Below are 535,810 nucleotides of genomic sequence, written 5' to 3' on the forward strand. Positions count from 1 at the left end.
TAGTATAGAGCTATGGTATGAGGCAGTGTATCCCCCCTGTGTTATACATATAGCAGAGTAGTATAGAGCTATGGTATGAGGCAGTGTATCACCCTGTGTTATACATATAGCAGAGTAGTATAGAGCTATGGTATGAGGCAGTGTATCCCCCTGTGTTATACATATAGCAGAGTAGTATAGAGCTATGGTATGAGGCAGTGTATCCCCCCTGTGTTATACATATAGCAGAGTAGTATAGAGCTATGGTATGAGGCAGTGTATCCCCCTGTGTTATACATATAGCAGAGTAGTATAACAAGAGATATGGTAAGAACTTACCTTTGTTATCTCTGTTTCTACGAAGTCCATAGGGTCCACAGGGTTGACCTTGGGGTATAGGTTGGGAACCAAATCCGGGCACCACGCAGTTAAAGCTTTTAGCTCCCAGGATGCACTTGGGTCCACTCTCCCTATAACCCCGCCCCCCAGCCAGAGGCACCTCAGATTGTAAGTAGCCAAAGGCCGGAGGAGGAGAGAAAAAGAGAGAGAAAACTGGAACACTCTAGAACCATACTCACAGAAAAGGAGACGGGAAGCCGGTGACCAGTATCACAGCCCATATGAAGCCAGGTGCGTCAGGGCGGGCGCCCTGTGGACCCTATGGACTTCGTAGAAACAGAGATAACAAAGGTAAGTTCTTACCATATCTCTTGTTTTCTACTTCAGGGTCCATAGGGGGTCCACAGGGTTGACCTTGGGGATGTCCCAAAGCAGTTCAACCAAGGGTGGGGACGCTCCTGTGCTGAGAGGAGAATCCGTCGCCAAAAAGGAAGCATCCTGAGAGGCAAAGGAAACCAATGCCTAGAACCTTAAAAAGGTATGGACAGAAGACCACGTGGACACCTAGTAAGGCAAAACAGCCGAGGCGCCACGACGAGCCGCCCACGAGGGTTACACGGCCCGAGAAAAAAACAAGCCTCAACGACAGAAATGCCCACCCATGGGTAGGCCCCTGAGGAAGACATACGAGGCCATCCAGTCAACATTTCATTATAGGCCGGCCATCGTTTCCTGTTAAAACCAGAAACCGCAGACCACCAATAAGGAGTCCGCTTACCATAAGGAACTTGAACGGATCACATAAAGCCAAAGAGGCCGGACCACAGTCCATGAGGCCACAACAGCCGAGAGGACTGGGAACTGAATGGCCATACCATAAGTTCCAGAATAATATGGAACCTAAAAACCACTTTAAGAAGAAACACAGGGCGAGAGCAACTCACACCCTGACATGATGCCCTCCAGAAGAGGGAGCCACATGAGAACGCTCCCCATTCAGACACTCTCCTGGTTGATTTAAACACCCTGAGAGAGAGAGAGAGAGCTTAAACAATAGACCATGTAATGGCTATCACAACCAGCGGTTCCATTGACTGTCCCCGGAGGGAACAAAGAACCACTACTAACTCCCCAGGAGTCCCTAGGGAGGACAAGTGGAGACATAATCCAGAAAACACTCCAAAGGATGAACTGGATATCAGAGCGGAGCAATTCCATATCTTAACCATACCGACAGTGTAGAGATCCGCACTGTCAGGAAGGCCAGGCCAAGGGTGAAACCCAAGCCAGCTGGAAGGAATGCCAGAATATCTGGAAATCCTGGACACCGGAGGATCGTATCGACAGGTACGATACCATAAGAATTATGTATGCCACAGTCCGTGGCAGATCCCAGCAAAGTCTGGCCTATCTGCTCTAAACATCTCAATGAAGACAGAGCCAGGGAAGCCCGAGGACCACAGTAGGGGCGCAGTTAAAGACAAGCGATCCAGATCCAGGGAAAAACAAGGACCCTGAGACAACAGGTCCAGATAGTGAAGCAGTAGGAACGGAGCATCGAGGAGGAGACTCCGAAAATCTTAGTACCAGTGATGTCTGGGACGACCTGGAGCCCCCAGAAGGAAAGCCCCTCCGTCTCGAATTAAACTTCCGAAGACCTCGAGGAAGAAGGGAGACCGGAGGACACAGGTACACAAAGTGGAAGGACCACTTCACTGACAAAGAGTCACTGAAGGTAGCTTCAGTACTCCTAGAGCTGGACTGTAACACCGGTAATGTGTGATCGAGTCAGAAGGCCATGGGGATCAATCCCCTCAGGGAGGCCCCCTCTGCTCACCAGGAGTTGAAACCTCTCTTGGAGAAGAGACTAGTCCCCGGGATGCACGCCGTGACGGCTGAGGAAGCCCGCTTCCCAATGGAGAGCTCCGGGAATAAACACCGCAGAGTTGGCCAGGAGAAGACCCTTGGACTATGTCAGAATGGGTGACATTCCTAACATTGCCACCCAACTACCAGTGTTGCCTAGATGGAAGCCACTGTTGTGACACTGTCGGACTGAACCTATTCAGGTTAACCGTGACAAATGGGTTAGGCCAGAGTGAAAGTCCAAGACAGCTTAAAGTATCAACAAGTTAAGTGGCAGGGCAGAAGCGACAGACGTCCAACTGCCCCGAAATGAATGCGGACCAGACACTGTCTTTAGCAAAGAACACCCTGGACGAGATGGCCATAGCCACCCGGACAGAGACCAACTCGCCTCCGTAGAAAGTATCATGGTTCGAACAGCGATCCGATGGAAAAAACTCGATCCATCTGGAGGGGAGTCAATTATGGCAAGGCCTGGAATGGAACTGAGCACATTCCACCCTACCAAAAGGTAGACACTCTGGTAGACCGCGCATCACAAAGAGTAATGACATATGTCGACTGCGTAGATATCCGCACACTCGAAGTTGAAGAGTGGAGATCTTGTCTTACGCCAGAAAAATTCTCAGATTCTGAGAATCCAGCAGTGCTCCCAGATGAAGAAAACCCTGTGAGGGATGCAGGGAGGACTTTTCTGTGACGAGAAGAAGCCCCGGTTATCCTGACCTGGCGGTAAAGTACCTTGGTGATCCTGCTAAAAGTAGGAGACCGTCCAGAGAAAGGAGCATTCGGATACACTGAACAGGTGAACTGTCAGAAAATCCATAAAGCTGGTAAACCCCGGTGGAGTTGAGGACAGCCCCAAAAGGCAGAGCCCGAAACTTACAAGTGTTGCTGTGGCACAGCAAACCTGAACCCATGCTGATGAGAGGGCTCTGTATGTACCCGTAGGTACGTATCCTGAATACTCGGATATACCATAAAATCCCCAGGTTCCAAACATCGGATGATGGAGCATGGACGATTCCACCTGAGTCAAGGCACCGTTGGAATCTGATTCAGGGATTTGAGACAGAGTATAGGCAAAGGAGGACCAGTCGGTCACCGCCCCAAAAAGAAAGTAGAACAACCAGTCCCTCACTGAGATAGTGAGGTTGGCCGAAATAGCTCTGCTTACCACAAAGACTGTATAGCTTTCTGGGATTGTAAGGCCCTGATCAGTTCTGAAGAAGGGCCCGTGTAACAATGCCTGTGAGGAGGCTGCATGAGCAATGAGAGGCCGTTGAGAATCAGTACCTCACTCTGGAAATTCCCCAGATGTAGACCTGTCCCGTCAGGCTGAGGGTATATCCTCAGGTGTAGAAACAGGGTCGTCCGGAAGTCCAGGACTGCTCGGTACTGGATACGGTGGCCCCCGTGGAGGCCGACAGCCTAGGAAAAAACAGGCCTTTAGGCTGACCCTGAGGACAAAAAGACTTAACAGAGTTAGTCCGAATGTAGTGGGAGTAGCTAAAGACGGTATCTCCCCATTAGTGATACTGCCAATGATGCAACGATCTTGTCAAGGTCAGGACCAAACAAGAACTTCCCCCTGGAAGGAGTGTGCACCTCTGCTTTCCCATAACGCAGCCATAGGGTACTGCGGCGGATACAGACGCCGCCGAAACCCTGAAAGTTAGAAGACCGGCATCCCATGAGGTAATCCCACATATGACCACTGCATATTTTGTGAGCGGCAAAAAGATATTTGAACCTCAGACGTGTTGGAGGGGAAAAACGTCACAAAAGCATCACCATGCGATGGCCATGGTAGGACGGGCAACAGGCCCTGAAAACTTGAGTACATTCAGGCAAAGTTACCACCTACGGATCCGTAAAATTCGTCCAGGCCGGGATGGGAGGCGTATTAATGCCCGTAACCCGATGATTAACATACAAATCCATCCCAGAAGGGGATTTCCATTACTTGTGAGGACCCTCAGGGAATGGGAAACAGGAGGCCTTTGTGACTCCTCGTATCTGGGGACAGCCAGACTCCCGCTATGAGATCCACCCGCTGGGCAGAAAACGGGAGATGTATGATACTGGTGCAGGATCGACATTCTCTATATCCAGAATGAGCCTGGCTACCAGCCCCAAAGCAGGGATAATAATACTTGAGATCGGCTCCCCCCCATGTGAGAGGGAAAGAGCCGAATATACCATCCAGTTCACGGCAGAGCCACTGGTCAGTAACCACAGGGCGTATATCACGCCAATTAGTATTTCGTATAAAACGACATCCACCAGGGTGGCCGTTGTGGTAATCCCTGCAAGGGGAATGACAGACCGATGTGGTATCGGAGGTAATTCATGTACTGTGAAAAACCCCGGCAGGGAGCGATAGTCTGTGACACAGGGGTAAATTGCAAGAAATTGCGAGATACCCCGAGTTCAAAAGGGCAGTATGGTGAAGTAACTCCCAGCGAGTGACGACAATGGGGCCCGCCCGGCGATCCTCAAAGGAGAGGATCCTGAGAAACAACGCCCTTTAAGGGGGTCGTGCAAGGGGCCCGGCACCAGATGGTGCCGCATACGTAAACCTTTCTGAGTTAAAATCCTCCGCACTAATTCCTGCAGGCTATGACTTGCAGGATAGCAATAATGGGTGCAGTATCGTGTGCAATCTCCTGGTCAGATATATCTGACTATCTTGACGGAAATATTAAGCAGCGCCATACCGGTCCTGACTGACGCTAAGATTAGCTGCAGGAACCCATTATCAGCGTACGCAACTCACAGTTCCATCTAAAATATGGCAACGTGCAGCACGCAACAGTATGTGACAAACCTCACAGATATTAACAAATATATATATGTGAGGTCTCAGAACCACCCCAGGTACACCTGTATTAGGGCAGATAAAGAAAAGGGATAGATATACACTGACAGGTGAGAGAAAAAGCACAGACAGTCAGCACTAGCATAAGTCACATACAATGCAGAAAAATATATATACATACATAAGCATGACATATAATATACTGCACAATGTCGCTACATTCAACTGCCCAGATTCAGTGTCTGGGAAGGCTATAGCGCTGTGTACACTCACCCAAAATGGCCAGGTACGCAGGGGGACTGGGCTCACTGACATCCTAAGAGTTCTGCAGCACCACAGAGAGAAAAATATGAGATATGGTAAGAACTTACCCTTGTTATCTCTATTTCTACGAAGTCCATAGGGTTCCACAGGATACCTTGGGGTATAGGTGTGACGTCAGTCGCAGGGCACCAAAGAGTTAAGCTTTCAGCCTCCCAGGATGCACGAGGTCCCCCTCCTATACCCCGCCCCCGGGCCAAGGCACCTCAGTTAGTTACCAAGCCATAGGCCGGAGGAGGAGAAGGAAGAGAGAGAACAAAGATCTGGACACATACAAGAATCACATTCTCACCAGAGGGAGACGGAAAACCGGTGACCAGAGCAAAGCCCATCTGCAGCACAGGTGCGACAGGGCGGGAGTCCTGTGGAACCCTATGGACTTCGTAGAAATAGAGATAACAAGGGTAAGTTCTTACCATATCTCATATTTTCTACTTCAGGGTCCATAGGGTATCCACAGGATACCTTGGGGATGTCCCAAAGCAGTATCCTTTAAGGGTGGGGACGCTCCTGTGCAGAAAGGAGAATCCGCCGCCCGAAGGAAGCATCCTGAGAGGCGAAGGTGTCAAACCTGTAATACCTCACGAAGGTATGGACAGAAGACCACGTAGCAGCCTTGCAGATCTGAACTGCCGAGGCACCACGTCGAGCTGCCCACGAAGGACCCACAGACCTAGTGGAATGAGCCTTCAGAGAAGGAGGGACCGGTAGGCCTTCATGAAGATAAGCTCCAGAAATAGCCATACGGATCCAGGCTGCCAAAGTTTGCTTTGAAGCAGGCCAACCCTTTTTACGGAAGCCAAAGAGGACAAACAAAACGTCCGACTTCCTAAACGAAGAAGTGCGGTCAACATAAGTCCTTAAGGCCCGCACAACATCCAAAGAGGCCTCACCCACGGAAAGACCCGGTGAGTTAAAGGCCGGAACAACTATTTCCTCGTTAATATGAAACTGGGAAACAACTTTGGGAAGAAACTCGGGCCGAGTGCGGAGCACTGCCCTGTTCCCATAAAAAACCAAGAAAGGGGGTCTACAAGAAAGAGCCCCTAACTCAGAAACACGTCTGGCCGAAGCAATGGCCAGAAGGAAAACAGTCTTAGCTGTTAGCCATTTAAGATCCACTGAGCCCAGTGGTTCAAACGGCGGTCCTTGGAGAGCCCTCAGGACCACAGCCAAATCCCAAGGCGCCACAGGTGGAACAAAGGGCGGCTGAATGCGGAGAACACCCTGCATAAAGGTGCGCACATCCGGGATTGTAGCAATCCTACGGTGAAACCAGACAGATAGGGCCGAAACCTGTACCTTCAAAGAAGCAAGGCGAAGCCCATGATCTAGTCCCGCTTGCAGGAAGGCGAGAATCCGAGACAGACGAAACTCCCGCGGTGCATAACCTCTCGGTCGACACCACTGGAAGAACGTATGCCACACGCGATGGTATATCCTCGCGGAAGACGGTTTCCGAGCTCGCAACATGGTACGCACCACAGAGCTGGAAAACCCCCGGGACCTCAGCATGGCCGTCTCAACAGCCACGCCGTCAAAGACAGCCGAGTCAGGTCCGGGTGAAGGCAAGGACCCTGAGACAGAAGGTCCGGTCGTAGCGGCAACCGCAGAGGAATGTCCACGGACAGACCCTGAAGGTCTGAGAACCAGTGCCGTCTGGGCCACGCGGGAGCTATCAACAGGAGCGTCCCTCCTTCCTGTTTGAATTTCCGGATTACCCGTGGAAGAAGGGAGACCGGAGGGAACAGGTATGCGAACCGGAACGTCCACCGGACGGACAGAGCATCCACCAGAGACGCCCCTTCGTCTCTTGTGCGAGACCCGTACACCGGCAACTTGTTGTTGTGCCGGGACGCCATGAGGTCGATTTCTGGAAGACCCCACCTGTCCACCAGTAGTTGAAAAACGTCCGGGTGCAGGGACCATTCCCCCGGATGAACGTCCTGGCGACTTAGAAAGTCCGCCTCCCAATTGAGCACTCCCGGGATGAAGACCGCTGATATGGCCGGAAGATTGCGCTCCGCCCAAACCAGGATCCGAGAGACCTCTACGAGAGCCGCCCGACTGCGAGTTCCTCCTTGCCTGTTTATGTAGGCCACGGTGGTAGCATTGTCCGACTGGACCTGCACCGGGCGACCCTGGAGAAACCGCTGTGCCTGCTGGAGAGCATTGAAGACCGCACGGAGTTCCAAGATATTTATTGGAAGCTCCGCTTCTGTCGGCGTCCACCTGCCCTGGAACAAGTGTGGACCCGAAACTGCTCCCCAGCCCCGAAGACTGGCGTCCGTTGTCAACAGGACCCAATTTGGAACCCAGAACGGACGTCCCTTGTTGAGGTGGTTCGTCTGTAACCACCACGTAAGGGACAGGCGAACCTCCTGGGTGAGCACAATCGTCTGGGACTTCAGAGACTGAGTCAGCCCGTTCCACTTGGACAGGATCAGGTGCTGCAGAGGTCTGGAGTGAAACTGGGCGTATTCCACCATGTCGAACACCGACACCATGGAGCCCAGTAACCTCATCGCCGAGTGTAAGGACACCCGGCGGCTGTGCAGACAACTGCGCACCCTTGACTGTAAAGCAGAGATCTTGTCCTCCGTCACGAAGATCCTTTGCTGTCCCGAGTCCAATAAGGCTCCAAGATGCAGAATCCTCCGAGACGGGATTAGAGTGGACTTCTGCCAGTTGATTAGCCAGCCGTGCCGTTGCAGCAGTGCAATGGTCAGGTCCAAGTGGCGTAACAGGAGCTCTGGAGATCCTGCCACCAATAACAGGTCGTCCAAATACGGCAACATGCGGACTCCCTGCAGCCGCAGAGAAGCCGCCATGACCGCCATCACCTTGGTGAAAACACGTGGTGCTGTTGCCAGGCCAAAAGGTAACGCCCGAAACTGGAAGTGGTCGCTGCTGATTGCGAACCTGAGGAACTGTTGATGGCGCCAAAGAATAGGGACATGCAGGTAAGCGTCCTGTATGTCCAATGACACCAAGTAGTCCCCAGGTTCCAGCGCCAGAATGATGGACCGTAGGGTCTCCATCCGAAACTTCGGGACCCGCAAAGACTTGTTGAGTGCTTTGAGGTTGAGAATCGGACGATATGACCCATTGGGTTTCTGTACCAAAAATAGATTTGAATAGAAACCCTGGCCCCTCTGGGAGAATGGAACCGCCACTATAACTCCAGCCTGGAGCATAGTGTGCAATACCTTCCGCAGCTCCGTAGCCTTGTTCCGGTCTGATGGGAGACCCGTGGTGAAGAAGCGAGCCGGGGGTCTGTGCCGGAAGGAGAGGGCGTATCCGTGAGAAACCACCTCCAGAACCCAAGTGTCTGTCGTAGTGGTCGACCAACACTGGGCGAACTGTAGCAGGCGGCCTCCCACCCTGGGATCCCCCAAAGGGAGGCCCGGACCGTCAGGCCGCAGGCTTGTCATCTGGCTTGGGGGCCGGACGTCTGGTACTCCATGCCTGCTTCCGGGGCTTGACCGATTTCTTAGGGCCAGCCTGTCGAGGAAACGACTGTGGTTTGGGCCTGCCCTGGGCCCTAGATGACCGAAAGGACGATGGTCCCGAACCAGAAGGAGCAGCGGCCGACGGGAGACAGGCAGATTTGGCTGCCGCCAGCGTGGCCACAATCTTATCCAGATCCGGACCGAAGAGAACTTCTCCGGTAAACGGCAACGCTTCCAGACCTTTCTTGGAATCTGCGTCCGCCTTCCAGGATCGCAGCCACAAGGTGCGACGAGCAGCTACCGCTGCTGAAGAAATTCTAGACACCAGAGTACTAATGTCTAGAGCCGCCTCGTTGATGTAGGTGGCCGAATCACGGAGATTGCCAATCAACTCCGCCTGATCGGCCGGACAGTCGGATTCAAAAGAAGCCTCTAATGAATCCGCCCAGCGCTCCATCGCTCTGGCAACCCAGCAAATGGCCATAGCCGGCCGTGCTGCCCCCCCTGCAAGGGAATAAGCGGACTTCAGGCAGATTTCTACCTTGCGGTCCGTAGCATCCTTAAGGGAGGACATGGATGGCATCGGCAATGTGGCACTACGGACAAGACGGGTCACGTGAGAATCCACCTGTGGAGGGGATTCCCACTTCGCAAAATAATTATCCGCGAACGGATAAGCCACCGCCAGGCGTCTCTGCGGCTGGTATCTTTTGCCAGGTTGTTTCCACGCCTCCTCTAAATGGTCCACCAACTGACCCGAAAGAGGAAAGACTGTGGCATCGCCCTTCACATCTTTGAAAAAGGCATACTTAGATTTAGCCGCTGGGGGAACTTCGTCCTCAATCACCAAGGCTGTGCGGACCGCCCGAATAAGTCCAGGAATATATACTTTGGACTTAGCATCAGCGTCCTTAGTATGGAGAGGTTCCTGATCGTAAGGATCTAGAATCTCCCCATCATCAGACGTCCCTTCGTCATCCTCATAAGGAGCGGACAGAGACGCCACCGGCCGTTTATGAGGCCGCATCACAGACTCCCCTTGCAACACATCCGACAAGTGCTGTACAGAACTCGTCAGGGAGTTAACCCACGCTGGCTCCTGAGAACCCGGGAGCGGGGAAATAGGGAGACTGTGGGGTACCACCAATTGTCGTGGGAACCCCTGCATGGGTGACGACACCACAGACTGCTGGGACAAACCCATCGGAGTAAACGCGGGCTGCGGAGCTAACTGGCCCACTAAAGCTGTTAACGCCTGAGCGAAACAAGCCCAGGGCGGCTCCTGTACCGGTGCTGTAACCGTAATAGGCCGCGCCATGGACAAACACTGCCGGCAAAGGCCCTCCGCGCTACCCTCCCCCTCCGCTAATGGTACTTTGCACGTGGTACACTGTAGCCGGAGGGGAAAATCACTTTCAGACATGATGGCACCACGTATGTGACCTCTCTCACCAATTAAGTATTAAATAGGCGAGAGACCACCCTGCAGCACCGCACCGCAAGGGCTTTAGCAGAAAGAACAGGGACAGTAATAAAGCTGACAGTTTAGATGAAGAAAAGTTACAGGCAGCGCTAGCACAGTCACATACAATGCAGAGAAATAACAATTCCTGCACTAACAGCGCTGATCACTCAACTACACAGACACAGGGCCTGGTAGGACACAGCGCTGCATACACAGACCTGACCACAGCGGAGGAGAGGTATGCGGGGGGACCCAGACCACGATGCTTCCGTCCAGCGCTTCCAGCAGCGTTCACCATGCGTTCTGGAGAAGATGGCCGCCGAGGAGCAGAGAGGAGGCTGGCCTGGGGGAGGAGCGCTGCCACAGGACCAGTCGGCAGCATGCAGAGAGGGCTGTGTGCAGCGGGGGAGGCGCCGGCTGTGAGACAGGGAAGGCGCGCTCCCCTGGCATGCATTTAACCCCTGGGACGCCGCAGTGCTACCGCTCTGCTGCGGTCCGCTGTCCCAGGGGGTAGTGGAAGCGCAGGTTGGTCGCCTGGCTCCACGCTGCAGCCAGTCCCCAGGGAGCCCCCTGCCTGGGGACTTAGGACCATGTGATCAGCGGGGACCCACCGCGGGACCCCGCTGCTTACCTCTGTCCCCCTTGAATCCGGCCATGGTCCGGAGCATCTGGGGGTCACCGCTAGCTGTGACCCCAGACGCCCACCAGCATCCCCGGATCAGTACCGGCGTTCTGGTACCGGCGGGGTGTAGGGAAGACAGCATGGACGTCAGGACTGACTGTCCATGCTGTACATCCAGTTGTGCAGCCACAGCTGCATGAAGAATAAGCTTCAGGGGCTCTTCTAGCCCCCACTCCAACAGGTGCACCCGACTCCGGCCGGGCACCAAACTAAACTGAGGTGCCTTGGCCCGGGGGCGGGGTATAGGAGGGGGACCTAGTGCATCCTGGGAGGCTGAAAGCTTAACTCTTTGGTGCCCTGCGACTGACGTCACACCTATACCCCAAGGTATCCTGTGGATACCCTATGGACCCTGAAGTAGAAATGGCCGCTGGAGACCTCAGAAGAAGCGTGGCCCGCGGAGGAAGCAGCTCAGCGACGCCAGACTGTAGCATTGAAAGGCGCGCTGAGCTGAGGGGAGGAGCCGCTAGACAGGGAAGGCTTCCTCCCCTGGCTAGCAATTAACCCCCCGGGATGCCGGCTCCCGCTGCCGCTATAATCCCTGGTGGGCTGTGGACACGCGGGGTATGCCTCCATGGAGGGGGAGCCCGCCGCCACCGCTAGCGCCTCCGGTCTGTCCCCAGAGACCGGAGGCATAAGGCTGCATGTACACGCGGGTCACCGCAAGCGGTGACCACGCGACTTACCTGTCCCCGTCGATCCGGCAGCAGCCCAGGGATTCCTCCAGAGCCCGGCTAGTACAGACTCTGGGGTCCCGCTGCGATCCCCAGATCTGTACTGGCGTCGCAGCGCCGGCGGGGTGTAGGAGCGGCAGCTCAGACGTCCATTGGACAGTCTGATGCTGCCGCTCTGAAGAGTAGTAAAAAAATAATAAAATAAAACTCTTTTAAGCTTAGGGGCTGCTAAGCAGCCCCCCTGCAGTAACGGTGACCCGACTCCGGCCGGGCACCAACTTAAACTGAGGTGCCTCTGGCTGGGGGGCGGGGTTATAGGGAGAGTGGACCCAAGTGCATCCTGGGAGCTAAAAGCTTTAACTGCGTGGTGCCCGGATTTGGTTCCCAACCTATACCCCAAGGTCAACCCTGTGGACCCCCTATGGACCCTGAAGTAGAAAGAGCTATGGTATGAGGCAGTGTATCCCCCTGTGTTATACATATAGCAGAGTAGTATAGAGCTATGGTATGAGGCAGTGTATCCCCCCTGTGTTATACATATAGCAGAGTAGTATAGAGCTATGGTATGAGGCAGTGTATCCCCCTGTGTTATACATATAGCAGAGTAGTATAGAGCTATGGTATGAGGCAGTGTATCCCCCTGTGTTATACATATAGCAGAGTAGTATAGAGCTATGGTATGAGGCAGTGTATCCCCCCTGTGTTATACATATAGCAGAGTAGTATAGAGCTATGGTATGAGGCAGTGTATCCCCCTGTGTTATACATATAGCAGAGTAGTATAGAGCTATGGTATGAGGCAGTGTATCCCCCCTGTGTTATACATATAGCAGAGTAGTATAGAGCTATGGTATGAGGCAGTGTATCCCCCTGTGTTATACATATAGCAGAGTAGTATAGAGCTATGGTATGAGGCAGTGTATCCCCCCTGTGTTATACATATAGCAGAGTAGTATAGAGCTATGGTATGAGGCAGTGTATCCCCCTGTGTTATACATATAGCAGAGTAGTATAGAGCTATGGTATGAGGCAGTGTATCCCCCCTGTGTTATACATATAGCAGAGTAGTATAGAGCTATGGTATGAGGCAGTGTATCCCCCCTGTGTTATACATATAGCAGAGTAGTATAGAGCTATGGTATGAGGCAGTGTATCCCCCTGTGTTATACATATAGCAGAGTAGTATAGAGCTATGGTATGAGGCAGTGTATCCCCCTGTGTTATACATATAGCAGAGTAGTATAGAGCTATGGTATGAGGCAGTGTATCCCCCCTGTGTTATACATATAGCAGAGTAGTATAGAGCTATGGTATGAGGCAGTGTATCCCCCCTGTGTTATACATATAGCAGAGTAGTATAGAGCTATGGTATGAGGCAGTGTATCCCCCCTGTGTTATACATATAGCAGAGTAGTATAGAGCTATGGTATGAGGCAGTGTATCCCCCCTGTGTTATACATATAGCAGAGTAGTATAGAGCTATGATATGAGGCAGTGTATCCCCCTGTGTTATACATATAGCAGAGTAGTATAGAGCTATGGTATGAGGCAGTGTATCCCCCCTGTGTTATACATATAGCAGAGTAGTATAGAGCTATGGTATGAGGCAGTGTATCCCCCCTGTGTTATACATATAGCAGAGTAGTATAGAGCTATGGTATGAGGCAGTGTATCCCCCCTGTGTTATACATATAGCAGAGTAGTATAGAGCTATGGTATGAGGCAGTGTATCCCCCTGTGTTATACATATAGCAGAGTAGTATAGAGCTATGGTATGAGGCAGTGTATCCCCCCTGTGTTATACATATAGCAGAGTAGTATAGAGCTATGGTATGAGGCAGTGTATCCCCCCTGTGTTATACATATAGCAGAGTAGTATAGAGCTATGGTATGAGGCAGTGTATCCCCCTGTGTTATACATATAGCAGAGTAGTATAGAGCTATGGTATGAGGCAGTGTATCCCCCCTGTGTTATACATATAGCAGAGTAGTATAGAGCTATGGTATGAGGCAGTGTATCCCCCCTGTGTTATACATATAGCAGAGTAGTATAGAGCTATGGTATGAGGCAGTGTATCCCCCTGTGTTATACATATAGCAGAGTAGTATAGAGCTATGGTATGAGGCAGTGTATCCCCCCTGTGTTATACATATAGCAGAGTAGTATAGAGCTATGATATGAGGCAGTGTATCCCCCTGTGTTATACATATAGCAGAGTAGTATAGAGCTATGGTATGAGGCAGTGTATCCCCCCTGTGTTATACATATAGCAGAGTAGTATAGAGCTATGGTATGAGGCAGTGTATCCCCCCTGTGTTATACATATAGCAGAGTAGTATAGAGCTATGGTATGAGGCAGTGTATCCCCCTGTGTTATACATATAGCAGACTAGTATCCCTGTACAGCAGTGTGATAGGACATCTTTGTCTGTTATATATAAGAGCCATATCCTTGTACAGCAGTGTGATAGCAAAGATGTCCTATCACACTGCTGTACAAGGATATGGCTCTTATATATAGCAACAGGCAAAGATGTACTATCACACTGCTGTACAAGGATATGGCTCTTATATATAGCAACAGGCAAAGATGTACTATCACACTGCTGTACAAGGATATGGCTCATATATATAGCAACAGGCAAATATGTCCTATCACACTGCTGTACAAGGATATGGCTCATATATAGCAACAGGCAAATATGTACTATCACACTGCTGTACATGGATATGGCTCTTATATATAGCAACAGGCAAAGATGTACTATCACACTGTTGTACAAGGATATGGCTCATATATAAATATAGCAACAGGCAAATATGTCCTATCACACTGCTGTACAAGGACAGGGCTCTTATATATAGCAACAGGCAAATATGTACTATCACACTGCTGTACATGGATATGGCTCTTATATATAGCAACAGGCAAAGATGTACTATCACACTGCTGTACAAGGATATGGCTCTTATATATAGCAACAGGCAAAGATGTACTATCACACTGCTGTACAAGGATATGGCACTTATATATAGCAACAGGCAAAGATGTACTATCACACTGCTGTACAAGGATATGGCTCTTATATATAGCAACAGGCAAATATGTCCTATCACACTGCTGTACAAGGATATGGCTCATATATATAGCAACAGGCAAATATGTCCTATCACACTGCTGTACAAGGATATGGCTCTTATATATAGCAACAGGCAAATATGTACTATCACACTGCTGTACATGGATATGGCTCTTATATATAGCAACAGGCAAAGATGTACTATCACACTGTTGTACAAGGATATGGCTCATATATAAATATAGCAACAGGCAAATATGTCCTATCACACTGCTGTACAAGGACAGGGCTCTTATATATAGCAACAGGCAAATATGTACTATCACACTGCTGTACATGGATATGGCTCTTATATATAGCAACAGGCAAAGATGTCCTATCACACTGCTGTACAAGGATATGGCTCTTATATATAGCAACAGGCAAAGATGTACTATCACACTGCTGTACAAGGATATGGCTCTTATATATAGCAACAGGCAAAGATGTACTATCACACTGCTGTACAAGGATATGGCTCTTATATATAGCAACAGGCAAAGATGTACTATCACACTGCTGTACAAGGATATGGCTCTTATATAGCACCAGGCAAAGATGTACTATCACACTGCTGTACATGGATATGGCCCTTATATATAGCAACAGGCAAAGATGTAGTATCACACTGCTGTACAAGGATATGGCTCTTATATATAGCAACAGGCAAAGATGTACTATCACACTGCTGTACAAGGATATGGCTCTTATATATAGCAACAGGCAAAGATGTACTATCACACTGCTGTACAAGGATATGGCACTTATATATAGCAACAGGCAAAGATGTACTATCACACTGCTGTACATGGATATGGCCCTTATATATAGCAACAGGCAAAGATGTACTATCACACTGCTGTACAAGGATATGGCTCTTATATATAGCAACAGGCAAATATGTCCTATCACACTGCTGTACAAGGATATGGCTCATATATATAGCAACAGGCAAATATGTCCTATCACACTGCTGTACAAGGATATGGCTCTTATATATAGCAACAGGCAAAGATGTCCTATCACACTGCTGTACAAGGATATGGCTCTTATATATAGCAACAGGCAAATATGTACTATCACACTGCTGTACATGGATATGGCTCTTATATATAGCAACAGGCAAAGATGTACTATCACACTGTTGTACAAGGATATGGCTCATATATAAATATAGCAACAGGCAAATATGTCCTATCACACTGCTGTACAAGGACAGGGCTCTTATATATAGCAACAGGCAAATATGTACTATCACACTGCTGTACATGGATATGGCTCTTATATATAGCAACAGGCAAAGATGTCCTATCACACTGCTGTACAAGGATATGGCTCTTATATATAGCAACAGGCAAAGATGTACTATCACACTGCTACACATGGATATGGCACTTTGTAAATCATCACTAGGACTCAGTACATAGGAGATGTACAGAGCATATACTGGATTTACCACTGGGAAGAGACTCTGGAGATTGCATGTGAAGCCTGGTCGAAGCTAACAACAACCATCTGGGAATAACAAAGTTGATCAGGCAATTTCCTGTTCACCTGGAGTCCTGTTTATACCCCCAGGTAGCTGTCCATTGGATGAGCAAGTCAGCTGAGAACTGACACAGCTACCACTGGATAAGGATCTATCTGGTGATTCAGCCAAGATGGCTGTGCCCATGACCATCGTCGCAGGAACTCCAATATGGAGAATTACGTTGCCACCCACAGCTAATGCGAGCGGCCAGGATGATGGTCAAGACCATCGGGCTTGCGACGAGACCCTTGTAGTAGGGCCTCGAGGCTGCAAGCCCCAGAGAGCTTTCGGCTCGAACAGAGCCGAAAGCTCTCCCACTGACATCACTAGTGATGTCAGTGGGGCCGGCCCCCCAGACGGTAGGCGTACTCATGGGAATGCCTCCGTCTGGGCAGCCACCCCCCGGCCCGCCCACCAAAGGGGGCGTGCTGTCACTCAACATAGACAGCACGCCCCCTTTGGTGTGAGACCCGAAGCGACGTATTGCGCGCCCCTATCAGGGTCTCGCGCATGCGCACAACGGAGTAGGCTCCGTCATGCGCATGCGCTCTGGGCCACCATCAACCCGGTTGCGAGCGCTCAGCGTTTGCGACCGGGTCTGAATCAGGCCCAGAGTGACCATCGGGTTCTTGGTCACCTCCCTGACTAGGGCCCTTCTCCCGATTGCTCAGTTTACACGGCCGGCCTACTCTAGGAAGAGTCCTGGTGGTTCCGAACTTCTTCCATTTACGGATGATGGAGGCCACTGTGCTCATTGGGACCTTCAAAGCAGCAGATATTTTTCTGCACCCTTCCCCAGATTTGTGCCTCGAGACAATCCTGTCTCGGAGGTCTACAGACAATTCCTTGGACCTCATGCTTGGTTTGTGCTCTGACATGCACTGTCAAGTGTTGGACCTTATATAGACAGGTGTGAGCCTTCCAAAATCATGTCTAAACAAATGAAATTACCACAGGTGGACTCCAATCAAGCTGTAGGAACATCTCAAGGATGATCAGTGGAAAGAGGATGCACCTGAGCTCAATTTTGAGCTTCATGGCAAAGGCCGTGAATACTTATATACATGTGATTTCTTATTGTTTTTTTTTTATTAAATTTGCAAAAATCTCAAAAAAACTTTTTACACGTTGTCATTATGGGGTATTGTGTGTAGAAGGACAAATATGAATCTATTCCATTTTGGAATAAGGCTGTAACATAAGAAAATGTGGAAAAAGTGAAGCGTTGTGAATACTTTCAGGATGCACTGTATATTGCATTGACTTTCCGCATAGGCGAAAAGCTGCTAGAATTGAATACGGTGATAAGTCCCGACCATGCGAAAAGCAGTGATCAGTGATACTTTTTCGCAGAAAACGGCTTTTCGCATCTAATTGAATACGGCCCATAGGCGTTCAAACTGATTCGTTAGAACAGAACCAGTTTAGTGATGTAACAAAGTGTTTTAGCTGAAAATAAGAAAAGACATTTACATCTGGAAAATGTAATCTGCTCTGTAAGTCACCCAGACTTATACAAGTGTCATCCTTCATAACATCCACCACAAACCTAATGCCCTTCGTAAACCAAGGTGTAGAGAAATCTTAGAAATTCCTGGGGAAACAATGGATTGTCCCATAAGGGAATCAGTGGGGAATGTATGGAGAGAATTTTAAATTTACGTGTACACTTATCCCAAATAGTAGAAGTGAAATAACTGAGGTGAGATGAGACCGATAATGATGGGTGCTTTGCAGGAATCCCCGGTACAGGGAAGGAGTACAACTAGTTGTACCCATCTCGGAGAGGCAGTCAGAGAATACCGTGCTCCAGCCAGACTGCGGCGTGCGGTCATATAATGTAACCTAATATCTGGGAATCCTCCGGCACCATTGGAAGTCTCTCTTCTTACATTTTAAAAACTAGTTCTGGGGATTTTTTTTCTTCCATACGACTTGTATAAACCATTTGTGGGGTTGGGAAGGAAACTGGAGCCGATTCAGACGCTCTCGCTCAGCTGCGTTCGCACGCTATGGGCGATTGTCGCCCGTCTGCACATGCGGCAATATGCGCAAGCCACTCACTGCGATCGGGAATTGTGCGCTCGTAGTACACAGACTGAACGCTACTTTGAGTGACAGCACTGATTGTGGGTGGTAACAGAGGAAGGTGCTTGTGAACGGGGGAGTGGTGGTGCGAACGCAGGCGTGTCTGAGCGTTCTTTGGACGTGCATAATTAGCATGGAAGAGTCATTGTATACGTCACCTGGGTGTATTTCGGCCTGCAATGATCGCAGTGCTTGCGGCGGGGTAGGGTCTACCGCAAGGGCTGCGTGCAGCTCCGATGGCTCTCGATGTTACTGATTAATCATACGCTTCCTGGAGATGACGTGTGCTAAGGCAGAAAAGTGGGCGTCATTACACCAGCGTGCGCTCACTCTGCCTTCACTCTCTAAGACATAGAGAGCGTCCTTAAGCCTGGCCGTGCGTTCGCGGAATTTGCATATCCGCCCCCTGACGGCTGCGAGAGAGCGCAGCTTAGCGTCCGGGTCTGAATGAGCTCCAGTATTCGGTACACTAATTGGTAGCGTTTGAAATAAAGAAGCCGCTGTAAAAGATTCATCTTGATAGCTATAATTCTACCCAACCAGGAAATAAAATAAGATCGCCATCTGAACAGGTCCTGCTCTTATACAGGATAGGATTCCAGGAGAATTACCATTATATCATAGGTGCGAGGGATCAAAACTTCCTAAATATTTTATTTTGTTGGTCTTCCAGGCAAAGCTGTAATTAGATATAAGAGCTTCTAATTGGGGGCCAGGAATATAAAAGGGAAGAGCCTCTGTTTTTGAATAGTTGACGTTATATGCAGACGTACAGCCATAATAAGTAAGGGGATCAAATACGTTAGACAGTGGCTCTTGGGGAGAGGACGGGGGTGAGCAGGTCATCATCAGCGAACAATGAAAGTCTAAGATCTTTCCAACCAACCTGATCCCTTCAGTAGTTAAAGATTGACGGATGCTGGCTATAACCAAAGCCAAAATCTGGGGCGATGCAGGACACCCCCGCCGTGTACCATTAGTAATAGAGAAGGGAAGAATACAAAGCCCAGGACACCTTGGAGAAATGAACCTTCAAAACCAAAATTGACAGAGTGTCTCAAACATACATGTCCAACTAATCCCGTCATATGCGTTCTCAGCGTCCAGAGAAAGCAAGATGGCAGGACATTTCCTGGAGGTGATGCTATGAATCAGACTAATAATCTTCCTAGCACTATCTCGGGCCTGTCGTCCAGGAATGAAACCCACCTGGTCATTAGAAATTAATTTGCTTCAAAATAGAATTTAAACGAGTTGCCAAAAATGTTGAATAAAGCTTAATATCAGTATTTAATAACGATATTGGTCTATAATGGGCTGGCGGTTGTTGTTTTTTTTACTATGCTTCCAATGCTCCTTTTAGCGTTTCTAGGTGTTTGGACACATATGTGTATGTCGGTCTTCCTTCTCCTCTGCCTCACCTGACTTGGGCTTGCTAACATAACTAGTCTGCCTGAGGCTGGGGCCGGTTTATAGGGGTTTATAGGAGCCGGGGCTGCTAGGATAAGAAGCTTAACTAGCTGGTGTCCGGACTCGTCCTGCCCACCTATACCCATGGTCTCTGCCTGTGTCCCCTAAGAAGTTCGAAGAAAAGGACTTATCCAGGTAAGACAAGTCTCCTTATTCAGAGCAAGGCTTGCAGGCCGTCTAATCTGCATGGCCAGAGAAGAACAATCTGCACGGTATGAAATAACTTTATTGTATGAAACGTCCCCATCACTAGAATAGACAGATTGAAGCTCCTAACCCAGCAGCCGGCAATGTTTAGCGAGTGATGTAAATCGCCACTTGTGAAATGAACGCCGCCGCAGTCCTTCCTTAGCTCTGATCAGCCTCCGCTCAGTCCTCATCTTCCTGCGGCCACACTTTGCATTTCTTCTTTAGCTTGCCCGACTCTTCCTCCTGAGGAATGAATGATAATATCAGCTCCAGAGCGCCACCTAGCGTTAACATTTCACTGTATAAAGAGAACTGATAGACTAAAAGGAATTTTGATGTTCACTGTTAATTCCACTTTACATATTTCAATTTGGGGGACACTGCCAACCAAGGGGTGCAGAGGGGGCGCTGGCGCATCGAGCGACACTTGTTCGTAGCTTATCCATCCCTCCTCTACACCCCATCAGCCCCTACTGAACCAAATGGAATCTAGTTTCAACTTAACAAAGCTAATTGAAAGCCTGAACCAATAAATACTCAAACCAGATCCACCACCAGATCCACCACCCACACATTAGTGAACACAGAGTGCTCAATAATTGTGTTAAAGGGCCGGGATAACCTGTACAAAAACCTTGGCTGAAAATAAGGACGAGATCGCAGAACATTTAGGTAGAGGTGGAAAATGTACAACGATCTACCCAAGAGGGCCTCCAATTCAGACACTAGTCTGAAATATAGATGGCCACGAAAAACAAAAAACATTTCATACAGGAAGGTAATTCCGTGTTGTGCATTCACTTGTGATTGGACAGATTGAAGCTTCTGACACAGGAGCCTCCTGGGTTTAGTCTGTACAGAAATCTAATGAAGATCCATGATACTTATGAAATGATTGGAGTCTAAGGACAGAGTCCGCAGCCTCCATCCTGTCCTCTGCCTCCTGCTGTCGTACCTTACATTTCTGACTTTCCTTGGGTTCTGTTACCGGAGTTTGCTCGGGCAGATACCTTCTTCCTTCTCCATTTCCTTTTCACTGGAGTGTGTTCCTGCTCTTCCTCCAAATCGTCGCCCTCAGAGGCCTGATGGACAGAGAAAAGGATTCTGGGACATTTCATACAGGAAGGTTATTCCGTATTGCGCAGTTACTAGAATGCACTCAATGGAGGACGCTGCGCTGGAGAACATTTCAATTACCATGGCCACCATTCTTTCCTTCTCTCTGTAATTCCTCTTCCGTTCTCTATCCAGCTGCCTCTGCAAATCCGCCTTCCCCTTTAAGGCCTGAAACAGAAGTAAATATTTCTCACCCTGGTAGATCCCAGTTACCTCCACGCCCTGCCACCAGAGCCCTCACTGCATCAGATTCATGGGGCTCCATCCAATTAGCTGCGAAGGGGGCAGGGTGCCGTTGCTATGGCCTAGAAATTCCGGCAACGGCGCCGCAATTCTCCCCACTCGTGGCCCGAACTCACACGGGGTTGGGAAATATTTGCTTGCAGCCCCTTTGGGCTGCAAACTAAAATCTGCGACTCCAGCGGTACCGTTTGTGCGAAATACAGCTGCACTTACACACGAGTAATTGGATCGAGCCCATTAAATCAGTTTTTGCCTCCAGTGGGCACTGTCAGGGAGGAAACATTGTATAATTTCCAGGCGACTGGCGCCACATATCCAGCCCAGCGCAGCGCAGATAATACTGACCTTCCGTGGTACCTCCACTATCACAGCAACATTTGTGTGTTTTTTGTGGGATTCTCTATTTTTGTAGAAAGCCAGTTTCTCCTCCACCTGCTTCCGCAGCCTGCTGCCAAACTCACCGGTTGGGGTCTCTGAATAAAAGAGCACATTAGTCACTATGAACATTGGAGGAAATAGTTACCAGCCAAGACCTGAGCCTATAACAAGAACCTGCAAACTAGACCATGTCCCCTGGGAACGTCCGCTCTGCTCAGAAAAAAATCATCATCAACATCATACATGTGGGGGATATACTGATGCCGAAATATTTTTACCATCCTGTCAGCATCAGGGGCAGTACAGAGACCCTGCCGATACCAGGCGCAGAACAGAGACCCTATAAGCACCAGGCGCAGTACAGAGACCCTGTAAGCACCAGGCGCAGAACAGAGACCCTGTAAGCACCAGGCACAGTAGAGACCCTGTAAGCACCAGGCACAGTACAGAGACCCTGTAAGCACCAGGCACAGTAGAGACCCTGTAAGCACCAGGCACAGTACAGAGACCCTGTAAGCACCAGGCACAGTACAGAGACCCTGTAAGCACCAGGCACAGTACAGAGACCCTGTAAGCACCAGGCACAGTACAGAGACCCTGTAAGCACCAGGCACAGTACAGAGACCCTGTAAGCACCAGGCACAGTACAGAGACCCTGTAAGCACCAGGCACAGTACAGAGACCCTGTAAACACCAGGCACAGTACAGAGACCCTGTAAACACTAGGGCTAGAAGTATACGCCGGTCAGCGTGTCCTGCAGTTTTAACAGTTAATACAGTCAAATGTCTCTGTGTATGACAATAATGTGTTGGGCAGCACAGACGGTGTAATGGTAGGTTAATTGGCTCCCACCAAATTTACCCCTAGTGTATATATGTGTGTCTGCATGTGGTAGGGAATATAGATTGTAAGCTCCACTGGGGCAGGGACTGATGTGAATGGCCAAATATTCTCTGTAAAGCGCTGCGGGAATATGTGCGCGCTATATACATAACTGGTAATAATAATATGAGAGATATGGTAAGAACTTACCTTTGTTATCTCTCTTTCTTCGAAGTCCATAGGGTCCACAGGGAGACCTTGGGGTGTAGGTGATGGCTAGGACATCCGGGCACCACACAGTTAATTTTTCTCTCCCAGGATGCACCGGGCCACTCTCCCTATACCCCGCCCCCGAGTCAGAGGCACCTCAGTACGTAATAAGCCAGAGGCTGGAGAAGGAAAAAAAAGAGAGAAGGAAGTCTGGAACACACACGAATCACATTCTCACACACAAGGAGACAAAAAAACGGTGACCAGAGCGAAGCCCATCTGAAGCTAGGAGCGTCAGGGTGGGTGCCCTGTGAACTTCGAAAAAAGAGATATCAAAAGGTAAGTTCTTAAAATATCTCTCATTTTCTTCTTCAGGGTCCATTGGCTCCACAGGGAGACCTTGGGGATGTCCCAAAGCAGTCCTTCTAATGGTGGGGACACTCCTGAGCTGACAGGAGAATCCAGAACCAATGGAAGCATCCTGAAAGGCAAAGGTATCAAATGCATAGAACCTTAAAAAGGTCTGGACAGAAGACCACGTGGCCGCCTTACACAGGTGGACAGCCGAGGTGCCACAGCGAGCTGCCCACGATGGACCCACAGACAGAGTAAAATGAGCAGTAACAGGCGGAACAGGAAGGCCCTCTTGAATGTAAGCCTCAGATATCGTCATACGAATCCACCTAGCCAATGTGTGCTTATTGGCTGGCCATCCCTTCTTGTGAAAACCATATAGGAAAAAAAAGAGTCCTACTTCCGAAGTGAACTGGTACGGTCCAAATAAATCATGAGAGCACGTATCACACCCAATGAGGCCTCACCTGCTGAGAGGTCTGGGGATTGAACAGCCGTAACAATTATTTCCTCATTAATATGGAAAGTAGAGACTACCTTAGGAAGGAACCCAGGGCGAGTTCAAAAACCGCCCTGTCCAGGTGAAAAATCAGAAATGGGGAGCGACAGGAGAGCGCCCCTAAGTCTGACACCCTTCTGGATGAAGCTATGGCCAGAAGAAAAGCAGCTGTCAACCAGTTGAGATCCACTGAGGCCAGCGGTTCAAATGGAGGGCTCTGGAGAGCCTTAAGGACAACAGCCAAATCCCAAGGAGCCACAGGAGGGATAAAGGGAGGCTGAGTCCGAAGTACACCTTGAAGGAAAGTGCGAATATCCAGTAGAGGAGCAATCTTACGTTGAAACCAAGCTGATAGAGCCAAAACATGCACTCAGTGAGTCTAAGCGGAGACCAAGATCCAAACCCGCTTGAAGGAAGCCAAAATCCTAGGTATCCTAAATACCAGAGGGTCATAACCTCTAGGTATGCCACACTCTGTGATATATCCGAGCGGAAGCTGGTTTACGTGCTCTGAGCATGGTACTGACCACAGAGCTGGAGAAACCATTGGACCTTAAGAGGGAAGTCTCAAGAGCCACGCCATCCAAGACAGACGACCAGGTCCGGGTAAAGGCAAGGACATTGAGACAACAGGTCCGGACGTTGAGAGATGGAGAGACTCTGAAGATCTGAGTACCAATGCCTTCTGGGCCACGCTCGAGCCACCAGCAGAACCGTTTCTCCCTCTTGCTTGAACTTCCAAATGACTTGAGGAAGAAGGGAGACTGGAGGAAGCAGATACACAAATTGGAAGGTCCATTTTACTGACAAAGCGTCGACCAGGAGTCCCCCGGCATCTCTTGTCCTGGACCCATATCTTGGCAACTTGTGATTGAGTCTTGAGCCCATGAGGTCCACTTCTGGAAGGCCCCACTTGTCCACTAGGAGTTGAAACACCTCTTGGTGAAAAGACCATTTCTCTGGATGCACGTGGTGACGGCTGAGAAAGTCCGCTTCCTAATTGAGAACTCCTGGAATGAACACTGCCGATATGGCTGTGAGATGGCCTTCCGCCCATGTCAGAATGCATGACACCTCTGTCATTGCTGCCTGATTCACAGTTCCTCCTTGATGTTTGATGTAAGCCACCGTCATGGCGTTGTCTGGCTGAACCTGTATGGGTTTTCCATCAAGTATGAGTCTAGCTAGCTGGAGGGCACTGAAGACCACCCAAAACTCCAATATGTTGATTGGCAGGGCAGATTCCTCTGCTGTCCAACAACCCTGAAAAGAGTGTTGACCTGTCATTGCACCCCAATCCCTGAGACTGGCATCCGTCATCAGAATTATGCAGTCCGGAGTCCAAAAGGGGCGCCCTTTGGTGTGGTGATCTGTCTTCAACCACCGGAGATAGCACCACTGTCTATGCTTTTGCCCGATGGGGTAACTCATTCCACCTGGAGGGAATCAGTTTCTGCAGAGGCTTGGAATGGAACTGGGCATACTGCACAATGTCGAACGTCGACACCATGGATCCCAGAACCTGCATCGCTGAGTGGATTGACGCCCAGCGACTGTGGAGACATCTGCGTACTCGCGTCTGCAAATTGGAGATCTTTTATGTTGTCAGAAAAATCCTCTATTGCTAGGAATCCAACAGTGCTCCCAGTTGGAGCATCCTTTGTGATGGAATAAGTGATGACTTCTTCCAATTGATTAACCACCCGTGAGTCTGTAGAACAGAAATTGTAAGCTGCAGATGTTGGTGGAGTACTTCTGGAGGCCCTGCTAACAGAGGTCGATTAGGTATGGTGGCAGGCGGACACCCTGTCTCCGCAGATGGGCCACCATGATAGCCATAACCTTGGTAAAACACCCAACGTGCAGTAGATAGGCCAAAAGGCAGAGCCCAAAACTGGAAATGCTGATGTTGTATATCAAATCGGAGAGAACGCTGGTGAGAGGGTGTCATTGGTACATGCAGGTATGCATCCTGAATATCCAGTGATACCATAAAATCCCCAGGTTCCATAGCCAGTATGATGGAACGTAGGGTTTCCATCCTGAACCGAGGTACCCTGAGGAACCTGTTCAGGGACTTGAGATTGGGGATAGGCCGATGAGAGCCGTTCGGGTTCTGAACCAGAAATAGAGTGGAGTAGAGGGGTCATAGTGCCGGTCCCTCGTTGAGGCAACGGGACCGGCACTATGACCCCTGCTTGGAGCAAGGATTGTATGGCTTTCTGGATCTGTAAGGCTTTTTCCTTGTTTGAAGGAGGGCCTGTGCAGAAAAACTGATGGGGAGGTCTTCTGTGAAATGAAAGGGAGTACCCTTGAGAGACTCACCAGCTGAAAGATCAGGTGACCGAAAAAGCTGGCACAACAATTTCCTGATTAATGTGGAACTTAGAAACCACTTTAGGCAGAACTCCGCTCTCCAGAAGTGCAGCCACAAGGAACGGCAAGCTGACACAGCAGCAGCCAAAATCCTGGAAGTCAAGAGGCAGACATCCAAAGCAGCCTCATTAATATATGCAGCTGCATCACGGAGGTTACCTACAAGAGTTACCTGATCTCGAGGAACATCCATAGAAAAGGCATCCTCCAGGGAGTCTGCCCAAAATTCCATGGCCCTGGCCACCCATGAGATGGCCAACCTAGGAGCTGCACCTGAGAGAGAGTGCATAGATTTCAGGAGAACCTCTACCTTCCTATCCGTAGCATAATTTAGGAAAGATATGGACGGCATAGGCAGAGTAGCACTTTTGATTAAGCACGTAACATGAGAATCCGCCACAGGGGGTGTCTCCCACTTGGAACGGTGTTTCTCAGGAAAGGGGTAACAAAGGGCCAGGCGTCTTTGAGGCTGGTATCTCTTTCCAGGTGAACACCAAGCTACCTCCATAAGATCCACGAGCTTATCAGATGAAGGAAATTCCGCAGAAGAAACTTTTATATCCTTGAATAAAGCATGTTTGGGCCGAGGAGCAGGTGGTTCGTCATCCTCTATAACTAAGGCTGCACGTACAGCCCTAATTAGAGCTTGAATATTGATTTTTGACCCAAACTCCACTTCCTGAGAAGAGGGCTCTGAGTCAGAGACATCAACAACTTCTCCATCATCAGTGTCATGGTCATATAACGTGGACGGAGACGACATCATATGCAGTTTAGTAGGTCTAGGGGAATTATCACCCTGTAACATAGCCTGGAGGGCAGTAGAAGTGGCTGCCAGGTTTTGTGCTGTGGTAGACAGAGCATCCATCCACGGTGGAGGTACAGATGGTGCCTGCACTGTAGCGACCTGTTGAAGCAGTCCCTGCGAGTGAAAACCCGACTGCTGCGGGAAACCCATAGGGGGAAAAGCAGTGGGTACCACCCAACGTCCTGACAGTGCCTGAGCAAATGAAGCTCAAGGGGGTTCTTCCACCGGCACTGAGACAACAGAGGGGCCTGGAGGACCAGAACACTTGACACATAATCCATCCTGCATCATATCTCCCTCACCCTAACCTGCAGCACAACTCTTACATGACAGCAGAGTGGGCGCAGTAGTGAGCACGTCATCCTCATTGTCAGACATAATGGCTGAGGAGATGTACTTGGTATGTGACCTACCACACAAATATATCTTATAAATATGAGGTAATATAACCACCCTGACAGCACCCAGTACTGTAAGGGCAGGAGAAATGAGGAAAGGTATAGGAATATACTTGACAGTAATGAAAAAAAGATACAGACAGAGCTGGCACAAGTCACATACAATGCAGAAACCCCTGGACAATGGCACTACAGATCAACTACACAGACTCAGTGTCTAGTAGGATACAGTGCTACATACGTTGACCAGGGGGTGAGGTACATAGGGGGACCGAGCTCCGCGTCGTCCTGAGAGATCTGCAACAAGCCAGATAGAGAAAATGGCCGCCAGAGACCTCAGAGTGGGTGTGCCCGTGGGAGGAGATAACTGGCAGAAATAACAAAAGATATGGTAAGAACTTACCTTTGTTATCTCTGTTTCTACGAAGTCCATAGGATCCACAGGGCTGACCTTGGGGGTATAGCTGGATCTGGATCCATGGGCACCACACAGTTAAAGCTTTTGCTGCTCCCAGGATGCACTTGGGTCCATCCTCCTCTATACCCCGCCCCCGAGCCACAGGCACCTCAGTTGGTAAGCAGCCAAGGCCGGAGGAGGAGACGAAAGAGAGAAGGAAGGCTGGAACACACAAGAAACCACACTCACAGAAATGGGAGACGGAAAACCGGTGACCAGCCACACAGCCCATATGAAGCCAGGTGCATCAGGGTGGGTGCCCTGTGGACCCTATGGACTTCGTAGAAACAGAGATAACAAAGGTAAGTTCTCACCATATCTCTTGTTTTCTACTTCAGGGTCCACAGGGTTGACCTTGGGGATGTCCCAAAGCAGTTCAACTAAGGGCGGGGACGCTCCTGTGCAAAAAGGAGAATCTGGTGCCCGAAGGATGCATCCTCAGAGGCAAAGGTGTCAAATGCATAGAACCTCAAAAATGTCTGAATGGAAGACCAGGTGGCCGCCTTACATAGCTGAACAGCAGAGGCGCCACGGCTAGCAGCCCAAGAAGGACCCACAGACCGAGTGGAATGAGCCTTAACGGAGGCTGGAACAGGTAAACCCTCCTGCGTATAAGCCACACAAATAACAGAACAAAGCCAACGTGCTCAAGTTTGTTTGTTGGCAGGCCAACCCCTCCTGTGAAAACCAAAGAGGACAAACAAGGAATCAGACTTCCTAATGAAATCAGTCCGGTCCACATAAATTCTGAGAGCACGGACTACATTCAAGGAAGCCTCACCAGCTGAAAGATCAGGTGATCTGAAAAGCTGGCACAACAATTTCCTGATTAATGTGGAACTTAGAAACCACTTTAGGCAGAAACTCAGGACGAGTGCGAAGCACTGCTCTGTCCTGGTGAAAAATCAGAAAAGGGGGTTGACAGGAAAGCGCCCCCAATTCTGACACCCTCGTGGCTGAAGCAATGGCCAGGAGAAAAACAAACAGTCTTAAACGTCAACCACTTGAGTTCCACCGACTCAAGAGGCTCAAAAGGAGGACCCTGCAGGGCCCGAAGAACCACCGCCAAGTCCCAAGGAGCCAATGGAGGCACAAAGGGAGGCTGGATTCGAAGAACATGTTGGAAAAAGGTGTGAACATCTGGCAGTGTAGAGATTCTACGTTGGAACCACACAGAAAGTGCAGACACATGAACCTTCAGAGAGGCAAGACGTAAGCCTAGGTCCAAACCTGACTGAAGAAAAGCCAAATCCTAGAAACCCGGAACACTTGAGGAAAATAGTTTCTGGACTCACAACACTGAAACCAAGTGTGCCACACTCTGTGGTAAATCCTAGCGGAAGCAGGCTTGCGTACCCTAAGCATGGTACTAATAACAGAGCTTGAGAAGACCCGAGACCTTAAGACGGCTGTCTCAAGAGCCACGCTGTCAAAGACAGCCGACCCAGATCCAGGTAAAGGCAGGGCTCCTGAGACAACAGGTCCCGACGCTGAGGAAGAAGGTACGGAGCGTCGATGGAGAGGCTCCGCAGATCGGAGTACCAAGGACGTCTGGGCCACGCTGGAGCCACCAGCAGAAGTGTGCCACCGTCCTGCTTGAATTTCCGCAGGACCCGAGGCAGCAGGGATATCGGAGGAAATAGATACACCAGTTGAAACATCCATTTCACCGACAGTGCGTCCACCAGACTTGCGCCTGCGTCTCTTGTCCTTGACCCGTACACGGGCAACTTGTGATTGTGACGGGAGGCCATCAGGTTCAGCTCCGGCAGCCCCCATCTGTTCACGAGTAGTTGAAATACCTCTGGGTGAAGCAACTATTCCCCGGGATGCATGTCGTGACGGCTGAGGAAGTCCGCCTCCCAATTGAGGACTCCGGGGATGAAGACTGCCGAGATTGCTGGCAGGTGGCACTCCGCCCAAGCTAGGATGCGAGACACCTCCGACATCGCCGCTCGACTACGAGTTCCTCCCTGGTGGTTGATGTATGCCACCGTGGTGGCGTTGTCGGATTGAACTTGGACTGCCCTTCCTTGAAGAGCGGTGGCGAATGACTGCAGGGCCCTGTACATGGCCCGCAGTTCCAGAATGTTGATGGGGAGAACTGCTTCTGTCGCAGTCCAACGGCCCTGAAGTGACAACGAGCCTGTCACTGCCCCCCAATTCCGGAGACTGGCATCTGTTGTGAGCAGAACCCAGTCCGGGATCCAAAAGGGGCCCCCCTCGATGAGATGAGCTGTCTGAAGCCACCAAGCTAGACAGCCGAACCTCCGGGGACAACACCAGCATCTGAGACCGGATCCGGTGAGGTAACCAGTTCCATTCGGATAGAATCAGCCCCTGCAGGGGCCTGGAATGGAACTGGGCAAATTCCACCATGTCGAATGCCGACACCATGGACCCCAGAACTCTCTTTGCCGAGTGGACCGACACTCGGCAACTGTTCAGGCAACTGTGTATCCGCAGCTGCAAGGAGGAGACCTTTTCCGGAGTCAGGAAGATCCTCTGCTGATGAGAATCTAGCAGGGTTCCCAAATGAACCATCCGCTGAGATGGAATCAGGGAGGACTTTTTCCAATTTATCAAACACCCGCCAGCAAGAAGTCGTCTAGATACGGCAGCAGCCGTATATTCTGGCTCCGAAGGTGGGCGGCCATGATCGCCATCACTTTGGTGAACACCCTTGGTGCCGTAGAGAGGCCGAAGGGTAGCGCCCGAAACTGGTAGTGATGTTGTAGTATAGCAAACCTCAGATACCGCGGGTGTGAAGGTGCTATTGGAACATGGAGGTAGGAGTCCTGGATATCCAGGGAGACCATGTAATCCCCAGGTTCCATCGCCAGAATGATGGAACGTAAAGTTTCCATCCTGAACTTGGGAACTCTGAGGAACTTGTTCGGAGACTATAAATTGAAGATAGGGCGATGAGAACCATTTGGTTTCTGCACCAGAAACAGAGTAGAGTAGTACCCCGTCCCCTGTTGTGACCGAGGAATGGGAACAATGACCTCTGCGTTCAGCAAGGACTCTAAAGCTACCTGAATCTGCAAAGCTTTGGTTTTGTCCTGAGAAGCACTCGTGCAGAAAAACTGGTGGGGCGGTCTGTGCCGAAAGACAGGGCGTACCCCTGGGAGACCACTTCTCGAACCCAGGCATCCGTGGTTGTATTGTGCCAGCACTGGGCAACTTGAAGAAGTCGGCCTCCCACTCTGGGGTCCCCCAGAGGGAGGCCCGTCCCATCAGGCAGAAGGTTTATCTTCCTGCTTGGAAGAAGGGCGTCTAGCACTCCAGGCCTGCTTCTTGGGCTTAGAGGCGGCCTTGGTCACCGACTGCCTCGGGAAGGACTGACCTGTGGCCTTACCCTGAACCCGAAAGGACCGAAAGGCAGAGCTCCTGACCTTAGCAAGCGTTGTAGTCGAAGGGAGGAAATCGGACTTGGATTTAGCCAGTGTATCCACTATTTTGTCCAAGTCTGGACCAAATACAACTCCCCATTAAAGGGTAAGGCCGCCAGGCCCTTCTTAGAATCCACGTCTGCTCCCCAGGACCTCAGCCACAAGGACAGACGAGCAGACACTGCTGCCGCCGAAACCCTAGAAGTTAGTAAACTTGTATCTAAAGACGCTTCCCCAATATAGGACGCAGCATCTCTCATCTGTCCAATTAATGCTCTCTGGACATCCGAAGCATCGTCTGGAAAGGTATCCACTAATGCGTTGGCCCAGCTCTCAATGGCTTTAGCCACCCAGGAGATGGCCATGGACGGACGGGCCACTGCCCTTGTGAGAGAGTAAATGGACTTTCAACAAGTCTCCACCTTCCTGTCCGTGGGATCCTTCAGGGAGGAGATAGATGGTAAGGGCAATGTAGCGCTTGACATGGGAATCCACCGCTGGTGGGGTTTCCCATTTCCTGCAATGAGCCTCAGGAAACGGATAATTGGATGCCAGCCGTTTCTGTGGCTGGAATCTCTTACTGGGCAACTGCTTGGCCCCCGCCATATGATCCATCAGCTGGTCAGACAGGGGAAAAACAGTCGAAGTCACCTTCTTAAAATTAGGGTACTTTGACCTAGGGGCCGGAGCATCATCCTCCATGTGAAAGATGGCCCGCACCGCCCTAACCAATGCCGGCACATAAATGGAGGACTTAGTCTCTACCTCTTGAGCCGTGGCATCCGTCAGTGTCCTCATGTACCTCCCCGTCATCTGAAGACACGTCAGTGTCCGTAAAATGCTCAGCATGGGCAGCCAGCACTGGGCAATTAGTCGCCTTTGGAGGCATGTCACCCTGTAACATCGACTGAAAAGCCGAAGACGAGGCCGCCAAACTCTGTACAGACCTGGAGAGTACATCCACCCAGGGTGGAGGAGCCGCCTGAGGAAAACCCTGAAAGGGCACCACAGACTGCTGCGTCACTGGGGTAGACTGAACATACATTGGCAACCCCGTATACTGACCAACAGGCTGAGACCCGCGGGCAAACTGCAATAACTGCGGAATACCCGGGGAATGGGGGATGGTCGGCTGGGGCAACACTCTAGTAGGGACAGCAGTCGGGACCGCCAGACGGTCCGCGATTGACACCAGCACCTGTGAAAACATCGCCCAAGGAGGGTCCTGTGACATAGGGGGTTGAGAGGGACTAGGCAATAGCTGGCACCTCCCGCACAGACCGTCCTGTGATAAATCCTCCCTATCCACTCCCGCAGAACAGCGTTTGCAGGAGGACAATACAGGAGCCACAGAGCGCTCAATCTCCTCATCAGACATGGTGGAATATATATCCAGAGCATGTATATATAACAATAGAGAAATATGGTGATAACACCTGCGCACTCACAACAGCAACAACAGCCCACAATATGGAACTGTGTAGCACCCAACTGTATGTGACTGACCTCACAAATACTTGTTTTATATAAGTGAGGGCCACAGAAAAACGCCCTTCGCCCACACACCTGCCGGGCCGTAGGAGAAGGAAAGGGATAGATATAGGCTGACAGTAAGTAGAAAACAGCACAGACAGCAGCACTAGCAATAGTCACATACCATGCAGGAAGATATACTCACTGCACCTTCAACTACAATCACCCTCCCAGATTCAGTGTCTGGGAGGGCTATAGCGCTGTGTACACTGTCCTAGCAGGGGAGAGGTACACAGGGGATGCTGCCCAGAGTCAGTGTCTGGGAGGGCTATAGCGCTGTGTACACTGTCCTAGCAGGGGAGAGGTACACAGGGGACGCTGCCCAGAGTCAGTGTCTGGGAGGGCTATAGTGCTGTGTACACTGTCCTAGCAGGGGAGAGGTACACAGGGGACGCTGCCCAGAGTCAGTGTCTGGGAGGGCTATAGCGCTGTGTACACTGTCCTAGCAGGGGAGAGGTACACAGGGGACGCTGCCCAGAGTCAGTGTCTGGGAGGGCTATAGCGCTGTGTACACTGTCCTAGCAGGGGAGAGGTACACAGGGGACGCTGCCCAGAGTCAGTGTCTGGGAGGGCTATAGCGCTGTGTACACTGTCCTAGCAGGGGAGAGGTACACAGGGGACGCTGCCCAGAGTCAGTGTCTGGGAGGGCTATAGCGCTGTGTACACTGTCCTAGCAGGGGAGAGGTACACAGGGGACGCTGCCCAGAGTCAGTGTCTGGGAGGGCTATAGAGCTGTGTACGCTGTCCTTTAGTAGGGGAGAGGTACACAGGGGGACCGGTCCACGCGCTGCCTGAGAGATCTGCATTGCTGCCAGAGAAGATGGCCAACAGAGACCTCAGAGGAGGAGTGGCCGCGTGAGGAATGCAGCTCAGAGTCGCCAGTACACACGAGAAAAGGCGCGCTAAGCTGAGGGGAGGAGCCGCTAAACAGGGAAGGCTGTCTCCCCTGGCTAGTCATTAACCCCAGGGACGCCGGTTCCCACTGCCAGAAATTACTCCCAGGTGTTCTAGTGGACGCGCGGGGTATGCTTGGATAGGGGGAGCCCGCCGCCGCTAACTAGCACCGCCGGTCTGTCCCCAGAGACGGGAGGCTGAAGACTGCATTTCCCCACGAGCAACGCAAGTTTGCGCTGCCCACGGCTTACCTGTACCCGGCGATCCGGCAGCAGTCTTGGGAGTTCCTGCTAGTACAGACTCCGGGGTCCCGCTGCGATCCCCAGATCTGTACTGGCATCGCAGCGCCAGCGGGGTGTAGGGGCGGCAGCGTGGACGTCCTATGGACAGTCTGATGCTGCTGCTCTGAAGAGTGAAAAAAAATTAATTAAGCAAACTTCTTTTCTTTTTTTAAAAATAAGCTTAGGGGCTGCTCCTGCAGCCCACTGCGCAAGGGTGACCCTACTCCGGTCGGGCACCAACTAAAACTGAGGTGCCTGTGGCTCGGGGGCAGGGTATGGAGGAGGATGGATCCAAGTGCAACCTGGGAGCAGCAAAAGCTTTAACTGTGTGGTGCCCATGGACCCAGATCCAGCTATACCCCCAAGGTCAACCCTGTGGACCCTATGGACCCTGAAGTAGAAATATAATTGGCAGAAATAAACAAGTCCAAGTGATGTGAGGCTGAAAACGAATGTCTGGCAGGAAAACAAAAGTCCAATTACTGAGGCTGGAAACAGGTGACAGGCAGAGAAAACAAAGTCCAATGGAGGTGTGACTGAGGAACAGAGATCTGAAGTACTGGAGTGGGCTCGGAGTCCGGAGAGCTGAAGGGATCACAAACCGTGGGGTGAGTAACGGGGTATAGCAGGTTAGATGCGGGTATCCGGGAACAGCCTGAGATGGAGACAGCAGGAAACGGAGCACTGCTGGGACTGTAATCACACCGAGCTAAGGAGCACAGAGAACTCTCACAGCTTGTGCTGTGTACACGCTGCACTGGCAACTAGAGGGAGTCCTGAACACCCTAAGTACCATGGGAAAGTGCACGATAGGCTGCTGAGAGTCACATGCCAGAAGCTCCAACCTGATTGGCCCATTCAGGTCACATGCCCAAAACCAAGATGGCGGCGCCCAGCAGTGCCCAGCGCGGCAGCGCTGCCAGTCTCACCTATCACCAGAAGGCATGTACCCTTGGAACAACAACGCGCACCTCGCGACATCCTCCAGACACCTCCACCGGTAGGACCGCGCAATGCAGAGAACCACCAGGTACAACAACTCTGGTTGTGACGCTAAATAGCAGCTATTGAGAGCATTTAAGTACCCAAAATACCTTCAGTAGAGCTATTCAGGGGTATCTATAGTAAACCCAATGTTAGTGCATCTTTTGGGGGGGTGACAGGCTGATTTCCCCAAATCTGACAGCACTTTTCGCCTGTTTGGGTTTTGCTGTGTCCCGTTTTCGCGTCCTTTGGAATTGAATAGGGCGAAAAGCGGCCGCGCACACGAAAAAGTATTTTCTACAAAAACATACGATGTAGGTGGAAAGTACGGCAGGCGAAACTTAGCCGACTTTTCTCAACTTAGGCCCATATTCAAAGAGCTCCCAGACTGGTTACAATACAAAGTGAATATTGCTGTAATATTTACTGTACTGAATGACTATATACCCCAATAATAAGGGCGTCAGCTCTGACAGTAACTGTACTGACTGACTATCTACCCCAATAATAAGGGCGTCAGCTCTGACAGTAACTGTACTGAATGACTATTTACCCCAATAATAAGGGCGTCAGCTCTGACAGTAACTGTACTGACTGACTATCTACCCCAATAATAAGGGCGTCAGCTCTGACAGTAACTGTACTGACTGACCATCTACCCCAATAATAAGGGCGTCAGCTCTGACAGTAACTGTACTGACTGACCATCTACCCCAATAATAAGGGCGTCAGCTCTGACAGTAACTGTACTGACTGACCATCTACCCCAATAATAAGGGCGTCAGCTCTGACAGTAACTGTACTGACTGACTATCTACCCCAATAATAAGGGCGTCAGCTCTGACAGTAACTGTACTGACTGACCATCTACCCCAATAATAAGGGCGTCAGCTCTGACAGTAACTGTACTGACTGACCATCTACCCCAATAATAAGGGCGTCAGCTCTGACAGTAACTGTACTGACTGACCATCTACCCCAATAATAAGGGCGTCAGCTCTGACAGTAACTGTACTGAATGACTATCTACCCCAATAATAAGGGCGTCAGCTCTGACAGTAACTGTACTGACTGACTATCTACCCCAATAATAAGGGCGTCAGCTCTGACAGTAACTGTACTGACTGACTATCTACCCCAATAATAAGGGCGTCAGCTCTGACAGTAACTGTACTGACTGACCATCTACCCCAATAATAAGGGCGTCAGCTCTGACAGTAACTGTACTGACTGACTATCTACCCCAATAATAAGGGCGTCAGCTCTGACAGTAACTGTACTGAATGACTATTTACCCCAATAATAAGGGCGTCAGCTCTGACAGTAACTGTACTGACTGACTATCTACCCCAATAATAAGGGCGTCAGCTCTGACAGTAACTGTACTGACTGACTATCTACCCCAATAATAAGGGCGTCAGTTCTGACAGTAACTGTACTGACTGACTATCTACCCCAATAATAAGGGCGTCAGCTCTGACAGTAACTGTACTGACTGACTATCTACCCCAATAATAAGGGCGTCAGCTCTGACAGTAACTGTACTGACTGACTATCTACCCCAATAATAAGGGCGTCAGCTCTGACAGTAACTGTACTGACTGACTATCTACCCCAATAATAAGGGCGTCAGCTCTGACAGTAACTGTACTGACTGACTATCTACCCCAATAATAAGGGCGTCAGCTCTGACAGTAACTGTACTGACTGACTATCTACCCCAATAATAAGGGCGTCAGCTCTGACAGTAACTGTACTGACTGACTATCTACCCCAATAATAAGGGCGTCAGCAAAGACAGTAACTGTACTGACTGACCATCTACCCCAATAATAAGGGCGTCAGCTCTGACAGTAACTGTACTGACTGACCATCTACCCCAATAATAAGGGCGTCAGCTCTGACAGTAACTGTACTGACTGACCATCTACCCCAATAATAAGGGCGTCAGCTCTGACAGTAACTGTACTGACTGACCATCTACCCCAATAATAAGGGCGTCAGCTCTGACAGTAACTGTACTGACTGACCATCTACCCCAATAATAAGGGCGTCAGCTCTGACAGTAACTGTACTGACTGACTATCTACCCCAATAATAAGGGCGTCAGCTCTGACAGTAACTGTACTGACTGACCATCTACCCCAATAATAAGGGCGTCAGCTCTGACAGTAACTGTACTGACTGACCATCTACCCCAATAATAAGGGCGTCAGCTCTGACAGTAACTGTACTGACTGACCATCTACCCCAATAATAAGGGCGTCAGCTCTGACAGTAACTGTACTGACTGACTATCTACCCCAATAATAAGGGCGTCAGCTCTGACAGTAACTGTACTGACTGACCATCTACCCCAATAATAAGGGCGTCAGTTCTGACATTAACTGTACTGACTGACTATCTACCCCAATAATAAGGGCGTCAGCTCTGACAGTAACTGTACTCTATACCGCAGAGCTCTCACCAGAGAAGAAGTCCATCCGGGCAGCGAACACGCACTGCGTAGCCAGGTAGTGGGAGAGATTATTCTTGGTCCCTGAAGGCGCCTGATCAATGAGGGGGAAGTGTAAGTAACATCCATTTTTCCGGTTCCTTTTCTTGACCTTCCGCGACCTGTAAGGGAATTACTGAGACTTGTAAAATCGACCCCAGAACTTTTCAACAGGCGCATTACTACGGCCAATATAAGAGAGGAGGCTGCTCACTCTGGCAGGGTAATTAGTGCAGTGCTCATAGAGGAGTAAGGGGTAAGTCTGCTCCAATTACCCTCCCAACACTAGCAATAGCCTAAAGCACATCAAATTGACCCATCACTCCTGGTACCTGACTCTTACTTACTGTATCTGCCCCCTCTGAGTCTATTACTGACCTGTCCTCTCCCCCTCACTAGCCTATTACTGACCTGCCCTCTCCTCCTCACTAGCCTATTACTGACCTGCCCTCTCCCCCTCACTAGCCTATTACTGACCTGCCCTCTCCCCCTCACTAGCCTATTACTGACCTGCCCTCTCCCCCTCACTAGCCTATTACTGACCTGCCCTCTCCCCCTCATTAGCCTATTACTGACCTGCCCTCTCCCCCTCATTAGCCTATTACTGACCTGCCCTCTCCCCCTCACTAGCCTATTACTGACTTGCCCTCTCCCCCTCACTAGCCTATTACTGACCAGCCCTCTCCCCCTCACTAGCCTATTACTGACATGATCCCTCCCCCTCACTAGCCTATTACTGACCAGCCCTCTCCCCCTCACTAGCCTATTACTGACCTGCCCTCTCCCCCTCACTAGCCTATTACTGACCTGCCCTCTCCCCCTCACTAGCCTATTACTGACCTGCCCTCTCCCCCTCACTAGCCTATTACTGACCTGCCCTCTCCCCCTCATTAGCCTATTACTGACCTGCCCTCTCCCCCTCATTAGCCTATTACTGACCTGCCCTCTCCCCCTCACTAGCCTATTACTGACCAGCCCTCTCCCCCTCACTAGCCTATGACTGACCTGCCCTCTCCCCCTCACGAGCCTATGACCGACCTGCCCTCTCCCCCTCACGAGCCTATTACTGACCTGCCCTCTCCCCCTCACTAGCCTATTACTGACCTGATCCCTCCCCCTCACTAGCCTATTACTGACCTGCCCTCTCCCCCTCACTAGCCTATTACTGACCTGCCCTCTCCCCCTCATTAGCCTATTACTGACCTGCCCTCTCCCCCTCTTTAGCCTATTACTGACCTGCCCTCTCCCCCTCACTAGCCTATTACTGACTTGCCCTCTCCCCCTCACTAGCCTATTACTGACCTGCCCTCTCCCCCTCACTAGCCTATTACTGACATGATCCCTCCCCCTCACTAGCCTATTACTGACCAGCCCTCTCCCCCTCACTAGCCTATTACTGACCTGCCCTCTCCCCCTCACTAGCCTATTACTGACCTGCCCTCTCCCCCTCACTAGCCTATTACTGACCTGCCCTCTCCCCCTCACTAGCCTATTACTGACCTGCCCTCTCCCCCTCACTAGCCTATTACTGACCTGCCCTCTCCCCCTCACTAGCCTATTACTGACCTGCCCTCTCCCCCTCACGAGCCTATTACTGACCTGCCCTCTCCCCCTCACGAGCCTATTACTGACCTGCCCTCTCCCCCTCACTAGCCTATTACTGACCTGCCCTCTCCCCCTCACTAGCCTATTACTGACCTGCCCTCTCCCCCTCACTAGCCTATGACTGACCTGCCCTCTCCCCCTCACGAGCCTATTACTGACCTGCCCTCTCCCCCTCACGAGCCTATTACTGACCTGCCCTCTCCCCCTCACTAGCCTATTACTGACCTGCCCTCTCCCCCTCACTAGCCTATTACTGACCAGCCCTCTCCCCCTCACTAGCCTATGACTGACCTGCCCTCTCCCCCTCACGAGCCTATTACTGACCTGCCCTCTCCCCCTCACTAGCCTATTACTGACCTGCCCTCTCCCCCTCACTAGCCTATTACTGACCTGCCCTCTCCCCCTCACGAGCCTATTACTGACCTGCCCTCTCCCCCTCACTAGCCTATTACTGACCTGATCCCTCCCCCTCACTAGCCTATTACTGACCTGCCCTCTCCCCCTCACTAGCCTATTACTGACCAGCCCTCTCCCCCTCACTAGCCTATTACTGACCTGATCCCTCCCCCTCACTAGCCTATTACTGACCTGCCCTCTCCCCCTCACTAGCCTATTACTGACATGATCCCTCCCCCTCACTAGCCTATTACTGACCTGCCCTCTCCCCCTCACGAGCCTATTACTGACCTGCCCTCTCCCCCTCACTAGCCTATTACTGACCTGCCCTCTCCCCCTCACTAGCCTATGACTGACTTTCCCTTCCCCCATAGTACTGACCCCTCCTGCTGTTCCCTGACCTCACCCCTCCCTCAGTTGTCGACTTTTCCCATCCACACGTTAATGCTACAGAAGGATATTGTGAAATCTGTCCTGAATATTGTAGTTCTACAGCAGAAAAGAGGAGGGGGGGGGAGAGCAGGTACACAGGGGCTATTACTGTACTATTACTATATCACGTGTTGTAGTTATTTTTCTGTGGGGATTGATAAATATTTGAAATGATTGAGGACAGGAACTGTATGATCTCTCCCATGGGTAATGGACAATATGTAGAATGATACATTGTAGGATGTATGAGAGCATCTCCTATGATTGGAGAATACGTAACCTGATCGGTACAGTAACTGAGCCATTTTCTCTCTTTCAGTTTTAATGAATATTATTAAAATGTAGAGATTTAAGGTATCTTATTCTCATTGTAATAGGAGTGTGCCCCTATATGGAGGTCTTTTCCTCTCTCTTCCCTTTCTGATACATACGGTTTACTCCCAGGGCGCACCTTCTGTATACTGATCCATCTCACCATTTATATATTCCTGTGCAATCACTCCCCAATCCCAATATACATGCTTATAGAGTGCACCTGCTTCTCCCCCTTCTTTTCTACTGTAGAACTACAGGTCTCAGCATGGTAGCACCTATTATCATGTTTAACATTAGGAAGTGCAGCCCAGCCCCTCCTGAATACTGTATCTGACAGCTCAGAGAAAAGCCTCAGACACACGGAGTGACAGTGATTACCCGAGGATCGGTCACACGGAGTGACAGTGATTACCCGAGGATCGGTCACACGGAGTGACAGTGATTACCAGAGGATGGGTCACACGGAGTGACAGTGATTACCCGAGGATGGGTCAGACACGCGGAGTGACAGTAATTACCCGAGGATCGGTCACACGGAGTGACAGTGATTACCCGAGGATGGGTCAGACACACGGAGTGACAGTGATTACCCGAGGAGCGGTCAGACACGCGGAGTGACAGTAATTACCCGAGGATCGGTCAGACACACGAGAGTGACAGTAATTACCCGAGGATGGGTCAGACACACGGAGTGACAGTAATTACCTGAGGATCGGTCAGACACACGGAGTGACAGTGATTACCCGAGGATGGATCAGACACATGGAGTGACAGTAAATACCCGAGGATGGGTCAGACACACGGAGTGACAGTGATTACCCGAGGATGGGTCAGACACACGGAGAGACAGTGATTACCCGAGGATCGGTCAGACACGCGGAGTGACAGTAATTACCCGAGGATCGGTCACACGGAGTGACAGTGATTACCCGAGGATGGGTCAGACACACGGAGTGACAGTGATTACCCGAGGATCGGTCAGACACGCGGAGTGACAGTAATTACCCGAGGATGGGTCAGACACACGGAGTGACAGTAATTACCTGAGGATCGGTCAGACACACGGAGTGACAGTGATTACCCGAGGATGGATCAGACACATGGAGTGACAGTAAATACCCGAGGATGGGTCAGACACACGGAGTGACAGTGATTACCCGAGGATGGGTCAGACACACGGAGAGACAGTGATTACCCGAGGATCGGTCAGACACGCGGAGTGACAGTAATTACCCGAGGATCGGTCAGACACACGGAGTGACAGTGATTACCCGAGGATGGGTCAGACACACGGAGTGACAGTGATTACCCGAGGATCGGTCACACGGAGTGACAGTGATTAACCGAGGATCGGTCAGACACACGGAGTGACAGTGATTACCCGAGGATCGGTCAGACACACGGAGTGACAGTAATTACCCGAGGATCGGTCAGATACACGGAGTGACAGTGATTACCCGAGGATGGGTCAGACACACGGAGAGACAGTGATTACCCGAGGATCGGTCAGACACACGGAGTGACAGTGATTACCCGAGGATGGGTCAGACACACGGAGTGACAGTGATTACCCGAGGATCGGTCAGACACACGGTGTGAGGAGACAAGGGAAAAGGACTTCTAGGACTTGCCTGCATGTTGAAAAGAGTTAACCCCATGACTCATTTCTGTATTCTTAAATTGAAGCCCTCAGTCTGCATGTCTCATACAGGAAGTTTGTCAGCATCAGACATCAAGGGAGTGTTCCTGTTACAAAGCCCTCCTCCTTCCTCTCTGCAAAGACTGACACCTGAGCCCACCAATGACTGAGAGAGGGAAGTAAGGTGGTGCAGGAAGGGGAATTGTGGGATAGTGTGTGAGTACAGTGTGACTCTGAAGGTTGGGGTGTTGTCCCCTCTCAGTGTCTTAAGATATATAAAGCAGCTCTGTGTGCCCTGTTACAGCTGGCCAGGTAGGGAAGAGATATACAGCAACTGGAAAAGACTTTGCTGAACTCTGAGTGGACTGTAATGATATAACCCTGCTTACTGTGTGCTGGATTTCTGTGTCTCCATGAATAAAGTTCATCATTCCTTCATTATAACCTGCTCCACTGTGTGATCCCTGAACCCCAGGATACCCAGGTCACCCGGTATCCTCACATTTGGTGGCAGCGGTGGGACGTCACACAGTTCCTGCAGTAATTTCAGGGGAGTGAGTAGAAGCAACGCTAACACCAGAGAATATCAGCATGGAGAGTCAGTCAGCAGTTGCAACCGGCGGCCAAATGAAACCGTTATGAGAGAGCAGGAGAAGTTTTACCGGACAGCCCGGAAACCGCACCTGCAAGGATTTTGCAGGATGAAGGGAATTGCATATAATGGGACTGACACCCGGGAGATTCTGGTACTGCAGTTGTTGGAGTGGGATCGTGCACACCCAGAGGATCCCGACCACCTGAGTGATGAATAAGAAGGACCGACAGGCAGTGGAAGCACTTCTTCCAGTCGGTTACCCGAGTCAACCACCGCTACTCCCGCCCTACTACAGAGCTGGCTGGGGGCGCTAGGTGAAAGTGCAACTACAGAAGAGAGAGCTGGCGTGATCCAAGCGATATTAGGGGTACAAATCCCTACTAGCAGCGAAACTGTGCTGTCGCCCAGAGGGGCTGAACAAGAGAAGCGGCGCTTGGGATTTAAGGATCCCGCGAGGGCCATTCCCTGGAGCTAGACCGGCCCCAGTCTCTGTGGTATGTTACCCCATGGAGGATTAATGCGAGGCAGTCATCCAGTCAGATGCGGTTGAGATGATGGATGGGGTGTATATTGTAGACCTGGTTCTGGGGAAGGAGCAGGCAACTCCTCAGAATATGCAGGGGCACTTACAGCCTGTGTTGGTAGAGGACCAGCGGGTACAGGGCCTACGAGATTCTGGGGCCTCACTCACACTGATTGAGCCAGACCTGATTCCCTCTTCCCGGGTGATTCCTGGACAGTATGTACGAATTGCCACCCCCAGGGGACAACATACCGATATTCCCGTTGCCAAGATACATCTCGACTGGGGAGCCGATCAAGGAATCGTGGAGGTCGGAGTACTCAAGGGGCTACCAGCCAAGGTCATCCTCGGGAATGATCTGGGACAGGGACTGGTGACACGCTTCGTTCAAGTGGTGACCCGGAGCCAAACCCAAAGAGCAGGTGACAGATTCAGAACAGAACCAACGTACCCCAACTACAATGGTGAGTGATTCCAGTCCCTTGTCCAGTACTTCAGAGACAGACTTGGGGGAGGTGGACCGGAGCGAGTTTCAACAGGCCCAACGGACAGACCCCTCCCTAAGTAAATTAAGGAGCGCAGCCAACCTGGAATTGGAAACAGCCGATGGGAGCAAGATAGTTTGGGAAGATGAATTGCTGTACCGAGTGGTCGTTCCTCAGTCTGGACAGGAAACAGTCATGCCCACTAAACAGTTGGTGGTACCTACACCTTACAGAGCACAATTACTAGCCCTTGCTCATGACATTCCAGCGGCCGGATATTTTGGCACGCGTAAAACACTGGCCCGACTGTTGCGGAATTTCTTCTGGCCACGGATCTCTAGAGACGTTAAGCAGTATCGAGACACCTGCGATACCTGCCAGAGACTGGGGAAACCCCAGCGAAAAGCTCCTCTGCACCCATTACCTATTATAGGGGAACCCTTTGCCCGTGTTGCCATAGACCTAGTTGGACCATTAGCTATTCCCAGTCATACGGGAAAAAAGTACATTCTAACGTTGGTGGACTTTGCCACACGCTATCCTGAGGCTGTGGCCCTGTCCTCTATTGACACAGAAGATGTTGTGCAAGCACTGACAGACATATTCAGTCGGCTTGGATACCCGCAAGAAGTCGTCACAGATCAAGGACCCCAATTCCAAGGTGAACTAATGCAAACCCTGTGGGAAAAGTGGGGGGTTCGACCACCTCTTACCATCCACAGACGAACGGACTCTGTGAACGTTTCAATGGAACGCTAAAAAGACTTCTACAAGCTTACGTGCAGTCCGAAGGGAGGGACTGGGAGAGAGCACTGCAACAGCTTCTATTCGCTTATCGGGAAGTCCCCCAGGCATCTACTGGATATTCCCCATTTGAACTTTTGTACGGCCGGAAAGTGCGGGGGCCTCTAGACCTGGTCAAAGAGAGCTGGGAGGGAACTTTCCAAGAACACCAGCAGCCCATTTTACAATATGTGGAGAATATGCGAAACCGCATGAGAAGATTGCTACAGTCAACCCAAGAGCATCTCAGGGAATCACAAGAGAGACAAAAGGAATGGTATGATGCCCACGCTCAAGACCGAGAGATGTATCCAGGGCAAAAAGTAATGGTGCTTATCCCAGTGCGAAGAAACAAACTGCAGGCCACGTGGGAAGGACCGTATACCGTGGTAAGGCGCACCGGACCGGTCAATTACATGATTGCCCTGGATAAGGCAGGGAAGCACCTACGCACCTTCCATATAAATCGAATGAAGGCCTATCGTGATCGTCAAGCAGTAACAATGGCGGTATGTTGTCCTCCGATGGAAACACCAGAAACTGATCCATTGCTTGACCTTTTGGGAGCTGCTAAAGAGAAGAAAGGAGTGGAATCAGTCCAGGTGGGGCAACAGTTGAATGCAGCCCAGCAGCAGGAGATGTGGAGGATCTTAGAGGCTGAACAGGCCCAGTTTTCTTGTCTACCTGGTCGAACTCATCTGACCGCCCACCATGTGGACACTGGAAGTGCTAGGCCCATCCGACAAGTCGCTTACCGGATGACTCCGGGTGTTATGAGGCAGGTAAAGGCTGAGATAGAGGAGATGCTAGCTTTGGGAGTCATAGTGCCATCTAAAAGCCCATGGGCTGCTGGGGTTGTGTTGGTTCCCAAGAAAGATGGAACCACACGGTTTTGTGTGGACTATCGCAAATTGAACGAAGTCACCACCACTGACGCTTACCCTATGCCCCGTGTTGATGAGCTACTGGATCGGATTGGAGGGGCTGAGTTTGTCTCAACACTGGACTTGAGTAAAGGCTACTAGCAAATCCCACTTACCAAAGAGGCACAGGAGCGTTCTGCCTTCATCACACCGAAAGGACTCTTTGAGTGGACTACCATGCCTTTCGGGATGAAGAACGCCCCTGCCACATTCCAGCGAATGGTTAATGACCTCCTGGAGGGGTGTCAAGACTTTGCCCAAGCCTACCTAGACGACATTGCCATCTTCAGCCATACCTGGGAGGAGCATTTAACTCAGGTGACAGAAGTGCTGAAGAGGATTAGACAGGCTGGACTCACCATACGCCCAGATAAGTGTCAGATGGGGATGGCTGAGGTACAGTACCTAGGACATCGGGTCGGAGGAGGTGCTATCAGACCTGATCCGGCAAAGGTGGAGGCTAATGCTAATTGGCCACAATCTATCAACCAGAAACAAGTGCGGGCGTTCCTAGGAGTCGCTGGCTATTACAGGAAATTTATACCACATTACAGCACCGTGGCCAAGGCTCTGACGGACTTGACCAAAAAGAGATATGCTCGAAATATTGAATGGACTGTTGAATGTGAGCAAGCTTTCAACACCTTAAAAGACTTGCTGACTCGAGCCCCAGTGTTGGCTGCCCCTGACTACAACAGAAAGTTTATTGTGCAGACAGACGCATCAGGGTGTGGACTTGGGGCAGTGTTGAGTCAAGTGGGAGAAGACGGTAAGGAACATCCAATTGTCTATCTATCCCGTAAACTAGCTGACCAAGAGATAGCCTACGCCACTATCGAAAAAGAATGTCTAGCCATAGTGTGGGCCTTAAAGAAGCTACAACCATATCTTTATGGGAAAGAATTTACTGTTGTCACTGACCATAACCCATTGTATTGGCTAAACAGAACCTCAGGGGAAAATGGGAGGTTGTTGAGGTGGAGTCTGGCGTTACAAAGTTTCAACTTTTCCATTTCTCACAAAAAGGGACGAGAACATCACAATGCTGACAGGCTATCCAGATGTGAGGAAACAAATATCAAGCTTCGCAGACCCTCGGGCCGAGTCGACAGTCAGGACTCCAACATTGGGACCATGTCTGTCTCATCGATTTAAGAAGGGGGAGGTATGTGAGGAGACAAGGGAAAAGGACGTCTAGGACTTGCCTGCATGTTGAAAAGAGTTAACCCCATGACTCATTTCTGTATTCTTAAATTGAAGCCCTCAGTCTGCATGTCTCATTCAGGAAGTTTGTCAGCAGCAGACATCAAGGGAGTGTTCCTGTTACAAAGCCCTCCTCCTTCCTCTCTGCAAAGACTGACACCTGAGCCCACCAATGACTGAGAGAGGGAAGTAAGGTGGTGCAGGAAGGGGAATTGTGGGATAGTGTGTGAGTACAGTGTGACTCTGAAGGTTGGGGTGTTGTCCCCTCTCAGTGTCTTAAGATATATAAAGCAGCTCTGTGTGCCCTGTTACAGCTGGCCAGGTAGGGAAGAGATATACAGCAACTGGAAAAGACTTTGCTGAACTCTGAGTGGACTGTAATGATATAACCCTGCTTACTGTGTGCTGGATTTCTGTGTCTCCATGAATAAAGTTCATCATTCCTTCATTATAACCTGCTCCACTGTGTGATCCCTGAACCCCAGGATACCCAGGTCACCCGGTATCCTCACATTTGGCGGCAGCGGTGGGACGTCACACAGTTCCTGCAGTAATTTCAGGGGGGTGAGTAGAAGCAAAGCTAAGACCAGAGAATATCAGCATGGAGAGTCAGTCAGGAGTTGCAACCGGCGGCCAAATTGAAAACGTTATGAGAGAGCAGGAGAAGTTTTACCGGACAGCCCGGAAATCGCACCTGCAAGGATTTTGCAGGATGAAGGGAATTGCATATAATGGGACTGACACCCGGGAGATTCTGGTACTGCGGATGTTGGAGTGGGATCGTGTACACCCAGAGGATCCCGACCATCTGAGTAATGATGAAGAAGGACCGACAGGCAGTGGAAGCACTTCTTCCAGTCGGTTACTCGAGTCAACCACCGCTACTCCCGCCCTACTACAGAGCTGGCTGGGGGCGCTAGGTGAAAGTGCAACTACAGAAGAGAGAGCTGGCGTGATCCAAGCGATATTAGGGGTACAAATCCCTACTAGCAGCGAAACTGTGCTGTCGCCCAGAGGGGCTGAACAAGAGAAGCGGCGCTTGGAATTTAAGGATGTTCCCACATTTCGAGAGAATGAAACCGACATTGACACTCACCTCCAGATCTTTGAGAATCTCATGGGAGTGCACGGGATAGAGCCAGCTGAATGGCCCAAGTACTTGGGGCCAAGTCTCACCGGTAGGGCTTTGGAAGCCTACAGGGCTCTAACTTCCCAGGAATGTGGAATCTACACCTGTATAAAGAAGGCATTGCTGGCTAAGTTTCAGATCACTGCAGAATCTGATCGTCTCAAATTCAGGACACTGAGCAAAAGTAATTACCCGAGGATGGGTCAGACACACGGAGTGACAGTGATTACCCGAGGATGGGTCAGACACACGGAGTGACAGTGATTACCCGAGGATGGGTCAGACACACGGAGTGACAGTGATTACCCGAGGATGGGTCAGACACACGGAGTGACAGTGATTACCCGAGGATGGGTCAGACACACGGAGTGACAGTGATTACCCGAGGATGGGTAAGACACACGGAGTGACAGTGATTACCCGAGGATGGGTCAGACACACGGATTGACAGTGATTACCCGAGGATGGGTCAGACACACGGAGTGACAGTGATTACCCGAGGATGGGTAAGACACACGGAGTGACAGTGATTCCCCGAGGATGGGTCAGACACACGGAGTGACAGTGATTCCCCGAGGATGGGTCAGACACACGGAGTGACAGTGATTCCCCGAGGATCAGTCAGACATACGGAGTGACAGTGATTCCCCGAGGATCAGTCAGACACACGGAGTGACAGTGATTACCCGAGGATCGGTCAGACACACGGGGTGACAGTAATTACCCGAGGATGGGTCAGACACACGGAGTGACAGTGATTCCCCGAGGATCAGTCAGACACACGGAGTGACAGTGATTACCCGAGGATCGGTCAGACACACGGAGTGACAGTGATTACCCGAGGATGGGTCAGACACACGGAGTGACAGTAATTACCCAAGGATGGGTCAGACACACGGAGTGACAGTGATTCCCCGAGGATCGGTCAGGCACACGGAGTGACAGTGATTACCCGAGGATGGGTCAGACACACGGAGTGACAGTAATTACCCAAGGATGGGTCAGACACACGGAGTGACAGTGATTACCCGAGGATGGGTCAGACACACGGAGTGACAGTGATTACCCGAGGATGGGTCAGACACACGGAGTGACAGTGATTACCCGAGGATGGGTCAGACACACGGAGTGACAGTGATTACCCGAGGATGGGTCAGACACACGGAGTGACAGTGATTACCCGACGATCAGTCAGACACACGGAGTGACAGTGATTACCCGAGGATCGGTCAGACACACGGAGTGACAGTGATTACCCGAGGATTGGTCAGACACACGGAGTGACCGTGATTACCCGAGGATCGGTCAGACACACGGAATGACAGTAATTACCCGAGGATTGGTCAGACACTGGGGTAACAGCAATCATTCATGCGTGCAGTAGACAAATACCATGTGCCAAAATGTCACAAAAAGCGCAGAGTCACCTATCACCACCACAGTCACCCGGCCAATGTACCTGAAGGCGACCTTGTCTGCCCAGCTGGACCAAACAGCATCGGCTGACGACTCGGCGAGTGCATTCAGGCTTCCTGCAAAATAAATCAGACGGGCGCCCACCTGTGGATGTAAGGAAAGCCTTCAGTGGCCTTCAAGTACACCTCCACGTGCCATGTAGAATTAGCGACAGCACAGAGCAGCAGTGGAAGAATCTCAGCAAGTGGGCTCAGAGGATTGACAGATGTACTGATACATCATCTCTGTGAGGGGCCACAAGGTGGCGCTATAGGAATGTAAAACGCAGAGTGTAACGACATGCATCACATGTCACGTACAGACCGGGATACAGACCACTTCTCCTTCGAGGGCAGACAAGCTGGGGGCCACTTGGTTCATCTTTGAGCGGAGTTTTTCATGCAGAACCTTCCAGTTCTCAGATAGCGACAGGACATAGCTGCTGAAGCCCTCAATGTGGGTGAGGTCATAGTGTACGAGGTCCACACCTGGAGGAGAGGTGGGACGGAGATGAGAACATCGAATAAGAGGCAAAATGACCGACACCTGTGACAATAAAATATACCCGAAGACGACCGAGACGCATCCAGGATTGCCTGGGCCTTGGCACTGTCCTTGACTATCTCCTCAATGGCTTCCAGCTTCTCCTCTGACAGCTCCTTACGGTCTCTGATGAAACTCACCAAGCGACAGTACGTGCGGTTATCAGACACAATAGTTGTAAGCTCCGGAAAGTGACACCCGTACCAATCTCTGAATGGGGAGAGAAGAGCGATAGTAATTACAGCCGCCTCATATAAGATTTACCCTGGCGAGGTCTGTACCCCCGATAACAATACCGCACTGCGGAGCTGTGGTGTAGATGGAAATCTCACTACTCTACCTCTATACAGACAGCGGGAAGGACAACACTATCTGTGGTAAGCATTGGGAGGATGAGAACATGGCCATCCAGTGGTCTGGAAAGTAGATTATGTTGGTCTCGAGGACTGAGAGGTCCAGCCTCACTATAGTCACCTATGAAGAGATCCTCACCTGACCCTCCTGGAGCAGATTTTTATGTCCTTGTCCAGCTCATCCAGTAAAATGATAGACTGCATGATCATGTTGTCCCCTTGACTTACGTTGACACTGACCATGGCCTCGAAGTAGCTGTGGCCTAAACCGAGCTGCGCTTTGGAGGCCGACTGAGCTGTGAGTCCTTTCACCAGGGAGAGAAAGTATAACCGGATCCCTGCACAGAAAGACACTACAGGTAATGGCCGTCCACCTGGATTATTGTAATACAAACGCTTCTCTGACAGGACCTAACCGCCAGTAACAGGACCTCATAACCCAGGAGCGTCTGACATTCTCAGCCAATGCTAGAAACCATGAGACCAGGAGCTGGCACTATCCCAGACGTAGTCACAAAATCATAAGACCACTAACTCACCTCTCATAATCTCGCCCACCACGCCATCTGTCTGGTATAGGATATTCAGCTCGTTCTGGATGGCAGCTCCGATCCCACTGTCACTCACGCAAAGCATAGGACTCTTCCTCTCAGCCAGCATGTTTGTCGATAGGATCGTCTCCAGGAGCAGCTTCAGCTCTTGCTGGGTGGCAGCTCCGATCCTACGGTCACTCTCTAGAAACAGAGCCTGCTGCTTCCTCTCAGCCGGCATGTATATCGGCAGGTTTGTCTCCAGGAACAGCTTCAGGTCCTCATGGAGGACACCTGGGGAAGACACCAATATATATCCAGGAGTCAAACTACATCCAAAGTAGGAAAGACAACTACAAGTCCACAAAGTAATCATCTAGAAGTTCCTGAAACCCAAAATACTAATCCCACATGCTATAGAGCACAATTGTAACACTGCACGTTATCCTAGAGGTCACAGCACAGAGTGTCCATCCAGGCACAAGAAACATCCAATCTTCACCACCTCCAGGCTTCAGAGGACTTTGGAATAAACTACTTCACTCTCCTACAAGGCTGTCCGAGAACCAATATTCCATGTAAAGACCAGGTTACACTGAATATAGGTGCTGGGTGTCTTCTGCAAGCTGCCCACCACCATGCGGCAATTCAGTGGGTGCCCCTCTACAGAGACACCAAAGGGCAAAGTTTAAGAAACCCAACTGCAACTGTGTGTACAGAGGCCATAGCACAAAGCTCAGATCACTGTATGGCATACATATGGAGGCGATCTGCCATGTTATACACCCAGAGAGGGAGCGAGCTGCAGAGAGGGATCAGGATGAGAACCAGAGGCCATAGCACAAAGCTAAGATCACTGTATAGCATACATATGGAGGAGATCTGCCATGTTATACACCCAGAGAGGGAGCGAGCTGCAGAGAGGGATTAGGATGAGAACCAGAGGCCATAGCACAAAGCTCAGATCACTGTATAGCATACATATGGAGGAGATCTGCCATGTTATACACCCAGGGAGGGAGCGAGCTGCAGAGAGGGCTCAGGATGAGAGCCAGAGGCCATAGCACAAAGCTCAGATCACTATATGGCATACATATGGAGGAGATCTGCCATGTTATACACCCAGAGAGGGAGCGAGCTGCAGAGGGCTCAGGATGAGAACCAGAAGCCATAACACAAAGCTCAGATCACTGTATAGCATACATATGGAGGAGATCTGCCATGTTATACACCCAGGGAGGGAGCGAGCTGCAGAGAGGGATCAGGATGAGAACCAGAGGCCATAGCACAAAGCTCAGATCACTGTATAGCATACATATGGAGGAGATCTGCCATGTTATACACCCAGAGAAGGAGCAAGCTGCAGAGAGGGATCAGGATGAGAACCAGAAGCAATAGCACAAAGCTCAGATCACTGTATAGCATACATATGGAGATCTGCCATGTTATACACCCAGAGAGGGAGCGAGCTGCAGAGAGGGATCAGGATGAGAGCCAGAGGCCATAGCACAAAGCTCAGATCACTGTATAGCATACATATGGAGATCTGCCATGTTATACACCCAGGGAGGGAGCGAGCTGCAGAGAGGGATCAGGATGAGAGCCAGAGGCCATAGCACATAGCTCAGATCACTGTATAGCATACATATGGAGATCTGCCATGTTATACACCCAGAGAGGGAGCGAGCTGCAGAGAGGGATCAGGATGAGAACCAGAGGCCATAGCACATAGCTCAGATCACTGTATAGCATACATATGGAGGAGATCTGCCATGTTATACACCCAGAGAGGGAGCGAGCTGCAGAGGGCTCGGGATGAGAGCCAGAGGCCATAGCACAAAGCTCAGATCACTGTATGGCATACATATGGAGGAGATCTGCCATGTTATACACCCAGGGAGGGAGCGAGCTGCAGAGAGGGCTCAGGATGAGAACCAGAGGCCATAGCACATAGCTCAGATCACTGTATGGCATACATATGGAGGAGATCTGCCATGTTATACACCCAGAGAGGGAGCGAGCTGCAGAGGGCTCGGGATGAGAGCCAGAGGCCATAGCACAAAGCTCAGATCACTGTATGGCATACATATGGAGGAGATCTGCCATGTTATACACCCAGAGAGGGAGTGAGCTGCAGAGAGGGCTCAGGATGAGAACCAGAGGCCATAGCACATAGCTCAGATCACTGTATGGCATATATATGGAGGAGATCTGCCATGTTATACACCCAGAGAGGGAGCGAGCTGCAGAGAGGGCTCAGGATGAGAACCAGAGGCCATAGCACAAAGCTCAGATCACTGTATGGCATACATATGGAGGAGATCTGCCATGTTATACACCCAGAGAGGGAGCGAGCTGCAGAGAGGGCTCAGGATGAGAACCAGAGGCCATAGCACATAGCTCAGATCACTGTATGGCATACATATGGCGATTTGCCATGTTATACACCCAGGGAGGGAGCGAGTTGCAGAGAGGGCTCAGGATGAGAGCCAGAGGCCATAGCCCATAGCTCAGATCACTGTATAGCATACATATGGAGGAGATCTGCCATTTTATACACCCATGGAGGGAGCGAGCTGCAGAGAGGGCTCAGGATGAGAGCCAGAGGCCATAGCACAAAGCTCAGATCACTGTATGGCATACATATGGAGGAAATCTGCCACGTTATACACCCAGGGAGGGAGCGAGCTGCAGAGAGGGCTCAGGATGAGAGCCAGAGGCCATAGCACAAAGCTCAGATCACTGTATGGCATACATATGGAGGAGATCTGCCATGTTATACACCCAGAGAGGGAGCGAGCTGCAGAGAGGGCTCAGGATGAGAGCCAGAGGCCATAGCACATAGCTCAGATCACTGTATGGCATACATATGGAGATCTGCCATGTTATACACCCAGAGAGGGAGCGAGCTGCAGAGAGGACTCAGGATGAGAACCAGAGGCCATAGCACATAGCTCAGATCACAGTATAGCATACATATGGAGGAGATCTGCCATGTTATACACCCAGAGAGGGAGCGAGCTGCAGAGAGGGATCAGGATGAGACCCAGAGGCCATAGCACATAGCTCAGATCACTGTATGGCATATATATGGAGGAGATCTGCCATGTTATACACCCAGAGAGGGAGCGAGCTGCAGAGAGGGATCAGGATGAGAGCTAGAGGGGGATGCAGTAACCTGAGGCGTGTCTAAGGGGAGGGAACGCAGGGCGTGCTCAGTAATCAGAGTGACATCACACAGCTCAGGGGATTGACAGATCGTTAGACATCACTGCACGCCCAGCGTGTAACACTAAACACCTGACATTACCTTGAGAGATGGCGATCATATTCTCCAGGGCCCGGTGGGCAGACTTAAATGGAGAGAAAGTCACAAGCTTCACAATGCTGCTAAATGTTTCAATACTCAGAAGCGACTCCTCCACCTGCAGGCAGGAGATGGAATTACAGTGTCAGGCTCCGCCAGATTTAATACGAATACGAATTTATTATCATCAGCAAACAAGTTTGACAGACACAAAACATGCCAAAAAACAATGATGCGCCAATTCATGGTAGAGGGTATACAAACAATAAATAATACACAAATAATAATAATAAATTAGCTAAAAAGATACATTCATAGCATTCAGCGTGCGCACTGCAGATGGAAGAAAACCGTCCCTCAGGCGACTCGTACGTGCCCGTAATACTCTTTAGGGGCGGAAGCTTACCAAAAAATTCATAAAAGGGGCAGCTAGGGTCTGATATAACACTTCTGGTTCTCTTTAGAACCCTAAGCCCATAAACATCATGAATAGTAGCCGCTGCACGCCAATGATTTTGCTAGCGGTCCTGACATCCCGTTCCAGTGCGCTCCTTTCACTTGCGGCGCAGTTACCGTACCAGGCGATGATACCACGCGTCAGAATGCTCTCTATTCAGCATCTGTAAACGTTTAGCATGGTTACTCTACGTATACCTGAGGCCCCCAAACGCCTTAGGAAACACAAGCGCAGTTCTGCATTTTTAGTTAGGGACAGTGTATTACAGACCATGTCAGACTCGATGAGACCTGAATACCCAAGAATCTAAGGGACTCAACTATCCCAACATCCTGACTGCTGATAGACCCTGGTGATCTCTGCTCTAAGCATCTCCTGCCAAAGTCAGTGACCAGTTCTTTTGTCTCATCTCCATTAATATCAAGTGATTATCACCACTCCAGGAAACCCATTTTTCCATTTCCTTTCTGTAGCGGGGACTCATCATTCCCGCTAATAAGCCCGACGACTCCAATGTCGTCAGCAAATGTAAGGATCTTCACAGAATCAGAAGACGACACACAGTCATGGGTAAATGGCGAATATAATAGGGGGCTGAGGACACAGCCCTGGGGAACACCTCCCCCTGACACAGCACCCCCTATTTTAACTACTTGTGGTCTGTCAGTTAAAATTTTTTAAACCCAATTACAAATTAACCCACTTATAAACCTAAGTCAAACAACATAGAGCTGTATTCAATTCGAGACGAGCCGCGATACTTTTCCGCCTCCCGGACTTTCCGCCTACATCGCGTGTTTTGTAGGCGGAAAAGTATCGCGCGCGTGCCCGCTTTACCCCGTATTCATTTTGAAAGTACACGAAAGCGGGACCCGGCAAAACTTAAAGAAGCGGAAAGTCCTGTCAGATTTGGGGAGATCAGCCTGACGACCCCTAAAAGATGCTCTGACATGGGGGTTCCCTATGGGCCCCCCCGTTTTTTGGTGTTTTTAAACGGGCTCAATAGCTGCCAAATAGCGTTTTTCTATAAGTGGTGCAGAATAGTATTCAGGAGGTTTTTTTCCAGAAAATAACTTATCCCAGCAAATTTGGGGTACTTGAAAATGGGGGTCAGCATATTTAAAAGTTGCTAAAGTAAACTTGAAAAAATCGTGAAAAATCCACCTGCTGCACACACCTGCAATGAAAAACACACTTGGGGCATACTTGGGGACGCCCACAGAGTTAAGTTCGCCAGTTTTTAACTTTGCACCCCAACATTTTTTTTTTTTTTTTTTGCCCCCAAATTCAAAGTAATTTTTTGGGGTGTCATTAAGTGTTTTTTTTTACACAGTTGACATTTGGGGGGGGGGGTTCACACAAGGGATCAGAAGGATGCACAAATACAGAGTGTATAAGTTCACGTTACGTATAATCTCAGGGAGCAGTTAGCAGAGAAGAGAGCATTAATGCTCATAGCCAGTGGAGCCGAGAGGGGGGCAGGTACTATTTATCTGGACCTAGGGTCCAGCGCCGCTCCCCCCTCCACCCCTCACTCCTCCCACCCTCACAGCAGCACAGCACACAGCAGCCGCAGCAGTCTCCTATACCTGTGGGGGGGGGTGACGAGTGATCACACTGATCGTGCCCCCCTCTGGCTTCGTGCCAGGCTGAGGGGCTCACAGCGCCACCCTCCCCAGCGCGTGGGGCCCCCCTCCCCAGCTTAAGGGGGCGTGGTCATACCCCCCGTGATTAGGTCACGCCCCCCTTAACCTGGGCCCAGCCAGGCTCTCTACACCCCAGCTCATAGCAGCTAGATTGAAATAATGAGTTATAAGGGCTGCATGAAGACAGGGAGGCTGGATGCCTAATGGAGCGAGGGAGAGAATTCCAGAGGTTAGGCGTGGCCCAGGAGACATCCTGAATATGAGAGTGGGAAGCAGGAGAGGCAGCAATCATTAGGAAAGGGAAGAGAGCAGGAGGGAGAGTATGAGGACATGAGGCTGGAGGTGCAGGGAGGAGAGAAGAGGAAATTAGGCTGGAGGTGCAGGGAGAAGTAGTGGAGAGATGAGGCTGGAGGTGTAGGGAGAAGTAGTGGGGAGATGAGGCCGGAGGTGTAGGGAGAAGTAGTGGAGAGATGAGGCTATAGGTGTAGGGAGAAGGGAGAAGTAGTGGGGAGCTGAGGCTATAGGTGTATGGAGAAGTAGTGGGGAGCTGAGGCTATAGGTGTAGGGAGAAGTAGTGGGAAGATGAGGCTATAGGTGTAGGGAGAAGTAGTGGGGAGATGAGGCTATAGGTGTAGGGAGAAGCAGTGGGGAGATGAGGCTATAGGTGTAGGGAGAAGCAGTGGGGAGATGAGGCTATAGGTGTAGGGAGAAGCAGTGGGGAGATGAGGCTATAGGTGTAGGGAGAAGCAGTGGGGAGATGAGGCTATAGATGTAGGGAGAAGTAGTGGGGAGATGAGGCTATAGATGTAGGGAGAAGTAGTGGGGAGATGAGGCTATAGGTGCAGGGAGAAGTAGTGGGGAGATGAGGCTATAGGTGTAGGGAGAAGTAGTGGGGAGATGAGGCTATAGGTGTAGGGAGAAGTAGTGGGGAGATGAGGCTGAAGGTGTAGGGAGAAGTAGTGGGGAGATGAGGCTATAGGTGTAGGGAGAAGTAGTGGAGAGATGAGGCTATAGGTGTAGGGAGAAGTAGTGGAGAGATGAGGCTATAGGTGTAGGGAGAAGTAGTGGAGAGATGAGGCTATAGGTGTAGGGAGAAGTAGTGGGGAGATGAGGCTATAGGTGTAGGGAGAAGTAGTGGGGAGATGAGGCTATAGGTGTAGGGAGAAGTAGTGGGGAGATGAGGCTATAGGTGTAGGGAGAAGCAGTGGGGAGATGAGGCTATAGATGTAGGGAGAAGTAGTGGGGAGATGAGGCTATAGATGTAGGGAGAAGTAGTGGGGAGATGAGGCTATAGGTGTAGGGAGAAGTAGTGGAGAGATGAGGCTATAGGTGTAGGGAGAAGTAGTGGAGAGATGAGGCTATAGGTGTAGGGAGAAGTAGTGGGGAGATGAGGCTATAGGTGCAGGGAGAAGTAGTGGGAGATGAGGCTATAGGTGTAGGGAGAAGTAGTGGGAGATGAGGCTATAGGTGTAGGGAGAAGTAGTGGGAGATGAGGCTATAGGTGTAGGGAGAAGTAGTGGGAGATGAGGCTATAGGTGTAGGGAGAAGTAGTGGGGAGATGAAGCTATAGGTGTAGGGAGAAGTAGTGGGAGATGAGGCTATAGGTGTAGGGAGAAGTAGTGGGAGATGAGGCTATAGGTGTAGGGAGAAGTAGTGGGGAGATGAGGCTATAGGTGTAGGGAGAAGTAGTGGAGAGATGAGGATATAGGTGTAGGGAGAAGTAGTGGAGAGATGAGGCTATAGGTGTAGGGAGAAGTAGTGGGGAGATGAGGCTATAGGTGTAGGGAGAAGTAGTGGAGAGATGAGGCTATAGGTGCAGGGAGAAGTAGTGGGGAGATGAGGCTATAGGTGCAGGGAGAAGTAGTGGGGAGATGAGGCTATAGGTGCAGGGAGAAGTAGTGGAGAGATGAGGCTATAGGTGTAGGGAGAAGTAGTGGAGAGATGAGGCTATAGGTGTAGGGAGAAGTAGTGGAGAGATGAGGTTATAGGTGTAGGGAGAAGTAGTGGGGAGATGAGGCTATAGGTGTAGGGAGATGAGGCTATAGGTGCAGGGAGAAGTAGTGGGAGATGAGGCTATAGGTGTAGGGAGAAGTAGTGGGGAGATGAGGCTATAGGTGTAGGGAGAAGTAGTGGGGAGATGAGGCTATAGGTGCAGGGAGAAGTAGTGGGGAGATGAGGCTATAGGTGTAGGGAGAAGTAGTGGGGAGATGAGGCTATAGGTGTAGGGAGAAGTAGTGGGGAGATGAGGCTATAGGTGTAGGGAGAAGTAGTGGGGAGATGAGGCTGAAGGTGTAGGGAGAAGTAGTGGGGAGATGAGGCTGAAGGTGTAGGGGAGAAGTAGTGGGGAGATGAGGCTATAGGTGTAGGGAGAAGTAGTGGGGAGATGAGGCTGAAGGTGTAGGGAGAAGTAGTGGAGAGATGAGGCTATAGGTGTAGGGAGAAGTAGTGGGGAGATGAGGCTATAGGTGTAGGGAGAAGTAGTGGGAGATGAGGCTATAGGTGTAGGGAGAAGTAGTGGAGAGATGAGGCTGGAGATGCAGGGAGAAGGGAATCGGTATGAAATCCCAGCTGCCGCATGGCAGGCAGTTCGATTCCCGGCAGCGGCAGCCCGACAGATCAGCAGAGCCCGGCAGCGGAAGCCCGACAGCGCTGGAAATCCTGATCGTCCCTAAAGTCAGTATAAACTAACCTAACCCTCCTTAGGGGTGCCTAACCCTAACCTCCCCCCCAAGTGCCTAACCCTAATACCCCCACTAAGCGCCTAACCCTAACCTCCCCCCCAAGTGCCTAACCCTAATTCCCCCACTAAGTGCCTAACCCTAACCTCCCCCCCAAGTGCCTAATCCTAATCCCCCCTCTAAGTGCCTAACCCTAACCCCTCCTTTCCCCGCTGCCTAAACCTGTCCCCCGGGGGGGGGTGCCTAACCCTAAACCCCCCTTCCCTTAGCCTAACCCTTCCGGGGGGGTGCCTAACCCTAAGTCCCCCTGGTTGCCCTAAACCTTACCCTCCCCCCAGCGGCTGTCCGCTCGCGGCGCCCGGCATCCCTTCGATCGGGATGCTTGGGCGCCGGTCTCCCGGCATTGGGTAAATGACAGGCGTCTAGATATAGACGCCGGTCATTTATCCCACGCCGGGATAAAGCAGCCGGAAGCCGGCTGTCGGTATTAAGGCAGCCGGTTTCCCGACTGCATACTGGGAGAAGTAGTGGGAGATGAGGCTATAGGTCCAGGGAGAAGTAGTGGGAGATGAGGCTATAGGTGTGGGGAGAAGTAGTGGGGAGATGAGGCTGGAGTTGTAGGGAGAAGTAGTGGGGAGATGAGGCTGAAGGTGTAGGGAGAAGTAGTGGGGAGATGAGGGTATAGGTGCAGGGAGAAGTAGTGGGAGATGAGCCTATAGGTGTAGGGAGAAGTAGTGGGGAGATGAGGGTATAGGTGCAGGGAGAAGTAGTGGGAGATGAGCCTATAGGTGTAGGGAGAAGTAGTGGGGAGATGAGGCTATAGGTGTAGGGAGAAGTAGTGGGGAGATGAGGCTATAGGTGTAGGGGAAGTAGTGGGGAGATGAGGCTATAGGTGTAGGGAGAAGTAGTGGGGAGATGAGGCTATAGGTGCAGGGAGAAGTAGTGGGGAGATGAGGCTATAGGTGTAGGGAGGAGTAGTGGGAGATGAGGCTATAGGTGTAGGGAGAAGTAGTGGGAGATGAGGCTATAGGTGTAGGGAGTAGTGGGAGATGAGGTTGGAAGTGCAGGGAGAAGTAGTGGGGAGATGAGGCTATATGTGTAGGGAGTAGTGGGAGATGAGGCTGGAAGTGCAGGGAGAAGTAGTGGGGAGATGAGGCTGGAGATGTTTGGTAGAGAGAGATGAGGAAATGAGGCTGGAGATGTAGGGAGGTGCAGTAAGTATATAGGCTAGAGATGTAGGGAGGTGCAGTAAGTGTATAGACTGGAGATGTAGGGAGGTGCAGTGAGTGTATAGGCTGGAGATGTAGGGAGGTGCAGTGAGTATACAGGCTGGAGATGTACGGAGGTGCAGTGGGTATATAGGCTGGAGATGTAGGGAGGTGCAGTGAGTATACAGGCTGGAGATATAGGGAGGTGCAGTGGGTATACAGGCTGGAGATATAGGGAGGTGCAGTGGGTATACAGGCTGGAGATATAGGGAGGTGCAGTGGGTATACAGGCTGGAGATATAGGGAGGTGCAGTGGGTATACAGGCTGGAGATATAGGGAGGTGCAGTGGGTATACAGGCTGGAGATATAGGGAGGTGCAGTGGGTATACAGGCTGGAGATATAGGGAGGTGCAGTGGGTATACAGGCTGGAGATATAGGGAGGTGCAGTGGGTATACAGGCTGGAGATATAGGGAGGTGCAGTGGGTATACAGGCTGGAGATATAGGGAGGTGCAGTGGGTATACAGGCTGGAGATGTAGGGAGGTGCAGTGGGTATACAGGCTGGAGATATAGGGAGGTGCAGTGGGTATACAGGGTGGAGATATAGGGAGGTGCAGTGGGTATACAGGCTGGAGATATAGGGAGGTGCAGTGGGTATACAGGCTGGAGATGTAGGGAGGTGCAGTGGGTATACAGGCTGGAGATATAGGGAGGTGCAGTGGGTATACAGGCTGGAGATGTAGGGAGGTGCAGTGGGTATACAGGCTGGAGATATAGGGAGGTGCAGTGGGTATACAGGCTGGAGATGTAGGGAGGTGCAGTGGGTATACAGGCTGGAGATATAGGGAGGTGCAGTGGGTATACAGGCTGGAGATGTAGGGAGGTGCAGTGGGTATACAGGCTGGAGATATAGGGAGGTGCAGTGGGTATACAGGCTGGAGATGTATGGAGGTGCAGTGGGTATACAGGCTGGAGATGTATGGAGGTGCAGTGGGTATACAGGCTGGAGATATAGGGAGGTGCAGTGGGTATACAGGCTGGAGATATAGGGAGGTGCAGTGGGTATACAGGCTGGAGATGTAGGGAGGTGCAGTGGGTATACAGGCTGGAGATATAGGGAGGTGCAGTGGGTATACAGGCTGGAGATGTAGGGAGGTGCAGTGGGTATACAGGCTGGAGATATAGGGAGGTGCAGTGGGTATACAGGCTGGAGATGTAGGGAGGTGCAGTGGGTATACAGGCTGGAGATGTAGGGAGGTGCAGTGGGTATACAGGCTGGAGATATAGGGAGGTGCAGTGGGTATACAGGCTGGAGATGTAGGGAGGTGCAGTGGGTATACAGGCTGGAGATATAGGGAGGTGCAGTGGGTATACAGGCTGGAGATGTAGGGAGGTGCAGTGGGTATACAGGCTGGAGATATAGGGAGGTGCAGTGGGTATACAGGCTGGAGATGTAGGGAGGTGCAGTGGGTATACAGGCTGGAGATATAGGGAGGTGCAGTGGGTATACAGGCTGGAGATGTAGGGAGGTGCAGTGGGTATACAGGCTGGAGATATAGGGAGGTGCAGTGGGTATACAGGCTGGAGATATAGGGAGGTGCAGTGGGTATACAGGCTGGAGATATAGGGAGGTGCAGTGGGTATACAGGCTGGAGATGTAGGGAGGTGCAGTGGGTATACAGGCTGGAGATGTAGGGAGGTGCAGTGAGTATACAGGCTGGAGATGTAGGGAGGTGCAGTGGGTATACAGGCTGGAGATATAGGGAGGTGCAGTGGGTATACAGGCTGGAGATATAGGGAGGTGCAGTGGGTATACAGGCTGGAGATATAGGGAGGTGCAGTGGGTATACAGGCTGGAGATATAGGGAGGTGCAGTGGGTATACAGGCTGGAGATGTAGGGAGGTGCAGTGGGTATACAGGCTGGAGATGTAGGGAGGTGCAGTGGGTATACAGGCTGGAGATATAGGGAGGTGCAGTGGGTATACAGGCTGGAGATGTAGGGAGGTGCAGTGGGTATACAGGCTGGAGATGTAGGGAGGTGCAGTGAGTATACAGGCTGGAGATGTAGGGAGGTGCAGTGGGTATACAGGCTGGAGATATAGGGAGGTGCAGTGGGTATACAGGCTGGAGATATAAGGAGGTGCAGTGGGTATACAGGCTGGAGATATAGGGAGGTGCAGTGGGTATACAGGCTGGAGATATAGGGAGGTGCAGTGGGTATACAGGCTGGAGATGTAGGGAGGTGCAGTGGGTATACAGGCTGGAGATGTAGGGAGGTGCAGTGGGTATACAGGCTGGAGATATAGGGAGGTGCAGTGGGTATACAGGCTGGAGATGTAGGGAGGTGCAGTGGGTATACAGGCTGGAGATGTAGGGAGGTGCAGTGAGTATACAGGCTGGAGATGTAGGGAGGTGCAGTGGGTATACAGGCTGGAGATATAGGGAGGTGCAGTGGGTATACAGGCTGGAGATATAGGGAGGTGCAGTGGGTATACAGGCTGGAGATATAGGGAGGTGCAGTGGGTATACAGGCTGGAGATATAGGGAGGTGCAGTGGGTATACAGGCTGGAGATATAGGGAGGTGCAGTGGGTATACAGGCTGGAGATGTAGGGAGGTGCAGTGGGTATACAGGCTGGAGATATAGGGAGGTGCAGTGGGTATACAGGCTGGAGATGTAGGGAGGTGCAGTGGGTATACAGGCTGGAGATGTAGGGAGGTGCAGTGGGTATACAGGCTGGAGATATAGGGAGGTGCAGTGGGTATACAGGCTGGAGATGTAGGGAGGTGCAGTGGGTATACAGGCTGGAGATATAGGGAGGTGCAGTGGGTATACAGGCTGGAGATGTAGGGAGGTGCAGTGGGTATACAGGCTGGAGATGTAGGGAGGTGCAGTGGGTATACAGGCTGGAGATATAGGGAGGTGCAGTGGGTATACAGGCTGGAGATGTAGGGAGGTGCAGTGGGTATACAGGCTGGAGATGTAGGGAGGTGCAGTGAGTATACAGGCTGGAGATGTAGGGAGGTGCAGTGAGTATACAGGCTGGAGATGTAGGGAGGTGCAGTGGGTATACAGGCTGGAGATGTAGGGAGGTGCAGTGGGTATACAGGCTGGAGATGTAGGGAGGTGCAGTGGGTATACAGGCTGGAGATATAGGGAGGTGCAGTGGGTATACAGGCTGGAGATGTAGGGAGGTGCAGTGGGTATACAGGCTGGAGATGTAGGGAGGTGCAGTGAGTATACAGGCTGGAGATGTAGGGAGGTGCAGTGGGTATACAGGCTGGAGATGTAGGGAGGTGCAGTGGGTATACAGGCTGGAGATGTAGGGAGGTGCAGTGGGTATACAGGCTGGAGATGTAGGGAGGTGCAGTGGGTATACAGGCTGGAGATGTAGGGAGGTGCAGTGGGTATACAGGCTGGAGATGTAGGGAGGTGCAGTGGGTATACAGGCTGGAGATATAGGGAGGTGCAGTGGGTATACAGGCTGGAGATATAGGGAGGTGCAGTGGGTATACAGGCTGGAGATATAGGGAGGTGCAGTGGGTATACAGGCTGGAGATATAGGGAGGTGCAGTGGGTATACAGGCTGGAGATATAGGGAGGTGCAGTGGGTATACAGGCTGGAGATATAGGGAGGTGCAGTGGGTATACAGGCTGGAGATGTAGGGAGGTGCAGTGTGTATACAGGCTGGAGATATAGGGAGGTGCAGTGGGTATACAGGCTGGAGATATAGGGAGGTGCAGTGGGTATACAGGCTGGAGATATAGGGAGGTGCAGTGGGTATACAGGCTGGAGATGTAGGGAGGTGCAGTGGGTATACAGGCTGGAGATATAGGGAGGTGCAGTGGGTATACAGGCTGGAGATGTAGGGAGGTGCAGTGGGTATACAGGCTGGAGATATAGGGAGGTGCAGTGGGTATACAGGCTGGAGATGTAGGGAGGTGCAGTGGGTATACAGGCTGGAGATGTAGGGAGGTGCAGTGAGTATACAGGCTGGAGATGTAGGGAGGTGCAGTGAGTATACAGGCTGGAGATGTAGGGAGGTGCAGTGGGTATACAGGCTGGAGATGTAGGGAGGTGCAGTGGGTATACAGGCTGGAGATGTAGGGAGGTGCAGTGGGTATACAGGCTGGAGATATAGGGAGGTGCAGTGGGTATACAGGCTGGAGATGTAGGGAGGTGCAGTGGGTATACAGGCTGGAGATGTAGGGAGGTGCAGTGAGTATACAGGCTGGAGATGTAGGGAGGTGCAGTGGGTATACAGGCTGGAGATGTAGGGAGGTGCAGTGGGTATACAGGCTGGAGATGTAGGGAGGTGCAGTGGGTATACAGGCTGGAGATGTAGGGAGGTGCAGTGGGTATACAGGCTGGAGATGTAGGGAGGTGCAGTGGGTATACAGGCTGGAGATGTAGGGAGGTGCAGTGGGTATACAGGCTGGAGATATAGGGAGGTGCAGTGGGTATACAGGCTGGAGATATAGGGAGGTGCAGTGGGTATACAGGCTGGAGATATAGGGAGGTGCAGTGGGTATACAGGCTGGAGATATAGGGAGGTGCAGTGGGTATACAGGCTGGAGATATAGGGAGGTGCAGTGGGTATACAGGCTGGAGATATAGGGAGGTGCAGTGGGTATACAGGCTGGAGATGTAGGGAGGTGCAGTGGGTATACAGGCTGGAGATATAGGGAGGTGCAGTGGGTATACAGGCTGGAGATATAGGGAGGTGCAGTGGGTATACAGGCTGGAGATATAGGGAGGTGCAGTGGGTATACAGGCTGGAGATGTAGGGAGGTGCAGTGGGTATACAGGCTGGAGATATAGGGAGGTGCAGTGGGTATACAGGCTGGAGATGTAGGGAGGTGCAGTGGGTATACAGGCTGGTTCTGTGATGTCGGTGTGTAATATGGGAATGACTTTGGGCTTAGTAGCTGAAATCTCGCTTCTAGTCTATTTAAGCTCTGCCCCACCTCAATGACCAATGATAGCAGGTCACACGAGCATTTGTTGAGGACAGAGCAGCACTTACTCAGCGCTTGCGACCGGGTCTGAATCAGGCCCAGTACCCGCTCTGCGTCCTCATTAGTAAAAGCGAGTTGTTCATGTTTAGCACTAAATAACAATTCGGCTGAAACCAGATTTTCCATTTACTCTAATATAATACACAACACCGGCTTCCTGTGACAAATAACATAAGTATATGTCCATGTAATCCTTGGTGCAGATCAAGCAATCTGGTCTTCCAAAAAGTAACAATCCAATATGGGGTAGAAATATACATGGGGCAGAAATATACATGGGGTAGAAATATACATGGGGTAGAAATATACATGGGGTAGAAATATACATGGGGAAGAAATATACATGGGGCAGAAATATACATGGGGTAGAAATATACATGGGGAAGAAATATACATGGGGTAGAAATATACATGGGGAAGAAATATACATGGGGAAGAAATATACATGGGGCAGAAATATACATGGGGCAGAAATATACATGGGGCAGAAATATACATGGGGAAGAAATATACATGGGGCAGAAATATACATGGGGCAGAAATATACATGGGGCAGAAATATACATGGGGCAGAAATATACATGGGGTAGAAATATACATGGGGCAGAAATATACATGGGGCAGAAATATACATGGGGCAGAAATATACATGGGGCAGAAATATACATGGGGCAGAAATATACATGGGGTAGAAATATACATGGGGCAGAAATATACATGGGGCAGAAATATACATGGGGCAGAAATATACATGGGGAAGAAATATACATGGGGCAGAAATATACATGGGGCAGAAATATACATGGGGCAGAAATATACATGGGGCAGAAATATACATGGGGCAGAAATATACATGGGGCAGAAATATACATGGGGCAGAAATATACATGGGGCAGAAATATACATGGGGCAGAAATATACATGGGGCAGAAATATACATGGGGCAGAAATATACATGGGGCAGAAATATACATGGGGCAGAAATATACATGGGGTAGAAATATACATGGGGCAGAAATATACATGGGGCAGAAATATACATGGGGCAGAAATATACATGGGGCAGAAATATACATGGGGCAGAAATATACATGGGGCAGAAATATACATGGGGCAGAAATATACATGGGGCAGAAATATACATGGGGCAGAAATATACATGGGGCAGAAATATACATGGGGCAGAAATATACATGGGGAAGAAATATACATGGGGCAGAAATATACATGGGGCAGAAATATACATGGGGCAGAAATATACATGGGGTAGAAATATACATGGGGTAGAAATATACATGGGGCAGAAATATACATGGGGCAGAAATATACATGGGGCAGAAATATACATGGGGCAGAAATATACATGGGGAAGAAATATACATGGGGAAGAAATATACATGGGGCAGAAATATACATGGGGCAGAAATATACATGGGGAAGAAATATACATGGGGAAGAAATATACATGGGGCAGAAATATACATGGGGTAGAAATATACATGGGGCAGAAATATACATGGGGAAGAAATATACATGGGGCAGAAATATACATGGGGCAGAAATATACATGGGGCAGAAATATACATGGGGTAGAAATATACATGGGGTAGAAATATACATGGGGAAGAAATATACATGGGGCAGAAATATACATGGGGCAGAAATATACATGGGGCAGAAATATACATGGGGCAGAAATATACATGGGGTAGAAATATACATGGGGAAGAAATATACATGGGGAAGAAATATACATGGGGCAGAAATATACATGGGGCAGAAATATACATGGGGCAGAAATATACATGGGGCAGAAATATACATGGGGCAGAAATATACATGGGGCAGAAATATACATGGGGCAGAAATATACATGGGGCAGAAATATACATGGGGCAGAAATATACATGGGGCAGAAATATACATGGGGCAGAAATATACATGGGGCAGAAATATACATGGGGCAGAAATATACATGGGGCAGAAATATACATGGGGTAGAAATATACATGGGGTAGAAATATACATGGGGCAGAAATATACATGGGGCAGAAATATACATGGGGCAGAAATATACATGGGGAAGAAATATACATGGGGAAGAAATATACATGGGGCAGAAATATACATGGGGCAGAAATATACATGGGGCAGAAATATACATGGGGAAGAAATATACATGGGGTAGAAATATACATGGGGCAGAAATATACATGGGGCAGAAATATACATGGGGCAGAAATATACATGGGGCAGAAATATACATGGGGCAGAAATATACATGGGGCAGAAATATACATGGGGCAGAAATATACATGGGGCAGAAATATACATGGGGCAGAAATATACATGGGGAAGAAATATACATGGGGCAGAAATATACATGGGGCAGAAATATACATGGGGCAGAAATATACATGGGGCAGAAATATACATGGGGCAGAAATATACATGGGGAAGAAATATACATGGGGCAGAAATATACATGGGGCAGAAATATACATGGGGAAGAAATATACATGGGGCAGAAATATACATGGGGCAGAAATATACATGGGGCAGAAATATACATGGGGTAGAAATATACATGGGGAAGAAATATACATGGGGCAGAAATATACATGGGGCAGAAATATACATGGGGAAGAAATATACATGGGGCAGAAATATACATGGGGCAGAAATATACATGGGGTAGAAATATACATGGGGTAGAAATATACATGGGGCAGAAATATACATGGGGCAGAAATATACATGGGGTAGAAATATACATGGGTGCAGGACAACCAGAAATAACTACAAGGATCACAGTAGGTCCACACTCTCGTCTTAACGGACATCATGCTGGGCCTGGCATTTCAGTGACGCTCATCGTGCCTGGTCATCACTAAAGTGTATGATTGTTCATTGGATACCGCCGCCCAAAAGGTGGTGGTGATGGGAAGTAACCTCTGTGCTACAGTATGTGGTCTTACAAAGTAGACCCCATCTATCCTCGTGGTGTAGATGAAGCCCTGGATGAAGTCTGCTGTTCTCCTGTCTGTGATTAGGGGGGCACCACCTCACACAATACATTAGAAAACATTTTTCCTTTACATTTTTGGTCCTAAGGCGGTTTATGTATATATATTTTTCATCTTTGTAAGCGGCTTGTAGCCATATTTCTTGTTTATTATTATTATTATAATGCTTATGTCTTGCTCTGCTATTAGTTTTATTTATTTTGTATTGAATGATCATTACGGATCTGCATTAGCGTTTATGGGACCTGGTGGTGTATGTTACTTTGCTACACATATCGGTGTTCAGGTCTTAGTAACTTCCATTCTGTTATGTGGGTGCGTGCGCACCAGTCTCTTCACATTGCGGTCACTTAGTAACTGACCATGCCGGGACGCTTCGTGTCCTCGGCTGAGTAACAGGATGTGACTACATCGTCGCTATGAGTAACGGTAGAAGGAAATGGTTGGAGCTGGAGCGCACGCCGGCCAATGCGGAGCTGCACTCGCGATTCACGTACTGTAAGTGTGACGCCATTTAGAGTGACGTTATGTCCCTGGTGCATGGCTGCTGGAATAGCGCTATTCTGCTTATTCTGTGCTGATGATAATGAGGGGGTGGGGCTGATGGTCGTTAGGGTGGGTATATGGATGTCTCATGTGCTGCTTGTACTTTAATCCTGACAAAGGTCCATGCTGTAGGACCAAAACATCGATTTTCATGTTGCTGTAACTACTACTTATCAATGCCTAAATAAAAGTTATATTTTATAAGACGGTGAGTGCACCCAGGAGGTTCCTCCTATACAATTATTATATATATCACACACACACACACAAAGCGTAATGTACCTGGGGTAGCAGCATGTCGTTCTCCTCCACCGCGAATAGTGCATAGCCGGCGGCATGCTCGAACAACACAAACTGCAGAACCTGGTGATAGACAAGTGAGTCAGTATGGGTGTGGTGGTTCCTTAGTGGGTCAGGGGGGGATGCAGTGAGTCAGTAGGGGTGTGGTGGTTTCTTAGTGGGTCAGGAGGGGATGCAGTGAGTCAGTAGGGGTGTGGTGGTTCCTTAGTGGGTCAGGGGGGGATGCAGTGAGTCAGTAGGGGTGTGGTGGTTCCTTAGTGGGTCAGGGGGGGATGCAGTGAGTCAGTAGGGGTGTGGTGGTTCCTTAGTGGGTCAGGAGGGGATGCAGTGAGTCAGTAGGGGAGTGGTGGTTCCTTAGTGGGTCAGGGGGGGATGCAGTGAGTCAGTATTGGTGTGGTGGTTCCTTAGTGGGTCAGTGGGGATTGCAGTGAGTCAGTAGGGGTGTGGTGGTTCCTTAGTGGGTCAGTGGGGATTGCAGTGAGTCAGTAGGGGTGTGGTGGTTCCTTAGTGGGTCAGGGGGGGATGCAGTGAGTCAGTAGGGGTGTGGTGGTTCCTTAGTGGGTCAGGAGGGGATGCAGTGAGTCAGTAGGGGTGTGGTGGTTCCTTAGTGGGTCAGGGGGGGATGCAGTGAGTCAGTAGGGGTGTGGTGGTTCCTTAGTGGGTCAGGGGGGAAGCACTGAGTCAGTAGGGGTGTGGTGGTTCCTTAGTGGGTCAGTGGGGATGCAGTGAGTCAGTATTGGTGTGGTGGTTCCTTAGTGGGTCAGGGGGGGATGCAGTGAGTCAGTATTGGTGTGGTGGTTCCTTAGTGGGTCAGTGGGGATTGCAGTGAGTCAGTAGGGGTGTGGTGGTTCCTTAGTGGGTCAGTGGGGATTGCAGTGAGTCAGTAGGGGTGTGGTGGTTCCTTAGTGGGTCAGGGGGGGATGCAGTGAGTCAGTAGGGGTGTGGTAGTTCCTTAGTGGGTCAGGGGGGGATGCAGTGAGTCAGTAGGGGTGTGGTGGTTCCTTAGTGGGTCAGGAGGGGATGCAGTGAGTCAGTAGGGGTGTGGTGGTTCCTTAGTGGGTCAGGAAGGGGATGCAGTGAGTCAGTAGGGGTGTGGTGGTTCCTTAGTGGGTCAGGGGGTGATGCAGTGAGTCAGTAGGGGTGTGGTGGTTCCTTAGTGGGTCAGGAGGGGATGCAGTGAGTCAGTAGGGGTGTGGTGGTTCCTTAGTGGGTCAGGGGGGGATGCAGTGAGTCAGTATTGGTGTGGTGGTTCCTTAGTGGGTCAGTGGGGATTGCAGTGAGTCAGTAGGGGTGTGGTGGTTCCTTAGTGGGTCAGTGGGGATTGCAGTGAGTCAGTAGGGGTGTGGTGGTTCCTTAGTGGGTCAGGGGAGGATGCAGTGAGTCAATAGGGGTGTGGTGGTTCCTTAGTGGGTCAGGGGGGGATGCAGTGAGTCAGTAGGGGTGTGGTGGTTCCTTAGTGGGTCAGGAGGGGATGCAGTGAGTCAGTAGGGGTGTGGTGGTTCCTTAGTGGGTCAGGGGGGGATGCAGTGAGTCAGTAGGGGTGTGGTGGTTCCTTAGTGGGTCAGGGGGGATGCACTGAGTCAGTAGGGGTGTGGTGGTTCCTTAGTGGGTCAGTGGGGATGCAGTGAGTCAGTATTGGTGTGGTGGTTCCTTAGTGGGTCAGTGGGGATGCAGTGAGTCAGTATTGGTGTGGTGGTTCCTTAGTGGGTCAGTGGGGATTGCAGTGAGTCAGTAGGGGTGTGGTGGTTCCTTAGTGGGTCAGTGGGGATTGCAGTGAGTCAGTAGGGGTGTGGTGGTTCCTTAGTGGGTCAGGGGGGGATGCAGTGAGTCAGTAGGGGTGTGGTGGTTCCTTAGTGGGTCAGGGGGGGATGCAGTGAGTCAGTAGGGGTGTGGTGGTTCCTTAGTGGGTCAGGAGGGGATGCAGTGAGTCAGTAGGGGTGTGGTGGTTCCTTAGTGGGTCAGGGGGGGATGCAGTGAGTCAGTAGGGGTGTGGTGGTTCCTTAGTGGGTCAGGGGGGATGCAGTGAGTCAGTAGGGGTGTGGTGGTTCCTTAGTGGGTCAGTGGGGATGCACTGAGTCAGTAGGGGTGGTTCCTTAGTGGGTCAGTGGGGATGCAGTGAGTCAGTAGGGGTGTGGTGGTTCCTTAGTGGGTCAGTGGGGAAGCAGTGAGTCAGTAGGGGTGTGGTGGTTCCTTAGAGGGTCAGTGGGGATGCAGTGAGTCAGTAGGGGTGTGGTGGTTCCTTAGTGGGTCAGTGGGGATTGCAGTGAGTCAGTATGGGTGTGGTGGTTCCTTAGTGGGTCAGGGGCAGATGCAGTGAGTCAGTAGGGGTGTGGTGGTTCCTTAGTGGGTCAGGGGCAGATGCAGTGAGTCAGTAGGGGTGTGGTGGTTCCTTAGTGGGTCAGGGGGGGATGCAGTGAGTCAGTAGGGGTGTGGTGGTTCCTTAGTGGGTCAGGGGGGATTGCAGTGAGTCAGTAGGGGTGTGGTGGTTCCTTAGAGGGTCAGGGGGGGATGCAGTGAGTCAGTAGGGGTGTGGTGGTTCCTTAGTGGGTCAGTGGGGATGCAGTGAGTCAGTAGGGGTGTGGTGGTTCCTTAGTGGGTCAGTGGGGATGCAGTGAGTCAGTAGGGGTGTGGTGGTTCCTTAGTGGGTCAGTGGGGATGCAGTGAGTCAGTAGGGGTGTGGTGGTTCCTTAGTGGGTCAGTGGGGAAGCAGTGAGTCAGTAGGGGTGTGGTGGTTCCTTAGAGGGTCAGTGGGGATGCAGTGAGTCAGTAGGGGTGTGGTGGTTCCTTAGTGGGTCAGGGGGGATGCAGTGAGTCAGTAGGGGTGGGGTGGTTCCTTAGTGGGTCAGTGGGGATGCACTGAGTCAGTAGGGGTGTGGTGGTTCCTTAGTGAGTCAGTGGGGATGCAGTGAGTCAGTAGGGGTGTGGTGGTTCCTTAGTGGGTCAGTGGGGAAGCAGTGAGTCAGTAGGGGTGTGGTGGTTCCTTAGAGGGTCAGTGGGGATGCAGTGAGTCAGTAGGGGTGTGGTGGTTCCTTAGTGGGTCAGTGGGGATTGCAGTGAGTCAGTAGGGGTGTGGTGGTTCCTTAGTGGGGCAGTGGGGATGCAGTGAGTCAGTAGGGGTGTGGTGGTTCCTTAGTGGGTCAGTGGGGAAGCAGGGAGTCAGTAGGGGTGTGGTGGTTCCTTAGACGGTCAGTGGGGATGCAGTGAGTCAGTAGGGGTGTGGTGGTTCCTTAGTGGGTCAGTGGGGATTGCAGTGAGTCAGTATGGGTGTGGTGGTTCCTTAGTGGATCAGTGGGGATGCAGTGAGTCAGTAGGGGTGTGGTGGTTCCTTAGTGGGTCAGTGGGGATGCAGTGAGTCAGTAGGGGTGTGGTGGTTCCTTAGTGGGTCAGTGGGGTTACAGTGAGTCAGTAGGGGTGTGGTGGTTCCTTAGTGGGTCAGTGGGGTTGCAGTGAGTCAGTAGGGGTGTGGTGGTTCCTTAGTGGGTCAGTGGGGATGCAGTGAGTCAGTAGGGGTGTGTTGGTTCCTTAGTGGGTCAGTGGGGATGCAGTGAGTCAGTATGGGTGTGGTGGTTCCTTAGTGGGTCAGTGGGGAAGCAGTGAGTCAGTAGGGGTGTGGTGGTTCCTTAGTGGGTCAGTGGGGATGCAGTGAGTCAGTAGGGGTGTGGTGGTTCCTTAGTGGGTCAGTGGGGATTGCAGTGAGTCAGTATGGGTGTGGTGGTTCCTTAGTGGATCAGTGGGGATGCAGTGAGTCAGTAGGGGTGTGGTGGTTCCTTAGTGGGTCAGTGGGGATGCAGTGAGTCAGTAGGGGTGTGGTGGTTCCTTAGTGGGTCAGTGGGGTTACAGTGAGTCAGTAGGGGTGTGGTGGTTCCTTAGTGGGTCAGTGGGGTTGCAGTGAGTCAGTAGGGGTGTGGTGGTTCCTTAGTGGGTCAGTGGGGATGCAGTGAGTCAGTAGGGGTGTGGTGGTTCCTTAGTGGGTCAGGGGCAGATGCAGTGAGTCAGTAGGGGTGTGGTGGTTCCTTAGTGGGTAAGGGGGATGCAGTGAGTCAGTAGGGGTGTGGTGGTTCCTTAGTGGGTCAGGGGGGATTGCAGTGAGTCAGTAGGGGTGTGGTGGTTCCTTAGAGGGTCAGGGGGGGATGCAGTGAGTCAGTAGGGGTGTGGTGGTTCCTTAGTGGGTCAGGGGGGATGCAGTGAGTCAGTAGGGGTGTGGTGGTTCCTTAGTGGGTCAGTGGGGATGCAGTGAGTCAGTAGGGGTGTGGTGGTTCCTTAGTGGGTCAGTGGGGATGCAGTGAGTCAGTAGGGGTGTGGTGGTTCCTTAGTGGGTCAGTGGGGAAGCAGTGAGTCAGTAGGGTTGTGGTGGTTCCTTAGAGGGTCAGTGGGGATGCAGTGAGTCAGTAGGGGTGTGGTGGTTCCTTAGTGGGTCAGGGGGGGATGCAGTGAGTCAGTAGGGGTGTGGTGGTTCCTTAGTGGGTCAGTGGGGATGCAGTGAGTCAGTAGGGGTGTGTTGGTTCCTTAGTGGGTCAGTGGGGATGCAGTGAGTCAGTATGGGTGTGGTGGTTCCTTAGTGGGTAAGTGGGGAAGCAGTGAGTCAGTAGGGGTGTGGTGGTTCCTTAGTGGGTCAGGGGGGGATGCAGTGAGTCAGTAGGGGTGTGGTGGTTCCTTAGTGGGTCAGGGGGGATGCAGTGAGTCAGTAGGGGTGGGGTGGTTCCTTAGTGGGTCAGTGGGGATGCACTGAGTCAGTAGGGGTGTGGTGGTTCCTTAGTGGGTCAGTGGGGATGCAGTGAGTCAGTAGGGGTGTGGTGGTTCCTTAGTGGGTCAGTGGGGAAGCAGTGAGTCAGTAGGGGTGTGGTGGTTCCTTAGAGGGTCAGTGGGGATGCAGTGAGCCAAAAGGGGAGTGGTGGTTCCTTAGTGGGTCAGTGGGGATTGCAGTGAGTCAGTAGGGGTGTGGTGGTTCCTTAGTGGGTCAGTGGGGAAGCAGTGAGTCAGTAGGGGTGTGGTGGTTCCGTAGAGGGTCAGTGGGGATGCAGTGAGTCAGTAGGGGTGTGGTGGTTCCTTAGTGGGTCAGTGGGGATTGCAGTGAGTCAGTATGGGTGTGGTGGTTCCTTAGTGGATCAGTGGGGATGCAGTGAGTCAGTAGGGGTGTGGTGGTTCCTTAGTGGGTCAGTGGGCATGCAGTGAGTCAGTAGGGGTGTGGTGGTTCCTTAGTGGGTCAGTGGGGTTACAGTGAGTCAGTAGGGGTGTGGTGGTTCCTTAGTGGGTCAGTGGGGTTGCAGTGAGTCAGTAGGGGTGTGGTGGTTCCTTAGTGGGTCAGTGGGGATGCAGTGAGTCAGTAGGGGTGTGTTGGTTCCTTAGTGGGTCAGTGGGGATGCAGTGAGTCAGTATGGGTGTGGTGGTTCCTTAGTGGGTAAGTGGGGAAGCAGTGAGTCAGTAGGGGTGTGGTGGTTCCTTAGTGGGTCAGTGGGGATGCAGTGAGTCAGTAGGGGTGTGGTGGTTCCTTAGTGGGTCAGTGGGGATTGCAGTGAGTCAGTATGGGTGTGGTGGTTCCTTAGTGGATCAGTGGGGATGCAGTGAGTCAGTAGGGGTGTGGTGGTTCCTTAGTGGGTCAGTGGGGTTGCAGTGAGTCAGTAGGGGTGTGGTGGTTCCTTAGTGGGTCAGTGGGGATGCAGTGAGTCAGTAGGGGTGTGGTGGTTCCTTAGTGGGTCAGTAGGGAAGCAGTGAGTCAGTAGGGGTGTGGTGGTTCCTTAGTGGGTCAGTGGGGATGCAGTGAGTCAGTAGGGGTGTGGTGGTTCCTTAGTGGGTCAGGGGGGATGCAGTGAGTCAGTAGGGGTGGGGTGGTTCCTTAGTGGGTCAGTGGGGATGCACTGAGTCAGTAGGGGTGTGGTGGTTCCTTAGTGGGTCAGTGGGGATGCAGTGAGTCAGTAGGGGTGTGGTGGTTCCTTAGTGGGTCAGTGGGGAAGCAGTGAGTCAGTAGGGGTGTGGTGGTTCCTTAGAGGGTCAGTGGGGATGCAGTGAGCCAAAAGGGGAGTGGTGGTTCCTTAGTGGGTCAGTGGGGATTGCAGTGAGTCAGTAGGGGTGTGGTGGTTCCTTAGTGGGTCAGTGGGGAAGCAGTGAGTCAGTAGGGGTGTGGTGGTTCTGTAGAGGGTCAGTGGGGATGCAGTGAGTCAGTAGGGGTGTGGTGGTTCCTTAGTGGGTCAGTGGGGATTGCAGTGAGTCAGTATGGGTGTGGTGGTTCCTTAGTGGATCAGTGGGGATGCAGTGAGTCAGTAGGGGTGTGGTGGTTCCTTAGTGGGTCAGTGGGCATGCAGTGAGTCAGTAGGGGTGTGGTGGTTCCTTAGTGGGTCAGTGGGGTTACAGTGAGTCAGTAGGGGTGTGGTGGTTCCTTAGTGGGTCAGTGGGGTTGCAGTGAGTCAGTAGGGGTGTGGTGGTTCCTTAGTGGGTCAGTGGGGATGCAGTGAGTCAGTAGGGGTGTGTTGGTTCCTTAGTGGGTCAGTGGGGATGCAGTGAGTCAGTATGGGTGTGGTGGTTCCTTAGTGGGTAAGTGGGGAAGCAGTGAGTCAGTAGGGGTGTGGTGGTTCCTTAGTGGGTCAGTGGGGATGCAGTGAGTCAGTAGGGGTGTGGTGGTTCCTTAGTGGGTCAGTGGGGATTGCAGTGAGTCAGTATGGGTGTGGTGGTTCCTTAGTGGATCAGTGGGGATGCAGTGAGTCAGTAGGGGTGTGGTGGTTCCTTAGTGGGTCAGTGGGGTTGCAGTGAGTCAGTAGGGGTGTGGTGGTTCCTTAGTGGGTCAGTGGGGATGCAGTGAGTCAGTAGGGGTGTGGTGGTTCCTTAGTGTGTCAGTGGGGATGCAGTGAGTCAGTAGGAGTGTGGTGGTTCCTTAGTGGGTCAGTGGGGATTGCAGTGAGTCAGTAGGGGTGTGGTGATTCCTTAGTGGGTCAGTGGGGATACAGTGAGTCTGTAGGGGTGTGGAAGTTGCTTAGCGAGTCAGTGGGGATGCAGTGAGTCAGTAGGGGTGTGGTGATTCCTTAGTGGGTCAGTGGGGATGCAGTGAGTCTGTAGGGGTGTTGTGATTCATTAGTGGGTCAGTCGGGTTGCAGTGAGTCAGTAGGGGTGTGGCAGTTCCTTATTGGGTCAGTAGGGTTGCAGTAAGTCAGTAGGGGTGTGGCGGTTCATTAGTGGGTCAGTGGGGTTGCAGTGAGTCAGTAGGGGTGTGGTGGTTCCTTAGTGGGTCAGTGGGGATGCAGTGAGTCAGTAGGGGTGTGGTGGTTACTTAGTGAGTCAGTAGGAGGGTGGTGGTTCCATAGTGTGTCAGTGGGGATGCAGTGAGTCAGTAGGAGTGTGGTGGTTCGTTAGTGGGTCAGTGGGGATTGCAGTGAGTTAGTAGGGGTGTGGTGATTCCTTAGTGGGTCAGTGGGGATACAGTGAGTCTGTAGGGGTGTGGAAGTTGCTTAGCGAGTCAGTGGGGATGCAGTGAGTCAGTAGGGGTGTGGTGATTCCTTAGTGGGTCAGTGGAGATGCAGTGAGTCTGTAGGGGTGTAGTGATTCATTAGTGGGTCAGTCGGGTTGCAGTGAGTCCGTAGGGGTGTGGCAGTTCCTTATTGGGTCAGTAGGGTTGCAGTAAGTCAGTAGGGGTGTGGTGGTTCCTTAGTGGGTCAGTGGGGATGCAGTGAGTCAGTATGGGTGTGGTGGCTCCTTAGTGGGTCAGTGGGGATTGCAGTGAGTCAGTAGGGGTGTGGTGGTTCCTTAGTGGGTCAGTGGGGATTGCAGTGAGTCAGTAGGGGTGTGGTGGTTCCTTAGTGGGTCAGTGGGGATTGCAGTGAGTCAGTAGGGGTGTGGTGGTTCATTAGTGGGTCAGTGGGGTTGCAGTGAGTCAGTAGGGGTGTGGTGGTTCCTTAGTGGGTCAGTGGGGATGCAGTGAGTCAGTAGGGGTGTGGTGGTTCCTTAGTGGGTCAGTGGGGATTGCAGTGAGTCAGTAGGGGTGTGGTGGTTCCTTAGTGGGTCAGTGGGGATTGCAGTGAGTCAGTAGGGGTGTGGTGGTTCCTTAGTGGGTCAGTGGGGATTGCAGTGAGTCAGTAGGGGTGTGGTGGTTCCTTAGTGGGTCAGTGGGGATGCAGTGAGTCAGTAGGGGTGTGGTGGTTCCTTAGTGGGTCAGTGGGGATGCAGTGAGTCAGTAGGGGTGTGGTGGTTACGTAGTGAGTCAGTAGGAGTGTGGTGGTTCCTTAGTTGGTCAGTGGGGATTGCAGTGAGTCAGTAGGGGTGTGGTGGTTCCATAGTGGGACAGTGGGGTTACAGTGAGTCTGTAGGGGTGTGGAAGTTGCTTAGTAAGTCAGTGGGGATGCAGTGAGTCAGTAGGGGTGTGGTGATTCCTTAGTGGGTCAGTGGGGATGCAGTGAGTCTGTAGGGGTGTGGCAGTTCCTTATTGGGTCAGTAGGGTTGCAGTGAGTCAGTAGGGTTGTGGGAGCGTGTAGGGGGGGGTCAGGTGTAGTGGTTTCAGCAGGGTCAGTAGAAGCGTAATAGATGAGTGGGGTTCAGTGGGAGGGTGAGTAGTGGGGTCAGAAGATGGAATATGGAAGATAGAATAGAGGAGTCAAAAGATAAATGGGGTCAGTGGGGGGGTAAGCAAGGGGTGTAGTGTGGGTAAAGGGTCAAGCACTGTCAGTAGAGGGTGTAGTGTGGTTAGTACTGTATGTAGTGAGTCAGTAACAGGTATATATGGGGTCAGTAGTGGGGGTGAGGAATGACTGTAGGTAGCAGTACTGGGTGTAGTGGGGTCAGTATGAGGTGTATATGGGGTCAGTAGTGGGGGTGAGGAATGACTGTAGGTAGCAGTACTGGGTGTAGTGGGGTCAGTATGAGGTGTATATGGGGTCAGTAATGGGGGTGAGGAATGACTGTAGGTAGCAGTACTGGGTGTAGTGGGGTCAGTATGAGGTGTATATGGGGTCAGTAATGGGGGTGAGGAATGACTGTAGGTAGCAGTACTGGGTGTAGTGAGGTCAGTATGAGGTGTAGTGGGGTCAGTATGAGGTGTAATGGGGTCAGTATGAGGTGTATATGGGGTCAGTAAGGGGGTGAGGAATGGCTGTAGGTAGCAGTACTGGGTGTAGTGGGGTCAGTATGAGGTGTATATGGGGTCAGTAGTGAGGGTGAGGAATGACTGTAGGTAGCAGTACTGGGTGTAGTGGGGTCAGTATGAGGTGTATATGGGGTCAGTAGTGGGGGTGAGGAATGACTGTAGGTAGCAGTACTGGGTGTAGTGGGGTCAGTATGAGGTGTATATGGGGTCAGTAATGGGGGTGATGAATGACTGTAGGTAGCAGTACTGGGTGTAGTGAGGTCAGTATGAGGTGTAGTGGGGTCAGTATGAGGTGTATATGGGGTCAGTAGTGGGGGTGAGGAATGACTGTAGGTAGCAGTACTGGGTGTAGTGGGGTTAGTACGAGGTGTATATGGGGTCAGTAGTGAGAGTGAGGAATGACTAGGTAGCGGTACTGGGTGTAGTGAGGTCAGTATGAGGTGTATATGGGGTCAGTAGTGGGGGTGAGGAATGACTGTAGGTAGCAGTACTGGGTGTAGTGGGGTCAGTATGAGGTGTATATGGGGTCAGTAGTGGGGGTGAGGAATGGCTGTAGGTATCAGTACTGGGGGTAGTGTGGTCAGTATGAGGTGTGCATGGGGTCAGTAGTGGGGGTGAGCAATGACTGTAGGTAGCGGTACTGGGTGTAGTGGGGTCAGTATGTGGTGTATATGGGGTCAGTAGTGAGGGTGACGAATGACTGTAGGTAGCGGTACTGAGTGTAGTGGGGTCAGTATGAGGTGTATATGGGGTCAGTAGTGGGGGAGAGGAATGACTGTAGGTAGCAGTACTGGGTGTAGTGGGGTCAGTATGAGGTGTATATGGGGTCAGTAGTGAGGGTGAGGAATGACTGTAGGTAGCATTACTGGGTGTAGTGAGGTCAGTATGAGGTGTATATGGGGTCAGTAGTGGGGGTGAGGAATGACTGTAGGTAGCAGTACTGGGTGTAGTGGGGTCAGTATGAGGTGTATATGGGGTCAGTAGTGGGGGTGAGGAATGACTGTAGGTAGCAGTACTGGGTGTAGTGGGGTCAGTATGAGGTGTATATGGGGTCAGTACTGGGGGTGAGGAATGACTGTAGGTAGCAGTACTAGGGGTAGTGGGGTCAGTATGAGGTGTATATGGGGTCAGTAGTGGGGGTGAGGAATGACTGTAGGTAGCAGTACTGGGTGTAGTGGGGTTAGTACGAGGTGTATATGGGGTCAGTAGTGAGAGTGAGGAATGACTAGGTAGCGGTACTGGGTGTAGTGAGGTCAGTATGAGGTGTATATGGGGTCAGTAGTGGGGGTGAGGAATGACTGTAGGTAGCAGTACTGGGTGTAGTGGGGTCAGTATGAGGTGTATATGGGGTCAGTAGTGGGGGTGAGGAATGGCTGTAGGTATCAGTACTGGGTGTAGTGGGGCCAGTATGAGGTGTATATGGGGTCAGTAGTGGGGGTGAGGAATGACTGTAGGTAGAGGTACTGGGTGTAGTGTGGTCAGTATGAGGTGTGCATGGGGTCAGTAGTGGGGGTGAGCAATGACTGTAGGTAGCGGTACTGGGTGTAGTGGGGTCAGTATGTGGTGTATATGGGGTCAGTAGTGAGGGTGACGAATGACTGTAGGTAGCGGTACTGAGTGTAGTGGGGTCAGTATGAGGTGTATATGGGGTTAGTAGTGGGGGTGAGGAATGACTGTAGGTAGAGGTACTGGGAGTAGTGGGGTCAGTATGAGGTATATATGGGATCAGTTACGGGGGGTGAGGAATGACTATGAGGTGTATAGGGGGTCAGTGCGGGTGAAGTTAGCAGGAGGCAGTATAGGGGGTCAGTGGGGGTGAAGTTAGCAGGAGGCAGTATGAGGTGTATAGGGGGTCAGTGGGGGTGAAGTTAGCAGGAGGCAGTATGAGGTGTATAGGGGGTCAGTGGGGGTGAAGTTTGGAGGCAGTATGAGGTGAATAGGGGGTCAGTGGGGGTGAAGTTAGCAGGAGGCAGTATGAGGTGTATAGGGGGTCAGTGGGGGTGAAGTTAGCAGGAGGCAGTATGAGGTGTATAGGGGTTAAGTTAGCAGGAGGCAGTATGAGGTGTATAGGGGGTCAGTGGAAGTGAAGTTAGCAGGAGGCAGTATGAGGTGTATAGGGGGTGAAGTTAGCAGGAGGCAGTATGAGGTGTATAGGGGGTGAAGTTAGCAGTAGGCAGTATGAGGTGTATAGGGGGTCAGTGGAAGTGAAGCTAGCAGGAGGCAGTATGAGGTGTATAGGGGGTCAGTGGAGGGGAAGGTAGCAGGAGGCAGTATGAGGTGTATAGAGGGTCAGTGGGGGTGAAGTTAGCAGGAGGCAGTAAGAGGTGTATAGGGGGTCAGTGGGGGTGAAGTTAGCAGGAGGCAGTAAGAGGTGTATAGGGGGTCAGTGGGGGTGAAGTTAGCAGGAGGCAGTAAGAGGTGTATAGGGGGTCAGTGGGGGCGTAGTTAGCAGGAGGCAGTATGAGTTGTATAGGGGGTCAGTGGGGGCATAGTTAGCAGGAGGCAGTATGAGGTGTATAGGGGGTCAGTGGGGGCGTAGTTAGCAGGAGGCAGTATGAGGTGTATAGGGGGTCAGTGGGGGTGTAGTTAGCAGGAGGCAGTATGAGGTGTATAGGGGGTCAGTGGGGGTGAAGTTAGCAGGAGGCAGTATGAGGTGTATAGGGGGTCAGTGGGGATGTAGTTAGCAGGAGGCAGTATGACGTGTATAGGGGGTCAGTGGGGGTGTAGTTAGCAGGAGGCAGTATGAGGTGAATAGGGGGTCAGTGGGGGTGAAGTTAGCAGGAGGCAGTATGTGTATAGGGGGTCAGTGGGGGTGAAGTTAGCAGGAGGCATTATGAGGTGTATAGGGGGTCAGTGGGGGTGAAGTTAGCAGGAGGCAGTATGAGGTGTATAGGGGGTCAGTGGGGGTGAAGTTAGCAGGAGGCAGTATGAGGTGTATAGGGGGTCAGTGGGGGTGAAGTTAGCAGGAGGCAGTATGAGGTGTATAGGGGTCAGTGGAAGTGAAGTTAGCAGGAGGCAGTATGAGGTGTATAGGGGGTCATTGGGGGTGAAGTTAGCAGGAGGCAGTATGAGGTGTATAGGGGGTCAGTGGGGGTGAAGTTAGCAGGAGACAGTATGAGGTGTATAGGGGTGAAGTTAGCAGGAGGCAGTATGAGGTGTATAGGGGGTCAGTGGAAGTGAAGTTAGCAGGAGGCAGTATGAGGTGTATAGGGGGTCAGTGGGGGTGAAGTTAGCAGGGGGCAGTATGAGGTGTATAGGGGGTCAGTGGGGTGAAGTTAGCAGGAGGTGTGTTGAAGCTGGATAATTGGCTGAGACAATCTGTTAAAATTAAAATCTTCAGACTGTACCTTGTGACTGTATAATTTGTTTGCGCTAATTGTATTTAGATCACAGCGTGTAACCATCTGCTTTTTGGTGGATAATATTTTTTTGTGCTTTGGAACCACAATCAAAGTCTGAAAGCATTTATTTATTGTGCGACTTATAACGCTAAATAGTGACATTTTAGAGTGTATAGAAAGGTAGGAATCGATAGTTGGGGGCTCGCAGAGTGAATCACGCTACCGGTCACACGGTAACACACGGTCATCGATCTCTCAGCAAAAGGGTGGAGGCGCCATACGCAGGAAAGAACGCATTGTGCTTTCGAATACCTGCTACCACTTTGTTGAGAGTCCGCTACCCGTTACTCTGTGAGTTCAAGGAGCGCTGATTAGTATCCAGGGACAAGGGAGGAGAAAGTTTGTTTTCCTTCGTTGATAGAATTTCATGTTAAAAGGGGAAGTCTCACAATATCGTAAGGTTAATAATATGTTTTGGGTATCGGTCACATTATTGTGTATGCAACCAGTCGCACAATAGCGTATACGCATTTCCTGTATTGCTGCCGCATGTTTAAACAAAGCCGTTGAGATTGCATTGTGATATTGATAGTGTGATAACATTGTTGTAAATATCTTAGTCTGTGTTGCCATAATCTGGGAAAATGTTAATTTTTTCTGCGCAGGAAAAGGGTGTGTAACAGTGAACGTGTGTTGGTAGGGGTAACGTGTTCCCTAGCTAGGGGTATCGTAGGACCTTTAGGTGCTAGGCACCTGGTGTCGGCCTAGTGGCTTGGTAGTAGATAACACAGTCTATACACATAAGCAGGTGTAGTTGTTGTCTTGTTGTAGGTATCGGCTCTCAGTGTGATTGCAGCATCCAGTGATCAGTTAGGGTTATTGGGCAGTGATTGAACCGCACAGTTGTGGCAAATTGTGATTGTGAACTGAGTAGAGAGTGGACGAAATCACTGAAAAGGGTAGGTGTTATGGGAATGCCTACATGCTCGCAGTGACAGGTAGTCAAAAAGGGATTAGGTGCGTGGAAGCAGCCTGGTTGTTCTTCCATAGGTGTGTGGGCGCATCCTGTTAATATCGTCCACAGGTAAGTGAAAGTAACCTTGACGTTCTTTCGCCGATTTAAATCTCTATTGAAAAGTTTATAGTTATTTTCCCAAAGATGGGAGCCAAACAAACGGTAGAGATGTTAGATGATGTGCTGCTTTTGGAAGCGCCGCTTTGGTCGGCACGGCATATTATGCATACTAGGTACGGTGCTTAATGCAACTAGGTACTGTGATGTATGGTTTAAAATGATGATGAAGAGTGTTAGACCTTTCCCCAGAATTGGCAGCTTTGATAAGGAGGTATTGAACAATGTCCGAGATAGCATCTGTACGGTACGCTCTCAAATGAAGATAAAGTATAACGATTGTTTAAAGTTGTGGCAGCACGAGGGGGATACGTGGCTTAAGAGTGTGCACGCCGCAAAATAGCACAAGGTAGCATTACGGAAGGTAATGTCAGTGGTTCACGTGCACCACCACTGCCCTATGCGGATGGGGATGGAGGTAAAGTCGATGTAAAAACTCATAAAAATGTAACATGTAATCTGTACTCTCTCTTGAGTAATTATAAGGAAAATGTTTATGATGCGGATGATGAGCCTATTGTTATGTCTGCCATTTCCCATGCCGTACAAATGTTAGATGCTCCATCACAACGAGCACGGGTGGTGGCCCCATCTTTATCAGTGGTAGTACAGGAAGTGTTAACACCCACTGCACCCGTAGAGGAAGTTGTTTACCCTATACGTAGCAGTAATAGACTGAATCCCCAACCAGGTAACAAGGTCAAAGTTAACAGTGTGGCTTGTCTCCATCCCTTCCGGATGCAAATGGTGTGCCCACAAGGGAGGTAGCAATGCATTGTCCTTGGACAAGAGCGGAGCTAAATTCCATAATGAATGATTTCCCTGACCCTAAGAAGGAATTAGCAAAATGCCAAAGATTTGTGAAAATTTGGGTAATGCTCACGAGCCAACCAATAAAGATTGGCGAGTGGTGTTAAGGGCGTGTCTTCCACACAATACCGACGTGAAAATGTTTATCATGGATTGCGTATTGGAGGGAGATGGTCCCTTAACAGACGAGGATAACCAAGGTAACATTACCCACATAATAACTCAATTGGGTGTATATTTTCCAGTAGTAGTTAACTGGAGTAAAATTTTCACCATAAAACAAAAAGAGAGTGAATCTGCAGAGGATTACTGTACCCGAGCTCTGCAGGCTATCACCCAGTACACTGGGATAGAAGATATTAAAGATAGCACTCACCACAGGGAAATGGTCATCACGGTGCTTATGGATGGTCTTAAAGACAATCTAAAGACCCGAGTCCAGACCTCACTACCTGGCTGGAGGGGAGTTACTGTAGACACACTCAGGGAGTCCACTATTGAGTATGATAAAAACATCTTCAAGAAGAGAGAGACACAGAGCGAGAAGCTAATGGCTGTTAGTATTCAAGCTCTAGAAGGAATGAATGTAACATCACAGCCACCAGACACACATGCACCTGCACAGCTAAACGTCCTCACCAATCCTGTTCAGCCACAAACACAGCCCTACCCCACTTATCACACACAGCCACAAAACCCAGACTATCCACAGCCACCATATTACCCTCAAAATCCCCATTCACAGTCTTTCTCTACCGCTCAACCCACACAGCAACCTTTTCACCCACCCCACTCACGCAGGTGCTTTAACTGCAACCAAGTGGGACATGTAAGTAGGAACTGTAAGGTGAAGTTAGGACCGCCTAATCAGGGACTACCTAAATAACCACATAAGGGATATACGCAGAATGCAGGAAATTTCCCACAGTCACCAGCTCCAATTGTGGCCTTAAATGCTGTATTGGAGAGTGAGAGTCAACGCTAGGGGTCAGGTCATACCTGTAGTCTACAGATAGTCGGGTTAACTGGAAGTACTAGGGAAGATGATGATGGTTGATGTAGCTGGTACTAAACATCCTTTTCTTGTAGACACAGGGGCGACCAGATCAGTGATAAAATCTCCAGCTAATTTACTGGTGACCAGTGAGACAGTACCAGCAATGAGTGTAATGGGTAAAGTGCAAAATTATCCTTTAACCAAATCCACAGATATTACTATCGGGCCATTGCATACCAGGCATTCTTTTCTCCTGGCAGCAGCGGCTCCTACTAACCTACTGGGAAGGGATTTATTATGTAAGATGGGATGTGTCATATATTGTACCCCTGATGGTATATTCTTAGATATCCCATAGTGGCACACGAGGTGAAGGATATGTTGGACACTCCCCAAAGGTTAATGTATCACTCTGTTTCAGATAAAAATCATTCTCAGGTAGTGCAGACGTTATCTCAAATACCAGGTTCACTGTGGACCAAGGATGGACAGGACACTGGATTAATGGCAAATGTAGCTCCCGTAATGGTAAATCTAAAAAGTAAGCTCCAAAAATTCCCCAGTACCCATTAAAACAGGAGGTAGAGCTAGAGGTCTATCCCATAATTGACCGATTATTACAACAGGGTATTTTAGTCCGTACAGTGAGTGTAGCCAACAGTCCCATCTTTCCTGTGAAGAAAATTGGTGGGAGGGGCTATAGGCTGGTACAAGACCTTACAGGGCTTAATAAGGTAGTAGAGAGCCAATTTCCTGTAGTGCCAAATCCAGCTGTCATTCTCATGCAGATCCCACCAATGGAACCCATTTTACTGTCATTGACCTCAGTACATATTCGCTTTTACATACAGGGGTGTACAATACACATGGACACGATTGCCCCAGGGCTTCATAGACAGCCCCAGTGTCTTCTCCCAGGCCTTACACGACTGTTTACAATCTTTTCAACCTGCCAATGGATCTATTCTAATACAATATGTGGACGATTTATTGTTATGTTCTGATTCGTATATGTCATGTTTACATGAAACTAAATGTCTGTTGCTTCATCTCTCGCAAACAGGACACAAGGTTGCTAAGGACAAACTACAGCCATGCCAGTCCAGGGTTAAATACCTGGGACATTGCCTAACCCCGGGGTTACGACATCTGACAAATGACAGGATCCAAGCCATACATACCAGGACACTGTCACAGAACCAACAGCAAATCCGTACCTTCTTGGGAATGTGCGGATACTGCAGATTGTGGATCCCAGGTTTTTCTATTTTGGCCTTGCCATTACAGGACTTAGGGCCTGATTCAGAGCCGGACGCTCTGACCAGAGCGCTCGCTCTGAATCAGGGCCGGGCTACTTAAAATTGGAGCGGTCTCTTGGACGCTCGCATAGCTGTGGGTTACCACCCACAGCTTATGCGAGCGTCCATGATGATGGTCGCGATGGTCAAGACCATTGCGACCATCGGGCTTGCAACGAGACCCTGCGGTAGGGTCTCGTTGCCGCAAGCCCTGGAGTGATTTTGGCTCTATCAGAGCCAAAATCACTCCCACTGACAAAACTAGTGATATCAGTGGGGCCGGACCCAGACGGTAGGCGTCCCATGTCACTCACCATCGACAGCACGCCCCCTTTGGTGCGAGACCCCGAGCGACGGCTTCCCCGTCAAGACCATCGCTCGGTCTGAATGAGACCCTTAGTATCTTCCTCAAAGCCCGATCTTGTCATACACACAGAGGAATCAGAGCAGGCTTTCCTTAATTTAAAGGATAGTCTGACAAGAGCACCTGCATTGGGAATACCAGATTATGAAAAACCTTTTGATTTGTACTGTACGGAAGCTAATGGTTGTGCAGCAGGGGTCCTCACACAAAAACATGGTGATGACAGTAGGCCCGTAGCATATTACAGTGCACAATTGGACACTGTGGCAAGATCGCTCCCAATGTGTTTAAGAAGTGTAGCAACTGCTCTATTGGTCAGTAAGAGTGAGGACGTAGTATTCGGCCATGATATGATTGTCTATACTCCCCACGCTGTATCTGCTTTGCTAAACTCTGCCCAAACCAGACATGTCTCCTCAGCTAGGTTCACAAAATGGGAACTAGCCCTAATAGCACCTGCAAACATCACCATTAAGTGGTGCAGTACATTAAATCCAGCTACGTATTTCCCATATGTGCCTCAGAATGCACAAAGGGTGGAGAGAGGTGAGTCGCTGGCGAAAGGTGACTTCTGCAGGTATATTGATGCACATGATTGTATGGAATATCTGATCAAACCTTTACTGCAAGAACTGACATACGTGACACCTTTAGAAAATGTAGATGTGACATTTTACACGGATGGAAGAATCAGACAAACTGACACTGGAGAGTTATGTACAGGTTATGGTGTTGTAAATGACAAAGACATCATAGAGGCTGAACCTTTAGGTCCACCTCACTCGGCTCAAGTGGCGGAGCTGGTGGCATTAAGGAGAGCATGTGAATTAGCAAAAGGCAAATCTGCTAATATCTACACTGACTCTAGGTACGCCTTCGGGTTGGTACATGATTTCGGTGCTCTATGGCGTCTGAGAAATTTTATGACTGCAGCAGGCACACCAATAGCACATTCCAGACATATAAAAGGACTACTGACAGCGATCCAATTGCCTAAGACAGTGGCAGTAATTAAGTGTTAAGCCCATACATGTGAGGATGATCCGGTGTCACTGGGCAACAACAGAGCAGACGAAGCTGCCAAATGGGCAGCAGGGTTAAAAATAAATATGCAAATTAACCAAATGATGTTCCAAACGATTGACATTCTGAAATTGAGATGCAAAATTTGTGTTCCATTCAGGAAAAGGCAGTCTGTAGATCCAAGGGATGTGGGCAAGAGTCCTCTGGAATCTGGAGAGATGGACAAAGTAAGCCAGTGGCCCCCAAGGCATACTACCCAAGCCTGGCTGAGGCAGCGCACGGTCTGACTCACTTGGGAAAGCAAGGTATGTGCAAATTGGTGAGAGCAAACTGGTGTGCACTGGGTTTTTCTTCTCAAGCGGAACAGAGAGCAATGTCCTGTCTGACCTGCTTGAGGAAAAACATTGGGAAACCGATCCCTACCAAACCATCCCACATTCTTCCGACCGACGGACGGACCTTTTCAGGTAATAAATTGATTTCATCCAATTACCACCCTGCAGAAATCTCAAGTATGTATTAGTGTGCACTGATGTGTTTTCTAATACCCCTTTTACACCGGAGCTAAAACCCGGGTTTTTGAAAGGTTAACCCAGGCAGGTCCCTGGTGTAAAAGGAGAGGGGGCTGGATCGCCGGGTCGAGTGACCCGGCAATCCAACCCAGGTAACTTAGCAGGGTTTAACACGGGCATAGCCCGTGAAACCCTGCAGTGAGAACAGCGCACTCCAGGTCACGATAACCTGGAGTGCGCTGCTAGCCGGCCGATTTGTCCAGCTTCAGTGGCGCTTGGAGATGACGTCATCTCCAAGCGTCCACTTTCACTCCAGAAAAGCCAGGTCTATGCAGACCCGACTCCGGTGTGAGCGGCGCTGACTCGGGAATATCCCGAGTCAGCAGTGGCAAAATTCCGGGTCTGATCCGGATAGGAACTTTGTTCCAACTCCGGGTCAGACCCGGAATTTAGGTGTAAAAGGGGTATAATTGGGTTGAGGAAGACCCAGCTGCCACTAATACTGCTGCGTTTACTGCTAAGAAAATAGTTCAGGAGTTTGTATGCAAATACGGTATCCCTAGAATTATTGAAAGTGATAGGGGTACTCATTTCACAGGTGATGTCTTCCAAAATATGCGTAAGTTGATGGGTATTAATAGTAGACTTCATACCCCCTACCGACCAAGCAAGCCAAGTGCCAAGGTGGAGAGGATGAACGGGACTATTAAAAACAAATTAAGTAAAATCATGGCGGAAACTGGACTGGGGTGGGCAGAAACACTACCACTTGTCCTTCATAGTATCAGGACAACTCCTAAACCCCCTCTCAATCTGACCCCCTTTGAAATACTGTTAGGTAGACAACCTCATTTGATTATAAGCCCACAGGATGATTTGAAAAGTAACAACGAGGTAACTGTAAGGTATCTTATAAAAATGAGTAAACAGTTAAAACAGCAACAGCAGAAACTGAAATTGTTGTCACATGAGATGCCTGAAACAAACTGTCATGATGTTGAACCTACAGAATTTGTTATGATCAGAAATTTCTTGCGTTCAGGTTGTTTGACAGATCGGTGGGAAGGTCCGTATCAGGTGTTGCTGACAAGTACAACTTCCTTGAAAATGGCGGAGAGAGATACCTGGGTCCATTCCACTCACTGTAAGAAGGTCAACCAACCAGTGGAGAGACAAGGCAGAATCGAGGCAGATAACGTAGACCTGTCAATTGCAAGCCTGTTCCGGGAAGGTTAAAGGTTACAGTGAGATACCTGAGCTAAAAAAAAATTGTAGATCATTGTTTTTAGCAATGGAGTGGTCTGCTGTGGTTATCTTTGTGTTTTCTCCCAGAGTTCTCATTATCTTGGGTTGTTTCGGGATCTCTGGTTTCTGTGACGGAGGACAGAAACGACGGAGAGGGGAGCTGATGGTGATATCAATGGAGTGGAGAGGAGTGCTAAACCGACCGGCGGAGTATCTGACAAAACCCAGTACAGTAATTGTTAAGAGAGCTGCTATTGTGGAAACTCAGGAGACAGTGTGAAGGTCTATCATCTGAAGATTATTGTATTTGTGAGTTCTGTGGGTCCCTAGTCGATGAGAGATGCATCCAACGGTGCAAGCCTAAGTATAACCAGTATTGGGGTGGGTATCCTTTAGAGGATTATCATATTATAGTGGGCAAAGTTTAAAACCAGACTGACTGTTGGGTGTGTTCTCATGTGCCTCAGGGACAGCATAATGTAGGGTTAGTGCCATTTCCATTAAATGTCTCTGAGGTTCTAGAACTGCCAAGAGGGGATGCACTGGATGGAAAATTTCTCAAGTCCAAACCACCTCATTTTAAACTCCACCAGTACAAAGTAGATAAATCACTTTTATGTTTGAACATCATCAACTCCAATAAACCAGGGAGTTGAAAGGTGACTGGGAATAACCAGACGATGACCTTCTCCATAAGAGCTGATTATGAGCCTATAAATTTTGAACTTTTATGCACAATTAGACTAGGTGGAAGACATTTCCGGTATATATATACACTAAGTTCCACCAAAGAAATGGGTGGTAGGGTACCAGAAGGGTATTGTGCCAAGGTATTACAACCAGAAATTTGTATGAGTCAAATGGGAGAACTGAAATAGGATCACTTGCTAGGGTAATGTGTTTGATGATCATCATGCATACTATTCCTTATGTTCTCCCCGATGATGTATATTTTATATGTGGAAAGAAAGCGTATAAGTGGCTCTCTCAGAGTTCCGAAGGTTTGTGTTAGCTGGGAAGAGTAGTTCCAGAGGTTATGACCCTTACACATGGTGACATGCTTGGTATTCATAAAAACACACCATCACCATATCTTCACAGTATGAACACAGAGACAAAAGAAACATGATACCTGGTGATGTGCATAAAGCCACTCAATTCGTGAGACAACTGGCTTTCAAGTTTTAGTCGCATTGGATCCCACCAGGATCGCTTGGGGTACACTAAATTTCAGATATATTCAAGATCTTGCTAAATTAATAGATAATATCACTGAGATGTATGATGACACATTCAGGTACACAGGTAAGGAGTTACAGGCCTACAAGAAAGAACTGGTGCAACACAGATTAGTTTTAAATTATTTAACAGCTGTCACTAGAGGGTACTGTGTTACCTTAGCCACCCAATTTGGTGTAGTGTGTTGCAAATACATCACAAACGATACTAGTGACCCCAAGGAGGTAATAGACCGGAAGATGGATGAAATTCTGCAGTTAAAATGGGAATTTCGAAAGAACCATAATGCTTCAGTGGCTGATGTAGAGGAAAAGGTAGAGGAATGGGTTTCTTGGTTGAACCCAGTGAAATGGTTCTCAGGTCTAGGAGAGTGGGTCCAGGAAATGATTGCTAGCATATGTAAACTCCTGATCCTTAAATTGGTTGTCATCTTAGTAATTGGCATATGTGTCAGGTGTGTTCCTACAGTGTTGAAATGTGGAAAATATAAAGATAAGATAAATCAAAAGAATGAGATGATGGTGGTCAGTAGTAATATGAATACTGAGGTAAATGTAGGACAGCATTACAACCCTGAACGAGAAGGTACCATCATATGATGTATAAAATTTAGACATGCATGAAATGTATTATGAAATGTTAGTTCCAAACACCTTAAATAATGTAAGTCCCTATTCCCCCTCAAGGACTTCCTTTATAGGATTGGTGCATCCCCACATCTTTCCCATGATCTCCCAAGATCTGCATTGTGCGTATAATGGTAGTTTTATGTCCCCGCCTAGAGACACATTATTGATGGTTTAAAAACCACCTTGTGCCATCCCATAATATAACATTAAATAATATGTCATAATGTAAGCCTAAAAATTAATTTTAAAAACAGTGTGTGATAGCATGTTTGCTATCAAAGAGTGGACTGTCGAAGCTGGATAATTGGCTGAGACAACACCTGTTAAAATCTGCACAACGCCATTTTGCGAATGGCAACAAGACGCCATTTTAGCGAATCACACATAAGTACATACGGCGATGCTATTATTTAGCGTTGTGCGATTCCCACGCAATAGAACAATGTTAAAAGTCATCATTCTATAAATACATACATTTAGAAAAACATATGACTAACCCTGCAAAACACGTACCACGGTGTACATCACAAACACGTAGATGCACAACGCTAACTACCATCTTTTCTTAATATCCCAATACTTACACACTGCACACTTACTTAAAAAGGTTCCCTAGCATTAACGTTAATATTTAAGGTTTTATTCATTATCAGCAATGTTGTGGAATACATGTTATTTGAGGCTTAGTACATGATAAGCAGACCGTGTTTGGTGTCATTCTAAACCACTGTGTCTTTGCAGATTTCCGGTTCCATCGATGAGGAAATCGCAACATGTGTCTGCAAATTATGGATCATAGAGTTAAGCATTAAACTGTACTCTGTAATGCAGCCAGTTTAGACTTGTTATTCAGCGGAAAAATGGACACAAAAGAGCTGTTGGAGGCTGGACTGTGATCATAGGAACTGACCTATGAATTGTACTGTAACAGAAGAACCAATGGAATCATGCCAACTAGTTCTATTGTATTGCCTATCTCTGTAAGGGTATATATGCAAGCTCCCTGAACCTAGATGGCAGTCATCTATTCTTTGCGGTTGATGGAGGTTTCATCTTTGATGCCGGGATCTGGATCCAGAGCACATGCATGGTACCTTGTGACTGTATAATTTATTTGCGCTAATTGTACTTAGAGCAAAGCGTGTAACCATCTGCTTTTTGGTGAATAATATCTTTATGTGCTTTGAAACCACAATCAAAGTCTGAAAGCACTTATTTCTTGTGCGACTTAACGCGAAATAGCAACATTTTAGAGTGTATAGATAGGTGTATAGGGGGTGAAGTTAGCAGCAGGCAGTATGAGGTGTATAGGGAGTCAGTGGGGGAGTAGTTAGCAGGAGTCAGTATGAGGTGTATATGGGGTCAGTTGGGATAAGCAGAGGAGTCAGTATGAGGTGAATAGGGGGACAGTGTGGAGCAGAGGAGTCAGTATGTGTATAGTTGGTCAGTGGGGATGAGCAGAGAAGTCAGTATGAGGTGTATAGGGTGACAGTGGGGATGAGCAGAGGAGTCAGTATGAGGTGTATATGGGGTCAGTGGGGATGAGCAGGAGTCAGTATGAAGTGTATATGGGGACAGTGCGGAGCAGAGGAGTCAGTATGAGGCGTATCTGGGGTCAGTGGGGATGAGCAGAGGAGTCAGTATGAGGTGTATATGGGGATGAGCAGAGAAGTCAATATGAGGTGTATAGAGGGTCAGTGGGGGTGAAATTAGCAGGAGGCAGTATGAGGTGTATAGGGGGTCAGTGGGGGTGAAATTAGCAGGAGGCAGTATGAGGTGTATAGGGGGTCAGTGGGGGTGAACTTAGCAGGAGGCAGTATAAGTTGTACAGGGGGTCAGTGGAGATGAGCAGAGGAGTCAGTATGAGGTGTATAGAGGAGTCAGTATGAGGTGTATATGGGGTCAGTAGTGGGGGTGAGGAATGACTGTAGGAAGCGGTACTGGGTGTAGAGTGGTCAGTAGTGGGGGGGGGAATGACTAGGTAGCAGTACAGGGTGTAGTGAGGTCAGAATGAGGTGTATAGGCTCCATCCCTACCAGCGCTGACCACACACATCTCCATCCCTACCAGTGCTGCCCCCGCACACACACCTCCATCCCTACCAGCGCTGCCCCCGCACACACCTCCATCCCTACCAGCGCTGCCCGCAAACACACAGCTCCATCCCTACCAGCGCTGCCCGCACACACAGCTCCATCCCTACCAGCGCTGCCCGCACACACACCTCCATCCCTACTAGCGCTGCCCACACACACCTCCATCCCTACCAGCGCTGCCCACACACACCTCCATCCCTACCAGCGCTGCCCCCGCACACACACCTCCATCCCTACCAGCGCTGCCCACACACACCTCCATCCCTACCAGCGCTGCCCCCGCACACACCTCCATCCCTACCAGCGCTGCCCACACACACACACACCTCCATCCCTACCAGCGCTGCCCACACACACACCTCCATCCCTACCAGCGCTGCCCGCACACACACACACCTCCATCCCTACCAGTGCTGCCCGCACACACAGCTCCATCCCTACCAGCGCTGCCCACACACACACACACCTCCATCCCTACCAGCGCTGCCCACACACACACCTCCATCCCTACCAGCGCTGCCCGCACACACACACACCTCCATCCCTACCAGCGCTGCCCACACACACACACACCTCCATCCCTACCAGTGCTGCCCCCGCACACACCTCCATCCCTACCAGCGCTGCCCCCGCACACACCTCCATCCCTACCAGCGCTGCCCACACACACACACACCTCCATCCCTACCAGTGCTGCCCGCACACACACACACCTCCATCCCTACCAGCGCTGCCCACACACACACCTCCATCCCTACCAGCGCTGCCCACACACACACACACCTCCATCCCTACCAGTGCTGCCCGCACACACACACACCTCCATCCCTACCAGCGCTGCCCACACACACACACACCTCCATCCCTACCAGTGCTGCCCGCACACACACACACCTCCATCCCTACCAGTGCTGCCCGCACACACACACACCTCCATCCCTACCAGCGCTGCCCACACACACACACACCTCCATCCCTACCAGTGCTGCCCGCACACACACACACCTCCATCCCTACCAGTGCTGCCCGCACACACACACACCTCCATCCCTACCAGTGCTGCCCGCACACACACACAGCTCCATCCCTACCAGCGCTGCCCCCGCACACACCTCCATCCCTACCAGCGCTGCCCGCAAACACACAGCTCCATCCCTACCAGCGCTGCCCGCACACACAGCTCCATCCCTACCAGCGCTGCCCGCACACACACCTCCATCCCTACTAGCGCTGCCCACACACACCTCCATCCCTACCAGCGCTGCCCACACACACCTCCATCCCTACCAGCGCTGCCCCCGCACACACACCTCCATCCCTACCAGCGCTGCCCACACACACCTCCATCCCTACCAGCGCTGCCCCCGCACACACCTCCATCCCTACCAGCGCTGCCCACACACACACCTCCATCCCTACCAGCGCTGCCCACACACACACACACCTCCATCCCTACCAGTGCTGCCCGCACACACACACACCTCCATCCCTACCAGCGCTGCCCGCACACACACACACCTCCATCCCTACCAGTGCTGCCCACACACACACCTCCATCCCTACCAGCGCTGCCCACACACACACCTCCATCCCTACCAGTGCTGCCCACACACACACACCTCCATCCCTACCAGCGCTGCCCCCGCACACACCTCCATCCCTACCAGCGCTGCCCCCGCACACACCTCCATCCCTACCAGCGCTGCCCGCACACACACACACCTCCATCCCTACCAGTGCTGCCCCCGCACACACACACCTCCATCCCTACCAGCGCTGCCCCCGCACACACCTCCATCCCTACCAGCGCTGCCCCCGCACACACCTCCATCCCTACCAGCGCTGCCCGCACACACACACACCTCCATCCCTACCAGTGCTGCCCCCGCACACACACACCTCCATCCCTACCAGTGCTGCCCGCACACACACCTCCATCCCTACCAGCGCTGCCCACACACACACCTCCATCCCTACCAGCGCTGCCCCCGCACACACACCTCCATCCCTACCAGCGCTGCCCCCGCACACACACACCTCCATCCCTACCAGCGCTGCCCGCACACACACACACCTCCATCCCTACCAGCGCTGCCCACACACACACCTCCATCCCTACCAGCGCTGCCCCCGCACACACCTCCATCCCTACCAGTGCTGCCCACACACACACACACCTCCATCCCTACCAGTGCTGCCCACACACACACCTCCATCCCTACCAGCGCTGCCCACACACACACCTCCATCCCTACCAGCGCTGCCCGCACACACACACACCTCCATCCCTACCAGCGCTGCCCACACACACACCTCCATCCCTACCAGCGCTGCCCCCGCACACACACACACCTCCATCCCTACCAGCGCTGCCCGCACACACCTCCATCCCTACCAGCGCTGCCCCCGCACACACCTCCATCCCTACCAGCGCTGCCCCCGCACACACACACACCTCCATCCCTACCAGCGCTGCCCCCGCACACACACCTCCATCCCTACCAGCGCTGCCCCCGCACACACCTCCATCCCTACCAGCGCTGCCCACACACACACCTCCATCCCTACCAGCGCTGCCCCCGCACACACACACCTCCATCCCTACCAGCGCTGCCCACACACACCTCCATCCCTACCAGCGCTGCCCACACTCACCATGGCGCTGCCGCTGCCTCCCCTCCTCACACTGCAGCCAATCACATGACAGTACACTGATGAGCGACAGCTAATGCAGCCAATCAGAGGGTAATATTGTCCGGCCGCTCTGACGCTACCTTTGCTCTATGGTATCAGGCACTGGAGGACCGTCCGTGATAGTGTACCCGGCGCTGCCCTATGTTGCCGCCCCTTCGCTCCTCCGCTCCCTCCCCCTGAGCTTCCCGTGCCCGGAGCCGCTACTGACTGTACCTCAGACATGACGACTATGGAATGGATGGTGCTAGTTATTCGGGGTCTATGTACTAAGCCTTGCAGTGATAAACTACCAACCAATCAACTCCTAACTGTCATTTTCCAAACACTGCCTGTAACGTCACAGGAGCTGTTTGGTTGGTACTTTCTCTCTATGCGAGGCTTAGTACATAGACCCCTGTGTTTGGATGAAGATGTGTTGCAATGATTGGCCGCTCCGTATACCTACCCTCCAGCATGAGGCGGCACATTAGGTACAAAGCGCTCTGCTCCTGGGCTTCCCACCTTATGTATGATTGCAGTCACCTGTGCTGAGCTAGGTAATAGGTGAGCTATAGGGATGTGCGGTCACACAGGTAACATAAGCTGTATACAATCAGTATATAGTATAATGACTCTGTAATGAGCCTCTGAGATTGTGTCACAGGAGTGTATCTGCCAGCTTAGCTATAGGGATGTGCGGTCACACAGCCTAGGTAACATAAGCTGTATACAATCAGTATATAGTATAATGACTGTGTAATGAGCCTCTGAGATTGTGTCACAGGTGTGTATCTGCCAGCTTAGCTATAGGGATGTGCAGTCACACAGCCTAGGTAACATATGCTGTATACCATTAGTATATAGTATAATGACTCTGTAATGAGCCTCTGAGATTGTGTCACAGGTGTGTATCTGCCAGCTTAGCTATAGGGATGTGCGGTCACACAGCCTAGGTAACATAAGCTGTATACAATCAGTATATAGTATAATGACTCTGTAGTGAGCCTCTGAGATTGTGTCACAGGTGTGTATCTGCCAGCTTAGCTATAGGGATGTGCGGTCACACAGCCTAGGTAACATAAGCTGTATACAATCAGTATATAGTATAATGACTCTGTAGTGAGCCTCTGAGATTGTGTCACAGGTGTGTATCTGCCAGCTTAGCTATAGGGATGTGCGGTCACACAGCCTAGGTAACATAAGCTGTATACAATCAGTATATAGTATAATGACTGTGTAATGAGCCTCTGAGATTGTGTCACAGGTGTGTATCTGCCAGCTTAGCTATAGGGATGTGCAGTCACACAGCCTAGGTAACATAAGCTGTATACAATCAGTATATAGTATAATGACTGTGTAATGAGCCTCTGAGATTGTGTCACAGGTGTGTATCTGCCAGCTTAGCTATAGGGATGTGCGGTCACACAGCCTAGGTAACATAAGCTGTATACAATCAGTATATAGTATAATGACTCTGTAGTGAGCCTCTGAGATTGTGTCACAGGTGTGTATCTGCCAGCTTAGCTATAGGGATGTGCGGTCACACAGCCTAGGTAACATAAGCTGTATACAATCAGTATATAGTATAATGACTGTGTAATGAGCCTCTGAGATTGTGTCCCAGGTGTGTATCTGCCAGCTTAGCTATAGGGATGTGCGGTCACACAGGTAACATAAGCTGTATACAATCAGTATATAGTATAATGACTCTGTAGTGAGCCTCTGAGATTGTGTCACAGGTGTGTATCTGCCAGCTTAGCTATAGGGATGTGCGGTCACACAGCCTAGGTAACATAAGCTGTATACAATCAGTATATAGTATAATGACTGTGTAATGAACCTCTGAGATTGTGTCACAGGTGTGTATCTGCCAGCTTAGCTATAGGGATGTGCGGTCACACAGCCTAGGTAACATAAGCTGTATACAATCAGTATATAGTATAATGACTCTGTAGTGAGCCTCTGAGATTGTGTCACAGGTGTGTATCTGCCAGCTTAGCTATAGGGATGTGCGGTCACACAGGTAACATAAGCTGTATACAATCAGTATATAGTATAATGACTCTGTAGTGAGCCTCTGAGATTGTGTCACAGGTGTGTATCTGCCAGCTTAGCTATAGGGATGTGCGGTCACACAGGTAACATAAGCTGTATACAATCAGTATATAGTATAATGACTGTGTAATGAGCCTCTGAGATTGTGTCACAGGTGTGTATCTGCCAGCTTAGCTATAGGGATGTGCGGTCACACAGCCTAGGTAACATAAGCTGTATACAATCAGTATATAGTATAATGACTCTGTAATGAGCCTCTGAGATTGTGTCACAGGTGTGTATCTGCCAGCTTAGCTATAGGGATGTGCGGTCACACAGCCTAGGTAACATAAGCTGTATACAATCAGTATATAGTATAATGACTATGTAATGAGCCTCTGAGATTGTGTCACAGGTGTGTATCTGCCAGCTTAGCTATAGGGATGTGCGGTCACACAGCCTAGGTAACATAAGCTGTATACAATCAGTATATAGTATAATGACTCTGTAATGAGCCTCTGAGATTGTGTCACAGGTGTGTATCTGCCAGCTTAGCTATAGGGATGTGCGGTCACACAGCCTAGGTAACATAAGCTGTATACAATCAGTATATAGTATAATGACTCTGTAGTGAGCCTCTGAGATTGTGTCACAGGTGTGTATCTGCCAGCTTAGCTATAGGGATGTGCGGTCACACAGCCTAGGTAACATAAGCTGTATACAATCAGTATATAGTATAATGACTCTGTAATGAGCCTCTGAGATTGTGTCACAGGTGTGTATCTGCCAGCTTAGCTATAGGGATGTGCGGTCACACAGCCTAGGTAACATAAGCTGTATACAATCAGTATATAGTATAATGACTCTGTAATGAGCCTCTGAGATTGTGTCACAGGTGTGTATCTGCCAGCTTAGCTATAGGGATGTGCGTTCACACAGCCTAGGTAACATAAGCTGTATACAATCAGTATATAGTATAATGACTCTGTAATGAGCCTCTGAGATTGTGTCACAGGTGTGTATCTGCCAGCTTAGCTATACGGATGTGCGGTCACACAGCCTAGGTAACATATGCTGTATACCATTAGTATATAGTATAATGACTGTGTAGTGAGCCTCTGAGATTGTGTCACAGGTGTGTATCTGCCAGCTTAGCTATAGAGATGTGCGGTCACACAGCCTAGGTAACATAAGCTGTATACAATCAGTATATAGTATAATGACTGTGTAATGAGCCTCTGAGATTGTGTCACAGGTGTGTATCTGCCAGCTTAGCTATAGGGATGTGCGGTCACACAGCCTAGGTAACATAAGCTGTATACAATCAGTATATAGTATAATGACTCTGTAGTGAGCCTCTGAGATTGTGTCACAGGTGTGTATCTGCCAGCTTAGCTATAGGGATGTGCGGTCACACAGCCTAGGTAACATAAGCTGTATACCATTAGTATATAGTATAATGACTCTGTAGTGAGCCTCTGAGATTGTGTCACAGGTGTGTATCTGCCAGCTTAGCTATAGGGATGTGCGGTCACACAGCCTAGGTAACATAAGCTGTATACAATCAGTATATAGTATAATGACTCTGTAGTGAGCCTCTGAGATTGTGTCACAGGTGTGTATCTGCCAGCTTAGCTATAGGGATGTGCGGTCACACAGCCTAGGTAACATAAGCTGTATACAATCAGTATATAGTATAATGACTCTGTAATGAGCCTCTGAGATTGTGTCACAGGTGTGTATCTGCCAGCTTAGCTATAGGGATGTGCGGTCACACAGCCTAGGTAACATAAGCTGTATACAATCAGTATATAGTATAATGACTCTGTAGTGAGCCTCTGAGATTGTGTCACAGGTGTGTATCTGCCAGCTTAGCTATACGGATGTGCGGTCACACAGCCTAGGTAACATAAGCTGTATACAATCACTATATAGTATAATGACTCTGTAATGAGCCTCTGAGATTGTGTCACAGGTGTGTATCTGCCAGCTTAGCTATAGAGAGGTGCGGTCACACAGCCTAGGTAACATAAGCTGTATACCATCAGTATATAGTATAATGACTGTGTAATGTGCCTCTGAGATTGTGTCACAGGTGTGTATCTGCCAGCTTAGCTATAGAGAGGTGCAGTCACACAGCCTAGGTAACATAAGATGTATACAATCAGTATATAGTATAATGACTGTGTAATGAGCCTCTGAGATTGTGTCACAGGTGTGTATCTGCCAGCTTAGCTATAGGGATGTGCGGTCACACAGCCTAGGTAACATAAGCTGTATACAATCAGTATATAGTATAATGACTCTGTAATGAGCCTCTGAGATTGTGTCCCAGGTGTGTATCTGCCAGCTTAGCTATAGGGATGTGCGATCACACAGGTAACATAAGCTGTATACAATCAGTATATAGTATAATGACTGTGTAATGAGCCTCTGAGATTGTGTCCCAGGTGTGTATCTGCCAGCTTAGCTATAGGGATGTGCGGTCACACAGGTAACATATGCTGTATACCATTAGTATATAGTATAATGACTGTGTAATGAACCTCTGAGATTGTGTCCCAGGTGTGTATCTGCCAGCTTAGCTATAGGGATGTGCGGTCACACAGCCTAGGTAACATAAGCTGTATACAATCAGTATATAGTATAATGACTCTGTAGTGAGCCTCTGAGATTGTGTCACAGGTGTGTATCTGCCAGCTTAGCTATAGGGATGTGCGGTCACACAGCCTAGGTAACATAAGCTGTATACAATCAGTATATAGTATAATGACTCTGTAGTGAGCCTCTGAGATTGTGTCACAGGTGTGTATCTGCCAGCTTAGCTATAGGGATGTGCGGTCACACAGCCTAGGTAACATAAGCTGTATACAATCAGTATATAGTATAATGACTCTGTAATGAGCCTCTGAGATTGTGTCACAGGTGTGTATCTGCCAGCTTAGCTATAGGGATGTGCAGTCACACAGCCTAGGTAACATAAGCTGTATACAATCAGTATATAGTATAATGACTCTGTAGTGAGCCTCTGAGATTGTGTCACAGGTGTGTATCTGCCAGCTTAGCTATACGGATGTGCGGTCACACAGCCTAGGTAACATAAGCTGTATACAATCACTATATAGTATAATGACTCTGTAATGAGCCTCTGAGATTGTGTCACAGGTGTGTATCTGCCAGCTTAGCTATAGAGAGGTGCGGTCACACAGCCTAGGTAACATAAGCTGTGTACCATCAGTATATAGTATAATGACTGTGTAATGTGCCTCTGAGATTGTGTCACAGGTGTGTATCTGCCAGCTTAGCTATAGAGAGGTGCAGTCACACAGCCTAGGTAACATAAGATGTATACAATCAGTATATAGTATAATGACTGTGTAATGAGCCTCTGAGATTGTGTCACAGGTGTGTATCTGCCAGCTTAGCTATAGGGATGTGCGGTCACACAGCCTAGATAACATAAGCTGTATACAATCAGTATATAGTATAATGACTCTGTAATGAGCCTCTGAGATTGTGTCCCAGGTGTGTATCTGCCAGCTTAGCTATAGGGATGTGCGATCACACAGGTAACATAAGCTGTATACAATCAGTATATAGTATAATGACTGTGTAATGAGCCTCTGAGATTGTGTCCCAGGTGTGTATCTGCCAGCTTAGCTATAGGGATGTGCGGTCACACAGGTAACATATGCTGTATACCATTAGTATATAGTATAATGACTGTGTAATGAACCTCTGAGATTGTGTCCCAGGTGTGTATCTGCCAGCTTAGCTATAGGGATGTGCGGTCACACAGCCTAGGTAACATAAGCTGTATACAATCAGTATATAGTATAATGACTCTGTAATGAGCCTCTGAGATTGTGTCACAGGTGTGTATCTGCCAGCTTAGCTATAGGGATGTGCGGTCACACAGCCTAGGTAACATAAGCTGTATACAATCAGTATATAGTATAATGACTCTGTAATGAGCCTCTGAGATTGTGTCACAGGTGTGTATCTGCCAGCTTAGCTATAGGGATGTGCGGTCACACAGCCTAGGTAACATAAGCTGTATACAATCACTATATAGTATAATGACTCTGTAATGAGCCTCTGAGATTGTGTCACAGGTGTGTATCTGCCAGCTTAGCTATAGGGATGTGCGGTCACACAGCCTAGGTAACATATGCTGTATACCATTAGTATATAGTATAATGACTCTGTAATGAGCCTCTGAGATTGTGTCACAGGTGTGTATCTGCCAGCTTAGCTATAGGGATGTGCGGTCACACAGCCTAGGTAACATAAGCTGTATACAATCAGTATATAGTATAATGACTCTGTAATGAGCCTCTGAGATTGTGTCACAGGTGTGTATCTGCCAGCTTAGCTATAGGGATGTGCGGTCACACAGCCTAGGTAACATAAGCTGTATACCATTAGTATATAGTATAATGACTCTGTACTGAGCCTCTGAGATTGTGTCACAGGTGTGTATCTGCCAGCTTAGCTATAGGGATGTGCGGTCACACAGCCTAGGTAACATAAGCTGTGTACCATCAGTATATAGTATAATGACTCTGTAATGAGCCTCTGAGATTGTGTCACAGGTGTGTATCTGCCAGCTTAGCTATAGGGATGTGCGATCACACAGCCTAGGTAACATAAGCTGTATACAATCAGTATATAGTATAATGACTATGTAATGAGCCTCTGAGATTGTGTCACAGGTGTGTATCTGCCAGTTTAGCTATACGGATGTGCGGTCACACAGCTTAGGTAACATAAGCTGTATACAATCACTATATAGTATAATGACTCTGTAATGAGCCTCTGAGATTGTGTCACAGGTGTGTATCTGCCAGCTTAGCTATAGGGATGTGCGGTCACACAGCTTAGGTAACATAAGCTGTATACAATCAGTATATAGTATAATGACTCTGTAATGAGCCTCTGAGATTGTGTCACAGGTGTGTATCTGCCAGCTTAGCTATAGGGATGTGCGGTCACACAGCCTAGGTAACATAAGCTGTATACAATCAGTATATAGTATAATGACTCTGTAGTGAGCCTCTGAGATTGTGTCACAGGTGTGTATCTGCCAGCTTAGCTATAGGGATGTGCGGTCACACAGCCTAGGTAACATAAGCTGTATACAATCAGTATATAGTATAATGACTGTGTAATGAGCCTCTGAGATTGTGTCCCAGGTGTGTATCTGCCAGCTTAGCTATAGAGATGTGCGGTCACACAGGTAACATAAGCTGTATACAATCAGTATATAGTATAATGACTGTGTAATGAGCCTTTGAGATTGTGTCACAGGTGTGTATCTGCCAGCTTAGCTATAGGGATGTGCGGTCACACAGCCTAGGTAACATAAGCTGTATACAATCAGTATATAGTATAATGACTCTGTAGTGAGCCTCTGAGATTGTGTCACAGGTGTGTATCTGCCAGCTTAGCTATAGGGATGTGCGGTCACACAGCCTAGGTAACATAAGCTGTATACAATCAGTATATAGTATAATGACTCTGTAGTGAGCCTCTGAGATTGTGTCACAGGTGTGTATCTGCCAGCTTAGCTATACGGATGTGCGGTCACACAGCCTAGGTAACATAAGCTGTATACAATCACTATATAGTATAATGACTCTGTAATGAGCCTCTGAGATTGTGTCACAGGTGTGTATCTGCCAGCTTAGCTATAGGGATGTGCGGTCACACAGCCTAGGTAACATAAGCTGTATACAATCAGTATATAGTATAATGACTGTGTAATGAGCCTCTGAGATTGTGTCCCAGGTGTGTATCTGCCAGCTTAGCTATAGGGATGTGCGGTCACACAGGTAACATATGCTGTATACCATTAGTATATAGTATAATGACTGTGTAATGAACCTCTGAGATTGTGTCCCAGGTGTGTATCTGCCAGCTTAGCTATAGGGATGTGCGGTCACACAGCCTAGGTAACATAAGCTGTATACAATCAGTATATAGTATAATGACTCTGTAATGAGCCTCTGAGATTGTGTCACAGGTGTGTATCTGCCAGCTTAGCTATAGGGATGTGCGGTCACACAGCCTAGGTAACATAAGCTGTATACAATCAGTATATAGTATAATGACTCTGTAATGAGCCTCTGAGATTGTGTCACAGGTGTGTATCTGCCAGCTTAGCTATAGGGATGTGCGGTCACACAGCCTAGGTAACATAAGCTGTATACAATCACTATATAGTATAATGACTCTGTAATGAGCCTCTGAGATTGTGTCACAGGTGTGTATCTGCCAGCTTAGCTATAGGGATGTGCGGTCACACAGCCTAGGTAACATATGCTGTATACCATTAGTATATAGTATAATGACTCTGTAATGAGCCTCTGAGATTGTGTCACAGGTGTGTATCTGCCAGCTTAGCTATAGGGATGTGCGGTCACACAGCCTAGGTAACATAAGCTGTATACAATCAGTATATAGTATAATGACTCTGTAATGAGCCTCTGAGATTGTGTCACAGGTGTGTATCTGCCAGCTTAGCTATAGGGATGTGCGGTCACACAGCCTAGGTAACATAAGCTGTATACCATTAGTATATAGTATAATGACTCTGTAATGAGCCTCTGAGATTGTGTCACAGGTGTGTATCTGCCAGCTTAGCTATAGGGATGTGCGGTCACACAGCCTAGGTAACATAAGCTGTGTACCATCAGTATATAGTATAATGACTCTGTAATGAGCCTCTGAGATTGTGTCACAGGTGTGTATCTGCCAGCTTAGCTATAGGGATGTGCGGTCACACAGCCTAGGTAACATAAGCTGTATACAATCAGTATATAGTATAATGACTATGTAATGAGCCTCTGAGATTGTGTCACAGGTGTGTATCTGCCAGTTTAGCTATATAGAGGTGCGGTCACACAGCTTAGGTAACATAAGCTGTATACAATCACTATATAGTATAATGACTCTGTAATGAGCCTCTGAGATTGTGTCACAGGTGTGTATCTGCCAGCTTAGCTATAGGGATGTGCGGTCACACAGCCTAGGTAACATAAGCTGTATACAATCAGTATATAGTATAATGACTCTGTAGTGAGCCTCTGAGATTGTGTCACAGGTGTGTATCTGCCAGCTTAGCTATAGAGAGGTGCGGTCACACAGTTTAGGTAACATAAGCTGTATACAATCAGTATATAGTATAATGACTCTGTAATGAGCCTCTGAGATTGTGTCACAGGTGTGTATCTGCCAGCTTAGCTATAGGGATGTGCGGTCACACAGCCTAGGTAACATAAGCTGTATACAATCAGTATATAGTATAATGACTCTGTAGTGAGCCTCTGAGATTGTGTCACAGGTGTGTATCTGCCAGCTTAGCTATAGGGATGTGCGGTCACACAGCCTAGGTAACATAAGCTGTATACAATCAGTATATAGTATAATGACTGTGTAATGAGCCTCTGAGATTGTGTCCCAGGTGTGTATCTGCCAGCTTAGCTATAGAGATGTGTGGTCACACAGGTAACATAAGCTGTATACAATCAGTATATAGTATAATGACTGTGTAATGAGCCTTTGAGATTGTGTCACAGGTGTGTATCTGCCAGCTTAGCTATAGGGATGTGCGGTCACACAGCCTAGGTAACATAAGCTGTATACAATCAGTATATAGTATAATGACTCTGTAGTGAGCCTCTGAGATTGTGTCACAGGTGTGTATCTGCCAGCTTAGCTATAGGGATGTGCGGTCACACAGCCTAGGTAACATAAGCTGTATACAATCAGTATATAGTATAATGACTGTGTAATGAGCCTCTGAGATTGTGTCACAGGTGTGTATCTGCCAGCTTAGCTATAGGGATGTGCGGTCACACAGCCTAGGTAACATAAGCTGTATACAATCAGTATATAGTATAATGACTCTGTAATGAGCCTCTGAGATTGTGTCACAGGTGTGTATCTGCCAGCTTAGCTATAGGGATGTGCGGTCACACAGCCTAGGTAACATAAGCTGTATACAATCAGTATATAGTATAATGACTCTGTAGTGAGCCTCTGAGATTGTGTCACAGGTGTGTATCTGCCAGCTTAGCTATACGGATGTGCGGTCACACAGCCTAGGTAACATAAGCTGTATACAATCACTATATAGTATAATGACTCTGTAATGAGCCTCTGAGATTGTGTCACAGGTGTGTATCTGCCAGCTTAGCTATAGAGAGGTGCGGTCACACAGCCTAGGTAACATAAGCTGTGTACCATCAGTATATAGTATAATGACTGTGTAATGTGCCTCTGAGATTGTGTCACAGGTGTGTATCTGCCAGCTTAGCTATAGAGAGGTGCAGTCACACAGCCTAGGTAACATAAGCTGTATACAATCAGTATATAGTATAATGACTCTGTAGTGAGCCTCTGAGATTGTGTCACAGGTGTGTATCTGCCAGCTTAGCTATAGGGATGTGCGGTCACACAGCCTAGGTAACATAAGCTGTATACAATCAGTATATAGTATAATGACTCTGTAATGAGCCTCTGAGATTGTGTCACAGGTGTGTATCTGCCAGCTTAGCTATAGGGATGTGCGGTCACACAGCCTAGGTAACATAAGCTGTATACAATCAGTATATAGTATAATGACTCTGTAGTGAGCCTCTGAGATTGTGTCACAGGTGTGTATCTGCCAGCTTAGCTATAGGGATGTGCGGTCACACAGCCTAGGTAACATAAGCTGTATACAATCAGTATATAGTATAATGACTCTGTAATGAGCCTCTGAGATTGTGTCCCAGGTGTGTATCTGCCAGCTTAGCTATAGGGATGTGCGATCACACAGGTAACATAAGCTGTATACAATCAGTATATAGTATAATGACTGTGTAATGAGCCTCTGAGATTGTGTCCCAGGTGTGTATCTGCCAGCTTAGCTATAGGGATGTGCGGTCACACAGGTAACATATGCTGTATACCATTAGTATATAGTATAATGACTGTGTAATGAACCTCTGAGATTGTGTCCCAGGTGTGTATCTGCCAGCTTAGCTATAGGGATGTGCGGTCACACAGCCTAGGTAACATAAGCTGTATACAATCAGTATATAGTATAATGACTCTGTAATGAGCCTCTGAGATTGTGTCACAGGTGTGTATCTGCCAGCTTAGCTATAGGGATGTGCGGTCACACAGCCTAGGTAACATAAGCTGTATACAATCAGTATATAGTATAATGACTCTGTAATGAGCCTCTGAGATTGTGTCACAGGTGTGTATCTGCCAGCTTAGCTATAGGGATTTGCGGTCACACAGCCTAGGTAACATAAGCTGTATACAATCAGTATATAGTATAATGACTCTGTAGTGAGCCTCTGAGATTGTGTCACAGGTGTGTATCTGCCAGCTTAGCTATAGGGATGTGCGGTCACACAGCCTAGGTAACATAAGCTGTATACAATCAGTATATAGTATAATGACTCTGTAGTGAGCCTCTGAGATTGTGTCACAGGTGTGTATCTGCCAGCTTAGCTATAGAGAGGTGCGGTCACACAGTTTAGGTAACATAAGCTGTATACAATCATTATATAGTATAATAACTCTGTAATGAGCCTCTGAGATTGTGTCACAGGTGTGTATCTGCCAGCTTAGCTATAGGGATGTGCGGTCACACAGCTTAGGTAACATAAGCTGTATACAATCAGTATATAGTATAATGACTCTGTAATGAGCCTCTGAGATTGTGTCACAGGTGTGTATCTGCCAGCTTAGCTATAGGGATGTGCGGTCACACAGCCTAGGTAACATAAGCTGTATACAATCAGTATATAGTATAATGACTCTGTAGTGAGCCTCTGAGATTGTGTCACAGGTGTGTATCTGCCAGCTTAGCTATAGGGATGTGCGGTCACACAGCCTAGGTAACATAAGCTGTATACAATCAGTATATAGTATAATGACTGTGTAATGAGCCTCTGAGATTGTGTCCCAGGTGTGTATCTGCCAGCTTAGCTATAGAGATGTGTGGTCACACAGGTAACATAAGCTGTATACAATCAGTATATAGTATAATGACTGTGTAATGAGCCTTTGAGATTGTGTCACAGGTGTGTATCTGCCAGCTTAGCTATAGGGATGTGCGGTCACACAGCCTAGGTAACATAAGCTGTATACAATCAGTATATAGTATAATGACTCTGTAGTGAGCCTCTGAGATTGTGTCACAGGTGTGTATCTGCCAGCTTAGCTATAGGGATGTGCGGTCACACAGCCTAGGTAACATAAGCTGTATACAATCAGTATATAGTATAATGACTCTGTAATGAGCCTCTGAGATTGTGTCACAGGTGTGTATCTGCCAGCTTAGCTATAGGGATGTGCGGTCACACAGCCTAGGTAACATAAGCTGTATACAATCAGTATATAGTATAATGACTCTGTAGTGAGCCTCTGAGATTGTGTCACAGGTGTGTATCTGCCAGCTTAGCTATACGGATGTGCGGTCACACAGCCTAGGTAACATAAGCTGTATACAATCACTATATAGTATAATGACTCTGTAATGAGCCTCTGAGATTGTGTCACAGGTGTGTATCTGCCAGCTTAGCTATAGAGAGGTGCGGTCACACAGCCTAGGTAACATAAGCTGTGTACCATCAGTATATAGTATAATGACTGTGTAATGTGCCTCTGAGATTGTGTCACAGGTGTGTATCTGCCAGCTTAGCTATAGAGAGGTGCAGTCACACAGCCTAGGTAACATAAGCTGTATACAATCAGTATATAGTATAATGACTCTGTAGTGAGCCTCTGAGATTGTGTCACAGGTGTGTATCTGCCAGCTTAGCTATAGGGATGTGCGGTCACACAGCCTAGGTAACATAAGCTGTATACAATCAGTATATAGTATAATGACTCTGTAATGAGCCTCTGAGATTGTGTCACAGGTGTGTATCTGCCAGCTTAGCTATAGGGATGTGCGGTCACACAGCCTAGGTAACATAAGCTGTATACAATCAGTATATAGTATAATGACTCTGTAATGAGCCTCTGAGATTGTGTCCCAGGTGTGTATCTGCCAGCTTAGCTATAGGGATGTGCGATCACACAGGTAACATAAGCTGTATACAATCAGTATATAGTATAATGACTGTGTAATGAGCCTCTGAGATTGTGTCCCAGGTGTGTATCTGCCAGCTTAGCTATAGGGATGTGCGGTCACACAGGTAACATATGCTGTATACCATTAGTATATAGTATAATGACTGTGTAATGAACCTCTGAGATTGTGTCCCAGGTGTGTATCTGCCAGCTTAGCTATAGGGATGTGCGGTCACACAGCCTAGGTAACATAAGCTGTATACAATCAGTATATAGTATAATGACTCTGTAATGAGCCTCTGAGATTGTGTCACAGGTGTGTATCTGCCAGCTTAGCTATAGGGATGTGCGGTCACACAGCCTAGGTAACATAAGCTGTATACAATCAGTATATAGTATAATGACTCTGTAATGAGCCTCTGAGATTGTGTCACAGGTGTGTATCTGCCAGCTTAGCTATAGGGATTTGCGGTCACACAGCCTAGGTAACATAAGCTGTATACAATCAGTATATAGTATAATGACTCTGTAGTGAGCCTCTGAGATTGTGTCACAGGTGTGTATCTGCCAGCTTAGCTATAGGGATGTGCGGTCACACAGCCTAGGTAACATAAGCTGTATACAATCACTATATAGTATAATGACTCTGTAATGAGCCTCTGAGATTGTGTCACAGGTGTGTATCTGCCAGCTTAGCTATAGGGATGTGCGGTCACACAGCCTAGGTAACATATGCTGTATACCATTAGTATATAGTATAATGACTCTGTAATGAGCCTCTGAGATTGTGTCACAGGTGTGTATCTGCCAGCTTAGCTATAGGGATGTGCGGTCACACAGCCTAGGTAACATAAGCTGTATACAATCAGTATATAGTATAATGACTCTGTAATGAGCCTCTGAGATTGTGTCACAGGTGTGTATCTGCCAGCTTAGCTATAGGGATGTGCGGTCACACAGCCTAGGTAACATAAGCTGTATACCATTAGTATATAGTATAATGACTCTGTAATGAGCCTCTGAGATTGTGTCACAGGTGTGTATCTGCCAGCTTAGCTATAGGGATGTGCGGTCACACAGCCTAGGTAACATAAGCTGTGTACCATCAGTATATAGTATAATGACTCTGTAATGAGCCTCTGAGATTGTGTCACAGGTGTGTATCTGCCAGCTTAGCTATAGGGATGTGCGGTCACACAGCCTAGGTAACATAAGCTGTATACAATCAGTATATAGTATAATGACTATGTAATGAGCCTCTGAGATTGTGTCACAGGTGTGTATCTGCCAGTTTAGCTATATAGAGGTGCGGTCACACAGCTTAGGTAACATAAGCTGTATACAATCACTATATAGTATAATGACTCTGTAATGAGCCTCTGAGATTGTGTCACAGGTGTGTATCTGCCAGCTTAGCTATAGGGATGTGCGGTCACACAGCCTAGGTAACATAAGCTGTATACAATCAGTATATAGTATAATGACTCTGTAGTGAGCCTCTGAGATTGTGTCACAGGTGTGTATCTGCCAGCTTAGCTATAGAGAGGTGCGGTCACACAGCTTAGGTAACATAAGATGTATACAATCATTATATAGTATAATCACTCTGTAATGAGCCTCTGAGATTGTGTCACAGGTGTGTATCTGCCAGCTTAGCTATAGGGATGTGCGGTCACACAGCTTAGGTAACATAAGCTGTATACAATCAGTATATAGTATAATGACTCTGTAATGAGCCTCTGAGATTGTGTCACAGGTGTGTATCTGCCAGTTTAGCTATAGGGATGTGCGGTCACACAGCCTAGGTAACATATGCTGTATACCATTAGTATATAGTATAATGACTCTGTAATGAGCCTCTGAGATTGTGTCACAGGTATGTATCTGCCAGCTTAGCTATAGGGATGTGCGGTCACACAGCCTAGGTAACATAAGCTGTATACAATCAGTATATAGTATAATGACTCTGTAATGAGCCTCTGAGATTGTGTCACAGGTGTGTATCTGCCAGCTTAGCTATAGGGATGTGCGGTCACACAGCCTAGGTAACATAAGCTGTATACCATTAGTATATAGTATAATGACTCTGTAATGAGCCTCTGAGATTGTGTCACAGGTGTGTATCTACCAGCTTAGCTATAGGGATGTGCGGTCACACAGCCTAGGTAACATAAGCTGTGTACCATCAGTATATAGTATAATGACTCTGTAATGAGCCTCTGAGATTGTGTCACAGGTGTGTATCTGCCAGCTTAGCTATAGGGATGTGCGGTCACACAGCCTAGGTAACATATGCTGTATACCATTAGTATATAGTATAATGACTCTGTAATGAGCCTCTGAGATTGTGTCACAGGTATGTATCTGCCAGCTTAGCTATAGAGATGTGCGGTCACACAGGTAACATAAGCTGTATACCATTAGTATATAGTATAATGACTCTGTAATGAGCCTCTGAGATTGTGTCACAGGTGTGTATCTGCCAGCTTAGCTATAGGGATGTGCGGTCACACAGGTAACATAAGCTGTATACAATCAGTATATACTATAATGACTGTGTAATGTGCCTCTGAGATTGTGTCACAGGTGTGTATCTGCCAGCTTAGCTATAGGGATGTGCGGTCACACAGCCTAGGTAACATATGCTGTATACCATTAGTATATAGTATAATGACTCTGTAATGAGCCTCTGAGATTGTGTCCCAGGTGTGTATCTGCCAGCTTAGCTATAGAGATGTGCGGTCACACAGGTAACATAAGCTGTATACCATTAGTATATAGTATAATGACTCTGTAATGAGCCTCTGAGATTGTGTCACAGGTGTGTATCTGCCAGTTTAGCTATAGGGATGTGCGGTCACACAGCCTAGGTAACATATGCTGTATACCATTAGTATATAGTATAATGACTCTGTAATGAGCCTCTGAGATTGTGTCACAGGTGTGTATCTGCCAGCTTAGCTATAGGGATGTGCGGTCACACAGCCTAGGTAACATAAGCTGTATACAATCAGTATATACTATAATGACTCTGTAATGTGCCTCTGAGATTGTGTCACAGGTGTGTATCTGCCAGCTTAGCTATAGGGATGTGCGGTCACACAGCCTAGGTAACATATGCTGTATACAATCAGTATATAGTATAATGACTGTGTAATGAGCCTCTGCAGACAGAGATTGTGGCCCCAGACTGAGTTACTCCTATAGCTGGGATAGAGACACGTAATACTCCATATAAATTGCCTTCTAAGCCGTCAGCAGAGTCCCCTCCCAGCCTATATCTGACAACCATACTAATAATACAATGAGCTATTTATTATGCACAATACGGGGTGATATAAGAGAGGGGGCCCGTGGGCTGCCTGTGTGCGGGACCCTTCCTCTCTGGCAACGCAGTAGACATGAGCCGGTCTCTGGGAAAATGGCCGCCACTTAATTTTCTCGACTATTTCAGTCTGGCGCACCAGCCGACGCAGGACTCTGGAGAAGAACAGTAAGTATTCTGTTATAGCTATGTGGGCCCCCGCGGAACCCAGGGGCCCGTGAGCATCCATTATAGTTACGCCAATGACAGTAACATACAGTAAAAGACATTCACAGGTATAAATGTAAGGGATTAGCCACTGTTACCGGAGAACAGACAGGGTGGGTGCAGGTGTCAGAGAAGAGGCTCTGGAAATCCATTTGGTGGCTCCTCCAAGTCTGCAAGCTGATTGGCTCCAGTCAATCAACTCCCAACGGTCATCTGTTTGAAATATTATAGTTGGGAGCTGATTGGCTGGAGTAACATTTATCATACACAACTAGTTTTATCACTCTCTGTGATTATATAATGTGTGATATAATACACTGGGGTCTAATTACTAAGCAGTGTTAGGAGACAGAGTGAAAAGTGATAAGTCTGTGATAAGGTACCAGCCAATCAGCTCCCAACTGTCATCTCGCAGGCCGTGTTTGAAAAATGACAATTGGGAGCTGATTGGCTGGCACTTATCCCTTTCTTATCACTGTTCACTCTGTCTCCTAACACTGTTTAGTAACTAGACCCCTATAATTCTTACTATATAAAAGCGAAAATTTGTCCTCCTGTCTTTCTATACAAATCCACAGTTTACAAGCCACGATCATGAAATTTTACATACGAGCGTATTAAAACACGGCAGAGGCAACAAAAAAAATTTGAAATCGAGATTACTGTTCATTTTTCATTAATTTAAAACCACAATTTTTGCTGGACGCTCATTGTGGCGCCTCACGGCATATGGGTAGGGCCTCGGAGCAAGTGTTTTCTGTTGTCATGATCTTAATGTTTATTATCAGAGAGAGCTTTAGCCGGCTTTGCCAGCATTCTCAGCTCTCTCACTATACCACATTACACAGCAACATTCACTTCTTTCTTCCAACTGTGCCAAGATGATGACTTTGCAAGGACCCAGCTGTACGGTGAGCTGCCAAAATATTACACCTGGAATGCTTCTCCCAAAGATTTTCTGCGCAGAAAACAGGGAGTCGTTGTAAATGGTCATCCTGGTATCAGAGCAACAGAAGCTCTTGGCCGTGTTTACACTGTACATCTGGCACATTTTGAATGCTTCTATCTCTGAAGTTTGCTTTACACCGTTACAGGTCCTACTTCCTTCCAAGACCTTAGGACTGTGGATGGCGAAGTTTGTCACACTTTTCATGAGGCTCTGCCTAAGGAGAGGTTGGTTGGAGGATGATGTGTGAACAAACATTTTTCAAATCCCGGGCAACGCCGGGTACTCCAGCTAGTATGCAATACAATGCTATCATGTGTGATATCATACTATAATATGTGATACAAAACCATCATGTGTGATATCATACTATAATATGTGATACAATGCTATCATGTGTGATATAATACTATAATATGTGATACAAAACCATCATGTGTGATATCATACTATAATATGTGATACAATGCTATCATGTGTGATATAATACTATAATATGTGATACAATGCTATCATGTGTGATATAATATGTGATACAAAACCATCATGTGTGATATAATACTATAATATGTGATACAAAACCATCATGTGTGATATCATACTATAATATGTGATACAATGCTATCATGTGTGATACAATACTATAATATGTGATACAATGCTATCATGTGTGATATAATATGTGATACAAAACCATCATGTGTGATATCATACTATATGTGATGCAATGCTATCATGTGTGATATAATAGTATAATATGTGATATAACACTATAATATGTGATACAATGCTATCATATGTGATATAATACTATCATATGTGATACAATGCTATCATATGTGATATAATACTATAATATGTGATATAATACTATAATATGTAATATAATACTATAATATGTGATACAATGCTATCATGTGTGATATAATACTATAATATGTGATATAATACTATAATATGTGATACAATGCTATCATGTGTGATATAATATGTGATACAAAACCATCATGTGTGATATAATACTATAATATGTGATATAATACTATAATATGTGATACAATGCTGTCATGTGTGATATAATACTATGGGCCGAATTCTATTAGAGGAAAAATCAATTTTTGCAGCGGCCGATTTCACCAAAATGACGGCGGAAAAACTGTCAATTTCCGCCTAAAAACTGGAGAAAACTTTTTTCCAGCCTAGGGCAGGCGAAACAAATGTGAAAATCCTTATTTTTAACTAAAAATGTGGGGATGTCTTTCAGAACACTTTGGACACCCCCCTAATGATACTTAATCCCCCCCAAAAATTTGTAAGTTGCGTACTTTGGCGAAAAACGTCCGCTGAAATTTTGTAAAAAAAAATTCAAAAGTCTGTGAAAAATGCGTCTTTAACATTTTGTGGCTGGTAAGGATGTGACAAGTGTTTTAAACATCGCACGTGGCTGGCGCAGGCTTGTTTTGAAAACCGCTAAAAGCTTCCCCTCCACACTATTTTTCGGAAAAAATACAGTGACAAGGTGCCGCACATGCGCCAACAGGCCGCCACTATCCCTACCCCTTAATTTCACTTACCTCCATTCATCGGTTCTCCGGTGATATCCTCCATGGCTCCGGACAGCTGGTCTCCCATCCTGCACTGTGACCCGTCAGCTGTTCTCGCAGCTGTCCATGTCACAGTGCAGGATGGGAGACCAGCTGACCGGAGCCACGGAAGACCTCACCGGAGCACCGATCTCCCTGGATGCAGGCGTTAGGGTTTTCTTTTTATAGCAATCAGCTTGTGGTCTGTTTGGACCAAACAGCTGATCACTGAGACCTGGCTCTGCTCTGCCTGTTAGAGCAGAGCAGTAGTCGGGGACCTGGGGGAGACCCTGGATAACGCCATCTTCAGCTGCCGTTATTATCACAGGGCTTCCCCCAGTATTTTTTTTTTTAAGTAACTTTGGCCAGATCACATTTCCCATTACAATTATGAGAAAAGCGATCTGCTAACTAAACATATGTGATAATTAGGGCTTGGAGTAGAATTTTTATTATTCTACTACAATTGCCCTTTAGTAAATTTGTGATACTAAAATAATGTAAAAACATTTTAATATGCCTCTATGGGCCGTATTCAATTAGAGACGAAAAGCCGTATTCCCCGACAAAGTATTGCCGATTGCGGCTTTTCGCCAGTTTAGGACTTATCTCCAAATTCAATTCCAGGCAGATTTCGCGTACATGGAAAGTCAATGCAATGTGATAGGCGAAAAAGTATCTCCTATAAAAAGAAGTGCAAAATCTTAATTTTGGGGTACAAACATTGGGAAACTACTCAGAAGCCATGGGACAGCCCCCCAAAGGACAACTGTGCAAAAAAAAAAAAAACCAAGAACACCCCAAACAAAAGTACTTTCATTTTGGGGGAGAAAAAGTAAAGTGGGGGAACAAAAATAAAAACTAGCGAAATAGACTTCTTGGGGTCTGTAAGGATGGGTCAGGTGTTTTTAGGATTGCAGGTGAATGCAGCAGGTGCGTTTTTCACGTTTTTTTAAAACAACACTTTAGCGACTTTAAAATATGCTAGCACCCATTTTTATGTACCCCAAATTGGACAGGACTACTTATATTCTCCAAAAAAATGCTGCTTAATGCCATTCTTCTCTTTTACAAAGGCGCTAAAAACAAGGAATTTAAACAACTTATAGACACTCCCTCTTTTCAATGGCCACGCCCCCTTTTCTGCACGTGCGGTAGCACCTTCTCTGCCGCCAGAGCTAGAGTGAATACTATAATATGTGATACAATGCTATCATATGTGATATAATACTATAATATGTGATACAATGCTATCATATGTGATATAATACTATAATATGTGATACAATGCTATCATATGTGATATAATACTATAATATGTGATACAATGCTATCATATGTGATATAATACTATAATATATGATACAATGCTATCATATGTGATATAATACTATAATATATGATACAATGCTATCATATGTGATATAATACTATAATATGTGTTACAATGCTATCATGTGTGATATAATACTATAATATATGATATAATACTATAATATGTGATATAATACTATAATATATGATACAATGCTATCATATGTGATATAATACTATAATATGTGATACAATGCTATAATATGTGATATAATACTATAATATATGATTGCCGGAATACTGAGGAAACTTCTTGCATGGCGAAATGACGTCACCGGCGATGCTTTTTTGAGAAAAACTGCTTTTCGCACCTAATTAAGGGGCATATGTATCAAAGCTTGATGTGAGTTAAAACTGTGAAATATATATCACCAACCAATCAGCTCCAAACTATCGTTTCTTAAACACAGCCTGCAAAATGTAAGTTAGAAGCTGATTGGTTGGTGATATATAGCTCACATCAAGCTTTGATACATACAGCGCATCTGGAAAGTATTCACAACGCTTCACTTTTTCCACATTTTGTTATGTTACAGCCTTATTATGCCAGGCGTTATGTTTGGAGGATACCAAGCACCGCTCATCACCAGGCCAATGCCATCCCTGCAGTGAAGCATGGTGGTGGCAGCATCATACTATGAGGATGTTTCTCAGCGGAAGGAATTGGGAGACTAGTCAGGATAGAGGGAAAGATGAATGCAGCAATGTACAGAGACATCCTGGATGAAAACCTGCTCCAGAGCGCTCTTGACCTCAGACTGGGGCAACGGTTCATCTTTCAGCAGGACAACGACCCTAAGCACACAGCCAAGATATCACAGGAGTGGCTTCAGGACAACTCTGTGAATGTCCCTGAGTGGCCCAGCCAGAGCCCAGACTTGAATCCAATTGAACATCTCTGGAGAGATCTGAAAATGGCTGCGCACTGACGCTTCCCATCCAACCTGATGGAACTGGAGAGGTGCTGCAAAGAGGAATGGGCGAAACTGCCCAAAGATAGGTGTGCCAAGCTTGTGGCATCATATTCAAAAAGACATGAGGCTGTAATTGCTGCCAAAGGTGCATCAACAAAGTATTGAGCAAAGGCCGTGACTACTTATGTACATGTCATTTCTTAGGGTTTTTTTTTTTTATTACATTTTTCAAAAATCTCAAAAAAACTTTTTACACGCTGTCATTATGGGGTATTGTGTGTAGAATTTTGAGGACAAAAATTAATTTATTCCATTCTGGAATAAGGCTGTAACATAACAAAATGTTGAAAAAGGTGAATGTTTTCCGGATGCACTGTATGCCGCTAAGGGGCGTATACAATCAGAAGCGAAAAGTCAGTTTAGCCGATGATGTCATTTTCGCCGATTTAACTTTTCCCTGTATTCAATTTCAGCGTCTTTTCCCCGGCGCGATGTATTGGCAAAAAAGTTTTGCCAATGAACACCCGGCGGAAAAGTGTGCAGAATTGGGGTTTTGGGGTGCAACTTTGCGGCACCCCCCCCCCCCCCTGACGCTAACTGCATAAAAAACTGCAAAACCCCCCACAAAAGGACACCCCAAAAAAGCACTGAAGAGGAGGGGGGGGGGGAATTCCAAGTGGTAGTACAAATTCAAAAACTAGCGAAATAGCCTTTGGGCTTCTGGAAGTATGGGGGAGGGGTATTTTTGGTTGCAGGTGTTGGCTGAAGGTGCGTTTTTGACGCTTTTTAAAGCTTGACTTTAGCAACTTTAAAATATGCGTGCATCCATTTTCATGTACCCCAAGTTTGATGAACTTATTTGCCCCCCCAAAAAGTTGCAAAATGCTATTCTTCCCCACTTGCTGACAGATGCAAAATCGTGCCTATTGAGACCATTCAAAGACCCCAAATACCTTCAGCAGGGCTAATTGGGGATACCCATAGTGAACCCCCATGTCAGAACATCTGTTGGGGGGTGTCAGGCTAATTTCCCCCAAAACGACTGGCCTTTTTGCCTGTTTGAGTTTTGTCGGGTCCCGTTTTCGCCGATTTCAAATTAAATATGCGGGGACGAGCGCGATACTTTTTCTCGCAGGAAAGCGGCGAAGATCTCAAAAAGTCCGGCAATGGATTTTTCGGTTCAAATTGAATACTGGCCTAAATGTGATACAATGCTATCATGTGTGATATAATACTATGGGGTCTATATACGAATAACTGTGGACCAGCCGCAATTATTATCTATCCATATCGGCGGTGATGTTTTCATTTTTAACTCAATTTATACCTGCTATGTCACATTTGAATGTAAAAAGTTGCACAAAAGACGCTCTGCCCTACCAACTCACACGGAGCTCCCGCGTTGTGTGGTGCGACTTGTAGCGCACAGAGGATAGATGTATGTGGACACATCTCATGGGAACACCATAGACTAAAAGAAAGCCAAGCTCTGTAATAGATGTGGGCAGAGGCAGGCCTTTGTGCCCTAAGCATTGTCTGAATTGCAGAGCTGGAAAAACCTTTAGCTCTTAAGATGGAAGATTCAAGAGCGACGCCGTCAAAGCCAGACGAGGCAAGTCCGGATACAGTCAGGGATTCTGCGCTAGCAGATCCTGCCATAGAGGAAGAGGATAAGGACTGTCTATTGATAGAGTCTGTATGTCAGTGAACCAATGATGTCTGGGCCAAAGCCGGAGCCACCAGTATTACTGTTCCGCCTTCCTGCTTGAATTTCCTGAGAACTCTTGGGAGTAGAGAAATTGTAGGAAAGAGCTTGAAGTCCCATCTTACTGCCAGTGCGTCCACGAAGGCTGCTGATGGGTCCCTGGTCCTGGACCCATACCTGGGGACCTTGTGTTTGTGACGTGACGCCATGAGATCTATTTCTGGCAGACCCCATTTGTTTACCAGGAGCTGAAACACTCCTGGATGGAGAAACCACTCTCCAGCGTGTATGTCCTAGCAACTTAGGAAGTCTGCTTCTCAATTGAGTACTCCCGGGAAGGAATATTGCCGAGATGGCCGGAAGATGATGTTCTTCCCAAATCTTCTTGTGCCTCCCTGATTATTGAGGTAGGCTACTGTAGTCGCATTGTCGGACTGTATCTGGACCGGCCTGCCCTGGAGCAGGTCCTGTGCCATGACAAGTGCTTTTTTACTGCTCACAGCACCAGAATGTTTATTGGCAGATGACTTTCCTGATTTGCCAATCTTCCCTGAAAGATGTGATGACCTGCCACTGCTCCCCATCCGCGAAGACTGGCATCTGTGGTGAGAAGCACCCACTTTGGAAACCTCCGGAGTGAGAAGGATTCTCTGGGGCCTTTTTAGATGATACTATCCGTTCCACCTTGCAGAGGCCTGGAATGGAACTGAGCACACCCCACCATGTTGAAGGTGGATACTTTTGATCCCAGGACCTGCATTGCTAACAGAATGAATACCCTTTGCTTGTGTATTCGCAATGATAGGGCCACAATCTTGTCCTCTGGCAGAAACACCGTTTGTGCCAGAGAATCCAGAAACGCTCCCAGATGTACCATCTGCCATGTTGGAGAAAGTGATGATTTCTTCTAATTGATGATCCAGCCGTGCTTTTGTAAGCAGTCAGTTGAAGATGGCGTTGTAAAATAACTGGAGTCTGCGCCAATATCAGAAGGTCATCCAGATATGGCATAATTCTGATTCCCTGACGTCAGAGATAGGCCGTCATGACGGCCATTATTTTGGTAAATACTCAGGGAGCCGTAGATAAGCCAAAAGGATAAAGCCTGAAATTGGTAATGTTGCTGAAGGTCAGCAAACCATAAAAATTGTTGGTGGGATGGTATAATAGGAACATGCATATATGCATCCTGAATGTCCAGGGAAACCATGTAATCCCCCGGCTCCATTGCCAAAATAATTGACCGGAGAGTTTCCATACGAAACTTTGGTACATGAATAAACCTTTTCAGGCTTTTTAGATTTAGTATAGGGCGATAAGCCCCATTCAGTTTCTGAACCAGTAATAGTTTGGAATAATAAAGCCCTTCCCTGTTGCGACACAGGAACCGGGACTATTACCCGCACCTGCAGCAGGGAATGAATGGCTTCCTGAAGGGCTAAATCCTTGACCACATCTGATGGAGGATCTGTGCAACAAAATGTCCTGTGAAAGATGCCTCCTGAAAGTGAGGGCATACCACTGAGACCACTTCTCGGACCCAGTTATCTGTTGTTGTTTGACGCCAATAATCCGCAAACTGAAGAAGCCTGCCTCCCACCCTGGGATCACCCAGGAGGAGGCCCACTCCATCATTTGTGGTCCGGTATAAAAGCTGGACGTCTTGCCGGGCCAGACCTCTTAGTTTGTCGCCTTGTTGTCATATGAAAACTAGACGGCTTAGAGGAAGACTGTTCCGTTGCTCGTCCCTGAGGACGAAAGGAACGAAAAGAAACCTGCCTAGACTTTATAGTTGCCGTAGATGGCAGACCTACTGATTTTCAAGTCGCCAGAGTATCTATTATCTACCTCTCCTCCAAAAAGTATCAGTACTTCCAGTGCTTTCTTTGATCCTGTATCAGCTAAAATTCCTGGATCTACTGCAGCTCCTCCCAAATAGGAAGTCGCTTCCCGTACATGGGAAATATACATCTGTTCTCTGGTAGCATCTACTAGAGAATCTTCCAATGCCCCCATCCATTCATCAACAGCTTTGTCTACCCAGGCTCCAGCCATAGCAGGACAAGTAACAGCTCCCGATGATGAAGATATTGCCTTAAGACATGCTGCAATGAGCAATGTAGCATTTTTTATTAAATGCGTGACATCAACATTAACAGTAGGAGGTAGCTCCCGCTTAGTACATACAGAAGCTGGGAAGGATACGATGATGTTATTCTCTAATTCACATAAAATCGTTTGTCAGGGTTACCCCATGCCTTGTCCGTAAGCTCAATAAGCTGTTCAGATACAGGAAACTCAGTCATGACCACCTTCCGGTGGTGGTTAAACACTGGAGGCTCTTACTATGAGCTGGTTCATCATCCTGAAAGTCTAGGATAGATTTAATCACCCTCACCAAAGAAGGAACATCCACTGTGGACGGATGGTCCTCCCCCAAGCTAGGCCCTGGAGAGAAGCCCTGTGTATCATCTGATTCCTCCGATGATGCGTCTGAATCCATATGTTGAGCAGACTGATAAAAAGATAACTTGCGCTTAGGCGCCTTAGTAACCACCGGTCTGCTTTCAAAATTAATGGTGCCACACCCTGACTAGAATGGCCATAAACATTCTTCCAGGAAGGACGCATAGGAGGTGCAAACATGGCATGCTGTGTACACTCCATCCGAGGAGGCATAGTGGGAGCAGCCATACGATCCTCGAACTGCTTCATTACCTGGGACAAAGAGGAAACCCAAGATGGCTCTTGTCCAGTCAGGTGAACTGGACTGGTGAGGTGGCTCTTTATAACAGACAACACACAAACCATCCTTTACATCCTGAGGGGACACATAGCATACATGATTTACATGGAACCAGCACAGGCTGCTCCCCCTCCTGTTTCCCTTGCTCTTTTGACATGTTCAATAAAGGGAATAAAATGCAATGTTATGTGACAGCCTTCACAATATCTTAATGAAATCAAAGAAAAACCTCCACCCCAAGAGGATGGAGAGAAAAACAGTGATAGTTATAATTGACAGACAGAAATAAAATAGTGTTAATACAGCATCTAGCAAACAGTCACATACAATGCATATGTAATAGAACTACAAGGGTAGGATATAGAGCACTATATACCTTAACCACGGGAGAGGTATACAAGGAGACTGACCCAAACCCTCCTGAGACCAGCAGCTGCAAAGCGCACTGATATTGGGCCTTGAGCATCTCGTATACACGTGGAGGGTGGGCAGAATAACCCAGGTGCCTGAAACCTTTCGTATGGACTGTGTCTGGGTCGGAGCTGCCGGGGTAGCACCTACCTCCCCTAAGCTGCATCAACCAGCTGGGTACGCTGGCCTCATGGCAGCAGATATGCGTCTGCTGCCGATCCCTGACGTCAGACGATAAGGCCCTGGCAGTCTAGAGAGGTCGTGGACAATCCCAGACCCTGACTGCAGCAGCTTCTGGAGCGTCTCTGGCGCCAGAACCAAGGACTGTCGCGTGCGATTCCCCGAAAGCGAGGAATTGCCTTACCTGACATCTGTGTGTCGGGCTGCAGTCCGGGTCGCAGCATTGCTGCTAGTAAACTCAGCCATGACCCACCGGAATCACCAGCCCTGTTATTGGTGTTGCAGACAGGCGGAGGTAGATGGAGTCGTAGAACATGCATCTTAATTCAGATGCTCAGTACTGCCAACCCAAAAACATAGAAAAAAAAAACATGAAAAGAAGAGATATGGTAAGAACTTACCTTTTGTTATCTCTTTCTACGAAGTCCATAGGGTCCACAGAATACCTTGGGGTATAGGTGATGCTGAGGTCATCTGGGCACCTTAATGTAGTAAACTTTGACCTCCGAGGATGCACCGGGCCACCCTTTAAAACCCACCCCCAGACCAAGGCACCTCAGTTATGTAACAAGGCATGGGCCAGAGGAGGAGGAGAAAAAAAGAGATAAGAAAGTCTGGATCACACAAGAATCTCATTCTCACAGAAAAAGGAGATAGAAAACTGGTGACTAGAGCAAAGCCCTGCCGAGGCAAGGGTCCGATAGGGTGGTTGCCCCGTGGACTTTATCGCTCTTTCTACGAAGGTAAATTCTTACCGTCTCTCCTTTTCTATATCAGGGTCCATATGGATCCACAGGATACCTTGGGGATGTCCCAAAGCAGGTTCTTTAAGGGTGGGGATGCTCCTGTGCAGAAAGGAGAATCCGCTACCCAAAGGAAGCATCCTGAGAGGCGAAAGTATCAAATGCATACTACCTCACAAAGGTATGGATAGAGGACCACATGGCCGCCTTACAAAGCTTAACAGCCGAGCCGCCACGGCGAGCTGCCCACGAAGGACCCATAGACTGAGTAGCATCAGCAGTAACAGAGGGCAGTGCTGAGAGGCCCTCATGAGTTTAAGTCTCAGAGATTGTCATGTGAATCCACCTAGCCAAAGTTTGTTTATTGGCTGGCCATCCCTTCTTGTGGAATCCATAGAGCACAAATAAGGAATCAGACTTCCGAAGGGAGCTGGTACGGTCCACATAAATCCTGAGGGCATCTACCACATCCAATGAGGCCTCACCTGCCAAGAGGTTAGGAGAGTTAAAGGCCGGAACAACAAATTTCCTCATTAATATAAAAACTGGACACCACCTTAGGGAGGAACGCAGGGAGAGTCCGAAGCACCGCCCTGTCTTGGTAAAAAATCAGGAATAGAGGGCGACGAGATAGCCCCCAATTCTGATACCCTTCTGGCGGAAGCAATAGCCAGAAGAAAAACAGCCTTAGCTGTAAGCCTTTTGTGATCCACTGAGCCCAAGTGTTCGAATGGAGAACCCTGGAGAGCCCTCAAAACCACAGCCAAATCTCAAGGAGCCACCGGAGGGACAAAGGGAGGCTAAATGCGAAGGACCCCTTGCAGGAAAGTGCGGACATCAGGGAGAGGAGCAATCCTTCTCTGGAAGCATACTGACAGAGCAGAAACATGCACCTTCATTGAGGCAAGGCGGAGACCAACATCTAAACCCGCCTGCAGGAAAACCAACTGTGATGTTCTGGGTTGTTTGTGGACCCGGGGTGGTAGCAGGAGCGATCACAGAAGCAGATTTAAAAATAAAACTAGAATTTTTAATAAGTGCTTGAGTAGACATATAATGGCACTAAAAAAAAGTCCAGGAATATATAATGTGCACAAGAGTTCTGTGGTGGGAGTAAAAGGGTTAATGTACAAGTAGAAACAATTAGAGCTGTCCAGGTAGTGAAACTGAAAATAATGAAGCCAGGTTTGCAGGTAGTGAACTGAAAATAAACAAGCCAGGTATACAGGTAGTGAACTGAAGCGCAGGATGTCAGCAGGCTCAGGCACTCAGGTATGGGCAAGGGTGATGGAGGAAGCGGGGTAGTCCAGTGGGAGCTAGGAGCTGACAGGCAGACTGGCAGACAGCGAATTCACAAAAACAGGAAAGCACAGAGAACTCCCTCTCAGCTAGGCTGAGATACACGTTGCACTGGCAAAGAAGGAAGGCACTGACCCTTCCTAAATACCCCATGCCGTGCTGTTACTGGCCGGAGGGAACATGTGACTCACCAGGATTGGCCAGCCGTATCACATGGCCAGAAGGCAAGATGGCGGCGCCCATGCCAAACAGAACGGAGACGCCGCCAGGCCTCACCAGCGCAGAGTGACAACAGGGCCGCACAACAACGCGCGCAGCCAAAGCCCCCCGCCAGACACCAGCTCCGCCACCAGACAGCCCGCGCCACAACGACCTCACAGGTAACACCCGCCTAGCGCCATGCTGAAATACCCTGGCCATGACACCAACACTCTGGATATCCGAAACACCTGGGGATCGTAACACCTGGGACGACACCAGTCAAAATAAGTATGCCACACTTTGGTAAATCCGGGCAGAGGCTGGCTTCCGTTCTCTAAGCATGGTGTTAACCACAGAGCCACAAAAACCTTTGGACCTTAGGTGGGAGGTCTCAAGAGCCACATCGTCAAAGACAGATGGCCCAGGTAAAGTCAAGGACCTTGAGACAACAGGTCCGGACGTTGAGGCAACAACAACGGAGTGTCAATGGAGAGACTCTGAAGATCTGAGTACGAGTGACGTCTGGGCCACGCTGGAGCCACTAGCAAGACAATGCCTCCTTCTTGCTTGAACTTCCGAGTTACTCGAGGAAGGAGGGAGATTGGAGGAAACAGGTACACAAACCGGAAGGTCCACTTGACTGACAGAGCGTCTACCTAGGGGAGCCTTGGCGTCTTGTTCTGGACCCATACACTGGCAGTTTGTGATTGTGTCGGGAGGCCATGAGGTCCACATCCGGAAGGCCCCACTTGTCCACTAGGAGCTGAAACACCCCTTAGTGAAGACCATTCCCCGGGATGCACGTCATTACAGCTGAGGAAGTCCGCTTCCCAATTGAGAACTCCTGGAATGAACACTGCTGATATGGCTGGAAGATGCCTTTCCGCCCATGTCAGAATGCGTGACACCCAATGTTATAGCCGCCTGACTTTGAATTCCTCCTTGACAGTTTATGTAAGCCACGGTTCTGGTGTTGTCTGACTGGACTTGCACGGGTCTGCCGTGAAGTACGACTCAGGCTTGTTGTAGGGCCTGGAAGACTGCCCGAAGTTCTAATATGTTGATTGGAAGAGCAGACTCCTCCACTGACCCTGAAAAGTGTGGACCTGTCACAGCGCCCCAACCCCGGAGAATGGCGTCCGTCGTTAGCAGGACCCAATCCGAAATCCAAAAGGGTCTCCCCTTGTTGAGATAATTTGTCTGCAGCCACCAGGCCAGGGACAGACACCCCTCCGGAGAGAGCACCATCGACTGTCTCTCTATCCGATGGGGCAAACCATTCCACCCAGAGAGGATTAACCTCTGTAGAGGCCTGGAATGAAACTGGGCATACTCCACGTCGAATGTCGCCACCATAGAGCCCAGTAACTGCATTGCTGAGTGAATGGACACTCGACGACTGTTGAGGTAATTGCATACCCTTATCTGCAAAATGGTGATCTTTTCTGCAGTTAGAAAGATCCTCTGCTGTTGAGAATCCAAAAGCGCCCCAAGATGCAGCATCCTCTGTGAAGAAGTTAGGGAAGACTTCTAACAGTTGATCAGCCAGCCGTGACTCTGCAGCACAGAGATTGTAAGCTGTAGATCTTAATGAAGTACCTCTGGAGACCAGGACAGCAGCAGCAGGTCATCCAGGTAAGGTAACAGGCGGACCCTCTGCAGCCGCAGATGGGCTGCCATTACCGCCATAATTTTGGTAAACAACCGAGGTGCAGTAGAAAGGCCGAACGGCAGGGCCTGAAACTGTTGTTGTAGTACAGCAAACCAGAGAAAACGTAGGTGAGCCAAAGCAATCGGAATATGCAGTTATGCATACACCATAAAATTCCCAGATTCCATAGCCAGTATAATTGTTCGTAGTGTTTCCATCCAGAACCGAGGCACCCTGAGGAATTTTTCAGAGACTCGAGGTTGAGAATAGGCCGAAAAGAACAGTTCGGTTTCTGAACCAGTAAAAGGTTGTAATAATAACCTATTCCCCTCTGGGGAGACAGGACAGCCACTATGACCCCTGCTCGGAGCATAGAGTGTACCAGTTCCTGGATTTGTAAGGCCTTGTCCTGGTGTGACAGGAGTCCTGTGTTGAACTGATGGGGAGGCCTCCTGCGGAAGGAGAGGGCGTACCCGTGAGAGACGACTTTCCTTACCCAAGTGTCTGTGGTGCTCTGACATCAGCGCTGGGCAAACTGAAGAAGTCTGCCTCCCACCCTGGGGTCCCCCAGGGGAGGCCCATCCCGTCAGGCTGAGGACTTATCGTCAGGCTTGACAGCCGGACATCTTGTACTCCAAGCCTGCTTCTTGGGCTTGGTAACCTTTTTGGCACCTGATGGTCTAGGAAACGACTGAGCCTTAGGCTTACCTTGGGCCCGGTAGGGCCGAAAGGACGAGGGCCGAGACCCCAAGGGAGCAGGAGCAGAAGGAAGACACACAGATTCATCTGCTGCCAACGTATCCACAATTTTATCCATGTCAGGACCAAACAAGATCTGGCCATTGTAAGACAAAGACTCCAAACTCTTTTTAGAGTCTGCATCAGCCCTCCATGAGTGTAACCACGGGGAGCGACGAGCTGAATTTGTTGTAGCCGAAATCCTGGAGGTTAAGAGGCCAACATCCAAAGCAGCCTCATTAATATAGAGTCCCGGAGGATACCCACCAGAGTCACTTGCTCACTGGTAGCATCCGAAGACAACGGATCCTCCAGGAAGTCTGCACAGCGTTCTATTGCCCTGGCCACCCAGCAGATAGCCATAACCAGTCTGGAGGCCGTTCCTGTAAGGGAATACATGGACCTTATTGCAAACTTCCACTTTGCGGTCTGTAACTTCTTTCAATGAGGACACGGACGGCATAGGTAGTCGCACTCTTTACCAAGCGCGTCACATGGGAAATTTACTTGAGGATGGGTTTCCCACTTGGAAAAATAGTCTTCCGCAAAGGGGTAGCTATAAGCCAGACGTCGTTGAGGTTGAAAACACTTACCAGCAAATTTCCAGGCCTCCTCCAAGTGATCCACCAGCTGATCAGACAAAGGAAAGATGGCAACAGTACCCTTCACATCCTTGAAGTAGGCATGTTTAGTTGCTGGAGGTTCCTCATTAACTATAACCATGGCCTTATGGACTGCCCGTATCAGGCCTGGTATATATATCTTAGACCTGGTTTCCACCTCCCTAGGAGAGGGCTCAGGGTCAGATAAGTCATGAATCTCTCAGTCATCAGACGTCAGGTCATCATAATGCGTGGACTGAGACGACAGCAAGGGTCTCTTAGCTGGCCTAAGCGGAGATATTCGTTTGTAAAATCTCGGGCTGATTTATCGCAAGCGGCTCGATGTTCCCCCAACTGCGCATGCGCCACCTCCGGCGTGCGCAGATGCGAGCCCTGGCGAGTGTCTGAAGTTCAGTCGCTCCGGGGCTCGCTACAAGTCGGGGAGGCTGTTGATGGTGAGTGACAGCTCGCCCCGTTTTGCAGGCGGTTTTGGGGGGTGGCTGCACAAATGCAGGCGTTCCCTTAGGAAGACCTGTAGTTTGTGGGTGGCCCTACTGTTCTCACTAGTGAAGTCAGTAGTGGACTTCCTGCTCTATTAGAGCAGGCATTCCACTCGGGCTTGCGGGAGCAGAGACCCTACCACAGGGTTTTGTCGCAAGCCCGATGGTCGCAATCATCGCGACGGTCTCCAGGCCGCTCGCACAAGCTGTGGGTGGTTATCCACAGCTTTGCGAGTGGCCTGGAGAAATAAAAAAAAAAACACGCCTGATTCAGAGCGAGCGGCTCTGAATCAGGCCCTCAGTCAGGTGCTGTACCAACGTAGGGAGTGACTTTACCCAAACAGGTTCCAGAGGAATCTGAGGAGGTGCACCCTGCTGGGGAGCGCACTGCGCAACCACCACTTGCCTGGGGAACCCCTGTATGGGAGATGGGGATACCATTTGCTGTGTGAACCCTAACTGTGGATACACAGGGGAAGCCACCATCAATGGCTGATAATGCCTGAGCAAAACAAGCCCAGGGGGGTTCCTGAGCCACATTAGAGGCAGTAGAAGGACCAGGGATGGCATAAGATGATGCACATAAGCCCTCATTTACCACGTCCCCTTCCCCTATCCCTGTCTTACACTTAGAGCATGAAGGCAGGACAGGAGCACTATTTAGCACAGACTCATCATTACCAGACATGGTACAGGATAGCGTGCACGCTGTATGTGACCCACCACACAGAAAACGGAGCAACTGTGAGGTAAATTCCCACCCTGACAGCACTGGCACTGCAAGGGCTATTAAAAAGAATAAGTACAGGGACAGATTAAAATGGTTGATAGAAAGAAAAAGGAAACAGGCAAACAGCGCTAGCATAAGTCACCTACAATGCAGAATGAATGCACCTGCACTAATGGCACTACCAATCAACTACACCGACTCAGCACCTGGTAGGACTTAGTGCTACATACACTGACCACGACAAGGAGAGGTATGTAGGGGGACTCGGGCTCCGCACCGCCTGTCTGTGAACTGTGACACTCAGCCTGAGAAAATGGCCGGCGGAGAACACTGAGGGGGTGGAGCCAGAAAAGATCTTCCACAGCCAGCCAGACCGCAGTGGAATGGCACGCTGTGCAGTGGGGAGGAGCCGCCTGTTAGACAGGAAAGGCTGCCTCCCCTGGCCAGTGTTTAAACCCTGGGATGCTGGAGCTCCTACAGTGCCTCCACACCTGTCCAGCCTGTGGAAGCACGGGTCTCAGTGCCTGGCTCCACCACTGTCATCCCCAGGGAGTCCCCAGCCCTGAGGGAAATGGACAGCTGTTCAGCGGGTCACCCCTGCGGTGACCAGCAGCTTACCTGCTCCCCGACGTGCCCGCCCACAGTCCAGGTATCCTCAGGGGTCCCTGCTAACCAAGACCCCAGAGGTCCCGCCGAGATCCCTGGATCTGTACCGGCGTCGGCATCCTGCTGAACTGTCCGCGCTGTCCACTCTGCAGTAATCATCATAAGAAATCTTCAGGTGCTGAAACAGCGCCCCTCGCGTAAGCAGTGACCCGACTCCAGCCGGGCACCTAACAAAACTGAGGTGCCTTGGCTGGGGGCGGGGTATAGAGGGAGGCCCGGGGCATCCTGGGAGGTCAAAGTTTATTGCGTAAAGGTGCCCGAATGACCTCGGCATCACCTATACCCCAAGGTATCCTGTGGATCCCTATGGACTCTGATGTAGAAATAAAAGCTTAGGACTGCCTGAGCAGTCCCCTGTTACAAAGGTGTGTCTTAATCCTGCCCCACCAAACAAACAACTGAAGGCCTGTGGCTAGAGATGGGGTATATATGGAGGAGGATCCGAGGCATGCTGGGAGCTAAACCTCTAACTTTTTGGTGCCTGGATTACTCCAACCACATTATCCCCCATGGTATCCCTGTTGGATCTCTCTGGACCCTGAAGAAATCAAGTCTAATCACTGACATACATCTGTAACGGTTTAGGCAGCTAAAGCCAAAAGATTGTCATACACCTAAACCTTCCTACACAAATGCTCTATAGAATAGTGACAGCTACATCACAATCCGGATGGCTGGGTCCATCTCCAGTGGTCAGCCTCTCATATAATCAATTACACAGCCGGCTCTAGCTCTTGATTATATGAGAGGCCGACCACTGGAGATGGACCCAGCCACTTGTATTGCTGACTTGGGAGTGGAGATTCTGTGACTACACCAACCAGATTGGACCTACTTCTACATGGTGAGAGCTGGTTGTACTTTCATAGTTCTTTCTCCATTCACTCTCAGCATTTGAATTAACCAGCTCAAACATATTGGGATACCTCTTTACCACCAGATAAGCCCAATAGGAGACCTCCTACGAGGGCATAATTGAAGGACTCCAGCTTATATGGACCTATCCCCTGCTAGTAAACCACTGATTATTTCTTTTGCTTAGATTGGTCTATTACTTTGGCATTGTTAGATATATTATATATTTATACTGGTTACGGTGTAATTCACATCTCCATGCTACATATTCCTGTCATTTGTATCTGCATAATTATTACTTTCTAAAGTATGATATTAAAATCACTTAATTTAATTGCTTTGTCAATACCTAGCTTTTTGCGCAGTTTTTTCTTATTTTTTCATGCATAGATGATTACTGCATAATACAGAGGAAGCGCCCCCTCCTGCTGTATGCCCCATAGTCACATCCCCAGCACTGCGCTAAGTGACATAATACAGAGGAAGCGCCCCCTCCTGCTGTATGCCCCATAGTCACATCCCCAGCTCTGCGCTAAGTGACATAATACAGAGGAAGCGCCCCCTCCTGCTGTATGCCCCATAGTCACATCCCCAGCTCTGCGCTAAGTGACATAATACAGAGGAAGCGCCCCCTCCTGCTGTATGCTCCATAGTCACATCCCCAGCTCTGCACTAAGTGACATAATACAGAGGAAGCGCCCCCTCCTGCTGTATGCCCCATAGTCACATCCCCAGCTCTGCACTAAGTGACATAATACAGAGGAAGCGCCCCCTCCTGCTGTATGCCCCATAGTCACATCCCCAGCTCTGCGCTAAGTGACATAATACAGAGGAAGCGCCCCCTCCTGCTGTATGCTCCATAGTCACATCCCCAGCTCTGCACTCAGTGACATAATACAGAGGAAGCGCCCCCTCCTGCTGTATGCCCCATAGTCACATCCCCAGCTCCGCGCTAAGTGACATAATACAGAGGAAGCGCCCCCTCCTGCTGTATGCACCATAGTCACATCCCCAGCTCTGCGCTAAGTGACATAATACAGAGGAAGCGCCCCCTCCTGCTGTATGCCCCATAGTCACATCCCCAGCTCTGCGCTAAGTGACATAATACAGAGGAAGCGCCCCCTCCTGCTGTATGCCCCATAGTCACATCCCCAGCTCTGCACTAAGTGACATAATACAGAGGAAGCGCCTCCTCCTGCTCTATGCCCCATAGTCACATCCCCAGCTCTGCGCTAAGTGACATAATACAGAGGAAGCGCCCCCTCCTGCTGTATGCTCCATAGTCACATCCCCAGCTCTGCACTAAGTGACATAATACAGAGGAAGCGCCCCCTCCTGCTGTATGCTCCATAGTCACATCCCCAGCTCTGCACTCAGTGACATAATACAGAGGAAGCGCCCCCTCCTGCTGTATGCCCCATAGTCACATCCTCAGCTCCGCGCTAAGTGACATAATACAGAGGAAGCGCCCCCTCCTGCTGTATGCCCAATAGTCACATCCCCAGCACTGCGCTAAGTGCCATAATACAGAGGAAGCGCCCCCTCCTGCTGTATGCTCCATAGTCACATCCCCAGCTCTGCGCTAAGTGCCATAATACAGAGGAAGCGCCCCCTCCTGCTGTATGCCCCATAGTCACATCCCCAGCTCTGCACTAAGTGACATAATACAGAGGAAGCGCCCCCTCCTGCTGTATGCTCCATAGTCACATCCCCAGCTCTGCGCTAAGTGACATAATACAGAGGAAGCGCCCCCTCCTGCTGTATGCTCCATAGTCACATCCCTAGCTCTGCGCTAAGTGACATAATACAGAGGAAGCGCCCCCTCCTGCTGTATGCTCCATAGTCACATCCCCAGCTCTGCACTAAGTGACATAATACAGAGGAAGCGCCCCCTCCTGCTGTATGCTCCATAGTCACATCCCCAGCACTGCGCTAAGTGACATAATACAGAGGAAGCGCCCCCTCCTGCTGTATGCCCCATAGTCACATCCCCAGCTCTGCACTAAGTGACATAATACAGAGGAAGCGCCCCCTCCTGCTGTATGCTCCATAGTCACATCCCCAGCTCTGCACTAAGTGACATAATACAGAGGAAGCGCCTCCTCCTGCTGTTTACACCATAGTCACATCCCCAGCTCTGCGCTAAGTGACATAATACAGAGGAAGCGCCCCCTCCTGCTGTATGCCCAATAGTCACATCCCCAGCTCTGCACTCAGTGACATAATACAGAGGAAGCGCCTCCTCCTGCTGTTTACACCATAGTCACATCCCCAGCTCTGCACTAAGTGACATAATACAGAGGAAGCGCCCCCTCCTGCTGTATGCTCCATAGTCACATCCCCAGCTCTGCGCTAAGTGACATAATACAGAGGAAGCGCCCCCTCCTGCTGTATGCACCATAGTCACATCCCCAGCACTGCGCTAAGTGACATAATACAGAGGAAGCGCCCCCTCCTGCTGTATGCTCCATAGTCACATCCCCAGCTCTGCACTAAGTGACATAATACAGAGGAAGCGCCCCCTCCTGCTGTATGCCCCATAGTCACATCCCCAGCTCTGCGCTAAGTGACATAATACAGAGGAAGCGCCCCCTCCTGCTGTATGCCCCATAGTCACATCCCCAGCACTGCGCTAAGTGACATAATACAGAGGAAGCACCCCCTCCTGCTGTATGCTCCATAGTCACATCCCGAGCTCTGCGCTAAGTGACATAATACAGAGGAAGCGCCCCCTCCTGCTGTATGCTCCATAGTCACATCCCCAGCTCTGCACTAAGTGACATAATACAGAGGAAGCGCCCCCTCCTGCTGTATGCTCCATAGTCACATCCCGAGCTCTGCGCTAAGTGACATAATACAGAGGAAGCGCCCCCTCCTGCTGTATGCCCCATAGTCACATCCCCAGCTCTGCACTAAGTGACATAATACAGAGGAAGCGCCCCCTCCTGCTGTATGCCCCATAGTCACATCCCCAGCTCTGCGCTAAGTGACATAATACAGAGGAAGCGCCCCCTCCTGCTGTATGCCCAATAGTCACATCCCCAGCTCTGCACTAAGTGACATAATACAGAGGAAGCGCCCCCTCCTGCTGTATGCTCCATAGTCACATCCCCAGCTCTGCACTAAGTGACATAATACAGAGGAAGCGCCCCCTCCTGCTGTATGCTCCATAGTCACATCACCAGCTCTGCACTAAGTGACATAATACAGAGGAAGCGCCCCCTCCTGCTGTATGCTCCATAGTCACATCCCCAGCACTGCACTAAGTGACATAATACAGAGGAAGCGCCCCCTCCTGCTGTATGCTCCATAGTCACATCCCCAGCTCTGCACTAAGTGACATAATACAGAGGAAGCGCCCCCTCCTGCTGTCTGCACCATAGTCACATCCCCAGCTCTGCACTAAGTGACATAATACAGAGGAAGCGCCCCCTCCTGCTGTATGCCCCATAGTCACATCCCCAGCTCTGCGCTAAGTGACATAATACAGAGGAAGCGCCCCTCCTGCTGTATGCCCAATAGTCACATCCCCAGCTCTGCACTAAGTGCCATAATACAGAGGAAGCGCCCCTTCCTGCTGTATGCCCCATAGTCACATCCCCAGCTCTGCACTAAGTGACATAATACAGAGGAAGCGCCCCCTCCTGCTGTATGCCCCATAGTCACATCCCCAGCTCTGCACTAAGTGACATAATACAGAGGAAGCGCCCCCTCCTGCTGTATGCTCCATAGTCACATCCCCAGCTCTGCACTAAGTGACATAATACAGAGGAAGCGCCCCCTCCTGCTGTATGCTCCATAGTCACATCCCCAGCTCTGCACTAAGTGACATAATACAGAGGAAGCGCCCCCTCCTGCTGTATGCCCCATAGTCACATCCCCAGCTCTGCACTAAGTGCCATAATACAGAGGAAGCGCCCCCTCCTGCTGTATGCCCCATAGTCACATCCCCAGCTCTGCACTAAGTGCCATAATACAGAGGAAGCGCCCCCTCCTGCTGTATGCCCCATAGTCACATCCCCAGCTCTGCACTAAGTGACATAATACAGAGGAAGCGCCCCCTCCTGCTGGAAGCCCCATAGTCACATCCCCAGCTCTGCGCTAAGTGACATAATACAGAGGAAGCGCCCCCTCCTGCTGTATGCCCAATAGTCACATCCCCAGCTCTGCGCTAAGTGACATAATACAGAGGAAGCGCCCCCTCCTGCTGTATGCCCCATAGTCACATCCCCAGCTCTGCACTAAGTGACATAATACAGAGGAAGCGCCCCCTCCTGCTGTATGCCCCATAGTCACATCCCCAGCTCTGCACTAAGTGACATAATACAGAGGAAGCGCCCCCTCCTGCTGTATGCCCCATAGTCACATCCCCAGCTCTGCGCTAAGTGACATAATACAGAGGAAGCGCCCCCCTCCTGCTGTATGCCCCATAGTCACATCCCCAGCTCTGCGCTAAGTGACATAATACAGAGGAAGCGCCCCCTCCTGCTGTATGCCCCATAGTCACATCCCCAGCTCTGCGCTAAGTGACATAATACAGAGGAAGCGCCCCCTCCTGCTGTATGCCCCATAGTCACATTCCCAGCTCTGCGCTAAGTGACATAATACAGAGGAAGCGCCCCCTCCTGCTGTATGCCCCATAGTCACATTCCCAGCTCTGCGCTAAGTGACATAATACAGAGGAAGCGCCCCCTCCTGCTGTATGCCCCATAGTCACATCCCCAGCTCTGCGCTAAGTGACATAATACAGAGGAAGCGCCCCTTCCTGCTGTATGCCCCATAGTCACATCCCCAGCTCTGCACTAAGTGACATAATACAGAGGAAGCGCCCCCTCCTGCTGTATGCCCCATAGTCACATCCCCAGCTCTGCACTAAGTGACATAATACAGAGGAAGCGCCCCCTCCTGCTGTTTACACCATAGTCACATCCCCAGCTCTGCGCTAAGTGACATAATACAGAGGAAGTGCCCCCTCCTGCTGTATGCCCAATAGTCACATCCCCAGCTCTGCACTAAGTGACATAATACAGAGGAAGCGCCCCCTCCTGCTGTATGCCCCATAGTCACATCCCCAGCTCTGCGCTAAGTGACATAATACAGAGGAAGCGCCCACTCCTGCTGTATGCCCCATAGTCACATTCCCAGCTCTGCGCTAAGTGACATAATACAGAGGAAGCGCCCCCTCCTGCTGTATGCCCCATAGTCACATTCCCAGCTCTGCGCTAAGTGACATAATACAGAGGAAGCGCCCCTCCTGCTGTATGCCCCATAGTCACATCCCCAGCTCTGCGCTAAGTGACATAATACAGAGGAAGCGCCCCTCCTGCTGTATGCCCAATAGTCACATCCCCAGCTCTGCACTAAGTGCCATAATACAGAGGAAGCGCCCCTTCCTGGTGTATGCCCCATAGTCACATCCCCAGCTCTGCACTAAGTGACATAATACAGAGGAAGCGCCCCCTCCTGCTGTATGCCCCATAGTCACATCCCCAGCTCTGCACTAAGTGACATAATACAGAGGAAGCGCCCCCTCCTGCTGTATGCTCCATAGTCACATCCCCAGCTCTGCACTAAGTGACATAATACAGAGGAAGCGCCCCCTCCTGCTGTATGCTCCATAGTCACATCCCCAGCTCTGCACTAAGTGACATAATACAGAGGAAGCGCCCCCTCCTGCTGTATGCCCCATAGTCACATCCCCAGCTCTGCACTAAGTGCCATAATACAGAGGAAGCGCCCCCTCCTGCTGTATGCCCCATAGTCACATCCCCAGCTCTGCACTAAGTGCCATAATACAGAGGAAGCGCCCCCTCCTGCTGTATGCCCCATAGTCACATCCCCAGCTCTGCACTAAGTGACATAATACAGAGGAAGCGCCCCCTCCTGCTGTATGCCCCATAGTCACATCCCCAGCTCTGCACTAAGTGACATAATACAGAGGAAGCGCCCCCTCCTGCTGGAAGCCCATAGTCACATCCCCAGCTCTGCGCTAAGTGACATAATACAGAGGAAGCGCCCCCTCCTGCTGTATGCCCAATAGTCACATCCCCAGCTCTGCGCTAAGTGACATAATACAGAGGAAGCGCCCCCTCCTGCTGTATGCCCCATAGTCACATCCCCAGCTCTGCAACTAAGTGACATAATACAGAGGAAGCGCCCCCTCCTGCTGTATGCCCCATAGTCACATCCCCAGCTCTGCACTAAGTGACATAATACAGAGGAAGCGCCCCCTCCTGCTGTATGCCCCATAGTCACATCCCCAGCTCTGCGCTAAGTGACATAATACAGAGGAAGCGCCCCCTCCTGCTGTATGCCCCATAGTCACATCCCCAGCTCTGCGCTAAGTGACATAATACAGAGGAAGCGCCCCCTCCTGCTGTATGCCCCATAGTCACATCCCCAGCTCTGCGCTAAGTGACATAATACAGAGGAAGCGCCCCCTCCTGCTGTATGCCCCATAGTCACATTCCCAGCTCTGCGCTAAGTGACATAATACAGAGGAAGCGCCCCCTCCTGCTGTATGCCCCATAGTCACATTCCCAGCTCTGCGCTAAGTGACATAATACAGAGGAAGCGCCCCCTCCTGCTGTATGCCCCATAGTCACATCCCCAGCTCTGCGCTAAGTGACATAATACAGAGGAAGCGCCCCTTCCTGCTGTATGCCCCATAGTCACATCCCCAGCTCTGCACTAAGTGACATAATACAGAGGAAGCGCCCCCTCCTGCTGTATGCCCCATAGTCACATCCCCAGCTCTGCACTAAGTGACATAATACAGAGGAAGCGCCCCCCTCCTGCTGTTTACACCATAGTCACATCCCCAGCTCTGCGCTAAGTGACATAATACAGAGGAAGTGCCCCCTCCTGCTGTATGCCCAATAGTCACATCCCCAGCTCTGCACTAAGTGACATAATACAGAGGAAGCGCCCCCTCCTGCTGTATGCCCCATAGTCACATCCCAGCTCTGCGCTAAGTGACATAATACAGAGGAAGCGCCCCCTCCTGCTGTATGCCCCATAGTCACATCCCCAGCACTGCACTAAGTGACATAATACAGAGGAAGCGCCCCCTCCTGCTGTTTACACCATAGTCACATCCCCAGCTCTGCACTAAGTGACATAATACAGAGGAAGCGCCCCCTCCTGCTGTATGCCCCATAGTCACATCCCCAGCACTGCACTAAGTTACATAATACAGAGGAAGCGCCCCCTCCTGCTGTATACTCCATAGTCACATCCCCAGCTCTGCACTAAGTGACATAATACAGAGGAAGCGCCCCCTCCTGCTGTATGCCCCATAGTCACATCCCCAGCTCTGCGCTAAGTGACATAATACAGAGGAAGCGCCCCCTCCTGCTGTCTGCACCATAGTGACATCCCCAGCTCTGCACTAAGTGACATAATACAGAGGAAGCGCCCCCTCCTGCTGTTTACACCATAGTCACATCCCAGCTCTGCACTAAGTGACATAATACAGAGGAAGCGCCCCCTCCTGCTGTATGCCCCATAGTCACATCCCCAGCACTGCACTAAGTTACATAATACAGAGGAAGCGCCCCCTCCTGCTGTATACTCCATAGTCACATCCCCAGCTCTGCACTAAGTGACATAATACAGAGGAAGCGCCCCCTCCTGCTGTATGCCCCATAGTCACATCCCCAGCTCTGCACTAAGTGACATAATACAGAGGAAGCGCCCCCTCCTGCTGTATGCCCCATAGTCACATCCCCAGCTCTGCACTAAGTGACATAATACAGAGGAAGCGCCCCCTCCTGCTGTATGCCCCATAGTCACATCCCCAGCTCTGCACTAAGTGACATAATACAGAGGAAGCGCCCCCTCCTGCTGTATGCCCCATAGTCACATCCCCAGCTCTGCGCTAAGTGACATAATACAGAGGAAGCGCCCCCTCCTGCTGTATGCCCATAGTCACATCCCCAGCTCTGCGCTAAGTGACATAATACAGAGGAAGCGCCCCCTCCTGCTGTATGCTCCATAGTCACATCCCGAGCTCTGCGCTAAGTGACATAATACAGAGGAAGCGCCCCCTCCTGCTGTATGCTCCATAGTCACATCCCCAGCTCTGCACTAAGTGACATAATACAGAGGAAGCGCCCCCTCCTGCTGTTTACACCATAGTCACATCCCTAGCTCTGCGCTAAGTGACATAATACAGAGGAAGCGCCCCCTCCTGCTGTATGCCCCATAGTCACATCCCCAGCACTGCGCTAAGTGACATAATACAGAGGAAGCGCCCCCTCCTGCTGTATGCCCCATAGTCACATCCCCAGCTCTGCGCTAAGTGACATAATACAGAGGAAGCGCCCCCTCCTGCTGTATGCCCCATAGTCACATCCCCAGCACTGCGCTAAGTGCCATAATACAGAGGAAGCGCCCCCTCCTGCTGTATGCCCCATAGTCACATCCCCAGCTCTGCACTAAGTGACATAATACAGAGGAAGCGCCCCCTCCTGCTGTATGCCCCATAGTCACATCCCCAGCTCTGCGCTAAGTGACATAATACAGAGGAAGCGCCCCCTCCTGCTGTATGCCCCATAGTCACATCCCCAGCTCTGCACTAAGTGCCATAATACAGAGGAAGCGCCCCCTCCTGCTGTATGCTCCATAGTCACATCCCCAGCTCTGCACTAAGTGACATAATACAGAGGAAGCGCCCCCTCCTGCTGTATGCTCCATAGTCACATCCCCAGCTCTGCACTAAGTGACATAATACAGAGGAAGCGCCCCCTCCTGCTGTATGCTCCATAGTCACATCCCCAGCTCTGCACTAAGTGACATAATACAGAGGAAGCGCCCGCTCCTGCTGTATGCTCCATAGTCACATCCCGAGCTCTGCGCTAAGTGACATAATACAGAGGAAGCGCCCCCTCCTGCTGTATGCTCCATAGTCACATCCCCAGCTCTGCGCTAAGTGACATAATACAGAGGAAGCGCCCCCTCCTGCTGTATGCTCCATAGTCACATCCCCAGCTCTGCACTAAGTGACATAATACAGAGGAAGCGCCCCCTCCTGCTGTATGCCCAATAGTCACATCCCCAGCTCTGCACTAAGTGACATAATACAGAGGAAGCGCCTCCTCCTGCTGTATGCACCATAGTCACATCCCCAGCTCTGCGCTAAGAGACATAATACAGAGGAAGCGCCCCCTCCTGCTGTATGCTCCATAGTCACATCCCCAGCTCTGCGCTAAGTGACATAATACAGAGGAAGCGCCCCCTCCTGCTGTATGCCCCATAGTCACATCCCCAGCACTGCACTAAGTGACATAATACAGAGGAAGCGCCCCCTCCTGCTGTATGCTCCATAGTCACATCACCAGCTCTGCACTAAGTGACATAATACAGAGGAAGCGCCCGCTCCTGCTGTATGCTCCATAGTCACATCACCAGCTCTGCACTAAGTGACATAATACAGAGGAAGCGCCCCCTCCTGCTGTATGCCCCATAGTCACATCCCCAGCTCTGCACTAAGTGACATAATACAGAGGAAGCGCCCGCTCCTGCTGTATGCACCAGTCACATCCCCAGCTCTGCACTAAGTGACATAATACAGAGGAAGCGCCCGCTCCTGCTGTATGCTCCATAGTCACATCCCGAGCTCTGCGCTAAGTGACATAATACAGAGGAAGCGCCCCCTCCTGCTGTATGCCCCATAGTCACATCCCCAGCTCTGCACTAAGTGACATAATACAGAGGAAGCGCCCCCTCCTGCTGTATGCCCCATAGTCACATCCCCAGCTCTGCACTAAGTGACATAATACAGAGGAAGCGCCCCCTCCTGCTGGAAGCCCCATAGTCACATCCCCAGCTCTGCGCTAAGTGACATAATACAGAGGAAGCGCCCCCTCCTGCTGTATGCCCCATAGTCACATCCCCAGCTCTGCACTAAGTGACATAATACAGAGGAAGCGCCCCCTCCTGCTGTATGCCCCATAGTCACATCCCCAGCTCTGCGCTAAGTGACATAATACAGAGGAAGCGCCCCCTCCTGCTGTATGCCCCATAGTCACATCCCCAGCTCTGCGCTAAGTGACATAATACAGAGGAAGCGCCCCCTCCTGCTGTATGCCCCATAGTCACATCCCCAGCTCTGCGCTAAGTGACATAATACAGAGGAAGCGCCCCCTCCTGCTGTATGCCCCATAGTCACATTCCCAGCTCTGCGCTAAGTGACATAATACAGAGGAAGCGCCCCCTCCTGCTGTATGCCCCATAGTCACATTCCCAGCTCTGCGCTAAGTGACATAATACAGAGGAAGCGCCCCTTCCTGCTGTATGCCCCATAGTCACATCCCCAGCTCTGCACTAAGTGACATAATACAGAGGAAGTGCCCCCTCCTGCTGTATGCCCCATAGTCACATCCCCAGCTCTGCACTAAGTGACATAATACAGAGGAAGCGCCCCCTCCTGCTGTATGCCCCATAGTCACATCCCCAGCACTGCACTAAGTGACATAATACAGAGGAAGCGCCCCCTCCTGCTGTATGCCCCATAGTCACATCCCCAGCTCTGCGCTAAGTGACATAATACAGAGGAAGCGCCCCCTCCTGCTGTATGCTCCATAGTCACATCCCCAGCACTGCGCTAAGTGACATAATACAGAGGAAGCGCCCCCTCCTGCTGTATGCCCCATAGTCACATCCCCAGCTCTGCACTAAGTGACATAATACAGAGGAAGCGCCTCCTCCTGCTGTATGCACCATAGTCACATCCCCAGCTCTGCGCTAAGAGACATAATACAGAGGAAGCGCCCCCTCCTGCTGTATGCTCCATAGTCACATCCCGAGCTCTGCGCTAAGTGACATAATACAGAGGAAGCGCCCCCTCCTGCTGTATGCCCCATAGTCACATCCCCAGCACTGCACTAAGTGACATAATACAGAGGAAGCGCCCCCTCCTGCTGTATGCCCCATAGTCACATCCCCAGCTCTGCGCTAAGAGACATAATACAGAGGAAGCGCCCCCTCCTGCTGTATGCTCCATAGTCACATCCCGAGCTCTGCGCTAAGTGACATAATACAGAGGAAGCGCCCCCTCCTGCTGTATGCCCCATAGTCACATCCCCAGCTCTGCGCTAAGTGACATAATACAGAGGAAGCGCCCCCTCCTGCTGTATGCCCCATAGTCACATCCCCAGCACTGCACTAAGTGACATAATACAGAGGAAGCGCCCCCTCCTGCTGTTTACACCATAGTCACATCCCCAGCTCTGCACTAAGTGACATAATACAGAGGAAGCGCCCCCTCCTGCTGTATGCCCCATAGTCACATCCCCAGCACTGCACTAAGTTACATAATACAGAGGAAGCGCCCCCTCCTGCTGTTTACACCATAGTCACATCCCCAGCTCTGCGCTAAGTGACATAATACAGAGGAAGCGCCCCCTCCTGCTGTATGCCCCATAGTCACATCCCCAGCACTGCGCTAAGTGACATAATACAGAGGAAGCGCCCCCTCCTGCTGTATGCCCCATAGTCACATCACCAGCTCTGCACTAAGTGACATAATACAGAGGAAGCGCCCCCTCCTGCTGTATGCTCCATAGTCACATCCCGAGCTCTGCACTAAGTGACATAATACAGAGGAAGCGCCCCCTCCTGCTGTATGCTCCATAGTCACATCCCCAGCTCTGCACTAAGTGACATAATACAGAGGAAGCGCCCCCTCCTGCTGTATGCTCCATAGTCACATCCCCAGCTCTGCACTAAGTGACATAATACAGAGGAAGCGCCCCCTCCTGCTGTATGCTCCATAGTCACATCCCCAGCTCTGCACTAAGTGACATAATACAGAGGAAGCGCCCCCTCCTGCTGTTTACACCATAGTCACATCCCCAGCTCTGCGCTAAGTGACATAATACAGAGGAAGCGCCCCCTCCTGCTGTATGCCCCATAGTCACATCACCAGCTCTGCACTAAGTGACATAATACAGAGGAAGCGCCCCCTCCTGCTGTATGCTCCATAGTCACATCCCCAGCTCTGCACTAAGTGACATAATACAGAGGAAGCGCCCCCTCCTGCTGTATGCTCCATAGTCACATCCCCAGCTCTGCACTAAGTGACATAATACAGAGGAAGCGCCCCCTCCTGCTGTATGCTCCATAGTCACATCCCCAGCTCTGCACTAAGTGACATAATACAGAGGAAGCGCCCCCTCCTGCTGTATGCTCCATAGTCACATCCCCAGCTCTGCACTAAGTGACATAATACAGAGGAAGCGCCCGCTCCTGCTGTATGCTCCATAGTCACATCCCGAGCTCTGCGCTAAGTGACATAATACAGAGGAAGCGCCCCCTCCTGCTGTATGCCCAATAGTCACATCCCCAGCTCTGCACTAAGTGACATAATACAGAGGAAGCGCCTCCTCCTGCTGTATGCACCATAGTCACATCCCCAGCTCTGCGCTAAGAGACATAATACAGAGGAAGCGCCCCCTCCTGCTGTATGCCCCATAGTCACATCCCCAGCTCTGCACTAAGTGACATAATACAGAGGAAGCGCCCGCTCCTGCTGTATGCTCCATAGTCACATCCCGAGCTCTGCGCTAAGTGACATAATACAGAGGAAGCGCCCCCTCCTGCTGTATGCCCAATAGTCACATCCCCAGCTCTGCACTAAGTGACATAATACAGAGGAAGCGCCTCCTCCTGCTGTATGCACCATAGTCACATCCCCAGCTCTGCGCTAAGAGACATAATACAGAGGAAGCGCCCCCTCCTGCTGTATGCTCCATAGTCACATCCCGAGCTCTGCGCTAAGTGACATAATACAGAGGAAGCGCCCCCTCCTGCTGTATGCCCCATAGTCACATCCCCAGCACTGCACTAAGTGACATAATACAGAGGAAGCGCCCCCTCCTGCTGTATGCTCCATAGTCACATCACCAGCTCTGCACTAAGTGACATAATACAGAGGAAGCGCCCCCTCCTGCTGTATGCCCCATAGTCACATCCCCAGCACTGCACTAAGTGACATAATACAGAGGAAGCGCCCCCTCCTGCTGTATGCACCAGTCACATCCCCAGCTCTGCACTAAGTGACATAATACAGAGGAAGCGCCCGCTCCTGCTGTATGCTCCATAGTCACATCCCCAGCTCTGCGCTAAGTGACATAATACAGAGGAAGCGCCCCCTCCTGCTGTATGCTCCATAGTCACATCCCGAGCTCTGCGCTAAGTGACATAATACAGAGGAAGCGCCCCCTCCTGCTGTATGCCCCATAGTCACATCCCCAGCACTGCACTAAGTGACATAATACAGAGGAAGCGCCCCCTCCTGCTGTATGCTCCATAGTCACATCCCCAGCTCTGCACTAAGTGACATAATACAGAGGAAGCGCCCCCTCCTGCTGTTTACACCATAGTCACATCCCCAGCTCTGCGCTAAGTGACATAATACAGAGGAAGCGCCCCCTCCTGCTGTATGCCCCATAGTCACATCCCCAGCACTGCGCTAAGTGACATAATACAGAGGAAGGGCCCCCTCCTGCTGTATGCCCCATAGTCACATCCCCAGCTCTGCACTAAGTGACATAATACAGAGGAAGCGCCCCCTCCTGCTGTATGCCCCATAGTCACATCCCCAGCTCTGCGCTAAGTGACATAATACAGAGGAAGCGCCCCCTCCTGCTGTATGCTCCATAGTCACATCCCGAGCTCTGCGCTAAGTGACATAATACAGAGGAAGCGCCCCCTCCTGCTGTATGCTCCATAGTCACATCCCCAGCTCTGCACTAAGTGACATAATACAGAGGAAGCGCCCCCTCCTGCTGTTTACACCATAGTCACATCCCCAGCTCTGCGCTAAGTGACATAATACAGAGGAAGCGCCCCCTCCTGCTGTATGCCCCATAGTCACATCCCCAGCACTGCGCTAAGTGACATAATACAGAGGAAGCGCCCCCTCCTGCTGTATGCCCCATAGTCACATCCCCAGCTCTGCGCTAAGTGACATAATACAGAGGAAGCGCCCCCTCCTGCTGTATGCCCCATAGTCACATCCCCAGCACTGCGCTAAGTGCCATAATACAGAGGAAGCGCCCCCTCCTGCTGTATGCCCCATAGTCACATCCCCAGCACTGCACTAAGTGACATAATACAGAGGAAGCGCCCCCTCCTGCTGTATGCCCCATAGTCACATCCCCAGCTCTGCGCTAAGTGACATAATACAGAGGAAGCGCCCCCTCCTGCTGTATGCCCCATAGTCACATCCTCAGCTCTGCACTAAGTGACATAATACAGAGGAAGCGCCCCCTCCTGCTGTATGCCCCATAGTCACATCCCCAGCTCTGCACTAAGTGACATAATACAGAGGAAGCGCCCCCTCCTGCTGTATGCCCCATAGTCACATCCCCAGCTCTGCGCTAAGTGACATAATACAGAGGAAGCGCCCGCTCCTGCTGTATGCTCCATAGTCACATCCCCAGCTCTGCACTAAGTGACATAATACAGAGGAAGCGCCCCCTCCTGCTGTATGCTCCATAGTCACATCCCCAGCTCTGCACTAAGTGACATAATACAGAGGAAGCGCCCCCTCCTGCTGTATGCCCCATAGTCACATCCCCAGCTCTGCGCTAAGTGACATAATACAGAGGAAGCGCCCGCTCCTGCTGTATGCTCCATAGTCACATCCCCAGCTCTGCACTAAGTGACATAATACAGAGGAAGCGCCTCCTCCTGCTGTATGCTCCATAGTCACATCCCCAGCTCTGCACTAAGTGACATAATACAGAGGAAGCGCCCCCTCCTGCTGTATGCTCCATAGTCACATCCCCAGCTCTGCACTAAGTGACATAATACAGAGGAAGCGCCCCCTCCTGCTGTATGCTCCATAGTCACATCCCCAGCTCTGCACTAAGTGACATAATACAGAGGCAGCGCCCCCTCCTGCTGTATGCCCCATAGTCACATCCCCAGCTCTGCACTAAGTGACATAATACAGAGGAAGCGCCCCCTCATGCTGTATGCCCCATAGTCACATCCCCAGCTCTGCGCTAAGTGACATAATACAGAGGAAGCGCCCCCTCCTGCTGTATGCCCCATAGTCACATCCCCAGCTCTGCGCTAAGTGACATAATACAGAGGAAGCGCCCCCTCCTGCTGTATGCCCCATAGTCACATCCCCAGCTCTGCGCTAAGTGACATAATACAGAGGAAGCGCCCCCTCCTGCTGTATGCCCAATAGTCACATCCCCAGCTCTGCACTAAGTGACATAATACAGAGGAAGCGCCCCCTCCTGCTGTATGCTCCATAGTCACATCCCCAGCTCTGCACTAAGTGACATAATACAGAGGAAGCGCCCCCTCCTGCTGTATGCTCCATAGTCACATCACCAGCTCTGCACTAAGTGACATAATACAGAGGAAGCGCCCCCTCCTGCTGTATGCCCAATAGTCACATCCCCAGCTCTGCACTAAGTAACATAATACAGAGGAAGCGCCCCCTCCTGCTGTATGCTCCATAGTCACATCCCCAGCACTGCACTAAGTGACATAATACAGAGGAAGCGCCCGCTCCTGCTGTATGCTCCATAGTCACATCCCCAGCTCTGCACTAAGTGACATAATACAGAGGAAGCGCCCCCTCCTGCTGTATGCCCCATAGTCACATCCCCAGCTCTGCACTAAGTGACATAATACAGAGGAAGCGCCCCCTCCTGCTGTATGCTCCATAGTCACATCCCCAGCTCTGCACTAAGTGACATAATACAGAGGAAGCGCCCCCTCCTGCTGTATGCTCCATAGTCACATCCCCAGCTCTGCACTAAGTGACATAATACAGAGGAAGCGCCCCCTCCTGCTGTCTGCACCATAGTGACATCCCCAGCTCTGCGCTAAGTGACATAATACAGAGGAAGCGCCCCCTCCTGCTGTATGCCCCATAGTCACATCCCCAGCACTGCGCTAAGTGACATAATACAGAGGAAGCGCCCCCTCCTGCTGTATGCTCCATAGTCACATCACCAGCTCTGCACTAAGTGACATAATACAGAGGAAGCGCCCCCTCCTGCTGTATGCCCAATAGTCACATCCCCAGCTCTGCGCTAAGTGACATAATACAGAGGAAGCGCCCCCTCCTGCTGTATGCCCCATAGTCACATCCCCAGCTCTGCACTAAGTGACATAATACAGAGGAAGCGCCCCCTCCTGCTGTATGCCCCATAGTCACATCCCGAGCTCTGCACTAAGTGACATAATACAGAGGAAGCGCCCCCTCCTGCTGTATGCCCAATAGTCACATCCCCAGCTCTGCGCTAAGTGACATAATACAGAGGAAGCGCCCCCTCCTGCTGTATGCCCCATAGTCACATCCCCAGCTCTGCACTAAGTGACATAATACAGAGGAAGCGCCCCCTCCTGCTGTATGCCCCATAGTCACATCCCCAGCTCTGCACTAAGTGACATAATACAGAGGAAGCGCCCCCTCCTGCTGTATGCCCCATAGTCACATCCCCAGCTCTGCGCTAAGTGACATAATACAGAGGAAGCGCCCCCTCCTGCTGTATGCCCCATAGTCACATCCCCAGCTCTGCGCTAAGTGACATAATACAGAGGAAGCGCCCCCTCCTGCTGTATGCCCCATAGTCACATCCCCAGCTCTGCGCTAAGTGACATAATACAGAGGAAGCGCCCCCTCCTGCTGTATGCCCCATAGTCACATTCCCAGCTCTGCGCTAAGTGACATAATACAGAGGAAGCGCCCCCTCCTGCTGTATGCCCCATAGTCACATCCCCAGCTCTGCGCTAATTGAAATAATACAGAGGAAGCGCCCCTTCCTGCTGTATGCCCCATAGTCACATCCCCAGCTCTGCACTAAGTGACATAATACAGAGGAAGCGCCCCCTCCTGCTGTATGCCCCATAGTCACATCCCCAGCTCTGCGCTAAGTGACATAATACAGAGGAAGTGCCCCCTCCTGCTGTATGCCCAATAGTCACATCCCCAGCTCTGCACTAAGTGACATAATACAGAGGAAGCGCCCCCTCATGCTGTATGCCCCATAGTCACATCCCCAGCTCTGCACTAAGTGACATAATACAGAGGAAGCGCCCCCTCCTGCTGTATGCCCCATAGTCACATCCCCAGCACTGTACTAAGTTACATAATACAGAGGAAGCGCCCCCTCCTGCTGTATACTCCATAGTCACATCCCCAGCTCTGCGCTAAGTGACATAATACAGAGGAAGCGCCTCCTCCTGCTGTATGCCCCATAGTCACATCCCCAGCTCTGCACTAAGTGACATAATACAGAGGAAGCGCCCCCTCCTGCTGTATGCCCCATAGTCACATCCCCAGCTCTGCGCTAAGTGACATAATACAGAGGAAGCGCCCCCTCCTGCTGTATGCCCCATAGTCACATCCCCAGCACTGCGCTAAGTGACATAATACAGAGGAAGCGCCCCCTCCTGCTGTATGCTCCATAGTCACATCCCCAGCACTGCACTAAGTGACATAATACAGAGGAAGCGCCCCCTCCTGCTGTATGCTCCATAGTCACATCCCCAGCTCTGCGCTAAGTGACATAATACAGAGGAAGCGCCCCCTCCTGCTGTATGCCCCATAGTCACATCCCCAGCTCTGCGCTAAGTGACATAATACAGAGGAAGCGCCCCCTCCTGCTGTATGCCCCATAGTCACATCCCCAGCTCTGCGCTAAGTGACATAATACAGAGGAAGCGCCCCCTCCTGCTGTATGCCCCATAGTCACATCCCCAGCTCTGCGCTAAGTGACATAATACAGAGGAAGCGCCCCCTCCTGCTGTATGCCCCATAGTCACATCCCCAGCTCTGCGCTAAGTGACATAATACAGAGGAAGCGCCCCCTCCAGCTGTATGCCCCATAGTCACATCCCCAGCTCTGCGCTAAGTGACATAATACAGAGGAAGCGCCCCCTCCTGCTGTATGCCCCATAGTCACATCCCCAGCTCTGCGCTAAGTGACATAATACAGAGGAAGCGCCCCCTCCTGCTGTATGCACCAGTCACATCCCCAGCACTGCGCTAAGTGACATAATACAGAGGAAGCGCCCCCTCCTGCTGTATGCACCATAGTCACATCCCCAGCTCTGCGCTGTGAAATAATACAGAGGAAGCGCCCCCTCCTGCTGTATGCTCCATAGTCACATCCCCAGCACTGCGCTAAGTGACATAATACAGAGGAAGCGCCCCCTCCTGCTGTATGTCCCATAGTCACATCCCCAGCTCTGCGCTAAGTGACATAATACAGAGGAAGCGCCCCCTCCTGCTGTATGCCCCATAGTCACATCCCCAGCTCTGCGCTAAGTGACATAATACAGAGGAAGCGCCCCCTCCTGCTGTATGCCCCATAGTCACATCCCCAGCACTGCGCTAAGTGACATAATACAGAGGAAGCGCCCCCTCCTGCTGTATGCCCCATAGTCACATCCCCAGCTCTGCGCTAAGTGACATAATACAGAGGAAGCGCCCCCTCCTGCTGTATGCCCCATAGTCACATCCCCAGCTCTGCACTAAGTGACATAATACAGAGGAAGCGCCCCCTCCTGCTGTATGCCCCATAGTCACATCCCCAGCTCTGCACTAAGTGACATAATACAGAGGAAGCGCCTCCTCCTGCTGTATGCACCATAGTCACATCCCCAGCTCTGCGCTAAGAGACATAATACAGAGGAAGCGCCCCCTCCTGCTGTATGCTCCATAGTCACATCCCGAGCTCTGCGCTAAGTGACATAATACAGAGGAAGCGCCCCCTCCTGCTGTATGCTCCATAGTCACATCCCGAGCTCTGCGCTAAGTGACATAATACAGAGGAAGCGCCCCCTCCTGCTGTATGCTCCATAGTCACATCACCAGCTCTGCACTAAGTGACATAATACAGAGGAAGCGCCCGCTCCTGCTGTATGCTCCATAGTCACATCCCCAGCTCTGCACTAAGTGACATAATACAGAGGAAGCGCCCGCTCCTGCTGTATGCTCCATAGTCACATCCCGAGCTCTGCGCTAAGTGACATAATACAGAGGAAGCGCCCCCTCCTGCTGTATGCCCCATAGTCACATCCCCAGCTCTGCGCTAAGTGACATAATACAGAGGAAGCGCCCCCTCCTGCTGTATGCTCCATAGTCACATCCCGAGCTCTGCGCTAAGTGACATAATACAGAGGAAGCGCCCCCTCCTGCTGTATGCTCCATAGTCACATCCCCAGCTCTGCACTAAGTGACATAATACAGAGGAAGCGCCCCCTCCTGCTGTTTACACCATAGTCACATCCCCAGCTCTGCGCTAAGTGACATAATACAGAGGAAGCGCCCCCTCCTGCTGTATGCCCCATAGTCACATCCCCAGCACTGCGCTAAGTGACATAATACAGAGGAAGCGCCCCCTCCTGCTGTATGCCCCATAGTCACATCCCCAGCTCTGCGCTAAGTGACATAATACAGAGGAAGCGCCCCCTCCTGCTGTATGCCCCATAGTCACATCCCCAGCACTGCGCTAAGTGCCATAATACAGAGGAAGCGCCCCCTCCTGCTGTATGCCCCATAGTCACATCCCCAGCACTGCACTAAGTGACATAATACAGAGGAAGCGCCCCCTCCTGCTGTATGCCCCATAGTCACATCCCCAGCTCTGCGCTAAGTGACATAATACAGAGGAAGCGCCCCCTCCTGCTGTATGCCCCATAGTCACATCCCCAGCACTGCGCTAAGTGCCATAATACAGAGGAAGCGCCCCCTCCTGCTGTATGCCCCATAGTCACATCCCCAGCACTGCACTAAGTGACATAATACAGAGGAAGCGCCCCCTCCTGCTGTATGCTCCATAGTCACATCCCCAGCTCTGCACTAAGTGACATAATACAGAGGAAGCGCCCCCTCCTGCTGTATGCTCCATAGTCACATCCCCAGCTCTGCACTAAGTGACATAATACAGAGGAAGCGCCCCCTCCTGCTGTATGCCCAATAGTCACATCCCCAGCTCTGCACTAAGTGACATAATACAGAGGAAGCGCCTCCTCCTGCTGTATGCTCCATAGTCACATCCCCAGCTCTGCACTAAGTGACATAATACAGAGGAAGCGCCTCCTCCTGCTGTATGCACCATAGTCACATCCCCAGCTCTGCGCTAAGAGACATAATACAGAGGAAGCGCCCCCTCCTGCTGTATGCTCCATAGTCACATCCCGAGCTCTGCGCTAAGTGACATAATACAGAGGAAGCGCCCCCTCCTGCTGTATGCCCCATAGTCACATCCCCAGCACTGCACTAAGTGACATAATACAGAGGAAGCGCCCCCTCCTGCTGTATGCTCCATAGTCACATCACCAGCTCTGCACTAAGTGACATAATACAGAGGAAGCGCCCGCTCCTGCTGTATGCACCAGTCACATCCCCAGCTCTGCACTAAGTGACATAATACAGAGGAAGCGCCCGCTCCTGCTGTATGCTCCATAGTCACATCCCCAGCTCTGCGCTAAGTGACATAATACAGAGGAAGCGCCCCCTCCTGCTGTATGCTCCATAGTCACATCCCGAGCTCTGCGCTAAGTGACATAATACAGAGGAAGCGCCCCCTCCTGCTGTATGCCCCATAGTCACATCCCCAGCACTGCACTAAGTGACATAATACAGAGGAAGCGCCCCCTCCTGCTGTATGCTCCATAGTCACATCCCCAGCTCTGCACTAAGTGACATAATACAGAGGAAGCGCCCCCTCCTGCTGTTTACACCATAGTCACATCCCCAGCTCTGCGCTAAGTGACATAATACAGAGGAAGCGCCCCCTCCTGCTGTATGCCCCATAGTCACATCCCCAGCACTGCGCTAAGTGACATAATACAGAGGAAGCGCCCCCTCCTGCTGTATGCCCCATAGTCACATCCCCAGCTCTGCACTAAGTGACATAATACAGAGGAAGCGCCCCCTCCTGCTGTATGCCCCATAGTCACATCCCCAGCTCTGCGCTAAGTGACATAATACAGAGGAAGCGCCCCCTCCTGCTGTATGCCCCATAGTCACATCCCCAGCACTGCGCTAAGTGACATAATACAGACGAAGCGCCCCCTCCTGCTGTATGCTCCATAGTCACATCCCCAGCTCTGCACTAAGTGCCATAATACAGAGGAAGCGCCCCCTCCTGCTGTATGCTCCATAGTCACATCCCCAGCTCTGCACTAAGTGACATAATACAGAGGAAGCGCCCCCTCCTGCTGTATGCCCCATAGTCACATCCCCAGCTCTGCGCTAAGTGACATAATACAGAGGAAGCGCCCCCTCCTGCTGTTTACACCATAGTCACATCCCCAGCTCTGCGCTAAGTGACATAATACAGAGGAAGCGCCCCCTCCTGCTGTATGCCCCATAGTCACATCCCCAGCACTGCGCTAAGTGACATAATACAGAGGAAGCGCCCCCTCCTGCTGTATGCCCCATAGTCACATCCCCAGCTCTGCGCTAAGTGACATAATACAGAGGAAGCGCCCCCTCCTGCTGTATGCCCCATAGTCAAATCCCCAGCACTGCGCTAAGTGCCATAATACAGAGGAAGCGCCCCCTCCTGCTGTATGCCCCATAGTCACATCCCCAGCTCTGCACTAAGTGACATAATACAGAGGAAGCGCCTCCTCCTGCTGTATGCCCCATAGTCACATCCCCAGCTCTGCGCTAAGTGACATAATACAGAGGAAGCGCCCCCTCCTGCTGTATGCCCCATAGTCACATCCCCAGCACTGCACTAAGTGACATAATACAGAGGAAGCGCCCCCTCCTGCTGTATGCCCCATAGTCACATCCCCAGCTCTGCGCTAAGTGACATAATACAGAGGAAGCGCCCCCTCCTGCTGTATGCCCCATAGTCACATCCCCAGCTCTGCACTAAGTGACATAATACAGAGGAAGCGCCTCCTCCTGCTGTATGCTCCATAGTCACATCCCCAGCTCTGCACTAAGTGACATAATACAGAGGAAGCGCCCCCTCCTGCTGTATGCTCCATAGTCACATCCCCAGCTCTGCACTAAGTGACATAATACAGAGGAAGCGCCCGCTCCTGCTGTATGCTCCATAGTCACATCCCCAGCTCTGCACTAAGTGACATAATACAGAGGAAGCGCCCCCTCCTGCTGTATGCTCCATAGTCACATCCCCAGCTCTGCGCTAAGTGACATAATACAGAGGAAGCGCCCCCTCCTGCTGTATGCCCCATAGTCACATCCCCAGCTCTGCACTAAGTGACATAATACAGAGGAAGCGCCCCCTCCTGCTGTATGCCCCATAGTCACATCCCCAGCTCTGCGCTAAGTGACATAATACAGAGGAAGCGCCCCCTCCTGCTGTATGCCCCATAGTCACATCCCCAGCTCTGCACTAAGTGACATAATACAGAGGAAGTGCCTCCTCCTGCTGTATGCTCCATAGTCACATCCCCAGCTCTGCACTAAGTGACATAATACAGAGGAAGCGCCCCCTCCTGCTGTATGCTCCATAGTCACATCCCCAGCTCTGCACTAAGTGACATAATACAGAGGAAGCGCCCGCTCCTGCTGTATGCTCCATAGTCACATCCCCAGCTCTGCACTAAGTGACATAATACAGAGGAAGCGCCCCCTCCTGCTGTATGCTCCATAGTCACATCCCCAGCTCTGCGCTAAGTGACATAATACAGAGGAAGCGCCCCCTCCTGCTGTATGCTCCATAGTCACATCCCCAGCTCTGCGCTAAGTGACATAATACAGAGGAAGCGCCCCCTCCTGCTGTATGCCCCATAGTCACATCCCCAGCTCTGCGCTAAGTGACATAATACAGAGGAAGCGCCCCCTCCTGCTGTATGCCCCATAGTCACATCCCCAGCTCTGCGCTAAGTGACATAATACAGAGGAAGCGCCCCCTCCTGCTGTATGCCCCATAGTCACATCCCCAGCTCTGCACTAAGTGACATAATACAGAGGAAGCGCCTCCTCCTGCTGTATGCTCCATAGTCACATCCCCAGCTCTGCACTAAGTGACATAATACAGAGGAAGCGCCCCCTCCTGCTGTATGCTCCATAGTCACATCCCCAGCTCTGCACTAAGTGACATAATACAGAGGAAGCGCCCCCTCCTGCTGTATGCTCCATAGTCACATCCCCAGCTCTGCACTAAGTGACATAATACAGAGGAAGCGCCCGCTCCTGCTGTATGCTCCATAGTCACATCCCCAGCTCTGCACTAAGTGACATAATACAGAGGAAGCGCCCCCTCCTGCTGTATGCTCCATAGTCACATCCCCAGCTCTGCGCTAAGTGACATAATACAGAGGAAGCGCCCCCTCCTGCTGTATGCCCAATAGTCACATCCCCAGCTCTGCACTAAGTGACATAATACAGAGGAAGCGCCCCCTCCTGCTGTATGCCCCATAGTCACATCCCCAGCTCTGCGCTAAGTGACATAATACAGAGGAAGCGCCTCCTCCTGCTGTTTACACCATAGTCACATCCCCAGCTCTGCACTAAGTGACATAATACAGAGGAAGCGCCCCCTCCTGCTGTATGCCCCATAGTCACATCCCCAGCTCTGCACTAAGTGACATAATACAGAGGAAGCGCCCCCTCCTGCTGTATGCTCCATAGTCACATCCCCAGCTCTGCACTAAGTGACATAATACAGAGGAAGCGCCCCCTCCTGCTGTATGCTCCATAGTCACATCCCCAGCTCTGCACTAAGTGACATAATACAGAGGAAGCGCCCCCTCCTGCTGTATGCTCCATAGTCACATCCCCAGCACTGCGCTAAGTGACATAATACAGAGGAAGCGTCCCCTCCTGCTGTATGCTCCATAGTCACATCCCCAGCTCTGCGCTAAGTGACATAATACAGAGGAAGCGCCCCCTCCTGCTGTATGCCCAATAGTCACATCCCCAGCTCTGCGCTAAGTGACATAATACAGAGGAAGCGCCCCCTCCTGCTGTATGCCCCATAGTCACATCCCCAGCTCTGCACTAAGTGACATAATACAGAGGAAGCGCCCCCTCCTGCTGTATGCCCAATAGTCACATCCCCAGCTCTGCACTAAGTGACATAATACAGAGGAAGCGCCCCCTCCTGCTGTATGCCCCATAGTCACATCCCCAGCTCTGCGCTAAGTGACATAATACAGAGGAAGCGCCCCCTCCTGCTGTATGCCCAATAGTCACATCCCCAGCTCTGCGCTAAGTGACATAATACAGAGGAAGCGCCCCCTCCTGCTGTATGCCCAATAGTCACATCCCCAGCTCTGCACTAAGTGACATAATACAGAGGAAGCGCCCCCTCCTGCTGTATGCCCCATAGTCACATCCCCAGCTCTGCGCTAAGTGACATAATACGGAGGAAGTGCCCCCTCCTGCTGTATGCCCAATAGTCACATCCCCAGCTCTGCACTAAGTGCCATAATACAGAGGAAGCGCCCCCTCCTGCTGTATGCCCAATAGTCACATCCCCAGCTCTGCACTAAGTGACATAATACAGAGGAAGCGCCCCCTCCTGCTGTATGCCCCATAGTCACATCCCCAGCTCTGCACTAAGTGACATAATACAGAGGAAGCGCCCCCTCCTGCTGTATGCCCAATAGTCACATCCCCAGCTCTGCGCTAAGTGACATAATACAGAGGAAGCGCCCCCTCCTGCTGTATGCCCAATAGTCACATCCCCAGCTCTGCGCTAAGTGACATAATACAGAGGAAGCGCCCCCTCCTGCTGTATGCCCAATAGTCACATCCCCAGCTCTGCACTAAGTGACATAATACAGAGGAAGCGCCCCCTCCTGCTGTATGCCCAATAGTCACATCCCCAGCTCTGCGCTAAGTGACATAATACAGAGGAAGCGCCCCTCCTGCTGTATGCCCAATAGTCACATCCCCAGCTCTGCACTAAGTGACATAATACAGAGGAAGCGCCCCCTCCTGCTGTATGCCCCATAGTCACATCCCCAGCTCTGCGCTAAGTGCCATAATACAGAGGAAGCGCCCCCTCCTGCTGTATGCCCCATAGTCACATCCCCAGCTCTGCGCTAAGTGACATAATACAGAGGAAGCGCCCCCTCCTGCTGTATGCTCCATAGTCACATCCCCAGCTCTGCACTAAGTGACATAATACAGAGGAAGCGCCCCCTCCTGCTGTATGCTCCATAGTCACATCCCCAGCACTGCGCTAAGTGACATAATACAGAGGAAGCGCCCCCTCCTGCTGTATGCCCAATAGTCACATCCCCAGCTCTGCGCTAAGTGACATAATACAGAGGAAGCGCCCCCTCTTGCTGTATGCCCAATAGTCACATCCCCAGCTCTGCACTAAGTGACATAATACAGAGGAAGCGCCCCCTCCTGCTGTATGCCCAATAGTCACATCCCCAGCTCTGCACTAAGTGACATAATACAGAGGAAGCGCCCCCTCCTGCTGTATGCTCCATAGTCACATCCCCAGCTCTGCACTAAGTGACATAATACAGAGGAAGCGCCCCCTCCTGCTGTATGCCCAATAGTCACATCCCCAGCTCTGCACTAAGTGACATAATACAGAGGAAGCGCCCCCTCCTGCTGTATGCCCAATAGTCACATCCCCAGCTCAGCACTAAGTGACATAATACAGAGGAAGCGCCCCCTCCTGCTGTATGCTCCATAGTCACATCCCCAGCTCTGCACTAAGTGCCATAATACAGAGGAAGCGCCCCCTCCTGCTGTATGCCCCATAGTCACATCCCCAGCTCTGCACTAAGTGACATAATACAGAGGAAGCGCCCCCTCCTGCTGTATGCTCCATAGTCACATCCCCAGCTCTGCACTAAGTGACATAATACAGAGGAAGCGCCCCCTCCTGCTGTATGCCCCATAGTCACATCCCCAGCTCTGCGCTAAGTGACATAATACAGAGGAAGCGCCCCCTCCTGCTGTATGCCCAATAGTCACATCCCCAGCTCTGCACTAAGTGACATAATACAGAGGAAGCGCCCCCTCCTGCTGTATGCTCCATAGTCACATCCCCAGCTCTGCACTAAGTGACATAATACAGAGGAAGCGCCCCCTCCTGCTGTATGCCCAATAGTCACATCCCCAGCACTGCGCTAAGTGACATAATACAGAGGAAGCGCCCCCTCCTGCTGTATGCTCCATAGTCACATCCCCAGCTCTGCGCTAAGTGCCATAATACAGAGGAAGCGCCCCCTCCTGCTGTATGCCCCATAGTCACATCCCCAGCTCTGCACTAAGTGCCATAATACAGAGGAAGCGCCCCCTCCTGCTGTATGCCCAATAGTCACATCCCCAGCTCTGCGCTAAGTGACATAATACAGAGGAAGCGCCCCCTCCTGCTGTATGCCCAATAGTCACATCCCCAGCTCTGCACTAAGTGACATAATACAGAGGAAGCGCCCCCTCCTGCTGTATGCCCAATAGTCACATCCCCAGCACTGCACTAAGTGACATAATACAGAGGAAGCGCCCCCTCCTGCTGTATGCCCCATAGTCACATCCCCAGCACTGCGCTAAGTGACATAATACAGACGAAGCGCCCCCTCCTGCTGTATGCTCCATAGTCACATCCCCAGCTCTGCACTAAGTGCCATAATACAGAGGAAGCGCCCCCTCCTGCTGTATGCTCCATAGTCACATCCCCAGCTCTGCACTAAGTGACATAATACAGAGGAAGCGCCCCCTCCTGCTGTATGCCCCATAGTCACATCCCCAGCTCTGCGCTAAGTGACATAATACAGAGGAAGCGCCCCCTCCTGCTGTTTACACCATAGTCACATCCCCAGCTCTGCGCTAAGTGACATAATACAGAGGAAGCGCCCCCTCCTGCTGTATGCCCCATAGTCACATCCCCAGCACTGCGCTAAGTGACATAATACAGAGGAAGCGCCCCCTCCTGCTGTATGCCCCATAGTCACATCCCCAGCTCTGCGCTAAGTGACATAATACAGAGGAAGCGCCCCCTCCTGCTGTATGCCCCATAGTCAAATCCCCAGCACTGCGCTAAGTGCCATAATACAGAGGAAGCGCCCCCTCCTGCTGTATGCCCCATAGTCACATCCCCAGCTCTGCACTAAGTGACATAATACAGAGGAAGCGCCTCCTCCTGCTGTATGCCCCATAGTCACATCCCCAGCTCTGCGCTAAGTGACATAATACAGAGGAAGCGCCCCCTCCTGCTGTATGCCCCATAGTCACATCCCCAGCACTGCACTAAGTGACATAATACAGAGGAAGCGCCCCCTCCTGCTGTATGCCCCATAGTCACATCCCCAGCTCTGCGCTAAGTGACATAATACAGAGGAAGCGCCCCCTCCTGCTGTATGCCCCATAGTCACATCCCCAGCTCTGCACTAAGTGACATAATACAGAGGAAGCGCCTCCTCCTGCTGTATGCTCCATAGTCACATCCCCAGCTCTGCACTAAGTGACATAATACAGAGGAAGCGCCCCCTCCTGCTGTATGCTCCATAGTCACATCCCCAGCTCTGCACTAAGTGACATAATACAGAGGAAGCGCCCGCTCCTGCTGTATGCTCCATAGTCACATCCCCAGCTCTGCACTAAGTGACATAATACAGAGGAAGCGCCCCCTCCTGCTGTATGCTCCATAGTCACATCCCCAGCTCTGCGCTAAGTGACATAATACAGAGGAAGCGCCCCCTCCTGCTGTATGCCCCATAGTCACATCCCCAGCTCTGCGCTAAGTGACATAATACAGAGGAAGCGCCCCCTCCTGCTGTATGCCCCATAGTCACATCCCCAGCTCTGCGCTAAGTGACATAATACAGAGGAAGCGCCCCCTCCTGCTGTATGCCCCATAGTCACATCCCCAGCTCTGCACTAAGTGACATAATACAGAGGAAGTGCCTCCTCCTGCTGTATGCTCCATAGTCACATCCCCAGCTCTGCACTAAGTGACATAATACAGAGGAAGCGCCCCCTCCTGCTGTATGCTCCATAGTCACATCCCCAGCTCTGCACTAAGTGACATAATACAGAGGAAGCGCCCGCTCCTGCTGTATGCTCCATAGTCACATCCCCAGCTCTGCACTAAGTGACATAATACAGAGGAAGCGCCCCCTCCTGCTGTATGCTCCATAGTCACATCCCCAGCTCTGCGCTAAGTGACATAATACAGAGGAAGCGCCCCCTCCTGCTGTATGCTCCATAGTCACATCCCCAGCTCTGCGCTAAGTGACATAATACAGAGGAAGCGCCCCCTCCTGCTGTATGCCCCATAGTCACATCCCCAGCTCTGCGCTAAGTGACATAATACAGAGGAAGCGCCCCCTCCTGCTGTATGCCCCATAGTCACATCCCCAGCTCTGCGCTAAGTGACATAATACAGAGGAAGCGCCCCCTCCTGCTGTATGCCCCATAGTCACATCCCCAGCTCTGCACTAAGTGACATAATACAGAGGAAGCGCCTCCTCCTGCTGTATGCTCCATAGTCACATCCCCAGCTCTGCACTAAGTGACATAATACAGAGGAAGCGCCCCCTCCTGCTGTATGCTCCATAGTCACATCCCCAGCTCTGCACTAAGTGACATAATACAGAGGAAGCGCCCCCTCCTGCTGTATGCTCCATAGTCACATCCCCAGCTCTGCACTAAGTGACATAATACAGAGGAAGCGCCCGCTCCTGCTGTATGCTCCATAGTCACATCCCCAGCTCTGCACTAAGTGACATAATACAGAGGAAGCGCCCCCTCCTGCTGTATGCTCCATAGTCACATCCCCAGCTCTGCGCTAAGTGACATAATACAGAGGAAGCGCCCCCTCCTGCTGTATGCCCAATAGTCACATCCCCAGCTCTGCACTAAGTGACATAATACAGAGGAAGCGCCCCCTCCTGCTGTATGCCCCATAGTCACATCCCCAGCTCTGCGCTAAGTGACATAATACAGAGGAAGCGCCTCCTCCTGCTGTTTACACCATAGTCACATCCCCAGCTCTGCACTAAGTGACATAATACAGAGGAAGCGCCCCCTCCTGCTGTATGCCCCATAGTCACATCCCCAGCTCTGCACTAAGTGACATAATACAGAGGAAGCGCCCCCTCCTGCTGTATGCTCCATAGTCACATCCCCAGCTCTGCACTAAGTGACATAATACAGAGGAAGCGCCCCCTCCTGCTGTATGCTCCATAGTCACATCCCCAGCTCTGCACTAAGTGACATAATACAGAGGAAGCGCCCCCTCCTGCTGTATGCTCCATAGTCACATCCCCAGCACTGCGCTAAGTGACATAATACAGAGGAAGCGTCCCCTCCTGCTGTATGCTCCATAGTCACATCCCCAGCTCTGCGCTAAGTGACATAATACAGAGGAAGCGCCCCCTCCTGCTGTATGCCCAATAGTCACATCCCCAGCTCTGCGCTAAGTGACATAATACAGAGGAAGCGCCCCCTCCTGCTGTATGCCCCATAGTCACATCCCCAGCTCTGCACTAAGTGACATAATACAGAGGAAGCGCCCCCTCCTGCTGTATGCCCAATAGTCACATCCCCAGCTCTGCACTAAGTGACATAATACAGAGGAAGCGCCCCCTCCTGCTGTATGCCCCATAGTCACATCCCCAGCTCTGCGCTAAGTGACATAATACAGAGGAAGCGCCCCCTCCTGCTGTATGCCCAATAGTCACATCCCCAGCTCTGCGCTAAGTGACATAATACAGAGGAAGCGCCCCCTCCTGCTGTATGCCCAATAGTCACATCCCCAGCTCTGCACTAAGTGACATAATACAGAGGAAGCGCCCCCTCCTGCTGTATGCCCCATAGTCACATCCCCAGCTCTGCGCTAAGTGACATAATACGGAGGAAGTGCCCCCTCCTGCTGTATGCCCAATAGTCACATCCCCAGCTCTGCACTAAGTGCCATAATACAGAGGAAGCGCCCCCTCCTGCTGTATGCCCAATAGTCACATCCCCAGCTCTGCACTAAGTGACATAATACAGAGGAAGCGCCCCCTCCTGCTGTATGCCCCATAGTCACATCCCCAGCTCTGCACTAAGTGACATAATACAGAGGAAGCGCCCCCTCCTGCTGTATGCCCAATAGTCACATCCCCAGCTCTGCGCTAAGTGACATAATACAGAGGAAGCGCCCCCTCCTGCTGTATGCCCAATAGTCACATCCCCAGCTCTGCGCTAAGTGACATAATACAGAGGAAGCGCCCCCTCCTGCTGTATGCCCAATAGTCACATCCCCAGCTCTGCACTAAGTGACATAATACAGAGGAAGCGCCCCCTCCTGCTGTATGCCCAATAGTCACATCCCCAGCTCTGCGCTAAGTGACATAATACAGAGGAAGCGCCCCTCCTGCTGTATGCCCAATAGTCACATCCCCAGCTCTGCACTAAGTGACATAATACAGAGGAAGCGCCCCCTCCTGCTGTATGCCCCATAGTCACATCCCCAGCTCTGCGCTAAGTGCCATAATACAGAGGAAGCGCCCCCTCCTGCTGTATGCCCCATAGTCACATCCCCAGCTCTGCGCTAAGTGACATAATACAGAGGAAGCGCCCCCTCCTGCTGTATGCTCCATAGTCACATCCCCAGCTCTGCACTAAGTGACATAATACAGAGGAAGCGCCCCCTCCTGCTGTATGCTCCATAGTCACATCCCCAGCACTGCGCTAAGTGACATAATACAGAGGAAGCGCCCCCTCCTGCTGTATGCCCAATAGTCACATCCCCAGCTCTGCGCTAAGTGACATAATACAGAGGAAGCGCCCCCTCTTGCTGTATGCCCAATAGTCACATCCCCAGCTCTGCACTAAGTGACATAATACAGAGGAAGCGCCCCCTCCTGCTGTATGCCCAATAGTCACATCCCCAGCTCTGCACTAAGTGACATAATACAGAGGAAGCGCCCCCTCCTGCTGTATGCTCCATAGTCACATCCCCAGCTCTGCACTAAGTGACATAATACAGAGGAAGCGCCCCCTCCTGCTGTATGCCCAATAGTCACATCCCCAGCTCTGCACTAAGTGACATAATACAGAGGAAGCGCCCCCTCCTGCTGTATGCCCAATAGTCACATCCCCAGCTCAGCACTAAGTGACATAATACAGAGGAAGCGCCCCCTCCTGCTGTATGCTCCATAGTCACATCCCCAGCTCTGCACTAAGTGCCATAATACAGAGGAAGCGCCCCCTCCTGCTGTATGCCCCATAGTCACATCCCCAGCTCTGCACTAAGTGACATAATACAGAGGAAGCGCCCCCTCCTGCTGTATGCTCCATAGTCACATCCCCAGCTCTGCACTAAGTGACATAATACAGAGGAAGCGCCCCCTCCTGCTGTATGCCCCATAGTCACATCCCCAGCTCTGCGCTAAGTGACATAATACAGAGGAAGCGCCCCCTCCTGCTGTATGCCCAATAGTCACATCCCCAGCTCTGCACTAAGTGACATAATACAGAGGAAGCGCCCCCTCCTGCTGTATGCTCCATAGTCACATCCCCAGCTCTGCACTAAGTGACATAATACAGAGGAAGCGCCCCCTCCTGCTGTATGCCCAATAGTCACATCCCCAGCACTGCGCTAAGTGACATAATACAGAGGAAGCGCCCCCTCCTGCTGTATGCTCCATAGTCACATCCCCAGCTCTGCGCTAAGTGCCATAATACAGAGGAAGCGCCCCCTCCTGCTGTATGCCCCATAGTCACATCCCCAGCTCTGCACTAAGTGCCATAATACAGAGGAAGCGCCCCCTCCTGCTGTATGCCCAATAGTCACATCCCCAGCTCTGCGCTAAGTGACATAATACAGAGGAAGCGCCCCCTCCTGCTGTATGCCCAATAGTCACATCCCCAGCTCTGCACTAAGTGACATAATACAGAGGAAGCGCCCCCTCCTGCTGTATGCCCAATAGTCACATCCCCAGCACTGCACTAAGTGACATAATACAGAGGAAGCGCCCCCTCCTGCTGTATGCCCCATAGTGACATCCCCAGCACTGCGCTAAGTGACATAATACAGAGGAAGCGCCCCCTCCTGCTGTTTACACCATAGTCACATCCCCAGCTCTGCGCTAAGTGACATAATACAGAGGAAGCGCCCCCTCCTGCTGTATGCCCCATAGTCACATCCCCAGCTCTGAAATATAATACGAGGGTTGTTCAAAAAGCAATGCCTAAATGCTCACTACTTAAATTTTATTATAGATACAGATTTGAAAATTTGCAGTAATATACTTTGAAGTCTTAGTAACAGAATGACTCTACTCAAAAAAATTCACCATCTCCCCTCAAACATTTTCTCCACCTCTCAACCCAAGCTGTGAATCCACTTTGGAAAAATTCCAGTGGTTGGTGTTTGACCCAGGAACGTATGGTGTTTTTAACAACCTCTCTGTCTTCAAAATGTTGACCCCAGGAGACAGTATTTGAGAGGGCCAAACAGATGAAAGTCAGAAGGGGCCAAATTAGAACTGTATGGTGGATGTGGCATTATTGCCCACCCCATTTTGGCAATGGCCGCAGATGTTGACATCGAAGTGAGGTCTGGTATTGTCGTGGTGTAAGATGAAATTTGACAGTGGAATTGTTGACCTTTTTTTGCGGATGGCTTCTTTCAGCTTCCTAAGTGTAATAATGTATCGATCACTGTTGATTGATTGGTTTTGTTCCAAGTAATCGATGAGAATAACACCTCGGCAATCCCAGAAGAATGTGGCCATGACTTTGTTTACAGATCACTGTGATTTAAACTTTTTTGGCCTAGGTGAACTTGGGTCTTTCCATTGCTTTGATTGGGCCTTTGTTCCTGGGTCATAAAGGAATACCCAGGTCTCATCTCCTGTAATGACATTTTCCAAAAACGTCTCAGGGTTGGCTTCAAAGTTGGTCAAAAGGTCATTGCACACTTCCACCCTCTGGGCCTTATGATCCCTGGTTAGTTGCTTTGGAACCCATTTAGCACACACTTTACCATATCCCAAATCATTGATTAGTGTTTCTACAGCACCATGGCTACATTCCAGGTCATCACTGACATCTCTGATGGTCACACGACGGTCTATCTGAATCATGGCATCGACTTTGTGTCGGTTCTCTGCTGTCACTGCAGTTGATGGTCTGCCACCACGAGGTTTGTCGCACACGGACGATTCTCCCGATTGAAAACGCTTCATCTACCTTCTGACATTGCTGTAGTCCATTGTACGATCACCATACACGTTTTTGTGGATTTCTGTAGCTCTGCAGCCTTCTCTTTCCAGAAATTCAATGACGGCTCTTTGTTTCATCTTGGATTCCATGGTATTTCTTGGACTACCTAAACAAAACTACATATATAGCTAGCAGAGATATTATACTACAAACTGACAAAGTTTAAAATAAATATTGCATATTACTTCAGAGTTATGAGCATTTAGGCATTACTTTTTGGACAACCCTCGTACATTTGGTCTGTACCAGACCACCTGAAGCTCCACCATCAGTCCATGGAAGACCATGGGGGCATTCCATGTGTACTCTGCAGTCAGGGGATGGCTGATCTCTGCTCTTACCCCAATAGCCTCTGGTGACCTGTGTCACTAACAATCTGTCTGTCTGACTCGCGCCCACACCGTGTCCTTCCGTACGTCACAGGGTGTAAGAAGGGAGCTCTGCAGCCCAGTCATCCCTACCTGCAGGGCATTAAACTCTGAAAACTCTCTAATTGAAAAGGTTCCCAAACTCCGCCATTACAGTCCAGGTTTTAAGGATATCCAGGTTTGAGCACAAGTGACTTAATTAGTACCGCAGTCAATTTGATTTAACAATCTGGACTCCAGCATGGATATCCTTAAACCCTGGACTGTAATGGAGGAGGAGTGGATCCTCTGCCCTAACTGAAAACAAAATATAAGCGTATTCTCAGCACAGAGAAAGGCGCGTCGGCCGCGTCCCGCTAATCTGCATGGCCAGAGAAAAACAATCTGTACGGTATGAAATAACTTTATTGTATGAAACGTCCCAATCACTTGAATAGACTGATTGAAGCTCCTAACCCAGCAGCCGCCAATGTTTAGCGAGTGATGTAAATCGCCACTTGTGAAATGAACGCCGCCGCAGTCCTTCCTTAGTTCTGATCAGCCTCCGCTCAGTCCTCATCTTCCTGCAGCCACACTATAAATGTGTCTTCTCTCTCCTGCTTGTCTCTTCCTCCTGAGGAGAGAATGATCATGTCAGCTCCAGAGCGCCACCTAGCATTAACATTTCACTGTAAGGGATAACGGATATAAACAAAGTCCATTCTTTACACCATGGACCCAGGAGCAGCCTCTTCGCACACGTTCACCCAGCGCACCCTGGTAAGCGTCTGCGCTCACCTCATCTCCGCTGCTGTCAGGTGATGGCTCGTCGTCCTCCTCTGCCGTTACCATGGCCTCTAATCTACTCTCCACTTCTCTCTGCTTCTCCAGTTCCCTCATTGTCTCAGCCGTCACCTCTGAGGCCTAATGGACAGAGAAAAGGATTCTGGGACATTTCATACAGGAAGGTAATTCCGTGTTGTGCATTCATTGTGATTGGAGCTTCCAGGGTACAGTCTGCACAGAAACCTTAGTAAGAATAAGATACACCACGTACGCAGTGACTGGAGAGATGCACAAGACCTCTGTAGTCCTGACACAAAACGTGGTGAATCCATCAGCACGCAGCAAACCAGCGGCGTGTGCAAGGTCCCAGTACAGGAATGGATGTAGCGCTAAGTCCAGTATGAGTGTATGCAGAATCACCTAGTCATAGAAGCCTAATTCTGCCAGACGCTACCCGCACACAATGGTGACACGCACGCTACCCGCACACAATGGTGACACGCACGCTACCCGCACACAATGGTGACACGCAGGCTACCCGCACACAATGGTGACATGCACGCTACCCGCACACAATGGTGACACGCACGCTACCCGCACACAATGGTGGCACGCACGCTAACCCGCACACAATGGTGGCACGCACGCTAACCCGCACACAATGGTGACATGCACGCTAACCCGCACACAATGGTGACATGCACGCTAACCTCACACAATGGTGACACGCACGCTAACCTCACACAATGGTGACACGCACGCTAACCTCACACAATGGTGACACGCACGCTACCCGCACACAATGGTGACACGCACGCTACCCGCACACAATGGTGACACGCACGCTACCCGCACACAATGGTGACACGCACGCTACCCGCACACAATGGTGACACGCACACTACCCGCACACAATGGTGACACGCACGCTAACCTCACACAATGGTGACACGCACGCTAACCTCACAATGGTGACACGCACGCTACCCGCACACAATGGTGACACGCACGCTACCCGCACACAATGGTGACACGCACGCTACCCGCACACAATGGTGACACGCACGCTACCCTCACACAATGGTGACACGCACGCTACCCGCACACAATGGTGACACGCACGCTACCCGCACACAATGGTGACACGCACGCTACCCGCACACAATGGTGACACGCACGCTACCCGCACACAATGGTGACACGCACGCTACCCGCACACAATGGTGACACGCACGCTAACCTCACACATTGGTGACACGCACGCTACCCGCACACAATGGTGACACGCACGCTAACCTCACACATTGGTGACACGCACGCTACCCGCACACAATGGTGACGCGCACGCTACCCGCACACAATGGTGATGCGCACGCTAACCCGCACACAATGGTGACACGCACGCTAACCTCACACAATGGCCATACACACGCTAACCTCACATAATGTCCATACGCACGCTAATCTCACATAATGGCGATACGCACGCTAACCTCACATAATGCCCATACGCACGCTAACCTCACATAATGGCCATACACACGCTAACCTCACATGATGGCAACATGTACAGTAACTGAAAACAATACCTATATGTGCGCAGTTGGCCATTGTTCTAAGTCCTGCTCATACGTCCCGATGGTTACCGCAGAGAGGCGCAGAACGCATTTGGATACAGGGAGAGTGGGTCTTAGTGTGCAGGAGGTAACAGGGCGGTGGCTAGGCGGACGTGGGCGTATCTAAACACGCAGAACCACTCAGACAGGATGCCATGGTCAGACGCATAGACCACGCCTACCATAGGGCTGGTGCCTTCTCAGGAGGGATTAGCACCTGTGCATGTCAGCCTCTCACTATGAGCCACATATCACTATAAGTCGTGCACTCCCGGGAGTGGGGAAGACATCACTCAGTAATACAAAGTGTCTCCGTCCAGCTCTATGCTCTCCCCGGAGACTGTAGTATGAGTCCTATCCACCTGGGCACCCCTGTGGCTATGACTTTATATATACACAGCTACATCTGTGCGGCAGCAGCTTTATCTTATTATTTCCTGTTCCTATATCACTATTTCCTGTTCCTATATCACTATTTCCTATTCCTATATCACTATTTCCTATTCCTATATCACTAGTTTCTATTCCTATATCACTATTTCCTGTTCCTATAGCACTATTTCCTATATCACTATTTCCTGTTCCTATATCACTAGTTCCTATTTCTATATCACTATTCCCTGTTCCTATATTACTATTTCCTTTTCCTATATCACTATTTCCTGTTCCTATATCACTAGTTCCTGTTCCTATATCACTAGTTCCTGTTCCTATATCACTAGTTCCTATATCACTATTTCCTATTCCTATATCACTAGTTCCTGTTCCTATATCACTATTTCCTGTTCCTATATCACTATTCCCTGTTCCTATATCACTATTCCCTGTTCCTATATCACTATTTCCTGTTCCTATATCACTAGTTCCTATATCACTATTTCCTATTCCTATATCACTAGTTCCTGTTCCTATATCACTAGTTCCTGTTCCTATATCACTATTCCCTGTTCCTATATCACTATTCCCTGTTCCTATATCACTATTTCCTGTTCCTATATCACTATTTCCTGTTCCTATATCACTATTTCATATTCCTATATCACTATTTCCTTTTCCTATATCACTATTTCCTTTTCCTATATTACTATTGCAGATTTATTATTGAACCGTATTTTTGGGAAACAATATGTTGATTGATCCACTCCCGGAATGTTCTTTTTATTATGATATACTGGTGGCGTCTATGATAATATTCTTGCTACATACATTTCTGTTCTAGTTCTGATAAGTGGAGGTCCGTCCAGCCTCAGTACAGAGGCTGCAGCCTCCACTCTGTTCTCTCCCTCCTGCTATCGTACGTTACTACTCTTATTTCTCTTGGGTTCCGTTACCGGAGTTTGTTCAGGGACAGAGTTATTTTTCCTTTGGGACGTAGTCTGTTCCCCCTCTAACCAGTTTTCCGAGACGTCGCCCTCAGAATTCTCTTTCTTCCTTTTCTTGCTTGGCTCTTCCTCCTGAGGAATGAATGAGAGTGTCAGCTCCAGAGCGCCACCTAGCATTAACATTTCACTGTATAAAGAGAACTGATAGAAGATAAGGAATTTTGATATTCACAGATAAATCCGTTTACGTACCTAATTTGGGGGACACTGCCAACCAAGGGGTGCAGAGGGGGCGCTGGGGCATTGAGCAACACTTGTTCATAGCTTCTCCCTCCCTCCTCTACACCCTATCAGCCCCTACTGACCCAACTGGAACCCAGTTTCAATTTAACAAAGCTAACTGGAGAGCCTGAACAAAAACATACTCAAAACAGTAAAATAGAAAAAAACTTCAGCGCTCACAGATTACACTTGTACTTTACAGTTACCTGCAGCCGTCAAAGATGAGAGGGGAAAAACTGCAACACCACAAAAAAGCATAAATAGAAAAACAGTACCGCGCTGGTTAAAGATATATCAATGTAATATGATGAATCGCAATAGAATTTAATACAATAAAAATATTAATGATAAAAATGAAAATAATAAAGATTAATCCTGCAAATGGATTTATAAAACAAACAATAGGAGATACATAATAAATAAACAATATAGACTAATCATACTGACAGAATAAAGCGCTATACTAATAAAGAAAAAGTGAAAAATGAGTTGTAGTTCACTAGAGAATTGTAAATGTTCTTTACAAGTTTCAAGAATGTTATGACCCGGGTTCATAATAAAAATTGTTTAACTCCAAAATGAGAAATTGTTTCCATCAGGATGTATGTAATACCTGTAGATCTTATATGCTTATACGGTAGATGCATCCGTGCAGTTTAGCTGGGAAAAGCGGGCGGCGGGAGGGGGAGTCTAGTGATCGGTATAGACTCCAGCGGCTAGATCTCACTGCGGCTGTGTGGTTCCCCACTAAGCCCCACAGATACCTAGGGTTAACACAGCCGCCCAGGCTAAGTATCGGGCACAAGCTGCCGGATTCCAATGCGGCTATGTGGACTTCCCGCCGGGCTGGGTGAAGATGTATATTTCAGGTGTCTCGGAGCACTCAGCTGGTGACGGGAATATTCTCACCACACAATATGGTATCACAGTCATGGTTCAAAAGAGCTCCCCACACTGGGGATGAACAGGTAATGGGATCCCCATTACCTGGAGTACAATGATGCCCCGGAGTTACACTTGAACTGCCTTTTCTGCCTCGCATAAGCCTGTTTATCCCCGGTGTGATGAGTTCTTCTGAACCGTGGACTGTAATACCATATTGTGTGGTGAGAATATTCCCGTCACCAGCTAAATGCTCCGAGACACCTGTGATATACTGTACATCTTCACTCGTGGAGCCTGGTGGGAAGTCACATTACTGTTTATCTATTTATACAAATAAATACTCAAACCAGATCCACCACTCACACCTTAGTGAACACAGGGCCTGATTCAGAGCCGTTCGCAATTTGCGGACGTTCGTTCAGGAAAAGGGGGTGGCTATTCAAATGAACCGTTCGCTCTTTGCGGTCTGTTGACGCCTCCATGTCTTAACGAGCGAACAAAACCTGCGGCCGCTATTTTGTAAAAAACGCCCCCTGGCCGCTCGCATCATACGTCATGTCCGCTATTTAATAGATTAATCGAGTACATCGAACAGCGTATGAACTGCTCGCTATTCTTGTGGCTGGTTTTTCCTACCACAATCTTGCGAGCAGTTCTGGCTATAAAATAACCAAGTGACGTGGTCGATGACGCTGCTGTTTTAATTATACACACCCTAAAAACGCCCGTTTTGACCTTTAAACACGCCTGCGTTCGGATCTCCACTCCCCGTTTTCAAGCACCTTCCCCTGTTACCACCAACTAACGCCTCATCCTGTCACTCAAAATAGCAGGCATTCGCTATTTAGCGAACAAATGATTTCTGGCCGCACTGACTGGTTCGCGCATGCGTATTAAAATCCGTACGCATGCGCAGATGTGAAAACATCGCTCCGAACGAGCGAACGGCCGCTTACGAGCGGCTCTGAATCAGGCCCACAGAGTGCTCAATAACAAGAGATATGGTAAGAACTTACCTTTGTTATCTCTGTTTCTACGAAGTCCATAGGGTCCACAGGGTTGACCTTGGGGTATAGCTGGATCTGGATCCACGGGCACCACGCAGTTAAAGCTTTTGCTGCTCCTAGGATGCACTTGGGTCCGTCCTCCTCTATACCCCGCACCTGAGCCACAGCACCTCAGTTGGTAAGCAGCCAAGGCCGGAGGAGGAGACTAAACAGAGAGAAGGAAGACTGGAACACACAAGAAACCATACTCACAGAAATGGGAGACGGAAAACCGGTGACCAGCCACACAGCCCATATGAAGCCAGGTGCGTCAGGTCGGGTGCCCTGTGGACTCTATGGACTTCCAAGAAACAGAGATAACAAAGGTAAGTTCCTACCATATCTCTTGTTTTCTACTTCAGCGTCCATAGGGGGTCCACAGGGTTGAACTTGGGGATGTCCCAAAGCAGTTAAACTAAGGGCGGGGACGCTCTTGCGCAGAAAGGAGAACCCGGCGCCTGAAGGATGCATCCTGAGAGGCAAAGGTGTCAAACGTATAGAACCTCAAAACTGTCTGAATGGAAGACCAGGTGGCTGCCTTACATAGCTGAACAGCAGAGGCGAAACGTCTAGCAGCCCAAGAAGGACGCACAGAATGAGTGGAATGAGCCTTAACAGAGGCCGGAACAAGTAACCCCTCCTGTGCATAAGCCTCACAAATAACAGAACAAAGCCAACGGGCTAACGTTTGTTTGTTGGCAGGCCAACCCTCCTGTGAAAACCAATGAGGACAAACAAAGAATCAGACTTCCGAACAGAAGAAGTCTGGTCCACATAAACTCTGAGAGCATGGACTACATCCAAGGAAGCCTCATCAGCTGAAAGATAAGGAGACTGAAAAGCTGGCACCACAAGTTCCTGATTAATGTGGAACTTAGAAACCACTTTAGGCAAAAACTCAGGACGAGTGCGAAGCACCGCTCTGTCCTGGTGAAAAATCAGACAGGGGGGACAACAGGAAAGCGCCCCCAATTCTGACACCCTCCTGGCTGAAACAATCGCCAGGAGAAAAACCGTCTTAACCGTCAACCACTTGAGTTCCACCGACTCAAGAGGCTCAAAAGGAGGACCCTGGAGGACCCGAAGGACCACCGTCAAGTTCCAAGGAGGCACGAAGGGAGGCTGGATTCGGAGAACACCCTGGAAAAACATCTGGCAGTGTAGCAATCCTTCGTTGGAACCACATAGACAACACGGACACATGAACCTTCAGGGAGGCAAGGCGTAAGCCTAGGTCCAAACCGGATTGAAGAAATTCCAAGATCCTAGAAACTCGAAACACCTGAGAATCATAGTTTCTGAACTCACACCACTGAAAGTAAGTGCGCCACACTCTATGGTAAATCCGTGCAGAAGCAGGCTTGCGTGCCCTGAGCATGGTACTAATAACCAAACCCGAGAAGCCCCGAGACCTTAAGACGGCTGTCTCAAGAGCCACGCCGTCAAAGACAGCCGACCCAGATCCGGGTAAAGGCAGGGCCCTTGAGACAATAGGTCCTGATGCTGAGGAAGAAGGTACGGAGCGTCGATGGCTCCTCAGATCGGAGTACCAAGGACGTCTGGGCCACGCTGGAGCCACCAGCACGAGCGTGCCGACGTCCTGCTTGAATTTCCTCAGGACCCGAGGTAGCAGGGCTATCGGAGGAAACAGGTACGCAAGTTGAAACGTCCATTTCACCGACAGCGCATCCACCAGACTTGCGCCTCTTGTCCTTGACCCGTACTCGGGCAACTTGTGATTGTGACAGGAGGCCATCAAATCCAGCTCCAGCAGTCCCCATCTGTCCACGAGTAGCTGGAACACCTCTGGGTGAAGCGACCATTCCCCGGGATGCACGTCGTGTACACCGCCCGCAGTTCCAGGATGTGCTTCTTCCGCAGTCCAACATCCCTGAAGCAACAATGAGCCTGTCACTGCCCCCCAATCCCGGAGACTGGCATCTGTTGTGAGCAGGACCCAGTCCAGGATCCAAAATGGGCGCCCTGAAGCCACCAACCCAAAGACTCCCGAACCTCCGGGGACAACACCAGCATCTGAGATCGGAACCGGTGAGGTAACCCGTTCCATTCTAATAGAATCACCTCCTGCAGGGACCTGGAATGGAACTGGGCAAATTCCACCATGTCGAATGCCGAAACCATGGACCCCAGAACTCTCACTGCCGAATGGGCCGACAGGTGGCAGCTGCTCAGGCAACTGTGTATCCGCAGTTGTAGGGAGGAGACCTTTTCCGGAGTCAGAAAGATCCTTTGTTGACGAGAATCGAGCAGGGCTCCCAAATGAACAATCGGAAGTGATGAATCAGGGAGGATTTTCTCCAATTTATCAACCACCTGTGCGCTTGCAGACAAGCGATCGTCAGGTGGAGATGTTGAAGCAGTACCTCCGGAGAGCTCGCCAAGCAAAAGGAGGTCGTCTAGATACGGCAACAGCCGTACATTCTGGCTCCGAAGATGTGCGGCCATGATCGCCATCACTTTGGCCTCTCCACGGCACCAAGGGTATTCACCAAAGGGTAGCGCCCGAAACTGATAGTGATGCTGTAGGATAGCGAACCTCAGATACCGCTGGTGTGAAGGTGCTATGGGAACATGGAGGTAGGCGTCCTGGATATCCAGGGAGACCATGTAATCCCCAGGTTCCATCGCCAGAATGATGGAACGTAATGTTTCCATCCTGAATTTGGGGACCCTGAGGAATTTGTTCAGAGACTTCAAATTGAGGATAGGGCAATGAGAACCATTTGGTTTCTGCACCAGAAACAGAGTAGAGTAGTACCCCGTCCCTCGTTATGATTGAGGAACGGGAACAATGACCCCTGCTTTCAGCAAGGACTCTATAGCTTCCTGAATCTGCAAAGCCTTAGTTTTGTCCTGGGAAGGATTCGTGCAGAAAAACTGGTGGGGCGGTCTGTACCGAAAAGACAGGGTGTACCCCTGGGAGACCACTTCTCGAACTCAGGCATCCGTGGTGGTATTGTGCCAGCACTGGGCAAATTGAAGAAGTCGGCCTCCCACTCTGAGGTCCCCCAGAGGGAGGCCCGCCCCATCAGGCAGAAGGTTTATCTTCCTGCTTGGAAGAAGGGTGCCTGGCACTCCAGGCCTGCTTCTTGGGCTTTGAGGCCATCTTAGTCGCCGACTGCCTCGGAAAGGACTGACACTTGGCCTTTCCCTGAACCCGAAAGGACCGAAAAGCTGAGCTCCTCACCTTAGCCGGCGCTGAAGCCGAAGGGAGGAAGGCAGACTTTGATTTGCCCAGAGTATCCACTATCTTGTCCAAATCTGGACCAAATACCAACTCACCATTAAACGGTAAGGCCTCCAGGCCCTTTTTAGAATCTGCGTCAGCCCTCCAGGACAGCAGCCACAAGGACCGACGTGCCGAAACAGCTGCAGCCGACACCCTAGAGGTCAGCAGGCTGGCATCTAACAATGCTTCCCCAATATAGGAAGCCGCATCTCTCATCTGTCCCAATAACGCTCTCTGGATATCCTGAACATCGTCTGGAAAAGTATCCTCTAAAGCGTTGGCCCAGCTCTCAACAGCCTTAGCCACCCAAGAGATGGCCATGGACAGACGGGCCACTGCCCCCGAGAGAGAGTAGATAGACTTTAAACAAGTCTCCACTTTCCTGTCCGTGGGATCCTTCAGAGAAGAGATAGACGGCAATGGCAAAGTAGCGCTTTTAACTAAGCGGATGACATGGGAATCCACCGCAAGTGGGGTTTCCCATTTCCTGCAATGAGCCTCAGGAAAAGGATAGTTGGATGCCAACCGTTTCTGTGGTTGGAATCTCTTGCTGGGCGATTGCCAGGCCCCCGCCATATGATCCGTCAACTGGTCAGACAGGGGAAAAACAGTCAAAGTTACCTTAGCCTTTTTAAAATTAGGATACTTCGACCTAGGAGCCGATGCATCCTCCTCTATGTGAAGGATGGCCTGCACCGTCTTAACCAATGCTGGCACATTAATGGAGGACCTAGTCTCCACTTCCTGGGCCATGGCATCCGAGTCGGTGTCCTCATGTATTTCTCCGTCATCTGAAGACACGTCCGTGTCCGTTAACTGCGCAGCCAGTGAAGCCATAACGGGGTGCTTGGACGCCTTTGAGGGCATGTCACTTTGTAACATCGACTGAAAAGCCGAAGAAGAGGCCGCCAGACTCTGAACAGAGCCGGAGAGTACATCCACCCAGAGTGGAGGAACCGCCTGAGGATACCCCTGAAAGGGCACCATGGACTGCTGCGTCACTGAGGGAGAGTGTACGTACACAGGCAACCCCAAATAAGGACCCACAGTCTGAGACCCGGGGGCAGACTGCAACAAATGCGGAATCCCCGGGGAATGGTAGGCTGGGGCAACGCCCTAGTAGGGTCTGCAGTCGGGACTGCTAAACGGTCCGCGACTGACGCCAGCACTTGCGAAAACATCGCCAAAGGAGGATCCTGCGCCGTAGGCGGTTTAGAGGAACCAGGCACTAGCTGGCACTGCCCGCACAGACCATCCTGTGATAAATCCTCCCTATCAACCCCTGCCGAACAGCGCCGGCAGGAAAACTAGGCTGCCTCCCCTGGCTAGTGATTAACCCCAGGGATGCTGGTTCCCATCCAGCAATTATTCCCTAGTGGTCCAGCGGTCACGCGGGGTATACCTGATGGGGAGCCCGCCGCCGCTACTAGCGCCTCCAGTCTGTCCCCAGAGACCGGCGGTGAGAGACTGCCTTTACCACGCGGACAACGTGATGCGCTGCCCGCGGCTTACCTGTCCCCGTAACTCCGGCAGCAGTCTGTGGGAGGTCCCGGACCCACGCTAGTACTGACTCCGGGGTCCCGCTGCGATCCCCAGATCAGTACTGGCATCGCAGCGCCAGCGGGGGTGTTGGAGCGGCAGCGTGGACGTCCGGATGGACAGTCTGATGCTGCCGCTCTGAAGAGTAAAAATAAATAAATAAAATCTTCTTACAAAAAAATAAAAATAAGCTTAGGGGCTGCTAATGCAGCACCACCACACCAGGGTGACCCGACTACGGCCGGGCACCAACTAAAACTGAGGTGCCTGTGGCTCGGGGGCGGGGTATAGAGGAGCTTTAACTGCGTGGTGCCTGTGGATCCAGATCCAGCTATACCCCAAGGTCAACCCTGTGGACCTTGAAGTACAAAAAGTGCACTTGGTCCCCACAATAGTACAGGTCTGACATCCATGCGCTGGGAACTGAAGATCTCCCGGAGAACTCGCTCAGTAATGTGCGTCATGTAAAATACAAGAATAAAACGCTAAAGCTGCTCCCACAGCTTATATGAAAACAGCGCCTCTCCAAGGGCACATAGGCGAAACTGGATTTCTATTGGCTCCGTAGGGGCTGATGAGATGCGCAGGGGAGGGGCTTGGTTACAAATAAGTGTGGTTCGATGTGGACCCCTAAGGAGCCTCTTTGCACACATTCAGCCAGTGCACCCTGGTAAGCGTCTGCACTCACCTCATCTCTGCTGCTGTCAGGTGATGGCTCGTCCTCCTCCGGCTCATCCTCCTCCTCCGGCTCATCCTCCTCCGCCAATAGTATTTCCTCTAAACTCCTCTCCTCTTCTCTCCGCTTCTCCAGTTCTATGATTGTCTCAGCCATCACCGCTTCGTCCTAATGGACAGAGAAAAGGATTCTGGGACATTAAATACAGGAAGGTTATTCCGTGTTGTGCATTCACTTGAATGATCAGATTGAAGCTTCTGACCCAGGAGCCTCCATGGTTTGGTCTGTACAGAAATCTAATGAAGATCCATGATACTTATGAAATGATTGGAGTCTAAGGACAGAGGCCGCAGCCTCCATCCTGTCCTCTGCCTCCTGCTATCGTACCTTACATTTCTGATTTTCCTTGGGTTCTGTTACCGGAGGTTGCTCAGGGGCAGATACCTTCATCCTTCTCCTTTCCCATTTGCTATTCCGTTTGAATGGAGCGGGTTCTTCCTCTTCCTCCAACCTGTTATCTAAATCGTCGCTCTCAGAGGCCTGATGGACAGAGAAATGGATTCTGGGACATTTCATACAAACAGGTTATTCCGTATTGCGCAGTTACTAGAATGCACTCAATGGAGGACGATGCGCTGGAGAACATTGCAATTACCATGGCCACCATTCTTATCTTCTCTTCATCATACTTCCTCCGTTCTGCCACCAGTTTCTTCCACAACTTCGCCCTCACCCTCTGAAAAACAGAAGTAAATATTTCTCACCCTGGTAGTTCCCGGTTACCTCCACGCCCTGCCACCGGAGCCCTCATTGGATCAGATTCATGGGGCTCCATCCAATTAGGTGCGAAGGGGGCAGGGTGCCGTTGGAACTGCATAGAAATACCGGCAACAGTGCAACAATTCTCCCCATTCATGGCCCGAACTCACCAAAACTGTTAGTGTGAAATACAGCTACACTTGCACACGCCACGAGTAATTCGCACCCAATTGGATCGAGCCCATTAAATCAGTTTTTGCCTCCAGTGGGCACTGTCAGGGAGGAAACATTGTATAATTTCCAGCCAAATGGCGCTACATGTCCAGCCCAGCGCAGCGCAGATAATACTGACCTTCCGTGGTACCTCCACTATCACAGCAACATTTGTGTGTTTTTTGTGGGATTCTCTATTTTTGTAGAAAGCCAGTTTCTCCTCCACCTGCTTCCGCAGCCTGCTGCCAAACTCACCGGTTGGGGTCTCTGAATAAAAGAGCACATTAGTCACTATGAACATTGGAGGAAATAGTTACCAGCCAAGACCTGAGCCTATAACAATAACCTGCAAACTAGACCATGTCCCCTGGGAACGTCCGCTCTGCTCAGAAAAAGATCATCAACATCATACATGTGGGGGATATACTGTTGCCGAAATATATTTACCATCTTGTCAGCATCAGGGGCAGTACAGAGACCCTGCCAGCGCCAGGCGCAGTACAGAGACTCTGCCAGCACCAGGCGCAGAACAGAGACCCTGCCAATACAAGGGGCAGTACAGAGACCCTGCCAATACCAGGCGCAGTACAGAGACCCTATAAGCACCAGGCGCAGTACAGAGACCCTATAAGCACCAGGCGCAGTACAGAGACCCTGTAAGCACCAGGCACAGTATAGAGACCCTGTAAGCACCAGGCACAATATAGAGACCCTGTAAGCACCAGGCACAATACAGAGACCCTGTAAGCACCAGGCACAGTACAGAAACTCTGTAAGCACCAGGCGCAGTAGAGACCCTGTAAGCACCAGGCGCAGAACAGAGACCCTGTAAGCACCAGGCGCAGGACAGAGACCCTGTAAGCACCAGGCACAGGACAGAGACCCTGTAAGCACCAGGCACAGGACAGAGACCCTGTAAGCACCAGGCACAGGACAGAGACCCTGTAAGCACCAGGCACAGGACAGAGGCCCTGTAAGCACCAGGCACAGTACAGAGGCCCTGTAAGCACCAGGCACAGTACAGAGACCCTGTAAGCACCAGGGGCAGCACAGAGACCCTGTAAGTACCAGGCACAGTACAGAGACCCTGTAAGCACCAGGTACAGTACAGAGACCCTGTAAGCACCAGGCACAGTACAGAGACCCTGTGAGCACCAGGTACAGTACAGAGACCCTGTAAGCACCAGGCACAGTACAGAGACCCTGTAAGCACCAGGCACAGTACAGAAACCCTGTAAGCACCAGGCACAGAACAGAGACCCTGTAAGCACCAGGCGCAGTACAGAGACCCTGTAAGCACCAGGCGCAGTACAGAGACCCTGTAAGCACCAGGCGCAGTACAGAGACCCTGTAAGCACAAGGCACAGTACAGAAACCCTGTAAGCATCAGGCACAGTACAGAGACCCTGTAAGCACCAGGCACAGTACAGAAACCCTGTAAGCACCAGGCACAGTACAGAAACCCTGTAAGCACCAGGCACAGTACAGAGACCCTGTAAGCACCAGGCACAGTACAGAAACCCTGTAAGCACCAGGCACAGTACAGAGACCCTGTAAGCACCAGGCACAGTACAGAGACCCTGTAAGCACCAGGCACAGTACAGAGACCCTGTAAGCACCAGGCACAGTACAGAAACCCTGTAAGCACCAGGCACAGTACAGAAACCCTGTAAGCACCAGGCACAGTACAGAGGGCCTGATTCAGAGCCGGACGCTATTTGTGCTCGCTCGTTCAGAAAAAGGGGCCGGCTATTTAAATTGAGCGCTCGCTCTTTGCGATCTGTTGAAGCCTCTATGTCTGAGCGAGCGAACGAATCATGCGCTCGCTATTTTGTAAAGACGCCCCCTGGCCGTTCGCATCATACGTCATCTCTGCTATTTATTAGATTAATCGAGTTCATCGAAAGACGTCTGAACTGCTCGCAGTGCCTGTGGTTGGATTTTCAAACCGCAATCATGCGAACAGTTCAGGCTAAGAAACACCCAAGTGAAGTGGTCGATGACGCTGCTTTGTTAATTATGCACACCCTTAAAACGCCCGTTTTGACAGTTTGGCACGCCTGCGTTCGGATCTCCACTCCCCGTTTTCAAGCACCTTCCCCTGTTACCACCCACAACGCCTCATCCTGTCACTCAAATTAGCAGGCACTCGCTATTTTGCGAACACACGATTTCCGACCGCACTGACTGGTTGGCGCATGCGCATTACGACCCAAACGCATGCGCAGATGTGCGAACATTGCTCGGAGCGAACGAGCGGCCGCTTACCAGCGGCTTTGAATCAGGCCCAGAGACCCTGTAAGCACCAGGCGCAGTACAGAGACCCTGTAAGCACCAGGCGCAGTACAGAAACCCTGTAAGCACCAGGCACAGTACAGAGACCCTGTAAGCACCAGGCACAGTACAGAGACCCTGTAAGCACCAGGCACAGTACAGAAACCCTGTAAGCACCAGGCACAGTACAGAAACCCTGTAAGCACCAGGCACAGTACAGAGACCCTGTAAGCACCAGGCACAGTACAGAGACCCTGTAAGCACCATGCACAGTACAGAGACCCTGTAAGCACCAGGCACAGTACAGAGACCCTGTAAGCACCAGGCACAGTACAGAGACCCTGTAAGCACCATGCACAGTACAGAGACCCTGTAAGCACCAGGCACAGTACAGAGACCCTGTAAGCACCAGGCACAGTACAGAGACCCTGTAAGCACCAGGCACAGTACAGAGACCCTGTAAGCACCAGGCACAGTACAGAGACCCTGTAAGCACCAGGCACAGTACAGAGACCCTGTAAGCACCAGGCACAGTACAGAGGCCCTGTAAGCACCAGGCACAGTACAGAGACCCTGTAAGCACCAGGCACAGTACAGAGACCCTGTAAGCACCAGGCACAGTACAGAGACCCTGTAAGCACCAGGCACAGTACAGAGACCCTGTAAGCACCAGGCACAGTACAGAGACCCTGTAAGCACCAGGCACAGTACAGAGACCCTGTAAGCACCAGGCACAGTACAGAGACCCTGTAAGCACCAGGCACAGTACAGAGACCCTGTAAGCACCAGGCACAGTACAGAGACCCTGTAAGCACCAGGCACAGTACAGAGACCCTGTAAGCACCAGGCACAGTACAGAAACCCTGTAAGCACCAGGCACAGTACAGAGACCCTGTAAGCACCAGGCACAGTACAGAAACCCTGTAAGCACCAGGCACAGTACAGAAACCCTGTAAGCACCAGGCACAGTACAGAGGGCCTGATTCAGAGCCGGACGCTATTTGTGCTCGCTCGTTCAGAAAAAGGGGCCGGCTATTTAAATTGAGCGCTCGCTCTTTGCGGTCTGTTGACGCCTCTATGTCTGAGCGAGCGAACGAATCATGCGCTCGCTATTTTGTAAAGACGCCCCCTGGCCGTTCGCATCATACGTCATCTCCGCTATTTATTAGATTAATCGAGTTCATCGAAAGGCGTCTGAACTGCTCGCAGTGCCTGTGGTTGGATTTTCATACCGCAATCATGCGAACAGTTCAGGCTAAGAAACACCCAAGTGACGTGGTCGATGATGCTGCTTTGTTAATTATGCACACCCTTAAAACGACCGTTTTGACCGTTTGGCACGCCTGCGTTCGGATCGCCACTCCCCGTTTTCAAGCACCTTCCCCTGTTACCACCCACAACGCCTCATCCTGTCACTCAAATTACCAGCCCCTCGCTATTTTGCGAACACACGATTTCCGACCGCACTGACTGGTTGGCGCATGCGCATTACGACCCAAAAGCATGCGCAGATGTGCGAACATCGCTCGGAGCGAACGAGCGGCCGCTTACGAGCGGCTTTGAATCAGGCCCAGAGACCCTGTAAGCACCAGGCACAGTACAGAGACCCTGTAAGCACCAGGCACAGTACAGAGACCTTGTAAGCACCAGGCACAGTACAGAGACCCTGTAAGCACCAGGCGCAGTACAGAGACCCTGTAAGCACCAGGCGCAGTACAGAGACCCTGTAAGCACCAGGCGCAGTACAGAGACCCTGTAAGCACCAGGCGCAGTACAGAAACCCTGTCAGCACCAGGCGCAGTACAGAAACCCTGTAAGCACCAGTCACAGTACAGAAACCCTGTAAGCACCAGGCACAGTACAGAAACCCTGTAAGCACCAGGCACAGTACAGAAACCCTGTAAGCACCAGGCACAGTACAGAAACCCTGTAAGCACCAGGCACAGATCAGAGACCCTGTAAGCACCAGGCACAGTACAGAAACCCTGTAAGCACCAGGCACAGTACAGAGACCCTGTAAGCACCAGGCACAGTACAGAGACCCTGTAAGCACCAGGCACAGTACAGAGACCCTGTAAGCACCAGGCACAGTACAGAAACCCTGTAAGCACCAGGCACAGTAGAGACCCTGTAAGCACCAGGCACAGTACAGAAACCCTGTAAGCACCAGGCACAGTACAGAGACCCTGTAAGCACCAGGCACAGTACAGAGACCCTGTAAGCACCCGGCACAGTACAGAGACCCTGTAAGCACCAGGCACAGTACAGAAACCCTGTAAGCACCAGGCACAGTACAGAGACCCTGTAAGCACCAGGCACAGTACAGAGACCCTGTAAGCACCAGGCACAGTACAGAGACCCTGTAACCACCAGGCACAGTACAGAAACCCTGTAAGCACCAGGCACAGTACAGAAACCCTGTAAGCACCAGGCACAGTACAGAAACCCTGTAAGCACCAGGCACAGTACAGAAACCCTGTAAGCACCAGGCACAGTACAGAGACCCTGTGAGCACCAGGCACAGTACAGAGACCCTGTAAAAACTAGGGCTAGAAGTATACATAAGTTAATACAGTCAAATGTCTTTGCGTATGACAATAATGTGTGGGCAGCACAGCGGTGTAATGAGGTTGTGGGTTCAATTCCAATCATTGACATAACTGTGTGGAGTTTGTATATTCTCCCTGTGCTTGCGTGGGTTTCCTCCGGGTGCTCCGTTTTCCTCCCCTACTCCAAAAATATACTGGTAGGTTAATTGGCTCCCACCAAATTTAACCGTAGTGTGTTTGTGTGTGTGCATGTGGTAGGGAATATAGATTGTAAGCTCCACTGGCGCAGGTGTGAGAGTCTATAATAATTTATAGTGTTTATTTAAAACATACTGTATGATTTATCAGAAAAAGCCATTTTCCTTTACACAAATATCATGAGATTGAACCACCATTATACTGAACGAGCAGTTACAAGACAACAGCAGCTGAAGGATCCCAGAATAGGATACCAAGTCTGGACACTGTGAAAAAACGACAAACTGAAGACGCATTGACACATACTATGTACTTGTTAAAACCAATCATATGTATTCTATTCTGTCAAACCATTTTAGGCAAATGTTTGTGACAGCAGTTTTCTGAACTTATAAAAGTCGTCTCAAAGAGGATGTACCTCTGAGAGCTAAGTGGATTCATCACAGTGTGTGTTGAGTTTCCTTATCTTCCCAGCCGGCTGTAAGGAGAATTGATAAAGCACCGGAGTAGTGTTTTGCATACCGTGATCCAGGGGTAGGAAGCCTCGTCACCCCAACACAGGGATTGATGTGAATGGCCAAATATTCTCTGTAAAAGCTCTGCGGGAATATGTGTGCGCCATATACATAACTAGTAATAAATAATATGAGAGATATGGTAAGAACTTACCTTTGTTATTTCTCTTTCTTCGAAGTCCATAGGGTCCACAGGGAGACCTTGGGGTATAGGTGATGGCTGGGACATTTGGGCACCACAAACTTAATTTTTCTCTCCCAGGATGCACCGGGCCACTCTCCCTATACCCCACCCCCGAGTCAGAGGCAACTCAGTACGTAATAAGCCAGAGGCCGGAGAATGAAAAAAAAAGAGAGAAGGAAGTCTGGAACACACACGAATCACATTCTCAAATAGAAGGAGACAAAAAAACGGTGACCAGAGCGAAGCCCATCTGAAGCTAGGAGCGTCAGGGTGGGTGCCCTGTGAACTTCGAAAAAAGAGATATCAAAAGGTAAGTTCTTACCATATCTCTCATTTTCTTCTTCAGGGTCCATTGGCTCCACAGGGAGACCTTGGAGATGTCCCAAAGCAGTCCTTTTAATGGTGGGGACGCTCCTGAGCTGACAGGAGAAACCGGAACCAATGGAAGCATCCTGAGAGGCAAAGGTATCAAATGCAAAGAAACTTAAAAAGGTCTGGACAGAAGACCACGTGGCTACCTTACACAGGTGGACAGCCAAGGCACCACGGTGAGATGCCCACCATGGACCCACAGACAAAGTAAAATGAGCAGTAACAGAAGGTGGAACAGGAAGGCCCTCTTGAGTGTAAGCCTCAGGTATCATCATAAGAATCCACCTAGCCAATGTCTACTTATTGGCTGGCCATCCCTTCTTGTGAAAAACCATAGAGGACAAACAAGGATTCTGACTTCTGAAGAGAACTGGTACAGTCCACATAAATCCTGAGAGCACGTATCACATCCTATGAAGCCTCACCTGCTGAGAGGTCTGGGGATTGAAAAGCCGGAACAATAATTTCCTTATTAAAGTGGAAAGTAGAGACTGCCTTAGGAAGGAACCCAGGGCGAGTTCAAAAACCGCCTTGTCCTGGTGAAAAATCAGAAATGGGGAGTGACAGGAGAGTGCCCCTAAGTCTGACACCCTTCTGGACGAAGCTATGATCCAAACCCGCTTGAAGAAAAGCCAAAATCCTAGGTATCCTAAATACCAGAGGGTCATAACCTGTGGGACTACACCACTGAAAGTAGGTATGCCACAGTGGTGAATTCCAGTAACAACACCCTGAGCCTAGGCACCACCCACTGCTTGAATCAGCCAATGACCCCCAGTGAGCTGGAGACGTTCCGCCCTCGGACCAATGGAAAGTAGATACAACTTGAAATTATACACACCCATAATTTCACTGTATAAATTAGGCTCCTCGGATCCAGAGTATTTGCTAGCTGTATTTCTACCAGTCATCTGGTGACGACTGAGCTCTGGATTCCAGGGATGGCGCATGCGAACGTAAGTAATACTGGTATTGTAACTCTGACTCTTTCTTGACCTATATTGTTTAAATAACCGGGAAAAAGGGAGCTGGAATGACGGGTCGCACCAAGGCTAATATCCATGCAGAACTTACCCTGTTATTCATATATTGGTAGTAAAATACTGATAGTCATACAGGGGTGCTACTCAGGGATGAGTATACGAATATCACAACAAGAGAAAGAAAAAGAAAGAATCCCCATAAGAGTGCACTATTTCTTGCCAATGTCAACTAAAATATAACTTTTATTAAATCGTTTAAATATCCACTATAGTGGTAACATTAAAAACACAACAAAATATACAAAAAAGGGGAGAAAAAAACATAATTAAAATAATACGTATAATACAATCTGGTGCTCAGTCAAATGTGTCCTCTTTATAAATACTCAATGGTATACCAAATGCTGACCTGTAAAGGTGCCTAATAGATAGTAAATATATATGTACAATCTTATATACCTGTGTCCCTAAGTGTGGTATAGCTTAATATCTATATATATGGAGTGCAAATGATATATAATCACACTCTCTGACTATTTCCCTTATAATAGAATAAATGCTGTAAATAGGGAATTAGTACCTTCCACATCTAATGTACACTCTGTATATATATGTGACCATGTATTCAATGGGCACTGACCATGTTGACATCACTAATCATATAATAATTGCTATGTCTATATCGTGATGACGCTGCCAACTCAGACAATATGAACTGTCTACAGTTTAAAACATTCCTTAGTGTGTATAACTGATATACTCTATATAGCTATCATATGCTCTGGCAGCGTGAGCGACTATAATATCAAACACTCCCAGTTCAGAGTATCTAATGAAGCTGCCGCATGTTCTGGCAGCGTGGTCGGCTATCAGCTGGAGCCCGCACTGACTCTGCAGTGTCGTGCGGCTTGCAGCTCCTCTCGTAGCCCCCGTAATGAGTCCACAATACGGGACATAGGATTCACATAGATATATTGTTACAAATTCCACAACACATTTGGAAACATATTTAACACATTATTAGACTGGCACAGTAAACGTCTGCCTTTTGAAAAAGCACAGCGAAACGCGCGTCAGGCGTTTACTGTGCCAGTCTAATAATGTGTTAAATATGTTTCCAAATGTGTTGTCAACAGATGTAGTGTGAGGTTAAATAGGATTCCATACCGCTGGGGTAACCCGTTCCACCAGGAGGGGATCAGTTTCTGCAGAGGCTTGGAATGGAACTGGGCATACTCTACCATGTCGAATGTCGACACCATGGATCCCAGAACCTGCATTGCTGAGTGGATTGACTCCCGGCAACTGTGGAGACATCTGCGTAATCACGTCTACAAATTGGAGAGCTTTTCTGTTGTCAGAAAAATCCTCTGTTGCTGGGAATCCAACAGTGCTCCCAGTTGGAGCATCCTTTGTGATGGAATAAGTGATGACTTCTTCCAATTGATTAACCACCCGTGAGTCTGTAGAACAGAAATTGTAAGCTGCAGATGTTGGTGGAGTACTTCTGGAAACCCTGCTAACAGAGGTAGTCTAGGTATGGTAGCACGCGGCCACCATGATAGCCATAACCTTGGTAAACACTCGAGGTGCAGTAGATAGGCCAAAAGGCAGAGCCCGAAACTGGAAATACTGATGTTGTATAGCAAATCGGAGAGAACGATGGTGAGAGGGTGTAATTGGTACATGCAGGTATGCATCCTGAATATCCAGCGATACCATAAAATCCCCAGGTTCCACAGCCAGTATGATGGAACGTAGGGTTTCCATCCTGAACCGAGGTACCCTGAGGAACCTGTTCAGGGACTTGAGATTGAGGATAGGCCGATGAGAGCCGTTCAGGTTCTGAACCAAAAATAGAGTGGAGTAATAACCTGTCCCTCGTTGAGGAAACGGGACCGGCACTATGACCCCTGCTTGGAGCAAGGATTGTATGGCTTTCTGGATCTGTAAGGCCTGTTCCTTGTCTGAAGGAGGGCCTGTGCAAAAAAACTGATGGGGAGGTCTTCTGTGAAATGAAAGGGAGTACCCTTGAGAGACCAGATCTCTTACCCAAGTGTCTGTGGTGGTTTGACACCAGTACTGGGTGAATCGAAGAAGTCGACCTCCCACCCGTCAAGCTGCGGGCTTATCCTCAGACTTGGAAGCCGGATGTCGGGCACTCCATGCCTGTTTCCTAGGTCTGGTAGCCTTTATGTTGACTGACGGCCTAGGAAAGGGCTGACCCTTAGGCTTTCCTTGGGGCTGATAGGACCGAAAGGATGAGGCCCGAGCCCCTGAAGGCTTAGGTGCAGAAGGCAGACACACAGACTTAGCTGCTGCCAATGTATCAACAATCTTGTCTAAATCAGGCCCAAACAAGATTTTACCATTATAAGGAAGAACTTCTAAACCCTTCTTGGAATCAGCATCCGCTCTCCTGGAGCGCAGCCACAAGGAACGGCAAGCTGACACCGCAGCAGTCGAAATCCTGGAGGTCAAGAGGCAGACATCCAAAGCAGCCTCATTAATACATGCAGCTGCATCACGGAGGTTACCTACAAGAGTTACCTGATCTCCAGGAACATCCATAGAAAAGGAATCCTCCAGGGAGTGTGCCCAAATTCCATGGCCCTGGCTACCCATGAGATAGCCATGGCCGGCCTAGCAGCTGCTCCTGACAGAGAGTGCAAAGATTTTAGGCAAACCTCTACCTTCATCATTCAGGAAAGATATGGACGCCATAGGCAGAGTAGCACTTTTGAATAAGCACGTAACATGAGAATCCGCCACAGGGGGTGTCTCCCACTTGGAACGGTGTTTCTCAGGAAAGGGGTAACAAAGGGCCAGGCGTCTTTGAGGCTGGTATCTCTTTCCAGGTGAACGCCAAGCTACCTCCATAAGATCCACAAGCTTATCAGATGAAGGAAATTCTGCAGAAGAAACCTTTATATCCTTGAATAAAGCATGTTTTGGCCAAGGAGCAGGTGGTTCGTCTTCCTCTATAACTAAGGCTGCACGTACAGCCCTAATTAGAGCTTGAATATTGATTTTTGACCTAAATTCCACTTCCTGAGAAGAGGGCTCTGAGTCAGAGACATCAACAACTTCTCCATCATAAGTGTCATGGTCATATAACGTGGACGGAGACGTCATCATATGCCGTTTAGTAGGTCTAGGGGAATTATCACCCTGTAACATAGCCTGGAGGGCAGTAGAAGTGGCTGCCAGGTTCTGTGCTGTGGTAGACAGAGCATCCATCCACGGTGGAGGAACAGATGGTGCCTGCACTGTAGCAACCTGTTGAAGCAGTCCCTGTGAGTGAAAACCCGACTGCTGCGGGAAACCCATAGGGGGAAAAGCAGAGGGTACCGCCCAACGTCCTGACAGTGCCTGAGCAAATGAAGCTCAAGGGGGTTCTTCCACCGGCACTGAGACAACAGAGGGGCCTGGAGGACCAGAACACTTGACACATAATCCATCCTGCATCATATCTCCCTCACCCAAACCTGCAGCACAACTCTTACATGACAGCAGAGTGGGCGCAGTAGTGAGCACGTCATCCTCATTGTCAGACATAATGGCTGAGGAGATGTACTTGGTATGTGACCTACCACACAAATATATCTTATAAATATGAGGTAATATAACCACCCTGACAGCACCCAGTACTGTAAGGGCAGGAGAAATGAGGAAAGGTATAGGAATATACTTGAAAAAAAAGATACAGACAGAGCTGGCACAAGTCACATACAATGCAGAAACCCCTGTACGATGGCACTACAGCAACTACACAGACTCAGTGTCTGGTAGGATACAGTGCTACATACGCTGACCAGGGGGTGAGGTACATAGGGGGACCGAGCTCCGCGACGTCCTGAGAGATCTGCAACAAGCCAGATAGAGAAAATGGCCGCCAGAGACCTCAGAGTGGGCGTGCCCGTGGGAGGAGTATTGTTGCAGACAGACCAGACCTAACTGGAAGGCGCGTTTAGCTAAGAGGAGGAGCCGCTACCTCCCCTGGCCGGCAATTAACCCCTGGGATGCTGGATCACACGTAGCATATGGTCCCTGTGGTCGCGCAGGGGTACTGGTGGCCTAGCTCCACTTGCCGTCATCCAGTCTGTCCCCTGAGACCTGGGGAAAAGGACTGGAACACGTTGTGAACCACCTTACCTGCTCCCCGTAGATCCGCCTGCAGTCAGGGAGTCTCGCGAGGTCTGGCTAGCACAGACCTTGGGGGTTCCCACCGCCATCCCCAGATCAGTACTGGGGTCGCGGCACGGCAGGATGACGGAGCGGCAGCACGGACGTCAGATGGACAGTCCGGCGCTGCCTGCTCTAAGTTATTTCTTGTTACAAATACAAAGAAAATCTTCTGGGGCTGTAAAACAGCCCCCACTGCGTTACAGTGACCCGACTCCAACCGGGCACCCGACGAAACTGAGGTGCCTCTGGCTCGGGGGCGGGGTATAAGGAGAGTGGCCCGATGCATCTTGGGAGAGAAACATTAACTGCGTGGTACCCAGATGTCCAAGCCATCACCTACACCCCAAGGTCTCCCTGTGGAGCCTATGGACCCTGAAGAAGAAATAAACTACTAACCATACTTGTGATGACTGGGTGTAAGCGGTACAGTGCCCGCCTGAATAGAGCCGGAAGAACCAAAGACGTATGTATTAAGCGGCCCATACACGGTGCAACAGGCACTGTGCGATGCGACAGGGGATCCGACATCCGATGTATCTGGCGGTTCCCACACACGGTGCGATCGGGTGGCCAACCGCCCGATATGCCGGCTCTGCCCTCCACCACCCGCATAGCGCTGCACATCGCATCCCCTGATCGACTGAACCTGCAGTAAGACCTGGGGGTGCCATGTACGACCGCACGGTGCGATATAGCAGCCAAATCGCACCAATCCGTGGAATCTGATGATTTATCGCACCGGGTGTGGCCGGCTGCAGACTACTCTGGGTTACGTGCCTGCAATATAGAGAATTATTCAGCAAGGCATAACGGCAACACTGTGGTTATCTTGTGTCCCTGGTAACATGTATTCTCTATAACCATGGAACAAGGAGCACGGAACTGTGCAAACTAGGGAGAACAAGCTGTGTGCGCTGAGAGACCTATGTATGCGCACAGCGAGACAGGAAAGTGATACATGAGACCCTTTATGTAACATAATACTGTCATTGCCTAATATACCACACTATAATATTATTCCAATAGATATACGAGACCTTGCTGAGGATACAAATTAAGTTACAAGCGGTAAAACTAATCTAACTGACCTAAAGAAACCGCCATTCATTAGCATATATTCGCAGCGGCCGGGCGCGTGCAATCTTGTACTGCGCATGGTCAGAAATCTAGGAGTAATCTTTTTGAAAAACGTGAAAAGACTTCTTGGCTGCGACTGGGATTTAACTCACAGGGACAGAGGGATGTGTCAACCGCACGGCATTCTGGGAAGCGATTTCAGCAGTGACGCCGGCCTTCACAGATAGCGACATCACTGCCTGGGGGCCGGAGAAGGGATCTCCTCTGAAATCACAGAGGGACGCAGCAGCAGCGGCAGATACAGTCGCACCCCGTGCATTTCGTAAGTGCGCACGCGCCCATATAGAGATCTACGAAAGAATCATGCAACAGCGAGAAGCTATTTTTTCGCCACACAAAACTTAAGCCGGGTACACACGTAACGATGCGAGTACCTGGCGGTGTCGGACGCAGCGGACCTGCCTGGGGTGCCGCATCGGTAAGTGCATAGACGCTTCCCGATGCCAGCAACGATGGTGGAAGGGAAGAAGGCGGTAAGCTGGCATCGCTAACGATATCCCCAGGTTAGGCTGCAAGTACAAACCACTGGGGACACCGCGGGAGCGCGCATCGTTGATTGTACAGTGCGTACACACTGGACGATTTGGCCATATCGGTAAGAAATGTCGTTATCGTCCATATCGTTAATAAATATCGCGCAGCGTGTACGGGGCTTTAGTACTTCTCTCACATATTATATAATCACATATATTATTTGATTATATAATATGTGAATGGTTTGGATGTGGATACTAAGTGGCATATTCAATTAGCCGCGATAAGCCGTTATCCACTAAAAGTTTTCGCCGGTGACGGCAACTTGCCAGGTGAAAACTTATCCCTGTATTCAATTGCAAAGAGTTTTCGCCGGTGCGGAAACTGAATGCGTTGTTATCGGCGGAAAAGAATCGCCTCTGAATGCAGGCGGGAAAAAACGCAGTTTTGGGGTTTAGGAGTGCAAACTTGCGGGAACCCCCCTGCAGCCTTGGGACAGTCCCCCAAAGGTAAACTGTCAAAAAAAATAAAAAAAAACCCTTAAGAGCTTCCCAAAAAACAACTTCGAAAAAGGGGGCGAAATAGTACAAAGTTGGGGGATAAACTTAAAAACTAGCGAAAAAGACTCCAGTGGGGCCCCCAAGTATGCACCAGGTGTTTTATACAAGAGATACGGTAAGAACTTACCTTTGTTATCTCTGTTTCTACGAGGTCCATAGGGTCCACAGGGTTGACCTTGGGGTATAGCAGCCAAGGCCGGAGGTGGAGACTAAACAGAGAGAAGGAAGACTGGAACACACAAGAAACCATACTCACAGAAAATGGGAGACAGAAAACCGGTGACCAGCCACACAGCCCCTATGAAGCCAGGTGCGTCAGGACGGGCACCTTGTGGACCTCGTAGAGACAGAGATAACAAAGGTAAGTTCTTACCATATCTCCTGTTTTCTACTTTAGGTTCCATAGGGGGTCCACAGGGTTGACCTTGGGGATGTCCCAAAGCAGTTCAACTAAGGGCGGGGACGCTCCTGTGCTGGAAGGAGAATCCAGCGCCCGAAGGATGCATCCTGAGAGGCGAAGGTGTCAAACGCATAGAACCTCAAAAATGTCTGAATAGAAGACCACGTGGCCGCCTTACATAGCTAAACAGCGGAGGCGCCACGTCTAGCAGTCCAAGAGGGACCAACAGACAGAGTAGAATGAGCCTTAACAAAGGCATGAACAGGCAAACCCTCCTGTGCATAAGCCTCACAAATAACAAAACGAAGCCAACGGGCCAAAGTCTGTTTGGTTTTCACAAGAGGGGTTGGCCTGCTTCCAAAGAGGACAAACAAAGAATCTGACTTCCAAATGGAACTAGTCCGATCCACGTAGACATGGAGAGCACGGACTACATCTAAGGAAGCCTCACCAGCTGAAAGATTAGGTGACTGAAAGGCCGGTTCAACAAGTTCCTGATTAATGTGGAACTTAGAAACCACTTTAGGCAGAAAACCTGGACGAGTGCGAAGCACCGCTCTGTCCTGGTGAAAAATCAGAAAAGGGGGACGACAGGAAAGCGCCCCCAATTCTGACACCCTCCTGGCTGAAGCAATTGCCAGGAGAAAAACAGTCTTAAATATCAACCACTTTAGTTCCACCGAATCAAGAGGCTCAAAAGGAGGACCCTGCAGGGCCCGAAGAACCACCGCCAAGTCCCACGGAGCCACTGGAGGCACAAAGGGAGGCTGGATTAGAATAACACCTTGGAAAAAGGTGTGAACATCTGGCAGTGTAGTGATCCTACGTTGGAACCACACAGAAAGTGCAGACACATGAACCTTCAGAGAGGCAAGACGTAAGCTTAGGTCCAAACCTGACTGAAGAAAAGCCAAAATCCTCGAAACCCGGAACGTTTGAGGATCATAGTCTCTGGACTCACACCACCGAAAGTAAGTGTGCCACACTCTGTGGTAAATCAGTGTGGAAGCAGGCTTGCGTGCCCTCAGCATGGTACTAATAACAGAGCTTGAAAAGCCCAGAGATCTTAAGACGGCTATCTCAAGAGCCACGCCGTCAAAGACAGCTGACCCAGATCCGGGTAAAGGCAGGGTACCTGAGACAACAGGTCCCGACGCTGAGGTAGAAGGTACGGAGCGTCGATGGATTGGGTCCGCAGATCGGAGTACCAAGGACGTCTGGGCCAAGCTGGAGCCACCAGCAGAAGCGTGCCGCCGTCCTGCTTGAATTTTCGCAGAACCCGAGGCAACAAGGATATTGGAGGAAACAGATACGCCAGGTGAAACGTCCACTCTATAGCCATCTGAATCTGCAAAGCTTTGGTTTTGTCCTGAGAAGGACTCGTGCAGAAAAACTGGTGGGGCTGTCTGTGCCGAAAAGACAGGGCGTACCCCTGGGAGACCACTTCTCGAACCCAGGCATCCGTGGTGGTATTGTGCCAGCACTGGGCAAATTGAAGAAGTCGGCCTCCCACTCTGGGGTCCCCCAGAGGGAGGCCCGTCCCATCAGGCAGAAGGTTTATCCCTCCTGCTTGGAGGAAGGGCGCCTAGCACTCCAGGCTTGCTTTTTGGGCTTAGAGGTGGCCTTGGGCGCCGACTGTCTCGGGAAGGACTGACCCTTGGCCTTACCCTGAACCTGAAAGGACTGAAAGGCAGAGCTCCTGACCTTAGCATGCGTTGTAGTCGAAGGGAGGAAAGCGGACTTGGATTTAGCCAGAGTATCCACTATTTGGTCCAAGTCTGGACCAAATACAACTCCCCATTAAAGGGTAAGGCCTCCAGGCCCTTCTTAGAATATGCGTCTGCTCTCCAAGAGCTCAGACACAAGGACCGTCGAGCGGACACTGCTGCCGACGAAACTCTAGAGGTTAGTAAACTTGTATCTAAAGACGCTTCCCCAATATAGGAAGCAGCATCTCTCATCTGTCCAAATAACGCTCTCTGGACATCCGGAGCATCATCTGGAAAGGTATCCTGTAATGCGTTGGCACAGCTCTCAATGGCTTTAGCCACCAGGGAGATGGCCATGGATGGATGGGCCACTGCCCTGAGAGAGAGTAAATGGACTTTAAAAAAGTCTCCACCTTCCTGTCCGTGGGATCCTTCAGGGAGGAGATAGACGGTAAGGGCAATGTAGCGCTTTTGATTAAGCGGGTGACATGGGAATCCACCGCCGGAGGGGTTTCCCACTTCCTGCAATGAGCCTCAGGAAACGGGAAGTTGGATGCCAGCCGTTTTTGTGGTTGGAATCTCTTACTGGGCAACTGCTAGGCCCCCGCCATATGATCCGTCAGCTGGTCAGACAAGGGAAAAACAGTCGAAGTCACCTTAGCCTTCTTAAAATTAGGGTACTTTGACCTAGGGGCCGGAGCATCATCCTAACCAATGCCGGCACATTAATGGAAGACTTAGTCTCTACCTCCTGAGCCGTGGCGTCCGAGTTAGTATCCTCATGTACCTCCCCGTAATTTGAAGACACGTCAGTGTCCGTTAAATGCTCAGCCTGGGCAGCCAGCACTGGGCGCTTAGACACCTTTGGAGGCATGTCACCTTGTAACATTGACTGAAAAGCCGAACACGAGGCCGCCAAACTCTGTACAGACCTGGAGAGTACATCCACCCAGGGTGGAGGAGCCGCCTGAGGGAAACCCTGAAAGGGCACCACAGACTGCTGCGTCACTGGGGTAGACTGAACATACATAGGCAACCCCGTATACTGACCAACAGGCTGAGACCCGGGGGGGAGACTGCAATAACTGCGGAATACCCGGGGAATGGAGGATGGTCGGCAGGGGCAACGCCCCAGTAGGGACAGCAGTCGGGATTGCTAGACGGTCCGCGATTGACACCAGCACCTGTGAAGACATCGCCCAAGGAGGGTCCTGCGACATAGGGGGTTGAGAGGGACCAGGCAATAGTTGGCACCGCCCGCACAGACCATCCTGTTATAAATCCTCCCTATCCACTCCCGCAGAACAGTGTCTGCAGGAGAACAACACAGGAGCCACAGAGCGCTCAATCTCCTCATCAGACATGGTGGAATATATAAATTTAATGTATATATATATATATATATATATATATATATCTATCTCACAATAGAGAAGTATGGTGTTTAACACATGCGCACTCACAAGTATGCAACACAACAGCCCACAATATGGAACTGTGCAGCACCCAACTTTATGTGACTGACCACAAAAATACGTGATTCATACACGTGAGGTCCACAGAAACGCATTCCCCCACACACCTGACGGGCTGTAGGAGACGGAAAGGGATAGATATAGGCTGACAGTAAGTAGAAATAAGTCACAGACAGGCAGCAGACACGGCAACCCGCGGCTTACCTGATCCTCGGTGCTTCCGGCTGCAGTCGTGGGAGTCCCCAGAGCCCGGCTAGTACAGACTCTGGGGTCCCGCCTCGATCCCCAGATCTGTAGTGGCATCGAGGCGCCAGTGGGGTGTAGGAGCGGCAGCTTGGACGTCCGAATGGATAGTCTGATGCTGCCGCTCTCAAGAGAGTCAAAAATAAATAAAAGTCAACGATTCCAATAAATAAAAATAAAGCTTAGGGGCTGCTGATGCTGCCCCACCGCGCCTGGGTGACCCGACTCCGGCCGGGCACCAACTAAAACTGAGGTGCCTGTGGCTCGGGGGCGGGGTATGGAGGAGGATGGACCCAAGTGCAACCTGGGAGCAGCAAAAGCTTTAACTGTGTGGTGCCCATGGACCCAGATCCAGCTATACCCCCAAGGTCAACCCTGTGGACCCTATGGACCCTGAAGTAGAAATATAATTGGCAGAAATAAACAAGTCCAAGTGATGTGAGGCTGAAAACGAATGTCTGGCAGGAAAACAAAAGTCCAATTACTGAGGCTGGAAACAGGTGACAGGCAGAGAAAACAAAGTCCAATGGAGGTGTGACTGAGGAACAGAGATCTGAACTACTGGAGTGGGCTCGGAGTCCGGAGAGCTGAAGGGATCACAAACCGTGGGGTGAGTAACGGGGTATAGCAGGTTAGATGCGGGTATCCGGGAACAGCCTGAGATGGAGACAGCAGGAAACGGAGCACTGCTGGGACTGTAATCACACCGAGCTAAGGAGCACAGAGAACTCTCACAGCTTGTGCTGTGTACACGCTGCACTGGCAACTAGAGGGAGTCCTGAACACCCTAAGTACCATGGGAAAGTGCACGATAGGCTGCTGAGAGTCACATGCCAGAAGCTCCAACCTGATTGGTCCATTCAGGTCACATGCCCAAAACCAAGATGGCGGCGCCCAGCAGTGCCCAGCGCGGCAGCGCTGCCAGTCTCACCTATCACCAGAAGGCATGTACCCTTGGAACAACAACGCGCACCTCGCGACAACCTCCAGACACCTCCACCGGTAGGACCGCGCAATGCAGAGTACCACCAGGTACAACAACTCTGGTTGTGACGCTAAATAGCAGCTATTGAGAGCATTTAAGTACCCAAAATACCTTCAGTAGAGCTATTCAGGGGTATCTATAGTAAACCCAATGTTAGTGCATCTTTTGGGGGGGTGACAGGCTGATTTCCCCAAATCTGACAGCACTTTTCGCCTGTTTGGGTTTTGCTGTGTCCCGTTTTCGAGTCCTTTGGAATTGAATAGGGCGAAAAGCGGCCGCGCACACGAAAAAGTATTTTCTACAAAAACATACGATGTAGGTGGAAAGTACGGCAGGCGAAACTTAGCCGACTTTTCTCAACTTAGGCCCATATTCAAAGAGCTCCCAGACTGGTTACAATACAAAGTGAATATTGCTGTAATATTTACTGTACTGACTGACTATCTACCCCAATAATAAGGGCGTCAGCTCTGACAGTAACTGTACTGACTGACCATCTACCCCAATAATAAGGGCGTCAGCTCTGACAGTAACTGTACTGACTGACCATCTACCCCAATAATAAGGGCGTCAGCTCTGACAGTAACTGTACTGACTTACCATCTACCCCAATAATAAGGGCGTCAGCTCTGACAGTAACTGTACTGACTGACCATCTACCCCAATAATAAGGGCGTCAGCTCTGACAGTAACTGTACTGACTGACTATATACCCCAATAATAAGGGCGTCAGCTCTGACAGTAACTGTACTGACTGACTATCTACCCCAATAATAAGGGCGTCAGCTCTGACAGTAACTGTACTGACTGACAATCTACCCCAATAATAAGGGCGTCAGCTCTGACAGTAACTGTACTGACTGACTATATACCCCAATAATAAGGGCGTCAGCTCTGACAGTAACTGTACTGACTGACCATCTACCCCAATAATAAGGGCGTCAGCTCTGACAGTAACTGTACTGACTGACTATCTACCCCAATAATAAGGGCGTCAGCTCTGACAGTAACTGTACTGACTGACTATCTACCCCAATAATAAGGGCGTCAGCTCTGACAGTAACTGTACTGAATGACTATCTACCCCAATAATAAGGGCGTCAGCTCTGACAGTTACTGTACTGACTGACTATCTACCCCAATAATAAGGGCGTCAGCTCTGACAGTAACTGTACTGACTGACTATCTACCCCAATAATAAGGGCATCAGCTCTGACAGTAACTGTACTGACTGACCATCTACCCCAATAATAAGGGCGTCAGCTCTGACAGTAACTGTACTGACTGACCATCTACCCCAATAATAAGGGCGTCAGCTCTGACAGTAACTGTACTGACTGACTATCTACCCCAATAATAAGGGCGTCAGCTCTGACAGTAACTGTACTGACTGACTATCTACCCCAATAATAAGGGCGTCAGCTCTGACAGTAACTGTACTGACTGACTATCTACCCCAATAATAAGGGCGTCAGCTCTGACAGTAACTGTACTGACTGACTATCTACCCCAATAATAAGGGCGTCAGCTCTGACAGTAACTGTACTGACTGACCATCTACCCCAATAATAAGGGCGTCAGCTCTGACAGTAACTGTACTGACTGACCATCTACCCCAATAATAAGGGCGTCAGCTCTGACAGTAACTGTACTGACTGACCATCTACCCCAATAAAAAGGGCGTCAGCTCTGACAGTAACTGTACTGACTGACCATCTACCCCAATAATAAGGGCGTCAGCTCTGACAGTAACTGTACTGACTGACTATATACCCCAATAATAAGGGCGTCAGCTCTGACAGTAACTGTACTGACTGACTATCTACCCCAATAATAAGGGCGTCAGCTCTGACAGTAACTGTACTGACTGACAATCTACCCCAATAATAAGGGCGTCAGCTCTGACAGTAACTGTACTGACTGACTATATACCCCAATAATAAGGGCGTCAGCTCTGACAGTAACTGTACTGAATGACTATCTACCCCAATAATAAGGGCGTCAGCTCTGACAGTAACTGTACTGACTGACTATATACCCCAATAATAAGGGCGTCAGCTCTGACAGTAACTGTACTGACTGACTATATACCCCAATAATAAGGGCGTCAGCTCTGACAGTAACTGTACTGACTGACTATCTACCCCAATAATAAGGGCGTCAGCTCTGACAGTAACTGTACTGACTGACTATCTACCCCAATAATAAGGGCGTCAGCTCTGACAGTAACTGTACTGACTGACAATCTACCCCAATAATAAGGGCGTCAGCTCTGACAGTAACTGTACTGAATGACCATCTACCCCAATAATAAGGGCGTCAGCTCTGACAGTAACTGTACTGACTGACTATTTACCCCAATAATAAGGGCGTCAGCTCTGACAGTAACTGTACTGACTGACCATCTACCCCAATAATAAGGGCGTCAGCTCTGACAGTAACTGTACTGACTGACCATCTACCCCAATAATAAGGGCGTCAGCTCTGACAGTAACTGTACTGACTGACCATCTACCCCAATAATAAGGGCGTCAGCTCTGACAGTAACTGTACTGACTGACTATCTACCCCAATAATAAGGGCGTCAGCTCTGACAGTAACTGTACTGACTGACTATCTACCCCAATAATAAGGGCGTCAGCTCTGACAGTAACTGTACTGACTGACAATCTACCCCAATAATAAGGGCGTCAGCTCTGACAGTAACTGTACTGACTGACCATCTACCCCAATAATAAGGGCGTCAGCTCTGACAGTAACTGTACTGAATGACTATCTACCCCAATAATAAGGGCGTCAGCTCTGACAGTAACTGTACTGACTGACCATCTACCCCAATAATAAGGGCGTCAGCTCTGACAGTAACTGTACTGACTGACTATCTACCCCAATAATAAGGGCGTCAGCTCTGACAGTAACTGTACTGACTGACTATCTACCCCAATAATAAGGGCGTCAGCTCTGACAGTAACTGTACTGACTGACTATCTACCCCAATAATAAGGGCGTCAGCTCTGACAGTAACTGTACTGAATGACTATCTACCCCAATAATAAGGGCGTCAGCTCTGACAGTAACTGTACTGACTGACCATCTACCCCAATAATAAGGGCGTCAGCTCTGACAGTAACTGTACTGACTGACCATCTACCCCAATAATAAGGGCGTCAGCTCTGACAGTAACTGTACTGACTGACTATCTACCCCAATAATAAGGGCGTCAGCTCTGACAGTAACTGTACTGACTGACTATATACCCCAATAATAAGGGCGTCAGCTCTGACAGTAACTGTACTGACTGACCATCTACCCCAATAATAAGGGCGTCAGCTCTGACAGTAACTGTACTGACTGACTATCTACCCCAATAATAAGGGCGTCAGCTCTGACAGTAACTGTACTGACTGACAATCTACCCCAATAATAAGGGCGTCAGCTCTGACAGTAACTGTACTGAATGACTATCTACCCCAATAATAAGGGCGTCAGCTCTGACAGTAACTGTACTGACTGACTATCTACCCCAATAATAAGGGCGTCAGCTCTGACAGTAACTGTACTGACTGACCATCTACCCCAATAATAAGGGCGTCAGCTCTGATAGTAACTGTACTGACTGACCATCTACCCCAATAATAAGGGCGTCAGCTCTGACAGTAACTGTACTGAATGACTATCTACCCCAATAATAAGGGCGTCAGCTCTGACAGTAACTGTACTGACTGACTATCTACCCCAATAATAAGGGCGTCAGCTCTGACAGTAACTATACTCTATACCGCAGAGCTCTCACCAGAGAAGAAGTCCATCCGGGCAGCGAACACGCACTGCGTAGCCAGGTAGTGGGAGAGATTATTCTTGGTCCCTGAAGGCGCCTGATCAATGAGGGGGAAGTGTAAGTAACATCCATTTTTCCGGTTCCTTTTCTTGACCTTCCGCGACCTGTAAGGGAATTACTGAGACTTGTAAAATCGACCCCAGAACTTTTCAACAGGCGCATTACTACGGCCAATATAAGAGAGGAGGCTGCTCACTCTGGCAGGGTAATTAGTGCAGTGCTCATAGAGGAGTAAGGGGTAAGTCTGCTCCAATTACCCTCCCAACACTAGCAATAGCCTAAAGCACATCAAATTGACCCATCACTCCTCTTAACTGCCTCTTACTTACTGTAACTGCCCCCTCTGAGTCTGTTACTGACCTGTCCTCTCCCCCTCACTAGCCTATTACCGACCTGCCCTCTCCCCCTCACTAGCCTATTACTGACCTGCCCTCTCCCCCTCACTAGCCTATGACTGACCTGCCCTCTCCCCCTCACTAGCCTATGACTGACCTGCACTCTCCCCCTCACTAGCCTATTACTGACCTGCCCTCTCCCCCTCACTAGCCTATTACTGACCTGCCCTCTCCCCCTCACTAGCCTATTACTGACCTGTCCTCTCCCCCTCACTAGCCTATTACTGACCTGCCCTCTCCCCCTCACTAGCCTATTACTGACCTGCCCTCTCTCCCTCACTAGCCTATTACTGACCTGCCCTCTCCCCCTCACTAGCCTATTACTGACCTGCCCTCTCCCCCTCACTAGCCTATTACTGACCTGCCCTCTCCCCCTCACTAGCCTATTACTGACCTGCCCTCTCCCCCTCACTAGCCTATTACTGACCTGCCCTCTCCCCCTCACTAGCCTATGACTGACCTGCCCTCTCCCCCTCACTAGCCTATTACTGACTTGCCCTCTCCCCCTCACTAGCCTATTACTGACCTGCCCTCTCCCCCTCATTAGCCTATTACTGACCTGCCCTCTCCCCCTCACTAGCCTATTACTGACCTGCCCTCTCCCCTTCACTAGCCTATTACTGACCTGCCCTCTCCCCCTTACAAGCCTATTACTGACCTGCCCTCTCCCCCCTCATTAGCCTATTACTTGACCTGCCCTCTCCCCCTCACTAGCCTATTACTGACCTGCCCTCTCCCCCTCACTAGCCTATTACTGACCTGCCCTCTCCCCCTCACTAGCCTATTACTGACCTGCCCTCTCCCCCTCACTAGCCTATTACTGACCTGCCCTCTCCCCCTCACTAGCCTATTACTGACCTGCCCTCTCCCCCTCACTAGCCTATTACTGACCTGCCCTCTCCCCCTCACTAGCCTATTACTGACCTGCCCTCTCCTCACTAGCCTATTAATGACCTGCCCTCTCCCCCTCACTAGCCTATTACTGACCTGCCCTCTCCCCCTCACTAGCCTATTACTGACCTGCCCTCTCCCCCTCACTAGCCTATTACTGACCTGCCCTCTCCCCCTCACTAGCCTATTACTGACCTGCCCTCTCCCCCTCACTAGCCTATTACTGACCTGCCCTCTCTCCCTCACTAGCCTATTACTGACCTGTCCCCTCCCCCTCACTAGCCTATTACTGACCTGCCCTCTCCCCCTCACTAGCCTATTACTGACCTGCCCTCTCCCCCTCACTAGCCTATTACTGACCTGCCCTCTCCCCCTCACTAGCCTATCACTGACCTGCCCCCTCCCCCTCACTAGCCTATTACTGACCTGCCCTCTCCCCCTCACTAGCCTATTACTGACCTGCCCTCTCCCCCTCACTAGCCTATCACTGACCTGCCCCCTCCCCCTCACTAGCCTATTACTGACCTGCCCTCTCCCCCTCACTAGCCTATTACTGACCTGCCCTCTCCCCCTCACTAGCCTATTACTGACCTGCCCTCTCCCCCTCACTAGCCTATTACTGACCTGCCCCCTCCCCCTCACTAGCCTATTACTGACCTGCCCTCTCCCCCTCACTAGCCGATCACTGACCTGCCCTCTCCCCCTTACTAGCCTATTACTGACCTGCCCTCTCCCCCTCACTAGCCTATGACGGACTTTCCCTTCCCCCATAGTACTGACCCCTCCTGCTGTTCCCTGACCTCACCCCTCCCTCAGTTGTCGACTTTTCCCATCCACACGTTAATGCTGCAGAAGGATATTGTGAAATCTGTCCTGAATATTGTAGTTCTACAGCAGAAAAGAGGGGGGGGGGGGGGAGAGCAAGTACACAGGGGCTATTACTGTACTATTACTATATCACGTGTTGTAGTTATATTTCTGTGGGGATTGATAAAACAAAAGATATGGTAAGAACTTACCTTTGTTATCTCTGTTTCTACGAAGTCCATAGGGTCCACAGGGTTGACCTTGGGGTATAGCTGGATCTGGATCCATGGGCACCACGCAGTTAAAGCTTTAGCTGCTCCCAGGATGCACTTGGGTCCGTCCTCCTCTATACCCCGCCCCCGGCCACAGGCACCTCAGTTGGTAAGCAGCCAAGGCCGGAGGAGGAGACTAAACAGAGAGAAGGAAGACTGGAACACACAAGAAACCATACTCACAGAAATGGGAGACGGAAAACCGGTGACCAGCCACACAGCCCATTTGAAGCCAGGTGAAACATCCATTTCACCGACAGCGCGTCCACCAGACTTGCACCTGCGTCTATTGTCCTTGACCCGTAAACGGGCAACTTGTGATTGTGACGGGAGGCCATCAAGTCCAGCTCCGGCAGTCCCCACCTGTCCACGAGTAGCTGAAACACCTCTGGGTGAAGCGACCATTCCCCGGGATGCACGTCGTGACGGCTGAGGAAGTCCGCCTCCCAATTGAGGACTCCGGGGATGAAGACTGCCGAGATCGCTGGAATGTGACCCTCCGCCCAAGTCAGGATACGAGACACCTCCGACATCGCTGCCTGACTGCGAGTTCCGCCTTGGTGATTGATATACGCCACCGTGGTGGCGTTGTCGGACTGCACCTGTACCGCCCTTCCGTGAAGAGCGGGGCCAGACGACTGCAGGGCCCTGTATACTGCCCGCAGTTCCAGGATGTTGATGGGGAGAAGTGCTTCTTCCGCTGACCAACGACCCTGAAGCGACAAAGAGCCGGTCACTGCCCCCCAACCCCGGAGACTGGCATCCGTCGTGAGCAGGACCCAGTCCGGGATCCAAAATGGGCGCCCCTCGACCAGATGAGCTGTCTGAAGCCACCAAGCCAAAGATAGCCGAACGTCCGGAGATAACACCAGCACCTGAGAGCGGATCCGGTGAGGTAACCCGTTCCATTCTGATAGAATCAGCCCCTGCAGGGGCCGGGAATGGAACTGGGCAAATTCCACCATGTCGAATGTCGACACCATGGACCCCAGAACTCTCATAGCCGAATGGACCGACAGGCGGCAACGGCTCAGGCAACTGCGTATCCGCAGTTGTAGGGAGGAGACCTTCTCCGGAGTCAGGAAGATCCTTTGCTGATGCGAATCCAGCAGGGCTCCCAAATGAACCATCCGCTGTGATGGAATCAGGGAGGACTTTTTCCAATTTATCAACCACCCGTGTGCTTGCAGGCAAGCGATCGTCAGGTGGAGATGTTGAAGCAGTACCTCCGGGGAGCTCGCCAGCAACAGGAGGTCGTCCAGGTACGGCAGCAGCCGTACATTCTGGTTCCGAAGATGTGCGGCCATGACCGCCATAATCTTCGTGAACACCCTCGGTGCCGTGGAGAGACCAAAGGGTAGCGCCCGGAACTGATAGTGGTGTTGAAGGATAGCGAACCTCAGATACCGCTGGTGTGAAGATGCTATCGGAACATGGAGGTAGCATCCTGGATGTCCAGGGACACCATGTAATCCCCCGGTTCCATCGCCAGAATGATGGAACGTAACGTTTCCATCCTGAACTTGGGAACTCTGAGGAATTTGTTCAGAGACTTCAAGTTGAGGATAGGGCGATGAGAACCATTGGGTTTCTGCACCAGAAACAGAGACGAATAATACCCCGTCCCTCGTTGTGATAGAGGAACGGGAACAATGACCCCTGCTTTCAGCAAGGACTCTATAGCCTCCTGAACCTGTAACGCCTTGGTCTTGTCCTGAGAAGGACTTGTGCAGAAAAACTGGTGGGGTGGTCTGTGCCGAAAAGACAGGGCGTACCCCTGGGAGACCACTTCTCGAACCCAGACATCCGTGGTGGTATTGTGCCAGCACTGGGCAAATAGAAGAAGTCGGCCTCCCACTCTGAGGTCCCCCAGAGGGAGGCCCGTCCCATCAGGCCGCAGGTTTATCTTCCTGCTTGGAAGAAGGGCGCCGAGCACTCCAGGCTTGCTTCTTGGGTTTAGAGGCCGTCTTACTCGCAGACTGTCTCGGGAAGGACTGACCTTTCGCCTTACCCTGAACCCGAAAGGAACGAAAAGCCGAACTCCGAACCTTAGCAGGCAGTGCCGCCGAAGGGAGGAAGGCCGACTTGGATTTAGCCAGGGTGTCCACTATTTTGTCCAAGTCCGGACCAAATAGTAATTCCCCATTGAAAGGTAAGGCCTCCAGACCTTTCTTTGAATCAGAGTCCGCTCTCCAGGACCGCAACCATAAGGATCGGCGGGCAGACACCGCTGCAGCCGATACCCGCGAGGTCAGCAGACTAGCATCTAAAGAAGCTTCTCCAATGTAAGAAGCAGCGTCCCTCATTTGTCCCAACAACGCCCGCTGGACATCCGGAGCGTCGTCCGGGAAGGTATCTTCCAATGCATTGGCCCACCCCTCAATGGCCTTGGCCACCCAGGAGATGGCCATGGACGGTCGGGCCACCGCCCCGGAGAGGGAGTAAATAGACTTTAAGCAAGTCTCAACTTTCCTGTCCGTGGGATCCTTCAGCGAGGATATCGACGGTAATGGTAAGGTGGCGCCCAGAGTTAAACGGGTGACATGGGAGTTTCCCATTTTTTACAATGTGCCTCAGGGAAGGGGTAATTAGAAGCCAACCGCTTCTGAGGAAGGAATCTCTTACTGGGCGCCTGCCAAGCTACCGCCATATGATCCGTCAACTGATCCGACAGGGGAAACACCGCAGAAGCCACCTTAGTTTTTTTGAAACTAGGAAACTTCGACTTAGGAACCGGTGCCTCATCCTCTATAAGAAGAATAGCACGCACCGCCCTAACTAGTGCTCACACATTAATGGACGACTTGGTATCCATTTCCTGGACCGAGGCGTCCGAGTCAGTGTCATCAGGGACCTCCCCATCATCTGAGGAACCCTCTGAGTCCGATACCTGAGCAGCCCGTGTCATGAGTGGGCGTTTTGAAATCCTAGAAGGCATGTCAGTCTGCAACATTGACTGAAAAGCCGAGGAAGCGGCCGCCAAATTTTGCACGGAGTTGGAGAGCACATCCACCCAGGGTGGAGGAGTCACCATAGGGGCCTGAAAAGGTACCACAAGCTGCTGCGGCACAGGGGAAGCCTGTATATACATAGGCAACCCCGCATAGGGACCCACCGACTGAGACCCAGGAGGACTCCGCAATAACTGCGGGACACCCGGGGAATGGGGGATGGTCGGCTGGGGCAACGACCTAGTAGGGAGAGCAGTCGGGACCGACAGACGGTCCGCAATAGACACCAGCACTTGAGAAAACATCGCCCACGGTGGTTCCTGCGCCAGAGAAGGTCTGGATGGGCCAGGAGTCACCTGGCATCGACTACACAGGCCATCCTGTGACAAATCCTCCCTATCTACTCCTGCAGAACAGCGTCCGCAGGAGGCCAACACCGGAGCCACTGAGCGCTCAACCTCCTCGTCTGACATGACAGAATATATTATATAGTCAAAAAATATATCTGGCAACAGGGCAGAAGAAAACGCACTCACCGGTGTGCTAAACAACAGCCCACAATACGGCACTGTGTAGCACACAACTGTATGTGACGGACCTCACAAATACGTGATCTATATAAGTGAGGTCAGTAGAAACGCCCCTCCCCCACACACCTGTAGGGCTTGTAGGAGAAGTAAAGGGATAGGTATAAGCTGACAGTAAGCGGAAAATAAGCACAGACAGGCAGCACTAGCAAAAGTCACATACCATGCAGGAAGATATACTCACTGCACCTTTCCACTACAATCAACCTGCCCAGATTCAGTGTCTGGGAGGGCTATAGTGCTGTGTACGCTGTCCTTATATCGGGGGAGAGGTACACAGGGGGACCGGTCCGCGTGCTCCCTGAAGATCTGCGCTGCCACTTGTAGAAAATGGCCACTGGAGACCTCAGAGGAGGAGTGGCCGAGTAGCTGCAGCTCAGCGACGCCAGACTCCGTGCTGAAAGGCGCGCTGAGCTGAGGGGAGGAGCCGCTAAACAGGGAAGGCTTCCTCCCCTGGCTAGCATATTAACCCCAGGGCTTGCCGGCATCCCGCTTGCCATATATCCCTGGTGGTCTAGTGGTCCCACGGGTTATTCCTCCTCAGAGGGGGAGCCCGCCGCCACCGCTAGCGGCCCCCGGTCTGTCCCCTAGGACCGGGGGCAAAGGACTGCATCTGCAGGCAAAACCCGCGAGTCGCCGCTAATCGGCGACTCGCGGCTTACCTTGTCCCCGGCGACTCCGGCAGCAGTCCAGGGAGGGACCCAGAGTCCGGCTAGTACGGACTCTGGCCTCCCGCCGCGATCCCCAGTGCAGTACTGGCGTCGCGGCGCCAGCAGGGAAGGAGAGCGGCAGCGTGGGCGTCTGCATAGACAGCCCGTCGCTGCCACACTAGAGCCTCTGTTGTAAAATAAAAATCTAACAGGCTCTTTTTTTTTTTTTTTTTAAATAAAAATAGAAAGCTTTTGGGGGCTGCTCCTGCAGCCCCCCTGCGCAGGTGACCCGACTCCGGCCGGGCACCAACTAAAACTGAGGTGCTGTGGCCGGGGGCGGGGTATAGAGGAGGACGGACCCAAGTGCATCCTGGGAGCAGCTAAAGCTTTAACTGCGTGGTGCCCATGGATCCAGATATACCCCAAGGTCAACCCTGTGGACCCCCTATGGACCCTGAAGTAGAAATATTTGAAATGATTGAGGACAAGAACTGTATGATCTCTCCCATGGGTAATGGACAATATGTAGAATGATACATTGTAGGATGTATGAGAGCATCTCCTATGATTGGAGAATACGTAACCTGATCGGTACAGTAACTGAGCCATTTTCTCTCTTTCAGTTTTAATGATTATTATTAAAATGTAGAGATTTAAGGTATCTTATTCTCATTGTAATAGGAGTGTGCCCCTATATGGAGGTCTTTTCCTCTCTCTTCCCTTTCTGATACATACGGTTTACTCCCAGAGCGCACCTTCTGTATACTGATCCATCTCACCATTTATATATTCCTGTGCAATCACTCCCCAATCCCAATATACATGCTTATAGAGTGCACCTGCTTCTCCCCCTTCTTTTCTACTGTAGAACTACAGGTCTCAGCATGGTAGCACCTATTATCATGTTTAACATTAAGAAGTGCAGCCCAGCCCCTCCTGAATACTGTATCTGACAGCTCAGAGAAAAGCCTCAGGCACACGGAGTGACAGTGATTACCTAAGGATCGGTCACATGGAGTGACAGTGATTACCAGAGGATGGGTCACACGGAGTGACAGTGATTACCCGAGGATCGGTCACACGGAGTGACAGTGATTACCCGAGGATCGGTCACATGGAGTGACAGTGATTACCAGAGGATGGGTCACACGGAGTGACAGTGATTACCCGAGGATCGGTCATACGGAGTGACAGTGATTACCCGAGGATCGGTCACACGGAGTGACAGTGATTACCCGAGGATCGGTCAGACACACGGAGTGGCAGTGATTACCCGAGGATCAGTCAGACACACGGAGTGACAGTGATTACCCGAGGATCGGTCAGACACACGGAGTGACAGTGATTACCCGAGGATCGGTCAGACACGCGGAGTGACAGTAATTACCCGAGGATCGGTCAGACACACAGGGTGACAGTGATTACCCGAGGATCGGTCAGACACGCGGAGTGACAGTAATTACTAGAGGATGGGTCAGACACACAGGGTGACAGTGATTACCCGAAGATCGGTCATACAGAGTGACAGTGATTACCCGAGGATCGGTCATACGGAGTGACAGTGATTACCCGAGGATCGGTCACACGGAGTGACAGTGATTACCCGAGGATCGGTCAGACACGCGGAGTGACAGTAATTACCCGAGGATCAGTCAGACACACGGAGTGACAGTGATTACCCGAGGATGGGTCAGACACACGGAGTGACAGTGATTACCCGAGGATCGGTCAGATACACGGAGTGACAGTAATTACCCGAGGATCAGTCAGGCACACGGAATGACAGTGATTACCCGAGGATCGGTCAGAAACACGGAGTGACAGTAATTACCCGAGGATCGGTCAGAAACACGGAGTGACAGTAATTACCCGAGGATTGGTCAGGCACACGGATTCATGCGGCAGCCGACAAATACCATGTGCCAAATAGTCACAAAAAGCGCCCAGTCACCAATCACCACCACAATCACCCGGCCAATGTACCTGAAGGTGGCCTTGTCTGCCCAGGAGGACCAAACGGCGTCGGCTGACGACTCGGCGAGTGTATTCAGGCTTCTAGCGCAATAAATCAGACGGGCGCCCACCTGTGGATGTAAGGAAAGCCTTCAGTGGCCTTCAAGTACACCTCCACGTGCCATGTAGAATTAGCGACAGCACAGAGCAGCAGTGGAAGAATCTCAGCAAGTGGGCTCAGAGGATTGACAGATGTACTGATACATCATCTCTGTGAGGGGCCACAAGGTGGAGCTATAGGAATGTAAAACACAGAGTGTAGCGACATGCATCATATGTCACGTACAGACCGGGATACAGACCACTACTCCAAAGAGGGCAGACAAGCTGGGGGCCACTTGGTTCATCTTTGAGCAGAGTTGTCCATGCAGAACCTTCCAGTTCTCAGATAGCGACAGGACATAGCTGCTGAAGCCCTCAATGTGGGTGAGGTCATTGGGTACGAGGTCCACACCTGGAGGAGAGGTGAGACGGAGATGAGAACATCCAATAAGAGGCAAAATGACCAACACCTGTGACAATAAAATATACCCGAAGACGACCGAGACGCATCCAGGATTGCCTGGGCCTTGGCACTGTCCATGACTATCTCCTCAATGGCTTCCACCTTCTCCTCTGACAGCTCCTTACGGTCTCCAATGAAACTCACCAAGCGGCAGTACGTGTAGTTATCAGACACGATAGTTGTAAGCTCCGGGAAGTGACACCCGTACCAATCTCTGTATGGGGAGAGAAGAGTGATAGTAATACAGCCGCCTAATATAAGATTTACCCTGGCGAGGTCTGTACCCCCGTTAACAATACCGCACCGCGGAGCTGTGGTGTAGACGGAAATCTCACTACTCTACCTCTATACAGACAGCGGGAAGGACAACACTATCTGTGGTAAGCACTGGGAGGATGAGAACATGGCCGTCCAGTGGTCTGGAAAGTAGATTATGCTGTCTCGGGGACTGAGAGGTCCAGCCTCACTATAGTCACCTATGAAGAGATCCTCACCTGACCCTCATGGAGAAGGTGTTTATGTCCTTGTCCAGCTGATCCAGTAAAATGATAGACTGCATGATCATGTTGTCCCCTTGACTTACGTTGACACTGACCATGGCCTCGAAGTAGCTGTGGCCTAAACCGAGCTGCGCTTTGGAGGCCGACTGAGCTGTGAGTCCTTTCACCAGGGAGAGAAAGTATAACCTGATTCCTGCACAGAAAGACACTACAGGTAATGGTCGTCCACCTGGGATATTGTAATACAAACGCTTCTCTGACAGGACCTAACCACCAGTAACAAGACCTCATAACCCAGGAGAGTCTGACATTCTCAGCCAACGCTAGAAACCATGAGACCAGGAGCTGGCACTATCCCAGACGTGGTCACAAAATCGTGATATCAGTAACTCACCTCTCATAATCTCGCACACCACGCCGTCCGTCCGGTATAGGATATTCAGCTCGTTCTGGATGGCAGCTCCGATCCCACTGTCACTCACGCAAAGCATAGGACTCTTCCTCTCAGCCGGCATGTTTGTCGATAGGATCGTCTCCATGAGCAGCTTCAGCTCTTGCTGGGTGGCAGCTCCGATCCTACGGTCACTCTCTAGAAGCAGAGCCTGCTGCTTCCTCTCAGCTGGCATGTATAACGGCAGGTTTGTCTCCAGGAACAGCTTCAGGTCCTCATGGAGGACACCTGGGGAAGACACAAATATATAACCAGGAGTCAGAGTACATCCAAAGTAGGAAAGACAACTACAAGTCCAAAAAGTAGTCATCTAGAGGTTCCTGAAACCCAAAATACTAATCACACATGCTATAGAGCACAATCATAACACTGCAGGTTCTCCTAGAGGTCACAGCACAGAGTGTCCATCCAGGCACAAGAAACGTCCAATCTTCACCACATCCAGGCTTCAGAGGACTTTGGAATCAACTACTGCACTCTCCTACAAGGCTGTCCAAGAATCAATATTCCATGTAAAGACCAGGTTACACTGAATATAGGTGCTGGGTGTCTTCTGCAAGCTGCCCACCACCATGCGGCAATTCAGTGGGTGCCCCTCTACAGAGACACCAAAGGGCAAAGTTTAAAAAGTCCAACTGCAACTGTGTGGTACAGAGGCCATAGCACAAAGCTCAGATCACTGTATGGCATACATATGGAGGAGATCTGCCATGTTTTACACCCAGAGGGGGAGCAGGCTGCAGAGAGGGATCAGGATGAGTACCAGAGGCCATAGCACATAGCTCAGATCACTGTATGGCATACATATGGAGGATATCTGCCATGTTATACACCCAGAGAGGGAGCGAGCTGCAGAGAGGGATCAGGATGAGAACCAGAGGCCATAGCACATAGCTCAGATCACTGTATGGCATACATATGGAGGAGATCTGCCATGTTATACACCCAGGGAGGGAGCGAGCTGCAGAGAGGGATCAGGATGAGTACCAGAGGCCATAGCACATAGCTCAGATCACTGTATAGCATACATATGGAGGAGATCTGCCATGTTATACACCCAGAGAGGGAGCGAGCTGCAGAGAGGGATCAGGATGAGAGACAGAGGCCATAGCACAAAGCTCAGATCACTGTATAGCATACATATGGAGATCTGCCATGTTATACACCCAGAGAGGGAGCGAGCTGCAGAGAGGGCTCAGGATGAGAGCCAGAGGCCATAGCACAAAGCTCAGATCACTGTATGGCATACATATGGAGGAGATCTGCCATGTTATACACCCAGAGAGGGAGCGAGCTGCAGAGAGGGCTCAGGATGAGAGCCAGAGGCCATAGCACAAAGCTCAGATCACTGTATGGCATACATATGGAGGAGATCTGCCATGTTATACACCCAGAGAGGGAGCGAGCTGCAGAGAGGGATCAGGATGAGAGCAAGAGGCCATAGCACATAGCTCAGATCACTGTATGGCATATATATGGGGATCTGCCAAGTTATACACCCAGAGAGGGAGCGAGCTGCAGAGAGGGATCAGGATGAGAGCCAGAGGCCATAGCACAAAGCTCAGATCACTGTATAGCATATACATATGGAGGAGATCTGCCATGTTATACACCCAGAGAGGGAGCGAGCTGCAGAGAGGGCTCAGGATGAGAGCCAGAGGCCATAGCACAAAGCTCAGATCACTGTATGGCATATATATGGAGGAGATCTGCCATGTTATACACCCAGGGAGGGAGCGAGCTGCAGAGAGGGCTCAGGATGAGAGCCAGAGGCCATAGCACAAAGCTCAGATCACTGTATGGCATACATATGGAGGAGATCTGCCATGTTATACACCCAGAGAGGGAGCGAGCTGCAGAGAGAGCTCGGGATGAGAGCCAGAGGCCATAGCACAAAGCTCAGATCACTGTATGGCATACATATGGAGATCTGCCATGTTATACACCCAGAGAGGGAGCGAGCTGCAGAGAGGGATCAGGATGAGAGCCAGAGGCCATAGCACATAGCTCAGATCACTGTATGGCATACATATGGAGGAGATCTGCCATGTTATACACCCAGAGAGGGAGCGAGCTGCAGAGAGGGATCAGGATGAGAGCAAGAGGCCATAGCACAAAGCTCAGATCACTGTATGGCATACATATGGAGATCTGCCATGTTATACACCCAGAGAGGGAGCGAGCTGCAGAGAGGGATCAGGATGAGAGCCAGAGGCCATAGCACAAAGCTCAGATCACTGTATGGCATACATATGGAGGAGATCTGCCATGTTACACACCCAGAGAGGGGAGCGAGCTGCAGAGAGGGATCAGGATGAGAGCCAGAGGCCATAGCACAAAGCTCAGATCACTGTATGACATACATATGGAGGAGATCTGCCATGTTATACACCCAGGGAGGGAGCGAGCTGCAGAGAGGGATCAGGATGAGAGCCAGAGGCCATAGCACAAAGCTCAGATCACTGAATAGCATACATATGGAGGAGATCTGCCATGATATACACCCAGAGAGGGAGCGAGCTGCAGAGAGGGCTCAGGATGAGAACCAGAGGCAATAGCACATAGCTCAGATCACTGTATGGCATACATATGGAGGAGATCTGCCATGTTATACACCCAGAGAGGGAGCGAGCTGCAGAGAGGGCTCAGGATGAGAACCAGAGGCCATAGCACAAAGCTCAGATCACTGTATGGCATACATATGGAGGAGATCTGCCATGTTATACACCCAGAGAGGGAGCGAGCTGCAGAGAGGGATCAGGATGAGAACCAGAGGCCATAGCACATAGCTCAGATCACAGTATGGCATACATATGGGGATCTGCCATGTTATACACCCAGGGAGGGAGCGAGCTGCAGAGAGGGATCAGGATGAGAACCAGAGGCCATAGCACATAGCTCAGATCACTGTATGGCATACATATGGAGGAGATTTGCCATGTTATACACCCAGAGAGGGAGCGAGCTGCAGAGAGGGATCAGGAGGAGAACCAGAGGCCATAGCACATAGCTCAGATCACTGTATAGCATACATATGGAGGAGATCTGCCATGTTATACACCCAGAGAGGGAGCGAGCTACAGAGAGGGCTCAGGAGGAGAACCAGAGGCCATAGCACATAGCTCAGATCACTGTATAGCATACATATGGAGGAGATCTGCCATGTTATACACCCAGAGAGGGAGCGAGCTACAGAGAGGGCTCAGGATGAGAGCCAGAGGCCATAGCACAAAGCTCAGATCACTGTATGGCATACATATGGAGGAGATCTGCCATGTTATACACCCAGAGAAGGAGCGAGCTGCAGAGAGGGCTCGGTATGAGAACCAGAGGCCATAGCACAAAGCTCAGATCACTGTATAGCATACATATGGAGGAGATCTGCCATGTTATACACCCAGGGAGGGAGCGAGCTGCAGAGAGGAATCAGGATGAGAGCCAGAGGCCATAGCACAAAGCTCAGATCACTGTATAGCATACATATGGAGGAGATCTGCCATGTTATACACCCAGAGAGGGAGCGAGCTGCAGAGAGGGATCAGGAGGAGAACCAGAGGCCATAGCACATAGCTCAGATCACTGTATAGCATACATATGGAGGAGATCTGCCATGTTATACACCCAGAGAGGGAGCGAGCTGCAGAGAGGGCTCAGGATGAGAGCCAGAGGCCATAGCACAAAGCTCAGATCACTGTATAGCATAGATATGGAGGAGATCTGCCATGTTATACACCCAGAGAGGGAGCGAGCTGCAGAGAAGGATCAGGATGAGAACCAGAGGCCATAGCACAAAGCTCAGATCACTGTATAGCATACATATGGAGTAGATCTGCCAAGTTATACACCCAGAGAGGGAGCGAGCTGCAGAGAGGGATCAGGATGAGAACCAGAGGCCATAGCACAAAGCTCAGATCACTGTATGGCATATATATGGGGATCTGCCAAGTTATACACCCAGAGAGGGAGCGAGCTACAGAGAGGGCTCAGGATGAGAGCCAGAGGCCATAGCACAAAGCTCAGATCACTGTATAGCATAGATATGGAGGAGATCTGCAATGTTATACACTCAGAGAGGGAGCGAGCTGCAGAGAGAGCTCGGGATGAAAGCCAGAGGCCATAGCACAAAGCTCAGATCACTGTATGACATACATATGGAGGAGATCTGCCATGTTACACACCCAGAGAGGGAGCGAGCTGCAGAGAGGGATCAGGATGAGAGCCAGAGGCCATAGCACAAAGCTCAGATCACTGTATGACATACATATGGAGGAGATCTGCCATGTTATACACCCAGAGAGGGAGCGAGCTGCAGAGAGGGCTCAGGATGAGAGCCAGAGGCCATAGCACAAAGCTCAGATCACTGTATGGCATACATATGGAGGAGATCTGCCATGTTATACACCCAGAGAGGGAGCGAGCTGCAGAGAGGGCTCAGGATGAGAGCCAGAGGCCATAGCACAAAGCTCAGATCACTGAATAGCATACATATGGAGGAGATCTGCCATGATATACACCCAGAGAGGGAGCGAGCTGCAGAGAGGGCTCAGGATGAGAACCAGAGGCCATAGCACATAGCTCAGATCACTGTATGGCATACATATGGGGATCTGCCATGTTATACACCCAGAGAGGGAGCGAGCTGCAGAGAGGGATCAGGAGGAGAACCAGAGGCCATAGCACATAGCTCAGATCACTGTATGGCATACATATGGAGGAGATTTGCCATGTTATACACCCAGAGAGGGAGCGAGCTGCAGAGAGGGATCAGGAGGAGAACCAGAGGCCATAGCACATAGCTCAGATCACTGTATAGCATACATATGGAGGAGATCTGCCATGTTATACACCCAGAGAGGGAGCGAGCTACAGAGAGGGCTCAGGATGAGAGCCAGAGGCCATAGCACAAAGCTCAGATCACTGTATAGCATAGATATGTCGGAGATCTGCAATGTTATACACTCAGAGAGGGAGCGAGCTGCAGAGAGAGCTCGGGATGAAAGCCAGAGGCCATAGCACAAAGCTCAGATCACTGTATGGCATACATATGGAGGAGATCTGCCATGTTATACACCCAGAGAAGGAGCGAGCTGCAGAGAGGGCTCAGGATGAGAACCAGAGGCCATAGCACAAAGCTCAGATCACTGTATAGCATACATATGGAGGAGATCTGCCATGTTATACACCCAGAGAGGGAGCGAGCTGCAGAGAGGGATCAGGAGGAGAACCAGAGGCCATAGCACATAGCTCAGATCACTGTATAGCATACATATGGAGGAGATCTGCCATGTTATACACCCAGAGAGGGAGCGAGCTGCAGAGAGGGCTCAGGATGAGAGCCAGAGGCCATAGCACAAAGCTCAGATCACTGTATAGCATAGATATGGAGGAGATCTGCCATGTTATACACCCAGAGAGGGAGCGAGCTGCAGAGAGGGATCAGGATGAGAACCAGAGGCCATAGCACAAAGCTCAGATCACTGTATAGCATACATATGGAGTAGATCTGCCAAGTTATACACCCAGAGAGGGAGCGAGCTGCAGAGAGGGATCAGGATGAGAACCAGAGGCCATAGCACAAAGCTCAGATCACTGTATGGCATACATATGGAGGAGATCTGCCATGTTATACACCCAGGGAGGGAGCGAGCTGCAGAGAGGGCTCGGGATGAGAGCCAGAGGCCATAGCACAAAGCTCAGATCACTGTATGGCATACATATGGAGGAGATCTGCCATGTTATACACCCAGGGAGGCAGCGAGCTGCAGAGAGAGCTCAGGATGAGAGCCAGAGGCCATAGCACAAAGCTCAGATCACTGTATAGCATACATATGGGGACCTGCCATGTTATACACCCAGGGAGGGAGTGAGCTGCAGAAAGGGATCAGGATGAGAGCTAGAGGCCATAGCACTTAGCTCAGATCACTGTATGGCATACATATGGGGATCTGCCATGTTATACACCCAGAGAGGCAGCGAGCTGCAGAGAGGGATCAGGATGAGAGCCAGAGGCCATAGCACAAAGCTCAGGTCACTGTATGGCATACATATGGAGGAGATTTGCCATGTTATACACCCAGAGAGGGAGCGAGCTACAGAGAGGGCTCAGGAGGAGAACCAGAGGCCATAGCACATAGCTCAGATCACTGTATAGCATAGATATGGAGGAGATCTGCAATGTTATACACTCAGAGAGGGAGCGAGCTGCAGAGAGAGCTCGGGATGAAAGCCAGAGGCCATAGCACAAAGCTCAGATCACTGTATGGCATACATATGGAGGAGATCTGCCATGTTATACACCCAGAGAAGGAGCGAGCTGCAGAGAGGGCTCGGTATGAGAACCAGAGGCCATAGCACAAAGCTCAGATCACTGTATAGCATACATATGGAGATCTGCCATGTTATACACCCAGGGAGGGAGCGAGCTGCAGAGAGGGCTCAGGATGAGAGCCAGAGGCCATAGCACAAAGCTCAGATCACTGTATAGCATACATATGGAGGAGATCTGCCATGTTATACACCCAGAGAGGGAGCGAGCTGCAGAGAGGGATCAGGAGGAGAACCAGAGGCCATAGCACATAGCTCAGATCACTGTATAGCATACATATGGAGGAGATCTGCCATGTTATACACCCAGAGAGGGAGCGAGCTGCAGAGAGGGCTCAGGATGAGAGCCAGAGGCCATAGCACAAAGCTCAGATCACTGTATAGCATAGATATGGAGGAGATCTGCCATGTTATACACCCAGAGAGGGAGCGAGCTGCAGAGAGGGATCAGGATGAGAACCAGAGGCCATAGCACAAAGCTCAGATCACTGTATAGCATACATATGGAGGAGATCTGCCAAGTTATACACCCAGAGAGGGAGCGAGCTGCAGAGAGGGATCAGGATGAGAGCCAGAGGCCATAGCACAAAGCTCAGATCACTGTATAGCATAGATATGGAGGAGATCTGCCATGTTATACACCCAGAGAGGGAGCGAGCTGCAGAGAGGGATCAGGATGAGAACCAGAGGCCATAGCACAAAGCTCAGATCACTGTATAGCATACATATGGAGGAGATCTGCCAAGTTATACACCCAGAGAGGGAGCGAGCTGCAGAGAGGGTTCAGGATGAGAACCAGAGGCCATAGCACATAGCTCAGATCACTGTATGGCATACATATGGAGGAGATCTGCCATGTTATACACCCAGAGAGGGAGCGAGCTGCAGAGAGGGATCAGGATGAGAGCCAGAGGCCATAGCACAAAGCTCAGGTCACTGTATGGCATACATATGGAGGAGATCTGCCATGTTATACACCCAGGGAGGGAGCGAGCTGCAGAGAGGGCTCAGGATGAGAACCAGAGGCCATAGCACAAAGCTCAGATCACTGTATGGCATACATATGGAGGAGATCTGCCATGTTATACACCCAGAGAGGGAGCGAGCTGCAGAGAGGGATCAGGATGAGAGCCAGAGGCCATAGCACAAAGCTCAGATCACTGTATAGCATACATATGGAGGAGATCTGCCATGTTATACACCCAGGGAGGGAGCGAGCTGCAGAGAGGGATCAGGATGAGAACCAGAGGCCATAGCACATAGCTCAGATCACTGTATGGCATACATATGGAGATCTGCCATGTTATACACCCAGGGAGGGAGCGAGCTGCAGAGAGGGATCAGGATGAGAGCCAGAGTCCATAGCACAAAGCTCAGATCACTGTATAGCATACATATGGAGGAGATTTGCCATGTTATACATCCAGAGAGGGATCGAGCTGCAGAGAGCTCGGGATGAGAGCCAGAGGCCATAGCACAAAGCTCAGATCACTGTATAGCATACATATGGAGGAGATCTGCCATGTTATACACCCAGAGAGGGAGCGAGCTGCAGAGAGGGCTTGGGATGAGAGCCAGAGGCCATAGCACAAAGATCAGATCACTGTATGGCATACATATGGAGGAGATCTGCCATGTTATACACCCAGAGAAGGAGCGAGCTGCAGAGAGGGCTCGGGATGAGAACCAGAGGCCATAGCACAAAGCTCAGATCACTGTATGGCATACATATGGAGGAGATCTGCCATGTTATACACCAAGAGAGGAAGCGAGCTGCAGAGAGGGCTCAGGATGAGAGCCAGAGGCCATAGCACAAAGCTCAGATCACTGTATAGCATACATATGGAGGAGATCTGCCATGTTATACACCCAGGGAGGGAGCGAGCTGCAGAGAGGGCTCGGAATAAGAGCCAGAGGCCATAGCACAAAGCTCAGATCACTGTATGGCATACATATGGGGATCTGCCATGTTATACACCCAGAGAGGGAGCGAGCTGCAGAGAGAGCTCAGGATGAGAACCAGAGGCCATAGCACATAGCTCAGATCACTGTATGGCATACATATGGAGATCTGCCATGTTATACACCCAGGGAGGGAGCGAGCTGCAGAAAGGGATCAGGATGAGAGCCAGAGGCCATAGCACATAGCTCAGATCACTGTATGGCATACATATGGAGGATATCTGCCATGTTATACACCCAGAGAGGGAGCGAGCTGCAGAGAGGGATCAGGATGAGAGCCAGAGGCCATAGCACAAAGCTCAGATCACTGTATAGCATACATATGGAGATCTGCCATGTTATACACCCAGGGAGGGAGCGAGCTGCAGAGAGGGATCAGGATGAGAACCAGAGGCCATAGCACAAAGCTCAGATCACTGTATGGCATACATATGGAGATCTGCCATGTTATACACCCAGAGAGGGAGCGAGCTGCAGAGAGGGATCAGGATGAGAGCCAGAGGCCATAGCACAAAGCTCAGATCACTGTATACCATACATATGGAGGAGATCTGCCATGTTATACACCCAGAGAGGGAGCGAGCTGCAGAGAGGGCTCAGGATGAGAGCCAGAGGCCATAGCACAAAGCTCAGATCACTGTGTGGCATACATATGGAGGAGATCTGCCATGTTATACACCCAGAGAGGGAGCGAGCTGCAGAGAGAGCTCGGGATGAGAGCCAGAGGCCATAGCACAAAGCTCAGATCACTGTATAGCATACATATGGAGGAGATCTGCCATGTTATACACCCAGAGAGGGAGCGAGCTGCAGAGAGGGATCAGGATGAGAGCCAGAGGCCATAGCACAAAGCTCAGATCACTGTATGGCATACATATGGAGGAGATCTGCCATGTTATACACCCAGAGAAGGAGCGAGCTGCAGAGAGGGATCAGGATGAGAACCAGAGGCCATAGCACATAGCTCAGATCACTGTATGACATACATATGGAGGAGATCTGCCATGTTATACACCCAGAGAGGGAGTGAGCTGCAGAGAGGGATCAGGATGAGAGCCAGAGGCCATAGCACATAGCTCAGATCACTGTATAGCATACATATGGAGGAGATCTGCCATGTTATACACCCAGAGAGGGAGCGAGCTGCAGAGGGCTCAGGATGAGAGCCAGAGGCCATAGCACATAGCTCAGATCACTGTATGGCATACATATGGAGGAGATTTGCCATGTTATACACCCAGAGAGGGAGCGAGCTGCAGAGAGGGATCAGGATGAGAGCCAGAGGCCATAGCACAAAGCTCAGATCACTGTATGGCATACATATGGAGATCTGCCATGTTATACACCCAGAGAGGGAGCGAGCTGCAGAGAGGGATCAGGATGAGAGCCAGAGGCCATAGCACAAAGCTCAGATCACTGTATGGCATACATATGGAGGAGATTTGCCATGTTATACACCCAGAGAGGGAGCGAGCTGCAGAGAGGGATCAGGATGAGAGCCAGAGGCCATAGCACAAAGCTCAGATCACTGTATGGCATACATATGGAGGAGATCTGCCATGTTATACACCCAGAGAGGGAGCGAGCTGCAGAGAGGGCTCAGGATGAGAACCAGAGGCCATAGCACAAAGCTCAGATCACTGTATGGCATACATATGGAGGAGATTTGCCATGTTATACACCCAGAGAGGGAGCGAGCTGCAGAGAGGGATCAGGATGAGAGCCAGAGGCCATAGCACAAAGCTCAGATCACTGTATGGCATACATATGGAGATCTGCCATGTTATACACCCAGAGAGGGAGCGAGCTGCAGAGAGGGATCAGGATGAGAGCCAGAGGCCATAGCACAAAGCTCAGATCACTGTATGGCATAAATATGGAGGAGATCTGCCATGTTATACACCCAGGGAGGGAGCGAGCTGCAGAGAGGGATCAGGATGAGAGCCAGAGGCCATAGCACAAAGCTCAGATCACTGTATGGCATACATATGGAGGAGATCTGCCATGTTATACACCCAGAGAGGGAGCGAGCTGCAGAGAGGGCTCAGGATGAGAGCCAGAGGCCATAGCACAAAGCTCAGATCACTGTATGGCATACATATGGAGGAGATCTGCCATGTTATACACCCAGGGAGGGAGCGAGCTGCAGAGAGGGATCAGGATGAGAGCCAGAGGCCATAGCACAAAGCTCAGATCACTGTATGGCATACATATGGAGGAGATCTGCCATGTTATACACCCAGAGAGGGAGCGAGCTGCAGAGAGGGCTCAGGATGAGAGCCAGAGGCCATAGCACAAAGCTCAGATCACTGTATGGCATACATATGGAGGAGATCTGCCATGTTATACACCCAGAGAGGGAGCGAGCTGCAGAGAGGGCTCAGGATGAGAGCCAGAGGCCATAGCACAAAGCTCAGATCACTGTATGGCATACATATGGAGGAGATCTGCCATGTTATACACCCAGAGAGGGAGCGAGCTGCAGAGAGGGATCAGGATGAGAGCCAGAGGCCATAGCACAAAGCTCAGATCACTGTATGGCATACATATGGAGATCTGCCATGTTATACACCCAGAGAGGGAGCGAGCTGCAGAGAGGGCTCAGGATGAGAGCCAGAGGCCATAGCACAAAGCTCAGATCACTGTATAGCATACATATGGAGGAGATCTGCCATGTTATACACCCAGAGAGGGAGCGAGCTGCAGAGAGGAATCAGGATGAGAGCCAGAGGCCATAGCACAAAGCTCAGATCACTGTATGGCATACATATGGAGATCTGCCATGTTATACACCCAGAGAGGGAGCGAGCTGCAGAGAGGGATCAGGATGAGAACCAGAGGCCATAGCACAAAGCTCAGATCACTGTATGGCATATATATGGAGGAGATCTGCCATGTTATACACCCAGGGAGGGAGCGAGCTGCAGTGAGGGCTCAGGATGAGAGCCAGAGGCCATAGCACATAGCTCAGATCACTGTATAGCATACATATGGAGGAGATCTGCCATGTTATACACCCAAAGAGGGAGCGAGCTACAGAGAGGGATCAGGATGAGAGCCAGAGGCCATAGCACAAAGCTCAGATCACTGTATAGCATACATATGGAGGAGATCTGCCATGTTATACACCCAGAGAGGGAGCGAGCTGCAGAGAGGGATCAGGATGAGAGCCAGAGGCCATAGCACAAAGCTCAGATCACTGTATGGCATACATATGGAGGAGATCTGCCATGTTATACACCCAGGGAGGGAGCGAGCTGCAGAGAGGGCTCAGGATGAGAGACAGAGGCCATAGCACAAAGCTCAGATCACTGTATAGCATACATGTGGAGGAGATCTGCCATGTTATACTCCCAGAGAGGGAGCGAGCTGCAGAGAGGGCTCAGGATGAGAGCCAGAGGCCATAGCACAAAGCTCAGATCACTGTATGGCATACATGTGGAGGAGATCTGCCATGTTATACTCCCAGAGAGGGAGCGAGCTGCAGAGAGGGCTCAGGATGAGAGCCAGAGGCCATAGCACAAAGCTCAGATCACTGTATGGCATACATATGGAGGAGATCTGCCATGTTATACACCCAGAGAGGGAGCGAGCTGCAGAGAGGGATCAGGATGAGAAGCAGAGGGGGATGCAGTAACCTGAGGCGTGTCTAAGGGGAGGGAACGCAGGGCGTGCTCAGTAATCAGAGTGACATCACACAGCTCAGGGGATTGACAGATCGTTAGACATCACTGCACGCCCAGCGTGTAACACTAAACACCTGACATTACCTTGGGAGATGGCGATCATATTCTCCAGGGCCCGGTGGGCAGACTTAAATGGAGAGAAAGCCACAAGCTTCACAATGCTGCTAAATGTTTCAATACTCAGAAGCGACTCCTCCACCTGCAGGCAGGAGATGGAATTACAGTGTCAGGCTCCGCCAGATTTAATACGAATTTATTATCATCAGCAAACAAGTTTGACAGACACAAAACATGCCAAAAAACAATGAAGCGCCAATTCATGGTAGAGGGTATACAAACAATAAATAATACACAAATAATAATAATAAATTAGCTAAAAAGATACATTCATAGCATTCAGCGTGCGCACTGCAGATGGAAGAAAACCGTCCCTCAGGCGACTCGTACGTGCCCGTAATACTCTTTAGGGGCGGAAGCTTACCAAAAAAATCATAAAAGGGGCAGCTAGGGTCTGATATAACACTTCTGGTTCTCTTTAGAACCCTAAGCCCATAAACATCATGAATAGTAGCCGCTGCACGCCAATGATTTTGCTAGCGGTCCTGACAGCCCGTTCCAGTGCGCTCCTTTCACTTGCGGCGCAGTTACCGTACCAGGCGACGATACCACGCGTCAGAATGCTCTCTATTCAGCATCTGTAAACGTTTAGCATGGTTACTCTACGTATACCTGAGGCCCCCAAACGCCTTAGGAAACACAAGCGCAGTTCTGCATTTTTAGTTAGGGACAGTGTATTACAGACCATGTCAGACTCGATGAGACCTGAATACCCAAGAATCTAAGGGACTCAACTATCCCAACATCCTGACTGCTGATAGACCCTGGTGATCTCTGCTCTAAGCATCTCCTGCCAAAGTCAGTGACCAGTTCTTTTGTCTTATCTCCATTAATATCAAGTGATTATCACCACTCCAGGAAACCCATTTTTCCATTTCCTTTCTGTAGCGGGGACTCATCATTCCCGCTAATAAGCCCGACGACTCCAATGTCGTCAGCAAATGTAAGGATCTTCACAGAATCAGAAGACGACACACAGTCATGGGTAAATGGCGAATATAATAGGGGGCTGAGGACACAGCCCTGGGGAACACCTCCCCCGAAACAGCACCCCCTATTTTAACTACTTGTGGTCTGTCAGTTAAAAAAAGTTTAAATCCAATTACAAATGAACCCACTTATAAACCCAAGTCAAACAACTTAGATGTTAACGACATGGGGGATGACCGTATTAAAATCAACAAAAAGTATCCTGACATAGGAATCCCTCGCTTCCAGATGAGTTAAAGAGGAATTGCGCACTGTAAGTACCGCGTCGTCAGTGCAACGATTATTCTTATACGTGAACCGAAAAAAGTCTGCCGGGAAAGAAGATCGTATATACAGTGTCTTAGTACCAACCTTTCAAAGCACTTCATTACCAATGAGGTTAGAGCAATTGGGCGATAATCATTAAGGCATCTTGCCACACCCTTCTTAGGGACTGGGACAATGTTTGCAGCCTTAAAACATTTTGGCACAATTAAAAAGGGACAAATTAAATAGGACTGTTAATATCCAACCTAGCTGGTCTGCACATTCTCCAAGAGCTTTACCACTAATCCCGTCCGGGCCGGAGGATTTACTCAAATCGACCCGACGTAGACATTCCACCACAACACAAGAGGAGACCCCCCCTCCCGGGGAATTCGGGGTATAACAGGTTGGCTATTTTCCTTATCAAACAGAGTAAAACAGGTTAAAATCTTCCACTAGTGAATTATTTGCGTTGCTGACCACATACTTCTTATGTTTACAGGCAGTAATATCCTCGATGAGCGGCCACAGGTCTCTCGGATTCCTATTACCATGGGGTATATGCACTATTAAACGGTCACAATTTATTATAATCTATTATATAGAAGGCGCCACAAGGGTTTCGCACAAGGGATCACAGAAGGATACACAAATGCAGACAGTGTATAAATTCACGTACACGTATAATTACAGGGAGCAGTTAGCATAATTATGTAGATGAGAGAAGAGGAGAGGGCATTAATGCTCAGAGCCAGTGGAGCCGAGAGGGGGGGGGGGGGGGGGGACAGGTACAATTTATCCGGACCCAGGCTTGCTAGCGGAGGCCCGGGTCCGGCGCTGCTCCCCCCTCCACCCCTCACTCCTCCCACCCACATAGCAGCCCAGCACACAGCAGCTGCAGCAGTCTCCTATACCTGTGGGGGGCGGGAGTGATCACACTGATCGTGCCCCCCTATGGCTTTGTGCCAGACTGAGGGGCTCACAGCACCACCCTCACCAGTGCATGCGGGCCCCCCTCCCCAGCTCATAGCAGCTAGATTGAAATAATGAGTTATAAGTGCTGCGTGAAGACAGGGAGGCTGGATGCCTAATGGAGCGAGGGAGGGAATTCCAGAGGTTAGGAGCGGCCCAGAAGACATCCTGAATGTGAGAGTGGGAAGCAGGAGAGGCAGCAATCATTAGGAAATGGAAGAGAGCAGGAGGGAGTGTAAGAGGAAATGAGGCTATAGGTGCAAGGAGAAGTAGTGGAGAGATGAGGCTATAGGTGCAGGGAGAAGCAGTGGAGAGATGAGGCTATAGGTGTAGGGAGAAGTAGTGGGGATATGAGGCTATAGGTGTAGGGAGAAGTAGTGGGGATATGAGGCTATAGGTGTAGGGAGAAGTAGTGGAGAGATGAGGCTATAGGTGCAGGGAGAAGCAGTGGAGAGATGAGGCTATAGGTGTAGGGAGAAGTAGTGGGGATATGAGGCTATAGGTGTAGGGAGAAGTAGTGGGGATATGAGGCTATAGGTGTAGGGAGAAGTAGTGGAGAGATGAGGCTATAGGTGCAGGGAGTAGTAGCGGAGAGATGAGGCTATAGGTGCAGGGAGTAGTAGCGGAGAGATGAGGCTATAGGTGCAGGGAGAAGTAGCGGGGAGATGAGGCTAAAGGTGTAGGGAGAAGTAGTGGGGAGATGAGGCTATAGGTGTAAGGAGAAGTAGTGGGGAGATGAGGCTATAGGTGCAGGGAGAAGTAGTGGAGAGATGAGGCTATAGGTGCAGGGAGAAGCAGTGGAGAGATGAGGCTATAGGTGCAGGGAGTAGTAGCGGAGAGATGAGGCTATAGGTGCAGGGAGTAGTAGCGGAGAGATGAGGCTATAGGTGCAGGGAGTAGTAGCGGAGAGATGAGGCTATAGGTGCAGGGAGAAGTAGCGGGGAGATGAGGCTAAAGGTGTAGGGAGAAGTATCGGGGAGATGAGGCTGGAGGTGTAGGTAGAAGTAGTGGGGAGATGGGGCTATAGGTGTAGGTAGTAGTAGTGGGGAGATGAGGCTATAGGTGTAGGGAGAAGTAGCGGGGAGATGAGGCTATAGGTGTAGGGAGAAGTATCGGGGAGATGAGGCTGGATGTGCAGGGAGAAGTAGTGGGGAGATGAGGCTATAGGTGTAGGAAGAAGAAGCGGGGAGATGAGGCTATAGGTGTAGGGAGAAGTAGTGGGGAGATGAGGCTATAGGTGTAGGGAGAAGTAGCGGGGAGATGAGGCTATAGGTGTAGGGAGAAGTAGCGGGGAGATGAGGCTATAGGTGTAGGGAGAAGTATCGGGGAGATGAGGCTGGAGGTGTAGGGAGAAGTAGTGGGAGACTAGGCTATAGGTGTAGGGAGAAGTAGTGGGAGATGAGGCTATAGGTGTAGGGAGAAGTAGTGGGAGATGAGGCTATAGGTGTAGGGAGAAGTAGTGGGGAGATGAGGCAATAGGTGTAGGGAGAAGTAGTGGGAGATGAGGCTATAGGTGCAGGGAGAAGTAGTGGGGAGATGAGGCTATAGGTGCAGGGAGAAGTAGTGGGGAGATGAGGCTATAGGTGCAGGGAGAAGTAGTGGGGAGATGAGGCTGGAGGTGCAGGGAGAAGTAGTGGGGAGATGAGGCTATAGGTGTAGGGAGAAGTAGCGGGGAGATGAGGCTATAGATGCAGGGAGAAGTAGTGGGGAGATGAGGCTGGAGGTGTAGGGAGAAGTAGCGGGGAGATGAGGCTGGAGGTGTAGGGAGAAGTAGTGGGGAGATGAGGCTATAGGTGTAGGGAGAAGTAGTGAGGAGATGAGGCTATAGATGCAGGGAGAAGTAGTGGGGAGATGAAGTTGGAGGAGCAGGGAGAAGTAGTGAGGAGATGAGGCTGGAGGTGCAGGGAGAAGTAGTGGGAGATGAGGCTATAGGTGTAGGGAGAAGTAGTGGGAGATGAGGCTATAGGTGTAGGGAGAAGTAGAGAGGAGATGAGGCTATAGGTGTAGGGAGAAGTAGTGAGGAGATGAGGCTATAGATGCATGGAGAAGTAGTGGGGAGATGAAGCTGTAGGTGTAGGGAGAAGTAGCGGGGAGATGAGGCTATAGGTGTAGGGAAAAATAGTGGGAGATGAGGCTATAGGTGTAGGGAGAAGTAGTGGGGAGATGAGTGGGGCTGATGGTCATTAGGGTGGGTATAGGTATGTCTGATGTGCTGCTTGTACTTTAATCCTGACAAAGGTCCATGCTGTAGGACCGAAACGTCGATTTTCATGTTGCTATAACTACTACTTATCAATGCCTAAATAAAAGCTATATTTTAGAAGTGCACACCGGAGGTTCCTCCTATACAATTATTATATACATATTTATATATATCAGACACACACACAAAGCATAATATACCTGGGGTAGCAGCATGTTGTTCTCCTCCACCGCGAATAGTGCATAGCCGGCGGCATGCTCGAACAACACAAACTGCAAAACCTGGTGATAGACAAGTGAATCAGTAGGGGTGTGGTGGTTCCTTAGTGGGTCAGTGGGGTTGCAGTGAGTCAGTAGGGGTGTGGTGGTTCCTTAGTGGGTCAGTGGGGATGCAGTGAGTCAGTAGGGGTGTGGTGGTTCCTTAGTGGGTCAGTGGGGATGCAGTGAGTCAGTATGGGTGTGGTAGTTCCTTAGGCGGTTAGTGGGGATGCAGTGAGTCAGTATGGGTGTGGTGGTTCCTTAGTGGGTCAGTGGGGATGCAGTGAGTCAGTAGGGGTGTGGTGGTTCCTTAGTGGGTCAGTGGGGATGCAGTGAGTCACTAGGGGTGTGGTGGTTCCTTAGTGGGTCAGTGGGGATGCAGTGAGTCAGTATGGGTGTGGTGGTTCCTTAGTGGGTCAGTGGGGATGCAGTGAGTCAGTAGGGGTGTGGTGGTTCCTTAGTGGGGTTGCAGTGAGTCAGTAGGGGTGTGGTGGTTACTTAGTGGGTCAGTGGGGATGCAGTGAGTCAGTAGGGGTGTGGTGGTTCCTTAGTGGGGTTGCAGTGAGTCAGTAGGGGTGTGGTGTTTCCTTAGTGGGTCAGTGGGGATGCAGTGAGTCACTAGGGGTGTGGTGGTTCCTTAGTGGGTCAGTGGAGATGCAGTGAGTCAGTATTGGTGTGGTGGTTCCTTAGTGGGTCAGTGGGGATGCAGCGAGTCAGTAGGGGTGTGGTGGTTCCTTAGTGGGTCAGTGGGGATGCAGCGAGTCAGTAGGGGTGTGGTGGTGCCTTAGTGGGTCAGTGGGAATGCAGCGAGTCAGTATTGGTGTGGTGGTTCCTTAGTGGGTCAGTGGGGATTGCAGTGAGTCAGTAGGGGTGTGGTGGTTCCTTAGTGGGTCAGTGGGGATGCAGTGAGTCAGTATGGGTGTGGTGGTTCCTTAGTGGGTCAGTGGGGATTGCAGTGAGTCAGTAGGGGTGTGGTGATTCCTTAGTGGGTCAGTGGGGATGCAGTGAGTCAGTATTGGTGTGGTGGTTCCTTAGTGGGTCAGTGGGGATGCAGTGAGTCAGTATGGGTGTGGTGGTTCCTTAGTGGGTCAGTGGGGATGCAGTGAGTCAGTATGGGTGTGGTGGTTCCTTAGTGGGTCAGTGGGGATGCAGTGAGTCAGTACGGGTGTGGTGGTTCCTTAGTGGGTCAGTGGGGATGCAGTGAGTCAGTATGGGTGTGGTGGTTCCTTAGTGGGTCAGTGGGGTTGCAGTGAGTCAGTAGGGGTGTGGTGGTGCCTTAGTGGGTCAGTGGGGATGCAGTGAGTCAATAGGGGTGTGGTGGTTCCTTATTAGTTCAGTGGGGATGCAGTGAGTCAGTAGGGGTGTGGTGGTGCCTTAGTGGGTCAGTGGGGATGCAGTGAGTCAGTATTGGTGTGGTGGTTCCTTAGTGGGTCAGTGGGGATTGCAGTGAGTCAGTAGGGGTGTGGTGGTTCCTTAGTGGGTCAGTGGGGATGCAGTGAGTCAGTATGGGTGTGGTAGTTCCTTAGGCGGTTAGTGGGGATGCAGTGAGTCAGTATGGGTGTGGTGGTTCCTTAGTGGGTCAGTGGGGATGCAGTGAGTCAGTATGGGTGTGGTGGTTTCTTAGTGGGTCAGTGGGGATGCAGTGAGTCAGTAGGGGTGTGGTGGTTCCTTAGTGGGTCAGTGGGGATGCAGTGAGTCACTAGGAGTGTGGTGGTTCCTTAGTGGGTCAGTGGGGATGCAGTGAGTCAGTAGGGGTGTGGTGGTTCCTTAGTGGGGTTGCAGTGAGTCAGTAGGGGTGTGGTGGTTACTTAGTGGGTCAGTGGGGATGCAGTGAGTCAGTAGGGGTGTGGTGGTTCCTTAGTGGGGTTGCAGTGAGTCACTAGGGGTGTGGTGGTTCCTTAGTGGGTCAGTGGGGATGCAGTGAGTCAGTATTGGTGTGGTGGTTCCTTAGTGGGTCAGTGGGGATGCAGGGAGTCAGTAGGGGTGTGGTGGTTCCTTAGTGGGTCAGTGGGGATTGCAGTGAGTCAGTAGGGCTGTGGTGGATCCTTAGTGGGTCAGTGGGGATGCAGCGAGTCAGTAGGGGTGTGGTGGTTCCTTAGTGGGTCAGTGGGGATGCAGGGAGTCAGTAGGGGTGTGGTGGTTCCTTAGTGGGTCAGTGGGGATGCAGCGAGTCAGTAGGGGTGTGGTGGTTCCTTAGTGGGTCAGTGGGGATGCAGCGAGTCAGTAGGGGTGTGGTGGTTCCTTAGTGGGTCAGTGGGGATGCAGCGAGTCAGTAGGGGTGTGGTGGTGCCTTAGTGGGTCAGTGGGGATGCAGCGAGTCAGTATTGGTGTGGTGGTTCCTTAGTGGGTCAGTGGGGATTGCAGTGAGTCAGTAGGGGTGTGGTGGTTCCTTAGTGGGTCAGTGGGGATGCAGTGAGTCAGTATGGGTGTGGTGGTTCCTTAGTGGGTCAGTGGGGATTGCAGTGAGTCAGTAGGGGTGTGGTGGTTCCTTAGTGGGTCAGTGGGGATGCAGTGAGTCAGTAGGGGTGGTGATTCCTTAGTGGGTCAGTGGGGATGCAGTGAGTCAGTATGGGTGTGGTGGTTCCTTAGTGGGTCAGTGGGGATGCAGTGAGTCAGTATGGGTGTGGTGGTTCCTTAGTGGGTCAGTGGGGATGCAGTGAGTCAGTATGGGTGTGGTGGTTCCTTAGTGGGTCAGTGGGGATGCAGTGAGTCAGTATGGGTGTGGTGGTTCCTTAGTGGGTCGTGGGGTTGCAGTGAGTCAGTAGGGGTGTGGTGGTGCCTTAGTGGGTCAGTGGGGATGCAGTGAGTCAATAGGGGTGTGGTGGTTCCTTAGTGGGTCAGTGGGGATGCAGCGAGTCAGTAGGGGTGTGGTGGTGCCTTAGTGGGTCAGTGGGGATGCAGCGAGTCAGTATTGGTGTGGTGGTTCCTTAGTGGGTCAGTGGGGATTGCAGCGAGTCAGTAGGGGTGTGGTGGTTCCTTAGTGGGTCAGTGGGGATGCAGTGAGTCAGTATGGGTGTGGTGGTTCCTTAGTGGGTCAGTGGGGATTGCAGTGAGTCAGTAGGGGTGTGGTGGTTCCTTAGTGGGTCAGTGGGGATGCAGTGAGTCAGTATGGGTGTGGTGGTTCCTTAGTGGGTCAGTGCGGATGCAGTGAGTCAGTATGGGTGTGGTGGTTCCTTAGTGGGTCAGTGGGGATGCAGTGAGTCAGTATGGGTGTGGTGGTTCCTTAGTGGGTCAGTGGGGATTGCAGTGAGTCAGTAGGGGTGTGGTGGTTCCTTAGTGGGTCAGTGGGGATGCAGTGAGTCAGTATGGGTGTGGTGGTTCCTTAGTGGGTCAGTGGGGATGCAGTGAGTCAGTATGGGTGTGGTGGTTCCTTAGTGGGTCAGTGGGGATGCAGTGAGTCAGTATGGGTGTGGTGGTTCCTTAGTGGGTCAGTGGGGATGCAGTGAGTCAGTATGGGTGTGGTGGTTCCTTAGTGGGTCAGTGGGGTTGCATTGAGTCAGTAGGGGTGTGGTGGTGCCTTAGTGGGTCAGTGGGGATGCAGTGAGTCAATAGGGGTGTGGTGGTTCCTTAGTAGTTTAGTGGGGATGCAGTGAGTCAGTATTGGTGTGGTGGTTCCTTAGTGGGTCAGTGGGGATTGCAGTGAGTCAGTAGGGGTGTGGTGGTTCCTTAGTGGGTCAGTGGGGATTGCAGTGAGTCAGTAGGGGTGTGGTGGTTCCTTAGTGGGTCAGTGGGGATGCAGTGAGTCGGTATGGGTGTGGTGGTTCCTTAGTGGGTCAGTGGGGATGCAGTGAGTCAGTAGGGGTGTGGTGGTTCCTTAGTGGGTCAGTGGGGATGCAGTGAGTCAGTAGGGGTGTGGTGGTTCCTTAGTGGGGTTGCAGTGAGTCAGTAGGGGTGTGGTGGTTCCTTAGTGGGTCAGTGGGGATGCAGTGAGTCAGTATGGGTGTGGTGGTTCCTTAGTGGGTCAGTGGGGATGCAGTGAGTCAGTATGGGTGTGGTAGTTCCTTAGTGGGTCAGTGGGTTTGCAGTGAGTCAGTAGGGGTGTGGTGGTTCCTTAGTGGGTCAGTGGGGTTGCAGTGAGTCAGTAGGGGTGTGGTGGTTTCTTAGTGGGTCACTGGGGATGCAGTGAGTCAGTATGGGTGTGGTGGTTCCTTAGTGGGTCAGTGGGGTTGCAGTGAGTCAGTAGGGGTGTGGAAGTTGCTTAGTGGGTCAGTGGGGTTGCAGTGAGTCAGTACGGGTGCGGTGGTTCCTTAGTGGGTCAATGGGGATGCAGTGAGTCAGTAGGGGTGTGGTGGTTGCTTAGTGGATCAGTTGGGATGCAGTGAGTCAGTAGGGGTGTAGTGGTTGCTTAGTGTGTCAGTGGGGATGCAGTGAGTCAGTAGGGGTGTGGTGGTTCCTTAGTGGGTCAGTGGGGTTGCAGTGAGTCAGTAGGGGTGTGGTGGTTCCTTAGTGGGTCAGTGTGGTTGCAGTGAGTAATCAGTGGTGTGGCGGTTCATTAGTGGGTCAGTGGGGTTTCAGTGAGTCAGTAGGGGTGTGGTGATTCATTAGTGGGTCAGTAGGGGGAGTATTGGTTCAGCAGATGGTCAGCAGGAGGTGTAGTGTCAATAGGAAGAGTAGTGGGTCAGTATGGGGCATAGTGGGTCACCAGAGAGTCAGTGTGGGTTGTAGTGGTATCAGTATGGGGTATAGTGGGGTCTAGAGATAAGTTAGGGGTGTAATGGGGCCAGTATGGGAAAACAAGAGATATGGTAAGAACTTACTTTTGCTATCTGTTTCTACGAAGTTCATAGGGTCCACAGGGTTGACCTTGGGGTATAGCTGGATCTGGATCCACGGGCACCACGCAGTGAAAGCTTTTGCTGCTCCCAGGATGCACTTGGGTCCATCCTCCTCTATACCCCAACCCGATCCGCAGGCATCTCAGTTGGTAAGCAGCCAAGGACGGAGGAGGAGACTAAACAGAGAGAAGGAAGACTGCAACACACAAGAAACCATACTCACAGAAATGGGAGACGGAAAACCAGTGACCAGCCACACAGCACATATGAAGCCAGGTCGGGTGCCCTGTGGACCCTATGGACTTCCTAGAAACAAAGATAACAAAGGTAAGTTCTTACCATATCTCTTGTTTTCTACTTCAGGGTCCATAGGGGGTCCACAGGGTTGACCTTGGGGATGTCCCAAAACAGTTCAAGTAAGGGCGGGGATGCTCTTGTGCAGAAAGGAGAACCCGGCGCCCGAAGGATGCATCCTGAGAGGCAAAGGTGTCAAACGCATAAAACCTCAAAAATGTCTGAATGGAAAGACCAGGTGGCCGCCTTACATAGCTAAACAGCAGAGGCGCCACGTCTAGCAGCCCAAGAGGGACCCAAAGAACTAGTGGAATGAGCCTTAACAGAGGCTGGCACAGGTAAACCCTCCTGTGCATAAGCCTCACAAATAACAGAACAAAGCCAACGGGCTAACGTTTGTTTGTTGGCAGGCCAACCCCTCCAGTGAAAACCAAAGAGGACAAACAACGAATCAGACTTCTTAACGGAAGCAGTCCGGTCCACATAGATTCTGAGAGCACGGACTACATCCAAGGAAGCCTCACCAGCTGAAAGATGAGGTGACTGAAAAGCTGGCACAACAAGTTCCTAATTAATGTGGAACATCAAAACCACTTTAGGTAAAAACTCAGGACGAGTGCAGAGCACCGCTCTGTCCTGATGAAAAATTAAGAAGGGGGGACTACAGGAAAGCGCCACCAACTCTGACACCCTCCTGGCAGAGGCAATTGCCAGGAGAAAAACGTTAACCACCGACTCAAGAGGCTCAAAAGGAGGACCCTGCAGGACCCGAAGAACCACCACCAAGTCCCAAGGAGCCACAGGAGGCACGAAGGGAGGCTGGATTCGGAGAACACCTTGGAAAAAAGTGTGAACATCTGGCAATGTAGCAATCTGTCGTTGGAACCACACGGACAACGCGGACACATGAACCTTCAGAGAGGCAAGGCGTAAGCCTAGGTCCAAACCTGATTGAAGAAATTCCAAGATCCTAGAAACTCGGAACACCTGAGGATAATAGTGTCTAAACACTGAAAGTAAGTGCGCCACACCCTGTGGTAAATCCGTGCGGAGGCAGGCTTGCGTGCCCTGAGCATGGTACTAATAACCAAACCCGAGAAGCCCCGCGACCTTAAGACGGTTGTCTCAAGAGCCACGCCGTCAAAGACAGCCGACCCAGATCCGGGTAAAGGCAGGGCCCTTGAGACAATAGGTCCTGACGCTGAGGAAGAAGGTACGGAGCGTCGATGGAGAGGCTCCTCAGATTGGAGTACCAAGGACGTCTGGGCCACGCTGGAGCCACCAGCACGAGCGTGTCACCGTTCAGCTTGAATTTACGCAGGACCCGAGGTAGCAGGGATATCGGAGGAAACAGATACGCCAGGTGAAACGTCCATTTCACTGACAGCGCATCTACCAGACATGCGCCTGCGTCTCTTGTCCTTGACCCGTAAAAGGGCAATTTGTGATTGTGACGGGAGGCCATTATGTCCAGCTCCGGCAGCCCCCATCTGTCACGAGTAGCTGAAACACCTCTGGGTGAAGCGACCATTCCCCGGGATGCACGTCGTGACGGCTGAGGAAATCCGCCTCCCAAATGAGGACTCCTGGGATGAAGACCGCCAAGATCGCTGGAATGTGGTACTCCGCCCAAGCCAGGATGCGAGACACCTCCGACATCGCAGCCCGACTGCGAGTTCCTCTCTGGTGGTTGATGTACGCCACCGTGGTGGCGTTTTCGGACTGAACTTGAACCGCCCTTCCTTGAAGAGCAGTGCCGGACGACTGCAGGGCCCTGTACACCGCCCACAGTTCCAGGATGTTGATGGGAAGAAGTGCTTCTTCCGCAGTCCAACTACCCTGAAGTGACAACGAGCCTGTCACTGCCCCCCAACCCCCGGAGACTGGCATCTGTTGTGAGCAGGACCCAGTCCGGGATCCAAAAGGGGCCCCCTCGACCAGATGAGCTGTCTGAAGCCACCAAGCCAAAGACTGCCGAACCTCCGGGGACAACACCAGCATCTGAGAGCGGATCCGGCGAGGTAACCCATTCCATTCTGATAGAATCAGCCCCTGCAGGGGCCTGGAATGGAACTGGGCAAATTCCACCATGCTGAATGCCGACACCATGGACCCCAGAACTCTCATAGCTGAATGGACCGACAGGCGGCAACTGCTCAGGCAACTGTGTATCCGCAGTTGTAGGGAGGAGACCTTTTCCGGAGTCAGGAAGATCCTTTGCTGATGAGAATCTAGCAGGGCTCCCAAATGAACAATCCGCAGTGATGGAATCAGTGAGGACTTTCTCCAATTTATCAACCACCCGTGCGCTTGCAGACAAGCGATAGTCAGGTAGAGATGTTGAAGCAGTACCTCCGGGGAGCTCGCCAGCAACAGGAGGTCGTCCAGATACGGCAGCAGCCGTATATTCTGGTTCCGAAGATGTGCGGCCATGACTGCCATAATCTTTGTGAATACCCTCGGTGCCGTGGAGAGGCCAAAGGGTAGCGCCCGGAACTGATAATGATGTTGAAGGATAGCGAACCTCAGATATCGCTGGTGTGAAGGTGCTATCGGAACATGGAGGTAGGCATCCTATATATCCAGGGAGACCATGTAATCCCCAGGTTCCATCGCCAGAATGATGGAACGTAAAGTTTCCATCCTGAATTTGGGAACTCTGAGGAATTTTTTCAGAGACATCAAAATTGAGGATGGGGCGATGAGAACCATTGGGTTTCTGCACCAGAAACAGAGTAGAGTAGTACCCAGTCCCTCGTTGTGATTGAGGAACGGGAACAATGACCCCTGCTTTCAGCAAGGACTCTATAGCCTCCTGAATCTGCAAAGCCTTGGTTTTGTCCTGAGAAGGACTCGAGCAGAAAAACTGGTGGGGCGGTCTGTGCCGAAAAGACAGGGTGTACCCCTGGGAGACCGATTCTCGAACCAAGGCATCCGTGGTGGTATTGTGCCAACACTGGGCAAATTGAAGAAGTCGGCCTCCCACTCTGGGGTCCCCCAGAGGGAGGCCCGTCCCATCAGGCAGAAGGTTTATCTTCCTGTTTGGAAGAAGGGCGCCTAGCACTCCAGGCCTGCTTCTTGGGCTTTGAGGCAGTCTTAGTCGCCGACTGCCTTGGAAAGGACTGACCCTTGGCCATTCCCTGAACCCGAAAGGACCGAAAAGCTGAGCTCCTCACCTTAGCCGGTGCTGAAGCCGAAGGGAGGAAGGCAGACTTTAATTTGGCCAGAGTATCCACTATCTTGTCCAAATCTGGACCAAATGCCAACTCACCATTAAAGGTAAGGCCTCCAGGCCCTTTTTAGAATCCGCGTCAGGCCTCCAGGACCACAGCCACAAGGACCGACGTGCCGACACAGCTGCAGCCGACACCCTAGAGGTCAGCAGGCTGGCATCCAACGATGCTTCCCCAATATAGGAAGCCGCATCTCTCTTCTGTCCTATCAACGCTCTCTGGATATCCGGAGCATCGTCCGGGAAAGTATCCTCCAAAGCGTTGGCCCAGCTCTCAATGGCCTTAGCCACCCAAGAGATGGCCATGGATGGACGGGCCACTGCCCCAGAGAGAGAGTAGATAGACTTTAAACAAGTCTCCACTTTCCTGTCCGTAGGATCCTTCAGGGAGGAGACAGACAGTAATGGCAAAGTAGCGCTTTTAATTAAGCGTGTGACATGGTAATCCACCGCAGGCGGGGTTTCCCATTTCCTGCAATGAGCCTCAGGAAAAGGATAGTTGGATGCCAACCGTTTCTGTGGTTGGAATCTCTTGCTGGGCAACAGCCAGGCCCCCGCCATATGATCCGTCAACTGGTTGGACAGGGGAAAAACAGTCGGTTACCTTAGCCTTTTTAAAATTAGGATACTTCGACCTGGGAGCCGGCACATCTTCCTCTATCTGAAGGATGGCCCGCACCGCCCTAAACAATGCCGGCACATTAATGGAGGGCTTAGTCTCCACCTCCTGGGCCATGGCATCCGAGTCAGAGTCCTCATGTACCTCTCTCCGTCATCCGAAGACACGTCCGTGTCCGTGAACTGCACCGCCAGTGAAGCCGGAACGGGTCTCTTGGATGCCTTTGGGGGCAAATCACTGTGTAACATCGACTGAAAAGCCCACGACGAGGCTGCCAGGCTCTGAACAGAGCTGGAGAGTACATCAACCCAGGGAGGGAGTACCGCCTGAGGATACCCCTGAAAGGGTACCATTGACAGCTGCGGCACTGTGGGAGACTGTACGTACACAGGCAACCCCGAATAAGGACCCACACTCCGAGACCCGGGGGGAGACTGCAACAAATGCGGAACACCTGGGGAATGGAGGATGGTAGGCTGGGGCAACGCTCTAGAAGGGCCCCGAATTTGGGACCGCAAGACGGTCCGCGATTGACGCCAGCACTTGTGAAAACATCGCCCAAGGAGGATCCTGTCGCCACCGGGGGTTTAGAGGGACCAGGTACCAGTTGGCACCGTCCACACAGACCGTCCCGAGACAAATCCACCCCACCAACCCCTGCCGAACAGCGCCGGCAGGAAAACAACACAGGAGCCACGGAGCGCTCATTCTCCTCATCAGACATTACACAATAACTATGTATCACCGAGAAGAGATGAGGCGTATAACACCTGCGCACTCCCAAGTATGCAACACAAACAGCCCACAATATGGCACTGAGGAGCACACCGCTGTATGTGACGGACCTCACAAATACGTAGATCTATATAAGTGAGGTACACAGAAAGAACACCCCTCCCCCACGCACCTGCGGGCCGTGGGAGAAGGAAAGGGATAGGTAAAAAGCTGACAGTAAGTAGAAATAAGCACAGACAGCAGCACTAGCAATAGTCACATACCATGCAGAGAAGTTATACTCACTGCACCTTCCGCTACAATCACCCTCCCAGATTCAGTGTCTGGGAGGGCTATAGCGCTACGAACACTGTCCTTTTGCAGGGGAGAGGTACACAGGGGGACCGGTCCACGCACCGCCTGGGAGATCTGCGTTTGCCACTAAGAAGATGGCCGCCGGAGAGCTCTGAGGAGGAGTGGCCGTAGGAGGAACAGCCCAGCGTCGCCAGCACGCATGAGAGAAGGAGCGCTGGGCTGAGGGGAGGAGCCGCTAAACCAGGGAAGGCTGCCTCCCCTGGCTAGTGATTAACCCCAGGGACGCTGGTTCCCCTCCAGCAATTACACCCTGGTGGTCCAGCGGTCACACGGGGTATTCCAGTGAAGGGGGAGCCCGCCGCCGCTACAAGCGCTGCCGATCTGTCCCAAGAGACCGGCGGCTAAAGACTGCATTTTAACCCCCGCGCGGAGCTTGATGCGCTGCCCGCGGCTTATCTAGCCCCGTGATTCGGGCAGCAGTCCGTGGGAGGTCCCAGAGCCACGCTAGTACTGACTCTGGGGTTCCGCTGCGATCCCCAGATCAGTACTGGCGTCGCAGCGCCAGCGGGGGTGTTGGAGCGGCAGCGTGGACGTCCAGATGAACAGTCTGATGCTGCCGCTCTGAAGAGTAAAAATAAATAAATAAACTCTTCTAACAAAAAAATAAGAATAAGCTTAGGGGCTGCTTATGCAGTACCACCACGCCAGGGTGACCCGGCTCCGGCCGGGCACCAACTAAAACTGAGGTGCCTGTGGCTCGGGGGAGTATAGAGGAGGATGGACCCAAGTGCATCCTGGGAGCAGCAAAAGCTTTAACTGCGTGGTGCCCGTGGATCCAGATCCAGCTATACCCCAAGGTCAACCCTGTGGACCCCCTATGGACCCTGAAGTAGAAATAGTGGTTAGTAAGGGGTGTAGTCTGGGTCACTAGAGGGTGGTGTCAGTGTAGGGTTTAGTGAGGTCAGTATGGAGATGTAATGGGCTCAGTAGAGGATGAGTTGGGGTGACGTTTGGTCAGTGGGAGATGTAGTGGGTAAGTGGGTGGTGTAGTGGCCGCGTGTTAAGGGTCATTATAATGGGGTGTAGTGGGATGAGAAAGGTGTACAGTGGGGAGGTAGGGGATGAGTTGGGGGAGTAATGGGGTTAGTGGGTCAATAGGGGGTGTATTTGGCAAGGTCTGTAGTGGTGCGGTAGGGGCAGAGTTGGGGTGTAATGAAGTCGGCTGAGTGTCGATCGTGGTTTTAGAGGGGTCAGCAGGGGGTGCATTGGGGTCAGTAGATGGTATAGGGGTCAGTTTGGATGTGCAGTGGGTATGTAGAGCGTGTAATGGGGTCAGTATGAGGTGTATGTGGGGACAGTAGAGGGGGTGAGGAATGACTGTAGGTAGCAGTACTGGGTGTAGTGGGGTCAGTATGAGGTGTATATGGGGTCAGTAGAGGGGGTGAGTAATGACTGTAGGTAGCAGTACAGGGAGTAGTGGAGTCAGTATGAGGTGTATATGGGGTCAGTAGTGGGGGTGAGTAATGACTGTAGGTAGCAGTACTGGGTGTAGTGGGGTCAGTATGAGGTGTATATGGGGTCAGTAGTGGGGGTGAGGAATGACTGTAGGTAGCAGTACTGGGTGTAGTGGGGTCGGTATGAGGTGTATATGGAGTCAGTAGTGGGGGTGAGGAATGACTAGGTAGCAGTACTGGGTGTAGTGAGGTCAGTATGAGGTGTATATGGGGTCAGTAGTGGGGGTGAGTAATGACTAGGTAGCAGTACTGGGTGTAGTGGGGTCAGTATGAGGTGTATAGGTGGACAGTAGTGGGGGGTGAGGAATGACTGTAGGTAGAAGTACTGGGTGTAGTGGGGTCAGTATGAGGTGTATATGGGGTTAGTAGTGGGGGTGAGGAATGACTGTAGGTAGCAGTACAGGGTGTAGTGGGGTCGGTATGAGGTGTATATGGAGTCAGTAGTGGGGGTGAGGAATGACTAGGTAGCAGTACTGGGTGTAGTGAGGTCAGTATGAGGTGTATATGGGGTCAGTAGTGGGGGTGAGTAATGACTAGGTAGCAGTACTGGGTGTAGTGGGGTCAGTATGAGGTGTATAGGTGGACAGTAGTGGGGGGTGAGGAATGACTGTAGGTAGAAGTACTGGGTGTAGTGGGGTCAGTATGAGGTGTATATGGGGTTAGTAGTGGGGGTGAGGAATGACTGTAGGTAGCAGTACTGGGTGTAGTGGGGTCAGTATGAGGTGTATATGGGGTTAGTAGTGGGGGTGAGGAATGACTGTAGGTAGCAGAACTGGGTGTTGTGGGGTCAGTATGAGGTGTATATGGGGTTAGTAGTGGGGGGTGAGGAATGACTGTAGGTAGCAGTACTGGGTGTAGTGGGGTCAGTATGAGGTGTATATGGGGTTAGTAGTGGGGGGTGAGGAATGACTGTAGGTAGCAGTACTGGGTGTAGTGGGGTCAGTATGAGGTGTATATAGGGTCAGTAGTGGGGGTGAGGAATGACTGTAGGTAGCAGAACTGGGTGTAGTGGGGTCAGTATGAGGTGTATATGGGGTCAGTAGTGAGGGTGAGGAATGACTGTAGCTAGTGGTACTGGGTGTAATGGGGTCAGTATGAGGTGTATATGGGGTTAGTAGTGGGGGTGAGGAATGACTGTAGGTAGCAGTACTGGGAGTAGTGGGGTCAGTATGAGGTGTATATAGGGTCAGTAGTGGGGGGTGAGGAATGACTGTAGGTAGCAGTACTGGGTGTAGTGGGTCAGTATGAGGTGTATATGGGGTTAGAAGTGGGGGTGAGGAATGACTGTAGGTAGCAGTACTGGGAGTAGTGGGGTCAGTATGAGGTGTATATGGGGTCAGTAGTGGGGGGTGAGGAATGACTGTAGGTAGAGGTACTGGGTGTAGTGGGGTCAGTATGAGGCGAGGAATGACTGTAGGTAGCAGTACTGGGTGTAGTGGGGTCAGTATGAGGTGTATATGGGGACAGTAGTGTGGGGTGAGGAATGACTGTAGGTAGCAGTACTGGGAGTAGTGAGGTCAGTATGAGGTGTATATGGGGTCAGTAGTGGGGGTGAGGAATGACTGTAGGTAGCAGTACTGGGTGTAGTGGGGTCAGTATGAGGTGTATATGGGGTCAGTAGTGGGGGTGAGGAATGACTGTAGGTTGCAGTACTGGGTGTAGTGGCATCAGTATGAGGTGTATATGGGGGTGAGGAATGACTGTAGGTAGCAGTACTGGGTGTAGTGTGGTGAGTATGAGGTATATATGGGGTCAGAAGTGGGGGTGAGGAATGACTGTAGGTAGCAGTACTGGGTGTAGTGGGGTCAGCATGAGGTGTATATGGGGTCAGTAGTGGAGGTGAGGAATGACTGTAGGTAGCAGTACTGGGTGTAGTGAGGTCAGTATGAGGTGTATATGGGGTCCAGTAGTGAGGGTGAGGAATGACTGTAGGTAGCGGTACTGTGTGTAGTGGGGTCAGTATGAGGTGTATATGGGGTCAGTAGTGAGGGTGAGGAATGACTGTAGGTAGCGGTACTGGGTGTAGTGGGGTCAGTATGAGGTGTATATGGGGTCAGAAGAGGGGGTGAGGAATGACTGTAGGTAGCAGTACTGGGTGTAGTGGGGTCAGCATGAGGTGTATATGGGGTCAGTAGTGGAGGTGAGGAATGACTGTAGGTAGCAGTACTGGGTGCAGTGGTGTCAGTATGAGGTGTATATGGGGTCAGTAGTGAGGGTGAGGAATGACTGTAGGTAGAGGTACTGGGTGTAGTGGGGTCAGTATGAGGTGTATATGGGATCAGTAGAGGGGGTGAGGAATGACTGTAGGTAGCAGTACTGGGTGTAGTGAGGTAGTATGAGGTGTATATGGGGTCAGTAGTGGGGATGAGGAATGACTGTAGGTAGCAGTACTGGGTGTAATGAGGTCAGTATGAGGTGTATATGGGGTCAGTAGTGGGGGTGAGGAATGACTGTAGGTAGCAGTACTGGGTGTAGTGGGGTCACTATGAGGTGTATATGGGGTCAGTAGTGAGGGTGAGGAATGACTGTAGGTAGCAGAACTGGGTGTAGTGAGGTCAGTATGAGGTGTATATGGGGTCAGTAGTGGAGGTGAGGAATGACAGTAGGTAGCAGTACTGGGTGTAGTGAGGTCAGTATGAGGTGTATATGGGGTCAGTAGTGAGGGTGAGGAATGACTGTAGGTAGCGGTACTGTGTGTAGTGGGGTCAATATGAGGTGTATATGGGGTCAGTAGTGAGGGTGAGGAATGACTGTAGGTAGCGGTACTGGCTGAAGTGGGGTCAGTATGGGGTGTATATGGGGTCAGTAGTGGTGGTGAGGAATGACTTTAGGTAGACGTACTGGGTGTAGTGGGGTCAGTATGAGGCGTATATGGGGTAAGTAGGGGGGTTGAGGAATGACTGTAGGTAGCAGTACTAGGTGTAGTGTGGTCAGTATGAGGTGTATATGGGGTCAGTAGTGGGGGTGACGAATGACTGTAGGAAGCAGAACGAGGTGTATATGAGGTCAATAGTGGAGGTAAGGAATGACTGTAGGTAGCAGTACTAGGTGTAGTGGGGTCAGTATGAGGTGTATATGGGGTCAGTATTTGGGGGTGACGAATGACTGTAGGTATCAGTACTGGGTGTAGTGGCGTCAGTATGAGGTGTATATGGGGGTGAGGAATGACTGTAGGTAGCAGTACTGGGTGTAGTGTGGTGAGTATGAGGTGTATATGGGGTCAGTATTGGGGGTGGCGAATGACTGTAGGTAGCAGTACTGGGTGTAGTGGCGTCAGTATGAGGTGTATATGGCGGTGAGGAATGACTGTAGCTAGCAGTACTGGGTGTAGTGGGGTCAGTATGAGGTGTATGTGGGGTTAGTAGTGAGGTCAGTATGAAGTGTATATGGGGTCAGTAGTGAGGGTGAGGAATGACTGTAGATAGCAGTACTGGGTGTAGTGGGGTCAGTATGAGGTGTATATGGGGTCAGTAGTGGGGGTGAGGAATGGCTGTAGGTAGCAGTATTGGGTGTAGTGGGGTCAGTATGAGGTGTATATGGGGTCAGTAGTGGGGGTTAGGAATGACTGTAGGTAGCAGTACTGGGTGTAGTGGGGTCAGTATGAGGTGTATATGGGGTCAGTAGTGAGGGTGAGGAATGACTGTAGGTAGCAGTACTGGGTGTTAGGGGTTCAGTATTAGGTTTATATGGGGTCAGTAGAGAGGGTGAGGAATGACTGTAGGTAGCAGTACTAGGTGTAGTGAGGGTGAGGTATGAGGTGTATAAGGGGTCAGTAGTGAGGGTGAGGAATGACTGTAGGTAGTAGTACTGGGTGTAGTGAGGTCAGTATGAGGTGTATATGGGGTCAGTAGTGGGGGTGAGGAATGACTGTAGGTTGCAGTACTGGGTGTAGTGGCGTCAGTATGAGGTGTATATGGGGGTGAGGAATGACTGTAGATAGCGGTACTGTGTGTAGTGGGGTCAGTATGAGGTGTATATGGGGTCAGAAGTGAGGGTGAGGAATGACTGTAGGTAGCGGTACTGTGTGTAGTGGGGTCAGTATGAGGTGTATATGGGTCATAGTGGGGGTGAGGAATGACTTTAGGTAGAGGTACTGGGTGTAGTGGGGTCAGTATGAGGTGTATATGGGGTCAGTAGTGATGGTGAGGAATGACTGTAGGTAGCAGTACTGGGAGTAGTGGGGTCAGTATGAGGTGTATATGGGGTCAGTAGTGAGGGTGAGGAATGACTGTAAGTAGAAGTACTGGGTGTTAGGGGGTCAGTATTAGGTTTATATGGGGTCAGTAGTGAGGGTGAGGAATGACTGTAGGTAGCAGTACTAGGTGTAGTGAGGGTGAGGTATGAGGTGTATATGGGGTCAGTAGTGAGGGTGAGGAATGACTGTAGGTAGCAGTACTGGGTGTAGTGGGGTCAGTATGAGGTGTATATGGGGTCAGTAGTGGGGGTGAGGAATGACTGTAGGTAGCAGTACTGGGTGTAGTGAGGTCAGTATGAGGTGTATATGGGGTCAGTAGTGGTTGTGAGGAATGACTTTAGGTAGAAGTACTGGGTGTAGTGGGGTCAGTATGAGGTGTATATGGGGTAAGTAGGGGGGGTGAGGAATGACTGTAGGTAGCAGTACTAGGTGTAGTGTGGTCAGTATGAGGTGTATATGGGGTCAGTAGTGTGGGTGACGAATGACTGTAGGTAGCAGTACTGGGTGTAGTGGCGTCAGTATGAGGTGTATATGGGGGTGAGGAATGACTGTAGGTAGCGGTACTGTGTGTAGTGGGGTCAGTATGAGGTGTATATGGGTCAGTAGTGGGGGTGAGGAATGACTGTAGGTAGCAGTACTGGGTGTAATGGGGTCAGTATGAGGTGTATATGGGGTCAGTAGTGAGGGTGAGGAATGACTGTAGGTAGCAGTACTGGCTGAAGTGGGGTCAGTATGAGGTGTATATGGAGTCAGTAGTGGTGGTGAGGAATGACTTTAGGTAGAGGTACTGGGTGTAGTGGGGTCAGTATGAGGTGTATATGGGGTCAGTAGTGGGGGTGAGGAATTACTGTAGGTAGCAGTACTGGGTGTAGTGGGGTCAGTATGAGGTGTATATGGGGGTGAGGAATGACTGTAGGTAGCAGTACTGGGTGTAGTGTGGTGAGTATGAGGTATATATGGGGTCAGAAGTGGGGGTGAGGAATGACTGTAGGTAGCAGTACTGGGTGTAGTGGGGTCAGCATGAGGTGTATATGGGGTCAGTAGTGGAGGTGAGGAATGACTGTAGGTAGCAGTACTGGGTGCAGTGGTGTCAGTATGAGGTGCATATGGGGTCAGTAGTGAGGGTGAGGAATGACTGTAGGTAGAGGTACTGGGTGTAGTGGGGTCGGTATGAGGTGTATATGGGATCAGTAGTGGGGGAGAGGAATGACTGTAGGTAGCAGTACTGGGTGTAGTGAGGTAGTATGAGGTGTATATAGGGTCAGTAGTGGGGGTGAGGAATGACTGTAGGTAGCTGTACTGGGTGTAGTGAGGTCAGTATGAGGTTTATATGGGGTCAGTAGTGGGGGTGAGGAATGACTGTAGGTAGCAGTACTGGGTGTAATGAGGTCAGTATGAGGTGTATATGGGGTCAGTAGTGGGGGTGAGGAATGACTGTAGGTAGCAGTACTGGGTGTAGTGGGGTCACTTTGAGGTGTATATGGGGTCAGTAGTGAGGGTGAGGAATGACTGTAGGTAGCAGTACTGGGTGTAGTGAGGTCAGTATGAGGTGTATATAGGGTCAGTAGTGGAGGTGAGGAATGACTTTAGGTAGAGGTACTGGGTGTAGTGGGGTCAGTATGAGGCGTATATGGGGTAAGTAGGGGGTTTGAGGAATGACTGTAGGTAGCAGTACTAGGTGTAGTGTGGTCAGTATGAGGTGTATATGGGGTCAGTAGTGGGGGTGACGAATGACTGTAGGAAGCAGAACGAGGTGTATATGAAGTCAGTAGTGGAGGTGAGGAATGACTGTAGGTAGCAGTACTAGGTGTAGTGGGGTCAGTATGAGGTGTATATGGGGTCAGTATTTGGGGGTGACGAATGACTGTAGGTATCAGTACTGGGTGTAGTGGCGTCAGTATGAGGTGTATATGGGGGTGAGGAATGACTGTAGGTAGCAGTACTGGGTGTAGTGTGGTGAGTATGAGGTGTATATGGGGTCAGTATTGGGGGTGGCGAATGAATGTAGGTAGCAGTACTGGGTGTAGTGGCGTCAGTATGAGGTGTATATGGCGGTGAGGAATGACTGTAGGTAGCAGTACTGGGTGTAGTGGGGTCAGTATGAAGTGTATATGGGGTCAGTAGTGAGGGTGAGGAATGACTGTAGGTAGCAGTACTGGGTGTAGTGGGGTCAGTATGAGGTGTATATGGGGTCAGTAGTGGGGGTGAGGAATGGCTGTAGGTAGCAGTATTGGGAGTAGTGGGGTCAGTATGAGGTGTATATGGGGTCAGTAGTGGGGGTTAGGAATGACTGTAGGTAGCAGTACTGGGTGTAGTGGGGTCAGTATGAGGTGTATATGGGGTCAGTAGTGAGGGTGAGGAATGACTGTAGGTAGCAGTACTGGGTGTAGTGAGGTCAGTATGAGGTGTATATGGGGGTCAGTAGCGGGTGTGAGGAATGACTGTAGGTAGCAGTACTGGGTGTAGTGGGGTTAGTATGAGGTGTATATGGGGTCAGTAGTGGGGGTGAGGAATGACTGTAGGTAGCAGTACTGGGTGTAGTGGGGTCAGTATGAGGTGTATATGGGGTCAGTAGTGGGGGTGAGGAATGACTGTAGGTAGCAGTACTGGGTGTAGTGGGGTCAGTATGAGGTGTATATGGGGTCAGTAGTGGGGGTGAGGAATTACTGTAGGTAGCACTACTGGGTGTAGTGTGGTCAGTATGAGGTGTATATGGGGTCAGTAGTGGGGGTGAGGAATGACTGTAGGTAGCAGTACTGGGTGTAGTGAGGTCAGTATGAGGTGTATATGGGGTCAGTATGAGGTGAGGAATGACTGTAGGTAGCAGTACTGGGTGTAGTGAGATAAGTATGAGGTGTATATAAGGTCAGTAGTGGGGGTGAGGAATGACTGTAGGTAGCAATATTGGGTGTAGTGGGGTCAGTATGAGGTGTATATGGGGTCAGTAGTGGGGGTGAGGAATGACTGTAGGTAGCAGTACTGGGTGTAGAGGGGTCAGTATGAGGTGTATATGGGGACAGTAGTGTGGGGTGAGGAATGACTGTAGGTAGCAGTACTGGGTGTAGTGGGGTCACTATGAGGTGTATATGGGGTCAGTAATGGGGGTGAGGAATGACGGTAGGTAGCAGTACTGGGTGTAATGAGGTCAGTATGAGGTGTATATGGGGTGAGTAGTGAGGGTGAGGAATGACTGTAGATAGCAGTACTGGGTGTAGTGGGGTCAGTATGAGGTGTATATGGGGTCAGTAGTGAGGGTGAGGAATGACTTTAGGTAGAGGTACTGGGTGTAGTGGGGTCAGTATGAGGCGTATATGGGGTAAGTAGGGGGTTTGAGGAATGACTGTAGGTAGCAGTACTAGGTGTAGTGGGGTCAGTATGAGGTGTATATGGGGTCAGTATTTGGGGGTGACGAATGACTGTAGGTATCAGTACTGGGTGTAGTGGCGTCAGTATGAGGTGTATATGGGGGTGAGGAATGACTGTAGGTAGCAGTACTGGGTGTAGTGTGGTGAGTATGAGGTGTATATGGGGTCAGTATTGGGGGTGGCGAATGAATGTAGGTAGCAGTACTGGGTGTAGTGGCGTCAGTATGAGGTGTATATGGCGGTGAGGAATGACTGTAGGTAGCAGTACTGGGTGTAGTGGGGTCAGTATGAAGTGTATATGGGGTCAGTAGTGTGGGGTGAGGAATGACTGTAGGTAGCAGTACTGGGTGTAGTGGGGTTAGTATGAGGTGTATATGGGGTCAGTAGTGGGGGTGAGGAATGACTGTAGGTAGCAGTACTGGGTGTAGTGGGGTCAGTATGAGGTGTATATGGGGTCAGTAGTGATGGTGAGGAATGACTGTAGGTAGCAGTACTGGGTGTAGTGAGGTCAGTATGAGGTGTATATGGGGTCAGTAGTGAGGGGTGAGGAATGATTGTAGGTAGCAGTACTGGGTGTAGTGGGGTCAGTATGAGGTGTATATGGGGTGAGTAGTGGGGGTGAGGAATGACTGTAGGTAGCAGTACTGGGTGTAGTGGGGTCAGTATGAGGTGTATATGGGGTCAGTAGTGGGGGTGAGGAATTACTGTAGGTAGCACTACTGGGTGTAGTGTGGTCAGTATGAGGTGTATATGGGGTCAGTAGTGAGGGTGAGGAATGACTGTAGGTAGCAGTACTGGGTGTAGTGAGGTCAGTATGAGGTGTATATGGGGTCAGTATGAGGTGAGGAATGACTGTAGGTAGCAGTACTGGGTGTAGTGAGATAAGTATGAGGTGTATATAAGGTCAGTAATGGGGGTGAGGAATGACTGTAGGTAGCAATATTGGGTGTAGAGGGGTCAGTATGAGGTGTATATGGGGACAGTAGTGTGGGGTGAGGAATGACTGTAGGTAGCAGTACTGGGTGTAGTGGGGTCACTATGAGGTGTATATGGGGTCAGTAATGGGGGTGAGGAATGACGGTAGGTAGCAGTACTGGGTGTAATGAGGTCAGTATGAGGTGTATATGGGGTGAGTAGTGAGGGTGAGGAATGACTGTAGATAGCAGTACTGGGTGTAGTGGGGTCAGTATGAGGTGTATATGGGGTCAGTAGTGAGGGTGAGGAATGACTGTAGGTAGCAGTACTGGGTGTCGTGGGGTCAGTACGAGGTGTATATGGGGTGAGTAGTGAGGGTGAGGAATGACTGTAGGTAGCAGTAGAGGGTGTAGTGTGGTATGAGGTGTATATCGGGTCAGTAGTGAGGGTGAGGAATGACTGTAGGTAGCAGTACTGGGTGAAGTGGGGTCAGTATGAGGTGTATATGGGGTCAGTAGTGAGGGTGAGGAATGACTGTAGGTAGAGGTACTGGGTGTAGTGGGGTCAGTATGAGGTGTATATTGGGGTCAGTAGTGAGGGTGAGGAATGACTGTAGGTAGCAGTACTGGGTGTAGTGGGGTCAGTATGAGGTGTATATGGTATCAGTAGTGAGGGTGAGGAATGACTGTAGGTAGCAGTACTGGGTGTAGAGAGGTCAGTATGAGGTGTATATGGGGTCAGTAGTGGGGGTGACGAATGACTGTAGGTTGCAGTACTGGGTGAAGTGGGGTCAGTATGAGGTGTATATGGGGTCAGTATGAGGTGTATATGGGGCCAGTAGTGGGAGTGAGGAATGACTGTAGGTAGCGGTAATGGGTGGAGTGGGGTCAGTATGAGGTGTATATGGGGTCAGTAGTGAGGGTGAGGAATGACTGTAGGTAGCAGTACTGGGTGTATTAGGGTCAGTATGAGGTGTATATGGGGTCAATAGTGGGGGTTAGGAATGACAGTAGGTAGCAGTACTGGGTGTAGTGGGGTCAGTATGAGGTGTATATGGGGTCAGTAGAGGGGGTGAGGATGACTGTAGGTAGCAGTACTGGGTGTAGTGTGGTATGAGGTGTATATCGGGTCAGTAGTGAGGGTGAGGAATGACTGTAGGTAGCAAAACTGGGTGAAGTGGGGTCAGTATGAGGTGTATATGGGGTCAGTAGTGAGGGTGAGGAATGACTGTAGGTAGAGGTACTGGGTGTAGTGGGGTCAGTATGAGGTGTATATTGGGGTCAGTAGTGAGGGTGAGGAATGACTGTAGGTAGCAGTACTGGGTGTAGTGGGGTCAGTATGAGGTGTATATGGTATCAGTAGTGAGGGTGAGGAATGACTGTAGGTAGCAGTACTGGGTGTAGAGAGGTCAGTATGAGGTGTATATGGGGTCAGTAGTGGGGGTGAGGAATGACTGTAGGTAGCAGTACTGGGTGTAGTGAGGTCAGTATGAGGTGTATATGGGGTCAGTATGAGGTGAGGAATGACTGTAGGTAGCAGTACTGGGTGTAGTGAGATAAGTATGAGGTGTATATAAGGTCAGTAGTGGGGGTGAGGAATGACTGTAGGTAGCAATATTGGGTGTAGTGGGGTCAGTATGAGGTGTATATGGGGTCAGTAGTGGGGGTGAGGAATGACTGTAGGTAGCAGTACTGGGTGTAGAGGGGTCAGTATGAGGTGTATATGGGGACAGTAGTGTGGGGTGAGGAATGACTGTAGGTAGCAGTACTGGGTGTAGTGGGGTCACTATGAGGTGTATATGGGGTCAGTAATGGGGGTGAGGAATGACGGTAGGTAGCAGTACTGGGTGTAATGAGGTCAGTATGAGGTGTATATGGGGTGAGTAGTGAGGGTGAGGAATGACTGTAGATAGCAGTACTGGGTGTAGTGGGGTCAGTATGAGGTGTATATGGGGTCAGTAGTGAGGGTGAGGAATGACTGTAGGTAGCAGTACTGGGTGTCGTGGGGTCAGTACGAGGTGTATATGGGGTGAGTAGTGAGGGTGAGGAATGACTGTAGGTAGCAGTAGAGTGTGTAGTGTGGTATGAGGTGTATATCGGGTCAGTAGTGAGGGTGAGGAATGACTGTAGGTTGCAGTACTGGGTGAAGTGGGGTCAGTATGAGGTGTATATGGGGTCAGTATGAGGTGTATATGGGGCCAGTAGTGGGGGTGAGGAATGACTGTAGGTAGCGGTAATGGGTGGAGTGGGGTCAGTATGAGGTGTATATGGGGTCAGTAGTGAGGGTGAGGAATGACTGTAGGTAGCAGTACTGGGTGTATTAGGGTCAGTATGAGGTGTATATGGGGTCAATAGTGGGGGTTAGGAATGACAGTAGGTAGCAGTACTGGGTGTAGTGGGGTCAGTATGAGGTGTATATGGGGTCAGTAGTGGGGGTGAGGATGACTGTAGGTAGCAGTACTGGGTGTAGTGTGGTATGAGGTGTATATCGGGTCAGTAGTGAGGGTGAGGAATGACTGTAGGTAGCAGTACTGGGTGAAGTGGGGTCAGTATGAGGTGTATATGGGGTCAGTAGTGAGGGTGAGGAATGACTGTAGGTAGAGGTACTGGGTGTAGTGGGGTCAGTATGAGGTGTATATTGGGGTCAGTAGTGAGGGTGAGGAATGACTGTAGGTAGCAGCACTGGGTGTAGTGGGGTCAGTATGAGGTGTATATGGTGTCAGTAGTGAGGGTGAGGAATGACTGTAGGTAGCAGTACTGGGGTGTAGTGAGGTCAGTATGTGGTGTATATGGGGTCAGTAGTGAGGGTGAGGAATGACTAGGTAGCAGTACTGGGTGAAGTGGGGTCAGTATGAGGTGTATAAGGGGTTAGTAGTGAGGGTGAGGAATGACTGTAGGTAGCAGTACTGGGTGTAATGAGGTCAGTATGAGGTGTATATGGGGTCAGTAGTGGGGGTGAGGAATGACTGTAGGTAGCAGTACTGGGTGTAGTGAGATCAGTATGAGGTGTATATGGGGTCAGTAGTGGGGGTGAGGAATGACTGTAGGTAGCAGTACTGGGTGTAGTGGGGTCACTATGAGGTGTATATGGGGTCAGTAGTGGGGGTGAGGAATGACTGTAGGTAGCAGTACTGGGTGTAGTGGGGTCAGTATGAGGTGTATATATGGTCAGTAGTGGGGGTGAGGAATGACTGTAGGTAGAAGTACTGGGTGTAGTGGGGTCAGTATGAGGAGTATATGGGGTCAGTAGTGAGGGTGAGGAATGACTGTAGGTAGCAGTACTGGGAGTAGTGGGGCAGGAAGAGGTGTATATGGGGTCAGTAATGGGGGTGAGGAATGACTGTAGGTAGCAATACAGGGTGTAATGAGGTCAGTATGAGGTGTATATGGGGTCAGTAGTGAGGGTGAGGAATGACTGTAGGTAGCAGTACTGGGTGTAGTGAGGTCAGTATGAGGTGTATATGGGGTTAGTAGTGGGGGTGAGGAATGACTGTAGGTAGCAGTACTGGGTGTAGTGGGGTCAGTATGAGGTGTATATGGGGTCAGTAGTGATGGTGAGGAATGACTGTAGGTAGCAGCACTGGGTGTAGTGGGGTCAGTAGTGAGGGGTGAGGAATGATTGTAGGTAGCAGTACTGGGTGTAGTGGGGTCAGTATGAGGTGTATATGGTGTCAGTAGAGAGGGTGAGGAATGACTGTAGGTAGCAGTACAGGGTGTAGTGTGGTCAGTATGAGGTGTATATGGGGTCAGTAGTTATGGGTGAGGAATGACTGTAGGTAGCAGTACTGGGTGTAGTGGGGTCAGTATGAGGTGTATATGGTTAGTAGTGGTGGTGAGGAATGACTGTAGGTAGCAGTACTGGGTGTAGTAGGGTCAGTATGAGGTGTACATGGGGTCAGTAGTGGGGGTGAGGAATGACTGTAGGTAGCAGTACTGGGTGTAGTGGGGTCAGTATGAGGTGTATATGGGGTCAGTAGTGAGGGTGAGGAATGACTGTAGGTAGAGGTACTGGGTGTAGTGGGGTCAGTATGAGGTGTATATTGGGGTCAGTAGTGAGGGTGAGGAATGACTGTAGGTAGCAGTACTGGGTGTAGTGGGGTCAGTATGAGGTGTATATGGGGTCAGTAGTGAGGGTGAGGAATGACTGTAGGTAGCAGTACTGGGGTGTAGTGAGGTCAGTATGAGGTGTATATGGGGTCAGTAGTGAGGGTGAGGAATGACTAGGTAGCAGTACCGGGTGAAGTGGGGTCAGTATGAGGTGTATATGGGGTCAGTATGAGGTGTATATGGGGTCAGTAGTGGGGGTGAGGAATGACTGTAGGTAGCAGTACTGGGTGTAGTGGGGTCAGTATGAGGTGTATATGGGGTCAGTAGTGGGGGTGAGGAATGACTGTTGGTAGCAGTACTGGGTGTAGTGGGGTCAGTATGAGGTTTATATGGGGTCAGTAGTGGGGGTGAGGAATGACTGTAGGTAGCAGTACTGGGTGTAGAGAGGTCAGTATGAGGTGTATATGGGGTCAGTATGAGGTGAGGAATGACTGTAGGTAGCAGTACTGGGTGCAGTGAGGTCAGTATGAGGTGTATATAAGGTCAGTAGTGGGGGTGAGGAATGACTGTAGGTAGCAGTACTGGGTGTAGTGGGGTCAGTATGAGGTGTATATGGGGTCAGTATTGGGGGTGAGGAATGACTGTAGGTAGCAGTACTGGGTGTAGTGAGGTCAGTATGAGGTGTATATGGGGTCAGTAGTGGGGGTGAGGAATGACTGTAGGTAGCAGTACTGGGGTGTAGTGAGGTCAGTATGAGGTGTATATGGGGTCAGTAGTGAGGGTGACGAATTACTAGGTAGCAGTACTGGGTGAAGTGGGGTCAGTATGAGGTGTATATGGGGCCAGTATGAGGTGTATATGGGGTCAGTAGTGGGGGTGAGGAATGACTGTAGGTAGCAGTACTGGGTGTAGTGGGGTCAGTATGAGGTGTATATGGGGTCAGTAGTGGGGGTGAGGAATGACTGTAGGTAGCAGTACTGGGTGTAGTGGGGTCAGTATGAGGTGTATATTGGGTCAGTAGTGGGGCTGAGGAATGACTGTAGGTAGCAGTACTGGGTGTAGAGGGGTCAGTATGAGGTGTATATGGGGACAGTAGTGTGGGGTGAGGAATGACTGTAGGTAGCAGTACTGGGTGTTAGGGGGTCACTATGAAGTGTATATGGTTAGTAGTGGTGGTGAGGAATGACTGTAGGTAGCAGTACTGGGGTGTAGTGAGGTCAGTATGAGGTGTATATGGGGTCAGTATGAGGTGAGGAATGACTGTAGGTAGCAGTACTGGGTGTAGTGAGGTCAGTATGAGGTGTATATGGGGTCAGTAGTTAGGGGTGAGGAATGACTGTAGGTAGCAGTACTGGGTCTAGTGGGATCAGTATGAGGTGTATATGGTTAGTAGTGGTGGTGAGGAATGACTGTAGGTAGCAGTACTGGGTGTAGGAGGGTCAGTATGAGGTGTACACGGGGTCAGTAGTGGGGGTGAGGAATGACTGTAGGTAGCAGTACTGGGTGTAGTGGGGTCAGTATGAGGTGTATATGGGGTCAGTAGTGAGGGTGAGGAATGACTGTAGGTAGAGGTACTGGGTGTAGTGGGGTCAGTATGAGGTGTACATTGGGGTCAGTAGTGAGGGTGAGGAATGACTGTAGGTAGCAGTACTGGGTGTAGTGGGGTCAGTATGAGGTGTATATGGGGTCAGTAGTGAGGGTGAGGAATGACTGTAGGTAGCAGTACTGGGGTGTAGTGAGGTCAGTATGAGGTGTATATGGGGTCAGTAGTGAGGGTGACGAATTACTAGGTAGCAGTACTGGGTGAAGTGGGGTCAGTATGAGGTGTATATGGGGTCAGTATGAGGTGTATATGGTGTCAGTAGTGGGGGTGAGTAATGACTGTAGGTAGCAGTACTGGGTGTAGTGGGGTCAGTATGAGGTGTATATGGGGTCAGTAGTGGAGGTGAGGAATGACTGTAAGTAGCAGTACTGGGTGTTAGGGGGTCAGTATGAGGTTTATATGGGGTCAGTAGCGGGGGTGAGGAATGACTGTAGGTAGCAGTACTGGGTGTAGTGGGGTCAGTATGAGGTGTATATGGGGTCAGTAGTGGGGGTGAGGAATGACTGTAGGTAGCAGTACTGAGTGTAGTGGGGTCAGTATGAGTTGTATATGGGGTCAGTAGTGGGGGTGAGGAATTACTGTAGGTAGCAGTACTGGGTGTAGTGGGGTCAGTATGAGGTGTATATGGGGTCAGTAGTGGGGGTAAGGAATGACTGTAGGTAGCAGTACTGGGTGTAGTGGGGTCAGTATGAGGTGTATATGGGGTCAGTAGTGGGGGTGAGGAATGACTGTAGGTAGCAGTACTGGGTGTAGTGGGGTCAGTATGAGGTGTATATGGGGTCAGTAGTGGGGGTGAGGAATGACTGTAGGTAGCACTACTGGGAGTAGTGTGGTCAGTATGAGGTGTATATGGGGTCAGTAGTGGGGGTGAGGAATGACTGTATGTAGCAGTAGTGGGTGTAGTGAGGTCAGTATGAGGTGTATATGGGGTCAGTATGAGGTGAGGAATGACTGTAGGTAGCAGTACTGGGTGTAGTGAGGTCAGTATGTGGTGTATATGGGGTCAGTATTGGGGGTGAGGAATGACTGTAGGTAGCAGTACTGGGTGTAGAGGGGTCAGTATGAGGTGTATATGGGGACAGTAGTGTGGGGTGAGGAATGACTGTAGGTAGCAGTACTGGGTGTTAGGGGGTCACTATGAAGTGTATATGGTTAGTAGTGGTGGTGAGGAATGACTGTAGGTAGCAGTACTGGGGTGTAGTGAGGTCAGTATGAGGTGTATATGGGGTCAGTATGAGGTGAGGAATGACTGTAGGTAGCAGTACTGGGTGTAGTGAGGTCAGTAAGAGGTGTATATGGGGTCAGTAGTTAGGGGTGAGGAATGACTGTAGGTAGCAGTACTGGGTGTAGTGGGGTCAGTATGAGGTGTATATGGTTAGTAGTGGTGGTGAGGAATGACTGTAGGTAGCAGTACTGGGTGGAGTAGGGTCAATATGAGGTGTACACGGGGTCAGTAGTGGGGGTGAGGAATGACTGTAGGTAGCAGTACTGGGTGTAGTGGGGTCAGTATGAGGTGTATATGGGGTCAGTAGTGAGGGTGAGGAATGACTGTAGGTAGAGGTACTGGGTGTAGTGGGGTCAGTATGAGGTGTATATTGGGGTCAGTAGTGAGGGTGAGGAATGACTGTAGGTAGCAGTACTGGGTGTAGTGGGGTCAGTATGAGGTGTATATGGGGTCAGTAGTGAGGGTGAGGAATGACTGTAGGTAGCAGTACTGGGGTGTAGTGAGGTCAGTATGAGGTGTATATGGGGTCAGTAGTGAGGGTGACGAATTACTAGGTAGCAGTACTGGGTGAAGTGGGGTCAGTATGAGGTGTATATGGGGTCAGTATGAGGTGTATATGGGGTCAGTAGTGGGGGTGAGTAATGACTGTAGGTAGCAGTACTGGGTTTAGTGGGGTCAGTATGAGGTGTATATGGGGTCAGTAGTGGAGGTGAGGAATGACTAAGTAGCAGTACTGGGTGTTAGGGGGTCAGTATGAGGTTTATATGGGGTCAGTAGCGGGGGTGAGGAATTACTGTAGGTAGCAGTACTGGGTGTAGTGGGGTCAGTTTGAGGTGTATATGGGATCAGTAGTGGGGGTGAGGAATGACTGTAGGTAGCAGTAGTGGGTGTAGTGAGGTCAGTATGAGGTGTATATGGGGTCAGTATGAGGTGAGGAATGACTGTACGTAGCAGTACTGGGTGTAGTGAGGTCAGTATGTGGTGTATATGGGGTCAGTATTGGGGGTGAGGAATGAATGTAGGTAGCAGTACTGGGTGTAGTGAGGTCAGTATGAGGTGTATATAGGGTCAGTAGTGGGGGTGAGGAATGACTGTAGGTAGAAGTACTGGGTGTAGTGGGGTCAGTATGAGGTGTATATTGGGTCAGTAGTGGGGGTGAGGAATGACTGTAGGTAGCAGTACTGGGTGTAGTGGGGTCACTATGAGGTGTATATGGGGTCAGTAGTGGAGGTGAGGAATGACTGTAGGTAGCAGTACTGGGTGTAGTGAGGTCAGTATGAGGTGTATATGGGGTCAGTATGAGGTGAGGAATGACTGTAGGTAGCAGTACTGGGTGTAGTGAGGTCAGTATGAGGTGTATATAAGGTCAGTAGTGGGGGTGAGGAATGACTGTAGGTAGCAGTACTGGGTGTAGTGGGGTCAGTATGAGGTGTATATGGGGTCAGTATTGGGGGTGAGGAATGACTGTAGGTAGCAGTACTGGGTGTAGTGAGGTCAGTATGAGGTGTATATGGGGTCAGTAGTGGGGGTGAGGAATGACTGTAGGTAGCAGTACTGGGTGTAGTGGGGTCAGTATGAGGTGTATATTGGGTCAGTAGTGGGGCTGAGGAATGACTGTAGGTAGCAGAACTGGGTGTAGAGGGGTCAGTAGTGTGGGGTGAGGAATGACTGTAGGTAGCAGTACTGGGTGTAGTGGGGTCACTATGAGGTGTATATGGGGTCAGTAGTGGAGGTGAGGAATGACAGTAGCAAGCAGTACTGGGTGTAGTGTAGTCAGTATGAGGTGTCTATGGGGTTAGTAGTGGGGGTGAGGAATGACTGTAGGTAGCAGTACTGGGTGTAGTGGGGTCAGTATGAGGTGTATATGGGGTGAGTAGTGAGGGTGAGGAATGACTGTAGGTAGCAGTACTGGGTGAAGTGGGGTCAGTATGAGGTGTATATGGAGACAGTATGAGGTGTATATGGGGTCAGTAGTGGGGGTGTGGAATGACTGTAGGTAGCAGTACTGGGTGTAGTGGGGTCAGTATGAGGTGTATATGGGGTCAGTAGTGGGGGTGAGGAATGACTGTAAGTAGCAGTACTGGGTGTTAGGGGGTCAGTATGAGGTTTATATGGGGTCAGTAGTTGGGGTAAGGAATGACTGTAGGTAGCAGTACTGGGTGTAGTGAGATCAGTATGAGGTGTATATGGGGTCAGTAGTGGGGGTGAGGAATGACTGTAGGTAGCAGTACTGGGTGAAGTGGGGTCAGTATGAGGTGTATATGGGGTCAATATGAAGTGTATATGGGGTCAGTATGAGGTGTATATGGGGTCAGTAGTAGGAGTACTGGGGTGTATATGACTAAGTAGGAGTACTGGGTGTTAGGGGGTCAGTATGAGGTTTATATGGGGTCAGAAGAGGGGGTGAGGAAAGACTGTAGGTCGCAGTACTGGGTGTATTAGGGTCAGTATGAGGTGTATATGGTTAGTAGTGGTGGTGAGGAATGACTGTAAGTAGCAGTACTGGGTGTAGTAGGGTCAGTATGAGGTGTACATGGGGTCAGTAGTGGGGGTGAGGAATGACTGTAGGTAGCAGTACTGGGTGTAGTGGGGTCAGTATGAGGTGTATATGGGGTCAGTAGTGAGGGTGAGGAATGACTGTAGGTAGAGGTACTGGGTGTAGTGGGGTCAGTATGAGGTGTATATTGGGGTCAGTAGTGAGGGTGAGGATTGACTGTAGGTAGCAGTACTGGGTGTAGTGGGGTCAGTATGAGGTGTATATGGGGTCAGTAGTGAGGGTGAGGAATGACTGTAGGTAGCAGTACTGGGGTGTAGTGAGGTCAGTATGAGGTGTATATGGGGTCAGTAGTGAGGATGAGGAATTACTAGGTAGCAGTACTGGGTGAAGTGGGGTCAGTATGAGGTGTATATGGGGTCAGTATGAGGTGTATATGGGGTCAGTAGTGGGGGTGAGGAATGACTGTAGGTAGCAGTACTGGGTGTAGTGGGGTCAGTATGAGGTGTTTATGGGGTCAGTAGTGGAGGTGAGGAATGACTGTAAGTAGCAGTACTGGGTGTTAGGGGGTCAGTATGAGGTTTATATGGGGTCAGTAGTGGGGGTGAGGAATGACTGTAGGTAGCAGTACTGGGGTCAGTATGAGGCGTATATGGGGTCAGTAGTGGGGGTGAGGAACGACTGTAGGTAGCAGTACTGGGTGTAGTGGGGTCAGTATGAGGTGTATATGGGGTCAGTAGTGGGGGTGAGGAATGACTGTAGGTAGCAGTACTGGATGTAGTGGGGTCAGTATGAGGTGTATATGGGGTCAGTAGTGGGGGTGAGGAATGACTGTAGGTAGCACTACTGGGTGTAGTGTGGTCAGTATGAGGTGTATATGGGGTCAGTAGTGGGGGTGAGGAATGACTGTAGGTAGCAGTAGTGGGTGTAGTGAGGTCAGTATGAGGTGTATATGGGGTCAGTATGAGGTGAGGAATGACTGTAGGTAGCAGTACTGGGTGTAGTGAGGTTAGTATGAGGTGTATATAAGGTCAGTAGTGGGGGTGAGGAATGACTGTAGGTAGCAGTACTGGGTGTAGTGAGGTCAGTATGAGGTGTATATGGGGTTAGTAGTGGGGGTGAGGAATGACTGTAGGTAGCAGTACTGGGTGTAGTGGGGTCAGTATGAGGTGTATATTGGGTCATTAGTGGGGCTGAGGAATGACTGTAGGTAGCAGTACTGGGTGTAGAGGGGTCAGTATGAGGTGTATATGGGGACAGTAGTGTGGGGTGAGGAATGACTGTAGGTAGCAGTACTGGGTGTAGTGGGGTCACTATGAGGTGTATATGGGGTCAGTAGCGGAGGTGAGGAATGACAGTAGCAAGCAGTACTGGGTGTAGTGTAGTCAGTAAGAGGTGTATATGGGGTTAGTAGTGGGGGTGAGGAATGACTGTAGGTAGCAGTACTGGGTGTAGTGGGGTCAGTATGAGGTGTATATGGGGTGAGTAGAGAGGGTGAGGAATGACTGCAGGTAGCCGTACTGGGTGAAGTGGGGTCAGTATGAGGTGTATATGGAGACAGTATGAGGTGTATATGGGGTCAGTAGTGGGGGTGAGGAATGACTGTAGGTAGCAGTACTGGGTGTAGTGAGGTCAGTATGAGGTGTATATGGGGTCAGTAGTGGGGGTGAGGAATGACTGTAGGTAGCAGTACTGGGTGTAGTGAGATCAGTATGAGGTGTATATGGGGTCAGTAGTGAGGGTGAGGAATGACTGTAGGTAGCAGTACTGGGTGTAGTGGGGTCAGTATGAGGTGTATATGGGGTCAGTAGTGAGGGTGAGGAATGACTGTAGGTAGCAGTACTGGGTGTAGTGGGGTCACTATGAGGTGTATATGGGGTCAGTAGTGGGGGTGAGGATGACTGTAGGTAGCAGTACTGGGTGTAGTGTGGTATGAGGTGTATATCGGGTCAGTAGTGAGGGTGGGGAATGACTGTAGGTAGCAGTACTGGGTGAAGTGGGGTCAGTATGAGGTGTATATGGGGTCAGTATGAGGTGTATATGGGGTCAGTAGTGGGGGTGAGGAATGACTGTAGGTAGCAGTACTGGGTGTAGTGGGGTCAGTATGAGGTGTATATGGGGTCAGTAGTGAGGAATGACTGTAGGTAGCAGTACTGGGTGTAGTGGGGTCAGTATGAGGTGTATATGGGGTTAGTAGTGAGGGTGAGGAATGACTGTAGGTAGCAGTACTGGGTGTAATGAGGTCAGTATGAGGTGTATATGGGGTCAGTAGTGGGGGTGAGGAATGACTGTAGGTAGCGGTACTGGGTGTAGTGAGATCAGTATGAGGTGTATATGAGGTCAATAGTGAGGGTGAGGAATGACTGTAGGTAGCAGTACTGGGTGTAGTGGGGTCACTATGAGGTGTATATGGGGTCAGTAGTGGGGGTGAGGAATGACTGTAGGTAGAAGTACTGGGTGTAGTGGGGTCAGTATGAGGTGTATATGGGGTCAGTAGTGGGGGTGAGGAATGACTGTAGGTAGCAGTACTGGGTGTAGTGGGGTCAGTATGAGGTGTATATGGGGTCAGTAGTGGGGGTGAGGAACGACTGTAGGTAGCAGTACTGGGTGTAGTGGGGTCAGTATGAGGTGTATATGGGGTCAGTAGTGGGGGTGAGGAATGACTGTAGGTAGCAGTACTGGATGTAGTGGGGTCAGTATGAGGTGTATATGGGGTCAGTAGTGGGGGTGAGGAATGACTGTAGGTAGCACTACTGGGTGTAGTGTGGTCAGTATGAGGTGTATATGGGGTCAGTAGTGGGGGTGAGGAATGACTGTAGGTAGCAGTACTGGGTGTAGTGGGGTCACTATGAGGTGTATATGGGGTCAGTAGTGGAGGTGAGGAATGACAGTAGCAAGCAGTACTGGGTGTAGTGTAGTCAGTAAGAGGTGTATATGGGGTTAGTAGTGGGGGTGAGGAATGACTGTAGGTAGCAGTACAGGGTGAAGTGGGGTCAGTATGAGGTGTATATGGAGACAGTATGAGGTGTATATGGGGTCAGTAGTGGGGGTGAGGAATGACTGTAGGTAGCAGTACTGGGTGTAGTGAGATCAGTATGAGGTGTATATGGGGTCAGTAGTGGGGGTGAGGAATGACTGTAGGTAGCAGTACTGGGTGTAGTGAGATCAGTATGAGGTGTATATGGGGTCAGTAGTGGGGGTGAGGAATGACTGTAGGTAGCAGTACTGGGTGTAGTGGGGTCAGTATGAGGTGTATATGGGGTCAGTAGTGAGGGTGAGGAATGACTGTAGGTAGCAGTACTGGGTGTAGTGGGGTCAGTATGAGGTGTATATGGGGTCAGTAGTGAGGGTGAGGAATGACTGTAGGTAGCAGTACTGGGTGTAGTGGGGTCACTATGAGGTGTATATGGGGTCAGTAGTGGGGGTGAGGATGACTGTAGGTAGCAGTACTGGGTGTAGTGTGGTATGAGGTGTATATCGGGTCAGTAGTGAGGGTGGGGAATGACTGTAGGTAGCAGTACTGGGTGAAGTGGGGTCAGTATGAGGTGTATATGGGGTCAGTATGAGGTGTATATGGGGTCAGTAGTGGGGGTGAGGAATGACTGTAGGTAGCAGTACTGGGTGTAGAGGGGTCAGTATGAGGTGTATATGGGGTCAGTAGTGAGGAATGACTGTAGGTAGCTGTACTGGGTGTAGTGGGGTCAGTATGAGGTGTATATGGGGTTAGTAGTGAGGGTGAGGAATGACTGTAGGTAGCAGTACTGGGTGTAATGAGGTCAGTATGAGGTGTATATGGGGTCAGTAGTGGGGGTGAGGAATGACTGTAGGTAGCGGTACTGGGTGTAGTGAGATCAGTATGAGGTGTATATGAGGTCAATAGTGAGGGTGAGGAATGACTGTAGGTAGCAGCACTGGGTGTAGTGGGGTCAGTATGAGGTGTATATGGGGTCAGTAGTGGGGGTGAGGAATGACTGTAGGTAGAAGTACTGGGTGTAGTGGGGTCAGTATGAGGTGTATATGGGGTCAGTAGTGAGGGTGAGGAATGACTGTAGGTAGCAGTACTGGGTGTAGTGGGGTCAGTATGAGGTGTATATGGGGTCAGTAATGGGGGTGAGGAATGACTGTAGGTAGCAGTACAGGGTGTAATGAGGTCAGTATGAGGTGTATATGGGGTCAGTAGTGAGGGTGAGGAATGACTGTAGGTAGCAGTACTGGGTGTAGTGAGGTCAGTATGAGGTGTATATGGGGTCAGTAGTGGGGGTGAGTAATGACTGTAGGTAGCAGTACTGGGTGTAGTGGGGTCAGTATGAGGTGTATATTGGGTCAGTAGTGGGGCTGAGGAATGACTGTAGGTAGCAGAACTGGGTGTAGAGGGGTCAGTAGTGTGGGGTGAGGAATGACTGTAGGTAGCAGTACTGGGTGTAGTGGGGTTACTATGAGGTGTATATGGGGTCAGTAGTGGAGGTGAGGAATGACAGTAGCAAGCAGTACTGGGTGTAGTGTAGTCAGTATGAGGTGTCTATGGGGTTAGTAGTGGGGGTGAGGAATGACTGTAGGTAGCAGTACTGGGTGTAGTGGGGTCAGTATGAGGTGTATATGGGGTGAGTAGTGAGGGTGAGGAATGACTGTAGGTAGCAGTACTGGGTGAAGTGGGGTCAGTATGAGGTGTATATGGAGACAGTATGAGGTGTATATGGGGTCAGTAGTGGGGGTGTGGAATGACTGTAGGTAGCAGTACTGGGTGTAGTGGGGTCAGTATGAGGTGTATATGGGGTCAGTAGTGGGGGTGAGGAATGACTGTAAGTAGCAGTACTGGGTGTTAGGGGGTCAGTATGAGGTTTATATGGGGTCAGTAGTTGGGGTAAGGAATGACTGTAGGTAGCAGTACTGGGTGTAGTGAGATCAGTATGAGGTGTATATGGGGTCAGTAGTGGGGGTGAGGAATGACTGTAGGTAGCAGTACTGGGTGAAGTGGGGTCAGTATGAGGTGTATATGGGGTCAATATGAAGTGTATATGGGGTCAGTATGAGGTGTATATGGGGTCAGTAGTAGGAGTACTGGGGTGTATATGACTAAGTAGGAGTACTGGGTGTTAGGGGGTCAGTATGAGGTTTATATGGGGTCAGAAGAGGGGGTGAGGAAAGACTGTAGGTCGCAGTACTGGGTGTATTAGGGTCAGTATGAGGTGTATATGGTTAGTAGTGGTGGTGAGGAATGACTGTAAGTAGCAGTACTGGGTGTAGTAGGGTCAGTATGAGGTGTACATGGGGTCAGTAGTGGGGGTGAGGAATGACTGTAGGTAGCAGTACTGGGTGTAGTGGGGTCAGTATGAGGTGTATATGGGGTCAGTAGTGAGGGTGAGGAATGACTGTAGGTAGAGGTACTGGGTGTAGTGGGGTCAGTATGAGGTGTATATTGGGGTCAGTAGTGAGGGTGAGGATTGACTGTAGGTAGCAGTACTGGGTGTAGTGGGGTCAGTATGAGGTGTATATGGGGTCAGTAGTGAGGGTGAGGAATGACTGTAGGTAGCAGTACTGGGGTGTAGTGAGGTCAGTATGAGGTGTATATGGGGTCAGTAGTGAGGGTGAGGAATTACTAGGTAGCAGTACTGGGTGAAGTGGGGTCAGTATGAGGTGTATATGGGGTCAGTATGAGGTGTATATGGGGTCAGTAGTGGGGGTGAGGAATGACTGTAGGTAGCAGTACTGGGTGTAGTGGGGTCAGTATGAGGTGTTTATGGGGTCAGTAGTGGAGGTGAGGAATGACTGTAAGTAGCAGTACTGGGTGTTAGGGGGTCAGTATGAGGTTTATATGGGGTCAGTAGTGGGGGTGAGGAATGACTGTAGGTAGCAGTACTGGGGTCAGTATGAGGCGTATATGGGGTCAGTAGTGGGGGTGAGGAACGACTGTAGGTAGCAGTACTGGGTGTAGTGGGGTCAGTATGAGGTGTATATGGGGTCAGTAGTGGGGGTGAGGAATGACTGTAGGTAGCAGTACTGGATGTAGTGGGGTCAGTATGAGGTGTATATGGGGTCAGTAGTGGGGGTGAGGAATGACTGTAGGTAGCACTACTGGGTGTAGTGTGGTCAGTATGAGGTGTATATGGGGTCAGTAGTGGGGGTGAGGAATGACTGTAGGTAGCAGTAGTGGGTGTAGTGAGGTCAGTATGAGGTGTATATGGGGTCAGTATGAGGTGAGGAATGACTGTAGGTAGCAGTACTGGGTGTAGTGAGGTTAGTATGAGGTGTATATAAGGTCAGTAGTGGGGGTGAGGAATGACTGTAGGTAGCAGTACTGGGTGTAGTGAGGTCAGTATGAGGTGTATATGGGGTCAGTAGTGGGGGTGAGGAATGACTGTAGGTAGCAGTACTGGGTGTAGTGGGGTCAGTATGAGGTGTATATTGGGTCATTAGTGGGGCTGAGGAATGACTGTAGGTAGCAGTACTGGGTGTAGAGGGGTCAGTATGAGGTGTATATGGGGACAGTAGTGTGGGGTGAGGAATGACTGTAGGTAGCAGTACTGGGTGTAGTGGGGTCACTATGAGGTGTATATGGGGTCAGTAGCGGAGGTGAGGAATGACAGTAGCAAGCAGTACTGGGTGTAGTGTAGTCAGTAAGAGGTGTATATGGGGTTAGTAGTGGGGGTGAGGAATGACTGTAGGTAGCAGTACTGGGTGTAGTGGGGTCAGTATGAGGTGTATATGGGGTGAGTAGAGAGGGTGAGGAATGACTGCAGGTAGCCGTACTGGGTGAAGTGGGGTCAGTATGAGGTGTATATGGAGACAGTATGAGGTGTATATGGGGTCAGTAGTGGGGGTGAGGAATGACTGTAGGTAGCAGTACTGGGTGTAGTGAGGTCAGTATGAGGTGTATATGGGGTCAGTAGTGGGGGTGAGGAATGACTGTAGGTAGCAGTACTGGGTGTAGTGAGATCAGTATGAGGTGTATATGGGGTCAGTAGTGAGGGTGAGGAATGACTGTAGGTAGCAGTACTGGGTGTAGTGGGGTCAGTATGAGGTGTATATGGGGTCAGTAGTGAGGGTGAGGAATGACTGTAGGTAGCAGTACTGGGTGTAGTGGGGTCACTATGAGGTGTATATGGGGTCAGTAGTGGGGGTGAGGATGACTGTAGGTAGCAGTACTGGGTGTAGTGTGGTATGAGGTGTATATCGGGTCAGTAGTGAGGGTGGGGAATGACTGTAGGTAGCAGTACTGGGTGAAGTGGGGTCAGTATGAGGTGTATATGGGGTCAGTATGAGGTGTATATGGGGTCAGTAGTGGGGGTGAGGAATGACTGTAGGTAGCAGTACTGGGTGTAGTGGGGTCAGTATGAGGTGTATATGGGGTCAGTAGTGAGGAATGACTGTAGGTAGCAGTACTGGGTGTAGTGGGGTCAGTATGAGGTGTATATGGGGTTAGTAGTGAGGGTGAGGAATGACTGTAGGTAGCAGTACTGGGTGTAATGAGGTCAGTATGAGGTGTATATGGGGTCAGTAGTGGGGGTGAGGAATGACTGTAGGTAGCGGTACTGGGTGTAGTGAGATCAGTATGAGGTGTATATGAGGTCAATAGTGAGGGTGAGGAATGACTGTAGGTAGCAGTACTGGGTGTAGTGGGGTCACTATGAGGTGTATATGGGGTCAGTAGTGGGGGTGAGGAATGACTGTAGGTAGAAGTACTGGGTGTAGTGGGGTCAGTATGAGGTGTATATGGGGTCAGTAGTGGGGGTGAGGAATGACTGTAGGTAGCAGTACTGGGTGTAGTGGGGTCAGTATGAGGTGTATATGGGGTCAGTAGTGGGGGTGAGGAACGACTGTAGGTAGCAGTACTGGGTGTAGTGGGGTCAGTATGAGGTGTATATGGGGTCAGTAGTGGGGGTGAGGAATGACTGTAGGTAGCAGTACTGGATGTAGTGGGGTCAGTATGAGGTGTATATGGGGTCAGTAGTGGGGGTGAGGAATGACTGTAGGTAGCACTACTGGGTGTAGTGTGGTCAGTATGAGGTGTATATGGGGTCAGTAGTGGGGGTGAGGAATGACTGTAGGTAGCAGTAGTGGGTGTAGTGAGGTCAGTATGAGGTGTATATAAGGTCAGTAGTGGGGGTGAGGAATGACAGTAGGTAGCAGTACTGGGTGTAGTGGGGTCAGTATGAGGTGTTTATGGGGTCAGTATTGGGGGTGAGGAATGACTGTAGGTAGCAGTACTGGGTGTAGTGAGGTCAGTATGAGGTGTATATGGGGTCAGTAGTGGGGGTGAGGAATGACTGTAGGTAGCAGTACTGGGTGTAGTGGGGTCAGTATGAGGTGTATATTGGGTCAGTAGTGGGGCTGAGGAATGACTGTAGGTAGCAGTACTGGGTGTAGAGGGGTCAGTATGAGGTGTATATGGGGACAGTAGTGTGGGGTGAGGAATGACTGTAGGTAGCAGTACTGGGTGTAGTGGGGTCACTATGAGGTGTATATGGGGTCAGTAGTGGAGGTGAGGAATGACAGTAGCAAGCAGTACTGGGTGTAGTGTAGTCAGTAAGAGGTGTATATGGGGTTAGTAGTGGGGGTGAGGAATGACTGTAGGTAGCAGTACTGGGTGTAGTGAGATCAGTATGAGGTGTATATGGGGTCAGTAGTGGGGGTGAGGAATGACTGTAGGTAGCAGTACTGGGTGTAGTGGGGTCAGTATGAGGTGTATATGGGGTCAGTAGTGGGGGTGAGGAATGACTGTAGGTAGCAGTACAGGGTGAAGTGGGGTCAGTATGAGGTGTATATGGAGACAGTATGAGGTGTATATGGGGTCAGTAGTGGGGGTGAGGAATGACTGTAGGTAGCAGTACTGGGTGTAGTGAGATCAGTATGAGGTGTATATGGGGTCAGTAGTGGGGGTGAGGAATGACTGTAGGTAGCAGTACTGGGTGTAGTGAGATCAGTATGAGGTGTATATGGGGTCAGTAGTGGGGGTGAGGAATGACTGTAGGTAGCAGTACTGGGTGTAGTGGGGTCAGTATGAGGTGTATATGGGGTCAGTAGTGAGGGTGAGGAATGACTGTAGGTAGCAGTACTGGGTGTAGTGGGGTCAGTATGAGGTGTATATGGGGTCAGTAGTGAGGGTGAGGAATGACTGTAGGTAGCAGTACTGGGTGTAGTGGGGTCACTATGAGGTGTATATGGGGTCAGTAGTGGGGGTGAGGATGACTGTAGGTAGCAGTACTGGGTGTAGTGTGGTATGAGGTGTATATCGGGTCAGTAGTGAGGGTGGGGAATGACTGTAGGTAGCAGTACTGGGTGAAGTGGGGTCAGTATGAGGTGTATATGGGGTCAGTATGAGGTGTATATGGGGTCAGTAGTGGGGGTGAGAAATGACTGTAGGTAGCAGTACTGGGTGTAGAGGGGTCAGTATGAGGTGTATATGGGGTCAGTAGTGAGGAATGACTGTAGGTAGCTGTACTGGGTGTAGTGGGGTCAGTATGAGGTGTATATGGGGTTAGTAGTGAGGGTGAGGAATGACTGTAGGTAGCAGTACTGGGTGTAATGAGGTCAGTATGAGGTGTATATGGGGTCAGTAGTGGGGGTGAGGAATGACTGTAGGTAGCGGTACTGGGTGTAGTGAGATCAGTATGAGGTGTATATGAGGTCAATAGTGAGGGTGAGGAATGACTGTAGGTAGCAGTACTGGGTGTAGTGGGGTCAGTATGAGGTGTATATGGGGTCAGTAGTGGGGGTGAGGAATGACTGTAGGTAGAAGTACTGGGTGTAGTGGGGTCAGTATGAGGTGTATATGGGGTCAGTAGTGAGGGTGAGGAATGACTGTAGGTAGCAGTACTGGGTGTAGTGGGGTCAGTATGAGGTGTATATGGGGTCAGTAATGGGGGTGAGGAATGACTGTAGGTAGCAGTACAGGGTGTAATGAGGTCAGTATGAGGTGTATATGGGGTCAGTAGTGAGGGTGAGGAATGACTGTAGGTAGCAGTACTGGGTGTAGTGAGGTCAGTATGAGGTGTATATGGGGTTAGCAGTGGGGGTGAGGAATGAATGTAGGTAGCAGTACTGGGTGTAGTGGGGTCAGTATGAGGTGTATATGGGGTCAGTAGTGATGGTGAGGAATGACTGTAGGTAGCAGTACTGGGTGTAGTGAGGTCAGTATGAGGTGTATATGGGGTCAGTAGTGAGGGGTGAGGAATGATTGTAGGTAGCAGTACTGGGTGTAGTGGGGTCAGTATGAGGTGTATATGGTTAGTAGTGGTGGTGAGGAATGACTGTAGGTAGCAGTACAGGGTGTAGTAGGGTCAGTATGAGGTGTACATGGGGTCAGTAGTGGGGGTGAGGAATGACTGTAGGTAGCAGTACTGGGTGTAGTGGGGTCAGTATGAGGTGTATATGGGGTCAGTAGTGAGGGTGAGGAATGACTGTAGGTAGAGGTACTGGGTGTAGTGGGGTCAGTATGAGGTGTATATTGGGGTCAGTAGTGAGGGTGAGGAATGACTGTAGGTAGCAGTACTGGGTGTAGTGGGGTCAGTATGAGGTGTATATGGGGTCAGTAGTGAGGGTGAGGAATGACTGTAGGTAGAAGTACTGGGGTGTAGTTAGGTCAGTATGAGGTGTATATGGGGTCAGTAGTGAGGGTGAGGAATGACTGTAGGTAGCAGTACTGGGTGTAGTGGGGTCAGTATGAGGTGTATATGGGGTCAGTAGTGGGGGTGAGGAATGACTGTAGGTAGCAGTACTGGGTGTAGTGGGGTCAGTATGAGGTGTATATGGGGTCAGTAGTGGGGGCGAGGAATGACTGTAGGTAGCAGTACTGGGTGTAGTGGGGTCAGTATGAGGTGTATATGGGGTCAGTAGTGGGGGTGAGGAATGACTGTAGGTAGCACTACTGGGTGTAGTGTGGTCAGTATGAGGTGTATATGGGGTCAGTAGTGGAGGTGAGGAATGACTGTAGATAGCAGTAGTGGGTGTAGTGAGGTCAGTATGAGGTGTATATGGGGTCAGTATGAGGTGAGGAATGACTGTAGGTAGCAGTACTGGGTGTAGTGAGGTCAGTATGAGGTGTATATAAGGTCAGTAGTGGGGGTGAGGAATGACTGTAGGTAGCAGTACTGGGTGTAGTGGGGTCAGTATGAGGTGTATATGGGGTCAGTATTGGGGGTGAGGAATGACTGTAGGTAGCAGTACTGGGTGTAGTGAGGTCAGTATGAGGTGTATATGGGGTCAGTAGTGGGGGTGAGGAATGACTGTAGGTAGCAGTACTGGGTGTAGTGGGGTCAGTATGAGGTGTATATTGGGTCAGTAGTGGGGCTGAGGAATGACTGTAGGTAGCATTACTGGGTGTAGTGAGGTCAGTATGAGGTGTATATGGGGACAGTAGTGTGGGGTGAGGAATGACTGTAGGTAGCAGTACTGGGTGTAGTGGGGTCACTATGAGGTGTATATGGGGTCAGTAGTGGAGGTGAGGAATGACAGTAGCAAGCAGTACTGGGTGTAGTGTAGTCAGTATGAGGTGTTTATGGGGTTAGTAGTGGGGGAGAGGAATGACTGTAGGTAGCAGAACTGGGTGTAGTGGGGTCAGTATGAGGTGTATATGGGGTGAGTAGTGAGGGTGAGGAATGACTGTAGGTAGCAGTACTGGGTGAAGTGGGGTCAGTATGAGGTGTATATGGAGACAGTATGAGGTGTATATGGGGTCAGTAGTGGGGGTGTGGAATGACTGTAGGTAGCAGTACTGGGTGTAGTGGGGTCAGTATGAGGTGTATATGGGGTCAGTAGTGGGGGTGAGGAATGACTGTAAGTAGCAGTACTGGGTGTTAGGGGGTCAGTATGAGGTTTATATGGGGTCAGTAGTGGGGGTAAGGAATGACTGTAGGTAGCAGTACTGGGTGTAGTGAGATCAGTATGAGGTGTATATGGGGTCAGAAGTGGGGGTGAGGAATGACTGTAGGTAGCAGTACTGGGTGTAGTGGGGTCACTATGAGGTGTATATGGGGTCAGTAGTGGGGGTGAGGATGACTGTAGGTAGCAGTACTGGGTGTAGTGTGGTATGAGGTGTATATCGGGTCAGTAGTGAGGGTGGGGAATGACTGTAGGTAGCAGTACTGGGTGAAGTGGGGTCAGTATGAGGTGTATATGGGGTCAATATGAAGTGTATATGGGGTCAGTATGAGGTGTATATGGGGTCAGTAGTAGGAGTACTGGGGTGTATATGACTAAGTAGGAGTACTGGGTGTTAGGGGGTCAGTATGAGGTTTATATGGGGTCAGAAGAGGGGGTGAGGAAAGACTGTAGGTAGCAGTACTGGGTGTAGTGGGGTCAGAATGAGGTGTATATGCGGTCAGTAGTGAGGAATGACTGTAGGTAGCAGTACTGGGTGTATTAGGGTCAGTATGAGGTGTATATGGGGTTAGTAGTGAGGGTGAGGAATGACTGTAGGTAGCAGTACTGGGTGTAATGAGGTCAGTATGAGGAGTATATGGGGTCAGTAGTTAGGGGTGAGGAATGACTGTAGGTAGCAGCACTGGGTGTAGTGGGGTCAGTATGAGGTGTATATGGTTAGTAGTGGTGGTGAGGAATGACTGTAGGTAGCAGTACTGGGTGTAGTAGGGTCAGTATGAGGTGTACATGGGGTCAGTAGTGGGGGTGAGGAATGACTGTAGGTAGCAGTACTGGGTGTAGTGGGGTCAGTATGAGGTGTATATGGGGTCAGTAGTGAGGGTGAGGAATGACTGTAGGTACAGGTACTGGGTGTAGTGGGGTCAGTATGAGGTGTATATTGGGGTCAGTAGTGAGGGTGAGGAATGACTGTAGGTAGCAGTACTGGGTGTAGTGGGGTCAGTATGAGGTGTATATGGGGTCAGTAGTGAGGGTGAGGAATGACTGTAGGTAGCAATACTGGGTGTAGTGGGGTCAGTATGAGGTGTATATGGGGTCAGTAGTGAGGGTGAGGAATTACTAGGTAGCAGTACTGGGTGAAGTGGGGTCAGTATGAGGTGTATATGGGGTCAGTATGAGGTGTATATGGGGTCAGTAGTGGGGGTGAGGAATGACTGTAGGTAGCAGTACTGGGTGTAGTGGGGTCAGTATGAGGCGTATATGGGGTCAGTAGTGGGGGTGAGGAACGACTGTAGGTAGCAGTACTGGGTGTAGTGGGGTCAGTATGAGGTGTATATGGGGTCAGTAGTGGGGGTGATGAATGACTGTAGGTAGCAGTACTGGATGTAGTGGGGTCAGTATGAGGTGTATATGGGGTCAGTAGTGGGGGTGAGGAATGACTGTAGGTAGCACTACTGGGTGTAGTGTGGTCAGTATGAGGTGTATATGGGGTCAGTAGTGGGGGTGAGGAATGACTGTAGGTAGCAGTAGTGGGTGTAGTGAGGTCAGTATGAGGTGTATATGGGGTCCGTATGAGGTGAGGAATGACTGTAGGTAGCAGTACTGGGTGTAGTGAGGTTAGTATGAGGTGTATATAAGGTCAGTAGTGAGGAATGACTGTAGGTAGCAGTACTGGGTGTAGTGGGGTCAGTATGAGGTGTTTATGGGGTCAGTATTGGGGGTGAGGAATGACTGTAGGTAGCAGTACTGGGTGTAGTGAGGTCAGTATGAGGTGTATATTGGGTCAGTAGTGGGGCTGAGGAATGACTGTAGGTAGCAGTACTGGGTGTAGAGGGGTCAGTATGAGGTGTATATGGGGACAGTAGTGTGGGGTGAGGAATGACTGTAGGTAGCAGTACTGGGTGTAGTGGGGTCACTATGAGGTGTATATGGGGTCAGTAGTGGAGGTGAGGAATGACAGTAGCAAGCAGTACTGGGTGTAGTGTTGTCAGTAAGAGGTGTATATGGGGTTAGTAGTGGGGGTGAGGAATGACTGTAGGTAGCCGTACTGGGTGAAGTGGGGTCAGTATGAGGTGTATATGGAGACAGTATGAGGTGTATATGGGGTCAGTAGTGGGGGTGAGGAATGACTGTAGGTAGCAGTACTGGGTGTAGTGGGGTCAGTATGAGATGTATATGGGGTCAGTAGTGGGGGTGAGGAATGACTGTAAGTAGCAGTACTGGGTGTTAGGGGGTCAGTATGAGGTTTATATGGGGTCAGTAGTGGGGGTGAGGAATGACTGTAGGTAGCAGTACTGGGTGTAGTGAGATCAGTATGAGGTGTATATGGGGTCAGTAGTGGGGGTGAGGAATGACTGTAGGTAGCAGTACTGGGTGTAGTGGGGTCAGTATGAGGTGTATATGGGGTCAGTAGTGAGGGTGAGGAATGACTGTAGGTAGCAGTACTGGGTGTAGTGGGGTCAGTATGAGGTGTATATGGGGTCAGTAGTGAGGGTGAGGAATGACTGTAGGTAGCAGTACTGGGTGTAGTGGGGTCACTATGAGGTGTATATGGGGTCAGTAGTGGGGGTGAGGATGACTGTAGGTAGCAGTACTGGGTGTAGTGTGGTATGAGGTGTATATCGGGTCAGTAGTGAGGGTGGGGAATGACTGTAGGTAGCAGTACTGGGTGAAGTGGGGTCAGTATGAGGTGTATATGGGGTCAGTATGAGGTGTATATGGGGTCAGTAGTGGGGGTGAGGAATGACTGTAGGTAGCAGTACTGGGTGTAGTGGGGTCAGTATGAGGTGTATATGGGGTCAGTAGTGAGGAATGACTGTAGGTAGCAGTACTGGGTGTAGTGAGGTCAGTATGAGGTGTATATGGGGTCAGTAGTGGGGGTGAGGATTGACTGTAGGTAGCAGTACTGGGTGTAGTGGGGTCAGTATGAGGTGTATATTGGGTCAGTAGTGGGGCTGAGGAATGACTGTAGGTAGCAGTACTGGGTGTAGAGGGGTCAGTATGAGGTGTATATGGGGACAGTAGTGTGGGGTGAAGAAAGACTGTAGGTAGCAGTACTGGGTGTAGTGGGGTCACTATGAGGTGTATATGGGGTCAGTAGTGGAGGTGAGGAATGACAGTAGCAAGCAGTACTGGGTGTAGTGTAGTCAGTAAGAGGTGTATATGGGGTTAGTAGTGGGGGTGAGGAATGACTGTAGGTAGCAGTACTGGGTGTAGTGTGGTATGAGGTGTATATCGGGTCAGTAGTGAGGGTGGGGAATGACTGTAGGTAGCAGTACTGGGTGAAGTGGGGTCAGTATGAGGTGTATATGGGGTCAGTATGAGGTGTATATGGGGTCAGTATGAGGTGTATATGGGGTCAGTAGTGGGGGTGAGGAATGACTGTAGGTAGCAGTACTGGGTGTAGTGGGGTCAGTATGAGGTGTATATGGGGTCAGTAGTGAGGAATGACTGTAGGTAGCAGTACTGGGTGTAGTGGGGTCAGTATGAGGTGTATATGGGGTTAGTAGTGAGGGTGAGGAATGACTGTAGGTAGCAGTACTGGGTGTAATGAGGTCAGTATGAGGTGTATATGGGGTCAGTAGTGGGGGTGAGGAATGACTGTAGGTAGCGCTACTGGGTGTAGTGAGATCAGTATGAGGTGTATATGAGGTCAATAGTGAGGGTGAGGAATGACTGTAGGTAGCAGTACTGGGTGTAGTGGGGTCACTATGAGGTGTATATGGGGTCAGTAGTGGGGGTGAGGAATGACTGTAGGTAGAAGTACTGGGTGTAGTGGGGTCAGTATGAGGTGTATATGGGGTCAGTAGTGAGGGTGAGGAATGACTGTAGGTAGCAGTACTGGGTGTAGTGGGGTCAGTATGAGGTGTATATGGGGTCAGTAATGGGGGTGAGGAATGACTGTAGGTAGCAGTACAGGGTGTAATGAGGTCAGTATGAGGTGTATATGGGGTCAGTAGTGAGGGTGAGGAATGACTGTAGGTAGCAGTACTGGGTGTAGTGGGGTCAGTATGAGGTGTATATGGGGTCAGTAGTGATGGTGAGGAATGACTGTAGGTAGCAGTACTGGGTGTAGTGGGGTCAGTATGAGGTGTATATGGGGTCAGTAGTGAGGGGTGAGGAATGATTGTAGGTAGCAGTACTGGGTGTAGTGGGGTCAGTATGAGGTGTATATGGTTAGTAGTGGTGGTAAGGAATGACTGTAGGTAGCAGTACAGGGTGTAGTAGGGTCAGTATGAGGTGTACATGGGGTCAGTAGTGGGGGTGAGGAATGACTGTAGGTAGCAGTACTGGGTGTAGTGGGGTCAGTATGAGGTGTATATGGGGTCAGTAGTGAGGGTGAGGAATGACTGTAGGTAGAGGAACTGGGTGTAGTGGGGTCAGTATGAGGTGTATATTGGGGTCAGTAGTGAGGGTGAGGAATGACTGTAGGTAGCAGTACTGGGTGTAGTGGGGTCAGTATGAGGTGTATATTGGGTCAGTAGTGGGGCTGAGGAATGACTGTAGGTAGCAGAACTGGGTGTAGAGGGGTCAGTAGTGTGGGGTGAGGAATGACTGTAGGTAGCAGTACTGGGTGTAGTGGGGTCACTATGAGGTGTATATGGGGTCAGTAGTGGAGGTGAGGAATGACAGTAGCAAGCAGTACTGGGTGTAGTGTAGTCAGTATGAGGTGTCTATGGGGTTAGTAGTGGGGGTGAGGAATGACTGTAGGTAGCAGTACTGGGTGTAGTGGGGTCAGTATGAGGTGTATATGGGGTGAGTAGTGAGGGTGAGGAATGACTGTAGGTAGCAGTACTGGGTGAAGTGGGGTCAGTATGAGGTGTATATGGAGACAGTATGAGGTGTATATGGGGTCAGTAGTGGGGGTGTGGAATGACTGTAGGTAGCAGTACTGGGTGTAGTGGGGTCAGTATGAGGTGTATATGGGGTCAGTAGTGGGGGTGAGGAATGACTGTAAGTAGCAGTACTGGGTGTTAGGGGGTCAGTATGAGGTTTATATGGGGTCAGTAGTTGGGGTAAGGAATGACTGTAGGTAGCAGTACTGGGTGTAGTGAGATCAGTATGAGGTGTATATGGGGTCAGTAGTGGGGGTGAGGAATGACTGTAGGTAGCAGTACTGGGTGAAGTGGGGTCAGTATGAGGTGTATATGGGGTCAATATGAAGTGTATATGGGGTCAGTATGAGGTGTATATGGGGTCAGTAGTAGGAGTACTGGGGTGTATATGACTAAGTAGGAGTACTGGGTGTTAGGGGGTCAGTATGAGGTTTATATGGGGTCAGAAGAGGGGGTGAGGAAAGACTGTAGGTAGCAGTACTGGGTGTATTAGGGTCAGTATGAGGTGTATATGGTTAGTAGTGGTGGTGAGGAATGACTGTAAGTAGCAGTACTGGGTGTAGTAGGGTCAGTATGAGGTGTACATGGGGTCAGTAGTGGGGGTGAGGAATGACTGTAGGTAGCAGTACTGGGTGTAGTGGGGTCAGTATGAGGTGTATATGGGGTCAGTAGTGAGGGTGAGGAATGACTGTAGGTAGAGGTACTGGGTGTAGTGGGGTCAGTATGAGGTGTATATTGGGGTCAGTAGTGAGGGTGAGGATTGACTGTAGGTAGCAGTACTGGGTGTAGTGGGGTCAGTATGAGGTGTATATGGGGTCAGTAGTGAGGGTGAGGAATGACTGTAGGTAGCAGTACTGGGGTGTAGTGAGGTCAGTATGAGGTGTATATGGGGTCAGTAGTGAGGGTGAGGAATTACTAGGTAGCAGTACTGGGTGAAGTGGGGTCAGTATGAGGTGTATATGGGGTCAGTATGAGGTGTATATGGGGTCAGTAGTGGGGGTGAGGAATGACTGTAGGTAGCAGTACTGGGTGTAGTGGGGTCAGTATGAGGTGTTTATGGGGTCAGTAGTGGAGGTGAGGAATGACTGTAAGTAGCAGTACTGGGTGTTAGGGGGTCAGTATGAGGTTTATATGGGGTCAGTAGTGGGGGTGAGGAATGACTGTAGGTAGCAGTACTGGGTGTAGTGGGGTCAGTATGAGGCGTATATGGGGTCAGTAGTGGGGGTGAGGAACGACTGTAGGTAGCAGTACTGGGTGTAGTGGGTCAGTATGAGGTGTATATGGGGTCAGTAGTGGGGGTGAGGAATGACTGTAGGTAGCAGTACTGGATGTAGTGGGGTCAGTATGAGGTGTATATGGGGTCAGTAGTGGGGGTGAGGAATGACTGTAGGTAGCACTACTGGGTGTAGTGTGGTCAGTATGAGGTGTATATGGGGTCAGTAGTGGGGGTGAGGAATGACTGTAGGTAGCAGTAGTGGGTGTAGTGAGGTCAGTATGAGGTGTATATGGGGTCAGTATGAGGTGAGGAATGACTGTAGGTAGCAGTACTGGGTGTAGTGAGGTTAGTATGAGGTGTATATAAGGTCAGTAGTGGGGGTGAGGAATGACTGTAGGTAGCAGTACTGGGTGTAGTGAGGTCAGTATGAGGTGTATATGGGGTCAGTAGTGGGGGTGAGGAATGACTGTAGGTAGCAGTACTGGGTGTAGTGGGGTCAGTATGAGGTGTATATTGGGTCATTAGTGGGGCTGAGGAATGACTGTAGGTAGCAGTACTGGGTGTAGAGGGGTCAGTATGAGGTGTATATGGGGACAGTAGTGTGGGGTGAGGAATGACTGTAGGTAGCAGTACTGGGTGTAGTGGGGTCACTATGAGGTGTATATGGGGTCAGTAGCGGAGGTGAGGAATGACAGTAGCAAGCAGTACTGGGTGTAGTGTAGTCAGTAAGAGGTGTATATGGGGTTAGTAGTGGGGGTGAGGAATGACTGTAGGTAGCAGTACTGGGTGTAGTGGGGTCAGTATGAGGTGTATATGGGGTGAGTAGAGAGGGTGAGGAATGACTGCAGGTAGCCGTACTGGGTGAAGTGGGGTCAGTATGAGGTGTATATGGAGACAGTATGAGGTGTATATGGGGTCAGTAGTGGGGGTGAGGAATGACTGTAGGTAGCAGTACTGGGTGTAGTGGGGTCAGTATGAGATGTATATGGGGTCAGTAGTGGGGGTGAGGAATGACTGTAAGTAGCAGTACTGGGTGTTAGGGGGTCAGTATGAGGTTTATATGGGGTCAGTAGTGGGGGTGAGGAATGACTGTAGGTAGCAGTACTGGGTGTAGTGAGATCAGTATGAGGTGTATATGGGGTCAGTAGTGAGGGTGAGGAATGACTGTAGGTAGCAGTACTGGGTGTAGTGGGGTCAGTATGAGGTGTATATGGGGTCAGTAGTGAGGGTGAGGAATGACTGTAGGTAGCAGTACTGGGTGTAGTGGGGTCACTATGAGGTGTATATGGGGTCAGTAGTGGGGGTGAGGATGACTGTAGGTAGCAGTACTGGGTGTAGTGTGGTATGAGGTGTATATCGGGTCAGTAGTGAGGGTGGGGAATGACTGTAGGTAGCAGTACTGGGTGAAGTGGGGTCAGTATGAGGTGTATATGGGGTCAGTATGAGGTGTATATGGGGTCAGTAGTGGGGGTGAGGAATGACTGTAGGTAGCAGTACTGGGTGTAGTGGGGTCAGTATGAGGTGTATATGGGGTCAGTAGTGAGGAATGACTGTAGGTAGCAGTACTGGGTGTAGTGGGGTCAGTATGAGGTGTATATGGGGTTAGTAGTGAGGGTGAGGAATGACTGTAGGTAGCGGTACTGGGTGTAGTGAGATCAGTATGAGGTGTATATGAGGTCAATAGTGAGGGTGAGGAATGACTGTAGGTAGCAGTACTGGGTGTAGTGGGGTCACTATGAGGTGTATATGGGGTCAGTAGTGGGGGTGAGGAATGACTGTAGGTAGAAGTACTGGGTGTAGTGGGGTCAGTATGAGGTGTATATGGGGTCAGTAGTGGGGGTGAGGAATGACTGTAGGTAGCAGTACTGGGTGTAGTGGGGTCAGTATGAGGTGTATATGGGGTCAGTAGTGGGGGTGAGGAACGACTGTAGGTAGCAGTACTGGGTGTAGTGGGGTCAGTATGAGGTGTATATGGGGTCAGTAGTGGGGGTGAGGAATGACTGAAGGTAGCAGTACTGGATGTAGTGGGGTCAGTATGAGGTGTATATGGGGTCAGTAGTGGGGGTGATGAATGACTGTAGGTAGCACTACTGGGTGTAGTGTGGTCAGTATGAGGTGTATATGGGGTCAGTAGTGGGGGTGAGGAATGACTGTAGGTAGCAGTAGTGGGTGTAGTGAGGTCAGTATGAGGTGTATATGGGGTCAGTATGAGGTGAGGAATGACTGTAGGTAGCAGTACTGGGTGTAGTGGGGTCAGTATGAGGTGTATATAAGGTCAGTAGTGGGGGTGAGGAATGACAGTAGGTAGCAGTACTGGGTGTAGTGGGGTCAGTATGAGGTGTTTATGGGGTCAGTATTGGGGGTGAGGAATGACTGTAGGTAGCAGTACTGGGTGTAGTGAGGTCAGTATGAGGTGTATATGGGGTCAGTAGTGGGGGTGAGGAATGACTGTAGGTAGCAGTACTGGGTGTAGTGGGGTCAGTATGAGGTGTATATTGGGTCAGTAGTGGGGCTGAGGAATGACTGTAGGTAGCAGTACTGGGTGTAGAGGGGTCAGTATGAGGTGTATATGGGGACAGTAGTGTGGGGTGAGGAATGACTGTAGGTAGCAGTACTGGGTGTAGTGGGGTCACTATGAGGTGTATATGGGGTCAGTAGTGGAGGTGAGGAATGACAGTAGCAAGCAGTACTGGGTGTAGTGTAGTCAGTAAGAGGTGTATATGGGGTTAGTAGTGGGGGTGAGGAATGACTGTAGGTAGCAGTACAGGGTGAAGTGGGGTCAGTATGAGGTGTATATGGAGACAGTATGAGGTGTATATGGGGTCAGTAGTGGGGGTGAGGAATGACTGTAGGTAGCAGTACTGGGTGTAGTGAGATCAGTATGAGGTGTATATGGGGTCAGTAGTGGGGGTGAGGAATGACTGTAGGTAGCAGTACTGGGTGTAGTGAGATCAGTATGAGGTGTATATGGGGTCAGTAGTGGGGGTGAGGAATGACTGTAGGTAGCAGTACTGGGTGTAGTGGGGTCAGTATGAGGTGTATATGGGGTCAGTAGTGAGGGTGAGGAATGACTGTAGGTAGCAGTACTGGGTGTAGTGGGGTCAGTATGAGGTGTATATGGGGTCAGTAGTGAGGGTGAGGAATGACTGTAGGTAGCAGTACTGGGTGTAGTGAGGTCAGTATGAGGTGTATATGGGGTCAGTAGTGAGGGTGAGGAATGACTGTAGGTAGCGGTACTGTGTGTAGTGGGGTCAGTATGAGGTGTATATGGGGTCAGTAGTGAGGCTGAGGAATGACTGTAGGTAGCGGTACTGTGTGTAATGGGGTCAGTATGAGGTGTATATGGGTCAGTAGTGGGGGTGAGGAATGACTGTAGGTAGCAGTACTGGGTGTAGTGGGGTCAGTATGAGGTGTATATGGGGTCAGTAGTGAGGGTGAGGAATGACTGTAGGTAGCAGTACTGGGTGTAGTGGGGTCAGTAGTGGGGGTGAGGAATGACTGTAGGTAGCAGTACTGGGTGTAGTGAGGTCAGTATGAGGTGTATATGGGGTGAGTAGTGAGGGTGAGGAATGACTGTAGGTAGCAGTACAGGGTGTAGTGAGGTCAGTATGAGGTGTATATGAGGTCAGTAGTGGGGGTGAGGAATGACTATAGGTAGCGGTACTGGGTGTAGTGGGTCCAGTATGAGGTGTATATATATATATCACTATTTCCTGTTCCTATATCACTATTTCCTGTACCTATATCACTATTTCCTGTTCCTCTATCAATATTTCCTATATCACTATTTCATATTCCTATATTACTATTCCCTGTTCCTATATCACTATTTCCTGTTCCTATATCACTATTTCCTGTTCCTATATCACTATTTCCTTTTCCTATATTACTATTCCCTGTTCCTATATCACTATTTCCTATTCCTATATCACTAGTTTCTATTCCTATATCACTATTTCCTGTTCCTATATCACTATTTCCTGTACCTATATCACTATTTCCTGTACCTATATCACTATTTCCTGTTCCTATATCACTATTTCCTGTTCCTATATTACTATTGCCAATTTATTCTGTGAACCGTATTTTTGGGAAATATGTTGATTGATCCACTCCCGGAATGTTCTTTTCATTATGATATACTGGTGGCGTTTATGATAATATTCTTGCTACATACATTTATGTTGCTGTTCTGATCAGTGGAGGTCCGTCCAGCCTCAGTACAGAGGCTGCAGCCTCCACTCTGTTCTCTCCCTCCTGCTATCGTACGTTACAACTCTTATTTCTCTTGGGTTCCGTTACCGGAGTTTGTTCAGGGACAGAGTTATTTTTCCTTTGGGACGTAGTCTGTTCCTCCTCTAACCAGTTTTCCGAGACATCGCCCTCAGAATTCTCTTTCTTCCTTTTCTTGCTTGGCTCTTCCTCCTGAGGAATAAATGATAATATCAGCTCCAGAGCGCCACCTAGCATTAACATTTCACTGTATAAAGAGAACTGATAGAAGAAAAGGAATTTTGATATTCACCGTTAAATCCGTTTACGTACCTAATTTGGGGGACACTGCCAACCAAGGGGTGCAGAGGGGGCGAAGGCGCATTGACCAACACTTGTTTATAGCTAAGAATAAGACAAATTTCTAGTTTTCTGTTGACTCATTTTCTGGGGCTATTACTCGACCGGCTAGGGCCACAGCCTTGGTAGCTAAGGCTATTGAAGGATAGACTGCTGCACTGGAAGACACCATGTCAACAGACGCCATCAGTGAGCAACTGGCCTATGTCTCCCATATCCAAGAAGTGGCCACTTATTTGGGAGAAGCTGCTTTGGATGCTGGTCACATTGCCTCTAAGGCATCTGCGATCTCGATAATTGCCCGCAGTCCTTTGGCTACAATCCTGGGCAGTGGACACAGAATACAAGAAGGCCCTTGAATCCTTAGCCTTCTCTGGAGACATTTTGTTCGGTGCAGAACTGGACAAAATTGTGGCTACCGTGGCAGCCTCAAAATCAGCTTTTTTGCATTCAGCACCTACCCCTAAGCCTTATAGGTCTTCCTTTCGGGCCTTTCGTCCGCAAGGTAAGGCAAAAGGACAGTCCTCTCCAAGGCAGTCTGCTTGAAACAAGACCCACAAGTCTAGATCTAAGCAACCTTGGGCAGCCAGGCATCCAGCTCCTAATTCTGGAGTCAATCCCTCTGCCTGATGGGGTGGACCTCCTCCTGGGATATCCCAGGGTGGGATGCAGACATCTGCGGTTCGCCGACTCATGGCATTAGACAACAACAGATGCCTGGTTCAGAGAAGTGGTCTCTCATGGATACGCTCTCACTTTCCTGAGACATCCTCCCCAGCAATTTTTTATTGTACAGGTCTTCCATCAGACCCCATCACGGCCCAGGCCCTCCAGGAAGCCTTTCACTCCCTATTAAGCTCAGGTGTGGTAATACCAGTTCCTTTGGTTTCTCGGGGAACTGGTTTTTATTCCACTGTTATAGATTCAGAAGCCCAATGGTTCTCATTGGCCTATTCTGAATCTCAAATCCCTCAACAGATTTATCAGAGTGTCCAAGTTCCACAAGGAAACTCTACGAACTATCATGCTGGCAACGGAACCTGGGGATTTTATGGTTTGCCTGGAATTTAGGATGCGTACCTGCATGTGCCTATTACGCCATCCCACCAACGATTTCTACAGTTTGCTGTTTTGAAGCAACATTACCAATTTTGGGCTCTGCGTTTTGGTCTGTCAACAACCCCTTGGGTCTTTACCAAGATAATGGCAGTCATGACAGCTTACCTCAGGCATCAGGGAGTCAGAATCCTGCCAAACCTTGACGACCTCTTAATTTTAGCACATTCACCGGATGTTTTAGAAGACGCCATCTCCAACTGACCATTGCCTGTCTGCGGGCACACGGCTGCCTCATCAATTGGAAAGTCCTCTCTCTCTCCAACACAGAGGATGGTACATTTGGGTGCACTCTTGGATTCTCAGGTACGAAGGATCTTTCTGCCAGCTGACAAGATTTTGGTACTGCAATTGTGTGTGTGCAAATTACTCCACAAGTGAAGAGTATCCATTCGTCCAGCAATGCAGGTCCTGGGGTCCATGGTATCCACCTTCGATATGGTGGAATATGCCCAGTTTTACTCTAGGCCTCTTCAGCGACTGATTCTATCATGGAGGAATGGCCAGTATCATCTGATCCGGTCCCAGACGATCCTCCTTCCTCCAGAGGTCTGGCTCTCTCTCATGGTGTCTTCAGATGTCCCATCTGGAGAGGGGTCGCCCCTTCTGGATCCCAGAGTGGGTGCTCCTCACTACGGATGCCAGCCAGATTTGGCGTTGTGACATGCCATCATACCTTCCAGGGAAGATGGACAACCCAGGAAAGTCACCCACCTATAAACACCCTGGAGCTTAGAGCGGTGTACAAAGTGCTCACCTTCTCCAGGGCAGGCCGGTGCAAATCCAGTCTAACAATATGACCACAGTTGCCTAACTCAACCATCAGGGGGGCACACAAAGTCGGGCAGCCATGCGGGAGGTAGCACACATCTTAATGTGAGCCAAATATAATTTCCTGGCAATCTCTGCAGTATTCATCCCCCAAGTCCTCAACTGAGAAGCAGACTTCCTAAGCCATCAGGATGTACAAGTCAGAGAATGGGCTCTCCGCCCAGATATCTTTCAACTCCTGGTGGACAATTGGGACCTACCAGATGTAGACCTCATGGCCTCTTGTCACAACTACAAGGTCCTCAGGTATGGGTCCAGGGCCTTAGACCCCTCAGCAGCTTCCGTGGATGCTCTGGCAGTGCGATGGAATTTCAGTGTCGCCTACCTTTTTCCTCCGATCTCCCTCCTCCCAAGGGTTCTCTGGAAATTCAAGCAGGTAGGTGGCCCAGGCACCATTGGTTCACTGATCTACAGAGTCTTTCCACAGACACTACTTTTCCAATTCCTCTATGGCCAGACCTGTTAGCACAGGGTCCTTGTCTGCACTCAGACCTACCTCATCTGTCTTTGATGGCATGGCTCCTGAGTTATCCCTCTTAAGAGCCAAAGGTTTCTCTAGCTCTGTGGTCAACACGATGCTCGGGGCAAGGAAGCCTACCGCAGCCCACATCTATCACAGAGCTTAGAACTATTATCGTCAAGGGTGCTCACCCAGATGTTAGGACCCCACGGTTTTTATGGTTTCCTGGGTGCTTACTTTTTAATTTTTCTATTTTTTTGGACAGAACTGTCCTCTGTACACAGATTGGTAACCTTCCAAAAGTGGTATCCCGGGTTTTTCATTTGAATGAAGAGTTTGTGGTTCCGTCCTGTTGGTCCTTTATGTGTGTCTTGCTGTGGCACTTCTGCTATACAATTGTGCGGGGCTTCTGTACACACCTTCCTTAGGTTCTATGCCTTTGATATTTTGTCCTCTCAGGACGCTTCCTTTGGGTGCCTGATTCTTCTTTCTGCTCAGTATCAACCCCACCCTTAGGTGAAACTGCTTTAGGAAGTCCCCATGGTAATTCCTGTGAACCCCCTATGGACCCTGAAGAAATTAAGTTATGGTAGCCTTAACCTTGTTAACTCCCTGACACACCTGGTTTCATTGTGTATTTTTCTCTTGGTCACGGATTCCCTCATTTCTGCGAGTGTGTGTGTATATTGTTCTTCCTTCTCCTATTCCTGCCTTGGGCTTGCTTACAAAACTGTCTGCCTGTGGCTGGGGGCAGGGTATATGGAGAGAAGGGCCGGTGCATCCTAGGAGCTAAAGCTTTAACTGTTTGGTGCACAGTTCACTCCTGCCAACTACACCCTCATGGTAATCCCTGTGGACACTATGGACTTCGATGAAATAGAGTTAACTAGGGTAAGTCTACCATAACTCTTAAATTCAAGAACATTAAGAGACTTGAACTCCAAAATATGTATTCTTTTCCACTTGCACCAAGAGACATTTTACAAACATTGTAGTCATTTTTGGAAGATAGAGGTCTTCTAGCCCTGATCATGGTCTGGATAACATGGTGAAAAAACTCCCGGAGGATCACGGTTTCAACAGTAAACCATTAAAGCCAGTGGAGCAAAGTATGGATGGAAGAAGGGACACTGACCAAGGACTCATCATTGTGTTCAGTAGGACTGCCCTAATATCCCTGGTTCTTGCTCCATTAAGCTGACCCTTGTGGTTCAGTTGAGAAGCCATCAGACCCCACCATTTTACCAGTTGACCAAACACTTCTTCAGTTAGAGACCACTCCCTGCTGGAATGAACAGCAAGTCATCTGACAACCGCTTCCCAGTTTTCTATACCTGGAATAAAAACTGCTATCACCTCTCTGGTGAAAGAATCTGGTAGTCATCACTAAAGAGCTTCGGGTTTGACAATTTATGTACGCCATAATCGTGGCATTGTAGGATAGGATCCGAAGGGGACTGCCCTGAAGGAATGGATGAGCATGGAGCAGAGCCTGTAAAACTGCTCACAGGTTGATGACATGCATTTGAAGATGGACTTCATCCTGGGACCAAAGACCCTGCAGACGAAGACCCAACATCACCGCTCTATAACCTTGTCCTAACAATGGTCCAGGCCCCATAAACAAACTGCCCCTGACTGAGGTGATGTCTATTCAGCCATCATAAAAGAGAGGTAGGTAACCAGAGACAGTCGGAAGAGCTAGCTTACTATACGAGGATCTGCTCTCAACCAGTGGGCCAAGAGCTGCATATGAAGGGTCCGTAAATGGAAGCACTTATATGAAAATGCCTCAAAGCAAAATACCATCCTCTCTAGAAACTGCATGCACTAGAGAAATTGCACCGAAGTGCAAGTGAAGAATTACTGACTCCTACTGCAGGATGGCTTAATTCTTGTCCTCCCAGAGATAGACCCATAGCAATATGATGTCGAAGAGGAAATCGCTGCAATGGGATCAACTGACATTTGGGGAAATTTATTACTCAGCCATTTGTGTCTGTCAACTGCAACAGATTTCGCTGATCCATAGGTCATCGAGGTACAGAATAACCACCACCAAATTTGATAACAAAAGCAAAATTGCTACCATAATCTACATGAAGGTACATTGAGCTGTCGCAAGACCGAACAGAAAAGCCCTGAGCTGGAATTGAACACTATGCACCGCAAAGTTGAGCAAGCAGTGGTGCCATTCCCAAATTGGGACATGGAAGTGACAAATTCATCTTGCTCCATAGCATTGATCACGAAAGGAGGAACTCCAGCGGAATTGAGGGAACATGCATATGCTCATTCAGGGACTTGAGGTTCAGCATCAGATGGAAAGACAAATTGGAGTAAAAGCAGAAGCCTTTCTGAGTTTTCAGGACCAGGCCACTGACTCCTGACCACCTGCACTCAATGGCACTACCAATCAACTACACAGATATAGCGTCTGGTAGCATATAGTGCTACATACACTGACCACTTCCAGGGGTAGAGGTATGTAGGGGGACCCGGGCTCCGCACCACCTGTGAGATCTGCGACTTCAGCCAGGAGAAAATGGCCGCCAGAGACATCTAAGGGGGTGGATCCGGAGGAGGAGAGCTGCCACAGCCCAGCCAGACTGCGGTGGAAAGGCGCGCTGTGCAGCGGGGAGGAGCCAGCTGTTGAACAAGGAAGGTAGCCTCCCTGGCCAGCATTTAAGCCCTGGGACGCTGGAGCATATCCATAAAGCTGCAGCCCGCTGTCCCTGGTGATCTAGTGGCAGCGCAGGACTCAGTGCCTGACTCCACTTGCTGTCATCCTCAGGAAGTCCCCAGCCCTGGGGGGAAAAAAAAGACTGTGTTCTCAGTGGGTCACCACCGCATGATCCGCCGCTTACCTTGTTCCGAGTCGCGTCCGGCCGCAGTCCAGGGATCCTCCGGGGTCCCTGCTAACCAAGAGCCCGGAGCCCTGCCGAGTTCCCTGGATCAGTACTGGGGTCTCAGCACCGGCGTCTCAGCACCGGCGGGGTGTCTGCTCTTGAAGAATGAAGAAGCTTAAATCTTCAGGGGCTGTTACACAGCCCCACCGCGTTCAGTGACCCGACTCCGGCCAGGTACCCAACGACACTGAGGTGCCTCTGGCCTAGGGTTGGGGTATAGAGGGAGACCCAAGTGTATCTTGGGAGAAAAATTTACTGCGTAAGGTGCCAGGATGACTCTGCATCACCTATACCCCAAGATCACCCTGTGGACCCCTATGGACCCTGAAGTAGAAATCTCTATTTTGGGGTGCAAATGTGGGGAATTGATTCAGAACCCTTTGGACACTCCCTCAAAGGACAAATCAGCCAAAAAATAAATAATTTAAAAAAATCTTAGAACACCCCAAAAAAGACATGTATTTTTTGGGGCGAAAAAGAATAAAAGTGGGGGGTTGGAAGGAGAAGGGGGGAAGAGGCGGCAGAAGTGATATGGGGCGGTGGCTACCGAGAGCCTGATAGAGCCAAAATCACTCCAGGGCTTGCGGCAGCGAGACCCTACCTCAGGGTCTCGTCGCAAGCCCGATGGTCTTGACCATCGCGACCATCATCATGGACGCTCGCTATAGCTATGGGTGGTAACCCACAGCTATGCGAGCGTCCATGAGGCCGCTCCAAAATGAGGTACTGTAGGAGGGCCCTGATTCAGAGCGAGCGCTCTGGTCAGAGCGTCCGGCTCTGAATCAGGCCCAGAGCTCTCTCTATCCTGTGAGACTATGAAAGCAAATTATTGGGAGTGGTCTGGGCACAGGTTTTGGTGCGCTGTATCTGCGTGATAATAGTGTAACCTGGTAATTTAAATGCTTTAAACGATAAGTATTTCACAAAAAACGTTTGGCAATAGTCTAAAAATCTAGCAAGAGAGAAATGAGAAAGAGACGACTCTTTTTCTGGGGGCACTCTAGTACATTAAAAGTTAACTTTTATTAAGATCTCATCATAGACCTTGTACAACTATTAACATTACCACATAAACATAGAAAAATAGACACAAACAAAAACAAACTAAAAAAATGGTCATTAAATAGGAGAAACAATATATCTCTCAAGAGATACACTTTTCCTGATGCTAGGAATGACGTAAAATCGTATTAGATCAAAATTTGGGTGACAAAATAAGGACACTCCAATTACTGAACAATTGGAGTCGTGTGCACACACTGGGGGTCATTCAGACCCACTCGCAAGCAGCAGTACGCTCGCAAGTGGGTCGATGTTCCTCACTGCACATGCGCACGACGGAGGGAGCTCCGTCGTGCGCATGCGCGAGACCCTGACTGCGACAGCCAAGCTGTCGCTCCGGGTCTCGCACCAAAGGGGGTGTGCTGTCGATGATGATTGACAGCACGCCCCCTTTGGTGGCCGTGCCGGGGGCGTGCCTGCCAGACGGAGACGTCCCCATGGGAACGCCTACCGTCTGAAGCCGGCCCCACTGACATCACTAGTGATGTCAGTGGGAGTGATTTTGGCTCTGATAGAGCCAAAATCACTCCAGGGCTTGTGGCTGGGAGACCCTACCGCAGGGTCTCCGTCGCAAGTCCGATGGTCGCGATGGTCAAGACCATCGCGACCATCTTGTTGGACGCTCGTATATGCTGTGGGTGGTGACCCACAGCTATGCGAGCGGCCAGGAGGACGCTCCATTTTAATGGAGGAGGGCCCTGATTCAGAGCGAGTGCTCTGGTCAGAGCGTCCGGCTCTGAATCAGGCCCACTGACCTATTCTTAAACCTCTCCCTTCGTTGACAATAACCTGTAAACAGTAAAATAATTTAGCAAGGAGCAACCGCACAACTGCCAGGGTTTGTGAATGCCCCCCCTTGAGTGATGAAGCTGTGTAGCTATACCCCACTATAACATTAGTGTCGTTCTGAATAGCATCTGTATTTCACTGAAGTAATAATCTGCTTTTGACCACGTGCCCGTCGGCAGAAGTGATCAATGAGAGTCACCCGCTCCAATACAGATGATAAAACATTTCCCTGCATCTGCTGTTAGTTCCCTGAGATGGAGCTGATGAGAGTACAGAAAGAAAAGTGTGCGTATGCACACGCTTTGTTCTGCGCGTACGAGAAGTATACAGTGCGATCGCAGACCGCTCGCTCGCCCAGCAAAGTCATCCCAGCAATGTGAGTGACAGGAGAGGCCGTTTGTGGGTGGTAACAGGGGCAGTCCAGTAATAACGGGGGAGTGGACGTGCGAACGCAGGCGTGCCTGAGTGTTTCAACGCCATTTCAGAGGTGTGCATAATTAACAGGCAGCGTCATCGTACAAGTCACTTGTCTTTTTTTTTTTTACCGATTTCCTCACAGAGCTTGCGGTAGGGTAAAGGCTCCCGCTAGCACTGCGCTCGCAACCGATGGTGTTCGATGTACCAATGTTTTAATACATTTCCTGCAGATCACGTGTGCTGGTGGGCGGCTCTGCCTATGCAATTGGGCGTGCGCTTACACAAAGTGACCGCTCGCTAAGACACGGTGGGCGTGCTTATGCCTTGGCGAGCAATCGCTTCCCATACTCCGGCAAATTTGCATACGCTCAGAGCGAGCGTACGTATCGTGCGAGCGGGTCTGAATCAGGCCCATAGACTCATAATCCTCTTGTTGCAGATATGGGGGAATGATTCCCTTGGTGAGGATGATCCTCACTATCTAGATAGAATTATAATGGAAATGATAGAGTGTACTTTACCAGTTGGTTTCCCTGCCTGTAATCAGCCATAGGTGAGGGAGCTTGCAGCATGGATTCAGGGACATCGTGTGCACATTCTGGTCTTGTCCCCTCCGGAGACTGGACAACGCGCGTTTCTCCCTGAGGCTTCTTCAAAAGGTCCGTAATTGCCCTCGTGGGCTGCCGGCTTATATCCGGAAATGTTATCTCCTATTCTCAGTGACAGATATCGCCCACCATCAGCGTCTCTGTTATGGGCGGAGTTAAGAAAGTCACGTGTGCATGCGTGATCTATGAAAGCAAACTGCAAAAAAAGTACACTAAGTGCACTTGGTCCCCACAATAGTACAGGTCTGACATCCATGCGCTGGGAACTGAAGATCTCCCGGAGAACTCGCTCAGTAATGTGCGTCATGTGAAATACAAGAATAAAACACCAAAGCTGCTCCCACAGCTTATATGAAAACAGCGCCTCTCCAAGGGCACATAGGCGAAACTGGATTTCTATTGGCTCCGTAGGGGCTGATGAGATGCGCAGGGGAGGGGCTTGGTTACAAATAAGTGTGGTTCGATGTGGACCCCTAAGGAGCCTCTTTGCACACATTCAGCCAGTGCACCCTGGTAAGCGTCTGCACTCACCTCATCTCTGCTGCTGTCAGGTGATGGCTCGTCCTCCTCCGGCTCGTCCTCCTCCGGCTCGTCCTCCTCCGGCTCGTCCTCCTCCGCCAATAGTATTTCCTCTAATCTCCTCTCCTCTTCTCTCCGCTTCTCCAGTTCTCTGATTGCCTCAGCCATCACCGCTGCGTCCTAATGGACAGAGAAAAAGATTCTGGGACATTTCATACAGGAAGGTTATTCTGTGTTGTGCATTCACTTGAATGATCAGACTGAAGCTTCTGACCCAGGAGCCTCCATGGTTTAGTCTGTACAGAAATCTAATGAAGATCCATGATACTTATGAAATGATTGGAGTCTAAGTACGGAGGCCACAGCCTCCATCCTGTCCTCAGCTCCTGCTATCGTACCTTACATTTCTGATTTTCCTTGGGTTCTGTTACCGGAGTTTGCTCAGGGGCAGATACCTTCTTCCTTCTCCTTTCCCATTTGCTATTCCATTTGAATGGAGCGGGTTCCTCCTCTTCCTCCAACCTGTTCTCTAAATCGTCGCCCTCAGTAGCCTGATGGACAGAGAAAAGGATTCTGGGACATTTCATACAAATCAAGAGATCTGGTAAGAACTTACCTTTATCATCTCTGTTTCTACGAAGTCCATAGGGTCCACAGGGTTGACTTTGGGGGGACATAGGTTGGGAACCAAATCCGGGCACCACGCAGTTAAAGCTTTTAGATCCCAGGATGCACTGGGTCCACTCTCCCTATAACCCCACCTCCAAGCCAGATGCACCTCAGTTTGTAAGTAGAAAAGGCCGGAGGAGGAAAGAAAGAGAGAGAAGACTGGAACACTCAATAACCACACTCACAGAGAAGGAGACGGGAAACCGGTGACCAGTAACACAGCCCATATGAAGCCAGGTGTGTCAGGGCGGGTGCCCTGTGGGTCCTATGGACTTCGTAGAAACAGAGATAACAAAGGTAAGGTCTTACCATCTCTCTTGTTTTTTACTTCAGGGTCCATAGGGGGTCCACAGGGTTGACCCTGGGAATGTGCCCAAGCAGTCCTCATAAGGGTTGGGAAGCTCCTGTACTGAGAGGAGAATCCGTCGCCCAAAGGAAGCATCCTGAGAGGCAAAGGAAACCAATGAATAGAACCTTAAAAAGGTGTGGACAGAAGACCACGTGGCCACCTTGCCAGGCAGAACAGCTGAGGCGCCACAGCGAGCCGCCCACGAGGGGCCAACAGCCCAAGTAGAATAGGTATCAACCAAAACAGAAAGACCTATCCTATGTGTAGGCCCCTGAGACAGTTATACGAAGTCATCTAGCCAATGTCAAATTATTGGCCGGCCATCCTTTCCTGTGAAATCCAAAGACCACAAATAAGGAGTCTGATTTCCTGAAGGAACCTGAACGGATCACATAAATCCGGAGAGGCCGGACCACAGTCAATGAGGACACACCAGCCGAGAGGACTGGTGACTAAAATGTCGGTACCATAAGTTCCAGAACAATATGGAACGTAAAAACCACTTAAGGAAGAGACACTGTGCGAGTGCAACTCACGAGAGAGAGATTCAAATGAAGGTCCCAGGAGGGCACGAAGAACCACTACTAAATCCCAAGGGAGATAAAGGGAGGCATAATCCAGAAAAAACACCCTGAAGGATGAACTGGATACCAGAGAGCGGAGTAATTCCACATCCAAACCATACTGACAGTGCAGAGATCCGCACTCTCAGGAAGGCCAGGCGGAGGTCGAGACCCAAGCCTGCTGCAAGGAATGCCTGAACTTCTGAAAATCCTAATCACCGGAGAATCGTAGCGACAGGTACGATACCATAAGAATTATGTATGCCACAGTCTGTGGTAGATCCCAGCAAAAGCCGGCCTATGCGCTCTAAACATTTCAAAGATGACAGAGCTAGGGAAGCCTTAGGACCACAGTAGGGATGCAGTCAAAGACAAACGATCCAGGTCCAAGGAAAAACAAGGACCCTGAGACAACAGGTCCGGATAGTGAAGCAGCAGAAACGGAGCATCGATGGGGAGACTACGAAAATCCATGTACCAGTGACATCTGGAACGATCTGGAGCCACCAGAAGGAAAGCCCCTCGGTCTCGAATGAAACTTCCAAAGACCTCAAGGAAGAAGCGAGACCAGAGGACACAGGTACACAAAGTGGAAGGACCACAAAGAGTCACTGAAGGTTGCTTCAGTACCTCTAGTGCTGGACTCTAACACCGGTAGTGAGGGATAGAGTCAGAAGGCCATGAGGATCACCTCAGGAAGGCCCCCTCTGCTCACTAGGAGTTGAAACCTCTCATGGAAAAGAGACTAGTCCCCGGGATGCACGTCGTGATGCCTGAGGAAGCCCGCTTCCCAATGGAGAGCTCCCGGAATGAACAGTGCAGAGATGGCCAGGAGGAGACCCTCGGACTATGTCAGAATGTGTGACATTCCTGCCATTGCTACCAAACGACCAGTGTCTACTAGATGGAAGCCACTGTTGTGACACTGTCGAACTGAACCTTTTCAGGTTTTACTGTGAAATATGTGTTAGGCCAGAGCGAAGGCCCAAGACCGCCTAAAGTTCCAACAAGTTAATTGGCAAGGTGGAATCGACAGACGTCCAACTGCCCCGAAACGAATGCGGACCAGACACTGTCCGTAGCAAAGAATACCCTGGACGAGATGGCCATAGCCACCCGGACAGAGACCGACTCGCCTCCGGAGAGAGCATCATCGTCTGAACAGTGGTCCGATGGGAAAAACTTGTTCCATCTGGAGAGGAGCCAATTATGGAAAGGCCTGGAATGGAACTGGGCATATTCCACCCTTCCAAAAAGGTAGACACTCTGGATTTTCGACCGCGCATTACAGAGTGTAATGACATATGTCGACTGCGTAGACATCCGCGCACTCCTAGTTGAAGAGTGGAGATCTGGCCTTATGCCAGAAGAATTCTCAGATTCTGAGAATCCAGCAGGGCTCCCAGATGAAGTAAACTCTGTGAGGGATGCAGGGAGGACTTTTTCCCCTTTGATTAATCATCTGTGCTGTTAAGAAGCCACGGTTATCCTGACATGGCTGTAAAGTACCTTGGTGATCCTGCTAAGAGCAGGAGGCCGTCCAGATACTGGAGCAGTCGGATACACTGAACAGGTGAACTGTCAGAAAATCCATAAAGTTGGTAAACCCCGGTGGGGCTGAGGACAGTCAAAAAGGCAGAGCCCGAAAATTGCAAGTGTTGCTGTGGCACAGCAAACCTGAGCCCATGCTGATGAGAGGGCTCCATATGTACCCGTAGGTACGTGTCCTGAATATTCAGAGATCCCCAGGTTCCAAACATCGGATGATGGAGCATGGTGGACTCCTCCTGAGTCCAGGCACCCTTAGAATCTGATTCAGGGATTTGAGACAGAGGATAGGCAAATGAGGACCAGTCGGCCACTGTTCCAAAAAGAAAGTAGAACAACCAGTCCCTCGCTGAGATAGTGAGGCTGGCCAAACTAGCTCTGCTTACCGCAGACTGTATAGCTTTCTGGATTTGTAAGGCCCTGATCGGATCTGAAGAATGGCCCGTGTAACACCTGTGAGGAGGCCACCTGAGCAATGAGAGGCCTGTCAAAACCGGATAATTGGCGAAGACAGAATCTGTTTGCAATCAGACGCACAATGCAATTCAGTGCTGTTTTCCCCGCATACATACATTTAAAAGCAATGGTCCCGTAACGCAAAAAGGATAATTATTACTTGGTTTAAACGCAATGTCAGTATATAAAGAAATGTTTTCTGTAACTATGGCTTAGTAAATGACAATTGAACTGTGTTTGGAACCGTACTGATCGACTCTGTTTCCACAGCGTTCCGGTGACATCAATATGAAGATCAGAACATGCGGCTATGAAATATGAATGTTAGAGAGAATATCTATTTGAAATGTTGTTTTCCATAGCAGCTTAGATTTGCAGGTGGGGGATACAAAAGGAGGTTGGAGACCTTTTGTATCCATTTGGAATTGTCCAATAAATGCCCTGTAACAGATTTCTAACCTTTACCAAAAGACAATAACATGGTGTAGGCCTGTTTACATTTTTGTCCAAAGGACTGGTTATTCCAGTCTAATCAATAGAGCTAGCTAGCTGAGAGTAGAATCTAATTAGCAGTAGTCTCAGGTAACCAAGGGGATGCTCCCTTTCTGGTGACCTCACAGGTAAAAGGGGGTGGGAACCATAGCATGCACACACTTGGAGAAACAGACTGGGACACACTAGCAGATTTTGGAAGGAAGAGAGAGGTGGACTCCCTGACAAGACAACGGAAGAATGGGTCTCAGTTCCTCTGGGTTATAGCTGAGTATAAAATGTGCAATATTTAGCCTATTTGGGTGTCTGTAGCTATGTTTGGTGTTAATCTGTTATTAGCTTAGCATGGTGTGTGGTTTGTAGTTTTCTAAGGATATTCATGGGTCTGTGTTGGCATGCAGTGGATGATGTGTTGTCTGGTCTGTGCTTTTCATCTGCACTGTAGGGTACAGTGGTCTGTTGTCAGCATGCAGGAAAGGGATTGATTGTGGAATTGTTGTGATATTTGTGAATGATTGATGCTGGTTGATTGAGATCCTCTGGTGTGTTCTGTGTTAGGGCCTTGCCATGTGTTCTGTGTTTGCCTTCCCATTTGTGAATGATTGATGCTGGTTGATTGAGATGCCATGTGCTTGAACGGTATCTCTGCTTGGGAGAGATGAGCTTTGTGTGTGCTGTATACTCATGAATGTGATCATAGGGTGGTGTCAGTGTTGTATCGTGGAGGTTGAATTGATGGCAGCTTTGAATGGTCTTGGGTGGTTGCCGTGTGGTGTTGTGTGAGTCAGATGGGTATGTTGTCTGCGGTTTGTTGGAGATGGCTTGCCTCCATGTGGGGTGAACAAGGGAAATTGTGATTCTGCCCAGTTGTGGTGTTGTGTGGGTCAGATAGGTATATTGTCTTTGTTGTGGTTGTGGTCATTGATGGATGATTTGCGGAGTTGCAGCTTGGTGCAGGATGGAGTTTGCCTAGGGATCATGAGGCTTGCAAACAAAGGAAAAACATGTGCTTCGGCCCTTCCCCCTCCCCACGGTCTAGTGACTACTGGATGAGGTCTGTAGTAGGATGGTATTGTTGTATATTGGAATCAGCTTGTGTGGTACATGTTGGAATATTAAATGGTGCAGTGTTTGCCTGATGTGTTGGCATATGATATCCAGCGTGCATATTTAATTAACTATGGCATTATGGGAGATTTCAATGAGGTAGCTTCATAATGGAGTTTGTTTGTAGACCATGCGGTTTGGACAATAGGGCAGGAAGCATTCCCAACCCCCCCTCACACACAAACAAACACACACACACACCATCACCAGCCATCTTGAACATGTGCTCTCAGCAGACATTGATATATCTCTCATTGTATTTTAATGTGTCTCTCTCTCTCTCTCTCTCTCTCATTGTATTTTGATCTTTAATAACCGTTTCATGTATTTTAACTGTACCTTATGACCTAATGTTTGTACAATTTATTTGCGCTCATTATTAGATCATAGCGTTGTAACATCTGTACTTTTACCTGAATAATAATCTTTAGCGCTTCGAACCGCTATTCAACTGTCTTGGTATTTCATTAATGGTATAATCAAAATAGCGACATCTTGTGGTTTTAGAAGGTACAGGCAGGTTTTGTCTTAGAGGTTCTAGGCAGGTGAATCTTAGAGGTTTATAGGCAGGAATGTATTAAAAGGTATTTACAAATTTAACAGGCCGTACCCGTGAGAAATTACAACTCCTACCCAAGCATCCGTGGTGACTTGACACCAGCACTGGGTGAACTGAGAAAGTCGGTATCTCACTCTGGAATCCCCCAGATGTAGACCTGTCTCGTCAGGCTGAAGGTTTATCCTTAGGCTTAGAAGCAGGGTTGTCTGGGTCCAGGTCTGCTCGGTACTGTATATGGTGGCCCTCGTGGAGGCCGACAGCCTAGGAAAAAACAGGCCTTTAGGCTGACCTTGAGGACAAAAAGACTTAACAGATTTAGTCCGATTGTAGTGGGAGTAGCTAAAGACTATATCTTCCCATTAGTGATACTGCCAATGATGCAACAATCTTGTCAAGGTCGGAACCAAACAAGATCTTCCCTGTAGATGGTATCTGCACCTCTGCTTTCCCAGAGCGCAGCTATAGGGTATTGCGGCGGATACAGGCGCAGCCGAAACCCTGAAGGTTAGAAGACTGGCATCCAATGTAGGTATTCCCACATATGACAACTGCATATCCTATGTGAGCGGCAAAAGACATTTGAACCCCAGACGCGTTGGAGGGGAAAAACGTTACAAATGCATCAGCCCAGTATGCAATAGCATTAACCAACCATGCGATGGCCATGGTAGGACAGGCAACCGCCCCTGAAAGCGAGTATATTGATTTCAGGCAAAGTTACCACCAACGGATCCATAAAATCCATCCAGGCCGGAATGGGAGGCGTATTAACGCCTGTAATCAGACGATTAACATGCAACTCCACCCCAGGAGGTGATTTCTATTACTTGTGAAGACCCTCAGGGAATGGGAAACAGGAGGCTTTTGTGACCCCTCGTATCTGGCGACAGCCAGACTCCCGCCATGAGATCCACCCGCAAGAAGAAATGGGGAATGTATGATACATGTGCAGGATCGACATTCTCTATAACCAGAATGGACCTGGCAACCAGCCCCAAAGCAGGGATAATAATAATACTTGAAATCGGCTCCCCCCATGTAAGAGGAAAAGAGCCCGATACATCATCCAGTTCACGGCAAAGCCAACTGGGAAGTAATCACAGGGCGTATATCACGCCATCTTGTATTTCGTAGAAAACGACATCCACCCAGGGTGGCTGTTGTGGTAATCCCTGCAACGGGAATGACAGACCGTTGTGGTACCAGAGGTAATTCATGTACTGTGAAAAACCCGGCAGGGAGCGATAGTCTGTGACACAGGGGCAAAGTGCAAGAAATTGCGAGATACCCTGAGATGAAAAGGGCAGCATGGTGAAGTAACCCCAAGTGAGTTACGACTATGGGCCCGCCCGGCGATCCGCAGTGGAGAGGATCCTGAGAAACAAACCGCCCAAGGGGGTCGTGAAAGGGGCCGGCACCAGATGGCGCCGCATACATAACCTTTCTGAGGCAAATCCTCCGCACTAATACCTGCAGCACATGACTTGCAGGATAGCAAAAATGGGTGCAGTATCGCGCTCTATCTCCTGGTCAGACATATCTGACTAACCATCTTGGCGGAAATATTAAGCAGCACCATACCGGTCCTGACTGACGCTAAGATTAGCTGCAGGGACCCATTATCAGCGTATGCAACACACAGTTCCACCTAAAATATGGCAACGTGCAGCACGCAACAGTATGTGACAAACCTCACAAATATTGACAAGTATATATATGTGAGGTCTCAGAACCACCCTAGGTACAGCTGTATTAGGGCAGATAGAAAGAAAAGGGATAGATATAAACTGACAGGTGAGATAATAAAGCAGAGAGTCAGCACTAGCATAAGTCACATACAATGCAGATATATACACACACATTTTATATATATTGTGATAGGATCACTGGTAAAGTGGTCTGTGGCAGGTACATTTGTCCCAGATTCCTGTCTTTTGTGTTTTAAACCCCCAGGAGAAAGTCTGCAGTGTACTGTAGCAGGCTTGAGTTTCGGCTTTTTGAAAAGCCGGTTTGGGACCTGGGGGTTGTGGGTGAGAGGAGAGGGAGGGCTCCACCCACGGCCACTCCAGGTTTTGGTTCTCGCAGCCTGGTAACAGGCTTGTTAGTTTTCCACCTGAGTGTGGCCAATATAAGCCTAGTGTGTTTAGGGCTGAGTGTCTCACCTGGGAGAGCAGGCAGGGAGTTTGCTCAGAGACACTTGGAAAACCTATCTGTGAGTACTGTGCTGTGCTTTGTTGCCGGCGAGGGCATTAGGCCCTGCCAGGTTCTGGTAGTGAGGGAACTACCTGTGAAGTTAGTGCCCCGACAGGGCTAGGATTTACGTTTATGTTTTCTTTATGTTATTTCTGACATTGCACAATAAAGACTGGCGCCGACCAGCTTGTACTCGCTTCCAGACTGGTGTGCTGCTTCCCTGCTGCTGTGTGTGTGTGTAAGGAAGGAGTTCTCTACCCAGGAGAGGGACCCCCTAATCTGACTGTGTCACAATATATATATATATATATATATATATATATATATATATATATATATATATATATATATATAGAGAGAGAGAGAGAGAGAGAGAGAGAGAGAGAGAGAGAGAGAGAGAGAGAGAGAGAGAGAGAGAGAGAGAGAGAGAGAGAGAGAGAGAGAGAGAGAGAGAGACACACACACAAACACATGAACATGATATATAATATATTGCAAGAAGTCGCTACATTCAACTTACCCAGAGTCAGTGTCTGGGAAGGCTACAGCGCTGTATGCACTGACCTGATGGTGAGGTACGCAGGAGGACTGGGCTCACTGCCATCTCCGGAGATTTCTGCTGCACCAGAGAGATAAAATGGCCGCCTGGAGACCTCAGAAGAAGTGTGGCCCGCGGAGGAAGCAGCTCAGCGACGCCAGACTATAGATACTGAAAGGCGCGCTGAGGGGAGGAGCCGCTGTAACAGGGAAGGCTTCCTCCCCTGGCCGGCTATTAACCCACCGGGACGCCGGGACCCAGCGCCGATCGTTAAGTCCCTGTGGACACGCGGGGTATGGGGGGGGGGCCCGCCGCCACTGCCGGCGCCTCCGATCTGTCCCCAGAGACCGGAGGCATCGGACTGCATTTGGAAATGTGCGGATCACCGTCGATCCGGCAGCAGTCCTGGCGCCCACAGAGTCCGGCTACTACAGACTCTGGGGTCCCGCTGAGATCCCCAGATTCCGTATTGCGCAGTTACTAGAATGCACTCAATGGAGGACGATGTGCTGGAGAACATTGCAATTACCATGGCCACCATTCTTATCTTCTTTTCGTCATTCTTTTCCACTTGCACCAAGAGACAAACATTGTAGTCATTTTTGGAAGATAGAGGTCTTCAAGCCCTGATCATGGTCTGGATAACATGGCGAAAAAACTCCCGGAGGATCACGGTTTCAACAGTAAACCATTAAAGCCAGTTGAGCAAAGTTTGGATGGAAGAAGGGACACTGACCAAGGACCCATCATTGTGTTCAGTAGGACTCCCCTAGTATCCCTGGTTCTTGCTCCATTAAGCTGAACCTTGTGATTCAGCTGAGAAGCCATCAGACCCCACCGTTTTACCAGTTGACCAAACACCTCTTCGGTTAGAGACCACTCCTTGCTGGGATGAACAGCAAGTCATCTGACAACCACTTCCCATAGCTTTAGTAGGCGGCCAGGTGATGGTCGCGACCATCGGGCTTGCGGCGAGAACCTTGTGGTAGGGTCTCTAATAGAGCAGGAAGCTCACTACTGACATCACGAGTGATGTCAGTAGGACGCCCACAAACGGCAGGCGTTCCATCAGGAACACCTCCTTTTGTCCAACCACCCCCCCTCCCAGTCTACAAAATGGGGCGAGCTATCGATCAACATAGACAGCCTCCCCGTTTTGCTGCGGCCCCGGAGCAAGTGAATTTCTCGCTCGCTCCGGGACTTGCGCACACGCGTGGCGGCCACCGCGCATGCGCACTGGGCCACCATCAACCCACTTGCGAGCGCTATGCGCTCACAAGCGGGTCTGAATCAGGCACTAAGTGCACTTGGTCCCCACAATAGTACAGGTCAGACATCCATGCGCTGGGAACTGAAGATCTCCCGGAGAACTCGCTCAGTAATGTGCGTCATGTGAAATACAAGAATAAAACGCCAAAGCTGCTCCCACAGCTTATATGAAAACAGCGCCTCTCCAAGGGCACATAGGCGAAACTGGATTCCTATTGGCTCTGTAGGGGCTGATGAGATGCGCAGGGGAGGGGCTTGGTTACAAATAAGTGTAGTTCGATGTGGACCCCTAAGGAGCCTCTTTGCTCACATTCAGCCAGTGCACCCTGGTAAGCGTCTGCACTCACCTCATCTCTGCTGCTGTCAGGTGATGGCTCGTCCTCCTCCGGCTCATCCTCCTCCGGCTCATCCTCCTCCTCCGCATATACCATTTCCTCTAATCTCCTCTCCTCGTCTCTCCGCTTCTCCAGTTTCCTCAGTGTCTCAGCCATCACCTCTAACTTCTAATGGACAGAGAAAAGGATTCTGGGACATTTCATACAGGAAGGTTATTCCGTGTTGTGCATTCACTTGAATGATCAGATTGAAGCTTCTGACCCAGGAGCCTCCATGGTTTAGTCTGTACAGAAATCTAATCAAGATCCATGATACTTATGAAATGATTGGAGTCTAAGGGCCTGATTTAGAGCCGGATGCACAGAACGAGCGCCAGCTCTGAATCAGGGCGTTTGTTTTTGTTTTTTTGCGGCCTCATGGCCGCTCGCATAGCTCTGGGTTACCACACACAGCTTATGCGAGCGGACATGATGATGGTCGCGATGGTCAAGACCATCGCGACCATCGGACTTGCGATGAGACCCTTGCGGTAGGGTCTCGTTGCCGCAAGCCCCAGAGTGCTTTTGGCTCTAACAGAGCCAAAATCACTCCCACTGACATCACTTGTGATGTCAGTGGGGCCAGCCCCAGGTGGTAGGCGTTCCCATGGGAACGCCTCCGTCTGGGCAGCCACGCCCCCGGCCCGCCCACCAAAGGGGGCGTGCTGTCACTCAACGTCGACAGCATGCCCCCTTTGGTACGAGACCCAGAGCGACGGCTTGCCCGTCGCTATCCGGGTCTCGCGCATGAGCACGACGGAGCCGGCTCCCTCGTGCGCATGCGTACTGTGCCACAATCGACCCGCTTGCGAGCGCATAGCGCTCGGGAGCGGGTCTGAATCAGGCCCTAAGGACGGAGGCCGCGTCCTCCATTCTGTCCTCTGCCTCCTGCTATTGTACTTTACATTTCTGATTTTCCTTGGGTTCTGTTACCGGAGTCTATTCGGGGCAGATACCTTCTTCCTTCTCCTTTCCAGTCTCCTCTCTCTTTTCATTTCCTTTCTCCTTCCATATATCAAGGGAGCGAGTTCCTCCTCTTCCTCCAACCTGTTCTCTAAATCGTCGCCCAGAGAGGCCTGATGGACAGAGAAAAGGATTCTGGGACATTTCATACAAACAGGTTATTCTGTATTGCGCAGTCACTGAAATGCACTCAATGGAGGACACTGCGCTGGAGAACATTGCAATTACCATGGCCACCATTCTTATCTTCTGTTCATCATACTTCCTCTGTTCTGTCACCAGTTTCTTCCGTAACTTCGCCCTCACCCTCTGAAAAACAGAAGTCAATATTTCTCACCCTGGTAGATCCCGGTTACCTCCACGCCCTGCCACCGGAGCCCTCACTGGATCAGATTCATGGGGCTCCATACAATTAGGTGCGAAGGGGACAGGGTGCCGTTGCTATGGCATAAAAATACTGGAAAGGCGCCGCAATTCTCCCCACTCGTGGCCCAAACTCATACGGGGCTCATAAATATTTGCTTGCAGCCCTTTGGGGCTGCAAACTAAAATCTGCGAGTCCAGCGGTACCGTTTGTGCGAAATACAGCTGCACTTACACACGAGTAATTCACACCCAATTGGATGGAGCCCATTAAATCAGTTTTTGCATCCAGTGGGCACTGTCAGGGGTCAGATTGAAGCTTCTAACAGAGGAGGGTTCAGTGTGTACAGAAATCTAATCAAGATCCATGATACTTATGAAATGATTGTAGTCTAAGAACGGAGGCTGCCGCGGCCTCCATTCTGTCCTCTGCCTCCTGCTATGGTACTTTACATTTCTGATTTTCCTTGGGTTCTGTTACCGGAGTTTGCTCAGGGGCAGATACCTTCATCTTTCTCCTTTCCAGTCTCTCTTCCATTGTCTTTTCCCATTTGCTTTTCCGTTTGAATGGAGCGGGTTCCTCCATTCTTTCCTTCTCTTCATCATACTTCCTCTGTTCTGTCACCAGTTTCTTCAGCAACTTCGCCCTCACCCTCTGAAAAACAGAAGTAAATATTTCTCACCCTGGTAGATCCCGGTTACCTCCACGCCCTGCCACCGGAGCTCTCATTGGATCAGATTCATGGGGCTCCATACAATTAGCTGCGAAGGGGGCAGGGTGCCGTTGCTATGGCCTAGAAATTCAGGCAACGGCGCCGCAATTCTCCCCACTCGTGGCCCGAACTCACACGGGGCTCGTAAATATTTGCTTGCAGCCCCTTTGGGCTGCAAACTAAAATCTGCGACTCCAGCGGTACCGTTTGTGCGAAATACAGCTGCACTTACACACGAGTAATTGGATCGAGCCCATTAAATCAGTTTTTGCCTCCAGTGGGCACTGTCAGGGAGGAAACATTGTATAATTTCCAGGCGACTGGCGCCACATATCCAGCCCAGCGCAGCGCAGATAATACTGACCTTCCGTGGTACCTCCACTATCACAGCAACATTTGTGTGTTTTTTGTGGGATTCTCTATTTTTGTAGAAAGCCAGTTTCTCCTCCACCTGCTTCCGCAGCCTGCTGCCAAACTCACCGGTTGGGGTCTCTGAATAAAAGAGCACATTAGTCACTATGAACATTGGAGGAAATAGTTACCAGCCAAGACCTGAGCCTATAACAATAACCTGCAAACTAGACCATGTCCCCTGGGAACGTCCGCTCTGCTCAGAAAAAGATCATCAACATCATACACGTGGGGAATATACTGATGCCGAAATATATTTACCATCCTGTAAGCACCAGGCGCAGAACAGAGACCCTGCCGATACCAGGCGCAGAACAGAGACCCTATAAGCACCAGGCACAGTACAGAGACCCTATAAGCGCCAGGCACAGTACAGAGACCCTGTAAGCACCAGGCACAGTACAGAGACCCTATAAGCGCCAGGCACAGTACAGAGACCCTGTAAGCACCAGGCACAGTACAGAGACCCTGTAAGCACCAGGCACAGTACAGAGACCCTGTAAGCACCAGGCACAGTACAGAGACCCTGTAAGCACCAGGCACAGTACAGAGACCCTGTAAGCACCAGGCACAGTACAGACACCCTGTAAGCACCAGGCACAGTACAGAGACCCTGTAAGCGCCAGGCACAGTACAGAGACCCTATAAGGGCCAGGCACAGTACAGAAACCCTGAAAGCGCCAAGCACAGTACAGAGACCCTGTAAGCACCAGGCACAGTACAGAGACCCTGTAAGCACCAGGCACAGTACAGAGACCCTGTAAGCACCAGACGCAGAAGAGAGACCCTGTAATCACCAGGCACAGTACAGAAACCCTGTAAGCACCAGGCACAGTACAGAGACCCTGTAAGCACCAGGCACAGTACAGAGACCCTGTAAGCACCAGGCACAGTACAGAGACCCTGTAAGCACCAGGCACAGTACAGAGACCCTGCCAGCACCAGGCGCAGAACAGAGACCCTGCAAGCACCAGGCACAGTACAGAGACCCTGCAAGCACCAGGCGCAGTACAGAGACCCTGCCAGCACCAGGCGCAGAACAGAGACCCTGTAAGCACCAGGCACAGTAGAGAGACCCTATAAGGGCCAGGCACAGTACAGAGACCCTGTAAGCACCAGGCACAGTACAGAGACCCTGTAAGCACCAAGCACAGTACAGAGACCCTGTAAGCACCAGGCACAGTACAGAGACCCTGTAAGCACCAGACACAGTACAGAGACCCTGTAAGCACCAGACACAGTACAGAGACCCTGTAAGCACCAGACACAGTACAGAGACCCTGTAAGCACCAGGCACAGTACAGAGACCCTGTAAGCACCAAACGCAGTACAGAGACTGTCCATGCATAACGTACAGAACAGAGACCCTGTAAGCACCAGGCACAGTACAGAAACCCTGTAAGCACCAGGCACAGTACAGAAACCCTGTAAGCACCAGGCACAGTACAGAAACCCTGTAAGCACCAGGCACAGTACAGAAACCCTGTAAGCACCAGGCACAGTACAGAAACCCTGTAAGCACCAGGCACAGTACAGAGACCCTGTAAGCACCAGGCACAGTACAGAAACCCTGTAAGCACCAGGCACAGTACAGAGACCCTGCCAATACCAGGCGCAGAACAGAGACCCTGTAAGCACCAGGCACAGTACAGAGACCCTGTAAGCACCAGGCACAGTACAGAGACCATGTAAGCACCAGGCACAGTACAGAGACCCTGTAAGCACCAGGCACAGTACAGAGACCCTGTAAGCACCAGGCACAGTACAGAGACCCTGTAAGCACCAGGCGCAGAACAGAGACCCTGTAAGCACCAGGCACAGTAGAGACCCTGTAAGCACCAGGCACAGTACAGAGACCCTGTAAGCACCAGGCACAGTACAGAGACCCTGTAAGCACCAGGCACAGTACAGAGACCCTGTAAGCACCAGGCACAGTACAGAGACCCTGTAAGCACCAGGCACAGTACAGAAACCCTGTAAGCACCAGGCACAGTACAGAGACCCTGCCAATACCAGGCGCAGAACAGAGACCCTGTAAGCACCAGGCACAGTACAGAGACCCTGTAAGCACCAGGCACAGTACAGAGACCATGTAAGCACCAGGCACAGTACAGAGACCCTGTAAGCACCAGGCACAGTACAGAGACCCTGTAAGCACCAGGCACAGTACAGAGACCCTGTAAGCACCAGGCGCAGAACAGAGACCCTGTAAGCACCAGGCACAGTAGAGACCCTGTAAGCACCAGGCACAGTACAGAGACCCTGTAAGCACCAGGCACAGTACAGAGACCCTGTAAGCACCAGGCACAGTACAGAGACCCTGTAAGCACCAGGCACAGTACAGAGACCCTGTAAGCACCAGGCACAGTACAGAGACCCTGTAAGCACCAGGCACAGTACAGAGACCCTGTAAGCACCAGGCACAGTACAGAGACCCTGTAAGCACCAGGCACAGTACAGAGACCCTGTAAGCGCCAGGCACAGTACAGAGACCCTATAAGGGCCAGGCACAGTACAGAAACCCTGAAAGCGCCAAGCACAGTACAGAGACCCTGTAAGCACCAGGCACAGTACAGAGACCCTGTAAGCACCAGGCACAGTACAGAGACCCTGTAAGCACCAGACGCAGAAGAGAGACCCTGTAATCACCAGGCACAGTACAGAAACCCTGTAAGCACCAGGCACAGTACAGAGACCCTGTAAGCACCAGGCACAGTACAGAGACCCTGTAAGCACCAGGCACAGTACAGAGACCCTGTAAGCACCAGGCACAGTACAGAGACCCTGTAAGCACCAGGCACAGTACAGAGACCCTGCCAGCACCAGGCGCAGAACAGAGACCCTGTAAGCACCAGGCACAGTAGAGAGACCCTATAAGGGCCAGGCACAGTACAGAGACCCTGTAAGCACCAGGCACAGTACAGAGACCCTGTAAGCACCAGGCACAGTACAGAGACCCTGTAAGCACCAGGCACAGTACAGAGACCCTGTAAGCACCAGGCACAGTACAGAGACCCTGTAAGCACCAGACACAGTACAGAGACCCTGTAAGCACCAGACACAGTACAGAGACCCTGTAAGCACCAGACACAGTACAGAGACCCTGTAAGCACCAGGCACAGTACAGAGACCCTGTAAGCACCAAACGCAGTACAGAGACTGTCCATGCATAACGTACAGAACAGAGACCCTGTAAGCACCAGGCACAGTACAGAAACCCTGTAAGCACCAGGCACAGTACAGAAACCCTGTAAGCACCAGGCACAGTACAGAAACCCTGTAAGCACCAGGCACAGTACAGAAACCCTGTAAGCACCAGGCACAGTACAGAAACCCTGTAAGCACCAGGCACAGTACAGAGACCCTGTAAGCACCAGGCACAGTACAGAAACCCTGTAAGCACCAGGCACAGTACAGAGACCCTGCCAATACCAGGCGCAGAACAGAGACCCTGTAAGCACCAGGCACAGTACAGAGACCCTGTAAGCACCAGGCACAGTACAGAGACCATGTAAGCACCAGGCACAGTACAGAGACCCTGTAAGCACCAGGCACAGTACAGAGACCCTGTAAGCACCAGGCACAGTACAGAGACCCTGTAAGCACCAGGCGCAGAACAGAGACCCTGTAAGCACCAGGCACAGTAGAGACCCTGTAAGCACCAGGCACAGTACAGAGACCCTGTAAGCACCAGGCACAGTACAGAGACCCTGTAAGCACCAGGCACAGTACAGAGACCCTGTAAGCACCAGGCACAGTACAGAGACCCTGTAAGCACCAGGCACAGTACAGAAACCCTGTAAGCACCAGGCACAGTACAGAGACCCTGCCAATACCAGGCGCAGAACAGAGACCCTGTAAGCACCAGGCACAGTACAGAGACCCTGTAAGCACCAGGCACAGTACAGAGACCATGTAAGCACCAGGCACAGTACAGAGACCCTGTAAGCACCAGGCACAGTACAGAGACCCTGTAAGCACCAGGCACAGTACAGAGACCCTGTAAGCACCAGGCGCAGAACAGAGACCCTGTAAGCACCAGGCACAGTAGAGACCCTGTAAGCACCAGGCACAGTACAGAGACCCTGTAAGCACCAGGCACAGTACAGAGACCCTGTAAGCACCAGGCACAGTACAGAGACCCTGTAAGCACCAGGCACAGTACAGAGACCCTGTAAGCACCAGGCACAGTACAGAGACCCTGTAAGCACCAGGCACAGTACAGAGACCCTGTAAGCACCAGGCACAGTACAGAGACCCTGTAAGCACCAGGCACAGTACAGAGACCCTGTAAGCGCCAGGCACAGTACAGAGACCCTATAAGGGCCAGGCACAGTACAGAAACCCTGAAAGCGCCAAGCACAGTACAGAGACCCTGTAAGCACCAGGCACAGTACAGAGACCCTGTAAGCACCAGGCACAGTACAGAGACCCTGTAAGCACCAGACGCAGAAGAGAGACCCTGTAATCACCAGGCACAGTACAGAAACCCTGTAAGCACCAGGCACAGTACAGAGACCCTGTAAGCACCAGGCACAGTACAGAGACCCTGTAAGCACCAGGCACAGTACAGAGACCCTGTAAGCACCAGGCACAGTACAGAGACCCTGCCAGCACCAGGCGCAGAACAGAGACCCTGCAAGCACCAGGCACAGTACAGAGACCCTGCAAGCACCAGGCGCAGTACAGAGACCCTGCCAGCACCAGGCGCAGAACAGAGACCCTGTAAGCACCAGGCACAGTAGAGAGACCCTATAAGGGCCAGGCACAGTACAGAGACCCTGTAAGCACCAGGCACAGTACAGAGACCCTGTAAGCACCAGGCACAGTACAGAGACCCTGTAAGCACCAGGCACAGTACAGAGACCCTGTAAGCACCAGACACAGTACAGAGACCCTGTAAGCACCAGACACAGTACAGAGACCCTGTAAGCACCAGACACAGTACAGAGACCCTGTAAGCACCAGGCACAGTACAGAGACCCTGTAAGCACCAAACGCAGTACAGAGACTGTCCATGCATAACGTACAGAACAGAGACCCTGTAAGCACCAGGCACAGTACAGAAACCCTGTAAGCACCAGGCACAGTACAGAAACCCTGTAAGCACCAGGCACAGTACAGAAACCCTGTAAGCACCAGGCACAGTACAGAAACCCTGTAAGCACCAGGCACAGTACAGAAACCCTGTAAGCACCAGGCACAGTACAGAGACCCTGTAAGCACCAGGCACAGTACAGAAACCCTGTAAGCACCAGGCACAGTACAGAGACCCTGCCAATACCAGGCGCAGAACAGAGACCCTGTAAGCACCAGGCACAGTACAGAGACCCTGTAAGCACCAGGCACAGTACAGAGACCATGTAAGCACCAGGCACAGTACAGAGACCCTGTAAGCACCAGGCACAGTACAGAGACCCTGTAAGCACCAGGCACAGTACAGAGACCCTGTAAGCACCAGGCGCAGAACAGAGACCCTGTAAGCACCAGGCACAGTAGAGACCCTGTAAGCACCAGGCACAGTACAGAGACCCTGTAAGCACCAGGCACAGTAGAGACCCTGTAAGCACCAGGCACAGTACAGAGACCCTGTAAGCACCAGGCACAGTACAGAGACCCTGTAAGCACCAGGCGCAGTACAGAGACCCTGTAAGCACCAGACGCAGAACAGAGACCCTGTGAGAACCAGGCACAGTACAGAGACCCTGTAAGAACCAGGCACAGTACAGAGACCCTGTAAGCACCAGACGCAGAAGAGAGACCCTGCCAGCACCAGGTGCAGAACAGAGACCCTGTAAACACCAGGCGCAGAACAGAGACCCTGTAAACACCAGGCGCAGTACAGAGACCCTGTAAACACCAGGCGCAGTACAGAGACCCTGCCAATACCAGGCGCAGAACAGAGACCCTGTAAGCACCAGGCACAGTACAGAGACCCTGCCAGCACCAGGCACAGTACAGAAACCCTGTAAGCACCAGGCACAGTACAGAGACCCTGTAAGCACCAGGCACAGTACAGAGACCCTGTTAGCACCAGGCACAGAACAGAGACCCTGTAAACACCAGGCGCAGAACAGAGACCCTGTAAGCACCAGGCACAGTACAGAGACCCTGTAAGCACCAGGCACAGTAGAGACCCTGTAAGCACCAGGCACAGTACAGAGACCCTGTAAGCACCAGGCACAGTACAGAGACCCTGTAAGCACCAGGCACAGTACAGAGACCCTGTAAGCACCAGGCACAGTACAGAGACCCTGTGAGAACCAGGCACAGTACAGAGACCCTGTAAGAACCAGGCACAGTACAGAGACCCTGTAAGCACCAGACGCAGAAGAGAGACCCTGTAATCACCAGGCACAGTACAGAAACCCTGTAAGCACCAGACGCAGAACAGAGACCCTGTAAGCACCAGGCACAGTCACTGGGGTATTCCTGTACAGAACTAGAGATGATTTGAAAGGGTATTACCTGCTACTTTAATATTTCCACTGGTGTGCACCCAAATAGCTTATAGGTGGAGGTGCTACCTCAAATTATTATACACAGACATGAAAACAAAGAAAGGATGAGTGCGCTGTCAGTGCAGAAGATGATCTAAGCTACAAATGATATTCGCCTGTGATTTTATTTAAAACTATGACCTCCTGTATCTAATACATAACTTTAATTTATGCTAATTAGAGAGCTGCAAAGATACATACATATATATAATATATATATATATATATATATATATATATATATATATATATATATACACACACACACACACACATACACATCCTTAAACAAAAGTGGCAGCTGCTGAAATCAATCTGGCAGTATTGTTCAGGTGCATGAAAAGGAGGGGTCATACGAAGTAGAAAAAAGTGGGGGTTTTAACCCCCTATTGTTCCTCAGCACACTGAATTCAGCTTTAAAATCTAATTTTAGGTTGTAAACCCCGTATTCTCTCCAGCTTAACACCGGCTGTGATCTGGTACATCGGCTTATTGTCGAAGGATACGGCGCGTTCCAGGGGATCGTACCATAATTTTAACCCGCCATCCAGCTTATGATGCTCAATTTCAGCGTTGAATGCTTCCAGTAGCGTCTCGATTGATTCATAAATACCGGGTTTAATACACACCCTCGTGTAGTGTGTAGTGGCCTGTGTAGTGTGTAGGGGTCTATGTAGTGTGCAGGGTGTAGTGTGTAGGGGCCTGTGTAGTGTGTAGTGTGTAGGGGCCTGTGTAGTGTGTAGGGTGTAGTGTGTAGGGGCCTGTGTAGTGTGTAGGGGCCTGTGTAGTGTGTAGGGTGTAGTGTGTAGGGGCCTGTGTAGTGTGTAGGGGCCTATGTAGTGTGTAGTGGCATGTGTAGTGTGTAGGGTGTAGTGTGTAGGGGCCTATGTAGTGTGAAGTGTGTAGGGTGTAGTGTGTAGGGGCCTGTGTAGTGTGTAGGGGCCTGTGTAGTGTGTAGGGGCCTATGTAGTGTGTAGGGTGTAGTGTGTAGGGGCCTATGTAGTGTGTAGGGTGAAGTGTATAGGGGCCTGTGTAGTGTGTAGGGGGTAGTGTGTAGGGGCCTGTGTAGTGTGTAGGGGCCTGTGTAATGTGTAGTGTGTAGGGGCCTGTGTAGTGTGTAGGGGCCTATGTAGTGTGTAGGGGCCTGTGTAGTGTGTAGGGGCCTGTGCAGTGTGTAGGGTGTAGTGTGTAGGGGCCTGTGTAGGGTGTAGTGTGTAGTGTGTAGGGTGTAGTGTGTAGGGGCCTGTGTAGAGTGTAGGGTGTAGGGGCCTATGTAGTGTGTAGGGGCCTGTGTAGTGTGTAGGGGCCTATGTAGTGTGTAGTGTGTAGGGGCCTGTGTAGTGTGTAGGGTGTAGGGTGTAGTGTGTAGGGGCCTGTGTAGGGTGTAGTGTGTAGGGGCCTGTGTAGTGTGCAGGGTGTAGGGGCCTGTGTAGTGTGTAGGGGCCTGTGTAGGGTGTAGTGTGTAGGGGCCTGTGTAGTGTGAAGTGGCCTGTGTAGTGTGTAGGGGCCTGTGTAGTGTGTAGTGTGTAGGGGCCTGTGTAGTGTGTAGGGTGTAGGGGCCTGTGTAGAGTGTAGGGGCCTATGTAGTGTGTAGTGGCATGTGTAGTGTGTAGGGTGTAGTGTGTAGGGGCCTGTGTAGTGTGTAGGGTGAAGTGTGTAGGGGCCTATGTAGTGTGTAGGGGCCTGTGTAGTGTGTAGGGTGTAGTGTGTAGGGGCCTGTGTAGTGTGTAGGGGCCTGTGTAGTGTGTAGGGGCCTGTGTAGTGTGTAGTGTGTAGGGGCCTGTGTAGGGGCCTGTGTAGTGTGTAGGGGCCTGTGTAGTGTGTAGTGTGTAGGGATCTGTGCAGTGTGTAGGGGCCTATATAGTGTGTAGTGTGTAGGGGCCTATGTAGTGTGTAGGGGCCTGTGTAGGGTGTAGTGTGTAGGGGCCTATGTAGTGTGTAGGGGCCTGTGTAGTGTGTAGGGTGTAGGGTGTAGTGTGAAGGGGCCTGTGTAGTGTGTAGGGGCCTGTGTAGTGTGTAGGGTGTAGGGGCCTGTGTAGTGTGTAGGGGCCTGTGTAGTGTGTAGGGGCCTGTGTAGTGTGTAGGGGCCTGTGTAGTGTGTAGTGTGTAGGGATCTGTGCAGTGTGTAGGGGCCTATATAGTGTGTAGTGTGTAGGGGCCTATGTAGTGTGTAGGGGCCTGTGTAGGGTGTAGTGTGTAGGGGCCTATGTAGTGTGTAGGGGCCTGTGTAGTGTGTAGGGTGTAGGGTGTAGTGTGAAGGGGCCTGTGTAGTGTGTAGGGGCCTGTGTAGTGTGTAGGGTGTAGGGGCCTGTGTAGTGTGTAGGGGCCTGTGTAGTGTGTAGGGTGTAGTGTGTAGGGGCCTGTGTAGTGTGTAGGGGTCTGTGTAGTGTGTAGGGGCCTGTGTAGGGTGTAGGGGCCTGTGTAGTGTGTAGGGGCCTGTGTAGTGTGTAGGGGCCTGTGCAGTGTGTAGGGTGTAGTGTGTAGGGGCCTGTGTAGTGTGTAGGGGCCTGTGTAGTGTGTAGGGGTCTGTGTAGTGTGTAGGGTGTAGGGGCCTGTGTAGTGTGTAGGGTGTAGTGTGTAGGGTCCTATGTAGTGTGTAGAGTGTAGGGGCCTGTGTAGTGTGTAGGGTGTAGTGTGTAGGGGCCTATGTAGTGTGTAGTGTGTAGGGGCATGTGTAGTGTGTAGGGGCCTGTGTAGTGTGTAGGGTGTAGGGGCCTGTGTAGTGTGTAGGGTGTAGTGTGTAGGGGCCTGTGTAGTGTGTAGGGTGTAGTGTGTAGGGGCCTGTGTAGTGTGTAGTGTGTAGGGTGTAGTGGCCTATGTAGTGTGTAGGGGCATGTGTAGTGTGTAGGGGCCTGTGTAGTGTGTAGGGGCCTATGTAGTGTGTAGGGTGTAGGGGCATGTGTAGTGTGTAGGGTGTAGTGGCCTATGTAGTGTGTAGGGGCCTGAGTAGTGTGTAGGGGCCTGAGTAGTGTGTAGGGTGTAGTGTGTAGGGGCCTGTGTAGTGTGTAGGGTGTAGTGTGTAGGGGCCTGTGTAGTGTGTAGTGTGTAGGGGCCTGTGTAGTGTGTAGTGTGTAGGGGCCTGTGTAGTGTGTAGGGGCCTGTGTAGTGTGTAAGGTGTAGTGTGTAGGGGCCTGTGTAGTGTGTAGTGGCCTGTGTTAGGTGTAGTGTGTAGGGGCCTGTGTAGGGTGTAGTGTGTAGGGGCCTGTGTAGGGTGTAGTGTGTAGGGGCCTGTGTAGTGTGTGTAGGGGCCTGTGTAGTGTGTAGGGTGTAGGGGCCTATGTAGTGTGTAGGGGCCTGTGTAGTGTGTAGTGGCCTGTGTAGTGTGTAGTGTGTAGGGGCCTGTGTAGTGTGTAGTGGCCTGTGTAGTGTGTAGGGGTCTGTGTAGTGTGTAGTGTGTAGGGGCCTGTGTAGGGTGTAGTGTGTAGGGGTCTGTGTAGTGTGTAGGGGTCTGAGTAATGTGTAGGGGCCTGTGTAGGGTGTAGTGTGTAGGGGTCTGTGTAGTGTGTAGGGTTCTGTGTAGTGTGTAGGGGCCTGTGTAGTGTGTAGTGTGTAGGGGTCTGTGTAGTGTGTAGGGGTCTGTGTAGTGTGTAGGGGCCTGTGTAGTGTGTAGGGGTCTGTGTAGTGTGTAGTGTGTAGGGGCCTGTGTAGTGTGTAGTGTGTAGGGGCCTGTGTAGTGTGTAGTGTGTAGGGGCCTGTGTAGTGTGTAATGTGTAGGGGTTTGTGTAGTGTGTAGTGGTCTGTGTAGTGTGTAGGGTCTGTGTAGTGTGTAGGGGCCTGTGTAGTGTGTAGTGTGTAGGGGTCTGTGTAGTGTGTAGGGGCCTGAGTAGGGTGTAGTGTGTAGGGGCCTGTGTAGTGTGTAGGGGCCTGTGTAGTGTGTAGGGGTCTGTGTAGTGTGTAGGGGTCTGTGTAGTGTGTAGGGGTCTGTGTAGTGTGTAGGGGCCTGTGTAGTGTGTAGGGGCCTGTGTAGTGTGTAGGGGCCTGTGTAGTGTGTAGGGGCCTGTGTAGTGTGTAGTGGTCTGTGTAGTGTGTAGGGGCCTGTGTAGTGTGTAGGGGCCTGTGTAGTGTGTAGGGGTCTATGTAGTGTGTAGGGGCCTCTGTAGGGTGTAGTGTGTTGGGGCCTGTGTAGTGTGTAGGGGTCTGTGTAGTGTGTAGGGGTCTGTGTAGTGTGTAGGGGCCTGTGTAATGTGTAGGGGTCTGTGTAGTGTGTAGGGGCCTGTGTAGGGTGTAGTGTGTAGGGGCCTGTATAGTGTGTAGGGGTCTGTGTAGTGTGTATGGGTCTGTGTAGTGTGTATGGGTCTGTGTAGTGTGTAGGGGCCTGTGTAGGGTGTAGTGTGTAGGGGTCTGTGTAGTGTGTAGTGTGTAGGGGCCTGTGTAGTGTGTAGGGGTCTGTGTAGTGTGTAGTGTGTAGGGGTCTGTGTAGTGTGTAGGGGTCTGTGTAGTGTGTAGGGGTCTGTGTAGTGTGTAGTGTGTAGGGGCCTGTGTAGTGTGTAAGGTGTAGTGTGTAGGGGCCTGTGTAGTGTGTAGGGGCCTGTGTAGTGTGTAGTGTGTAGGGGTCTGTGTAGTGTGTAGTGTGTAGGGGCCTGTGTAGTGTGTAAGGTGTAGTGTGTAGGGGCCTGTGTAGTGTGTAAGGTGTAGTGTGTAGTGGCCTGTGTAGTGTGTAGGGGCCTGTGTAGTGTGTAGGGGTCTGTGTAGTGTGTAGGGGTCTGTGTAGTGTGTAGTGTGTAGGGGCCTGTGTAGTGTGTAGTGGCCTGTGTAGTGTGTAGGGACCTGTGTAGTGTGTAGGGGTCTGTGTAATGTGTAGGGGTCTGTGTAGTGTGTAGTGGCCTGTGTAGTGTGTAGGGGCCTGTGTAGTGTGTAGTGTGTAGGGGTCTGTGTAGTGTGTAGGGGCCTGTGTAGTGTGTAGGGGTCTGTGTAGTGTGTAGGGGCCTGTGTAGGGTGTAGTGTGTAGGGGCCTGTGTAGTGTGTAGTGTGTAGGGGTCTGTGTAGTGTGTAGGGGTCTGTGTAGTGTGTAGGGGCCTGTGTAGGGTGTAGAGTGTAGGGGCCTGTGTAGTGTGTAGGGGCCTGTGTAGTGTGTAGTGTGTAGGGGTCTGTGTAGTGTGTAGGGGCCTGTGTAGGGGTCTGTGTAGTGTGTAGGGGTCTGTGTAGTGTGTAGTGTGTAGGGGCCTGTGTAGTGTGTAGGGCTCTGTGTAGTGTGTAGGGGTCTGTGTAGTGTGTAGGGGTCTGTGTAGTGTGTAGTGTGTAGGGGCCTGTGTAGCGTGTAGTGTGTAGGGGTCTGTGTAGTGTGTAGGGGCCTGTGTAGTGTGTAGTGTGTAGGGGTCTGTGTAGTGTGTAGGGGCCTGTGTAGTGTGTAGGGGCCTGTGTAGTGTGTAGGGGCCTGTGTAGTGTGTAGGGGCCTGTGTAGTGTGTAGTGTGTAGGGGTCTGTGTAGTGTGTAGTGTGTAGGGGCCTGTGTAGGGTGTAGTGGCCTGTGTAGTGTGTAGGGGTCTGTGTAGTGTGTAGTGGCCTGTGTAGTGTGTAGGGGTCTGTGTAGTGTGTAGGGGCCTGTGTAGTGTGTAGTGTGTAGGGGCCTGTGTAGTGTGTAGGGGCCTGTGTAGTGTGTAGTGTGTAGGGGTCTGTGTAGTGTGTAGTGGCCTGTGTAGTGTGTAGGGGTCTGTGTAGTGTGTAGTGGCCTGTGTAGTGTGTAGGGGTCTGTGTAGTGTGTAGTGGCCTGTGTAGTGTGTAGTGTGTAGGGGTCTGTGTAGTGTGTAGGGGCCTGTGTAGTGTGTAGGGGCCTGTGTAGTGTGTAGGGGCCTGTGTATTGTGTAGGGGTCTGTGTAGTGTGTAGTCTGTAGGGGTCTGTGTAGTGTGTAGGGGTCTGTGTAGTGTGTAGGGGTCTGTGTAGTGTGTAGTGTGTAGGGGTCTGTGTAGTGTGTAGTGTGTAGGGGTCTGTGTAGTGTGTCGGGGTCTGTGTAGTGTGTAGTGTGTAGGGGTCTGTGTAGTGTGTAGTGTGTAGGGGTCTGTGTAGTGTGTAGGGGTCTGTGTAGTGTGTAGGGGTCTGTGTAGTGTGTAGTGGTCTGTGTAGTGTGTAGGGGTCTGTGTAGTGTGTAGTGTGTAGGGGTCTGTGTAGTGTGTAGTGTGTAGGGGTCTGTGTAGTGTGTAGGGGTCTGTGTAGTGTGTAGGGGTCTGTGTAGTGTGTAGTGTGTAGGGGTCTGTGTAGTGTGTAGTGTGTAGGGGTCTGTGTAGTGTGTAGTGTGTAGGGGTCTGTGTAGTGTGTAGGGGCCTGTGTAGTGTGTAGTATGTAGTGTGTAGGGGTCTGTGTAGTGTGTAGGGGTCTGTGTAGTGTGTAGGGGTCTGTGTAGTGTGTAGTGTGTAGGGGTCTGTGTAGTGTGTAGGGTGTAGTGTGTAGGGGTCTGTGTAGTGTGTAGTGTGTAGGGGTCTGTGTAGTGTGTAGTGTGTAGGGGTCTGTGTAGTGTGTAGTGTGTAGGGGTCTGTGTAGTGTGTAGGGGCCTGTGTAGTGTGTAGTATGTAGTGTGTAGTGTGTAGGGGTCTGTGTAGTGTGTAGTGTGTAGAAACTGAAATCTCCTGCATAAGGCTCTTCAGCGCTGCAGGGAGCAGTCCCCATATTAATTAACGGGGACTACGGTCTGACCCCCTATGCTGGAATCGGCATAATTTACCGCCGGACGCTTGGCCGGCGGTTCTAATCCCGACAGCGGCATCCCGGCAGAAGTGGAAGTCCCGATCGTCCTAAAAGGTAAGTATCGCTAACCTAATCCCCCCCTAACCCTCCCTTAGGGGTGCCTAACCCTAACCTCCTCCCCAAGTGCCTAACCCTAACCCCCCCCCCAAGTGCCTAACCCTAGCCCCCCCCAAGTGCCTAACCCTAACCCCTCCCCAAGTGCCTAACCCTAACCCCCCAAGTGCCTAACCCTAACCCCCCCCCAAGTGCCTAACCCTAACCCCCCCCAAGTGCCTAACCCTAACCCCCCCAAGTGCCTAACCCTAACCCCCCCCAAGTGCCTAACCCTAACCCCCCCCAAGTGCCTAACCCTAACCCCCCCAAGTGCCTAACCCTAACCCCCCCCCAAATGCCTGACCCTAACCTCCCCCCCAAGTGCCTAACCCTAACCTCCCCAAGTGCCTAACCCTAACCTCCCCCCCCCGGGAGCCCTAAACCTAACCCTCCCTGGGGGGGTGCCTAACCCCCCCTTCCCCTAGCCCAACTCTAACCTCCCAGGGGGGTGCCTAACCTTAAGTCCCCCCCGGGAGCCCTAAACCTAACCCTCCACCCCAGCGGCTATCGCGCCTGGCGTACCTTCGATCTGGATGCCGGGCGTCGGGTTCCCGGCGTAGGTCTAATGACAGGCGTCAGCATCTAGACGCCTGTCTTTAGACCTGTGCCGGGATTAGACAGTCGGGAAGCCAATGGTCGGGATTAGGTCTGTCGGCTTCCCCCTATGTTACCCGCTTTAGGCCTACGGAGGCAAACTCACATGAGAGAGATCTTACCATCCCTCTCCCGCAGCCTGCGACCGGCTCCGGTAACTGACACTGCGCATTGTCACAAATTTAGGAGCCATCTTTTGAAAATGTGGAAGACTTCTTGGCTGTGACTGGGATTTAACTCGCGGGGACAGCGGGATGTGGCGATTGCATGGCATTAACTGACCTTGTATGCACAGAATATATAGAACATTTATTTTCAAATAAAAAATATCAGCGTAAGATAACAGTATCTTTCTAGGTCATTTTACTATTTTAATTTATACGTAATAAAGTATCTAAAATACTGTGCATTAAAAGATTGATGTTAAAACTAAAATATTTTTCTAAGATATGTTTTATGTAAATAATGATATTAATGATTAACAGTAAAGTACTTATGGCTAAGCATGTGTTAATAAATTAGTAGGTATTGGAAAAAATTAGAGTTATGTAAGAACTTACCTTTGTTAACTCTCTTTCTTCGAAGTCCATAGGGTCCACAGGGAGACCTTGGGGTGTAGGTGGTGGATGGAATCCGGGCACCACGCAGGTTAAGCTTTTAGCTCCCACGATGCACTGGGTCCACTCTCCCTATATCCCGCCCCGAGCCAGAGTTAACTCAGTTCATTACAAGCCAAAGGCCGGAGCAGGACAAGAGAGAAGGAAGTCTGGTACACACAGGAACCACACTCTCACAGAGAAGGAGACAGAAAATCGTCGACCAGAACAAAGCCCATCTGAAGTCAGGTGCGTCACGGTGGGTGCCCTGTGGACCCTATGGGCTTCGAAGAAAGAGAGTTAACAAAGGTAAGTTCTTACATAACTCTCATTTTCTTCTTCAGAGTCCATAGGCTCCGCAATGAGACTTTGCGGATGTCCCAAAGCAGTCCTTTTAAGGGTGGGGACGCTCCAGCGCTGAGAGGAGAATCCGGCGCCCAAAGGAAGCATCCTGAGAGGCGAAGGTATCGAAGGCATAGAACCGCAAGAAAGGTCTTGACAGAGGACCACGTGGTCGCCTTACAAAGTTTAACAGCCAAGGCGCCACGGCGTGCTGCCCTTGAGGGACCCACAGATTAGTAGTAACATAAGCCGCAACAGGAAGGCCTGTCTACGTAATAGCCTCTGAGGTAGTCAAAGCCATCTAGCCAATGGTTTGTTTATTGGCTGGTCATCCCTTCTTGTGAGATCCATATAGCACAAATAAGGGAGTCTGAGTTCCGAAGGGAAGTGGTACGGTCCACATAAATCCTGAGGGCATGGACCACATCCAAAGAGGCCTCACCTGCAGAGAGGTCTGGAGACTGAAAGGCCGGGACTACAATTTCCTCATTAATGTGTAAACTAGAAACAACCTTCGGAAGGAAACCAGGGTGAGTCTGAAGCACCGCCCTGTCCTGATGAAATATCAAAAATGAGGAGCGACAGTAGAGTGCTCCCAAGTCTGACACCTCCTTGCTGGCAGAAGCAATGGCCCAGAATAAAGAGTCTTCGCTGTTAACCACTTGAGTTACACTTATGCCAAGGGTTCAAATGGAGGGCCTTGGAGTGCCCGAAGAGCTACAGCCAAGCCCCAAGGAGCCACTGGGGGGACAAAGGGAGGCTGAATCCGGAGGACACCCTGGAGGAAAGTGCAGACATCCGGTAGAGAAGCAATCTTTCGTTGGAACCGTATTGAAAGAGCAGAGAGATGCTCAGTGAGGCTAGGCGGAGACCAAGGTCCAATTCCGCTTGAAGGAAGGCAAGAACTCTGGAAATCCGAAACACCTGGGGACCGACACCATTGAAAATATGTATGCCACACTCTGTGGTAGATCCGAGCAGAGGCTGGATTACGCGCTCTAAGCATAGTATTAACTAGAGAGCTGGAGAATCCTTTGAACCATAGGAGGTATGTCTCAAGAGCCACGCCGTCAAAGACAGACGACCCAGATCCAGGTAAAGGCAAGGACCCCGGAGACAACAGGTCCGGACGTTGAGGCAACAGCAATGGAGTGTCGATGGAGAGACTCTGAAGATCTGCACCAGCAGGACAGTGCCTCCATCTTGTTTCAACTTCCGAAGAACTCGAAGAAGACTGGAGGAAACAGGTACGCAAACTGGAAGGTCCACTTTGCTGACAGAGCGTCTACAAAGATTGCCTCGGCATTGCTTGTTCTGGAGACCATTCCCCGGGATGCACGTCGTGACTGCTGAAAAAGTCCGCTTTCCAATTGAGAACTCCCGGTATGAACACTGCCGAAATGGCAGGGAGAAGACCTTCTGCCCATGTCGGATGCAGAACACCTCTGTCATTGCTGCCTGACTTTGAGTTCCTCCTTGATGGTTGATGTAATCCACGGTTGTGACGTTGTCGGACTGAACCTGCACAGCTTTCCCCTGAAGAATGTGATGGGCCAGCTTGAGGGCCCTGTAAACAACCCGAAGTTCCAATATGTTGATTGTTAGGGCTGATTCGACCGCTGTCCAACGGCCTTGAAAGGCGTGCGGACAAGTCACTGCGCCCCAACCCCCGGAGACTGCCATCCGTTGTCAGAATCCAAAAAGGGCGCCACTTGGTTAGATGAGTCGTCTGTAGCCACCAAGACAGAGACAGAAGCACCTCCGAAGAGAGCACCATCGCCTGAGCTTTTATCTGTTGGGGTAATCGATTCCACCTGGAAAGGATCAGCTTCTGCAGAGGCCTGGAATGAAACTGGGCATATTCCACCATGGATCCCAGTACCTGCATTGCCGAGTGGATTGACACTCAGCGACTGTGGAACCATCTGCGTAGTCGCATCTGTAAATTGGAGATCTTGTCTGCCGCCAGAAAGATTCTCTGCTGTTAAGAATCCAACAGGGCTCTCAGATGAAGTATCTTCTGAGAGGGAGTCAGGGAGGACTTTTTCCAATTGAAGAAGTTGGCCTCCCACTCTGGGAACCCCCAGAAGTTGGTCCGAACCATCAGGCAGAGGGTTTAGAAGCAGGTCACCTTGTACTCCAGGCCTGTTTCTTGGGTTTGGCAGCTTTCTTGGAAGCGGACCGTCTTTGTAAAGACTGTCCTTTGGCCTTCCCTTGGGGATGAAAGGTCAGAAAGGAAGAGGTACGAGGCTTGAAGAAGAAGAAGAAGATGCTGAAGACAGAAACGCAGATTTTGATGCTGCCAACATGTCAACAATCTTGTCCAGGTCTACGCCAAACAAGATCTCCCCATTGAAGGGTAAGCCTTCCAGGCTTTTCTTAGAATCAGCATTCGCCCTCCAAGAGCGCAGCCACAGGGTACGGCGGGCAGACATGGCCGAGACTCTGGAGGTCAGCAGACTGGGATCCAGCGCCGCCTCCCCAATATATGCAGCCACATCTCAAATGTGACCAACCAATGACACCTGTCCCCAGCAGAAGTCACTTTTAGACGTTTAAAACAGAGTATGTTTGGAAAGAGGAGCTGGCTTGTTATCCTCTATTACTAAGACAGATCTGACAGCCCGTCACCAAAGCAGGAATAGTAATTCTAGACCGAGTCTCCACCTCCTGTGGAGGGGAGTCGGGGTTAGAGACATCAGCAACCTCTCAGTCGTCAGATGACATCTCAAACTCTTGAGAGCTGTGTGGACTGCGATGACACCACAGGATGCTTAGTTGGCTTAAGGGGTTTCTCACCCTGCAACATGGTCTGGAGGGCAGTAGAGGAAGCCGCCAGGCTCTGCACTGAAGTAGAGAGACCGTCTACCCACGGAGGGGAGACAGGAGGAGGCTGCATAGCTGGAATCTGTTGCGGCAATCCCTGTGAGGGAATAACAGACTGCCGTGGTAACCCCACAGGGGGAAATACAGCTGGCACCGCTAAGTGGAACACAATGGATGCCAGGATCCGAGAAAAGGAAGCCCAAGGAGGCTCCTGTACAGGGGCTGGGACATTTGAAATGTCTGGTGGATTTACACATAAATCTGTACCAGCTCCTCCTCACTTAAACCTGCAGCACATAACCTGCAAGATAGCAGAATGGGTGCAGAAGTGTGCTCAATATTGTCCACGGCAGACATATCTGCAGAGCAATATATCACACAATATGGCACTGGGTATAATGCAACCACTGAGTATATAGGATACTAGTAAGAAGGCAAAATACTGGACCTGCTTAATGCTTGGGTAAGCTGCAGGAGCACACAGTTCAGATATGGCACAGTGCACCACACAACAGTATGTGACAAACCTCACAAATATTTAGCTCTATAGATGTGAGGTACCAGAAAAACACCCTGACTACACTTGTATGTTAGGGCATAAATCAGAGGAAAGGGATAGATAGATGCTGACAGGAGAGAAATAAAATAGACACAGACAGGCAGCGCTAGCATAAGTCACATACCATGCAGAAATGTAACTGCACGATGGCGCTACAAATCAACTACGCAGACTCAGCGTCTGGTAGGCTATAGTGGTACATACCCTGACCCTGGGCCGAGGTATGTAGGGGGACGGGACCTCGCGTTGTCCTGAGAGAGCTGCAACAGAGAAAATGGCTGCCGGAACCTCAGAGGGGGCGTGGCCGGAGGAGAACAGCTTAGAGAAGCCAGACCTCAGGGGAAAGGCGCCCTGAGCTGAGGGGAGGAGCCTCTTTAATGGGGAAGCTGTCTCCCCTGTCTGGATATTAACCGCCCCCGGGACGCTGGTTCCCGCACCAATTGTCCCCGGTGGTCTAGTGGATCGCGGTGACTGGAACCTGCGTCCACATTCAGCACTTCCAGTCAGTCCCCTGAGCCTGGAGGTATGACTGCCAACACGCGGGTCACGCCGCGTTACCTGTCCCCTTAACTTCCGGCTGCAGTCTGGGTCTGTCCACGGGGCCTGGCTAGCACTGACCCCGGGAAGCCCGCCGAGATCCCCAGTGCTGTACTGGCGTTTGCAGCGCCAGAGGGGTGACGGAACGGCAGCGCAGATGTCCTATGGACAGTCTGCTGCTGCGCGCTCTGAAGCACAAGAAAACGTAATAAGATAAAAAAATAAAAAGCTACAAGGGCTGCAGCCCCCCATGTAAAGGAGACCCGACTCTGACCGGGCACCAACGAAACGGAGTTGCCTCTGGCTCGGGGGAGGGGTATAGGGAGAGTGGGACCCAGTGTATCCTGGGAGCTAAAAGCTTAACAGCGTAGTGCCCGGATTCCATCCACCACCTACACCCCACGGTCTCTCTGTGGAGCCTATGGACCCTGAAGAAGAAACTATATATTTTTCTGTTTCTTTAAAAGAAAATCTCAGTCTTGTAACCATGGAATGAATGTGTGAGTGTATGTGATTGGATCGGCCGTTAGGGCATCTCTGTGATAAGCTTATATTCACAAAGCCGGTGTATTAGATAGAATAGATAGATCCAAGTGAAAAACACACAAAAACACTATAAGGCCATAGGTAGCAGCGTGTGAAACACCTTTCAGAAAATAATGTGGTTACAAGATATAATTAATTCTTATAATATGGACCTTATTACAGATCGCGGCATCACTGCCCGGGGGCCGGAAAACGGATCTCCTCTGAAAGCACAGAGGGACGCAGCAGCAGCAGCTACGGTCGCCCCCCACGCACGCACCCATACAGAGATCTATGACAGGGTGATGACGCAGCGAGTTCTTTTCTGACACACAAAACTCCGTTTTTTTATTACATGTATTATATTATCACATTATTTTCCTTGATTTTAATAATATGGAAGATAAAATAAAAGTTATATATTAGATACAGTAGGTCATAGTTCTAAAAAAAGCGTAGGCGCCTGGCGCAGCGCGGGGGCAGCGTAGGCGGATAATAGCCAGGATCTGGATTCTAAGTTTTTCTAAGAGCTCCCAGAATGGTTAAAAATACAAAGTGAATATTGCTGTAATAATAACTGTACTGACTGACTATCTACCCCAATAGTAAGGGCGTCAGCTCTGACAGTAACTGTACTGACTGACTATCTACCCCAATAATAAAAGCGTCAGCTCTGACAGTAACTGTACTGACTGACTATCTACCCCAATAATAAGGGCGTCAGCTCTGACAGTAACTGTACTCTATACCGCAGAGCTCTCACCAGAGAAGAAGTCCATACGGGCAGCGAACACGCACTGCGTAGCCAGGTAGCGGTAGAAATCACCCTTGTCCTGTACAGGTGCCTGATCAATGAGGGGGGAGAGGAAGGAAAGTCCTCTGTGCTTGTCCTGTGCCTGAGCCTTCTGCGACCTGTAAGGGAATTACTGAGACTTGTAAAATCGACCCCAGAACTTTTCAACAGGCGCATTACTACGGCCAATATAAGAGAGGAGGCTGCTCACTCTGGCAGGGTAATTAGTGCAGTTCTCATAGTGGAGTAAGGGGCAAGTCTGCTCCAATTACCCTCCCAACACTAGCAATAGCCTAAAGCACATCAAATTTACCCCTCACTCCTGGTACCGACCTCTTACTTACTGCAACTGCCCCTCTAAGCCTATTACTGACCTGCCTCCTCCCCTCACTAGCCTATTACTGACCTGCCCTCTCCCCCTCACTAGCCTATTACTGACCTGCCCTCTCCCCCTCACGAGCCTATTACTGACCTGCCCACTCCCCCTCATGAGCCTATTACTGACCTGCCCTCTCCCCTTCACGAGCCTATTACTGACCTGCCCTCTCCCCCTCACTAACCTATAACTGAACTGCCCTCTCCCCCCTCACTAGCCTATGACAGACCTGCCCTCTCCCCCTCACTAGCCTATTACTGACCGGATCCCTCCCCCTCACTAGCCTATTACTGACCTGATCCCTCCCCCTCACTAGCCTATTACTGACCTGCCCTCTCCCCCTCACTAGCCTATTACTGACCTGCCCTCTCCCCCTCACTAGCCTATTACTGACCTGATCCCTCCCCCTCACTAGCCTATTAGTGACCTGTCCTCTCCCCCTCACTAGCCTATTAGTGACCTGTCCTCTCCCCCTCACTAGCCTATTACTGACCTGTCCTCTCCCCCTCACTAGCCTATTACTGACCTGCCCTCTCCCCCTCACTAGCCTATTACTGACATGCCCTCTCCCCCTCACTAGCCTATTACTGACCTGCCCTCTCCCCCTCACTAGCCTATTACTGACATGCCCTCTCCCCCTCACTAGCCTATTACTGACCTGCCCTCTCCCCCTCACTAGCCTATTACTGACCTGCCCTCTCCCCCTCACAGCCTATTACTGACCTGCCCTCTCCCCCTCACTAGCCTATTACTGACCTGCCCTCTCCCCCTCACTAGCCTATTACTGACCTGATCCCTCCCCTCACTAGCCTATTACTGACCTGATCCCTCCCCCTCACTAGCCTATTACTGACCTGCCCTCTCCCCCTCACTAGCCTATTACTGACCTGCCCTCTCCCCCTCACTAGCCTATTACTGACCTGATCCCTCCCCCTCACTAGCCTATTAGTGACCTGTCCTCTCCCCCTCACTAGCCTATTAGTGACCTGTCCTCTCCCCCTCACTAGCCTATTACTGACCTGTCCTCTCCCCCTCACTAGCCTATTACTGACCTGCCCTCTCCCCCTCACTAGCCTATTACTGACATGCCCTCTCCCCCTCACTAGCCTATTACTGACCTGCCCTCTCCCCCTCACTAGCCTATTACTGACATGCCCTCTCCCCCTCACTAGCCTATTACTGACCTGCCCTCTCCCCCTCACTAGCCTATTACTGACCTGCCCTCTCCCCCTCACAGCCTATTACTGACCTGCCCTCTCCCCCTCACTAGCCTATTACTGACCTGCCCTCTCCCCCTCACTAGCCTATTACTGACCTGATCCCTCCCCTCACTAGCCTATTACTGACCTGCCCTCTCCCCCCTCACTAGCCTATTACTGACCTGCCCCCTCCCCCTCACTAGCCTATTACTGACCTGTCCTCTCCCCCTCACTAGCCTATTACTGACCTGCCCTCTCCTCACTAGCCTATTAATGACCTGCCCTCTCCCCCTCACTAGCCTATTACTGACCTGCCCACTCCCCTCACTAGCCTATTACTGACCTGCCCTCTCCCCCTCACTAGCCTATTACTGACCTGCCCTCTCCCCCTCACTAGCCTATTACTGACCTGCCCTCTCCCCCCCACTAGCCTATTACTGACCTGCCCTCTCCTCACTAGCCTATTACTGACCTGCCCTCTCCCCCTCACTAGCCTATTACTGACCTGCCCTTTCACCCTCACTAGCCTATTACTGACCTGCCCTCTCCCCCTCACTAGCCTATGACTGACCTGCCCTCTCCCCCTCACTAGCCTATTACTGACCTGCCCTCTCCCCCTCACTAGCCTATTACTGACCTGCCCCCTCCCAATAATAAGGGCGTCAGCTCTGACAGTTACTGTACTGACTGACTATCTACCCCAATAATAAGGGCGTCAGCTCTGACAGTAACACTGTCGGATCAACCAGTGGATAACATGGCGGCCACCTGGCAATCGTTTGGTAAGAGGTATCAGCCTCAGAGGCGTCTGGCCTCATGTTACTCATTTCCTGAGGCTCATTGTACCAAGTGGGAATCATCTCCTACGGTGGATTCCCATGTTATGCGCTTAGTTAAAAGTGCTACATTACCTATGCCTTCTACTTCTTCCTTAAAGGACCCTACAGATAGGAAAGGGGAGACTTGCCTGAAATCTATGTACTCTCTTTCTGGGGCTTTTGTCCGCCTGTCTGTGGCTATTTCATGGGTGGCTAAAGCCATAGAGAGCTGGCTGACGCACTTGAGGACTCCTTACCCTCAGAGGCTTCTGGAGATCAGGTGTCTTTGGTGGGTCACATTTGAGATGTGGCTACCTATATTGGGGAGGCTGCTCTGGAACGCTAGTTCACTGACCACCAGAGTCTCAGCCGCAGCCGTTTCTGCTCGCCGTACCCTATGGCTGCGCTCTTGGAGGGCGGATGCTGATTCCAAGAAAGGCCTGGAAGGCTTGCTATACAATGGTGAGATCTTGTTTGGTCCTGATCTGGACAAGATAGTTGACACGTTGGCAGCTTCAAAGTCTGCATTTCTGCCTTCAGCACCTTTGATTTTCAAGCCTCGTGCCTCTTCCTTTAGGTCCTTTCGTCCCCAAGGAAAGCCCAAAGGACAGTCCTTTCCTAGGCAGTCGACCTCTAAGAAGGCCGCCAAACCCAAGGGGCAGGTGTCACGGTCTCGGTGGGAGATTCACCTGTAGAGGGGGTGAAAGCGGGAGTCCTGGGTTGTGGAGGAAATCGTAGGCGTGGGGCCTGTATATAAGACTTCCTCATCCACGGACGTCAAACGTTGACGAGACCAGTGCAAAGGTGCAGAGTCTAACCAGCCGAGAGGTGTTCACCAGTGACCCCTACCAATCGGGATATGGGTTTTGCTGCACCCAGCTGGCAGGTCGCGGTCCTTTGCACTGGTGTCTGACTCCGTGGGAAATGGAGTCGAATATACAATGGCCCTGAAGAACGCAGGAGGGAGATATGAGGACCCTTTGAGGCCAATTGCTGGAGACAGATCCAAGTAGCAATCCGGAAAGTTCTTGTACGCTCCCTTGCGTCGAGGAGGTGAAAACCTTGCACACAGGTAAGATGTTCCGTACACTACTGCAGAGAGGGAGTAAGTCAATTGCACACAGGCTAGATAACAATCGCACTGCTGCGGTGAGAGATGGCAATCGCCGGCACACAGGTAAGATGGTCAGTACACTGTTGCACAGGGAGCTGGTAACTTGCACACAGGATAGGTAACAATCGCACTGCTGCGGTGAGAGATGGTAATCGTTCAGCACACAGGTAAGATGGTCAGTACACTGTGGCAAAGGATCTCAGCAATAATCCACAAAAGACACAGGAGAACCTGGAACGAGGTAGCAGCAAAGTAGCACTCGTAGCGACAACGTTGCACAGGCAACTTCCTGTGATCCGCAGTCTGGCTTTATCCCCAGCAGTAGCTGGTGTACAGCGTTACCTAAGCAGCAGCAGCTACCATTGGGTATGGAGTCGTCAGGTGATGCAGACTGTCATAGCTGCATCCATGCTGGCAACCGCAAAAACCAGGCATGTAGCAAACTAAGGCAGTTCACATGGCACTAAGGAGAATACTCAGCGCGTTACTCTCCGCCGCACCTGACGTCTGACCACGGGAGATCAGGGGAAGCCGGCACAGAGGTGAGCAACGGTCGATTCTAGGCCGCAACCTGACAGCAGGCCTGGAGAACAGGACACCATGCTTCAAAATCTGAGGATAAACCCACAGCCTGACAGGACAGGCCTCCCTCTGGAGTATTCCCAGAGTGGGAGGCCGACTTCTTCAGTTCACCCAGTGCTGGTGTCAAACCACCACGGATGCTTGGGTAAGAGAAGTGGTCTCTTACGGGAACGCCCTCTCATTCCTTAGAAGACTTCCACACCCAGTTTTTCTGCACAGGCCCTTCTTCAGACCCGAACAAGGCCTTACAGATCCAGAAGGCCATACAGTCCCTGCTGCAAGCAGGGGTCATTGTGTCAGTCCCGATATCCCAGCAAGGGGCTAGTTATTACGCTACATTCTTTCTGGTTCCGAAAACGAATGGGTCTCATCGGCCTATCCTCAACCTCAAATCTCTGAACAAATTCCTCAGGGTGCCACAGTTAAGGATGGAAACCTGCGCTCCATTATCCTGGCTGTAGAACCTGCGGATTTTATGGTATCACTGGATATTCAGGACGCATCCCTACATATGTACCTATAACGCCCTCTCACCAGCATTATCTCTGGTTTGCTATACTACAGCAATACTTCCAATTTCAGGCTGTGCCCTTTGGCCAGTTTACAGCACCATGGGTGTTTAACAAGCTTATGGATGTTATGGCAGCCCATCTGCGGTGTCAGGGGGTCCGCCTGCTACCGTACTTGGACAACCTCTTGCGGTCTGGCAGGTTCCCCAGAGGTGCTTCACCGCCATCTGGAACTGATAATTGCTTTCCTGCAATCAATTGGAAAAAGTCCTCCCTGTCTCCCTCACAGAAAATGGTTCGCATTCGGTATGGAATGCCGGCTGCTGCATGACCGGCAGTTCGAATCCCGGCTGAGGCAGCCCGTCAAAAAAGCAGAGCCCGGCAGCGGAAGACCGACAGCGCTGGAAATCCCGATCGTCTAAAGGTAAGTATAAACTATTCTATTCTAACCCCCTAACCCTAACCCTCCTTAGGCTGTCTGCTTGCGGCACCCGGCATCCCTTCGATCGGGATGCCGGGCGCTGGTGTCGGGAAAATGACAGGCGTCTGGATTATAGACGCCTGTCATTTAACCCTAGCCGGCATTAAGGATTCTAGGTGCCGGCGGTCGAGATTGCGACCGCCGGCATCTTAAACGTATCCCAATGGTTCACCTGGGAGCCATACTGAACTCACAAGAGCAGAGGATCTTTCTGACCTCAGACAAGATCTCCACTCTACAGCTACGAGTGCGCCGTTGCCTCCACAGTCGCCGGGAGTCGATACACTCAGCAATGCAAGTTCTGGGATAAATGGTGTCCACCTTCAACATGGTGGAATATGCTCAATTTCATTCCAGGCCTCTGCAACGGCTGATCCTCTCCAGGCGGAACGGTTTACCCCACCGAATCAAGGCTCAGACGATGGTGCTCTCGCTGGAAGTGCATCTGTCTCTGGCGTGGTGGCTCCAGACTTCTCATCTAACCATGGGCCGCCCCTTTTGGATCCAGGACTGGGTTCTCCACATGACGAATGGCAGTCTCCGGGGTTGGGTCGCAGTGACAGGTCCGCACTCCCTTCAAGGTCATTGGACGGAGGTCGAATCGACCCTACCAATCAACATGCTGGAACTTCGGGCTGTCTACAGGGCCATCCAGCAGGCTCAACACATACTTAATGGAAAACCCGTACAACTCCATTCCGACAATGCCACAACGGTGGCCTACATCAACCACCAAGAAGGCACTCAAAGGCGGGCCACAATGACAGAGGTGTCACGCATTCTCACATGGGCAGAGAGTCATCTCCCGGTCATTTCTGCTGTGTTCATACCGGGATTTCTCAATTGGGAAGCGGACTTCCTCAGCCGTCATGACGTGCAACCCAGGGATGGTCGCTTCACCGAGAACTGTTTCAACTCCTAGTGGACAGATGGGGCCTCCCAGAGGTGGACCTCATGGCCTCCCAACACAGTCACAAACTACCAGTGTACGGGTCCAAAACAAGAAATGCCGAGGCGACTTTGATAGACGCTCTGTCAGTGAAGTGGACCTTCAAGTTCGTGTACCAGTTTCCCTTCTAGCTTGTGTTCTTTGGAAGTTCAATCGGAGGCACTGTCCTGGTGGCTCCAGCTTGGTCCAGATGTCATTGGTTCTCAGATCTTTGGAGCCTCTCCATCGATACTCCGTTCCTGCTGCCTCAAACTCTGGACCTGTTGTCTCAGGGTCCTTACCTTTACCCGGACCTGGGTTGTCTGTCTTGGATGGCGTGGCTCTTGAGACATCCCTTCTAAGGTCCAAGGGATTCTCTAGCTCTGTGGTGGCTACCATGCTCAGAGCGTGTAAGCCAGCCTCTGCTCGAATCTACCACAGAGTGTGGCATACGTATTTTAAATGGTGTCATACACAAGGCAACTACCCCCAAGTGTTTAGGATTTCTAAAGTCCTGGCCCTCCTTCAAGCTGGATTGAACTCCGACTGGCCTCTCTGAAAGTGCATGTCTCTGCTCTGTCGATTTGGTTCCAGCATAGATTTGCTCCACTGCCGGATGTCCGCACCTTTCTCCAGGGAGTCCTACGGATTCAACATCCCTTTGTCCCTGCAGTGGCTCCTTGGAATTTGTCAGTGGTTATTCATGCCCTTCAGGATCCCCCAGTTGAACATCTTGCTTCAGTGGATCTCAAGTGGTTGACGGCTAAGGTTCTTTTTCTTCGGGCTATTGATTCTGCCATAAGGGTGTCAGATTTAGGGGTGCTCTCCTGTCGCTCCCCATTTCTAATATTTATAGGACAGGGCTGTGCTTCGGACTCACCCTGGTTTCCTTCCTAAAGTTGTATCTAGTTTCCACATCAATGAGGAAATTGTTGTCCCTTTCAGTCACCTGGCCTCTCGGCTGGTGAGGCCTCTTTGGACGTGGTCTGTGCACTTAGGTTTTATCAGTTCCATTTGCAAATCAAACTCTCGGTTTGTGCTTTATGGGTTTTATTAGAAAGGATGGCCAACCAACAAGCAAACTTTGGCTAGATGGCTTCGGATGACCATCTCTCAGATTTACACACGGGCAGATCTTCCAGTTCTGGCTTCTGTTACTGCTCATTCTACTCAGTCTGTGGGTCCTTCATGGGCAGCTCGCCCTGGCGCCTTGGCTGTACAGCTTTGTAAGGCAACCACGTGGTCCTATGCATTTGACACCTTCGCCTCTCAGGATGCTTCCTTTTGGCGCCAGATTCACCTCTCAGCGCAGGAGCGTCCCTACCTTTGAAGGACTGCTTTGAGACTTCCCCAAGGTCTCCATGTTGGAGCCTATGGACCCTGAAGAAGAAAATGAGAGTTATGGTAAGAACTTACCTTTGTTAACTCTCTTTTTTGAAGTCCATAGGGTTCACAAGGCACCCACTCTGACGCACCTGGCTTCATATGGGCTATGTTTCTGGTCACTGGTTTCCAGTCTCCTGTCTCCTTCTCTGTGAGTGTGATTCTTGTGTGTACTAGTCTTCCTTCTCTCTTATCCTCCTCCGGCATTTGGCTTGTCACAAACTAAAGTGCCTCTGGCTCGGGGGTGAGGTATAGGGAGAGTGGACCAATGCATCCTGAGAGCTAAAGCTTTTAACTGCGTGTTTCCCGGATGTCCTAGCCATCACCTACACCCCAAGGTCTCGCTGTGGACCCTATGGACTTCAAAGAAAGAGTTAACAAAGGTAAGTTCTTACCATAACTCTCAATTTTCCCAGCCACACCTTAAGGCTACAGAAGGATATTGTGAAATCTGTCCTGAATACTGTATCTGACAGCTCAGAGAAAAGTCTCAGGCACACAGAGTGACAGTAATTAACCGAGGATTGGTCAGACACTGGGGTGCCAGCAATCATTCATTTGGCAGCGGGAAGATGGCATGTGCCAAAATGTCAAAACCAGCGCTCAGTCACCTATCACCACCACAATCACCCGGCCAATGTACCTCACGACGGCCTTGCCTCCTCCCCTAGTCTTTATGGTGTCGGCTGACGACATGGCGAGTGTAATCAGGCTTCCTGCACGATAAATCAGACGGGCGGCCACCTGTGGATATAAGGAGAGCCTTCATTGGAAAAGTACAACTGAACATGCCATGTAGAGTTAGCGACAGCACAGATCAGCAGTGGAAGAATCTCAGCAGTGGGCTCAGAGGATTGACAGATGTACTGATACATTATCTCTGTGAGGGGCCACAAGGTGGCACTATAGGAATGTAAATGCAGAGTGAAACGACATGCATCACGTCACGTGCAGACCGGGATACATACCACTTCTCCAACGAGGGTAGACAAACTGGGGGCCACTTGGCTCATCTTTGAGCGGAGTTGTTCATGCAGAACATTCCAATTCTCTGATAGCGACATGACTTGACTGTTGAAGCCCTCAATTATGGTGAGGTCATCGGGTACGAGGTCCATGCCTGGAGGAGAGGTGCGACGGAGATGAGAACATCCAGTAAGAGGTCAAATGACCAACACCTGTGACAATAAAATATACCCCTTGAAAAGCGAGACGCGTCCAGGATTGCCAGGGCCATGGCACTGTCCGTGACTATCTCCTCCATGGCTTCCAGCTTCTCCTCCGACAGCTCATTGCGGTCTCCGATGAATCTCACCAAGCAGCAGTAGGTGTAGTTATCAGACACAATAGTTGTAAGCTCCGGGAAGTGAAACCAGTACCAATCTCTGTATGGGGAGAGAAGAGTGATAGTAATACAGCCTGGCGAGGTCTGTACCCCCGATTACAATACTGCACCGCGGAGCTGTGGTGTAGACAGAGATCTCACTACGCTACCTCCTCTTTCTATAGACAGCGGGGAGAACAACACTATCTGTGGTAAGCATTGGGAGGATGAGAACATGGCCGTCCAGTAGTCTGGTTAGTAGATTAGGTTGATCTTGGGGACTGAGGTCCAGCCTCAGTATAGTTACCTATGAAGAGGTCCTCACCTGACACTCATGGAGAGGGCGTTTATGTTACTGTCCAGCTCATCCAGTAAAATGATAGACTGCATGATCATGTTGTCCTCTTCACTTATGTTGACACTGACCATGGCGCCGTAGTAGCTGTGGCCTAAACCGAGCTGCGCTTCGGAGGCCGACTGAGCTGTGAGTCCTTTCACCAGGGAGTGAAAGTATAACCGGATCCCTGCACAGAAAGACACTACAGGTAATGGCCGTCCACCTAGGATATTGTAATACAAACGCACCTCTGACCAGACCTAACCGCAAGTAACAGGACTTCACAACCCAGGAGAGTCTGACATTCTCAGCCACCACTAGAAACCATGAGACCAGGAGCTGGCACTATCCCAGACGTGGTCACAAAATCGTGAGACCAGTAACTCACCTCTCATAATCTCGGCCACCACGCCGCCCGTCTGGCATAGGACATTCAGCTCGTTCTGGATTGCAGCTCCGATCCCACTGTCACTCACGCCAAGCACAGGAGTCCTCCTCTCAGCCGGCATGCATGTCGGCAGGTTTGTCTCCAGGAACAGCTTCAGGTCCTCAGGGAGGACACCTGGGGAAGACACAAATGTATATCCAGGAGTCAAAGTACATCCAAAGTAGGAAAGACAACTACAAGTCCACAAAGTAATCATCTAGAGGTTCCTGAAACCCAAAATACTAATCCCACATGATATAGAACATAATCATAACACTGCACGTTATCCTAGAGGTCACAGCACAGTGTCCATCAAGGCACAAGAAACATCCAATCTTCACCACCTCCAGGCTTCAGAGGACTTTGGAATCAACTACTGCACTCTCCTACAAGGTTATCTAAGAACCAATACTCCATATAAAGACCAGGTTACACTGAATATCGGTGCTGGGTGTCTTCTGCAAGCTGCCCACCCCACCATGTGGCAATTCATTGGGTGCCCCTCTACAGAGACACCAAAGGGCAAAGTTTAAGAAGTCCATCTGCAACTGTTTGGTACAAAGGCCATAGCCCAAAGCTCAGAACACTATATGGCATACATATGGAGATCTGCCATGGTTTTACACCCAGAGAGGGAGCAGGCTGCAGAGAGGGCTTGGGATGAGAACCAGACAGAAGATACTGTGGTCACTCAGGCACTGCATTACCTACGTAACACCCCTCGCCCCTGCACAGAGGCCCCCAGAATTAATTTATACTTGGGTGGAGGGAACGCAGGGCGTGCTCAGTAATCAGAGTGACATCACACAGCTCAGTCAATTGACAGATCATTAGATATCACTGCACGCCCCGCGTGTAACACTAAACACCTGACATTACCTTCAGAGATGGTGATCATATTCTCCAGGGCCTCTTTGGTGGACTTAAATGGAGAGAACACTTCAAGCTTCACAATGCTGCTAAATGTTTCAATACTCAGCAGAGACTCCTCCACCTGCAGGCAGGAGATGGAATTACAGTGTCAGGCTCCTCTATATTTAATCCTTTTACCATTGGGTACATGCACTATAAAACGTTCACAATTTATTATCTATTATATATAAGGTGCCACAAGGGTTTTGTACAAGGGAACAGAAGGATAGACAAGTACAATGTATAAATTCACGTAAATGTATAATTACAGTGAGCAGTTAGCATAATTATGCAGATGAAAGAAGAGGAGAGGGCATTCATGATCATAGCATAGCAGCTAGATTGAAATAATGAGTTATAAGGGCTGCGTGAAGACAGGGAGGCTGGATGCCTAATGGAGCGAGGGAGGGAATTCCAGAGGTTAGGAGCGGCCCAGGACACATCCTGAATGTAAGAGTGGGAAGCAGGAGAGGCAGCAATCATTAGGAAATGGAAGAGAGCAGGAGGGAGTGTAAGAGGAAATGAGGCTGGGGATGTAGGGAGGAGAGGTGAGGAAATGAGGCTGGGGATGTAGGGAGGAGAGGTGAGGTGGAGATGTAGGGAGAAGAAGGAAATGAGACTGGAGATGTGGAGAGGAGTGATGAGGTAATGAGGCTGTTGATGTAGGGAAAAGCAGTGAGAAAATGAGGCTGGACATGTATGGAGAAGGGGTGAGAAGATGAGGCTGGAGATGTGAAGAGCAGTGATGAGGTAATGAGGCTGGAGATGTGAAGAGCAGTGATGAGGTAATGAGGCTGGAGATGTGGAGAGGAGCGATGAGGTAATGAAGCTGTTGATGTAAGGAGGAGCAGTGAGGAAATGAGGCTGTTGATGTAGGGAGGAGCGATGAAGAAATAAGGCTGGAGATTTAGGGCCTCATTCAGAGGCGGTCGTAGGATGCAAGCGGTCGCTCAGAAACAGGGTGGCCGCTTGCATCCTGAACAGCCGCCTCCATGTCGGCGCTAAGGGAGATGGTCGCGATGGTCAAGACCATCGCAACCATCGGGGCTTACGACGAGACCCTAGGGTAGGGTCTCGTCAACCTTAAGCCCCAGGGAGCTTCCTGCTGTGTTTTAGCAGGAAGCTCCCCACTGACATCACTGATGATGTCAGTGCGGCCGCCCACAAACCGGTAGGCGTTCGTAAAGGAACGCCTCTGTTTTGGAAACCACCCCCCCGGCCCAAGAGTATTTGCTGTTAGCCGCTTGAGTTCCACAGAATCCAGAGGTTCGAATGGAGGACCCTGGAGGGCACGAAGAACTACTGACAAATCCCAAGGAGCCACTGGAGGGACAAAGGGAGGTTGAAACTAGAGGTCCGGATAAAGGCAGGGACCTTGAGACAACCGGTCCGGTCATTGAGGCAGCAGGAACGGAGTGTCGATGGAGAGACTCTGCAGATCTGAGTACCAATGACATCTGGGCCAAGCTAGAGCCTCCAGCAGGACAGTGCCTCCATTTTGTTTGAACTTCCGAAGAACTCGAGGAAGAAGGCACAGGAGGAAATAGGTACACAAACTGGAAGGTCCACATTACTGATAATGCCTCAGCATCTCTTGTTCTGGACCCGTACACTGGCAGTCTGTAATTGTGTCGGGAAGCCATGAGGACCACCTCTGGGAGGCTCCATCTGTTCAGTAGGGGGTAAATTTACTAAGAATCGAGTCTGGGAGAGTTTGCTTTTTTCAACTCGATTAGCTACGCCGAAACTCGGGTGATTTGAGGCTCCTGAGACTCTCAAATTTACCAAGAAGTGAGTTTAGCTGAGAGTGAGATGTTCGATGGTGAAGCAGAACAAGATTTCTCCCCCGAGTAGCAGGTTTTGCAGGAGATTACTCACTCGAGATTGTCTTCTCTCTGCAAAACTCTCCTGAGCAAGCAGCCTGCACATATCATGAGATACGTGTTAGCTGCTTGTGTTCTAAAATAAAAAGTTTAAGAGTAAAAAAAAAAAAAAAAAAAAATATAGACATAGGGCCCCCTTCCATGTGGGAACTGTCAGTAGCTGGAGCCGATCGGCGGGCGCTGATTGGCTGGCGGGACGCACAAACCCCGTACAATCCCGTCAGCTGGCATTCGCAAGATATTTGTATGTGTGACTCAGGTAAGTCGTTTTGTTTTTTTGCTAAGTCCCGGGGATGCTGTGGAGACCAGCGCCAGGATGAGTATAGATTCTTTTTTGCAGGGCCAGTCATTATGGATTCTACATGGGACAAGTGGACAGACCGGCTGGTATAGGTAAGTATGTGTGAGTGGGTAAGTGTATGCAATAAACTTTTACTTGTCACGGTGTGTGTATTTTGTCTTTAACTATTTATTTTACAGTGGGGGTACAGGTGGCGCCCGTCTGCTGACACTTGCAATTCCACAAGTGCCAAAGGGCAGGCATGCTGGCACCTGTAGTCCCACTGTAAAATACAATTGTTTCATTCTATTCTTTACATTATTACCCCCGTATCCAATGTTCCAGGGGTGCGGGGAAGAGCCCCGGGCTTCAGTCCAAGCCTGGGGTTAAGGGAGGGAGGGGGGACTCCTTTTTCCCCTGAGATCCCCGGCTTGGCCGGACCTGCATGGACTGATAATGCTTTGGCCCCGGAGCCCCGGTGAAAGGGTCTCCGAGGTGTGGCATCAAAGCTTGGCCGTTTTGGGTCCGGTGCTGGTTTTAAATATAGGGGGTACCCTACACATTTTATTCCCCTATATTTAAAACCAGGACTGGCCCTGCAGCCTGGTGTTGGTTTTTAAATTACGGTGGAACCCTACACATTTTGTTCCCCCTAATTTTAGAAACCAGAACTGGCTGGCAAGTCCGGGGCTGGTTAATCTTTAGGAGGGGGACCCCATGTCATTATTTTTTTTTTACTTTTACCTTCTTTTCACAATTTACAGGCAGAAACATACATGGATCACAGTGATCTGTGTATGTTTCTGCCAAATTCGCTGATCACAGGCAGGTGTATTTATTTCACAAGTTTTTACAGGAGAGTTTTTCCATCTCATGAGAGTTTAGAAACTCTCTGCTTGGTAAATTCCCGAATCCTATCTTCACCAGTGAAAAGGTTCTCGAGTTTTACCGATGGTGAATTGAAGAGAGTTTGTTAACTCTCCAGTATTTTCCCATAGCAAAGGAGATCTCTCCCGAGTTTGACATTAGTAAATTTGAGTAGAAAAAAATGCGAAACTCTCCAGAGTTTGTAACTCTCCCAGACTCTATTCTTAGTAAATTTACCCATAGGAGTGAAAAACCTCTTGGTGAAGCGAATATTCCCTGGGATGCATGTCGTGACGGCTACGGAAGTCGGCTTCCCAATTGAGAACTTCCGGAATGAACACTGCAGAGATGGCCAGAAGGTGACCCTCGGCCCATGTCAGAAAGCGTGACACTTCTGTCATAGCCGCCCGACTTAGAGTGCCTTCTTGATGTTTGATGTAAGCCACTGTTGTGGCATTGTCGGACTGAAGTATGTGCTAGGCCAGTTTGAGGGTCCAGTAGAAAGCTCGAAGTTCCAATATGTTGAGCGGCAGGTTTGATTCAACCGATGTCCAACGTCCCTGAAAGGAGTGTGGACCAGTCACCGCGCCCCCGTCCTGGAGACTGGCGTCCATTGTTAGGATTACCCAGTCCGGTATCCAAAAGGGGCGACCCTTGGTTAGATGAGATGTCTGTAGCCACCAAGATAGAGACAGACGCACCTCCGGAGAGAGCATTATCGGCTGAAGGATTAGCCTTTGCAAAGGCTAATCCCACAGGTAAATTAATCACTGGCTACTCCAACCAGATGCAACTGATCTGTTTTTATAGCATAGCAGCAATTACATTGCATAGGTAAAATAATAATATTAGTTGCTGTAAGTTGTTTTAAACTTGTACTATGTTTTATAAATTAAAGGGACTACTGACCTCACTATGCGCAGATCTGATTAGCACCTTCTGCTATGGGTGGAGGGCTGCTTGAAAGGGGGTGGGGTAAATCAGGATGCACACGTTTGTAGCCTTATATATTCAGTTCAGAGTAGGCTGCTAGGCCGTTTAGGCTGTTAGGGTGTTTCGTTCTAAAGTGTATTGAGCATTAAAAATCAATATTAGCGTTATACCGGCGTTAAACCGAAGGAAAACAGATGGAAAACATACTGCAAGCCAACAATAACACAGATGGACTACACCAGTGGTGCCAAACTCTGGCCCTACAGCTGTGGGACTACGTATGCCAGCATGCCCTGCCACAGATTTAGCATGTCCTAATAGCAAAACTGTGGCAGTGCATGCTGGGATGTGTAGTTCCACTGCAGCTGAAGGGCCCGAGTTTGACACCACTGGACTACACTCAAGCTACACAGTCAACAAATCTAACTCCTGCAGTCTGCATAACCTGCACACTCTACACTGATCTCCCTGTATGGACACTGCATAACCTGCACACTCTGCACTGATCTCCCTGGTATGGACTCTGCATAACCTGCACACTCTACACTGATCTCCCTGGTATGGACACTGCATAACCTGCACACTCTACACTGATCTCCCTAGTATGGACACTGCATAACCTGCACACTCTACACTGATCTCCCTGGTATGGACACTGCATAACCTGCACACTCTACACTGATCTCCCTGGTATGGACACTGCATAACCTGCACACTCTACACTGATCTCCCTGTATGGACACTGCATAACCTGCACACTCTACACTGATCTCCCTGGTATGGACACTGCATAACCTGCACACTCTACACTGATCTCCCTGGTATGGACACTGCATAACCTGCACACGCTACACTGATCTCCCTGGTATGGACACTGCATAACCTGCACACTCTACACTGATCTCCCTGTATGGACACTGCATAACCTACACACTCTACACTGATCTCCCTGGTATGGACACTGCATAACCTGCACACTCTACACTGATCTCCCTGTATGGACACTGCATAACCTGCACACTCTACACTGATCTCCCTGTATGGACACTGCATAACCTACACACACTACACTGATCTCCCTGGTATGGACACTGCATAACCTGCACACTCTACACTGATCTCCCTGTATGGACACTGCATAACCTGCACACTCTACACTGATCCCCCTGGTATGGACGCTGCATAACCTGCACACTCTACACTGATCTCCCTGGTTTGGACACTGCATAACCTACACACTCTACACTGATCTCCCTGGTATGGACACTGCATAACCTGCACACTCTGCACTGATCTCCCTGGTATGGACACTGCATAACCTGCACACTCTGCACTGATCTCCCTGGTATGGACACTGCATAACCTGCACACTCTACACTGATCTCCCTGGTATGGACGCTGCATAACCTGCACACTCTACACTGATCTTCCTGGTTTGGACACTGCATAACCTGCACACTCTACACTGATCTCCCTGGTATGGACACTGCATAACCTGCACACTCTACACTGATCTCCCTGGTATGGACGCTGCATAACCTGCACACTCTACACTGATCTTCCTGGTTTGGACACTGCATAACCTGCACACTCTACACTGATCTCCCTGGTACGGACACTGCATAACCTGCACACTCTACACTGATCTCCCTGGTATGGACGCTGCATAACCTGCACACTCTACACTGATCTCCCTGGTATGGACACTGCATAACCTGCACACTCTACACTGATCTCCCTGGTATGGACACTGCATAACCTGCACACTCTACACTGATCTCCCTGGTATGGACACTGCATAACCTGCACACTCTACTGATTTCCCTGGTATGGACACTGCATAACCTGCACACTCTACACTGATCTCCCTGGTATGGACGCTGCATAACCTGCACACTCTACACTGATCTCCCTGGTATGGACACTGCATAACCTGCGCACTCTGCACTGATCTCCCTGGTATGGACACTGCATAACCTGCACACTCTACACTGATCTCCCTGGTATGGACGCTGCATAACCTGCACACTCTACACTGATCTTCCTGGTTTGGACACTGCATAACCTGCGCACTCTGCACTGATCTCCCTGGTATGGACACTGCATAACCTGCACACTCTACACTGATCTCCCTGGTATGGACGCTGCATAACCTGCACACTCTACACTGATCTTCCTGGTTTGGACACTGCATAACTTGCACACTCTACACTGATCTCCCTGGTATGGACGCTGCATAACCTGCACACTCTACACTGATCTCCCTGGTATGGACGCTGCATAACCTGCACACTCTACACTGATCTCCCTGGTATGGACACTGCATAACCTGCGCACTCTGCACTGATCTCCCTGGTATGGACACTGCATAACCTGCACACTCTACACTGATCTCCCTGGTATGGACACTGCATAACCTGCACACTCTACACTGATCTCCCTGGTATGGACGCTGCATAACCTGCACACACTACACTGATCTCCCTGGTTTGGACACTGCAAAACTTTTCTCCTCAGCTGCAGCTTCTTGCATTAAAATTTCATGTTCTGAGAACAATCTGAATGCACATCCCAAACAATGTCATTTGCTTTATATACACATGATTACCCTGTCTAAATGTACTTCTCACCAGTGTATTATTTACTATTTTACTTTTATTCCTCCTACACTATTTACCTACTCTCTTCCACTACTTCACCGCCGTATTACACTGCCTTATTGTCTGCCTCTAAATACCTGCATCCTCTGCTGTGCTTTCCTGCCTACCTCCTACTTGCTCACTTGTCATCCTTCGCTCTCCCTCCTCCTTAAGTCAGCCACCATGCCTCCTCGCCCCTGCACCATACCAACCATCTCCACCGGCTTAAACCTTCCCTTTAAACCCAGCCAATCTCATCCACATATCTCCCATCCCCTCCCTCCCATTCTCCTGTGCCCTCTGGAATACCAGATCCATCTGCAATAAACTGCCCGCTATCCATGACCTCCATATTTTCCACTCTCTAAATCTTCTCGCCATCACCGAAACCTGGCTCTCCTCCTCTGACACCTCCTCCCCTGCTACGCTCTCCTATGGAGGCCTCTCCTTCACCCACTTTGTCAGACCTGACAACCGCCAAGGCGGCAGAGTGGGCATCCTCATCCCCCAACTGCACCTTTCGCAATATCCCACCTGAGCCCTCCCTTTCTTTCTCCACCTTTGAGGTCTACTCTATCCATCTCTTCTACCCCATCCAGCTCCGTGTTGCAGTCATCTATCGTCCCCCAGACTCCCCCATTCAATTCCTTGACAACTTTGCTGCCTGGCTTTGCCAATTCATCTCTGCTGACCTCCCCTCTATAATCCTTGGTAACTATAACAACCCTATTGACATCACAAATCCTGCATCCACCAATCTTCTTGCCCTCTCCTCCTCCTTTGGAGTTTCTCAATGGATCTCCGCCGCTACCCACTGTCTCGGCCACTCCCTTGACCTTGTCTTTACCCATCTGTGTGCTCTCTCTGACTTATCCAACTCTCCCTTCCCCCTCTCTGACCACCATCTACTCTCCTTCACTCTCACAACTCCTCCCCTCACCCAAAGCCACCATCACCAGATGCAATATTGAGCTCTCGACCCTGCTGTCCTGTCTTCCTCACTTGATACTCTCCTCTCTCAACCATGGCCTGTCCTAACCAGGCGGCCTACTTCTACAACATCACCCTCACTTCTGCACTTGAATTGGCTGCCCCCACCTCCTCTGTCCCCCTTCATCAGTCCAAACCCCAGCCCTGGCACTCCAAACTGACCCGGTTTCTCCAAAACTGCTTGCATACAGCCGAGCGCCACTGGAGGAAATCTCGCTCTCTGGCGGACTTCCTTCACTTGCAGTTTGTCCTCTCTTCCAACAGCTCGGCCCTCTCCCTTGCCAAGCAATCTTTTTTCCAGTTGCTCACCTCCTCTCAGTCCTCCAATCCCCGCCGCCTCTTTGGTACTTTCAACACTCTCCTTTGCCCCCCCTCCACCCCACCAATCCTCCATCACTGCATTTGACTTTGCCTCCTTCTTCTCTTCCAAAATTTAGGCAATTTGTCACAGTATATCCTTCAATCTCCCTGCTGCAACCCCACCTCCCCCACCATCCGCACCTCCCGGCCACCCCACCTTGTGCTCCTTCAGCCCCACCACGGGTAACAAGGTCCACTCCCTCATCTTGTCCTCTCACCCCACCACCTGCTCCAATGAACCCCTCCCTTCTCGCCTTCTATGCTCCCTCTCCTCCACCCCCTGCTCCCACCTTGCTCACCTTTTCAAGTTCTCTCTCTCCACCGGCATCTTTCCCTCATCAAACATGCTCTTGTGACACCTATTCTTAAAAAACCCAACCTCGACCAGTCCTCACCTGCCAATTACCACCCCATTTCTATTTTCCTGTTTTGCCTCCAAAATACTTGAGCGGTTTGTCTACAGCTGCATCACCAGCTGTCTGACAACTCCATCCTTGATCCTCTGCAATCTGGCTTTTGCCCACTTCACTCCACTGAAACTGCCCTGGCTAAAGTCACCAATGACCTGATTGCAGCCAAATCCAGGGGCCACTTCTCTCTGCTCTTCCTGCTGGACCTCTCTACAGCCTTCGACCCAGTGGATCATACTCTCCTCCTCCGCACTCTTCAGACCTTTGGCATCTCTAACACTGGCCATGCCTGGTTCACCTCTTACCTCACCAACCGAACCTTTTCTGTGTCTCCTCTGGCTCCACCTCCCCCGCTTCTACCATTCCCGTTGGTGTCCCGCAGGGTTCTGTCCTGGGCCCCCTGCTCTTCTCCCTGTACACCTCTACACTAGGGAGAACTCATCAGCTCCTTCAGCCTCCAATACCACCTCTATGCCGATGACACACAACTATACCTCTCCTCTCCTGTACTCTCCCCTTCTGTCCTCTCTCAGGTATCCAGCTGCCTCTCCGTCATCTCTTCCTGGATGTCCGAGCGCTCTCTGAAGCTCAACATGGACAAAACCGAACTCATCATCTTTCTCCCTAATACAGAGTCTCCATTCCAACCAATCTCGATATTACTGTTGACAATGCCATCATCTCCCCTGTCTCCCAACTTCGCTGCTTGGGTGTCACCCTTGACTCCACCCTCTCCTTCACCCCCCACCTTCAATCTCTGGCTCAATCCTGTCAGATCCAGCTACGCAACATTGCTCGCATTAGGCCTTTCCTCTCCCAGAATGCTACCAAACAAATTATTAATTCACTAATCATTCCTCGGCTCGACTACTGCAACCTTCTCCTTACTGGACTCCCACATTGCCATCGTGCTCCCCTCCAGTCTGTTCTCAATGCTGCAGCGAGACTTATCTTCTTCTCCTACCATTCCATTTCCGCCAAACACTGTCCTGGCTCCCATTCCCCTACAGAATCCTCTTTAAACTCCTCACCTTCACATACAAGGCCCTTTCTAACTCTACTGCTCCATACATCTCCTTACACACTCCCTTCCGCTCACTCCTGTCTGCCTATGACTTACCACTCCTCCTCCCTGGTTACTTCATCTCATGCTCGTATCCAAGATTTTGCCTGTACAGCCCCCCTTCACTGGAATGAGCGCCCTCGCTCCATCAGGCTCTCCTCAACCTTGCAGAGCTTCAAACGTGCACTGAAAACCACCTTTACATCAAAGCATACCCTTCCACCACCGTGTCACCAGGTCTCTGCCTCTCCTACCTCAGCCAATTCTACCTTGCCAACTTCCTGCACTCAGGTCCCCCTCTACACACTCATGCCTCACGTCATGTCTCCCCTCTCCTCTAGATTATAAGCTCCTAGGAGCAGGGTCCTACTCCCCACTGTCTCACAGCACTCTTCTCTAGCACTTCTATGACAGCCTTCACCTTCCCAGCTGTACTGTGTATGGAGAATTGTGTTGCTAATTGTTACTTGTGCTCTGTTTATATTTTGGTTACTGTACTGTAATGTAATGTTCTGTGTACCCTTTACTGTATGTACGGCGCTGCGGACCACTTGTGGCGCCCTATAAATAAAATGTAATAATAATAATAAAAATAAGAGGCCTGGAGTGGAACTGAGCACATTCCACCATGTCGAAGGTGGACATCATGGATCCCAGACCCTGCATTACTGAGCAGATCGACACTCGGCGACTGTGGAGACATCTGCGCACATGTAATTGAAGTGTGGAGATCTTGTCTGATGTCAGAAAGATTCTCTGATTCTGAGAATACCGCAGGATGAATCATTCTCTGTGAGGGATTCTGATCAACTATACGTGCTTGTGAAAGAAAGCAATAGTTAGCTGTAGATGGCTTTGAAGCACCTCTGGGGATCCTGCTGAGAGCAGGTCATCCAGATATATCAGCAGCCAAACACCCAGATGGGCCACTACGATAGCCATAACTTAGGTAAAACACCTGGGCAGCTGTGGACAGTCCAAAAGGGCAGAGCCTAAAATTGGAAGTGTTGCTGTAGTATAGCAAACCGGAGATATCACTGATTAGAGGGCACATTGGTATATGTAGGTACGAGTCCTGAATATCCAGCTATACCATAAAGTCTCCAGGCTCCATAGCTAGGATAATGGTGTGTAGGGTTCCCATCTTGAACCTTGGCACCCTTAGGAATTTGTTTAGGGATTTTGAGGTTGAGGAAAGACCGATGAGACTGTCGAAGCTGAATAATTGGCTGAGACAAGTTCAGTTTAAAATTTAATCGCATCAACGCCATCTTGCGAATGGCCGCAAGACTCCATTTTAGAAATGCGATCGCAAGACGCCATTTTGCGAATGGCCGCCTAAGCGCCATTTTAGGTGAACTCACAACATAGTACATGTGGCGATGTTTTTATTAGCACTATGCGATCGCTTCTTTCACCATTTTTCACACGCACAATTATACTCACAAGGGCGCTATTAAATAATCGCAATTAGCGAATGCATAAGACTTTGTACGAAACCGCTGAAAAAGTAGCTTTATGCGCACGCATCTGCCCCAAGTTAATTAGCGTCCTTATATCAAACCCCGAATACTCACACACTACATATTCGCACACAAGGTTCCATTAGCACCAAATTGTATGATTCAAGTTGGTTAAATTAGTTAAAATGCTAAGAAATAGAGGTTTTTGATAACTAAGGTATTATACATGATAAGCAAGGTGTGTTTGGTTTCGTTCTGATGCGTACGCTTTTTACAGCATCCCGGTGTTATCGGTGGAGAGATCGCATCATGCAAACTCAAGTTACGGATCGCAGAACTTACAAGCAACAAAATGTTTAGCTGGTGAAATGTTACAGGAGGCGTTACTATAAAGACCCCTGTTGTTGGAGGCAGGGAAAGTCTATTTGAAACAACCTGTTAAATGTGCCGTAACATAGGCTTCTCCTCTGGGAACCAATGAGATCAGCAGGAAGTTTTTCCTTTGTACTGCTTCAGTCTGGGGGGAATAAATACATGTGTCTGAATACTGGTTTCCCAGTTCATGCTGAATTTTGGGTGTACTGAGGATCTCTAGTCTGAGGTCTATCTCTGGGTCCGGAGGCGCAGCGTATGTATACTGTACTTGGGTCTGTATTATTTCCTTAAACGCCTAACTTGTGTATGTATAGGTTGCGTGTAACTGACTGTACTTTTACCTGAATAATACTTGTGCGTTGGAACCACAGATTCCACTCCTGTCTTTATTTGCGGTTATACTGCGTACGCAATTAGCATTATGTTTAGAGGTTATAGGCAGGTTTTGTCTTAGAGGTTCTAGGCAGGTGAATCTTAGAGGTTTATAGGCAGGAATATACTAAAGGTTAAAAGAGCGATTCAACAAGACCCATTCAGCTTCTGAACCAGAAAGAGTAGAATAATAACCAGTCCCTCACTGAGATATTGTGACTGGCATAATTAGCCCTGCTTGCAGCAAGGACTGTATGGCTTTCTGGATTTGTAAGGCCATGTTCGGGCCTGAAGGAGGGCCTGTGTAAAAAAAACTGGTGGGGAGGCCATCTGAGAAATGAGAGGGCGTACCCTTGAGAGACCACTTCTCTTACCCAAATATCCATGGTGGTTTGACACCAACACTGGGCGAACTGAAAAAGTCGATCTCCCACTCCGAGATCCCCAGAGGGAGGTCCGTCCCCGTCAGGCTGAGGTTTATTCTCGTGTTTTGAAGCAGGGCGTCTGGTGTTCCAGGTCTGCTTGGTCCTTGGATTGGCAGCCCTCGTGGAGGCCGACTGCCTAGGAAAGGACTGGCCTTTAGGCTTACCTTGAGGACGAAAGGACTTAAAAGATGTAGTCTGAGGCCTTGTAGTAGAAGTAGCTGAAGACAGAAATGCAGTTTTTGATGCTGCCAACGTGGTTACAATCTTGTCAAGGTCTGGGCTAAACAAGATTTCCCCATTATAGGGCAATCCTGCAAGGCCTTTCTTGGAATCCGCATCTGCCTTCCCTGATCGCAGCCACAGGGTATGGCGGGGAGACACCGCTGCGGCCGAAACTCTGGAGGCTAGGAGACTGGCATCCAATGTCGCTTCTCCAATATAGGAAGCTGCATCTCAAATGTGAGCAACAAAATACGTCTGATCCTTAGAAGCTTCAGAGGGAAAAGAGTCTGCAGGTGCATCAGCACAGCTCTCTATTTAGCTACCCATGGTTGCACGGGCAACGGCCCCTGAAAGAGAGTACATTGAGTTCAGACAAGCTTCCACCTTCCTATCCGTATCCTTCAAGGAAGTAATTGTAGGAATAGACAATGTCGCTTTTAATTAAACGCGCAACATTGGAATCCACCGCAGGGGGTGTGTCTCCATTTTGCACAATGAGCCACAGGAATAGGGTATAACAGGAGGTCAGAGGTTTTTGTGGCTGAAACCTCTTACCAGGCGATTGCCAGGCTGCAGCCATGTGTTCAGCTTGTTGATCTGATGGAGGGAATTCTGCTGAAGCCACTTTGTCATTTAAAAGAGAGGCTGCTTGGATTTAGGAGCTGGCTCATCATCTTCTATTAATAAGATGGATCTGACAGCTCGTACCAAGGCAGAAATATTAATTTTAGACCGACTCCCATCCTCCTCCAGAGTCATTGTTAGAGAGATCAGCATCTTCTGCCTCCTGGGATGATACCTCAGAATCTGAGAGTTGCCTGGACTGTGACGATACCACAGGATGCTTAAAGGGTTTACTGCGTAGGGGGGCTTCTCAGCTTGCAACATGGCTCGAAAGGCATTAGATGTAGCCACCAAACCCTGCACTGAGTTAGAGAGTGCGTCTACCCATGGTGGGGATACAGGAGGTTCAGGTATAGCCTGAACCTGTTATGGCAACCCCAAAGGGGGAATTACTGCCTGCTTGATAACCCCATAGGGGAAATTACAGCCGGAACCGTTAGGCAGTCCGAATAGTGGCCAATACCTGAGAAAATGAAGCCATGGGGGGCTCTAGTATCGGCTCTATTGTCTGATGGGCCATGTGGAGCATAACACTTACTACCTAACCCACCTTAAATCAAATCCTTCTCACTTAAGCCTGCAGAACATAACTTGCATGATAGCAGTATGGGAGCAGATGCTTGCTTGTTACTCTTGCCTTTGCTAGACATACAGTAGCTGCAGAGTAAATGGCACACAATATGGCACTGGGTATAATGCAACCACTGTGTATGTAGGGTACTAGTAGGAATGCATTAACAGGATTTTGGTACTTACTGATAAATCCCTTTCTCATAGGGGACACTGGAGCCTAAAGGGCAGCACAGACTGTGTAATGGTTTCCCTTCTGCTCCACGGGAGGTTTCTGTCCTCCCCGAGCTGCCTCGCAGCACTGAGGTCGTTTTATTCCCACCACGGCCCTAACTGTGTGGACAGTTTTTTTTTATATTCTCCCTGTGCTTGTGTGGGTTTCCTCTGGGTACTCCGGTTTCCTCCCACACACCAAAAATATATACTGGTAGGTTAATTGGCTCCAAACATAAATTAACCCTAGTGTGTGTATGTGTGTGCGCATGTGATAGGGAATATAGAGTGTAAGCTCCACTGGGGCAGGGACTGATGTGAATGGCCAAATATTTTCTGTAAAGCGCTGCGGAATATGTGTGCGCTATATACATAACTGGTAATAATAATAATAAAAGACAGTGGGGTACAGATGGTGTTAAGTGGAGCTGGCACCTTAAATTGTGACTAGTTCCTCCCCCCTATAAGCCCCAGTCTTAGAAAACTGTGCCCGAGGGGAGCTGAGAAAAACAAACGGAAAGGACAGGCTAAACAAGTATACAGAACATAAGAAAAAGGTTGAAATAACAGTAACACAACCAGAGACATAAAACAGTTCTCTAAAAGTCATAACATAAAATGACCCCAACCCTGGCAGAAAGGAACAGCGCAGGGTGGGCGTCCAGTGTCACCTATGGAATCGGAGAAAGGGATTAATCGGTAAGTACCAAAATCTTGTTTTCTCCTCATCCACCCTAAGGTTGGGTCTCGGCACTCGCAAGGTCCAGGGAGCTTCCTGCTCTGAGCGAGCAGGAAGCTCTCCCACTGACATAACTGCTGTCAGTGGGGCCGCCCCCAAACCGCAAGCGTTCCTCCGGGAACGCCTCCGTTTGGTCAGCCACGCCCCCTGCCTGCCTCCCAAACGGGGCGAGCTGTCACTCACCATCGACAGCTCGCCTCCTTTGGTGCGAGACCCCTAGTGACGGAGCGCCCGTCGCTAGCCGGGTCTCGCGCATGCGCACGTCGGAGCAGGCTCCGACATGTGCATGCCCAGTGGGGGGGGAACATTGACCCGGTTGCAAGCGCTTGCGACCGGGTCTGAATGACCCCCTAAGTCAGGCTAACAGTATCATGCAGCAGCTTTGTTTAATGTAGCAGAGTGTCCCTCCGTGTAATGGCCCCAAGCACCTTTCCAAAGAAGCGCTGAGGCCTCTGGGAGGAAGGAGCAGGACTCCGGAGCTAGGCTCCACCCCCTCGCTATGGTGCTTATTTTGAACAATAAGCGTGCTTTTGAGTGACCTCACCTGCTTATTTGCTGCTTGGCTGCCCCTGTTGCTGAAATACCGCCCTTTACTGTTACCCTGGCTACCCCGCTAGACAGGGAGCCGGGGAATACTCACGCTGCTGCTGGTATTACTAATGGAGGACTTCCATGCGCGCTGCAAGCAGCGGCATGCGGAGCCCCCTATATGGAGCCAGTGGTCTCTGTAGTTGGGGACCCCAGGCGAACTGCGAGAAGTTGGAAGCTCCATCGGTGCAGACAGACAGTGCAGCTGCTGCCTGTTCCTCATAATGTATTCTTGACTTCAGCAAAGCAGTGCTCTTACTAATCAAATATCCTGAGAAGTGTAAAAAAACACTACCAGCTCCCCTCGGGTACAAAGGAAGACTGGGTTTGTAGGGGGGTATAGAGGGGGAGGAGCTAGTCACACTTCTAAAAATTTAAAGTGCCAGCTCCCACTTAGCACACATCTATACCCCACTGTCTTGAAGCCTCCAGTGCCCCCTAGTGGATGAAGAGGAAACTTGGATTCTCCGAAACGTTGCTGCAGAGTCTTCAGTATATTTAAGTTCTCAACAAGTCCCATTTGAGTACCTGCTTCATTTCTTTGCCTGACAATCGGCATCGGACGTTTGGAAAGCACTGATGCTTCCGGTGGAGATGCTTTCTCCATTAGATGCTGGGGTTGCGATGGTCCGATGGCTGCTAATGGCACATCTGACCAGTGTGTCTGTGGTAGAGCTCAATTGTGCATGTGCAAACTTCAGGTGTCTTCTGCGCATGAGAACTGGAACACAATCGATGGTTCAGTCCATCAACTAATAAACATGCAATGGCAGCAACGCTGCCACTATTAGATGCCCCCCCTTCCGATGGCCATCCCCATTACACACAAACCACATGGGGAGAATGGACATAAAAGGTCAAATAACAGCAGGTCAGAAGGATGGGCGTATGGAAGAGAAGCAGACATACAGTCAGGTGCATAAATATTGGGACATTGACAGAATTGCCATATTTTGGCCTCTATTCACCACCACAATGGCTTTGAAATGAAACAAACAAGATGTGCTTTACCTGCAGACTTTCAGATTTAATTTGAGGGTAATTACATCCAAATCAGGTGAACGGTGTAGGAATTACAACGGTTTCTATATGTGCCTCCCACTTTTTAAGGGCCCAAAAGTAATGGGACTATCAACTCAAAAGCTATTTCATGGACAGGTGTGGGCTATTCCCTCGTTATTTCATTATCAATTAAGCAGGTAAAAGGTCTGGAGTTGATTCTAGGTGTGACATTTGCATTTGGAATCAGTTGCTGTCAACTCTCAATATGAGATCCAAAGAGCTGTCACTATCAGTGAAGCCATCATTAGGCTGAAACATCAAAACAAACCCATCAGAGAGATAGCAAAAACATTAGGTGTGGCCAAATCAACTGTTTGGAACATTCTTAAAAAGAAAGAACACACCGGAGAGCTCAGCAACACCAAAAGACCAAGAAGACCACGGAAAACATACCACCTCATCAGTGAAGCATGGTGGTGGTAGTGTCATGGCATGGGCATGTATGGCTGCCAATGGAACTGGTTCCCTTGTATTTATTGATGATGTGACTGTTGACAAAAGCAGCAGAATGAATTCTGAAGTGTTTCGGGCAATATTATATGCTCATATTCAGTCAAATGCTTCAGAACTCATTGGACGGTGCTTCACAGTGCAGATGGACAATGACCCGAAGCATACTGCAAAAACAAGCAAAGAGTCTTTTAAGGCTAAAAAGTGGAATGTTATGCAATGGCCAAGTCAATCCCCTGACCTGAATCCGATTGAGCATGCATTTCACTTGATGAAGACAAAATCTGAAGGGAAAATGCCCCAAGAACAAGCAGGAACTGAAGACATTTGCAGTAGAGGCCTGGCAGAGCATCACCAGGGATGAAATTGCCTGCAAAGGATTTGCAACAAAGTATTAAAAAGTGAAAGTTAAGATTTAGGATTGTTTAGTTTGTCCCATTACTTTTGGCCCCTTAAAAAGTGGGAGGCACATATAGAAACCGTTGTAATTCCTACACCGTTCACCTGATTTGGATGTAATTACCCTCAAATTAAATCTGAAAGTCTGCAGGTAAAACACATCTTGTTTGTTTCATTTCAAAGCCATTGTGGTGGTGAATAGAGGCCAAAATATGAAAATTCTGACAATGTCCCAATATTTATGCACCTGACTGTACATATATGTATTTATTTTTTATTGATTGCACACACACAGCGTAATGTACCTGAGATAGCAGCATGTTGTTCTCCTCCACTGCGAAAAGTGCATAGCCGGCGGCATGCTCGAACAACACAAACTGCAGAACCTGGTGATAGACAAGTGAGTCAGTAGGGGTATGGAAGTTCCTTAGTGGGTCAGTGGGGTTGCAGTGAGTCAATAGGGGTGTGGTGGTACCTTAGTGGGTCAGTGGGGGTGTGGTGGTTCCTTAGTGGGTCAGTGGGATTGCAGTGAATCAGCAGGGGTGTGGTGGTTCCTTAGTGGATCAGTGGGGTTGCAGTGAGTCAGTAGGGGTGTGGTGGTTCCTTAGTGGGTCAGTGGGGATTGCAGTGAGTCAGTAGGATTGTGATGGTTCCTTAGTGGGTCAGTGGGGGTGTGGTGGATGCTTAGTGGGTCAGTGCGATTGCAGTGAGTGAGTAGGGGTGTGATAGTTGCTTAGTGGGTCAGTGGGCTTGCAGTGAGTAGAAAAGGGGTGTGGTGGTTCCTTAGTGGGACAGTGGGGTTGCAGTGAGTCAGTAGTGGGAGTAGTGGTTCAGCAGAGGGTCAGCTGGGGGTGTAGTGCATCAATATGAAGAGAAGTGGGCATAGTGGGTCAGTAGAGAGTCAGTGGGGAGTGTAGCAGTGTCAGTATGGTATATAGAGGGGTTAGTAGGAGATAAGTTGGTAGTGTAATGGGGCCAGTATGAGGTGTATAGGGGGACAGTAGTGTGTGGTGAGGAATTACTGTAGGTAGCAGTACAGGGTGTAGTGGGGTCAGTATGAGGTGTATATGGGGTCAGTAGTGGGGGTGAGGTATGACTGTAGGTAGCGGAACTGGGTGCAGTGGAGTCAGTATGAGGTGTATATTGGGTCAGTAGTGGGGGTGAAGAATGACTAGGTAGCAGTACTGGGTGTAGTGAGGTCAGTATGAGGTGTATATGGGGTCAGTAGTGGGGGTGAGGAATGACTGTAGGTAGAGGTACTGGGTGTAGTGAGGTCAGTATGAGGTGTATATGGGGTCAGTAGTGAGGGTGAGGAATGACTGTAGGTAGCAGTACTGGGTGTAGTGGGGTCAGTATGAGGTGTATATGGGGTCAGTAGTGGGGGTGAGGAATGACTGTAGGTAGCGGTACTGGGTGTAGTGGGGTCAGTATGAGGTGTATATGGGGTCAGTAGTGAGGGTGAGGAATAACTGTAGGTAGCAGTACAGGGGTGTAGTGAGGTCAGTATGAGGTGTATATGGGGTCAGTAGTGAGGGTGAGAAATGACTGTAGGTAGAAGTACTGGGTGTAGTGGGGTCAGTATGAGGTGTATATGGGGTCAGTAGTGAGGGTGAGAAATGACTGTAGGTAGCAGTACTGGGTCTAGAGGGGGCAGTATGAGGTGTATATGGGGTCAGTAGTGGGGGTGAGGAATGACTGTAGGTAGCAGTACTGGGTGTAGTGGGGTCAGTATGAGGTGTATATGGGGTCAGTAGTGGGGGTGAGTATTGACTGTATGTAGCGGGACTGGGTGTAGTGGGGTCAGTATGAGGTGTATATGGGGTCAGTAGTGGGGGTGAGGATTGACAGTATGTAGCGGGACTGGGTGTAGTGGGGTCAGTATGAGGTGTATATGGGGTCAGTAGTGGGCGTGAGGAATGACTGTAGGTAGCAGTACTGGGTGTAGTGAGGTCAGTATGAGGTGTATATGGGGATAGTAGTGAGGGTTAGGAATGACTGTAGGTAGCAGTACTGGGTGTAGTGTGGTCAGTATGAGGTTTATATGGGGTCAGTAGTGGGGGTGAGGAATGACTGTAGGTAGCAGTACTGGGTGTAGTGAGGTCAGTATGAGGTGTATATGGGGATAGTAGTGAGGGTTAGGAAAGACTGTAGGTAGCAGTACTGGGTGTAGTGGGGTCAGTATGAGGTGTATATGGGGTCAGTAGTGAGGGTGAGGAATGACTGTAGGTAGCAGTACTGGGTGTAGTGGGGTCAGTATGAGGTGTATATGGGTCAGCAGTGGGCGTGAGGAATGACTGCAGGTAGCAGTACTGGGTGTAGTGGGGTCAGTATGAGGTGTATATGGGGTCAGTAGTGGGGGTGAGGAATGACTGTAGGTAGCAGTACTGGGTGTAGTGGGGTCAGTATGAGGTGTATATGGGGTCAGTAGTGAGGGTGAGGAATGACTGTAGGTAGCAGGGCTGGGTGTAGTGGGGTCAGTATGAGGTGTATATGGGGTTAGTAGTGAGGGAGAGGAATGACTGTAGGTAGCAGTACTGGGGTGTAGGGAGATCAGTATGAGGTGTATACGGGGTCAGTAGTGAGGGTGAGGAATGACTGTAGGTAGCAGTAGTGGGTGTAGTGGGGTCAGTATGAGGTGTATATGGGGTTAGTAGTGAGAGTGAGGAATGACTGCAGGTAGCGGTACAGGGTGTAGTGAGGTCAGTATGAGGTGTATATGGGGTCAGTAGTGAGGGTGAGGAATGACTGTAGGTAGCAGTACTGGGTGTAGGGAGATCAGTATCAGGTGTATATGGGGTCAGTAGTGGGAGTGAGGAATGACTGTAGGTAGCAGTACTGGGTGTAGTGGGGTCAGTATGAGGTGTATATGGGGTCAGTAGTGAGGGTGAGGAATGACTGTAGGTAGCAGTACTGGGTGTAGTAGGGTCAGTATGAGGTGTATATGGGGTCAGTAGTGAGGGTGAGGAATGACTGTTGGTAGCAGTACTGGGTGTAGGGAGATCAGTATCAGGTGTATATGGGGTCAGTAGTGGGAGTGAGGAATGACTGTAGGTAGCAGTACTGGGTGTAGTGGGGTCAGTATGAGGTGTATATGGGGTAAGTAGTGAAGGTGAGGAATGACTGTAGGTAGCGGTACTGGGTGTAGTGGGGTCAGTATGAGGTGTATATGGGGTCAGTAGTGAGGGTGAGGAATGACTGTAGGTAGCGGTACTGGGTGATGAGGGGTCAGTATGAGGTGTATATGGGGTCAGTAGTGAGGGTGAGGAATGACTGTAGGTAGCGGTACTGGGTGATGAGGGGTCAGTATGAGGTGTATATGGGGTCAGTAGTGAGGGTGAGGAATGACTGTAGGTAGCAGTACTGGGTGTAGTGAGGTCAGTTTGAGGTGTATATGGGGTCAGTAGTGAGGGTGAGGAATGACTGTAGGTAGCAGTACTGGGTGTAGAGGGGTCAGTATGAGGTGTATATGGGGTCAGTAGTGGAGGTGAGGAATGACTGTAGGTAGCAGAACTGGGTGTAGTGGGGTCAGTATGAGGTGTATATGAGGTCAGTAGTAAGGGTGAGGAATGACTGTAGGCAGCAGTACTGGGTGTAATGAGTCAGTATGAGGTGTATATGGGGTCAGTAGTGGGGGTGAGGAATAACTGTAGGTAGCAGCACTGGGTGTAGTGGGGTCAGTATGAGGTGTATATGGGGTCAGTAGTGGGGTTGAGGAATGACTAGGTAGCAGTACTGGGTGTAGTGGGGTCAGTATGAGGTGTATATGGGGTCAGTACTGGGGGTGAGGAATGACTGTAGGTAGCAGTACTGGGAGTAGTGGGGTCAGTATGAGGTGTATATGGGGTCAGTAGTGAGGGTGAGGAATGACTGTAGGTAGCAGTACTGGGTGTAGTGAAATCAGTATGAGGTGTATATAGGGTCAGTATTGGGGGTGAGGAATGACTGTAGGTAGCAGTACTGGGTGTAGTGAGGTCAGTATGAGGTGTAGTGGGGTCAGTAGTGGGGGTGAGGAATGACTGTAGATAGCAGTACTGTGTGTAGTGGGGTCAGTATGAGGTGTATATGGGGTCAGTAGTGAGGGTGAGGAATGACTGTAGGTAGCAGTACTGGGTGTAGTGGGGTCAGTATGAGGTGTATATGGGGTTAGTAGTGGGGGGTGAGGAATGACTGTAGGTAGCAGTACTGGGTGTAGAGGGGTCAGTATGATGTGTATATGAGGTCAGTAGTGGGGGTGAGGAATGACTGTAGGTAGCAGTACTGGGTATAGTGGGGTCAGTATGAGGTGTATATGGGGTTAGTAGTGAGGGTAAGGAATGACTGTAGGTAGCAGTACTGGGTGTAGTGGAGTCAGTATGAGGTGTATATGGGGTCAGTAGTGGGGGTGAGGAATGACTGTAGGTAGCAGTACTGGGTGTAGTAGGGTCAGTATGAGGTGTATATGGGGTCAGTAGTGGGGGTGAGGAATGACTGTAGGTAGCAGTACTGGGTGTAGTGAGGTCAGTATGAGGTGTATATGGGGTCAGTAATGGGGGTGAGAAATGGACTGTAGGTAGCAGTACTGGGTGTAATGAGGTCTGTATGAGGTGTATATGGGATCAGTAGTGAGGGTGAGGAATGACTGTAGGTAGCAGTACTGGGTGTAGTGGGGTTAGTATGAGATGTATATGGGGTCAGTAGTGAGGATGAGGAATGACTGTAGGTAGAGATACTGGGTGTAGTGGGGTCAGTATAAGGTGTATATGGGGTCAGTAGTGGGGGTGAGAAATCACTGTAGGTAGCAGTACTGGGTGTATATGGGGTCAGTAGTGAGGGTGAGGAATGACTGTAGCTAGTGGTACTGGGTGTAGTGGGGTCACTATGAGGTGTATAAGGGGTCAGTTGTGGGGGTGAGGAATAACTGTAGGTAGCAGTACTAGGTGTAGTGGGGTCAGTATGAGGTGTATATGGGGTCAGGAGAAAGGGTGAGGAATGACTGTAGGTAGCAGTACTGGGTGTAGAGGGTCAGTATGAGGTGTATATGGGGTCAGTAGTGATGGTGAGTAATGACTGTAGGTAGCAGTACTGGGTGTAGTGAGGTCAGTATGAGGTGTATATGGGGGTCAGTAGTGGGGGTGAGGAATGACTGTAGGTAGAAGTACTGGGTGTATGAGGTGTATATGGGGTCAGCAGTGAGGGTGAGGAATGACTGTAGGTAGCAGTACTGGGTGTAGAGGGGTCAGTATGAGGTGTAGTGGGGTCAGTAGTGGGGGTGAGGAATGACTGTAGGTAGCAGTACTGGGTGTAGTGGGGTCAGTATGAGGTGTATATGGGGTCAGTAGTGGGGGTGAGGAATGACTGTAGGGAGCAGTACTGGGTGTAGTGTGGTCAGTATGAGGTGTATATGGGGTCAGTAGTGAGGGTGAGGAATGACTGTAGGTAGCAGTACTGGGTGTAGTGAGGTCAGTATGAGGTGTATATGGGGTCAGTAGTGGGGGTGAGGAATGACTGTAGGTAGCAGTACTGGGTGTAGTGAGGTCAGTATGAGGTGTATATGGGGATAGTAGTGAGGGTTAGGAATGACTGTAGGTAGCAGTACTGGGTGTAGTGGGGTCACTATGAGGTGTATATGGGGTCAGTAGTGAGGGTGAGGAATGACTGTAGGTAGCAGTACTGGGTGTAGTGGGGTCAGTATGAGGTGTATATGGGTCAGTAGTGGGCGTGAGGAATGACTGCAGGTAGCAGTACTGGGTGTAGTGAGGTCAGTATGAGGTGTATATGGGATCAGTAGTGGGAGGTGAGGAATGACTGCAGGTAGCAGTACTGGGTGTAGTGGGGTCAGTATGAGGTGTATATGGGGTCAGTAGTGGGGGTGAGGAATGACTGTAGGTAGCAGTACTGGGTGTAGTGGGGTCAGTATGAGGTGTATATGGGGTCAGTAGTGAGGGTGAGGAATGACTGTAGGTAGCAGGGCTGGGTGTAGTGGGGTCAGTATGAGGTGTATATGGGGTTAGTAGTGAGGGAGAGGAATGACTGTAGGTAGCAGTACTGGGGTGTAGGGAGATCAGTATGAGGTGTATACGGGGTCAGTAGTGAGGGTGAGGAATGACTGTAGGTAGCAGTACTGGGTGTAGTGGTGTCAGTATGAGGTGTATATGGGGTCAGTAGTGGGGGTGAGGAATGACTGTAGGTAGCAGTACTGGGTGTAGTGAAATCAGTATGAGGTGTATATAGGGTCAGTATTGGGGGTGAGGAATGACTGTAGGTAGCAGTACTGGGTGTAGTGAGGTCAGTATGAGGTGTAGTGGGGTCAGTAGTGGGGGTGAGGAATGACTGTAGATAGCAGTACTGTGTGTAGTGGGGTCAGTATGAGGTGTATATGGGGTCAGTAGTGAGGGTGAGGAATGACTGTAGGTAGCAGTACTGGGTGTAGTGGGGTCAGTATGAGGTGTATATGGGGTTAGTAGTGGGGGGTGAGGAATGACTGTAGGTAGCAGTACTGGGTGTAGAGGGGTCAGTATGATGTGTATATGAGGTCAGTAGTGGGGGTGAGGAATGACTGTAGGTAGCAGTACTGGGTATAGTGGGGTCAGTATGAGGTGTATATGGGGTTAGTAGTGAGGGTAAGGAATGACTGTAGGTAGCAGTACTGGGTGTAGTGGAGTCAGTATGAGGTGTATATGGGGTCAGTAGTGGGGGTGAGGAATGACTGTAGGTAGCAGTACTGGGTGTAGTAGGGTCAGTATGAGGTGTATATGGGGTCAGTAGTGGGGGTGAGGAATGACTGTAGGTAGCAGTACTGGGTGTAGTGAGGTCAGTATGAGGTGTATATGGGGTCAGTAATGGGGGTGAGAAATGGACTGTAGGTAGCAGTACTGGGTGTAATGAGGTCTGTATGAGGTGTATATGGGATCAGTAGTGAGGGTGAGGAATGACTGTAGGTAGCAGTACTGGGTGTAGTGGGGTTAGTATGAGATGTATATGGGGTCAGTAGTGAGGATGAGGAATGACTGTAGGTAGAGATACTGGGTGTAGTGGGGTCAGTATAAGTTGTATATGGGGTCAGTAGTGGGGGTGAGAAATCACTGTAGGTAGCAGTACTGGGTGTATATGGGGTCAGTAGTGAGGGTGAGGAATGACTGTAGCTAGTGGTACTGGGTGTAGTGGGGTCACTATGAGGTGTATAAGGGGTCAGTTGTGGGGGTGAGGAATAACTGTAGGTAGCAGTACTAGGTGTAGTGGGGTCAGTATGAGGTGTATATGGGGTCAGGAGAAAGGGTGAGGAATGACTGTAGGTAGCAGTACTGGGTGTAGAGGGTCAGTATGAGGTGTATATGGGGTCAGTAGTGATGGTGAGTAATGACTGTAGGTAGCAGTACTGGGTGTAGTGAGGTCAGTATGAGGTGTATATGGGGGTCAGTAGTGGGGGTGAGGAATGACTGTAGGTAGAAGTACTGGGTGTATGAGGTGTATATGGGGTCAGCAGTGAGGGTGAGGAATGACTGTAGGTAGCAGTACTGGGTGTAGAGGGGTCAGTATGAGGTGTAGTGGGGTCAGTAGTGGGGGTGAGGAATGACTGTAGGTAGCAGTACTGGGTGTAGTGGGGTCAGTATGAGGTGTATATGGGGTCAGTAGTGGGGGTGAGGAATGACTGTAGGGAGCAGTACTGGGTGTAGTGTGGTCAGTATGAGGTGTATATGGGGTCAGTAGTGAGGGTGAGGAATGACTGTAGGTAGCAGTACTGGGTGTAGTGAGGTCAGTATGAGGTGTATATGGGGTCAGTAGTGGGGGTGAGGAATGACTGTAGGTAGCAGTACTGGGTGTAGTGAGGTCAGTATGAGGTGTATATGGGGATAGTAGTGAGGGTTAGGAATGACTGTAGGTAGCAGTACTGGGTGTAGTGGGGTCAGTATGAGGTGTATATGGGGTCAGTAGTGAGGGTGAGGAATGACTGTAGGTAGCAGTACTGGGTGTAGTGGGGTCAGTATGAGGTGTATATGGGTCAGTAGTGGGCGTGAGGAATGACTGCAGGTAGCAGTACTGGGTGTAGTGAGGTCAGTATGAGGTGTATATGGGATCAGTAGTGGGAGGTGAGGAATGACTGCAGGTAGCAGTACTGGGTGTAGTGGGGTCAGTATGAGGTGTATATGGGGTCAGTAGTGGGGGTGAGGAATGACTGTAGGTAGCAGTACTGGGTGTAGTGGGGTCAGTATGAGGTGTATATGGGGTCAGTAGTGAGGGTGAGGAATGACTGTAGGTAGCAGGGCTGGGTGTAGTGGGGTCAGTATGAGGTGTATATGGGGTTAGTAGTGAGGGAGAGGAATGACTGTAGGTAGCAGTACTGGGGTGTAGGGAGATCAGTATGAGGTGTATACGGGGTCAGTAGTGAGGGTGAGGAATGACTGTAGGAAGCAGTAGTGGGTGTAGTGGGGTCAGTATGAGGTGTATATGGGGTTAGTAGTGAGAGTGAGGAATGACTGCAGGTAGCGGTACAGGGTGTAGTGAGGTCAGTATGAGGTGTATATGGGGTCAGTAGTGAGGGTGAGGAATGACTGTAGGTAGCAGTACTGGGTGTAGGGAGATCAGTATCAGGTGTATATGGGGTCAGTAGTGGGAGTGAGGAATGACTGTAGGTAGCAGTACTGGGTGTAGTGGGGTCAGTATGAGGTGTATATGGGGTCAGTAGTGAGGGTGAGGAATGACTGTAGGTAGCAGTACTGGGTGTAGTAGGGTCAGTATGAGGTGTATATGGGGTCAGTAGTGAGGGTGAGGAATGACTGTAGGTAGCAGTACTGGGTGTAGGGAGATCAGTATCAGGTGTATATGGGGTCAGTAGTGGGAGTGAGGAATGACTGTAGGTAGCAGTACTGGGTGTAGTGGGGTCAGTATGAGGTGTATATGGGGTAAGTAGTGAAGGTGAGGAATGACTGTAGGTAGCGGTACTGGGTGTAGTGGGGTCAGTATGAGGTGTATATGGGGTCAGTAGTGAGGGTGAGGAATGACTGTAGGTAGCGGTACTGGGTGATGAGGGGTCAGTATGAGGTGTATATGGGGTCAGTAGTGAGGGTGAGGAATGACTGTAGGTAGCAGTACTGGGTGTAGTGAGGTCAGTTTGAGGTGTATATGGGGTCAGTAGTGAGGGTGAGGAATGACTGTAGGTAGCAGTACTGGGTGTAGAGGGGTCAGTATGAGGTGTATATGGGGTCAGTAGTGGAGGTGAGGAATGACTGTAGGTAGCAGAACTGGGTGTAGTGGGGTCAGTATGAGGTGTATATGGGGTCAGTAGTGGGGTTGAGGAATGACTAGGTAGCAGTACTGGGTGTAGTGGGGTCAGTATGAGGTGTATATGGGGTCAGTACTGGGGGTGAGGAATGACTGTAGGTAGCAGTACTGGGAGTAGTGGGGTCAGTATGAGGTGTATATGGGGTCAGTAGTGAGGGTGAGGAATGACTGTAGGTAGCAGTACTGGGTGTAGTGAAATCAGTATGAGGTGTATATAGGGTCAGTATTGGGGGTGAGGAATGACTGTAGGTAGCAGTACTGGGTGTAGTGAGGTCAGTATGAGGTGTAGTGGGGTCAGTAGTGGGGGTGAGGAATGACTGTAGATAGCAGTACTGTGTGTAGTGGGGTCAGTATGAGGTGTATATGGGGTCAGTAGTGAGGGTGAGGAATGACTGTAGGTAGCAGTACTGGGTGTAGTGGGGTCAGTATGAGGTGTATATGGGGTTAGTAGTGGGGGGTGAGGAATGACTGTAGGTAGCAGTACTGGGTGTAGAGGGGTCAGTATGATGTGTTTATGAGGTCAGTAGTGGGGGTGAGGAATGACTGTAGGTAGCAGTACTGGGTATAGTGGGGTCAGTATGAGGTGTATATGGGGTTAGTAGTGAGGGTAAGGAATGACTGTAGGTAGCAGTACTGGGTGTAGTGGAGTCAGTATGAGGTGTATATGGGGTCAGTAGTGGGGGTGAGGAATGACTGTAGGTAGCAGTACTGGGTGTAGTAGGGTCAGTATGAGGTGTATATGGGGTCAGTAGTGGGGGTGAGGAATGACTGTAGGTAGCAGTACTGGGTGTAGTGAGGTCAGTATGAGGTGTATATGGGGTCAGTAATGGGGGTGAGAAATGGACTGTAGGTAGCAGTACTGGGTGTAATGAGGTCTGTATGAGGTGTATATGGGATCAGTAGTGAGGGTGAGGAATGACTGTAGGTAGCAGTACTGGGTGTAGTGGGGTTAGTATGAGATGTATATGGGGTCAGTAGTGAGGATGAGGAATGACTGTAGGTAGAGATACTGGGTGTAGTGGGGTCAGTATAAGGTGTATATGGGGTCAGTAGTGGGGGTGAGAAATCACTGTAGGTAGCAGTACTGGGTGTATATGGGGTCAGTAGTGAGGGTGAGGAATGACTGTAGCTAGTGGTACTGGGTGTAGTGGGGTCACTATGAGGTGTATAAGGGGTCAGTTGTGGGGGTGAGGAATAACTGTAGGTAGCAGTACTAGGTGTAGTGGGGTCAGTATGAGGTGTATATGGGGTCAGGAGAAAGGGTGAGGAATGACTGTAGGTAGCAGTACTGGGTGTAGAGGGTCAGTATGAGGTGTATATGGGGTCAGTAGTGATGGTGAGTAATGACTGTAGGTAGCAGTACTGGGTGTAGTGAGGTCAGTATGAGGTGTATATGGGGGTCAGTAGTGGGGGTGAGGAATGACTGTAGGTAGAAGTACTGGGTGTATGAGGTGTATATGGGGTCAGCAGTGAGGGTGAGGAATGACTGTAGGTAGCAGTACTGGGTGTAGAGGGGTCAGTATGAGGTGTAGTGGGGTCAGTAGTGGGGGTGAGGAATGACTGTAGGTAGCAGTACTGGGTGTAGTGGGGTCAGTATGAGGTGTATATGGGGTCAGTAGTGGGGGTGAGGAATGACTGTAGGGAGCAGTACTGGGTGTAGTGTGGTCAGTATGAGGTGTATATGGGGTCAGTAGTGAGGGTGAGGAATGACTGTAGGTAGCGGTACTGGGTGATGAGGGGTCAGTATGAGGTGTATATGGGGTCAGTAGTGAGGGTGAGGAATGACTGTAGGTAGCAGTACTGGGTGTAGTGAGGTCAGTTTGAGGTGTATATGGGGTCAGTAGTGAGGGTGAGGAATGACTGTAGGTAGCAGTACTGGGTGTAGAGGGGTCAGTATGAGGTGTATATGGGGTCAGTAGTGGAGGTGAGGAATGACTGTAGGTAGCAGAACTGGGTGTAGTGGGGTCAGTATGAGGTGTATATGGGGTCAGTAGTGGGGTTGAGGAATGACTAGGTAGCAGTACTGGGTGTAGTGGGGTCAGTATGAGGTGTATATGGGGTCAGTACTGGGGGTGAGGAATGACTGTAGGTAGCAGTACTGGGAGTAGTGGGGTCAGTATGAGGTGTATATGGGGTCAGTAGTGAGGGTGAGGAATGACTGTAGGTAGCAGTACTGGGTGTAGTGAAATCAGTATGAGGTGTATATAGGGTCAGTATTGGGGGTGAGGAATGACTGTAGGTAGCAGTACTGGGTGTAGTGAGGTCAGTATGAGGTGTAGTGGGGTCAGTAGTGGGGGTGAGGAATGACTGTAGATAGCAGTACTGTGTGTAGTGGGGTCAGTATGAGGTGTATATGGGGTCAGTAGTGAGGGTGAGGAATGACTGTAGGTAGCAGTACTGGGTGTAGTGGGGTCAGTATGAGGTGTATATGGGGTTAGTAGTGGGGGGTGAGGAATGACTGTAGGTAGCAGTACTGGGTGTAGAGGGGTCAGTATGATGTGTTTATGAGGTCAGTAGTGGGGGTGAGGAATGACTGTAGGTAGCAGTACTGGGTATAGTGGGGTCAGTATGAGGTGTATATGGGGTTAGTAGTGAGGGTAAGGAATGACTGTAGGTAGCAGTACTGGGTGTAGTGGAGTCAGTATGAGGTGTATATGGGGTCAGTAGTGGGGGTGAGGAATGACTGTAGGTAGCAGTACTGGGTGTAGTAGGGTCAGTATGAGGTGTATATGGGGTCAGTAGTGGGGGTGAGGAATGACTGTAGGTAGCAGTACTGGGTGTAGTGAGGTCAGTATGAGGTGTATATGGGGTCAGTAATGGGGGTGAGAAATGGACTGTAGGTAGCAGTACTGGGTGTAATGAGGTCTGTATGAGGTGTATATGGGATCAGTAGTGAGGGTGAGGAATGACTGTAGGTAGCAGTACTGGGTGTAGTGGGGTTAGTATGAGATGTATATGGGGTCAGTAGTGAGGATGAGGAATGACTGTAGGTAGAGATACTGGGTGTAGTGGGGTCAGTATAAGGTGTATATGGGGTCAGTAGTGGGGGTGAGAAATCACTGTAGGTAGCAGTACTGGGTGTATATGGGGTCAGTAGTGAGGGTGAGGAATGACTGTAGCTAGTGGTACTGGGTGTAGTGGGGTCACTATGAGGTGTATAAGGGGTCAGTTGTGGGGGTGAGGAATAACTGTAGGTAGCAGTACTAGGTGTAGTGGGGTCAGTATGAGGTGTATATGGGGTCAGGAGAAAGGGTGAGGAATGACTGTAGGTAGCAGTACTGGGTGTAGAGGGTCAGTATGAGGTGTATATGGGGTCAGTAGTGATGGTGAGTAATGACTGTAGGTAGCAGTACTGGGTGTAGTGAGGTCAGTATGAGGTGTATATGGGGGTCAGTAGTGGGGGTGAGGAATGACTGTAGGTAGAAGTACTGGGTGTATGAGGTGTATATGGGGTCAGCAGTGAGGGTGAGGAATGACTGTAGGTAGCAGTACTGGGTGTAGAGGGGTCAGTATGAGGTGTAGTGGGGTCAGTAGTGGGGGTGAGGAATGACTGTAGGTAGCAGTACTGGGTGTAGTGGGGTCAGTATGAGGTGTATATGGGGTCAGTAGTGGGGGTGAGGAATGACTGTAGGGAGCAGTACTGGGTGTAGTGTGGTCAGTATGAGGTGTATATGGGGTCAGTAGTGAGGGTGAGGAATGACTGTAGGTAGCAGTACTGGGTGTAGTGAGGTCAGTATGAGGTGTATATGGGGTCAGTAGTGGGGGTGAGGAATGACAATAGGTAGCAGTACTGGATGTAGTGGGGTCAGTATGAGGTGTATATGGGGTCAGTAGTGGGCGTGAGGAATGACTGTAGGTAGCAGTACTGGGTGTAGTGAGGTCAGTATGAGGTGTATATGGGATCAGTAGTGGGAGGTGAGGAATGACTGCAGGTAGCAGTACTGGGTGTAGTGGGGTCAGTATGAGGTGTATATGGGGTCAGTAGTGGGGGTGAGGAATGACTGTAGGTAGCAGTACTGGGTGTAGTGGGGTCAGTATGAGGTGTATATGGGGTCAGTATTGGGGGTGAGGAATGACTGTAGGTAGCGGTACTGGGTGTAGTGGGCTCAGTATGAGGTGTATATGGGGTCAGTAGTGGCAGGTGAGGAATGACTGTAGGTAGCGGTACTGGGTGTAGTGGGGTCAGTATGAGGTGTATATGGGTTCAGTAGTGGGGGTGAGGAATGACTGTAGGTAGCAGTACAGGGTTTAGAGAGGTCAGTATGAGGTGTATAGGGGGACAGAAGTGTGTGGTGAGGAATGACTGTAGGTAGCAGTACTGGGTGTAGCGAGGTCAGTATGAGGTGTACATGGGGACAGAAGAGGTGGGTGAGGAATGACTGTAGGTAGCAGTACTGGGTGTAGTGAGATCAGTATGAGGTGTATATGGGGTAAGTATTGGGGGTGAGGAATGACTGTAGGTAGCGGTACTGGGTGTAGTGGGCTCAGTATGAGGTGTATATGGGGTCAGTAGTGGCAGGTGAGGAATGACTGTAGGTAGCGGTACTGGGTGTAGTGGGGTCAGTATGAGGTGTATATGGGTTCAGTAGTGGGGGTGAGGAATGACTGTAGGTAGCAGTACAGGGTTTAGAGAGGTCAGTATGAGGTGTATAGGGGGACAGAAGTGTGTGGTGAGGAATGACTGTAGGTAGCAGTACTGGGTGTAGCGAGGTCAGTATGAGGTGTACATGGGGACAGAAGAGGTGGGTGAGGAATGACCGTAGGTAGCAGTACTGGGTGTAGTGAGATCAGTATGAGGTGTAGTGGGGTCAGTATGAGGTGAGGAATGACTGTAGGTCTCAGAACTGGGTATAGTGAGGTCAGTATGAGGTGTATATGGGGTCAGTAGTGGGGGTGAGGAATGACTGTAGGTAGCAGTACTGGGTGTAGTGGGGTCAGTATGAGGTGTATATGGGGTCAGTAGTGGAGGTGAGGAATGACTTTAGGTAGCAGTACAGGGTGTAGTGTGGTCAGTATGAGGTGTATATTGGGTCAGTAGTGAGGGTGAGGAATGACTGTAGGTAGCAGTACTGGGTGTAATGGGGTCAGTATGAGGTGTATATGGGGTCAGTAGTGGGGGTGAGGAATGACTGTAGGTAGCAATACAGGGTGTAGTGAGGTCAGTATGAGGTGTATAGGGGGACAGTAGTGTGTGGTGAGGAATGACTGTAGGTAGCAGTACTGGGTGTAGCGAAGTCAGTATGAGGTGTATATGGGGTCAGTAGTGGCAGGTGAGGAATGACTGTAGGTAGCAGTACTGGGTGTAGTGGGGTCAGTATGAGGTGTATAGGGGGACAGTAGTGTGTGGTGAGGAATGACTGTAGGTAGCAGTACTAGGTGTAGTGGGGTCAGTATGAGGTGTATATGGGGTCAGTAGTGGGGGTGAGGAATGACTGTAGGGAGCAGTACTGGGTGTAGAGAGGTCAGTATGAGGTGTATATGGGGTCAGCAGTGAGGGTGAGGAAAGATTGTAGGTAGAGATACTGGGTGTAGTGGGGTCAGTATAAGGTGTATATGGGGCCAGTAGTGGGGGTGAGGAATCACTGTAGGTAGCAGTACTGGGTGTAGTGGGGTCAGTAGTGAGGGTGAGGAATGACTGTAGGTAGCAGAACTGGGTGTAGTGGGGTCAGTATGAGGTGTATATGAGGTCAGTAGTAAGGGTGAGGAATGACTAGGTAGCAGAACTGGGTGTAGTGGGTTCAGTATGAGGTGTATATGAGGTCAGTAGTAAGGGTGAGGAATCACTGTAGGTAGCAGTACTGGGTGTAGTGGGGTCAGTAGTGAGGGTGAGGAATGACTGTAGGCAGCAGTACTGGGTGTAGTGAGGTCAGTATGAGGTGTATATGGGATCAGTAGTGAGGGTGAGGAATGACTGTAGGTAGCAGTACTGGGTGTAGTGGGGTTAGTATGAGATGTATATGGGGTCAGTAGTGAGGATGAGGAATGACTGTAGGTAGCGGTACTGGGTGTAGTGGTGTCAGTATGAGGTGTATATGGGGTTAGTAGTGGGGGTGAGGAATGACTGTAGGTAGAGATACTGGGTGTAGTGGGGTCAGTATAAGGTGTATATGGGGTCAGTAGTGGGGGTGAGAAATCACTGTAGGTAGCAGTACTGGGTGTATATGGGGTCAGTAGTGAGGGTGAGGAATGACTGTAGCTAGTGGTACTGGGTGTAGTGGGGTCACTATGAGGTGTATAAGGGGTCAGTTGTGGGGGTGAGGAATAACTGTAGGTAGCAGTACTAGGTGTAGTGGGGTCAGTATGAGGTGTATATGGGGTCAGGAGAAAGGGTGAGGAATGACTGTAGGTAGCAGTACTGGGTGTAGAGGGTCAGTATGAGGTGTATATGGGGTCAGTAGTGATGGTGAGGAATGACTGTAGGTAGCAGTACTGGGTGTAGTGAGGTCAGTATGAGGTGTATATGGGGGTCAGTAGTGGGGGTGAGGAATGACTGTAGGTAGAAGTACTGGGTGTATGAGGTGTATATGGGGTCAGCAGTGAGGGTGAGGAATGACTGTAGGTAGCAGTACTGGGTGTAGAGGGGTCAGTATGAGGTGTAGTGGGGTCAGTAGTGGGGGTGAGGAATGACTGTAGGTAGCAGTACTGGTTGTAGTGGTGTCAGTATGAGGTGTATATGGGGTCAGTAGTGGGGGTGAGAAATGACTGTAGGGAGCAGTACTGGGTGTAGTGTGGTCAGTATGAGGTGTATATGGGGTCAGTAGTGAGGGTGAGGAATGACTGTAGGTAGCAGTACTGGGTGTAGTGAGGTCAGTATGAGGTGTATATGTGGTCAGCAGTGGGGGTGAGGAATGACTATAGGTAGCAGTACTGGATGTAGTGGGGTCAGTATGAGGTGTATAAGGGGTCAGTAGTGGGCGTGAGGAATGACTGTAGGTAGCAGTACTGGGTGTAGTGAGGTCAGTATGAGGTGTATATGGGATCAGTAGTGGAGGTGAGGAATGACTGCAGGTAGCAGTACTGGGTGTAGTGGGGTCAGTATGAGGTGTATATGGGGTCAGTATTGGGGGTGAGGAATGACTGTAGGTAGCGGTACTGGGTGTAGTGGGCTCAGTATGAGGTGTATATGGGGTCAGTAGTGGCAGGTGAGGAATGACTGTAGGTAGCGGTACTGGGTGTAGTGGGGTCAGTATGAGGTGTATATGGGTTCAGTAGTGGGGGTGAGGAATGACTGTAGGTAGCAGTACAGGGTTTAGAGAGGTCAGTATGAGGTGTATAGGGGGACAGAAGTGTGTGGTGAGGAATGACTGTAGGTAGCAGTACTGGGTGTAGCGAGGTCAGTATGAGGTGTACATGGGGACAGAAGAGGTGGGTGAGGAATGACTGTAGGTAGCAGTACAGGGTGTAGTGAGATCAGTATGAGGTGTATATGGGGTAAGTAGTGAGGGTGAGGAATGACTGTAGGTAGCAGTACTGGGTGTAGTGGGGTCAGTATGAGGTGAGGAATGACTGTAGGTCTCAGAACTGGGTATAGTGAGGTCAGTATGAGGTGTATATGGGGTCAGTAGTGGGGGTGAGGAATGACTGTAGGTAGCAGTACTGGGTGTAGTGGGGTCAGTATGAGGTGTATATGGGGTCAGTAGTGGAGGTGAGGAATGACTTTAGGTAGCAGTACAGGGTGTAGTGTGGTCAGTATGAGGTGTATAGGGGGACAGTAGTGTGTGGTGAGGAATGACTGTAGGTAGCAGTACTGGGAGTAGCGAAGTCAGTATGAGGTGTATATGGGGTCAGTAGTGGGGGTGAGGAATGACTGTAGGTAGCAGTACAGGGTGTAATGAGGTCAGTATGAGGTGTATATGGGGTCAGTAGTGGGGGTGAGGAATGACTGTAGGTAGCAATACAGGGTGTAGTGAGGTCAGTATGAGGTGTATAGGGGGGACAGTAGTGTGTGGTGAGGAATGACTGTAGGTAGCAGTACTGGGAGTAGCGAAGTCAGTATGAGGTGTATATGGGGTCAGTAGTGGGGGTGAGGAATGACTGTAGGTAGCAGTACAGGGTGTAATGAGGTCAGTATGAGGTGTATATGGGGTCAGTAGTGAGGGTGAGGAATGACTGTAGGTAGCAGTACTGGGTGTAGTGAGATCAGTATGAGGTGTATATGAGGTCAGTAGTGGGGGTGAGGAATGACTGTAGGTAGCAGTACTGGGTGTAGTGGAGTCAGTATGAGGTGTATATGGGGTCAGTAGTGGCAAGTGAGGAATGACTGTAGGTAGCAGTACTGGGTGTAGTGGGGTCAGTATGAGGTGTATAGGGGGACAGTAGTGTGTGGTGAGGAATGACTGTAGGTAGCAGTACTAGGTGTAGTGGGGTCAGTATGAGGTGTATATGGGGTCAGTAGTGGGGGTGAGGAATGACTGTAGGGAGCAGTACTGGGTGTAGAGAGGTCAGTATGAGGTGTATATGGGGTCAGCAGTGAGGGTGAGGAATGATTGTAGGTAGAGATACTGGGTGTAGTGGGGTCAGTATAAGGTGTATATGGGGCCAGTAGTGGGGGTGAGGAATCACTGTAGGTAGCAGTACTGGATGTAGTGGGGTCAGTAGTGAGGGTGAGGAATGACTGTAGGTAGCAGAACTGGGTGTAGTGGGGTCAGTATGAGGTGTATATGAGGTCAGTAGTAAGGGTGAGGAATGACTAGGTAGCAGAACTGGGTGTAGTGGGGTCAGTATGAGGTGTATATGAGGTCAGTAGTAAGGGTGAGGAATCACTGTAGGTAGCAGTACTGGGTGTAGTGGGGTCAGTAGTGAGGGTGAGGAATGACTGTAGGCAGCAGTACTGGGTGTAGTGAGGTCAGTATGAGGTGTATATGGGATCAGTAGTGGAGGTGAGGAATGACTGCAGGTAGCAGTACTGGGTGTAGTGGGGTCAGTATGAGGTGTATATGGGGTCAGTATTGGGGGTGAGGAATGACTGTAGGTAGCGGTACTGGGTGTAGTGGGCTCAGTATGAGGTGTATATGGGGTCAGTAGTGGCAGGTGAGGAATGACTGTAGGTAGCGGTACTGGGTGTAGTGGGGTCAGTATGAGGTGTATATGGGTTCAGTAGTGGGGGTGAGGAATGACTGTAGGTAGCAGTACAGGGTTTAGAGAGGTCAGTATGAGGTGTATAGGGGGACAGAAGTGTGTGGTGAGGAATGACTGTAGGTAGCAGTACTGGGTGTAGCGAGGTCAGTATGAGGTGTACATGGGGACAGAAGAGGTGGGTGAGGAATGACTGTAGGTAGCAGTACAGGGTGTAGTGAGATCAGTATGAGGTGTATATGGGGTAAGTAGTGAGGGTGAGGAATGACTGTAGGTAGCAGTACTGGGTGTAGTGGGGTCAGTATGAGGTGAGGAATGACTGTAGGTCTCAGAACTGGGTATAGTGAGGTCAGTATGAGGTGTATATGGGGTCAGTAGTGGGGGTGAGGAATGACTGTAGGTAGCAGTACTGGGTGTAGTGGGGTCAGTATGAGGTGTATATGGGGTCAGTAGTGTGTGGTGAGGAATGACTGTAGGTAGCAGTACTGGGAGTAGCGAAGTCAGTATGAGGTGTATATGGGGTCAGTAGTGGGGGTGAGGAATGACTGTAGGTAGCAGTACAGGGTGTAATGAGGTCAGTATGAGGTGTATATGGGGTCAGTAGTGGGGGTGAGGAATGACTGTAGGTAGCAATACAGGGTGTAGTGAGGTCAGTATGAGGTGTATAGGGGGACAGTAGTGTGTGGTGAGGAATGACTGTAGGTAGCAGTACTGGGAGTAGCGAAGTCAGTATGAGGTGTATATGGGGTCAGTAGTGGGGGTGAGGAATGACTGTAGGTAGCAGTACAGGGTGTAATGAGGTCAGTATGATGTGTATATGGGGTCAGTAGTGAGGGTGAGGAATGACTGTAGGTAGCAGTACTGGGTGTAGTGAGATCAGTATGAGGTGTATATGAGGTCAGTAGTGGGGGTGAGGAATGACTGTAGGTAGCAGTACTGGGTGTAGTGGGGTCAGTATGAGGTGTATAGGGGGACAGTAGTGTGTGGTGAGGAATGACTGTAGGTAGCAGTACTAGGTGTAGTGGGGTCAGTATGAGGTGTATATGGGGTCAGTAGTGGGGGTGAGGAATGACTGTAGGGAGCAGTACTGGGTGTAGAGAGGTCAGTATGAGGTGTATATGGGGTCAGCAGTGAGGGTGAGGAATGATTGTAGGTAGAGATACTGGGTGTAGTGGGGTCAGTATAAGGTGTATATGGGGCCAGTAGTGGGGGTGAGGAATCACTGTAGGTAGCAGTACTGGATGTAGTGGGGTCAGTAGTGAGGGTGAGGAATGACTGTAGGTAGCAGAACTGGGTGTAGTGGGGTCAGTATGAGGTGTATATGAGGTCAGTAGTAAGGGTGAGGAATGACTAGGTAGCAGAACTGGGTGTAGTGGGGTCAGTATGAGGTGTATATGAGGTCAGTAGTAAGGGTGAGGAATCACTGTAGGTAGCAGTACTGGGTGTAGTGGGGTCAGTAGTGAGGGTGAGGAATGACTGTAGGCAGCAGTACTGGGTGTAGTGAGGTCAGTATGAGGTGTATATGGGGTCAGTAGTGAGGGAGAGGAATGACTGTAGGTAGCAGTACTGGGTGTAGCGAGGTCAGTATGAGGTGTATATGGGGTCAGTAGTGGCAGGTGAGGAATGACTGTAGGTAGCAGTACTGGGTGTAGTGGGGTCAGGATGAGGTGTATAGGGGGACAGTAGTGTGTGGTGAGGAATGACTGTAGGTAGCAGTACTAGGTGTAGTGGGGTCAGTAGTGGGGGTGAGGAATGACTAGGTAGCAGTACTGGGTGTAGTGGGGTCAGTATGAGGTGTATATTGGGTCAGCAGTGAGGGTGAGGAATGATTGTAGGTAGAGATACTGGGTGTAGTGGGGTCAGTATAAGGTGTATATGGGGCCAGTAGTGGGGGTGAGGAATCACTGTAGGTAGCAGTACTGGGTGTAGTGGGGTCACTACTGACCCCTCATAGTGGGGTCAGTAGTGAGGGTGAGGAATGACTGTAGGTAGCAGAACTGGGTGTAGTGGGGTCAGTATGAGGTGTATATGAGGTCAGTAGTAAGGGTGAGGAATGACTAGGTAGCAGAACTGGGTGTAGTGGGGTCAGTATGAGGTGTATATGAGGTCAGTAGTAAGGGTGAGGAATCACTGTAGGTAGCAGTACTGGGTGTAGTGGGGTCAGTAGTGAGGGTGAGGAATGACTGTAGGCAGCAGTACTGGGTGTAGTGAGGTCAGTATGAGGTGTATATGGGGTCAGTAGTGAGGGTGAGGAATGACTGTAGGTAGCAGTACTGGTTGTAGTGAGGTCAGTATGAGGTGTATATGGGGTCAGTAGTGGGGGTGAGGAATGACTGTAGGTAGCAGTACTGGGTGTAGCGAGGTCAGTATGAGGTGTATATGGGGTCAGTAGTGGCAGGTGAGGAATGACTGTAGGTAGCAGTACTGGGTGTAGTGGGGTCAGGATGAGGTGTATAGGGGGACAGTAGTGTGTGGGGAGGAATGACTGTAGGTAGCAGTACTGGGTGTAGTGGGTTCAGTATGAGGTGTATATGCGGTCAGTAGTGAGGGTGAGGAATGACTGTAGGTAGCAGTACTGGGTGTAGTGGGTTCAGTATGAGGTGTATATGCGGTCAGTAGTGAGGGTGAGGAATGACTGTAGGTAGCAGTACTGAGTGTAGGGAGATCAGTATGAGGTGTATATGGGGTCAGTAGTGGAGGTGAGGAATGACTGTAGGTAGCAGTACTGGGTGTAGTGGGGTCAGTATGAGGTGTATATGGGGTCAGTAGTGAGGGTGAGGAATGACTGTAGGTAGCGGTACTGGGTGTAGTGGGGTCAGTATGAGGTGTATATGGGGTCAGTAGTGAGGGTGAGGAATGACTGTAGGTAGCGGTACTGGGTGTAGTGGGGTCAGTATGAGGTGTATATGGGGTCAGTAGTGAAGGTGAGGAATGACTGTAGGTAGCAGTACTGGGTGTAGTGGGGTCAGTATTAGGTGTATATGGGGTCAGTAGTGAGGGTGAGGAATGACTGTAGGTAGCGGTACTGGGTGATGTGGGGTCAGTATGAGGTGTATATGGGGTCAGTAGTGAGGGTGAGGAATGACTGTAGGTAGCAGTACTGGGTGTAGTGAGGTCAGTATGAGGTGTATATGGGGTCAGTAGTGGAGGTGAGGAATGACTGTAGGTAGCAGTACTGGGTGTAGTGGGGTCAGTATGAGGTGTATATGGGGTTAGTAGTGGGGGGTGAGGAATGACTGTAGATAGCAGTACTGGGTGTAGTGGGGTCAGTATTATGTGTATATGAGGTCAGTAGTGGGGGTGAGGAATGACTGTAGGTAGCAGTACTGGGTATAGTGGGGTCAGTATGAGGTGTATATGGGGTTAGTAGTGAGGGTAAGGAATGACTGTAGGTAGCAGTACTGGGTGTAGTGGAGTCAGTATGAGGTGTACATGGGGTCAGTAGTGGGGGTGAGGAATGACTGTAGGTAGTAGTACTGGGTGTAGTGAGGTCAGTATGAGGTGTATATGGGGTCAGTAATGGGGGTGAGAAATGGACTGTAGGTAGCAGTACTGGGTGTAGAGGGTCAGTATGAGGTGTATATGGGGTCAGTAGTGATGGTGAGGAATGACTGTAGGTAGCAGTACTGGGTGTAGTGAGGTCAGTATGAGGTGTATATGGGGGTCAGTAGTGGGGGTGAGGAATGACTGTAGGTAGAAGTACTGGGTGTATGAGGTGTATATGGGGTCAGCAGTGAGGGTGAGGAATGACTGTAGGTAGCAGTACTGGGTGTAGAGGGGTCAGTATGAGGTGTAGTGGGGTCAGTAGTGGGGGTGAGGAATGACTGTAGGTAGCAGTACTGGGTGTAGTGGTGTCAGTATGAGGTGTATATGGGGTCAGTAGTGGGGGTGAGAAATGACTGTAGGGAGCAGTACTGGGTGTAGTGTGGTCAGTATGAGGTGTATATGGGGTCAGTAGTGAGGGTGAGGAATGACTGTAGGTAGCAGTACTGGGTGTAGTGAGGTCAGTATGAGGTGTATATGGGGTCAGCAGTGGGGGTGAGGAATGACTATAGGTAGCAGTACTGGATGTAGTGGGGTCAGTATGAGGTGTATATGGGGTCAGTAGTGGGCGTGAGGAATGACTGTAGGTAGCAGTACTGGGTGTAGTGAGGTCAGTATGAGGTGTATATGGGATCAGTAGTGGAGGTGAGGAATGACTGCAGGTAGCAGTACTGGGTGTAGTGGGGTCAGTATGAGGTGTATATGGGGTCAGTATTGGGGGTGAGGAATGACTGTAGGTAGCGGTACTGGGTGTAGTGGGCTCAGTATGAGGTGTATATGGGGTCAGTAGTGGCAGGTGAGGAATGACTGTAGGTAGCGGTACTGGGTGTAGTGGGGTCAGTATGAGGTGTATATGGGTTCAGTAGTGGGGGTGAGGAATGACTGTAGGTAGCAGTACAGGGTTTAGAGAGGTCAGTATGAGGTGTATAGGGGGACAGAAGTGTGTGGTGAGGAATGACTGTAGGTAGCAGTACTGGGTGTAGCGAGGTCAGTATGAGGTGTACATGGGGACAGAAGAGGTGGGTGAGGAATGACTGTAGGTAGCAGTACAGGGTGTAGTGAGATCAGTATGAGGTGTATATGGGGTAAGTAGTGAGGGTGAGGAATGACTGTAGGTAGCAGTACTGGGTGTAGTGGGGTCAGTATGAGGTGAGGAATGACTGTAGGTCTCAGAACTGGGTATAGTGAGGTCAGTATGAGGTGTATATGGGGTCAGTAGTGGGGGTGAGGAATGACTGTAGGTAGCAGTACTGGGTGTAGTGGGGTCAGTATGAGGTGTATATGGGGTCAGTAGTGGAGGTGAGGAATGACTTTAGGTAGCAGTACAGGGTGTAGTGTGGTCAGTATGAGGTGTATAGGGGGACAGTAGTGTGTGGTGAGGAATGACTGTAGGTAGCAGTACTGGGAGTAGCGAAGTCAGTATGAGGTGTATATGGGGTCAGTAGTGGGGGTGAGGAATGACTGTAGGTAGCAGTACAGGGTGTAATGAGGTCAGTATGAGGTGTATATGGGGTCAGTAGTGGGGGTGAGGAATGACTGTAGGTAGCAATACAGGGTGTAGTGAGGTCAGTATGAGGTGTATAGGGGGACAGAAGTGTGTGGTGAGGAATGACTGTAGGTAGCAGTACTGGGAGTAGCGAAGTCAGTATGAGGTGTATATGGGGTCAGTAGTGGGGGTGAGGAATGACTGTAGGTAGCAGTACAGGGTGTAATGAGGTCAGTATGAGGTGTATATGGGGTCAGTAGTGAGGGTGAGGAATGACTGTAGGTAGCAGTACTGGGTGTAGTGAGATCAGTATGAGGTGTATATGAGGTCAGTAGTGGGGGTGAGGAATGACTGTAGGTAGCAGTACTGGGTGTAGTGGAGTCAGTATGAGGTGTATATGGGGTCAGTAGTGGCAAGTGAGGAATGACTGTAGGTAGCAGTACTGGGTGTAGTGGGGTCAGTATGAGGTGTATAGGGGGACAGTAGTGTGTGGTGAGGAATGGCTGTAGGTAGCAGTACTAGGTGTAGTGGGGTCAGTATGAGGTGTATATGGGGTCAGTAGTGGGGGTGAGGAATGACTGTAGGGAGCAGTACTGGGTGTAGAGAGGTCAGTATGAGGTGTATATGGGGTCAGCAGTGAGGGTGAGGAATGATTGTAGGTAGAGATACTGGGTGTAGTGGGGTCAGTATAAGGTGTATATGGGGCCAGTAGTGGGGGTGAGGAATCACTGTAGGTAGCAGTACTGGATGTAGTGGGGTCAGTAGTGAGGGTGAGGAATGACTGTAGGTAGCAGAACTGGGTGTAGTGGGGTCAGTATGAGGTGTATATGAGGTCAGTAGTAAGGGTGAGGAATGAGTAGGTAGCAGAACTGGGTGTAGTGGGGTCAGTATGAGGTGTATATGAGGTCAGTAGTAAGGGTGAGGAATCACTGTAGGTAGCAGTACTGGGTGTAGTGGGGTCAGTAGTGAGGGTGAGGAATGACTGTAGGCAGCAGTACTGGGTGTAGTGAGGTCAGTATGAGGTGTATATGGGATCAGTAGTGGAGGTGAGGAATGACTGCAGGTAGCAGTACTGGGTGTAGTGGGGTCAGTATGAGGTGTATATGGGGTCAGTATTGGGGGTGAGGAATGACTGTAGGTAGCGGTACTGGGTGTAGTGGGCTCAGTATGAGGTGTATATGGGGTCAGTAGTGGCAGGTGAGGAATGACTGTAGGTAGCGGTACTGGGTGTAGTGGGGTCAGTATGAGGTGTATATGGGTTCAGTAGTGGGGGTGAGGAATGACTGTAGGTAGCAGTACAGGGTTTAGAGAGGTCAGTATGAGGTGTATAGGGGGACAGAAGTGTGTGGTGAGGAATGACTGTAGGTAGCAGTACTGGGTGTAGCGAGGTCAGTATGAGGTGTACATGGGGACAGAAGAGGTGGGTGAGGAATGACTGTAGGTAGCAGTACAGGGTGTAGTGAGATCAGTATGAGGTGTATATGGGGTAAGTAGTGAGGGTGAGGAATGACTGTAGGTAGCAGTACTGGGTGTAGTGGGGTCAGTATGAGGTGAGGAATGACTGTAGGTCTCAGAACTGGGTATAGTGAGGTCAGTATGAGGTGTATATGGGGTCAGTAGTGGGGGTGAGGAATGACTGTAGGTAGCAGTACTGGGTGTAGTGGGGTCAGTATGAGGTGTATATGGGGTCAGTAGTGGAGGTGAGGAATGACTTTAGGTAGCAGTACAGGGTGTAGTGTGGTCAGTATGAGGTGTATAGGGGGACAGTAGTGTGTGGTGAGGAATGACTGTAGGTAGCAGTACTAGGTGTAGTGGGGTCAGTAGTGGGGGTGAGGAATGACTAGGTAGCAGTACTGGGTGTAGTGGGGTCAGTATGAGGTGTATATGGGGTCAGTACTGGGGGTGAGGAATGACTGTAGGTAGCAGTACTGGGTGTAGAGAGCTCAGTATGAGGTGTATATTGGGTCAGCAGTGAGGGTGAGGAATGATTGTAGGTAGAGATACTGGGTGTAGTGGGGTCAGTATAAGGTGTATATGGGGCCAGTAGTGGGGGTGAGGAATCACTGTAGGTAGCAGTACTGGGTGTAGTGGGGTCACTACTGACCCCTCATAGTGGGGTCAGTAGTGAGGGTGAGGAATGACTGTAGGTAGCAGAACTGGGTGTAGTGGGGTCAGTATGAGGTGTATATGAGGTCAGTAGTAAGGGTGAGGAATGACTAGGTAGCAGAACTGGGTGTAGTGGGGTCAGTATGAGGTGTATATGAGGTCAGTAGTAAGGGTGAGGAATCACTGTAGGTAGCAGTACTGGGTGTAGTGGGGTCAGTAGTGAGGGTGAGGAATGACTGTAGGCAGCAGTACTGGGTGTAGTGAGGTCAGTATGAGGTGTATATGGGGTCAGTAGTGAGGGTGAGGAATGACTGTAGGTAGCAGTACTGGTTGTAGTGAGGTCAGTATGAGGTGTATATGGGGTCAGTAGTGGGGGTGAGGAATGACTGTAGGTAGCAGTACTGGGTGTAGCGAGGTCAGTATGAGGTGTATATGGGGTCAGTAGTGGCAGGTGAGGAATGACTGTAGGTAGCAGTACTGGGTGTAGTGGGGTCAGGATGAGGTGTATAGGGGGACAGTAGTGTGTGGGGAGGAATGACTGTAGGTAGCAGTACTGGGTGTAGTGGGGTCACTATGAGGTGTATATGGGGTCAGTACTGGGGGTGAGGAATGACTGTAGGTAGCAGTACTGGGTGTAGTGGGTTCAGTATGAGGTGTATATGCGGTCAGTAGTGAGGGTGAGGAATGACTGTAGGTAGCAGTACTGAGTGTAGGGAGATCAGTATGAGGTGTATATGGGGTCAGTAGTGGGGGTGAGGAATGACTGTAGGTAGCAGTACTGGGTGTAGTGGGGTCAGTATGAGGTGTATATGGGGTCAGTAGTGAGGGTGAGGAATGACTGTAGGTAGCGGTACTGGGTGTAGTGGGGTCAGTATGAGGTGTATATGGGGTCAGTAGTGAGGGTGAGGAATGACTGTAGGTAGCGGTACTGGGTGTAGTGGGGTCAGTATGAGGTGTATATGGGGTCAGTAGTGAAGGTGAGGAATGACTGTAGGTAGCAGTACTGGGTGTAGTGGGGTCAGTATTAGGTGTATATGGGGTCAGTAGTGAGGGTGAGGAATGACTGTAGGTAGCGGTACTGGGTGATGTGGGGTCAGTATGAGGTGTATATGGGGTCAGTAGTGAGGGTGAGGAATGACTGTAGGTAGCAGTACTGGGTGTAGTGAGGTCAGTATGAGGTGTATATGGGGTCAGTAGTGGAGGTGAGGAATGACTGTAGGTAGCAGTACTGGGTGTAGTGGGGTCAGTATGAGGTGTATATGGGGTTAGTAGTGGGGGGTGAGGAATGACTGTAGATAGCAGTACTGGGTGTAGTGGGGTCAGTATTATGTGTATATGAGGTCAGTAGTGGGGGTGAGGAATGACTGTAGGTAGCAGTACTGGGTATAGTGGGGTCAGTATGAGGTGTATATGGGGTTAGTAGTGAGGGTAAGGAATGACTGTAGGTAGCAGTACTGGGTGTAGTGGAGTCAGTATGAGGTGTACATGGGGTCAGTAGTGGGGGTGAGGAATGACTGTAGGTAGTAGTACTGGGTGTAGTGAGGTCAGTATGAGGTGTATATGGGGTCAGTAATGGGGGTGAGAAATGGACTGTAGGTAGCAGTACTGGGTGTTGTGTGGTCAGTATGAGGTGTATATGGGGTCAGTAGTGAGGGTGAGGAATGACTGTAGGTAGCGGTACTGGGTGTAGTGGGGTCAGTATGAGGTGTATATGGGGTTAGTAGTGGGGGTGAGGAATGACTGTAGGTAGAGATACTGGGTGTAGTGGGGTCAGTATAAGGTGTATATGGGGTCAGTAGTGGGGGTGAGAAATCACTGTAGGTAGCAGTGCTGGGTGTATATGGGGTCAGTAGTGAGGGTGAGGAATGACTGTAGGTAGCGGTACTGTGTGTAGTGGGGTCAGTATGAGGTGTATATGGGGTCAGTAGTGAGGGTGAGGAATGACTGTAGGTAGCAGTACTGGGTGTAGTGGGGTCAGTATGAGGTGTATATGGGGTCAGTAGTGGGGGTGAGGAATGACAGAAGGTAGCAGTACTGGGTGTAGTGCGGTCAGTATGAGGTGTATATGGGGTCAGTAGTGAGGGTGAGGAATGACTGTAGGTAGCGGTACTGGGTGTAGTGAGGTCAGTATGAGGTGTATATGGGGTCAGTAGTGAGGGTGAGGAATGACTGTAGGTAGCAGTACTGGGTGTAGTGAGGTCAGTATGAGGTGTATATGGGGTCAGTAGTGGGGGTGAGGAATGACTGTAGGTAGCAGTACTGGGTGTAGCGAGATCAGTATGAGGTGTATATGGGGTCAGTAGTGGCAGGTGAGGAATGACTGTAGGTAGCAGTACTGGGTGTAGTGGGGTCAATATGAGGTGTATAGGGGGACAGTAGTGTGTGGTGAGAAATGACTGTAGGTAGCAGTACTGGGTGTAGTGGGGTCAGTATGAGGTGTATATGGGGCCAGTAGTGAGGGTGAGGAATGACTAGGTAGCAGTACTGGGTGTAGAGGGGTCAGTATGAGGTGTATATATGGGGTTAGTAGTGAGGGTGAGGAATGACTGTAGGTAGCAGTACAGGGTGTAGTGGGGTCAGTATGAGGTGTATATGGGGTCAGTAGTGAGGGTGAGGAATGACTGTAGGTAGCAGTACTGGATGTAGTGGGGTCAGTATGAGGTGTATATGGGGTCAGTAGTGAGGGTGAGGAATGACTGTAGGTAGCAGTTTTGGGTGTAGTGGGGTCAGTATGAGGTGTATATGGGGTCAGTAGTGGGGGTGAGGTATGACTGTAGGTAGCGGAACTGGGTGCAGTGGAGTCAGTATGAGGTGTATATTGGGTCAGTAGTGGGGGTGAAGAATGACTAGGTAGCGGTACTGGGTGTAGTGAGGTCAGTATGAGGTGTATATGGGGTCAGTAGTGGGGGTGAGGAATGACTGTAGGTAGAGGTACTGGGTGTAGTGAGGTCAGTATGAGGTGTATATGGGGTCAGTAGTGAGGGTGAGGAATGACTGTAGGTAGCAGTACTGGGTGTAGTGGGGTCAGTATGAGGTGTATATGGGGTCAGTAGTGGGGGTGAGGAATGACTGTAGGTAGCGGTACTGGGTGTAGTGGGGTCAGTATGAGGTGTATATGGGGTCAGTAGTGAGGGTGAGGAATGACTGTAGGTAGCAGTACAGGGGAGTAGTGAGGTCAGTATGAGATGTATATGGGGTCAGTAGTGAGGGTGAGGATTGACTGTATGTAGCGGGACTGGGTGTAGTGGGGTCAGTATGAGGTGTATATGGGGTCAGTAGTGAGGGTGAGGAATGACTGTAGGTAGCAGTAGTGGGTGTAGTGGGGTCAGTATGAGGTGTATATGGGTCAGTAGTGGGCGTGAGGAATGACTGTAGGTAGCAGTACTGGGTGTAGTGAGGTCAGTATGAGGTGTATATGGGATCAGTAGTGGGAGGTGAGGAATGACTGCAGGTAGCAGTACTGGGTGTAGTGGGGTCAGTATGAGGTGTATATGGGGTCAGTAGTGGGGGTGAGGAATGACTGTAGGTAGCAGTAAAGGAGTGTAGTGACGTCAGTATGAAGTGTATATGGGGTCAGTAGTGAGGGTGAGAAATGACAGTAGGTAGAAGTACTGGGTGTAGTGGGGTCAGTATGAGGTGTATATGGGGTCAGTAGTGAGGGTGAGGAATGACTGTAGGTAGCAGGGCTGGGTGTAGTGGGGTCAGTATGAGGTGTATATGGGGTTAGTAGTGAGGGAGAGGAATGACTGTAGGTAGCAGTACTGGGTGTAGTGGGGTCAGTATGAGGTGTATACGGGGTCAGTAGTGAGGGTGAGGAATGACTGTAGGTAGCAGTACTGGGTGTAGTGGGGTCAGTATGAGGTGTATATGGGGTTAGTAGTGAGAGTGAGGAATGACTGCAGGTAGCGGTACAGGGTGTAGTGAGGTCAGTATGAGGTGTACATGGGAGAAGTAGTGAGGGTGAGGAATGACAGTAGGTAGAAGTGCTGGGTGTAGTGGGGTCAGTATGAGGTGTATATGGGGATAGTAGTGAGGGTTAGGAATGACTGTAGGTAGCAGTACTGGGTGTAGTGGGGTCAGTATGAGGTGTATATGGGGTGAGTAGTGGGGGTGAGGAATGACTGTATTTTGCAGTACTGGATGTAGTGGGGTTAGTATGAGGTGTATATGAGGTCAGTAGTGAGGGTGAGGAATGACTGTAGGTAGCAGTACTGGGTGTAGTGGGGTCAGTATGAGGTGTATATGGGGTCAGTAGTGGGGGTGAGGAATGACTGTAGGTAGCGGTACTGGGTGTAGTTAGGTCAGTATGAGGTGTATATGGGGTCAGTAGTGGGGGTGAGGAATGACTGTAGGTAGCAGAACAGGGTGTAGTGAGGTCAGTATGAGGTGTATATGGGGTCAGTAGTGGGGGTGAGGAATGACTGTAGGTAGCGGTACTGGGTGTAGTGAGGTCAGTATGAGGTGTAAAGGGGGACAGTAGTGTGTGGTGAGGAATGACTGTAGGTAGCGTTACTGGGTGTAGTGGGGTCAGTATGAGGTGTATATGGGGTCAGTAGTGAAGGTGAGGAATGACTGTAGGTAGCGGTACTGGGTGTAGTGGGGTCAGTATGAGGTGTAAAGGGGGACAGTAGTGTGTGGTGAGGAATGACTGCAGGTAGCGGTACAGGGTGTAGTGGGGTCAGTATGAGGTGTACATGGGAGAAGTAGTGGGGGTGAGGAATGACAGTAGGTAGAAGTGCTGGGTGTAGTGGGGTCAGTATGAGGTGTATATGGGGATAGTAGTGAGGGTTAGGAATGACTGTAGGTAGCAGTACTGGGTGTAGTGGGGTCAGTATGAGGTGTATATGGGGTGAGTAGTGGGGGTGAGGAATGACTGTATTTTGCAGTACTGGATGTAGTGGGGTCAGTATGAGGTGTATATGAGGTCAGTAGTGAGGGTGAGGAATGACTGTAGGTAGCAGTACTGGGTGTAGTGGGGTCAGTATGAGGTGTATATGGGGTCAGTAGTGGGGGTGAGGAATGACTGTAGGTAGCGGTACTGGGTGTAGTGAGGTCAGTATGAGGTGTATATGGGGTCAGTAGTGGGGGTGAGGAATGACTGTAGGTAGCAGAACAGGGTGTAGTGAGGTCAGTATGAGGTGTAAAGGGGGACAGTAGTGTGTGGTGAGGAATGACTGTAGGTAGCGGTACTGGGTGTAGTGGGGTCAGTATGAGGTGTATATGGGGTCAGTAGTGAAGGTGAGGAATGACTGTTGGTAGCGGTACTGGGTGTAGTGGGGTCAGTATGAGGTGTATATGGGGTCAGTAGTGAAGGTGAGGAATGACTGTAGGTAGCAGTACTGGGTGTAGTGGGGTCAGTATGAGGTGTATATGGGGTGAGTAGTGGGGGTGAGGAATGACTGTATTTTGCAGTACTGGATGTAGTGGGGTCAGTATGAGGTGTATATGAGGTCAGTAGTGAGGGTGAGGAATGACAGTAGGTAGCAGTACTGGAAGTAGTGAGGTCAGTATGAGGTGTATATGGGGTCAGTAGTAGGGGTGAGGAATGACTGTAGGTAGCAGTACTGGGTGTAGTGAGGTCAGTATGAGGTGTATATGGGGTCAGTAGTGGGGGTGAAGAATGACTTTAGGTAGCAGTACTGGGTGTAGTGGGGTCAGTATGAGGTGTATATGGGGTCAGTAGTGGAGGTGAGGAATGACTGTAGGTAGCAGTACTGGGTGTAGTGGGGTCAGTATGAGGTGTATATGGGGTTAGTAGTGAGAGTGAGGAATGACTGCAGGTAGCGGTACAGGGTGTAGTGAGGTCAGTATGAGGTGTACATGGGAGAAGTAGTGGGGGTGAGGAATGACTGTAGGTAGAAGTGCTGGGTGTAGTGGGGTCAGTATGAGGTGTGTATGGGGTCAGTAGTGGGCGTGAGGAATGACTGTAGGTAGCAGTACTGGGTGTAGTGAGGTCAGTATGAGGTGTATATGGGGTCAGTAGTGAGAGTGAGGAATGACTGCAGGTAGCGGTACAGGGTGTAGTGAGGTCAGTATGAGGTGTACATGGGAGAAGTAGTGGGGGTGAGGAATGACAGTAGGTAGAAGTGCTGGGTGTAGTGGGGTCAGTATGAGGTGTATATGGGGATAGTAGTGAGGGTTAGGAATGACTGTAGGTAGCAGTACTGGGTGTAGTGGGGTCAGTATGAGGTGTATATGGGGTGAGTAGTGGGGGTGAGGAATGACTGTATTTTGCAGTACTGGATGTAGTGGGGTCAGTATGAGGTGTATATGAGGTCAGTAGTGAGGGTGAGGAATGACTGTAGGTAGCAGTACTGGGTGTAGTGGGGTCAGTATGAGGTGTATATGGGGTCAGTAGTGGGGGTGAGGAATGACTGTAGGTAGCGGTACTGGGTGTAGTGAGGTCAGTATGAGGTGTATATGGGGTCAGTAGTGGGGGTGAGGAATGACTGTAGGTAGCAGAACAGGGTGTAGTGAGGTCAGTATGAGGTGTAAAGGGGGACAGTAGTGTGTGGTGAGGAATGACTGTAGGTAGCGGTACTGGGTGTAGTGGGGTCAGTATGAGGTGTATATGGGGTCAGTAGTGAAGGTGAGGAATGACTGTTGGTAGCGGTACTGGGTGTAGTGGGGTCAGTATGAGGTGTATATGGGGTCAGTAGTGAAGGTGAGGAATGACTGTAGGTAGCAGTACTGGGTGTAGTGGGGTCAGTATGAGGTGTATATGGGGTGAGTAGTGGGGGTGAGGAATGACTGTATTTTGCAGTACTGGATGTAGTGGGGTCAGTATGAGGTGTATATGAGGTCAGTAGTGAGGGTGAGGAATGACTGTAGGTAGCAGTACTGGAAGTAGTGAGGTCAGTATGAGGTGTATATGGGGTCAGTAGTGGCGGTGAAGAATGACTTTAGGTAGCAGTACTGGGTGTAGTGGGGTCAGTATGAGGTGTATATGGGGTCAGTAGTGGAGGTGAGGAATGACTGTAGGTAGCAGTACTGGGTGTAGTGGGGTCAGTATGAGGTGTATATGGGGTTAGTAGTGAGAGTGAGGAATGACTGCAGGTAGCGGTACAGGGTGTAGTGAGGTCAGTATGAGGTGTACATGGGAGAAGTAGTGGGGGTGAGGAATGACTGTAGGTAGAAGTGCTGGGTGTAGTGGGGTCAGTATGAGGTGTATATGGGGATAGTAGTGAGGGTTAGGAATGACTGTAGGTAGCAGTACTGGGTGTACTGGGGTCAGTATGAGGTGTATATGGGGTCAGTAGTGGGGGTGAGGAATGACTGTAGGTAGCGGTACTGGGTGTAGTGAGGTCAGTATGAGGTGTATATGGGGTCAGTAGTGGGGGTGAGGAATGACTGTAGGTAGCAGAACAGGGTGTAGTGAGGTCAGTATGAGGTGTATAGGGGGACAGTAGTGTGTGGTGAGGAATGACTGTAGGTAGCGGTACTGGGTGTAGTGGGGTCAGTATGAGGTGTATATGGGGTCAGTAGTGAAGGTGAGGAATGACTGTAGGTAGCGGTACTGGGTGTAGTGGGGTCAGTATGAGGTGTATATGGGGTCAGTAGTGAAGGTGAGGAATGACTGTAGGTAGCAGTACCGGGTGTAGTGGGGTCAGTATGAGGTTTATATGGGGTGAGTAGTGGGGGTGAGGAATGACTGTATTTTGCAGTACTGGATGTAGTGGGGTCAGTATGAGGTGTATATGAGGTCAGTAGTGAGGGTGAGGAATGACTGTAGGTAGCAGTACTAGGTGTAGTGGGGTCAGTTTGAGGTGTATATGGGGTTAGTAGTGGGGGTGAGGAATGACTTTAGGTAGCAGTACTGGGTGTAGTGGGGTCAGTATGAGGTGTATATGGGGTCAGTAGTGGAGGTGAGGAATGACTGTAGGTAACAGTACTGGGTGTAGTGGGGTCAGTATGAGGTGTATATGGGGTCAGTAGTGGGGGTGAGGAATGACTGTAGGTAGCGGTACTGGGTGTAGTGGGGTCAGTATGAGGTGTATATGGGGTCAGTAGTGGGGGTAAGGAGTGACTGCAGGCAGCAGTCCTGGGTGTAGTGGGGTCACTATGAGGTGTATAAGGGCTCAGTAGTGGGGGTGAGGAATAACTGTAGGTAGCGGTACTGGGTGTAGTGGGGTCAGTATGAGGTGTATATGGGGTCAGTAGTGGGGGTCAGGAATGACTAGGTAGCAGTACTGGGTGTAGTGGGGTCAGTATGAGGTGTATATGGGGTCAGTACTGGGGGTGAGGAATGACTGTAGGTAGCAGTACTGGGTGTAGTGGGGTCAGTATGAGGTGTATATGCGGTCAGTAGTGAGAGTGAGGAATGAATGTAGGTAGCAGTACTGGGTGTAGGGAGATCAGTATCAGGTGTATATGGGGTCAGTAGTGGGGGTGAGGAATGACTGTAGGTAGCAGTACTGGGTGTAGTGGGGTCAGTATGAGGTGTATATGGGGTCAGTAGTGAGGGTGAGGAATGACTGTAGGTAGCGGTACTGGGTGTAGTGGGGTCAGTATGAGGTGTATATGGGGTCAGTAGTGAAGGTGAGGAATGACTGTAGGTAGCAGTACTGGGTGTAGTGGGGTCAGTATGAGGTGTATATGAGGTCAGTAGTAAGGGTGAGGAATGACTGTAGGCAGCAGTACTGGGTGTAATGAGTCAGTATGAGGTGTATATGGGGTCAGTAGTGGGGGTGAGGAATGACTGTAGGTAGCAGCACTGGGTGTAGTGGGGTCAGTATGAGGTGTATATGGGGTCAGTAGTGGGGTTGAGGAATGACTAGGTAGCAGTACTGGGTGTAGTGGGGTCAGTATGAGGTGTATATGGGGTCAGTAGTGAGGGTGTGGAATGACTGTAGGTAGCAGTACTGGGTGTAGTGAGGTCAGTATGAGGTGTATATGGGGTCAGTAGTGGGGGTGAGGAATGACTGTAGGTAGCAGTACTGGGTGTAGTGGGGTCAGTATGAGGTGTATATGGGGTCAGTAGTGAGGGTGAGGAATGACTGTAGGTAGCAGTACTGGGTGTAGTGAAATCAGTATGAGGTGTATATAGGGTCAGTATTGGGGGTGAGGAATGACTGTAGGTAGCAGTAATGGGTGTAGTGGGGTCAGTATGAGGTGTATATGGGGTCAGTAGTGAGGGTGAGGAATGACTGCAAGAAGCAGTACTGGGTGTAGTGAGATCAGTATGAGGTGTATATGGGGTTAGTAGTGGGGGGTGAGGAATGACTGTAGGTAGCAGTACTGGGTGTAGAGGGGTCAGTATGATGTGTATATGAGGTCAATAGTGGGGGTGAGGAATGACTGTAGGTAGCAGTACTGGGTATAGTGGGGTCAGTATGAGGTGTATATGGGGTCAGTAGTGATGGTGAGGAAGGACTGTAGGTAGCAGTACTGGGTGTAGTGAGGTCAGTATGAGGTGTATATGGGGGTCAGTAGTGGGGGTGAGGAATGACTGTAGGTAGAAGTACTGGGTGTATGAGGTGTATATGGGGTCAGCAGTGAGGGTGAGGAATGACTGTAGGTAGCAGTACTGGGTGTAGAGGGGTCAGTATGAGGTGTAGTGGGGTCAGTAGTGGGGGTGAGGAATGACTGTAGGTAGCAGTACTGGGTGTAGTGGGGTCAGTATGAGGTGTATATTGGGTCAGTAGTGGGGGTGAGGAATGACTGTAGGTAGCGGTACTGGGTGTAGTTAGGTCAGTATGAGGTGTATATGGGGTCAGTAGTGGGGGTGAGGAATGACTGTAGGTAGCAGAACAGGGTGTAGTGAGGTCAGTATGAGGTGTATATGGGGTCAGTAGTGGGGGTGAGGAATGACTGTAGGTAGCGGTACTGGGTGTAGTGAGGTCAGTATGAGGTGTAAAGGGGGACAGTAGTGTGTGGTGAGGAATGACTGTAGGTAGCGTTACTGGGTGTAGTGGGGTCAGTATGAGGTGTATATGGGGTCAGTAGTGAAGGTGAGGAATGACTGTAGGTAGCGGTACTGGGTGTAGTGGGGTCAGTATGAGGTGTATATGGGGTTAGTAGTGAGAGTGAGGAATGACTGCAGGTAGCGGTACAGGGTGTAGTGAGGTCAGTATGAGGTGTACATGGGAGAAGTAGTGGGGGTGAGGAATGACAGTAGGTAGAAGTGCTGGGTGTAGTGGGGTCCGTATTAGGTGTATATGAGGTCAGTAGTGAGGGTGAGGAATGACTGTAGGTAGCAGTACTGGGTGTAGTGGGGTCAGTATGAGGTGTATATGGGGTCAGTAGTGGGGGTGAGGAATGACTGTAGGTAGCGGTACTGGGTGTAGTGAGGTCAGTATGAGGTGTATATGGGGTCAGTAGTGGGGGTGAGGAATGACTGTAGGTAGCAGAACAGGGTGTAGTGAGGTCAGTATGAGGTGTAAAGGGGGACAGTAGTGTGTGGTGAGGAATGACTGTAGGCAGCGGTACTGGGTGTAGTGGGGTCAGTATGAGGTGTATATGGGGTCAGTAGTGAAGGTGAGGAATGACTGTAGGTAGCGGTACTGGGTGTAGTGGGGTCAGTATGAGGTGTATATGGGGTCAGTAGTGAAGGTGAGGAATGACTGTAGGTAGCAGTACTGGGTGTAGTGGGGTCAGTATGAGGTGTATATGGGGTGAGTAGTGGGGGTGAGGAATGACTGTATTTTGCAGTACTGGATGTAGTGGGGTCAGTATGAGGTGTATATGAGGTCAGTAGTGAGGGTGAGGAATGACAGTAGGTAGCAGTACTGGAAGTAGTGAGGTCAGTATGAGGTGTATATGGGGTCAGTAGTAGGGGTGAGGAATGACTGTAGGTAGCAGTACTGGGTGTAGTGAGGTCAGTATGAGGTGTATATGGGGTCAGAAGTGGGGGTGAAGAATGACTTTAGGTAGCAGTACTGGGTGTAGTGGGGTCAGTATGAGGTGTATATGGGGTCAGTAGTGGAGGTGAGGAATGACTGTAGGTAGCAGTACTGGGTGTAGTGGGGTCAGTATGAGGTGTATATGGGGTTAGTAGTGAGAGTGAGGAATGACTGCAGGTAGCGGTACAGGGTGTAGTGAGGTCAGTATGAGGTGTACATGGGAGAAGTAGTGGGGGTGAGGAATGACTGTAGGTAGAAGTGCTGGGTGTAGTGGGGTCAGTATGAGGTGTGTATGGGGTCAGTAGTGGGCGTGAGGAATGACTGTAGGTAGCAGTACTGGGTGTAGTGAGGTCAGTATGAGGTGTATATGGGGTCAGTAGTGAGAGTGAGGAATGACTGCAGGTAGCGGTACAGGGTGTAGTGAGGTCAGTATGAGGTGTACATGGGAGAAGTAGTGGGGGTGAGGAATGACTGTAGGTAGAAGTGCTGGGTGTAGTGGGGTCAGTATGAGGTGTATATGGGGTCAGTAGTGGGCGTGAGGAATGACTGTAGGTAGCAGTACTGGGTGTAGTGAGGTCAGTATGAGGTGTATATGGGGATAGTAGTGAGGGTTAGGAATGACTGTAGGAAGCAGTACTGGGTGTAGTGGGGTCAGTATGAGGTGTATATGGGGTCAGTAGTGAGGGTGAGGAATGACTGTAGGTAGCAGTACTGGGTGTAGTGGGGTCAGTATGAGGTGTATATGGGGTCAGTAGTGGGCGTGAGGAATGACTGTAGGTAGCAGTACTGGGTGTAGTGAGGTCAGTATGAGGTGTATATGGGGATAGTAGTGAGGGTTAGGAATGACTGTAGGAAGCAGTACTGGGTGTAGTGGGGTCAGTATGAGGTGTATATGGGGTCAGTAGTGAGGGTGAGAAATGACAGTAGGTAGAAGTACTGGGTGTAGTGGGGTCAGTATGAGGTGTATATGGGGTCAGTAGTGAGGGTGAGGAATGACTGTAGGTAGCAGGGCTGGGTGTAGTGGGGTCAGTATGAGGTGTATATGGGGTTAGTAGTGAGGGAGAGGAATGACTGTAGGTAGCAGTACTGGGTGTAGTGGGGTCAGTATGAGGTGTATACGGGGTCAGTAGTGAGGGTGAGGAATGACTGTAGGTAGCAGTACTGGGTGTAGTGGGGTCAGTATGAGGTGTATATGGGGTTAGTAGTGAGAGTGAGGAATGACTGCAGGTAGCGGTACAGGGTGTAGTGAGGTCAGTATGAGGTGTACATGGGAGAAGTAGTGGGGGTGAGGAATGACAGTAGGTAGAAGTGCTGGGTGTAGTGGGGTCAGTATGAGGTGTATATGGGGATAGTAGTGAGGGTTAGGAATGACTGTAGGTAGCAGTACTGGGTGTAGTGGGGTCAGTATGAGGTGTATATGGGGTGAGTAGTGGGGGTGAGGAATGACTGTATTTTGCAGTACTGGATGTAGTGGGGTCAGTATGAGGTGTATATGAGGTCAGTAGTGAGGGTGAGGAATGACTGTAGGTAGCAGTACTGGGTGTAGTGGGGTCAGTATGAGGTGTATATGGGGTCAGTAGTGGGGGTGAGGAATGACTGTAGGTAGCGGTACTGGGTGTAGTGAGGTCAGTATGAGGTGTATATGGGGTCAGTAGTGGGGGTGAGGAATGACTGTAGGTAGCAGAACAGGGTGTAGTGAGGTCAGTATGAGGTGTAAAGGGGGACAGTAGTGTGTGGTGAGGAATGACTGTAGGTAGCGGTACTGGGTGTAGTGGGGTCAGTATGAGGTGTATATGGGGTCAGTAGTGAAGGTGAGGAATGACTGTTGGTAGCGGTACTGGGTGTAGTGGGGTCAGTATGAGGTGTATATGGGGTCAGTAGTGAAGGTGAGGAATGACTGTAGGTAGCAGTACTGGGTGTAGTGGGGTCAGTATGAGGTGTATATGGGGTGAGTAGTGGGGGTGAGGAATGACTGTATTTTGCAGTACTGGATGTAGTGGGGTCAGTATGAGGTGTATATGAGGTCAGTAGTGAGGGTGAGGAATGACTGTAGGTAGCAGTACTGGAAGTAGTGAGGTCAGTATGAGGTGTATATGGGGTCAGTAGTGGCGGTGAAGAATGACTTTAGGTAGCAGTACTGGGTGTAGTGGGGTCAGTATGAGGTGTATATGGGGTCAGTAGTGGAGGTGAGGAATGACTGTAGGTAGCAGTACTGGGTGTAGTGGGGTCAGTATGAGGTGTATATGGGGTTAGTAGTGAGAGTGAGGAATGACTGCAGGTAGCGGTACAGGGTGTAGTGAGGTCAGTATGAGGTGTACATGGGAGAAGTAGTGGGGGTGAGGAATGACTGTAGGTAGAAGTGCTGGGTGTAGTGGGGTCAGTATGAGGTGTATATGGGGATAGTAGTGAGGGTTAGGAATGACTGTAGGTAGCAGTACTGGGTGTAGTGGGGTCAGTATGAGGTGTATATGGGGTCAGTAGTGGGGGTGAGGAATGACTGTAGGTAGCGGTACTGGGTGTAGTGAGGTCAGTATGAGGTGTATATGGGGTCAGTAGTGGGGGTGAGGAATGACTGTAGGTAGCAGAACAGGGTGTAGTGAGGTCAGTATGAGGTGTATAGGGGGACAGTAGTGTGTGGTGAGGAATGACTGTAGGTAGCGGTACTGGGTGTAGTGGGGTCAGTATGAGGTGTATATGGGGTCAGTAGTGAAGGTGAGGAATGACTGTAGGTAGCGGTACTGGGTGTAGTGGGGTCAGTATGAGGTGTATATGGGGTCAGTAGTGAAGGTGAGGAATGACTGTAGGTAGCAGTACCGGGTGTAGTGGGGTCAGTATGAGGTTTATATGGGGTGAGTAGTGGGGGTGAGGAATGACTGTATTTTGCAGTACTGGATGTAGTGGGGTCAGTATGAGGTGTATATGAGGTCAGTAGTGAGGGTGAGGAATGACTGTAGGTAGCAGTACTAGGTGTAGTGGGGTCAGTTTGAGGTGTATATGGGGTTAGTAGTGGGGGTGAGGAATGACTTTAGGTAGCAGTACTGGGTGTAGTGGGGTCAGTATGAGGTGTATATGGGGTCAGTAGTGGAGGTGAGGAATGACTGTAGGTAACAGTACTGGGTGTAGTGGGGTCAGTATGAGGTGTATATGGGGTCAGTAGTGGGGGTGAGGAATGACTGTAGGTAGCGGTACTGGGTGTAGTGGGGTCAGTATGAGGTGTATATGGGGTCAGTAGTGGGGGTAAGGAGTGACTGCAGGCAGCAGTCCTGGGTGTAGTGGGGTCACTATGAGGTGTATAAGGGCTCAGTAGTGGGGGTGAGGAATAACTGTAGGTAGCGGTACTGGGTGTAGTGGGGTCAGTATGAGGTGTATATGGGGTCAGTAGTGGGGGTCAGGAATGACTAGGTAGCAGTACTGGGTGTAGTGGGGTCAGTATGAGGTGTATATGGGGTCAGTACTGGGGGTGAGGAATGACTGTAGGTAGCAGTACTGGGTGTAGTGGGGTCAGTATGAGGTGTATATGCGGTCAGTAGTGAGAGTGAGGAATGAATGTAGGTAGCAGTACTGGGTGTAGGGAGATCAGTATCAGGTGTATATGGGGTCAGTAGTGGGGGTGAGGAATGACTGTAGGTAGCAGTACTGGGTGTAGTGGGGTCAGTATGAGGTGTATATGGGGTCAGTAGTGAGGGTGAGGAATGACTGTAGGTAGCGGTACTGGGTGTAGTGGGGTCAGTATGAGGTGTATATGGGGTCAGTAGTGAAGGTGAGGAATGACTGTAGGTAGCAGTACTGGGTGTAGTGGGGTCAGTATGAGGTGTATATGGGGTCAGTAGTGAGGGTGAGGAATGACTGTAGGTAGCGGTACTTGGTGATGAGGGGTCAGTATGAGGTGTATATGGGGTCAGTAGTGAGGGTGAGTAATGACTGTAGGTAGCAGTACTGGGTGTAGTGAGGTCAGTTTTAGGTGTATATGGGGTCAGTAGTGAGGGTGAGGAATGACTGTAGGTAGCAGTACTGGGTGTAGAGGGGTCAGTATGAGGTGTATATGGGGTCAGTAGTGGAGGTGAGGATTGACTGTAGGTAGCAGAACTGGGTGTAGTGGGGTCAGTATGATGTGTATATGAGGTCAGTAGTAAGGGTGAGGAATGACTGTAGGCAGCAGTACTGGGTGTAATGAGTCAGTATGAGGTGTATATGGGGTCAGTAGTGGGGGTGAGGAATGACTGTAGGTAGCAGCACTGGGTGTAGTGGGGTCAGTATGAGGTGTATATGGGGTCAGTAGTGGGGTTGAGGAATGACTAGGTAGCAGTACTGGGTGTAGTGGGGTCAGTATGAGGTGTATATGGGGTCAGTAGTGAGGGTGTGGAATGACTGTAGGTAGCAGTACTGGGTGTAGTGAGGTCAGTATGAGGTGTATATGGGGTCAGTAGTGGGGGTGAGGAATGACTGTAGGTAGCAGTACTGGGTGTAGTGGGGTCAGTATGAGGTGTATATGGGGTCAGTAGTGAGGGTGAGGAATGACTGTAGGTAGCAGTACTGGGTGTAGTGAAATCAGTATGAGGTGTATATAGGGTCAGTATTGGGGGTGAGGAATGACTGTAGGTAGCAGTAATGGGTGTAGTGGGGTCAGTATGAGGTGTATATGGGGTCAGTAGTGAGGGTGAGGAATGACTGCAAGAAGCAGTACTGGGTGTAGTGAGATCAGTATGAGGTGTATATGGGGTTAGTAGTGGGGGGTGAGGAATGACTGTAGGTAGCAGTACTGGGTGTAGAGGGGTCAGTATGATGTGTATATGAGGTCAATAGTGGGGGTGAGGAATGACTGTAGGTAGCAGTACTGGGTATAGTGGGGTCAGTATGAGGTGTATATGGGGTCAGTAGTGATGGTGAGGAAGGACTGTAGGTAGCAGTACTGGGTGTAGTGAGGTCAGTATGAGGTGTATATGGGGGTCAGTAGTGGGGGTGAGGAATGATTGTAGGTAGAGATACTGGGTGTAGTGGGGTCAGTAGTGAGGGTAAGGAATGATTGTAGGTAGAGATACTGGGTGTAGTGGGGTCAGCATAAAGTGTATAGTGTATATGGGGCCAGTAGTGGGGGTGAGGAATCACTGTAGGTAGCAGTACTGGGTGTAGTGGGGTCAGTAGTGAGGGTGAGGAATGACTGTAGGCAGCAGTACTGGGTGTAGTGAGGTCAGTATGAGGTGTATATGGGGTCAGTAGTGAGGGTGAGGAATGACTGTAGGTAGCAGTACTGGGTGTAGTGAGGTCAGTATGAGGTGTATATGGGGTCAGTAGTGGGGGTGAGGAATGACTGTAGGTAGCAGTACTGGGTGTAGCGAGGTCAGTAGAAGGTGTATATGGGGTCAGTAGTGGCAGGTGAGGAATGACTGTAGGTAGCAGTACTGGGTGTAGTGGGGTCAGTATGAGGTGTATAGGGGGACAGTAGTGTGTGGTGAGGAATAACTGTAGGTAGCAGTACTGGGTGTAGCGAAGTCAGTATGAGGTGTATATAGGGTCAGTAGTGGCAGGTGAGGAATGACTGTAGGTAGCAGTACTGGGTGTAGTGGGGTCAGTATGAGGTGTATATTGGGTCAGCAGTGAGGGTGAGGAATGATTGTAGGTAGAGATACTGGGTGTAGTGGGGTCAGTATAAGGTGTATATGGGGCCAGTAGTGGGGGTGAGGAATCACTGTAGGTAGCAGTACTGGGTGTAGTGGGGTCAGCAGTGAGGGTGAGGAATGACTGTAGGCAGCAGAACTGGGTGTAGTGGGGTCAGTATGAGGAGTATATGAGGTCAGTAGTAAGGGTGAGGAATGACTAGGTAGCAGAACTGGGTGTAGTGGGGTCAGTATGAGGTGTATATGAGGTAAGTAGTAAGGGTGAGGAATCACTGTAGGTAGCAGTACGGGGTGTAGTGGGGTCAGTAGTGAGGGTGAGGAATGACTGTAGGCAGCAGTACTGGGTGTAGTGAGGTCCGTATAAGGTGTATATGGGGTCAGTAGTGAGGGTGAGGAATGACTGTAGGTAGCAGTACTGGGTGTAGTGAGGTCAGTATGAGGTGTATATGGGGTCAGTAGTGGGGGTGAAGAATGACTGTAGGTAGCAGTACTGGGTGTAGCGAGGTCAGTAGAAGGTGTATATGGGGTCAGAAGTGGCAGGTGAGGAATGACTGTAGGTAGCAGTACTGGGTGTAGTGGGGTCAGTATGAGGTGTATAGGGGGACAGTAGTGTGTGGTGAGGAATGACTGTAGGTAGCAGTACTAGGTGTAGTGGGGTCAGTATGAGGTGTATATGGGGTCAATAGTGGGGGTGAGGAATGACTAGGTAGCAGTACTGGGTGTAGTGGGGTCAGTATGAGGTGTATATGGGGTCAGTACTGGGGGTGAGGAATGACTGTAGGTAGCAGTACTGGGTGTAGTGGGTTCAGTATGAGGTGTATATGCGGTCAGTAGTGAGGGTGAGGAATGACTGTAGGTAGCAGTACTGGGTGTAGGGAGATCAGTATGAGGTGTATATGGGGTCAGTAGTGGTGGTGAGGAATGACTGTAGGTAGCAGTACTGGGTGTAGTGGGGTCAGTATGAGGTGTATATGGGGTCAGTAGTGAGGGTGAGGAATGACTGTAGGTAGCGGTACTGGGTGATGTGGGGTCAGTAAGAGGTGTATATGGGGTCAGTAGTGAGGGTGAGGAATGACTGTAGGTAGCAGTACTGGGTGTAGTGAGGTTAGTTTGAGGTGTATATGGGGTCAGTAGTGAGGGTGAGGAATGACTGTAGGTAGCAGAACTGTGTGTAGAGGGGTCAGTATGAGGTGTATATGGGGTCAGTAGTGGAGGTGAGGAATGACTGTAGGTAGCAGTACTGGGTGTAGTGGGGTCAGTATGAGGTGTATATGGGGTTAGTAGTGGGGGGTGAGGAATGACTGTAGGTAGCAGTACTGGGTGTAGTGGGGTCAGTATTATGTGTATATGAGGTCAGTAGAGGGGGTGAGGAATGACTGTAGGTAGCAGTACTGGGTATAGTGGGGTCAGTATGAGGTGTATATGGGGTTAGTAGTGAGGGTAAGGAATGACTGTAGGTAGCAGTACTGGGTGTAGTGGAGTCAGTATGAGGTGTATATGGGGTCAGTAGAGGGGGTGAGGAATGACTGTAGGTAGTAGTACTGGGTGTAGTGAGGTCAGTATGAGGTGTATATGGGGTCAGTAATGGGGGTGAGAAATGGACTGTAGGTAGCAGTACTGGGTGTAATGAGGTCTGTATGAGGTGTATATGGGGTCAGTAGTGAGGGTGAGGAATGACTGTAGGTAGCAGTACTGGGTGTAGTGGGGTCAGTATGAGATGTATATGGGGTCAGTAGTGAGGGTGAGGAATGACTGTAGGTAGCGGTACTGGGTGTAGTGGGGTCAGTATGAGGTGTATATGGGGTTAGTAGTGGGGGTGAGGAATGACTGTAGGTAGAGATACTGGGTGTAGTGGGGTCAGTATAAGGTGTATATGGGGTCAGTAGTGGGGGTGAGAAATCACTGTAGGTAGCAGTGCTGGGTGTATATGGGGTCAGTAGTGAGGGTGAGGAATGACTGTAGCTAGTGGTACTGGGTGTAGTGGGGTCAGTATGAGGTGTATATGGGGTCAGTAGTAAGGGTGAGGAATGACTGTAGGTAGCAGTACAGGGGTGTAGAGAGGTCAGTATAAGGTGTATATGGGGTCAGTAGTGGGGGTGAGGAATGACTGTAGGTAGCAGTACTGGGTGTAGTGGGGTCAGTATGAGGTGTATATGGGGTCAGTAGTGAGGGTGAGGAATGACTGTAGGTAGCAGTACTGGGTGTAGTGAGGTCAGTTTGAGGTGTATATGGGGTCAGTAGTGAGGGTGAGGAATGACTGTAGGTAGCAGAACTGTGTGTAGAGGGGTCAGTATGAGGTGTATATGGGGTCAGTAGTGGAGGTGAGGAATGACTGTAGGTAGCAGTACTGGGTGTAGTGGGGTCAGTATGAGGTGTATATGGGGTTAGTAGTGGGGGGTGAGGAATGACTGTAGGTAGCAGTACTGGGTGTAGTGGGGTCAGTATTATGTGTATATGAGGTCAGTAGAGGGGGTGAGGAATGACTGTAGGTAGCAGTACTGGGTATAGTGGGGTCAGTATGAGGTGTATATGGGGTTAGTAGTGAGGGTAAGGAATGACTGTAGGTAGCAGTACTGGGTGTAGTGGAGTCAGTATGAGGTGTATATGGGGTCAGTAGTGGGGGTGAGGAATGACTGTAGGTAGTAGTACTGGGTGTAGTGAGGTCAGTATGAGGTGTATATGGGGTCAGTAATGGGGGTGAGAAATGGACTGTAGGTAGCAGTACTGGGTGTAATGAGGTCTGTATGAGGTGTATATGGGGTCAGTAGTGAGGGTGAGGAATGACTGTAGGTAGCAGTACTGGGTGTAGTGGGGTCAGTATGAGATGTATATGGGGTCAGTAGTGAGGGTGAGGAATGACTGTAGGTAGCGGTACTGGGTGTAGTGGGGTCAGTATGAGGTGTATATGGGGATAGTAGTGGGGGTGAGGAATGACTGTAGGTAGAGATACTGGGTGTAGTGGTGTCAGTATAAGGTGTATATGGGGTCAGTAGTGGGGGTGAGAAATCACTGTAGGTAGCAGTGCTGGGTGTATATGGGGTCAGTAGTGAGGGTGAGGAATGACTGTAGCTAGTGGTACTGGGTGTAGTGGGGTCAGTATGAGGTGTATATGGGGTCAGTAGTGGGGGTGAGGAATGACAGAAGGTAGCAGTACTGGGTGTAGTGCGGTCAGTATGAGGTGTATATGGGGTCAGTAGTGAGGGTGAGGAATGACTGTAGGTAGCAGTACTGGGTGTAGAGGGGTCAGTATGAGGTGTATATGGGGTCAGTAGTGGAGGTGAGGAATGACTGTAGGTAGCAGAACTGGGTGTAGTGGGGTCAGTATGAGGTGTATATGAGGTCAGTAGTAAGGGTGAGGAATGACTGTAGGTAGCAGTACTGGGTGTAGTGGGGTCAGTATTATGTGTATATGGGGTCAGTAATGGGGGTGATAAAATGGACTGTAGGTAGCAGTACTGGGTGTAATGAGGTCTGTATGAGATGTATATGGGGTCAGTAGTGAGGGTGAGGAATGACTGTAGGTAGCAGTACTGGGTGTAGTGGGGTCAGTAGGAGATGTATATGGGGTCAGTAGTGAGGGTGAGGAATGACTGTAGGTAGCGGTACTGGGTGTAGTGGGGTCAGTATGAAGTGTATATGGGGTTAGTAGTGGGGGTGAGGAATGACTGTAGGTAGAGATACTGGGTGTAGTGGGGTCAGTATAAGGTGTATATGGGGTCAGTAGTGGGGGTGAGAAATCACTGTAGGTAGCAGTGCTGGGTGTATATGGGGTCAGTAGTGAGGGTGAGGAATGACTGTAGCTAGTGGTACTGGGTGTAGTGGGGTCAGTATGAGGTGTATATGGGGTCAGTAGTGAGGGTGAGGAATGACTGTAGGTAGCAGTACTGGGTGTAGTGGGGTCAGTATGAGGTGTATATGGGGTCAGTAGTGAGGGTGAGGAATGACTGTAGGTAGCAGTACTAGGTGTAGCGGGGTCAGTATGAGGTGTATATGGGGTCAGTAGTGGGGGTGAGGAATGACTGTAGGTAGTAGTACTGGGTGTAGAGAGGTCAGTATGAGGTGTATATTGGGTCAGCAGTGAGGGTGAGGAATGATTGTAGGTAGAGATACTGGGTGTAGTGGGGTCAGTATAAGGTGTATATGGGGTCAGTAGTGGGGGTGAGGAATCACTGTAGGTAGCAGTACTGGGTGTAGTGGGGTCAGTAGTGAGGGTGAGGAATGACTGTAGGTAGCAGTACTAGGTGTAGTGGGATCAGTATGAGGTGTATATGGGGTCAGTAGTGAGGGTGAGGAATGACTGTAGGTAGCAGTACTGGGTGTAGTGAGGTCAGTATGAGGTGTATATGGGACCAGTAGTGAGGGTGAGGAATGACTGTAGGTAGCAGTACTGGGTGTGGGTCAGTATGAGGTGTATATATGCGGTCAGTAGTGAGGGTGAGGAATGACTGTAGGTAGCAGTACTGGGTGTAGTGCGGTCAGTATGAGGTGTATATGGGGTCAGTAGTGAGGGTGACGAATGACTGAAGGTAGCAGTACTGGGTGTAGTGGAGCCAGTATGAGGTGTATATGGGGTCAGTAGTGGGGGTGAGGAATGACAGTAGGTAGTAGTACTGGGTGTAGTGAGGTCAGTATGAGGTGTATATGGGGTTAGTAGTGAGGGTAAGGAATGACTGTAGGTAGCAGTACTGGGTGTAGTGGAGTCAGTATGAGGTGTATATGGGGTCAGTAGTGGGGGTGAGGAATGACTGTAGGTAGTAGTACTGGGTGTAGTGAGGTCAGTATGAGGTGTATATGGGGTCAGTAATGGGGGTGAGAAATGGATTGTAGGTAGCAGTACTGGGTGTAATGAGGTCTGTATGAGGTGTATATGGGGTCAGTAGTGAGGGTGAGGAATGACTGTAGGTAGCAGTACTGGGTGTAGTGGGGTCAGTATGAGATGTATATGGGGTCAGTAGTGAGGGTGAGGAATGACTGTAGGTAGCGGTACTGGGTGTAGTGAGGTCAGTATGAGGTGTATATGGGGTCAGTAGTGAGGGTGAGGAATGACTGTAGGTAGCAGTACTGGGTGTAGTGTGGTCAGTGTGAGGTGTATATGAGGTTAGTAGTGGGGGGTGAGGAATGACTGTAGGTAGAAGTACTGGGTGTAGTGGGGTCAGTATGAGGTGTATATGGGGTCAGTAGTGAGGGTGAGAAATGACTGTAGGTAGCAGTACTGGGTGTAGTGGGGTCAGTATGAGATGTATATGGGGTCAGTAGTGAGGGTGAGGAATGACTGTAGGTAGCGGTACTGGGTGTAGTGTGGTCAGTGTGAGGTGTATATGGGGTCAGTAGTGAGGGTGAGGAATGACTGTAGGTAGCAGTACTGGGTGTAGTGAGGTCAGTATGAGGTGTATATGGGGTCAGTAGTGGGGGTGAGGAATGACTGTAGGTAGCAGTACTGGATGTAGTGGGGTCAGTATGAGGTGTATATGGGGTCAGTAGTGGGCGTGAGGAATGACTGTAGGTAGCAGTACTGGGTGAAGTGAGGTCAGTATGAGGTGTATATGGGGTCAGTATTGGGGGTGAGGAATGACTGTAGGTAGCGGTACTGGGTGTAGTGGGCTCAGTATGAGGTGTATATGGGGTCAGTAGTGGCAGGTGAGGAATGACTGTAGGTAGCGGTACTGGGTGTATTGGGGTCAGTATGAGGAGTATATGGGTTCAGTAGTGGGGGTGAGGAATGACTGTAGGTAGCAGTACAGGGTGTAGAGAGGTCAGTATGAGGTGTATAGGGGGACAGTAGTGTGTGGTGAGGAATGACTGTAGGTAGCAGTACTGGGTGTAGCGAGGTCAGTATGAGGTGTACATGGGGACAGAAGAGGTGGGTGAGGAATGACTGTAGGTAGCAGTACAGGGTGTAGTGAGATCAGTATGAGGTGTATAAGGGGTAAGTAGTGAGGGTGAGGAATGACTGTAGGTAGCAGTACTGGGTGTAGTGGGGTCAGTATGAGGTGTATATGGGGTCAGTAGTGGGGGTGAGGAATGACTGTAGGTAGCAGTACTGGGTGTAGCGAGGTCAGTAGAAGGTGTATATGGGGTCAGTAGTGGCAGGTGAGGAATGACTGTAGGTAGTAGTACTGGGTGTAGTGGGGTCAGTATGAGGTGTATAGGGGGACAGTAGTGTGTGGTGAGGAATGACTGTAGGTAGCAGTACTGGGTGTAGCGAAGTCAGTATGAGGTGTATATGGGGTCAGTAGTGGCAGGTGAGGAATGACTGTAGGTAGCAGTACTGGGTGTAGTGGGGTCAGTATGAGGTGTATATTGGGTCAGCAGTGAGGGTAAGGAATGATTGTAGGTAGAGATACTGGGTGTAGTGGGGTCAGCATAAAGTGTATAGTGTATATGGGGCCAGTAGTGGGGGTGAGGAATCACTGTAGGTAGCAGTACTGGGTGTAGTGGGGTCAGTAGTGAGGGTGAGGAATGACTGTAGGCAGCAGTACTGGGTGTAGTGAGGTCAGTATGAGGTGTATATGGGGTCAGTAGTGAGGGTGAGGAATGACTGTAGGTAGCAGTACTGGGTGTAGTGAGGTCAGTATGAGGTGTATATGGGGTCAGTAGTGGGGGTGAGGAATGACTGTAGGTAGCAGTACTGGGTGTAGCGAGGTCAGTAGAAGGTGTATATGGGGTCAGTAGTGGCAGGTGAGGAATGACTGTAGGTAGCAGTACTGGGTGTAGTGGGGTCAGTATGAGGTGTATAGGGGGACAGTAGTGTGTGGTGAGGAATAACTGTAGGTAGCAGTACTGGGTGTAGCGAAGTCAGTATGAGGTGTATATAGGGTCAGTAGTGGCAGGTGAGGAATGACTGTAGGTAGCAGTACTGGGGGTAGTGGGGTCAGTATGAGGTGTATATTGGGTCAGCAGTGAGGGTGAGGAATGATTGTAGGTAGAGATACTGGGTGTAGTGGGGTCAGTATAAGGTGTATATGGGGCCAGTAGTGGGGGTGAGGAATCACTGTAGGTAGCAGTACTGGGTGTAGTGGGGTCAGCAGTGAGGGTGAGGAATGACTGTAGGCAGCAGAACTGGGTGTAGTGGGGTCAGTATGAGGAGTATATGAGGTCAGTAGTAAGGGTGAGGAATGACTAGGTAGCAGAACTGGGTGTAGTGGGGTCAGTATGAGGTGTATATGAGGTAAGTAGTAAGGGTGAGGAATCACTGTAGGTAGCAGTACGGGGTGTAGTGGGGTCAGTAGTGAGGGTGAGGAATGACTGTAGGTAGCAGTACTGGGTGTAGTGAGGTCAGTATGAGGTGTATATGGGGTCAGTAGTGGGGGTGAAGAATGACTGTAGGTAGCAGTACTGGGTGTAGCGAGGTCAGTAGAAGGTGTATATGGGGTCAGAAGTGGCAGGTGAGGAATGACTGTAGGTAGCAGTACTGGGTGTAGTGGGGTCAGTATGAGGTGTATAGGGGGACAGTAGTGTGTGGTGAGGAATGACTGTAGGTAGCAGTACTAGGTGTAGTGGGGTCAGTATGAGGTGTATATGGGGTCAATAGTGGGGGTGAGGAATGACTAGGTAGCAGTACTGGGTGTAGTGGGGTCAGTATGAGGTGTATATGGGGTCAGTACTGGGGGTGAGGAATGACTGTAGGTAGCAGTACTGGGTGTAGTGGGTTCAGTATGAGGTGTATATGCGGTCAGTAGTGAGGGTGAGGAATGACTGTAGGTAGCAGTACTGGGTGTAGGGAGATCAGTATGAGGTGTATATGGGGTCAGTAGTGGTGGTGAGGAATGACTGTAGGTAGCAGTACTGGGTGTAGTGGGGTCAGTATGAGGTGTATATGGGGTCAGTAGTGAGGGTGAGGAATGACTGTAGGTAGCGGTACTGGGTGATGTGGGGTCAGTAAGAGGTGTATATGGGGTCAGTAGTGAGGGTGAGGAATGACTGTAGGTAGCAGTACTGGGTGTAGTGAGGTTAGTTTGAGGTGTATATGGGGTCAGTAGTGAGGGTGAGGAATGACTGTAGGTAGCAGAACTGTGTGTAGAGGGGTCAGTATGAGGTGTATATGGGGTCAGTAGTGGAGGTGAGGAATGACTGTAGGTAGCAGTACTGGGTGTAGTGGGGTCAGTATGAGGTGTATATGGGGTTAGTAGTGGGGGGTGAGGAATGACTGTAGGTAGCAGTACTGGGTGTAGTGGGGTCAGTATTATGTGTATATGAGGTCAGTAGAGGGGGTGAGGAATGACTGTAGGTAGCAATACTGGGTATAGTGGGGTCAGTATGAGGTGTATATGGGGTTAGTAGTGAGGGTAAGGAATGACTGTAGGTAGCAGTACTGGGTGTAGTGGAGTCAGTATGAGGTGTATATGGGGTCAGTAATGGGGGTGAGAAATGGACTGTAGGTAGCAGTACTGGGTGTAATGAGGTCTGTATGAGGTGTATATGGGGTCAGTAGTGAGGGTGAGGAATGACTGTAGGTAGCAGTACTGGGTGTAGTGGGGTCAGTATGAGATGTATATGGGGTCAGTAGTGAGGGTGAGGAATGACTGTAGGTAGCGGTACTGGGTGTAGTGGGGTCAGTATGAGGTGTATATGGGGTTAGTAGTGGGGGTGAGGAATGACTGTAGGTAGAGATACTGGGTGTAGTGGGGTCAGTATAAGGTGTATATGGGGTCAGTAGTGGGGGTGAGAAATCACTGTAGGTAGCAGTGCTGGGTGTATATGGGGTCAGTAGTGAGGGTGAGGAATGACTGTAGCTAGTGGTACTGGGTGTAGTGGGGTCAGTATGAGGTGTATATGGGGTCAGTAGTAAGGGTGAGGAATGACTGTAGGTAGCAGTACAGGGGTGTAGAGAGGTCAGTATAAGGTGTATATGGGGTCAGTAGTGGGGGTGAGGAATGACTGTAGGTAGCAGTACTGGGTGTAGTGGGGTCAGTATGAGGTGTATATGGGGTCAGTAGTGAGGGTGAGGAATGACTGTAGGTAGCAGTACTGGGTGTAGTGAGGTCAGTTTGAGGTGTATATGGGGTCAGTAGTGAGGGTGAGGAATGACTGTAGGTAGCAGAACTGTGTGTAGAGGGGTCAGTATGAGGTGTATATGGGGTCAGTAGTGGAGGTGAGGAATGACTGTAGGTAGCAGTACTGGGTGTAGTGGGGTCAGTATGAGGTGTATATGGGGTTAGTAGTGGGGGGTGAGGAATGACTGTAGGTAGCAGTACTAGGTGTAGTGGGATCAGTATGAGGTGTATATGGGGTCAGTAGTGAGGGTGAGGAATGACTGTAGGTAGCAGTACTGGGTGTAGTGAGGTCAGTATGAGGTGTATATGGGACCAGTAGTGAGGGTGAGGAATGACTGTAGGTAGCAGTACTGGGTGTGGGTCAGTATGAGGTGTATATATGCGGTCAGTAGTGAGGGTGAGGAATGACTGTAGGTAGCAGTACTGGGTGTAGTGCGGTCAGTATGAGGTGTATATGGGGTCAGTAGTGAGGGTGACGAATGACTGAAGGTAGCAGTACTGGGTGTAGTGGAGCCAGTATGAGGTGTATATGGGGTCAGTAGTGGGGGTGAGGAATGACAGTAGGTAGTAGTACTGGGTGTAGTGAGGTCAGTATGAGGTGTATATGGGGTTAGTAGTGAGGGTAAGGAATGACTGTAGGTAGCAGTACTGGGTGTAGTGGAGTCAGTATGAGGTGTATATGGGGTCAGTAGTGGGGGTGAGGAATGACTGTAGGTAGTAGTACTGGGTGTAGTGAGGTCAGTATGAGGTGTATATGGGGTCAGTAATGGGGGTGAGAAATGGATTGTAGGTAGCAGTACTGGGTGTAATGAGGTCTGTATGAGGTGTATATGGGGTCAGTAGTGAGGGTGAGGAATGACTGTAGGTAGCAGTACTGGGTGTAGTGGGGTCAGTATGAGATGTATATGGGGTCAGTAGTGAGGGTGAGGAATGACTGTAGGTAGCGGTACTGGGTGTAGTGAGGTCAGTATGAGGTGTATATGGGGTCAGTAGTGAGGGTGAGGAATGACTGTAGGTAGCAGTACTGGGTGTAGTGTGGTCAGTGTGAGGTGTATATGAGGTTAGTAGTGGGGGGTGAGGAATGACTGTAGGTAGAAGTACTGGGTGTAGTGGGGTCAGTATGAGGTGTATATGGGGTCAGTAGTGAGGGTGAGAAATGACTGTAGGTAGCAGTACTGGGTGTAGTGGGGTCAGTATGAGATGTATATGGGGTCAGTAGTGAGGGTGAGGAATGACTGTAGGTAGCGGTACTGGGTGTAGTGTGGTCAGTGTGAGGTGTATATGGGATCAGTAGTGAGGGTGAGGAATGACTGTAGGTAGCAGTACTGGGTGTAGTGTGGTCAGTGTGAGGTGTATATGAGGTTAGTAGTGGGGGGTGAGGAATGACTGTAGGTAGAAGTACTGGGTGTAGTGGGGTCAGTATGAGGTGTATATGGGGTCAGTAGTGAGGGTGAGAAATGACTGTAGGTAGCAGTACTGGGTGTAGTGGGATCAGTATGAGGTGTATATGGGGTCAGTAGTAGAGGTGAGGAATGACTGTAGGTAGCAGAACTGGGTGTAGTGGGGTCAGTATGAGGAGTATATGAGGTCAGTAGTAAGGGTGAGGAATGACTGTAGGCAGCAGTACTGGGTGTAATGAGTCAGTATGAGGTGTATATGGGGTCAGAACTGGGGGTGAGGAATGACAGTAGGTAGCAGTACTGGGTGTAGTGGGGTCAGTATGAGGTGTATATGGGGTCAGTAGTGGGGTTGAGGAATGACTAGGTAGCAGTACTGGGTGTAGTGAGATCAGTATGAGGTGTATATGGGGTCAGTAGTAAGGGTGAGGAATGACTGTAGGTAGCAGTACTGGGTGTAGTGGGGTCAGTATGAGGTGTATATGCGGTCAGTAGTGAGGGTGAGGAATGACTGTAGGTAGCAGTACTGGGTGTAGTGGGGTCAGTATGAGGTGTATATGGGGTCAGTAGTGAGGGTGAGGAATGACTGTAGGTAGCAGTACTGGGTGTAGTGGGGTCAGTATGAGGTGTATATGGGGTCAGTAGTGAGGGTGAGGAATGACTGTAGGTAGCAGTACTGGGTGTAGTGGGGTCAGAATGAGGTGTATATGGGATCAGTAGTGAGGGTGAGGAATGACTGAAGGTAGCGGTACTGGGTGATGTGGGGTCAGTATGAGGTGTATATGGGGTCAGTGGAGAGGGTGAGGAATGACTGTAGGTAGCAGTACTGGGTGTAATGAGGTCAGTATGAGGTGTATATGGGATCAGTAGTGAGGGTGAGGAATGACTGTAGGTAGCAGTACTGGGTGTAGTGTGGTCAGTATGAGGTGTATATGAGGTTAGTAGTGGGGGGTGAGGAATGACTGTAGGTAGCAGTACTGGGTGCAGTGGGTCAGTATGATGTGTATATGAGGTCAGTAGTGGGGGTGAGGAATGACTGTAGGTAGCAGTACTGGGTATAGTGGAGTCAGTATGAGGTGTATATGGGGTTAGTAGTGAGGGTAAGGAATGACTGTAGGTAGCAGTACTGGGTGTAGTAGAGTCAGTATGAGGTGTATATGGGGTCAGTAGAGGGGGTGAGGAATGACTGTAGGTAGCAGTACTGGGTGTAGTGGGGTCAGTATGAGGTGTATATGGGGTCAGTAGTGAGGGTGAGGAATGACTGTAGGTAGAGGTACTGGGTGTAGTGGGGTCAGTTTGAGGTGTATATGGGGTTAGTAGTGGGGGGTGAGGAATGACTGTAGGTAGCAGTACTGGGTGTAGTGAGGTCAGTATGATATGAATATGGGGTCAGTAGTGAGGTATGAGTATATGGGGTTAGCAGTGAGGGTGAGGTATGAGGAGTACATGGGGTTAGTGGTGTGCCATGAGGTGTATATGGGGTTAGTGGTGAGGTATGAGGTGTATATGGGGTCAGTAGTGAGGGTGAGGAATGACTGTAGGTAGCAGTACTGGGTGTAGTGGGATCAGTATGAGGTGTATATGGGGTCAGTAGTGAGGGTGAGGAATGACTGTAGGTAGAAGTACTGGGTGTAGTGGGGTCAGTATGATATGTATATGGGGCCAGTAGTGGGGGTAAGGAATGACTGTAGGTAGCAGTACTGGGTGTAGTGGGGTTAGTATGAGTTGTATATGGGGTCAGTAGTGAGGGTGAGGAATGACTATAGGTAGAGGTACTGGGTGTAGTGGGGTCAGTATGAGGTGTATATTGGGGTCAGTAGTGAGGGTGAGGAATGACTGTAGGTAGCAGTACTGGGTGTAGTGAGGTAAGTATGAGATGTATATGGGGTCAGTAGTGGGGGTGAGGAATGACTGTAGATAGCAGTACTGGGAGTACTTGGGTGAGTATGAGGTGTATATGGGTCAGTAGTGAGGGTGAGGAATGACTGTAGGTAGAGGTACTGGGTGTAGTGGGGTCAGTATGAGGTGTATATGGGGTCAGTAGTGGCAGGTGAGGAATGACTGTAGGTAGAGGTACTGGTGTAGTGGGGTCAGTATGAGGTGTATATGGGGTCACTAGTGGGGGTGAGGAATGACTAGGTAGCAGTACTGTGTGTAGTGGGGTCAGTATGAGGTGTATATGGGGTCAGTAGTAGGGGTGAGGAATGACTGTAGGTAGCAGTACTGGGTGTAGTGGGGTTAGTATGAGGTGTATATGGGGTCATTAGTGAGGGTGAGGAATGACTGTAGGTAGCAATACTGGGTGTAGTGGGGTCAGTATGAGGTGTATATGGGGTCAGTAGTAGGGGTGAGGAATGACTGTAGGTAGCAGTACTGGGTGCAGTGGGGTTAGTATGAGGTGTATATGGGGTCATTAGTGAGGGTGAGGAATGACTGTAGGTAGCAGTACTGGGTGTAGTGGGGTCAGTATGAGGTGTATATGGGGTCAGTAGTGGGGGTGAGGAATGACTGTAGGTAGCAGCACTGGTTGTAATGAGGTCAATTTGAGGTGTATATGGGGTTAGTAGTAAGGGTGAGGAATGACTGTAGGTAGCAGTACAGGGGTGTAGTGAGGTCAGTATAAGGTGAGGAATGACTGTAGGTAGCAGTACTGGGTGTAATGGGGTGAGTATGAGGTGTATATGGGGTGAGTAGTAAGGGTGAGGAATGACTGTAGGTAGCAGTACTGGGTGTAATGGGGTCAGTATGAGGTGTATATGGGGTCAGTAGTGAGGGTGAGGAATGACTGTAGGTAGCAGTACTGGCTGCAGTGGGGTCAGTATGAGGTGTATATGGGGTCAGTAGTGGGGGTGAGGAATGACTGTAGGTAGCAGTACTGGGTGTAGTGTGGTCAGTAAGAGGTGTATATGGGGTCAGTAGTGAGGGTGAGGAATGACTGTAGGTAGCAGTACTGGGTGTATTGTGGTCAGTATGAGGTGTATATGGGGTCAGTAGTGAGGGTGAGGAATGACTGTAGGTAGCAGTACTGGGTGTAGTGGGGTCAGTATGAGGTGTGTATGGGGTGAGTAGTGGGGGCGAGGAATGACTGTAGGTAGCAGTACTGGGTGTAGTGGGGTCAGTATGAGGTGTATATGGGGTCAGTAGTGAGGGTGAGGAATGACTGTAGGTAGCAGTACTGGGTGTAGTGGGGTCAGTATGAGGTGTATATGGGGTCAGTAGTGGGGGTGAGGAATGACTGTAGGTAGCAGTACTGGGTGTAGTGGGGTCAGTATGAGGTGTATATGGGGTCAGTAGTGGGGGTGAGGAATGACTGTAGGTAGCAGTACTGGGTGTAGTGGGGTCAGTATGAGGTGTATATGGGGTCAGTAGTGAGGGTGAGGAATGACTGTAGGTAGCAGTACTGGGTGTAGTGGGGTCAGTTTGAGGTGTATATGGGGTTAGTAGTGGGGGTGAGGTATGACTGTAGGTAGCAGTACTGGGTGTAGTGGGGTCAGTTTGAGGTGTATATGGGGTCAGTAGTGGGGGTGAGGAATGACTATAGGTAGCAGTACAGGGTGTAGTGGGGTCAGTATGAGGTGTATATGGGGTCAGTAGTGAGGGTGAGGAATGACTGTAGGTAGCAGTACTGGGTGTAGTGGGGTCAGTTTGAGGTGTATATGGGGTTAGTAGTGGGGGTGAGGTATGACTGTAGGTAGCAGTACTGGGTGTAGTGTGGTCAGTATGAGGTGTATATGGGGTCAGTAGTGGGGGTGAGGAATGACTGTAGGTAGCAGTACTGGGTGTAGTGGGGTCAGGATGAGGTGTATATGGGGTCAGTAGTGGGGGGTGAGGAATGACTGTAGGTAGCAGTACTGGGTGTAGTGAGGTCAGTATGATATGAATATGGGGTCAATAGTGAGGTATGAGGAGTATATGGGGTTAGCAGTGAGGGTGAGGTATGAGGTGTACATGGGGTTAGTGGTGAGCCATGAGGTGTATATGGGGTTAGTGGTGAGTTATGAGGTGTATATGGGGTCAGTAGTGAGGGTGAGGAATGACTGTAGGTAGCAGTACTGGGTGTAGTGGGATCAGTATGAGGTGTATATGGGGTCAGTAGTGAGGGTGAGGAATGACTGTAGGTAGCGGTACTGGGTGTAGTGGGGTCAGTTTGAGGTGTATATGGGGTTAGTAGTGGGGGTGAGGTATGACTGTAGGTAGCAGTACTGGGTGTAATGTGGTCAGTATGAGGTGTATATGGGGTCAGTAGTGGGGGTGAGGAATGACTGTAGGTAGCAGTACTGGGTGTAGTGGGGTCAGTATGAGGTGTATATGGGGTCAGTAGTGGGGGGTGAGGAATGACTGTAGGTAGCAGTACTGGGTGTAGTGAGGTCAGTATGATATGAATATGGGGTCAATAGTGAGGTATGAGTATATGGGGTTAGCAGTGAGGGTGAGGTATGAGGTGTACATGGGGTTAGTGGTGAGCCATGAGGTGTATATGGGGTTAGTGGTGAGGTATGAGGTGTATATGGGGTCAGTAGTGAGGGTGAGGAATGACTGTAGGTAGCAGTACTGGGTGTAGTGGGATCAGTATGAGGTGTATATGGGGTCAGTAGTGAGGGTGAGGAATGACTGTAGGTAGCAGTACTGGGTGTAGAGGGGTCAGTATGAGGTGTATATTGGGGTCAGTAGTGAGGGTGAGGAATGACTGTAGGTAGCGGTACTGGGTGTAGTGGGGTCAGTATGAGGTGTATATGGGGTCAGTAGTAAGGGTGAGGAATGACTGTAGGTAGCAGTACTGGGTGTAGTGGGGTCAGTTTGAGGTGTATATGGGGTTAGTAGTGGGGGTGAGGTATGACTGTAGGTAGCAGTACTGGGTGTAGTGTGGTCAGTATGAGGTGTATATGGTGTCAGTAGTGGGGGTGAGGAATGACTGTAGGTAGCAGTACTGGGTGTAGTGGGGTCAGTATGAGGTGTATATGGGGTCAGTAGTGGGGGGTGAGGAATGACTGTAGGTAGCAGTACTGGGTGTAGTGAGGTCAGTATGATATGAATATGGGGTCAATAGTGAGGTATGAGGAGTATATGGGGTTAACAGTGAGGGTGAGGTATGAGGTGTACATGGGGTTAGTGGTGAGCCATGAGGTGTATATGGGGTTAGTGGTGAGGTATGAGGTGTATATGGGGTCAGTAGTGAGGGTGAGGAATGACTGTAGGTAGCAGTACTGGGTGTAGTGGGATCAGTATGAGGTGTATATGGGGTCAGTAGTGAGGGTGAGGAATGACTGTAGGTAGCAGTACTGGGTGTAGTGGGGTCAGTATGAGGTGTATATGGGGTCAGTAGTGGGGGTGAGGAATGACTGTAGGTAGCAGCACTGGTTGTAATGAGGTCAGTTTGAGGTGTATATGGGGTTAGTAGTGGGGGGTGAGGAATGACTGTAGGTAGCAGAACTGGGTGTATATGGGGTCAGTAGTGAGGGTGAGGAATGACTGTAGGTAGCAGTACTGGGTGTAGTGGGATCAGTATGAGGTGTATATGGGGTCAGTAGTGAGGGTGAGGAATGACTGTAGGTAGCAGTACTGGGTGTAGTGGGGTCAGTATGAGGTGTATATTGGGGTGAGTAGTGAGGGTGAGGAATGACTGTAGGTAGCAGTACTGGGTGTAGTGGGGTCAGTATGAGGTGTATATGGGGTCAGTAGTAAGGGTGAGGAATGACTGTAGGTAGCAGTACAGGGGTGTAGTGAGGTCAGTATGAGGTGTATATGGGGTCAGTAGTGGGGGGTGAGGAATGACTGTAGGTAGCAGTACTGGGTGTAGTGAGGTCAGTATGATATGAATATGGGGTCAATAGTGAGGTATGAGGAGTATATGGGGTTAGCAGTGAGGGTGAGGTATGAGGTGTACATGGGGTTAGTGGTGAGCCATGAGGTGTATATGGGGTTAGTGGTGAGGTATGAGGTGTATATGGGGTCAGTAGTGAGGGTGAGGAATGACTGTAGGTAGCAGTACTGGGTGTAGTGGGATCAGTATGAGGTGCATATGGGGTCAGTAGTGAGGGTGAGGAATGACTGTAGGTAGCAGTACTGGGTGTAGTGGGGTCAGTATGAGGTGTATATTGGGGTCAGTAGTGAGGGTGAGGAATGACTGTAGGTAGCGGTACTGGGTGTAGTGGGGTCAGTATGAGGTGTATATGGGGTCAGTAGTAAGGGTGAGGAATGACTGTAGGTAGCGGTACTGGGTGTAGTGGGGTCAGTATGAGGTGTATATGGGGTCAGTAGTGGGGGTGAGGAATGACTAGGTAGCAGTACTGGGTGTAGTGGGGTCAGTATGACGTGTATATGGGGTCAGTAGTAGGGGTGAGGAATGACTGTAGGTAGCAGTACTGGGTGTAGTGGGGTCAGTATGAGGTGTATATGGGGTCAGTAGTGGGGGTGAGGAATGACTGTAGGTAGCAGCACTGGTTGTAATGAGGTCAGTTTGAGGTGTATATGGGGTTAGTAGTGGGGGGTGAGGAATGACTGTAGGTAGCAGAACTGGGTGTAATGGGGTCAGTATGAGGTGTATATGGGGTCAGTAGTAAGGGTGAGGAATGACTGTAGGTAGCAGTACTGGGTGTAATGGGGTCAGTATGAGGTGTATATGGGGTCAGTAGTGAGGGTGAGGAATGACTGTAGGTAGCAGTACTGGGTGTAGTGGGGTCAGTATGAGGTGTATATGGGGTCAGTAGTGAGGGTGAGGAATGACTGTAGGTAGCAGTACTGGTTGTAGTGGGGTCAGTATGAGGTGTATATTGGGGTCAGTAGTGAGGGTGAGGAATGACTGTAGGTAGCAGTACTGGGTGTAGTGGGGTCAGTATGAGGTGTATATGGGGTCAGAAGTAAGGGTGAGGAATGACTGTAGGTAGCAGTACAGGGGTGTAGTGAGGTCAGTATAAGGTGTATATGGGGTCAGTAGTGAGGGAGAGAAATGACTGTAGGTAGAAGTACTGGGTGTAGTGGGGTCAGTATGAGGTTTATATGGGGTCAGTAGTGAGGGTGAGAAATGGCTGTAGGTAGCAGTACTGGGTCTAGAGGGGTCAGTATGAGGTGTATATGGGGTCAGTAGTGGGGGTGAGGAATGACTGTAGGTAGCAGTACTGGGTGTAGTGGGGTTAGTATGAGGTGTATATGGGGTCAGTAGTGAGAGTGAGGAATGACTGTAGGTAGAGGTACTGGGTGTAGTGGGGTCAGTATGAGGTGTATATTGGGGTCAGTAGTGAGGGTGAGGAATGACTGTAGGTAGCAGTACTGGGTGTAGTGAGGTAAGTATGAGATGTATATGGGGTCAGTAGTGGGAGTGAGGAATGACTGTAGGTAGCAGTACTGGGAGTAGTTGGGTGAGTATGAGGTGTACATGGGTCAGTAGTGAGGGTGAGGAATGACTGTAGGTAGAGGTACTGGGTGTAGTGGGGTCAGTATGAGGTGTATATGGGGTCAGTAGTGGCAGGTGAGGAATGACTGTAGGTAGCAGTACTGGGTGTAGTGGGGTCAGTATGAGGTGTATATGGGGTCAGTAGTGAGGGTGAGGAATGACTGTAGGTAGCAGTACTGGGTGTAGTGGGATCAGTATGAGGTGTATATGGGGTCAGTAGTGAGGGTGAGGAATGACTGTAGGTAGCAGTACAGGGTGTAGTGGGGTCAGTATGAGGTGTATATGGGGTCAGTAGTGGGGGTGAGGAATGACTGTAGGTAGCAGTACAGGGTGTAGTGGGGTCAGTATGAGGTGTATATGGGGTCAGTACTGGGGGTGAGGAATGACTGTAGGTAGCATTACAGGGTGTAGTGGGGTCAGTATGAGGTGTATATGGGGTCAGTAGTGGGGGTGAGAAATCACTGTAGGTAGCAGTGCTGGGTGTATATGGGGTCAGTAGTGAGGGTGAGGAATGACTGTAGCTAGTGGTACTGGGTGTAGTGGGGTCAGTATGAGGTGTATATGGGGTCAGTAGTGGGGGTGAGGAATGACAGAAGGTAGCAGTACTGGGTGTAGTGCGGTCAGTATGAGGTGTATATGGGGTCAGTAGTGAGGGTGAGGAATGACTGTAGGTAGCAGTACTGGGTGTAGTGGGGTCAGTATAAGGTGTATATGGGGTCAGTAGTGGGGGTGAGAAATCACTGTAGGTAGCAGTGCTGGGTGTATATGGGGTCAGTAGTGAGGGTGAGGAATGACTGTAGCTAGTGGTACTGGGTGTAGTGGGGTCAGTATGAGGTGTATATGGGGTCAGTAGTGAGGGTGAGGAATGACTGTAGGTAGCAGTACTGGGTGTAGTGGGGTCAGTATGAGGTGTATATGGGGTCAGTAGTGAGGGTGAGGAATGACTGTAGGTAGCAGTACTAGGTGTAGCGGGGTCAGTATGAGGTGTATATGGGGTCAGTAGTGGGGGTGAGGAATGACTGTAGGTAGTAGTACTGGGTGTAGAGAGGTCAGTATGAGGTGTATATTGGGTCAGCAGTGAGGGTGAGGAATGATTGTAGGTAGAGATACTGGGTGTAGTGGGGTCAGTATAAGGTGTATATGGGGTCAGTAGTGGGGGTGAGGAATCACTGTAGGTAGCAGTACTGGGTGTAGTGGGGTCAGTAGTGAGGGTGAGGAATGACTGTAGGTAGCAGTACTAGGTGTAGTGGGATCAGTATGAGGTGTATATGGGGTCAGTAGTGAGGGTGAGGAATGACTGTAGGTAGCAGTACTGGGTGTAGTGAGGTCAGTATGAGGTGTATATGGGACCAGTAGTGAGGGTGAGGAATGACTGTAGGTAGTAGTACTGGGTGTAGTGAGGTCAGTATGAGGTGTATATGGGGGTCAGTAGTGAGGGTGAGGAATGACTGTAGGTAGCAGTACTGGGTGTGGGTCAGTATGAGGTGTATATATGCGGTCAGTAGTGAGGGTGAGGAATGACTGTAGGTAGCAGTACTGGGTGTAGTGCGGTCAGTATGAGGTGTATATGGGTTCAGTAGTGAGGGTGACGAATGACTGAAGGTAGCAGTACTGGGTGTAGTGGAGCCAGTATGAGGTGTATATGGGGTCAGTATTGGGGGTGAGGAATGACAGTAGGTAGTAGAACTGGGTGTAGTGCGGTCAGTATGAGGTGTATATGGGGTCAGTAATGGGGGTGAGAAATGGACTGTAGGTAGCAGTACTGGGTGTAATGAGGTCAGTATAAGGTGTATATGGGGTCAGTAGTGAGGGAGAGAAATGACTGTAGGTAGCAGTACTGGGTGTAGTGAGGTCAGTATGAGGTGTATATGGGGTCAGTAGTGAGGGTGAGGAATGACTGTAGGTAGCGGTACTGGGTGTGGGTCAGTATGAGGTGTATATATGCGGTCAGTAGTGGGGTTGAGGAATGACTAGGTAGCAGTACTGGGTGATGTGGGGTCAGTATGAGGTGTATATGGGGTCAGTAGTGAGGGTGAGAAATGACTAGGTAGCAGTACTGGGTGTAGTGGGATCAGTATGAGGTGTATATGGGGTCAGTAGTAGAGGTGAGGAATGACTGTAGGTAGCAGTACTGGGTGTAGTGGGGTCAGTATGAGGTGTATATGGGGTCAGTAGTGAGGGTGAGGAATGACTGTAGGTAGCAGTACTGGGTGTAGTGGGGTCAGTATGAGGTGTATATGGTGTCAGTAGTGAGGGTGAGGAATGACTGTAGGTAGCAGTACTGGGTGTAGTGGGGTCAGAATGAGGTGTATATGGGGTCAGTAGTGAGGGTGAGGAATGACTGTAGGTAGCAGTACTGGGTGTAGTGTGGTCAGTATGAGGTGTATATGAGGTTAGTAGTGGGGGGTGAGGAATGACTGTAGGTAGCAGTACTGGGTGCAGTGGGTCAGTATGATGTGTATATGAGGTCAGTAGTGGGGGTGAGGAATGACTGTAGGTAGCAGTACTGGGTATAGTGGAGTCAGTATGAGGTGTATATGGGGTTAGTAGTGAGGGTAAGGAATGACTGTAGGTAGCAGTACTGGGTGTAGTAGAGTCAGTATGAGGTGTATATGGGGTCAGTAGAGGGGGTGAGGAATGACTGTAGGTAGCAGTACTGGGTGTAGTGGGGTCAGTATGAGGTGTATATGGGGTCAGTAGTGAGGGTGAGGAATGACTGTAGGTAGAGGTACTGGGTGTAGTGGGGTCAGTTTGAGGTGTATATGGGGTTAGTAGTGGGGGGTGAGGAATGACTGTAGGTAGCAGTACTGGGTGTAGTGAGGTCAGTATGATATGAATATGGGGTCAGTAGTGAGGTATGAGGAGTATATGGGGTTAGCAGTGAGGGTGAGGTATGAGGTGTACATGGGGTTAGTGGTGAGACATGAGGTGTATATGGGGTTAGTGGTGAGGTATGAGGTGTATATGGGGTCAGTAGTGAGGGTGAGGAATGACTGTAGGTAGCAGTACTGGGTGTAGTGGGATCAGTATGAGGTGTATATGGGGTCAGTAGTGAGGGTGAGGAATGACTGTAGGTAGCAGTACTGGGTGTAGAGGGGTCAGTATGAGGTGTATATTGGGGTCAGTAGTGAGGGTGAGGAATGACTGTAGGTAGCGGTACTGGGTGTAGTGGGGTCAGTATGAGGTGTATATGGGGTCAGTAGTAAGGGTGAGGAATGACTGTAGGTAGCAGTACTGGGTGTAGTGGGGTCAGTTTGAGGTGTATATGGGGTTAGTAGTGGGGGTGAGGTATGACTGTAGGTAGCAGTACTGGGTGTAGTGTGGTCAGTATGAGGTGTATATGGGGTCAGTAGTGGGGGTGAGGAATGACTGTAGGTAGCAGTACTGGGTGTAGTGTGGTCAGTATGAGGTGTATATGGGGTCAGTAGTGGGGGTGAGGAATGACTGTAGGTAGCAGTACTGGGTGTAGTGGGGTCAGTATGAGGTGTATATGGGGTCAGGAGTGGGGGGTGAGGAATGACTGTAGGTAGCAGTACTGGGTGTAGTGAGGTCAGTATGATATGAATATGGGGTCAATAGTGAGGTATGAGGAGTATATGGGGTTAGCAGTGAGGGTGAGGTATGAGGTGTACATGGGGTTAGTGGTGAGCCATGAGGTGTATATGGGGTTAGTGGTGAGGTATGAGGTGTATATGGGGTCAGTAGTGAGGGTGAGGAATGACTGTAGGTAGCAGTACTGGGTGTAGTGGGATCAGTATGAGGTGTATATGGGGTCAGTAGTGAGGGTGAGGAATGACTGTAGGTAGCAGTACTGGGTGTAGTGGGGTCAGTATGAGGTGTATATTGGGGTCAGTAGTGAGGGTGAGGAATGACTGTAGGTAGCGGTACTGGGTGTAGTGGGGTCAGTATGAGGTGTATATGGGGTCAGTAGTAAGGGTGAGGAATGACTGTAGGTAGCGGTACTGGGTGTAGTGGGGTCAGTATGAGGTGTATATGGGGTCAGTAGTGGGGGTGAGGAATGACTAGGTAGCAGTACTGGGTGTAGTGGGGTCAGTATGAGGTGTATATGGGGTCAGTAGTAGGGGTGAGGAATGACTGTAGGTAGCAGTACTGGGTGTAGTGGGGTTAGTATGAGGTGTATATGGGGTCATTAGTGAGGGTGAGGAATGACTGTAGGTAGCAGTACTGGGTGTAGTGGGGTCAGTATGAGGTGTATATGGGGTCAGTAGTGGGGGTGAGGAATGACTGTAGGTAGCAGCACTGGTTGTAATGAGGTCAGTTTGAGGTGTATATGGGGTTAGTAGTGGGGGGTGAGGAATGACTGTAGGTAGCAGAACTGGGTGTAATGGGGTCAGTATGAGGTGTATATGGGGTCAGTAGTAAGGGTGAGGAATGACTGTAGGTAGCAGTACTGGGTGTAATGGGGTCAGTATGAGGTGTATATGGGGTCAGTAGTGAGGGTGAGGAATGACTGTAGGTAGCAGTACTGGGTGTAGTGGGGTCAGTATGAGGTGTATATGGGGTCAGTAGTGAGGGTGAAGAATGACTGTAGGTAGCAGTACTGGTTGTAGTGGGGTCAGTATGAGGTGTATATTGGGGTCAGTAGTGAGGGTGAGGAATGACTTTAGGTAGCAGTACTGGGTGTAGTGGGGTCAGTATGAGGTGTATATGGGGTCAGAAGTAAGGGTGAGGAATGACTGTAGGTAGCAGTACAGGGGTGTAGTGAGGTCAGTATAAGGTGTATATGGGGTCAGTAGTGGGGGTGAGGAATGACTGTAGGTAGCAGTACTGGGTGTAGTGGGGTTAGTATGAGGTGTATATGGGGTCAGTAGTGAGAGTGAGGAATGACTGTAGGTAGAGGTACTGGGTGTAGTGGGGTCAGTATGAGGTGTATATTGGGGTCAGTAGTGAGGGTGAGGAATGACTGTAGGTAGCAGTACTGGGTGTAGTGAGGTAAGTATGAGATGTATATGGGGTCAGTAGTGGGAGTGAGGAATGACTGTAGGTAGCAGTACTGGGAGTAGTTGGGTGAGTATGAGGTGTATATGGGTCAGTAGTGAGGGTGAGGAATGACTGTAGGTAGAGGTACTGGGTGTAGTGGGGTCAGTATGAGGTGTATATGGGGTCAGTAGTGGCAGGTGAGGAATGACTGTAGGTAGCGGTACTGGGTGTAGTGGGGTCAGTATGAGGTGTATATGGGGTCAGTAGTGAGGGTGAGGAATGACTGTAGGTAGCAGTACTGGGTGTAGTGGGATCAGTATGAGGTGTATATGGGGTCAGTAGTGAGGGTGAGGAATGACTGTAGGTAGCAGTACTGGGTGTAGTGGGGTCAGTATGAGGTGTATATTGGGGTGAGTAGTGAGGGTGAGGAATGACTGTAGGTAGCAGTACTGGTGTAGTGGGGTCAGTATGAGGTGTATATGGGGTCAGTAGTAAGGGTGAGGAATGACTGTAGGTAGCAGTACAGGGGTGTAGTGAGGTCAGTATGAGGTGTATATGGGGTCAGTAGTGGGGGTGAGGAATGACTGTAGGTAGCAGTACTGGGTGTAGTGGGGTCAGTATGAGGTGTATATGGGGTCAGTAGTGGGGGTGAGGAATGACTATAGGTAGCAGTACAGGGTGTAGTGGGGTCAGTATGAGGTGTATATGGGGTCAGTAGTGGGGGGTGAGGAATGACTGTAGGTAGCAGTACAGGGTGTAGTGGGGTCAGTATGAGGTGTATATGGGGTCAGTACTGGGGGTGAGGAATGACTGTAGGTAGCATTACTGGGTGTAGTGGGGTCAGTATGAGGTGTATATGGGTTCAGTAGTGAGGGTGAGGAATGACTGTAGGTAGCAGTACTGGGTGTAATGGGGGTCAGTATGAGGTGTATATGGGGTCAGTAGTGAGGGGTGAGTAATGACTGTAGGTAGCAGTACTGGGTGTAGTGGGGTCAGTATGAGGTGTATATGGGGTCAGTAGTGGGGGTGAGAATGACTGTAGGTAGCAGTACTGGGTGTAGTGGGGTCAGTATGAGGTGTATATGGGGTCAGTAGTGGGGGTGAGGAATGACTGTAGGTAGCAGTACTGGGTGTAGTGAGGTCAGTATGAGGTGTATATGGGGTCAGTAGTGGGGGGTGAGGAATGACTGTAGGTAGCAGTACTGGGTGTAGTGAGGGTCAGTATGAGGTGTATATGGGGTCAGTAGTGGGGGTGAGGAATGACTGTAGGTAGCAGTATTAGGTGTAGTGGGGTCAGTATGAGGTGTATATGGGGTCAGTAGTGAGGGTGAGGAATGACTGTAGGTAGCAGTACTGGGTGTAGTGGGGTCAGTATGAGGTGTATATGGGGTCAGTAGTGGGGGTGAGGAATGACTGTAGGTAGCAGTACTGGGTGTAGTGGGGTCAGTATGAGGTGTATATGGGGTCAGTAGTGGGGGTGAGGAATGACTGTAGGTAGCAGTACTGGGTGTAGTGGGGTCAGTATGAGGTGTATATGGGGTCAGTAGTGGGGGTGAGGAATGACTGTAGGTAGCAGTACTGGGTGTAGTGAGGTCAGTATGAGGTGTATATGGGGTCAGTAGTGAGGGTGAGGAATGCCTGTAGGTAGCCAGTACAGGGGTGTAGTGAGGTCAGTATGAGGTGTATATGGGGTCAGTAGTGGGGGTGAGGAATGACTGTAGGTAGCAGTACTGGGTGTAGTGGGGTCAGTATGAGGTGTATATGGGGTCAGTAGTGGGGGTGAGGAATGACTATAAGGTAGCAGTACAGGGTGTAGTGGGGTCAGTATGAGGTGTATATGGGGTCAGTAGTGGGGGTGAGGAATGACTGTAGGTAGCAGTACAGGGTGTAGTGGGGTCAGTATGAGGTGTATATGGGGTCAGTACTGGGGGTGAGGAATGACTGTAGGTAGCATTACTGGTGTAGTGGGGTCAGTATGAGGTGTATATGGGTTCAGTAGTGAGGGTGAGGAATGACTGTAGTAGCAGTACTGGTGTAATGGGGTCAGTATGAGGTGTATATGGGGTCAGTAGTGAGGGTGAGTAATGACTGTAGGTAGCAGTACTGGGTGTAGTGGGTCAGTATGAGGTGTATATGGGGTCAGTAGTGGGGGGTGAGGAATGACTGTAGGTAGCAGTACTGGGTGTAGTGGGGTCAGTATGAGGTGTATATGGGGTCAGTAGTGGGGGTGAGGAATGACTGTAGGTAGCAGTACTGGGTGTAGTGAGGTCAGTATGAGGTGTATATGGGGTCAGTAGTGAGAGTGAGGAATGACTGTAGGTAGAGGTACTGGGTGTCGTGGGTCAGTATGAGGTGTTTATTGGGGTCAGTAGTGAAGGTGAGGAATGACTGTAGGTAGCAGTACTAGGTGTAGTGAGGTAAGTATGAGATGTATATGGGGTCAGTAGTGGGAGTGAGGAATGACAGTAGGTAGCAGTACTGGGAGTAGTTGGGTGAGTATGAGGTGTATATGGGTCAGTAGTGAGGGTGAGGAATGACTGTAGGTAGGAGGTAGAGGTACTGGGTGTAGTGGGGTCAGTATGAGGTGTATATGGGGTCAGTAGTGGCAGGTGAGGAATGACTGTAGGTAGAGGTACTGGGTGTAGTGGGGTCAGTATGAGGTGTATATGGGGTCAGTAGTGAGGGTGAGGAATTACTGTAGGTAGCAGTACTGGGTGTAGTGGGATCAGTATGAGGTGTATATGGGGTCAGTAGTGAGGGTGAGGAATGACTGTAGGTAGCAGTACTGGGTGCAGTGGGGGTCAGTATGAGGTGTATATTGGGGTCAGTAGTGAGGGTGAGGAATGACTGTAGGTAGCAGTACTGGGTGTAGTGGGGTCAGTATGAGGTGTATATGGGGTCAGTAGTAAGGGTGAGGAATGACTGTAGGTAGCAGTACAGGGGTGTAGTGAGGTCAGTATGAGGTGTATATGGGGGTCAGTAGTGGGGGTGAGGAATGACTGTAGGTAGCAGTACTGGGTGTAGTGGGGTCAGTATGAGGTGTATATGGGGTCAGTAGTGGGGGTGAGGAATGACTGTAGGTAGCAGTACAGGGTGTAGTGGGGTCAGTATGAGGTGTATATGGGGTCAGTAGTGGGGGTGAGGAATGACTGTAGGTAGCAGTACTGGGTGTAGTGGGGTCAGTATGAGGTGTATATGGGGTCAGTAGTGGGGGTGAGGAATGACTGTAGGTAGCAGTACTGGGTGTAGTGGGGTCAGTATGAGGTGTATATGGGGTCAGTAGTGGGGGTGAGGAATGACTGTAGGTAGCAGTACTGGGTGTAGTGAGGTCAGTATGAGGTGTATATGGGGTCAGTAGTGAGGGTGAGGAATGCCTGTAGGTAGCAGTACTGGGTGTAATGGGGTCAGTATGAGGTGTATATGGAGTCAGTAGTGGGGGTGAGGAATGACTGTAGGTAGCAGTACTGGGTGTAGTGGGGTCAGTATGAGGTGTATATGGGGTCAGTAGTGGGGGTGAGGAATGACTGTAGGTAGCAGTACGGGGTGTAGTGGGGTCAGTATGAGGTGTATATGGGGTCAGTAGTGAGGGTGAGGAATGACTGTAGGTAGCAGTACTGGGTGTAGTGAGGTCAGTATGAGGTGTATATGGGGTCAGTAATGGGGGTGAGGAATGACTGTAGGTAGCAGTACAGGGTGTAGTGGGGTCAGTATGAGATGTATATGGGGTCAGTAGTGAGGGTGAGGAATGACTGTAGGTAGCAGTACTGGGTGTAATGTGGTCAGTATGAGGTGTATATGGGGTCAGTAGTGGGGGTGAGGAATGACTGTAGGTAGCAGTATTAGGTGTAGTGGGGTCAGTATGAGGTGTATATGGGGTCAGTAGTGAGGGTGAGGAATGACTGTAGGTAGCAGTACTGGGTGTAGTGGGGTCAGTATGAGGTGTATATGGGGTCAGTAGTGGGGGTGAGGAATGACTGTAGGTAGCAGTACTGGGTGTAGTGGCGTCAGTATGAGGTGTATATGGGGTCAGTAGTGGGGGTGAGGAATGACTGTAGGTAGCAGTACTAGGTGTAGTGAGGTCAGTATGAGGTGTATATGGGGTCAGTAGTGAGGGTGAGGAATGCCTGTAGGTAGCAGTACAGGGTGTAATGGGGTCAGTATGAGGTGTATATGGAGTCAGTAGTGGGGGTGAGGAATGACTGTAGGTAGCAGTACTGGGTGTAATGGGGTCAGTATGAGGTGTATATGGAGTCAGTAGTGGGGGTGAGGAATGACTGTAGGTAGCAGTACTGGGTGTAGTGGGGTCAGTATGAGGTGTATATGGGGTCAGTAGTGCGGGTGAGGAATGACTGTAGGTAGCAGTACTGGGTGTAGTGGGGTCAGTATGAGGTGTATATGGGGTCAGTAGTGAGGGTGAGGAATGACTGTAGGTAGCAGTACTGGGTGTAATGGGGTCAGTACGAGGTGTATATGGGGTCAGTAGTGAGGGTGAGGAATGACTGTAGGTAGCAGTACTAGGTGTAGTGGGGTCAGCATGAGGTGTATATGGGGTCAGTAGTGGGGGTGAGGAATAACTGTAGGTAGCAGTACTGGGTGTAGTGAGGTCAGTATGAGGTGTATATGGGGTCAGTAGTGAGGGTGAGGAATGACTGTAGGTAGTAGTACTGGATGTAGTGGGGTCAGTATGAGGTGTATATGGGGTCAGTAGTGAGGGTGAGGAATGACTGTAGGTAGCAGTGCTGGGTGTAATGGGGTCAGTACGAGGTGTATATGGGGTCAGTAGTGAGGGTGAGGAATGACTGTAGGTAGCAGTACTAGGTGTAGTGGGGTCAGTATGAGGTGTATATGGGGTCAGTAGTGGGGGTGAGGAATGACTGTAGGTAGCAGTACTAGGTGTAGTGGGGTCAGTATGAGGTGTATATGGGGTCAGTAGTGGGGGTGAGGAATGACTGTAGGTAGCAGTACTAGGTGTAGTGGGGTCTGTATGAGGTGTATATGGGGTCAGTAGTGGGGGTGAGGAATGACTGTAGGTAGCAGTACTGGGTGTAGTGAGGTCAGTATGAGGTGTATATGGGGTCAGTAGTGAGGGTGAGGAATGACTGTAGGTAGTAGTACTGGATGTAGTGGGGTCAGAATGAGGTGTATATGGGGTCAGTAGTGGTGGTGAGGAATGACTGTAGGTAGCAGTACTAGCTGTAGTGAGGTCAGTATGAGGTGTATGTGGGGTTAGTAGTGAGGTCAGTATGAGGTGTATATGGGGTCAGTAGTGAGGGTGAGGAATGACTGTAGGTAGCAGTACTGGGTGTAGTATGGTCAGTATGATATGTATATGGGGTCAGTATTGGGGGTGAGGAATGACTGTAGGTAGCAGTACTGGGTGAAGTGGGGTCAGTATGAGGTGTATATGGGGTCAGTAATGGGGGTAAGGAATGACTGTAGGTAGCAGTACTGGGTGTAGTGAGGTCAGTATGAGGTGTATATGGGGTCAGTAATGGGGGTGAGGAATGACTGTAGGTAGCAGTACTAGGTGTAGTGAGGTCAGTATGAAGTGTATATGGGGTCAGTAATGGTGGTGAGGAATGACTGTAGGTAGCAGTACTGGGTGAAGTGGGGTTAGTATGAGGTGTATATGGGGTCAGTAATGGGGGTGAGGAATGACTGTAGGTAGCAGTACTGGGTGTAGTGAGGTCAGTATGAGGTGTATATGGGGTCAGTAGTGGTGGTGAGGAATGACAGTAGGTAGCAGTACTAGGTGTAGTGAGGTCAGTATGATGTGTATGTGGGGTTAGTAGTGAGGTCAGTATGAGGTGTATATGGGGTCAGTAGTGAGGGTGAGGAATGACTGTAGGTAGCAGTACTGGGTGTAGTGTGGTCAGTATGATGTGTATATGGGGTCAGTAGTGAGGGTGAGGAATGACTGTAGGTAGCAGTACTGGGTGTAGTGGGGTCAGTATGAGGTGTATATGGGGTCAGTAGTGAGGGTGAGGAATGACTGTAGGTAGCAGTGCTGGGTGTAATGGGGTCAGTATGAGGTGTATATGGGGTCAGTAGTGGGGGTGAGGAATGACTGTAGGTAGCAGTACTGGGTGTAGTAGGGTCAGTATGAGGTGTATATGGGGTCAGTAGTGGGGGTGACGAATGACTGTAGGTCAGCAGTACAGGGTGTAGTGGGGTCAGTATGAGGTGTATATGGGGTCAGTAGTGAGGGTGAGGAATGACTGTAGGTAGCAGTACTGGGTGTAGTGTGGTCAGTATGAGGTGTATATGGGGTCAGTAGTGAGGGTGAGGAATGACTGTAGGTAGCAGTACTGGGTGTAGTGAGGTCAGTATGAGGTGTATATGGGGTCAGTAATGGGGGTGAGGAATGACTGTAGGTAGCAGTACAGGGTGTAGTGGGGTCAGTATGAGATGTATATGGGGTCAGTAGTGAGGGTGAGGAATGACTGTAGGTAGCAGTACTGGGTGTAGTGTGGTCAGTATGAGGTGTATATGGGGTCAGTAGTGAGGGGTGAGGAATGACTGTAGGTAGCAGTACTGGGTGTAGTGGGGTCAGTATGAGGTGTATATGGGTTCAGTAGTGGGGGTGAGGAATGACTGTAGGTAGCAGTACTGGGTGTAGTGGGGTCAGTATGAGGTGTATATGGGGTCAGTAGTGGGGGTGAGGAATGACTGTAGGTAGCAGTACTAGGTGTAGTGAGGTCAGTATGAGGTGTATATGGGGTCAGTAGTGAGGGTGAGGAATGCCTGTAGGTAGCAGTACTGGGTGTAATGGGGTCAGTATGAGGTGTATATGGAGTCAGTAGTGGGGGTGAGGAATGACTGTAGGTAGCAGTACTGGGTGTAGTGGGGTCAGTATGAGGTGTATATGGAGTCAGTAGTGGGGGTGAGGAATGACTGTAGGTAGCAGTATACTGGGTGTAGTGGGGTCAGTATGAGGTGTATATGGGGTCAGTAGTGGGGGTGAGGAATGACTGTAGGTAGCAGTACTGGGAGTAGTGTGGTCAGTATGATATGTATATGGGGGTCAGTAGTGGGGGTGAGGAATGACTGTAGGTAGCAGTACTGGGTGTAGTGGGGTCCAGTATGAGGTGTATATGGGGTCAGTAGTGGGGGTGAGGAATGACTGTAGGTAGTAGTACTGGATGTAGTGGGGTCAGTATGAGGTGTATATGGGGTCAGTAGTGGTGGTGAGGAATGACTGTAGGTAGCAGTACTAGCTGTAGTGAGGTCAGTATGAGGTGTATGTGGGGTTAGTAGTGAGGTCAGTATGAGGTGTATATGGGGTCAGTAGTGAGGGTGAGGAATGACTGTAGGTAGCAGTACTGGGTGTAGTGTGGTCAGTATGATATGTATATGGGGTCAGTAGTGGGGGTGAGGAATGACTGTAGGTAGCAGTACTGGGTGAAGTGGGGTCAGTATGAGGTGTATATGGGGTCAGTAATGGGGGTGAGGAATGACTGTAGGTAGCAGTACTGGGTGTAGTGGGGTCAGTATGAGGTGTATATGGGATCAGTAGTGGGGGGTGAGGAATGACTGTAGGTAGCAGTACTAGGTGTAGTGAGGTCAGTATGAGGTGTATATGGGGTCAGTAGTGAGGGTGAGAATGCCTGTAGGTAGCAGTACTGGTGTAATGGGGTCAGTATGAGGTGTATATGGAGTCAGTAGTGGGGGTGAGGAATGACTTGTAGGTAGCAGTACTGGGTGTAATGGGGTCAGTATGAGGTGTATATGGAGTCAGTAGTGGGGGTGAGGAATGACTGTAGGTAGCAGTACTGGGTGTAATGGGGTCAGTATGAGGTGTATATGGAGTCAGTAGTGGGGGTGAGGAATGACTGTAGGTAGCAGTACTGGGTGTAGTGGGGTCAGTATGAGGTGTATATGGGGTCAGTAGTGGGGGTGAGGAATGACTGTAGGTAGCAGTACTGGGTGTAGTGGGGTCAGTATGAGGTGTATATGGGGTCAGTAGTGAGGGTGAGGAATGACTGTAGGTAGCAGTGCTGGGTGTAATGGGGTCAGTACGAGGTGTATATGGGGTCAGTAGTGAGGGTGAGGAATGACTGTAGGTAGCAGTACTAGGTGTAGTGGGGTCAGTATGAGGTGTATATGGGGTCAGTAGTGGGGGGTGAGGAATGACTGTAGGTAGCAGTACTGGGTGTAGTGGGGTCAGTATGAGGTGTATATGGGGTCAGTAGTGAGGGTGAGGAATGACTGTAGGTAGTAGTACTGGATGTAGTGGGGTCAGTATGAGGTGTATATGGGGTCAGTAGTGGTGGTGAGGAATGACTGTAGGTAGCAGTACTAGCTGTAGTGAGGTCAGTATGAGGTGTATGTGGGGTTAGTAGTGAGGTCAGTATGAGGTGTATATGGGGTCAGTAGTGAGGGTGAGGAATGACTGTAGGTAGCAGTACTGGGTGTAGTGTGGTCAGTATGATATGTATATGGGGTCAGTAGTGGGGGTGAGGAATGACTGTAGGTAGCAGAACTGGGTGTAGTGGGGTCAGTATGAGGAGTATATGAGGTCAGTAGTAAGGGTGAGGAATGACTGTAGGCAGCAGTACTGGGTGTAATGAGTCAGTATGAGGTGTATATGGGGTCAGTACTGGGGGTGAGGGAATGACTGTAGGTAGCAGTACTGAGTGTAGTGGGGTCAGTATGAGGTGTATATGGGGTCAGTAATGGGGGTGAGGAATGACTGTAGGTAGCAGTACTGGGTGTAGTGGGGTGAGTATGAGGTGTATATGGGGTCAGTAGTGGGGGTGAGGAATGACTGGTAGGTAGCAGTACTGGGTGTAATGAGGTCAGTATGAGGTGTATATGGGATCAGTAGTGAGGTGAGGAATGACTGTAGGTGGCAGTACAGGGTGTAGTGAGGTCAGTATGAGGTGTACATGGGGTCAGTAGTGAGGGTGAGGAATGACTGTAGGTAGCATTACTGGGTGTAGTGGGGTCAGTATGAGTTGTATATGGGGTCAGAACTGGGGGTGAGGAATGACTGTAGGTAGCAGTACTGAGTGTAGTGGGGTCAGTATGAGGTGTATATGGGGTCAGTAATGGGGGTGAGGAATGACTGTAGGTAGCAGTACTGGGTGTAGAGGGGGTGAGTATAAGGTGTATATGGGGTCAGTAGTGAGGGTGAGGAACGACTGTAGGTAGCAGTACTGGGTGTAGTGGGGTCAGAATGAGGTGTATATGGGGACAGTAGTGGGGGTGAGGAATGACTGTAGGTACTGGGTGTAGTGTGGTCAGTATGAGGTGTATATGGGGTCAGTAGTGAGGGTGAGGAATGACTGTAGGTAGCAGTACTGGGTGTAGTGAGGTCAGTATGAGGTGTATATGGGGTCAGTAATGGGGGTGAGGAATGACTGTAGGTAGCAGTACAGGGTGTAGTGGGGTCAGTATGAGATGTATATGGGGTCAGTAGTGAGGGTGAGGAATGACTGTAGGTAGCAGTACTGGGTGTAGTGTGGTCAGTATGAGGTGTATATGGGGTCAGTAGTGGGGGTGAGGAATGACTGTAGGTAGCAGTATTAGGTGTAGTGGGGTCAGAATGAGGTGTATATGGGGTCAGTAGTGAGGGTGAGGAATGACTGTAGGTAGCAGTACTGGGTGTAGTGGGGTCAGTATGAGGTGTATATGGGGTCAGTAGTGGGGGTGAGGAATGACTGTAGGTAGCAGTACTGGGTGTAGTGGGGTCAGTATGAGGTGTATATGGGGCCAGTAGTGGGGGTGAGGAATGACTGTAGGTAGCAGTACTGGGTGTAGTGGGGTCAGTATGAGGTGTATATGGGGCCAGTAGTGGGGGTGAGGAATGACTGTAGGTAGCAGTACTGGGTGTAGTGAGGTCAGTATGAGGTGTATATGGGGTCAGTAGTGAGGGTGAGGAATGCCTGTAGGTAGCAGTACTGGGTGTAATGGGGTCAGTATGAGGTGTATATGGAGTCAGTAGTGGGGGTGAGGAATGACTGTAGGTAGCAGTACTGAGTGTAGTGGGGTCAGTACGAGGTGTATATGGGGTCAGTAGTGAGGGTGAGGAATGACTGTAGGTAGTAGTACTGGATGTAGTGGGGTCAGTATGAGGTGTATATGGGGTCAGTAGTGGTGGTGAGGAATGACTGTAGGTAGCAGTACTAGCTGTAGTGAGGTCAGTATGAGGTGTATGTGGGGTTAGTAGTGAGGTCAGTATGAGGTGTATATGGGGTCAGTAGTGAGGGTGAGGAATGCCTGTAGGTAGCAGTACTGGGTGTAATGGGGTCAGTATGAGGTGTATATGGAGTCAGTAGTGGGGGTGAGGAATGACTGTAGGTAGCAGTACTGAGTGTAGTGGGGTCAGTACGAGGTGTATATGGGGTCAGTAATGGGGGTGAGGAATGACTGTAGGTAGCAGTACTGGGTGTAGTGAGGTCAGTATGAGGTGTATATAGGGTCAGTAGTGAGGGTGAGGAATGACTGTAGGTAGCAGTACAGGGTGTAGTGTGGTCAGTATGATGTGTATATGGGGTCAGTAGTGAGGGTGAGGAATGACAGTAGGTAGCAGTACTGGGTGTAGTGGGGTCAGTATGAGGTGTATATGGGGTCAGTAGTGAGGGTGAGGAATGACTGTAGGTAGCAGTACTGGGTGTAGTGTGGTATGAGGTGTATATGGGGTCAGTAGTGGGGGTGAGGAATGACAGAAGGTAGCAGTACTGGGTGTAGTGCGGTCAGTATGAGGTGTATATGGGGTCAGTAGTAGAGGTGAGGAATGACTGTAGGTAGCAGAACTGGGTGTAGTGGGGTCAGTATGAGGTGTATATGGGGTCAGTACTGGGGTGAGGAATGACTGTAGGTAGCAGTACTGGGTGTAGTGGGGTCAGTATGAGGTGTATATGGGGTCAGTAATGGGGGTGAGGAATGACTGTAGGTAGCAGTACTGGGTGTAGTGGGGTGAGTATGAGGTGTATATTGGGTCAGTAGTGGGGGTGAGGAATGACTGTAGGTAGCAGTACAGGGTGTAGTGAGGTCAGTATGAGGTGTATATGGGGTCAGTAGTGAGGGTGAGGAATGACAGTAGGTAGCATTACTGGGTGTAGTGGGGTCAGTATGAGGTGTATATGGGGTCAGAACTGGGGGTGAGGAATGACTGTAGGTAGCAGTACTGAGTGTAGTGGGGTCAGTATGAGGTGTATATGGGGTCAGTAATGGGGGTGAGGAATGACTGTAGGTAGCAGTACTGGGTGTAGTGGGGTGAGTATGAGGTGTATATGGGGTCAGTAGTGAGGGTGAGGAACGACTGTAGGTAGCAGTACTGGGTGTAGTGGGGTCAGAATGAGGTGTATATGGGGACAGTAGTGGGGGTGAGGAAAGACTGTAGGTACTGGGTGTAGTGGGGTCAGTATGAGGTGTATATGGGGTCAGTAGTGGGGGTGAGGAATGACTGTAGGTAGCAGTGCTGGGTGTTGTGGGGTCAGTATGAGGTGTATATGGGGTCAGTAGTGAGGGTGAGGAATGACTGTAGGTAGCAGTACTGGGTGTAATGGGGTCAGTATGAGGTGTATATGGAGTCAGTAGTGGGGGTGAGGAATGACTGTAGGTAGCAGTACTGGGTGTAGTGGGGTCAGTATGAGGTGTATATGGGGTCAGTAGTGAGGGTGAGGAATGACTGTAGGTAGCAGTGCTGGGTGTAATGGGGTCAGTATGAGGTGTATATGGGGTCAGTAGTGGGGGTGAGGAATGACTGTAGGTAGCAGTACTGGGTGTAGTGGGGTCAGTATGAGGTGTATATGGGGTCAGTAGTGGGGGTGAGGAATGACTGTAGGTAGCAGTACAGGGTGTAGTGGGGTCAGTATGAGGTGTATATGGGGTCAGTAGTGAGGGTGAGGAATGACTGTAGGTAGCAGTACTGGGTGTAGTGTGGTCAGTATGAGGTGTATATGGGGTCAGTAGTGAGGGTGAGGAATGACTGTAGGTAGCAGTACTGGGTGTAGTGAGGTCAGTATGAGGTGTATATGGGGTCAGTAATGGGGGTGAGGAATTACTGTAGGTAGCAGTACAGGGTGTAGTGGGGTCAGTATGAGATGTATATGGGGTCAGTAGTGAGGGTGAGGAATGACTGTAGGTAGCAGTACTGGGTGTAGTGTGGTCAGTATGAGGTGTATATGGGGTCAGTAGTGGGGGTGAGGAATGACTGTAGGTAGCAGTATTAGGTGTAGGGGGTCAGTATGAGGTGTATATGGGGTCAGTAGTGAGGGTGAGGAATGACTGTAGGTAGCAGTACTGGGTGTAGTGGGGTCAGTATGAGGTGTATATGGGGTCAGTAGTGGGGGTGAGGAATGACTGTAGGTAGCAGTACTGGGTGTAGTGGGGTCAGTATGAGGTGTATATGGGGTCAGTAGTGGGGGTGAGGAATGACTGTAGGTAGCAGTACTAGGTGTAGTGAGGTCAGTATGACGTGTATATGGGGTCAGTAGTGAGGGTGAGGAATGCCTGTAGGTAGCAGTACTGGGTGTAATGGGGTCAGTATGAGGTGTATATGGGGTCAGTAGTGAGGGTGAGGAATGACTGTAGGTAGCAGTACTGGGTGTAGTGTGGTCAGTATGATATGTATATGGGGTCAGTATTGGGGGTGAGGAATGACTGTAGGTAGCAGTACTGGGTGAAGTGGGGTCAGTATGAGGTGTATATGGGGTCAGTAATGGGGGTAAGGAATGACTGTAGGTAGCAGTACTGGGTGTAGTGAGGTCAGTATGAGGTGTATATGGGGTCAGTAATGGGGGTGAGGAATGACTGTAGGTAGCAGTACTAGGTGTAGTGAGGTCAGTATGAAGTGTATATGGGGTCAGTAATGGTGGTGAGGAATGACTGTAGGTAGCAGTACTGGGTGAAGTGGGGTTAGTATGAGGTGTATATGGGGTCAGTAATGGGGGTGAGGAATGACTGTAGGTAGCAGTACTGGGTGTAGTGAGGTCAGTATGAGGTGTATATGGGGTCAGTAGTGGTGGTGAGGAATGACAGTAGGAAGCAGTACTAGGTGTAGTGAGGTCAGTATGATGTGTATGTGGGGTTAGTAGTGAGGTCAGTATGAGGTGTATATGGGGTCAGTAGTGAGGGTGAGGAATGACTGTAGGTAGCAGTACTGGGTGAAGTGGGGTCAGTATGAGGTGTATATGGGGTCAGTAATGGGGGTAAGGAATGACTGTAGGTAGCAGTACTGGGTGTAGTGAGGTCAGTATGAGGTGTATATGGGGTCAGTAATGGGGGTGAGGAATGACTGTAGGTAGCAGTGCTGGGTGTAATGGGGTCAGTACGAGGTGTATATTGGGGTCAGTAGTGGGGGTGAGGAATGACTGTAGGTAGCAGTACTGGGTGTAGTGTGGTCAGTATGATGTGTATATGGGGTCAGTAGTGAGGGTGAGGAATGACTGTAGGTATCAGTACTGGGTGTAGTGGGGTCAGTATGAGGTGTATATGGGGTCAGTAGTGAGGGTGAGGAATGACTGTAGGTAGCAGTATTAGGTGTAGTGGGGTCAGTATGAGGTGTATATGGGGTCAGTAGTGAGGGTGAGGAATGACTGTAGGTAGCAGTGCTGGGTGTAATGGGGTCAGTATGAGGTGTATATGGGGTCAGTAGTGGGGGTGAGGAATGACTGTAGGTAGCAGTACTGGGTGTAGTGGGGTCAGTATGAGGTGTATATGGGGTCAGTAGTGGGGGTGACGAATGACTGTAGGTAGCAGTACAGGGTGTAGTGGGGTCAGTATGAGGTGTATATGGGGTCAGTAGTGAGGGTGAGGAATGACTGTAGGTAGCAGTACTGCGTGTAGTGTGGTCAGTATGAGGTGTATATGGGGTCAGTAGTGAGGGTGAGGAATGACTGTAGGTAGCAGTACTGGGTGTAGTGAGGTCAGTATGAGGTGTATATGGGGTCAGTAATGGGGGTGAGGAATGACTGTAGGTAGCAGTACAGGGTGTAGTGGGGTCAGTATGAGATGTATATGGGGTCAGTAGTGAGGGTGAGGAATGACTGTAGGTAGCAGTACTGGGTGTAGTGGGGTCAGTATGAGGTGTATATGGGATCAGTAGTGGGGGTGAGGAATGACTGTAGGTAGCAGTACTGGGTGTAGTGGGGTCAGTATGAGGTGTATATGGGGTCAGTAGTGGGGGTGAGGAATGACTGTAGGTAGCAGTACTAGGTGTAGTGAGGTCAGTATGAGGTGTATATGGGGTCAGTAGTGAGGGTGAGGAATGCCTGTAGGTAGCAGTACTGGGTGTAATGGGGTCAGTATGAGGTGTATATGGAGTCAGTAGTGGGGGTGAGGAATGACTGTAGGTAGCAGTACTGGGTGTAGTGGGGTCAGTATGAGGTGTATATGGAGTCAGTAGTGGGGGTGAGGAATGACTGTAGGTAGCAGTACTGGGTGTAGTGGGGTCAGTATGAGGTGTATATGGGGTCAGTAGTGGGGGTGAGGAATGACTGTAGGTAGCAGTACTGGGTGTAGTGGGGTCAGTATGAGGTGTATATGGGGTCAGTAGTGGGGGTGAGGAATGACTGTAGGTAGCAGTACTGGGTGTAGTGGGGTCAGTATGAGGTGTATATGGGGTCAGTAGTGAGGGTGAGGAATGACTGTAGGTAGTAGTACTGGATGTAGAGGGGTCAGTATGAGGTGTATATGGGGTCAGTAGTGGTGGTGAGGAATGACTGTAGGTAGCAGTACTAGCTGTAGTGAGGTCAGTATGAGGTGTATGTGGGGTTAGTAGTGAGGTCAGTATGAGGTGTATATGGGGTCAGTAGTGAGGGTGAGGAATGACTGTAGGTAGCAGTACTGGGTGTAGTGTGGTCAGTAAGATATGTATATGGGGTCAGTAGTGGGGGTGAGGAATGACTGTAGGTAGCAGTACTGGGTGAAGTGGGGTCAGTATGAGGTGTATATGGGGTCAGTAATGGGGGTGAGGAATGACTGTAGGTAGCAGTACTGGGTGTAATGGGGTCAGTATGAGGTGTATATGGAGTCAGTAGTGGGGGTGAGGAATGACTGTAGGTAGCAGTACTGGGTGTAATGGGGTCAGTATGAGGTGTATATGGAGTCAGTAGTGGGGGTGAGGAATGACTGTAGGTAGCAGTACTGGGTGTAATGGGGTCAGTATGAGGTGTATATGGAGTCAGTAGTGGGGGTGAGGAATGACTGTAGGTAGCAGTACTGGGTGTAGTGGGGTCAGTATGAGGTGTATATGGGGTCAGTAGTGGGGGTGAGGAATGACTGTAGGTAGCAGTACTGGGTGTAGTGGGGTCAGTATGAGGTGTATATGGGGTCAGTAGTGAGGGTGAGGAATGACTGTAGGTAGCAGTACTGGGTGTAATGGGGTCAGTACGAGGTGTATATGGGGTCAGTAGTGAGGGTGAGGAATGACTGTAGGTAGCAGTACTAGGTGTAGTGGGGTCAGTATGAGGTGTATATGGGGTCAGTAGTGGGGGTGAGGAATGACTGTAGGTAGCAGTACTGGGTGTAGTGGGGTCAGTATGAGGTGTATATGGGGTCAGTAGTGAGGGTGAGGAATGACTGTAGGTAGTAGTACTGGATGTAGTGGGGTCAGTATGAGGTGTATATGGGGTCAGTAGTGGTGGTGAGGAATGACTGTAGGTAGCAGTACTAGCTGTAGTGAGGTCAGTATGAGGTGTATGTGGGGTTAGTAGTGAGGTCAGTATGAGGTGTATATGGGGTCAGTAGTGAGGGTGAGGAATGACTGTAGGTAGCAGTACTGGGTGTAGTGTGGTCAGTATGATATGTATATGGGGTCAGTAGTGGGGGTGAGGAATGACTGTAGGTAGCAGTACTGGGTGAAGTGGGGTCAGTATGAGGTGTATATGGGGTCAGTAATGGGGGTGAGGAATGACTGTAGGTAGCAGTACTGGGTGTAGTGAGGTCAGTATGAGGTGTATATGGGGTCAGTAATGGGGGTGAGGAATGACTGTAGGTAGCAGTACTAGGTGTAGTGAGGTCAGTATGAAGTGTATATGGGGTCAGTAATGGTGGTGAGGAATGACTGTAGGTAGCAGTACTGGGTGTAGTGGGGTCAGTATGAGGTGTATATGGGGTCAGTAGTGAGGGTGAGGAATGACTGTAGGTAGCAGTACTGGGTGTAGTGTGGTATGAGGTGTATATGGGGTCAGTAGTGGGGGTGAGGAATGACAGAAGGTAGCAGTACTGGGTGTAGTGCGGTCAGTATGAGGTGTATATGGGGTCAGTAGTAGAGGTGAGGAATGACTGTAGGTAGCAGAACTGGGTGTAGTGGGGTCAGTATGAGGAGTATATGAGGTCAGTAGTAAGGGTGAGGAATGACTGTAGGCAGCAGTACTGGGTGTAATGAGTCAGTATGAGGTGTATATGGGGTCAGTACTGGGGGTGAGGAATGACTGTAGGTAGCAGTACTGAGTGTAGTGGGGTCAGTATGAGGTGTATATGGGGTCAGTAATGGGGGTGAGGAATGACTGTAGGTAGCAGTACTGGGTGTAGTGGGGTGAGTATGAGGTGTATATGGGGTCAGTAGTGGGGGTGAGGAATGACTGTAGGTAGCAGTACTGGGTGTAATGAGGTCAGTATGAGGTGTATATGGGATCAGTAGTGAGGGTGAGGAATGACTGTAGGTGGCAGTACAGGGTGTAGTGAGGTCAGTATGAGGTGTATATGGGGTCAGTAGTGAGGGTGAGGAATGACTGTAGGTAGCATTACTGGGTGTAGTGGGGTCAGTATGAGGTGTATATGGGGTCAGAACTGGGGGTGAGGAATGACTGTAGGTAGCAGTACTGAGTGTAGTGGGGTCAGTATGAGGTGTATATGGGGTCAGTAATGGGGGTGAGGAATGACTGTAGGTAGCAGTACTGAGTGTAGTGGGGTCAGTATGAGGTGTATATGGGGTCAGTAATGGGGGTGAGGAATGACTGTAGGTAGCAGTACTGGGTGTAGAGGGGTGAGTATGAGGTGTATATGGGGTCAGTAGTTAGGGTGAGGAACGACTGTAGGTAGCAGTACTGGGTGTAGTGGGGTCAGAATGAGGTGTATATGGGGACAGTAGTGGGGGTGAGGAATGACTGTAGGTACTGGGTGTAGTGTGGTCAGTATGAGGTGTATATGGGGTCAGTAGTGAGGGTGAGGAATGACTGTAGGTAGCAGTACTGGGTGTAGTGAGGTCAGTATGAGGTGTATATGGGGTCAGTAATGGGGGTGAGGAATGACTGTAGGTAGCAGTACAGGGTGTAGTGGGGTCAGTATGAGATGTATATGGGGTCAGTAGTGAGGGTGAGGAATGACTGTAGGTAGCAGTACTGGGTGTAGTGTGGTCAGTATGAGGTGTATATGGGGTCAGTAGTGGGGGTGAGGAATGACTGTAGGTAGCAGTATTAGGTGTAGTGGGGTCAGAATGAGGTGTATATGGGGTCAGTAGTGAGGGTGAGGAATGACTGTAGGTAGCAGTACTGGGTGTAGTGGGGTCAGTATGAGGTGTATATGGGGTCAGTAGTGGGGGTGAGGAATGACTGTAGGTAGCAGTACTGGGTGTAGTGGGGTCAGTATGAGGTGTATATGGGGCCAGTAGTGGGGGTGAGGAATGACTGTAGGTAGCAGTACTGGGTGTAGTGAGGTCAGTATGAGGTGTATATGGGGTCAGTAGTGAGGGTGAGGAATGCCTGAAGGTAGCAGTACTGGGTGTAATGGGGTCAGTATGAGGTGTATATGGAGTCAGTAGTGGGGGTGAGGAATGACTGTAGGTAGCAGTACTGAGTGTAGTGGGGTCAGTACGAGGTGTATATGGGGTCAGTAGTGAGGGTGAGGAATGACTGTAGGTAGCAGTACTAGGTGTAGTGGGGTCAGAATGAGGTGTATATGGGGTCAGTAGTGGGGGTGAGGAATGACTGTAGGTAGCAGTACTGGGTGTAGTGGGGTCAGTATGAGGTGTTTATGGGGTCAGTAGTGAGGGTGAGGAATGACTGTAGGTAGTAGTACTGGATGTAGTGGGGTCAGTATGAGGTGTATATGGGGTCAGTAGTGGTGGTGAGGAATGACTGTAGGTAGCAGTACTAGCTGTAGTGAGGTCAGTATGAGGTGTATATGGAGTCAGTAGTGGGGGTGAGGAATGACTGTAGGTAGCAGTACTGGGTGTAGTGGGGTCAGTATGAGGTGTATATGGGGTCAGTAGTGAGGGTGAGGAATGACTGTAGGTAGCAGTGCTGGGTGTAATGGGGTCAGTATGAAGTGTATATGGGGTCAGTAGTGGGGGTGAGGAATGACTGTAGGTAGCAGTACTGGGTGTAGTGGGGTCAGTATGAGGTGTATATGGGGTCAGTAGTGGGGGTGAGGAATGACTGTAGGTAGCAGTACTGGGTGTAGTGGGGTCAGTATGAGGTGTATATGGGGCCAGTAGTGGGGGTGAGGAATGACTGTAGGTAGCAGTACTGGGTGTAGTGAGGTCAGTATGAGGTGTATATGGGGTCAGTAGTGAGGGTGAGGAATGCCTGTAGGTAGCAGTACTGGGTGTAATGGGGTCAGTATGAGGTGTATATGGAGTCAGTAGTGGGGGTGAGGAATGACTGTAGGTAGCAGTACTGGGTGTAGTGGGGTCAGTATGAGGTGTATATGGGGTCAGTAGTGAGGGTGAGGAATGACTGTAGGTAGCAGTGCTGGGTGTAATGGGGTCAGTATGAGGTGTATATGGGGTCAGTAGTGGGGGTGAGGAATGACTGTAGGTAGCAGTACTGGGTGTAGTGGGGTCAGTATGAGGTGTATATGGGGTCAGTAGTGGGGGTGAGGATTGACTGTAGGTAGCAGTACAGGGTGTAGTGGGGTCAGTATGAGGTGTATATGGGGTCAGTAGTGAGGGTGAGGAATGACTGTAGGTAGCAGTACTGGGTGTAGTGTGGTCAGTATGAGGTGTATATGGGGTCAGTAGTGAGGGTGAGGAATGACTGTAGGTAGCAGTACTGGGTGTAGTGAGGTCAGTATGAGGTGTATATGGGGTCAGTAGTGAGGGTGAGGAATGCCTGTAGGTAGCAGTACTGGGTGTAATGGGGTCAGTATGAGGTGTATATGGAGTCAGTAGTGGGGGTGAGCAATGACTGTAGGTAGCAGTGCTGGGTGTAATGGGGTCAGTATGAGGTGTATATGGGGTCAGTAGTGGGGGTGAGGAATGACTGTAGGTAGCAGTATTAGGTATAGTGGGGTCAGTATGAGGTGTATATGGGTTCAGTAGTGGGGGTGAGGAATGACTGTAGGTAGCAGTACTGGGTGTAGTGGGGTCAGTATGAGGTGTATATGGGGTCAGTAGTGGGGGTGAGGAATGACTGTAGGTAGCAGTACTGGGTGTAGTGGGGTCAGTATGAGGTGTATATGGGGTCAGTAGTGGGGGTGAGGAATGACTGTAGGTAGCAGTACTGGGTGTAGTGAGGTCAGTATGAGGTGTATATGGGGTCAGTAGTGAGGGTGAGGAATGCCTGTAGGTAGCAGTACTGGGTGTAATGGGGTCAGTATGAGGTGTATATGGAGTCAGTAGTGGGGGTGAGGAATGACTGTAGGTAGCAGTACTGGGTGTAGTGGGGTCAGTATGAGGTGTATATGGGGTCAGTAGTGAGGGTGAGGAATGACTGTAGGTAGCAGTGCTGGGTGTAATGGGGTCAGTATGAGGTGTATATGGGGTCAGTAGTGGGGGTGATGAATGACTGTAGGTAGCAGTACTGGGTGTAGTGGGGTCAGTATGAGGTGTATATGGGGTCAGTAGTGGGGGTGAGGAATGACTGTAGGTAGCAGTAAAGGGTGTAGTGGGGTCAGTATGAGGTGTATATGGGGTCAGTAGTGGGGGTGAGGAATGACTGTAGGTAGCAGTACTGGGTGTAGTGGGGTCAGTATGAGGTGTATATGGGGTCAGTAGTGAGGGTGAGGAATGACTGTAGGTAGCAGTGCTGGGTGTAATGGGGTCAGTATGAGGTGTATATGGGGTCAGTAGTGGGGGTGATGAATGACTATAAGGTAGCAGTACTGGGTGTAGTGGGGTCAGTATGAGGTGTATATGGGGTCAGTAGTGGGGGTGAGGAATGACTGTAGGTAGCAGTAAAGGGTGTAGTGGGGTCAGTATGAGGTGTATATGGGGTCAGTAGTGGGGGTGAGGAATGACTGTAGGTAGCAGTACTGGGTGTAGTGGGGTCAGTATGAGGTGTATATGGGGTCAATAGTGAGGGTGAGGAATGACTGTAGGTAGCAGTGCTGGGTGTAATGGGGTCAGTATGAGGTGTATATGGGGTCAGTAGTGGGGGTGAGGAATGACTGTAGGTAGCAGTACTGGATGTAGTGGGGTCAGTATGAGGTGTATATGGGGTCAGTAGTGGGGGTGAGGAATGACTGTAGGTAGCAGTACTGGGTGTAGTGAGGTCAGTATGAGGTGTATATGGGGTCAGTAATTGGGGTGAGGAAAGACTGTAGGTAGCAGTACAGGGTGTAGTGGGGTCAATATGAGATGTATATGGTGTCAGTAGTGAGGGTGAGGAATGACTGTAGGTAGCAGTACTGGGTGTAGTGTGGTCAGTATGAGGTGTATATGGGGTCAGTAGTGGGGGTGAGGAATGACTGTAGGTAGCAGTATTAGGTGTAGTGGGGTCAGTATGAGGTGTATATGGGGTCAGTAGTGAGGGTGAGGAATGACTGTAGGTAGCAGTACTGGGTGTAGTGCGGTCAGTATGAGGTGTATATGGGGTCAGTAGTGAGGGTGAGGAATGACTGTAGGTAGCAGTACTGGGTGTAGTGGGGTCAGTATGAGGTGTATATGGGGTCAGTAGTGGGGGTGAGGAATGACTGTAGGTAGCAGTACTGGGTGTAGTGGGGTCAGTATGAGGTGTATATGGGGTCAGTAGTGAGGGTGAGGAATGACTGTAGGTAGCAGTGCTGGGTGTAATGGGGTCAGTACGAGGTGTATATGGGGTCAGTAGTGAGGGTGAGGAATGACTGTAGGTAGCAGTACTAGGTGTAGTGGGGTCAGTATGAGGTGTATATGGGGTCAGTAGTGGGGGTGAGGAATGACTGTAGGTAGCAGTACTGGATGTAGTGAGGTCAGTATGAGGTGTATATGGGGTCAGTAGTGAGGGTGAGGAATGACTGTAGGTAGCAGTACTGGGTGTAGTGTGGTCAGTATGATATGTATATGGGGCCAGTAGTGGGGGTGAGGAATGACTGTAGGTAGCAGTACTGGGTGAAGTGGGGTCAGTATGAGGTGTATATGGGGTCAGTAATGGGGGTGAGGAATGACTGTAGGTAGCAGTACTGGGTGTAGTGGGGTCAGTATGAGGTGTATATGGGGTCAGTAGTGGGGGTGAGGAATGACTGTAGGTAGCAGTACTAGGTGTAGTGAGGTCAGTATGAGGTGTATATGGGGTCAGTAGTGAGGGTGAGGAATGCCTGTAGGTAGCAGTACTGGGTGTAATGGGGTCAGTATGAGGTGTATATGGAGTCAGTAGTGGGGGTGAGGAATGACTGTAGGTAGCAGTACTGGGTGTAATGGGGTCAGTATGAGGTGTATATGGAGTCAGTAGTGGGGGTGAGGAATGACTGTAGGTAGCAGTACTGGGTGTAGTGGGGTCAGTATGAGGCGTATATGGGGTCAGTAGTGAGGGGGAGGAATGACTGTAGGTAGCAGTGCTGGGTGTAATGGGGTCAGTACGAGGTGTATATGGGGTCAATAGTGAGGGTGAGGAATGACTGTAGGTAGCAGTACTAGGTGTAGTGGGGTCAGTATGAGGTGTATATGGGGTCAGTAGTGGGGGTGAGGAATGACTGTAGGTAGCAGTACTGGGTGTAGTGAGGTCAGTATGAGGTGTATATGGGGTCAGTAGTGAGGGTGAGGAATGACTGTAGGTAGTAGTACTGGATGTAGTGGGGTCAGTATGAGGTGTATATGGGGTCAGTAGTGGTGGTGAGGAATGACTGTAGGTAGCAGTACTAGCTGTAGTGAGGTCAGTATGAGGTGTATGTGGGGTCAGTAGTGAGGTCAGTATGAGGTGTATATGGGGTCAGTAGTGAGGGTGAGGAATGACTGTAGGTAGCAGTACTGGGTGTAGTGTGGTCAGTATGATATGTATATGGGGTCAGTAGTGGGGGTGAGGAATGACTGTAGGTAGCAGTACTAGGTGTAGTGAGGTCAGTATGAAGTGTATATGGGGTCAGTAATGGAGGTGAGGAATGACTGTAGGTAGCAGTACTGGGTGAAGTGGGGTCAGTATGAGGTGTATATGGGGTCACTAATGGGGGTGAGGAATGACTGTAGGTAGCAGTACTAGGTGTAGTGGGGTCAGTATGAGGTGTATATGGGGTCAGTAGTGGGGGTGAGGAATGACTGTAGGTAGCAGTACTAGCTGTAGTGAGGTCAGTATGAGGTGTATGTGGGGTTAGTAGTGAGGTCAGTATGAGGTGTATATGGGGTCAGTAGTGAGGGTGAGGAATGACTGTAGGTAGTAGTACTGGATGTAGTGGGGTCAGTATGAGGTGTATATGGGGTCAGTAGTGGTGGTGAGAAATGACTGTAGGTAGCAGTACTAGCTGTAGTGAGGTCAGTATGAGGTGTATGTGGGGTTAGTAGTGAGGTCAGTATGAGGTGTATATGGGGTCAGTAGTGAGGGTGAGGAATGACTGTAGGTAGCAGTACTGGGTGTAGTGTGGTCAGTATGATATGTATATGGGGTCAGTAGTGGGGGTGAGGAATGACTGTAGGTAGCAGTACTGGGTGAAGTGGGGTCAGTATGAGGTGTATATGGGGTCAGTAATGGGGGTGAGGAATGACTGTAGGTAGCAGTACTGGGTGTAGTGAGGTCAGTATGAGGTGTATATGGGGTCAGTAATGGGGGTGAGGAATGACTGTAGGTAGCAGTACTAGGTGTAGTGAGGTCAGTATGAAGTGTATATTGGGTCAGTAATGGTGGTGAGGAATGACTGTAGGTAGCAGTACTGGGTGAAGTGGGGTCAGTATGAGGTGTATATGGGGTCAGTAATGGGGGTGAGGAATGACTGTAGGTAGCAGTACTGGGTGTAGTGAGGTCAGTATGAGGTGTATATGGGGTCAGTAGTGGTGGTGAGGAATGACTGTAGGTAGCAGTACTAGGTGTAGTGAGGTCAGTATGATGTGTATGTGGGGTTAGTAGTGAGGTCAGTATGAGGTGTATATGGGGTCAGTAGTGAGGGTGAGGAATGACTGTAGGTAGCAGTACTGGGTGTAGTGTGGTCAGTATGATGTGTATATGGGGTCAGTAGTAGAGGTGAGGAATGACTGTAGGTAGCAGAACTGGGTGTAGTGGGGTCAGTATGAGGAGTATATGAGGTCAGTAGTAAGGGTGAGGAATGACTGTAGGCAGCAGTACTGGGTGTAATGAGTCAGTATGAGGTGTATATGGGGTCAGTAGTGGGGGTGAGGAATGACTGTAGGTAGCAGTACTGGGTGTAATGAGGTCAGTATGAGGTGTATATGGGATCAGTAGTGAGGGTGAGGAATGACTGTAGGTAGCAGTACAGGGTGTAGTGAGGTCAGTATGAGGTGTATATGGGGTCAGTAGTGAGGGTGAGGAATGACTGTAGGTAGCAGTACTGGGTGTAGTGTGGTCAGTATGAGGTTTATATGGGGTCAGTAGTGGGGGTGAGGAATGACTGTAGGTACTGGGTGTAGTGGGGTCAGTATGAGGTGTATATGGGGTCAGTAGTGAGGGTGAGGAATGACTGTAGGTAGCATTACTGGGTGTAGTGGGGTCAGTATGAGGTGTATATGGGGTCAGTAGTAAGGGTGAGGAATGACTGTAGGTAGCAGTACAGGGCTGTAATGAGGTCAGTATGAGGTGTATATGGGGTCAGTAGTGGGGGTGAGGAATGACTGTAGGTAGCAGTACTGGGTGTAGTGGGGTCAGTATGAGGTGTATATGGGGTCAGTAGTGGGGGTGAGGAATGACTATAGGTAGCAGTACAGGGTGTAGTGGGGTCAGTATGAGGTGTATATGGGGTCAGTAGTGGGGGTGAGGAATGACTGTAGGTAGCAGTACAGGGTGTAGTGGGGTCAGTATGAGGTGTATATGGGGTCAGTACTGGGGGTGAGGAATGACTGTAGGTAGCATTACTGGGTGTAGTGGGGTCAGTATGAGGTGTATATGGGGTCAGTAGTGGGGGTGGGGAATGACTGTAGGTAGCAGTACTGGGTGTAATGGGGTCAGTATGAGGTGTATATGGGGTCAGTAGTGAGGGTGAGGAATGACTGTAGGTAGCAGTACTGGGTGTAGTGGGGTCAGTATGAGGTGTATATGGGGTCAGTAATGGGGGTGAGGAATGACTGTAGGTAGCAGTACTGGGTGTAGTGGGGTGAGTATGAGGTGTATATGGGGTCAGTAGTGGGGGTGAGGAATGACTGTAGGTAGAAGTACTGGGTGTAATGAGGTCAGTATGAGGTGTATATGGGATCAGTAGTGAGGGTGAGGAATGACTGTAGGTAGCAGTACAGGGTGTAGTGGGGTCAGTATGAGGTGTATATGGGGTCAGTAGTGGGGGTGAGGAATGACTGTAGGTAGCAGTACAGGGTGTAGTGGGGTCAGTATGAGGTGTATATGGGGTCAGTAGTGGGGGTGAGGAATGACTGTAGGTAGCAGTACAGGGTGTAGTGGGGTCAGTATGAGGTGTATATGGGGTCAGTAGTGAGGGTGAGGAATGACTGTAGGTAGCAGTACTGGGTGTAGTGTGGTCAGTATGAGGTGTATATGGGGTCAGTAGTGAGGGTGAGGAATGACTGTAGGTAGCAGTACTGGGTGTAGTGGGGTCAGTATGAGGTGTATATGGGGTCAGTAGTGGGGGTGAGGAATGACTGTAGGTAGCAGTACAGGGTGTAGTGGGGTCAGTATGAGGTGTATATGGGGTCAGTAGTGGGGGTGAGGAATGACTGTAGGTAGCAGTACAGGGTGTAGTGGGGTCAGTATGAGGTGTATATGGGGTCAGTAGTGAGGGTGAGGAATGACTGTAGGTAGAGGTACTGGGTGTAGTGAGGTAAGTATGAGATGTATATGGGGTCAGTAGTGGGGGTGAGGAATGACTGTAGGTAGCAGTACTGGGAGTAGTTGGGTGAGTATGAGGTGTATATGGGTCAGTAGTGAGGGTGAGGAATGACTGTAGGTAGAGGTACTGGGTGTAGTGGGGTCAGTATGAGGTGTATATGGGGTCAGTAGTGGCAGGTGAGGAATGACAGTAGGTAGCGGTACTGGGTGTAGTGGGGTCAGTATGAGGTGTATATGGGGTCACTAGTGGGGGTGAGGAATGACTAGGTAGCAGTACTGTGTGTAGTGGGGTCAGTATGAGGTGTATATGGGGACAGTAGTAGGGGTGAGGAATGACTGTAGGTAGCAGTACTGGGTGTAGTGGGGTTAGTATGAGGTGTATATGGGGTCATTAGTGAGGGTGAGGAATGACTGTAGGTAGCAGTACTGGGTGTAGTGGGGTCAGTATGAGGTGTATATGGGGCCAGTAGTGGGGGTGAGGAATGACTGTAGGTAGCAGTACTGGGTGTAGTGAGGTCAGTATGAGGTGTATATGGGGTCAGTAGTGAGGGTGAGGAATGCCTGTAGGTAGCAGTACTGGGTGTAATGGGGTCAGTATGAGGTGTATATGGAGTCAGTAGTGGGGGTGAGGAATGACTGTAGGTAGCAGTACTGGGTGTAGTGGGGTCAGTATGAGGTGTATATGGGGTCAGTAGTGAGGGTGAGGAATGACTGTAGGTAGCAGTACTGGGTGTAGTGGGGTCAGTATGAGGTGTATATGGGGTCAGTATTAGGGGTGAGGAATGACTGTAGGTAGCAGTACTGGGTGTAGTGGGGTCAGTTTGAGGTGTATATGGGGTTAGTGGTGGGGGTGAGTTATGACTGTAGGTAGCAGTACTGGGTGTAGTGTGGTCAGTATGAGGTGTATATGGGGTCAGTAGTGGGGGTGAGGAATGACTGTAGGTAGCAGTACTGGGTGTAGTGGGGTCAGTATGATATGAATATGGGGTCAGTAGTGAGGTATGAGGAGTATATGGGGTTAGCAGTGAGGGTGAGCCATGAGGTGTACATGGGGTTAGTGGGGAGCCATGAGGTGTATATGGGGTTAGTGGTGAGGTATGAGGTGTATATGGGGTCAGTAGTGAGGGTGAGGAATGACTGTAGGTAGCAGTACTGGGTGTAGTGGGATCAGTATGAGGTGTATATGGGGTCAGTAGTGAGGGTGAGGAATGACTGTAGGTAGCAGTACTGGGTGTAGTGGGGTCAGTATGAGGTGTATATTGGGGTCAGTAGTGAGGGTGAGGAATGACTGTAGGTAGCAGTACTGGGTGTAGTGGGGTCAGTATGAGGTGTATATGGGGTCAGTAGTGGGGGGTGAGGAATGACTGTAGGTAGCAGTACTGGGTGTAGTGAGGTCAGTATGATATGAATATGGGGTCAGTAGTGAGGTATGAGGAGTATATGGGGTTAGCAGTGAGGGTGAGGTATGAGCTGTACATGGGGTTAGTGGTGAACCATGAGGTGTATATGGGGTTAGTGGTGAGGTATGAGGTGTATATGGGGTCAGTAGTGAGGGTGAGGAATGACTGTAGGTAGCAGTACTGGTTGTAGTGGGGTCAGTATGAGGTGTATATTGGGGTCAGTAGTGAGGGTGAGGAATGACTGTAGGTAGCAGTACTGGGTGTAGTGGGGTCAGTATGAGGTGTATATGGGGTCAGTAGTGAGGGTGAGGAATGACTGTAGGTAGCAGTACTGGGTGTAGTGGGGTCAGCATGAGGTGTATATTGGGGTCAGTAGTAAGGGTGAGGAATGACTGTAGGTAGCAGTACAGGGGTGTAGTGAGGTCAGTATAAGGTGTATATGGGGTCAGTAGTGAGGGAGAGAAATGACTGTAGGTAGAAGTACTGGGTGTAGTGGGGTCAGTATGAGGTGTATATGGGGTCAGTAGTGAGGGTGAGAAATTACTGTAGGTAGCAGTACTGGGTCTAGAGGGGTCAGTATGAGGTGTATATGGGGTCAGTAGTGGGGGTGAGGAATGACTGTAGGTAGCAGTACTGGGTGTAGTGGGGTTAGTATGAGGTGTATATGGGGTCAGTAGTGAGGGTGAGGAATGACTGTAGGTAGAGGTACAGGGTGTAGTGAGGTCAGTATGAGGTGTATATTGGGGTCAGTAGTGAGGTTGAGGAATGACTGTAGGTAGCAGTACTGGGTGTAGTGAGGCAAGTATGAGATGTATATGGGGTCAGTAGTGGGAGTGAGGAATGACTATAGGTAGCAGTACTGGGAGTAGTTGGGTGAGTATGAGGTGTATATGGGTCAGTAGTGAGGGTGAGGAATGACTGTAGGTAGAGGTACTGGGTGTAGTGGGGTCAGTATGAGGTGTATATGGGGTCAGTAGTGGCAGGTGAGGAATGACTGTAGGTAGCGGTACTGGGTGTAGTGGGGTCAGTATGAGGTGTATATGGGGTCACTAGTGGGGGTGAGGAATGACAAGGTAGCAGTACTGGGTGTAGTGTGGTCAGTATGAGGTGTATATGGGGTCAGTAGTGAGGGTGAGGAATGACGGTAGGTAGCAGTACTGGGTGTAGTGGGGTTAGTATGAGGTGTATATGGGGTCATTAGTGAGGGTGAGGAATGACTGTAGGTAGCAGTACTGGGTGTAGTGGGGTCAGTATGAGGAGTATATGGGGTCAGTAGTAGGGGTGAGGAATGACTGTAGGTAGCAGTACTGGGTGTAGTGGGGTTAGTATGAGGTGTATATGGGGTCATTAGTGAGGGTGAGGAATGACTGTAGGTAGCAGTACTGGGTGTAGTGGGGTCAGTATGAGGTGTATATGGGGTCAGTAGTGGGGGTGAGGAATGACTGTAGGTAGCAGCACTGGTTGTAATGAGGTCAGTTTGAGGTGTATATGGGGTTAGTAGTGGGGGGTGAGGAATGACTGTAGGTAGCAGTACTGGGTGTAATGGGGTGAGTATGAGGTGTATATGGGGTGAGTAGTAAGGGTGAGGAATGACTGTAGGTAGCAGTACTGGGTGTAATGGGGTCAGTATGAGGTGTATATGGGGTCAGTAGTGAGGGTGAGGAATGACTGTAGGTAGCAGTACTGGGTGTAGTGGGGTCAGTTTGAGGTGTATATGGGGTTAGTAGTGGGGGTGAGGAATGACTGTAGGTAGCAGTACTGGGTGTAGTGTGGTCAGTATGAGGTGTATATGGGGTCAGTAGTGAGGGTGAGGAATGACTGTAGGTAGAAGTACTGGGTGTAGTGGGGTCAGTATGAGGTGTATATGGGGTGAGTAGTGGGGGTGAGGAATGACTGTAGGTAGCAGTACTGGTTGTAATGGGGTCAGTATGAGGTGTATATGGGGTCAGTAGTGAGGGTGAGGAATGACTGTAGGTAGCAGTACTGGGTGTAGTGGGGTCAGTTTGAGGTGTATATGGGGTTAGTAGTGGGGGTGAGGAATGACTGTAGGTAGCAGTACTGGGTGTAGTGTGGTCAGTATGAGGTGTATATGGGGTCAGTAGTGAGGGTGAGGAATGACTGTAGGTAGCAGTACAGGGTGTAGTGGGGTCAGTATGAGGTGTATATGGGGTGAGTAGTGGGGGTGAGGACTGACTGTAGGTAGCAGTACTGGGTGTAGTGGGGTCAGTATGAGGAGTATATCGGGTCAGTAGTGAGGGTGAGGAATGACTGTAGGTAGCAGTACTGGGTGTAGTGGGGTCAGTATGAGGTGTATATGAGGTCAGTAGTGGGGGTGAGGAATGACTATAGGTAGCAGTACAGGGTGTAGTGGGGTCAGTATGAGGTGTATATGGGGTCAGTAGTGGGGGTGAGGAATGACTGTAGGTAGCAGTACTGGGTGTAGTGGGGTCAGTATGAGGTGTATATCGGGTCAGTAGTGAGGGTGAGGAATGACTGTAGGTAGCAGTACTGGGTGTAATGGGGTCAGTATGAGGTGTATATGGGGTCAGTAGTGAGGGTGAGGAATGACTGTAGGTAGCAGTACTGGGTGTAGTGGGGTCAGTTTGAGGTGTATATGGGGTTAGTAGTGGGGGTGAGGAATGACTGTAGGTAGCAGTACTGGGTGTAGTGTGGTCAGTATGAGGTGTATATGGGGTCAGTAGTGAGGGTGAGGAATGACTGTAGGTAGCAGTACTGGGTGTAGTCGGGTCAGTATGAGGTGTATATGGGGTGAGTAGTGGGGGTGAGGAATGAGTGTAGGTAGCAGTACTGGGTGTAGTGGGGTCAGTATGAGGTGTATATCGGGTCAGTAGTGAGGGTGAGGAATGACTGTAGGTAGCAGTACTGGGTGTAGTGGGGTCAGTATGAGGTGTATATGGGGTCAGTAGTGGGGGTAAGGAATGACTATAGGTAGCAGTACAGGGTGTAGTGGGGTCAGTATGAGGTGTATATGGGGTCAGTAGTGGGGGTGAGGAATGACTGAAGGTAGCAGTACAGGGTGTAGTGGGGTCAGTATGAGGTGTATATGGGGTCAGTACTGGGGGTGAGGAATGACTGTAGGTAGCATTACTGGGTGTAGTGGGGTCAGTATGAGGTGTATATGGGGTCAGTAGTGGGGGTGGGGAATGACTATAGGTAGCAGTACAGGGTGTAGTGGGGTCAGTATGAGGTGTATATGGGGTCAGTAGTGGGGGTGAGGAATGACTGAAGGTAGCAGTACAGGGTGTAGTGGGGTCAGTATGAGGTGTATATGGGGTCAGTACTGGGGGTGAGGAATGACTGTAGGTAGCATTACTGGGTGTAGTGGGGTCAGTTTGAGGTGTATATGGGGTTAGTAGTGGGGGTGAGGAATGACTGTAGGTAGCAGTACTGGGTGTAGTGAGGTCAGTATGAGGTGTATATGGGGTCAGTAGTGGGGGTGAGGAATGACTGTAGGTAGCAGTACTGGGTGTAGTGGGGTCAGTATGAGGTGTATATGGGGTCAGTAGTGGGGGGGTGAGGAATGACTGTAGGTAGCAGTACTGGGTGTAGTGAGGTCAGTATGATATGAATATGGGGTCAGTAGTGAGGTATGAGGAGTATATGGGGTTAGCAGTGAGGGTGAGGTATGAGGTGTACATGGGGTTAGTGGTGAGCCATGAGGTGTATATGGGGTTAGTGGTGAGGTATGAGGTGTATATGGGGTCAGTAGTGAGGGTGAGGAATGACTGTAGGTAGCAGTACTGGGTGTAGTGGGATAAGTATGAGGTGTATATGGGGTCAGTAGTGAGGGTGAGGAATGACTGTAGGTAGCAGTACTGGGTGTAGTGGGGTCAGTATGAGGTGTATATGGGGTGAGTAGTGGGGGTGAGGAATGAGTGTAGGTAGCAGTACTGGGTGTAGTGGGGTCAGTATGAGGTGTATATCGGGTCAGTAGTGAGGGTGAGGAATGACTGTAGGTAGCAGTACTGGGTGTAGTGGGGTCAGTATGAGGTGTATATGGGGTCAGTAGTGGGGGTAAGGAATGACTATAGGTAGCAGTACAGGGTGTAGTGGGGTCAGTATGAGGTGTATATGGGGTCAGTAGTGGGGGTGAGGAATGACTGAAGGTAGCAGTACAGGGTGTAGTGGGGTCAGTATGAGGTGTATATGGGGTCAGTACTGGGGGTGAGGAATGACTGTAGGTAGCATTACTGGGTGTAGTGGGGTCAGTATGAGGTGTATATGGGGTCAGTAGTGGGATGGGGTCAGTATGAGGTGTATATGGGGTCAGTAGTGAGGGTGCAGGAATGACTGTAGGTAGCAGTACTGGGTGTAATGGGGTCAGTATGAGGTGTATATGGGGTCAGTAGTGAGGGTGAGGAATGACTGTAGGTAGCAGTACTGGGTGTAGTGGGGTCAGTTTGAGGTGTATATGGGGTTAGTAGTGGGGGTGAGGAATGACTGTAGGTAGCAGTACTGGGTGTAGTGAGGTCAGTATGAGGGTGGTATATGGGGTCAGTAGTGGGGGTGAGGAATGACTGTAGGTAGCAGTACTGGGTGTAGTGGGGTCAGTATGAGGTGTATATGGGGTCAGTAGTGGGGGGGTGAGGAATGACTGTAGGTAGCAGTACTGGGTGTAGTGAGGTCAGTATGATATGAATATGGGGTCAGTAGTGAGGTATGAGGAGTATATGGGGTTAGCAGTGAGGGTGAGGTATGAGGTGTACATGGGGTTAGTGGTGAGCCATGAGGTGTATATGGGGTTAGTGGTGAGGTATGAGGTGTATATGGGGTCAGTAGTGAGGGTGAGGAATGACTGTAGGTAGCAGTACTGGGTGTAGTGGGATAAGTATGAGGTGTATATGGGGTCAGTAGTGAGGGTGAGGAATGACTGTAGGTAGCAGTACTGGGTGTAGTGGGGTCAGTATGAGGTGTATATTGGGGTCAGTAGTGAGGGTGAGGAATGACTGTAGGTAGCATTACTGGGTGTAGTGTAGGTCAGTATGAGGTGTATATGGGGTCAGTAGTAAGGGTGAGGAATGACTGTAGGTAGCAGTACAGGGCTGTAATGAGGTCAGAATGAGGTGTATATGGGGTCAGTAGTGAGGGTGAGGAATGACTGTAGGTAGCAGTACTGGGTGTAGTGGGGTCAGTATGAGGTGTATATGGGGTCAGTAGTGAGGGTGAGGAATGACTGTAGGTAGCAGTACTGGGTGTAATGGGGTCAGTATGAGGTGTATATGGGGTCAGTAGTGAGGGTGAGGAATGACTGTAGGTAGCAGTACTGGGTGTAGTGGGGTCAGTTTGAGGTGTATATGGGGTTAGTAGTGGGGGTGAGGTATGACTGTAGATAGCAGTACTGGGTGTAGTGTGGTCAGTATGAGGGTGTATATGGGGTCAGTAGTGAGGGTGAGGAATGACTGTAGGTGGCAGTACTGGGTGTAGTGGGGTCAGTATGAGGTGTATATGGGGACAGTAGTGGGGGTGAGGAATGACTGTTGGTAGCAGTACTCGGTGTAGTTGGGTCAGTATGAGGTGTATATGGGGTCAGTAGTGAGGGTGAGGAATGACTGTAGGTAGCAGTACTGAGTGTAGTGGGGGTCAGTATGAGGTGTATATGGGGTCAGTACTGGGGGTGAGGAATGACTGTAGGTAGCAGTACTGAGTGTAGTGGGGATCAGTATGAGGTGTATATGGGGTCAGTAATGGGGGTGAGGAATGACTGTAGGTAGCAGTACTGGGTGTAGTGGGGTGAGTATGAGGTGTATATGGGGTCAGTAGTGAGGGTGAGGAATGACTGTAGGTAGCAGTACTGGGTGTAATGGGGTCAGTATGAGGTGTATATGGGGTCAGTAGTAAGGGTGCGGAATGACTGTAGGTAGCAGTACTGGGTGTAATGGGGTCAGTATGAGGTGTATATGGGGTCAGTAGTGAGGGTGAGGAATGACTGTAGGTAGCAGTACTGGGTGTAGTGGGGTCAGTATGAGGTGTATATGGGGACAGTAGTGGGGGTGAGGAATGACTGTAGGTACTGGGTGTAGTGGAGTCAGTATGAGGTGTATATGGGGTCAGAAGTGGGGGTGAGGAATGACTGTAGGTAGCAGTACTAGGTGTAGTGAGGTCAGTATGAGGTGTATATGGGGTCAGTAGTAGGGGTGAGGAATGACTGTAGGTAGCAGTACTGGGTGTAGTGGGGTCAGTTTGAGGTGTATATGGGGTTAGGAGTGGGGGTGAGGTATGACTGTAGGTAGCAGTACTGGGTGTAGTGTGGTCAGTATGAGGTGTATATGGGGTCAGTAGTGGGGGTGAGGAATGACTGTAGGTATCAGTACTGGGTGTAGTGGGGTCAGTATGATATGAATATGGGGTCAGTAGTGAGGTATGAGGAGTATATGGGGTTAGCAGTGAGGGTGAGCCATGAGGTGTACATGGGGTTAGTGGGGAGCCATGAGGTGTATATGGGGTTAGTGGTGAGGTATGAGGTGTATATGGGGTCAGTAGTGAGGGTGAGGAATGACTGTAGGTAGCAGTACTGGGTGTAGTGGGATCAGTTTGAGGTGTATATGGGGTTAGTAGTGGGGGTGAGGTATGACTGTAGGTAGCAGTACTGGGTGTAGTGGGGTCAGTATGAGGTGTATATGGGGTCAGTAGTGGGGGGTGAGGAATGACTGTAGGTAGCAGTACTGGGTGTAGTGAGGTCAGTATGATATGAATATGGAGTCAGTAGTGAGGTATGAGGAGTATATGGGGTTAGCAGTGAGGGTGAGGTATGAGGTGTACATGGGGTTAGTGGTGAGCCATGAGGTGTATATGGGGTTAGTGGTGAGGTATGAGGTGTATATGGGGTCACTAGTGGGGGTGAGGAATGACTAGGTAGCAGTACTGGGTGTAGTGGGGTCAGTTTGAGGTGTATATGGGGATAGTAGTGGGGAGTGAGGAATGACTGTAGGTAGCAGTACTGGGTGTAATGGGGTCAGTATTAGGTGTATATGGGGTCAGTAGTAAGGGTGCGGAATGACTGTAGGTAGCAGTACTGGGTGTAATGGGGTCAGTATGAGGTGTATATGGGGTCAGTAGTGAGGGTGAGGAATGACTGTAGGTAGTAGCAGTACTGGTTGTAGTGGGGTCAGTATGAGGTGTATATTGGGGTCAGTAGTGAGGGTGAGGAATGACTGTAGGTAGCAGTACTGGGTGTAGTGGGGTCAGTATGAGGTGTATATGGGGTCAGTAGTGAGGGTGAGGAATGACTGTAGGTAGAAGTACTGGGTGTAGTGGGGTCAGTATGAGGTGTATATGGGGTCAGTAGTGAGGGTGAGAAATTACTGTAGGTAGCAGTACTGGGTCTAGAGGGGTCAGTATGAGGTGTATATGGGGTCAGTAGTGGGGGTGAGGAATGACTGTAGGTAGCAGTACTGGGTGTAGTGGGGTTAGTATGAGGTGTATATGGGGTCAGTAGTGAGGGTGAGGAATGACTGTAGGTAGAGGTACTGGGTGTAGTGGGGTCAGTATGAGGTGTATATTGGGGTCAGTAGTGAGGTTGAGGAATGACTGAAGGTAGCAGTACTGGGTGTAGTGAGGCAAGTATGAGATGTATATGGGGTCAGTAGTGGGAGTGAGGAATGACTATAGGTAGCAGTACTGGGAGTAGTTGGGTGAGTATGAGGTGTATATGGGTCAGTAGTGAGGGTGAGGAATGACTGTAGGTAGAGGTACTGGGTGTAGTGGGGTCAGTATGAGGTGTATATGGGGTCAGTAGTGGCAGGTGAGGAATGACTGTAGGTAGCAGTACTGGGTGTAGTGTGGTCAGTATGAGGTGTATATGGGGTCAGTAGTGAGGGTGAGGAATGACTGTAGGTAGCAGTACTGGGTGTAGTGGGGTCAGTATGAGGTGTATATGGGGTGAGTAGTGGGGGTGAGGAATGACTGTAGGTAGCAGTACTGGGTGTAGTGGGGTCAGTATGAGGTGTATATCGGGTCAGTAGTGAGGGTGAGGAATGACTGTAGGTAGCAGTACTGGGTGTAGTGGGGTCAGTATGAGGTGTATATGGGGTCAGTAGTGGGGGTAAGGAATGACTGAAGGTAGCAGTACAGGGTGTAGTGGGGTCAGTATGAGGTGTATATGGGGTCAGTACTGGGGGTGAGGAATGACTGTAGGTAGCATTTACTGGGTGTAGTGGGGTCAGTATGAGGTGTATATGGGGTCAGTAGTGGGGGTGGGGAATGACTGTAGGTAGCAGTACTGGGTGTAATGGGGTCAGTATGAGGTGTATATGGGGTCAGTAGTGAGGGTGAGGAATGACTGTAGGTAGCAGTACTGGGTGTAATGGGGTCAGTATGAGGTGTATATGGGGTCAGTAGTGAGGGTGAGGAATGACTGTAGGTAGCAGTACTGGGTGTAGTGGGGTCAGTATGAGGTGTATATGGGGACAGTAGTGGGGGTGAGGAATGACTGTAGGTACTGGGTGTAGTGGGGTCAGTATGAGGTGTATATGGGGTCAGAAGTGGGGGTGAGGAATGACTGTAGGTAGCAGTACTAGGTGTAGTGAGGTCAGTATGAGGTGTATATGGGGTCAGTAGTAGGGGTGAGGAATGACTGTAGGTAGCAGTACTGGGTGTAGTGGGGACAGTTTGAGGTGTATATGGGGTTAGTAGTGGGGGTGAGGTATGACTGTAGGTAGCAGTACTGGGTGTAGTGTGGTCAGTATGAGGTGTATATGGGGTCAGTAGTGGGGGTGAGGAATGACTGTAGGTAGCAGTACTGGGTGTAGTGGGGTCAGTATGATATGAATATGGGGTCAGCAGTGAGGTATGAGGAGTATATGGGGTTAGCAGTGAGGGTGAGCCATGAGGTGTACATGGGGTTAGTGGGGAGCCATGAGGTGTATATGGGGTTAGTGGTGAGGTATGAGGTGTATATGGGGTCAGTAGTGAGGGTGAGGAATGACTGTAGGTAGCAGTACTGGGTGTAGTGAGATCAGTATGAGGTGTATATGGGGTCAGTAGTGAGGGTGAGGAATGACTGTAGGTAGGAGACCTGGGTGTAGTGGGGTCAGTATGAGGTGTATATTGGGGTCAGTAGTGAGGGTGAGGAATGACTGTAGGTAGCAGTACTGGGTGTAGTGGGGTCAGTATGAGGTGTATATGGGGTCAGTAGTGGGGGGTGAGGAATGACTGTAGGTAGCAGTACTGGGTGTAGTGAGGTCAGTATGATATGAATATGGGGTCAGTAGTTGAGGTATGAGGAGTATATGGGGTTAGCAGTGAGGGTGAGGTATGAGGTGTACATGGGGTTAGTGGTGAGCCATGAGGTGTAAATGGGGTCAGTGGTGAGGTATGAGGTGTATATGGGGTCACTAGTGGGGGTGAGGAATGACTAGGTAGCAGTACTGGGTGTAGTGGGGTCAGTTTGAGGTGTATATGGGGTTAGTAGTGGGGGGTGAGGAATGACTGTAGGTAGCAGTACTGGGTGTAATGGGGTCAGTATGAGGTGTATATGGGGTCAGTAGTAAGGGTGCGGAATGACTGTAGGTAGCAGTACTGGGTGTAATGGGGTCAGTATGAGGTGTATATGGGGTCAGTAGTAAGGGTGCGGAATGACTGTAGGTAGCAGTACTGGGTGTAATGGGGTCAGTATGAGGTGTATATTGGGTCAGTAGTGAGGGTGAGGAATGACTGTAGGTAGCAGTACTGGGTGTAGTGGGGTCAGTATGAGGTGTATATGGGGTCAGTAGTGGGGGGTGAGGTATGACTGTAGGTAGCAGTACTGGGTGTAGTGTGGTCAGTATGAGGTGTATATGGGGTCAGTAGTGGGGGTGAGGAATGACTGTAGGTAGCAGTACTGGGTGTAGTGGGGTCAGTATGATATGAATATGGGGTCAGCAGTGAGGTATGAGGAGTATATGGGGTTAGCAGTGAGGGTGAGCCATGAGGTGTACATGGGGTTAGTGGGGAGCCATGAGGTGTATATGGGGTTAGTGGTGAGGTATGCAGGTGTATATGGGGTCAGTAGTGAGGGTGAGGAATGACTGTAGGTAGCAGTACTGGGTGTAGTGAGATCAGTATGAGGTGTATATGGGGTCAGTAGTGAGGGTGAGGAATGACTGTAGGTAGGAGACCTGGGTGTAGTGGGGTCAGTATGAGGTGTATATTGGGGTCAGTAGTGAGGGTGAGGAATGACTGTAGGTAGCAGTACTGGGTGTAGTGGGGTCAGTATGAGGTGTATATGGGGTCAGTAGTGGGGGGTGAGGAATGACTGTAGGTAGCAGTACTGGGTGTAGTGAGGTCAGTATGATATGAATATGGGGTCAGTAGTGAGGTATGAGGAGTATATGGGGTTAGCAGTGAGGGTGAGGTATGAGGTGTACATGGGGTTAGTGGTGAGCCATGAGGTGTAAATGGGTCAGTGGTGAGGTATGAGGTGTATATGGGGTCACTAGTGGGGGTGAGGAATGACTAGGTAGCAGTACTGGGTGTAGTGGGGTCAGTTTGAGGTGTATATGGGGTTAGTAGTGGGGGGTGAGGAATGACTGTAGGTAGCAGTACTGGGTGTAATGGGGTCAGTATGAGGTGTATATGGGGTCAGTAGTAAGGGGTGCGGAATGACTGTAGGTAGCAGTACTGGGTGTAATGGGGGTCAGTATGAGGTGTATATTGGGTCAGTAGTGAGGGTGAGGAATGACTGTAGGTAGCAGTACTGGGTGTAGTGGGGTCAGTATGAGGTGTATATTGGGGTCAGTAGTGAGGGTGAGGAATGACTGTAGGTAGCAGTACTGGTTGTAGTGGGGTCAGTATGAGGTGTATATTGGGGTCAGTAGTGAGGGTGAGGAATGACTGTAGGTAGCAGTACTGGGTGTAGTGGGGTCAGTATGAGGTGTATATTGGGGTCAGTAGTAAGGGTGAGGAATGACTGTAGGTAGCAGTACAGGGGTGTAGTGAGGTCAGTATAAGGTGTATATGGGGTCAGTAGTGAGGGAGAGAAATGACTGTAGGTAGAAGTACTGGGTGTAGTGGGGTCAGTATGAGGTGTATATGGGGTGAGTAGTGAGGGTGAGAAATTACTGTAGGTAGCAGTACTGGGTCTAGAGGGGTCAGTATGAGGTGTATATGGGGTCAGTAGTGGGGGTGAGGAATGACTGTAGGTAGCAGTACTGGGTGTAGTGGGGTTAGTATGAGGTGTATATGGGGTCAGTAGTGAGGGTGAGGAATGACTGTAGGTAGAGGTACTGGGTGTAGTGGGGTCAGTATGAGGTGTATATTGGGGTCAGTATGAGGTTGAGGAATGACTGAAGGTAGCAGTACTGGGGTGTAGTGAGGCAAGTATGAGATGTATATGGGGTCAGTAGTGGGAGTGAGGAATGACTATAGGTAGCAGTACTGGGAGTAGTTGGGCGAGTATGAGGTGTATATGGGTCAGTGGTGAGGGTGAGGAATGACTGTAGGTAGAGGTACTGGGTGTAGTGGGGTCAGTATGAGGTGTATATGGGGTCAGTAGTGGCAGGTGAGGAATGACTGTAGGTAGCGGTACTGGGTGTAATGGGGTCAGTATGAGGTGTATATGGGGTCAGTAGTAAGGGTGAGGAATGACTGTAGGTAGCAGTACTGGGTGTAGTGGGGTCAGTTTGAGGTGTATATGGGGTCAGTAGTAGGGGTGAGGAATGACTGTAGGTAGCAGTACTGGGTGTAAGTGGGGTCAGTATGAGGTGTATATGGGGTCATTAGTGAGGGTGAGGAATGACTGTAGGTAGCAGTACTGGGTGTAGTGGGGTCAGTATGAGGTGTATATGGGGTCAGTAGTGGCAGGTGAGGAATGACTGTAGGTAGCGGGTACTGGGTGTAATGGGGTCAGTATGAGGTGTATATGGGGTTAGTAGTGGGGGGTGAGGAATGACTGTAGGTAGCAGTACTGGGTGTAATGGGGTGAGTATGAGGTGTATATGGGGTGAGTAGTAAGGGTGAGGAATGACTGTAGGTAGCAGTACTGGGTGTAATGGGGTCAGTATGAGGTGTATATGGGGTCAGTAGTGAGGGTGAGGAATGACTGTAGGTAGCAGCACTGGGTGTAGTGGGGTCAGTTTGAGGTGTATATGGGGTTAGTAGTGGGGGTGAGGAATGACTGTAGGTAGCAGTACTGGGTGTAGTGTGGTCAGTATGAGGTGTATATGGGGTCAGTAGTGAGGGTGAGGAATGACTGTAGGTAGCAGTACTGGGTGTAGTGGGGTCAGTATGAGGTGTATATGGGGTGAGTAGTGGGGGTGAGGAATGACTGTAGGTAGCAGTACTGGGTGTAGTGGGGTCAGTATGAGGTGTATATCGGGTCAGTAGTGAGGGTGAGGAATGACTGTAGGTAGCAGTACTGGGTGTAATGGGGTCAGTATGAGGTGTATATGGGGTCAGTAGTGAGGGTGAGGAATGACTGTAGGTAGCAGTACTGGGTGTAGTGGGGGTCAGTTTGAGGTGTATATGGGGTTAGTAGTGGGGGTGAGGAATGACTGTAGGTAGCAGTACTGGGTGTAGTGTGGTCAGTATGAGGTGTATATGGGGTCAGTAGTGAGGGTGAGGAATGACTGTAGGTAGCAGTACTGGGTGTAGTGGGGTCAGTATGAGGTGTATATGGGGTGAGTAGTGGGGGTGAGGAATGACTGTAGGTAGCAGTACTGGGTGTAGTGGGGTCAGTATGAGGTGTATATCGGGTCAGTAGTGAGGGTGAGGAATGACTGTAGGTAGCAGTACTGGGTGTAGTGGGGTCAGTATGAGGTGTATATGAGGTCAGTAGTGGGGGTGAGGAATGACTATAGGTAGCAGTACTGGGTGTGGTGGGGTCAGTATGAGGTGTATATGGGGTCAGTAGTGGGGGTGAGGAATGACTGTAGGTAGCAGTACTGGGTGTAGTGGGGTCAGTATGAGGTGTATATGGGGTCAGTAGTGGGGTGAGGAATGACTGTAGGTAGCAGTACTGGGTGTAGTGGGGTCAGTATGAGGTGTATATCGGGTCAGTAGTGAGGGTGAGGAATGACTGTAGGTAGCAGTACTGGGTGTAATGGGGTCAGTATGAGGTGTATATGGGGTCAGTAGTGAGGGTGAGGAATGACTGTAGGTAGCAGTACTGGGTGTAGTGGGGTCAGTTTGAGGTGTATATGGGGTTAGTAGTGGGGGTGAGGAATGACTGTAGGTAGCAGTACTGGGTGTAGTGGGGTCAGTATGAGGTGTATATGGGGTCAGTAGTGAGGGTGAGGAATGACTGTAGGTAGCGGTACTGGGTGTAGTGTGGTCAGTATGAGGTGTATATGGGGTGAGTAGTGAGGGTGAGAAATTACTGTAGGTAGCAGTACTGGGTCTAGAGGGGTCAGTATGAGGTGTATATGGGGTCAGTAGTGGGGGTGAGGAATGACTGTAGGTAGCAGTACTGGGTGTAGTGGGGTTAGTATGAGGTGTATATGGGGTCAGTAGTGAGGGTGAGGAATGACTGTAGGTAGAGGTACTGGGTGTAGTGGGGTCAGTATGAGGTGTATATTGGGGTCAGTATGAGGTTGAGGAATGACTGAAGGTAGCAGTACTGGGTGTAGTGAGGCAAGTATGAGATGTATATGGGGTCAGTAGTGGGAGTGAGGAAATGACTATAGGTAGCAGTACTGGGAGTAGTTGGGCGAGTATGAGGTGTATATGGGTCAGTGGTGAGGGTGAGGAATGACTGTAGGTAGAGGTACTGGGGGTGTAGTGGGGTCAGTATGAGGTGTATATGGGGTCAGTAGTGGCAGGTGAGGAATGACTGTAGGTAGCGGTACTGGGTGTAATGGGGTCAGTATGAGGTGTATATGGGGTCAGTAGTAAGGGTGAGGAATGACTGTAGGTAGCAGTACTGGGTGTAGTGGGGTCAGTTTGAGGTGTATATGGGGTCAGTAGTAGGGGTGAGGAATGACTGTAGGTAGCAGTACTGGGTGTAGTGGGGTTAGTATGAGGTGTATATGGGGTCATTAGTGAGGGTGAGGAATGACTGTAGGTAGCAGTACTGGGTGTAGTGGGGTCAGTATGAGGTGTATATGGGGTCAGTAGTGGCAGGTGAGGAATGACTGTAGGTAGCGGTACTGGGTGTAATGGGGTCAGTATGAGGTGTATATGGGGTTAGTAGTGGGGGGTGAGGAATGACTGTAGGTAGCAGTACTGGGTGTAATGGGGTGAGTATGAGGTGTATATGGGGTGAGTAGTAAGGGTGAGGAATGACTGTAGGTAGCAGTACTGGGTGTAATGGGGTCAGTATGAGGTGTATATGGGGTCAGTAGTGAGGGTGAGGAATGACTGTAGGTAGCAGCACTGGGTGTAGTGGGGTCAGTTTGAGGTGTATATGGGGTTAGTAGTGGGGGTGAGGAATGACTGTAGGTAGCAGTACTGGGTGTAGTGTGGTCAGTATGAGGTGTATATGGGGTCAGTAGTGAGGGTGAGGAATGACTGTAGGTAGCAGTACTGGGTGTAGTGGGGTCAGTATGAGGTGTATATGGGGTGAGTAGTGGGGGTGAGGAATGACTGTAGGTAGCAGTACTGGGTGTAGTGGGGTCAGTATGAGGTGTATATCGGGTCAGTAGTGAGGGTGAGGAATGACTGTAGGTAGCAGTACTGGGTGTAATGGGGTCAGTATGAGGTGTATATGGGGTCAGTAGTGAGGGTGAGGAATGACTGTAGGTAGCAGTACTGGGTGTAGTGGGGTCAGTTTGAGGTGTATATGGGGTTAGTAGTGGGGGTGAGGAATGACTGTAGGTAGCAGTACTGGGTGTAGTGTGGTCAGTATGAGGTGTATATGGGGTCAGTAGTGAGGGTGAGGAATGACTGTGGGTCAGTATGAGGTGTATATGGGGGTGAGTAGTGGGGGGTGAGGAATGACTGTAGGTAGCAGTACTGGGGTGTAGTGGGGGTCAGTATGAGGTGTATATCGGGTCAGTAGTGAGGGTGAGGAATGACTGTAGGTAGCAGTACTGGGTGTAGTGGGGGTCAGTATGAGGTGTATATGGGGTCAGTAGTGGGGGGTGAGGAATGACTGTAGGTAGCAGTACTGGGGTGTAGTGGGGGTCAGTATGAGGTGTATATGGGGGGTCAGTAGTGGGGGTGAGGAATGACAGTAGGTAGCAAGTACTGGGTTGTAGTGGGGGTCAGTATGAGGTGTATATGGGGTTAGTGGTGAGGTATGAGGTGTATATGGGGTTAGTGGTGAGGTATAAGGTGTGTATATGGGGGTTTAGTGGTGAGGTATGAGGTGTATTATGGGGGTTAGTGGTGAGGTATGTATGAGGTGTATATGGGGTTAGTGGTGAGGTATAAGGTGTATATGGGGTTAGTGGTGAGGTATGAGGTGTATATGGGGTTAGTGGTGAGGTATGAGGTGTATATGGGGTTAGTGGTGAGGTATGAGGTGTATATGGGGTTAGTGGTGAGGTATAAGGTGTATATGGGGTTAGTGGTGAGGTATGAGGTGTATATGGGGGTTAGTGGTGAGGTATGAGGTGTATATGGGGTTAGTGGTGAGGTATGAGGTGTATATGGGGTTAGTGGTGAGGTATGAGGCGTATATGGGGTTAGCAGTTTGAGTGCATAGGGTCAGAGGGGATGAGCAGAGAAGTCAGTACTAGTGCTATACCCCCCCCCCCCCGAAAGCTACATCCCCGCGGCTGTACCCAGTGCGGCCCGCACACACCTCCATCCCCGCGGCCTCATACTCACCATGGCGTTGTAAATACGGCATTTCTTCCCTGCGCAGCCAATCACACGGCAGCACTCATCTGAGCGACAGCTAAAGTATCCAATCACAGAGAGGGAGAACAGACCGGCCGCGCTGGCGCTGCCTTCACTCTATGGTACCTGGGGCTGGAGGACCCAGTGACAGTACGACTGCCTCATCATTAGCGACTGTGGCTGGTGCTCAGGGGTTACAGCTGCTACATGTCCCGGTCCATCATGTACACCGTGCTCTGCTCCTGTGCTCCCCTCATCATTAGTGACTGTGGCTGGTGCTCAGGGGTTACAGCTGTTACATGTCCCGGTCCATCATGTACACGGTGCTCTGCTCCTGTGCTCCCCCCATCATTAGTGACTGTGGCTGGTGCTCAGGGGTTACAGCTGCTACATGTCCCGGTCCATCATGTACACCGTGCTCTGCTCCTGTGCTCCCCTCATCATTAGTGACTGTGGCTGGTGCTCAGGGGTTACAGCTGCTACATGTCCCGGTCCATCATGTACACCGTGCTCTGCTCCTGTGCTCCCCCCATCATTAGTGACTGTGGCTGGTGCTCAGGGGTTACAGCTGCTACATGCCCCGGTCCATCATGTGCACCGTGCTCTGCTCCTGTGCTCCCCGCATCATTAGTGACTGTGGCTGGTGCTCAGGGGTTACAGCTGTTACATGTCCCGGTCCATCATGTACACCGTGCTCTGCTCCTGTGCTCCCCCCATCATTAGTGACTGTGGCTGGTGCTCAGGGGTTACAGCTGCTACATGTCCCGGTCCATCATGTACACCGTGCTCTGCTCCTGTGCTCCCCTCATCATTAGTGACTGTGGCTGGTGCTCAGGGGTTACAGCTGTTACATGTCCCGGTCCATCATGTACACCGTGCTCTGCTCCTGTGCTCCCCCCATCATTAGTGACTGTGGCTGGTGCTCAGGGGTTACAGCTGTTACATGTCCCGGTCCATCATGTACACCGTGCTCTGCTCCTGTGCTCCCCCCATCATTAGTGACTGTGGCTGGTGCTCAGGGGTTACAGCTGTTACATGTCCCGGTCCATCATGTACACCGTGCTCTGCTCCTGTGCTCCCCGCATCATTAGTGACTGTGGCTGGTGCTCAGGGGTTACAGCTGCTACATGTCCCGGTCCATCATGTACACCGTGCTCTGCTCCTGTGCTCCCCTCATCATTAGTGACTGTGGCTGGTGCTCAGGGGTTACAGCTGCTACATGTCCCGGTCCATCATGTACACCGTGCTCTGCTCCTGTGCTCCCCTCATCATTAGTGACTGTGGCTGGTGCTCAGGGGTTACAGATGCTACATGTCCCGGTCCATCATGTACACCGTGCTCTGCTCCTGTGCTCCCCTTATCATTAGTGACTGTGGCTGGTGCTCAGGGGTTACAGCTGCTACATACCCCGGTCCATCATGTGCACCGTGCTCTGCTCCTGTGCTCCCCTCATCATTAGTGACTGTGGCTGGTGCTCAGGGGTTACAGCTGCTACATGCCCCGGTCCATCATGTACACCGTGCTCTGCTCCTGTGCTCCCCTCATCATTAGTGACTGTGGCTGGTGCTCAGGGGTTACAGCTGCTACATGTCCCGGTCCATCATGTACACCGTGCTCTGCTCCTGTGCTCCCCTTATCATTAGTGACTGTGGCTGGTGCTCAGGGGTTACAGCTGCTACATGCCCCGGTCCATCATGTGCACCGTGCTCTGCTCCTGTGCTCCCCTCATCATTAGTGACTGTGGCTGGTGCTCAGGGGTTACAGCTGCTACATGCCCCGGTCCATCATGTACACCGTGCTCTGCTCCTGTGCTCCCCTCATCATTAGTGACTGTGGCTGGTGCTCAGGGGTTACAGCTGCTACATGTCCCGGTCCATCATGTACACCGTGCTCTGCTCCTGTGCTCCCCTCATCATTAGTGACTGTGGCTGGTGCTCAGGGGTTACAGCTGCTACATGCCCCGGTCCATCATGTACACGGTGCTCTGCTCCTGTGCTCCCCTCATCATTAGTGACTGTGGCTGGTGCTCAGGGGTTACAGCTGCTACATGTCCCGGTCCATCATGTACACCGTGCTCTGCTCCTGTGCTCCCCCCATCATTAGTGACTGTGGCTGGTGCTCAGGGGTTACAGCTGCTACATGCCCCGGTCCATCATGTACACCGTGCTCTGCTCCTGTGCTCTCCTCATCATTAGTGACTGTGGCTGGGGCTCAGGGGTTACAGCTGCTACATGCCCCGGTCCATCATGTACACCGTGCTCTGCTCCTGTGCTCCCCCCATCATTAGTGACTGTGGCTGGTGCTCAGGGGTTACAGCTGCTACATGCTCCGGTCCATCATGTACACCGTGCTCTGCTCCTGTGCTCCCCTCATCATTAGTGACTGTGGCTGGTGCTCAGGGGTTACAGCTGCTACATACCCCGGTCCATCATGTACACCGTGCTCTGCTCCTGTGCTCCCCTCATCATTAGTGACTGTGGCTGGTGCTCAGGGGTTACAGCTGTTACATGCCCCGGTCCATCATGTACACCGTGCTCTGCTCCTGTGCTCCCCTCATCATTAGTGACTGTGGCTGGTGCTCAGGGGTTACAGCTGCTACATGCCCCGGTCCATCATGTACACGGTGCTCTGCTCCTGTGCTCCCCTCATCATTAGTGACTGTGGCTGGTGCTCAGGGGTTACAGCTGCTACATGTCCCGGTCCATCATGTACACCGTGCTCTGCTCCTGTGCTCCCCTCATCATTAGTGACTGTGGCTGGTGCTCAGGGGTTACAGCTGCTACATGTCCCGGTCCATCATGTACACGGTGCTCTGCTCCTGTGCTCCCCCCATCATTAGTGACTGTGGCTGGTGCTCAGGGGTTACAGCTGCTACATGCCCCGGTCCATCATGTACACCGTGCTCTGCTCCTGTGCTCCCCTCATCATTAGTGACTGTGGCTGGGGCTCAGGGGTTACAGCTGCTACATGCCCCGGTCCATCATGTACACCGTGCTCTGCTCCTGTGCTCCCCCCATCATTAGTGACTGTGGCTGGTGCTCAGGGGTTACAGCTGCTACATGTCCCGGTCCATCATGTACACCGTGCTCTGCTCCTGTGCTCCCCTCATCATTAGTGACTGTGGCTGGTGCTCAGGGGTTACAGCTGCTACATGTCCCGGTCCATCATGTACACCGTGCTCTGCTCCTGTGCTCCCCCCATCATTAGTGACTGTGGCTGGTGCTCAGGGGTTACAGCTGCTACATGTCCCGGTCCATCATGTACACCGTGCTCTGCTCCTGTGCTCCCCGCATCATTAGTGACTGTGGCTGGTGCTCAGGGGTTACAGCTGCTACATGTCCCGGTCCATCATGTACACGGTGCTCTGCTCCTGTGCTCCCCGCATCATTAGTGACTGTGGCTGGTGCTCAGGGGTTACAGCTGCTACATACCCCGGTCCATCATGTACACCGTGCTCTGCTCCTGTGCTCCCCCCATCATTAGTGACTGTGGCTGGTGCTCAGGGGTTACAGCTGCTACATGTCCCGGTCCATCATGTACACCGTGCTCTGCTCCTGTGCTCCCCTCATCATTAGTGACTGTGGCTGGTGCTCAGGGGTTACAGCTGCTACATGCCCCGGTCCATCATGTACACGGTGCTCTGCTCCTGTGCTCCCCTCATCATTAGTGACTGTGGCTGGTGCTCAGGGGTTACAGCTGCTACATGTCCCGGTCCATCATGTACACCGTGCTCTGCTCCTGTGCTCCCCCCATCATTAGTGACTGTGGCTGGTGCTCAGGGGTTACAGCTGCTACATGCCCCGGTCCATCATGTACACCGTGCTCTGCTCCTGTGCTCTCCTCATCATTAGTGACTGTGGCTGGGGCTCAGGGGTTACAGCTGCTACATGCCCCGGTCCATCATGTACACCGTGCTCTGCTCCTGTGCTCCCCCCATCATTAGTGACTGTGGCTGGTGCTCAGGGGTTACAGCTGCTACATGCTCCGGTCCATCATGTACACCGTGCTCTGCTCCTGTGCTCCCCTCATCATTAGTGACTGTGGCTGGTGCTCAGGGGTTACAGCTGCTACATACCCCGGTCCATCATGTACACCGTGCTCTGCTCCTGTGCTCCCCTCATCATTAGTGACTGTGGCTGGTGCTCAGGGGTTACAGCTGTTACATGCCCCGGTCCATCATGTACACCGTGCTCTGCTCCTGTGCTCCCCTCATCATTAGTGACTGTGGCTGGTGCTCAGGGGTTACAGCTGCTACATGCCCCGGTCCATCATGTACACGGTGCTCTGCTCCTGTGCTCCCCTCATCATTAGTGACTGTGGCTGGTGCTCAGGGGTTACAGCTGCTACATGTCCCGGTCCATCATGTACACCGTGCTCTGCTCCTGTGCTCCCCTCATCATTAGTGACTGTGGCTGGTGCTCAGGGGTTACAGCTGCTACATGTCCCGGTCCATCATGTACACGGTGCTCTGCTCCTGTGCTCCCCTCATCATTAGTGACTGTGGCTGGTGCTCAGGGGTTACAGCTGCTACATGTCCCGGTCCATCATGTACACCGTGCTCTGCTCCTGTGCTCCCCCCATCATTAGTGACTGTGGCTGGTGCTCAGGGGTTACAGCTGCTACATGCCCCGGTCCATCATGTACACCGTGCTCTGCTCCTGTGCTCCCCTCATCATTAGTGACTGTGGCTGGGGCTCAGGGGTTACAGCTGCTACATGCCCCGGTCCATCATGTACACCGTGCTCTGCTCCTGTGCTCCCCCCATCATTAGTGACTGTGGCTGGTGCTCAGGGGTTACAGCTGCTACATGTCCCGGTCCATCATGTACACCGTGCTCTGCTCCTGTGCTCCCCTCATCATTAGTGACTGTGGCTGGTGCTCAGGGGTTACAGCTGCTACATGTCCCGGTCCATCATGTACACCGTGCTCTGCTCCTGTGCTCCCCCCATCATTAGTGACTGTGGCTGGTGCTCAGGGGTTACAGCTGCTACATGTCCCGGTCCATCATGTACACCGTGCTCTGCTCCTGTGCTCCCCGCATCATTAGTGACTGTGGCTGGTGCTCAGGGGTTACAGCTGCTACATGTCCCGGTCCATCATGTACACGGTGCTCTGCTCCTGTGCTCCCCGCATCATTAGTGACTGTGGCTGGTGCTCAGGGGTTACAGCTGCTACATACCCCGGTCCATCATGTACACCGTGCTCTGCTCCTGTGCTCCCCCCATCATTAGTGACTGTGGCTGGTGCTCAGGGGTTACAGCTGCTACATGTCCCGGTCCATCATGTACACGGTGCTCTGCTCCTCTGCTCCCCGCATCATTAGTGACTGTGGCTGGTGCTCAGGGGTTACAGCTGCTACATGTCCCGGTCCATCATGTACACCGTGCTCTGCTCCTGTGCTCCCCTCATCATTAGTGACTGTGGCTGGTGCTCAGGGGTTACAGCTGCTACATGCCCCGGTCCATCATGTACACCGTGCTCTGCTCCTGTGCTCCCCGCATCATTAGTGACTGTGGCTGGTGCTCAGGGGTTACAGCTGCTACATACCCCGGTCCATCATGTACACCGTGCTCTGCTCCTGTGCTCCCCCCATCATTAGTGACTGTGGCTGGTGCTCAGGGGTTACAGCTGCTACATGTCCCGGTCCATCATGTACACCGTGCTCTGCTCCTGTGCTCCCCTCATCATTAGTGACTGTGGCTGGTGCTCAGGGGTTACAGCTGCTACATGCCCCGGTCCATCATGTACACCGTGCTCTGCTCCTGTGCTCCCCGCATCATTAGTGACTGTGGCTGGTGCTCAGGGGTTACAGCTGCTACATGTCCCGGTCCATCATGTACACGGTGCTCTGCTCCTGTGCTCCCCTCATCATTAGTGACTGTGGCTGGTGCTCAGGGGTTACAGCTGTTACATGTCCCGGTCCATCATGTACACCGTGCTCTGCTCCTGTGCTCCCCTCATCATTAGTGACTGTGGCTGGTGCTCAGGGGTTACAGCTGCTACATGCCCCGGTCCATCATGTACACGGTGCTCTGCTCCTGTGCTCCCCCCATCATTAGTGACTGTGGCTGGTGCTCAGGGGTTACAGCTGTTACATGTCCCGGTCCATCATGTACACCGTGCTCTGCTCCTGTGCTCCCCTCATCATTAGTGACTGTGGCTGGTGCTCAGGGGTTACAGCTGCTACATGCCCCGGTCCATCATGTACACCGTGCTCTGCTCCTGTGCTCCCCTCATCATTAGTGACTGTGGCTGGTGCTCAGGGGTTACAGCTGCTACATGCCCCAGTCCATCATGTACACCGTGCTCTGCTCCTGTGCTCCCCGCATCATTAGTGACTGTGGCTGGTGCTCAGGGGTTACAGCTGCTACATGTCCCGGTCCATCATGTACACCGTGCTCTGCTCCTGTGCTCCCCCCATCATTAGTGACTGTGGCTGGTGCTCAGGGGTTACAGCTGCTACATGCCCCGGTCCATCATGTGCACCGTGCTCTGCTCCTGTGCTCCCCGCATCATTAGTAACTGTGGCTGGTGCTCAGGGGTTACAGCTGTTACATGTCCCGGTCCATCATGTACACCGTGCTCTGCTCCTGTGCTCCCCTCATCATTAGTGACTGTGGCTGGTGCTCAGGGGTTACAGCTGCTACATGCCCCGGTCCATCATGTACACCGTGCTCTGCTCCTGTGCTCCCCCCATCATTAGTGACTGTGGCTGGTGCTCAGGGGTTACAGCTGCTACATGTCCCGGTCCATCATGTACACCGTGCTCTGCTCCTGTGCTCCCCGCATCATTAGTGACTGTGGCTGGTGCTCAGGGGTTACAGCTGCTACATGCCCCGGTCCATCATGTACACGGTGCTCTGCTCCTGTGCTCCCCTCATCATTAGTGACTGTGGCTGGTGCTCAGGGGTTACAGCTGTTACATGTCCCGGTCCATCATGTACACCGTGCTCTGCTCCTGTGCTCCCCTCATCATTAGTGACTGTGGCTGGTGCTCAGGGGTTACAGCTGTTACATGTCCCGGTCCATCATGTACACCGTGCTCTGCTCCTGTGCTCCCCTCATCATTAGTGACTGTGGCTGGTGCTCAGGGGTTACAGCTGCTACATGCCCCGGTCCATCATGTACACCGTGCTCTGCTCCTGTGCTCCCCCCATCATTAGTGACTGTGGCTGGTGCTCAGGGGTTACAGCTGCTACATGTCCCGGTCCATCATGTACACCGTGCTCTGCTCCTGTGCTCCCCTCATCATTAGTGACTGTGGCTGGTGCACAGGGGTTACAGCTGCTACATGCCCCGGTCCATCATGTACACCGTGCTCTGCTCCTGTGCTCCCCGCATCATTAGTGACTGTGGCTGGTGCTCAGGGGTTACAGCTGCTACATGTCCCGGTCCATCATGTACACCGTGCTCTGCTCCTGTGCTCCCCCCATCATTAGTGACTGTGGCTGGTGCTCAGGGGTTACAGCTGCTACATGCCCCGGTCCATCATGTGCACCGTGCTCTGCTCCTGTGCTCCCCGCATCATTAGTGACTGTGGCTGGTGCTCAGGGGTTACAGCTGTTACATGTCCCGGTCCATCATGTACACCGTGCTCTGCTCCTGTGCTCCCCTCATCATTAGTGACTGTGGCTGGTGCTCAGGGGTTACAGCTGCTACATGCCCCGGTCCATCATGTACACCGTGCTCTGCTCCTGTGCTCCCCACATCATTAGTGACTGTGGCTGGTGCTCAGGGGTTACAGCTGCTACATGTCCCGGTCCATCATGTACACCGTGCTCTGCTCCTGTGCTCCCCCCATCATTAGTGACTGTGGCTGGTGCTCAGGGGTTACAGCTGCTACATGCCCCGGTCCATCATGTACACCGTGCTCTGCTCCTGTGCTCCCCTCATCATTAGTGACTGTGGCTGTTGCTCAGGGGTTACAGCTGCTACATGTCCCGGTCCATCATGTACACCGTGCTCTGCTCCTGTGCTCCCCCCATCATTAGTGACTGTGGCTGGTGCTCAGGGGTTACAGCTGCTACATGTCCCGGTCCATCATGTACACCGTGCTCTGCTCCTGTGCTCCCCTCATCATTAGTGACTGTGGCTGGTGCTCAGGGGTTACAGCTGCTACATGTCCCGGTCCATCATGTACACCGTGCTCTGCTCCTGTGCTCCCCCCATCATTAGTGACTGTGGCTGGTGCTCAGGGGTTACAGCTGCTACATGTCCCGGTCCATCATGTACACCGTGCTCTGCTCCTGTGCTCCCCGCATCATTAGTGACTGTGGCTGGTGCTCAGGGGTTACAGCTGCTACATGTCCCGGTCCATCATGTACACGGTGCTCTGCTCCTGTGCTCCCCGCATCATTAGTGACTGTGGCTGGTGCTCAGGGGTTACAGCTGCTACATACCCCGGTCCATCATGTACACCGTGCTCTGCTCCTGTGCTCCCCCCATCATTAGTGACTGTGGCTGGTGCTCAGGGGTTACAGCTGCTACATGTCCCGGTCCATCATGTACACGGTGCTCTGCTCCTGTGCTCCCCGCATCATTAGTGACTGTGGCTGGTGCTCAGGGGTTACAGCTGCTACATGTCCCGGTCCATCATGTACACCGTGCTCTGCTCCTGTGCTCCCCTCATCATTAGTGACTGTGGCTGGTGCTCAGGGGTTACAGCTGCTACATGCCCCGGTCCATCATGTACACCGTGCTCTGCTCCTGTGCTCCCCGCATCATTAGTGACTGTGGCTGGTGCTCAGGGGTTACAGCTGCTACATACCCCGGTCCATCATGTACACCGTGCTCTGCTCCTGTGCTCCCCCCATCATTAGTGACTGTGGCTGGTGCTCAGGGGTTACAGCTGCTACATGTCCCGGTCCATCATGTACACCGTGCTCTGCTCCTGTGCTCCCCTCATCATTAGTGACTGTGGCTGGTGCTCAGGGGTTACAGCTGCTACATGCCCCGGTCCATCATGTACACCGTGCTCTGCTCCTGTGCTCCCCGCATCATTAGTGACTGTGGCTGGTGCTCAGGGGTTACAGCTGCTACATGTCCCGGTCCATCATGTACACGGTGCTCTGCTCCTGTGCTCCCCTCATCATTAGTGACTGTGGCTGGTGCTCAGGGGTTACAGCTGTTACATGTCCCGGTCCATCATGTACACCGTGCTCTGCTCCTGTGCTCCCCTCATCATTAGTGACTGTGGCTGGTGCTCAGGGGTTACAGCTGCTACATGCCCCGGTCCATCATGTACACGGTGCTCTGCTCCTGTGCTCCCCCCATCATTAGTGACTGTGGCTGGTGCTCAGGGGTTACAGCTGTTACATGTCCCGGTCCATCATGTACACCGTGCTCTGCTCCTGTGCTCCCCTCATCATTAGTGACTGTGGCTGGTGCTCAGGGGTTACAGCTGCTACATGCCCCGGTCCATCATGTACACCGTGCTCTGCTCCTGTGCTCCCCTCATCATTAGTGACTGTGGCTGGTGCTCAGGGGTTACAGCTGCTACATGCCCCAGTCCATCATGTACACCGTGCTCTGCTCCTGTGCTCCCCGCATCATTAGTGACTGTGGCTGGTGCTCAGGGGTTACAGCTGGTACATGTCCCGGTCCATCATGTACACCGTGCTCTGCTCCTGTGCTCCCCCCATCATTAGTGACTGTGGCTGGTGCTCAGGGGTTACAGCTGCTACATGCCCCGGTCCATCATGTGCACCGTGCTCTGCTCCTGTGCTCCCCGCATCATTAGTAACTGTGGCTGGTGCTCAGGGGTTACAGCTGTTACATGTCCCGGTCCATCATGTACACCGTGCTCTGCTCCTGTGCTCCCCTCATCATTAGTGACTGTGGCTGGTGCTCAGGGGTTACAGCTGCTACATGCCCCGGTCCATCATGTACACCGTGCTCTGCTCCTGTGCTCCCCCCATCATTAGTGACTGTGGCTGGTGCTCAGGGGTTACAGCTGCTACATGTCCCGGTCCATCATGTACACCGTGCTCTGCTCCTGTGCTCCCCGCATCATTAGTGACTGTGGCTGGTGCTCAGGGGTTACAGCTGCTACATGCCCCGGTCCATCATGTACACGGTGCTCTGCTCCTGTGCTCCCCTCATCATTAGTGACTGTGGCTGGTGCTCAGGGGTTACAGCTGTTACATGTCCCGGTCCATCATGTACACCGTGCTCTGCTCCTGTGCTCCCCTCATCATTAGTGACTGTGGCTGGTGCTCAGGGGTTACAGCTGTTACATGTCCCGGTCCATCATGTACACCGTGCTCTGCTCCTGTGCTCCCCTCATCATTAGTGACTGTGGCTGGTGCTCAGGGGTTACAGCTGCTACATGCCCCGGTCCATCATGTACACCGTGCTCTGCTCCTGTGCTCCCCCCTTCATTAGTGACTGTGGCTGGTGCTCAGGGGTTACAGCTGCTACATGTCCCGGTCCATCATGTACACCGTGCTCTGCTCCTGTGCTCCCCTCATCATTAGTGACTGTGGCTGGTGCTCAGGGGTTACAGCTGCTACATGCCCCGGTCCATCATGTACACCGTGCTCTGCTCCTGTGCTCCCCGCATCATTAGTGACTGTGGCTGGTGCTCAGGGGTTACAGCTGCTACATGTCCCGGTCCATCATGTACACCGTGCTCTGCTCCTGTGCTCCCCCCATCATTAGTGACTGTGGCTGGTGCTCAGGGGTTACAGCTGCTACATGCCCCGGTCCATCATGTGCACCGTGCTCTGCTCCTGTGCTCCCCGCATCATTAGTGACTGTGGCTGGTGCTCAGGGGTTACAGCTGCTACATGTCCCGGTCCATCATGTACACCGTGCTCTGCTCCTGTGCTCCCCTCATCATTAGTGACTGTGGCTGGTGCTCAGGGGTTACAGCTGCTACATGCCCCGGTCCATCATGTACACCGTGCTCTGCTCCTGTGCTCCCCCCATCATTAGTGACTGTGGCTGGTGCTCAGGGGTTACAGCTGCTACATGTCCCGGTCCATCATGTACACCGTGCTCTGCTCCTGTGCTCCCCCCATCATTAGTGACTGTGGCTGGTGCTCAGGGGTTACAGCTGCTACATGCCCCGGTCCATCATGTACACCGTGCTCTGCTCCTGTGCTCCCCTCATCATTAGTGACTGTGGCTGTTGCTCAGGGGTTACAGCTGCTACATGTCCCGGTCCATCATGTACACCGTGCTCTGCTCCTGTGCTCCCCTCATCATTAGTGACTGTGGCTGGTGCTCAGGGGTTACAGCTGCTACATGCCCCGGTCCATCATGTACACCGTGCTCTGCTCCTGTGCTCCCCCCATCATTAGTGACTGTGGCTGGTGCTCAGGGGTTACAGCTGTTACATGCCCCGGTCCATCATGTACACCGTGCTCTGCTCCTGTGCTCCCCGCATCATTAGTGACTGTGGCTGGTGCTCAGGGGTTACAGCTGCTACATGCCCCGGTCCATCATGTACACCGTGCTCTGCTCCTGTGCTCCCCCCATCATTAGTGACTGTGGCTGGTGCTCAGGGGTTACAGCTGCTACATGTCCCGGTATATCATGTACACCGTGCTCTGCTCCTGTGCTCCCCCCATCATTAGTGACTGTGGCTGGTGCTCAGGGGTTACAGCTGCTACATGCCCCGGTCCATCATGTACACCGTGCTCTGCTCCTGTGCTCCCCTCATCATTAGTGACTGTGCTCTGCTCCTGTGCTCCCCCCATCATTAGTGACTGTGGCTGGGGCTCAGGGGTTACAGCTGCTACATGCCCCGGACCATCATGTACACCGTGCTCTGCTCCTGTGCTCCCCCCATCATTAGTGACTGTGGCTGGGGCTCAGGGGTTACAGCTGCTACATGCCCCGGTCCATCATGTACACCGTGCTCTGCTCCTGTGCTCCCCCCATCATTAGTGACTGTGGCTGGTGCTCAGGGGTTACAGCTGCTACATGCCCCGGTCCATCATGTACACCGTGCTCTGCTCCTGTGCTCCCCTCATCATTAGTGACTGTGCTCTGCTCCTGTGCTCCCCCCATCATTAGTGACTGTGGCTGGGGCTCAGGGGTTACAGCTGCTACATGCCCCGGTCCATCATGTACACCGTGCTCTGCTCCTGTGCTCCCCCCATCATTAGTGACTGTGGCTGGGGCTCAGGGGTTACAGCTGCTACATGCCCCGGTCCATCATGTACACGGTGCTCTGCTCCTGTGCTCCCCCCATCATTAGTGACTGTGGCTGGTGCTCAGGGGTTACAGCTGCTACATGTCCCGGTCCATCATGTACACCGTGCTCTGCTCCTGTGCTCCCCCCATCATTAGTGACTGTGGCTGGTGCTCAGGGGTTACAGCTGCTACATGTCCCGGTCCAACATGTACACCGTGCTCTGCTCCTGTGCTCCCCTCATCATTAGTGACTGTGGCTGGTGCTCAGGGGTTACAGCTGCTACATGCTCCGGTCCATCATGTACACGGTGCTCTGCTCCTGTGCTCCCCTCATCATTAGTGACTGTGGCTGGTGCTCAGGGGTTACAGCTGCTACATGCCCCGGTCCATCATGTACACCGTGCTCTGCTCCGGTGCTCCCCCCATCATTAGTGACTGTGGCTGGGGCTCAGGGGTTGCAGCTGCTACATGTCCCGGTCCATCATGTACACCGTGCTCTGCTCCTGTGCTCCCCCCATCATTAGTGACTGTGGCTGGTGCTCAGGGGTTACAGCTGCTACATGTCCCGGTCCATCATGTACACCGTGCTCTGCTCCTGTGCTCCCCTCATCATTAGCGACTGTGGCTGGTGCTCAGGGGTTACAGCTGCTACATGCACCGGTCCATCATGTACACCGTGCTCTGCTCCTGTGCTCCCCGCATCATTAGTGACTGTGGCTGGTGCTCAGGGGTTACAGCTGCTACATGCCCCGGTCCATCATGTGCTCCGTGCTCTGCTCCTGTGCTCCCCTCATCATTAGTGACTGTGGCTGGTGCTCAGGGGTTACAGCTGCTACATGTCCCGGTCCATCATGTACACCGTGCTCTGCTCCTGTGCTCCCCCCATCATTAGTGACTGTGGCTGGTGCTCAGGGGTTACAGCTGCTACATGCCCCGGTCCATCATGTACACCGTGCTCTGCTCCTGTGCTCCCCCCATCATTAGTGACTGTGGCTGGTGCTCAGGGGTTACAGCTGCTACATGCCCCGGTCCATCATGTACACCGTGCTCTGCTCCTGTGCTCCCCCCATCATTAGTGACTGTGGCTGGGGCTCAGGGGTTACAGCTGCTACATGCCCCGGTCCATCATGTACACGGTGCTCTGCTCCTGTGCTCCCCCCATCATTAGTGACTGTGGCTGGTGCTCAGGGGTTACAGCTGCTACATGTCCCGGTCCATCATGTACACCGTGCTCTGCTCCTGTGCTCCCCCCATCATTAGTGACTGTGGCTGGTGCTCAGGGGTTACAGCTGCTACATGTCCCGGTCCATCATGTACACCGTGCTCTGCTCCTGTGCTCCCCTCATCATTAGTGACTGTGGCTGGTGCTCAGGGGTTACAGCTGCTACATGCCCCAGTCCATCATGTACACGGTGCTCTGCTCCTGTGCTCCCCTCATCATTAGTGACTGTGGCTGGTGCTCAGGGGTTACAGCTGCTACATGCCCCGGTCCATCATGTACACGGTGCTCTGCTCCTGTGCTCCCCCCATCATTAGTGACTGTGGCTGGTGCTCAGGTGTTACAGCTGCTACATGCCCCGGTCCATCATGTACACCGTGCTCTGCTCCTGTGCTCCCCGCATCATTAGTGACTGTGGCTGGTGCTCAGGGGTTACAGCTGCTACATGCCCCGGTCCATCATGTGCACCGTGCTCTGCTCCTGTGCTCCCCTCATCATTAGTAACTGTGGCTGGTGCTCAGGGGTTACAGCTGCTACATGTCCCGGTCCATCATGTACACCGTGCTCTGCTCCTGTGCTCCCCCCATCATTAGTGACTGTGGCTGGTGCTCAGGGGTTACAGCTGCTACATGCCCCGGTCCATCATGTACACCGTGCTCTGCTCCTGTGCTCCCCTCATCATTAGTGACTGTGGCTGGTGCTCAGGGGTTACAGCTGTTACATGCCCCGGTCCATCATGTACACCGTGCTCTGCTCCTGTGCTCCCCTCATCATTAGTGACTGTGGCTGGTGCTCAGGGGTTACAGCTGTTACATGCCCCGGTCCATCATGTACACCGTGCTCTGCTCCTGTGCTCCCCGCATCATTAGTGACTGTGGCTGGTGCTCAGGGTTTACAGCTGCTACATGCCCCGGTCCATCATGTACACCGTGCTCTGCTCCTGTGCTCCCCCCATCATTAGTGACTGTGGCTGGTGCTCAGGGGTTACAGCTGCTACATGTCCCGGTCCATCATGTACACCGTGCTCTGCTCCTGTGCTCCCCCCATCATTAGTGACTGTGGCTGGTGCTCAGGGGTTACAGCTGCTACATGCCCCGGTCCATCATGTACACCGTGCTCTGCTCCTGTGCTCCCCTCATCATTAGTGACTGTGGCTGGTGCTCAGGGGTTACAGCTGCTACATGTCCCGGTCCATCATGTACACCGTGCTCTGCTCCTGTGCTCCCCCCATCATTAGTGACTGTGGCTGGTGCTCAGGGGTTACAGCTGCTACATGTCCCGGTCCATCATGTACACGGTGCTCTGCTCCTGTGCTCCCCCCATCATTAGTGACTGTGGCTGGTGCTCAGGGGTTACAGCTGCTACATGTCCCGGTCCATCATGTACACCGTGCTCTGCTCCTGTGCTCCCCTCATCATTAGTGACTGTGGCTGGTGCTCAGGGGTTACAGCTGCTACATACCCCGGTCCATCATGTACACCGTGCTCTGCTCCTGTGCTCCTCTCATCATTAGTGACTGTGGCTGGTGCTCAGGGGTTACAACTGATACATGTCCCGGTCCATCATGTACACCGTGCTCTGCTCCTGTGCTCCCCTCATCATTAGTGACTGTGGCTGGTGCTCAGGGGTTACAGCTGCTACATGTCCCGGTCCATCATGTACACCGTGCTCTGCTCCTGTGCTCCCCTCATCATTAGTGACTGTGGCTGGTGCTCAGGGGTTACAGCTGCTACATGCCCCGGTCCATCATGTACACGGTGCTCTGCTCCTGTGCTCCCCTCATCATTAGTGACTGTGGCTGGTGCTCAGGGGTTACAGCTGCTACATGCCCCGGTCCATCATGTACACCGTGCTCTGCTCCTGTGCTTCCCCCATCATTAGTGACTGTGGCTGGGGCTCAGGGGTTACAGCTGCTACATGCCCCGGTCCATCATGTACACGGTGCTCTGCTCCTGTGCTCCCCCCATCATTAGTGACTGTGGCTGGTGCTCAGGGGTTACAGCTGCTACATGTCCCGGTCCATCATGTACACCGTGCTCTGCTCCTGTGCTCCCCCCATCATTAGTGACTGTGGCTGGTGCTCAGGGGTTACAGCTGCTACATGTCCCGGTCCATCATGTACACCGTGCTCTGCTCCTGTGCTCCCCTCATCATTAGTGACTGTGGCTGGTGCTCAGGGGTTACAGCTGCTACATGCCCCGGTCCATCATGTACACGGTGCTCTGCTCCTGTGCTCCCCTCATCATTAGTGACTGTGGCTGGTGCTCAGGGGTTACAGCTGCTACATGCCCCGGTCCATCATGTACACCGTGCTCTGCTCCTGTGCTCCCCGCATCATTAGTGACTGTGGCTGGTGCTCAGGGGTTACAGCTGCTACATGCCCCGGTCCATCATGTGCACCGTGCTCTGCTCCTGTGCTCCCCTCATCATTAGTGACTGTGGCTGGTGCTCAGGGGTTACAGCTGCTACATGTCCCGGTCCATCATGTACACCGTGCTCTGCTCCTGTGCTCCCCCTATCATTAGTGACTGTGGCTGGTGCTCAGGGGTTACAGCTGCTACATGCCCCGGTCCATCATGTACACCGTGCTCTGCTCCTGTGCTCCCCCCATCATTAGTGACTGTGGCTGGTGCTCAGGGGTTACAGCTGTTACATGCCCCGGTCCATCATGTACACCGTGCTCTGCTCCTGTGCTCCCCGCATCATTAGTGACTGTGGCTGGTGCTCAGGGGTTACAGCTTCTACATGCCCCGGTCCATCATGTACACCGTGCTCTGCTCCTGTGCTCCCCCCATCATTAGTGACTGTGGCTGGTGCTCAGGGGTTACAGCTGCTACATGTCCCGGTCCATCATGTACACCGTGCTCTGCTCCTGTGCTCCTCCCATCATTAGTGACTGTGGCTGGTGCTCAGGGGTTACAGCTGCTACATGCCCCGGTCCATCATGTACACCGTGCTCTGCTCCTGTGCTCCCCTCATCATTAGTGACTGTGGCTGGTGCTCAGGGGTTACAGATGCTACATGTCCCGGTCCATCATGTACACCGTGCTCTGCTCCTGTGCTCCCCTTATCATTAGTGACTGTGGCTGGTGCTCAGGGGTTACAGCTGCTACATACCCCGGTCCATCATGTACACCGTGCTCTGCTCCTGTGCTCCCCTCATCATTAGTGACTGTGGCTGGTGCTCAGGGGTTACAGCTGCTACATGTCCCGGTCCATCATGTACACCGTGCTCTGCTCCTGTGCTCCCCTCATCATTAGTGACTGTGGCTGGTGCTCAGGGGTTACAGCTGCTACATGCCCCGGTCCATCATGTACACCGTGCTCTGCTCCTGTGCTCCCCCCATCATTAGTGACTGTGGCTGGGGCTCAGGGGTTACAGCTGCTACATGCCCCGGTCCATCATGTACACGGTGCTCTGCTCCTGTGTTCCCCTCATCATTAGTGACTGTGGCTGGTGCTCAGGGGTTACAGCTGCTACATGTCCCGGTCCATCATGTACACCGTGCTCTGCTCCTGTGCTCCCCCCATCATTAGTGACTGTGGCTGGTGCTCAGGGGTTACAGCTGCTACATGCCCCGGTCCATCATGTACATGGTGCTCTGCTCCTGTGCTCCCCTCATCATTAGTGACTGTGGCTGGTGCTCAGGGGTTACAGCTGCTACATGCCCCGGTCCATCATGTGCACCGTGCTCTGCTCCTGTGCTCCCCGCATCATTAGTGACTGTGGCTGGTGCTCAGGGGTTACAGCTGCTACATGCCCCGGTCCATCATGTGCACCGTGCTCTGCTCCTGTGCTCCCCTCATCATTAGTGACTGTGGCTGGTGCTCAGGGGTTACAGCTGCTACATGTCCCGGTCCATCATGTACACCGTGCTCTGCTCCTGTGCTCCCCCCATCATTAGTGACTGTGGCTGGTGCTCAGGGGTTACAGCTGCTACATGCCCCGGTCCATCATGTACACCGTGCTCTGCTCCTGTGCTCCCCCCATCATTAGTGACTGTGGCTGGTGCTCAGGGGTTACAGCTGTTACATGCCCCGGTCCATCATGTACACCGTGCTCTGCTCCTGTGCTCCCCGCATCATTAGTGACTGTGGCTGGTGCTCAGGGGTTACAGCTGCTACATGCCCCGGTCCATCATGTACACCGTGCTCTGCTCCTGTGCTCCCCCCATCATTAGTGACTGTGGCTGGTGCTCAGGGGTTACAGCTGCTACATGTCCCGGTCCATCATGTACACCGTGCTCTGCTCCTGTGCTCCCCCCATCATTAGTGACTGTGGCTGGTGCTCAGGGGTTACAGCTGCTACATGCCCCGGTCCATCATGTACACCGTGCTCTGCTCCTGTGCTCCCCTCATCATTAGTGACTGTGGCTGGTGCTCAGGGGTTACAGCTGCTACATGTCCCGGTCCATCATGTACACCGTGCTCTGCTCCTGTGCTCCCCGCATCATTAGTGACTGTGGCTGGTGCTCAGGGGTTACAGCTGCTACATGTCCCGGTCCATCATGTACACCGTGCTCTGCTCCTCTGCTCCCCGCATCATTAGTGACTGTGGCTGGCGCTCAAGGGTTACAGCTGCTACATGCCCCGGTCCATCATATACACCGTGCTCTGCTCCTGTGCTCCCCGCATCATTAGTGACTGTGGCTGGGGCTCAGGGGTTACAGCTGCTACATGCCCCGGTCCATCATGTACACCGTGCTCTGCTCCTGTGCTCCCCCCATCATTAGTGACTGTGGCTGGTGCTCAGGGGTTACAGCTGCTACATGCCCCGGTCCATCATGTACACCGTGCTCTGCTCCTGTGCTCCCCTCATCATTAGTGACTGTGGCTGGTGCTCAGGGGTTACAGCTGCTACATGTCCCGGTCCATCATGTACACCGTGCTCTGCTCCTGTGCTCCCCCCATCATTAGTGACTGTGGCTGGTGCTCAGGGGTTACAGCTGTTACATGCCCCGGTCCATCATGTACACGGTGCTCTGCTCCTGTGCTCCCCCCATCATTAGTGACTGTGGCTGGTGCTCAGGGGTTACAGCTGCTACATGTCCCGGTCCTTCATGTACACCGTGCTCTGCTCCTGTGCTCCCCGCATCATTAGTGACTGTGGCTGGTGCTCAGGGCTCCTCATGTTACCATTAGTCTGATATCAGTTTCGGCTCCTCATGTTACCATTAGTCTGATATCAGTGTAATCTCCTCATGTTACCATTAGTCTGATATCAGTATCAGCTCCTCATGTTACCATTAGTCTGATATCAGTGTCAGCTCCTCATGTTACCATTAGTCTGATATCAGTCTGATATCAGTGTCAGCTCCTCATGTTACCATTAGTCTGATATCAGTGTCTTCTCCTCATGTTACCGTTAGTCTGATATCAGTGTCATCTCCTCATGTTACCATTAGTCTGATATCAGTGCCGGCTCCTCATGTTACCATTAGTCTGATATCAGTGCCGGCTCCTCATGTTACCGTTAGTCTGATATCAGTGCCGGCTCCTCATGTTACCGTTAGTCTGATATCAGTGTCGGCTCCTCATGTTACCATTAGTCTGATATCAGTGTCGGCTCCTCATGTTACCATTAGTCTGATATCAGTGTCATCTCCTCATGTTACCGTTAGTCTGATATCAGTGTCGGCTCCTCATGTTACCATTAGTCTGATATCAGTGTCGGCTCCTCATGTTACCATTAGTCTGATATCAGTGTCGGCTCCTCATGTTACCATTAGTCTGATATCAGTGTCATCTCCTCATGTTACCATTAGTCTGATATCAGTGTCATCTCCTCATGTTACCATTAGTCTGATATCAGTGTCATCTCCTCGTGTTACCGTTAGTCTGATATCAGTGCCGGCTCCTCATGTTACCATTAGTCTGATATCAGTGTCGGCTCCTCATGTTATCGTTAGTCTGATATCAGTGTCGGCTCCTCATGTTACCGTTAGTCTGATATCAGTGTCATCTCCTCATGTTACCATTAGTCTGATATCAGTGTCATCTCCTCGTGTTACCGTTAGTCTGATATCAGTGCCGGCTCCTCATGTTACCATTAGTCTGATATCAGTGTCGGCTCCTCATGTTATCGTTAGTCTGATATCAGTGCCGGCTCCTCATGTTACCGTTAGTCTGATATCAGTGCCGGCTCCTCATGTTACCCTTAGTCTGATATCAGTGCCGGCTCCTCATGTTACCGTTAGTCTGATATCAGTGCCGGCTCCTCATTTTACCGTTAGTCTGATATCAGTGCCGGCTCCTCATGTTACCGTTAGTCTGATATCAGTGCCGGCTCCTCATGTTACCGTCAGTCTGATATCAGTGCCGGCTCCTCATGTTACCGTTAGTCTGATATCAGTGCCGGCTCCTCATGTTTCCGTTAGTCTGATATCAGTGCCGGCTCCTCATGTTACCATTAGTCTGATATCAGTGCCGGCTCCTCATGTTACCATTAGTCTGATATCAGTGCCGGCTTCTCATGTTACCATTAGTCTGATATCAGTGTCGGCTCCTCATGTTACCCCATTAGTCTGATATCAGTGTCATCTCCTCATGTTACCATTAGTCTGATATCAGTGTCATCTCCTCATGTTACCATTAGTCTGATATCAGTGTCATCTCCTCATGTTACCATTAGTCTGATATCAGTGTCATCTCCTCGTGTTACCGTTAGTCTGATATCAGTGCCGGCTCCTCATGTTACCCTTAGTCTGATATCAGTGTCGGCTCCTCATGTTATCGTTAGTCTGATATCAGTGTCGGCTCCTCATGTTACCATTAGTCTGATATCAGTGTCAGCTCCTCATGTTACCATTAGTCTGATATCAGTGTCATCTCCTCATGTTACCGTTAGTCTGATATCAGTGCCAGCTCCTCATGTTACCGTTAGTCTGATATCAGTGCCAGCTCCTCATGTTACCATTAGTGTGATATCAGTGCCGGCTCCTCATGTTACCGTTAGTCTGATATCAGTGCCGGCTCCTCATGTTACCGTTAGTCTGATATCAGTGCCGGCTCCTCATGTTACCGTTAGTCTGATATCAGTGCCGGCTCCTCATGTTACCGTTAGTCTGATATCAGTGCCGGCTCCTCATGTTACCGTTAGTCTGATATCAGTGTCGGCTCCTCATGTTACCATTAGTCTGATATCAGTGCCGGCTTCTCATGTTACCGTTAGTCTGATATCAGTGCCGGCTCCTCATGTTACCGTTAGTCTGATATCAGTGTCGGCTCCTCATGTTACCGTTGTTCTGATATCAGTGTCGGCTCCTCATGTTACCGTTAGTCTGATATCAGTGCCGGCTCCTCATGTTACCGTCAGTCTATCAGTGCCGGCTCCTCATGTTACCATCAGTCTGATATCAGTGCCGGCTCCTCATGTTACCGTTAGTCTGATATCAGTGCCGGCTCCTCATGTTTCCGTTAGTCTGATATCAGTGCCGGCTCCTCATGTTTCCGTTAGTCTGATCTCAGTGCCGGCTTCTCATGTTACCATTAGTCTGATATCAGTGTCGGCTCCTCATGTTACCGTTAGTCTGATATCAGTGTCGGCTCCTCATGTTACCGTTAGTCTGATATCAGTGTCATCTCCTCATGTTACCATTAGTCTGATATCAGTGTCGGCTCCTCTTGTTACCGTTAGTCTGATATCAGTGTCATCTCCTCATGTTACCATTAGTCTGATATCAGTGCCAGCTCCTCATGTTACCGTTAGTCTGATATCAGTGTCATCTCCTCATGTTACCGTTAGTCTGATATCAGTGTTGGCTCCTCATGTTACCATTAGTCTGATATCAGTGACGGCTCCTCATGTTACCATTAGTCTGATATCAGTGTTGGCTCCTCATATTACCATTAGTCTGATATCAGTGTCATCTCCTCATGTTACCGTTAGTCTGATATCAGTGTTGGCTCCTCATGTTACCATTAGTCTGATATCAGTGTCGGCTCCTCATGTTACCATTAGTCTGATATCAGTGTCAGCGCCTCATGTTACCGTTAGTCTGATATCAGTGTCGGCTCCTCATGTTACCATTAGTCTGATATCAGTGTCATCTCCTCATGTTACCGTTAGTCTGATATCAGTGTCATCTCCTCATGTTACCGTTAGTCTGATATCAGTGTCGGCTCCTCATGTTACCATTAGTCTGATATCAGTGTCATCTCCTCATGTTACCGTTAATGTGATATCAGTGTCAGCTCCTCATGTTACCGTTAGTCTGATATCAGTGTCAGCGCCTCATGTTACCATTAGTCTGATATCAGTGTCATCTCCTCAAGTTACCGTTAGTCTGATGTCAGTGTCAGCTCCTCATGTTACCATTAGTCTGATATCAGTGTCGGCTCCTCATGTTACCATTAGTCTGATATCAGTGTCGGCTCCTCATGTTACCATTAGTCTGATATCAGTGTCGGCTCCTCATGTTACCATTAGTCTGATATCAGTGTCGGCTCCTCATGTTACCATTAGTCTGATATCAGTGCCAGCTCCTCATGTTACCATTAGTCTGATATCAGTGCCGGCTTCTCATGTTACCATTTGTCTGATATCAGTGTCGGCTCCTCTTGTTGCCATTAGTATGATATCAGTGTCATCTCCTCATGTTACCATTAGTCTGATATCAGTGTCGGCTTCTCATGTTACCATTTGTCTGATATCAGTGTCGGCTCCTCTTGTTGCCATTAGTATGATATCAGTGTCATCTCCTCATGTTACCATTAGTCTGATATCAGTGTCGGCTCCTCATGTTACCATTTGTCTGATATCAGTGTCGGCTCCTCATGTTACCATTAGTCTGTTATCAGAGTCGGCTCCACATATTACCATTAGTCTGATATCAGTGTCGGCTCATCATGTTACCATTAGTCTGATATCAGTGTCGGCTCCTCATGTTACCATTAGTCTGATATCAGTGTCGGCTCCTCATGTTACCATTAGTCTGATATCAGTGTCGGCTCCTCATGTTACCATTAGTCTGATATCAGTGTCAGCTCCTCATGTTACCATTAGCCTGATATCAGTGTTGGCTATGTGTAGTGTAATGGGAATCAGGGGGTGCTATGGGGGTCATTCAGACCCGCTCACGAGGGAAGTTCGCTTGTAAGCGGGTCGATGTTTGGCGCATGCACGAAACCCGCCGAGCGACGATAAATACGTTGCTCGGGGTCTCGCACCACAGGGGGCGTGCTGTCGATGGTAAGTGACAGCACGCCCCCTTTGGTGGGTGTGCCAGGGGGGTGGCTGCCAGACGGAGCCGTTCCCATGGGAACGCCTACCGTCTGAGTCCGGCCCCACTGACATCAGTAATGATGTCAGTGGGAGTGATTTTGGCACTGATAGAGCCAAAATCACTCCTGGGCTTGCGGAAGCGAGACCCTACCGCAGGGTCGCGATGGTCTTTGACCATCGCGACCACAAACATGGACGCTCGCTATAGTTGTGGGTGGTAACCCACAGCTATACGAGCGTCCATGAGGCCGCTCCAAAAACAGGGAGGAGGGCCCTGATTCAGAGCGAGCGCTCTGGTCAGTACTTTCAGCTCTGAATCAGGCCCTATGTGCGGTGTAATGGGAATCAGGGGGTGCTATGTGCGGTGTAATGGGAATTTGGCGCTATGTGCGGTGTAATGGGAATCGGGGGCACTATGGAGCTCATTTAGAGTCGGTCATGAGCGCTGAGCGCTCACAACCGTCTCTATATTGCCCCACAGCGCATGCGCACGACTCCCTGGGGCTTACAAGTGCCCAGACCCTACCCTTGGGTCTCGTCGTAAGCCCCGATGGTCGCGATAGTCTTGACCATCGCGACCATCACCCATGTCGGTCGCCCTGATTCTGAGCGACCGCTTGCATCTAACAACCGCCTCTGAATGAGGCCCTATGTGTGGTGTAATGGGAATTGGGGGCACTATGGACCTCATTCAGAGTCGGTTGCGAGTGGCGATGCGCTCGTAACCGACTCTGGTTAGTCCTGCGCACGCGCAGCGGCCGTACTGCGCGTGCACAAGCCCCGGAGCGACAGAGAAACTCTGTCGGTCCGGAGCTCATTACCAAAGGGGCGGCTGTCGATGTTGATCGACAGCTCGCCCTGTTTGGTAGGCGGGCCAGAAGGGTGGTTAGCAAAATGGAGGCGTTCCTTAAGGAACTCCTACCATTTGGGGCCGGCCCCACTAACATCACAAGTGATGTCAGTGGAGAGATTCCGGCTCTGTTAGAGACACAAGGGTCTCATCTCAAGCCCGATGGTCACGATGGTCTTGACCATCGCGACCATCTTCCTGGCCGCTCACTATAGCTGTGGGTGGTCACCAACAGCTATGCGAGCGGCCAGGAGGCCGCTCTAAAAAAAAAAAAGACCGGCCCTGATTCAGACCCGCTCGCGAGGCGGCTCCGTCGTGCGCGGCTCCGGACGGAGGCGGCTCCGTCGTGCACATGCGCGAGACCTGAATAGCGACGGCCAAGCCGTTGTTATGGGTCTCGCACCAAAGGGCGCGTGCTGTCACTCAACATCGACAGCACGCCCCCTTTGTTGCGAGACCCGGAGCGACTGTTTGCCCGTCGCTATCCGGGTCTTGCGCATGCGCACGACGGAGCTGGCTCCGTCGTGCGCATGCACTCTGAGCCACCATCGACCCGGTTGCGAGCGCTCAGCGCTTGCGACCGGGTCTGAATCAGGCCCTATGTGCGGTGTATTGTGACTCCGGGGCGCTATGGGCCTGATTCAGAGCTGAACGCTCTGACCAGAGCGCTCACTCTGAATCAGGGCCCTCCTCCATGAAAATGGAGCGGCCCCCTGGCCGCTCGCATAGCTGTGGGTGTCCACCCACAGCATATGCGAGCGGCCAAAAAGAGGGTCACGATGGTCTTGACCATCACGACCATCGGACTTGAGACGGAGACCCTGCGGTAGGGTCTCCCTGAAACAAGCCCTGGAGTGATTTTTGCAGGGGGGGGGGCTGAGGACCCTAGCACCAGCCCTGCCTGTAGCTGTGTTATAGACACATAATAATCTATCTTTGGGTATATAAACTCCCTTCTAAGCCGTCAGCGAAATCACCTCTCAGTCATTTATTGTGCACAGTAGGGGGCGATATAAGAGAGGAGGGGGCCCATGGGCATCCTGTGTGCGGCCCCTTCCTCTTTGGTAGTGCAGTAAACATGCGCAGGTTTCCGAGAAAATTGTCGTTGCTTCATTTTCCCGATTTCATTCTGCCGCACCGGCCGCTGTGGGCTCTGGAGAGATATAGTAACTTTATAGGTGCAGTGTGTTGGTGTGGGCCCCGCTGGACCCAGGGGCCCGTGAGCACCGCACACCCTACACCCATTATAGATACCCCCTGCGCTGGACCCAGGGGCCCGTGAGCACCGCACACCCTGCACCCATTATAGATACCCCCCTGCGCTGGACCCAGGGGCCCGTGAGCACCGCACACCCTACACCCATTATAGATACCCCCTGCGCTGGACCCAGGGGCCCGTGAGCACCGCACACCCTGCACCCATTATAGATACCCCCTGCGCTGGACCAGGGGCCCGTGAGCACCGCACACCCTGGACCCATTATAGATACCCCCTGCGCTGGACCCAGGGGCCCGTGAGCACCGCACACCCTGCACCCATTATAGATACCCCCTGCGCTGGACCCAGGGGCCCGTGAGCACCGCACACCCTGCACCCATTATAGATACCCCCTGCGCTGGATCCAGGGGCCCGTGAGCACCGCACACCCTACATCCATTATAGATACCCCCTGCGCTAGACCCAGGGGCCCGTGAGCACCGCACACCCTGCACCCATTATAGATACCCCCTGCTCTGGACCCAGGGGCCCGTGAGCACCGCACACCCTGCACCCATTATAGATACCCCCCTGCGCTGGACCCAGGGGCCCGTGAGCACCGCACACCCTACACCCATGATAGATACCCCCTGCGCTGGACCCAGGGGCCCGTGAGCACCGCACACCCTGCACTCATTATAGATACCCCCCTGCGCTGGACCCAGGGGCCCGTGAGCACCGCACACCCTGCACCCATTATAGATACACCCCTGCGCTGGACCCAGGGGCCCGTGAGCACCGCACACCCTGCACCCATTATAGATACCCCCTGCGCTGGACCCAGGGGCCCGTGAGCACCACACACCCTACACCCATGATAGATACCCCCTGCGCTGGACCCAGGGGCCCGTGAGCACCGATGTTGGGACGGTATGACTGATGTGAGGCGCAGTGTAATGCCCGTGAGGGGAAGCGGCGGTCTATCTGGCCTGGCGGGAAATTAGTATGACAGAGAACATTACACACGTGAGAAGTCTGGTCACCGTACTTATTGCGCCAGCCTCGTATTATCCCTGTGTTTCTCACACTTTTACCTCACGGTTTCATGTACTTTTTATTGTTCTTCATTTTCAACACTTTTTAGTTATTTTATTATTTTTTTTTACCAACTTTCCCTGTGTATGGAAAGTGTAGACAGACACATAAAGCTGGGCATACACGCTACAATTATCGGGGCGATCCACCCGATAACTGTAGCGTGTGCGGGCGACCGAGGGTTAAATATCACTCGGGCATGCCGGATCGTCCAGCGTGCCCGTCCATTTGAGGTAAAATGTCGGCCACATCGGGCAGTGTATGCCCAGCCGCGGCCGACAGACATTTGATATTTCCTGCGTTCCTTCCCATGGATGGACAGGGAAATGTCTCCTCCCCGGGGTGGAGCGCAGATGTCGGGGGAAGGACCAGGGAAACGTCTCCTCCCCTGGGGGCGGAGCGCCGATGTCGGGGGAAGGACCAGGGAAATGTCTCCTCCCCCGGGGGCGGAGCGCAGATTGCGGGGGAAGGACTAGGGAAATGTCTCCTCCCCCGGGGGCGGAGCGCAGATTGCGGGGGAAGGACCAGGGAAATGTCTCCTCCCCCGAGGGTGGAGCGCAGATGTTGGGGGAAGTAACCGGAATGTCTCCTCCCTCGGGGACGGAGAGCAGATGTCGGGGGAAGGAACAGGGAAATGTCTCCTTCCCCAGGGGCGGAGCGCAGATGTCGGGGAAGGAACAGGGAAATGTCTCCTCCCCTAGGGGCGGAGCGCAGATGTCGGGGGAAGTAAAAGGGAAATGTCTCCTCCCCCGGGGGCGGAGCGCAGATGTCGGGGGAAGGACCAGGGAAATGTCTCCTCCCCCGAGGGTGGAGCGCAGATGTTGGGGGAAGTAACCGGAATGTCTCCTCCCTCGGGGACGGAGAGCAGATGTCGGGGGAAGGAACAGGGAAATGTCTCCTTCCCCAGGGGCGGAGCGCAGATGTCGGGGAAGGAACAGGGAAATGTCTCCTCCCCTAGGGGCGGAGCGCAGATGTCGGGGGAAGTAAAAGGGAAATGTCTCCTCCCCCGGGGGCGGAGTGCAGATGTCGGGGGAAGGACCAGGGAAATGTCTCCTCCCCCTGGGGGGCGGAGCGCAGATGTCGGGGGAAGGACCAGGGGAATGTCTCCTCCCTTGAGGGCAGAGCGCAGATGTCGGGGGAAGTAACAGGGAATGTCTCCTCCCTCGGGGGCGGTGCGCAGATTGCGGGGGAAGGACCAGGGAAATGTCTCCTCCCCCGGGGGTGGAGCGCAGATGTCGGGGGTAGTAACGGGAATGTCTCCTCCCTCGGGGACGGAGAGCAGATGTCGGGGGAAGGAACAGGGAAATGTCTCCTTCCCCAGGGGTGGAGCGCGGATGTCGGCGGAAGGAACAGGGAAATGTCTCCTCCCCTAGGGGCGGAGCGCAGATGTCGGGGGAAGGAACAGGGAAATGTCTCCTCCCCCGGGGGCGGAGCGCAGATGTCGGGGGAAGTACCAGGGAAATGTCTACTCCCCCGGGGGCGGAGTGCAGATGTCGGGGGAAGGACCAGGGAAATGTCTCCTCCCCCTGGGCGCGGAGCGCAGATGTCGGGGGATATAACAGGGAATGTCTCCTCCCTCGGGGGCGGAGCGCAGATGATGGGGAAGGAACAGGGAAATGTCACCCCTGGGGGCGGAGCGCAGATTGTGGGGGAAGGAACAGGGAAATGTCTCCTCCCCGGGGCGGAGCGCAGATGTCGGGGGAAGGACCAGGGAAACGTCTCCTCCCCTGGGGGCGGAGCGCAGATGTCGGGGGAAGGACCAGGGAAATGTCTCCTCCCCCGGGGCGGAGTGCAGATTGCGGGGGAAGGACTAGGGAAATGTCTCCTCCCCCGGGGGCGGAGCGCAGATTACGGGGGAAGGACCAGGGAAATGTCTCCTCCCCCGGAGGTGGAGCGCAGATGTTGGGGGAAGTAACCGGAATGTCTCCTCCCTTGGGGACGGAGCGCAGATGTCGGGGGAAGGAACAGGGAAATGTCTCCTTCCCCAGGGGCGGAGCGCAGATGTCGGGGGAAGGAACAGGGAAATGTCTCCTCCCCTAGGGGCGGAGCGCAGATGTCGGGGGAAGTAACAGGGAAATGTCTCCTCCCCCGGGGGCAGAGCGCAGATGTCGGGGGAAGGACCAGGGAAATGTCTCCTCCCTGGGGGCAGAGCGCAGATGTCAGGGGAAGTACCAGGGAATGTCTCCTCCCCCGGGGGCGGAGCGCAGATGTCGGGGGAAGGAACAGGGAAATGTCCTCCCCTAGGGGCGGAGCGCAGATGTCGGGGGAAGGACCAGGGAAATGTCTCCTCCTCGGGGGCAGAGCGCAGATGTCAGGGGAAGTACCAGGGAAATGTCTCCTCCCCCGGGGGCGGAGCACAGATGTCGGGCGAAGGAACAGGGAAATGTCTCCTCCCCTAGGGGCGGAGCGCAGATGATCGGGGGAAGGAATAGGGAAATGTCTCCTCCCCCGGGGGTGGAGCGCAGATGTCGGGGGAAGGACCAGGGAAATGTCTCCTCCCCCGGGGGCGGAGCGCAGATTGCTGGGGAAGGACCAGGGAAATGCCTCCTCCCCCGGGGGCGGAGCGCAGATTGCGGTGGAAGGACCAGGGAAATGTCTCCTCCCCCGGGGGTGGAGCGCAGATGTCGGGGGAAGTAACGGGAATGTCTCCTCCCTCGGGGACGGAGCGCAGATGTCGGGGGAAGGAACAGGGAAATGTCTCCTTCCCCAGGGGCGGAGTGCGGATGTCGGGGGAAGGAACAGGGAAATGTCTCCTCCCCTAGGGGCAGAGCGCAGATGTCGGGGGAAGTAACAGGGAAATGTCTCCTCCCCCGGGGGCGGAGCGCAGATGTCGGGGGAAGGACCAGGGAAATGTCTCCTCCCTCGGGAGCAGAGCGCAGATGTCGGGGGAAGGAACAGGGAAATGTCTCCTCCCCCGGGGGCGGAGCGCAGATGTCGGGGGAAGGACCCGGGAAATGTCTCCTCCCCCGGGGGCGGAGTGCATATGTCTGGGGAATGACCAGGGAAATGTTTCCTCCCCTGGGGGCGGAGCGCAGATGATGGGGAAGGAACAGGGAAATGTCACCCCTGGGGGCGGAGCGCAGATGTCGGGGGAAGTAACGGGAATGTCTCCTCCCTCTGGGGGTGGAGCGCAGATGTCGGGGGAAGTAACAGGGGAATGTCTCCTCCCCCTGGGTGCAGAGCGCAGATGTCGGGGGAAGTACCAGGGGAATGTCTCCTCCCCTGAGGGCGGAGCGCAGATGTCGGGGGAAGTAACAGGGAATGTCTCCTCCCTCGGGGGCGGAGCGCAGATGATGGGGAAGGAACAGGGAAATGTCACCCCTGGGGGCGGAGCGCAGATGTCGGGGGAAGGACCAGGGAAATGTCTCCTCCCTGGGGGCAGAGCGCAGATGTCAGGGGAAGTACCAGGGAAATGTCTCCTCCCCTGGGGGCGGAGCGCAGATGTCGGGGGAAGGAACAGGGAAATGTCTCCTCCCCTAGGGGCGGAGCGCAGATGTCGGGGGAAGGACCAGGGAAATGTCTCCTCCTCGGGGGCAGAGCGCAGATGTCAGGGGAAGTACCAGGGAAATGTCTCCTCCCCCGGGGGCGGAGCGCAGATGTCGGGGGAAGGAACCGGGAAATGTCTCCTCCCCTAGGGGCGGAGCGCAGATGATCGGGGGAAGGAACAGGGAAATGTCTCCTCCCCAGGGGCGGAGCGCAGATGTCGGGGGAAGGACCAGGGAAATGTCTCCTCCCCCGGGGGCGGAGCGCAGATTGCTGGGGAAGGACTAGGGAAATGCCTCCTCCCCTAGGGGCGGAGCGCAGATTGCGGTGGAAGGACCAGGGAAATGTCTCCTCCCCCGGGGGTGGAGCGCAGATGTCGGGGGAAGTAACGGGAATGTCTCCTCCCTCAGGGACGGAGAGCAGATGTCGGGGGAAGGAACAGGGAAATGTCTCCTTCCCCAGGGGCGGAGTGCGGATGTCGGGGGAAGGAACAGGGAAATGTCTCCTCCCCTAGGGGCGGAGCGCAGATGTCGGGGGAAGTAACAGGGAAATGTCTCCTCCCCCGGGGGCGGAGCGCAGATGTCGGGGGAAGGACCAGGGAAATGTCTCCTCCCTCGGGAGCAGAGCGCAGATGTCGGGGGAAGGAACAGGGAAATGTCTCCTCCCCCGGGGGCGGAGCGCAGATGTCGGGGGAAGGACCAGGGAAATGTCTCCTCCCCCGGGGGCGGAGTGCATATGTCTGGGGAATGACCAGGGAAATGTTTCCTCCCCTGGGGGCGGAGCGCAGATGATGGGGAAGGAACAGGGAAATGTCACCCCTGGGGGCGGAGCGCAGATGTCGGGGGAAGTAACAGGGGAATGTCTCCTCCCTCTGGGGGTGGAGCGCAGATGTCGGGGGAAGTAACAGGGGAATGTCTCCTCCCCCTGGGTGCAGAGCGCAGATGTCGGGGGAAGAACCAGGGCAATGTCTCCTCCCCTGAGGGCGGAGCGCAGATGTCGGGGGAAGTAACAGGGGAATGTCTCCTCCCTCTGGGGGTGGAGCGCAGATGTCGGGGGAAGGAACCGGGAAATGTCTCCTCCCCTAGGGGCGGAGCGCAGATGATCGGGGGAAGTAACAGGGAATGTCTCCTCCCTCGGGGGCGGAGCGCAGATGATGGGGAAGGAACAGGGAAATGTCACCCCTGGGGGCGGAGCGCAGATGTCGGGGGAAGGACCAGGGAAATGTCTCCTCCCTGGGGGCAGAGCGCAGATGTCAGGGGAAGTACCAGGGAAATGTCTCCTCCCCTGGGGGCGGAGCGCAGATGTCGGGGGAAGGAACAGGGAAATGTCTCCTCCCCTAGGGGCGGAGCGCAGATGTCGGGGGAAGGACCAGGGAAATGTCTCCTCCTCGGGGGCAGAGCGCAGATGTCAGGGGAAGTACCAGGGAAATGTCTCCTCCCCCGGGGGCGGAGCGCAGATGTCGGGGGAAGGAACCGGGAAATGTCTCCTCCCCTAGGGGCGGAGCGCAGATGATCGGGGGAAGGAACAGGGAAATGTCTCCTCCCCAGGGGCGGAGCGCAGATGTCGGGGGAAGGACCAGGGAAATGTCTCCTCCCCCGGGGGCGGAGCGCAGATTGCTGGGGAAGGACTAGGGAAATGCCTCCTCCCCTAGGGGCGGAGCGCAGATTGCGGTGGAAGGACCAGGGAAATGTCTCCTCCCCCGGGGGTGGAGCGCAGATGTCGGGGGAAGTAACGGGAATGTCTCCTCCCTCAGGGACGGAGAGCAGATGTCGGGGGAAGGAACAGGGAAATGTCTCCTTCCCCAGGGGCGGAGTGCGGATGTCGGGGGAAGGAACAGGGAAATGTCTCCTCCCCTAGGGGCGGAGCGCAGATGTCGGGGGAAGTAACAGGGAAATGTCTCCTCCCCCGGGGGCGGAGCGCAGATGTCGGGGGAAGGACCAGGGAAATGTCTCCTCCCTCGGGAGCAGAGCGCAGATGTCGGGGGAAGGAACAGGGAAATGTCTCCTCCCCCGGGGGCGGAGCGCAGATGTCGGGGGAAGGACCCGGGAAATGTCTCCTCCCCCGGGGGCGGAGTGCATATGTCTGGGGAATGACCAGGGAAATGTTTCCTCCCCTGGGGGCGGAGCGCAGATGATGGGGAAGGAACAGGGAAATGTCACCCCTGGGGGCGGAGCGCAGATGTCAGGGGAAGTAACAGGGGAATGTCTCCTCCCTCTGGGGGTGGAGCGCAGATGTCGGGGGAAGTAACAGGGGAATGTCTCCTCCCCCTGGGTGCAGAGCGCAGATGTCGGGGGAAGAACCAGGGCAATGTCTCCTCCCCTGAGGGCGGAGCGCAGATGTCGGGGGAAGTAACAGGGAATGTCTCCTCCCTCGGGGGCGGAGCGCAGATGATGGGGAAGGAACAGGGAAATGTCACCCCTGGGGGCAGAGCGCAGATGTCGGGGGAAGTAACAGGGGAATGTCTCCTCCCTCTGGGGGTGGAGCGCAGATGTCGGGGGAAGTAACAGGGGAATGTCTCCTCCCCCTGGGGGCGGAGAGCAGATGTCGGGGGAAGTAACAGGGGAATGTCTCCTCCCTCGGGAGTGGAGCGCAGATGTCGGGGAAAGTAACAGGGGAATGTCTCCTCCCTCTGGGGATGGAGCGCAGATGTCGGGGGAAGTAACAGGGGAATGTCTCCTCCCTCTGGGGGTGGAGCGCAGATGTCGGGGGAAGTAACAGGGGAATGTCTCCTCCCCCTGGGGGTGGAGCGCAGATGTCGGGGGAAGTAACAGGGGAATGTCTCCTCCCTCTGGGAGCGGAGCGCAGATGTCGGGGGAAGGAACAGGGAAATGTCTCCTCCCCCTTGGGCGGAGCGCAGATGTCGGGGGAAGTAACAGAGGAATGTCTCCTCCCTCGGGAGTGGAGCGCAGATGTCGGGGGAAGGAACAGGGAATGTCTCCTCCCTCGGGAGTGGAGCGCAGATGTCGGGGGAAGGAACAGGGAAATGTCTCCTCCCCCGGGGGCGGAGCGCAGATGTCGGGGGAAGGACCAGGGAAATGTCTCCTCCCCCGGGGGCGGAGCGCAGATGTCGGGGGAAGGACCAGGGAAATGTCTCCTCCCCCGGGGGCGGAGTGCAGATGTCGGGGGAAGGACCAGGGAAATGTCTCCTCCCCCTGGGTGCAGAGCGCAGATGTCGGGGGAAGGACCAGGGGAATGTCTCCTCCCCTGAGGGTGGAGCACAGATGTCGGGGGAAGTAACAGGGAATGTCTCCTCCCTCGGGGTGGAGCGCAGATGATGGGGAAGGAACAGGGAAATGTCACCACTGGGGGCGGAGCGCAGATGTCGGGGGAAGGAACAGGGAAATGTCTCCTTCCCCAGGGGCGGAGCGCAGATGTCGGGGGAAGTAACAGGGAAATATCTCCTCCCCCGGGGGCGGAGCGCAGATGTCGGGGGAAGGACCAGGGAAATGTCTCCTCCCCCGTGAGCGGAGCGCAGATGTCGGGGGAAGGAACAAGGAAATGTCTCCTCCCCTAGGGGCGGAGCGCAGATGTCGGGGGAAGGACCAGGGAAATGTCTCCTCCCTCTGGGGGTGGAGCGCAGATGTCGGGGGAAGGAACAGGGAAATGTCTCCTCCCCTAGGGGCGGAGCGCAGATGTCGGGGGAAGGACCAGGGAAATGTCTCCTCCCCCGGGGGCGGAGCGCAGATGTCGGGGGAAGGACCAGGGAAATGCCTCCTCCCCCTGGGTGCAGAGCGCAGATGTCGGGGGAAGGACCAGGGGAATGTCTCCTCCCCTGAGGGCGGAGCGCAGATGTCGGGGGAAGTAACAGGGAATGTCTCCTCCCTCGGGGGCGGAGCGCAGATGATGGGGAAGGAACATGGAAATGTCACCCCTGGGGGCGGAGCGCAGATGTCGGGGGAAGTAACAGGGGAATGTCTCCTCCCTCTGGGGGTGGAGCGCAGATGTCGGGGGAAGTAACAGGGGAATGTCTCCTCACCCTGGGGGCGGAGAGCAGATGTCGGGGGAAGTAACAGGGGAATGTCTCCTCCCTCGGCAGTGGAGCGCAGATGTCGGGGAAAGTAACAGGGGAATGTCTCCTCCCCCTTGGGCGGAGCGCAGATGTCGGGGGAAGGAACAGAGAAATGTCTCTTCCCCCTGGGGCGGAGCGCAGATGTCGGGGGAAGTAACAGAGGAATGTCTCCTCCCTCGGGAGTGGAGCGCAGATGTCGGGGGAAGGAACAGGGAATGTCTCCTCCCTCGGGAGTGGAGCGCAGATGTCGGGGGAAGGAACAGGGAAATGTCTCCTCCCCCGGGGGCGGAGCGCAGATGTCGGGGGAAGGACCAGGGAAATGTCTCCTCCCCCGGGGGCGGAGCGCAGATGTCGGGGGAAGGACCAGGGAAATGTCTCCTCCCCCGGGGGCGGAGTGCAGATGTCGGGGGAAGGACCAGGGAAATGTCTCCTCCCCCTGGGTGCAGAGCGCAGATGTCGGGGGAAGGACCAGGGGAATGTCTCCTCCCCTGAGGGTGGAGCGCAGATGTCGGGGGAAGTAACAGGGAATGTCTCCTCCCTCGGGGGCGGAGCGCAGATGATGGGGAAGGAACAGGGAAATGTCACCACTGGGGGCGGAGCGCAGATGTCGGGGGAAGGAACAGGGAAATGTCTCCTTCCCCAGGGGCGGAGCGCAGATGTCGGGGGAAGTAACAGGGAAATATCTCCTCCCCCGGGGGCGGAGCGCAGATGTCGGGGGAAGGACCAGGGAAATGTCTCCTCCCCCGTGAGCGGAGCGCAGATGTCGGGGGAAGGAACAAGGAAATGTCTCCTCCCCTAGGGGCGGAGCGCAGATGTCGGGGGAAGGACCAGGGAAATGTCTCCTCCCCCGGGGGCGGAGCACAGATGTCGGGGGAAGGACCAGGGAAATGTCTCCTCCCCCGGGGGCGGAGTGCAGATGTCGGGGGAAGGACCAGGGAAATGTCTCCTCCTCCTTGGTGCAGAGCGCAGATGTCGGGGGAAGGACCAGGGGAATGTCTCCTCCCCTGAGGGCGGAGCGCAGATGTCGGGGGAAGTAACAGGGAATGTCTCCTCCCTCGGGGGTGGAGCGCAGATGATGGGGAAGGAACAGGGAAATGTCACCCCTGGGGGCGGAGCGCAGATGTCGGGGGAAGTAACAGGGGAATGTCTCCTCCCTCTGGGGGTGGAGCGCAGATGTCGGGGGAAGTAACAGGGGAATGTCTCCTCCCCCTGGGGGCGGAGAGCAGATGGTGGGGGAAGTAACAGGGGAATGTCTCCTCCCTCGGGAGTGGAGCGCAGATGTCGGGGAAAGTTACAGGGGAATGTCTCTTCCCTCTGGGGGTGGAGCGCAGATGTCGGGGGAAGGAACAGGGAAATGTCTCCTCCCCCTGGGCGGAGCGCAGATGTCGGGGGAAGTAACAGGGGAATGTCTCCTCCCTCGGGAGTGGAGCGCAGATGTCGGAGGAAGGAACAGGGAAATGTCTCCTCCCCTAGGGGCGGAGCACAGATGTCGGGGGAAGGACCAGGGAAATGTCTCCTCCCCCGGGGCCGGAGCGCAGATGTCAGGGGAAGGACCAGGAAAATGTCTCCCCCCCCCGGGGGCGGAGTGCAGATGTCGGGGGAAGGACCAGGGAAATGTCTCCTCCCCCTGGGTGCAGAGCGCAGATGTCGGGGGAAGGACCAGGGGAATGTCTCCTCCCCTGAGGGCGGAGCGCAGATGTCGGGGGAAGTAACAGGGAATGTCTCCTCCCTCGGGGGCGGAGCGCAGATGATGGGGAAGGAACAGGGAAATGTCACCACTGGGGGCGGAGCGCAGATGTCGGGGGAAGTAACAGGGGAATGTCTCCTCCCTCTGGGGGTGGAGCGCAGATGTCGGGGGAAGTAACAGGGGAATGTCTCCTCCCCCTGGGGGCGGAGAGCAGATGTCGAGGGAAGTAACAGGGGAATGTCTCCTGCCTCGGGAGTGGAGCGCAGATGTCGGGGAAAGTAACAGGGGAATGTCTCCTCCCTCTGGGGGTGGAGCGCAGATGTCGGGGGAAGTAACAGGGGAATGTCTCCTCCCTCTGGGGGTGGAGCGCAGATGTCGGGGGAAGTAACAGGGGAATGTCTCCTCCCCCTGGGGGCGGAGCACAGATGTCGGGGGAAGGAACAGGGGAATGTCTCCTCCCTCTGGGGGCGGAGCGCAGATGTCGGGGGAAGGAACAGGGAAATGTCTCCTCCCCCTTGGGCGGAGCGCAGATGTCGGGGGAAGGAGCAGGGAAATGTCTCCTCCCCCTGGGGCGGAGCGCAGATGTCGGGGGAAGTAACAAGGGAATGTCTCCTCCCTCGGGAGTGGAGCGCAGATGTCGGGGGAAGGAACAGGGAAATGTCTCCTCCCCCTGGGGCGGAGCGCAGATGTCGGGGCTAATACACTGTGAGGCATCTGCAGGCTGACGGGCATTTCATCTGGCCGTGTATGCCCAGCATTAGAAGTACCGATTACCACAATGTAGAACGCCACAGTACTGTTACGTCATTCTTTTTATGGCGTTACATACATGAACCCCTGTGCCACTCACCAGATTAATCAGCATATGTTTGTTTGTTCTTTTATTAACAGTGATTGCTCTATGAAAAACCTGAATGAATTTAGAAACCTATAAGAATAAATATGAATGGACGCGGTTAATATCCCGACAGGATGTGGATTGAAAGATCTATAGTAATTAGATAGACACCAGATGTTACTCAATAGGTAGACAGGGACAAAAGGTCGACGCACACAATGTCGACATGTACAAATTGTCAAAAAGGGTCAAAATGTTGACATGAAATTGGTCGACATGTTTTTTGTTTTCTAATCTTTACCCTAATCCTCCCTACTGGTGCCTGACCCCTCCAGTAAGTGCCTAACCAAACAAAAAAATGTGTCGACCTTTCTTCTTCAGGGTCCATAGGCTCCACAGGGAGACCTTGGGGTATAGGTGATGGCAAAGTCATCTGGGCACCACGCAGTTAAAATTTTGCTCCCAGGATGCACTGGGTCTCCTTTTATACCCTGCCCCTGGGCCAGAGGCACCTCAGTTCGTTGCGTGAGCGGCTGGAGTCGGGTCACTGTACAGCAGTGGGGCTGTTCCAGCCCCTAAAGATTACCAATAGCTTCTCTTCATAGCGGACAGCATCAGACAATCTAGAGGACGCTGTCGCTCCGTCACCCCGCTGGTGCCGAAACGCTGGTACTGATCCGGGGATCTCGGCGGGACTCCGGGGTCTACGCTAGCCCAAAGATCCCACGGGACTCCCTGCACTGTGGCTGGACGTCACGGGGAACATGTAAGTGGCGGGTCACTGCTTGCGGTGATCCGCTACGAGCAGTCCATTTCCTGCGCTTCCACTAGACCACCAGGAACTTAAGCTGGCACGTATTCCAGAGTCCCGGGGGTTAATTCCCGGCCAGGGGAGGCAGCTTTCCTTGTTCACAGCCGGCTCCTCCCCTCTGCTCAGCGCACCTTTCCATTGCGTTCTGGCTGGGCTGAGGCAGCATTCCTCCTACGGTCTCTGGCGGCCATTTTATTTCCCTGGCTAGTCGCAGATCTCTCTGGATGTGCGGAGCCCGGGTCCCCTTACATACCTCACCTCACCTCCTTGTCAGCGTATGTAGCACTATAGGTTAGCAGACACTGAGGACCTCATTCAGAGTCGGTCGTTGCGGCCGCACGGTCGTAGGGGAAAGGGGCCGGATATGCAAATGAAGCGATCACAAGTTGCGGCCCTAAGATGAGATCGTTAGCTGAACGACCGAGGGTAAGAAGCGGTCCTAAGACTAAATCACGCCCCCTTCTCAATCACAACACACGTCATCTCCTGGGATATAAGGATTAATCTCGACCATCGGAGCTGGTCGTAGAGCTTAAGGCTGACCATACCCTCTCTTAAGCACTACGATCATGTCAGTGTACAAACCTCCCATATCACCTGTGCCATGACACTACTTTGTTAATTATGCACTCCCATAAACCGTATTAACTCCCATTAAATGCCGTTCGCATAATTAGGCACGCCTGCGTTCAGATCTCCACTCCCCCGTTTTCAAGCACCTTCCTCTGTTACCACCCACAAACGCCTCATCCTGTCACTCAAACTAACGACCTGGCTGTGTTCAAGGAGAGAGAAATTTCTGATCGTAACAGCTAGTTTGCGCAGGCGCATTGCGAACTTTACGCATGCGCAGTTCAGCGAACATCGGCTGCGTACGACCATGCGGCCGCAAAGACCGACTCTGAATGAGGTCCTGAGTCTGTGTAGGTGACTTGTAGTGCCATTGTGCAGGTGTTTTCTGCATTGTATGTGACTAAGCTAGCGCTCTCTGTCTTTCTCATCCTGTCAGACATATTACTCTGCCTTTCCTTTTCCTCTGAGCCCTTACAGCACAAGTGTTGTCAGGGTGTGTGTTATACCTCACATTTATACAGTATCTGTGTGGTGTGTCACATACAGCGTACACTCTCTTCTCTACAGTATGTCTGGTAGTGATGGGCACAATCCTGCTCCCGCCCTGCTGTCCTGTAAGTCATGTGCGGCAGGAGGGACTATGTGTGAGGTGTTATAGTCCTCCAGGCCCCTCTATGGTCTCAGCCACCTCGCAGGAGCCTCCTTGGACGTCCTTTGCTCAGGCATTGTCGGCCATTGCGGGGCGTTTGGTAGTACCTCCTGTGTTTCCCCAGATGGGGTTCCCACATTTGTCTGTTTTGCCCTCACAGGGCCTGCCTCAACAGGTCTCACCCATGCAGGTTCCGTCTGTGCCTCCTCCGTGGGTAAACACATTCTCTACTATGGTGCAGACCCTGGCGGACACCTCTACTGCCCTCCAGGCTATGCTGCAGGGGGATAAACCCCTTAGACCGGCTAAAAGGCCTATGCCGTCATCTCACTCTACACTACATGATGACATGACATCTGATGACGGGAAGATTCTAGATGTCTCTGACTCTGAGCCCTCTCTGTGAGAGGTGGAGACTAAGTCTAAAATCAATATTCCGGCTCTGATACGTGCTGCCCGTTCGGCCTCAGTCATAGAGGAGGACGAACCACCAACTCCTCGGTCCAAACATGCTCTGTTCAAGGAAATAAAGGTTACTTCTGCTGTATTTCCTTTATCTGATCAGCTAGTAGAGCACATGGAAGTGGCTTGGAAATCGCCCGGGAAGCGATACCAGCCTCAGACGCCTGGCTTATGCATATCCCTTTCCTGAGGAACATTGTACCAAATGGGAAACACCACCGCTGGTGGATTCTCATGTGATGCACTTAATTAAAAGCACTACTCTGCCTATGTTGTCCATGTCTTCCTTAAAAGATACTACGGATAGGAAGGTAGAGGTCTGGTTAAACTCAATGTATTCTCTTTCAGGGGCAGCTTCCAGGCCGGCCATGGCTATCTCCGGGGTGGCCAAGGCTATGGAGTTCTGGGCAAACTCCCTAGAGGAGTCCTTTTCTTCAGAGGCTTCCAGAGATCAAGTGAATTTGGTGGGCAACCTCCGTGATTCAGCTACCTATATTAATGAGGCTGCTTTGGATGTCAGCCTCTTAACCTCCAGGATTTCAGTTGCTGCAGTTTCAGCTCACCGCTCCTTGTGGCTGCGCTCTTGGAGAGCACATGCGGACTTGATTAGAGGGTTTGCCTTATAATGGTGAAATCTTGTTTGGTCCGAACCTGGACAAGATTGTGGATAAGTTGGCAGCGGCTAAGTCTGCGGGTCTGCCTTCGGCATCTACTTCTTCAGGGTCTCGGACCTCATCCTTTCGGTCCTATCGGCCCCAAGGTAAGCCTAGGGGTCAGCCCTTTCCTAGGCAGTCAGACCCCAAAAAGACTGTCAAGCCCAGGAAGCAGGCTTGGAGTACAAGATGTCTAACGACAAGTCCTTGGCCTGACGGGATGGGCCTCTCCTTGGGGTATCCCAAGGTGGGAGGCTGACTTCTTCAGTTCGCCCAGTGCTGGTGTCAGACCACCACAGACACCTGGGTAAGAGAAGTGCTCTCTCATGGGTACGCCATCTCCTTCCGCAAAGGACCTCCCTATCAGTTTTTCTGCACAGGCCTTCAGTCAGACAAAGAAAAGGCCTTACAAATCCAGAAGGCCGTACAATCCTTGTTTCAAGCAGGAGTAATAGTACCTGTTCCGTTACCTCAGAGAGGAACCAGTTATTACTCCAATCTCTTTTTGGTTCAGAAACCAAATGGATCTTATCGGCCTATCCTCAATCTCAAGTCCCTGAACAAATTCCTCAGGGTACCTCTGTTCAGGAAGGAAACCTCCGCTCAATTATACTGGCTATGGGACCCAGGGAATTTTATGGTGTCTCTGGATATTCAGGATGCATACCTGAATATTCCGATTGCTTCATCTCACCAGCGTTTTCTCAGGTTTGCTGTGCTGCAATAACATTTCCCATTTCGGGCTCTGCCCTTTGGCCTCTCTACTGCATCTCGGGTGTTTACCAAAGTTATGGCGGTAATGGCAGCCCATCTGCAGATGCAGGGTGTCCGTCTGTTACCTTACCTGGACGACCTTTTACTGTTGGCAGGGTCTCCAGAGGTACTTCACCACCATCTACAGCTTACAATTTCTGTTCTTCAGACTCACGGGTGGTTGATCAATTGGATGCAATCCTCCTTGACTCCATCCCAGAGGATGCTCCATCTGGGAGCTCTGTTGGATTCACAACAGCAAAGGATCATTCTGACTGTGGTAAAGATCTCCACTTTGCAGACGTGAGTATGCAGATGCCTCCACAGTTGCCGAGTGTCCATCCACTCAGCAATGCAGTTACTGGGATCCATGGTATTGACATTCGACATGGTGGAATATATCCAGTTTAATTCCCGGCCTCTGCAGAAATTGAACCTCTCCAGGCGGGACGGATTATACCATCGGATAAAAGCACAAACGATGGTGCTCTCTCCGGCGGTGCGTCTGTCTCTTGCTTGGTGGCTGCAGACGTGTCACCTCAACAAGAGGCGCCCCTTTTGGATTCCGGATTGGGTCCTCCTGACGACGCATGCCAGTCTCCAGGGTTGGGACACAGTGACAGATCCACACTCGTTTCAGGAGTGGTGGACAGCAGAGGAGTCTGCCCTGCCAATCAACATATTGGAACTTCGGGCAGTCTTCAAGGCCCTACAGCAAGTCAGACTTCACAGAAAACCCGTGCAAGTTCAGTCAGACAACGCCACGACTGTGGCTTACATCAATCATCAAGGAGGACCACGAAGTCAGACGGCAATGACAGAGGTGTCATGCATTCTGACATGGGCGGAAGGTCATCTCCCAGCCATATCGGCAGTGTTAATTCCGGGAGTACTCAATTGGGAAGCGGACTTCCTCAGCCGTCACGACCTGCATCAAGGGGAATGGTCTCTTCACCAAGAGGTGTTTCAGCTCCTAGTGGACAGGTGGGCCCTTCCGGAAGTTGACCTCATGGCCTCCCAACACAATCACAAACTGCCAGTGTATGAGTGCAGAACAAGAGATGCCGGGGGTGATCTTGGTAGACTCTCTGTCGGTACAGTGGCCCTTCCAGTTTGCGTACTTGTTCCCTCCGGTCTCCCTTCTTCCTCGAGTAATTCAGAAGTTCAAACAAAAAGGAGGCACTGTCCTGCTGGTAGCTCCAGCATGGCCCAGACGTCACTGGTGCTCAAATCTTCAACTTCAACGTCCGGACCTGCTGTCTCAAAGTCCTTGCCTTTACCCGGACCTGGGTCATCTGTCTTTGATGGCGTAGCTCTTGAGACATCCCTCCTAAGGTCCAAAGGTTTTTCCGGCTCTGTGGTTAACACCATGCTCAAAGCGCGAAAACCAGCCTCTGCCAGGGTGTGGCATACCTACTTTCAATGTCGTCCCAGGGGCTACGATCCCCAGGTGTTTCGGATATCCAGAGAATCGGCTTTCCTACAGACGGGTTTGGATCTCGGTCTCCACCTTGCCTCACTGAAGGTGCATGTCTCTGCTCTCTCAGTGTGGTTCCAGCATAGAATTGCTGTTGTCCTTAGGGCCCTCTATTGGAACCCCTGGACTCAGTGGATCTCAAATAGCTTACAGCAAAGACAGTTTTTCTTCTGGTTATAGCTTCCGCCAGAGGAGTGTCAGACTTGGGGGCACTTTCCTGTTGCTTTACATTTCTTATATTTCACAAGGACAGGGCGGTTCTTTGGACTCGCCCTGGGTTCCTTCCTAAGGTGGTTTCTAGTTTTACCTTTAATTCTCCAGACCTCTCGGCAGGTTAGGCCTCATTGGATGTGGTACAGGCCCTCCAGCTTTATGTGGGCCGTACCAGTTCCCCTCGGAAGTCAGGCTCTTTGTTTGTCCTATATGGATTTCACAAGAAGAGTTGGCCAGCCAATAAACAAACATTGGCTAGATGGCTTTGTAGGACGATCTCTGAGGCTTACACTCAGGAGGGCCTTCCTATTCTGCCAGCTGTGACTGCTCATTCTACTCTGTCTGTGGGTCCCTTGTGGGCAGCTCGCTGTGGCGCCTCGGCTGTTCAGCTTTGTAAGGCAGCCACATGGTCTTCTGTCCAGACCTTTCTGAGGTATTATGCCTTTGATACCTTTGCCTCTCAGGATGCCTCCTTTGGGTGTCGGATTCTCCTTTCATCTCAGGAGCCTCCCCACCCTTAAAAAGACTGCTTTGGGACATCCCCAAGGTCTCCCTGTGGAGCCTATGGTCCCTGAAGAAAATGAGAGATATGGTAAGAACTTACCTTTGTTATCTATCTTTCTACGAAGTCCATGGGCTCCACAGGACACCCGCCCTGATGCACCTGTAATTCGCTCTCGTCACCGTTTTTTTGTGAGAATGTATTCTTGAGTGTTCCAAACTTTCTTCTCTCTATTATTGTCCTCCGGCCTTTGGCTTGCTACGAAACTGAGGTGCCTCTGGCCTGGGGGCGGAGTATAGAGAGAGGCCCAGTGCATCCTGGGAGAAAAAATTTAACTGCGTGGTGCCCGGGTCACCTATACCCCAAGGTCTCCCTGTGGACTTCAAAGAAAGAGAGATAACAAAAGGTACAGTACGTTCTTACCATATCTAATTTTTTCATGTCAACTTTTGACCCTGTCGACCTTTCATCCCTGTCAACCTATTGACTGTCCAACAACTGGTGTCTATCTAGGCATTGTCTACCTTTTTACTGTAGATCTTTAGACTGGGTCCCATACCGACAAAGGGGATGTCAGCGCTTCAAATTCCGGGGCCAGAATCCTGACACCTGTCAGGTCTTGGTCAGCACTGCTTCCTCAGAGCTGCAGCGTCTACCAGGTATTAAAAGGAAGAGTTGGTTTGAGGCATGAGGTACCAGTAGTTCTATTGGCAACACAGTGTGAATCAGCAAGACACAGATGCTACAGGAGGTAAAAGATAAGGTGCAGTGAGATATGAACCGGTAGGGAGGCAGGAGGCAGGAGGTTTGAGTCTAGTACAGTCCAGTCCAGTCCAGGAAAGTACAACAGTCCACAAACAATAAGACCAGGGAGCCAAAATGTCAAGCACCTAGTACACAATTTCCATCATTACAGTCCAGGTTTTAAGGCTATCCATGCTCGAGCCCAGATGGTTAAATCAAATTGACTGAGGTATAATAATTGACGTACAGTCACTCCCATTAGTCCCTGATTTCCACAAAATATCACGTGCCCGTCATTACCCCTATGCAACCCTGCCAGTTACCCTAAAAGGACTGGCACACCCTCAGGTCCCATCCACATGTGCCACTCAGACCTGAAAGCAGCGCTGACCCACCACCACGTTACATCATTGCTAGGGAAGGCTGGTTATTCAGTGCGGAGGCCCGATTGAGCCTGCGGCACAGTTCCCAGGTCACTCTCACATTTGCGTAGTGGTTACATTATGGCCCTCATTAAGAGGCACTCGCAAGAAGCGAGCGCTCGTTCTGAATGAGGGCGGCCGCTTAATTTTTGAAGTGCGGCCTCCTGGTCGTTAGCACCCACAGCTTAACGGCAGAGCAGGTTGATGGTCGCGATGGTGAACACCATTGCGACCATCGGGGCTTGCGACGAGACCCTAAGGTTGGGTCTCGGCAGCCACAAGCCCCAGGGAGCTTCCTGCTCTGAAAGAGCAGGAAACTCCCCACTGACATCACTGATGATGTCAGTGCGGCCGCCCACAAAACGGTAGGCGTTCATTAATGGTGGGTACACACTACACGATATGCTCCCTGAGCGATATCGTGTAGTGTGTCCCCGGCAGGCTGTGCTCAATGTCGTTCATGACATTGAGCACAGCCGCTGAACGATATCATTAACGATATCATTCAACACCGGGCTCTCTCCCCCATTCCCTGACATGCAGCAGCCTGACGAGATCGTCAGGTTGGCCAGCATGTCAGCCCGATGAACGATGATGATGAACGACCCGCGGGAACGCGCGTCGTTGTCATCGTTCATCTTTTTGGGGATAAAAATGGGCGATAAAGTGGACGACTGAACGATAACGATATCGTTATTGTTCAGTCGTCCACTTTATCACCCAGTGTGTACGCACCATAAGGAACGCCTCCGTTTTGGAAACCACCCCCCGGCCCGCCTACAAAATGGGGCGAGCTGTCGATCAACATCGACAGCCGCCCCTTTTGCAGAGAGCTCTGGAGCGAGAGAGTTTCTCTCTCGCTCCGGGGCTTGCACACGCGCAGTGTGGCCGCTGCACGTGCGCAGGGCTAACTGTCGACCCGGTTGCAAGCACATCGGTGCTTGCGACCGGGTCTGAATGAGACCCTATGTGTCAAGACGGCTGGCAAAGAGACTAAGGGCCTGATTCAGACCCACTCGCGAGCGGCTGTCCGCTCGCAAGTGGGTCGATGTTATGGACTGAGCATGCGCACGACGGAGGGAGCTCCGTCGTGCGCATGCGCCAGACGCGACGAGCGAAGGAAAGTCCTTCGCTCGTTGTGTCCGATCAAAGGGGGCGTGCTGTCAATGTTGATTGACAGCACGCCCCCTTTGGTGGGCGTGCCGGGGGCGTGCCTCCCTGACGGGGGCGTTCCCACGGGAACGCCTCCCGTCAGAAGCCGGCCCACTGACATCACTAGTGATGTCAGTGGGAGTGATTTTGGCTCTGATAGAGCCAAAATCACTCCGGAGCTTGCGGTTGAAAACCTCAACCGCAGGCTCCGGCTCGCAAATTCGATGGTCGCGATGGTCTCGACCATCGCGACCATCACAATGCACGCTCGTATAGCCTGTGGGTGGTGACCCACAGCTATACGAGCGTCCAGGAGGACGCTCCATGAAAATGGAGCCCGGCCCTCATTCAGAGCGTGCGCTCTGCTCAGAGCGTACGGCTCTGAATGAGGGCCTAAGATGGGATTTGTGAGCAGAGGCTGTGGGTGTGTGTGTATATACTGTGTGTGTGTGTGTGTGTGTGTGTGTGTGTGTATATATATATATATATATCTCAGTGGGACATAACACATACAGTAAAAGCTGGGTGCACACAGTAAACGCTCCCGATCAGCCGAGTATTGTATACCCAGCCTGACCCCATACACGCTGAGCTAGAAATAGCAGTGTGAGCTATGGGACCAGGTCAGCATGTAAAATATTAAACAGCACAAAAGATACAACGTCCCGAACCGACATTTTAGGAGCAGTGTAAACGTTCTTTGGTTAATGCTCCGGCGTAGACACCTACACAATCATCGGGCTGACCCAATATCAGGTGACCGGGCCAAGGATTGTATAGGTGAGTCCTCATCTTAGGTTGTAGGTGAGGCCAACGGGGGATGGTTTTAAAGTTAGAAGTGGTATTTTACATTGTGGCACAATCAGCATTCATCAAATTCCCTTTTATTAGGCAGATGTTTATAGCATGCACATAATAACCCATTCAGCCAGAAGCTTGGCAAATAGCAGCAGAGTGTGGTGGTGGGGGAGGGTGGCATATGGACTAAAAATCATAGATTGACCAACAGTAAAGAACCTCCAACATCTGTCCAATGAGATCTTTTGGCTCCTGCTCAGCACATGTATACATCAGTCATTTATAGTTTCTTCAATCCGATTGCGCTACAGATGGCGTTCTCACTCTGGTGTCTCAGCCTCCCATCCCTGTGGGCGATAGGGCCAAAAGGACGGGTTTTTAGACCCAGACGCAGTCGGAGCTGACGGTAGACATGCAGAATTGGCAACGGTCAGTGTGTCCACTATCTTGTCCAAATCTGGCCCGAACAGGACCTGCCCATTATAAGGTAAGCATTCCAAGCTCTTTTTGGATTCAGCGTCCGCCCTCCAAGAACATAACCACAAGGAGCGTCAAGCGTCCACGTCCGCCGCGGAAATCCTAGAAGAAGGCTCAAATCCAAGGCCGCTTCGTTAATGTACGTAGCGGGATTCCGGAGGTTACCCACTAACACAACCTGTTCACTGGTACCCTCCGAAGCAAACGATGCTTCCAATGCGTCCGCCCATCTTTCCATAGCCTGGGCCACCCAGCAGACAGCCATAGCTGGTCAGGATGCTCCTCCAGCGAGGGAATAGATAGACTGAAGTCGCACTCTTTACTAAGCGCGTCACATGGGAATCCCATTTAGTGAAATAATCTTCCGCAAAGGGGTATGCACGGGCCAGACGTTTGAGAGGTTGAAATCTTTTTCCCGGAGATTTCCAGGCCTCCTCCAGGTGATCTACTAGCTGACCACATAGAGGTAAAACTGCTGCAGCACCCCTAACCTCGTTAAAATAAGCATGAGTAGGCGCTGCAGGTAAGTTGTCATCCGTAATTACCATGGCCGCACGGACTGCCCGTATGAGACCTGGTATATAAATACTACACTTAGCCTCTGCCCCTGCATGAGGAGTGTCAGACAGAGCTAGAATCTCGCCCTCATCAGACGACCCGTCATCATCATATTGTGTGGATGGATATGACAATAATGGTCTCTTAGCAGGTCTAGGTGGACCCTGCACTGTAGTATTCTGCACCGTAGCAGACACAGAATTAGCCCAAACAGGGTCTGCCGGAGTAAGAACTTGTTGCGGGGGGGCACTGCGCCATTACCATCAGTCCCGGAACCCCTAATACGGGAGACGGGACTACCGCCTGTTGTGCGAACCCCAATTGGGGAAACACAGGAGGGGCTGCCAACCTATTTACAAGGACAGTCAAGGTTTGCGCAAAACAAGCCCAAGGTGGTTCCTGAGAGGTGCTGGGTACAGCAGAGACACCAGGGACGGGCAAACATGCAGCACATAACCCATCCTGTCCTGACGTACCACCCCCTCCCCCACACCTGCTTTACATCTGGAGCAGGAAAACAGGAGAGGTGCTCCTCTAACAGAGTCCTCACTGGACATAGTGGTATGTGACTCTCCCACAGTAATAACACCTTATACTGTGAGGTAAATTCCTACCCTGACAGTACTGGCACTGAGAGGCCTGGTCAGTAAGGAGAAATAGGGATAGTAAAATGGCTGACAGGAGAAAAGATCAGACACACAGCACTAGCATAAAGTAGGGGTGTGCACCGGCCACTTTTCGTGTTTTGTGTTTTGGTTTTGGATCTGGATCTTTCTTCGTGTTTTGGATCTGGATTGGTTTTGCCAAAACCACCCTTCCGTGTTTTGGGTTCTGGGTTTTGTGTTTTGGATCTGTATTTTTTTGAAAAAAAGCATAAAAACAGCTAAAATCACAGAATTTGTAGGTTTTTCTGCTCCTATGCTATTATTAACCTCAATAACCTTAATTTCCACTCATTTCCAGTCTATTCTGAACACCTCACACCTCACAATAGTGTTTTTATGTCCAAAAGGTTGCACCGAGGTAGCTGGATGACTATGCTAAGCGACACGAGTGGGCGGCACAAACACGTGACCCATCTAGGAGTGACACTGCAGTGGCAGACAGGATGGCAGTTAGAAAAACTAGGCCCCAAACTGTACATAATGCAAAGAAAAAAAGAGGTGCAAGATGGAATTGTCCTTGGGCCCTCCCACCCACCCTTATGTTGTATAAACAGGACATGCACACTTTAACAAATCAATCATTTCAGCGCCAGGGTCTGCCACACAACTGTGGCTGAAATGATTGGTTCGTTTGGGCCCCCACAAAACAAGCTGGCAATTAATGTGTCCCTGCACAAACTGGCTCTACGGAGGCAAGATGTCATCCTCATCCTCCTCATCCACCGATTCCTCACCCTCTTCAGTGTGTACATCCTCATCCTCACAAAGTATTAACTCGTCCCCACTTGAATCCACCACCACAGGTCCCTCTGTACGTTCTGGAGGCTGGTCTCCCTGGAAGAGCTGATAATTCATTTTGATGAACATCATCTTCTCCACATTCTGTGGAAGCAACCTCCTACGCCTTTCGCTGACAAGGTTCCCGGCTGCACTAAACACTCTTTCGGAGTACACACTGGAGGGGGGGCAACTCAGGTAAAATAGAGCCAGTTTGTACAGGGGCCTCCAAATTGCCTCTTTTTCCTGCCAGTACAGGTATGGACTGTCTGACATGCCTACTTGGATGCTGTCACCGATGTAATCCTCCACCATTCTGTCAATGGTGACAGTATCATATGCAGTGACAGTAGACATGTCAGAAATTGTTGCCAGGTCCTTCAGTCCGGACCAGATGTCCAAACTTGGTCCTGCCTGCCCTGCATCACCGCCAGCGGGTTGCTTAGGATACCTAAGTTTTTTCCTGGCAGCCCCAGTTGCGGGAGAAAATGAAGAAGGAGCCGTTGACGTGTCACGTTCCGCTTCAGCTGACAGTGTGTTCACCAGCAGGTCTTTGCACCTCTGCAGGCTTGTGTCAGCCGGAAAGAGAGACACCACATAGGCTTTAAACCTAGGATCGAGCACGGTGGCCAAAATGTAGTGGTCTGATTTCAACAGATTGACCACCCTGGAATCCTGGCAAAGCGAATGAAGGGCTTCATCCACAAGTCCCACATGCCGAGCGGAATCGCTCCGTCTTAGCTCCTCCTTCACTTTCTCCAGCTGCTTCTGCAAAAGCCTGATGAGGGGAATGACCTGACTCAAGCTGGCAGTGTCTGAACTGACTTCACGTGTGGCAAGTTCGAAGGGCTGAAGAACCTTGCACAACACGGAAATCATTCTCCACTGCGCTTGAGTCAGGTGCATACCCCCTCCTTTGCCTATGTCATAGGTGGATGTATAGGCTTGTATGGCCTTTTGCTGCTCCTCCATCCTCTGAAGCATATAGAGGGTTGAGTTCCACCGCGTCACAACCTCTTGCTTCAGGTGATGGCGGGGCAGGTTCAAGAGTGTTTGCTGGCGCTCCAGTCTTCGGCACGCAGTCGCTGAATGGCGAAAGTGGCCAGAAATTTTTCGGGCCACCCAAAGCGTCTCCTGCACGCCCCTGTCGCTTTTCAGAAAATTCTGCACCACCAAGTTTATTGTGTGAGCAAAACATGGGACGTGCTGGAATTTGCCCAGATGTAATGCCCGCACAATATTGGTGGCGTTGTCAGATATCACAAATCCCCAGGAGAGTCTAAGTGGGGTAAGCCACTGGGCGATGATTTCCCTCAGTTTCTCTAAGAGGTTGTCGGCGGTGTGCCTCTTACTGAAACCGGTGATACACAGCGTAGCCTGCCTTGTAACGAGCTGGCGTTTCTGAGATGCTGCTACTGGTGACGCTGCTGCTGTTGCTGCGTAAGGTGATACATCTACCCAGTGGGCTGTCACAGTCATATAGTCCTTAGTCTGCCCTGTTCCACTTGTCCACATGTCCGTGGTTAAGTGGACATTGTGTACAACGGCATTTTTCAGGACACTGAGGACACTTTTTCTGACGTTTCTGTACAGTCTCGGTATCGCCTGCCTAGTGAAGTGGAATCTAGACGGGATTTGGAACCGGGGACACACTACCTCCATCAATTGTCTAAATCCCACTGCACTAATGGCGGATACCGGACGCACGTCTAACACCAACATAGCAGTCAAGGCCTCAGTTATACGTTTTGCTTCAGGATGACTGCTGTCGTACTTCATCCTCCTCGCTAAGGACTGTTGGAGGGTCAATTGTTTAGTAAAAGTAGTGGTGTTCCTACTTCCTCTCTGGGATGATGAACGACTCCCAGCAGCAGCAGCAACAGCAGCAGCGGCAGCAGTAGGCGTAGCAATGCAGGATCCTCCGGAGGAATCCCGGATAGGAGAGTCAGTCATGCCAGTGATATGGCCTGCAGGACTACTTCCGATCCTGACTAAGGAGGAAATTGACGAGGAGGGAGTTGACGGTGTGGTTTGCAGGCGCTTGGATACAACAGGACAACGGGATTTAGGTGTCCCTGGACTGCTTACGGTCTGAGCCAAAGTTTCTGAACTTGACAGTAACTTTTTATGAACGCGCTGCAGGTGCCGTATAAGGGAGGATGTTCCTAGGTGGTTGACGTCCCTACCCCTACTTATTTCACCTTTACATATGGTACATATGGCAAGACAGTTGTTGTCCGGATTTGGATAGAAATATTGCCAGACCAAAGAGGTGGAATGTTTGGTCTTCTGCCCAGGCATGACCGTGATGGGCTTTTTCATCCCACGGACAACAACTGTCTCCCCCGGAGCCTGATTTAAACAAACCACATCACCATCAGAATCCTCCTCGCCAACTTCCTCCTCAGCGCCAGCTACACCAGTATCCTCATCCTGTTGTACTTCAACAGTGACATCTTCAATTTGCATATCAGCAAGTGGACTGTGGGTGCTCCTTTCAGCACTTGCAGGGGGCGTGCAAATGGTGGAAAGAGCCACCTCTTCCCGTCCAGTGCTGGGAAGGTCAGGCATCGCAACCACCACCACACTTGGACTCTCCTTGGGGATTTGTGATATCTTCTTAGAAAGCACAGTTCTTCGCTGTGCTTTTGCCAGCTTAACTCTTTTGATTTTTTTAGTGGGAGGAGTGCTTCCATCGTCATGTGAAGCTGAACCACTAGTCATGAACATACTAGGGATCGACCTTAGCCGTTCCTTGCCACTCCGTGTCGTAAATGGCATATTGGCAAGTTTACGTTTCTCTTCAGCTGATTTAAATGTCTTTTTCAAGGTCATTTTCCTGAACTTTGCCATTTGGGATTGTATGTGCCCTCTACTATGACATTGGGCATCGGCCTTGGCAGACGACGTTGATGGCATGTTATCGTCTATGTCATGACTAGTGGCAGCAGCTTCAGCACTAGGAGGAAGTGGTTCTTGATCTTTCTCTATTTTATTTTTATCGGAGAAAGTTTGGTCCTCCATTTATGTTATATCGATTTGATATATACGTGCGGCTAAACACAGAAAATAATTTTTTTTTTGGTTTGGACTGGAGTGTACTTTGTGGGTTACAGCACCCTTTAACGGTCAAGCCAGCCGGCCCTTTACTTATGACACAGGCGCACTCTTGGCACTACTTTGTTGATGCACGTGCGGCTACTGCGCACACAATTCACAAACACAGAAAATAATTTTTTTTTGGTTTGGACTGGAGTGTACTTTCGGGGGTTACAGCACCCTTTAACGGTCAAGCCAGCCGGCCCTTTACTTATGACACAGGCGCACGCTTGGCACTACTTTGTTGATGCACGTGCGGCTACTGCGCACACAATTCACAAACACAGAAAATAATTTTTTTTTAGGTTTGGACTGGAGTGTACTTTCGGGGGTTACAGCACCCTTAACGGTCAAGCCAGCCGGCCCTTTACTTATGACACAGGCGCACGCTTGGCACTACTTTGTTGATGCACGTGCGGCTACTGCGCACACAATTCACAAACACAGAAAATAATTTTTTTTTTGGTTTGGACTGGAGTGTACTTTCGGGGGTTACAGCACCCTTTAACGGTCAAGCCAGCCGGCCCTTTACTTATGACACAGGCGCACGCTTGGCACTACTTTGTTGATGCACGTGCGGCTACTGCGCACACAATTCACAAACACAGAAAATAATTTTTTTTTGGTTTGGACTGGAGTGTACTTTCGGGGGTTACAGCACCCTTTAACGGTCAAGCCAGCCGGCCCTTTACTTATGACACAGGCGCACGCTTGGCACTACTTTGTTGATGCACGTGCGGCTACTGCGCACACAATTCACAAACACAGAAAATAATTTTTTTTTGGTTTGGACTGGAGTGTACTTTCGGGGGTTACAGCACCCTTTAACGGTCAAGCCAGCCGGCCCTTTACTTATGACACAGGCGCACGCTTGGCACTACTTTGTTGATGCACGTGCGGCTACTGCGCACACAATTCACAAACACAGAAAATAATTTTTTTTTGGTTTGGACTGGAGTGTACTTTCGGGGGTTACAGCACCCTTTAACGGTCAAGCCAGCCGGCCCTTTACTTATGACACAGGCGCACGCTTGGCACTACTTTGTTGATGCACGTGCGGCTACTGCGCACACAATTCACAAACACAGAAAATAATTTTTTTTTGGTTTGGACTGGAGTGTACTTTCGGGGGTTACAGCACCCTTTAACGGTCAAGCCAGCCGGCCCTTTACTTATGACACAGGCGCACGCTTGGCACTACTTTGTTGATGCACGTGCGGCTACTGCGCACACAATTCACAAACACAGAAAATAATTTTTTTTTGGTTTGGACTGGAGTGTACTTTCGGGGGTTACAGCACCCTTTAACGGTCAAGCCAGCCGGCCCTTTACTTATGACACAGGCGCACGCTTGGCACTACTTTGTTGATGCACGTGCGGCTACTGCGCACACAATTCACAAACACAGAAAATAATTTTTTTTTGGTTTGGACTGGAGTGTACTTTCGGGGGTTACAGCACCCTTTAACGGTCAAGCCAGCCGGCCCTTTACTTATGACACAGGCGCACTCTTGGCACTACTTTGTTGATGCACGTGCGGCTACTGCGCACACAATTCACAAACACAGAAAATAATTTTTTTTTAGGTTTGGACTGGAGTGTACTTTCGGGGGTTACAGCACCCTTAACGGTCAAGCCAGCCGGCCCTTTACTTATGACACAGGCGCACGCTTGGCACTACTTTGTTGATGCACGTGCGGCTACTGCGCACACAATTCACAAACACAGAAAATAATTTTTTTTTTGGTTTGGACTGGAGTGTACTTTCGGGGGTTACAGCACCCTTAACGGTCAAGCCAGCCGGCCCTTTACTTATGACACAGGCGCACGCTTGGCACTACTTTGTTGATGCACGTGCGGCTACTGCGCACACAATTCACAAACACAGAAAATAATTTTTTTTTAGGTTTGGACTGGAGTGTACTTTCAGGGGTTACAGCACCCTTAACGGTCAAGCCAGCCGGCCCTTTACTTATGACACAGGCGCACGCTTGGCACTACTTTGTTGATGCACGTGCGGCTACTGCGCACACAATTCACAAACACAGAAAATAATTTTTTTTTGGTTTGGACTGGAGTGTACTTTCGGGGGTTACAGCACCCTTTAACGGTCAAGCCAGCTGGCCCTTTACTTATGACACAGGCGCACGCTTGGCACTACTTTGTTGATGCACATGCGGCTACTGCGCACACAATTCACAAACACAGAAAATAATTTTTTTTTAGGTTTGGACTGGAGTGTACTTTCGGGGGTTACAGCACCCTTAACGGTCAAGCCAGCCGGCCCTTTACTTATGACACAGGCGCACGCTTGGCACTACTTTGTTGATGCACGTGCGGCTACTGCGCACACAATTCACAAACACAGAAAATAATTTTTTTTTTGGTTTGGACTGGAGTGTACTTTCGGGGGTTACAGCACCCTTAACGGTCAAGCCAGCCGGCCCTTTACTTATGACACAGGCGCACGCTTGGCACTACTTTGTTGATGCACGTGCGGCTACTGCGCACACAATTCACAAACACAGAAAATAATTTTTTTTTGGGTTTGGACTGGAGTGTACTTTCGGGGGTTACAGCACCCTTAACGGTCAAGCCAGCCGGCCCTTTACTTATGACACAGGCGCACGTTTGGCACTACTTTGTTGATGCACGTGCGGCTACTGCGCACACAATTCACAAACACAGAAAATAATTTTTTTTTTGGTTTGGACTGGAGTGTACTTTCGGGGGTTACAGCACCCTTAACGGTCAAGCCAGCCGGCCCTTTACTTATGACACAGGCGCACGTTTGGCACTACTTTGTTGATGCACGTGCGGCTACTGCGCACACAATTCACAAACACAGAAAATAATTTTTTTTTTGGTTTGGACTGGAGTGTACTTTCGGGGGTTACAGCACCCTTAACGATCAAGCCAGCCGGCCCTTTACTTATGACACAGGCGCACGCTTGGCACTACTTTGTTGATGCACGTGCGGCTACTGCGCACACAATTCACAAACACAGAAAATAATTTTTTTTTGGTTTGGACTGGAGTGTACTTTCGGGGGTTACAGCACCCTTTAACGGTCAAGCCAGCCGGCCCTTTACTTATGACACAGGCGCACGCTTGGCACTACTTTGTTGATGCACGTGCGGCTACTGCGCACACAATTCACAAACACAGAAAATATATTATTTTTTTAGCACTTGGGGGGAGCACCCCTGATGGACAGAGCACCCCCTGGACAACACTACAGCACCCCTTTAGGACTGGGACACTGCACAGGACTTTGGAGTGGACACAGCCCCTATGGAGAACTGACTGCACAACACAGTCCAGCCAGCCCCTATGGACTTTGAAGTAGTGGACACAGCCCCTATTAACAACAGCAGCACAGCACAACACAGCCAGCCCCTATGGACTTTGAAGTAGTGGACAACAGCAGCACTACACTACACTACACTACACAGCACTAACTCCCACCCTCCCTCTTCACTGTCCACAGCCGAGTGAGAAAATGGCGCCGACGCGGGTACCTTATATAGGATCCAAAACCCGCGAGACTCGGAAGGCGGGATGATGACGTTTTGCCTCGATGTCAGATCCGAGTCAGGCGGGAAAAGTCGAGCCTGACTCGGATCAGACTCGGATCGGGGGGGCTCGGATTTCAGAAATCCGAACCCGCTCACCCCTAGCATAAAGTCACATACAATGCAGGAATTCCTGCACTAAGTGCACTATCACATACACAGACCTACAGCCAGGCAGTGATAGCGCTACATACGCTGACCTTATACTGGGAGGAGAGGTATGTAAGGGGCACCCAGGCTCTGCACCCTGCACAGCAAAGATGGCAGCCGGAGGAATCAAGGGAGGCAGGCCCCGGAGATCACTGCCTCAGCCCGCCAAAACCTCAGTGGAAGGCGCTGAGAGCAGTGAGGGGAGGGGTCTCCTGTGCTGAACCGGGAATGCATCCTCCCCTGGCAGACCATTAACCCTGGGATGCTGGAGCGCTTCCATAACGCTCCAGCCCCGCATCCCTGGTGGTCTAGTGTGAGCGCAGGCTCAGTGCCTGTCTCACTATACTGCCGTCCCCAGGGAGCCCCCAGCCCTGGGGACGCCGGACTGTGAGACAGCGGGCGTCTACCGCAGACGCCCGCTGCTTACATCCTGCTGCCCCCGGTTGGTCCGGCCACAGTCCACGGCCCCCGGGGGTTCAGCTAGCTGGAACCCCCAAGAGCCCACCGAGTTCCCCGAATCGCTACCGGTGGACAGCGCCAGCGGGGGTGTCAGAGCGGTAGCATGTACGTCCGCTGGACTGTCCATGATACTGCTCTTGAAGATCTTCAGATGCTGTGAAATACAGCCCCCCCTGTGCCGTAACCCAGCTCTGGCCGGGCACCTACTGAAACTGAGGTGCCTTGGCCTGGGGGCAGGGTATAGGAGGGGGCCCGGTGCATCCTGGGATGACATATTTAACTGTGTGGTGCCCATGGACGAAGCCTATACCCCAAGGTATCGCTGTGGATCCTTAAGGAGTAGAAATACTTGTTGAAGGAACAGATAATTAGGAAGGATAAATTTAGACAGATTCTCTTAGTTGTATCCAATTATACGAGTCTGATGCCACCCACCTGTGAGACACTATTCAGTCACGAAGAGCAGCTATAGGGATCTGCAACCAAGGAAGCCAGTGGGGGGATGACAGAAACATTGCAAGACTCCATCAGTGCCCTTAGTACATCCAGGCTTGTTCCATACTCTCCTAGTACAGCCAGGAGAATCCCAAGAGTCATGTGGCTCTCCCAGTCCCCTCCTGCACCTCTCCCCCCCCCCATAGTTATGGAGCAGGAGTGGGTGGTCTGACACAATTCCCACTCTTACCCACACAGCCTGTGACCCTGGCACTGTACACCCGGAGCACAATGACAGGACCCTGCTGCCAGGCTACCCACCTCTGCCATCACTCCTGTTGTGCTGACCAGGCCGCCCTCTCCCAGATGGGGACCGAATCACAGCAGGTACGGCTCGTTCTATAAATGAGCAGCGTACGCTGTAACCCCATGTAGTGTCACTTGCAATCCGAGGCCCTTCACATAATATAATGACCCACAGGCATCAACAGCCAAGTGCTAACCCTGCAGAAAGCATCCCAGTCACTTGGATAATTTACATCACAGCTGGAAGTTATCCCATACAGAGAGACTACAACCCATGTACAGTACAGGCTAAATAGTGTAACATACAGAGAGACTACAACCCATGTACAGTACAGCCTAAATAGTGTAACATACAGAGAGCCTACAACCCATGTACAGTACAGGCTAAATAGTGTAACATGCAGAGAGACTACAACCCATGTACAGTACAGGCTAAATAGTGTAACATGCAGAGAGACTACAACCCATGTACAGTACAGGCTAAATAGTGTAACATGCAGAGAGACTACAACCCATGTACAGTACAGGCTAAATAGTGTAACATGCAGAGAGACTACAACCCATGTACAGTACAGGCTAAATAGTGTAACATGCAGAGAGACTACAACCCATGTACAGTACAGGCTAAATAGTGTAACATACAGAGAGACTACAACCCATGTACAGTACAGGCTAAATAGTGTAACATGCAGAGAGACTACAACCCATGTACAGTACAGGCTAAATAGTGTAACATGCAGAGAGACTACAACCCATGTACAGTACAGGCTAAATAGTGTAACATGCAGAGAGACTACAACCCATGTACAGTACAGGCTAAATAGTGTAACATGCAGAGAGACTACAACCCATGTACAGTACAGGCTAAATAGTGTAACATGCAGAGAGACTACAACCCATGTACAGTACAGGCTAAATAGTGTAACATGCAGAGAGACTACAACCCATGTACAGTACAGGCTAAATAGTGTAACATGCAGAGAGACTCTACAACCCATGTACAGTACAGGCTAAATAGTGTAACATGCAGAGAGACTACAACCCATGTACAGTACAGGCTAAATAGTGTAACATGCAGAGAGACTACAACCCATGTACAGTACAGGCTAAATAGTGTAACATACAGAGAGACTACAACCCATGTACAGTACAGGCTAAATAGTGTAACATACAGAGAGACTACAACCCATGTACAGTACAGGCTAAATAGTGTAACATACAGAGAGACTACAACCCATGTACAGTACAGGCTAAATAGTGTAACATACAGAGAGACTACAACCCATGTACAGTACAGGCTAAATAGTGTAACATACACAGAGAGACTACAACCCATGTACAGTACAGGCTAAATAGTGTAACATACAGAGAGACTACAACCCATGTACAGTACAGGCTAAATAGTGTAACATACAGAGAGACTACAACCCATGTACAGTACAGGCTAAATAGTGTAACATACACAGAGAGACTACAACCCATGTACAGTACTGGCTAAATAGTGTAACATGCAATGAGACTACAACCCATGTACAGTACAGGCTAAATAGTGTAACATGCAATGAGACTACAACCCATGTACAGTACAGGCTAAATAGTGTAACATGCAGAGAGACTACAACCCATGTACAGTACAGGCTAAATAGTGTAACATGCAGAGAGACTACAACCCATGTACAGTACAGGCTAAATAGTGTAACATGCAGAGAGACTACAACCCATGTACAGTACAGGCTAAATAGTGTAACATACAGAGAGACTACAACCCATGTACAGTACAGGCTAAATAGTGTAACATACAGAGAGACTACAACCCATGTACAGTACAGGCTAAATAGTGTAACATACAGTCTCACGCCTGACATTAGAATAAAAACTCATTGTCTGGGGGTCTTGGAGGATAGCGTTCTTGATAAATATGCCATTAGTATGTGCACTTTGGCTAAGGTTAGCATTGCCTGGACCTGGTTGGCCTCTCTGGCACCAGAGTATGGTGCATGGCATTCCCTGGTGCGCACCACAGATCAGCATGAGAAATCCTTTTATCTAACGGCAAAGGCCTTAATAGCACCTGCAAACATCACCATCAAAAGGTGCAGTACGTTAAATCCAGCTACGTATTTACCATATGTGAAACATGATGCACAAAGGGTGGAGAGAGGTGAGCTGCTGGCAACAGGTGAGTTCTTCAGGTATATTGAAGCACATGATTGTATGGAATATCTGAATCAAATATTTACTGCAAGTCCTGACATACGGGATAGACCTTTAGAAAATGTAGATGTGACATTTTACACGGATGGGAGTTGTCATAGACAAACTGACACTGGAGAGTTATGTACAGGTTATGCTGTGGTAAATTACGAGGACGTTATAGAAGCCGAACCTTTAAGCCCACCACACTCGGCACAAGTGGCAGAACTGGTGGCACTAAAGAGAGCGTGTGAATTAGCGGAAATAAATCTGCTAATATCTACACTGACTCTAGGTACGCCTTTGGGGTAGTACACGATTTCGGTGCCTTATATCATCTGAGAAAATTTATGACAGCAGCAGGCACACCAATTACACATTCCAAACATATAAAAGGACTACTAACAGCAATCCAATTGCCAAAGGCAGTGGCAGTAATTAAGTGTAAAGCCCATACATGTGAGGATGATCCGGTGTCACTGGACAACAACAGGGCAGACGAAGCTGCAAAATGGGCAGCAGGGTTAAAAATGAATGTACCAACTGAGCAAATCATGACTTTTCAAACAATTGCTATGCTGAAATTAATTGAGATGCAAAATTTGTGTTCTATCCAGGAAAAGTCAGTCTGGAGGTCCAAGGGATGTGGGCAAGAGTCCTCTGGACTCTGGAGAGACGGACAAGGTAAGCCAGTGACTCCCAAGGCGTACTACCGAAGCCTGGCTGAGGCAGCGCACGGTCTGACTCATTTGGGAAAGCAAGGGATGTGTAAATTGGTGAGAGTCTACTGGTGCGCACCGGGTTTTTCTTCTCAAGCGGAAAAGAGAGCACTGTCCTGTCTGACCTGCTTGAGGAAAAACATTGGAAAAATGATCCCTACCGAACCATCCCACATTCCTCTGACTGACGGACCTTTTCAGGTAATACAAATTGATTTCATCCAATTACCACCCTGCAGGAATCTTAAGTATGTATTAGTGTGCACTGATGTGTTTTCCAATTGGGTTGAGGCATACCCAGCTGCCACTAATACTGCTGCGTTTACTGCCAAGAAAATTGTTCAGGAGTTTGTGTGCAGATACGGTATCCCTAAAATTATCGAGAGTGATAAGGGTACCCATTTCACAGGTGATGTTTTTCAAAATATGTGTAAACTGATGGGTATTAATAGTCGACTTAATACCCCCTACCGACCGCAAGCCAGTGCCAAGGTGGAGAAGATGAACGGTACTATTATAAATAAATTAAGTAAGATCATGGCAGAGACTGGACTAGGATGGCCAGAAGCATTACCATTGGTCCTACATAGCATAAGGACCACTCCTAGACCCCCTCTAAATCTGTCCCCCTTTGAAATACTGTTTAGTAAACCTAATTTGATTATAAGTCCGCAGGAAGATTTGAAAGGTAACAACGAGGTAACTGTAAGGTATCTTATAACAATGAGCAAACAGTTAAAACAGCAACAGCAGAAACTGAAATTGTTGTCCCATGATATGCCTGAAACAAACTGTCATGATGTTGAACCTGGAGAATATGTTATGATCAGAAATTTCTTGTGTTCAGGTTGTTTGACTGATCGTTGGGAAGGTCCATATCAGGTGTTGCTAACGAGTACCACATCTTTGAAGGTGGCCGAGAGAGAGACCTGGGTCCATTCCACTCACTGCAAGAAGGTCAACCAACCGGTGGAGACGAGGCTGATAACGTGGACTTGTCGATCGTGAGCTTGTTCCAGGAGGGATAAAAGGTTGCAGTGAGATATCTGAACTAAAGAAATTTGCAGGTCCTTGCTACGGCAATGGACTGGTCTGCTATGTTCATTTTTGTATTCTCTTCCAGAGTTTCCATCATCCTGGTTTGTTCGGGAATCTCTGGTTTCTGTGACGGGGGACCGAAAGAGGAGATGGGAGCTGATGGCAGTATTGGAGTGGAGTCAAAAGGAGGAGTGCTATGCCAATCAGGGGAGTGTTTGACCAATCTTAGTACAGTAATTGTTAAGAGATCTGCTATTTTGGATACTCGGAGACAGTGTGAAAGTCTATTGTTTGAGGATTATTGTATGTGTGCGTTCTGTGGGTCCGTAATTGATGAGACATGCATCCAACGGTGTCAACCCAAGTATAAACAGTATTGGGGGTGGGTATCCTTTAGAGGATTATCACACCATGGTGGGCAAAATTTTGAACCAAACTGACTGTTGGGTGTGCTCTCACGTGCCCCAAGGACAGCATAATGTAGGATTAGTGCCCTTCCCGTTAAATATATCTGAAATCCTAGAATTGCAAAAAGGGAAGATACTGGATGGAAAATTTCTTAATACCAAACCGCCCCATTTTAAACTCCACCAGTACCAAGCAGATAAAACACTTTTACGTTTAAACATCACCAACTGCAATGAACCAGGAAGTTGGGAGGTGACTGGGAATAATCAGACGATGACCTTCTCACAAAGAGCTGATCGTGAGCCTATGAATTATGAACTGTTACGCAAAATTAGATCAGGAGGAAGACACTTCCAGTATAAATATACACTGAATAACACCAAAGAATTGATTGGTAGAATATCAGAAGGGTACTGTGTTAAGGTTATACAACCAGAAACATCTATTTGCCAGATGGGAGAACCTGAGATAGGATCATTTGTGAGGGAAATGTGTTGGATGATCATGATGCATACTATTCCTTATGTTCTTCCCGATGATGTATATTTTATATGTGGAAGAAAAGCGTATAAGTGGCTCTCTCCGAGTTCCAAAGGTTTGTGTTATTTGGGAAGAGTACTTCCAGAGGTTATGACCCTTACACATGGTGAAATGCTTGGTATTCATAAAAACACGCCATCACCATATCTTCACACACAGTATGAACACAGAGACAAAAGAAATATGATACCTGGTGACATACATAAAGCCACTCAGTTAATTAGTGAGACAAATGCCTTTCAAGTTTTGGTAGCATTGGATCCCACCAGGATCGCTCGGGGTACATTAAATTTTAGATATATCCAAGATCTTGCTAAATTAATAGATAATATCACCGAGATGTATGATGACACATTCAGGTACACAGGTAAGGAGTTACAAGCTTACAAAGAAAGAACTAGTGCAACATAGACTAGTGTTAAATTATTTAACAGCTGTCACTGGAGCGTATTGCGTAACTTTGGCCACCCAATTTTGAGTAAAATGTTGCACATGCATTACAAATGATACCAGCGATCCCAAGGAGGTAACAGACCGGAAGATGGATGAAATTCTGCAGCTAAAATGGGAATTTCGAAAGAACCATAATGCTTCAGTGGCTGATGTAGAGAAGGTAGAGGAATGGGTTTCATGGTTGAACCCAGTGAAATGGTTCTCAGGCCTAGGAGAGTGGGTCCAGGAAATGATTGCTAGTATAGGGAAACTCCTGATCCTCATACTGGTTGTCATCATAGTAATTGGCGTATGTGTCAAGTGTGTTCTTACTGTGTTGAAATGTGGAAAATGTAAAGATAAGGTGAATGGGAAGAATGAGATTATGATGGTGGTTAGAAGTAGTAATATGAATACTGAGGTAAATGTAGGACTGCATTACAACCCTGAACTAGAAGGTACCATCATATGATGTTTAAGATTTAGACATGCATAAAATGTGTTATTAAAATGTTATTTTAAAACATCTTAAATAATTTAAGTCCCTATTCCCCCTCAAGACTTCCTTTATAGGAATGGTGCATCCCCACATCTTTCCCATGATCTCCCAAGATCCACGGTGTGCGTATAAGGGTAGTTTTAAGTCCCCTCCTAGAGACACAGTGATGGATAGAGAACCACCTTGTGCCATCCCATAATATAACATTGAGTATGTCATAATGTAAGCCTAAATTAAGTTTAAAATCAGAGTATGATAGCATGTTGTTTGCCATCAAAGTGGGGACTGTCAAAGCCGGATAATTGGCTGAGACAGGATCGGTTTAAAATTAGATCGGGGCAACGCAATTTTGCGACTGGCCGCCCAGTGCCATTTTAGTGAAACTAGCCATTATAAGTACATACGGCGATGCTATTAGTGTCATGCGATTCCCACGCAATAGAAAGAAGTTAAAGGTCCTCACCATTCAAATAGTAATTAAAACATAATATTATCCCTGCAAAATACGTACCATGGTGTACTCCACAAAACACAGTCGCACAACGCTAACTAGCGTCTTTTCCCTATTCCCCAATACTTACACACTGCACACTTACATAAAAGATTCCCTAGCATTAAAGTGTAATATCCAAGGTTTCTACTTCAGGGTCCATAGGGGGTCCACAGGGTTGACCTTGGGGTATAGGTTGGGAACCAAATCCGGGCACCACGCAGTTAAAGCTTTTAGCTCCCAGGATGCACTGGGTCCACTCTCCCTATAACCCCACCCCCAAGCCAGAGGCACCTCAGTTTAAGTTGGTGCCCGGCCGGAGTCGGGTCACCGTTAGCGCAGGGGGAGCTGATTAGCAGCCCCTAAGCTTATTTTATTTTTTTAGGGACAAAGTTTTTTCATGGACTTTGGACTCTTCAGAGCGGCAGCGTCGGACTGTCCATAGGACGTCTAAGCTGCCGCTCCGTCACCCCGCTGGCGCTGAGACGCCAGTACAGATCTGGGGATCTCAGCGGGACCCCAGAGTCTGTACTAGCCGGACTCTGCGGGCGCCCAGGACTGCTGCCGGATCCACGGGGAGCAGGTAAGGTCGCGGATCACCGCTTGCGGTGATCCGCGCATTTCAAATGCAGTCCTGTGCCTCCGGTCTCAGGGGACAGACCGGAGGCGCCGGCAGTGGCGGCGGGCCCCCCATACCCCGTGTGTCCACTAGACCACCAGGGACTTAACGATCGGTGCAGGGAGCCGGCGTCCCGGGGGTTAATAGCCGGCCAGGGGAGGCAGCCTTCCCTGTTACAGCGGCTCCTCCCCTCAGCTCAGCGCGCCTTTCAGTATCCATAGTCTGGCGTCGCTGAGCTGCTTCCTCCGCGGGCCACGCTTCTTCTGAGGTCTCCAGCGGCCATTTTATCTCTGTGGTGCAGCAGAAATCTCTGGAGATGGCAGTGAGTCCAGTCCCCCTGCGTACCTCACCATCAGGTCAGTGTACACAGCACTGTAGCCTTCCCAGACACTGAATCTGGGCAGTTGAATGCAGTGTAATAGTGCAGTATATTATATGTCATGTTTATGTATATATGTATATATCTGCATTGTATGTGACTTATGCTAGTGCTGACTGTACTTTATTCTCTCACCTGTCAGTGTATATCTATCCCTTTTCTTTATCTGCCCTAATACAGCTGTACTTAGGGTGGTTCTGAGACCTCACATTTATATACTTGTTAATATTTGTGTGGTTTGTCACATACTGTTGCGTGCTGCACGTTGCCATATTTTAGATGGAACTGTGTGTTGCATACGCTGAAAATGGGTCCCTGCAGCTAATTTTTGGCATCAGTCAGGACCAGTATAGCGCTGCTTAATATTTCCGCCAAGATTGGTCAGATATGTCTGACCAGGAGATAGAGCGTTATACTGCACCCATTTTTACTATCCTGCAAGTCATGTGCTGCAGGTGTTAGTGCGGAGGATTTGACTCATAAAGGGTTCTGTATGTGGCGTCATCTGGTGCCGGCCTCTTTCACGACCCCCTTGGGCGGTTTGTTTTCTCGGGATCCTCTCAATTGCGGATCGCCGGGCGGGCCCCATTGTTGTACCTCACTTGGGGTTACTTCACCATACTGCCCTTTTCATCTCAGGGTATCTCGCAGCTTCTTGCTCTCTTCCCCTGTGACACAGACTACCGCTCCCTGCAGGGGTTTTTCGCAGTATATGAATTCCCCCTGGTGCCACAATAGTCTGTCATTCCCCTTGCAGGGATTACCACAACAGCCACCCTGGGTGGATGTCGTTTTCTACGAAACGCTAATTGGCGTGGTTGACGCCCTGTGGTTACTTCCCAGTTGGCTCTGCCGTGAACTGGGTACTGTTCGGGGCTCTTTCCCTCTTACACGGGGGGAAGCCTATTTCAGGTATTATTATCCCTGCTTTAGGGCTGGTAACAGGTCCATTCTGGTTAGAGTGAATGTTGACCTGCACCTGTATCATACACCCTCAGTATTGCGTGCCTTCGGGTTCCCTGTTGCTGACTAGCGGGTGGATCGCATAGCGGGACTCTGGCTGTTGCCAGATAGGAGGTGTTACAACAGTGTTTGGCCTCCTGTCCCAAATTCCCTGAGGGTCATCACGAGCCCCTCCTGGGGGGGATGGGCGTGTTACTCATCTGATTACAGACGTTACTACGCCTCCCATTCCTGCGTGGTCGGATTCTTCGGATCCGTAGGTGGTAACTCTGCCTGAAATCAGTATACTTGCTTTCAGGAGTTGTTATCCATGCTACCATGGCTATAGCATGGTTGGTTAATACTATTGCATATTGGGTTGATGCATTTGTAACGTTTTTTCCCCTCCAACACGTCGGGGGTTCAAATGTATTTGGTCGCTCACGTAATATATGCTGTTGTCATAGGTGGAAATGCCTATATTGGATACCAGTCTCCTAACTTTCAGAGTTCCGGCTGCGACTGTATCCTCCGTAATACCCTATGGCTGCGCTCTGGGAATGCAGAGGTGCAGATACCATCTTTAGGGTTGATATTGTTTGGTCCTGACCTTGACAAGATTGTAGTAACATTGGCAGTATTACTAACGACAAGTTTACCGCTTTCAGCTATGCCCACTACAAGGCCTCAGACTAAGTCTGTTAAGTCTTTTTTGTCCTCTGGGTCAGCCTAAAGGTCTGTTTCTTCGTAGACTGTCGGCATCTACAAGGGCCGACATATCCAGTACCGAGCAGGCCTGGACTGCCAGCCGATCCTGCTTCTGAACCTACGGATATCTCTTCAGCCTGACGGGACAGGCCTACAACTGGGAGATACCGATTTTCTCAGTTCGCCCGGTATTAGTGTCAAGTTGCCGCGGCTACGTGGGTAGGAGGGTACGCCCTCTTTACAAGGGCCTTACAGATCCAGAAAGCTATGCAGTTGTTGCGGTAAGCGGAGCTAATTAGGCCATCCCCACTATCTCAGTGAGGGACTGGTTGTTCTGCTTTCTTTCTGGTGCGGTGGCTGAATGGTCCTCTTTGGCCTATTCTCTGTCTCAATTCCCTGAACCAGTTCCTAAAGCTACCTGGGCTCAGGAGGAAATCCCTATGCTCCATCATACGATGTTTGGAACCTGGGGACTTTATGGTATCACTGGATATACAGGACGCGTGCCTACGGGTACTTACAGAGACCTTTCCTCAGCATGGGCTGAGGTTTGCTGTATCACAGCAACACTTACAATTTTTCGGGCTCTGCCTGTTGGGACTGTCCTCAGCCCCACAGGGGTTTACCAGCGTTCTGGATTTTCTGACAGTTCTTCTGTTCAGTATATCCCAATGCTCCTGTACCTGGACGGCCTCCTGCTCTTAGCGGGATCACCGGGGTACTTTACGGCCAGGTCAGGATGACTGTGGCTTCTTCAGGGTGCAGACGTTTAATCAACGGGGAAAAAGTCCTCCCTGCATCCCTCTCTGGGTATTCTTCATCTAGGATCCCTGCTGGATTCTCAGAATCTGAGAATTCTTCTGGCGTAAGACGGAATCTCCTCTCTTCCATTAGGAGTACATGGTTGTCTGCGCAGTCGACAGATGTCTTTACACTCTGGGATGCATGGTGGAATGGGCTCAGTTCCATTCCAGGCCTTTCCATAATTGGCTCATCTCCAGATGGAATGAGTTTTTTCTGTCGGATAACTGTTCAAACGATGATGCTCTCTCCGGAGGCAAGTCGGTCCCTGTCCGGGTGGCTATGGCCATCTCGTCCAGGGTTTTCTTTGCTATGGACAGTGTCTGGATCGAATCCTTTTCAGTGCAGTTGGACGTCTGTCGATTCCACCCTGTCAATTAACTTACTCTGGCATAACTCTTGTTTCCCGGTGAACCTGAAAAGGTTCAGTCCGACAGGGTCAGGACAGTGGCTTCCTTTTTAGCAACACTGTTCGTTGGGTGGCAATGACAGGTATGTCACATATTCGGACATAGTCCGAGGGTCTCCTCCCGACCATCTCGGCAGCGTTCATTTCAGGAGCTCTCCATTGGGAAGCGGGAGTCCTCAGCCGTCACGACGTGCATCCCGGGGACTAGTCTCTTCCCCAAGAGAGGTTTCATCTCCTGGTGAGCAGGGGGGGCCCCCCTGAGGTGACCCTCATGGCCTTCTGACTTTATCACACTATGGTGTTACAGTTCAGCTTTGGGGATTCTGAAGCAACCTTCAGCGACTCTTTGTCGGTGAAGTGGTCCTTCCACTTTGTGTACCTGTGTTCTCCGGTCTCCCTTCTTCCTCAAGGTCTTTGGAAGTGTTTTCAATCGAGACGGAGATGCTTTCCTGCTGGTGGCTCCTGATTGCCCCAGATGTCAGGGGTACTTGGATCTTCGGAGTCTCTACATCGATACTCCATCCCTGATGCTTCACTGCCCGGACCTGTTGTCTCAGGGTCTTTGGTTTTGCCTTGGACCTGGGTCGTTTGTCTTTGACTGTGTCCTTACAGTGGTCTTACGGCTTCCCTGGCTTTGTCATCGTTGGAATGATTAGAGCACATGGATCAGCTTTTGCTGGGACCTACCACAAACTGTGGCAGCCATAAATCTTATGGTATTGTACCTGTCGATACAATCCTCCGGTGTCCAGGATTTCCAGATATTCTGGCATTCCTTCCGGCTGGCTTGGGTTTCACACTTGGCCTGGTCTTCCTGACAGTGCGGATCTCTACACTGTCAGTATGGTTAAGATATGGAATGCTCCACTCTGGTATCCAGTTCATCCTTTGGAGTGTTTTCTTGATTATGCCTCCATTTGTCCTCCCTAGGGACTCCTGGGGAGTAAGTAGTGGTTCTTCGTTACCTCCGGGGACAGTCAATGGAACCGCTGGTTGTGATAGCCATTACATGGTCTATTGCTTAGGCTCTCTCTTTCTCTCAGGGTGTTTATATCAACCAGGAGAGTGTCTGAATTGGGAGCGTTCTCATGTGGCTCCCTCTTCTGGAGGGCATCATGTCAGGGTGGGAGTTGCTCTCGCCCTGTGTTGCTTCTTAGTGGTTTTCAGGTTCCATATTATTCTGGAACTTATGGTACGGCCATTCTGTCCCCAGTCCTCTCGGCTGGTGTGGCCTCATTGACTGTGGTCTGGCCTCTTTGGATTTTTGTGATCCGTTCAGGTTCCTTACGGAAATCGGACTCCTTATTGGTGGTCTGAGATTTCTGGTTTTCACAGGAAAGGATGGCCGGCCTATAACCAAATGTTGGCTGGATGGCCTCGTAGGTCTTCCTCAGGGGCCTACCCATGGGTAGGCCTTCCTGTTGTTGATGCTTGTTTTTTCTCGGGCCATGTGTGCGGCTCGCTGTGGCGCCTCGGCTGTTTTACCTTACTAGGTGGCCACGTGGTCTTCTGTCCACACCTTTTTAAGGTTCTAGGCATTGGTTTCCTTTGCCTCTCAGGATGCTTCCTTTTTGGCGACGGATTCTCCTCTCAGCACAGGAGCGTCCCCACCCTTGGTTGAACTGCTTTGGGACATCCCCAAGGTCAACCCTGTGGACCCCCTATGGACCCTGAAGTAGAAAACAAGAGATATGGTAAGAACTTACCTTTGTTATCTCTGTTTCTACGAAGTCCATAGGGTCCACAGGGCGCCCGCCCTGACGCACCTGGCTTCATATGGGCTGTGTGGCTGGTCACCGGTTTTCCGTCTCCCATTTCGGTGAGTATGGTTATTGAGTGTTCCAGTTTTCTCTCTCTTTTTCTCTCCTCCTCCGGCCTTTGGCTACTTACAAACTGAGGTGCCTCTGGCTTGGGGGTGGGGTTATAGGGAGAGTGGACCCAGTGCATCCTGGGAGCTAAAAGCTTTAACTGCGTGGTGCCCGGATTTGGTTCCCAACCTATACCCCAAGGTCAACCCTGTGGACCCTATGGACTTCGTAGAAACAGAGATAACAAAGGTAAGTTCTTACCATATCTCTTGTTTTATGCAGTAATTATTAATGTTGTGTAATAAAGGTTATTTGATATCTAAGGTTTAGTACATGTAAGCAGACAGCGTTTGGTGTTGTACTGATCCACTGTGTCTCCACAGATTTCCGGTATTAATCGGTGAGAAGATCGCAACATGCGTCTGCAAACTATGGACCATAGAGAGTTAAAACATTAAAATGTACTCTGTAATGTTATCAGCTTAGATTAGCATGCAGCGGGAAAAAGGACACAAAAGATTGTTAGAGGCTGTTTATGTCTATTTGAATTGGCCTATGAACTATCCTGTAACAGAAGCACCTTTAAGAAGAACCAATGGAATCATGCCAAACTTGCCTATTGTATTGCCTATCCCTGTAATATTATATATGTGCGCTCTCTGACCCCAATCAAGAGTCTTCTTGCTGTGCTGCTGACGGGAGGTTTCTAATGCTGATGCCGGTATCTGGGCCCAGAGCGCGTGCATATATAACTGTACCTTGGGTCTGTATGATTTATTTGCGCTAATTGTCTTTAGATCACAGCGTGTAACCATCTGTTTTTATACTGAATAATATCTTTTTGTGCTTTGGAACCACATTCAAAGTCTGAAGGCATTTATTTACTGTGCGATTTTAGAAGGTATAGACAGGATTGCATAGAGGTTTTAATTAGGTATCCATAGTGTGGTATCGGTGCAGGCTATTGGGGAGCTCCCTTTATTGTTAGTGGTCAATATAATGTGTATTAAAGAATAAAAGCTCCCAAATCCCACAGCATCAGGCAATGACATGACAGATCCCTGGTATACATACAACCCAATACCATAGAAGCTGTGCAGAAACAAATGCCCCGTCCTGCGCTACCGACCTCGCCAGCAATACCTTATACAGTCATTGCCGTGCGAGGCAATATCAGTAACCATGAGATTGCTGTGAATGAGCCCCATAGACCACAGGTAGATCACAGCGTGGCTGAGGTGATTACACCGACGACGGTCTTACGCTGACCCTACAGCGGCCATGTATACTCATTAGGCGTCTCACGTTCCGGATTCACAGATGATAGAAGCTAAAAACATTGGATTCCGTAACAAACCTCTGCAGTTACATATTCCCATCCCCACATCAGCACATAACCAGTCAACAATAACCTACCAGAGGCACCTTTACCAAGATCTCCACCTGTACACGCACAGCGCACCCCTTCCCAATCTACCACTTGTACACGCACAGCGCACCCCTTCCCAATCTACCACCTGTACACGCACACCGCACCCCTTCCTCATCTACCACCTGTACACGCACACCGCACCCCTTCCTCATCTAGCACCTGTACACGCACACCGCACCCCTTCCTCATCTAGCACCTGTACACGCACACCGCACCCCTTCCTCATCTAGCACCTGTACACGCACACCGCACCCCTTCCTCATCTACCACCTGTACACGCACACCGCACCCCTTCCTCATCTACCACCTGTACACGCACACCGCACCCCTTCCTCATCTACCACCTGTACACGCACACCGCACCCCTTCCTCATCTACCACCTGTACACGCACACCGCACCCCTTCCTCATCTACCACCTGTACACGCACACTGCACCCCTTCCTCATCTACCACCTGTACACGCACACTGCACCCCTTCCTCATCTACCACCTGTACACGCACACTGCACCCCTTCCTCATCTACCACCTGTACACGCACACTGCACCCCTTCCTCATCTACCACCTGTACACACCGCACCCCTTCCTCATCTACCGCCTGTACACGCACACTGCACCCCTTCATCTACCACCTGTACACACACTGCACCCCTTCCTCATCTACCGCCTATACATGCACACTGCACCCCTTCCTCATCTACCACCTGTACACGCACACTGCACCCCTTCATCTACCACCTGTACACACACCGCACCCCTTCCTCATCTACCGCCTGTACACGCACACCGCACCCCTTCCTCATCTACCGCCTGTACACACCACAAACCCTTCCTAATCTACCACCTGTACATGCGCACCGCCCCCCTTCATCTACCACCTGTACACGCACACTGCACCCCTTCATCTACCACCTGTACAGACACCGCACCCCTTCATCTACCGCCTATACATGCACACCGCACCTCTTCCCAATCTACCGCCTGTACACACACACCGCACCCCTTCCTCATCTACCACCTGTACAGACACCGCACCCCTTCCTCATCTACCGCCTATACATGCACACCGCACCTCTTCCCAATCTACCGCCTGTACACACACACCGCACCCCTTCCTCATCTACCACCTGTACACGCACACCGCACCCCTTCCTCATCTACCACCTGTACACGCACACTGCACCCCTTCCTCATCTACCACCTGTACACGCACACTGCACCCCTTCCTCATCTACCACCTGTACACGCACACTGCACCCCTTCCTCATCTACCACCTGTACACGCACACTGCACCCCTTCCTCATCTACCACCTGTACACGCACACTGCACCCCTTCCTCATCTACCACCTGTACACGCACACTGCACCCCTTCCTCATCTACCACCTGTACACGCACACTGCACCCCTTCCTCATCTACCACCTGTACACGCACACCGCACCCCTTCCTCATCTACCACCTGTACACACCGCACCCCTTCCTCATCTACCGCCTGTACACGCACACTGCACCCCTTCCTCATCTACCACCTGTACACACACCGCACCCCTTCCTCATCTACCGCCTATACATGCACCCCTTCATCTACCACCTGTACACACCGCACCCCTTCCTCATCTACCGCCTGTACACGCACACTGCACCCCTTCATCTACCACCTGTACACACACCCCTTCCTAATTTACCGCCGGTACACCCACACCGCACCCCTTCCTCATCTACCACCTGTACACGCACACCCCTTCCTCATCTACCGCCTGTACACGCACACCGCACCCCTTCCCAATCTACCACCTGTACACCCACACCTTCCTAATTTACCGCCGGTACACCCACACCGCACCCCTTCCTCATCTACCGCCTGTACACGCACACCCCTTCCTCATCTACCGCCTGTACACGCACACCGCTTCCCAATTTACCACCTGCACACACCGCACCCCTTCCTAATCTGCTGCCTATGGATGGGAGCTCCATTGACCAGTCAGTCATTAAACCCGCCATGTACAGAATAGAAGTCTCAGCACAGAAAGGTTTAGCTTGTGTCCCTTTAATCTGCAGGTGAATGGACAGAGGCATTCTGGGACATTCTATACAAAAAGTTTTGTCCATTCAAGTGGACGCACAACAGGAATCGCTTGGAGCCAGCAGGGTTCAGTCTGTACAGAAGCCTAATGAGGACGTAAAACGCCACTTCTGAAATGAACGGAGGAGGCGCACAACAGCGCCGCAGTTCTCATTTCTGATCAGTCTTTACATACGGAGGCCGCAGCCCCCCCGCTCAGTCCTCAGCATCCTGCCGCCGTACTTTAGTTTTCTTCTTTTTCTTGGGTTCTGTTGCCGGAGATTCCTCAGGGGCAGATTTGTTCTTTTTCTTCTTTTTGGATGGAGTCTGTTCCTCCTCTTCCTCTAACCCGTTCTCAGAGACGTCGCCCTCAGACTTCCGTTTCTTCCTTCTCTTGCTTGGCTCTTCCTCCTGCGGAAAGAGAGAACGTCAGCTCCAGAGAGACCCAGCATTGACCATTATAAGATAATGGAAAGAAGACTAATTACACCATGGACCCCTATGAAACCTCTGCACACTCAGAAAGCGAGCGATACTCTCTACACCTGACTCACCTCAGCTTTGATCTTCTTGGGTGAAGGCTCCTCTTCCTCCGCCTGCATGGCCTCCAATCTCCTCTTCTCTCGTTTTCTTTTCTTCTTTTCTTTCTTATCCAGTTTCCTCTTTATCTCCGCTGTCACCTCCGAGGCCTGAAATAGAAGTAAATAAGTTACACACCCTCGTAGTGCCAGGTTACCCTCACGCCCTGGAGCCCTCGTTGGATCAGACTCATTAAATCAGTTGTTGCCTCCAGTGGGTATAGTCAGGGGTAAAACATTGCATCATCTCCAACCACTAACACTATCTATCCGACGCTCTGCAGACATACTGACCTCCTGCTGTGCCTCCTTCATCACATCTAGGTTTTTCCGAGGCGCCTCCCCGGTCTCGTAGAAAGCCAGTCTCTCCTCCACCTGCTCCCGCAGCTTGTCTCCAAACACACTGGTCGGGATTTCTGAAATAAAAAGGACAATAATCCCATGAACCATACAAGATCACAGCCTACAACAAGGATCTGCAACCTACACTAGGTCCACCCCAATGAACCTCTGCTTTGCTCAGAAAGAGATTGTCAACATACACGTGGGTGATATACTGTTGACGAAAAATAGTTACCATCACCGCAAAGCCAAGGGTTAAACCTGGCGCAGAAGAGACCCTGCAGGCTCCAGGCACCCAATAGTCTAGATGTGACCATTAAGTTCACAAAGACCTTCCATTTAAAAAAATGGCAAACAAAAAGTTGCTAGAAAAACTCTTGTACAGAATAATTTTTACCCATAACAAGGGTCTCAGCCCCGAGTACCCTAACCCCAGTAATCACCTGAGAAACAGTCTATCCGAGAAGCGATGGTGCACTTGTTAGCCAGGTAGCGGGAGATTCGGCCCTTGTTCTTCGCAGCTGCTCGTCCAATGAAGGTAGAGTGAAAGATGAGCCCGTATTTCGGGGTGTTTCCCTTGGTCTTCAGAGCTCTGTAAAGCAAATAACTTGGACTTTGTAATTAGAGACTTGTGACATTGGCCACAGGACTTCCCACTCTCCCCATTGTGAATACTGCACTAATTACCTTCCCAAAGTAACACTATACCATCTCCAATAGCAACAGCCTGAAGCCAACTGACCTGCCCCTCCCTCATAGTGCCTGCCTATCACCATCCCATTACTGACCTGCCCCTCCCTCATAGTACCCGCCTATCACCATCCCATTACTGACCTGCCCCTCCCTCATAGTGCCTGCCTGCCTATCACCATCCTATTACTGACCTGCCCCTCCCTCATAGTGCCTGCCTGCCTATCACCATCCTATTACTGACCTGCCCCTCCCTCATAGTACCTGCCCATCACCATCCCATTACTGACCTGCCCCTCCCTCATAGAACCTGCCCATCACCATCCCATTACTGACCTGCCCCTCCCTCATAGTGCCTGCCCATCACCATCCCATTACTGACCTGCCCCTCCCTCATAGTACCTGCCTATCACCATCCCATTACTGACCTGCCCCTCCCTCATAGTACCTGCCTATCACCATCCCATTACTGACCTGCCCCTCCATCATAGTACCCGCCTATCACCATCCCATTACTGACCTGCCCCTCCCTCATAGTGCCTGCCTGCCTATCACCATCCTATTACTGACCTGCCCCTCCCTCATAGTACCTGCCCATCACCATCCCATTACTGACCTGCCCCTCCCTCATAGTACCTGCCTATCACCATCCCATTACTGACCTGCCCCTCCCTCATAGTGCCTGCCTGCCTATCACCATCCTATTACTGACCTGCCCCTCCCTCATAGTGCCTGCCTGCCTATCACCATCCTATCACTGACCTGCCCCTCCCTCATAGTACCTGCCCATCACCATCCCATTACTGACCTGCCCCTCCCTCATAGAACCTGCCCATCACCATCCCATTACTGACCTGCCCCTCCCTCATAGTGCCTGCCTATCACCATCCCATTACTGACCTGCCCCTCCCTCATAGTACCTGCCTATCACCATCCCATTACTGACCTGCCCCTCCATCATAGTACCCGCCTATCACCATCCCATTACTGACCTGCCCCTCCCTCATAGTGCCTGCCTGCCTATCACCATCCCATTACTGACCTGCCCCTCCCTCATAGTGCCTGCCCATCACCATCCCATTACTGACCTGCCCCTCCCTCATAGTACCTGCCTATCACCATCCCATTACTGACCTGCCCCTCCCTCATAGTACCTGCCTATCACCATCCCATTACTGACCTGCCCCTCCATCATAGTACCTGCCTATCACCATCCCATTACTGACCTGCCCCTCCCTCATAGTACCTGCCCTCTCACTATCCTATTACTGACCTGCCCCTCCCTCATAGTACCTGCCCATCACCATCCCATTACTGACCTGCCCCTCCCTCATAGTGCCTGCCTGCCTATCACCATCCTATTACTGACCTGCCCCTCCCTCATAGTACCTGCCCATCACCATCCCATTACTGACCTGCCCCTCCCTCATAGAACCTGCCCATCACCATCCCATTACTGACCTGCCCCTCCCTCATAGTGCCTGCCCATCACCATCCCATTACTGACCTGCCCCTCCCTCATAGTACCTGCCTATCACCATCCCATTACTGACCTGCCCCTCCCTCATAGTACCTGCCTATCACCATCCCATTACTGACCTGCCCCTCCATCATAGTACCCGCCTATCACCATCCCATTACTGACCTGCCCCTCCCTCATAGTGCCTGCCTGCCTATCACCATCCTATTACTGACCTGCCCCTCCCTCATAGTACCTGCCCATCACCATCCCATTACTGACCTGCCCCTCCCTCATAGTACCTGCCTATCACCATCCCATTACTGACCTGCCCCTCCCTCATAGTGCCTGCCTGCCTATCACCATCCTATTACTGACCTGCCCCTCCCTCATAGTGCCTGCCTGCCTATCACCATCCTATCACTGACCTGCCCCTCCCTCATAGTACCTGCCCATCACCATCCCATTACTGACCTGCCCCTCCCTCATAGAACCTGCCCATCACCATCCCATTACTGACCTGCCCCTCCCTCATAGTGCCTGCCTATCACCATCCCATTACTGACCTGCCCCTCCCTCATAGTACCCGCCTATCACCATCCCATTACTGACCTGCCCCTCCATCATAGTACCCGCCTATCACCATCCCATTACTGACCTGCCCCTCCCTCATAGTGCCTGCCTGCCTATCACCATCCTATTACTGACCTGCCCCTCCCTCATAGTACCTGCCCATCACCATCCCATTACTGACCTGCCCCTCCCTCATAGTGCCTGCCCATCACCATCCCATTACTGACCTGCCCCTCCCTCATAGTACCTGCCTATCACCATCCCATTACTGACCTGCCCCTCCCTCATAGTACCTGCCTATCACCATCCCATTACTGACCTGCCCCTCCATCATAGTACCTGCCTATCACCATCCCATTACTGACCTGCCCCTCCCTCATAGTACCTGCCCTCTCACTATCCTATTACTGACCTGCCCCTCCATCATAGTACCTGCCTATCACCATCCCATTACTGACCTGCCCCTCCCTCATAGTACCTGCCCATCACCATCCCATTACTGACCTGCCCCTCCCTCATAGTACCTGCCTATCACCATGCTGGCCTCAATAGCCCATTTAGTGACGCTAGGCTGTTTTAGCAGGGTGCCACGCCCTGCCTGATTTTTAAATGGCAAAATGCCTCACCGCTGCAGTTTTGCCATTATGTGAATAGATGCCATGCAAATTGCATATAAGCTTCAGGGAAGTCCAGAACCTCTGTAGGTGCTAGGCAGGCCCCCATTAGTGACATAGGCAGGGCTGTGTCCCCTTCTAAAGCCAGCTGCACCCCTATTTGGGCAAGCATGCTAGTGCCCCGGTACCTGCGCACCCTGCTTGTCCCTAATCCTAGTGGGAACACTTACATACCATGCCCCTCACTCCTAGTACCTAGCCATCCTGCCCTCCCCTCATAGTACCTAGCCATCCTGCTCTCCACTAGCCTATTACTGTCTTGCCCCCTCCCTAGCCTATCACTGACCACTGTCTCCATACCAATCCTTCACATTGCTGACCCGCCACACACAGGCTACATAACATGACTGCAGGACATTGGGAAATCTGACCTGCTCAACTGTTCAGAGCAAAGCCTCAGGCACACGGACTGACAGTAATTAATGGAGGGTTGTTCAGACACTGGGGTGGCAGCAATCACTCAGCAGCTGGCAGATGCCAGTGTGTCAAACTCCAGCACCCAGTCAACTGCCATCACCACAACCAACCAGCAGCTGTACCTGAAAAGGGCCTTCTCTGCCCCCAAAATCTGGACGGTGGAGGCTGGGTACTTGGCGAGGTTAGTCAGGCTTCCTGCGTGAGAGATCAGACGGGCTCCCACCTGTGGATGTAAGGACAGTGTTCAGTAGACCGGTACACCGCCAGGTGCCATGAAGAGTTAGTGACAGCACAGATCAGCAGTGGAAGATTCTCAGCAGCAGGCTCAGAGGATTGACAGATGTACTGATACATCATCTCTGTGAGGGGCCACAAGGTGGCGCTCCGGCAACATGTTACAGATTTACTCTGTATATAGATCTTACAGACCAGGATACATACCACTTCTCCAATCAGGGCAGACAAGCTGGGGGCCACTTGGCTCATCTTTGATCGGAGATATTCCTGCAGCCCCTTCCGGTACTCTGATAACGAGATGACGCGGCTGGAGAAGCTCTCAATGTTGATGAGGTCGATGGGCGAGATGTCCATACCTACAGGAGAGCGGGAGGACAGAGCCTTAGCTGGTGAGTTGAGGCAAGTCTACACCACCAATTACTAAACCCATACAAGCAGGGACCACCTTATCACTGCGGGCACTACATACCCATTGATGACCGAGACGCGTCAAGGATTGCCTGGGCCTTGGCACTGTCCATGACTATCTCCTCCATGTCTTCCAGCTTCTCCTCAGACAGCTCCTTACGGTTTCCGATGAACTTCGCCATGCGGCAGTACGTGTAGTTATCAGACACGATCTTTATAAGCTCCGGGAAGTGATACCCGTACCACTCTCTGTATAAGGAGAGAAGAAAGTCAGTAACCATTATATTAACACGCTGGTGGGGGTCTGTACCCCCGATAACAATACAGCCCCTGCACACCGCGGAGCTGTGGTGTAGACGGAGATATCACTACTCTACCTCCTCTTTCTATACAGACAGTGGGAAGGACAACACTATCTGTGGTAAGCATTGGGAGGACGAGAACATGGCCGTCCAGTGGTCTGGTTTTAAGATTAGGACAGCCTCGGGGACCGAGGTCCAGCCTCACTATAGTCACCTATGAAGGTCCTCACCTGACCCTCATGGAGAAAGTGTTTATGTCCTTGTCCAGCTGGTCCAGTAAGCTGATGGACTGGATGATCATGTTGTCCACCCGGTTGACATTGAACTTTACTTTGGCTCTTGAGTAGCTGTGGCCTAAACCGAGCTGCGCTTTGGAGGCCGACTGAGCAGTGAGTCCTTTCACCAGGGCGTGAAAGTATAACCGGATCCCTGCACAGAAAGACACTACAGTTATCGGCCATCACCTGAAGGATGGAAATACAAACTCTTCTGACCAGACCTAAGCGCCAGTAACAGGTCCTCATAACCCAGAAGTGTACGACATTCTCAACCACCACTAGAAACCAGGAGCTGGCACTAACCAAGCCTTGGCCAAAACCGGTGTGACCAGCAACTCACCTCTCATGAGCTCGGCCACCACACCGCCCGTCTGGCATGTGATCTTCAGCTCCTCCTGGATGGCAGCTCCGATCTTACCATCACTCACGCCAAGCAGAGCCTTTTTCCGCTTGGCTGGCATGTTAGTCTCCAGGAGCAGCTTCAGGTCCTCATGGAGGACACCTGTTGAGGGGAGAGAAAAAAAAAAAAAAAAAAAAAAAAAACTTTGTCAAAGTACATTCAAAAGATGGAAAACTGCAAATCCATGAATCTAGATTCCCGAAACAGTAATTATCCCACATGTAATAACACTACACATTATTCTACAGGTCAGAGTTCAGAGGCTCCACCTGAACGCCACAGAACTCCGGCCTCCATCACGGACAGCCCTGTAGTAGTGTACAGTAGTTTGGCCCAAAATATCTATTCTTTGAATTAAGATCAGGTTACACTGAATATCGGTGCTGGGTGTCCTCAGCAAGCCGCCCACCACGATGCAAATCAGTGGGTGCCCCTCTACAGAGACACCAAAGGGCAGAGTAAGAATTCCAACCAGAGGCCATAGCACAAAGCTCAGATCACTGTATAGCATACATATGGAGATCTGCCATGTTATACACCCAGGGAGGGAGCGAGCTGCAGAGGGCTCAGGATGAGAAGCAGAGGGGGATGCAGTAACCTGAGGCGTGTTTAAGGGGAGGGAACGCAGGGCGTGCTCAGTAATCAGAGTGACATCACACAGCTCAGGGGATTGACAGATCGTTAGACATCACTGCACGCCCAGCGTGTAACACTAAACACCTGACATTACCTTCAGAGATGGCGTTCACATTCTCCAGGGCGCTCTGGGCGGACTTAAAGGGTGAGAATGCCGCAAGCTTCACTATGCTGCTGAACTTCCCAATGTTCAGCAGAGACTCCTCCACCTGCAAGCAGGAGATAGAATTACAGTGTCAGGCCGCAGCATAAATCATCCCATACAATCCAAAATATAGATAGAGATATATATATATATATATGCACTAATCCACAGCACTCACCATTCCTAGTTTTGGGGTGCAACATGGTATGTGACCACATTGTTTAAATAGAAATCACAGGGGCTCTGCACTCACCATAATAACTAATAATAATCATAACAAACAGTGGGGTTTTGGTTCATGAATTGATCAATGCATTAAAGCTTGCAGCCCATCGTCGACGATGGGCTGCAAGCTTAAATGCATTGATCAGTTCATGAACCAAAACCCCACTGTTTGTTATGATTATTATTAGTTATTATGGTGAGTGCAGATCCCCAATGAATATAAATATATATATATATATACATATATATACATATATATATATACACACACACATATATACATACACACACGTAACTGGTGTGTCATAAGGAATTAGTATGTTGCACCATTGGATTAGAACAAGCATACTACCAGCTAGAAAGCACATAGTGATGGATACAATGTACCATTTGGAACACAGGCATCCATATCTGTGCAAGGTATAACACACGATATTAGCATTACCATAAATGGCTGACATGTCTGCTCATAGGGGGAATTAAACACAAGACTGCTAACTAAAGAGAGTCTGGAGATTCATGACAGCACCAGGCGGGAAACCAGGCTGAGGCCAATATATGCCCTGTACAGGGGCCTAAGGTCCATGTCTCACTGGCCAGCACCACACAGTATAACCATCCTGCACAGAGGACCAGGGCCACACACACACACAGGGGGGGGACCCCAGGGCCAGCATCACACCGTATAATCATCCTGCACAGAAGACCAGGGCGCCACACACAGGGGACCCCAGGGCCAGCATCACACAGTATAATCATCCTGCACAGAGGACCAGGGCCACACACACGCAGGGGGGGGGGACCCCGGGGGCCAGCATCCACACGCAGACACACGATGGGGACCCCGGGGGCCAACATCCACACGCAGACACACGAGGGGGACCCCGGGGGCCAGCAGCCACACATACAGATATATACAGGGGGGATGTGTACCTGGGGCAGCAGAGAGAGAAATATCTATATACACACATACGGTACCTGGGGCAGCAGCCATACATACATACATATACGGTACCTGGGGCAGCAGCCATACATATACATATATATATATATATATACACACGGTACCTGGGGCAGCAGCCATACATACATATATATATATATATATATATATATACACACGGTACCTGGGGCAGCAGCCATACATACATATACGGTACCTGGGGCAGCAGCCATACATATACACAGTACCTGGGGCAGCAGCCATACATATACACGGTACCTGGGGCAGCAGCCATACATATACATATATACGGTACCTGGGGCAGCAGCCATACATATACATATATATACGGTACCTGGGGCAGCAGCCATCCATATACATATATATACGGTACCTGGGGCAGCAGCCATACATACATACACGGTACCTGGGGCAGCAGCCATACATACATATATACACGGTACCTGGGGCAGCAGCCATACATATACATATATATACGGTACCTGGGGCAGCAGCCATACATATACATACATATATATACGGTACCTGGGGCAGCAGCCACACATACATACATATATATATATATACACACACGGTACCTGGGGCAGCAGCCATACATACATAACAAGAGATATGGTAAGAACTTACCTTTGTTATCTCTGTTTCTACGAAGTCCATAGGGTCCACAGGGTTGACCTTGGGGTATAGGTTGGGAACCAAATCCGGGCACCACGCAGTTAAAGCTTTTAGCTCCCAGGATGCACTTGGGTCCACTCTCCCTATAACCCCACCCCCAAGCCAGAGGCACCTCAGTTTGTAAGTAGCCAAAGGCCGGAGGAGGAGAAAAAAAAGAGAGAAAACTGGAACACTCGATAACCATACTCACAGAAATGGGAGACGGAAAACCGGTGACCAGCCACACAGCCCATTTGAAGCCAGGTGCATCAGGGCGGGCGCCCTGTGGACCTTATGGACTTCGTAGAAACAGAGATAACAAAGGTAAGTTCTTACCATATCTCTCGTTTTCTACTTCAGGGTCCATAGGGGGTCCACAGGGTTGACCTTGGGGATGTCCCAAAGCAGTTCAACCAAGGGAGGGGACGCTCCTGTGCTGAGAGGAGAATCCGCCGCCAAAAAGGAAGCATGCGGAGAGGCAAAGGAAACCAATGCCTAGAACCTTAAAAAGGTGTGGGCAGAAGACCACGTGGCCATCTAGCAAGGCAAAACAGCCAAGGCGCCACAGCGAGCCACCCACAAGGGTTACATGGCCCGAGAAAAAACAAGCATCAACAACAGAAAGGCCTACCCATGGGTAGGCCCCTGAAGAAGACATACGAGGCCGTCCAGCCAACATTTGGCCATAGGCCGGCCATCCTTTCCTGTTAAAACCAGAAATCTCAGACCACCAATAAGGAGTCCGATTTCCGTCAGGAACTTGAACGGATCACATAAATCCACAGAGGCCGGACCACAGTCAATGAGGCCACACCAGCCGATAAGACCGGGGACTGAATGGCCTCACCATAAGTTCCAGAATAATATGGAACCTAAAAATCACTAAGAAGAAACACAGGGTGAGAGCAACTCACACCCTGACAAGATGCCCTCCAGAAGAGGGAGCCACATGAGAAGGCTCCCAATTCTGACACTCACCTGGGTGATATAAACTCCCTGAGAGAAAGAGAGAAAGCCAAAGCACTAGACCATGTAATGGCTATCACAACCAGCGGTTCCATTGACTGTCCCCGGAGGTAACGAAGAACCACTACTAACTCCCAAGGAGTCCCTAGGGAGGACAAATGGAGGCATAATCCAGAAAACACTCCAAAGGATGAACTGGATACCAGAGCGGAGCAATTCCATATCTTAATCATACTGACAGTGTAGAGATCCGCACTGTCAGGAAGGCCAGGCCGAGGGTGAAGCCCAAGCCAGCCGGAAGGAATGCCAGAATATCTGGAAATCCTGGACACCAGAGGATCATATCGACAGGTATAATACCATAAGAATTATGGCTGCCACAGTTTGTGGTAGGTCCCAGCAAAAACTGATCCATGTGCTCTAATCATTCCAACGATGACAAAGCCAGGGAAGCCGTAAGACCACTGTAGGGACGCAGTCAAAGACAAACGACCCAGGTCCAAGACAAACCCCAGGACCCTGAGACAACAGGTCTGGGCAGTGAAGCATCAGGAATGGAGTATCGATGGAGAGACTCCGAAAAACCAAGTACCCCTGACATCTGGGGCAATCAGGAGCCACCAGCAGGAAAGCATCTCCGTCTCGATTGAAACACTTCCCTTGAGGAAGAAGGGAGACCGGAGAACACAGGTACGCAAATTGGAAGAACTACTTCACCGACAAAGAGTCACTGAAGGTTGCTTCAGAATCCCCAGAGTTGGACTGTAACACCATAGTGTGATAAAGTCAGAAGGCCATGAGGGTCACCTCAGGAGGACCCCCCCCCCCCTGCTCACCAGGAGATGAAACCTCTCTTGGGGAAGAGACTAGTCCCCTGGATGCACGTCGTGCCGGCTGAGGACTCCCGCTTACCAATGGAGAGCACCTGAAATGAACACTGTCGAGATGGTCGGGAGGAGACCCTCAGACAATGTCCGAATGTATGACATACCTGACATTGCCACCCAACGAACAGTATTGCTAAAAAGGAAGCCACTGTTCTGACCCTGTCGGACTGAACTTTTTCAGGTTCACCGGGAAACAAGGGTTATGCCAGAGTGAAGGCCCAAGACAGGCTAAAGTTCCAACCAGTTAATTGACAGGGTGGAATCGACAGACATCCAACTGCACTGAAATGGATGCGAACCAGACACTGTCCTTAGCAAAGAATACCCTGGACGAGATGGCCATAGTCACCCGAAAAGGGACCGACTTGCCTCCGGGGAGAGCATCATCGTTTGAACAGTGATCAGACAGAAATAACTTGTTCCATCTGGAGATAAGCCAATTATGGAAAGGCCTGGAATGGAACTAAGCCCATTCCACCCTTCCAAAGGCAGACACTGAATAGTGGACCATGCATCCCAGAGTGTAAAGACATATGTCGACTGCGCAGACATCCATGTACTCCTAATGGAAGAGTGGAGATGCCGTCTTATGCCAGAAGAATTCTCAGATTCTGAGAATCCAGCAGGGCTCCTAGGTGAAGAATACCCAGAGAGGGATGCAGGGAGGACTTTTTCCCCATTGATTAAACGTCTGCAGTCAACCCCCCTGTCAGTCAGTCAGACCCGGCTGTAAAGTACCCCGGTGATCCTGCTAAGAGCAGGAGGCCATCCAGGTACAGGAGCATTGGGATATACTGAACAGAAGAACTGTCAGAAAATCCAAAACGCTGGTAAACCCCTGTGGGGCTGAGAGCAGTCCTAACAGGCAGAGCCCGAAAAATCGTAAGTGCTGTGATACAGAGACCTTACCTCAGCATGGACTGAGGTTTGCTGTAAGTACCCGTAGGCACGCGTCCTGTATATCCAGTGATACCATAAAGTCCCCAGGTTCCAAACATAGTATGATGGAGCATAGGGATTGCTTCCTGAGCCCAGGTAGCTTTAGGAACTGGTTCGGGGAATTGAGACAGAGAATAGGCCAAAGAGGACCATTCAGCCACCGCACCAGAAAGAAAGCAGAACAACCAGTCCCTCGCTGAGAAAGTGGGGATGGCCCAATTAGCTCCGCTTACCGCAACAACTGTATAGCTTTCTGGATTTGTAAGGCCCTGTTCCAAATAAGGGCCTGCGTACCATCACATGGAAATAGGCCGCCTGAGCAAAGAGTGCGTACCCTCCTACCCACGTAGCCGCGGCAACTAGACACTAGTACCGGGCAAACTGAGAAATCGCCATCTCCCAGTGGTAGGCCTGTCTCGTCAGGCTGACGATATATCCGTAGGTTCAGAAGCAGGATCGGCTGGCAGTCCAGGTCTGCTCGGAACTGGATATGTCGGCCCTTGTAAAGGCCGACAGTCTATGAAGAAACAGACCTTTAGGCTGACCCAGAGGACAAAAAGACTTAATAGTCTGAGGCCCCGTAGTGAGCATAGCTGACGGCGGGAAATTTGTACTGCCACTGTCAAGGTCAGGACCCAACAAGATATACCCTATAGATGGTATCTGCACCTCTGCATTCCCAGAGCGCAGCCATAGGGTATTACGGAGGATACAGTCGCAGCCGGAGCTCTGAAAGTTAGGAGACTGGTATCCAATATAGGCATTTCCACCTATGACAACTGCATATATTACGAGAGCGACCAAATACATTTGAACCCCAGACGTGTTGGAGGGGAAAAAACGTTACAAATGCATCAGCTCAGTATGCAATAGTATTAACCAACCATGCTATAGCCATGGTAGGATGGGTAACAACCCCTGAAAGCGAGTATACTGATTTCAGGCAGAGTTACCACCTACGGATCAGAAGAATCCGACCACGCAGGAATGGGAGGCGTAGTAACATCTGTAATCAGACGAGTAACACGCCCATCCCCCCCAGGAGGGGCTCGTGATGACCCTCAGGGAATTTGGGACAGGAGGCCAAACACTGTTGTAATACCTCATATCTGGCAACAGCCAGAGTCCCCGCCCTGCGATCCACCCGCTAGTCAGCAACAGGGACCCAAAAGGCATGTAAGACTGAGGGTGTATGATACAGGTGCAGGTCAACATTCACTCTAACCAGAATGGACCTGCTACCAGCCCTAAAGCAGGGATAAAAATACTTGAGATAGGCTTCCCCCCCGTGTAAGAGGGAAAGAGCCCAAAACAGTACCCAGTTCACGGCAGAGCCAACTGGGAAGTAAGCACAGGGCGTCCACCACGCCAATTTGCGTTTCATAGAAAAACGACATCCACCCAGGGTGGCTGTTGTGGTAATCCCTGCAAGGGGCATGACAGACTATTGTGGCACCAGGGGGAATTCATATACTCGAAAAACCCCTGCAGGGAGCGGTAGTCTGTGTCACAGGGGAAGAGTGCAAGAAAACTGCGAGATACCCTGAGATGAAAAGGGCAGTATGGTGAAGTAACCCCAAGTGAGGTACAACAATGGGGCCCGCCCGGCGATCCGCAATTAAGAGGATCCCGAGAAAACAAACCGCCCAAGGGGGTCGTGAAAGGGGCCGGCACCCGATGACGCCACATACAGAACCCTTTAAGAGTTAAATCCTCCGCACTAACACCTGCAGCACATGACTTGCAGGATAGTAAAAATGGGTGCAGTATAACGCTCTATCTCCTGGTCAGACATATCTGACCAAGCCTTGCGATCAAGCAGCGCTATACTGGTCCTGACTGAAACTAAAAATTAGCTGCAGGGACCCATTTTCAGCGTATGCAACACACAGTTCCACTCAAAATATGGCAACGTGCAGCACGCAACAGTATGTGACAAACCACACAA

The 535,810-nt window shown here is 50.6% G+C and overlaps 3 protein-coding genes and 6 non-coding genes across 9 annotated transcripts in view; all 9 read right to left on the minus strand.

Moving 5' to 3' along the window:
- Positions 1-20,023: 20,023 nt before the first annotated feature.
- On the minus strand, positions 20,024-94,800 carry LOC148501707 (nucleolar protein 56-like). Its single transcript, XM_088450063.1, has 13 exons — positions 94,745-94,800; positions 68,322-68,402; positions 53,460-53,574; positions 50,159-50,443; positions 49,759-49,957; positions 49,289-49,476; positions 49,060-49,211; positions 48,728-48,828; positions 37,214-37,362; positions 21,702-21,829; positions 21,195-21,281; positions 20,953-21,079; positions 20,024-20,240 (listed from the first exon to the last, which is right to left on the minus strand). The coding sequence occupies exons 1-12, from the start codon at positions 94,745-94,747 to the stop codon at positions 20,954-20,956; spliced, it is 1,614 nt and encodes a 537-aa protein (XP_088306189.1). The 5' UTR covers positions 94,748-94,800; the 3' UTR covers positions 20,024-20,240; position 20,953.
- Positions 21,582-21,652, minus strand: LOC148501708 (small nucleolar RNA SNORD57). The gene has a single exon (XR_015870027.1). It is a non-coding gene; the product is annotated as a small nucleolar RNA SNORD57 (small nucleolar RNA).
- Positions 94,801-163,160: 68,360 nt separating the features above from the next.
- Positions 163,161-451,215, minus strand: LOC148501709 (uncharacterized). The gene is made up of 32 exons (XM_088450064.1): positions 451,140-451,215; positions 344,676-344,756; positions 327,411-327,525; positions 326,493-326,666; positions 326,093-326,291; positions 325,641-325,828; positions 325,412-325,563; positions 325,087-325,187; positions 317,024-317,172; positions 296,964-297,091; positions 296,392-296,541; positions 295,752-295,832; positions 295,517-295,636; positions 294,534-294,689; positions 284,842-284,994; positions 284,456-284,623; positions 275,463-275,585; positions 223,933-224,013; positions 219,289-219,403; positions 207,176-207,460; positions 206,776-206,974; positions 206,308-206,495; positions 206,079-206,230; positions 205,747-205,847; positions 197,166-197,314; positions 175,266-175,393; positions 174,810-174,890; positions 174,542-174,694; positions 174,167-174,322; positions 166,486-166,608; positions 163,551-163,676; positions 163,161-163,386 (listed from the first exon to the last, which is right to left on the minus strand). The coding sequence occupies exons 1-32, from the start codon at positions 451,140-451,142 to the stop codon at positions 163,348-163,350; spliced, it is 4,317 nt and encodes a 1,438-aa protein (XP_088306190.1). The 5' UTR covers positions 451,143-451,215; the 3' UTR covers positions 163,161-163,347.
- On the minus strand, positions 175,146-175,216 carry LOC148501710 (small nucleolar RNA SNORD57). Its single transcript, XR_015870028.1, has one exon. It is a non-coding gene; the product is annotated as a small nucleolar RNA SNORD57 (small nucleolar RNA).
- Positions 296,844-296,914, minus strand: LOC148501711 (small nucleolar RNA SNORD57). Its single transcript, XR_015870029.1, has one exon. It is a non-coding gene; the product is annotated as a small nucleolar RNA SNORD57 (small nucleolar RNA).
- Positions 451,216-522,053: 70,838 nt separating the features above from the next.
- NOP56 (NOP56 ribonucleoprotein) overlaps positions 522,054-535,810 on the minus strand; it is a 19,766-nt gene continuing 6,009 nt past the window's right edge. Inside the window, exons 3-12 of the mRNA XM_088450065.1 lie at positions 529,177-529,291; positions 528,387-528,548; positions 527,999-528,197; positions 527,528-527,715; positions 527,263-527,414; positions 526,944-527,044; positions 523,452-523,600; positions 522,961-523,082; positions 522,643-522,777; positions 522,054-522,499 (exon numbers count right to left, since the gene is read on the minus strand). Of these exons, the coding sequence (XP_088306191.1) occupies positions 522,305-522,499; positions 522,643-522,777; positions 522,961-523,082; positions 523,452-523,600; positions 526,944-527,044; positions 527,263-527,414; positions 527,528-527,715; positions 527,999-528,197; positions 528,387-528,548; positions 529,177-529,291 (1,518 nt within the window). The 3' untranslated portion in view covers positions 522,054-522,304. The remainder of the gene's footprint in view (positions 522,500-522,642; positions 522,778-522,960; positions 523,083-523,451; positions 523,601-526,943; positions 527,045-527,262; positions 527,415-527,527; positions 527,716-527,998; positions 528,198-528,386; positions 528,549-529,176; positions 529,292-535,810) is intronic.
- LOC148501713 (small nucleolar RNA SNORD57) lies at positions 522,848-522,918 on the minus strand. Its single transcript, XR_015870026.1, has one exon. It is a non-coding gene; the product is annotated as a small nucleolar RNA SNORD57 (small nucleolar RNA).
- On the minus strand, positions 523,182-523,254 carry LOC148501714 (small nucleolar RNA SNORD56). The gene has a single exon (XR_015870024.1). It is a non-coding gene; the product is annotated as a small nucleolar RNA SNORD56 (small nucleolar RNA).
- Positions 527,769-527,904, minus strand: LOC148501715 (small nucleolar RNA SNORA51). The gene has a single exon (XR_015870025.1). It is a non-coding gene; the product is annotated as a small nucleolar RNA SNORA51 (small nucleolar RNA).

This window comes from Taudactylus pleione, unplaced genomic scaffold, assembly GCF_031769625.1.
Source record: "Taudactylus pleione unplaced genomic scaffold, aTauple2 ptg000505l, whole genome shotgun sequence".
NCBI lineage: Eukaryota > Metazoa > Chordata > Amphibia > Anura > Myobatrachidae > Taudactylus > Taudactylus pleione.

Excerpts from the sequence above, each read along its gene's own strand:
- LOC148501709 (XM_088450064.1), bottom strand. Across the intron at positions 325,564-325,640 it reads CGCGTCTCGCTTTTCAAGGG|GCATGGACCTCGTACCCGAT; the intron begins GTATATTTTATT and ends CCTCTCCTCCAG. Across the intron at positions 295,833-296,391 it reads TGGAAAGGAGAAAGATGAAG|AGGGTGAGGGCGAAGTTACG; the intron begins GTATCTGCCCCT and ends TCTGTTTTTCAG.
- LOC148501707 (XM_088450063.1), bottom strand. Across the intron at positions 49,958-50,158 it reads GGTGGGCGAGATTATGAGAG|GGATCCGGTTATACTTTCTC; the intron begins GTGAGTTAGTGG and ends CTTTCTGTGCAG. Across the intron at positions 21,830-37,213 it reads CCGGATGGACTTCTTCTCTG|AGACCCCAACCGGTGAGTTT; the intron begins GTGAGAGCTCTG and ends TCTTTTATTCAG.